The sequence below is a fragment of the Cervus elaphus genome, chromosome 33 (assembly GCF_910594005.1).
Source record: "Cervus elaphus chromosome 33, mCerEla1.1, whole genome shotgun sequence".
NCBI classification, from domain to species: domain Eukaryota; kingdom Metazoa; phylum Chordata; class Mammalia; order Artiodactyla; family Cervidae; genus Cervus; species Cervus elaphus.
Window position 1 is genome coordinate 21,603,168 of NC_057847.1, and position 447,859 is coordinate 22,051,026.

The 447,859-nt window shown below is 39.4% G+C and overlaps 5 protein-coding genes, 1 non-coding gene and 1 pseudogene across 12 annotated transcripts; 5 read left to right on the forward strand and 2 right to left on the reverse strand.

Annotated features, from left to right (window-relative positions):
- Positions 1–7,092: 7,092 nt before the first annotated feature.
- Positions 7,093–7,196, forward strand: LOC122688845. The gene has a single exon (XR_006339588.1). It is a non-coding gene; the product is annotated as a U6 spliceosomal RNA (small nuclear RNA).
- A 32,035-nt stretch (positions 7,197–39,231) lies between these two features.
- TTN (titin) lies at positions 39,232–315,257 on the forward strand. 2 transcript variants are annotated; one of them, XM_043894260.1, is made up of 346 exons: positions 39,232–39,438; positions 41,479–41,582; positions 43,826–44,029; positions 45,453–45,740; positions 46,207–46,292; positions 46,388–46,632; positions 50,697–51,012; positions 51,590–51,742; positions 52,397–52,534; positions 54,019–54,150; positions 55,375–55,512; positions 56,102–56,239; positions 56,725–56,862; positions 60,713–61,006; positions 61,103–61,225; positions 62,633–62,914; positions 63,172–63,237; positions 63,939–64,197; positions 64,400–64,463; positions 64,581–64,796; positions 65,725–65,867; positions 66,976–67,181; positions 67,726–67,959; positions 68,070–68,314; positions 69,431–69,672; positions 69,792–69,956; positions 70,056–70,224; positions 70,331–72,024; positions 72,167–72,448; positions 72,879–73,145; positions 73,244–73,516; positions 73,619–73,882; positions 73,976–74,236; positions 75,877–76,137; positions 76,947–77,210; positions 77,303–77,563; positions 77,687–77,947; positions 78,292–78,552; positions 79,057–79,198; positions 79,288–79,453; positions 80,554–80,785; positions 82,197–82,481; positions 82,716–82,841; positions 87,548–87,736; positions 93,339–93,383; positions 104,748–107,501; positions 108,297–108,575; positions 110,367–110,930; positions 111,471–111,752; positions 111,852–112,130; positions 112,709–112,987; positions 113,079–113,357; positions 113,475–113,762; positions 113,874–114,152; positions 114,238–114,519; positions 114,614–114,892; positions 115,003–115,281; positions 115,384–115,662; positions 115,785–116,072; positions 116,198–116,476; positions 116,611–116,892; positions 116,994–117,272; positions 117,392–117,670; positions 117,785–118,063; positions 118,165–118,452; positions 118,698–118,976; positions 119,195–119,476; positions 120,521–120,799; positions 120,921–121,202; positions 121,945–122,223; positions 122,336–122,623; positions 122,775–123,053; positions 123,145–123,423; positions 123,527–123,805; positions 123,923–124,210; positions 124,332–124,619; positions 125,161–125,442; positions 125,703–125,981; positions 126,101–126,382; positions 126,535–126,813; positions 126,912–127,199; positions 127,390–127,668; positions 127,763–128,041; positions 128,143–128,421; positions 128,561–128,848; positions 128,989–129,276; positions 130,541–130,822; positions 131,273–131,551; positions 132,113–132,394; positions 132,508–132,786; positions 133,456–133,743; positions 133,855–134,133; positions 134,247–134,525; positions 134,615–134,893; positions 135,625–135,912; positions 136,049–136,336; positions 136,868–137,158; positions 139,062–139,349; positions 140,337–140,429; positions 140,551–140,836; positions 141,608–141,791; positions 141,995–142,084; positions 142,178–142,445; positions 142,556–142,816; positions 144,391–144,600; positions 144,809–144,886; positions 144,995–145,021; positions 145,418–145,477; positions 146,023–146,106; positions 147,873–147,947; positions 149,094–149,144; positions 149,991–150,395; positions 150,854–150,916; positions 151,278–151,355; positions 151,981–152,058; positions 152,644–152,733; positions 152,961–153,041; positions 154,066–154,140; positions 154,538–154,621; positions 156,858–156,941; positions 157,166–157,246; positions 157,392–157,472; positions 157,647–157,730; positions 158,009–158,110; positions 158,543–158,650; positions 160,505–160,585; positions 160,779–160,847; positions 161,081–161,164; positions 161,323–161,406; positions 161,975–162,058; positions 162,281–162,364; positions 163,111–163,191; positions 163,491–163,706; positions 164,631–164,708; positions 164,914–164,988; positions 165,194–165,286; positions 166,035–166,112; positions 166,309–166,467; positions 166,676–166,759; positions 167,129–167,206; positions 167,714–167,797; positions 168,055–168,138; positions 168,585–168,668; positions 168,863–169,204; positions 169,535–169,618; positions 170,707–170,781; positions 170,943–171,026; positions 171,560–171,634; positions 172,281–172,373; positions 172,993–173,070; positions 174,029–174,097; positions 174,251–174,355; positions 174,497–174,796; positions 175,827–175,907; positions 176,681–176,758; positions 177,301–177,384; positions 177,536–177,610; positions 178,948–179,031; positions 179,138–179,221; positions 179,342–179,425; positions 179,753–179,830; positions 181,195–181,278; positions 182,006–182,080; positions 182,197–182,280; positions 182,397–182,471; positions 182,621–182,704; positions 182,816–182,899; positions 183,005–183,088; positions 183,200–183,283; positions 183,367–183,450; positions 183,661–183,744; positions 183,904–183,981; positions 184,093–184,176; positions 184,292–184,375; positions 184,491–184,574; positions 184,889–184,972; positions 185,088–185,171; positions 185,287–185,370; positions 185,486–185,569; positions 185,685–185,768; positions 186,879–186,962; positions 188,268–188,351; positions 188,463–188,546; positions 188,657–188,740; positions 189,046–189,129; positions 189,240–189,323; positions 189,407–189,490; positions 189,624–189,713; positions 189,843–189,926; positions 190,051–190,134; positions 190,272–190,349; positions 190,744–190,827; positions 191,289–191,459; positions 191,734–191,811; positions 192,018–192,095; positions 192,313–192,396; positions 193,387–193,470; positions 193,706–193,786; positions 194,271–194,348; positions 194,790–194,903; positions 196,375–196,443; positions 198,324–198,404; positions 199,298–199,372; positions 199,945–200,034; positions 200,472–200,534; positions 200,869–200,958; positions 202,683–202,733; positions 203,293–203,694; positions 203,866–204,144; positions 204,664–204,939; positions 205,070–205,209; positions 205,755–205,881; positions 205,974–206,237; positions 206,543–206,809; positions 206,944–207,207; positions 207,297–207,436; positions 207,602–207,728; positions 207,847–208,113; positions 208,234–208,500; positions 209,337–209,603; positions 209,695–209,834; positions 210,264–210,390; positions 211,195–211,337; positions 215,129–215,252; positions 215,970–216,236; positions 218,126–218,223; positions 218,907–219,075; positions 219,169–219,435; positions 219,537–219,803; positions 219,893–220,171; positions 220,260–220,668; positions 220,778–220,902; positions 221,007–221,273; positions 222,002–222,271; positions 222,366–222,668; positions 222,789–223,091; positions 223,373–223,560; positions 223,649–223,763; positions 223,871–224,155; positions 224,251–224,402; positions 225,094–225,241; positions 225,711–225,888; positions 226,177–226,298; positions 226,394–226,681; positions 226,791–227,087; positions 227,207–227,393; positions 227,846–227,961; positions 228,054–228,353; positions 228,472–228,771; positions 228,861–228,966; positions 229,055–229,251; positions 229,335–229,640; positions 229,736–230,014; positions 230,561–230,860; positions 230,965–231,267; positions 231,589–231,951; positions 232,238–232,540; positions 232,673–232,972; positions 233,463–233,759; positions 233,864–234,148; positions 234,242–234,535; positions 235,608–235,907; positions 236,018–236,326; positions 236,415–236,605; positions 236,999–237,428; positions 238,677–238,985; positions 239,629–239,777; positions 239,864–239,896; positions 239,993–240,122; positions 240,212–240,511; positions 240,594–240,911; positions 242,013–242,309; positions 242,419–242,718; positions 242,804–243,118; positions 243,204–243,352; positions 244,586–244,736; positions 244,826–245,107; positions 246,588–246,890; positions 247,377–247,679; positions 247,781–248,062; positions 248,165–248,464; positions 248,558–248,860; positions 248,956–249,264; positions 249,379–249,660; positions 249,781–250,080; positions 250,164–250,457; positions 250,564–253,530; positions 253,858–254,178; positions 254,274–254,558; positions 254,656–254,955; positions 255,271–255,573; positions 256,009–256,284; positions 256,388–256,687; positions 256,780–257,082; positions 257,247–257,546; positions 258,041–258,328; positions 258,691–258,987; positions 259,076–259,378; positions 259,475–259,780; positions 260,696–260,983; positions 261,079–261,369; positions 261,461–261,748; positions 262,106–262,693; positions 262,794–262,898; positions 263,348–263,545; positions 263,652–263,948; positions 264,058–264,645; positions 264,737–265,039; positions 265,141–282,246; positions 282,844–283,140; positions 283,256–283,843; positions 283,936–284,238; positions 284,352–284,648; positions 285,968–286,255; positions 286,368–286,667; positions 287,355–287,657; positions 287,747–288,052; positions 288,164–289,930; positions 290,237–290,530; positions 291,221–291,508; positions 291,628–291,927; positions 292,023–294,089; positions 294,194–294,496; positions 294,594–294,899; positions 295,005–295,295; positions 295,391–295,687; positions 295,828–296,133; positions 297,151–297,456; positions 297,543–297,824; positions 298,049–298,642; positions 298,766–299,053; positions 299,155–299,454; positions 299,940–300,242; positions 300,804–301,106; positions 301,208–301,792; positions 301,921–302,226; positions 302,315–302,614; positions 303,255–303,830; positions 303,940–304,245; positions 304,642–305,235; positions 305,356–311,024; positions 311,152–311,308; positions 312,036–312,727; positions 312,825–312,978; positions 313,497–313,799; positions 313,936–315,257. In XM_043894260.1, exons 2-346 carry the CDS (start codon positions 41,492–41,494, stop codon positions 314,232–314,234), a joined length of 105,885 nt encoding a protein of 35,294 aa, XP_043750195.1. In that variant the 5' UTR covers positions 39,232–39,438; positions 41,479–41,491; the 3' UTR covers positions 314,235–315,257. The 2 variants fall into 2 exon arrangements, with proteins under 2 accessions (XP_043750195.1, XP_043750197.1); XM_043894262.1 differs by lacking the exons at positions 104,748–107,501; positions 108,297–108,575; positions 110,367–110,930; ... (296 more) ...; positions 313,497–313,799; positions 313,936–315,257 and adding an exon at positions 94,485–101,230.
- Positions 315,258–327,400: 12,143 nt separating this feature from the next.
- On the forward strand, positions 327,401–350,572 carry LOC122688327 (annotated as a pseudogene).
- An 8,915-nt stretch (positions 350,573–359,487) lies between these two features.
- On the reverse strand, positions 359,488–387,093 carry PLEKHA3 (pleckstrin homology domain containing A3). The gene is made up of 8 exons (XM_043894481.1): positions 386,174–387,093; positions 380,562–380,678; positions 374,429–374,584; positions 372,000–372,136; positions 370,333–370,497; positions 366,998–367,041; positions 365,253–365,368; positions 359,488–362,291 (listed from the first exon to the last, which is right to left on the reverse strand). Exons 1-8 carry the CDS (start codon positions 386,211–386,213, stop codon positions 362,164–362,166), a joined length of 903 nt encoding a protein of 300 aa, XP_043750416.1. The 5' UTR covers positions 386,214–387,093; the 3' UTR covers positions 359,488–362,163.
- A 2,865-nt stretch (positions 387,094–389,958) lies between these two features.
- Positions 389,959–397,647, forward strand: FKBP7 (FKBP prolyl isomerase 7). Of its 2 annotated transcripts, none has more exons than XM_043894719.1 (4): positions 389,959–390,279; positions 391,317–391,468; positions 395,924–396,057; positions 397,311–397,647. In XM_043894719.1, the coding sequence occupies exons 1-4, from the start codon at positions 389,966–389,968 to the stop codon at positions 397,470–397,472; spliced, it is 762 nt and encodes a 253-aa protein (XP_043750654.1). In that variant the 5' UTR covers positions 389,959–389,965; the 3' UTR covers positions 397,473–397,647. The 2 variants fall into 2 exon arrangements, with proteins under 2 accessions (XP_043750654.1, XP_043750656.1); XM_043894721.1 differs by having other exon boundaries at positions 395,927–396,057.
- Positions 397,648–400,388: 2,741 nt separating this feature from the next.
- Positions 400,389–408,816, reverse strand: PJVK (pejvakin). 4 transcript variants are annotated; one of them, XM_043894582.1, is made up of 7 exons: positions 408,746–408,816; positions 406,876–406,943; positions 405,951–406,146; positions 405,290–405,431; positions 404,085–404,202; positions 401,367–401,465; positions 400,750–401,172 (listed from the first exon to the last, which is right to left on the reverse strand). In XM_043894582.1, exons 4-7 carry the CDS (start codon positions 405,359–405,361, stop codon positions 400,880–400,882), a joined length of 582 nt encoding a protein of 193 aa, XP_043750517.1. In that variant the 5' UTR covers positions 405,362–405,431; positions 405,951–406,146; positions 406,876–406,943; positions 408,746–408,816; the 3' UTR covers positions 400,750–400,879. The 4 variants fall into 4 exon arrangements, with proteins under 4 accessions (XP_043750513.1, XP_043750517.1, XP_043750516.1 ...); XM_043894581.1 differs by having other exon boundaries at positions 408,681–408,783; XM_043894578.1 differs by lacking the exon at positions 408,746–408,816 and having other exon boundaries at positions 400,389–401,172; positions 406,876–408,663.
- Positions 408,817–409,027: 211 nt separating this feature from the next.
- Positions 409,028–424,743, forward strand: PRKRA (protein activator of interferon induced protein kinase EIF2AK2). Of its 2 annotated transcripts, none has more exons than XM_043894583.1 (8): positions 409,028–409,241; positions 409,755–409,924; positions 413,309–413,390; positions 415,836–415,914; positions 416,959–417,076; positions 418,574–418,668; positions 421,428–421,602; positions 424,042–424,743. In XM_043894583.1, the coding sequence occupies exons 1-8, from the start codon at positions 409,177–409,179 to the stop codon at positions 424,197–424,199; spliced, it is 942 nt and encodes a 313-aa protein (XP_043750518.1). In that variant the 5' UTR covers positions 409,028–409,176; the 3' UTR covers positions 424,200–424,743. The 2 variants fall into 2 exon arrangements, with proteins under 2 accessions (XP_043750518.1, XP_043750519.1); XM_043894584.1 differs by lacking the exon at positions 409,028–409,241 and adding an exon at positions 410,109–410,214 and having other exon boundaries at positions 409,785–409,924.
- Positions 424,744–447,859: the final 23,116 nt, after the last annotated feature.

Sequence of the window (447,859 nt, forward strand, 5' to 3'; positions counted from 1 at the left end):
TTTTGTCAGTTTGGTTGAATTTTTTTAATAGGAGAAAATCAAACAAAAGTTTAACAACATGTGTACATCAGAGAGACCCAGAAAAACTGATTAATGCCAGCTTGGTTGAAATTTTGGTTTGAGGTTGTAAGGGCCTGGGAATTACTGGTTTACTTTACCTGTTGCATGCTAGTTATTGCTAATCATTTGAGGAGCAGAATGGGATATACATATACCCATGGTGTGTGACCAAATAAGGCATATAAAGTCCCTGATATATTTGATTTATATATCAAGCATAAGGTATATCTATATATATATAAGCTTTATATATATATATATATAGCTCACATATTTTTATACATATATACATAGAGCTCAAATGTTGAAATAGAGCATTATGCTGATAGTCTTTTTATAGTTCCAGTAGCTGTGTGTCTGTCTGTCTTTTTATCTATCATCTATTCATCCATCCATCCATCTATTTATTAATATTTACCTATCTACCCACTTACCTACCTACTTATTTTTCCTGGTTACTCACTACCTAGTAATCCCCACAGCAGTGAAGAATAGCTTGCTGTTCAGTTATTCTTCAGGCTATATTTTAATTTCAAATACTTAAGTGTGATTATTCTTTTGGTTAAAATTTTTGTCTTGATGAAAAATTCCCCTTATGAAAATATGAACCAAAATTATTGGTTAAAAGTTAAGAAAATCTTAGGAAATGGACATGACGTTTCTATTTTGAGATATATATGTATATGATTCATACCTATTTACTTCTAAATTCTGGACAGTTAGCAATATCAAAACACTTCAATAAGAAAATGAAAATGACAAAAAAATTTTAAGGAACCTATACTCGATACCAAGGCAAAATCATTTTTTCCTGTTTTTATTTCCTAACAAAAGGATGTATAAACATTTGATGGTAAAGTTTTTTTTTTTTTTACATTCAATTCCAGGACAAATTTATCATAGAAATCATCATATTTGAATCTTCGCATATTCTATAATATATAAAATATTTGGAAAAAGAAGCAGGAACATTTAGCTGATTCATTCAATAATGATAACCATCACTTAAAACCAAGACACAGGCTTAAAGTAAATTATTGCAAGAACTTCCTAACCACTTCATCCAAGTTTAAATTTCTTCAGGTATCACACAAAGCCCTTCAGTACCTATGTTTCCATTCGTAGCCTCTGTTCGATCGCTTCTGATCAACATCAAGTGATACCTAACTTCAAGTTGTACCCTGTCATGCTCTTACTTCTCTTCAGTCCTCCTTCCCAGAACTGCCTTACTGTGGTCCACCCAACTTTATGTGGCTTAATTCCTGCTTATCCTTCCAGGTCCTTTTGAGACACAACCTCCCCAGGAAGCCTTCTGACCCATCAAGTCCAGTATAGATGTCCCTGTCATGTGCCCTGTCATCATCCAAGCTGCCCTTGTCATGTCCCTTAATAGTTGCATCGGAATTGCATGCGTGAGCATCTGTCTCCTGGCTAAAGTGAGAGATGCTTATCAGCAGGATCTGTGACAGCCCTGTTCATCATCATGTTCTCAGCACCTAAGGCATAGTCACACTCGATATTTTTTGAATTGTTGTCAGAGGTAAGAAAAGATAAGCCTAGCTTGTTTTTCCTTTTTCTTTTGGAGAGACGGATGGGAGAATGTAAAAAGACAAAGATGTTATTTGTTTGCCTGATTATTATTTCCTGTTATGGAAATTAACCACTTAGAATCAGATTCTAACTGTGGAGGATACATAAAACTCTCTCACCTAACCTATGAAACTTAAGAGAGAACCCTTCAGATCATCGGGCTTTCCTGGTAGCTCAGCTGATAAAGAATCTGCCTGCAATGCAGGAGACCCTGGTTTGATTCCTGGGTTGGGAAGATGCCCTGGAGAAGGGATACTTACCCACTCCAGTATTCTTGGGCTTCTCTCGTGGTTCAGACAGTAAAGAATCCACCTGCAATGTGGAGGCTTGGGCTCTATCCCTGCGTTGGGAAGATCCCTTGGATGAGGGCATGGCAACCCACTCCAGTATTCTTGCCTGGAGATTTCTATGGACAGAGGAGTCTGGTGGGCCATAGTCCATGGGGTTGCAAAGAGTTGGACATGACAGAGTGACTAAGCACAGCACAGCTTCAGGTCATCTGGACTGCACCCAAATTGAAACTTTAAACTTAAAAATCTGTGATGGCTCTAGTAGTCAAAATAATATTGAGGAGATAAAAGTCAAAATCCAGGATCATTTTCCCAGCATTTTAAAGTAGATATCAGTCAGTTCAGTTGCTCAGTCGTGTCTGACTCTTTGCGATCCCGTGGACTGCAGCAATGCCAGGCTTCCCTATCCATCACCAACTCCTGGAGCTTACTCAAACTCATGTCCATCGAGTTGGTGATGCCAGCCAACCATCTCATCCTCTGTCATCCCCTTCTCCTGCCTTCAATCTTTCCCAGCATCAGGGTCCCTTCCAATGAGTGAGTTCTTCACATCAGGTGGCCAAAGTATTGGAGTTTCAGTTTCAGCATCAGTCCTTCCAATGAGTACTCAGGACTGATTCCCTTCAGGATGGACTGGTTGGATCTCCTTGCAGTCCAAGGGACTCTCAAGGGTCTTCTCCAACACCACAGTTCAAAAGCATCAATTCTTCAGTGCTCAGTTTCCTTTATAGTTCAACTCTCATATCCATACATGACCACTAGAAAAACCATAGCTTTGACTAGATGGACCTTTGCTGGCAATGCTTTGTTTTCCAATGGCCTTTGGCCAGGCAGGCTCCTCAGTCCATGGAATTTTCCAGGCAAGAGTACTGGAGTGGGATGCCATTTCCTTTTCCAGAGGATGATCCCGACCAGGGGATTGAACCCAGGTCTCTCGCATTGCAGGTAGATGCTTCACCCTCCGAGCTACTAGGGAAGCCCAAAGCAGATATAATCAGGTGTAAATCCTCATTAGGTGTAAGTGGAGAAGTGGGTGTCTCACCTCTCAGTGACTAAGTCCAAATTGCCAAAACCAGGATTTATGTACATCTTAACAACACTGCACAAATTGTCAGTATTTTATTGTAGCAGGGGCTCAATAATCTGATTGTGAACAGATCTAATTTAAAACTGACATTTCATTTATAAATGTAAATCTAAAAAAAAAAAGCCAAATGCAAAAATTTAGATTATTTGAATTCCAAATGAAGGAAGGAAAAATTACTGCATCTTGTTCCACGATATTCATTTTTATTCATGACCATTCCTTCCTAGAAATTGCCATCTGAAACTTTTGACATTCCTGTGGTAGGTACAGTATTTTAAGTGTGTCCATGAAATAAGTTAGCTGAAACAAAATAAAATATCTCCTCCTAGTACACTCTGGTATTGTGCGTGTCAATGCAAATGCCAAAGCATGACAGACTGTTTTCCATTTATAATAAGCAGAATCTTGAGCTGCATCAAAGAGCCAAAAGATTTACATTCCCTAAATGAAACAGTGTCCTGATCAAAGCAACAGTAATTCATTTTCTCCAGTCTCTTCACATGAGATGAGATTTGAATGTTATCAGCTGTGTATGAATTCAGCCTCAATACAGAAAGCACAAAGGTGCTGAATTTGGCTTTTCCCCAAGAATCTCCACACCGCTATTCCTTGTGTGGGTGAGAGTTTATATAACATAACGAACCACCCAAGCACTGGGGGCGGAAGTTGGATGCATGACACTCTTCCAGATGACCAAGTCTTTGATTCTGGAGTTTTTGAGTATTTGGCCGGATAGCTCTACCTTCTGTTCAATAGAAATTTCATTTGTTTAAGCCAGGACTTGGCAAACCCAATTTTTTGGATCCTCTTTTTTAATGCCATAAAATTAATACCCTATCCTCCTCAAAGGACAAGGGAACAGAAAAAGTTATATAGACATGGATGTTTGTGGGCATATATTTCCAGTTAGAGCAATCAAAATCTGGTGAAATTAAAACATATTTTAACCATAGGGGTAGCTGGAAAAATTGATGATTTTTTTTTAAACTAAAACAATAAGTACATAATTGGAAGTTTTCAATTTGAATTCTGATGGCTTCCTGCTATGGCTCTTTTCCCATTCATAACCCACTTAAATATCAATACTTGTAAAATAATAGCTCCAGAACTGGCTAATGAAACAACCTTTTCCCTTTGTCATTCAACAACTGTTATTTTCCAAAAACTTTTATTGATTCAAACAATTACAACATGGTGTTTTTTTAATATTAGCATTAAAATATCATTTAATGAAATTTTTTGAAGATAAAAATTCAAAAGTTCAAATAAAAAGGAAACTTACCCAATGGCAAATAATCTCTAACTCTTATTATTCTAATAAAGGCAGAAGCCTACCTTTCTTTGTAACAAATATTATGCAGACCTCCCTACAAACAGGCAGTTGGCAAGCAGGGCAGCTGGAAGTGCAAAGTAGGAAACCAGGTACCTGGCAGGATCAGAAAAGCTAAGTGCCCATCTGCTCCAAAGGGTCTTTTCTAGCAGCCATTGCCATGCTGACCCTCAAAGGTCTACTTTTGATGCAAGTTAATGCAGCTCTCGAAGATGCCTCTTAAATGTGCATTTATTGATTTCTGTGCATTTTAAAGGAGTAGTAGAATTTCTCATCACGTCCTGGTCTGAGTTATCAGATTAAATAAAAATGTTTTCCCCCACCAAAAAAAAGACCCTCAACACATTTTTGTGAGGAAACGGGGTATGTGGGAACCTTATCTGCTGTTCCACTATGCGTGGGGAATTAGAGGACCAGAGGGGAGAAGAAACCAAACATCAGGATGAGAAAACTGAGTAAGCTTTGGATTTCATTCTCCCTCTCAGGATGAATTTCCTATGCATCTAGGAAATTTATGTGGGGACCGCCCTGAGAGGAAGTTAGAGGCCCCAATAAAATGTGCCTGCGTGATGTTTTTAGTTACTGGATTAGAGTAACTGTTATTGGTTGAAGTGTCAGGGTGAGCCCTCAATCCACAACGAATGCTCTCAAGAAGGCCATGACAGACGTGGAGACAGAGGAGACAGAGAAAGTGGTGACCAGTGGTGACAGAAGCTGGTGGCTGCGCTGCAGCTGCGGCAAGCCACACAAACCAGAGGCGGACCCCACCTGACACGGAGGAGCAACGAGAAGTCCTTCCCTGGAGACTTCAGAGAGAGCCCGATCCTCCTAAGGCCTTCATGTTGAACTTCTAGCCTTGAGAACTGAGAAAGAATAAATTTCTGTTGTTTTTAAGGCAGCCAGCTTGTGGTATTGTCCTCCTTCAATATACTTGGGGATTGGTTCCAGGACACCTCTTCTTCCACAGATACCAAATACTCAATCCCTTAGGTAAAATAGCATTGTACCTTGGAACCTTTCTTTATCAGCAGGAAGTTACCCGCTGTGCATCAGCGACTCCTGAGGGCCGACTATTCTTTGTTACAGCAACCCCGGGAAACCAATGCAAAATGTCTTAGAAAAACCCAGTCAAGTTTTTCTCTGGCAGTATTCACTAGTAGACATGACTAGCCTTTCCAATAAGCACTCCCAGGTTGTGCTGGAAGGCCTCAGTTCTCTTTTTGATCTGGAGGTCACCTTGGTATATTTCAGTCAACCAGTAACTATTCATCCTCTAAATGAACACTGTCCCCTAAGTACACCACAGTGTACTAAAACCAGACCAATATTTTAACATAAAGCTACAAACCAATATTACTCATAAACATAAACACAAAAATTCTCAACACAATACTAACAAATTGAATCCAACAGTAAATAAACAAACTTTCACATACAATGGAATTTTTTCCCCCAGATATACAAAGCTGATCCAATACTCAAAAATCAATCAGTGTAATCCACCACATCTACAGGCAAGAAAAGAAAAATCATAATTATATCAATTGCTTCAGGAATAACATTGGAGAAAATTTAATACATGTTTATGATAATTAAAAAGGAAAACTCTTAAGAAAACTAGTAACAGAAGAAATTTCCTCAACCTGATAAAGAACATCTACAAAAAGCATATAACTAACATCATATTTAATGATGAGAAACTCCTCCCCGCCACCCCAAGACTGGGAAGAAGATAAGAACATCCTCTCTTGCAACTCTCATCTAACATTATACTGTAAGTCCTACCTAGTAAATAAGACAAGAAAAGGAAACAGAAGTTCTGTAGATTGGAAGAGAAATAATATGCTTTTGTTTATAGAAAACATGATTTTGAATAAATATTAAATGACTATAGCAAGTTTGCCAAAACCATTGTGCAGAAGGCCTGCACCAATGGTATCCAGGAGAAAGGCAAGGAATTAACAATAAATGAATCACATTGAATCAGGCATCTTTAGACATCAAGACAAAACATGGGAAATCTGAACTTGTCTCTTTTCCAAAAATTAATTACAGACATCATGGATACTCAAAATCTAGTTGCAACATCTCACACTTTATTTTTCTTGCAGCTTTCTGCATTACTTTGGGGGGTTTTGAGAAAGGTAAATTATTTGAAATAGGCAGTGATCAATAGAACAAGGGAATATTTGATGTGGAACATAAATCAAACTTTATCATTTTCTGCCATTGTCATTATCAGAGAAAGAAAAAGAGACATTGTAATTATAGAGTTGTAGAGCTGAGCTTTCTCCAGCAATAACATACTAATATTAGAACAAAAGCAGTCCTTTTAACCTCTGACATCAAATCCCAGAGTGGATGATTCGTCAGTTGGTACTCTGCTGCACTGCAAGAGTGAATGTATTGCCCATGCATGGATAAGTGCTTTTCCTATCAGTAAGGATGGACTCATGGTAGCATGTTTCTAAGATTTCTTGATAGAAATTGGAACTAAAATATGTCAGCCATTATATTATACTTTAAAAAGTAATCAGTTTCATAATGTCACATCTTGGTCAATTAATAAAAAGATGGAATACAATTGACTACTTTGGCACCTGCATATAACTAGAAACTTCAATGCAATAATCATTTTGTATTTTCTTGATGGTAACTATAAGTGCTTTCTTCATTTCTACCTTCTTGAAAGTAATTTTTGGCCATATATATCATTTGTCTAAAAATACAACTGAGTGCTTGCTTTGGTAGCACATATACTAAAATTGTAACGATACAGAGATTAGCATGGCCCCTGCGCAAGGATGACAAGCAAATTCGTGAAGCGTTCCATATTTTTATGACTCTGAAGGGTGGGGTGGGGAATGAGGTGGGAGGGGGGTTCAGGAGGGGTATACATGTACACCCATGGATGTACATATGCATGTACATTTACAGATCCATATATATCTACAAACTTGGATACAAATGCATCAAGTTGTATCTATATACGTAACAAGTGTCTTCTGAAAATCTTACAAAGAGTTGGTGTAGAAAGTCATCCCAGGCACCCTCATCTCTTTCCATATGCCCATTCCATCAGAACTGAACTGACCCTGAGACTCATAGGCTAGCTTCAGGAAAAACACCTCCAGTATAGCACACAGACCCTGTCATGTAAACATCTAAGGCTTAGATGGGACAACAGAGGATGAGATGGTTGGATGGCATCACCGACTCAATGGACATGAGTTTGGGTGGACTCCGGGAGTTGGTGATGGATGATTCATGTCAATGTATGGCAAAAACCACTACAATATTATAAAATAATTAGCATCCAACTAAAACAAATAAATTAAAAAAAAATACAGTTGGTATTATACCTTATCACTTAAAAGAAAATTTACTGATGTACTACAAAGGCCAAGTGTTAAACTTGTATTTTATCAAATTCTTTATAAATTTAATCATAAAAACAGTGAAGCACTGTTATGTGTCTACTCAGGACTTATAAACGGATATGCAAGCAAACCACTCAGTTTTTGTTCAAATCTATGGCAGCATATTATGTAACTGCACACATATTGATTTACTATTACAGTTAAAAATGAACCTCAAATCATGAATAATGACCCAGGCATCAGAGAATGTACATGTGCAAGTCATGACAACAGTCTAAGTTTACGGGCTGGTTTTCTTGACACATGAGTCCCATTCTTCTGTGCTCTGACTCTAAACCATCATAGGTAAAAATTCGATAAGTTAGCGGAATGGTACCACCTCACATAGAACTTCGTAATTAGGAAAATACATATGGTTTCTTTAAATATGAGAAATTATTAATTGGCTCAATCACAGTTCTGTAGCTCAGTGAGTCCCGTGTCACTAATGTCATTGTGAATTAATAAAAACCTTTTCAAGAATTTTGGTATGGGTTCTTATCCATTTGAATTAGGTAATATGCTAAACTCCCAGGTGATGTATGATATAATCAGGTTAGGAAAACACCTCTTCTTAGTGGAACCAGTGCCATGAGGAACTGATGACCAAGAGTTAAAATAGGCATTTCTTATTTTAATGATTGTGTAATACAGACATATATTTATGTGCATGATACAACAAAAAATACTCAGCACAACTGCAATTTTTTAAATACATGATGAAAAACCAATGTTTCCAAACACAATTCCCAGATTACTGATGAACAAGGAGAAATATTCTTCAGATTTATATACAAACATATGAACTCCAAATATAAATCCATTTAAATCCCTCCTAGATAGCAATGCAGAGACTTTATTTCTAAATAGAACTTAGAAGTCTTCTCCAACACCACAGTTCAAAAGCATCAATTCTTCGGCACTCAGCTTTCTTTATAGTCCAACTCTCACATCCATACAAGACTACTGGAAAACAATAGCTTTGACTAGATGGACCTTTGTTGGCAAAGTAATGTCTCTGCTTTTGAATATGCTGTCTAGGTTGGTCATAACTTTCCTTCGAAGGAGTTAGCGTCTTTTAATTTCATGGCTGCAGTCACCATCTGCAGTGATTTTGGAACCCCCAAAAATAAAGTCTGCCACTGTTTCCACTCTTTCCCCATCTATTTGCCATGAAGTGATGGGACCGGATGCCATGATCTTAGTTTTCCAAATGTTGAGCTTTATGCCAACTTTTTCACTCTCCTCTTTCCCTTTCATCTAGAGGCTCTTTAGTTCTTCTTCACTTTCTGCCATAAGGATGTTGTCATCTGCATATCTGAGGTTATTGATATTCCTCCCGGCAATCTTGATTCCAGCTTGTGCTTCATCCAGCCCAGCGTTTCTCATGATGTACTCTACATATAAGTTAAACAAGCAGGGTGACGATATACAGCCTTGACGTATTCCTTTTCCTATTTGGAACCAGTCTGTTTTTCCATGTCCAGTTCTAACTGTTGCTTCCTGACCTGTATACAGATTTCTCAAGAGACAGGTCAGGTGGTCTGGTATTCCCACTTTTTCAGAATTTTCCACCATTTGTTGTCATCCATCTAGTCAAAGGCTTTGGCATAGTCAATAAAGCAGTAACAGATGTTTCTCTGGAACTCCCTTGCTTTTTCGATGATCCAGCAGATGTTGGCAATTTGATCTCCGGTTCCTCTGCCTTTTCTAAATCCAGCTTAGACATCTGGATGTTCACGGTTCATGTACTGTTGAAGCCTGGCTTGGAGAATTTTGAGCATTACTTTGCTAGCATGTGAGATGAGTGCAATTGTGCAGTAGTTTGAGCATTCTTTGCCATTGCCTTTCTTAGTGATTGGAAAGAAAACTGACCTTTTCCAGTCCTGTGGCCACTGCTGAGTTTTCCAAATTTGCTGGCATATTGAGTGCAGCACTTTCACAGCATCATCTTTTAGGATTTGAAATAGCTCAACTGGAATTTCATCACCTCCTCTAGCTTTGTTCATAGTGATGCTTTCTAAGGCCCACTTGACTTCACATTCCAGGATGTCTGGCTCTAGGTGAGTGCTCACACCATAGTGGTTACCTGGGTCGTGAATAAGTCTTTTTGTATAGTTCTTCTGTGTATTCTTGCCACCTCTTCTTAATATCTTCTGCTTCTGTTAGGTCCATACCATTTTTGTCCTTTATTGAGCCTATCTTTTCACGAAATGTTCCCTGGGTATTTTTAATTTTCTTGAAGAGATCTCTAGTCTTCCCCACTCTATTGTTTTCCCCTATTTCTTTGCACTGACCACTTAGGAAGGCTTTCGTATCTCTCCTGACTATTCTTTGGAATTCTGCATTCAAATGGGTATATCTTTCCTTTTCTCCTTTGCTTTTGCTTCTCTTGTTTTCACAGATATTTGTAAGGGCTCCTCAGACAGCCATTTTGCTGTTTTGCATTTCTTTTTCTCAGGGATTTTCTTCCTCCCTATCTCCTGTACAATGTCACGAACCTCCATCCATAGTTCATCAGGCACTCTGTCTTTCAGATCTAGTCCCTTAAATCTATTTCTCACTTCCACTGTATAATCATTAGGGATTTGATTTAGGTCATACTAGAATGGTCTGGTGGTTTTCCCTATTTTCTTCAATTTAAGTCTGAATTTGGCAATAAGGAGTTCATGATCTGAGCCACAGTCAGCTCCCAGTCTTGTTTTTGCTGACTGTATAGAGTTTCTCCATCTTTGGCTGCAAAGAATATAATCAGTCTGATTTCGGTGTTGACCATCTGGTGATGTCCATGTGTAGAGTCTTCTTTTGTGTTGTTGGAAGAGGGTGTTTGCTATGATCAGTGTGTTCTTTGTCCTTTGTCCTGCTTCATTCTGTACTCAAAGGCCAAATTTGCCTGTTACTCCAGGTGTTTCTTGACTTCCTACTTTTGCATTCCAGTCCCCTATAATGAACAGGACATCTTTTTTGGGTGTTAGTTCTAGAAGGTCTTGTACATCTTCATAGAACTGTTCAACTTCAGCTTCTTCAGCATTACTGGTTGGGGCATAGACTTGGATTACCGTGATATTGAATGGTTTGCCTTGGAAATGAACAGTAATCGTTCTATCATTTATGAGATTGCATCCAAGTACTGCATTTTGGACTCTTTTGTTGACTATGGTGGCTACTCCATTTCTTTTAAGGGATTCTTGCCCACAGTAGTAGATATAATGGTCATCTGAGTTAAATTCACTCATTCCAGTCCATTTTAATTCGCTGATTCCTAAAATGTCAACATTCACTCTTGCCATCTCCTTCTTGATCACATCCAATTTGCCTTGATTCATGGACCTAACATTCCAGGTTCCTATGCAGTATTGCTCTTTACAGCATCGGAACTTGCTTCCATCACCAGTCACATCCACAATTCGGTGTTGTTTTTGCTTTGGCTCTGTCTCTACCTTCTTTCTGAAGTTATTTCTCCACTGATCTCCAGTAGCATATTTGGCACCTACCAACCTGGGGAGTTCCTCTTTCAGTGTCCTATCTTTTTGTCTTTTCATACTGGGTATGAAGCAGACTTGGGTATGGCATAAGCCCTCTTGGAGGAGGTTACTATTAACCCCACCATAGAGCTGCCAGAACTTACACAGCCTGGGAAATAGACTCTCGGAGGGCACAACAGAACCTTGTGCACCAGGACCCAGAAGAAAGGAGCAGTGACCCCACAGGAGACTGCCCCAGATTTGCCTGTGTGTGTCTGGGAGTCTCTGGTGGAGGCGTGGGTCAGTGATGACTGCTGCAGGGTTGGCAGTGAGTATAGCAGTGCATGCATGGATCTTTTGAGGTTGGTCACCATTACCTTCATTACCTCCAGCATAGTTTGGCCCCAAGTAAATAGCAGGGAGGGAACACAGATCCACCCATTGACAGAAAATTGGATTAATGATTTACTGAGCATGCCCCTGCCAATGGAACAAGACCCAGTTTCCCCCTCAGTCAGTCTGTCCCACCAGGAAGTTTCCATAAGCCTCTTATCATTCTCCATCAGAGGGCAGACAGACTGAAAACTACAATCACAGAAAACTAACCAATCTAATCACTTGGACCACAGCTTTGTCTAACTCAATGAAACTATGAGCCATGCCCTGTAGGGGCACCCAAGACAGACTGGTCATGGTGGAGAATTCTGACAAAATGTGGTCCACTGGAGAAGGGAATGGCAAACCACTTCAGGATTTTTGCCTTGAGAACCCCATGAACAGTATGAACAGTATGAAATTCTAGATTAGATATGTAGATATACTAGATGGGGATAAAAGTAGATGATAAAACTCATGTTGTAGATAAAGTGGATGAGATAAAATTCAGCCCATCTTTTGATGTTGCTCTGAGGAACCTAGAGGCATCAGAATCTTTTTTTAATTAGATAAATATAGGCTTTTTGTTGAGGTTGTCATGTATCTTCTTAACAAGTTAATTGAAATCCTTGAATAGTGCTTATTAAAATAGTGGAACACTGATTTTATAAAATATAGCATGCATTTGAGCCTGTTTTAATCATCTTGCACTCAGATAGAAATAGAAATGAGCACTTGTTTTAAAGATATGGGCTATTCTGAATTACTCTTCTCAAATGTTACTGCTTTGAAGTGCCAAAGACCTAAATTCTAATCCTAGCTCTGCTACAGAAGAGCTCTGAGGATTTAGGCAACTAAAAATCTCTGTCTCTCATGTTCTTTGCCTGTGAATGATGTTATAAATTAAACCATCTCTTAAAGTGCTTCCAGCTCTCACTGATCTCTAAGGTGTATTAAACACACAAGTGCATCCTTGGTTTTCTCATTAGAACAGATAGATGATATTACCAAGGACTTGATAGGTGGGGGCCAAATGATCGAGAGGCCAGCCAAGTTTTAGAATAAAATTTCAAGAAAAGTTTTCTGGGAAGCAGAAGGTAAATAAGAACTTTCTTTGCTGGGATTAGTATATACTTGGAAGTCATAAAATATTCTCTTTATTCAACAGAGAAGAAAATATATTATAGTAAGACTCCAAATAGAGTTAGTTAAAAACACAGTTAAAAAGCAGTCAGGCTCCTATTCAGTCCCTATAAGTCCCAGCCTCAATGCCCTCTAATGCAGAAATGCTGTTAGCAATCTATGACTCAGTTGAATGATAAAATAATTGAGAACATAGCACATAGTAACTATTGACAAATTATCCCTATGTTAGAGAAGAGAAAGTTAGTTGGCATAGATATTGTCAATTTTCTGGAAAAATGCAACCTTAGTTGGCCATCATCTTTGTATGGAGTGAATATGAAATCAAATGGTAGCATAATAGAACATAAAAAGTCATTTGGACATGTTTAGCATGTGGAATCTTGACTTTCATAGATAGGTAACCTCAGAAGATTGTAGCACTCAAAACAGGGTTATCAGTATGTCCACCCACACAGAACCTGCTTTCAAGGAAAGGTCCATGTCAGTTTCAGGCAGTTACAAAATTTTGGCTTTTATTATATTGAAATGAATCAAATTATTTTTCTGTCATCTCTTTTGATATAAGCTTGGCTTCCCTGATAGCTCAGTTGGTAAAGAATCTGCCTGCAATGCAGGAGACCCTGGTTCAATTCTGGGTTGAGAAGATCCGCTGGAGAAGGGATAGGCTACCCACTTCAGTATTCTTGGGTTTCCCTTGTGGCTCAGCTGGTAAAGAATCTGCCTGCAATACAGGAGACCTGGGTTCAATCCCTGGGTTGGGAAGATCCCCTGAAGAAGGAAAAGGCTACCCACTCCAGTATTCTGGCCTAGAGAATTCCATGGACCACACAGTCCATGGGGTCACAAAAAGTTGGACATGACTGAGTGACTTTTACTTCACACTTTATATGTATCTAATGTTTTCTTCTAAATGGTTCATGTATTTTTTTAATGTATCATTTGATTTCACTTTGATCTACTTTAGCTCTCATTCTCAGGGAGAAGCAACTCTGTTACAGTCATTTTTTAAAATAATATCTTTTTATTGCATTTAGAGTAATTACAACTAGAACATTTCATAATTTTATTCTAAATTGAACTAAGTGAAAGTGAAAGTCTCTCAGTCGTATCCAACTCTGGGACCCCATGGACTGAGTCCATGGAATTCTCCAGGCCAAAATACTGGAGTGGGAAGCCTTTTCTTTCTCTGAGATTCTTCCCAACCCAGAGATCAAACCCAGGCCTCCTGCATTGCAGGCAGATTCTTTACCAGCTGAGTCACAAGGGAAACCTAAGAATACTGGAGTGGAGAGCCTATCCCTTCTCCAGGGGATCTTCCCAACCCTGGAATTAAACTGGGGTCCTCTGCATTGCAGGCAGATTCTGTATCAACTGAGCTATCATGGAAGTTAAGAGAAATTGAACTAAAGCCCGGACATGAATATTTTCAAGTGCTCAACATGTTCAGATATGATTTTCTTTATTTTTAAAGTTTCACAGGAAGAGATTATATGTTTAGTTAAGAGGACATATCTAAAAGGAAAATCTGATTTTGTGAAATTACACATTCTGGTTTTCAGAGCAAAGATAATCCTGATAGAGAAATTATCTGAGCATTGTCTGCAACCCCACCCCCACATCACAAACAAGACCACACACACACACACACACACACATGTGCGCACACACACTCACTCACACCTATTCTCTACCAGTGTGACCAAAAGGTGGAGAATGAGGAGCAGGCACATGGTCACACAAGTCGGAGCCAAATAAGAATAAAAATAGCACATTAAGCTTTCAGAAGCACCAGTTTTCAAGTGAGCCAGTAGACAGAGCAATAGCTATATTTTCAAACACAAATGTCTTCAACTTTCTAATCATTTGCCCTGTGATAAAACATAAACTGTACTAAATCATGACTGGATGTTCTGTTATGTATCCCATAAACGAGATGGGGGGAGTATCACTGGTGTGCTTTACTTGGTGAATATAATTATGCAGATGCTTCATAAACAGATGCAATAAATATATTCTACTGTTGTATTTTAATTTAATAGAAAACTTAAAAAAAAAAAACTTGTATGTACATTGACTGGAACATGTTCTATGTGGAAACTGCATTTTTCTTGGGTTTTAAGAAGAGTGTTCCATAGCATATCTATATTGTTACTGAAGTTCCTTAGTTTCTCAACCTTGGCATTACTAACATTTGGGGCCAGATACATCTTTGTTGTGGCGACAGTCACACAGCAGCATCCCCAGGTTCTACACGCTGGACACCATTACCACACCCACCCTCAGTTGTGACAACCAAAATGTCTCCAAATATTGCCAAATATGCCCTGCATTCTATCATCCTCAGCTGGGAACCACTGTTCTAAAGCACAAGTTAGGATCAAACTATGGTTCGTTGTTAGCAAAATTTAGAAAACAAAATCCAGCAATTGATGTGGCCTTCACACAATAATTTTACTGATATATCTTTATTTCACCTTTTCTTTTATCAGTTTTTGTTTCTTAAGTGGATTACTACTATCCTGAATAGATTAATAACATTTTTGTTTAACAAATTTGTTACAAAAGCTGAAATTTCCAATGTATCACCCCCACTCCCAGTATAATGATTATGTTCAATCAAATATGCCAAGTAGAAGCCCACAAAATTCATCAGATTAAAGTCCCATGTCCTCCTGGAATTTGAGAAGAAAAAAAATGTGGAGAATATAATTTTTTGGTAAAGAAGTTAGTGGGTGTCCATTTGCCATCAAAGTTTACATGCAGACTTCTAAATGCCATCAATATAATTCTGTTTAAGTCTGGGCCTATAGTATAGTCTCTAAGGATGTGACTTTTTAGTCTATAAACCCTTAAATCCACCATAAAGCATCAAAATTTGTAGCTTGTCAAACAAAATTTGTTTCTTGTCAGTTCCTTCTCTCACTCTTCTACGTGAAGAAGACAGAATTTGACAAGATGACTGTAGTCAAGAGCATTGACATAAAGTCACTTTAATAGGGTTTTGTTTTTTTTTCACTTTTGCTTTTGTTTTTTCATTCAGGAAACCTGTTGGTGGTTGCCAGATGTTAGAAACTGCAGTAGAAAGAAAATTGATGTTATTTATAAATACTTCTGGAAATGAACACATTTAAAATATTGCACATGTGTGGCTTCTGTCAGCAATTGCAAATATCTTTGTATTTTTTAGTACTAGACAAAAATTCCAGCATCTCCAGGAATCTCTGCCTGCCTCCAGGACGGAGAGTTGACTCCACACTAGTGCCTGGAAAATTGGCTCATCAGTGTGACAAACATGTAACAGTAAGGCAAGATGTACATGGTAAGGGAGTATATGGGAACTCTCAACTCTCTCCTCTTAATATTTCTGTAAACCCAAGACCTCTTTTAAAAAAGTCTGTTCAATTTTTAAATGGCTCAGAAAAGAAAGGGGGCTTTCCTAGTGGCTCAGTTGTAAAGAATCTGCCTGCCAAGCAGGAGAATCCGGTTCAATCCCTGGGTCAGGAAGATCCCCTGGAGAAGGAAATGGCAACCCACTCCAGTATCCTTGCCTGAGAAATCCCATGGACAGAGGAGCCTGGCAGGCTATAGTCCATGAGGTTGCAAAGGGTCAGACACCACTTAGCAACTGAGCATCCAGCAGGAAAAGGGAAAAAACCACTAATTTTTGAAGAGATAGAAAAATGAAATCTAATCAAATTGTGGTTCTTAGGTATAAGATAGAGTGATTGTTTTAATCATTAGCTTTTTCAGTTGTGACATTTTAAAAATAAACAAACCTAGTAAGAGAAAAATATTGCAGGTCTCAAGAATTTTGATTAACATAATTTTTTAATACTTGATAATTTAAATTTATGCAAATATTAAACTAAATATAAATCCATTATGTTTCTAAAACTGGGAAACAGAAAACCACAAACCAGAGAGAAACAAATCTAATAAAATTATACATACCAACATTTGTTAATGTGACAGATGACATATTGTTGAAACTAATCACCACTTATAATGTGAATATAGTTTTACAGCAAGCTACAAAGGAAGAATGACCATTGAAAAAGTTGTTTGGTGAGCCTGGAGTTAGAGAGGTTAAGTTTGAATTCATTATCATTTGACTCAGATGGTCTGACATGCTACCCTCACAATACGATGAGGGTTCTGTGAATGTGAGGGAACTGTCTGCCTTCTTTCAAGGTGGTGCTGGAAGTCACGAGGAGAGCCCCTGCTTCCCCTGGTAACCCCTTCTACTTCGCTGCATTAATGAACAATGTGTTCATGACTTACTAAATTCTTTTTTTCCTTTGCATTCTCTTATAGCCTGAAAGTCATTCTCATTAAGGTAACTGAAAATCTATCTACCAAACAGGACCATTCTCCTGCTTAATTCTGTTTCCTAATAGCAGCCCTACTTCCCTGATTTGTGAGTTCTGGGGTCTGCCTCCATGCCACCTTTATGCTTTACACACACTGCCGCCCTCTCCCACCCACGGTCAGTGGAGGTCTTTAATAAGCCAACATATATTCAATCATTCCTCATTCAGTGTCAAAAACCCAATTAAAACGTTGATTGTCTACAAACAGTAGCACCTGTGATGTGACACTATTCCAGTCGTTGGAACTGGAATAATACATGTTTTATGTATTAAAGCATCCACATGTCCTGTACTTTGGGGTGGTGCACCCCTGACATTCTATACAGAAACTGAGCTAAATACCTGAAACAGAAGTAAATGAACTCATCAAAGATGTAGATGCTCATTTTCCACACGTCTCTGGAAAAAGTTGGAATTTCTATTTCCTATGAAAAACTCTCCACCTACCCTTCTGTTTTTTCTTCCCCTTCAAAAAAGAAAAAATTTGACAAAGGTTATACACTTCTATCTCCTACCACTTCGTGGACACAACAGCTCCCTAATGTTAAAATGACACTGGATCCAAATGGCACATTCCAGCAACATTTGGAACATCTTCCTTATCCTTAAAGAATTCGTTTCCTTTGGCTTTTGTGCTAGCATTCTCAACTGGATTTCCTCTTATTCATCCTTCTTAATCTTTTGGCATGCCTCCTCCTCCTAACTGTTGCACTTCCTCAGTTATCCATCCTTTTTCTTTTCACTATTAGGCCTCCCTGTTCTCCTGAGTGACAGATCACCCACTCCCAAAGTTTCAGGTGCCAACCAAATGAGTTGAGAGATGCTGAAGGTTTATTTCCAGTCCAGACTCCTATTATAAGCTCCAGATTCTATCATCTACTCTGCACCTTCAACTGAATCTCCCACCAGCCCCTCAGTTCTGCCTATATTAGAACTTTTTTCCCAAGACAAGCTTGCTTCTCTCCTTAAAAGGCATTATTGCCAACCCACTTGTTTAAGCCATAAATCTTGAAGTCATCTTTACATGTGTTTTTCTCACTCCGAGTTCTCTAATTCTTAACAACTCAGAAGTCTCAACTTTGATCTCTTCTTTTATCTTCATTGACACCATCACGCTCTGGCCTGGTGAGACAACCTCCCTACCTGGTCCTCCTCCTCCTCAAAGAGGGTCATTCTTGCCCCTCCTTTGGAGATAACAGACCCAGAGGGGTTATGACACAACTGGATAGACGTTAAACTAGGATAGGACCCAGATTACATAACTCCCCGCTATGCCATGTCTCTGACTGAGGATTTTCCTCTGTTTTAGCCAGAAAAGAAGGATCTCTTCCCTACCCCCATTCATCTCTCCTTCCCCTCTTCCAGCAGGATGTCATGCTCCAACTGTCCCGACATGCCCTTAGATCCAACTTCTTGAATATCATACAGACTCCTTTCACGAGGGAAGAGATGTTTAAAGACATTGATTATATTCACAGAAGGGACATTATATTTGGGACAGTGGGAAGATGGTCCATCTTTGGCGCAGCTAAAGTATAGGCCATACTTAAAGATTTCTCAGTTCTGAATATTCTTGAGTCAAAGTCAAGTCTCTATGTGTCTGACAATCCTAGAAGGGTAACTTCTGCTCATACCCACATCTCATAGCCAGTCTATCCAGCAAGTAGAATTGAATCCACACTATTTCTGAAGTTATGGTGAACTATTTAACTTAAATTGTTGGCTTTATTAATTTGGAACTGCAAATATGTTAATCTTATTCTTACCTTAGTAAAAGTTTATTTCTCTTAAATGTCTATTGTAAAAAAAAAAATCATTTAGTAGAGGAGGTATTATAGGAAGTAACAACTATCTATAGGAATTTCAAGACAATAAAACAATAGGGTGAACTGTTCTTTACCCCTCAACTCCTATTTTAATATTATTACATATTTCTATTCTTAATTGGGTCACTGACCTGGAATCATTGAATATAGAATGGCTAAGAAGGAAAAAACTATCGAGTTAGACCTGAAACATTCTATATGAGGTAATGTTAAGTAAAACAGTGGAGACATGGCATTAGTTTCTGTATATTTATCAGATACTACTTGCAGAATAAAGATGTAGAATGTTGGAATCTGATGAATTAATCAACTTGAATAAAGCTTTCAAAGGACACAGCAGGGGAAGGAATAATCAGAGAACAAGTTGAATTAAAAGATATTAATTATTGTGAGCCATCACCTCCTATTTTTACTGTGTTTTTTTTTTCAGTGTCTGTAGTGAAATCAGTAAAATCTAGTTATACTCCATTATAAAACTGTCTATTCATTGTTATTTGGATTATGATTAAATAAGTTTAGATTCATCTAATTCCATTGTAAAGGCTATAATTTCTGAACATGAAAGTTTCATTTTTTCAAATACCTTTGAAAAATTCTTCTAAAGAAACTCCTTTCATGTGTATTTCTCTATTTTAAATAGCTTTTCCTTTTGTTATATGTAGCAATAATCTTTGCTGTAGAAAACACAAAGAATATAGATAAGCAAAAAATAAGAATATCAAATTAACCCATAATCTGCCACTCAGAGACAATTATTAGCATTCTAGTATTTATATTTCCAGGCTTTTTGCTGTACATGCATGCATACACACATACACACACAGGTGTCATAGCTAGCTACAAACATATAGATCATCAGTTCTTTCCAGCCAAAGAGTATCAGGAGCATATCCAGAGTTAAACATTTTGGGCTTATTGCTTGTTGCTGTAACTATAGGGAAGAGAAGCTCAGGGTATCTCAGTAACAGGGAGTTTGAAGGGACTTTCCCTGGTGGCTCAGATGGTAAAGCATCTGCCTGCAATGCAGGAGACCTGGGTTCGATCCCTGGGTTGGGAAGATCTCCTGGAGAAGGAAATGGCAACCCACTCCAGTGTTCTTGCCTGGAGAATCCCACAGATGGAGATGCCTGGTAGGCTACAGTCCATGGGGTCGCAAAGAGTCGGACACGACTGAGTGACTTCACTTCACTTCATGATAGGATTTGGGCTTATGTTAGGTGACTTTGAGGAATTTTAAGGAAATAGGGCCTTGCTGTAGATTGGAGGCAAAGATAAGTCTATGTTTGGGTATCTTAACAAATGTTATCTTTAGGGCAGGACTAATGAATAGAGATAGGAGCTACAAACTGGTAAAGAAGCCCCAGTCGCTCATATTAGCTAGGATAGAGTTTTGGGTCATTTTTGTGGCTTGGACGACGTTCATGCTTATGTTCAGACAAGGTGATGGAGTGGTTTTGTTGTTGTTTTGATCCATCATGGTCCCAGAGTGTTTGTGTTAATGTTCTGTGATCTTGTTTACATTAGACAGGAAGACACAGATTGAGCTGGGAGTGCCCAGCCAGTTTCTGGATATCAGGGCCTGCTTTCTTCCCTTTCAAAGTTTAGAGAGTATTGAAACTTACCAAGGGTTTTATACTTGATACTCTTTTAACCTATAATGAGTATAGTTTCTGTAGGGTTAATTATTCTGTATTCCTCCTTGCAGCTCCCACAAGCACCCCCAGCCCATACCACACTCTACCTACATGGATGGAAGGAGAGGAAGGTTCACATTCAGTTGTAAGTGTTTTTTCATTCTGGCCGAGATGAAAAGAACTTGCTAAAGATAAAACTTACCTGTTAACGCTTTAGCTTTTTATTGTATTCTATTCTATAGAATATAGATATATTTGGGTTTGTTTTTTTTTTAATGGCCTCACTGCACAGCTTATGGGAACTTAGTTCACCAACTAGGGATCAAATTCATGCCTTGTGCAGTGGAAGCAAGGAGTCTTAACCACTGGATTGCCAGGGAAGTCCCTGCTTTAGTTTTTTAAATGGGGGCATAAACATTTGCTTAAGGGGTGCAATGGTAAAGAACTGCCTGTCAATATAGGAGACTTCAGGAGGCAAGGGTTCGATCCCTCAGTTGGGAAGAGCCCCTCAAGTAGGAAATGGCAACCCACTCCAGCATTCTTGCTTGGAAAATTCCATGGGCAGAAGAGCCTGGCTGGCTACAGTCCATAGGATTGCAAAGAGATGGACACAGCTGAGCACGCATGCACGTAGCATTTAACACTAAGGTCCGCAGTGAGGGTCAAAAGCTGGGGGATGTTTTGCTCCTGGTAGGGAGCCAGGGAGGTCTGTCTTCCTGACCCACTACAACCTCATTTCCTTAAAATGAATCTCAGGTTTCAGAGAAAGTCAGTCACCACATAGTCATCAATGTATTTCTCTGATAAAGTTGTTCATTCCTTCAAGAAATATTTCATTGCATATTGCATTAGTTTGCTGTGGTGACTGTAAGAGTACCACAGACTACATGGCTTAGTAGAAATTAACTTTCTCACAGTCCTAGAGGCTACACATTTGAGATCAAGGTGTCCACAGTGTTGGTTTCTTCTGAAGGCTTACTCTTTAGCTTATCATCTTCTTCCCATATGTACGTATCTCAATCTCCTCTTCTTGCCAAGATACCTAATGACCTCACTGTTACTTAATTACCTCTTTGGAGACTCCAGCTACAGTCACATTTTGAGGTACTCAGGGTAAGGATTTCATCACAGGAAAGGGAGAGGCACGCAGTTCAGCTCATAACAAACGCCCGCGAAGTGTCATCACTGCCCTAGGCAGTGTCCCTCACCCGTGCTGGTCAAAGGCAGAATAGGAGCCAGAAAGTCAAGAGTGGAAGACGGTGGATGCAGTCAGTAGCTCGAGTGATGCAAGGTTTCCAAGGGTTGCTGAAGATTTAAATCAAAGAAGTGATACGAAATGTGTGCTGTGTATTTGTATTGTTTGGATTCTGGTGTGGAGTTTAGATTGGAGGTAGACAAGAACAGTGAAGAGCTAATCAGCAGCAGAGTGAGGAAGAAGGCACTGAGGACGGCAGTGGCCACAGAACTGTGAAGTTTCAGGATGTTTTTAGGTGGTAGAATTAAAGGAATATATTGACCTCTCAGAAGCAGATATGAGGGAGAAAGAAGAAGTGGAAACAATTCCCTGTGCTCTAACTAGGGTGATTGGATAGACTGTGGCATGGTTAACTCAGATGGGAAAATTAAGAAGATAAATAGACCCATAAGGAGTTCAACATTGGTGATACCCTATAGATGGTGAAATGCGAATGTGCAGCTTGTGTGGAGATGAGAGAGCAGAGATATCATTTTGAAGTCATCAAGATGTAGTTGAAGCCTTGAATGGAGTTGAGTTGACACAAGGAAAGCACAAAGAGTAAGAAGAGAGAGAAACTGAGAAAGATCAGCACTTCAGGAGAGGCAGGAGGAAGAATGCTCAACGAGGCAGGAGCGTGTTGGAGATTCTGCAGAGAGACTGGCACCTTGGAATTCAAGTTTGGAGAGATTCTTAGAGGAGGAAGTGCAAACATTGATAGGTGAAATGGTAAAAGTGATGGAATGCATGAAAATCTTAGTTCTTCATTGATAAAATGTCCTATTAAAGAATCTGAGATCAAAGGAAGACAGTCTGAGAGACAGTTCAAGGTCAGTGCTATGAACTAATTGATTTTTCAATCACTTGACATAAATAGTTTTCCTTTGAGTGGATTTTATTTGAAGTTCTATACATCATATATTACTGCACGTTATAAAAATACATTATTTTTTAAAGTACTCATTGCGACCTGCCAGGAATGCAGCAGGAATTAATAACTCATGACAACCAAAAAATATTACATATAAGTAAAAAATGTTCCTTGGACTTAGAAATAAGAAATGCCCTAGATATTTTGACTTGAGTATCATTAGAAGAATGATGAGAAAAGCAGCTAATGAGGTTCAGAAATGAATAGGAAATGAAGAAATGGACCTAGCAATAAACCCAGATATAAATTAAATGATGAGAAAATGTATATAATGTGTTAACTATCAGAGGTGACACAAAATAGGGACAGATCTTCAATTAATACAGATTGCTGTTATAGTTGGAGCAGTTACTGGAAGGGAAAAGAGATTGGCGCCCACAAGGCATTACAGAGTCATGGGAAAGTCTGTGTCTTTTATTATTTGTTAGTTTTTAAAACAAGCAAGACCATAATATACTTAATAGCTCAGAGGCAGAAGCTATTAAAAACAAATTGTTAAACATACCATATGCATAAGCAGAGACAAGAGGGGAAGGATCCAGAATATTTGTCTAGACATGAAGAGAAAGAGGTTATTTCCTTGTGAGCCTGGAGGAGCAAAGATAAGCATATGTATGTTTATGGGACAAATGTTTGGGCTTTGCCCTTGACGTCAGTGTTTATAAGGGATGTAGCTTCAACTTGTCTGTGGATATTAGAAAAGAAGCAATGCCACAGAGATGAGACCTGGAGAGGCAAAACGCAAAGCACAGCTATAGGGTCAAAGTGCTGGCATGGGAAAGGAGGGAATGTCATTCAAGACCTGGTGGACAGAGGCTGTGTGGCTGAGGTGTGGAAAAGGCCTTCCAAATAATAACAGTAACCAATACACTATGTTCTGTGATGTGAACAAAGGCTCTTTAATGACTATGATAATGAATTAAACACCAGCTATAAAATTTTAAAAGTAAATGAAAACTTATACAGTGTAGCTAATAAACAGTAAAATAAAAATTCTCACTCTGAAGAAGTGAGTATTCTCATTTTACAGAAAAGAAACCACGCTTCAGTGATTAATTCAGTCATTCTGCTAATAACTTGCACATCTGAGATTTGAGTTGAAGTCTGTCTGCTCCAGAAGCTGTGCTGTCCATCCTTTCCTCTGCTGTTATCACACATGGATGTTGGAGTCCCTCAGGGCAGCCGCAAGGCTTACAGAAGTAGTGATTAATGTCCTTAATGAAGGGAGAAGAATGACCTGAAAGTCTGGAGGAGAAGAGTAGAAAGAGGTGGTCAAAGAACCTTAGCTTCAAAGGCAAAGTAGACTATGTTCATGAGTCAAGATGTAATGTGTAGCGGTGGCGATGGGACGCTGAGGAGACCCCGAACACGGCTGAGTGGACACTAAGCAGTTTCTAGCAGGTAAGCCCACAGGAAAGCAGCATCCTCCAGGGAGACCCACATTTCAGGTACAGCAAGGAGGTGAGTGAGCACTCTGGAACGACCAGTTATGCAGAATGTTTACAATGGAATGGAGGTTCCAGACAGCCATTCAAGAGAGGCAGACAAAGCACCCATAGCAAAGAAAAATTTTTCCAGAAGGCTTATTTCCTACTCAGCTGTCTTATTTATGTCAGCTATGGGATGATGGTCCAAACAGCTTTTTGTCAGTGTTTGACTTTTCTTTGCTGTTGATAAAAGTAATTCAGGCTCCTTGTGCCCAGATAACATTGCTTATGCTTCAATACACAAGGCCTCCTTGCCTCTTTTTCCCCTTCATAGGTGTGATTTCCCTTGTTTAGACTTCTTCAGTTTTTGGTGACCTTCATACATAGAAAAGCAGTTTAAGTGGGTATTTTTTACAGAGAAACGTTTTTGTTTATTATTTGTTTTGCTTTTATTGTCTAGATTTTATATTTTTTAATTTTATTTTTTTAATTTCACAACTGATTTTGGATAAACTACCATGATAGTAATTAGAGGGTTTTTGGGTTTTTTTTCAAACAAAAGTAATAAATGCTCATGGTGAAAATACAAACCCTTAAGGCAGGTGTAAAGGAAAACCTGAAAGTTTTCCATCCTTATTATGAGACAACTAGATTGAAGGCAGGAGGAGATGGAGACAACAGAGGATGGTATGGTGGGATGGCATCACCGACTTGATGGACGTGAGTTTGAGCAAGCTTGAGGAGCTGGTGATGGACAGGGAGGCCTGATGTGCTACAGTCCATGGGGTCACAAAGAGTCGGACACAACTGAGTGACTGAACTGAACTGAGGCCCAACTATCTAAAGGAAATTGCTCTTAACAAATTTTTAGTATTGTTCCAAAAGTTTGCTATAGATTCTCATCAAACAAATATTTAATGAGCAACTTCTACCTAGTACAGCACTGGGTCAGAATTCAGGGATTTAAAGGCCAACTAAACAGATTCTGTTGCTTAAAAAAAACTTACAGAATGTATAGGCCAGTGGAAGAATCAGGAGAAAATTAAGAAAACATTAAAACATACAAACAACAAGCAAATAAAACTATGACTGAAATAAAGATTGCTATGGCCAAAACAATATGCATTTTATATTATTTTGGAACTTGCTTTTCATCTACTGCCTTAGCCATCTTTGTGGGCCAGTGTGGTTCTAACTCACTATCTGTAGTTGCTGGATGATGTTCTCATCATGGTTATATGATCTAGGATGCAACCATTCCCTTGTTGATCGATGTTCAGGTTGTTTCCAATGTTTTTCCGCTTAAAACGTTACAAAAATAATCATCTTTATACTCATACCTCTACTTTTTGAAGCCTTTGATCCTTTACTGACACATGCATGCAAATATTTCCCTCCATCTTTGGAATTTGACTAGGACAGATTGTGCCATCCAGTTATTTACTTGGTGACTCATTCAGGCCTCTGAGTTTCCAGTCTTGCTTAAGATAGTCTGTCCAACCTGAGAGGTTCCACAAGTATTTTTCTTTGTGTAGTTATTTTATTATGATCTTTTCACTTTTAGATATTTAATCCACTTGAGATTTATGTTACATGGTATGAGGTGCTTTCTTCTGAATAAATATTCAATTATATCGGCACCATGGTGAACTAAACCATCAGAGATTCATTCCTCAGATTTCCTTGGATGTATTTCTGGATACTCTATTCTATTTAATAATTTATTTTTATATTGCTATGCCAATATCTGGCAGTTTGCTATAGTTTTAGTGTAAGGTGTAATTTCTGATAAAGCAGTTTCCCTTTTCACTGTTCTTCTTTTTCAAGAGCTACCAAATGGTCTACTGCATCAGTATAAAAACTCCCTATTGGCAGACATAAGTTTCTCATTTATATTTCCTACTACAAATTTCTAAAACAACTGTTTTTTCCATCACTTAATATATTTCTATGTGGCAAAAATAGAGAACAAAAGCCACACATTAATGTATGTCTGACCTGCTATAGACCCACGTATTAGTAGGTGACACTGTCATACATAGCTGTATTATAAACAACTGAAATCCACATTTTCACTCTGGGAACAGACAACTGCATAGATCGATCTCTCTCCTCTTGAATCCCCCTTTTTCTCCTCCTACTCATCTCTATCTCCCTCCTCCCTCTCCTCTTCTTCATGTAACTCTGTGAACCTCTCTGGGCACCCCTCACGGGGGAGAATCTTTTGCCATTAACCTAGAAGTTTTATTAGCAGTGCTGTATAGTAAGAGAAGTCTTGAGACTACTGGAAGAATAAAACTGAAACCCAGAGGCAGGAGATTTAAGCCCAAAACCCGAGAACACCAGAAAACTCCTGACTACATGGAACTTTAAGTAATAAGAGACTGTCCAAAAGCCTCCATACCTACACTGAAACCAACCACCACCCAAGAGCCAATAAGTTCCAGAGCAAGACATACCACGCAAATCCTCCAGCAACGCAGGAACATAGCCCTGAATGCCAACATACAGGCTGCCCAAGGTCACACCTAACACATAGACACATCTCAAAACTCATCACTGGGCACTCCATTGCACTCCAGAGAGAAGAAATCAAGTTCCACGCACCAGAACACCGACGCAAGCCTCCCTAACCAGGAAACCTTGACAAGCCAAATGGCCAACCCCACCCACTGGGTAAAACCTCCACAATAAAAAGGAATCACAGACCTCCAGAATACAGAAATCCCACTCCAGACACAGCAATCTAAACAAGATGAAAAGGCAGAGAAATACCCTACAGGTAAAGGAACATGAAAAATGCCCACCAAGTCAAACAAAAGAGGAAGAGATAGGGAATCTACCTGAAAAAGAATTTAGAATAATGATAATAAAAATGATCCAAAATCTTGAAAACAAAATGGAGTTACAGATAAATAGCCTGGAGACAAAGATTGAAAAGATGCAAGAAATGTTTAATAAAGACCTAGAAGAAATAAAAAAGAGTCAATTAAAAATGAATAATGCAATAAATGAGATCAAAAACACTCTGGAGGGAACCAAGAGTAGAATAATGGAGGCAGAAGATAGGATAAATGAGGTAGAAGATAAAATGGAGGAAATAAATGAAGCAGAGAGGAAAAAAGAAAAAAGAATCAAAAGAAATGAGGACAACCTCAGGGACCTCTGGGACAATATGAAATGCCCCAACATTCGAATCATAGGAGTCCCAGAAGAAGAAGACAAAAAGAAAGGCCATGAGAAAATACTCGAGGAGATAATAGCTGAAAACTTCCCTAAAATGGGGAAGGAAATAGCCACCCAAGTCCAAGAAACCCAGAGAGTCCCAAACAGGATAAACCCAAGGCGAAACACCCCAAGACACATATTAATCAAATTAACAAAGATCAAACACAAAGAACAAATATTATAAGCAGCAAGGGAGAAACAACAAATAACACACAAAGGGATTCCCATAAGGATAACAGCTGATCTATCAATAGAAACCCTCCAGGCCAGAAGGGAATGGCAGGACATACTTAAGGTAATGAAAGAGAATAACCTACAACCTAGATGACTGTACCCAGCAAGGATCTCATTCAGATATGAAGGAGAATTCAAAAGCTTTACAGACAAGCCAAAGCTGAGAGAATTCAGCACCACCAAACCAGCTCTTCAACAAATGCTAAAGGATCTTCTCTAGACAGGAAATGCAGAAAGGTTGTATAAACGTGAACCCAAAACAACAAAGTAAATGGCAACGGGACCACACCTATCAATAATTACCTTAAATGTAAATGGGTTGAATGCACCAACCAACAGATGAAGACTGGCTGAATGGATACAAAAACAAGACCCCTATATATGCTGTCTACAAGAGACCCACCTCAAAACAAGAGACACATACAGACTAAAAGTGAAGGGCTGGAAAAAAATATTTCACGCAAACGGAGACCAAAAGAAAGCAGGAGTCGCAATACTCATATCAGATAAAATAGACTTTCAAATAAAGGATGTGAAAAGAGACAAAGAAGGACACTACTTAATGATCAAAGGATCAATCCAAGAAGAGGATATAACAATTATAAATATATATGCACCTAACATAGGAGCACCGCAATACGTACGGCAAATGCTAATGAGTATGAAAGAGGAAATTAATAGTAACACAGTAATCCTGGGAGACTTTAATACCCCACTCACAACTATGGATAGATCAACTAAACTGAAAATTAATAAGGAAACACAAACCTTAAATGACACAATGGACCAGCTAGACCTAATTGATATCTATAGGACATTTCACCCCAAAACAATCAACTTCACCTTTTTCTCAAGTGCACACGGAACCTTCTCCAGAATAGATCACATCCTGGGCCACAAATCTGGTCTTGGAAAATTCAAAAAAATTGAAATCATTCCAGTTATCTTTTCTGATCACAGTGCAGTAAGATTAGATCTCAATTACAGGAAAAAAATCGTTAAAAATTCAAACTTATGGAAGCTAAATAACACCCTTCTGAATAACCAACAAGTCATAGAAGAAATCAAAAAAGAAATCAAAATATGCATAGAAATGAATGAAAATGAAAACACAACAACCCAAAACCTATGGGACACTGGAAAAGCAGTGCTAAGGGAAAGGTTCATAGCATTACAGGCTTACATCAAGAAACAAGAAAAAAGCCAAATAAATAACCTAACACTACACCTAAAGCAATTAGAGAAGGAAGAAATGAAGAACCCCAGGGTTAGTAGAAGGAAAGAAATCTTAAAAATTAGGGCAGAAATAAATGCAAAAGAAACTAAAGAGACCATAGCAAAAATCAACAAAGCTAAAAGCTGGTGTTTTGAAAAAATAAACAAAATTGACAAACCATTAGCAAGACTCATTAAGAAACAAAGAGAGAAGAACCAAATTAACAAAATTAGAAATGAAAATGGAGAGATCACAACAGACAACACTGAAATACAAAGGATCATAAGAGACTACTACCAGCAGCTCTATGCCAATAAAATGGACAACTTGGAAGAAATGGACAAATTCTTAGAAAAGTATAACTTTCCAAAACTGAACCAGGAAGAAATAGAAGATCTTAACAGAGCCATCACAAGCAAGGAAATCAAAACCGTAATCAGAAATCTGCCAGCAAACAAAAGCCCAGGACCAGATGGCTTCACAGCTGAATTCTACCAAAAATTTAGAGAAGAGCTAACATCTATCTCACTCAAACTCTTCCAGAAAATTGCAGAAGAAGGTAAGCTTCCAAACTCATTCTATGAGGCCACCATCACCCTAATTCCAAAACCAGACAAAGATGCCACAAAAAAAGAAAACTACAGGCCAATATCACTGATGAACATAGATACAAAAATCCTTAACAAAATTCTAGCAAACAGAATCCAACAACATATTAAAAAAATCATACACCATGACCAAGTGGGCTTTATCCCAGGAATGCAAGGATTCTTTAATATCTGCAAATCAATCAATGTAATACACCACATTAACAAATTGAAAGATAAAAACCATATGATTATCTCAATGGATGCAGAGAAAGCCTTTGACAAAATTCAACACTCATTTATGATTAAAACTCTCCAGAAAGCAGGAATAGAAGGAACATACCTCAACATAATAAAAGCCATATATGACAAACCCACACCCTCAATGGTGAAAAATTGAAAGCAGTTCCCCTGAAATCAGGAACAAGACAAGGGTGCCCACTCTCACCACTACTATTCAACATAGTGTTGGAAGTTTTGGCCACAGCAATCAGAGCAGAAAAAGAAGTAAAAGGAATCCAGATAGGAAAAGAAGAAGTGAAACTCTCACTGTTTGCAGATGACATGATCCTCTACATAGAAAACCCTAAAGACTCTACCAGAAAATTACTAGAGCTAATCAATGAATATAGTAAAGTTGCAGGATATAAAATTAACACACAGAAATCCCTTGCATTCCTATACACTAACAATGAAAAAACAGAAAGAGAAATTAAGGAAACAATACCATTCACCATTGCAACAAAAAGAATAAAATACTTAGGAGTACATCTACCTAAAGAAACAAAAGACCTATACATAGAAAACTATAAAACACTGATGAAAGAAATCAAAGAGGACACAAACAGATGGAGAAACATACCGTGTTCATGGATTGGAAGAATCAATATTGTCAAAATGGCTATTCTACCCAAAGCAATCTATAGATTTAATGCAATCCCTATCAAGCTACCAACGGTATTTTTCACAGAACTAGAACAAATAATTTCACAATTTGTATGAAAATACAAAAAACCTCGAATAGCCAAAGTAATCTTGAGAAAGAAGAATGGAACTGGAGGAATCAACCTGCCTGACTTCAGACTCTACTACAAAGCCACAGTCATCAAGACAGTGTGGTACTGGCACAAAGACAGAAATATAGACCAATGGAACAGAATAGAAAGCCCAGAGATAAATCCACGAACCTATGGACACCTTATCTTTGACAAAGGAGGCAAGGATATACAATGGAAAAAAGACAACCTCTTCAACAAGTGGTGCTGGGAAAACTGGTCAACCACTTGTAAAAGAATGAAACTAGAACACTTTCTAACACCATACACAAAAATAAACTCAAAGTGGATTAACGATCTAAATGTAAGACCAGAAACTATAAAACTCCTAGAGGAGAAGATAGGCAAAACACTCTCCGACATAAATCACAGCAAGATCCTCTATGACCCACCTCCCAGAATATTGGAAATAAAAGCAAAACTAAACAAATGAGACCTAATGAAACTTAAAAGCTTTTGCACAACAAAGGAAACTATAAGTAAGGTGAAAAGACAGCCCTCAGATTGGGAGAAAATAATAGCAAATGAAGAAACAGACAAAGGATTAATCTCAAAAATATACAAGCAACTCCTGAAGCTCAATTCCAGAAAAATAAATGACCCAATCAAAAAATGGGCCAAAGAACTAAACAGACATTTCTCCAAAGAAGACATACAGATGGCTAACAAACACATGAAAAGATGCTCCACATCACTCATTATCAGAGAAATGCAAATCAAAACCACAATGAGGTACCATTACATGCCAGTCAGGATGGCTGCTATCCAAAAGTCTACAAGCAATAAATGCTGGAGAAGGTGTGGAGAAAAGGGCACCCTCTTACACTGTTGGTGGGAATGCAAACTAGTACAGCCACTATGGAGAACAGTGTGGAGATTTCTTAAAAAACTGGAATTAGAACTGCCATATGACCCAGCAATACCACTCTTGGGCATACACACTGAGGAAACCAGATCTGAAAGAGACACGTGCACCCCAATGTTCATTGCAGCACTGTTTATAATAGCCAGGACATGGAAGCAACCTAGATGCCCAGCAGCAGACGAATGGATAAGGAAGCTGTGGTACATATACACCATGGAATATTACTCAGCTGTTAAAAAGAATTCATTTGAATCAGTTCTAATGAGATGGATGAAACTGGAGCCCATTATACAGAGTGAAGTAAGCCAGAAAGATAAAGAACGTTACAGCATACTAACACATATATATGGAATTTAGAAAGATGGTAATGATAACCCTATATGCAAAACAGAAAAAGAGACACAGATGTACAGAACAGACTTTTGGACTCTGTGGGAGAAGGCGAGGGTGGGATGTTTTGAGAGAACAGCATGTATATTATCTATGGTGAAACAGACCACCGGCCCCGGTGGGATGCATGAGACAGGTGCTCGGGCCAGGTGCACTGGGAGGACCCAGGGGAATCGGGTGGGAGGGGAGGTGGGAGGGGGAATCGGGATGGGGAATACATGTAACTCCATGGCTGATTCACGTCAATGTATGACAAAACCCACTGCAATGTTGCGAAGTAATTAGCCTCCAACTAATAAAAATAATTGAAAAAAAAAAAAAAAAAGAAATCCACATTTTCCCAAAATTAACTGCCATGATTCTGTATTGTTACTCGCAATGTGTCAAACCCACAAATGTTAAACCTTCAATGTCATGAACCTACGTAAACAATTTTCACCCCACTGGATTTATTTTACTGGTATGCACAGCTTTCTGACCCTTAGAATTTCAAGGATCAAATGCTTAAACTGACTAATCCCTTTAATATCCTTTTCTAGTGGTAATTCCTGCTCATCCCCACTGCCAAATATTAACCCCTAATATCTTTAAACAAAACTCTCAGAAACAGAGGTGTGAGGCAGACATCTTGTCTGGTTCTAATATTGACATGTAACATGGCTTCATCTTCAAAGCCCTTTTGTGTCACTAACTCATGAAAAACAATGTGTAGCTAGAACCTTTAGCCTTCTCCTATAGCAGCAGATTCTCACTCTGAGAGAGAGATTTGCATTCCATGCTGACCTTCCCCAGGGTGTTTGCTTGCCTCTTACACATGTACAAAGAGAAGATCTATTGAACGTCTCTAAGGACTGTTCCACATCAATAGTCTGCAATCAAACAGCATGATTATTGAATTGGATTTGCTTACAAAAATGTAATTGACTTGGTAAAGTAGTAATTATTGTTAGTGCCAATGAAACAATTGGGAAACTTTACAACAGGGAATGTGAACTTTGTTTTAAAAAATACTCTTAAAAATAATGTTAACCACTTGTCAATCAAACACACAGACAACCAGGATCCTAGCCAGGGTACTCCTAACTTTCAGTTTCAATGTCTATCAAAGGAACACCTAAGAGGTGATATTAATAGCTAACAAAGATCTTTTGAATGTTATAAATCCTATTCATGGGTCAAGAGGTAGAGCCCCATTTCCATGCTTTTTTTTTTTTTTTAAAAAACGTGTCCTATAGCTCTTCTATGCCTCATTCAGTTGCATTTAGTGAGTTACCTTTTAGTGTTATGTCCTTGACTTTCATTAAAAGCTTCTACCAAAAATATCAACTTATAAATCAGTTCACTACATCTGCAAAAGATATATTATTAAATACTTTGTGTTCTATATATCACTCAATACCCTCTCTGTAAAGTTGTACCTCATAAATTTTTAAAATTCAGTGTTAAAAAATTGCACTTCCCCAAGGAATTGGTATGCTTCCCTCTCTAGATTGAAAATTGTGTCTCTTTATTCTTTAACTTTTAGGAAGTTCACCATCAAACGTGAAGATCATCTGGAGTAAGTACAGTTGCCGTTTTGGTATGTGAGCTTATGTTCTTCTTTGACATGGTTTTAGTTTTCTACTCTGTTTTTATTTTCTCTGAAAGGCATTCTTCATTTCTGTTTCTCTTTTGTCATATTCTACCTGATTTTGCTGAAATGCCTCAATTATTTTGGGGGGAGGGATGAAATGTAAAGTTTCTGGCCCAAGTTATCCTCTCCATGAGGAGTTCTGCTTTTATTGCTCCTTTCAGTGGCCTCCTCCATCTCCGGGTTCCTGAGCACTTAGGATCTTTATCAGTCATTTTTGGCCCTTCCTTTCCACTGTCTGTCATTGAATTGTTACATAGCTCTCTTGTCTTTCCAATTAGTAAGGGAAGGATATTACCCTTTCCATAGCCTCCATAGTTCTTGGGATATGGAAGACCCTCAAAAATAACTTGAGAAGAAAAGATATGTGAGAGAGGAAGGGAGGAAGAGAGAAGGAACAGAATAAAACTCTGAAGTTAATGTAAAAAATACATAAGCCTGTCAGGTTAAGGAATAAGTCTATTGGAAATGGAAACAACTATCTAGTAATAAGGTAAAGGCTTGGTTGGTTTAGCCTGAAGTTGAAAGAGAAGTTTTTATTATTCTTTAAAATTTATTTTATTGAAGTATAATACAATGTGTTACTTTCTGTTCTACAGCAAATGATTCATTCATACATACATACTTTTCATATTCTTTTTCACTATGGTTTGTTACAGGACACTGAATATAGTTCCCTATGGTATACAGTAGGACCTGTCCTTTATCCATTCTATATATAATATTTTGGATTTGCTAATCCCAAACTCCCGATCCATCCCTCTTCCAACCACTATTCCCTTGGCAACCCCAAGTCTGTTCTCTCTGTCTGTGAGTCTCTTTCTGTTTCAGAGAGTTCATTTGTGTCATATTTTAGATTCCACATGTGATATCACATGGTATTTGTAAGAAATTTTTATTGTTGTCTCTATACAAGTAGGTTAGGTCAGACTCGGGCAGGAAGCACTTGCAACTCTGTAGCATAACTGAAGAGCGTTGAGTCAAGGGCCTATGACAAGGTGTGGGCAGGTTTGTAAGCACCAACCATGGATGGTGAAGAGTTGTGGGAAAAGCCCAGCTAAAAACCCACGGGAAAGGAGCAGTTACCAGAAGCCAAAGAGTTTACCTGTAGGAAAGGGGTACCCAATAAGAGCATGGTCACAAGTAGGACAGGGCCAAACTACAGCCAGACAAGGAGGGAGCCAAAGGAATACATACCCCAAACTCTCTCCTGCCAGTCCATCCCATAGGATGGAAGGAGGCGGGCAGTGGATGCAAGGGCAGCCTAAGAATATTCAGCATCCTGCCCTTTGCTTTCACAGTAAGGCTTGCTTCAGAAGGATTCTGTTTATAATTAGGTGAGGAAATGTGGGTGGAGGGGATGGTATCTGACTCGGAATTTGAAATAGATAGGGTAAAGCAGAAGTAAAAAAAAAAAAACCTACATCCCTTCAACAGACATACAAACACTTCAGAATTCCAAAAGAACATAAATCATCATTTAAGGCTCAAAGGGTCTTTCAAATACTTCAAAGCTCACTTTTATTTTTGAGATAGTGGAGATGCCTTCGGGGTCATTTTTAGGTTTTTGTCCCACACAGGCTCTTTTACTTTTGGAGAACCCATCCCTTAAATATCAACCATATTAAAAAATGAAAAATAATAGATGTTTATCACTTGCCTACAAAAAAAGATATATTAACTAGTCAACTGCAGAGCTAACATGTCTTTTTTTTTTGTAGGCATGTGATAAATATCTATTATTTTTCATTTTTGCAAAGTTTTTTGGAACAAAACTTATTTGTCATCTCCAAAGACATTTTTGGCCCCAAAAGAACCCTTAATCCTTAATCCTGCAGTAGTTACTGGATAAAATAAGCTTATCTCTTTTTGGTGTATGTAAAGCTTATTATTTGACAATAATATCACCACCAGTGAGCATCTGCTTGTGGTTGGATTTGATCTGGTTTAAGGTTTCCTGTGCCAAGGTCCCAGAAACCCAGCTTATTTCTTCTTTAAGATATCAGTAGTTCTTGAGTTTTGCTTTAATTCCACATATAAATGTCATGTCACCTTCTGATGTCCTTCAGGGAAAGACATGATGTGTTTCTATAAGCTAACTTTTAGATTTTTCAAAGATTCCTTGGGGAACACTATTCTGGATATTCAGCTGGGTAGATAATGGATTAAATTAATATTACCAAGCACAGAAATGATTTTCTTTTATGTCATGTTTGGCAGCAGCAGACAAACTAAATGCTTATAATCTGTCACATTCTCACTGTCCTGGACACTGTCATGTTCATTCTGTCATTTAATCTTCCCCCAAAAACCCTTTGAAGTAGATATTATAATCCACAGTTTACAACTGACAAATATGAGACTCTGAGATTCAAGTGAGTTGCAGAAGCCCACATAGGGTGAAAGTAAAATGCCACATGTCCCTGGAATCAGGGCTACCAAGAAACACAAGGACAATTTTTTAATCTTTCTTATGTTGATAGAAGTGTCACACGTGTCTAAAATAAAGTTTTTGTATTTAAGGTGCCATTAAATGTGTGAGTGACTATTAGCACACCTGTAAGCAATTGCAGAAAGCAGTTAATTCAATCTTACTCCTAAAGCAATAGTAACTAGAGGTAGCAAAACGTGGGACAAAGAGAAGTCTGGAATTTCAAGCAGCACTTCCTTGCTCCCATGTCTCTGCTGTAGCTTTGCCTGCCTTTGTAATTCAGGGACCAGATCTTAATCCATCAGAATGGGTTGTTTGGGTCAGCACAGTCTTTCCTATGCAATTCCTGAATTTGCTTTTCTACTTCCCTATGTAAAAATAGCTCAATGATAAGCCTATATTTCAACTTTGAAACACTTTATGAATGGAAGGGACTTTACAGATCTCATATTACTAGATATTACTGTGCTTGCTAAAATGCAGACTCCTTGAGAGCAGAGATTCTGCCGCACACATTGCTATAATCGCAGTGCTTGAGTTGTGTTTAATACAGTAAACACACACACACACACACAAATTTAATGGATTATAAGAGACATCAATTTTACTCCTTTCTGTCAGAAATGACTCTTACATTAGCCTTAAAAACTGTACCCATTTCTCAAATAACCCCCAGTAAGTCCCTCCTTTGGTAACTTGCCCTATGGAGTATAAATAAAGTCTGACAACAACCACAGTTGTGTAGATGGAGATACTACCTGAATTTTACACACATCCTAGTCTAGGTTTCAGTCATAGAATACTGAGAATTTATTAGGAGTTTATGTGGACCATAATCTCCAAAAGTACAGGAACCAGAACTTCTTGTTGGTCACCACGATTTAGCCATCATCTAGCACAACGCCTGGCAAAAGTCACCACTCAATTAGCAATGTTTATTGAGTAAATAAGCAATGATAGAATCCCAAATTATAATAATTTAGCACATTATTCAGCACTGAGCATATACTTATTTATTGAATTGCCTTGACTATCATGTTCAAAAAGAGAATCACCCCATGCATTCCAAAACTAAGTAGGCATTATATTTGAATTATCAGCTGTTTTGGATTATCTTTGGGACTCCTCTCCACTGTTAGGGTGATAAATTAAGATCTTACTGCATCAGCAAGCTCCCCAAATCTGAGTAGTATTTAGTTTCCACTGGGATAGCTTACTATATTACCACTATGGAAGATTTAATTTTAAATCTAATGCTTACCATAATACCATGTATTGTCCACTATTGTTCACTAATCCAATAACATGGCCTCTTTCCAGAGTAGTAAATTAGCTCTTTACTTACTGGTCTCTTCTTCCTTTCCTTTCCTTCTTTTCTTCCTTCCTTTTTAGCTCTGAATGTCATATAAGGATGGAAATGCCAAAAGGCAAGTATCTTGATAATGCTACAAAGTCTAAACATCCCAGAACAGTGAATATATAAGCAGCTTTGGAGAACACTTGACCTCATGTCTATAATATATATGGTCCACTTTCCCTGCTCTTGAACTCTCAGTTTTGCACCAGGTCAAAATGACATAAGCTTCACGATTCTATTTATTTACTCCCTCTAATTCCCATAAGAATTAAAGTGGTTTGATTTTGGTTCTAACAAAGCTAACAACACATTAACATGCTTCACATTAGGTCAAGTGAATCTGAGAGCGTATATACATACACAGACTCACCATACACACATGTGCACAAACACATTTTAAATAGATAACCAGCTGGTGGACACTGCAAATCAGAAAGATCACATGACATTTCTAGTCTTGCTTTGCTTTATTACTGGCCAGTTGCCCATAACATAGTCTGTAATTGGGAATTATTTTTATGATATGTAACATGAAACTAGTTGTTTCTGAATAAAGCAGTCAAACAGGATTTTGGCAGATAGTGTCTATAGTGGGAAAAGTAATACCGGCAATATGGATATCACTGCTTAAGAAAATAAGACAAATGTTTAAATATGTCACCTTGTCTATATAACTGTATTACATAAGTTGTCCAGTATATTTTAGTGTTGTTTTGTGTTAGTAAGTTCAAGTGTGTTAGTCACTCAGTCGTGTACGACTCTTTGTGATCCCGTGGACTGTAGACCGCCAGGCTCCTCTGTCCATGGAATTCTCCAGATAAGAACACTGGAGTAGGTAGCCATTCCCTTCTCCAGGGGATCTTCCCAGCCCAAAGACTAAACAGGCAGATTGCATGCAGATTCTTTACTTTCTGAGCCACCAGGGAAGCCCTGTTAATAAGTTAATCACAACCAGGAAGTTGAAAAATCTAATGCATGGTCTTCCACAGCAGGGAACATTTTAATTACAGACATAAACTTAAAATTTTAAATTTTAGTCTATTTTATTAAGAAAAATCTCTTTTTATTATCAACAAGACAATTTTCTTCCCTCTTAGTGAAGCTTTACAAATCTCTCAGCTGAACTATTATAAAGTTCTTTTGGTATGCGCTTTTGTATTTGAAATATCTCTTGCTTGAAATTAAATTCAGTCTTAAAATAGCAACTATATCATCTCCTAACTACTTCCCATTAGTAACAGCAAACTCCAGAGATTAGTAAGGCAGCTTTCATGTGCCTGAAAAAAAAACCCTATGGATGATTTAAACAAAACACTTGGCTACTCAGTAAGGATCAGTGCATGTGTATTTGTAAATATTAATGCCAGGGAAAAAAAGGAATCTGAGAAAAGAAATCATTACACTGTACAGGCTAAGTTTAAGCCAAGTTCAGATTTTGTCTTTCAACTATTATTTCTTGCAGTGCTGTAAAACACAGCTCATTAACACTGGCCTAACTCTGCAAAGCACAAGAAGATTCTGGAGAAGATAGATAGCATAAACTAACTCTCTTCATTGCTGAGGTTTTTAGACACTGATTCTTAAAAAAAAAAAAAGTGAAGTCTTATGCATGAGATAAACTCCCTCATCTGTTTGTGATGATTGACAGGTCCATTTGGTTGATTGTAAGGGGGAAGGGAACAGGCACCAGAGCTGACTCAGGGCAGAGCCCTCAGGTTTGGAACTGTTTTGTATAATTGCCCACAAGTGTTTTCTATTGTTAAAAACTCTCCTCAGACTCGTATTTTCAGAGAGTAGCATGGGTGACAAGGGCCCTTCCCCAAGCCTCAACAGAGTTATTCTTTAAGTAGGGTTGTTTCCTTGGTAAAGCCCCTTTTGAGATGCTAAACTTAGCACTGCCAATCAGAAGAACAGGTGGTCTGCGCCACTACCAAATAGGCCCCGCTCCCGGCATGCTTTCCTCGGACAGCCAATCAGCCAGCGCCCTGCCCGGAGATGTGGGGCTGTCAGCAGATCTGGCAGATATAAGACCCGGCCCGCCCCTGGCTCTTGAGCAGTCGTGCATTCCCAGCCTCGCCTCGGGTGTAGGGATTGCATAGAAAAGCAAAACTACACAGTCTTGACTGTGTAGTTTTGTTTTTAAGTTAGAGGCTCACCGATTCATGTTGGAGATGGTCGAAAAAACCAACTCTAAATAGGACGTCGTTTCAGAAGCAACCTTGGGCTTAGTCCCACCCTTTTTGGGCACTCCTGAGAAATCAGGTGAGCAGCATCTTCTCTTTCTTACTAGCAGAGTCCCGTTCTTATTAGTTTCTAGTTCCCTACTAGCTTTGTGCCTGTAAAGGTGTTTGTCGGACTACTTGGTGCTGGTTCTGATCCACTCTGCTTGTTAACTTCTGTTTTAAACTATGTGAAGGCTTTTCTTTAAAAAGTTCAGTGTTTTAGCATAAGAGCAGTTAGTGATTCAGATTGTTTAAAAGCATTTAATTCCAGAAGTATTAAAAGTTGAGGTCTGAAATGATGTAAAATGTTTGCTTCTTTTATAGACTTTGTGTTGTTGAGAATGTTCAAGGTTATATTACTCAGTGATAAAGTGAGACACACCAAGAATAGCTCTGATAAAATGCATGTGGTATCAGCTACACCCTGATGACTTTTTAAGGGAATCAACTGCTGAGGTATCAGTTGCAGGACGGTGACAGAACACTTGCCTGCTGTCAGTCATCTGCTGAAGAGTTTATTTTGGGAGCATGACATTTTAGATGCATACCTTCAGCCCTAATTAGAGGAAGGTCTCTCAAGAGCAAGTGCTAAAGCAACAAATTTACCTAAATGATGGGAATAGAAGACCCATTTAGGCCAGTTAATTGCAATATGTTTAGAAAATTTGAAAACAAGAAAAGCTATATAATTGTTTTTTAAAACACTCAGAATTTCATTATGTGTTTTAATTTAACTTATCAAATTACATGATATGAAACAAATGTTGATGTTAAGGGCAAGAAGTAGTGTTTTAGAAACTTATTTTAAATTATGCGTTGATTTCTCATCTTCCTGAAATTAGATGACTAACTGTAAATGCCTATAAATACATAGGTATATAAATAGTGCAAGAATATAGCTATTTTTAGAAGATTCACTCACTTGGGAACAGAAAAAGTAAACCACAAAACATTGTTTTTGTCTCCTAAAGATAATATGCTACACTAAGGAATTCTTGGCAACAGTTAAAAAAAAAAAAAACTTTTGGATATTATCAGAATTTTTCAAATATAGATGTTATTGTCTCAGAATTCTAGTTTTATTTTCTTTTTAACTTAAGTAAAAAGTTATAAGAAGGTAATTATGACTAGAAAAATTATTGCTCCATAAGCTTTTAATTAATACAGAATTGTATGAACACTACTAATGAAACAGTTGGCAGCCAGTTTCATGTTATTTTCTTTGATTTTTTAATATTTGTGCTATAAAAGCATAGGTGCTTTTACTTCAGCTACACTTCACACCAGCCTTCCATTTTTGCCTTCTGGACACTTGTTCTTTATTAAGAACTCGTCATTATTTTTCAGATCCGTAATAAATTTTGGCCTACTCAGTTAAATTTAAACTTTGTGAATATTTACTTCAGCAGTAGCAACATTTAGTGAGCAATTACAATATGAAGAAATATTAAGAAATAAAAAGCACTGTATGCTGTCTACAGAGGGTTTGTGCTTAGTTGACAAAGCTTTCCAAAACTTTTCAAATAAGGAAAGAAATTATAAAGTTTAAACTTTTAGTTTTGGTTACTATTTTAAACATTCACCTGGATTACTTAAATTCATAATGCGGAATCTATGTCAACTTTGTAAATAACAGTGAGTGAAAATTACTGGGAGGAAGGACATTTTAAAAAAAGAATTCCTTCAGACATTGATGGGATGCAAAAATGCATTTTACACTTCTCACACGTTTCTTTTATTATTTGTCATGATCCCTAGTTTCCTGCAGCTTTCCCTTTCTCCTGACTCTCTCCCAAGTTTTCCACCTTTGGTAAGACTGAATTTCCCTCTTTGACCACTAACATACATTCCTTGCTCTGCTTGCTTCAATTTTTTTCCTCCATCTCCCTTAGACTTGCTTACTCTGTTAAGCTGCAAATCAACTCAAAAGCCAAATTCAAGCCACAAAAGAGAACACTCTGGGCCCACAGATGATCTGAGAAGCAACCCATTTGGAAAATGTGTGTTTCTGCCATCGACAGAATAGCTCCAGAATGGCCCTTAGTTGTGACCCTCTAACTTCTTTTCTCTTCCTTTCCAGAGTGCCTGAAAAGATGACAACTCAAGCACCGACGTTTACGCAGCCGTTACAAAGCGTTGTGGTACTGGAGGGTAGTGCCGCAACCTTTGAGGCTCACATTAGTGGTAAGCGCACACATTCACACGGTCCTCTGTCTTCTGTGCCTCCCTCTGTTAAGTTTTTTGTAGAACTCAACATTAAGCCTAAGCCCTGCTTTCACTTCGTGAAATTGGCCCAACTCTATGGAAGGGTCATTATAAGAGTATACCATTTCCAGAGTGTTGACAAAATCTGACAGCATAATGGTTTGCAAATGTTTTATTCATATTTATAATTCCACAAAGCCAAATAATTAGCATTGGATTAAAACTGTTGTCAGAATCTAGCTTCTGAGTAGGACCAAATTTGGTCATTCTATATTTGGATTCAGCTGCAGAGCCAGACTGGAAGCCAAGTACTCCAGACTGATAGGGGCCAGTCATGGAGCTACCGGGCGAGTAGCCTGGTGCTGGCTGACCTGCGTGCCTGAGCCTCTGAGGTTTCACATGGAAAATCACAAGACAACTGACTTCTCTCAAAGGCAGAACATTCAATGATGAGCTAACTCCTAAGTATTTCATTCTTTTATTCTCAATCTTTAAGTGACTCTAGTCAGTGAAAAGATTTTCCAGTCATTTTGAAATGATACGTGCCACTTCTTTCACATATTAAAGAGAAACAAACACTAACCCTAGAATTATATTTAATAGAAAGTTCTTTTGTCTCATTTTTTCCCCTTCTTTTTCTTCTTTATAACTCAGTTAAAGGATGATTTTGAAAATGGAAGATTTCTGGGACCTGTAATCATGTGACAAAATGGTGGTAGTCTATGAACCATATTGTAAATAATCTGAAAATTATTTAATCAACATTTTCTCCTTTTGTAGTATTATAATTGGTTATGTAAGATTATATGAATTAATTAAAAATTGATGCTTGATGCACCTCCATGGTGCATGGTTCTTCTTTTTTTAACTTTATGGCTTATAATAAAGATATAAAATAAGATTTCCTTTTCCTTTCTCTTTCCACATTTTGTTTTCTATTTTATGTGCCAATCTTATTCATAACTGGGTAACACTATTTTACAGTGCACAAATATCATGTGTAATTTTGACATCATATGATTTGACATAAATATCATAATCATTCTTCAGTTTCTATCGTATATGTATATAGAGACCCATTCAATTCTTCTCATACATGACAGACTCTGACTTCCAGATAATTTACTTATTCATCTTGTAACACTCAGTAACTCTTGAGCAAGCAGATCACACTGGGACGCAGATCATTGGGAAGTTCACCTGCTTGTGGAGTAATGGAATCTGGCTTCCTCATAGCTTCTTGTTCCTTCACACTTTATGCCAATAGAATTCTTAGGAAAACACTGAAAATATTTGACACCCATGAATTCATCAAATAAACTATTCACTCGGCCACAGCGAGAGACTGACTGATGTAAAGACAACAAAATAAACTTTCTCTTGCTCATCTTCACTTCCTCAGTTGAAAGAGTTAGATCACCCGCCTTCATGCCAAAGGCAGAGTAAACCATGCTCTGAATTTGCCTCATGCTTCTGAATGCAGGATTTTAGTATATTTAAAACATCCGACCGGGTACATGTAGCCCCTAGTGCCACAATCCTTGGTGGGTGAAGAGAACTGTACTTTTCTACCTGCGACTCCAAGCATCCATGTTGTTCTGAAAGACTGGATTCAGCTTCATCCCTTACCATGTGAGCGTGGCATTTTCACTGAAGTGTGTTTGAAACGCAGGAGAGGTCAGGCAGACTGTGTCCCCGTAACCACAGAGGAGGCAAAGAGATGAGTGTGTCCTCCTGTGCTTGTTAGGCTGAACTTTCAGATCCCTTTGCTGCTTTTGTTCTTTATTTGTTTTTGAAAAGGACAGCAGTCACTTTTTTTTTCCTCAGAATTTCCTTGGCTCTTCACTTTAATAAATCTCTTTTATGATTTTAATGATGCCTATTAAGTCGCCTTAGAGAGACCCCTGGGCAGGAGGGCAGCTGCTGGCAGTTCTAGCCCTGTGTGCCACTGCCCGCTGAGGGACCTTGAAAGAATTATTGAGATTTTTTTGGCCTCAGTTTCCTCCCCTGTAAAATGAAGGCGCTGGCCTCTGTGTGAACCCACAGACCTTCCTAATGGTCTGCAGCTTTGTACTTTTATCAGCTGTCAAATTTTCACTGTCATTGAAAAGCATAACACTCTGGATAGCTTTTATGGTTTAAGATAAGGGAGTAAACTTAACGGGACAGAATTGAGGACGTGGCAGTACCTCACACATCAAGATGAATTCTTTGTTTCCTAGGTTTCCCAGTTCCTGAGGTGAGCTGGTTTAGGGATGGCCAGGTGATTTCTACTTCCACTCTGCCCGGCGTGCAGATCTCCTTTAGCGATGGCCGCGCTAGACTGACGATCCCCGCCGTGACAAAAGCCAACAGTGGACGATATTCCCTGAGAGCCACCAATGGATCTGGGCAAGCGACTAGTACTGCTGAGCTTCTCGTGACAGGTAGGCAGGAGGGGACCTGCCCATCCCCTGAAACACGCCGCCCAGAAGGCGTCTCCAGGATCTGGGGTGGGGGTTGTCCACCAAGAACTAGTGAGCACAGGCAGCTGGAATCCAGAGAGGGGATCACTGGACGCTGCATTGACAGCAGAGTTGTTTGTCTTGTGGAATTTAATTTTCCTCAAAAAGTGGCTGAGAACTACTTCCTTTATGCATATATCAAGCACCTAAAACTATACTAAGGAAATGTTAAAAATTGTGTTTCTGAGCAAGTAGAAAGGCTTGGAGCCTTGTGCATGCGCCTACTAAGGAAATATGCATATCTCTAAGAATTCTCACTTTAACAGGCACCTATGATTCTGACACTAGTGGTCCACAGACTACCCATTTAAGAAGTACTGCTCTGGGCTATGATGCTTAATAATTCTTCACTTACTTTCCATTTCTAAACAAATTGCACTGTAAGCATAGAAAAAGGGCAAATTCTTGTTTATGATTCAAGTGCATGACACCATTTCCCCATAAAAGTTACCACCCAATCTTTGTGGCCTCTGTCATTTTTCTCCATCCTTTACCTTGTAAGACATTAATACACAGAACATCACATTACTTTACATGTTACAGAACAATATCTTTCATGAACTGTATAACATTACCTATGTTTATCCAATAAACTATGTGTTTAGCACTGTTTAAGTATAGGGCTATCATTGTCCAAAATAGAAGGAAGGTATGCACTTTAACTTTTATCCAGAAAATTCAGAAGGGACAATGCATAAGGTTGACAGCATCTGTTATTTTTATTACTCAAAAACATGTCAAAATTAATCCCACTCACCCTTCACATTTATTAAAAACTTCCAACATAATTTTAAAAATCCTCTTTCTGTAGCATAACTAACATTAAAGCATGTCATTGTTTGGATTAACATTTTAAATGCAAGTAAATATTTGAGTTATTTGAATATTGATTAAGTTGGAACCAATTTAGGATTTTATGTTTAAATTGAAATGTAATGATTCTGTAAGTTATAGGTATATCCAGCAAACCATTTAAATTTATTTTAATGCAACCTACTGAAATATGTACAGTTACCTTAACATATTAAAAAGTGCTAGTGTGAAGTTGGGAGTAACTGATGGAAAACGTCTCTAAAAATGTTATAACATAACATTTAAAAAATGTGGTGACCTAGAACAGCTAAACAAAACAAAGCAATGAAGTATGGTGGTGGCTGCCCTCTGCCACCTCCTGGCTCCGCTCTTGCTGGCATCTGATGGATGAGATGGGCTCAAGGACAGTCAAGGATGTTTGAGTCAGCGAGTCATGGCCTAGTTTCGGAAACAGAGCTGTGATTACTTAAAAATAGCTCGTTGGGAATACCCTGGCTGGCACTGGTCCTGATTTTCTTCCCTTCTGCTGCAGCGGAGACAGCGCCACCCAACTTCACTCAGCGGCTGCAGAGCATGACTGTGAGACAAGGAAGCCAAGTGCGACTCCAAGTGAGAGTGACGGGAATCCCTACACCTGTGGTGAAGTTCTACCGGGACGGAGCCGAAATCCAGAGCTCCCTTGATTTTCAAATTTCACAAGAAGGCGAACTCTACAGCTTACTGATTGCAGAAGCATACCCGGAAGACTCCGGCACCTATTCAGTAAATGCAACCAATAGCGTTGGAAGAGCTACTTCCACTGCCGAATTACTGGTTCAAGGTATGCCCTGCACGTTGAGAAACAGGAGGTGGGAGAGGGGACATTTAGGACCGAGTGGGACCAGGAGTCCACCTGCCTCCCCTCTGAGGTCATGGGATACTGTGAGCTGAAATCAAAGCTGGTTTTTCAACACCCATGAAAAGGAGGAGTTTAGAATCATTGAATCAATCTGTAATTTTTAACGCCACTAGAAACTGGAAAGTATTTCAATTAAGTCATCTACATTTTCAAATTATGGGCAAATAATGAAATTTTTAAAAAAGATTCTAAGTAAACTCATATCTAATAATAAATATTTTCTTTGTTTAAACCTAATTTCTATTTATACAAAATCGAAATCTTACTGCAATTTTCCCCATTGGGATTCCTAGAAAATCCTATTGACTTTGTAGTCAGAATTAACATAACCCCTTTAAAACTGGGTCCTTGTGCTCCCTCCTAAACATTTGTCTTTCCCTTCCTACAGGTGAAGAAGTAGTACCCGCTAAAAGGACAAAGACAATTGTTTCGACTGCTCAGATTTCAGAAACACGACAAACTCGAATTGAAAAGGTTTTCTTGAAATATATACTGTGTATACTTGCCTTTTAAATTGTTGCTTCACCAACTATTTCTCCTCACCATGGTCTTTGTTCTTCTCTTTGCAGAAGATTGAGGCCCACTTTGATGCCAGATCAATTGCAGCGGTTGAGATGGTCATAGATGGTGCCGCTGGGCAACAGCTGCCGCATAAAACACCTCCCAGGATACCTCCTAAACCAAAATCAAGGTCTCCCACACCACCGTCCATTGCTGCCAAAGCACAGTTGGCTAGACAGCAGTCCCCATCGCCGATAAGACACTCCCCTTCCCCTGTCAGACATGTGCGGGCACCAACTCCATCTCCTGTCAGGTAAAGCTTTTTAAAAGAGATCAGGTCATTATGCATTTTAAAATTAGGTTTAATCCAATAAGAAGAGATATAAATGGAAGGAATAAGGAATGTTGTGTGTGAAAAAAAGAGTTAAACCAAAGAGATATTGTTTATGATTTTCACAAATCTTTACTGTCCATGGGTAAATTGGAAAACTTTATAAGCTCTAATTCTACATTCTTATTTGTATGCCATTCAATATCTGCTCTAGGAGCTAAGAGAAAGCAAGTGAGATGAGAAGAGCACAGAATTTAAGGTTGGAAGCCCTGTGTTCAGTCTTCTTGACCACCGGCCAAAATATGACTTACAGAATAATTGTAATAATAAAATATTAATATATATTGACCAGATTCTCTGTCAGACATTTGATTGCACTCTGTGTATATTATCTCATTAAATAATCATAGCAACCTCTAAGAAGTATCACCCCTAATTTTTTAAATAGGTGGCCAGAAGTGAAAGAAGTTTAAAGAAGTTAAATTGCTTAAGGTCTAATCATGTCATTTGTAAATTATAGAGAATCATAGTAAGAATGATCTCAAGATGTGAGGGTTCCATGAGATAATTAGTTGAAGGTATCTTCTAAATATGAATTATACAAATGTCCTTATGCTCTAATAGTAAGTAAAACCTTCTAAATATTTTGCATGTGCTTATGTTATGTTATCTAGAATATAAGCTGGATTTCTTTGCTTAGTTAATATGGAGGTATTTTAGAAAGTAAGCATGTATCATCAGAACTCAGAAACTATATAAGCAAGTGTAAACTATCCATAGCAAATTTGAGCTTTTGGGATTTAGCTTAACATGCTGAGGTTTTTTTGTTGTTTTTTTTTTTTTTTTTTCCCAGTATGATAAACTAGTAAAAGGGGAAAGTTTGTGTGTTTAAAAAAAAAAAAAAAAGTTTCTTGACCAATTAAAAATTTTTTAAGTGTAGAGAAAGTTCCCCTGCCAAGAAAAATTTTAAAAGAAGAAGTTAATAGTTGATTCAAAAAATATTCAAACTTATTGTGACGTTACTGTCATCAAAAAAATGTGATATTGGTAAATAAATAGAATATACATGGGGAAGTGGAACAGAGGATCCAAAAATTAATCCAGGTACCTGGGAAATTCAATTTTAAATCCAAGTAACTTTTCAGTTCAGTGGGGAAAAGAATATTTTGTGCTATGAAGAAGGCTGGCCCAATTAGCTATCCATTTGGAAGAAAACAAATGTAAGCCTATATCTCTCACCATTTACAAAATAAGTTTCATGTTGACCACAAAGTTAAATTAAAAAAAAAATCAAAAAACAAGAAGAATGAGAAGAAAATTTGAGAAAACATTTGTTGGGCAGAGCTTTTAAAAATAGATTTACAAATTCAACTACATAAAAACAAAAATATGTATATGGCAAAAGCAAAATCATTGCTACACCAAATAGTGCATTTGTTAAAAAAAATTTAAGGGTGTCTCTTCCTCAAGATATGGTATTGCCTCTGCCATAAAATACTAAAGCAAACATACAATGCTTGCAGTATGAATAGTGCAAGTCTAGAAACCATGCATAACCTACACACTGTACATGTTGATGCTGGCTAAGACCCCATAAGAAATAAACAAATGCAAACAGTAGATTTTGGGGAAAATATTTGCAACATTTCATGGCAAAGCTCTAATATACCAGATGTATCAAGAACTTCCACAAACTAATTATTAAAGAAAAAACAAGCAACACAAATGAACAAAGTGAAAAATAGCAAGTATTTCATACCAGAGGTAATGTCAATGTCCAGCAAATATATGGGAAAATGCTAGATATTTTCCAGTCTTTATTATAGTGCCCACTTTAAAAATTAAAAATACTGATAAATACTAATATGAAGCCTTGGCCAAAAAGCTCAGTTTTAAAAATGTGTCTGGCTATCAAGTTTTAAAAATGTTGTGTTTCAGGCTAACTCCAAGTTTGCACACCACAAAATCACAAGACAGACCAAATGTGATTTCTGGGGGAGATGACAACCTCACCATATATTTAATCCAAGCCTGAGAGTCATTTAGTATTAGAGTTTCCCTGATTCTGTAGAGCATTTTGACTGTCTTTAGAAGTACTGAGAATTCATTAATAGCAATTCCAATTATTTAGCCCCCCAAATTTACTTTAAAATGATTAAGAAATTAAAATGTCAATTTCTGGAGAAAATAACAGTTATCCAGGATGGACAATTTCCTGAATCTTGATTTTTGTTGTAAAGTAAGGCAAACATATTTCACTGAATAAGGTGCATTATATCTTGCTGTGACCAGATGATTATTTTTTTTATTGTAAGAGCAGAAATAAGCACTTTCCTATAATGACTCAAATTACATTGATTTTCACAGTTACAGGCTTACCTGCAACCTGCTGCTAATCATTCATGTCATGCTAATCATGTCTTTAAGTCTATTTGAATTAGAGTCGTTTTACTAGGACAGCAAGAACAAGACATAGGTCAAAAATTGGAAATACATGTCACTTTGCTTTTCTTCAATTAGTGTAAACCCTACATTATTCTAACCTGGTCTTCGTTATGTTCAAAGGCAGTCACTTTCAAAATAGAGACATGTTCCCCTAGATCTCCCTTTTGTTGATTACAACTCCATTTATAAAATGTAAACTGATTTTCACCCAAAAATCCTTCTTCAAGAAAATGATTAAGCATTTCTTCGTGAAACTGGTCAATATTGTAATGTACTGTTAATTTACTCTACAATTTAGAGTAGATATCAACTGTACCTTGAGCCTTAATTAGAATAATTATTTATGATTGATATGTTAAATACCCTATGGAATGTCAGAATACGTTTATAAACATTTTTCCTGTATGCAGTAGCTAAATGCAATGATAAGGCAATACTGCCACCTAGAGGGAAAAGTATATTAAACCCTATCAATTAAAAATTAAATTATGAAAAATTTCATCTTAAAATGTTTGACTGATGCCTGGAATTATTATTGTCAATTAGAAGCTGTCTTTTTTTTTTTTTTTCACTGTAGATAGCTTTATTCAGTACCCAGATTCTTGAGCTGATGCTGTTACATTTTGAACACAAATAAAAAATAATGAAAACTGTTTTGGAAGAAACTATCAGTTTAACCAAAAGCTATATAATCCTTACTTTAGTCACTAAGTTGTGTCTGACTCTGTGCGACCCCATGGACTGCAGCCAGCCAGGCTCCTCTGTCCATGGGATTTCTCAGGCAAGAATACTGGAATGGGTTGCCATTTCCTTTTCCAGGGGATCTTCTCAACCCAGGAATTGAACCCGAGTCTCCTGAATTGGCAGACGGATTCTTTACCACTGAGCCACCTAGAAATTATGGAATCCTTAGGTTTCAAATTATCCACTATAAGGATATTTAAAAGAAGTTCAGAGTACAATACAATGAGTATGTGAGGGTAAACAAATACAGAAGATATTTAAATCAGCAGTGCACCACACGTGGACCAGAACAGTTTCCAAAGCACAGTTATACCCCTAGAATTCTGCAAAATGACTAATGAGAAAGCCTTGCAATTCACAAAACATATGGGCATGATGAAGGCTATGGGAAGTCTTACAGGAAAATGAGAAAGGTTTACCTTGTTTTAACCTCAAGTTGCACAAGCCTGTTGTTTACAGAAACCTTGCTTCCTTCATCACCTATTTGACATCCCCTTGACCCCCAGAATTGGGAGTACAGATAAATTTAGAGTTATGTTACCATATTTTCTTTGTATTTTGAAGAAACACCTTCTGCTGTCTTGACTTTTCTAAACATGAAACGGTAGGGCACGGCACCAAATTCTTTAGGATTAAATCTGATTCTCATACAGAATTACAGCAGATGAGAATAAGACTCACTGAAATTAACAAATTACTTTCAAGTATATTACTTGTCTCTGTATAGGTTATTGAGCCATGGATTTTAAAACCCTGCCTTAAACACTTCCAGATTTTTCTTCCCTCATTCAAATCTAATGACCCAAAGAGTAGTTCCTTGCCTTGGCACTCTTTGACCTCTGCCATTTGACTTCCAGGTCCGTGTCTCCAGCGGGGAGGATTTCCACATCCCCCATCAGATCCGTTAAGTCTCCGTTACTTGTCCGGAAGGCTCAGACACCCACCATGCCCCCAGGCCCTGAAGTGCCTCCCCCTTGGAAGCAAGAGGGCTACGTGGCTTCATCTGAGGCTGAGATGAGAGAAACCACGGTGACCAGTGCTACTCAGATCAGGACAGAGGAGAGATGGGAAGGGAGATACGGGATCCAGGAGCAAGTGACCATCAGCGGAGCTGCAGGCGCCGCCGCCAGCTCTACCTTCGCAGCAGGAGCTGTCGCCGCTGGGGCTGCAGAGGTACAGCTGGAGCTTCCTCCTTCCTTTCCTGTTCCGCTTCTCTCACCAGAATCCTGCCGTGAAACACAGTCTGTATAGGTTGAAGGAAAATGCATGTGAACATAAGAATACAACAGAAAGTGAAAACCAAATTTGGCTTATGCTCTGTGAAAATGCTCTGCGTGCATGCTTGCTAAGTCACTTCAGTCGTGTCTGACCCTTTGCGTCCCTGTGGTCTGTAGCCCGCCAGGCTCCTCTGTCCATGGGATTCTTCAGGCAAGAATACTGGAGTGGGTTAGCATGCCCTCCTCCAGGGAATCATCCCAACCCAGGGATCGAACCCAGGTCTCTTATGTCTCCTGCGTTGGCAGGCGGGCACTTTACCACCAGTGGCACCTGGGAACTTCTCCAAAAGCTGTGCTTTGTGAGGTGTTTATAAATGTAGATTTTAGCAACATATACCCTAGCTCACTTAGCAGTGATAGATGCTTACGCACATGTCTGTTTGACTCTTGATGACCTCGTTTCCGCTGTGTTTTGCATTTTCTACTGGGCATGTCATTTCAGAAAGTAACATGCTTGCTCACTGCCAATCCAGGTGAGACAAGAGACGGACAAAAGTGCAGCTGTTGCCACGGTTGTTGCTGCCGTTGACCTGGCCAGAGTGAGAGAACCAGTTCTCGGCGCTGTAGAGCAGACTGCCCAGAGGACAACTACGACTGCCGTGCACATCCAACCTGCTCCCGAACAGGTGGGCCTGCGGGCAGCGGGCTGCGCTTGCGTGCAGATTTCCCAGGCCGAGCCAGTGTGTTCTGAGACAGCCCTGAGCCCTCCATGGCCCAGACTTCCAGGACATTCTGAGCTGGTGGTCTGAGACCAGAGGTGTTCAGGATATAAGTACTCTGTGTCAGCTCTCTGTCAGGCAGCTCGGCAGGGAAGAGGTACCTCTCAGGAGTTCAGACAAGGTATCCAAAATAAAGGGGGCACTCCTGAGTTAAGACGAGTAAAGGGTGGCTGAGAAGTTAAGCTGAGCAAACAAGATCCACGGCACGTGGAGCTGTAGTTCCAAAACGGTCCATCCAGAGCTCAGACTTTCCAGGATCCAGGCAGGGAAACCGTTATCCGAGGGCTGCCATTACGTTTCTCTAAGCTTTCCCTAAAGAGCTTTGCTTTTACTTTCCTCAAAACCTATGTGACAATTGATTCATAGCTGAAAGGTGTTATAAATCCAAGATAATTTCCCACCTCGTATTTGAATAGATTTTCTGTTATAGTTTAAAAATCACTCGAGCTTTCCTCCTTATCCTCTCCTGTGTGACATTTATGTCTTTATCCTGATTTATCATTGTAGCTTTTTATATAAGGCACATTACAGTGTTTCTTTTCTCTCCCCTATGAAAATCAGATAAGAAAGGAGGCAGAGAAGACTGCTGTAACTAAGGTGGTAGTGGCCGCCGATAAAGCCAAAGAACAAGAATTAAAAGCCAGAACCAGAGAAGTAATTACGACAAAACAAGAGCAGGTGCACGTAACTCATGAACAGGTGAAAATGGTTTTTGATATGAAATTGCTGTTGTCGTTGCTATCAGTGTCAACATAGATAATGCTGTTTACAAGGGAAGGTGTTGTTTTGTGGGCAACATGGTTTTTTCACAACATGGTTGTCCCTGGGTGTTAGATACCAAAGTCTCTTAGAGTTCCCAAATGCTTCCCTTGTGCAGACAAAAGGGAGCTCGGGAAACACACACTGGAAGTAGAAACAGGGGTCTCTTCTACAGTGACATGGAGATGCACCGACTACCTATGAGACTCTGAGGGAGGGAGAAATAGATGCTGAAGTAGGAACTGGGAAGAGTGGTAAAGAACGCCAAACCCACAGTGCTTTGAAAATAGCTTCGCGACTGCTTCCTGACTCTTTGGAAAAACATTCGAGCATGGATTTGAACTGAGATGGAGAATCTGGCCCTCTCAGGTCAAATGACCAGAAAAAAAGTGAAAAAGACAGCCCCATGATTGGAGGCATTCAGGAGCAGATTATAGAAGACCCCCTGATAGGGCTGTTGACCAGCACTGCCAATTGTCAGTTGGGTGGTTTGGGAAGATAACTTCCAAGCCTCTTTTAACCCTGAGATCCTGAATTTCAGTGAGGATGGCTGAGAATGACAGAGGAAAATGGGGAAAACTTCCCCTCCCCCAGGACCCCACTTTCCCCTCGCCTACACCTTAGGTGTCCAGATCCAAGCACAGTTCTTTCTGGGCTTCCCAGCTGGCACTAATGGTAAAGAACCCCCTGCCAGTGCAGGAGACTTAAGTGGATTTGATCCCTGGGTCAGGAAGATCCCCTGGAGAAGGAAATGGCAACACATTCAAGTATTCTTGCCTGGAAAATCCCATGGACAGAGGAGCCTGGTGGGCTACAGTCCATAGAGTTGCAAAACGTTGGACACGATGGAAGCAACTTAACTCACAAGGGTTTGGGAAACATTTTACATGGGATATGGACAAAAATGTTCTCCCCATAATGTCTCAGTTTTAGAAAGACTTGATATTCCAAACCTTCATAATATTTAGGACATATTTCAAAGCAAATGCAAAAATATTGTATAAATGTGGATTATAAATCATCTATGCTTGATTTTTCATTTATAAAATTAAAGAATCAGACAGTATTACTTGTAAAGTCTTCCATTCGAATAGCCTATGCTCTAGGATTTCCTTTAGATGACAGAGTGGCACAGAATAATACTGCCACATACCCACTTATAAAAATTGGAAGTCTTTTTAAAGACTATACTCTCTAATTCAAAGCGAAGGGTGTTGAAATTTTTTTTTTTTTCTCTAAGCAGCATGACTTAACAGTTTAGACAAAGAGCACAGCACTATTAATGAAAATGAGATCATTTTATTTAGTGCGCTCTCTGGAAAAGGACTTCTTTGATTTCCTATTTTGTTATATTTGTTAAACATTATGTCAGCTTTCATTAGAGATCAGCAGACTATAAAGTTTGTTTTTATCTTTGATTTCAGATAAGAAAAGAAACTGAAAAAGCGTTTGTACCAAAAGTAGTAATTTCTGCAGCTAAAGCCAAAGAACAGGAAACTAGAATAACTGGAGAAATTACTACAAAACAAGAACAGAAACAAATAACTCAAGAAACAGTAAGTCCAATTTTGTAAATGCCTTGTAATTTGTTGCCAAATATCACATCCCAGACAGCTATACGTTCCCTCTAACCAAAACCTCTAAGTGGAAGAGTCTTCTGTGTATATTTTCTTTTTGTTGTTTCTCTATGTCTAGTATTGAAATTCTTTCATGATGGAAATTTCTGCTCTCATTGCATAATTTTCCACTCATCTGATCAGTTTCAAGAAGATTGTCTGTCAACTAGAATAGTTTGGGGCACGTCAGTGACATTTCTAGAGCACACTTAACCAGAAGATAGTGATCACTCCAGCCCAGTTACCCACTGGTACAATCAGTTTTTCCATGCATAGTCCAAGCCCTTGGGCACTTAAACTGTGACTCACAAACTTTACATAGTTGTTAAGACATGCATGCATGTCCACCCCTCCATACACACATCCACCAGCTATGAACACTTCAACTAAATACCAAGTGACAGTGAGGAATTCCAACATCAGGGAAAACCAGTACTTGTAAGAAAGTGAATTCCTGGTTGATCAACAGTGACCCAGAAGTGTTTGCTGGTTTTATGCCATAGAGCCAAGTTGGAAAAACCTCAGTGTTACCAAAATAAACTTCTCTCCCATGTATTGAATCAAGCCTTAAAGGGTCTAGGAAGAGGCCCTTTCTTGTTCAAGGAGATTCTTTCATGTTCAAGTAGATTTCAGTGACATTGAGGTTGTTCCAACTTGGCCAGCCTCTGTTAACCTCAAGCCCTTTTTGATCTCAGAACTACTTTTTATAAAAGGTCCAACTCAGACTTAAAAGGCTGGTCAGAGGCCATTGGATGAACTTTTCTCTCCTTACAGTGAGTGAGAGAGTTTGAATGCACAGGAACCTAAGTTGCATAATCAAGAGCATAGAAATCCTTGTTGCCATTGCAAGGCTGATAACTGACAAGTTCAATAACCGTAGTTGTTTAGCCATTTGCCAGTGAGTACTCACTAAGTTCACCAATGTGTCAATATATCTCAAAGATGAGAACTTTTCAGTTTCTAAGACAATTTACTAAGGGGCAGGTGGGCAGAAAAGAAGTCCATTTTGGGGTGTTAAACACAAGTGTAGGCCCTTAAAACAGAATTGTGGTATTTCCTCTCTCACCACTAAGCATTCTGTATCCTCCTGAATGTTACAAAGTTAACTGGCCACTTCTCCTGTGCCTTTTGAAACTCAAACCTTTATTTTACTCTGAAAATCAGATAATACAGAAAGCTGAGACAGCTGCTGTGTCCATGGTGGTAGTTGAAACTGCCAAGCCCACGAAACTAGAAACAATTCTGGGAGCCCAAGAAGAAATTGTCACACAACAAGATCAAATGCACATAACTCATGAAAAGGTGACAGTTCTTGCTGGTGTGAAATTCACTCTTGTTTCATTCCGTTTACAAGCCACCTACATTTTCATCCTGGGTCTTAAAATGATCACTTTTTCACCTTCTCCTCTTCTTATAACTCATACAGGAAGCTTCACAATCTCTCAAGAACCTTTTGCTATCTGTCTAGCTTTCACCGCCACTTTTCATTCCTAACTTCTGTATTTCCTTAGGATTGTTACTAATATAATATTATAATGCATTTTAATATTTAACATGTTTCTATTGAAGATTCCAGTGTACAAGTCAATTGATATAATGCAAAGTTATGTGTTATTGATGGCTCTATTGGCATTTCCCATAAATTATGAGAATAATGTGAAAAATGCATCCTTTTATTGCTCATCACAGTTTTTTGTTTTAGACTGAACTTATTTTGTTATTGCTACTAATGAAACAATATTGATGATCGAAGCAACTCAAATGACAAAATGTCCTTGAGTAGGAAGAAATGTTCTTCCTTTCTCAACTTTGACTTATCTTTTTTTAAAATTAGAGCTGAATGAAACTTAATGACCATTTTCTCACTTTTTTTTTTAAATCATATGACCAGATATTGAAAGAGACTAGGAAAACAGTGGTACCTAAAGTCATAGTTGCCACACCCAAAGTCAAAGAACAAGATGTAGTATCAAGAACTAGAGAAGGCATCACTACCAAAAGAGAGCAAGTTCAAGTAACTCAGGAAAAGGTGAATACAGATATTCAAGATGGGAAAAGTTCATCTTTAAACTAATTTCTAGTAAACCATTAACTGCGATGTGATATGAATTATTAATCTGTATTTTCCTTTTTGAATCCCCAACTAAAAACCACATGGTGAATGTGTGACTTTTTCTCATTACCTTTATCTGCACCTTTGATTTTTATTCATCTGTAACATTGGTAATTCATTTTATTCACCATTATCCTTTGCATGAAGATTAGCATTTTTAGCCTGATTTCTAGAAAGCAATATATGGAATCATCTGAAGATTTTTTTTTTGTAGTTAACATTTCTAAGGTTTGTGATTCCCAGTCAGTGTGTGCACACACTGCCCCAGTGAAAGTTAACTTCTTTTGTGTAGTTAACCCTGAATAACTTCGCCTTGCATCCCCACTAAGAGGGGGGAAGGGTCATTCCATATGCGTCTAAAGCCCTGTGCAATTTAAACTTGATTTTACTGTGATAATCAGATGAGAAAGGAAGCTGAGAAAACTGCCTTGTCTACAATAGCAGTTGCTACTGCTAAAGCCAAAGAACAAGAAACAATACTGAAAACTAGAGAAGAAATGGCTACTAGACAAGAACAAATCCAAGTTACTCATGGAAAGGTGACTATTGCTATTCCAAGTGTGAAATCCCCTATTATAATACACTGATACTAAATCTCATGTGAAATCCTCTATTATAATACTTTAATACCAAGTCTCAGAATTTCTTATGAGACACTATTAACCTAATTTATTTTTAGTTATACAATTGGAAAATTAAAACACAAATTATTTATTATTGTTAATATTACTACATAATCCTTTCCGCACTGATTGCTTTACTACTGTTTTCCATTTTTTATTATTAATGTCTAGAATTCTCCAGAAGCTAATGATGGAAATTGCATGCAGGCTGTATAAAATTATAGTATTTTTATCTTTAGACTTGTACACATGGACCATTCAAAACTAAAAGCAGGGGTTTCATTAAGGTAGCCAATCTATGAATATATTTTTTTCAATTTTAAATGTGTTAATTTCTTGATTTTATGGGTATGAAGTTTCAGTTAAGCAAGTTGAGTAAGTTCTAGAGATCTACTGAACAATATCGTGCCTAGAGTTAACAATACTATATTGTGCGTTTAAAGAGTCGACATCACGTTAAGTGTACTTACCACAATAAAACATGAAATCATGGGAAATGGGGAAAAAGAGAAATTGCATGCAGGCTCATTTTAAGAAACGACATGGACAGTTAAATATATATATATATATGTAAATAATGACTTTTACTGTCAAGAAGATATAGATTTTGAGGGGCTCATAAATTCAGTATCTTACGTTGTATAGTATGGGGTTATTTTAAGAAATAACCTATAATTTTCATCATGTGAAACACTATCTTTTTTCTCTCTGCAAAAATCAGATGAGGAAAGAAGCTGAGGAAATCACAGTGCCTGCTATGGTAGCTCTCACTAACACTGAACGAGATACAATATTAAAATCTTGAGAAGAAATCCAACCAGAATAAATACACACAAGCTATGAAAATGTTGTTTGTAGCATCTATTTGTGGCTATGAAATTTCCATGAATTAACCTCCTTCCCATGAATCTGTGCCTCGGGTACTGAGTAAACTATTTACCTAATTTTATTCTTTATTGCTAATATAGTAACTGGATATTAGCAACTCAGGTTTTTCAATTTCTTTAGTATCGTAACATTCCTGTCTGTATTTCCCTCAATGCTGTTCTCTACATCTACATGTTTGGTTTTTTTCCTAAGACACGATTTAGGATCAGCTGTTAAACATTACCCAAGTCTAATATTGGGCTTATCTCATAGCTCAGTTGGTAAAGAATCCACCTGCAGTGCAGGAGACCCCAGTTTGGATCCTGGGTTGGGAAGATCTGCTGGAAAGGGGATAGGCTACCCACTCCAGTATTCTTGGGCTTTCCTGGTGGCTCAGCTGGTAAAGAGTCTGCCTGCAACGTGGGAGACCTGGGTTCAATCCCTGGGTTTGAAAGATCCTCTGGAGAAGGGAAAGGCTACCCACTCCAGTATTCTGGCCTGGAAAATGCCATGGACTGTATGTATAGCCCATGGGGTCACAAAGAGTCAGCCACGACTGAGTGACTCTTACTCCACACTCAAATCTAATCTTGAATGGCATATCAACCTTTTCGAAGTCTCATTGACATCAGAAATTCCAATATGTAACATAATCTCATTTTTTGTTTGTTCTGAATCCCACAAATTTGACTACCTTATTTTTGTTATTTAAAATTAGCTAAGAATGGAAGCTAATAAAATGTCTACACCCAAAGTAATAGTTACTAGTGCAAAATCTACTGAATCAGCCACACTGCCTAGAACTAGAAAAGGATTTGCTACTAAGCAGGAACAAATGCATCTTTTTCATAAGTAGATGAAAACTGATGCAGTGGAGGTGAAAAGCATTGTTTCATCCCATTTCATCATCAGTTCTCCTAACTTTTCATCCATCATGAGTCATTGTGCTTCTGCTGTTCCATTTAATTGCTTGACTGATCAACAGAACATTAGAGACAATTAGATTCGGTCCAGTTCTTTCAGTGGAACAGCATTTCTAGTTGTGAAAAGTCAGATTAAATAACACTTTTCTAATTACTCTCAACTTAAATTGATAGGAATTGAGATCTCCAATTCTTCCTGATTATCTAGTTTAGAAAAATATGAGGGATATTAGAGTCAGAAAGAAATAAGAAAGAGAAGCGGCTATCAGCCTAGAATACTCATTTGTGATTGTCCACCAAAGTGAGGGTATGGGTCCACCAGCATATGTATATAGAGTTGATATATGTTAACTCAGGAAAAAACATATAAATGCCTCCCCAATTTAAAATGTCTTACCGTAGTTAAGATTCTTTTTGGCATAAGTTTTAAGAATGACATTCATCTATGTCATTTGGCGAGTGACAGTTTCTTTGAACCTAAGGTTTCTCATTGTTAAAATAGAACAATTTATTTCATAGACTGGTTGAAAGATTCAAATGAGATGTAATGTAAATGTAATCATTTTACAGACAAAGTTATTTATTATTTATATAAAAAAGTTATTATTTATATAAACAAATATAAATCTGTTGAAGATGGTAACATTTTAAAACAGCTCTAAAATTAAAGTCAACCTAAGGCCCATGTGGTTTAAAAAAAGAAACAACCAGATGAATTAACTTAAACCACCTAATCCTCACATGTATCTTACAGTTTGTTCTAAGATGCAATCTAAAGTGAAAATGGTATCTATCCTTCTTCGAGGCAGATTAGATTGTTTGTGGCTTCCTAGAAGGAGAGCTAGATGAAGCCTGTGATCAGTAAAGGCCCAATTTCATCTCAAAAATACCACATTTATATATTAAATGGTTCTGATCATTTACCATTTGAGCAGATATATAGAAGTAGTACACTTGAAAAACATTTCAGATGCAATCTAGGTTCTACTCGCAGCAGCGGAAAACTGGACATTAATAAAATATTCCAGCATTCTTTTAAACAGTGCTGATGGACATGGTGATGTGATGTTTGCAATGTGCTGTTTCCAAGTATTGCACAGAATCATAACATATGAGCCATATCAACTGGCTTGCTTTCTATAAAAGAGAAACTCCTTTGCAAACTGTGTTCCCATTTATGGTAATCATATTCATAGAAATGAGAAAACAACATTTCGTTTTTCTTCTTCACTTTAACTTTCAGTGGTAATGACAGTAAATTGAACTTTGCTGTGAAAGGTTGTTCTCCTGAATCCAAATAGGCTAACACTTTCATTTTCATCACAGCATCTTCATTCATGTGTTTTAAGAAAGATACGTTCTAATAAATTAAAAATGTCTTATCCCTAGGGAATCATAAGTAAATTAATATGTTCCCTGTGTGTTCACAAGCTTTCTTGTTATCTCAGATTTGCATGTGAGTATGCAATGCTGCAGCAGCTGATTTTTTTCTGGATGGGACTGTGACAGCATTTGAGGGCATTTTTATCATCACTGTCATTGCACCTACACCAGACTGAATGATTGGCAATAGAGAATAATCAATTAAGATAACCAACCCCAAAGTTCTAACTTTACAAGTGCTGTCTTTCTGCCATGGACAAAATACTGGACAAACTCAAAACTTCTTTACTATTTTATACACATATTGTGTTGTCCTATGTTGTGTTTGTGTGATTTAATATCTAATTAAGCCATGCTTCATAGAGTGTATCTAACTAGATGTCTACACATTATAATGATCAGTGAAACATTAAGTTCCGAAATGCGTTTCTAAGTCACATTTCTGGAGACATTAACATGGTTGTGTAACATAGGCACCATCTGCCCATCACGCCTTATAGGCATTTGTCTTTTCTTGATGACTATCCTAGGAGGAAAAGTCCCAACCTGACTTTGACGTTACTGAGTGTTAATTCTGGAAACCTTGTCTGCAGGTGGGCGTTGGGAAAAAGGCGGAAGCTGTAGCAACAGTGGTTGCTGCAGTCGACCAGGCCCGAGTTCGAGAGCCCAGAGAACCCGGGCGTGTTGAAGAATCATACGCTCAGCAGACCACTTTGGAGTATGGATATAAGGAGCACATTTCCGCCACAAAGGTAGCTGAGCAGCCCCCACGTCCAGCCTCAGAGCCCCACGTTGTCCCTAAAGCAGTCAAGCCTAGAGTGATCCATGCTCCTTCTGAGACTCATATCACAACTACTGATCAAATGGGAATGCACATATCATCACAGGTGAGTTTGAACCCACTGCCTGTTTCTGGGAAAGCAAGCATAACTGCTGTGGTCATCTGGTGAGCAAGGGCTTCACTGAGTTCCATTTCCATGCAGATCAAGAAAACTACAGATCTAACAAGCGAAAGATTAGTCCATGTGGATAAACGCCCCCGTACAGCAAGCCCTCACTTTACTGTTTCAAAAATTTCTGTTCCTAAGACAGAACATGGATATGAGGTAAGACATTAACGAACATGACAAAGAAATGTTAGGCTCAAAGGAAGAAAGTAGGTTGTATGATATGGAGTATCTTTGGTGAAGGCAGTACAGACTTGTTTTTGGTGATGTCTGTTTACCCTCACATAGACTCAGAAGCCCCTAAAGTTCAATTACTGGAACTTGCCCAGCAGAGTGAGCCTAGGCTATCAGATGGTTATCTGGCACCTCTGAGAAGACACAAATCCACACAGGCTTCTCTCTGTTTCACATTTTGTAAAAGGTTCAGTTCAGTTTTCCTTATGTGGTGAGATATTTCAGAGTGACATAAATAAGAATTGATACCAATACTAAAGACAGACATTGAGAAATCATGTGTTTGTATACTCAGGATGACAAGATGGAGACGTGTTACCGTGTGGTGGTTGGGCTGGACTGTGAGATCACGTAGGCCTAGATTAGCACCCTAACTCTGCCCCTTATTAGCTATGTCATCAGGAACAAGTTAGTACAAGTGAAAACCTTAATAAGTTGACAAGATCTAATAATCCTCAACATTAGTCACAACTATTCTTATTTTAAGGTTTCCCAGGTGGTGCTCGTGGTAAAGAACCCACCTGCCAATGCAGGAGACATAAAAGACATGGATTCAATCCCTGGGTTGGGAAGATCCCCTGGAGGAGGGCATGGCAACCCACTCCAGTATTCTGGCCTGGTGAATCCCATGGACAGAGGAGTCTGGTGGGCTACAGTCCATAGAGTCACAAAGAGTCAGACACGACTGAAGTGACTTAGCAGGCACCCATTCTTACGTTACACACCCGAGTCATAGAATCCAAACTTTATATGCTTCAGAGAATTATAAGGCATATTTAATACCTGCATTTGGGATAATCTCAAATACCCAGACAGCAACAGAATAAAAAGAGTAAGAAAACTCTTAAAATATTCTTCTAAGCTTTCCACTTTCACCTCTCACACAGATTTGTGGCCGAAGCCTAAATGTTCTATTTTAAAGTAGTTCTTAGGAATTAACCAAGTAGTTAAAATTTTTATTATTTTTTAATTTCCCACTGTTGCATTTTCAAACACAGCTTCCTTGGCATGATTTAAGTGAAAATTCATGACCAAGTTTTAGAAGACCTTTAGTCTCTCTATGATAAGAGCATAAAATAAGAAGTTCTAAATACAACTCTATAAGGAAGACTTTCAAATGTATTTTAGAAGCTGGCAGGAATGACAGTGAGCTTTATAACTGGCTTATCTCTGACTTTCCATTAACTATAAAAGTGATAATGAGAACATTAAAAAGGGGACCACATAGAAAATTGACTCAGACTTACCACAAGAGTGCTAGTGGTGAAGGACTTCTGAGAGGCGACTGGGATGGCAGTTAAGTGACTATTTTCTGACTCTCTTTCTATTTAGGCATCAATAGCCGGTAGCGCTATTGCCACATTACAAAAGGAGTTGTCAGCCACACCTTCTGCTCAGAAGGTCACCAAATCTGTGAAGGCACCTACTGTAAAGCCTGCTGAGGCCAGAGTGAGGGCAGAGCCCACTCCTTCGCCCCAGTTCCCCTTCGCGGACATGCCAGAGACTTTTAAGAGTCAAGCTGGCATTGAGGTGAAGAAGGAGGTTGGGGTGAGCATCACTGGTGTTGCAGTCCATGAAGAGCGCTTTGAAGCACTGCGTGAGCGTGAAGCCAAGGTTGGTTGGTCACAGGAGTCCCTGCTGTCTCTTAATCCATTCCCGTGGAGCAGGACCAGGCACTAGGCCGATCCGTGCTCCAGACGTGGTCAGCCAGATGCCCTGCCTTTCTCCATTGCTCAAACTTCATTTTATCGAGCATGGTGTGGGTCAGAACTCTTCCTCTCGAGTTACTTTTATAATTTTGCATGTGCTCAGAGTTTGAGGCTTCCCCTAATTTCCTGAGCATTTTGTAACATCCTTTGTCAAAATTGTAGGTAACAGAAACAGCAAGAGTACCTGCACCTGTCGAAATCCCTGTCACTCCACCAACTTTAGTCTCGGTGAGTAAAGTTGATAGTGTTGGATCACATGCATATCTAGTCAAATAATGTTCATATATGCAAAGGTCAGCTTCTCAAACTTGAAAATTCCATGAGTACGTTTGCAAGTATTTAAGACCATATGCTATTAGGCAAGGAGAGGGGGAATTCTGTGTGACAGCGTCAGTCACATATCCAACAGATTCGAAGAGTTTCTGTTATGTGTAAGGCATGATTGCAAGACTAGTCTAGCCCTCTTTGAAGTCTGCCTTACTATCTGAAAAAATGTACATAAATAATCATCATAGAATATAGAAGGTGATAAGCACTTCAGTAGAGGGAGGGTGCAGAGGAAAGTTCGATTACTTCCAGTTGAGGATAGCATGGAAACTTTGCTGAAGAGGCAGCATTCACTGCTGAGCCTTCAAGCTTTGTTAGCGTTTAAATATGTACAAACAACAGAGGGTACAGGGATGCCCTATTATATGACATCAGTACAGTTCCACCTTATGAAGCTGGAAACACCTTACATTTATTTCAAATTGGGAGTATTCCAGTTTCCAAGGGGGTTTCTTTACTGATAGTCCCAGAGTCTTGATCTTAAGAAAGCATTTTATGACAATTGGAATGAACAAGGTCAAACCCCTACATTTGGTACAACATATAGAGATGATTCAGGAATCTGCACACGTATCACTACTTCCTGTTTCTTCTTTCTTTAGGGCTTAAAGAACGTGACTGTGATTGAAGGTGAATCTGTCACCTTAGAGTGCCACATCTCTGGATACCCATCCCCCAAAGTGACATGGTACAGAGAAGACTACCAGATAGAAAGTTCCATTGATTTCCAGATAACCTTCCAGAGTGGAATTGCTCGCCTTATGATTCGTGAAGCCTTTGCAGAAGACAGCGGGCGGTTCACTTGCACTGCTGTGAATGAGGCTGGGACCGTTAGCACATCCTGCTATCTAGCCGTGCAAGGTCAGTGGTCACACCCCCACGGGCCTTCCACACACTCCTCACTTGCCACCTGACATTCTTTCCACATACCTGGTAACGGAGTCCCCTTTTAGGACTGAGGGGTTAATTATGGGGTCAACTTACCTGTCATGCTAAGGAGAGGTCAGTAGTGAGGCAAACTAGATACCCGACTTTAACAAGAGCAACTTCTGTCTTCTTCTAGTGTCAGAAGAATTTGAAAAGGAAACCACAGCTGTGGCTGAGAAAATCACCACAGAAGAGAAACGGTAACACCTTCTTTTGCTCATGATTTTTCATTGTAGTATACAGTTTTGCTTGGTTAGTCCCTTTCGTATTGGCAAATGGCAGTCCAGAAGCTAATATGAAGGGCGTTCTCTTTCCAGCTTCGTCGAATCAAGGGATGTGGTGATGACTGATACTAGCTTCACAGAGGAACCAGCAGGGCCGGGAGAACCTGCCGCTCCTTTCTTTATTACAAAACCAGTGGTCCAGAAACTGGTGGAAGGTGGGAGCATTGTATTTGAATGCCAGGTTGGCGGCAACCCGAAGCCCCATGTCTACTGGAAGAAGTCTGGTGTTCCTCTAACCACAGGATACAGGTATTTTCATGGTTGAATGGTAGAGTTTTCTGTGATCTGTCTGAGAGGTCTATGAAGCCAAGAGAGAATAGAATATACTTACCCCACCCTCAGAGGTAGGGTCTTTTGTTATAGAGCCTTCATAGCGTGCTTTGAGGTCTTTTCATGTTTTCCTACAAAGTCTTACTGAGAAACAGAGGTATGTGACAAAAGTGAATAGAAGATATATATTTTATATTCTGGTTTGATTCACTTTTAGTGCTGGTGAATAGAGAAAATGATGTAGAGTTTTTACACACATAGAACATATTTTTCTACCAAGGATCTGAAACAACTTTCAATAAAAAGGCATAATAATTAAGTCACTAAAAGATAAAAGAAAAAGGATAATTTTTGAAGAAAGCTGGTTATATGTGAAAATCTATGCTAATAAATTTGCAATTGAATATAAAATTCAGCTTTGAATTTCCTGCAACTTAATCTAAAAATGTATCCATCATATCTTAATAAGAAGAAATGTAGTGTACCAAAGACTTAATATCGAAATGTTTAAAGGAATTTATTGTTTTCATTATTCATTTGCTCTTCACATAAAACAGGGAACAAAATTATGAGCAAAGAGAAGTATCTTAGTATTTAAATGACCTCATCATTTGAAAACATAAACACTGAAGTCTCTTATTTCCATACGGTTGATTCTAGTAGTATTATAGTCTATTATTTATTTTGAAGAATACATGACTATTATTTAAAATGAAAATTTTAACTCGTTTGGCCTTCATTACTCATGTCCATGCATTTCCCTCAATTTTTAGCAATCTTATATTCTATGGTGGAGCTTAGTCCCACGTTTAGGATCATAGAATTTTATACCACAGATCCACATAAGGCTTATTTTACTCACATAAGGGTTATTTATGAACTCTTTTGCTTGTTCATTTCCATAAAGATACAAAGTGAGTTACAACAAACAAACTGGTGAGTGCAGACTGGTGATTTCAATGACTTTTGCCGATGATGCTGGAGAATACACTATTGTTATTCGTAATAAGCATGGAGAAACTTCTGCATCTGCCTCCTTGCTTGAAGAAGGTGAGTGCAACTCTAAGTAATTCCATGTGCATTATAGGAATGGAAATGCAGGGAGGAAGCAGCGCTGTGTGATTATCAGAAGTCCTGCTGCAGCATTCCGGTTTTGATACTGGCTCTGTCCACATTCGCCCTCCTCTTGGCCTCAGCTGTATAGGAAATGTTTTAGACCACATGGCCTCAAAAACTGTACCAGTACTAAACTTCAAAGGTTCTGACAATAGCTTATTTTTGGTGCATTCAATTCTAAGCATATAATGACTTTGAAAATGCAGGAGGAACTTCCCCAGCAGTTCAGTGGTTAAGACTCTGCCTTCCAACGCAGGGGGTTGTAGGGTCAATCCCTAGTCAGGAAACTAAGATCCCACATGCCACGTGGTTCAGCCAAAACAATTACATTAAATTAAGAAATGAAAATGCAAGGATTCTAAATCCTCTGGCCCTCTAGACCCAGACAGATATTAGTGAGTGTGATGAAGACAGTGGAGAAATTGGAGAGTATATGCCCTGCCTCAGGCGGTCAGTAGCTCCACCTCCAGTATGTTGTTGCCAGGCACACACGTACCAGGCTCAGTGTTGCTAGAGCTTCCAGTGTTTTTTTTAAAAGCTAGAAATCAGGATTTTCAATATTCATAAGTAATTTTAAAAAAAAGTGTAATAGCATTTAAGTTAAACAAAATGTACCTTGGGTCTCCATTATCTTTGCCAAGATGTTCACATTTATAGTGGACCATCCTAAGTTCTGTACAAAACCCCTTAGGATTAGGATGTTGTCCCCATTTTGCAGATGAAGCACTCAAGACCAAAGAGGATAAATGAATTGCCAGAAGTCACACGACAAATTAGGAAAACCTCTAGGGTTGATCCCAAAGGACTGACTGCTAATATAAAATTTTTTCTATAACAGTATTGGCTGCTTTGACTTATTAATGTAAGGTTGGGTTTGAAATTCAATCTACTTAGTCTATCCTGAGCACTTTGATAGTAAAATTTGGAAAATCTGGCTTCTGTTTATCAACTTTCCATAGGGTAGGACTTGCTTGAATGAACAGTGGCATGAAGGCTTTTTCATAAGAACATTAAAAATTAACTCATGTTTCTTAACCCCTAGCTGATTATGAGTCACTGATGAAATCCCAGCAAGAAATGCTTTACCAGACACAAGTGACTGCATTTGTGCAAGAACCTAAAGTTGGAGAAATAGCGCCTGGATATGTATACTCTGAGTATGAAAAAGAGTATGAAAAAGAACAAGCCTTAATTAGGAAGAAAATGGCCAAAGATACTGTAATGGTCAGAACTTTTGTGGAAGACCAGGTAGGTATAATAATGACCAAGTAAATCACTTCACACATTATTCTTTCCTCCCTCAATGCCCCTGTTTTTGTTTGATATTTTCATTTTTGAGTGATGGGCCAGGGTTATACTACTATAAGCAGGTCCAGGTTCACTGCTGATGAGCTTCCTTAATCTTCATAATATTAATATGTTGCACATATGACTTTGGAAATAAAGATTACATGTTAAGTAGGAAAAACAATTACTAAAACAACAAAGTTCATTACTGCCAACATTTTTTTCATCAGTAGGATAGACATCACATGTATAACCCATACTCTTAGAATTGTCCAAGACACCACAGCATGAACTTCCAAAGATGACTGAAAGGCAGATTAAAAAATAATGACTCATCTCATTCTCACTGAAAAACAAATAAAAAAGCAAAAATAAAACATTTCTAGATGTTTCTTCCTGTTAAAAATTTTAATCAAACCTTATTTCTGAAAACAAATACTCTTAAAGAATTTCTATCAGTCAGCAGATATCTTTTTAACAGACTGTCATCTTTTTTACTACATAGGAATTCCACATTTCTTCCTTTGAAGAGAGACTAATTAAAGAAATTGAATACAGAATAATAAAGACTACATTAGAAGAACTTCTTGAAGAAGATGGAGAAGAAAAGATGGCAGTTGACATTTCTGAATCTGAAGCTATTGAAGCAGGATTTGATTTAAGAGTCAAGAATTATAGAATTCTTGAAGGGATGGGTGTTACATTTCATTGCAAGATGTCTGGGTATCCATTACCCAAGGTAAAATATAAGCATTGATCATACCTCCATGCTACAATAAAGACACACATAGGTTGTAATGTAACTCCTTTATGTAAATTTTATTTACATGTGCATGATGTTATTTGCAGATTGCATGGTATAAAGATGGCAAGCGCATCAAACATGGAGAGAGATACCATATGGACTTTCTACAAGATGGCAGAGCTAGTCTGCGAATACCTGTTGTTCTTCCAGAAGATGAAGGCATCTATACTGCGTTTGCCAGCAATATGAAAGGAAATGCAATTTGCTCAGGGAAATTGTATGTGGAGCCTGCGGCACCTCTTAGTGCTCCCACTTACATACCCACACCAGAGCCAGTGAGCAGAATCAGGTGAGGCTCATAATAATTCACGTTGATTACTATTTAAATTGTTTAAAACACCAAATATCTCAGTAGCAAATTGCTGTCATGTAGTGGGGGGTATGAAGGCTGAAATAACCCCGAAGTCCACCATTCTCTGTACTGGCAATTGCCCAGTTTTTATTTCTTACCCCTGTGTAGAATGAGCAAAGCATCTTTCATCATGTATCATATTGTCTGTTTTGCCAGTGCCATAGCTAAAATAATGAAGGCTATAAAGAGTTGTTTAACGTCTGATTTTACATGTGTTATCCCTAGTTTATGAGGAAAGCATGGCAACCCATCCATGGGGTAGCACAGAGTCGGACACGACAGAAGCGACTTAGCATGCAAGCAAGCATGCATGCATGGCAACCCACTCCAGCATTCTTGCCTGGAGAATACCATGGACAGAGGAGCCTGGTGGACTAGAGTCCATAGGGTCGCACAGAGTCGGACATGACTGAAGCGACTTAACACAAGCACACATCACTAAATTTATACAACCATGCAATGGAGGGATTATTGTTGCTATTTTGGAAGTGAGAACACTAAGTTTCCCTGACCCTGTGAAAATCGCCTTAGTTCACCCAGCCTGTGTGGTGCTGCCAGCACTTGAAATCCAATCCAAGCCAATCTGGCTACAATGTATAAGGAGAGTTTGGGACTTCTTTCAAATATCTTTTATTTGTTTTTCCTCTTCTGGTATATGTAAGTTATTTTTATTTTTCCATATTTATGTCAGTGGTATTTAACCAGCCAACATTTATTGAAATATTTTGGTAGTTGAACCAAAAAGGTTCAGTAACTCATTAAACCCAGCTGGTAAGGGGGAGACGGTATTAAGGACCAGTCTAAGATTTTGAGGATGGGTTTTTTGATGGATTTTTTGATGGCTGTGTTGAATAATTCCTGACTGGGATTGATGGTATATGAATAATATAGTTTTGGGAGCAATAATAATGTATTCCATTTTGGATCCCAATGAGTCTGAGGTACCTTTTAATGTACAAAGTAAATTCTAAAATAATGTTAAGAAAGAGATTTATTGTGGGTAGTTTTCTCTATGCCTCATAAAAATATTCTTTTTTGCATTTTGTTTTTCAGATCCATCTCTCCACGTTCAGTGAGCAGATCTCCGATACGCATGTCCCCTGCGAGGATGTCCCCTGCACGGATGTCCCCTGGACGCAGGCTGGAGGAAACAGATGAGTCACAACTCGAGAGACTGTATAAGCCAGTCTTTGTGTTGAAACCTACTTCTTTCAAGTGTGTAGAAGGACAGACTGCCAGATTTGACTTAAAGGTTGTGGGTCGACCCATGCCCGAGACCTTCTGGTTTCATGAAGGTAAGTGTAAGTTTTCGCTAATAAATTATTAAACACAAAAATAAACTTATCTGTGTGTCTAACAACTTTTAAAAACAACTATTTTAACATGATTTCTTTTTTGCTTATTTTTCTGATAGGCCAGCAAATTGTCAATGACTATACCCATAAAGTAGTCGTTAAAGAAGATGGTACCCAATCACTGCTTATTGTCCCTGCAACACCCAGTGATTCTGGGGAATGGACGGTGGTTGCCCAAAACAGGGCAGGGAAATCTTCAATTTCAGTGATTTTAACTGTGGAAGGTATTTGCTCTGAAGACTCAAAATAAATAACCTTATCACTTGGGTTTTAAACAGGTAGTTCAGCCCTACTCACTCAGAATCACAACCTTTCTCTTTCAGCTGTGGAACATCAGGTAAAACCAGTGTTTGTGGAAAAACTGAGGAATCTCAACATAAAGGAAGGTTCCCGACTTGAAATGAAAGTCAGAGCTACGGGCAACCCCAATCCTGACATCGTATGGTTGAAAAACAGTGAAATCATTGTACCTCATAAATATCCCAAAATCAGGTAAGTTGGCTTGAAAAATAGTAAAACTAAACTCATTACACAGATCCAATACTCAAGGAAGTAACAACTACTTCTGTATTGATGATTTATTTTCCACTTTTTATAGAATTGAAGGAACCAAGGGAGAAGCTGCCCTTAAAATCGATTCCACTGTCAGCCAAGACTCTGCCTGGTACACTGCAACCGCTATTAATAAGGCTGGCCGAGACACTACACGATGCAAAGTAAATGTTGAAGTTGAGTTTGCAGAGCCTGAGCCAGAGAGGAGATTAATCATCCCACGAGGGACGTATAGAGCAAAGGAGATTGCAGCCCCAGAACTGGAGCCTCTCCATTTGCGATATGGCCAAGAGCAGTGGGAAGAGGGTGACCTCTATGACAAAGAAAAGCAACAGAAACCATTTTTCAAGAAAAAACTCACTTCCTTAAGACTCAAGCGCTTTGGGCCTGCCCACTTTGAATGCAGGCTGACACCAATTGGCGACCCAACGATGGTGGTGGAATGGCTCCACGATGGAAAGCCACTGGAAGCAGCCAACAGGCTCCGCATGATCAATGAATTTGGGTATTGTAGCCTTGATTACGCAGTAGCATATTCCAGAGACAGTGGTGTCATTACTTGCAGAGCTACTAACAAATATGGAACAGACCACACATCTGCTACCCTTATTGTCAAAGATGAGAAGAGTCTTGTGGAGGAATCTCAATTGCCTGAGGGGAGGAAAGGCTTACAGAGAATTGAAGAATTAGAGCGAATGGCTCATGAAGGTGCCCTTACTGGTGTGACAACCGATCAAAAGGAGAAGCAAAAGCCAGACATTGTCTTGTTCCCAGAGCCAGTAAGAGTACTGGAAGGGGAGACTGCCAGATTCCGTTGCCGGGTAACAGGCTACCCTCAGCCCAAACTCAACTGGTACCTTAATGGGCAGCTCATCCGCAAAAGCAAACGGTTCAGAGTCCGCTATGATGGCATTCATTATCTGGACATCGTGGACTGCAAGTCTTATGATACAGGTGAAGTCAAGGTCACTGCAGAAAACCCTGAAGGTGTGATAGAGCATAAAGTAAAGCTTGAGATCCAACAGAGGGAAGATTTTAGGTCTGTCCTTAGGCGAGCCCCTGAGCCAAAGCCAGAGTTTCACATCCATGAACCTGGGAAGCTTCAGTTTGAAGTACAAAAAGTAGACAGGCCTGTTGACACCACCGAAACCAAGGAAATTGTGAGGCTGAAAAGGGCTGAGAGAATCACCCATGAAAAAGTGTCTGAAGAGTCAGAAGAGCTGCGTAGCAAGTTCAAGCGCAGAACGGAGGAAGGCTACTATGAAGCCATCACAGCTGTGGAGCTCAAGTCTCGTAAGAAGGACGAATCCTACGAGGAGCTTCTCAGGAAGACAAAAGATGAACTCCTCCACTGGACCAAGGAGCTAACCGAAGAGGAGAAGAAAGCCCTTGCTGAAGAAGGCAAAATCACCATTCCAACTTTTAAACCTGACAAAATTGAGTTAAGTCCTAGTATGGAGGCCCCCAAAATATTCGAAAGAATCCAAAGCCAGACAGTGGGCCAGGGATCTGATGCACACTTCCGGGTCAGAGTGGTGGGAAAACCTGATCCTGAATGTGAGTGGTACAAAAACGGGGTGAAGATTGAGCGCTCTGACCGAATCTACTGGTATTGGCCCGAAGACAACGTTTGTGAGCTGGTCATAAGAGATGTGACGGCTGAGGACTCTGCCAGCATCATGGTGAAAGCCATCAATATTGCTGGGGAAACCTCAAGCCACGCATTCTTACTCGTCCAGGGTAATTTGAATTTCTTTCATTTGATGGATCTATTTTTGTTTTTCTGTGAATATCCAATAGTGTATTGTCTTAATTTTCTTTTCCGTTATCCAAATTGTGTATTCAACTTAATGTACTTTATCCCCCCTTTTTTCTCTTGTAGCCAAGCAATTGATCACTTTTACACAGGAATTACAAGATGTTGTTGCTAAGGAAAAAGACACCATGGCAACCTTTGAATGTGAAACCTCAGAGCCATTTGTCAAAGTGAAATGGTATAAAGATGGTGTGGAGATTCACACAGGAGATAAATATAGGATGCACTCTGACAGGAAAGTTCACTTCCTCTCCGTGCTGACAATCGACACATCTGATGCTGAAGACTATAGCTGTGTACTTGTGGAAGACGAAAACGTGAAAACAACAGCTAAACTTATTGTCGAAGGTAGTAAATAATGATTTTGTTGTTTACTCAAGTTTTCAAGTTACTTTTATTATGTGATAAAATTAGCTATGCAATTTTCACCTCCTAAAAAGAATTACCTATGAATTAAATGTAAGCTTCATACCAAGAATCATGACTATATAATACTAATTAAGAATATTGACAATTGGGATATTTTTAAAGCGAGGTTATTTTGATGTCTTGTTTTTAAAATTTTTTTGAATTATAATTCCATGCTTTATTAAAAATAATATAAAAATTAAAATAACTCCTTTTATTGACAATTTATTTCTCAGTCCAGAAGTTAGATATTAAGAATATTCCTGATAGGATAGGGGAGATAAGAGATTTACAGGGAATTTAATTTTTCATGTAAGTCTAGATACATAACTCTCCAGAGAAATTAACTTCTCCTCATCTCATAATTCAGGTGCAGTTGTTGAGTTTGTGAAAGAACTTCAGGACATAGAGGTTCCAGAATCATTTTCAGGGGAGTTAGAATGCATTATAACCCCGGAAAATGTAGAAGGCAAATGGTATCATAAGGGTGTGGAGCTTAAATCCAATGGCAAGTACACAATTACATCTCGCCGTGGCCGTCAGAACCTCACAGTCAAGGATGTGACCAAAGAGGACCAGGGAGAATACAGCTTTGTTGTCGATGGGAAAAAGACAACCTGTAGACTAAAGATGAAACGTAAGCCCCCTCCTCCTTTTCAGCCCATAGCAAGCATCACTGTGGTTTATTGATAATAAATGGCCATAACGTTCTTTTCTCTCCCCATATTTTCATAGCCCGCCCCATCGCTATCCTGCAAGGACTCAGTGATCAAAAAGTCTGTGAGGGTGACATTGTTCAGCTTGAAGTTAAAGTCTCCTTAGAGAATGTGGAAGGTGTCTGGATGAAAGATGGCGAAGAAGTGCAGCCGGGCGACAGGGTTCACATTGTGATAGACAAGCAGTCACACATGCTGCTTATTGAAGACATGACTAAGGAGGATGCTGGCCATTACTCCTTCACCATTCCTTCCCTCGGACTGTCAACCCGTGGGCGCGTCTCTGTCTACAGTGAGTGTGACTTAACACAGTCTTATATCTATGCTGTCAAGTGAGCATGTATTTCCAGCAAAAATTTGTATTCACAAATCTTGTGTGTGTGTGGTTTTGCAGGTGTTGATGTGATAACGCCTTTAAAAGATGTTAATGTGCTTGAGGGCACCAAGGCTGTGCTCGAATGTAAGGTCTCAGTCCCTGATGTGACTTCTGTTAAATGGTACTTAAATGACGAACAGATCAAGCCTGATGATCGCGTGCATGCCATTGTCAAAGGCACTAAGCAGCGACTTGTGATTAACCGGACCCATGCTTCAGATGAAGGACCTTACAAGCTGGTGGTTGGCAGAGTTGAAACCAGCTGTGATCTCTCTGTAGAAAGTAAGAATTCTTCCATATCACTTAATACTGTCTTAAGCATTCTATTTTTCCCAGTGTAGTAGTAACCAAGTGATGATTATATTTTCCCCCCAGAAATTAAAATTATCAGAGGTCTTCGTGACCTGACCTGTACAGAGACCCAAAATGTGGTCTTGGAAGTTGAACTGTCCCACTCAGGAATTGATGTCTTGTGGAATTTTAAGGACAAGGAAATCCAACCCAGTTCTAAATATAAAATTGAAGCTCATGGAAAAATATATAAGTTGACAGTTCTAAATATGATGAAAGATGATGAAGGCGAATATACATTTTATGCTGGAGAAAATAGGACATCTGGGAAACTTACCGTGGCAGGTTAGTATATTTATAAATTAACATTTATAAATTATAAGTTCTTATATGGAGCAATTGTTTTAACTTAAGAAATCATTGCCTGTTTCCTTCCTTATTGCCTGCAGTTTCCTGCTTGTGTTGTTGTCAACCATTAATACCTTCAACACTGTTCCTATCAGCCTAAATTCAAAATATTCTTCCAGGAAGTCATAACTCAAATGCCGTCTCCTCTGTAAAACCTTCCTTGATCTTCTCATTTGTAGATCTTACTCCTCCAACCACAGTATCACTCTGTGTTTCTTTCATGACCCATACTCATATACTTGTTTTATTCTCCTTTTCTTCTTCCCACACTTGGGCAGATACCTCCAAAGTCTGGAATTGCTTCGTTCTCATCTTCATATAATCCAATACGTTGTACATGCTAGATTGATGAGTAAATGTTTTCTTTGTTGGATCAAGTTTTATTTAAACTTTCCTACTGTAAAGATGTATTCATTTTTTATTGCCCTGTTTCATTCATTTTTGTTCCCTTCACCCTATTACTGGGCCCAATGAATATTTTAAAAATATACCTCAGTGGATGTGTCTATGTGTCTTTTTCCTATAACATGAAGTAAACCATTCTCAGCAGAAGTCACTTGCTTTAAAATAAGGAATCAAAGTCTAAACCAGTTGTCAAGAAAAAACTAGAATTCATCACTGATTTGGTGCATTACAATTTAGGTTTTGAGGAGTTGGAATATGACATTGAGATTAAATTATACAGTCTGTGGCATCTGGTATATAAGCAAGTCAAATGGGAATAATGTGTCTTCTTTGGTATAAAAATTTTATGGTTTATACTTTATCACATTATATGATTTCCTCAGAGATTTGACCATGAAAACTCTGAAACAAAATTTCAGATTCTGCACTTTGATACATTTAATATAAATTACATGTTTTTAAATGTGTGAAAACAAGAAAAAACTCTGAGCCTGTATGTGATCTCACCCAACATTTTTAACGTAACTGCCACAGGCCAGATGCTGCTAGGAACTCAGGATACAGAAATGAATAAGGCATGATATTTCCTTTGAGGAATTCACAATGCAGAAAGGGACAGATACATTAGCAACTAAGTTGCTGAAGGAGTAATTATTTCTGCCAGTAACTGATGGCATTGGAGGTGATGGAACTTCATGGAAGAGATGACAGTGACTTTCAGTATATGGGAGTCCCCAATCTTCTAGAGACGTTGATGACCATAATTTTGTTGAGCAGATTTTTTTTTCCAGTCAAATATTAGACATATTGTAAGGAAATCATCCTTAGGAAACTAAACAGAATGCTTTTGAAGAATAATCTGAGTTACTGGCCATCCATGAAGTATGCTTCACATTGAAGTTTTCAGAATTCTGTATAAGTTAACAGTTGCTTTTCCATTTGCAAACCCTTCCTGATTCTAGTAGTTTCCCTGGGTACATACTTAGAATACATACTTACTTAGAATGAGAGGTTTCTATGATATCTTCTCAGTGTGGGTAAAAATAATTTTATTAGAAATTTTCATGATGTGCAAAATTATGTTTTAAAATGTGTTATTTAATTGTACAAAGATCTCTTTATTGTTAAAATATTTTTTAAAGACTCACACTTGCATTTCTCTTGTTCCAAAGGCGGCGCCATCTCTAAGCCACTCACAGATCAGACGGTAGCTGAGTCCCAGGAAGCTGTGTTTGAGTGTGAAGTTGCCAACCCAGATTCTGAAGGCGAATGGTTGAAGGATGGCAAACACCTACCGCTCAGTAAAACCATCAGAAGTGAATCTGACGGCCGCAAAAGGAGACTTATCATTGCTGCCACCAAACTAGATGACATTGGAGAATACACCTACAAGGTGGCCACTTCCAAAACATCAGCCAAACTCAAAGTTGAAGGTCAGTCATATAACAACAGAGTGATCCATTTCAAATCATATTGTATTTTTGACAGTTATCCTAAAAGTCAAATAGTTCAATCATTTTGGGTGCCATAAATCCTCATTTCATAAAATCACTATAAACTCTTGAACTTTCTGAGCCACATACCACAGGTGCAAAATTGCTTCAGAGTTTATGTGAAGAAGCCATGTCTTAGGTTCCAACTCTATGAAACAGCAAATTAGGTGCTGTTATTCTCTAGTCTTCTTTCATCCTTCTCCAGTCCATTGATTAAGCTATTGGTATATAGCTAAGTGAAGTTGCTCAGTCATGTCCTACTCTTTGTGACCACATGGACTGTAGCCTGCCAGGCTTCTCTGTCCATGGGATTTTCTAGGCAGGAATACTGGAGTGGGTTACCATTTCCTTCTTCAGGGGACTTTCCCAACTGAGGGGTTGAACTGAGGTTTCCCACACTGCAGGCAGACTCTTTACCATCTAGCCACCAGGAAAGCCTAGTATACAGCTATACAAACTTCATCTCATTCAAGTATAGAAAAATCATTGTGTGGTGTACTTTTCAAACTGGGTCCTGAGTTTTCCAGAGTAGTCACAAAGTGTCTTTTAAAAACTCTAGAGGTGCTGCATAACTACAAAAATTGTTGATAACCATTCATTTGCAAGATGACCAGGAAACAGCCTTATGCAGGAATTCTCTTACTTGATGGTATCATCTTTATTGATGCCAAAACCAATCATAAATTTATTGATACCGAAATTTATTGATACTTTATTAATACCAAAACCAATCATAAATTTGTCCTCAGCTGTCAAAATTAAGAAGACTCTGAAGAACCTCACAGTGACAGAGACCCAGGATGCTGTTTTCACGGTGGAGCTCACACACCCTAACGTAAAAGGTGTCCAGTGGATCAGAAACGGGGTTGTGCTGGAATCCAATGACAAGTACACTGTCTCCGTCAAAGGAACAGTTTACTCTCTGAGAATTAAAAACTGTGCCGTGGTGGACGAATCTGTTTATGGCTTCAAGCTTGGAAAGCTGGGAGCCAGTGCCAGACTGCACGTTGAGAGTAAGTTGACTTAGGAGCACTTTACAAGTCGCCACCTCATGGTTACCATGAAATGAAGCATATCACTAAATGGCTTCATCTTTCCCCATCAGCCGTCAAGATCATTAAGAAGCCAAAGGATGTGACTGCCTTGGAAAATGCCACCGTTTCCTTTGAAGTTAGCGTTTCCCATGACACAGTGCCAGTAAAATGGTTCCACAAGAATGTGGAGATTAAGCCGAGTGACAAACACAGGCTGGTCTCAGAAAGGAAGGTCCACAAGCTGATGCTGCAGCATATTTCCCCCTCGGATGCTGGGGAGTACACAGCTGTGGTGGGACAGCTGGAATGCAAGGCAAAACTATTCGTGGAGAGTAAGTATGAGTCAGCCCTGGCGGCATTGCTCAGTGGTCTTATTTGTTTGCTTCATCTTAAAAATATATATGTACATATATATATATATACACTAACCAGAGTGCTCTCTGATTTTTCCCAAGCATTACATATTACAAAAACCATGAAAAACATCGAGGTGCCCGAGACCAAAACTGCCTCTTTTGAGTGTGAGGTCTCCCACTTCAACGTACCTTCCATGTGGCTGAAGAATGGTGTGGAGATTGAGATGAGTGAAAAGTTCAAGATTGTGGTGCAGGGAAAACTCCACCAGCTAGTCATCATGAACACCAGCACGGAGGACTCAGCAGAATACACGTTTGTCTGTGGCAATGACCAAGTTAGCGCCACCCTCAAAGTGACCCGTAAGTAAATACATATATATAGATAGAATACCCAGTAGACTCATCACCCCATAGCCTACACTTTTTCTTCGTCATCTGCTGTGTTCACACTGAGTTAGGTATCTGGATAAAATTTTTTATTAGAATAGCATTCAAAGACTATCTATAAAGATGCTGCAGTGTCTATCGCTTGCTTTTTCTGTTCCCCTGTCACTTGGCATAATCCTGTAGAGCGGTACCTCTCTGAACTGTGATCACTTAAACAGACATATTAAAAACATTCCTAGTTTTTGTTCTGTGCCTGTTATGACCCATGTCATACTGACACGAAATCTCCTTGGGTATATTTGCTTTCCCTTTTGCAGCCATCATGATTACATCCATGCTGAAGGACATCAATGCTGAAGAAAAAGACACCATTACCTTTGAGGTGACAGTGAACTATGAAGGCATCTCTTACAAATGGCTAAAGAATGGTGTGGAAATCAAATCAACTGACAGGTGTCAGATGAGAACCAAAAAGCTCACCCACTCACTGAACATCAGGAATGTCCACTTTGGGGATGCCGCTGAGTACACCTTCGTGGCTGGAAAAGCTACCTCAACAGCCACTCTTTATGTGGAAGGTATGGTTTCATAAATGTCATATCCATAAAAAGAAATGTCAAACACACTACAAAAAATGTTAGTGCATTAGCTAATGAATGAATAAAGTATGTCTATGCAATGAAATATTACTTAGTAATAATAAGGAAATACTGATAAATATTAAACATGGATGAACCTTAACCTTATACCAAGTGAAAGAAGCTAGTTACAAAGAATCACATATTACATGAATCCAGTTATAGGAAAAGTTCAGAACACGCAAATCAATAGAGACATAGGTTTGTGCCTAAGTCTCCAGAAAGAACAGTGCACGGGGTCTGGAAGGTTATGGCTAAGGGATACGTGGTTTCTTTTGGGGATAATGAGAACGCCTTGAAATTGATTATGGTGATGGCTGTATAATCCTAAATATACTGAAAGCCCCTGACGTTGTATGCTTTCAGTGGGTGAATTGTATAGTATGTAATCCTATGTTGGCAAAGCTGTTCGAAAGGTTAATTCTTTTACATGCTGTTCTCCAGCTCGTCATATAGAATTTAGGAAACACATTAAGGACATTAAGGTTCTCGAGAAGAAGCGAGCCATGTTCGAATGTGAAGTTTCTGAACCTGACATCACCGTGCAGTGGATGAAGGATGGCCAGGAGCTGCAGCTAGTGGACAGGTCCGTCGGTGTGTTGTGCCACCTCCCAGGGATTCCCAGTTTCCTTTGAGTCATCATACATTAAACCCCAATTTCCATTTCCTCCACAGAATAAAGATACAGAAGGAGAAGTACGTCCACCGCCTGCTGATCCCATCCACGCGGATGTCCGACGCCGGAAAGTACACAGTGGTGGCTGGGGGCAACATGTCCAGCGCCAACCTCTTTGTCGAGGGCAGAGATGTCCGCATCCGAAGCATTAAAAGGGAGGTGCAGGTAATTGTCCACGTGCTGAGTTTTTAGAGGTATCATCAATAGCACCTAATCTATCATTTTGTTACTTAATTTTTTGACTTTAAAATTTTCCAATCACTGTCTTCTAAAGAAATGAAATCAGCTTATCCCTACTGACTTAACGCTCCTTTACTGATAGCAACTCAGTCAGTTTCCTCTCACTTAGGGGATGAGTGTGTCCTTTGCAGCTGTCTAAATATTTTAATGAAAGCAGCTGTAGAAACTTCACTGTCTAATAAGTGGCCACTTGCCAAGCAGCACCAACTCGAAAAGAACTGAAATTTAAATTGTGGTGTTTGCCCAGCAACTGGAATTTAGGGAATTCAGAACAAGGTGGCTGTTTCTAGAAGCCTTCTACTGTGGAAAGGCAGCTGTTTAGGGACTTGGCTGGGAACACACCCTCTGAGCAAAACTGGATCCTAGCAGGGATGCTGAGAAAATACCTTCGCTCTCGACTGCAGGCGTAGAGCTTGTCCTCGGGGGTGCCAGTCTTCCGACATGGTATAATGTGGGTAATGTGTGAGGAGAAGCAGTACTTGAGTTCACATTTACGATATTGCTCATCCACTGAGAGCCAGGCATCACAGGCCTTGGTCCATAGTGAAAATGTCTTCAGTGAAGACTCAGATGACCTAGATATGTCCTCCCTCCTCTGCTGTCCAGTTCTGAGCCTTTATTTCTCACTTTAAAAAATGAGGATAATAGTTCCTGCCTAAGTCACAAAGTTATGGTTTACATCATATGAAATCAAATTGAGTAGTAACTGAAAAGGGCTTTGTCCGTGATAACAGCCCTCGGATGTAAAGTGTCATTATTTCTGGTATGATAAACTAAGAAGTGAACATTTAAGGATAAAATCATTGTCTCCATGAAGGCATAAGCATAATTCTTTGCCGAAGAAGTCTGGGCTCCCATTTGTCCAAGGACAGGGAGGGAAAATTGAGAGGGTGCTATAACAAGTCAACTTCCTATATCATCCTTTGTGGGTTTGGCATGCTCTTCAAATGAGCTGGTTCAGAAACAGGTTAAAACCAAAAGGAAACCAGGACTTCAGTGTTCTTTTTCTGTTGCTCCATCCAAAGGTTATTGAGAAACAACGTGCTGTTGTTGAGTTTGAGGTCAATGAAGATGATGTTGATGCCCACTGGTATAAAGATGGCATCGAAATCAACTTCCAAGTTCAGGAACGACACCAGTATGTGGTGGAGAGGAGAATCCACCGGATGTTTATCTCTGAGACCAGGCACAGTGATGCCGGTGAATACACCTTCGTGGCAGGAAGGAACAGGAGTTCTGTTACTCTCTATGTCAATGGTAGGTAGAGATGTTAATATGTCTGTTCATCCATCTGTAGTAATCCCCCCACTTCAATTTACTAAATTTCTGATAGTTCCTGGGCAATTTCTCAAGAACCCATCGTGCTCATATGGGGCTACATGTATTTTCATGTTATACCTGAGGAAAAGGAATGGCAGCTTTAAAAAGGACTAAAATGTCATTTCTAGAAAGCACCTCATGGCTAGATTCTTATTCAGTCAGTCAACACTATCAAACTTTCACTGTGTGTCAATTATACTAGACCCCCAAGTGGGTGTCTAGGTAGAGCAATCAGGGTTCTGGTTCTCTGCCCTTGGCCCTAACTGCCAGAGCACTTGTAGCACCACCAAGCAATGGGGCATTTCCACCTCTAGTAGGGCATGCGTGGGAGGATCTAGAGAGCCACAGGTGAGTTCCAGCAGCTTTGACTTTAGAGGGTAATTTCACATGCTGCCAAATCAGAGGAGCACCATTAAACCACCGACTTTTCTTATGAGGAACCTTTGAGCTGAATGAGGCTGGTCTAGTTCTGGGGCTAGCCTCCATACACAGATAAAATGCTATCTGTCTGAACAAATACTCCTGAGACAGTCGAAGGAACACTAAGAGAAATCTCAAGTTTCATAAAAATGAACCATATTGCCAACATTCCCTCGGGCCCTGGAAGACCAAATAGTCATAGGTCAGTTATTACTATTTCTGCATTAGTGGTAGAGAAACTGAGGACAGAGTAGTAAAGGTCTTCCCATATGACCATGTCAGAAACCAGCCTCACAGACGTCATTTTTGGCTCATGAGCCACTCAGTTTCCCTCAGTCATCATGACACCAAGAATATGTTCTGATTAGCCTAACAGGAAAGCTGATTTTTTTTAAAATTACCTAATTGCCTTTAGATCTAAAATGACATTCATTCACTCATGATGATTGTACTTCATTGGCACCAGTATCCTAAAAAATGACTATGACACATACACAAATACTTGCCAAACAGACCTGAATGGGATAAGCTAGCTCACCACGGGATTTGCCCAATGACTGTTAAAAACAGGTAGCATGTGGAAGTGTTCCAGTATTCTTTAGGGGACTGTCCACTGCTCCTCCTGCTCAATTCAGACCCTGCCAGGAAAGGGGTGATCATGTTATATTGAGAAACTCAGCACTTGGAGCACCTACCTACCCCCCAAATATAAAAAGTATTTTTCTAAAGCTATTCCCTCTACTTATGGACAAGAATTCCATTTTTTTTTTTCTTAGCATGAAGAATATTCTAACATTTTGAGACGATTAAAGATACCACAATTCCAAACTTCTGTTTCAGGGTACATAACCACCTGGCAGTGAAGTAGCATGGATTTTCCAGTGCTTTCCTGTGTTTTCATGGGCTATCTGTCTTCTTTTCTTCGCAGCCCCAGAGCCACCCCAGATTCTGCAGGAACTCCAGCCTATCACCGTGCAGTCTGGCAAGCCTGCCCGCTTCTGTGCTGTGATATCCGGCAGGCCGCAGCCCAAAATTTCCTGGTATAAGGAAGAGCAGCTGCTCTCCACTGGTTTCAAGTGCAAATTCCTTCACGATGGGCAGGAATATACACTTTTGCTCATTGAAGCCTTCCCAGAGGACGCGGCCGTCTACACCTGTGAAGCCAGGAATGACTACGGAGTTGCCACCACCTCAGCATCACTCTCTGTGGAAGGTAGAAATGCCTTGCTACTTCTCAGCTTAAACTGAAACCTGAGAAACTCGCTTTTGCATTCTCCCAGGGCATTTAAAAAATACAGCTTGGAGGTCCTAAAAGTAGATTGCTATACAACTTGGAAACTTTGAAAGGGCTCCATGACCAGATAAATTAAGAGAAATTGGCATGCTTCATTCTGGGAGGTCTGTAGGGTGACTTAATCCTGACGAGTCTTGTGGTCCCTTTCTTTAGTTCCGGAAGTTGTCTCTCCTGATCAGGAAATGCCAGTTTATCCTCCTGCTATCATCACCCCACTTCAGGACGCTGTCACTTCTGAGGGACGGCCAGCCCACTTTCAATGCAGAGTTTCTGGAACAGGTAGGTTTACCAGGAAGGGTAGAGTTGCTAATATTTAAAAAGAATGATGTAAGTGAGGAAAAGGTTTCCTCATCCCTTCCTCCCTTACAGACAGTTCTCATTCATAATTTGAAGTTTAATGGGCATCTTGCAGAACATTTACTTGAATTAGTGAATTAAGAATTATATCAGTGTTTTCCACTACTATTTTTAGGACTATACACCTGAAAATAGTGAAGATGATAAATTTCATGCCGTGTGTTTAAAAAGAAAAATTCAGTGTTTTTCAGTGTTTTAAACTTAACAAAAATGTCATATTTTCTTTATGGTTGTAGTTAGACTTTTGTTATCTCTTGAAAAAATACAACAAAGCCTACAATCATTATTAAATTAATTATAATAGCATCTACATATGTTTTAAAAGAAGAGTCTATTTATGTGTAAGATGTTCAGTCTATGGACAGTGCTTGTGTGAAAAGGCACATCCATTTAGAGGGCAATGTCTGGTCCTGGACAAAAGTGGAGGTCTGACGACTGGACAGGTTGAATTTGAATCTTAGTTCCACTGTGTGACCTTCGGCAAAGACATGATTTCTCTGGTCTCTTTCCCTCATGAATAAAGTGAGTATAATAGTGCAGTCATAAAATATACATTTCATGAGGGCAGGAATTCTTAATATTGAAAACCTGGTGCCTGAAAAGCAGTAGCTACTAGAAGGAAAGCTCTGTGAAAGCAAGGGTAGATCCTTGTCCTAGTATAGCTCTGGACATAGTAGATGCTTAGTAATTGTTGATTGGACAAAAGCATGATTGTTAAATGGCTGATATCCACTGCTCCAGATCATTCATCATGATTATGTTAGATAACCCACATTAGCACGTAGCACAGTGCCCATCCAAAAGTAATCCCTCAATCTGTTAGCTGTTACGATTTTTCAATTGCTGCAAGTTTCCCAAAGACCATGAGCCCCTCCCGGTCCCCCAGGAGTCTGACTTTAGGAGAATAAGACAGACTGTTTGGAGCCATTTTTCCCCAATGACGATTGTAGACTGACAGGGTAAGCCAACTTTATCCCAGATGAAAACCCTTTTCTCATTTTCTTGGCTTTTATATGCCACCAGAGAGGGAAATTCTCCCCGCCTGGGCGTCTCACAACACTCCTAGTAAGTTTGTTTTGTTTATAGTGCTTCTCCCATTCCTTTATGACCCAGTCTCTACCTTGCCAGAAGCCATTTTCCTAAACAAATTAGTATTTCTGCCATGCTTCTATCACCTAATGATTTCCTCCTCTGATTTGGAGATGCTGATGTAGAAACCAAATAGACCCATTTGATTTTATGAGCATAATTAAAAGATATAAAGTATATAAAGCACTTATAGGCATGACATGGCTGACAAGTGGCTGGTACTCAATATATTAATTTTATTACAACCACTGAAAGGAATTATAGAAACATAAAAGCCTGGTAATGGGGGACCAACATAGATAAATGCTATAGACTTCGTTACTTTAGAACGTAGTGTTTGAGAAACCCTAAATATTAAGAAATGAGAACTGAGTTGATAATATCTTACTAACACAAGAAAGAAAAAAATAATTTTAATTTTAAATTCACCAAAGTCACACTAAATAATTTATCTATTTGTTGAATTTTTAGAGGAAAATTTTTGAATAACTATATGTAAATATGGATTATCTGAAGTAGTAGTCTTAGATATATTTATATAGTGCTTTTTTAGGTAAGTCATTTTATAGTTTGCCTTTAGGATGTTGTAAAAATACGTTTGAATCTTTACCAGACCTCAATTGGGATAGCAAAAGAAAAATATCTTTTCTATATGGGCAATGTCTTTAAATGTTTGAATGGACTTTATAAATTCATGTGATCATTAACTCTCTCTGTGTGGTAATATTTAGATATATACAGAGGTTTCAGCATCCTGTCATAAATGTATTTTCTATGTAACAAAAATTAAATTCATTGAATAAAATGCCTTTTTAAAATAAAAGCTTACTGAATCACATTGTTTCATGCCCCTCGGACTGAAAATATTTACACAGCTTGCCTTAAGAAAGTAAATACAACTCTACTTTCTGCAAACTGGAGGAAAAAAATGTAGGCAGAAGCCCCAGTCTCATGTTATGGGAAATCAGTACTTACGAAAGCACAGAATGTGATCCGAGCGATCTGGTGGCGCTTTTATGAGTGAAAATGTTTCAACTGAAGGTCTCTGGTGCCACCTACTGGTAGCAGAGACATTTGGAAAAGTAGAATTTTAGAGCGTAATAAATCTAGCTTTTTGCTAGTGTTCATTCTGTAATGAGTCAGTATCATTTGGAGGCTTACAGAGTGGCAACTAGCTAAGTTAAATGATAAATAATTAGTTAGGCAGTGAGGAACGCCCATCACTCATTTAAGCATCTCTTGTTTTATTCTACCCATATTTGTGTCCTGCTGTTGAGGCATCATGCTAGGTTCTAGGGCTCCCACACCTGTCCCTGGCTTCATGGAGCTCAGTGTGTAGGTGAGGAGATGCACGGCTGGATTCCAAGGTTGTAAGTGCTGTAACAGCCCACCCACTCCATGCTGTCTGTCTGGGAGACAGCTGGGGAAAGATGCATGGATGCCACACTGAGGAAGTAATAGGCTTACTGAGCACAGCGGTGCTTCAGACAGAGTCGTAAAGGTTTGCCAGAACACTTGTGCTGGCAACAAGTGGTTTAAATATGGTCTTGTAATGAGGGAGCTGAGAGGCTAGAAAAGAAGGCAAGGGCCAGATACTAAAGTATTGGTATTCTATGGTTAGTTAGGACTCCTGTTTACTTTGAGGAATCACTGAGAGATTTTTAAACTCCTCAGTAACATGATCAGGCTTGCTTTTTGGAAGCAACACTGATAGTGAAAGGAGGAATGACAGATGTGGGAGATGAGCCTGGAGGTGAGGAACCAGCAGAGAGTCTAGCATCCTTTCATATCATAAGGATAGGCTTGGGAAGTGTTGACAATGATGGGAGTTAGACGAGAGAAGGGGGCAGAGTGCGCAAGAGTTCAGGAGGTAGAATGAATGAGACCAGGGACCAAATGCAGTGGTGTCACGGGGGTGAGGAGCAGAGGTTGTGGGGTAGCCTCACAGGAGCCGGGAGAAGCCAGTGACGGACGCAGGTGGTGGTAGTCCAGCAAGCAGCATCGAGTCCACCGCCAAGACAGATCTTGCCCTTTAGCTCATCTCTTACAGGCAATCCACGCCTGTTCTGCTTCATTCATTTCACCAAAGGACGAAGTTGTCAGGGAAAATAAGCGTTCTTCTGAGGACTAATACTCTCTACCCTTCCCTTTCCATTGAGGACTAAGCAAACAAACCAAGTGATTGTAGGATGACTTTTACATCCTATGTGACAATATTCCTTTTATATCCTATGACCCTGTTTTTTTTGCAAGTTGTTGAAGGCATTGCTGATCCCTTGTGAGGTTAGCTATTCATGCTTTAATGACTGACTGTGCCTATTGTTTATAAAGCCCTTTCCTCTGTGTGTCATGGGATTCACACAGCAGTTTTATAGCCTTTGCATGATTATGCTTCTTATTTTACAAATAAGAAGACTTATTCAAAGAGATTAGCTTACATGTCTAAGGTCACATGGCTGATAAATTGTATTGTCAGGATTCCATTTCCTATCTTACCTTGCTACCTAAGGAAGTGGAAAGATTTGTTTCTGTAAAAGGGGCACTTGTTTATAAACAACTACCATAGAGGGAAGTGGGGGAAACCATCATAAACTAGTAGTTATGCAAAACTGCAAGCAAACACTAAATCATTGGACTGTTGGAAGATCCCCATGGATCAAATTGAGATAAGGAAGTAACATAATGACCACATTGCAAAAAGAAGATGCTTTTGATTTTGGCTTTTAAAACAAGTGACTGAATTTGAATCTACATTTGACTTACAGGGTTATTGCTTTAATGAAAGGATACTAATTTTAAAAGCACACATCACCTTAAACTATAACAGCATATACTATTTTATCCTTGGTTTGGGTTTTTATTTTCTATCATTTTAAGATGGTTCAAATCCTTGTGTGGAAATAGCTAGTTATATTATTATTTATTATTACTGCTACTTTGAAAAGAAGCCAAATTTATCTAAGGTGCCCAAATTTCATGAATCTTTCAGCTTTAAAAATTATTTTCTGATGTGCTGAGACCTTCCAATGCTTCCAATAGTAGAGATTTTTTTTCTTCAGCCTTCAATGGGATCTCTTTTAGACCTTATGGAGTGTTGATCGTTTCAGCTCTAATTTTGATGGATCTTTCTCGCTAAGCAGATTTTCCTCATTTCCTGTCTCAGTAGGCAGCCACAGTCTCGGTGACCTTGAGTGGTCACTATTTCTCACGACAGGCCTTCTCTCAAAGTCACCAAATGTGTGAAAATCTCATCTTTGCTTCCATAGCGCAACATGCAAATGATTACAAAGAATATAACTAAAATTGTAAAATTTCAAACATTCTAACCCCTCTATAAGCTGGATTTCTCTAAAGTCATGTTTCCTTCTTAAAAATGACAAGAAATCATGTAAGATCAGATGTGGCATGCCCAACAGAAAAGTATCATATTATTTAGATAAATATAAAATTAGTCACCTATATAGTCCATTTTGTGTTTTCAGGTAAATAAAAATACCCACTTTGGGTAATTTAAAGATCCTTTTCCTTTTGAATTACAGATCTAAAAGTGTCTTGGTACAGCAAAGACAAGAAAATCAAGCCATCTCGGTTCTTTAAAATGACTCAGTTTGAAGACACTTACCAACTGGAAATTGCTGAAGCATTTCCAGAAGACGAAGGAATTTATACTTTCGTTGCCAGCAATGCTATAGGTCAAGTCTCAAGCACAGCCACTCTGAGACTGGAAGGTATGGTAAAACAGTTTTAAGAGCCACATTTAAACATAGATCTCATCTTACAATGTCGGTAGCAATCACTGAGGATTTCATGTAAATCATTGTTGGTCCTACCTTTCTCTTAATGCAACTAATTGTTTCCATGTTACATGCAATGTTCTCGCTTTTCAGTTAGCCCTCTCATTATGAATCACAGAGCACATCATTTTTTATTTTGTCCTGCTTTGTCTCCATAGTATCTTGTAATGTATTGCTCTCATTACCAGCTTTCATGCTTCCTGAACAGCATGTATCAGAATGGGGAGAAACATATGCTAGAGAATTAGGTAGATTTATTTTCTCATCTGGTTAGCATGAAAATTTTTAAAAAGAATTTTTCAGTGTAAAAGTGTTCCTGTCCCACCACAGTATTGACAAAATTCTGATTTCCCAGAAGCTACTGTGGATGATTTCAGGCCTGTACATCAGCTGGATGTGTTTTGCCATCATTCAAAGAATGCTTGAGGATTGAGAGGCTCAGTTGTGAGATGGTTTAACATTTCTCTATTACTCGGGGCTCTTAAAATGCATTCAGAAACACTTCCTCAGTATCAGGGCAAGGGAGGGCACTTTGATTCAAAATGAGATAGTATTTTTATACAGTCAGACTGTTTTTCCCTGGCAATTTAGTCTCTAATACCTTTTCAGTTTATTTGTTTCTGGCTGCATTGGGTCTTCTAGTTACGGCTCGCTGGGTCTTTGTTGAGGCACAAGCGTGTCTCTCTAGCTGTGGCGCTTTAGCCCTGTAGTTGTGACGTGTGGCCTTAGTTGTCCCACAACATGTGGGACCTTAGTTCCCCGACCAGCGATTAAACCCACGTCCCCTGCATTGGAAGGTGGACTCCTAACCCCTGGACCACCAGGAAAGTCCTTAGTCTCTGTAATAGTAAACATATACATGAAGAGTTAGGGCAGCTCTCACTTTTTTCCTTAATTTTAAAAACTTCATTTTGATAACCAGAGGTTTTCTTAGTAATCAGTGTAATGTGGTTTACCAAAAATAAAAGCTGGTCTTACAACCAGAGGGGGAAAAAATAACAGAAAACAAGACTGTCTAACCTGAATTGCACACTCTGCTGCTGCCTTCATGAACAATGTATGAAATTCCTTAGACTATTTATGCCTCAGCGTGTCTGGAGAGTGGAAGGGAACTTGTGTGATTTTGAATCAATAGTGGCATATGTTGACAAGGCATCAAGATTGGATTGAATTCTAGTCCCCCATTGAAATTTGCACCCTAATGAGTTCTGATTTCAATGCAGGGTACATACGACATTAAAGGTTGGCATGCTTCTTTTCAGGATTTAGCACACTTGAAGAAGTTACATCCAACTGTCAATGGCATATCTCTTCATCAGTTTCATTTAAGAAGGAGCCCCTTGGCCAAAAGCCCATCTTCATCCAGCCTCTGTCCAGCCTCAGGGTGCACAGCGGGGAGACAGTCAGATTTCATGCCCGGGTTTCTGGCATTCCCAAGCCAGAAATCCAGTGGTTTCATAACCAACAATCAATTCTACCAACAAAAGATATAGTTTTCCACTTTGAGGAGTCCACAGGCTTGGCTTTAATGCTTATAGTTGATGCTTACTCAGAGCATGCCGGGCAATACTGTTGCAAAGCAGCCAATAGCGCTGGGGAAGCCACTTGTGCAGCTACACTCACAGTGACTCCAAAAGGTAAAGGAAGCCCAGCTTGCTTCAAAGACTTTGACCTGCTGCATCCCTGCTCCTCCCACTGTTACTAATGAGAGTCTCTGCTGTGTGTCTCGGTGCATATTGTGGCTGGTCCATCATTTACTAACAGTTCCCCCAAGTCCTCAACTATGGTTTAACCAGTATACTTGAAATCTCACTGAAGTATGTGTTCAGGGCATTACACTAGTTATCATTTGGGAAGATCCTCTGGAGGATGGCTTGGCAACCCACTCCAGTTTTCTTGCCTGGAGAATCCCATGGACAGAGGAGCCTGGTGGGCTATAGTGCACAGGGTCACGCAGAGTTGGACACAACTGAAGCTACTTAGTATGCAGGCATCAACTTTGCTTGACATTTTTACTTTTCTAAACAACATCTCATCATTGCATCATTAATGATCTATTTGCTACCTATTGTTGATAAAGTCTATGGGGGAGGGAGGACAAATTATATCCCAAATAGAGTCAGGGAAAAAGAGTGGTTATATCACTCTGGGAAGCTGCAATGACAACAGAAGGAAGGAAGCAGATACTTCATGGCATCCGCGTGAGCCTTCATCATCCATTCATCACTGCATCACTGGGAATGAACTCTCTATTGTGTAATCCTGACACCCTGGAGCACACCGCGTCTGGCAGGCTGCTTCTGAGCGACAGTGATGTCTTTCATCTTCATCTTCCATGCCATTTTATTTAATTAACCTGGCCAAGTGACAAAGCTTAGATCTTAATATTCTTTTCTTTTTCTTGTCACTTATCATACAGCGCAAGCCCTAGCTAGGCAAAGTTCTGGGAGAGATGCAAGTGTCCACCAAGTCCCAGAGAGTGGCAGAGTCCTCTTTCACAAAGCAGGACTGGCAGAATATTGCAGAGCGAAATGAAGTCTTTTCAGGGATTATCATGTGAATATGAATTGCAGGTTTTTGAAAGTGTATCTCAAAGTTCCACGCACACAACTGCATCCATTGAAGATGTACAGTTGCACCAGGCTGCATCCCTTTCACAAATTGCAGAAAGCAGTGAGTTATCTGAGAAAAGTGCTGAAGAGCCGATGGGTGAAGTACCAAAGATTCTCCTGCATCTTCAGGACCTCTCTGTAAAGTGCGGTGACACGACTCAATTCCTCTGTGTTGTCGAAGATGAGTCTTCTGTTGATATAACCTGGATTTATGAAGGTGTAAAGCTAGAGGAATATAAGAGAGTGAAGCAGTTACAAAATGGAAATATTCAGTCTCTTCCTGCATGTAATGTTCAGCTGGTAGACCAAGGATTGTACAGCTGCATTGTACACAATGAGTGTGGAGAGAAGACAATGTCAGCAGTGCTAAGACTAGAAGGTGGTTATTGGATTTTCAGCTCTGACTTGCTTCATTTCATCCTCATTACTTCATGCAGCTTTTCCATCATGCAAATTGTATCAATGAGTGTATTAATTAAAACACCCTTCAATTAGCACTCTATTCATAAATGACTTATGAAAATCAACCAACTCATTGGATAAACTTACGAACATGTAACTTTCTGCTCTAGATTCAGAGAAGCTTAACTTTCAAATCTGAGTTCCGGAAGTTAAGGTTTGTTTCATAAGTGCCATTTTTTCTAATGTTTACCAAACATACCGCCTAGGAAGTGTACCAAAGTAGTTTAAGGTGACATAGATCATTGAGTTTTTATTGAGTGTTTATTATTGTGCTTGGCATTGTCTGGACCAAAATTAGTAATCTTTAGACATTTCTCAATCAATGCTGCTGCTTTACAATCTCAGCTCCTTACAGAATTGTAGAATTATCTCATAGCAAGATACTATTTTTGTTGTTATTGTGCTTAACTCACCACTGTGTCTGGAAGGACATGAATGTATTTATCTGGGCAGAGGGTAATGTCTTCCTTTCATCCTTGGATTGTCTTCTTCACTATTAATGAAATGAGAAAAGTATTCTTCATGTACTCGAATCCCATGCTGTGCGTCTGCAGGCAAAGGACCTTCACTGAATCCCATGGAGGGAAGTGGGAGAAAGAAGTTTGGGCATCTCCGGGAGTCTGTGGAGCTGTGCCCTTTAGTTCTTCCCTGATCCAGCCATGCTATTTTTGAGGGGTTAGAAATTAACAGGGGGCAACACAGTGCTATGTGCGTGGCCATCTTTGCGCTGCATTTTGAAACAGATTAATTAACTCACTTAAAGTATCTGCAATCCTCACTCATCAGAAGGAGGATTTTTTTCCTTTCTTAATCTGACAGTTTTGGTCTATAGCTGTTTCTGATTAATTTTCAAAGCCTAAGAAAAGAATAGTTCAAGAACTGAGGTCTAATTATGCAAATTAGTTGAAAATTAGGTGGAAAATTACACCACCCTGAAAGTCGACCCTCAGTTTCACCATGGCTGCTACCTAGCGCAGTCTTCAGACAGGTAACTGTCTACCTGGATGTGCTGTCTACAAGCCATGTAGGTGACCACTGGGACCGTTCCTGCAGTAAAATAATTGGGAGCTGCCTGTGTTTTGGAGATGTGAGCAATGTAGGCCTTTCAACTTGCTTGCTGAAGAATTTAGTGCCCTAGGACAGTGCTTGATCACCATGTTCTCAGAGTGGATTTGAACTGGACATTTTTGCCTTGGAATTTCCAATTCACTCAGTTCCAACAGATTATATTATTAAAATGTTCCTGGCTCATGAGCATTTTTCCCCCCTGGCAAGTCCAGACTGCCTTATTTAAGAAAATTAAGAGATAAGCCACCTTTAAGTGTACGAAGAGTAAAGGGTCAGACACAGTTATCTAATTATCTAATATGAGCCAGTCTTTATCTGGTCCTCTTGTATTTTGCCCTAATGACTTTATATAGGCTACCAAGTTAGCCATGAAAGTCAGGTAGGAATGTGAACCCCCATAAGTCTGTTTGGGTAGAGTTCTCATGTGCATAGTAAGCATAGATAAATATCAGTTTTGAGACTGATGTGCTGCTTTCTCTCTCATCCTAATGACATTCCATCTCTGAATTCTGCATGCATTTTACAAACACAGCTAATTTATTACCTTTCCCAAACTTTATTCTTACCAAGCAAAAGTATTGCAAATCCGAGCATTTACAAAATTACCCTTGGTTCAGACACTAAAAGTCTTAAGACGCTCAAAGAGTCCCAAATCAAAACAACCCATGAAGTAGAGAGAGCGTCGTCAAAGAAAACATCAAGTTTGTCAGTAACTTCATGTCAAGAGACCACAAGGAACTGAGAAGCCAGGGCAGCAGACCTGCTGACTTGTGTCACGCAGACAGAACGAGAGTGGTACCTGGACATCTGCTTCCTCCAGAAGCCATCCCGAGACGATTGCGTCTAAAGGCTGTGACTTTTCCTTATATAATAAAAGCAACTTTGAGCTGAGGACTCTGTGTTTTGCTCTTTAACATATAATCGGACTTTGCGTAAAGTTTTAAAAGTGGTTTCAAATCAAAAGAGCTTTTACTAGCAGGAAACACATTTCTTTAGGGAAAGCTGAGTTAAAAGTGGCAAGTTAGAAAATGCATGTTTCTTCTAAATGTGATTTTTGTCTCTTAGCAAGTATTCAGTCAATAAGACAATTAAAAGAAATATTCCTATAGTTTATGGATTGCTTTTCTCAATGCATGTAAAAGGCATGGGGAATTATGGAACTAAAAGTGGAAATTTCACAGAGAAGCTAAAATAAAAATGTTTTAAAATCTTTCTGTCATCATCGTGTACCTTACCAGCTCATTGATTTGTTTGGCATGGATTTTGAGGGGTGCATTTGGGGTATGTAGTTTTCTATTATTATAATAAAGAGAAAATTGTAATTATATGAATCATGAATTGAGGCAGAAAGTATATGGAATTAATCATGCAAATCTCCTGTTTTTCCATTCTAGCTCCTGAATCCATGTTGCATGAGCAGATTGAGATGGAGATGAAAGGTATTGTTACATTGAATGTGAGATTTAAATAGAAATTCTGAAGGATTAATAAAATCCTTGAGCTTCCTTCTGTTAGTATTATTGAGGAAAAATGACATAGATGTACAAATATATCTCTTAGAGTATATATTACTATGTCGCATGCCTGGTTTAATATGCTGATGGTTACATGCATTTCACAGTCATTTGTTTTATGGTAATTTAAACTTTTGTATTTAAAATTTATCAGCCATATTCAACTTCCTGTTTGCAGACATTTTCAAAAGCGTGTATTAGAAAAGGTTTTCATCTTAATGCATGAAATCATAAGTAGAAGTTTGTTTTCAAAATCACAGTGAATTAAATTGAACAATAGACAATAACCTAGCTGTCATTCTCAGAATGCAATGTCATGAATGAATTATCATTGAAATGCTTTTTTGTTTAGGATGTGTGACAATGTTACATTCCCATTCTGGTTTACACTTCATGCACATACATCATTTTAACATTGATATGTCTCTTACACTGGCTTGCAGATAGCTGCCTTATGTGATCCTTATTGCCTGCTTTTCTTTGCATAACATCGTGACTTTATGGCTGTATTAGTTCGAATAAACGCCTTCTCATTTTATTTTATTTTATTTTAGCTAATTATTTATGGTCTTAGTTCTCATATATATTTCTTAAATAGTTAATTCTCCAAAAATATAATAATTTAATCTATAATCAAAAGGATCAGAAAGGGCGTTTATTCCACTCTCTGCAAGTCAGGTAAGATTTTCCTCTTAGCCATCAAAAGAACAAAGTTTTCCTGCTCTCAAAACAAATATGCACAGGAACATGTTATTTTGAAATGCATTTTTGCTTGTTCAAGAAGAAATTTCAGCAGTTTGAAGAAAAGACCAGACAACGAACGATTTTCGTGTCAGAATCTTTTAAACAGAGCATGGTGTTGCGTTTATTCGAACAAATATGGTGAGTGAATTTTTTCTTATGGATTTGTGAGAATCTGTAGCATGCACTTTATTTCATTTTCTATTTTGCAATTTCATTTATTTTCAACTTTTTCAAATACTATGGAAAATAGTAAAATGCTTTCTAATTGAACTTTTTTTTTAGAGTCATCCTCTGAGGAAGAATCTGAGCGTTCAGAGAGAGAGACCCGTGATGCCTTCTCAGATTCTGAAGATATAGACCACAGCTCCATGGCTGCTAAAAGATATGCAAGTAGAATATCATCAACAAGCTCCTGGCCAGACTATTTCAAGCCTTCTTTTACCCAAAAACTTACATTTAAATATGTTTTTGAGGGTGAACCTGTTGTTTTTACATGTAAATTAATTGCCTGTCCAACTCCAAAAATGACTTGGTTTCAAAACAATCGACCTATCGCACCAGGGCTTCGTCGGGTCATAAAAACAGAGAGTGATTTACATCATCACTCCTCCAGCTTAGAGGTTAAAAGTGTTCAAGACCGAGATTCTGGAAGTTACAGATTATTAGCAATTAATAGTGAAGGCTCTGCTGAATCAACTGCATCATTGCTTGTAATTCAAAAAGGGCAAGATGAGAAATATTTAGAATTTCTGAAAAGGGTAGAACAGACGCATGGAAATGTGGCAGCTTTAGCTGAAAGGAGAGAAGGGAGGTTGAAGGTTGATCTGAGGTTTACTGGTTCTCCCTTTAATAAGAAGCAAGACGTGGAACAACAGGGAATGATGCGAACTATACACTTTAAGACAGTGTGCCCTGGCAGGAAAACAGATTTAATGTATGAGGAAGAATATTTAGAAAGTAAATCTGACATAAGGGGATGGCTTAATGTAGGCGAAAGTTTCTTGGATGAGGAGACCAAAATGAAGTTGCACCGTTTAAGGGAGGCTAGAAAAATGTTGATGGAGAAAAAGAAATTATCTCTGTTAGACACGTCATCTGAAATAAGTTCAAGAACTCTGAGAAGTGAAGACAGTGATAAGGATGTTTTGTTCTCTAGAGAAGAAATAAAAAGCAGTTCTATGCCTGATCTAGCTGACGATAGGGAAGAGGTAGGTAGTTCAACTGAAGGCATTGTCCAGGATCTGCAGGTCCTTCCTAATTTAATGGATCAAAATGTGGAATCTGGAGAAGCTCCCACAACCTTTCACACTGATGTCAATGAGGAAATTCTCCAGACTGAAATGAGAATGAGCCAAGAGGCATTTCTAAGAGAAAGTCTATCAAGAGACCATTTATACAGTAAGATTCTAGTAAACGAGACTCTCCAAGCAGGAGAACAACTTGAAGCCATTGTGACCCAAACCAAAATTGTAGAGTCATCTGAAGATACCATGAATGTAAGTAAGAATGAGGAAATATTTGAGACCCCTGAAAAGGTGTCTCAAGTTACCACACCATACACCAGTGAATCTTTTGGCTCAGTTGTAAATATCCAAGAAAGTGAAGCCTTAGATATTGAAATCAGAGAAGATGATCTGAGAGAGTTACAACACTCCACCTCCATTAAAGTTGATGAATTTGAAACTGAACAGGAAGAAAATGTCACAAGACATTTTGAAAATCCTTTCCAAAAACGTCTGCAACGTTGCCCACCTTCATTTCTTCGAGAAATAGAATCTCAAGAAGTTTATGAAGGTGACAGTTGTGAATTTGTGTGTCATTTTCAAGGATATCCTCAACCCATAGTGACATGGTATAACAATGATATACCAATCCCACGTAATCGAGGCTTTATCACTCAGACCTTCGAAAACTATTCAATATTAACCTTTTCTTCTGTTCTTCCTCAAAATGAAGGTTTCATTACCTGCGTGCTATTTAACCAATATGGAACGGTAAAAACAACGAGTGTGCTTAAAGTGAAGTCAAAACAAAGGCATGATCTGGAAGCATATAGGGTCCCAGTGTTGCAAGACTACACCGATGAGGAAGAGGAACTGATGTTGGTGTTTGACCAAGCAAAAGGCATACCTCCTTTAAGACAAGAGGGCCAAACAAACCTCCATATGTTAAAGACTAACCCACCAGTTCCTCCCTCTGCAGACACAGAACTGCTTTTCTTTCCTGTAGAAATTCAGATAACGGCAGCTACTCCTACCCCAGAACAGGATAGAGAGTCAAGAGACTTGTTTCAGCTGGAGGAGTTGGAACCTAAGGCAGTGCCTCAGGATGAGGCGACTCGCTTACCAAAACACAAGTTCATATTCTCTTCTGACATTACTAACGAGCCACCAGAAGTGTTACAGGAAATGCCACAACATGCCAGGTGTAGAGAAGGGGATTCCGTAGTCCTTGAATGTTTCCTCTCTGGTGAGCCTAAACCAGCTGTGACCTGGTTCCACAACGGAGTCCTTTTAAGGCAGAACCAGAAGTTCCAGTTTGAAGAAATTAATTGTTGCCACAGGCTATATATTAATAATGCTAATTCTCAAGATTCTGGGAAATATAGATGCGTTGCTGAAAACAATTCAGGCGCAGTTGAGAGTGTTTCAGACCTAACAGTAGAACCTGTCACTGACAGGGAATATAGTCAATTGGAAAATATGGGTGGAATTTATGCCAGATATTCTAAAGATCAACACATTCAGGGAGAACCTGTAAGGGCACATTTTTATGATTATCCAACTGGCTCTTTTACTCCCCAATCCAATATAAAAGAATATTCTGTAAGAGAGTATTTTCAAAGCCCTGAGACAGTTGAACAGATAGAGCAGAAAGTCCCCGTTTCTTGCACATCTTATAGAGAAAAACTGCCCAGATTTATGCAGTGCACTTCTAGATCCTTAAGAATCAACAAGCCTCTCCGAGCTGAACTCATACAATGGCAAGATGAAGGGAAAGAGTTACATGTAGATGAAAAATCAAAGCCACATCAAGCAGAGGGGACTGTTTATCCATTTGGTGATGATTTCAGTGAAGTTAAAAATAGAAAAGAAGTAAGAAATGATTTGGGGAAATTCAGTGGACCAGAGAGGGAAAACGTGCAAAAATATGCCCAGACTGACTATTTACCAAATATCCACTCTGAGAGAACTTCTGATAGTTACAGTACAAAAGAATCATCCATCATTGTATGTGAAGAACCCTTTGGTGAAGAGAGATACTACCCAGGAAAAAAGGTGAGGCATAGAATTATCGCATTTGAAAAGTTACAACAGGTAGAAAAAGGTGTTCTGGAAAAAAGACCTACCAAGAAATCATTTGTGAATCCTCCTCAAAAGAAGCTTGATGACAAAGACTTTCCATTAAGACAAAGAAAATCAAGACCAAGTAACCTACACACAAATGTGCTTGAGGCAGAGGAAATGTCTCCAGACACTGAACAGGATTCGTCCAACATTGTAATGAATTTAAAGCTACTTTCTTCTCAAACTGGTAAGGAGTCTGAATTACAGGAAAGGGAACAACAGAAGGAAATAGCTCTTACGGATCAATCTGCAGTTTCTGAAAGGGCTGAATGTGAAGCACCCGTTACATTTGACCTCAAGCAATTTCATGCTCAAATAGAAACTGCAGATGTAAAATTTCAAGAAGTTAGATTACATGGTGATCAACCAGAAGAAACTTCTTTTCAAACCCAGCATCCTGCTTCTGAAGCAGCGGATGCTGAGAACCTTGTATTTGATCTGAAACAAATGTATTCTCATTTAGGAGACCCAGCTAAGGCGTTTCAGGAGCAAAAAACTAGTCAGGGGCAGGCAACACCATATAAAGAGGAAGTTCCTAGCCCTGAAACCATACAATCTGATACACAGGATACCTCTCAAAGTGTGCAAAGTAACATACTTGCAAATCCAGAGATTTCTTCCAGTAAGGAGTTTTCAGATAGGACTCTGAGGGAGAAAAGTGGCAGTGATGAAAATGCCTTTTATTTGGAAAAACATACGCAGGAAGAAAATTTAGAAATTTTAAATACTGATATTTCTCTTAAAACTTTTTCTGAAGAGATCTATAGTGAATCGTGTGCCCTACTTCAGAGCTCATCTGCTGATGTAGGAGAAGCTGATACATCTGAGAAAAAGGAAGATGGGAGTTTCATCTCACATTTGAAAAAAGCTGCAAGTGAGGAAAAGCTTTTAGAGATTTGTGAAACGGAGGAAGAACATACCTTGGAACCAAAGTTGACATCATTTCAAAAGCAAGATGGAGGGACAGAGGCATATACCACTGGAATTCTGGGAGGCCACACAGGTGATGTTCTGGAAGCAGACACACTGCCCAGGAAAATGCCTTTAAGTCAGCGCTTTCCCTTCCCAGTAACTGAGGAACAACAGAATCTAGATGAACAAGTAAGGGAAAAAGCAGATGCCCCTGAAAAAGAAAAATGTTATGAAGAAATTCCAGTACAGGATGAAACTTCTTTCTCCACCACTGAAAGAGAAAAGGTAGAAACTTGTTTTTCTGAAAACCCTCCTAAGTTGGATGAGGCACATACAACGGAGGTGACAGAATCCGAGACCTCCCTGACACAGTACTTACTTGCTGCTGGAAAACATGAAGTTCCTGAGACTAAAGATGCCAGGCACAAGGCAGAACGTGTTCAGGCTGACTCCGTCACATCAATGGAGGTTGAAGAAGTAACTTTCAGCACTGTGTATGAGTATTACAGCCAACAACAGGAGTCACTAGGACGCCCATTTTCTCCTGAATCTGATATTTCCATTGATGTGGGAAGTATCAGCAGTGAAGAGATCTCTGAGCTAGATCAGTTTTATACCCCACCATCCTCTGTTGAACATTTTGAAACTCCAAAGTCTCCTGATTTGTATTTTCCTCCTTTAGATACAACTAAAAGATCCTCAAGAGATGTAGGGGATAAGACTGCTGAAAGAACAACACCTCTAGAGGAAGCTACTGAAAGGTACTCAACACCTTCTGAAGGCGAGGCAGCAGAAAGATATTCCACACCCCCAGGAGAGACATTAGAGAGATATTCCACACCTCCTGGGGAGGCCTTAGAGAGATATGCCACACCCCCAGGAGAGACCCTAGAGAGATACTCCACACCCCCAGGAGAGACTTTAGAGAGATACTCCACACCCCCAGGAGAGACCCTAGAAAGGTACTCCACACCCCCAGGAGAGACCCTAGAGAGATACTCCACCCCTTTAGGAGGGAAAACAGCTGAACAATACTCTATTCCTACTGGAGGACCAAACCCCACTGAAAACTTTAAAAGGCACCCATCTGAGCTAGGAAGGGAGGACAGTGTGTCGGGTGAACATTTCCATACACCCACAGAAGACAGAAGCTCAGCCTATGAATTATGGCGTTCTGACTCCTTTGGCACACCCAGTGAAGCCGTTGAACCCAAAGACAATGAAATGCCTCCATCTTTTATTGAACCACTGACCAAAAGGAAGATCTATGAAAACACAACCTTGGGCTTCATTGTTGAAGTTGAGGGCATTCCAGTTCCCGGTGTGAAATGGTATCGAAATAAATCTTTGCTGGAGCCAGATGAAAGAATCAAAATAGAAAGGGTGGGTAATGTGTGCTCTTTGGAAATTGCTAGCATTCAAAACGGAGAGGGGGGAGAGTACATGTGCCATGCTGTGAACATCATAGGGGAAGCAAAGAGCTTTGCACACGTGGACATCGTGCCCCAACAAGAGAGAGCAGTGGCACTCCCGCCTCCAGTAACGCACCAGCATGTCATGGAGTTTGATCTGGAAAACACTGAGTCAAGGACCCCTTCTCCTCAGGAAATTGTCCTGGAGGTTGAATTAAGTGAAAAAGATGTTAAAGAATTTGAGAAGCAAGTGAAAATAGTCACAGTTCCTGAATTTACTCCTGATCATAAAAGCATGGTTGTGAGCCTAGATGTTCTCCCATTGAATTTAGCAGATCCAAGTATGGCTTCAAGGGAGGCAGAAGACAAAGATTTAAAAATCGACTTGGAAGTATTCGAAATGCCTCCTCGCTTTGTGATGCCTATTTGCGATTTTAGAATTCCAGAAAACTCGGACGCTGTGTTCAAATGTTCAGTCATAGGCGTCCCAACTCCCGAAGTAAAATGGTATAAAGAATACACGTGTATTGAGCCAGATGACCTTAAATATGTGATTAGTGAGGAGAAGGGAAGTCACACCCTGAGGATTCGCAAGGTCTGTCTTTCTGACAGCGCGACATACAGGTGCAGAGCTGTGAACGGTGTAGGGGAGGCGATCTGCCGGGGATTCCTCACCATGGGAGACTCGGAAATGTCGGCTCTGATGTCCCAGAGAAGCAAAGTGACGTTAAGCAGTGTGAAGGAAGAGTTGGTCTTAAAGAGCAAATATGCAGACAGCTTTTTTGAATTTCAGGTGGTAGAAGGGCCTCCCAGGTTTATCAAAGGTATTTCTGACTGTTCTGCACCGTTAGGTACAGCAGCTTATTTCCAGTGTTTAGTCCGTGGCTCTCCAAGGCCCATGGTTTACTGGTACAAAGATGGGAAGTTAGTGCAAGGAGCAAGGTTCAGTGCCGAGGAAAGTGGCATAGGATTCCACAACCTGTTCATAACAAGCTTAGTGAAAGAGGATGAAGGTGAGTACAGGTGTGTAGCTACGAACAAATCGGGCATGGCCGAGGCCCGCGCTGTGCTCACCCTCATTTAAAGTTCTCCCTGCCATGTGTTAGCGCCTCCATGGTGATGAGAACTGATGATGCTTTCACTTTTTCCAAATTATGTAGATCTGATAGGTTTCCAAATACATCTGCTCTATTTGAACACATTGCTTTGAAAAAACTCCGGGAAAACACTTTCTCTATGTGGAAATCTCTTGTTTGTAACACATGTAAATATTCTGTCATCTAAACCGTGGGATCATCACCTGTGTCAATTCTGCTGTGACGCATCAAGCACGATTAAACATCTCCTTGGCTACCTACTCGTTGGCACTTCTGCTTTACCTTCCTTCCTCCTCCATAAAATGAGTGAGCAGCATGCATTCTCTCTTAGCAGATAAACTGTCTATATAAAGTGTGAAATGGAAGACCATGTCAGACGACCACACAGACAAATGGTAAGGTAAAATCTCGCTGCTCGGAGTAGAAGTCCTTTTTGAAATAATAACCCTTTTTCATCCAAATTCATGCTTATTTACTCAGAGTTTGAATGAACCAAACAGCAATAGAAGTCAGCTTTGCGCAGTTGGTAACTAATTCTATAATTTGTTTTACCTTGTAGTCTTAATATTTACTTTTAGCTCTTTAAAAAGTATTTTCCTTATCAATATGCCTTCTCTTAAGCATTTTAACTCTTGCTGGTGTTGAAGGGACCAGTGGTGCTCCCTTGGTGGATAGAGTTCACCTAGACATTTGCAAAATATGCAAATAAACATCTTTCCACTTTTGGAACTGCTTCATTTCCTCAATTTTTGAGATAACATTAAGTATAAAAATGCAACATTAATTCGATACTGGCTTGGGATGAGGAAAGGACTACCGTATCTCACTTACATATAAATTTTTTTTTTGTTTTTTTTTTTTTTTTTACATATAAATTTTAAGCAGTAATACGATTTCAGAATCTTTAGAAAAAGAAGGTAGATACTTTTAATATTGAGGCAGTATGGTAATTTGTATTTCAGATTACATACAGATAGTAAGGTAATTAGCCTTCCTGTCATTTTCCTGAATTTTATTTTTAAAACTAACTAGAAATTAGTAAGTATTCAAATTTAAGATGTATCAACATATATGTTTCTAAAGTGACTCTTTTGGTTTTTCAAAATTATAGTAAATTCACAAAATCCTTAATGTACCTATGTGCCACTATGAACTAAATTTTCTCTTATAAAAAGATGTAATAAATACAAGGAAATTTAGTCTTCCTGTATAAAAACAAAGGGCTAGCCCAAAAGGCCTCAGAGGCAATCATTCAACTCTGATTATGTGTCCTTCCAGTCAGTAGTAACTTCTCTTAATATAATTCAGAATGCATTTTAGCTTTGCCACAGTTGACAAGAGGAATAATAGAATATAGTAATTAGATTGTGAAACTTTTCTTCTTCCAGCTCTATAAATTACTGTTATCTAATGGCTGTTTTCCACCCTGAGTTGAGCAATGTTTACATACCATGACCATATTAAATATACTAATTTTAATTGAATTATAAAACAGTCATTTAAATTTTCAAAAGAATCCACATATCCAGTTATGTTTATTATGTTTCTTTCATTTGTCAAATTTTTTATTCCCACAGTGGGAATCCCTAAAAGCCTTTCAAATTAAAGAAGAAACCTGGGAGTATATGTAGGATCTAGACAGAGCAGTCAGGCTTATACACCACCCTCCTCACTGCCCCGCAGAAGAACATTGGCTTTGCTTGCTTAGAGTCAATAACTTGTCAATATAGATACACTGTTGTGGAACTATCATTTCTGTTTCAACCAATGAGCACACAATATCTGTGGTCGTAATTATAGATATGATGTAATATATCACATCATAAATCCCTGAAATAAAACTAAGTCTTTAGAGACTGGGGGATTTATTCTACTCTTAATCACATAATGGATGTTTAAATAAATTACAAATTCAGGTTATGACAAACAAGCACGCTTTACCCAAACATTATACAGCATCACAGTAGTTCAAACCTGTTCTTAAAAAAAAGAAGAAAAGTTTTATTGCCTTTTTGGATTGACAGAAAGAGCTGTAAACTATATTTTTATGCTTATAAAAAGGTGGGCTTTATTTGATTTTGCTCATTAGAATTCTGTTAGTCTCAGGAGTGTTGAACTTGAGGATATTCAAAATAGCAATGACTGAGTAAAGAAAAATAAGCCTTGCCCACACTTGGCTTACTTACTGTTATAATTACAGTTATAATTCCATAAAAAATTAAATGGAATTTTTTATTTTCCAGCTCAATGGCATATAACTTAAAAGCCTGAGATATTAATTTCTTATGCTAGATATAAAATAAAATAAAATTGTACTATGCATAGTAAAATCTAGACATAATTATTAGCTGTTAATACTGCATGTATTTTAACTACACCTTTCATGTTTCAGCACTCTTGAATTTCATTTAATATCTTTTTATGGTTACTATACCATGTTTAGAAGAAAGGGAAAACACTGAAAATATTTCAAGGTGTTAGTGAGTAGGGGTATTTTCACTATATTGATATTCACTCCCTTTATAGATACTTTGGGAGTATAATTGAAGAGAAAGCTGACATGAGTGATAACATTATAGATTAAATGTGAAGTTATGTGGTCATTAGAATGTGAAATTAATCAATGTTTTTACAAGTTACTAATTGAAATGATAAACAATTATTTATAGGTAAGTTTTATCAGTATATTTATAGACAACAGACACTGGAGTCTTGCTCTTTACTGCTTATACATTTGTATTAAAACATAAGACTGTTCCCTGTAATGCAAGTGGAGTGAACTAATACAATAGTCAAACTACTTTTAGGTAAAGTAATAAAACTATTATTAACAGAGCTGTTCTACATACCTAACAAATTTAATGAAAAGCTAATCCCTTGTTATCAAATTACATTTCTTTCGTTCTGTTCATGAAACTTTAAAGAACATCTGTTATCCATTGCTTGTTTTTCTGTTCAATAAGACTGTATAGGTATTTCTTGTGCAATAAAATATAATCAAATTTTTAATGCTGGAGTTTTCTCTCATTTCTGATTCTCCCATTTTCTTAGCATAAGCCTCATTATAAAAGCTTTGCTGAAGTGATGTGGCAATTTACACATGCAAAAGAAGCCCTGCATTTCTAGTAACTGAAAACAGTGGTTCTCTTACAAATTCAGATCAACCATTTTCTGTAGCCACTTATTTTTAATAATGGCATCAGTTTATAAGCAGTAATTAAAACATAGTTGTTTTATTTTGGAAATAAACAGTCTTCAATTTGACAATGAGGATCATTCTTAAACTCAAGAAAATTCTAAATGTAAGAAATAAGTATGGATCTTTTTAGACATTTATTTAAATAGTCCTCAATTCTTTTTTATTTAATATTTAATATTAAATTGGTTACTTAATATTTATTGGAATTTTTAGTTAAAACTTTTGTTTTAAAGAAAATATTTGGATTCAGAATTCTTTTATTATTAATATTTAGCCAGCAGTTTCACAAACTTTAGAATTGAGACTATCACAAAGGAAAACTCATAAGAACATCTTTAAAATTTATAAACTCTTAACACAAATGAAATGGATTTGCATCAGTTGCATCAGTACAGTATTTATATGATATAACAAGCTAAGGTTAAAATTTTAGAAATGTACTTTTTGATAAATTAATCTCATGATAATTAAGTTTCAGGAATAAAGCAGAAGATTGTCGCCCGGTGTGTAATTCTTTGACTTCTTCGTTTATTTAAGTAAAATTGATAGTAAAATAATAATCATTTTTTCCCACACAGAGTTTTCTATTTCTCTTCTGTCTGCCGAGGAAGAAGGACCTCAAACCTCTAGCTGTGACCTCCAGTTATCTAATAGAACTGAAACACTTGAACCTTTGTCTGAACCTTCCCTTTATTCACCTAAATTTGATTCCAAAAAGGAGGGCAATGCCCCAGTTTTCATCAAAGAAGTGTCAAATGCTGAAATAAGCATAGGGGATGTGGCGAAGCTGTTTGTTACTGTCATTGGCATTCCCACACCCCAGATACAGTGGTTCTTTAATGGAGCAGTGTTAAGCCCTTCAGCTGACTACAAATTTGTGTTTGACGGTAATGATCACAGCTTAATCATTCTGTTCACCAGACTGGAGGATGAGGGAGAATATACATGTATTGCCAGTAATGAATATGGGCAGGCAATGTGTAGCGCATATCTGAAAATAAATCCTGAAGCCAAGGGCCATGAAGAACCAGAATCGGCAGAGGAGAAGCCCCTGGAAAAGCTCCAAGGTCCTTGTCCTCCTTACTTCCTTAAGGAGTTAAAACCAGTGCACTGTGTGCAGGGACTCCCCGCCATCTTTGAATACACGGTCCTCGGAGAGCCTGCGCCCACCGTTCTGTGGTTCAAAGAAAACAAGCAACTTTGCACCAATGTTTATTACACTGCCATTCATAATCCTGATGGTTCTGGGACATTCATCGTCAACGATCCTCAGAGAGAAGATGGCGGTCTCTATGTCTGCAAAGCGGAGAATGTGTGGGGTGAGTCCACCTCTGCAGCAGAGCTGTCTGTGCTTCTGGAAGACACAGACATGACTGATGCCGCCTGCAAAGCAGCGTCCACACCAGAGGCTCCAGAAGGTTTCCCACACACATCATTAAAGGACCCTGCACTTGAGACGTTTGACTCAGAGCGGGAAGTTGTAGCTTTCGTAAAAGATACCATTTTGAAAGCTGCTTTAATTGCAGAAGAAAAACAGCAGTTTTCTTATGAGCATGTGGTTAAAACCAATGAACTAAGCAGTCAAGTTACTTTAAAAGCTGAGCAACTGCAATCCACAGTCATGTTGGAACATGATATGCCTCCTCCTGAAAGCACCAGAGAACTTCTTTCCATCAGTGGCACTATTCATGTCCAGCCTATCAAGGAACTACCTTCCAATTTACAGCTGCAGATTGCCCAGTCTCAGGACACCCTCCCCAGAGAAGATACTCTGATGTGTCAAGAGCCTGAGTCACAGGGAGTTCTATCAGATACGGAAAAAATCTTCCCAAGTGCCACGTCCATAGAGGAAATTAGTTCGTCAACAGTTGAGCCTCTGCAGACTTTATTAGCTGAACCTGAAGAGCGCTATCCACAGTCATCAATACAAGAAACAACAGCCCATTCATATCCGACCTCTGTGGCTGAGGAAGTACTTTTATCAAAAGACAAGACAGTGTCTGCAGTGGACAGAGGGCAGAGAGAGACTTCTCAAAAGCAAGAGTCACAAAATGCTCTCTTCCTGAATCAGAGCTTAGCTGAGGGACACGCCCAAACTTTCCAGGATCCTGACATCACAGTCTCCAGGGTCCCTTCTGAACACACGTGCACAGAAAGTGAAATTTTGATGGAAAGTGTGGATCAACTGGATAGTGTGGGGCAAGATTTTGCAGCCAGGGTTGAGGAAGGCAAGTCCTTAAGGTTTCCATTAACATGTGAGGAAAAGCAGGTACTGCTCAAAGAAGAGCATTCTGACACCTTGGCATTGCCCCTGAACCAAACCGTGGAGTATAAAAAGGAGCCTATGACAGTAAATGGCGTGCAGGAGGTGCAGGGAAGTGATTTTCTTTCTAAGGAAAGTTTGCTTTCTGGTATTCCAGAAGAGCAGCGATTAAACCTGAAAACTCAGGTCCGCAGTGCTTTGCAAGCAGCAGTGGCCAGCGAGCAACTGAGTCTTTTCTCTGAATGGTTGAGAAACATTGAACAGGTGGAGGTCAAGGCCATACACTCTACCCAAGAGCCCGACTGCATTATGTGCACCTATCTGATTACCGCAGTGAAATCTTTGACAGAAGAATTAACCATCACTATTAAAGGCATTGATCCTCAAATGGCTGACTTGAAAACTGAACTGAAGGAGGCGTTGTGCTCTATATGTGAGGAAATGAACATTTTAACAGCTGAGGAGCCTGGAATTGAGAAAGGAGCCACAGTAGTCTTGCAGGAAGATGTTTCTTTTTCCAGCTCACAGAAGCTTGAAGCAATCACTGAACTAGAAGTTGAATCTAAGTATCTTATCTCAAAGGAAGAGATCAGTTATTTTAAGGTGGAGAGTCAGGTCAAAGCGGTGGGTACCACAACTGCTTCTGCTGCTGTTTCTGATGAAAAACAGGATGAGATACCAAAACCATCAGAGGAAAAAGAGAAAGTCTCTGAAGGTGGTACTGAGGAGGTTGGTACAGCAGAGATACAGGAAGCTGAGGCTGAGGAAGACAGGAAGCTCAGAGAGGATGGCCCTGCTGTACAGACTCCCTTGGTGGACACAATTGCCGAGGAAGGTGACATCATAAGCCTCACGTCATCCATAACAAATGCCAAAGAGGTGAATTGGTATTTTGAGAGTAAACTGGTCCCTTCAGATGGAAAGTTCAAGTGTTTACAGGATCAAAATACATATACGCTAGTAATCGACAAAGTAAACAGAGAGGAGCATGAAGGGGGATATACGTGCGAGGCCTTGAATGACATCGGAAAAGCAACAACTTCAGCAAAACTCACTGTAGTCAAAAGAGGTTGGATTTTTAAGGATTCAGTGGATCAAGCTCTAACATTCACTGGGTTGTAGTGACTTAGGTTTCATCACTGAGTTTTCACTTACCTGCCATTGCCAGAATTTATTTAGAGTAAAAATGAAATCACAGACATAATCATGGTTATTAACTCTTCTCCTTTTCCCTAACTGCCTTACTGGGTGGCATGTTATAGTTATACTGCTGTTTATTAAAAAAAAAAGTAAATGTATTTTCATATATTTCATAAAACTGATAAATGTTTTCAGTCTATTTCTATATGAAAATACTTTAATGATATGTAATCAAAAGCTGTCAGTGAACACCTAGTTACCCTGAAATCATCAGTTTCATTCTTAAATTCAAAATAACCATGATTAATTGTCTATTTGTGTTTCTCATTTCGATTTCTTTCTTTCTTTTTTTTTTTTTTTTTTGCTATTGTTTCACTGCATCACTTTATTTAGTAGATCATGTTTCTTTCACGTTATTCTGAGTATTCCTAGTCAGCATGGTATATTAAAAAAATATATCGTGTTGTTATGCATGTAAGCCAAAGCATCACATTTTTCACAATTCACTGGAAAATAACAATTGAATATGTTGAAAGCTGCTCATTGTCTTCTTTTGCCTTCAATGATCTTTCTCATTTTCCAGTCACTTGTCTTAAACTGCTGCAATCCATCTCACCAATTTGAACTGTTTTACTCCATTAACAGCAACAAAAGTTAGAAGGAAAAGAAAAATGTGAGGTGCCTAGTAAGGAGGCGTGCTAACAGCCTCTGCTTCCCTTTGCAGCTGCTCCAGTGATCAGGAGGAGAATTGAGCCCCTGGAAGTAGCCCTGGGCCACCTCGCCAAATTCACCTGTGAGATCCACAGCGCCCCCAATGTCCGCTTCCAGTGGTTCAAAGCTGGACGAGAAATCTATGAAAGTGACAAGTGTTCTATTCGGTCTGCAAATTATGTCACCACCCTGGAAATCCTGAGAACCCAGGTGGTTGACTGTGGCGAGTACACCTGCAAAGCTTCCAACGAGTATGGCAGCGTCAGCTGCACGGCCACCCTGACCGTGACAGGTAAATGCCACACGCAGACCCAGCTGTCGGCCCGTTTGTACCATTGCCTGTTTTCCTTGCATACAGGTGCGGGAAGCGTGTGTTCTACCGCCTGGAGAGACCAGTAGCCAACGTGGTAACACAGTGGCTCCTGCAGAGCCTGTGAGAGAGGAGAAATTCTTGTTTACAGTCCTATTTCTGACAACAGCTAAAGGAAAAAAAAATAATAACTTGTCATTTCAAGAGGATGTCAAGGAATCATACAAGCAGTGATAGTTTGGTTTGGGGTTTTGTTTTGTTCTTTTTCTTTTCTTTAAATAGTCTGGCTTGCCCCTTAGTATGAAAAATTTTCAGTACACTTTGGTGCTGCTAAACAATAAATGATGTCCCAATATATTTAATAACTTGGAATCAATTAACCAATTAAGAACAGGAAAAAGCAGAACAGGAAAAAAAGGACAGAGCATAAGACTAAAGTTAAACAAATCCTAATAAGAGGTAGGGAGGTATGACAGGACTCCAAGCTAGGAGTTTCACCCTAGGCTTTATTACTAATTTAAAAATAAGAATAACTGCACAAATATTCTGTTCTTAGTTTTCTAATAACATACAGGATGACTGTCAAGTAGGTAGCACTCAAGTCTTATTAGCAAAAAAGATTAGTAGCTCTTTCCTTTCTCTCCCTTCCTTTCCTCTCTGTCTCTCTTGCTTTCTCTCTGCCATGAGAAAATGTGACTTTGAGCTTATGAATTATGGTGTGGGATCAGGGGTGGCAATGATTCGTGTTGTTGACAGAAGCCATGCACTAAATGTCAGGGTGGGCCTGTCCTTTGGTCTTCTTTTTCTTTTTGAAGTTTTAGTTGACTTCCCATATTACCTTGACCTTCTTCTCCAATGAGAGCATGGAGGGGAAAGACAAATGCAGCACACATCATTGACTTGAAGAAGATGGGGTTACCTATAACTTCCTCTCCTCCACAACTCTTCCATGTCGGAAACTCCACACCCCAGGCCCACAGTGACCCATTTCATTGGTTTTTGCTTTGTGATCAAAGAATACCTATGCCACCAAGTGCATGGCATTATTCTTAATGACACTTCGAGAAATTTCTTTATCCAAAATAGGCCCGTTCAGTAATGGAACTAACACTTGAGCTTGAAGTCACAGAGGAAAGAAGAAAGAGGAGGATCTTGTTTAACCAGAAAGAGAGGTTCCTAAAGGCTTTCTTCCAAATGCAGAATGGACATAGAAAATTACTGCTATATATATATATATATATATATATATATATATATATATATATATATATATATTTACAAGTTTCAAGTGGTTTAGCAGATGCATTTATAGTTGAAACATGAGGGTTAGACTTTACAAAACTATTCAGACTTTTTCTATCACTCACTTAATATCCCTGCTCTTCAGAAAAGTCAAGAACATTTTCTTTATATTCCTTATACAGTCTTCTGATTTGCAGAATTAAAGTGCCAGTTGAATTGCTTATCAGATAGTTCAAACAATTAATCAGCTAATAAAATGGACAGATCTTTAGCAATTGTAAGTTAATGTTGTGAAATAAAAGAAGACTAAATTTTCTTTTATTTAAAGTGCTGTCTTGCTCCGCTATAAAAAAAAATTCTCATCCCTTTCCTTTGACGCATCTTTTCATCTTCTTAATACATTACCCTACTTTAAATAATGTCTCATGTCTATCTAAAGCTATAACTCATCTCTTCTTTTTCTTGGAATATGTAATTACAGCAGGAGCTTTGTGGGGACAAAATATAACACTGAAAACATTTCTCTTACAGAGGCATATCCACCAACCTTCTTCTCCAGACCTAAGTCCATAACGACTTTTGTGGGTAAGGCCGCCAAGTTTCTCTGCACAGTGACAGGCACTCCCGTGATTGAAACCATTTGGCAGAAAGATGGCATGGCCCTCTCACCTTCCCCTACCTGCAAGATTTCAGATGTAGACAACAAACACATTTTAGAGCTCTCAAATCTTACAGTTCACGATAGAGGAATTTACTCCTGTAAGGCTTCTAACAAGTTTGGAGCCGACACCTGCCAAGCTGAGTTGGACATAATTGACAAACCACATTTCATTAAAGAACTGGAGCCTGTACAATCGGCTATCAATAAGAAGATCCACCTTGAGGGCCAAGTAGATGAAGACAGAAAAGTCACAATTACATGGAGCAAAAATGGGCAGAGGCTCCCCCCTGGGAAAGATTATAAGATCTATTTTGAAGATAAAATAGCATCCCTTGAGATCCCGCTGGCCAAACTCAAAGATTCGGGAACCTATGTTTGCACAGCTTCCAATGAGGCTGGAAGCAGCTCCACTTCCGCGACAGTAACTATCAGAGGTAAGAAGTGTGTGAACAATGTTTCACTGCCTTCTCTGCAGGGATGCCTCAGTAGACAGATTGTTCACACACTGCAGTCGGCCCATTTTGTGATTAAAATGATTTCATCCCAGCAAATGTTTTGGTTTGGGGAAATCCTGAAATTGTTTGATTTTATTTTTTTAGTCTTTTCCAGCATTCACTTACTCTTGTTCGTTTCAAGCTGTCTGCCATTAACATAGCTTGCTTAAAACTACTTCTAAGAACTTTGAGTGTCTGGGCAATCCTTAAATATCTTCTTTCATAAAACTGCTCTTTGTCTAAGTAGAATGTGTTTAGTTTTGTTTTTGTTTGTTTATTTTTAAATCAAGAGTCTGGGAAAATGTTTTACAATCATAGAAATGTGGAAAGCTATTAAGTACACCACAGCCTGTTCAGGAATTTCATGAAGATATTTTGTGTGTGTGTTGTGTGTCTTTTTATTGTGTGATGTCTACTTTGTGTGTGTGTGCTTTATGCTTCAGATATCTTTTCCTTTTCTCTTTTGTTAACTTCATATAGAGCCACCATCCTTTGTGAAGAAGGTGGATCCTTCTTACTTAATGCTCCCAGGTGAATCAGCACGCCTCCACTGCAAGCTGAAAGGCTCACCTGTGATCCAGGTTACTTGGTTTAAAAATAACAAAGAACTTACTGAGAGTAACACAATCAGAATGTCTTTTGTCAATTCTGAGGCTGTCCTTGATATTACGGATGTAAAAGTTGAAGACAGCGGGACTTACTCGTGTGAAGCGGTGAATGACGTTGGCAGTGACAGCTGCAGTGCTGAAATAGTTGTCAAAGGTTTGTTGACTTGATCATAGTCCATTGGTTTTTAAGAAAAAATTTTCTTTTTAACTGTTTGTAGCACATAACTTATACAATACTTTCATGCTCTTGTAGAACCTCCTTCTTTCATCAAAACTCTTGAGCCTGCAGACATAGTGAGAGGAACAAATGCCCTCCTTCAGTGTGAAATCGCAGGCACTGGACCATTTGAAATTAGCTGGTTCAAGGATAAGAAGCAAATTCGAAGTAGTAAAAAGTACAGGTTGTTTTCTCAGAAGTCCACTGTGTCCCTGGAGATCTTTTCTTTTAATAGTGCAGACGTTGGTGACTATGAGTGTGTGGTTGCTAATGAAGTTGGGAAGTGTGGCTGTGTTGCAACCCACTTACTAAAAGGTTAGTGCTTGAAAAATTGATATCTCTGTAATAAATTGTCGAAATAGCTTTCTTAGCTCAAGGAAGTAAAACTGGTACACTCTCCCCTTCTCCTAATTTTTGAAAATACGTTTTGCCTTCGGTTTGACCTCAGACCCTGGGGACAATGCAGTCTTTATCTTGAGGCCAGTGTAAATATTGAGTCTCTGATGGTGGTGGTGGTTTAGTTGCTAAGTCGTACCCGACTCTTGCGACCCCATGGACTGTCGCCCACCAGGCTCCTCTGTCCATGGGATTTTCCAGGCAAGAATACTGGAGTGGGTGGCCATTTCCTTCTCCAGGGGATCTTGCGGACCCAGGAATTGAACCCGGGTCTACAAAAGTGAATTATGCAATAAGCAATTTTGTCAGCTGATAGCCATGTATCTTTGCATCTTCTTCTTGCATGGAATTGTAATACCTCTTGTGAATTGGATTTCTTTTTCTAATCAACCAACACTATGGACTGGATAAATGTAATCGAGATAAAATTCTTGAATGCACATGGTGTCAAAGTGTTTGGGAATGATCAGTTTTATATGCTGTCTTTCTTTAACTAGAACCACCAACCTTTGTAAAGAAAGTAGATGATTTTACTGCACTGGCGGGACAGACAGTTACCTTACAAGCTGCCGTGAGAGGGTCAGAACCAATTTCTGTCACATGGATGAAAGGACAGGAGATCATTAAAGAAGATGGAAAGATCAAAATGAGTTTTGCCAATGGTGTGGCAGTCTTGATAATCCCTGATGTGCAGATTAGTTTTGGTGACAAATACACATGCCTGGCTGAAAATGAAGCTGGAAGCCAAACGTCTGTTGGGGAATTAATAGTTAAAGGTTCGTGGAGGAATGTTTTGAATTGATATTTCCTTTAAAAATGAAACCTTAATCGACACTGCAGAATTCTAACTATTTAATACCATTGTAGAACCCGCTAAAATCATTGAGAGAGCAGAACTGATCCAAGTGACCGCGGGAGACCCAGCCACGCTGGAGTACACAGTCACAGGCACCCCAGAACTCAAGCCAAAATGGTACAAAGATGGGAGACCTTTGGTCGCCAGTAAAAAGTATAGGATAAGCTTTAAAAACAATGTTGCCCAACTCAAATTTTATTCGGCTGAACTGCACGATAGTGGCCAGTACATGTTTGAGATTTCGAATGAAGTGGGCAGCAGCTCCTGTGAGACAACCTTCACTGTCTTAGGTTAGTATCCATAGAAACCTGTGCTCCCATATTCCTTTGAAACCCAACTGACAAAACCCTAAAATCACTGCGCCCTTTTCTGCATTGTTCTTTCTTCCCTTCTTGTGCCATGAACAGATCGAGACATTGCTCCATTCTTCACCAAACCCCTTCGCAACGTGGACAGTGTGGTTAGTGGCACCTGCAGGCTGGACTGCAAAATTGCTGGCTCCCTCCCCATGAGGGTGTCCTGGTATAAGGATGGTAAAGAAATAGCCTCCTCTGACAGATACAGAATAGCCTTTGTGGAAGGCACAGCCTCTTTGGAGATAAGCAGAGTAGACATGAGTGATGCCGGGAATTTTACCTGTCGAGCCACGAATTCTGTGGGAAGCAAAGACTGCAGCGGAGCCCTGATTGTGCAAGGTTGGCTGGAGACTGTGCCTTTCATTCTTATGTAAATGATGTTCAACTTAAGGTATCTTCCTTTCAGTGGCACCTCTTAACTCTTTGAAATTCTTTCTTATACTCCTTTAGAACCACCCAGTTTTGTAACTAAACCTGCATCAAAGGATGTCCTGCCTGGCTCGGCTGTGTGCCTGAAGAGCACCTTCCAAGGGTCTACCCCTTTCACAATCAGATGGTTTAAGGGTGACAAAGAGCTGGTTTCTGGTGGAAGCTGCTATATCAACAAAGAAGCTTTAGAAAGTTCCCTGGAACTGTATGCAGTAAAAACCACCGATTCAGGCACATATACCTGTAAAGTCAGCAACGTGGCCGGAGCTGTGGAGTGCAGTGCAAACTTATTTGTAAAAGGTTTGCAGAATTTCCTTGACATCTTTGAGCTACCATTGTTAGTTCTTGCCTCTTTCTCACATCTCTGAATGACTTCCTTCCACAGAACCTGCCACATTTGTCGAAAGATTAGAACTGTCCCAGCTGTTAAAGAAGGGAGACACCACCCAGCTCGCCTGCAAAGTCACGGGCACCCCTCCAATTAAAATAACGTGGTTTGCAAATGATAGAGAAATTAAGGAGAGCAGCAAACATAAAATGTCTTTTGTGGAGTCCACTGCGGTTCTAAGACTTACAGATATTGCTGTCGAAGACAGTGGTGAATATATGTGTGAGGCTCAAAATGAGGCTGGCAGTGACCACTGCAGTAGCATTCTGATAGTCAAAGGTTTGTGTCCACATCGTCCCTTGTGTCACCAAAGTTATGGCCCGGGGCACAGACTCCATTCGCATTAACTCAAAATAATTCCTTTCCACTGTAGAGTCACCTTACTTTACCAAGGAATTTAAGCCCATTGAAGTGTTGAAGGAATATGACGTCATGTTGCTGGCTGAGGTGGCGGGCACGCCTCCCTTTGAGATCACTTGGTTCAAAGACAACACCACACTTCGAAGTGGCAGGAAGTATAAGACCTTCATTCAGGATCAGCTGGTTAGCCTGCAGATCCTCAAGTTTGTAGCTGCGGACGCGGGTGAATACCAGTGTCGGGTCACCAATGAGGTGGGCAGCAGCACTTGCAGTGCCAGGGTGACTTTAAGAGGTTAGTGTCAGTGCTAAGGACGGACTGGCTTCTCTTTGGAGTCGATGCTTTTGTATTAAGCTGGTTTTGCTCTAGAGTCAGTATTGATTGAGAATTCGTTCTTCCGCTAGAACCCCCAACCTTTGTAAAGAAGATCGAAAGCACCAGCTCCCTTAGAGGAGGCACCGCTGCCTTCCAGGCCATGCTGAAGGGCTCCCTGCCCATCACGGTGACTTGGCTAAAAGACAACGAGGAGATCACTGAAGATGATCACATAAGAATGACCTTTGAGAACAATGTGGCAAGTCTGTACCTCAGTGGCATTGAAGTCAAGCACGATGGGAAATATGTTTGCCAGGCCAAAAACGATGCAGGAATACAAAGGTGTTCCGCAGTACTCTCAGTAAAAGGTTGGTTCAGAAAGCTCACTGTGGGTTCTAGGGAAAAAATGCAGATGTAAGCCTTTAAGCAGAGCCATTCACAACCCACACCTATCCCTTTGTTTTCCATAGAACCTGCAACAATCATTGAGGAGGCTGTGTCTATAGATGTCACCCATGGAGACCCTGCCACTTTGCAGGTTAAATTTTCAGGGACTAAGGAGATTACAGCCAAATGGTTTAAAGACGGCCAAGAATTGACCCTGGGCCAAAAATATAAAATCAGTGTCACTGACACTGTCTCTATACTGAAGATTATTTCTACAGAAAAGAGAGATAGTGGTGAATATACTTTTGAAGTCCAAAATGATGTCGGGAGGAGCAGCTGCAAGGCTAGCATTAATGTCTTAGGTTGGTACAGCTTTTCTATGGCAAGGAACTGGGCATTTCTATGCTCTTTATCTCTTTCACTTTTAGGAAAAAAGTATAAATCAGTAGATTGACTTTTTTTTTTTTACTTTTTCGTTGCATAGATCTTATCATACCTCCATCATTCACCAAAAAGCTGAAGAAAATGGACAGCATTAAAGGGTCTTCCATTGACTTAGAATGTATAGTGGCCGGGTCACACCCCATAAGCATCCAGTGGTTCAAAGATGACCAAGAAATAACAGCTAGTGAAAAATACAAGTTCTCTTTTCATGACAATACTGCCTTCTTGGAAATCAGTCAGCTGGAAGGTTCAGACAGTGGCACCTACACTTGTTCTGCCACTAACAAGGCAGGACACAACCAGTGCAGTGGCCATCTGACAGTCAAAGGTTGGCAAATTTTGTCTCTGCCTCTCAAGAACTTACTGCTCTCTCATTTCTTAATTCTTTCCTTGACTGATCAGTTCTAAAATAAACCTTCCTTTCCCCTTTTGCTTCTTCTTCTTTCACCCCAGAACCCCCTTACTTCCTGGAAAAGCCACAGTCACAAGATGTCAATCCCAATACAAGGGTTCAATTAAAGGCACTTGTGGGTGGCTCTGCACCCATGACAATAAAGTGGTTTAAAGATAACAAAGAGTTGCACTCCGGAGCGGCTCGCTCAGTCTGGAAGGATGACACCTCCACCATCCTGGAGCTCTTTTCAGCCAAAGCTGCCGATTCGGGGACCTACATTTGCCAACTGAGCAATGATGTTGGCACAGCAACCACTAAAGCCACTCTCTTTGTGAAAGGTCTGGTCTCTCTATCTTCTCACTGTCTTGCTTGCCTAGATTTTCTTCAGGGGAGAGGGTTTGAGAAAACAGTTTTGCTCATTGGTCTTTAGTATAAAAAATGTTCAACATCACATGTTTTTCCCCATCTTTAGAACCTCCTCAATTCATTAAGAAGCCCAGCCCAGTGCTAGTGCTGAGGAACGGACAGTCCACGACATTTGAATGCCAGATAACAGGCACTCCTGAAATCAGAGTTTCTTGGTACCTGGACGGGAATGAAATAACAGCCGTTCAGAAACATGGCATTTCCTTCATTGATGGTTTAGCCACTTTCCAGATATCTGGGGCCAGGGTGGAAAATAGTGGGACTTACGTCTGTGAAGCTCAAAACGATGCAGGCACTGCAAGCTGCAGCATTGAGTTAAAAGTGAAAGGTGTGTTACTGCTTCTCTTTTCCATTGTGGCTATGCTCCTGGCTGGTCCCTGGGTCTTCCCTGGAGTAAGCTGTTCTTCTGTCTCCCTTTTGAATCTTTAGAACCTCCCACCTTTATCAGGGAGCTGAAACCCGTGGAGGTAGTCAAAGATAGTGATGTGGAGCTGGAGTGTGAAGTTATGGGAACATCTCCATTCCAAGTCACTTGGCTGAGGAATAACAAGGAAATTCGGAGCAGCAAAAAATACACCCTGACTGACAGAGTGTCAGTGTTTAACCTCAACATAAACAGATGTGACCCTTCAGACACTGGTGACTACCAGTGCATCGTGTCCAATGAAGGCGGCAGCTGCTCTTGTAGCGCTCGAGTCTCTCTGAAAGGTCAGTTGGATGCAAGGGAGCTGGCTGCCCAATACAAATTCTGTAATGTTTTCATCTTGTGATGATGGGTAGAAGTTCAGATATACCTCCTCTTCTCATACTGTCTACTTTAATCACAGAGCCACCCTCGTTCATAAAGAAGATAGAAAACATCACTACTGTTTTGAAAAGTTCTGCCACCTTTCAGAGCACTGTGGCGGGCTCGCCTCCCATTTCTGTCACCTGGCTCAAGGATGATCAGATTATGGATGAAGATGATAATGTTCACATGTCCTTTGTGAACAACGTGGCCACACTTCAAATTAGATCTGTGGATAATGGACACAGTGGGAGGTACACGTGTCAAGCCAAGAACGAGTCAGGAGTTGAGAGGTGTTATGCATTCCTTTTGGTACAAGGTGTGTAAGCTAGCCCCTTTTTCAGAGTTATTCTGTGGAGACAATTTCACAAGCGATGCCTTTTTTCCATGGAATTATGAGTGCAGCTCATCCATGTTTTCATTCTTACTACAGAACCCGCTCAGATCATAGAGAAAGCTAAATCTGTCGATGTAACTGAGAAAGACCCAGTGACATTGGAGTGTGTTGTGGCCGGAACGCCAGAACTCAAAGTCAAGTGGCTTAAAGATGGGAAACAGATTGTGCCTAGTAGATATTTTTCGATGAGTTTTGAAAACAACGTGGCCAGTTTTAGGATTCAGTCAGTAATGAAGCAAGACAGCGGCGAGTACACTTTCAAGGTGGAAAATGACTTTGGAAGCAGTAGCTGTGATGCCTACCTGAGAGTACTAGGTTTGTACTCTGGGCCCCAGTCAGCTCCCCTTATGTATATTATGTCCTTGGTAAACAAGTGGCAACATTTAATGGATGTGTTTATTATTTGCATTGGACAGATCAAGATATTCCTCCATCATTCACCAAAAAGTTAACCAAAATGGATAAAGTTCTAGGCTCTTCCATTCATATGGAGTGCAAAGTTTCTGGCTCACTTCCTATTAGTGCTCAGTGGTTTAAGGATGGAAAAGAAATATCTACAAGTGCAAAATACAGACTCGTCTGTCATGAGAACACAATATCACTGGATGTTAACAATCTGGAATTAGAAGACACTGCGAATTACACATGCCGAGTATCAAACATAGCAGGGGATGCGGCATGCAGCGGCATCTTGACTGTAAAAGGTTAGAATTTCTTAACCTCTTCCTGGCTCTTCTCTCTGGTTGCTTTTAAATGTAACCCTCTTTCCTGGTGTCCTTTAAAACTTAAAATCGCCATAATTCTGTTTCTTTAGATACATCTATGTTGAGTTGAAGAAATATTCAGTCATTACCTCTTTTCAGTAATGTTTTCTTACATGTGCTTAAAACTGTTGAAATAATCCAACTACAAGGCATTTAATCATGTGCATTTCTCTTAAAATCTGTAGAACCTCCAAGCTTCCTAGTGAAACCTGAGCGACAGCAAGCCATACCTGACTCTACGGTGGAATTTAAAGCTGTGCTGAAAGGAACACCACCATTTAAAATCAAGTGGTTTAAGGATGATGTGGAACTTGCCTCTGGACCTAAATGTTTCATTGGCTTGGAAGGGTCAACCAGCTTCTTAAATCTGTACTCAGTGGATGCTTCCAAGACCGGACAGTATACTTGCCAAGTTACCAATGATGTTGGTAGCGACTCTTGTACCACAGTGCTGCTTGTGACAGGTGTGCAAGCTTGATTGTTTTATGTTTCTGTCTGACCTGTGGCTCTGGCCCTTTCTCTAATCTTTTACAATTCATCTACCCAGTCAAGAAAATACCCTTCTATTTGCCAGGCATTATTCATGTTTCATGTTTTTCTCTTTCTTGTACTACATAACTGAATTTTTGTTATTTATATCTGTTATGTTCCCTCATAATCTCCTCTTTTCTTCACTCCCTAGAACCACCAAAGTTTGTAAAGAAACTAGAAGCGACCAAAATAGTGAAAGCAGGTGACTCAGCACGACTTGAATGCAAAATAACTGGATCCCCAGACATCAGAGTTGTCTGGTACAGAAATGAACATGAACTCCCAGCCAGTGATAAATACAGAATGGCTTTCATTGACTCGGTGGCCGTCTTACAGATGAATAATCTTGGTACTGAGGACACTGCGGATTTCATTTGTGAGGCTCAGAATCTTGCTGGCAGCACAAGCTGTAGTACCAAGGTTATTGTAAAAGGTAGAAACCTCTTTCTTCTCTTCCTCATCACCTGAAGCCCACCTTCTTCTCCTCTGCCTATCAGAGCTCTTCATTGTTTTACTGTCATTTTTAGCTTCCCTATGACATAACAGGACATTTTCCCAAATAGTATTATTTCTGTTTTTAGATGTTTTTCTTAAGACTTGCTTACATATAGATAATCATTCTGAGATATTTTTTCTTGTTATGCCAATGTCATAATTCTAATCACCTCAACATATTAGCCAAGCAGTTCAAATTTGATGTTTCAAAACACTCAAAAAAGGAAGGCATTTTAAAATTAACTTTTGCCTTCAGTCAGCTTACAAATATATCATCATCCTCAGCATGATATTTATCTTTTATTTAAAACAAAGACTATTTACCACATATATCCCAAGTTTCAAGCAATAGAGGTTTTAACCTTACATTTACAATAGGACAGTTATATATATTTTTTCTCTCTCCAAAACTAGTTCCTAGTTTTTAAAATAAGATCACTGTACCTTGTTGTCAACAGTACTAGTATTTTCCAGGATTTTTGTCACAGAATCTAAGTTTGTCATATTGTGAGGCAGTTATTGCAAAAACCACTTTTTTATGTGGAAGACTTAGAGCACAGATGTTGTGATAACTTCCAAGTATCCCAACAGTAAAGCACATACAAAAAAATTTCATCTCTGAAGTCAGGAGCCCATACCTCGTGCAGATCATATTAATCCTTACACTTGGGTTTGGAGGTTTGTTTGGTTTTTGTTTTGTTTTACAATTTCACATCAATCTTTACTAAATTAGTAAAGTGCTGTAGACAGAATGTTGAGCTGCTCAGTAGGGTTGCCTGGGGTCTAGTCTGGGTCCTCAGCCAGTGAAGCCAAGTGATTCTCTAAAGGCCCTATTGCTTCTCTGAAGCTATTATTCTTCAACACTAAAGTGATAGTGCCAGACCTGTGTTAGTATTTTAACTCTTTCTTCCAATTTTTAAACAAAGAAAAACATTATATGAGTTAAGTAGCCCAGTTCATGAGGAATTCTTCTTTTTTACAGAACCACCTGTTTTTAGCAGCTTCCCTCCTGTGGTAGAAACTCTTAAAAATGCTGAAGTTAGTATTGAATGTGAACTTTCGGGAACACCACCATTTGAGGTGGTTTGGTACAAAGATAAGCGACAACTCCGAAGCAGCAAGAAATATAAGATTGCGTCCAAAAATTTCCATGCAAGTATTCACATTCTCAATGTTGACACTTCAGACATTGGTGAATACCACTGCAAAGCACAGAACGAAGTGGGTAGTGATACGTGCATTTGTACTGTAAAACTGAAAGGTAAGCATTATTTCCTGCACGTGGCAGAAATGGCAGGAACGTGCAAAATGGTTATTTGTTTTCTCTTTTTCATTATCTGGACAATCTTTCCAACAATCTCCATCCATCTTTCCCTGTTCAGAACCACCAAGATTTGTCTCCAAGCTGAACAGCCTCACTGTTGTAGCCGGTGAGCCTGCTGAGTTACAAGCATCCATAGAAGGCACCCAGCCTATTTCTGTCCAGTGGCTTAAAGAGAAGGAAAAAGTGGTTAGAGAAAGTGAAAACATCAGAATTACATTTGTGGAAAATGTTGCCACTCTGCAGTTTTCAAAAGCAGAACCAGCTGATGCTGGGAAGTATATCTGCCAAATCAAGAATGACGGCGGGATGAGGGAGAACATAGCCACGTTGACTGTTTTAGGTTGGTACAATATGGTGCAGTAGTTCGCTGATATAAGGAGGTGCCAAACACTGAGATGACTTACTAAGAGATGGTAGAATTTCCTTTTTTTAATTTCTAGAACTATATAGATCCTCGCCTATTTCAAAGGTTTATGGAAAAGGACCTTTCAAACACTCTTCTGTGTCTGTGATCCTAACAAAAATTAACCATTTTTATTGTTTTCTTGATGAATTAGCAGAGAAAATCATGACTGTCTTTTGTTTAACCATGAAAAAAATGAGAGTCCAACACATGCTACAAGGAGATTTTTTTTCTCTCAAGTATCAGTGTTTAAGCTGACAAAAACTCCAAAGATCAAAGTTTGATAAGAATGACTTGCACTTTCATCTTTGGGCATATTCATTTTTAATTTTGCAGTTGTTTGAATAATAACTGTCAAAAAACTATCTGGAGCACCTTAATGTAGAACAACAATACTGAGCAATTTATAGCAACATGTGGGCTTTGTTCTAGAGAGGGTCAAGTACAAATCAATATATGACACTGAATTATTTCAGAAGTTGAATAATGCAAAAGCATATTTCTTAATAATTCCTATAATTTCATGACAGCATGTAATTATGGAATCTCATTTTAAGGTCTAGAGAAAGAGGGTCTAAAGATACCCATATAATTGGAAGAAACAGTGTTAATGAATTTCATAGCAGAGACACGGTGGAGCTAACAGGCTTTAACAGACGGCCATCACGTTTTATTTCAGAGCCTGCGGTCATTGTCGAGAAAGCAGGTTCGATGACGGTGGCTGTGGGAGAAACTTGCTCTCTGGAGTGTAAGGTGGCTGGCACTCCCGAACTCTCAGTCGAATGGTACAAGGATGGGAAGCTGTTGACCAGCAGCCAAAAGCACAAATTTAGCTTCTACAACAAAATCTCTTCCTTAAAGATTCTCTCTGTTGAAAAGCAGGATGCAGGCACGTACACTTTCCAGGTTCAAAATAATGTTGGAAAAAGCAGCTGCACAGCGGTGGTGGATGTTTCAGGTTAGTTGAGATGTGTTCTCCCCATTGCTTCAGCAGATTCCTTTCACAAGCTTCTTCCCTCGAGTCTCTTCTGTTCTTGCAAACCGCAAGTCTCTTGCCTCCCCTCATGCAGACCGAATGGTTCCTCCCTCTTTCACACGAAGACTGAAAGATACCATTGGAGTGCTGGGTACATCTTGCATCTTGGAGTGCAAAGTAGCCGGATCATCACCAATCTCTGTTGCCTGGTTTCATGAGAAAACCAAGATTGTCAGTGGAGCGAAGTACCAGACTACATTCTCAGATAACGTCTGCACATTGCAGCTCAATTCTCTGGACTCATCAGATATGGGCAGTTACACGTGTGTGGCTGCTAATGTCGCGGGGTCTGATGAGTGCCGTGCAGTGTTGGCTGTACAAGGTCAGTCTCAGACACTCACATCCTTTCTTACAAGTTCTTCTTTCGGTGTTCATCCCTGCTGACACATTCAAAAGGTGTCTTCTTTTTGATAAAAATCGCAACTAAATCTGAAACTTACAGGATCTTTTCATTGTCCTCCTTGCTTGTATAGAACCACCCTCTTTCGTGAAGGAACCTGAACCTTTGGAAGTACTACCAGGCAAAAACATCACCTTCACAAGTGTTATTAGAGGAACCCCTCCATTTAGGGTCGGCTGGTTCAGAGGTGCCAGAGAACTGGTAAAAGGAGACAGGTGCAACATCTATTTTGAAGACACTGTGGCAGAACTGGAATTATTTAATGTCGACATCTCTCAGAGCGGGGAATACACCTGTGTGGTTTCTAACAACGCTGGCCAAGCATCCTGCTCTACCCGCCTCTTTGTAAAAGGTTTGCTCAGTGCATTGTGCTTCCTGCTCTTTAAGTGGCATCTTTGTTCATTTTTTACTGTGTTTAATGGCTATGCTTTGTCACTCCCCAGAACCAGCTGTGTTTGTGAAGAAACTGAGTGATCACTCTGTAGAACCAGGGAAATCCATCATTTTGGAAAGTACCTACATGGGAACACTCCCCATTTCAGTTACATGGAAAAAGGATGGTTTCAACATCACACCCTCTGAAAAATGCAACATAGTCACAACAGAGAAGACCTGCATCCTGGAAATTCTGAACAGCACAAAAAGAGATGCAGGACAGTATTCCTGCGAGATTGAAAATGAGGCGGGAAGGGATGTTTGCCAAGCTCTGGTGTCTACATTAGGTGTGTTTCTTATTCTCAGATGATTGGCATTTGTCTAGCGTGAGGCATGGTTTGTGTGGTTTTCTTTAATCCCAGTTGCTGATCGTGAACCTTTCTTCTTTAGAACCACCTTATTTTGTTACGGAATTGGAGCCTCTGGAGGCATCAGTGGGAGATTCGGTTTCTTTACAATGCCAAGTTGCTGGGACCCCAGAAATTACAGTGTCTTGGTACAAAGGTGATACCAAGTTACGGCCAACTCCTGAATACAGGACTTATTTTACAAACAATGTGGCCACGCTTGTTTTTAACAAAGTGAACATCAATGACAGTGGAGAGTACACATGTAAAGCAGAAAACAGCATAGGATCTGCCACTTCTAAGACTGTCTTCAGAATTCAAGGTGATGATTTTGTTTCACAAATTAAGGAATTTCTTCTTCCTTATCTTCACACTTACCTTTATGGGGAAAATTTTGTTTCACCTACTAATGCCTCAAGTATTACTTGTCTTCCTACAGAGCGCCAACTCCCACCTTCCTTTGCAAGACAATTAAAGGACATTGAACAAACTGTTGGGTTACCAGTTACCCTCACTTGTCGATTGAATGGCTCTGCACCCATCCAAGTGAGCTGGTACAGAGATGGGGTACTTTTACGAGATGATGAAAATCTACAGACATCGTTTGTAGATAATGTGGCAACTTTAAAAATTTTGCAAACAGACTTGAGTCACTCTGGCCAGTACTCTTGTTCAGCTTCTAATCCACTTGGGACAGCGTCTTCCAGTGCTAGACTGACAGCGAGAGGTTTGTTCCCATGTTACTCTTTTCTCTTTGCAAACCATGACTTCCTGTTCATTGTCAAAGTAGAAATAGCCAATAAAGAACAACAGCAAAAAGCATGTTGATTTTTCTTCTCATCTTCCAGAGCCTAAGAAGTCACCCTTCTTTGACATCAAGCCTGTATCTATAGATGTGATTGCTGGGGAAAGTGCTGACTTTGAGTGTCATGTTACTGGTGCTCAACCAATGCGAATTACTTGGTCAAAAGATAACAAGGAGATCCGTCCTGGAGGAAACTACACAATTACATGTGTGGGAAACACTCCCCATTTGAGAATTCTTAAAGTAGGCAAAGGAGACTCTGGTCAATACACTTGCCAAGCAACCAATGATGTTGGCAAAGACATGTGCTCTGCTCAACTCAGTGTAAAAGGTATCTCTACATGGCACTGACCAATACTTGTTCTCTCCCATGTTGTACAGTTTTCTTCAGAAAGGCTTCTTTACTTTTTAAATGTTTGGGGTGAACTAACTAGATCATATTAGAATTTGTATATTAGTGTTGGAGGCAACATTAATCAAAGTTCTATTTTCCTTTTTATTTTGTTTTTTAAATTAGTGTGTCTCTAAGCATAATCTTATCAGAGTGTTGTTCCTGTGAAATTTGTTAAATGTCATTTCATCTCTTTTTTTCACTCTTTCCTGTTATATGGCATTCTGAATTATCATTTTGATCAAATACTTCTATAAAACATTAACTTACATGTTTTAGTTCCTATATCCCAACTACAAGATTAACTTGTCAATTAAGTTCTCTATTAAAAATAGTGAAAGTTTATTTAACAGAAAAAATGTATATTTTATCATGAAATTCTCAGAAAGTACATATATTCTTAATAATAAACAAGATTAAATTAGGTATTTATAAAATCTTAAGCTACAAACATAAGCTCTTTCTTCCTCTGACTTACTAGAACCTCCAAAGTTTGTTAAGAAATTAGAAGCTTCAAAAGTTGCAAAGCAGGGAGAATCCATCCAACTGGAATGCAAAATAAGTGGTTCTCCAGAAATCAAAGTTTCATGGTTTCGAAATGACAGTGAACTTCATGAGAGCTGGAAGTACAACATGTCCTTTGTGGACTCTCTGGCACTGCTCACCATCAATGAAGCCAGCGCAGAGGACAGCGGGGACTACATCTGTGAAGCCCATAACGGTGTTGGGGACGCCAGCTGCAGCACAGCCCTGACCGTCAAAGGTTAGATACACCAAGTCCCTTGCTTTCTTCCTTCTCCTCTGATCTGGATTCTTTCCCAGCAGTGTTCTGAGCTCCGAAACAAAAAGGCTAGTGAAGGGGGTTTCCTTGCAGTTCTTAAACTAGCTTTTATGACTTGTCATTTCTTATGTTAGTTTACTGTCGTACGGTCCCACCACGCACTGAGTGCTTTAGACTCTTAACGTAGTTTTCCCTTTTCTTAGGCACATGCTCTCATTGTTTATCTTTTTTTCTTCTGGTAGCACCTCCTGTTTTCACCCAGAAGCCTTCTCCAATAGGAGCTCTTAAAGGTTCTGATGTTGTCCTCCAATGTGAAATTTCTGGAACTCCCCCATTTGAAGTGGTGTGGGTTAAAGATCGCAAGCAAGTTCGAAGCAGCAAGAAGTTTAAAATCACCTCGAAAAATTTTGATGCAAGTCTTCATATCCTTAACCTGGATGCCGCCGATGTAGGAGAATATCACTGCAAAGCTACTAATGAGGTGGGAAGTGACACGTGCGTTTGCACTGTCAAATTCAAAGGTTTGTATCCGTGGGCCCAAAAACATATGCCTCTTGCTTTCATCTTTTCTTGCTTGACCAATAATGTATTTGGCTGTGATACTCATCTTTCTTCTCTAACCTCAAATTTCTTTCATTAGAACCCCCACGATTTGTGAAAAAGCTCAGTGACACCTCAACCCTTGTTGGGGATGCTGTTGAGTTGCGGGCTGTAGTGGAAGGCTTCCAGCCCATTTCTGTTGTCTGGCTGAAAGATAAAGGTGAAGTCATCAGAGAGAGTGAAAACACTAGGATTTCATTTGTTGATAATGTTGCAACCCTCCAACTTGGGAGCCCAGAGGCATCTAACTCTGGAAAATATGTGTGTCAAATCAAAAACGATGCCGGAATGAGAGAGTGTTCAGCAGTCTTGACTGTCCTAGGTTAGTAACAGAGTGAAGCCTGAGGGGGAAAATGTCTATTTGATTGACCTGTGACATCACCTGCAAATATTATTCTTACCCAATAATATACTGAGTATACTCTGCATTTGAAAGATGACTTTGTGTTCAATGTAATATGCTTCTTCTTTTAGAACCAGCCAGAATCATTGAGAAACCAGAACCCATGACTATCACTACTGGAAATCCTTTTGCATTAGAATGTGTAGTGACTGGGACACCAGAACTTTCAGCCAAGTGGTTCAAAGATGGGAGAGAAATAGCCGCAGACAGCAAACATCACATCACATTCGTCAACAAAGTGGCTTCACTTAAAATCCCTTGTGCAGAAATGAGTGACAAGGGGTTATATAGCTTTGAAGTGAAGAACAGTGTTGGTAAAAGTAACTGCACTGTTTCTGTCCATGTCTCCGGTGAGTAGTATGAGGTTTTCATGAACATATCATTGTCCCTGGGGGGCGGAAATGAAGCTTCTCTTTCAATGGAAAACTACGCTTCTCCATCCACATAGATCGGGTTGTGGCTCCTTCCTTCATCCGCAAGCTGAAGGACATCAACGCCATCGTCGGGGCCTCCGTGGTTTTGGAGTGCAGAGTCTCCGGCTCCGCCCCCATCTCCGTGGGCTGGTTTCAGGATGGCAGTGAGATCGTCAGTGGGCCTAAATGCCAGTCGAGCTTTTCAGAAAATGTTTGCACTTTGAATCTGAGCGTCTTGGAGCCCTCTGACACAGGCACCTACACATGCGTGGCCGCCAACGTGGCTGGGTCCGATGAATGCTCGGCGGTCCTGACTGTCCAAGGTCAGTGTCCAGGGACCAGACCGCTGCTTCTCCAGCGCCTCCACCGCATGACTTCGTGCCTGCCTTGTGGGGGATTTCTGTATTTTGTCTTCGTGCGTAGTCTTAGTTCCCTTGTCTTCAAGTAGCAGAAAGCCCTGCTCACTTGGGTTCCTTTTTTCTCTTGATCTGCCCCCTCCCCTGGGGTATCTAGAACCACCTTCTTTTGAACAAACCCCTGACTCTGTGGAAGTGCTCCCTGGAACGAGCCTCACATTCACCAGTGTCATCAGAGGCACCCCGCCTTTCAAGGTCAAGTGGTTTAAAGGCAGCAGGGAGCTGGTGTCCGGGGAGTCATGCAGCATCTCTCTGGAAGATTTTGTCACAGAACTGGAGTTATTTGAGGTGGAGCCATTGCAGAGCGGGGACTACTCCTGCCTCGTGTCTAACGATGCTGGCAGCGCTTCCTGTAGCACACATCTTTTTGTGAAAGGTTTGCTCTTTCCTCCTAAAGCACGTCTCTCTAACATTGTTTCTGATTCTTTACTTGAAGATGTCAATTCTGCTTCCGTGTTTTCTCCTCATAGAACCGGCCACCTTTGTGAAGAGACTGGCTGATTTCAGTGTCGAGACGGGAAGCCCCATCGTTCTTGAGGCCACGTTTACGGGTACACCTCCCATCTCGGTGAGCTGGATGAAGAATGAGTACCCCCTTACACAGTCTCAGAATTGCAGTATTACCATGACAGAGAAATCTACCATCCTGGAAATCCTCGACAGCACGATAGAGGATTACGCACAGTACAGTTGCCTAATAGAAAATGAGGCTGGTCAAGATATTTGTGATGCTGTGGTGTCTGTCTTAGGTGTGTTGACAGTTACCTCTTCCTATTGCTCTCTTTTCTTTCTTTCAAAACATCCTCTTTTAGTTAGGGTGACTGATGGATTATCATCCTTTCTACCTCAGAACCACCTTATTTCATTGAGCCTCTGGAACACGTGGAAGCAGTCATTGGAGAACCTATAACTTTACAGTGTAAAGTGGATGGAACCCCAGAAATTAGAATTTCTTGGTATAAAGAACACACAAAGCTACGATCAGCTCCTGCATATAAAATGCAGTTCAAAAATAACGTTGCCTCCTTGGTGATCAACAAAGTGGATCACAGTGACGTGGGAGAATATACCTGCAAGGCAGAGAACATTGTGGGAGCAGTGGCTTCTTCATCTGTGCTTGTTATCAAAGGTGATGATGGTTTTCTCTACAAGTCTTGCTGTGTGTTGACAGATCCATTTTCTTAAAAACATCACAATGTTAATGGATTGAAATATGCCGTGGTTGTTTTCTCTCTTGTAAATAAGGATTGTCTATAACTTCTTTACAGAGCGCAAACTTCCACCTTCCTTTGCAAGAAAACTGAAGGATGTTCAGGAGACTCTTGGCTTCCCAGTTGCATTTGAATGTCGCATCAATGGCTCAGAACCTCTCCAAGTGTCTTGGTACAAGGATGGGGTACTTTTGAAAGATGATGCTAATCTGCAAACATCTTTTGTTCACAATGTAGCAACTCTTCAGATTTTGCAAACTGACCAGAGCCACGTTGGTCAGTACAATTGCTCGGCTTCTAATCCCCTTGGGACTGCTTCATCCAGTGCGAAGCTCATCCTCTTAGGTGAGTAACTCATCACATTTCCTCTTCATTATAAAGCAGTTTCCCTGCGCCTAACCACCAAGGACTGGACCACTTAGTTTCTGCTCCACGTCTGGGAGCATCAAAACTGAAGTTACCATGTTGCTCTTCATTCTTTCCAGAGCACGAAGTACCTCCTTTCTTTGATCTCAAGCCTGTGTCAGTAGATCTGGCTCTTGGAGAAAGTGGTTCTTTTAAATGTCACGTAACTGGAACTGCACCAATCAAAATCACTTGGGCTAAAGATAACCGAGAGATTCGTCCTGGAGGCAACTACAAGATGACTTTGGTTGAAAATACTGCCACGTTGACGGTTCTCAAAATAGGCAAAGGCGATGCTGGGCAGTACACCTGCTATGCAAGCAATGTCGCTGGAAAAGACTCTTGTTCTGCTCATCTGGGTGTACAAGGTACTTGCTGGAGTCAAGTAGCGAGGGCTCATTTCAACTTCTGACACTATAAGAGGAAGTGTGTACTTGAAAGATGTGTTTAGGACTAGGGTTTGGGAACTGGAAGTGATTCAGCAAATCCAGGGTCTTCCAAATGGGAGCAAGTTTTTAATTAAAAAATGTATATATATATATATAAAACTGGTCAAACATGGACTAAGGGTCCATTTTCAATGGCTGAAAATGGAGACTAGAGAGAGAACAGGAACTTTTCACAGAATTGCAAGATAATCCAAGTTTGAAAGAAACTATCTTAGGACAATAAAAGGAAGTTGTCTTGAATGATATATTTTCCACAGTAGTTTGTAAATTAATGGTTTTGTTCCTCACCTCAAACTGTAAAGCCCTTCAAGAAGAGTCAGATTGTGTCAAATTCTTCTCTTCTGCTAGCCTCACTTAAATAATAGTGGAAGTCAGGGGACTGGAGAGTACATTAATATCTTACATCATGGAAGGCAACCATGTCTCAATGTAGCAAGAACAGTTCCTGTCTGCTGTGGTCAGAAATTAACTCAATGAGCTGCCGCTCTAACTCATGAGAGCATTTTTAAAGACTTTTTGTGGTGATAGTTTATAAATAACTTGAAATTAAAATAGAGTTAGTTTCAGCAGCCCATGTGCCCTGTGACATATTGCTAATTATTTTATCTCCCTAAACTTGAATTTTCTGATTCAGTTAATGAAGAAAGTGTTGCTCTCCCCACTTCAAAGGGATATCATAGAGGTTGAAGAAATATCTATTAAAGTCCTATAGGAGAAAATAGCATTAAAATATTAGGATATCTGACCCAATTTTGCTACTCCGACTCTTCCTGACACATAACTGATATCTCTGCAGCCATAGGAAATAGACCTATACTGGTTCACACACAAGAAAGTAATCAAATGCTCTTAATCCCTGTAAACCATAGAGTGCTTTCACCAACAGATACACACTCTGCCTCTGATCTTGCACAAAGAAGTGATTCTTTTGCTGGTGGGGGATTGCACAAGGATTAATGTCTCTTCTTCCTTCCGTTTGCAATAATATTTGATGGGGGTGCTTACAAAAATAAATGCATTTTACTTGAGGATTTAGATTTCACTTAACCTATTCTTTCTTGAACTGTAGCAAATAAATATGTTTTCCAGAGCTAAAGACCTCTCTGTTTGACTTTTCGCTTCATCCTGAGTTATACATGTCTCTCCCATCTCTTCCCTTGTGTTTTCTTTCTTGCTTCCATAGAACCACCCAGGTTCATTAAGAAGCTAGAACCTTCAAGAATCGTGAAACAAGATGAATCTACAAGATACGAATGTAAAATAGGAGGGTCTCCAGAAATCAAGGTTTTGTGGTACAAGGGCGAGACTGAAATTCAAGAGAGCAGTAAATTCAGAATGTCATTCGTGGACTCAGTGGCAGTGTTGGAAATGCACGGGCTCAGTGTGGAAGACAGTGGAGATTACACCTGCGAGGCCTGCAACGCAGCCGGCAGCGCCAGCAGCACCACCTCCTTGAAAGTTAAAGGTCAGCTCTTATCTCTCTTTTTTTAAAATTGGGATGTAATTGCGTTACAATGTTATGTTTGTTTCTGCTGTCCAGCGGTGTGAATCAGCTGTAAGTATACAGATATCCCCTCCTCCTGGAGCCCCATCCCCCATCCCACCCCTCTAGGTCATCCCAGAGCACCTAGCTGAGCTCCCTGTGCTATACAGCAGCTCCCCACTAGCTATCTGGGGCAAACTGGGAGAGGAGCATTTACCCATCTTTTATGTCTTGCACATCCTAGCTGTCCTCTCAATTCCCTGTTGGACTCTCCATCGAGGTTCTAAAAGTTTTAAAGGATCCAATAGAAAATTAGATGTGATACTCTCTCTCTATGTTGGAATAGACAACTGATTTTTACTTGTAAATACATACTTAGAGAATACAGCCTAATTTCCCTTTCTTTCTCACTCTATTTTCTTCCAACCTTAGAACCACCCATTTTCCGCAAAAAGCCTCATCCCATTGAAACACTGAAAGGAGCTGATGTTCACCTTGAATGTGAGCTTCAGGGCACTCCCCCATTTCAAGTTTCATGGCATAAAGACAAGAGAGAACTTAGGAGTGGCAAGAAGTACAAGATAATGTCTGAGAACTTCCTGACGAGCATTCACATTCTGAGCGTCGACGCTGCGGACATTGGGGAGTATCAGTGTAAAGCCACGAATGATGTGGGAAGTGACACCTGTGTTGGTTCCATCACTCTGAAAGGTTAGAGTGACTTCAGCCTCTTGTGATCACTAGTATTTTCCTTCTAACTTTAATACTCTGTTGACCCCTCAGCTCTTGCTCCATCCTTTTCCTCTAGTGTCTCCTCTACTTTTCCCCTTTCTCCTTTCCTAAATCTTTTTATGTTTAGTGTGCATTTCAAAGCTTACTAAGTACCCTTTTGAACAGTTTTCCCAATAGATTTTGATTGGATTTAGAAAGCTAGAGAGGCAAAGGTGTTCAACTCCTTCTGCTTAATAAAAACTCTAGGAGGATTCCCTGGTGGTTTAGTGGGTAGGACACAACAGTTTCACTTGGTGGCCCAGGATTCAATCCCTGGTCAGGATATTAAGATCCCACAAGCCTTGTGGCAAAGGCCAGAAAAGTATAAAACTCTAATGCATTTTTGCTCCCACTCACCAGAAATGCCTCTTTAAGAAATGGAAAGAGTGCAAGAGTGCGTGATCACTAGTTTGATTCCTAGCATTGATGGCTTTGAGGGAAATACTCTTAGCCCCACACCTTTTAAATCTCCTTTTTTTTTTTTTGCCCCCTTTTCATCAGCACCACCAAGGTTTGTGAAGAAACCCAGTGATGTTTCTACCATTGTTGGTGAAGAAGTTCAGCTTCAGGCTACCGTTGAAGGCGCTGAGCCCATTTCCGTGGTGTGGTTCAAAGACAAGGGGGAGATCGTCAGAGAAAGTGACAACATATGGATCTCTTATTCAGAAAACACTGCAACGCTACAGTTCTCAAGAGCGGAAACAGCCAACGCCGGGAAATACACCTGTCAGATCAAAAACGATGCTGGAATGCAAGAGTGTTTTGCCACGGTGTCCATCCTCGGTTAGTGCAGAGAGAATATCATGAGTAGAAGGCGTACACTTATCAGTACTTGTGCCTCCTTTAGTTTTTCAATGGGATTTTAACACTTGAATGCAATTGATATCTCATTCCAGAGCCTGCAGCAATTGTGGAAAAGCCAGAATCCATAAAAGTGACCACAGGAGACACCTGCACCTTGGAATGCACGGTCACTGGCACACCCGAACTCACCACCAAGTGGTTTAAGGATGGAAAAGAGCTGACGAGTGACAGCAAATACAAAATAAGCTTCTTCAACAAAGTGTCTGGCCTGAAGATCATTAATGTGGCCCCCAGTGACAGTGGGGTGTACAGTTTCGAGGTGCAGAACCCTGTGGGCAAAGACAGTTGCACAGCCTCAGTGCAAGTTTCAGGTTGGTTGGTTGGGTTTTTGTTTCATGTTATCGTAGTATAGTTCCTGCTTTACATACCCATGTATGAGAAGCTCCACATGCTACCGTGTGACATGAGTCTGACATTCTCTGACAGCAAAATTAGAGGTAATGTGCCTATTCTGAACTGTTGCTGTTCAGTTGCTAAGCCACGTCCGACTCTTTGCAGCCCTATGGATTGTAGCATGCCAGGCTTCCCTGTCGTTCACTATCTCCCAGAGCTTCCTCAGACTCATGTCTATTGAATCGACAATGCCATCCAATCATCTCATTATAGAGATAGGAGAAAAGCAAGTCCAAAAGTTCTATTCCTTTCTCTTGGAGGAATTACCACAGTTCAGGGTGGTAGGAATAAAACTTAATTCCTGAGTAAGGAATAAGGATACTGTGGTTTTCTACTGTCAGTTATGCTGGAATAAGTCTCCACATAATGATACACAGCAAAGAAAGACCAAAATTCCTAAGGCAACTAGCACATCTTGCCCATTGATTCTCAAGGCTTTCCATTGTGTGAAGCCTCAGGCAATTCTTTGATACCCCCACAAAAGAGCCAAATGGATCTAGGGATATTCCATCAAAAAGACAATAATTCTCTCTTCAAATCATTTTATAACTGATGTCCCTTGTTTGTTTGATTTTTATCACATTCAGACCGAACTGTTCCTCCTTCGTTCACAAGAAGATTGAAAGAGACAAATGGTCTGTCTGGTTCCTCCGTGGTAATGGAGTGTAAAGTCTATGGATCACCTCCAATCTCTGTCTCCTGGTTCCATGAAGGAAACGAGATTAGCAGTGGAAGGAAATACCAGACCACCCTGACGGATAACACATGTGCTTTAACTGTGAACATGCTGGAAGAATCAGATGCTGGCAGCTACACGTGTATAGCTACTAATGTGGCTGGTTCTGATGAGTGCAGTGCTCCTTTGACTGTGAGAGGTCAGTCAAAAATACAGTAAAATATAATTGCATTTCATTATGCATTAAACATTTTTATAATCAAAATTCAAAAATGTTAACCTTTTTCTGATATGTGGTTTTTTTGTTTAGAACCACCATCTTTTGTTCAGAAACCTGACCCCATGGATGTTTTAACTGGAAGCAACGTAACCTTCACAAGCATTGTAAAAGGAACACCCCCTTTCAGTGTTAGCTGGTTCAAGGGCAGCAGTGAACTAGTACCAGGGGACACATGTAATGTGTCTTTGGAGGATTCAGTTGCTGAACTGGAGTTGTTTGATGTAGACACATCACAGAGTGGGGAGTATACCTGCATCGTCAGTAATGAAGCTGGCAGAGTTTCTTGTACAACGCATCTCTACGTAAAAGGTTTGTTTGACTGCTATTCTGCATTTTTACAGTTAACATAGGTGAAGTACTGGATATGGCCATATCCATGTGTATATGTGTTTGATTTCATATTTTCAATTTGTCTGCTACAGCCCCAGCCAGATTTGTAAAGAAGCTCAATGATTACAGCATAGAGAAAGGAAAACCTCTGATCCTGGAGGGCACGTACACTGGAACTCCTCCCATTTCCGTGACATGGAAGAAAAATGGCATAAACGTAACTCCATCTCAGAGGTGTAACATAACCACAACTGAAAAATCTGCGATCCTGGAAATCCCAAACAGCACTGTGGAGGACGCAGGACAGTACAACTGTTACATTGAGAACACTTCTGGAAAAGACTCCTGTTCAGCACAGATCCTGATACTAGGTTTGTTGTGATTGCACATTCCCATCTTTGCATACATATAGCCATCGTGGCATGCCTCTTTCATGACTGATTCTCTCTCTTGGCTGTAGAACCACCATATTTTGTCAAGCAGTTGGAGCCTGTGAAGGTGACTGTTGGAGATTCTGCCTCCTTACAATGCCAGCTTGGTGGGACCCCTGAAATTGCAGTGTCCTGGTTTAAAGGAGATACAAAATTGAGACCTACTGCTACCTGCAAGATGCATTTTAGGAACAATGTTGCTACATTGGTTTTCAATCAGGTTGATAGTAATGACAGTGGAGAATATATCTGCAGAGCTGAAAACAGTGTGGGAGAGGTTTCTTCATCAACTTTCCTGACTGTTCAAGGTGATTGCAATATTTTTAAAGTGAATGTGTTTCTTTTGAACAAGATTTAAAATATCTGGTGAGGGTTTTCTTTTTGGGAGAATCTTTCCAAATGCAAAGTTTTCTGCTTAAGTAGTTCTACCTACAAATTAGCAGATTATCTTTTTTGATCACCTTTACAGAGAGAAATAAAATGACTAAATCTTCAGTTAGAAGGATCATATCATCATTTGCCTCTATAATTAAATCTTTAAGAAAAACAAATAGCCATATTTTTAAATCCCTCTCCCTGAGTGTCTCATTCAGATTGCTAGAAAGCAGTCTTAAAAAGTAAGAGAATCTGCTACATGCCAGAAATATACCTTAAACTAATCAGTTTTTCTATTGGTTTACATCTTTTTACACCTACCATGCATCAGTGTTACTCAGTCCTGTCTGACTCTTTGCGACCCCACGAACTGTAGCCCGCCAGGCCCCTCTGTCCATGGTATTCTCCAGGCAAGAATACTGGAGTGGGTTGCCATTCCCTTCTCCATACCATGCATCAGCATGCCATCAAATTAAAACTTTTGCTCCACTTAAAATTTACCTGCTCTTCCCTGAGTCCAAGTTAATTAAGAGTTGTGAATACCTCCTCATATCCTGACATTTTTATAGGAATTCCATTATCTAGGTAACAGTAATTGTGAGAAGAACATTCAGTAAATTCAAACTGTCCAGAAGTATTCATTACATTAATTCTCTTCCTACAGAGCAAAAGCTTCCACCCTCGTTTTCTCGACAATTGCGAGATGTTCAGGAAACAGTCGGGCTACCGGTTGTTTTTGAGTGTGCTATCAGTGGATCAGAACCTATCTCAGTGTCTTGGTTTAAAGATGGCAGGCCAGTGAAAGACAGCCCCAACGTACAAGCATCGTTTTTAGATAATGTGGCCACTCTAAACATTTTTCAGACTGATCGGAGTTTTGCAGGCCAGTATTCTTGCACAGCCTCAAACCCTATAGGTTCTGCTACTTCCAGCGCCAGACTCATTCTCACAGGTACGTGAATTCCTAAGCGTCTATTTTTGTGAGTAAAATTGTTATAACCAAATTTGAAATTAGGGGAGGATGGTTTGTGTGACCTTGGATGGTCAGGTATGGAGCCTGAAACCTTGTCTTCCTGCTGTCCTCCCAGAGGGAAAGAACCCCCCCTTCTTTGACATCCCTCTGGCCCCTGTGGATGCTGTGGTGGGAGAGAGTGCGGACTTTGAGTGCCACGTGACTGGAACACAGCCGATAAAGGTCGCCTGGGCTAAAGACAACAGAGAGATCCGCAGTGGTGGAAACTACCAGATTAGTTATCTGGAAAACAGTGCCCACCTGACCATCCTGAAAGTGGACAAAGGAGACTCTGGACAGTATACGTGCTATGCTGTCAATGAAGTGGGAAAGGACTCTTGCACGGCTCAGCTCAACATAAAAGGTACCTTTGCATATCATATCCTAAGGGTGCAGTTTTGTTAGAACAGATAATATTTAGGATTTTTTTTCATTTAGGACATTTTTGAACCACTGACATAAAAACAATGTTTCAGAAGAAATAAGTTTCTCTAGAGAAAAAATGATCTTTTAAAATCTGCATTTCTCAAAAGTTTCTCTCCCCCTCCTTTTACTCTTTACAAATATCTGGTTCTGTAACTGGCCATAAGTTATTCTTATCATCCATCCCATAAATCAGAGAACAGTTTAAAATAAGCTTGTTAAAACTAAAACACGCAACATTGTTAATCAACTATATTCTGATGTAAAATAATTTTTTTAATTTAAAAGTAAAAATAAATACAATAAACTTGTGGAAGGAGGCAAAATATTTAGGAACCTTACATTAATATGCTGTATTTAGTTGGTCAGCTTTGATTTTGAACTTAAAATATGGCTTCTCTTTCTTGGAAAGCCTCCTATTAACAACCTACTTCTGGATTCCACTTCATATGTCCTTGAACTTTTCTTACAGAGCGGCTGATCCCACCAAGTTTCACGAAAAAACTCTCAGAGACAGTAGAAGAAACAGAAGGGAATTCTTTCAAACTTGAGGGCCGTGTTGCTGGTTCCCAACCCATCTCTGTTGCTTGGTACAAAAATAACATAGAGATCCACCCAACGTCTAACTGTGAAATCACATTCAAGAACAACACACTTCTGCTGCATATCAAGAGGGCAGGCATGGATGATGCTGGTTTGTACACATGCAAAGCGTCAAATGATGCAGGCTCTGCTCTATGTACATCTTCGATCATCATCAAAGGTAAGTCTCCTTGACTGCCCCCAGCATGGTGCGTTTTTCCTTATTGCCCATTAGACAGTCATGTGTGTTTCTTCTTACATCTCAACCTACTTCTGAATTCCAGATATGTATTATTTAATCGGCTTGCTACAATTTCACTTATGTTTACTAAGATATATATATAGATATATATAGATATATGTATTATTTGTAATTTAATTACATGTCCCGGCAAAGTAGGTGTCATATTATAGACTATGTATCTTAGCTTGTAAATCACATCCCAGAATGTTGTCAGGTAGTTAGAAGTCTAAGGCTACTTTGAAATTCATGCATGAGTGACATACAAATTTTTATGAAGCACACTTGTTTTTAAATTTTTAAAAATTTTCATCATTGAATATTGTATTAGCTTTGCTTATTATGAGGTCTGTCACATTCTGAAGCATTCTCTTTTCTAAGGATATTTCTACAGCGTTATGTCTGACATATATTGCCCAAAGCTTTTAGCCTGTAAATGAATATTAATCAAATGCAAAAGGATGAAATTTACTCTAAGAGAAAAAATGGATGGAAAGATGTATATCATTACAAATATACAGTCATAGCTTGAGGCAAAGAAATAGACTGTATTGTTTAAGGAGATTGTCTCAATCTGATCTTCTAACTGTAATGGCTTCATCCAGATGATTATGAGGCAGTTAATCAAAATCACTTTACAGTCTAACTTCATTGAACAGCTGGGAGTTAATTACCAACTCTGATGATCTAGCTGACCATTTCAGGGCGCACAGACAATAGGCTAATAACATCAATAGATTAATATTACTAATAAGGTATTATCATTGAGTTAACTTGTAATTCAGATTTTATCATTCATTTAATAGGACTTAAATGCATTTAAACACATTTAGTAAGATGAAGAATATGTGCTTAGCTGTAGCTTTTATTCATGAGTTACATTCATGCTGGTTTTGCCATTGAGTAGATAGATAAATACTTTCTATAGAATTCTGAGGCTTTTTAATACATAGAATTTTAAAGAGTAAGGCATCAGAAGTTTTCATCTGTGCAATCATAAATGTTGCCTTATTCTTCTTAAATGTAGGTCTCAGAACGGTTCAGTAAAATATAACATTCAGCTGTACACAGCCTTCCCATCATGTTACTGATGTCTTCTTCATTGGTTTTCAGTTGAGCACTGAGCTTCAAGTCCTCATTCCTTTGGGCAAAGATTGGGTTTTTAAATGCTACTGTAGCTACATATAATAACTAAATCTGAACATCAAGGAAAATCACATATTAAAATAGTGGGCTCATGGATTACACAGATGTTGGCTTTCTTTCCCAAAGGATAGCAAGCATTGCATATCATGAGCAGAATTCTCCAGTAGGCTCTTAGATTTTAGGGTTCAGTGAAAATACAGCCACACGCAAGTTTGAGAGAATCACCTGTATACTATGTGACACCAAAGTTTATGGTAACTGCTAGTGCAATGTTTGTAGTGCTTAATCAGGACACAGACGCTTGGGTCATTCATGGGCAGCATGGCATCTGTTCTTTCCTTGTTTTTAAACCCTTTTCTATTTTTATTTTATTTTATTTTTATTTATTTACTTTTTCAGTGGGTTTTGTCATACATTGATATGAATCAGCCATAGATTTACACGTATTCCCCATCCCGATCCCCCCTCCCACCTCCCTCTCCACCCGATTCCTCTGGGTCTTCCCAGTGCACCAGGCCCGAGCACTTGTCTCATGCATCCCATCCAACATGTGTAACCAGTGTTTTCAGAAATAAAGGCACGTGATTCAATTCTACTATAGCAATCAGTGCTACCTGTTAGAGGCAAAACGTTCTTTTCTGGAATTTATTACTTCTTTGTTTTTATGTTCCTCATGAAAATACCTTTTTAATTCTAGAACCTAAGAAGCCACCTGTGTTTGATCAGCACCTTACCCCAGTAACAGCAAGCGAAGGAGAATTTGTGCAACTCAGCTGCCACGTCTGGGGATCAGAACCCATCAGGATCCAGTGGTTGAAGGCTGGCAGAGAAATAAAGCCCTCAGACAGATGCAGCTTCAGCTTTGCTAATGGGACTGCTGTGCTGGAACTTAAGGATGTGACTAAAGCAGATTCAGGAGATTATGTGTGTAAAGCTTCCAATGTGGCTGGAAGTGACACTTCCAAATCAAAAGTGACCATTAAAGGTACAGATTTCTTGACACTATTATTTAGATTAACTGCTTATGTTAATGAAATTAGATTTTTGGAAATATCAGTTATTGCTCATTTGCAATTTATAACCTTTTCTTTGGGAGAAGGCAATGGCACCCCACTCTAGAACTCTTGCCTGGAAAATACTATGGACGGAGGAGCCTGGTGGGCTGCAGTCCATGAGGTCACTAAGAGTCGGACACAACTGAGCGACTTCACTTTCACTTTTCACTTTCGTGCATTGGAGGAGGAAATGGCATCCCACTCCACTATTCTTGCCTGTAGAATCCCAGGGATGGGGGAGCCTGGTGGGCTGCCGTCTGTGGGTTCGCATAGAGTTGGACACGACTGAAGCGACGCAGCAGCAGCAGCAGCCTCTTCACTGTAATTAAAATACTAGATCATTTCATGGCAATAATTTCCATATGAATTTTCTGAAAGTACTCAAGTTCACCATCACATTTCTTGACATTTTTTTCACCATATCCAAAAATATAACTAAATGGAGTTCCAGAAATGATCCTGTTTAATAATGTGACATAAGCCTGATTTATTGTTGTTATTGTTCAGTCATTAAGTCATGTCCACCTCTTTGCAACTCCACGGGCTGCAGCACACCAGGCTCCTTTGTCCTCCACTGTCTCCCAGAGTTTATTCAAATTCGTGTCAAGTTGCAATGCTAACTAATAATATCAGCTAGCCTGATATTATATCCCTGAAGGAAATCTATGTAAGAAAACCAAGTCTAGAAGTATAAAACTTGATGCTATTGATGTGATTGTAGTTTAGTCTGCTTGCCATAACTGTAACTGGTTATAAATGTCTGTGAAATTGCTTTATCTTCTGCAATCCACTCATATAGAGTTCATAATATTTGTGACATCGCCAAACTCTTAAAGTCTACTTTTCAAAGAAAATTATTTATTGCAATTTTAAGGTAATTGTGATAACAAAACATGTACATGTGTTTTTTGTTTTAGACAAACCAGCTGCCGTCCCAGCAGCTAAGAAAGCAGCAGTAGATGGAAAACTCTTCTTCGTGTCAGAACCTCAGAGTATCAGAGTTGTAGAAAGTAAGTGCTTCATGAAAAGTACATCTTCATCTATCTTGTACATTTTACTACTGATTTAATTTCAGAAAAAAATGGTTTTGGAAAATTAAATTTTTATTGAATTGTTTTCATCGTTCCTTAGAAACCACTGCAACATTCATTGCAAAAGTTGGAGGTGATCCAATTCCAAATGTGAAGTGGACAAAAGGGAAATGGAGACAGCTGAACCAAGGAGGTCGAATACTGATCCACCAAAAAGGCGATGAAGCCAAACTGGAGATTAGAGACACCACAAAAACCGATTCTGGGCTATACCGATGTGTTGCATTTAATAAACATGGTGAAATTGAAAGTAATGTTAACCTACAGGTGGATGAAAGGAAGAAACAAGAGAAAATTGAAGGAGATCTTAGAGCAATGCTGAAAAAGTAAGTTCAGTAAAACATCGCCTTTGATAATATTTCATTCGTGGACCGTCCCCTCCAAGATTCAGATTGTGAAAGAAAATAAGCACATAGATGCTTTTAACAGATAAGGAAATATATAGTATTTGCGTGGAAGTTAGTGGTGCCTTAATGTCAATTTCTAAATAATCATGAGAAAGTTTTGAGAATGAAGTAAATTTTCATTAAAACTTTGAACAAAGGAAATGGCCTATAGATAAACCTGTGTCTAGACATAAAATTTTTGGTTCTACATGTAATTTTCCTTACTCTGAATGGCTTTCTAGATCAACTGTTTTAAATATTTTCCATAATTACCAGTAATATCAATACCAATTATGTTTCATCATGATTAATCAACATTTAATTTCTACACATTTCCCATGATATATATGTGTTCTTTATTAATATTTTCCATGATTGATATCATTTTTCATTATTCTTTCAGTAGCCTCTTTTGTTGTAAAGTTTACAAAAATACTTGTTTTCTTTCCTTTCTTAAACTCTTTGATCAATCTCTGTACTTGGCACTGTGGTCCAATCTTAATCCACTCTGTCTCCACACCCACATTTTTTGTTTGTTTGTTTCACAGTTTTGTTTGTTTAACATGGTAAAACTAGTAGTTATTAAATTAAATAAAGAACACAGAACTATAACTTTGTGAAAAAAAAATTAATTATAATCTTTGAATGATGACAGACAATTCAGAATAAGTAGAAGAGAGGTAATTCATGTTTATTTCTTATTTCATTTAGGACTCCAGTCTTAAAGAAAGGAGCTGGGGAAGAAGAGGAAATTGATATCATGGAACTTCTCAAAAATGTTGATCCAAAAGAATATGAAAAATATGCCCGCATGTATGGAATCACTGATTTCCGAGGTCTTCTTCAAGCATTTGAACTGCTAAAGCAAAGTCAAGGAGAAGAGACACATAGATTGGTATGCTCTTCGGCATATAGTATAATCTCTAAAAATTCACGCTTGAAACATCTAGCTTACACCTTTTGAATTTCCAGACCCTACAGTTGTATAATATCATAATATAACCTAAGCAGCATCAAGAATGGAAGCTGAATATAATCATCCATCTTCTGATTCAAAATCTTTTCCATATGTAATAATTCTATTTTTTTTCTCCTTAGGAAATTGAAGAAATAGAGAAGTCAGAGAAGGAAGAGAAGGAATTTGAGGAACTTGTATCATTTATTCAGCAAAGGCTGTCACAGACAGAGGTAAAATGAATCATGCTGATCACAAAATGAACAAATTATTGGAAATTACAAGGGAAGGAGTGACTAATGCATTTTAATTTTTTATTCTCCTAGCCTGTCACTCTGATCAAGGACATTGAAAATCAGACAGTTTTGAAAGATAATGATGCTGTGTTTGAAATTGACATTAAGATTAATTATCCAGAAATCAAGCTTTCATGGTACAAAGGGACTGAAAAACTGGAACGCAGTGATAAGTTTGAAATAAGCATTGATGGTGATCGACATACGCTCAGAGTCAAGGACTGTCAACTTAAAGATCAGGGCAATTACAGATTGGTGTGTGGTCCACACATTGCCAGTGCTAAGCTAACTGTAATTGGTAAGTAAAATGAGTGTTATTATTTTTTAAAAAAACGGATGAGATGAATTTACTTTTGAACACATCACATGTGATATCAAACAAAAATATGTACTGTGTTATACCCACAGAGCCTGCCTGGGAACGGCATCTTCAGGATGTTACTTTGAAAGAAGGCCAGACTTGTACCATGACCTGCCAGTTTTCAGTGCCAAATGTAAAATCTGAATGGTTCAGAAACGGCAGAATCCTTAAACCCCAAGGTAGATACAAAACAGAAGTGGAGCACAAAGTCCATAAGCTGACCATTGCAGATGTTCGAGCAGAGGACCAGGGTCGATACACCTGTAAACACGAAGACCTCGAAACTTCCGCAGAGCTCAGAATCGAAGGTGGGTGAAAGAGTACGGCTGGAGTCATCACAGCATCGGTCAGAGGCAAATGCTACGCACAACCCCTGCAACCTTGCCTTTGCGCGTATCTAAAATGCTTGTGTGAACTCATTTCCCAGCACACTCATAGCAATCCATTCACTCATGTCTCAAAATCTATACAAAATCAAAAAGGGAAGTATTCCCATAAGTGCTGATTCATTTTTATAATTTTTTGACCAGTAGACTTCAATCTAAACTATGACATGACTTTCTAACTGTTATTTCTGATAATTTTTTGCAATTCTACTAAATGCCATAAATCTCACATCTCTGATTTTGAATCCTAGAAATAAATCTTAGAGAAAGGACCAGATTTCATGGCTACATGTCTTGAACATCTTGGCTAGGAGATGACAATTTGTTTATAGGAATCAGTTTGACTCTATCTGTATGAAACTATGGAGATAGAATTAATAATATATGTGATATGTGATTAGCAGCTATTTTTCAAAAACAGTTATTTCATATGAAGATCACACTCCAACCTTCTGAATCTCTGAAATGAAATGGAATGTCAGGATTTAGAAGCAACAAGTTTTATTTCCTAAAGACCTACACCTTTAGACTGTATTCAGCAACATTTGACTCTAAGGATGGGCTCTACTTCCAGGCATTGTTACCCATTTATAGCTGCTGAAATAACAACTGTGTGCCTTCTTATTTACATAAGCATTTCAAAATCTCTGACGTGCTTTACAGTGGATATCAAGGTCTGGTTGTATTTTAAAACTCAGAAATTTTGAATAGTTTTCCATTTAAAGGATCCAGTTGAAACCACTTATTTTTTAAATAATTGCCTAGTTTTTCTATGATCCTTTAAAAAAAAAAAAGCTTACCAGACCACGTATGATATCTAAGCTGCTCACAATGCTGTGAAACATTGAATTCCAGATGAAATTTTGCAGGAGGATCTCCACTCCAACCCCGTCTCCTCCTGTACCCCTTGCCATTTGCAAGGGGTGGACTCCATGCCTGCCCACTGGTGCTTGCAAAGCAGGTTGCAGAACTCTTCAAAATGAATCCTGTGAAATTTAGAAGAGCAGATTTCCTATTGAGTTTAAAATTATTTCACAAGAAAAGTTATAAAGTTCACGTAATAAACAGTTCTAGAACCTGAAAGTCAGAATTATTTTACAGAGGAAAGAATTTCAAAAGGGAATAAAGTGTATAGTAAGATGAAGTTTATGTTCCCTTTCTTTTGAAGCCCCCATTTCACTAACATTTTTAAAGTTTAAGTTTTATTCTGGATTATAAGCACCTTGACTATTTTCTTCATGTAAATATTATAAGGACTTGCAGGATTTCTTTAAACTTTTCCACATTAATCTTACAGGAGTACACGTAAGTATTGAGGTAATTTTTTGTTACTGATGCAAAGAAGTGTACTTTGTCCTTCTTTTATATTTTCAACCCTTTTCTGCTATTTTCCAATCAGATAAAAAGATAGAGACTTTGAACATCTGAGGGAAAAGCACAGTAAAAGAAATTCCTCCTATACAAACTAAATTTGAACTCTTTTTGTATTTAAACAGCTGAACCAATTCAGTTTACAAAGCGCATACAGAACATTGTTGTGAGTGAGCACCAGTCTGCCACCTTCGAATGTGAAGTGTCCTTCGATGACGCCATTGTAACTTGGTACAAAGGACCAACAGAACTGACCGAGAGCCAGAAATACAACTTTAGGAATGATGGTCGCTGCCATTATATGACCATCCACAACGTGACCCCAGATGATGAAGGTAACTTAATTGACAATGTCCCTGTGAATATATAATTTAAGCTTTTCCTGTTTTATGTATTTCTTTTCTAGTCTATGCTTATACTCTATGATTCTATCTAGGTTAGTTTCCTAGGAAAGAAAAATATAAATGAATACTATGTTTAAAGAAAGAAGTGTTTTTTTCAAACATATCAGAACACAAAGGTTTCATGATCTTTTTCCCTTAGGTGTCTATTCAGTAATTGCTCGACTGGAGCCCAGAGGTGAAGCCAGAAGCACCGCAGAGCTGTACTTGACAACCAAAGGTCAGAAAACACCCCATTCAAATCACACTGCGATTCTGGCAACAAAGTAACCTGCCAAGACAATTCTATTAAATTTTCTAAAATATCTTTTTTTTTTTAATTTTGCAGAAATCAAACTTGAGATGAAGCCTCCTGGTAAGTTAAAAAAAATCAATCCTTGCTTATAATACATTCAGTGTAATTTTGTAAGTGATAGAAGCCAAACTAATATAAAATATGATTCAGTAAAATTATCATCAGGAAAATAATACCAATGTTAGGCTTTATGAGTTTGGGAAATTGGAGGTAATGAGGTCACATTTAGCTGACTTCTAGGATCAGGTCAAACAGTGTGGCCATAGAACAAAACAGATTGTCACAGGGAATGAATTTGCATGTGTGGCTGCTTACAGAAGAATCTTAATGTCTTTGTCTCTGTATTTTAGATTCTGCTGTTGGAAATGCCTAACAACCAAACACATCTTAGTTGTCTAATAAATATCTGAGCTTTCAGTCTTTTGCTGCTTATCACTATTAAATGTCTCTTTTCAGATATTCCTGACTCCAGAGTTCCAATTCCAACCATGCCAATCCGAGCGATACCACCAGAAGGTAAGAAAGACCCAGCACCACCCCCCACCCACCCCCGCCCCGGGCTTGAATATGGTAGCAGCAATATGCTACCACTGTGCTTCCCCGGGGCTCAGCGGAATCCACCTGCAATGCAGGAGATGCAGGTTTGACCCCTGGATTGGGAATACTCCCCGGAGGAGAGAATGGCAATCCATTCCAGTGTTCTTGCCTGGAGAATCGCATGAATAGGGGAGCCTGGGGGGCTACAGTCCACAGGGTCACAACAGTCAGACACGACTTAGCATGAGACAAACAAAAAACAAGCAATATACTACCTGCCACTAGAAAGTTGCCAGTGCCAAACCATAGTATCCTTCCACTTTATCTTCTTCACGGTGTAATTAGAAATCAAAGCAAAAGAATAGTTGCAGTTATAAATAGATGCTATGTTTATGTGGTCTGACTATTGAACTGCTAGTATACCGCCTTTGAAAAACTGAAAGAAGTGCATGAGACTTTTCATTGTATTTCACACAAAATGAGAAACCAAACCATGTTACTTATGATGGCATTTATTTTTTTAGAAATTCCTCCTACGGCTGTTCCTCCCATCCCTCTTTTGCTACCATTACCTGAAGAAAAGAAACCACCAGCAAAACGTGTTGAAGGTATTATATGTTATCTACCTAAAGGCCAAAATATAGGACTTAATTATTGAATATACAGACCTGGAAAATATTGTTTAGTGCAACACGTTGGCCCTCTAGTGGTCAGCAGGTTGGATTGCCTTTCAAAATGTAAGCTACATGATTTTAGTGTTAATTAAATGTGTTGGACATGTTCCTAAAAGTCTGAAAATCATTAGAAAAAATAAATATCGTGCTTAATATTAAAATATTTTTTTAAAAAAATCACTTAAGCATTAATAGCAAGCTGATTTCACATTTAATATTTTCCTAACTACTCCATTTAGCAATAAAATAATAAAATCAAATCCTAGTGAAACTTATAGAAATAAAAAATGCTAGTGTATAGTCAGGTTTTAAATTTTAGTTTGTGTTTTTTCTCAATTGCACTATTAACTACTCCTTAAAATTCACTATTTCATTATAAAAATATGAGTTAGAATATCTTTTTTTTTTTCCTAAAGCTAAGGAAAGAGCTCGCCAATAAAATTTTGAGTGTGTCAGGGAATTGTCCCTCTTAAATATTTCAGTAGATAAGTTGTGCTGTTTCTGCCTGGAAACTTCTCAACTAATTAATCAGCAGACTGCCTGGACTTTCTCGAGTTCTGGGGAGTTCAATACTGTTGTTAGAATTCTCCCAGCAACATCAGGAAAAAATTCTGCATGTCGAGGTCACATTTTCCCAAAGCCAAGCCACCATTATAGTAGTAGCCTCCAGGCTAATCCTCTAATAGCCATTACAATTGGTGTCAAAAGCTTGAGAAATTTTTCAGCTAGCCTTAGGGGAAATCTAGTTAAAAGACAAAAAAATAAAAAGCACTTCTAGTTTTATGATTAAACTATCTCAGTAACAAAGAAAAATATTTTTATAACTTACATAAACATAGTTAACTATATTTGTCTACTTCTGATAGTAAAAATGAGCAAGAATCAAATATCAAAAAATAGATTTCTACTTATATTTGTTGTCAGGAATAATAATTCATCTTAATGAGTGAATTATGCTTTGAGCACTACTGTCAGCATGACTAAGTTTAAGTACCCACTGGGAAACTTGAGAAATTAAATCACATTTAAAAACTTCACAACAGTGTCATTATTCATGAATACTAGGAGCCATAATCAAGTTATGATCTGGGGCCAGGATCAAGGTATATGTTAGCATTAACAGAAGAAAATTTCCATAATATAACATAGGTGGAACTTTAATTTTACTAATTCACTTGTTATTCTTATTCCTGACAAATTTAAAGCAGTCTTACCTAAGTGAAACAAAGATGAAATAGTGTACCTTTTCTATACATATCACCTGGGTTTGCCCTGGATGTTTCAAAAACTTGAAGCAGGCATAAAATTAGTGTGGACTTCCCTAGTGGCTCAAATGGTAAAGAATCTGCCGGCAATGCAGGAGACCCGGCTTCAATCCCTGGGCTCGGAAGATCTTCAGGGGGAAGATCCCCTGGAGAAGGAATTGGCAACCCACTCCATTACTCTTGCCTGGAGTATTCCATGGACAGAAAAGCCTGGCGGGCTACAGTTCATCAGATCACAATCAGACATGACTTTCACTTTTACTTACATATTCTTTCTCCTTCCCCCCAAATTTTTCTACTTGAAACAGGCATCTTACAATAATGTACAGAGTCTCTTGTTATCATCAAACCATATGGAAAAAATAAATTTCAATAAACCTCCCAGTCTCCTGAAAACATTTTAGTACAATTTACATCTGACATCTTATTTTTTAGTGACCAAAAAAGCTGTGAAGAAAGATGCCAAAAAGGTTGTCGCAAAGCCCAAGGAAGAGGCACCACCACCTAAAGGTATTATGATTTATCAAAATTCCAAGAATTCCCCGGCAGTCCAGTAGTTAGGGCTTGCCACTTTAACTGCTGTGGGCCAGGTTCAATCCCTGGTCAGGAAAGTAAGATCCTGCGAGCTGCACTGCACTACCCCACCCCACCCCCCAAAATTCAATCTTAACTGCTTTTCACTTAGTTAAAAAAATTAAATCCAGATAGGGAAGGACAGAGGAAGACTAAGAGTGTGACTTTATAAAATAGTACCTCTTCATTTACTCACCCTCACACTCTTCTTTGACTCGGCCCTCACTTTCTCTTTCTCAACTTTCTTTATTTTCCCATTTTTCTCCTCCCCTGTCCTCCTTTTCCTGTGTCTGCCCATGACACCCAATGGCCACACCAGAGAGTTCTTATTGTCTCTGGATGGTGATTTAAAGAAGGCACTGCCCTCCAACATATGGTCTTAATCTAGTCACTCAAATAGAATGTTTTAAAGGGCTGGTGCTAGGTTTGAGTGGTTGCTCCAGCCTAGTTCAGCATCTTTCCCAGTTCAGCTGAGCTAAATGTCAATACCCACAGAAGAAAAATACTTTGTACAGGGGCATCAATTTACCTACTTTAAGTTTTCATTGTCACTTGGAAAATTTTTAGAAAGAAAAATAGATAGCTAAATTTAAGCAAACAGTTTTATCCACCTGGCTAAGATTAGAGAACAGCAAGCTCCTAAAAAGGAGGAAAATTCAGGAGCACAGGAGACTCTTTCACTGAGACTTTTTTTCTGAGTGGTCATTTATGAAGTGTTACAGAATAAGGAGAAGCTCAAAAGCCATGGATAGTTCCTGAACTTTATCATTAATCCCTGAAAAAAAATTATTTTCTTTTAGCATTATGTTTTAGCATCAGACATACTGAATATTCTCTTTATGTTTCATATTTTTAAATTGTTTTAAATCAATCTAAGCTAGAAAAAAGTTTTACCCTTCCCATATTTTCATTTGCATGGCATTGCAGAGCATTTCTGGTGAGCCAAATTTGCATCTTATAAAAGCATTTGGTATACAAATAGTATTCACAGATCATACAAATGACTAACAAGGGTATATAGGATTAGTAAGCATTAAAAAAATGCATAATCTAAAAATAAACTTGCATTTTTTGTTTTCAAAGCTGTAGAGATTCCCAAGCCACCACGTCCTACTGCCTTAATTCCAGCGGAAGGTAAATGAAATTATTAAATATTCTATTTCTTGCTGAGATTTTTATCCCTGCATTGTATTCTTATGTACTAAGCTTCCAACTTATTATAAAATTGCAGTCTCCTCTGCTACAGGAAAATTGGCAGTCAAAATAATGGCTACTTTATATTGGGCAAATTCCAGGAAAGAAACCTAGGCAAATGTTTATGTAGCCTCTCTGCAGTGGACACAGGGAGAGAAGTGGTTAGGGCTAGAAAGGAGGGATCACCTCTTATTATTTCATCTGTAGCTAACACGGATGTTAAGCATCATATGAATAATGTTAGCCTTAGTATTTTTAAAGTTGCCATACAAAAACAATTAATTGATTAATTACAAAATTTCAAATATTATCTTTATTAAACTGACTAAAGGTTTATATTCAGTATTCAAAAATGTAGCTTTAAAATTAGTACTGTTTTTGAAAGAAGAATTGGAATTGTAAGTAGCTGCAGAAATATTAAATATAAATTCCATAAAAAGATCAAATATTAAGATATTCCATGGGAAAAAAGCTAAGAGTTTTACAAATTGGAGCTCCCACAAAACAATGGAAGATTGTGTTCATTTAAGAATATTTACTGAATGCCATTTTGTACACATGGGAAGAGTCCTCAGATTAAGAGTAGACTGTCTCTTGTCCCTCCTGATTGTGTTCCATAATCAACAAAAATTTAAGCAGAACCACAACACAAAGAAAACATAAGTAATCAAACTGATGCTAAAATCTCAGACACTGATACTGCTAGATGACTTCGACTTTTGTTCAGTGAAGTAATTGTGTGGATATAATTAATATGCTAATATTATTTTGTTTGATTTATTGTAGCACCTGAAATTATTGATGTATCCTCCAAGGCTGAAGAAGTGAAAATAACAACCATAACCAGAAAGAAAGAGGTTCAGAAAGAAAAAGAAGCTGTGTATGAGAGAAAACAAGCAGTCTACGAGGAGAAGAAAGTTTACATAGAATCTTTGGAAGAACCTTACGACGAGCTAGAGGTGGAACCGTATACGGAGCCGTATGAAGAGCCTTATTATGAGGAACCAGAGGAAGACTACGAAGAGACCCAGGTAGAAGCTAAGAGGGAAGTTCACGAGGAATGGGAAGAAGACTTTGAAGAAGGGCAACAATACTATGAAAGGGAGGAAGGTTATGACGAAGGAGAGGAAGAGTGGGAGGAGGCTTACCAAGAGAGAGAAGTCATCCAAGTTCAGAAGGAGGTTTATGAAGGTATGTATTAGTCGGGTGGTTTTTTCCTCTTTGCCTCATTGTTGCTCAATTCTATTTTCAAGGTTATTAACCTGATTCATGATGAATATGAAATAGATGAAAAGACCGTTTCCATTTTTAAAGTTAGAAATCTTTAGAACCTTTAAAAGAATTATTTTCTTCAGAGTTACTTTCATGCTTTGTAAATTTATAAATTGAATCATTTAGTCCTGTTACTAAGACTGAATTCTAAGTGCTCTTTTCTAATGCGGAAGTTCAAGTTTTAGTTTTACTACCTTGCTATCTCTGCTTGATCTTGCTTCTAAATCTGGCCTGGGTAATCCTGTTATCAATACAGATCCCAAATACAGTAATTTACACAGTTGTATATTATTCTTAATTTACATCATTTGCAAACTGATACAATTTATTAGAATTTACGTATTCAACCACTCCTTTTATTACTGTTTTTGTTAAAGAATCACGTGAGAGGAAAATTCCAGCAAAAGTACCTGAAAAGAAAGAAGTACCACCTCCTAAAGGTATGTAATTGGAATTATTTAAATAGACCACATCATCAACATCATGATCATGGCTTGCTGGGCAAAGATGTATGAATCACGAATTTAATCCAATAGACACAACTTCTTCTTGAAACTTCATTGTATCAATGATTTTTTTCTAAGAATATCTACCTACTTCATTTAATGTAAACATAAAAAAGATGATAAAAAGATTGTTGTGGTAAGCATAAAATAAAGCCAAAATACTTGAAGTACAGAAGCTTGTACTTGAAGTTCAGTGCAACAAACTTATCTCTCTCTTTAAAAAATGAAAGAAAAAGAGAGAGACTACTTTAATAGAAATTCTAAAAGTACTGCAATTTTCTTAAAATGCTTACAGTTGTAAAGAAGCCTGTAGTTGAAAAAATTGAAAAGACTTCTCGAAGAATGGAGGAAGAAAAAGTTCAAGTCACCAAAGGTATTATTATTTAAAACATTTCATGCTTCTGGGTAGTAGCTGAATTGGTGATTTTTTTCCCCACCACATTATATTTTTTATACCTTCCAAATATTCCATTGTTGTTGTTCAGTCACTAAGTCATGTCCGACTCTAAGAACCCATGAACTGCAACACACCAGGCTTCCCTGTCCTTCGCTATCTCCTGGAGTTGGCTCAGATTCATGTCCATTGAGTCAATGATCCCATCCAACCACCTAATCCTCTGTTGCCCCCATCTCCTTTTGCCTTCAATTGTTCCCAGCATCAGGGTCTTTTCCATTGAGTCGGCTCTTCGCATCAGGTGGCCAAAAGTATCGGAGCTTCAGTTTCAGCATCAGTCCTTTCAATGAATATCCATTATGTACATCTATTTTTATAATTTCAAAGTTAATTAAGGATTTTTCAAAAAAAAAACTTTCTCTGTAAGTTGGAAGGAATTTGATTTCAAAAAACTGATAAAACATTTCAAGTACCATGTACACAAGTAATTGTTTACTAATATATAGTCACGTTAGTTATATAGTCATCTAAATTAAGATATTTTTAAATTTTGTGCAAAACAATATTCTTCACAATACAAATATATTTGTACATATTTTTTAAGTACCTGAAGTTTCAAAGAAGATTGTTCCACAAAAACCTTCTCGGACTCCAGTGCAGGAAGAAATTATTGAAGTGAAAGGTATACATCTTTGTCTTTCAGCTACAAGTTTTAAACATTTTTATTTATGTGTATGGATATGTGTACATATATTACTTAACAATTCACAAATATGAAATCACCAAAATAAAGACATATTATATAATATACATGTTATGTTGCACATTTATATAATTTATGTAAATAATAACCTTGTTTTTACTTTCACTCTAAAATTGCATAATTTTTTAATTAAGGAAGGATTTGTGTTTAATCAGTAGTTCTCTAACTTCACTGTGCAGTGTTTTATATTACATATAATATTCCCATCCTCTCACTTATATGAATAAGCCCTAATGGATTTGGGAAAACACCACATCCCATGTGAAGAAGTTGTCTCTATTTGATTCCAATTTAATAATAGTTGATAAAGGCTGCATGGGTTGTTTGTCCCTATAGATCAAAACATGATTTGTTTCCTTGTCAATACTGAATTTGTTCTTAAGCTATCATATTAACCCACTCATTCTGCAACTAAAAACTTAAATACAGCATACACACCATGTATTTAATCTGATGTCTTTTCCTGGAAAAAAGAAATACTAATGTGAAATACTCTCTTTGAAGTACCTGCTGTACATACAAAGAAGATGGTTATTTCAGAAGAGAAGATGTTCTTTGCTGCTCACACAGAGGAGGAGGAGGTGTCAGTTACAGGTACAAGGCAAATTTGAATATGGGGCTCAACTGGAAGGGCTTCAGATGGATTTTTATCTCTCTTCTTATCTAATTTGTGTTTATGTAGATATCTCTGTCTCCTTGTGAATCTGTCATCTTTTCATTTCACAGTTGTCTGTTTTAATTTGTATTTCAATATTCTTTGTAAATTGCAATATCACCTACAGTATGGCATACCAGGAACTAAAATGTACATTTTTTTACAGTCCCTGAGGTACAAAAGAAAACTGTTACCGAAGAGAAAATTCATGTTGCTGTTTCCAAAAAGACTGAACCTCCACCCAAAGGTATTAGTGATTTATTCCAAGTTTAAACTCCTTTAAAAGTTTCAAAGTAATATTTTTTAAAAGTTCCAAATATCTGAATCTGTTACTATTAAATAATAGATTTAGTCACAGTCCACAGACCTATAGCCACTATATACAAAGGAAATCATAGGCAGGTGAGAAGACCCATGAGGAGGATACTGGAGAAAAGAATGACAATTCCCAGCAGGTCTGTTTCCCACTTCACTGAGCTTACGATCCAGTGACCAGCCATTTAGAAATAGAAATACCGTGTCCTGGAGCAAGCTCCTACCAGCTTACCAGAGCTGATGTTAAGTTTTCAGGAATTTGCTACCCAGCATTTAATACCTCCATGATTAAAAGTTAAATTATATAAAATTAAATAAATTCTGTTTAAAACTATGGTAATAAATGCTCAAAATTCATTAGTTCCCCCTTTTACTGTGACTGTGTTTCCGAGGTTATGTGGATTTCCTCTGCGTTGTGAAAATACTGGATCATTTTGCACTACTTCCTGTCCCTTCCGAATTCCATGACAGCGACATCATGATCGGTAGCCAGGATGCATGTATTTGCACCACCATGGAAACTGGAACTTGGAAACTGAGAGAGATGACAAATTAGGGCTCCCGCCCCCTCACCACTGACCCTCTCCTATCCCCAGGCAAAATGTTAAACATTTAGGATACAAACATTATTTAAGATAATTAAATGCAGTTGTTCTAGTGCAGTGACTTTATGAAAGTAAAGTTTCTAAAACTGGTGTCTGAGAAACAGGCACTAGTACCTCTGAGGAAGGGGTGTTCCAACCTGTTTCTAAGAAAGTAGAGACTCCATGGGTAAAAACGAATGACAGGCACGTTTTCTGACTAGCCACTAGCCCATTGCCCTTAACCCTTGATTATAACATAATTTTGTTACCTTCAATTGGTGTAAAACCAGAATATATTTCCTTTAAGCCTTACAGCAATGTATGCCTTGTCAAAATGCACAATTTCTCAAAAACAACCCATTTTTTTTGAAGTCCCTGAGCCCAAGAAACCAGAAGAAGTGGTCCCTGTTCCTGTTCCTAAAAAGGTGGAGCCCCCACCAGCCAAAGGTAGAATCATATTTTTGAAAAATATGTATAGTGTCTGTCTTCTTGTACCTTTTTCTGTTGGATCTGTGCGTTAATGAGATAGCATCTGTAAACTGGTTGTAATATAGTTTATTCCTGTGTATATTGATTTCATTAATTTGTGGTAATATGTTATACAAATGTCAGTAACACTTTTAGACTCCAGGCCATGCTAATTTGGTCTTTGTCAACTTCATGTAATATATGTAATGTCTCTACAGTATTGATGTACTTAGCATGTATTTTCATCACAGGTAGAGTGTTAAATTACTTCCTAAATTCTTTCACTCTTACTGAGGATTTATGATTTAACATCATCTTAAGTGTCTCAGAAGGAGACTAGATTCTCAATATTGTTTCAACAATGGTGTCTTTAAAGTTCCTGAAGTTCCCAAGAAACCTGTGCCAGAGGAGAAAAAGCCAGTTCCCGTGCCCAAGAAGGAACCTGCTGCTCCCCCAAAAGGTACACCAGACCTGATCACGGGGTGCCCCTTTGCTCCAAATGCCAGTGCTTTGTTTTACACTGTCTTCATACTTACTTTGCTGTCTATTCTGTGTCTTTTATGTCCCTAGTGTTTTTCATTTGTTTGTCTGCTTTGGGGCTCTACTCTCAACATACATTATTTATGATGCTGAACAATAGAAGAAGTCACTTTTAAAAAGTAGCTATATCAAACTGCTGTCTTAAATTTTTAATATCTTCCCTTAGAGAAAGAAAAAGTATTTGTGAAATTCATTCCCTACAGGGCATGTTTCTAGGAAAAGCTCTTTCACCCCTCAACTATGTGACCATTTCTTAAAAAACAAAACAAAACAAAACACTTTCATGAGTTATGACAAGATAAAGACTAATAGGAGGGAGTTTGGTAGAACTGAATGTTAACTAGGGGAAGATGTTGCCATGTTACTGGTAACAGCCACTCTTCTGAAAAGTCAATAAGGCCTACTCTTAAATAATTGGAAGCATCAACTTTTGGCAGTTACTTTCACCATATTTCTCTAGACGTTAGTTGAGCATAGGCACTTGCCACAAATATTGCAATTATCTAATTAGTGAGTGAAGGGATCTTGCATACATGTGTGTTTGGATTCAAATGTGTTAATTCTGGCTTTGATTTGGGGTTTGGTTGGTTTGGGGGGTTTTAGTGGTAGAAAGACACTAATTTATGGAGGTGATGAAGCAACAAACTACACATATCTGGTCAGTTATAGAGATCCAGTATCATCCAGCTTGGAAGAAAGCAGGCTCACACATTTTGTGTAGTGTTCTCTTTTGCCTGATTTCTCAATTTTCCATTTTCTTCCTGAATCAAATCTGCTTCTCTCTTTCTCAAACTCTTGGCTGTTTCAGAATCCTGAGGGGAGGAGAGGTATTCTTTTTTTTAATTGAAGTATAGTTGATGCACAATACTATATAATTTACAGGTGTAGTATGTAGTGGTTCACAATTCTTAAAGGTTATACTCCATTTATAATTGTTATGGAATATTGACTGTATCCCCTGGGTTGTGCAGTGTATCCTTGTAGCTTATTTTATATATAATAGTTTGTATCTGTTAATCCCTACCCCTGTATTGCCTCTCCCCTCTTCCCTCTCCCCACTGGTAACCACTAACTTGTTCTCTGTGTCTGTGAGTCTGTATCTTTTTTGTTATGTTCACTATTTTATTTTTTAGATTCTACATATAAGTGATATCATACAATACTTCTTGCTCTCTGACATTTCATTTGGCATAATACCCTCCAAGTTCATCCATGTTTTTAAATGGCAACAATTCATTCTTTCTTTTATGGCTGAGTAGCATTCCATTGTAAAAAGATACCACATCTTTATTCATTCATCTATAGATGGACACTTAAATTTTTTTGATATCTTAGCATTATATATAATTCTGCTATAAACATTGAGATGCATGTATCTTTTCAAGTTAGTATGTTTGTTTCTTTATAGTCTTTTTTTTTTTAAATCAAATGAACACTTCAGTGTCATATTGAGAGGACTAGCCTAGCACAAGTGTTTCCTGAGTTTTGTAAACACTACAGGTGCACAAGCAAACAAAAAAACCCAGAAGAGAAATAGAAAAAAAATAATAACGATATATATACAACCATTCTAATGACTTATTAGTCTAAGATGTGAAAATGTTAGTCACTCAGTCTTGTCTGACTCTTTGCAACCCCATGCACTGTAACCTGCCAGGCTCCTCTATCCATGGAATTCTCCAGGCAAGAATGCTAGAGTGGGTGGCCATTCCCTTCTCCAAGTCTAAGATAGTCTTAGGTAAAATATACCCATAATATATATGTTGTTATGGATTCCAGTTCTCAATACAAAGCATAAAAAGATTTTTCTTTATACTGTATCCATACTCTATATTGTTTCTGTAATTACTGACTTTTTATCAAAAACATACCAATATATAAAGAATAAATTGTGTACACATACCTCTGTGTATATAACTCTCCTTTTTGGTTGCCTAAATGTCTCTGTAATATCACATGAGACATTTACCATGGCCTTTAGAACACTGTATCGTGGCCTTTAGAACACTGTATTTTAATTTTTTGCATTATTTTGCCTATACATAAAAAGATCTATAACAGCATTAATGAACTACATAAAGATTTGTGTTCGTGCTTATATCCATTCGTGAAAGTGATATATATCTGAATTAACATTGTATTTTAACATCTTTAAGTTCCAGAGGTGCCCAAAAAACCTGTTCCTGAAGAAAAGGTTCCCGTTCCCATTGCAAAGAAAAAGGAAGCTCCACCAGCTAAAGGTACAGTGACTTTCTTAGTAAGGAAGCCCTGTCTTTATGTCTTGAGTATAAAACATTTTTGTGTTTAATTATCTGTTAATTTAGTTTAATTCAAAGTGAATGTTTTACGGTGTAAGAATTCAACAAAATTGTCTGTCCACCTGCCTACTTTCTTACAAAATAACTGTGCATCAGCTACTCTGGAAAATACAAAAGGCAACTCTAAAAATTAATGTCTTTTCAAGTTCCTGAAGTACAGAAGAGGGTTGTCACAGAAGAAAAAATAACCATTGTCACTGAGAGAGAGGAATCTCCACCACCAGCAGGTACCTCATCCCATCTCCATGAAATACCCTTGTCTTTTCTCCAGGCTTCTTTAGTTGCATGTCTTCTTTAGTGGGCCTGCCAGTTCTGTGTTGCTCATTTTCTTTGCCTTTCTGAGAATTTTTAAATCAAATACTATCCTTTAAGTGCCAGAAATACCAAAGAAGAAACTTCCCGAAGAAAAAAGACCTGTCCCTCGGAAAGAGGAAGAAGTTCCACCACCAAAAGGTATTGTGTGTGTCTCTCTCTCTCCAAGAACCATCTTTACAATTTTATGTTCCCAGGCAAAGGATGATTTTGTTAGTTCTGTGGTACGTGTGCATCGTGAGTGTGTATCTATGTTTTGTGTTGAGCTTCAGTGACATAACATTGAAGTTCTGAAAGTGGACCATGTTTTTAAAGTGCCCGCTGTGCCTAAGAAACCCGTCCCCGAGGAGAAAGTTCCCGTGCCAGTTCCAGTCGCTAAGAAAGCCCCTCCTCCTCGAGGTAGGATTTGTTTCAAGCCTCTGACAAAAATCTTTGAACCAGTGAATTCTTTTTCCTACCTGATGTCTTCTTGTGCTGACGCTCTGTCTCTCTTCGGATAGAATTTCTGTGTGCATGTACTTGGGATATGTAACTTGTTCCCCACTTTGTTAGGGAGAGTGGTATACTGGGCAAATCTTCCCCTGACTTTAGGGAGACTCTTAGTTAAGACTCTTGATTTAAAAAAAAAAAAAAAAGACTCTTGATTTTTAAGCTTTACTTTTACTGCTTTCTTAAAGCCGAAGTTTCTAAGAAAATGGTCAAGGAAGAAAAGAGATTTGCTGCCGAAGAAAAAGTATCCGTCTCTGTTCCTCAGAGAGTGGAGGTCATGCGGCACGAAGGTATATAATCATGCGTGACAGGAGAAATGAGTTTGCGTGTGTTCCCTGCAAGTCTTCTCTTCTTACCACGTCATTTACTTTAGAAGTTGTCCTGAGTGTTGTCTGTCTATTGTAGCCTCTGAGACTGAGTGTTTTGTGTCTGCATTGGTCCTGAATCATTCTCAGAGAGTGAATGGGATCGTGAACGTGGGATAAACGTAAACTGGGCCACACTTGGGCATGAGTTGAATATTCTTCTCAGTCGTGGGCTCTACCATCCCCTCTTCTGAAACCAGCTCTCTCCTTGATGCAACGAGGAAGTCCTGTGAAGCTCCACCCCTAAGCAGATAAAGGACATTATCCACATGTAGGGAACACATGGCTATTATCAGAACATCGACGGACTCTTCAGGTGGAATTTAAATTAAATCTTATCTTTTAAAATATCTGCAGAGAAGGAATGGAGTTATTCAGAAGAAGAGGAAAGAGTATCCGTTTCAGTTTATAGAGAAGAGGAAAGAGAGGAGGAGGAGGAAGAAGTGGAGGTTACAGAATATGAAGGTAAACAATGCAAATAAGCTAGTGGTGACCTGGAGTCTTGATAAGCTGTTTTCCTTCAGAGATTATGTACTCAGAGTAATGAAAGTGATACAAATTCAGTGAACATCTACTGGCCTTATTTGATGTGTCTTTTGATCAAACCACAAGATTCAGAAGCCTTAATTAAACATCCAGTGTATTTATTGTCCACCCCCTCTTAACTTGGCTATATAGGAGACAGGGCTTCATATTTAACTAAGCAGGTAACTAAAGGTGCAGGTATCTTCATATGCAGTTATCCTTTCAGTAGATGGGACTTGGTTTCAGTGTGGTGAGCTGAATGTAGTCTAATGTCTAAAACATAGGTAACACAAAACCATGTTGATAGCACAACTCGATAATGTGGCCTGACTTACATATTTTAAATGAATAAGGAATTATATTACCTTACTGGTAATATTAAATTACCAATAATTATATTACCTTATTGGCCTGGAAGTCAAGGCCAGGTTTGAGAGTGAAGCCCTGAGCACGTAGGGCTTTCCAATGTTCCATGTATGAAGAGAGCAATTGTGAAATATCTTTTATTAGATCAGCCTGTTATTCAGATGTTCACATGCCTATAATGCTAGCTCCCTATGGTTTAAGGACTGAGCAACAAGCTTTATTTCAACCTTTTCAATGAATTAAGACAGCCCTAGGTTTACTGCTAAAGTTTAGCATTGTGGCTAAAGTGGTATATCTAAAAGAACTTTACTAAGAAAGTTTTAATGTACCTCTGCTTTAAGGATTAATCACTAAGTTTCTTAATAAATATACTGTCTTCCTAATGAAAAGGTGAATAGAACTGTACAGTCAGATGCCCTTGACATATGTGTCTCTGGCTAATAAAAGGGGTCCTGCCTCTTCTCCACTTGGAAGGAGACACCATGTGAAATCCAGATGTGCAATCTTGATGGAAAGCTTTAGAACAGAGAAGACTTGACTCCCTGGAGGAAGCCCTCTGGTTCTGTTGTGCTTACTGGGAAAGACCGAGATGTTAGGCACAAGTCAGGAATCTGATGGATCCCAAGGGCCCTATCCCTTCTAGAAATGTTTGGGAAAGCTTAACATGTACACAAGGAAAGTTCTCATTGCATGAATCTAATTTCAGCCTTTGACAGTATGCATTATAAATTTCTTTTTGGACTATAGACTCTAATTAAAAGGAAAGACATTGCAGAATATTCTTATGCTTTCATTAAGTCCAAAAGATTTAGGGAAAAGATAGGTAGCCTGTTAAGTTTACTCCTAATGTTCATAACTAGAGCTCTCTATTCTATAATTAACCTTATACACACAGACTCAAAAATCACAGGAAGACTGTTAACCTTGTTCACCATACCTACTTTTGTAAAACTGGGGCGGTGGGGAGTCCTGATTCCAAGTTCTCAGCAGGTTTCTCATATGTAATACAGGTCTTTTCTTTCTTATAAACCTACTTATAGTTCTTCAAATATACATTTCTGCCCTGTGCCTTCAAATCTAGTGTCATCGTATTTTTAACACTTGTCTTCAAATTCCTGTGTTCTTGTTAATTTAGGCACTAGAATTGTTCTTCTGTCTCATGTTTGTCCTGTTCTTCCTGTGAATACAAGCATTGTTATCTTTCTGATACACTTAAAAATTAAGTTACTGAAACAGTTTCTGTACTCTTTATTAAGGCATATGCTTTGATTAAAGTCTTCTTCTTTGGGTATTATAAATGAGAACAACCAGGGATTTGGCAAGTGTTAAACTTTCGCTATTTTACTTATTCTCTGACTTAAAGTGCAGCTAAATTTGAATATGAAAAACACTACGGGCTTATCTTCTTTAAAATTGGTATTTTTAAAGTGATGGAGGAGCCTGAGGAATACATTGTAGAAGAAGAGGTGCACTATATTTCTGAGGAAGTGGAAGCTGAACCCGCTGAAGGTAGACCACCTCTTAGATTAACTCTAGCCCCTGTGTGTGTTTGATTTGTCCCGTTCTTAATGTTCTCTTATAGTTAATTCATTGCCTGTATTGCAAATGTCAGTAAATATCATGTTTAATGTTAAAATTACTTAAATTTTTATTAAAAAGAAATCTGGACATTTCTACAAATATATTTTATAATCTTTTCAAGTGCCTGAGAAGAAAATCATCCCCAAACCGAAAATTCCTGCTAAAATAGAGGAGCCTCCACCAGCTAAAGGTACAATTCTGTCTCAAAGAAATGGGATGCCATTTGTCTTCATAGCTATGATAATGCTTTTAGTTTGAGTAACTGCCTCAGTTTTGCCAACTTATGTGTAAACATTTTAACTGACTGTAGTCGTTACTGTTTGTATAAATGTGTGATCTTTCATAAAGTGAGCTCTTTGCCCCCAAAGAATGGCACTTCTTCTGCAATGCAGACTAATATTCTTAAACCTCATATTTCTAAAGTTCCTGAAGCACCGAAGAAAATTGTGCCAGAAAAGAAAATTCCTGCTGCAGTTCCCAAAAAGGAAAAGGTGCCGCCCACCAAAGGTACATGGGTTTTCCTTTATTCTTAGGTAGTGCCTGTGTTTAAATCTTAAATTGATACATTCTTCAAATTTTTATGACATTAACCAGAAATAAGTGTGCCTGTTCAGTGTTTTTCACACTTGTGTTGTGTCTGACCATGTTGTGCAATGTCTTTTAAGTGCCAGAAGAACCAAAGAAGCCAGTTCCTGAAAAAAGGGCTCCTCCCAAAGTGGCTAAGATAGAAGAGCCTCCTCCCGCCAAAGGTAATGAAGTCCCCAGCACGGCAACTAGAAACGTGTCTTGTCTTTCGTCTTCTCACTACTGTCCTTGACTCACCTTCTACATGGAGGTTATTGGTGTATGTTGGCCACAGTGATGTATTATTGCCTTGTCTATGTGGATTATGACTCACTTGTTGTGAAGCTTATTAGTGTGTACCTTGTAAAAATTATATTCTAAAATCACAATAGCCTCTGGCTAATATACTTAATATAACTGATGTTGAAGCTGAAACTCCACAATACTTTGGCCACCTGATGTGAAGAACTGATGCATTTGAAAAGACCCTGATGCTGGGAAAGATTGAAGGCGGGAGGAGAAGGGGACAACAGAGGATGAGATGGCTGGATGGCATCTCTAACTCGATGGACATGAGTTTGAGTAAACTCTGGGAGTTGGTGATGGACAGGGAGGCCTGGCGTCCTGTACTCCATGGGGTCGCTAAGAGTCAGACATGACTGAGCGACTGAACTGAACTGAATATACTTAATACACTTTTTAAAATTCCACTTTAAGTAATACAACTCCATAATCCTAAAATTATCTTTCAAGTGACTGAGAGGCACATGCAAATTACCCAGGAAGAAAAAGTTCATGTTGCTGTTACTAAAAAAGTGGAACCTCCAAGACCAAAAGGTACATGGGGCCTTTTGATACCCGGAATGTTCTGCTTACCCTCTTCTCTTTACCAAATACACTAAAAATGGGTGTTGGTTTTTTGTTGTCATTGTTATCATTGTTTTCTGTTTGAAATCATGAAAATGTCAAGTCTTTTATGTTTGAGTTGCTATTACACGACTACCATTTTGTGGTTTGAATGAGGAAAACAGTTCTTTAAAGTGAAATCTGTCTTTAAAGTGCCTGAGGAACCCAAGAGAGCTGTTCCAGAAGAGAAATTTCCAAAACTCAAGCCTAGAAAGGAGGAGGAACCACCAGCGAAAGGTACACCAACTTTTCCAAAAATCAAAATAAGCTTATAAGTATTGAAACTCATCTAGTGGAATTGAGATCCTTAGACAAAATAATTTATGTATTACAAAGTAATTAATATACATATGCTACTCCATATCATCTCAAAACTAAACATTTCTGATACCAGAAAATGTACTCAAATCTCTTTCTTCTCAAAAAAACAAAAACAAAAAATGAAACCTCACCGAAGCATATGTAGATAATTTCCCTTAAAATGTACTTGTCTTTTAATGTTTTTTGTCTATATACTGATTTCCTTTGCTGACATGCTTGTTTTGTGTGGCAACCTTTGATGAAATTGAAAAAATTTTTAAATCCTCAATCTTCTACATTGTGGTGGTAGAAGTTATGGAAATACCTCAGAATTAAAATGAGGAAGCTATTCATGTAACATACGTTTTTGTCTAATGGTTGTTTGATAATCATTGTTCATGCTCTCTAGTTATCTATTTTAGTTCTCTTATAATTACTACTTGATCTTCCTAAAGTTTTTCAATGTCTTTTAAGTATTAATAGCTTAGAAAAAAGCATTCATGTATCTATTAGGCCATGTTTATTTCTGAGGCCATTGAGTTTTCTTACCACTTAAATGAAACATTTAAACAAGGAACATGGTTATGATTATCTTTGTCGTTGGATTGTGCACATACAAGTTCTCTTAACATGCATTAGTTTTGAATCTTGTGATACATTTTCAATAATTACTCTTTTTAAAGTGACTGAACTCAGGAAAAGAGCTGCTAAAGAAGAAAAGGTATCCATTGAAGTTGCAAAAAGAGAACCTCCAGCCGTTAAAGGTATATTGTGCTTTGACTAAATAATAAAATAAGCACGAACCTACACAGCTCTTTGCCTGTTAGTTCCTAATTTGAGTCTCATCCTTCTGGCTTATTGTTGACTAAAGGCAGGGAATCTAACATTTGAATTTGTAAATAGCAACTGTACACTCTGTAATACCCTGGCCAGCAAAGGACAGTCAAGGTCTCCCATAACTAGTGCATGAGACCATTACCAGGAAATGAAATCACAGCACGTTGTCACTATGGGCCCTAAATGGGCTTCAAGTAAAATGCTGCTGTTGTCCATATTATTCCAGAAGTTACTGTAGCAGCAGAGAAAGAATGGGCTTACACCAAAGAAGAAGAAACTGTTTCAGTAGAACGGGAAGAAGAATATGAGGAATATGAAGAATATGATTATAAAGAATTTGAGGAGTATGAACCAACAGAAGAATATGATCAGTATGAAGAGTATGAGGAACGTGAATTCGAACATTATGAAGAGTATAAAGAACATGAAGAGTATGTCACAGGTATGAGCAGAACTCTATACCTGACACCACATTAAATATATGCAAATGACATTAGGACAGGATAAAATGTTGCATACCCGAAGAAATTTGAAAAGAATTTTGTTTTGTTTGGGAAACTCAGAATTTTCTTTCTTGGACAACTTTTAGGGGAAAAAATTCTCTATAAACTGTAAAGTTACTATTAGAGTTTGGTTCTGGGCATAATCTGTTTCCCTTCTCCTTTTTGCTTTTACAAATATCAAACAAATGAAACTAAATTTCTTTCTCCAAAAGGCTGAGTCTGTCTGCAAGTGCCCTTGATCATTCCAATACATGACCAAAAATTTCTGAACTTCTCTCATCCTGAAGCTTGTTCTTATCAAACAGGATAGCCTATTGAGAAAACATTCTACCCTTGGAGTTCCCCTCATCAAAGCATAACAAAGATTCCTTCAAAAATAAAGACAGGAAAGTCCAACACAAGCAATTGTGCTTTATCATTGTGCAGATCAAATTTGTAGGAATAAGATTCTATTGGATCTCAGAATGAATCAATATTATTTCATTTATCCAATTTTTGGTGTTTCACGGCCTAATTTTGAGAATGTTCTATGTAGTTTTACAAATAGAATTAAAAACAAATATATGGAGAGGAGTTTAACCGTGATGTTGTCTCCCTCAAGTGAAATGATAATATGTAAAAGAGAGTCACAGTTACCCAATTGAAGTAAATTAGCAAGGAGGAAATAGCAATAAAATCTTGTTTAAGTCTTTTATACCTTATTCTACTTGAACCTCTAATTCTTACTCACCTCTCAAGGCTATGGCTATGCTGTAGATAAGATATATTATTTTAATTCTTTGTGTCCATTGAAGAAATATCATTTTTCATGTCCTAACATAGAAATGTCTAACATTAAATACCCTGTATGTATTTTTTTAAAGAACCTGAGAAGCCTGTCCCAGTAAAGCCTGTCCAGGAAGAACCAGTTCCCACAAAACCAAAGGCCCCACCAGCTAAAGGTAGAGTGAGAAAAGCATTATTAGTTATGAGACCTGTGGTTCTTACACGTCTGTCCAGCTACAAATCCGTGTTGAAGTGGCAGTGTACCAATCGTGTGTGTGTTTGGGATCACTATGTTGTACATCGTATTTCTTAATTTTTTTCTTACTGCTCTTAAGAAGTCTGGTTCAGGTTTTTAAATCTGTTAATGTTGATATTTTAAAGTGCCGAAGAAAGTGGTCCCTGAAGAAAAAGTGCCAGTGCCCATCCCTAAGAAACTCAAACCGCCACCTCCCAAAGGTACATGGCAGTGTAATAACACCAACAACATCTTTGTCACTTACATTCGATCAACATGTCTTACTGCCTTGTCTGGTGTTCTTTGTTTTGACTGAATGTATTGTTTGGTGCTGATTCTTACCTTTCTCCATGTTTCATGAATTTTTATTTACATGATATTAGTGTGTTTGGTTTTAATGGTCTTTAATAATTAATATCTTTAAAGCACGTGAAGAAGCAAAGAAAGTTGTTGAGGAAAAAATACACATTTCAGTTACCAAACGTGAAAAAGAGCAGGTGGCTGAACCAGCTGCTAAAGGTATAATTTCCTTCCTCGATTGTGGCCTTTTATAATGTCTCTTTTAAAACTTAAGCAGCTATGTTTTGCTTTTTTTCCCTCACTGTTTTGTATCTTTTATATTAATTGCTAGATGGACATTGGATAGAAAAATCTATAAATACAGAATAAAAAGATAATGTTATCTTAAAAGGAAAAGTTATCGCAAAATATATCCATATCTCCTTATGCAATCGCTGTCCTAACACACAGCTACAATGAATATAGAATACAATGTTTAGATTTAAAATCAGTGACCATTTGGCAGATTCCTGACTTACCTAAATTGATGTAATGATATAACAATATACGCCACCGTTTAAGATCTGTTTGTTGATCCTAAATTCATTTTGAAGATTGAAGAAAGACCATTTTCCCCTGCTTTTTACTAAGTAGCTCCTCTGCAATTTCAGACAGTATACCTACCCAGAAATAAGTTTAGCTGTTCGGTAAAGGATGTTTCATACAAGAAGAGATATCAGACGCCAAACACTACTTCACAATCTTAGGATTACCCAGACTTCCTTGAGTACTTTTGTATGTTTTTATTCCAGTGAGGTTCAGAATCTGTTCCATGGAAAATATAAAGTTTCTCTAGTTGAACAACCGTATATCTACCATAGGAGAGACACTAGCAAAATCATTTTATATCCTTAAAGTACAATAGAGCAAGCATTAATTGGGTGACCTGTTTCTAAAAATAAAATTTCCTTATACTTACTGTTTCAAGTGCCCATGAAGCCCAAGAGGGTTGTCACAGAAGAAAAAGTACCTGTTCCTAAAAAAGAAGTAGCAGCACCTGTTAGAGGTACCTATATGTGCTCTTCTTAATGTGTTGTTTGTCTTTTTTGGTATGAAATTCATGTTCAGTTCTATGTGTAAAGTTCTTCTGTGGGAAAGATGAAGCCTATTCCTTCTTCTGTGACAAATAGCCATGTTCCTAATATGTCTTAATTTTGTCAAGTAATTGGAAAATATCCAACCTAAAAATAATGTCTTTAAAGTGCCTGAAGTACCTAAAAGAGAAGAACCAGAAGAGATTGCCTTTGAAGAGGAAGTTGTAACCCACGTAGAGGAATATTACGAAGAAGAAGAAGAAGCAGAAGAGTACATTCATGAAGAAGAGGAACTCATAACTGAAGAAGAAGTGATACCAGTCAAAGGTAGATTACATCTGCTACCAAGGGATAAGCAGCAACATCTTTAGTGTCCAGTTCGGTTAAATTCTGGGGTGTATTAGCACCAATGACCCATTCTGCTTGTATTAGGAAAAGACACTTACAGGGGCTGAAGCATGATTTCTGCAATTGCTTTTCACGTTTTATATCTTTTTCTGCAACATTTCCAAAATTCTTCATAATATCTTTAAAGTGCCTGAGGTACCCAAGAAACCTGTCCCAGAAGAGAAGAAACCTGTTCCTGTTCCCAAAAAGAAGGAAGCCCCACCAGCAAAAGGTACACCACCACTCATATCATGAGTGTATAAAAAACTTAGATGCTCAGTCATGTTCAACTCTTTGCGCAGTGGACTGTAGCCCGCCAGGCTCCCCTGTCCATGAGATTCTCCAGGCAGGAATACTGGAGTGGGTTGCCATTCCTTTCTCCAGGGGATCTTCCTGATCCAGGAATCAAACCCTAGTCTCCTGCATTGCAGGCAGATTCTTTACCAGCTTAATCTGCATTTAAATAGACATCTTCTGAGTTCAAAACTTTGGAGTTGTTGCTATCTGTTGTTTGAAACTGTCCTGTTGTTTGTTCACTGTCCTTTGTGTGGATATGTTGTTACTGGTAGCAAGAACTTATCAATAAACAATATCTTTAAAGTGCCTGAGATTCCTAAGAAGCCTGAGGAGAAGGTTCCCGTGCCCATTCCTAAGAAAGAGAAGGCTCCACCAGCTAAAGGTACATCTCTTTGTAATACATCAGTGGAATAATGTAATAATTTACCCATGTAGTATAACTTGGTTAGCCACATCTGTTCTTACCCCATGGTGATATTAGCAGTATGAAAGCCAAGACAAAGACCTCCCAGCTGGTAACTGGAGCAGTTTATTGTGTATTCATCTCTGAATTTTACCATCAAAGCATACTGGTGATTAATGTTTGACTCCTCCTCTTTAGTGTCAAGTTCTTAGAATAAAAAAAATTTTATTATAATATGAAGATGGACAAAATCATCATTTACCAGACATTGTGTGTTGTCTCTATTAGCAGTCTACATTTGTTCAGTGTTCTTTATCTGAATTTTTGTGCATTTCCAGGCCTTTGTTTTGTGGTTATTACAATTATTATTTTCAATCTTCAAGTGAAATTGTTCAAACATTTATGATACTTCAATAGGCCTAAAATTGCTAAATTCTTACCTATGGGTGAAAAATGTGACACTAACGCTATTTTATGTCTTTAAAGTCCCTGAGGTACCCAAGAAACCTGTACCAGAGGAGAAAGTGCCAGCACCAGTTCCCAAAAAGGAGGAAGCTCCACCTGCCAAAGGTACATGAACTTGCAACGTCATAAACATTTTTTACACTTCAAATTTGCACATGAGTAAATAATTAAACTCTGTGTTACTTGGAGATGCAATGCTTTAGTATTCCTTCGTGGAAAATAAAAGATTTTATTTTAAAAGTAAAATGCTTCCTGAAACAATGTGGTCATACTCTTATGACCTAGTCATAATCTTTTTGAGACTATGCTTGGATTCAAAGTTCTAGGTTGGATAAACTGTTTCTCTAATCATTTCTTTAAAGTGCCGGAAGTGCCCAAGAAACCTGTGCCTGAGAAGAAGGTGCCGGTTCCTGCTCCTAAGAAAGTAGAGGCTCCACCAGCAAAAGGTACATCGCTTCACCGTGTAAAGTCCATGGGAAAAAAACCTTACATTTACATATGCATGCATGCGTGCTCAGTCACTTTAGTTAGTCCAACCCTTTGCGACCCCATAGACTGAAGCCCGCCAGGCTCCTCTGTCCATGGGGATTCTCCAGGCAAGAATACTGGAGTGGGTTGTCATGCCCTTCTCCATGGAATCTTCCCAACCCAGAGATCGAACCCAAGTCTCCTGCATTGCAGGCGAATTCTTTAGCATGAGCCACTGGGGAAGCCCAACATTTATATATATATATATATTCATATATAAACTCTCCCATAACGTTATGTGGTTTAAACAATTATCTGTCTTACTAGAAATATTAAAGTCAGATATTTCGTGATTCCTTTTTATGTCTGTTGCTCTAACACATGTAAAAGAACACATTCTTAAAGAAAAATAATGTCTTTAAAGTGCCAGAGGTGCCCAAAAAGGTCCTCCCAGAAGAAAAGAAGCCAACACCTATTCCGAAAAAAGTGGAGGCTCCTCCGCCCAAAGGTACATTAATCTCTAACAAACTCAAAACAAAAAGGCAAACTAACTGGCATTCTACAGCCTCACTAATTATAATGACTTATGTTGGTAACAGTTGATGCTTTTTGACTACAGAATATTAGCTTTTCATGTTGTCCCACTGTTTTGAATATTGTACATAAAAGTGATGCTTGTCCGATTGACAATTATCTTTAAAGTGCCAAAGAAACGTGAGCCAGTTCCAGTTCCAATTCCTGTAGCTCTGCTCCGGGAAGAGAAAGTTGTACATAAAGAAGAAATTGTTCTTGAAGAGGAATTTCTCCATGAGGAAGAAGAAGTTCTAATTGAGGAAGAAGTTCCGCCAGAGGAAGAGGAAATTTCACCTGAGGAAGAAGTTCCACCAGAGGAGGAGGAGATTCCTCCAGAGGAAGAGGAAGTTCCTCCTGAAGAAGAGGAAATTCCTCCTGAGGAGGAAGAATTTGTACCTGAGGAAGAAGTGGTACCCGAAGAAGAAGAAGTTCTTCCAGAAATTAAGCCTAAAGTGCCAGTACCTGCTCGAGGTATAGCAGCTCTTCTTGAAGTCCTCAGGCCTCTTTTTGTGTTGAATTCTGCCTTTCCGTCCTGTTGTTCATCTCTAATTTCATCTGTGATGCTATCCTCTTTGTGTTTCCTACCATCTAAATCTTAGAGAACATTCCAGACATGTGTGCTCTTATTATTTTCTGTCTGTCTTATGTGTCTGTTTATTGTAAGTAATCTGAATGTCTTTTCAGATTTCATGACATAGAATGTTATTTAGTAGTTTGTGGTCCTATTCTCATGTGTCTTTTTGTTACATATCCAGTACTGTACATGTGATTTTTTAATGTTTTAAAATGAATGTTTTAAAGTGCCTGAAGTGCCAAAGAAACCTGTACCAGAGAAGAAAGTCCCTGTTCCAGCTCCTAAAAAAGTGGAACCTCCACCACCTAAAGGTACACTTCCCCCAAGTACATACACATTCTTCATCCATAGTTTCACCAGAAAAATTATAGCAGAACTGGGATTTAGGAAACTTTATGTTTATAAACTAGTCACATTAACTTTTGAAAATGTTCAAGAACTCTGATATCCACTTTTCATTGGATATAAAGCAATACTCAGGAACAAAGATGGAGAGAAGCGTTAAAATTTCCCCAGAAGTTCTACCCAGTTCCCTACAATTTTATTAAACATCATAATTTCCATATAGATATTTTACAAGGTTAAGTTATCAATGCGAAAAGCACCTGAAAAATGTGATGAATTAATCTTCCTAAACATCATCCTTCAATCATTTATATAAAGTGTCTTTAGAACATCAAGATGAAAAGATAAAAGATTAATGCATTTGTGAAAACCATGATTGATAGTAGTATATGTCTTCTGATACATACATATAAATGATAGCCCAGCAGGGTTTGACTTTAGCATTGAATATGTATCTTGCTGTGTTAGCCTGAGCAAGTCCTTTAACTGATCTAAACCTAAAAAGCGAGGAAACTAATATCAGTCCTAGTGGGCGTAGATATTACTATGAGGATAAAAGAAAGTAAGGTATATAGAAGGACTCTATGATTGAATGAATAGTATCCAGATTCATCATATTCAATCAGTGCATAGTATGGGACAGTATGTATTTATGCCTTAAAGCTCAATATTTTCTGCAAAGTTTATGACATGACTACTTAAAATCAGCATGACCTCTCCACCAGGTTAAATAGTCTTATAATCAACAAAACAGTAAAGCTGATCCTTTATTGGATTGTAAGAATTTAGAAATATTCTACAGATAATGATTTAATAAATTTCTAGTGACATTTAAGTGGGTGAAATGATAGCATCTATCCTCTGGTATTCAAATAGGTTGCTGATCCCTTCCTCTAAGGCACCTAACTCTATCCTTACCTTTGGGCTCCCGACTTACACTACATCCCTGTCCTAAGCGACTGTTGCATGTTAGTCTTTCTCTGTGTGAACTTCTTGTGTTCTCTCTTTTTTGTCCTTTACAATAAGTTCTTATCATTAAATGATGTCTTTAAAGTGCCTGAGGTTAAGAAGAAAGTGCCAGAGAAGAAAGTGATCATTCCCAAGAAAGAGGAAGTTCCTCCTGCCAAAGGTACTGCTCTTCCCAAGCAAATTAGACACTGCCATTTCTTTCTTCACCTGTAAATGCCAGAATGCCCCGTTTCCCAGTGTGGGTTAACATAACTTACAATATTGTGCTGTCCGTTGTCTCTGTGTTCATGAAACTGAACTTACAAAATAATATCTTTGAAGTGCCCGTGGTGCCTAAGAAACCTGAACCAGAAAAGAAGGTGCCTCCACCCGGTCTTAAGAAAGCAGTGCCTCCTCCTGCCAAAGGTACAGCAGTCCCACCAGGGCTGTGTTTGCTGCCCTCCAGGGTGGAAATGTGATGCTCTTCACTTAGGGATGTGCCACATAAACGTTTGCACTGTGCGCTCTGCTGTGTAGCCGTCTGAAACTCTGCTACACCCATGTTTGTCCTGTGTCAGTTCTTCTACTCTGTCTTTGTGTATTTTATGTTGATCTGTCTATGGATGTTGTTTGTAAAAAAAAAAAAAAGTAAAATAAAAATACTAAACTTATGTATCTTTCAAGAGCCTGAGATAACTAAGAAACCCATCCCTGAAGTACCCATTGCTCTTCCTAAAAAAAGTAGGGGCTCCAGCAGTAAAAGATAGAATGGTGTTTATCTTGAACCGCCAAATTTTTATTCTTGTCTCATTAACGATGCTGTGAAATGTCAATGTTTCATCTCGTGCATGTGTATTCTGTTATTAGTTCTCTTGTGTTGAAAAATGGGGAACTTGGTCTTTATGTGCTCCGCGTGGTTCTTGCATTTTAAGTGCCTAAAAGAATCAATATCTTTTAAGTTCCTGAGGTGCCTAAGAAGGTGGAAGAAAAACGAATCATTGTCCCTGAAGAAGAGGAAGTTCCACCAGTTGAAGGTAGATGACTTTCTAAGAAAACAGCATTTTCAAAAGCATTACTATCTTATTTTGTCTAGTATTTTCAAGAGGTATATGCATACTTCACTCCAAAAAATAAACATATTCAGACTCTACAAGAAAATATTCTTTACCTAGTAGAAATTGGATAGGCAAAACAAAACCAATTGAATCTCTTTTCTTACATGTGTGATTGTTTGTTGTTTGTTTGTTTTACTCTAATGAGAATCTTTGAAGGGAAATTGTGTTTGCCATGGGAAACTTTTCATCACATGACTTGGTTGGTAATTGTGGGATTAGCTTCTCCAAGAGGAGTTCTTAGTTAACCCTGAGTAACTGGTACAGAAAGTCTGACTTTGACTCCTAAGTGAATGTTTGACTTCAAAAAAAGTCCACCTCCATTAAAAATAATAATTTAAATTGAATTCTTTCTGAAGTCCTTTCCAGTTATAAAATTCTAGGAAGGACTTAATGTATTCTGAAGACTCAGTAAGGCTTTTTTCAAGGATGAATGAGTTTTCACATGTATTTAGAAGGCTGAGTTACCTATGCTGATCACACAACCTCAGTTTTCAGATGTATCATTTTAGTTTAATATCCAAATGGATTATAAAAAATAACTTACAAAATAATAATCTTTTTAAAGTGTTTGAGGAGCCTGAAGAGCCTATTCCAGAAGAGGAGGTCCCGGAGGAACCACCTATTGTAGAGGAGGTGGAGGAGGTGGCGCCACCTAGAGGTACAGCTGATTTTATGGACTGGACATTTGTTCGCTATCTTTCCCAGAAGTCATCTAAACCTAATATTCACCAGTATACTTTACTTACATCATAGCAATGATAAATTGAAGATTACTTATGATAAGCACCTGAAACTTTGTGTCCCTTTTCTTTGCCCAACTTTTTCCACTGCATTTGCAGTACAGTTAGAATGAGCAGCAGCAGAATGAGAGAGAGAATTTTATGTTATTGACACTTTGATGTTTTCTGGTCAGCTGCTATTGTAATACTTTCTCCTAGTTTTCAATCCTTAATTTTTTTCTTCAGTAGGAAAGTGGGGGAAAACCTATTTCTATGGTGTTCGCCCTTGAGAATAATTCTCAGGCTTTCATTGCTAAAGACTATGACAGTCCTTTGATAGTTTATGCAAACCTTTGTTTGCTTATAGGATTTCCAAGTAATATTCCTCTCACCTTTAGAGTCAGTACTTCATATATGTAATTACCATTTAGGCTGCTAATATCTTTTGTAAAATAAATCAATGTTTTGTGTTTGGATTTTTTTTTTTTTTGTATATGGTAGTTGTTGTTCTGTTTATTGCATGTCATTTTTCAAAATGTCTGTAAAATATCTTTTAAGTGCCTGAAGTGGTTAAGAAAGCGGTACCTGAAGCACCTACTCCTGTTCCTAAAAAAGTGGAGGCACCACCAGCTAAAGGTATAACAAATCCTTTTACTAAAGATAATAATATCTTTAAATTCTTATCCATCTTCTTTTTAAAAAACAAAAGTATCTTCTTTCATTGCTTTCTTAGAGTCATTTAAATAGAGAGCTTATGAAATTAATTAAGAACCTGTAAAAATATAATTCATTCGATTGTTTTAGCATTTTGGAATGTTAATGAATAATTTTATATATATGTATGTGTGTGTATGTGAATTATTTCAGAAGATTCTTATTTTAAATAGCTGGGAATTTTAATGTTAATAGTACACCTCTCTATACTTATATACATTACAGTGGATCTTTATTCTCAACATTTCATTCCTAGATTTTATTCCATTATATAAGTAGAATTTTCTCATATAATATTACAGTAATTATATCTGCTGTATTTTTTATGGGGGATGTCTATTCTAATACTTAGATAATAATTATTTTAAAGAGCCTAGTGTTCCTTTTGTGATATCTGACCAGAGTATTCAAGGTTATTACAAAGCATCTATTTCTCTTTGCTTCCCAATTAGGCTAATGCTTCAGTAGCCTCCTAATTGTTTAGGTTATGCTGTCTCTATCACAGTAGATAGCATCAGCAGACATGATAGTGCCCAGCAGAATGTGACACCTATATTGAGACTTAAGTACTTCATGAGGATAATCACTTGAAAAAAGCATTCATGAAATTAAAAATAGTAGAATCAGGCTCAATATTGGTAGTCCCTGCTATTAAAAACAAAAAGACACAGGTTTCTTGTGGACATATCTTCTTCTAAGGAAGTAATAGCACAAATGAGTGAAGATATCTTTATTGCCTCTAAAATTTGTGTCCAATTTTACAGTACAGAGTGACTTCTTAAACTTTGATTGTTGTAATATTGATGCTATTTCTGATGTTTTTATTTCATGTTTATCATTGAGTATTGTCAGCTAACTGAAATGCCTAATATCTTTAAAGTGCCGAAGAAAGTTCCGGAGGAAAAAATACCAGTTCCTGTTCAGAAAAAAGAGGCCCCTCCAGCTAAAGGTACATCTTTTCTTTTTAACCTCAACTTTCTTATAATCTCTTTTCATTAAGAGTTTTATGTTTTATGTCAACGTGTCTTGATGGTATTTGATGTCTTTTGCTTATGAAAGCTTGCTCTTCACAGTCTTAAATATTAAAACTATGTCTTTAAAGTGCCCGAAGTACCAAAGAAAATCCCAGAAAAGAAAGTCCCAGAAAAGAAAATCCCAGAAAAGAAAGTCCTTGTGCCTAAAAAAGAAGTTGTTCCCCCAGCTAAAGGTACTTTGGGGCAGATCTTTGATGTTCTTGTATTGTTGCATGAAAGCTTTTCTCAGTTGTTTTTCTTTATACTTTGAATTTACATCTTCATTTTTGCTGTGCTTAAAAAAAATGAGTCTCTTAAAATAGATGCTCTTTCAGGGAAAGCTGTCCTTGAAGAAAAAATATCTGTTGCTTTCCACAAAGAGGAAGTAGTAAAAGAAAGAACGGAATTAGAAATAGTGGAAGCACAGGTGGAAGAAGCTCTTGAAGAAGAAGAGTTCCATGAGGTTGAAGAGTATTTTGAAGAAGAAGAGTTCCGTGAGGTAGAAGAATTCCTCAAAGTAGAAGAGTATAGAGCAGCAGAAGAAATGCACAGAGTTGAAGAAGTCCATAGGGTAGTAGAAGTTTTAGAGGCTGAAGAAGAGGAAGTATATGAAAAACCCAAAGCTCCACCTAAAGGTATACAGAATTGTACAGATATTACAAATATGTTGCCCTAACATCTTTTTTTTTTTTAAGTAAATGTCATGTTCAGTTTGAACATTAGAAATTCACTTATTTTCCTTGATAAAATCATGAAATACTTGAAGTATGAGTTTACTTGATAACAATGATTGATACAGAGTCGAGATTAATCAGAATATAGTTTTAGGCAGTTAGATACTAATATCTGATATCTACTTGCCTGAATAGAGAAGAAAATTCACTGTATGAATTTGTGGATTCTTTTTAAATTCCAAGTAAGAATGTTACATGATTGTTACAGGTTCCAAAATAACTAGCCAGTGTCATCAGCTGAATAAAAAGAAACTCCTCAGTGCACTGAGGAATTTATAGTCGAGGCAAAACAGCCATTGCTTTGTTAGCAATTCAACCAGCTATTCACACATGGATAATTACTTAGCCAAAGCTTCCACCATTTTATGATATTTTCAAGAGAAACAGCATTAAGAAAGGAAATGAAGTGTGGTAGCAGCACCTGCATTCTAGTATATTCTGAGAATAAACTTACAAATACTTCCTCTACAAGACTACTCCAGTTCTTGAACAAGTTAATAATATGAGTGTAATAGGAAGGAGGGACTTCCCTTGTGACTCAGCTGGTGAAGAATCCGCCTGCAATGCGGGAGACCTAGGTTTGATCCCTGGGGTGGGAAGATCCCCTGGAGAAAGGAGCGGCTACCCACTCCAGTATTCTGGCTTGGAGAATTCCACAGACTGTATAGTCCTTGGGGTCACCAAGAGTCGGACACGACTGAGCAACTTTCACTTTCAATAGGAAGGAATGTGTATGTGCTTAGTAGACAGAGTAAATTTACAATCTAGAGGAAGTTAGCAAAATCAAGTCTTTTTTGGAAATGGGTCTGGTGTAAATTTCTAAAATATGAATAGAGAAAGCATCTTATGAGTCTTCATTGTACTAACTTTGGTCATTGAGCAGTTACACTTCAGAAGTTGGTTCTAAACCAAAACACTAATATCTTTAAAGGGCCTGAGATCTCTGAGAAAGTCATCCCTCCAAAAAAACCACCCACTAAAGTTGTTCCTCGAAAAGAGCCACCAGCTAAAGGTATTTTATTTGTGAAAAATAACTTACCTAATTTTATATGCAGTAGCACCTTGGCAACTTTACAAGTTTGCATTCTATTTGATGTTTTTCTTCTGTGTTTTGTGTTTTTGGAATGTCTAAAACAAACTAATATCTTTAAAGTGGGTGAGGGGTTAAAGGAAGTTCTATCAAAAAATAGTCACTGTTAAAAATACCCAAAATGAATCTCACTACTAACCAAATAGTGAACCCAGTTTTCCTCCTTTGGTGCTCTTTGATTTTATATTCACTAATATGCTTATTGATAAATCCCTGTTTTTCTGTTGATTATTAATTTTAATGACCTACTAGATACAAATATATCATGACTTTGTGTTTGATGTCCTTGCTTTGTTCAACTTTTTAAACTTCTTGAATTTCACAACATAAATAAGAAACAGTATTTAATAAATAACATATACTTATATCTTTAAAGTCTCTGAAGCATTTAAGAATGTTATCACTGAAAATGCCAATTATTCCACCAAAACAGGCGAAAAAGCAGAGAAGGTGTCTTACTCATTTTTCTTGTCAAGTTCTTATGACTCTTACATGAGAAATTCCCTTGGATTTTTTTGTTGTTGTATGTGTTATCAAAATTCAACTTATATTAATTACTGTAATGTATCTGATAAAGCAATGTCTGTATTTTATATTGTGGCTGTGTTCTGTTCTGTGTTTACATTTCTCTTGTGCTCTATTTGTTAAAAATCTTTATGAAAGTTCAAAAGTAAATTATTGCTATATCTTTAAAGTACCTGAAGTACCCAAGAAAATCGTGGTAGAAGAAGAAGTACATGTTCCTGAAGAGCCCAAAGTTGTACCAGCTAAAGGTATCTGCCTTTGCTGATTCACCACTAACACAAAACTCCCTTTTATTCACTTATTGCAATGAAGAACAAGAGAGATCATTCTCCCCTCAACACCACAAAATGGCTGAATGATGTAAATTTCAATTTATGTCCCATAACATAATCCTACCTTTTATAACAACCTTCAGGGAACACAGACCTAAGCCTAAATGTTGTTATTATCTGTACTGAACCTCTTCCTAAGTAGTATTGAAATGTTGACCCCTCAATCTCTTTTTCAAAAATAATTCATGTTGGAAGCTATTGTCAAGTAGCTTTAGAAACAAACATGTTCCGAATGACAATAGAAAATGATGCTATAGTCAAAGGACAAAGTCTTTCTAATATGACAAATCAAGGATTCATCAACAAGACAATCTAGAGAGATGCACTTGACTATGTGTTTGGATGACTCCTAATTTGAGGATTTTTGACATTCCCCTTGTTAGATGCCCCTTTTTGTCTTGATATTTTATACCCAATGATGCAATTCTTAAAAGTAAAACAAACACATATCTTTAAAGCTCCTGAAGTACCCAAGAAAATTGTTCCAAAAGAAAAAGTTCGTGAAGCTGTTCCTAAAAAGCCTGAAGTTCCACCAGCTAAAGGTATACACTGATGCTAATCACAACAGGAAATAACACTGTGTCTAATTATTCATGGTTTACAGTGAGTGTGAGTGATATATTTGTATTTTGTATCTTTATTTTCTTGTCATATTAGTTATTTATTATAATTAATATACTAATATCTTTGAAGTTCCTGAGGTGCCTAAGGAAAGTATTCAAGAAGAAATATCACGCATAGTTCTTTCTGAAGATGCAACAACTTACAGTGAGTGTAGAAAAATTGGTGGTTCTCTTTGGTTTGTCTGAGTTTGTCTTCATAGCTCTTAAAAGTAAATGTACTAATATCTTGAAAAAGCCCGACATGCCCAAAATATTTGGCTCAAATTAAATAATTTGAATGACTGTTTGCCTCAGACAAGGTATATTTCCTCGCCAATTTAAAAAACAAATAGTCAAAGAAAAATAATAATAGTCCTTTATGTATACCATTGCCCAATTTTAGAAAAGTCATTTGTCTTGTTGAATTTACCATTGTCTTGTTAATGTGGTCTCTGTAAAAAATGTCTTCTGTTTTGAAGCAATTCATTTCTCAGACCGTAAGGTGACTTTCCTTAACTTCCTAATAGTATTTTACTTAGATATTGTAGAATCAAATACTTCACCATTAGTATTTTTTACTTTTTGCAACAATTGTTGGAAACATTTTGGCAGTGCTGCTCAAATACCCATAGATTTATAAGGCCATTATAATTGCAAAAGAAGCCTCAAGTCATTTTTGGTTTTGCTTTTATGCAAAATTATGATTAATTAAACAATAAATAATAGGAATAATAAAATATTCTAAATAGAATGCTATTTAATCATCAGAAGAGTGAAAATGCCAGTAGTCAAGATTTGAATCTAAAATTTAAATCCAGTCTTTGTCACCCTATAATAGGTTGGGATAAATATATATGACAACTCCCTTGTTTGAATACCCTTGGTGTACTTGAATTTGGTTATTATTATCAGCTAGTCTTCCTTTCTAAAAGCTGGAGAAATCTTTATTTCTTCAGTTGCCTAATTTTTCCAAATATTTAATCATTTTTATTTTTATTTTCTTCTAATTCCTAAATGGTTTTCACATTCATATTAAATATGAAGCAATAAACTAGATTTGGTTTATATTTTTAACATATAAGTAACTAGCTTCCTGGAACAGGAAGGGACTTAGATGAATTTCCAGTAGGTCAAATATTCGAGAATTCTTGATGTGCAACTCAACATCAATCCCACTCTTTAAGAAAAAAATCCATAAAAATTAATGATAGGGAAAATTTACCAGTAGCTTTCTGCAGACAAAGTAGAAGAATTATATTCTAGTCCCCGACCAGTGAATTCCTCAATTTTACCATCACGCTTATAAAGGAGTGCCGAAAAGTCCTATATCATAAAACTGGAAATGAGATTTTTTCCTAGCCAGTGTGTTATTGTCACTAATTTGGGTCTATGTACTACTGTCATTTGAGTTATGAATGTGTATTATGTATTATATTTTTCTTAATGCTATTCTTCATCCACTTTGAAATGCCTCTAATTATATGTATACTAATATCTTTAAAGTTTATGAAATATCTGAAGAATCATATCTGGAAGAAAAAGTACTTGTGACTCATCCTCAAAAAACAAAAACCAAACCAGCAAAAGGTATATAATACCAATAACCCAGTGAAGAAAATTTACTTTTGGCTCATTTTAAAAACTCAGTACTTTCCTTCACTATTATAAATATAACTGTATCATATCTTTTAAGTGCCTGAACCACCCAAGAAAGTTGTTCCAGAGGAAAAAGTATATGTGACTGTTCCCAAAAAGAGAGAAACACCAGCAACTAAAGGTACATTTCAACAATATCAAACTTGGATGAATATCTTTGACTTGAAGACTCAAATATTGCATGTTACATAATTTACTATTTTTACAACTTCTAAGTATAAACCTACTAATATCTTTAAAGAACCTGATACAACCAGAGAAGCATTTCCAGAGGTGGAATTACCTGCGGCTATTCCCAAAATTCCAGAGCATCCTCCAACCGAAGGTATAATTCTTAGTTATGAAAATCTAAATAAGAAAATCTTTCCTCATCAGTCTGCAAAATACGTTCACTGCTTTTTGTAGATTTTCACAATCTCTAATGCTAAAATACTAATATCTTTAGAGTCCCTAATGTACCCAAGACAAGGAACTGTCTATGATTTGCCCCTAAAAAGTAAAATCCCATTCGTACAACAAATAATGATAAACTATTAGACCAAAAAAATCTAATTTAAAGTTATAATGTCTGTTAATATACCTAACTTTCTTTGTAAGTCATGTCTTCCTGTCTTTGCCTTTTCTCAATTAAAAAATACTAATATCTTTAAAGAGGTGGAAGTCTCTGAGGAAGGTGTTCCAGAGAGACGAGCTCCTGTTACCAGAAGAAGAACAATACCACCATCAAAAGGTACAAGCGAGAAGAAAGTCAGCCTCCTTATCTCATGATTGTTGTACTTAACACGTGTAAAAATACTAATATCTTAAAAGCTCTAGATGCTACCAGGGAGGCCACTTCAAAGTGGGTCCACCAAAATAGCAGCTTGACTGAGTATTATACATGTCCCCATGAGCCATAAGCGGGAAAAGTCCATACCTTTATATACAGGGAGATGCTTGAGCTATAAATTTTATCTATGAGGCCTCTAGGAAAAATATATATCCATGTAATATGCAGATATGATCCAGGTAGTTTCTTCAATAGGAAATAGCTATTACTGTTGCCTTAAAAAGTAAAATTCAGAGTACTAGAAAAAAATCTATATGAGAGATCACCTGTAACATTTATATCCCTGAAGCTAGACTAAATAGGCTCACCCCACCTCTCTTTAAAGTGAAAATCAGTGTTGTCAAATGGCAGAGGTTCCTGGCTGTAGACTGTAAGTCAGTAATTCAAATGCTCCGTGGGATTGAAATTCCAGGATATGATACAACTACCCATTGGAATTGCTTTTCTATTAAAATAAACTTACCACCAAAAACAAGCCCATGAATTTGAAATAATTGATTTCCCCTAGGATTTAATATTAGAAATACTTTCAGAAAACCATGACCTAAAGAAAATAAAATATTAAATTCACTGAGGAACTGTTCTGTGTGTAATATCCTCTCTGAAACCAGGGCAGTTAAAACCAAAACCAGTTAAAGTTAGAATTCTGCCCTGAATAATTTATTTGCTCCTCTCCTTGTCTTTTATTTTTAAAGAGTCTTAAGTTTTCCCATTTGGAACATTTTCAGATTAATCAAAACATGAAAATGTTTTAAAACATCCAAAATGACAAATTCTTCAAAATGCCCATGATACCCTGTAATTTGAAGACTATTTGAGCACTTTGACACTATTTTTTCAGTCTAAAATTTTTAGTTGTTCTCCTTTCTTCTAAAAACAGGTACCCTTTTAAAGTACCTAATGTGAGGGCACAAAATAAAGCCAGTTCAGATAAGAGAGGAGCTTTTTTATTTTCCCCAAACTAATAGCAAAAGGTACATTGTTAATTATTCAAAATTCAGGGTTTTTTCACCTAAAGGTAAATTTTTATTATCTAATTTTCTATACTCCTACCATTCAAAGAAATAAAATTACTAGCATTGGTAGTGTCTGAGGTGACTAAGAAAATAGCTCCTGATAATCAAACATTCATACTATTACCAAAGAATCAGATTCAGGGAGCAAGGAGGTCACCCAGTCTGGGACATTCCTGTAGGTGGGGTTATGAGTAAAACTCTTCACTGCTCTTCATCACTCTGAAGTACAATGCATTAATATCTTTAAAGTGCCTGAATCTCCTGAAGAAGTTGTCCCTGTAAAGGAAATACTCATGGCTGGTCCTCCTGAAATTGAAACTCCATCCCCTCAAGGTATCATTTATTCTATCATCCTTCCTTCATTTATTTAACATATGCCCACCATGTGTATGGTGGTAGTGAGATAGGAAATAACAAAGACAAGATTTCATTCCTTCCCTCAGGACTTTATACCTCATCCAGTTCTTGAAGGAGGCACCCTTGTAGTCCTAACAGTCACTTTGGTTAATGTCATTAATGTCGCCACTGATCCCTTAAGCTCTAAGTATAATACTAATATCTTCAAAGTAGCTGAAGCTGTGAAAGAAGTTGCTCCTGAAATGAAAGTAGCTAAGGATGTTCCTAAAGAGCCAGAATGTCCACCTGTGAAAGGTACATATCACCTCTGAACAGATACTGAAGAAATTGTCCACCCTCAGTTCTTAAAACTGTTTTTCTGATGTTCTTCCTAACTCCTAAATGTAAACATACTATCTTTAAAGTACCTGAAGCTCCACAAGAAGTTCCCTCTCCGAAGAAAATGTATGTTACCGTTCCTATCAAAACAGAGAATGCTTTTATTAAAAATATTCACTCAACAAATATTTCATAAAGAGGGTCTAGTGTCCATCTTCTCAAGGATGCTGTTAATACTAATCCCATTCAACTTAGATGCTTGGTGGGGCAAGGGGAGAATAGACAAAGAAGAGACGTCTAGAAAACGACATTTGCTCACTTAGCGTGGTTACTGTTTTCATTAGTTATTTTAGCTCCTAAATGTGAAATACTAATATCTTTAAAGTGCCTGAAGCTGCTCAAGAAGGTGTTCCTGCACAAAGAGTTCCTTCCAAAAAAAGAGAGCCTCCGTCAGTTAAAGGTACAAGTTCCCATGCCCTCAAATTCAAGAAGAAATAGCACTTGTAGTCTTGAAAATATTTTGCTGTTCTTATTGACCTTTGAAACACTAAATGTCAAAATACTGATTTCTTAAAGTGCCCAAGACTCCCCAAGAAATTGTCTCTGAAAAGAAAACATATGTGGTTCGTCATGAAAAGGCTGAAGTCCTTCCTGATGAAGGTATATGTTGCCGGAAGCTTAGATATTTGGGAAACTGTCTTTTCCTATATAAATGTGTTTCCTGTTTGCATTGATTCTTGTGGCTCCTAAATGTGAAAATATTAATATCTTTGAAGTGCCTGAGGTGCCCGTAGAAGTTGTCTGGGAAAAAGTCCATCCTCTGCAAAAGCCTGAAGTTTTATCTGTCAAAGGTACATCCTAACAGCCCCTCAGGAGGGGATAGGGAGGGCTGTGGAAAGAACTGCCTTGCTAGCCTCTAAAGTGCTGTTGCTGTGTAAACGTGATTTTTGCCTGTGTTAATCCTTGTGACTCGAATGTAAATTTACTAATATCTTCAAAGTGCCTGAGGCTCCCAAAGAGGTTTTCCCTGAAAAGAAAGTGCCTGTGGCACCTCCTAAAAAGCCAGAAGCTCCACCAGTTACAGGTACTTGTCCTGGATCTTAGGCTTAAGAAGATAAAACTCATCTGCTCTTGAAAATATTTTGTTCTAGTGGTCCTATAACTCCTAAATATAAATTTACTAATCTCTTTTAAGTGCCCGAGGCTCCCGAGGAAGTTGTCCCTGAAAAGAAGCCACCAGTGACACCTCCTAAAAAGCCAGAAGTTCCACCTGCTAAAGGTATTTGTCATTGATCTTAAAAAGACATAATGCTTCTGCTCTGGAAAATATTTGTTTCAGTGAACCGCATAACTCCTAAATATAATTTTATTAATATCTTTTAAGTGCCTGAAGCTCCCAAGGAAGTTGTCCCTGAAAAGAAAGCACCAGTGGCACCTCCTAAAAAGCCAGAAGTTCCACCTGTTACAGGTACTTGTCACAGACCTTAGGCTTAAAAAGACATAACTCTTCTGTTCTTGAAAATAATTTATTCCAGTGCTCTCATAACTCCTAAATGTAATTTTACTAATATCTCTTAAGTGCCTGAGGCTCCCAAAGAAGTTGTCCCTGAAAAGAAAGTGCCAGTGACGCCTCCTAAAAAGCCAGAAGTCCCACCAGCCAAAGGTAGCCGCCTCCATGTTGCTGTGTTTGACACTGTCTGTCTGTCTTCACTCAGTCTAATCATGAAAATACTAATCTCTTTAAAGTACCGGAGGTGCCAAAGGCAGCCGTGCCAGAAAAGAAGGTGCCTGAAGTTATTCCTCCCAAACCGGAAAGTCCTCCTCCTGCAGGTAATGGCAATACTATACATACTGGGAAGAAAATAACTGCTCTTTTAGCTAGAAGAAATGATGTGTATATATCCCACTACGTAAAGGTACTAGAATTCTAAAGAAAAAAGAGGTTTGGTAGTTATCCAAAATATCTTGGTGTATGATTGCATGATATAGTCATTCATTAATTTCCACCTTTCTAAACACAAATTACGAATATTTTTTAAGTGCCTGAGGTGCCGCCAGAAGTCGTCCCTGAAAAGAAAGTGCCTGTGGCTCCTCCTAAAAAGCCAGAAGCTCCACCAGCCAAAGGTATTTATCCATCTATGTTGTTGGTCACCTGTTTTGGGGGCTGGGGAAAGGGTGTTTAGGAGTGTCCGTCAGTTTTATAAATGTTATTTGCTTGGGCAAGTGTGTTGTCGATATTCCCATTTCATAGTTTCTAGCTAATAGATACTAATATCTTCAAAGTTCCTGAAGTTCCTAAAGAAGTTGTGCCTGAAAAGAAAGTAGCTGTGCCCAAAAAACCAGAAGTCCTACCTGCTAAAGGTATTTATTCCCACTGCTGTGTTAAGAATGTATATTGTCTTATCTCTTCATAATTGTTGTAAAATATGCCTTCAAATTTCCCAAATTCTTAAACTACTAATATCTTTCAAGTGCCTGAGGTGCCCCAAGAAGTTGTCCCAGAAAAGAAAGTCCCCAAGGCACCACCCAAAACACCAGAAGCCCCACCTGTCACAGGTACATGTTGGCTCTGATGTCATTCTTCAGAAGAAGTGTGTCTTCAGTTTTTGAGGATGATTTTAGTCCATTGCTATTCATTAATCTAACCATAAAACTACTAATATCTTTCAAGTACCTGAAGTTCCCCAAGAAGTTGTCCCAGAAAAGAAAGTTCCCAAGGCGCCACCCCAAAAACCAGAAATTCCACCTGTCACAGGTACATGTTGACCCAGACAACATTCTGCAGAAGAAATGTCTGTTCAGTTTTTGAGAATGATTTTAGTCCATTGCTATTCATTAACCTAACCATAAGACTACTAATATCTTTCAAGTGCCTGAAGTTCCCCAAGAAGTTGTCCCAGAAAAGAAAGTCCCCAAGCCACCACCCAAAAAACCGGAAGTCCCACCTGTCTCAGGTACATGTTGACCCAAACAACATTCTGAAGAAGAAATGTGTGTCTGGTTTTTGAGGATGATTTTAGTCCATTTCTATTCATTAACCTAACCATAAAACTACTAATATCTTTCAAGTGCCTGAAGTTCCCCAAGAAGTTGTTCCAGAAAAGAAAGTTCCCAAGGCACCATCCAAAAAACCAGAAGTTCCACCTGTCACAGGTACATGTTGGCTCTGATGTCATTCTTCAGAAGAAGTGTGTCTTCAGTTTTTGAGGATGATTTTAGTCCATTGCTATTCATTAATCTAACCATAAAACTACTAATATCTTTCAAGTGCCTGAAGTTCCCCAAGAAGTTGTCCCAGAAAAGAAAGTTCCCAAGGCGCCACCCCAAAAACCAGAAATTCCACCTGTCACAGGTACATGTTGACCCAGACAACATTCTGCAGAAGAAATGTCTGTTCAGTTTTTGAGAATGATTTTAGTCCATTGCTATTCATTAACCTAACCATAAGACTACTAATATCTTTCAAGTGCCTGAAGTTCCCCAAGAAGTTGTCCCAGAAAAGAAAGTCCCCAAGCCACCACCCAAAAAACCGGAAGTCCCACCTGTCTCAGGTACATGTTGACCCAAACAACATTCTGAAGAAGAAATGTGTGTCTGGTTTTTGAGGATGATTTTAGTCCATTGCTATTCATTAACCTAACCATAAAACTACTAATATCTTTCAAGTGCCTGAAGTTCCCCAAGAAGTTGTTCCAGAAAAGAAAGTTCCCAAGGCACCACCCAAAAAACCGGAAGCCCCACCTGTCACAGGTACATGTTGGCTCTGATGTCATTCTTCAGAAGAAGTGTGTCTTCAGTTTTTGAGGATGATTTTAGTCCATTGCTATTCATTAACCTAACCATAAGACTACTAATATCTTTCAAGTGCCTGAAGTTCCCCAAGAAGTTGTCCCAGAAAAGAAAGTCCCCAAGCCACCACCCAAAAAACCGGAAGTCCCACCTGTCTCAGGTACATGTTGACCCAAACAACATTCTGAAGAAGAAATGTGTGTCTGGTTTTTGAGGATGATTTTAGTCCATTGCTATTCATTAACCTAACCATAAAACTACTAATATCTTTCAAGTGCCTGAAGTTCCCCAAGAAGTTGTTCCAGAAAAGAAAGTTCCCAAGGCACCACCCAAAAAACCGGAAGCCCCACCTGTCACAGGTACATGTTGGCTCTGATGTCATTCTTCAGAAGAAGTGTGTCTTCAGTTTTTGAGGATGATTTTAGTCCATTGCTATTCATTAATCTAACCATAAAACTACTAATATCTTTCAAGTGCCTGAAGTTCCCCAAGAAGTTGTCCCAGAAAAGAAAGTTCCCAAGGCGCCACCCCAAAAACCAGAAATTCCACCTGTCACAGGTACATGTTGACCCAGACAACATTCTGCAGAAGAAATGTCTGTTCAGTTTTTGAGAATGATTTTAGTCCATTGCTATTCATTAACCTAACCATAAGACTACTAATATCTTTCAAGTGCCTGAAGTTCCCCAAGAAGTTGTCCCAGAAAAGAAAGTCCCCAAGCCACCACCCAAAAAACCGGAAGTCCCACCTGTCTCAGGTACATGTTGACCCAAACAACATTCTGAAGAAGAAATGTGTGTCTGGTTTTTGAGGATGATTTTAGTCCATTTCTATTCATTAACCTAACCATAAAACTACTAATATCTTTCAAGTGCCTGAAGTTCCCCAAGAAGTTGTTCCAGAAAAGAAAGTTCCCAAGGCACCATCCAAAAAACCAGAAGTTCCACCTGTCACAGGTACATGTTGGCTCTGATGTCATTCTTCAGAAGAAGTGTGTCTTCAGTTTTTGAGGATGATTTTAGTCCATTGCTATTCATTAATCTAACCATAAAACTACTAATATCTTTCAAGTGCCTGAAGTTCCCCAAGAAGTTGTCCCAGAAATGAAAGTTCCCAAGGCGCCACCCCAAAAACCAGAAATTCCACCTGTCACAGGTACATGTTGACCCAGACAACATTCTGCAGAAGAAATGTCTGTTCAGTTTTTGAGAATGATTTTAGTCCATTGCTATTCATTAACCTAACCATAAGACTACTAATATCTTTCAAGTGCCTGAAGTTCCCCAAGAAGTTATCCCAGAAAAGAAAGTTCCCAAGCCACCATCCAAAAAACCGGAAGTCCCACCTGTCTCAGGTACATGTTGACCCAAACAACATTCTGAAGAAGAAATGTGTGTCTGGTTTTTGAGGATGATTTTAGTCCATTTCTATTCATTAACCTAACCATAAAACTACTAATATCTTTTAAGTGCCTGAAGTTCCCCAAGAAGTTGTTCCAGAAAAGAAAGTCCCCAGGGCACCACCCAAAACACCGGAAGCCCCACCTGTCACAGGTACATTTAGCTCTGACCTCATCCTTCAGAAGAAATGTGTCTTCAGTTTTTGAGGATGATTTTAGTCCATTGCTATTCATTAACCTAACCGTAAAACTACTAATATCTTTCAAGTGCCTGAAGTTCCCCAAGAAGTTGTTCCAGAAAAGAAAGTTCCCAAGGCACCACCCAAAAAACCAGAAGTTCCACCTGTCACAGGTACATGTTGGCTCTGACCTCATCCTTCAGAAGAAATGTGTCTTCAGTTTTTGAGGATGATTTTAGTCCATTGCTATTCATTAACCTAACCATAAAACTACTAATATCTTTCAAGTGCCTGAAGTTCCCCAAGAAGTTGTCCCAGAAAAGAAAGTCCCCAGGGCACAACCCAAAACACCAGAAGCCCCACCTGTCACAGGTACATGTTGGCTCTGACCTCATCCTTCAGAAGAAATGTGTCTTCAGTTTTTGAGGATGATTTTAGTCCATTGCTATTCATTAACCTAACCATAAAACTACTAATATCTTTCAAGTGCCTGAAGTTCCCCAAGAAGTTGTCCCAGAAAAGAAAGTCCCCAAAGCACCAGCCAAAGAACCGGAAGTCTCGCCTGCCACAGGTACATGTTGGCTCTGAGCTCATTCTGAAGAAGAAATGTGTCTTCAGTTCTTGAGAATAAGTCAAGTCCATTGTTCTTCATTAACCTAACCATAAAACTACTAATATCTTTCAAGTGCCTGAAATTACCCAAGAAGTTGTCCCAGAAAAGGAAGTTCTCAAGGCACCACCCAAAAAACTGGAAGTCCCACCTGTCTCAGGTACATGTTGACCCAGACAACATTCTGCAGAAGAAATGTCTCTTCAATTTTTAAGAATGATTTTAGTCCATTGCTCTTCACTAACCTAACCATAAAACTACTAATATCTTTCAAGTGCCTGAAGTTCCCCAAGAAGTTGTTCCAGAAAAGAAAGTTCCCAAGGCACCATCCAAAAAACCAGAAGTTCCACCTGTCACAGGTACATTTTGGCTCTGAGCTCATTCTGCAGAAGAAATGTCTCTTCAGTTCTTGAGAATGATTCAAGTCCATTGCTCTTCATTAACCTAACCATAAAACTACTAATATCTTTCAAGTGCCTGAAGTTCCCCAAGACATTGTTCCAGAAAAGAAAGTTCCCAAAGCACCACCCAAAAAACTGGAAATCCCACCAGTTTCAGGTATTTTTCACCCCAGTCCTTTTTCTATAGAAGAAATACCTCCTTAGCTCTTGGAAGTACCTTTTAATTCATTGATCTCTATAACCTAAGCATAAAACTACTATCTTTTAAGTGCCTGAAGTTCCTCAAGAAATTGTCCCTGAAAAGAAAGCACCAGTGGCACCTGCTAAAAAGCCAGAGGCCCCACCTATTACAGGTATCTGTCATTCACCTTAGATTTAAGAAGATAAAACTCTTCTGCTCTTGAAAATAGTTTGTTCTGGTGGTCACATAACAACTAAACGTAAATTTACTAATATCTTTTAAGTGCCTGAGGCTCCCAAGGAAGTCTTCCCTGAGAAGAAAGTACCTGTAACACCTCCTAAAAAGCCAGAAGTCCCACCTGCTAAAGGTATTTGTCACTGATCTTAGGCTTAAAAGACATAACTCCTCTGCTCTTGAAAATAATTTGTTCCAATGATCTCATAACTCATAAATGTTACCTTACTAATATCTTTTAAGTGCCTGAGGCTCCCAAAGAAGTTGTCCCTGAAAAGAAAGTACCTGTGATGCCTCCTAAAAAGCCGGAAGTCCCACCTGTTAAAGGTATTTGTCATGAAACTCAGGCTTTAAAGCACATATCTCTTCTGTTCTTGAAAATATTTGCTCCATTGGTCTCATACTACTAAATGTAATTTTACTAATATCTTTTAAGTGCCTGAGGTGCCAAAAGGAGTTGTCCCTAAAAAGAAAGTACCTGAGACACCTCCTAAAAAGCCAGAAGTCCCACCTGTTACATGGAGCTGTCACTTAACCTTAGATTTCAGAAAATAAAACTCTTCTGCTCTCAAAAACATTTTGCTCTAGTGCTCCCACAACTTCTAAATGTAATTTTACTAATATCTTTTAAGTGCCTGAGGCTCCCAAGGAAGTCGTTCCTGAGAAGAAAATACCTGTGACACCTCCTAAAAAGCCAGAAGTCCCACCTGCTAAAGGTATTTGTCACTGATCTTAGGCTTAAAAGACATAACTCCTCTGCTCTTGAAAATAATTTGTTCCAATGATCTCATAACTCATAAATGTTACCTTACTAATATCTTTTAAGTGCCTGAGGCTCCCAAAGAAGTTGTCCCTGAAAAGAAAGTGCCTGTGACGCCTCCTAAAAAGCCAGAAGTCCCACCAGCCAAAGGTAGCCGCCTCCATGTTGCTGTGTTTGACACTGTCTGTCTGTCTTCACTCAGTCTAATCATGAAAATACTAATCTCTTTAAAGTACCAGAGGTGCCAAAGGCAGCCGTGCCAGAAAAGAAGGTGCCTGAAGTTATTCCTCCCAAACCGGAAAGTCCTCCTCCTGCAGGTAATCATGAAACTCTCCAAACTAGTATTTTTAAAAAGAAAAACTCTCTTCTGAGTGCTGTAAAAATCATTTTACAAAATGTTTCATATGCTTAAGTCAGTTCTAGCATTCAAACAAGCTTGTATCTTTAAAGTGCATGAGGAGCCTGAGGAAATAGCCCCAGAGGAGCCTCCAGTTGAAGTCGTAGAAGAGCCAGAGCCTGCTCCTGCTCCTCCTCCAAAAGGTACTGGCCAGCCGCTGTGGGGCCTTAGCCAATCTCTGCCCTTCTTGTCCCCCAGATTTAGGCGTTAGGACTTTTCTCGTTTTTCACTCTTCTTCACCGATTCTAAAACATAAATCATAATATCTTTAGTGATCGTCCCACCTAAGAAACCTGTCCCAGAAAAGAAACCACCTGCTGCTGTTGCCAAGAAACCTGAACCACCACCAGTGAAAGGTATTTCCCACTGCCACTGCTTCCTACAGAAAAATGTCTGTCTCTAAAATGCTATGTTCCACTGCTCAGCTTAATGATTTCCGTGTCATTGAAATGATGAGCTAAATACTAATATCTTTTTAAGTGCCTGAGGTGCCCAAGGAAGTTGTTCCTGAAAAGAAAGTGCCTCCAGTGGTTCCCAAAAAACCGGAAGTCCCGCCTGCTAAAGGTACTTGTAACTGTCTACTGTCTAAGAGAGGTGGCTACAACCTCTAGCTCTTGAAAAGCATTTTGTTCTGTGTAAATGTGATGAATGTTTGTATACAAGTGATTCTTCATAATGTTAAAATACTAATATCTTTAAAGTGCCTGAAGTTCCAAAAGAAGTCGTTCCAGAAAAGAAAGTAGCTGTTCCCAAAAAGCCGGAAGTCCCACCAGCTAAAGGTACATGTCACTAACCAGTAGATAAGCACTCACTCTTGGGTTTCGAAAGTCACTTCCAATAGGAAAGCCTTTTGTTTGTCAAACATCTTATATTAACTACAAACCTACTATACTGGATGTTTAGGGTTTTAAATGTTTTTAAATAGCATCATTGATTGAAGAAAAAAAAAAAGACTGGTACGTCTGTTCTAAGTATTGGAAGAGTTTTCTAACATGGTTTTGTTAATCTTAATAGGCTTTGTTTTCTTCCTACTATGTGGATCCAAGAACAGATAACTGACCTCATTGTGAATTTTGTTCTTGGATCTGTCCCTGGGTTATTTGAACTAGATATGGTATAAATTTCATGTACTTCTCAACTACCCAGAAGTAAAACTAACTCCTATCTTTTAAGTGCCAGAGGTACCAAAGAAACCTGTCTTGGAGGAGAAACCAGCCATCCCTGTTCCTGAGAAAGTAGTCTCTCCTCCTCCAGAAGGTACATGTAATGCTGTTTGTGAGCTTAACCACTTTTGACTGTTTTTAACGTAAGCCTGTTCCTCTTCTAATTGAGTATCTCTTGGTCATTTTCTGTCCTTTAATTATTTGTCTTACTTCGCTATTCTTAATAGGCTCCAATCTTAAATCTATTTGGGGTCCATAGTCAGCAACTACACTGGCCATCATAAACTGTGTTACACAAAGCTTCTCTAATGTACACACAAAGTAGGACAGGTGAACTAATGACTATAAATGACATTAAACACTAAAGGGGTTTTTCAAGCATTCAAAGCAGTAGAAACAGAAATCAGTCAAACAAGATGGATTTCATCTTAATACAAGTGATAATATTAATCGAAACAAGGGGAGAAATCAAGATGACTATCTATTGTGTTTCACATTTGTGCATTTTAGAATATTGTTCCACACATTCAATTAAAATTAACTATATCTTTAAAGTTTATGAAGAACCTGTGGAAATTGTTCCTGAAGAGGAAGAGCCAGTTCCTGTTGTAGAAGAGGAAGAGCCAGTTTCTGTTGTAGAAGAGGAAGAGCCAGTTCCTGTTGTAGAAGAGGAAGAGCCAGTTCCTGTTGTAGAAGAGGTGGAACCGGAAGCCCCACCACCAGCAGGTACAAGACAAGATTCACTGAATGGAAGAATATACTATTTGATTTTTTATGTCTATTATTTATCTTGCTTAAGGCAAACATCTCAGTCTTCTATTTCCTTCTTTAACATTTGACCTTATTAGCAAGAACAAAAGTCAGTTGCACACATAAAGCTTTTGTCCTACAGACACAATGCAACATAGCAAAGAAATAAGTGTGATCTTTTTCATTCATTCATAGCATTAATCTTTTCATTGTAATCATTTGACTCTAAAAGAAATCCTTATCTTTCAAGTGCCTGAAGAGCCCAAGAAGATTGTCCCAGAGAAGAAAGTTCCTGTCATCAAAAAACCAGAACCTCCACCTCCTAAAGGTACTTACAGTAAAATAAATATTTACTTCTTTTTTGTGTGTTGTCAGAAATTTGGCTCCCTTTCCTTGTTTTATATTGTGCTATATTATGTACTGTATTGTGAACTGTCATCTGTATGTTACAGTTCTGAGCAGACTTGCCAAATTAATCTGTACATATTGCATCTTGCAATTTTATATTATTAAATGTTACTAATATCTTTAAAGTACCTGCGATGGCAAAGAAAGTTGTCCCAGTGAAGAAAGTCCCAACTGTTAAGAAGCCAGAAACACCAGAAATTAAAGGTATTCACATCATCATTGATACAATAATTTTTTTTTTAAGTATTCTGATATCTTCAAGTGGAATCCAATAAGTTGTCTTCAGTGTTAGGGACAAAAATGTCCTTATTTTGCTTTCTTTAATTTTAATGCTGCTCTGTTAATTATAGGTTATTTATTATTAACACTTTTTCCAATGTCTTTAAATATTCTTTCTAAAATAAAACTAATATCTTCAAAGTGTCTGAGCTGCCCAAGAGACTTGTTCCAGTAAAGAAGGAACCTGTGCCTGTTACCAAAAAACCAGAAATCCAGCGAGTAAAAGGTATCTACCATGAAGAAAGAAATAATGTATTTCTCTGAATGCTGTCTAAGCATCTTAATAGTAGTTCTTATAACAAAAATATGAAGTATAAGTTTATGCAAGAACAGATTTTACAGAAAAAAAGAGGGAAATAATGAAGGCAAAGAGAAAATAAGACAGACAAACAGGAGAAACCTTGCTTATCCTGAAAGATAAGGCTAGATGTAATGATGCCAGTCACATTTTGGAGTTCTTTGAATGCTAATATAAGGCATGTACTTTAGTCTGTGGGCGATAGGAAGCTTCAGTGGTATATAAATTAACAGGAGTTGAGCTTCAGATAACTGGCAGCAGGTCAAATTCTTAGAAGAGGATAATATTAGGAAAGAAGCATTACAGTTTTTAAGGTCTTCAAAAATTGAGTAAGATCAGTGGTGACAGAAATGGAAAGGATTGGATTTAAGAGAAGTGGAGATTGAGTGGGTGTCTATTCTCAAAGTAATGAGGGAACTAGATGAGCCCAAAATGATTGTAAGAGTTGAAGCTAGGCCATGAGAATGGTTCACTGAATCCCCAAACTAATATTAGAAAGAAGGCAGTGACTATATCTTTTACATTTCAAGTATGGAATTTGGGAATATGCATCTGGAACTTAGGAAAGAGATCGGGGCCAGAGATGTAGATCCACAAGTCATTACCATGGAAATAAGAGTTGAGAGTGCCGAGTGATTGCTTAAAAAATGTAGATTCAATTTTTAAAATCATCAAAGTTAGACCAGTGGAAAACATCTATATTTAAAGGTACACAGAGGATGAGAAATAAATGAAGAAGGCTGCAAGGACTCATTTATTAAATTAGGATGTCCAAAAGGGTGCCTTGCCTGTAAAGCCATTTCCCCCACAGAGTCTTACAAAATGAAGTACCGTACCCACATATTCTTTGCCTGCTCTTTGCAGTATCTTGTACATCTTCTAAATTCTTAATAGTAAACAAAATCAATATCTTTAAAGTGCCTGAAGTTCCCAAGGAAATCATCACAGAAGAGACAGTGTCAGTTCCTATCCCTGAAGAACCAGAAGCTCCACCTGTCCAAGGTACATGGCTGTGCACTAAATCTTGGAAAGATGATAGTCGTCTCATCATCTTGCTTTGGTTATAGATGGATCTTTTGTGTTTATCTGTTGTCTGTCTTACGTAGTAAGGTAATTGGTATTTTGAAATCTTCTGAAGAATATGTTATAGTGTGTAACTAAGTTGATATGTTGAAACTCAGCAGTTGCAGTATTCTACTCTGAATTCAGTCTAAAATAAAATACTATGTTTTTTAAGTTGAAGAGTCGTCTGAAGAAATAATATATGAAGAAAGAGCATCCATAACCATTGGTAGAAAAGTGACTCCCCCTGTTGAAGGTATATATAAATGTATAAATATAAAACTTTTAATTTCTTAAAAACTCCTATTAGAAATACAAAAGTATTTATAGGCTAACATTCCTTCTTGAAATTATATGTAAAAGCATTCTAGCACGTTTGACTTCTTTGTTTTTCAAATCATTATACTTCTTTTTAAGTATAATCTTTTGATTATTCTTGATTGTAATTATAAATTCCAAAAGATACAGTTTACTGAGGCAAAACTGGAATCGTTGCATTAGATCTTCAAATGATAACCCAACATCAGATTTTAAAAATCATTTCATTTGCCATCAACATACATCAAATAGTAGAAAGCTTGAATATAAGAAAATAGAAATATTAACCTCTTTTTCTATGTAAGTGAATATATATATATTTTTGTTTTTGTGACTGTCATCTTTGCATCTGTGAAATTTGTATGAGTCTTGTGAAGAACTTTACATTACAACCTCTTATCCTTTGTCAACATTCTTTAAAGAACGTGAAATTGAAAAGTATGTTAAGCCTGAAGAACCTGAAGAACCTGAACCACAGCCAGAAGAAACACCAGTACAAGGTATTCAGCTAATTGGACTTAAATCTTCATCACCATATTCTTCCTCTTGATATATATGGTTTACGTTCGATATGTACAGTATGTCCTTCTTCACCTGTATGTGAGGTATTCTGTTTTAAATGTGCATCTCAGTCACCTGTATTCATGTCATGTGTACTATTTATTTCACGTCAGTGTGGCTTTTCTGGATGCTTCCTTTGTCATTTTCATTAGTGCTTGTGCCGTACTTGTTATCTATGTACAGTGTTCATATTCTTATGTTTTATGTTGAACTTTTTTATGTTTTATGTTGCATACCAATATTATGTATCCAAAAAAAGCAAACTTCTTACTTAAATATACTTCTTACATAAATATCCTTATGTTTCTCCTGAATATACTGTAAGCCCACACACCAATCGTTGTATTCATATACTAATACTCCTGAAATCCTCTTTTAAGAACCTGAACCTGAAAAGAAGGTTATTGAGAAGCCAAAACTCAAACCAAGGCCCCCAGCTCCGCCTCCTGCTCCACCTAAAGAAGATGTAAAGGAGAAAATATTCCAGCTTAAAGGTATAAAATGATACTTCCAAAACTTTATTAACCTGCTCCAAACTTCCATCCAAACATCTGAAGTGGTGCTTGCAAGAAATGTATTTTTAAAATGTGTACTTTTGGACGTGATCATGCTGGGGAATTCCATAGAGACGTGTTTTATGCTGCCCTGGGTGCCTGGTCAGGCCATGCTTGCTGCCCGAAATGTCAGAAAGTATGCCATAGTTAGCTTCATCCTGACCGTCTGGATGCAGGGGCTGTCCCGACTAACTTTCTCGGTGCAGAGTGGGGTGAAAGGGTTTTCTGATCTCAAAGTGTGGTTGCTGTGCATATCTTTGGGATCTTGTGCATGTGAAATGTAGAAGAAAACTTAGCTGGATGTTTTTAATATTGCAGTAATGAACTTATACAAAGACCAAAACTTTGTCCTTAAACAATGACATATGCTTTAAAATATACTATAGGCATTATATTTATGGGCTCCAATAGCTGATGTATTCATATACCATGAAAGGAAGGTATATGAACAACTTATCACTGCTTCCCCACTTTTTTTTTTTAAACAACTTGATAAAAACCCAACTGTGTTCTGTGGTTGTTCCCCTTGTTAAACTTCCTTTCATTCTCTTTGCATTTAGATTTTTCTTTGAATTCAGTATTCTTGGGCTTCCCTTGTGGCTTAGCTGGTAAAGAATCTGTCTGCAATGCGGGAGACCTGGGTTCGATCCCTGGGTTGGGAAGATCCCCTGGAGAAGGGAAAGGCTACCCTCTCCAGTATTCTGGACTAGAGAATGCCATGGACTATAGTCCATGGGGTTGCAAAGTGTTGGACATGACTGAATGACTTTCACTTTCACTTTGAATTGATGCAATATTATTTAATTCTTAAAATAACATCTTTAAAAGCTGAAAAACTAGCAACATTATATTATTCTTTTTATTTTAACAAAATGTTGTCTTATTTGTGGTGTCATGAGATTTCCCAATCTAAAATAATCTAGATATAATCTTAGGTGAGCACTTTTCCCTTACCTACACATGTACACAAAATCAGTTTTCCATAGGAAGACTTGTTTCTTGCCTCTCTACAACCCTCCTGGCCTGTAGGGAAAGTCTTTGGCATTTTAAATCAGACATAGAAAAAGCAAGCACTTCTTAAAAGGTTACCCATCTGTTGATTGACATTTTATGAAGACACACACTTAAATATGTTTCCCTTCTTGTAAAATCTATATGCAAAGGAAGATTTCTTACCCCTGCAAAGAGCAAAACTTATCTTTCTTCTCAGCCAGACTTTAACTTACTACTCAACTTTGGAGTAAAACTTGAATCTGTTTTCATGGTTTGAACGCTTCTTGTATGTTCTTCAGTGGCTGTTCTTGGCTGTTATTAATGCTTTTGGGTATAGACAATAAAGCAGGTATTTAATAATTTGCTTCAGATCAGTCTAAATAAACAAATAATAAAAGTAAGATCATCTTGTTTAAAGCTGTTTCAAGGAGGAAAGTTCCTGAGAAACCTGTGGTTCCAGAAAAAGTGGAGCTTACACCTCTGAAAGGTATTTCAACAGTCTAGAAAATGCTCATATTCAGTATCCCTTTACCTATCTCCTTGCTCTTCCTGGTTTCTACAATGTTCTTCTTTTTCTTCTTCTTCTTTCCTTTTTTTAAAGAAAAATAATAATCAGAGTAGCCTCACTGTTTTCTTGCGTTTTTGTAGCTTTTATAGTCCTGAGTCATGAGTGTTGCTTTCATTGTCTCTCATCAATTTCATGCATCCATGGATAAATGTTGTTTTCTTTGTCTCATCTACATATGTCTTTTTGCACTTTCCTAAACTGAAAAATAGCACATTTTACTGGTTAGCTGACATTAATATCAGGACACATCTTAGATTAAAATGCTGAGAGCTAGCAATAGAAAGCTTTGTGATTTCACTTGAACAGCAATATTTTAGCCAGTGTTATAAGCACCAAAAAATAAGTCCTGTTTTCCTTCTATACTATTAATATGATTCATAGGGATTTCCTTGTGGCTTTCCTATCACTCTCTTCTCAGGGACTCCAAAACATTCTTTTGTGTGTACAGATCTCATGTTGTAGGGAAGTTTCATTAACACTGCAGGTCATTTTTTCAAAATGTTATTTCTCTTTAAACAGTATTTTTCCCTATCTAAGCTTGGACTGAAAAGAAAAATAAATGAATCATAAAGGTTTATAAAACATCTACTGAAAATAAAATTGTTAATTTTTCCAGTGAGCATAGTAGGGAACAGTGTTCCATTTAAGTAATTAACACATCCAGACTCATAAGTTGAATCTATTCCTGATTCACTCTGGGATTTTGGAAAAATCACCCATCTGAATATATATTTCCTCAGTTATAAAACAGAGATTACAAATTAGTGTTGCTGTGGATGTTAGCTGTGGATGCAGAGGATGTAATAATCCTCTACAAAGCCACTCAAACATTAAATGACATGTAATGACATATTAATATATAATGACTTTAAAAATAACTACAGTGGTGTGTTCTACACCTGAGTCTCATATGTAAGATCTTAAAAATGAAGTAATAATATGGAAAAACAGATGCAAAGATACATTTTCACTATATTCATTAGATAAGTAAAGGATATTACTGATGGAAATTAAATGCATAGGCGTCTCTCCAGCTTGATCAATGAAAATGGTTTACATTACAAATATTGGTAACTCTAAAATAATTATCATGGATAAAAGCATTTAATATTTGTGAAATTTTACATAAAATACTTGACAGAAAAAATATTTTAAATGAAATATTTACATATTTGCTCTGTATGTTTAAAATTTCAACTAAGAGTTAAGCACGTTTATCTTCGTCACATAAAACAAAAGTTATTTAATAAATTACAAATGTCTTATTTAAAACACCAAATGTGAAGTTTTATAGAAATATCTAAAAATTCAGATTGTTTAAGTGTTTCTCCTTTCCCCAAATCAAGTTCATAATCCATATTATTTGGCTTTCTTCTCTCATTAGTGGAGAAGATTTGAATAATGTCACTCATGCCTGCTATAATTAATGGTCAGGGGGATATCAATGTAGATTTGGACAATCTACAATTGCATATTGGGGCAAAGATGATGTCCAGAACCTTGTATTGAATGAAAAATGCATAAAGTCAATATAGAATAACATCTCCTACACCCTTTTAAGGTGAATGAATATATTTGCCTGAAGTTAATGCAATTGAATTTCATCCCAAGGTGATATAGATCTATGCAGAGCAAAACAACTTGAAGTGTGTTCTTGCTTTTAAATTCTGTGATATTTATATGCAACAAGAATTATTACTTATGCATCGTGGTTAACTAGTTTTGAAAGAGACAGTTTCTTGTTGAAATTTACTTTTTATATGAATTCACTTCAAAATTTAAAATCATATTCTTTTAAGTGGCTGGAGGTGAAAAGAAAGTTCGCAAATTACTTCCTGAACCTAAACCTCAACCAAAGGAAGAAGTTGTTCTCAAAAGCGGTATAGTATTTTTCAAACCTTGTATCAGCTTCAAATAACAAAAAAGAACTTGAAAGCTTACAAAATATTTCTGTTCCTTGGTTTTCTCTTAATTAGATTCCTAATTTATCAAAATTAATTTCTAGTTGCATTGAAAATTAAATATGATCACTTCCATATCTTTTTAAAAAGACAGAAATTTTGTGAGCATTCAGAGTATCTTGAAATTTACATTAAAAGACATGACTAAATTGATAATATTCTAAACTAATAACAATGACTATAACTGCCATTTTCATAATCAAATTATGTAGTAAAATACACTAAGCCTATTAAATACTCTAAATTACACCAAATGATTTAAGCCTAAACTCAAAATTCAGTTTTAAAGTGTGACACAGGATTACCACAACTAATAGATAACATTTTCTAAAACCTGAACATTTCTTTCTACTAATGTTAAAGAATTAGAAACAAGATATTTGAATGAAGAATCAAATTCTGACATTTCCTCCATATAGAACTACTTATTTCTTGGCTACATTTCTTTGGCCATCTCTCTTTCTGTTAACATTGTACTTATTTAAATTTCTTCTTTTCTCATTAAATTATAACATTGAATTATTAGAATTTTTTGCTCTTCAGATTATTCATTTTGTGTTTGGATATTTCTGCCATGGATTTGTCTCTGAACAGACTATCTATATAAAGTGACTCTGAGTGCTATTTTAATTACCTTAACAACACTTGATCTTTTTTTTTACGGCATTTTTAGGGTAAAAGCCAGTTTCCTGGTGCACTTGATTGCATGCTTTTCACTCTGCTTGCTTTGTACATTATTTGCATTCATTAAGCTTATTCAACATCTTCACTCGTTTGTCTTGGTTTACATATAAACCTTTTTGTCTTTTAAGTTCTAAGAAAGAGACCTGAAGAAGAAGAACCTAAAGTAGAACCTAAAAAAGTAGAAAAAATTAAAAAACCTGCAGGTAGGAATCCCAGTAAAAATTTGTGAAAATATCTTTTAACAAAATTGAGATTTAACAAAAGGTTTATCTTGTAAACATAAATGGAGTTAAATATAAATGTAGCTTCATATTTCATCTGTCTATGTTTTCCATTGTCTTTCTGCTTAAACATTTTTATAGTATTAATAGTTCTCAAATCCATTCATGCATTTCCATGCACTTCATCATCATTATTATTATTATTTGTGAAGTAATCAAGTTGGCTGCAAAATAACTTCATGGGAAGGTGTCAGAAATGTTTCATAAAATTTGGGGCTTTTAGTGGGCTGATTTTTATCTATTCTCAAAGAGTGTATTTGCTATAGCTCACTAATGGGGTTGGGAGGCAAGTAGGTGAAATAAGAGAAAGAAAAATAAATTGAAGCAGAGTCAAGAAGAGAAAACAGAAATTAACTGATAGAATATAAGGGTTCTCTTTCTAAAGTCCACAACAGAGCTTTAGAAATTAGTTTGGCCTAATTATTTCAGATTAGCTGATTTCTAAGGATTCACATCCTAAAATAACACTAGAAAATCATCCTATTATCTTAAAGTGCCAGAACCACCTCCAAAAGCTGTGGAAGAGGTTGAAGCACCTCCAGCAGTTACCAAAAAGGAAAGGAAAATTCCAGAACCAACAAAAGGTACAGACTTCCAATTGTCTCTAAACATACAAATATGAATCAATTAAAATATCATTACACTGGCATTAAGATTTGAACACATGACTTCTCCTCATCTCCTTCAGCTTAATTTTCTTTACAATTCACTCTCACATGCAGTTGCCTCATGCCCACCCATTTGTTTAGTAAATTACCAAGTTTTAAAAACTAAGAAAATTGTATTTATGGGCAGTGAGATGAATAATAACATTAGAATCAGTAAAACTGACTTGCTGTATTTTCTAAGTACTTTGTTTAAGTGAAAGAATAAACTTGGATCAACTATTTGACTTGGTAACTGTTTGTATATAAATTCTAGTATATTCCAAGATACATGAAACCTGTCCAATTTTGGTTTGACTTTGTGAAAAACTTCAAAAACACTGTGATAACCTGCTTATTACTGTGAATTGTTTTAGTGCCTGAAATTAAGCCAGCAATACCTCTCCCTCCCCCTGAACCAAAGCCAAAGCCTGAACCAGGTAAGCAAGCTTATCCTCAATATCAACAGCATATACCTTCATGTTTCACACAAACAATGTATAGTTAATAAGAAAAAAGGAGTAAAAGTGTGCATGCATCAAATGATTTCTAATGTCCCAATGTCTTAGATTATACTGTTGTATTTTATTTAATATAATTTCACATATTTTCAAATATATTATTATATTGTATATAGATTTTATTATAGTTAGAATATATTGTTCTTTGAAAAAACAATTTATTAGATTTTAAAATTCATCAGGGAAGGCAAATAGGCCAATGGGTTTCAGGAAGTGACAAAGGATACATTAATGCACTGAACATCTTTTGCAGAAGTGAAAATCATCAAACCACCTCCCGTGGAGCCCCCACCAGCTCCCATCGCGGCCCCAGTGACGGTACCAGTGGTTGGAAAGAAAGCAGGTAATTATTCTGTTGTTTTCTTTTTGCTTGTTTGTCTTGGTGGCTTAATGAAAACTTCATTAAAAATTAAGCTTTCTTTTTGTTGAAACACAGTGTCATTTCAATTGTGGGAGATTATAAATTCATGATTAAATTTTCTTTATCTGCTACCCTGTACCAACCTACTTCCTCATCCATGGGTGTATATTGTGTTTTGATTGAAATGTGTATTTCTGCAAAGCATCATTTATTTATATGCTTTTGAGATTAACTAATGAATATGTTCAAATATAGACACTCTCTAAGGACTTACATTATAGGAATCCCATGGAGATTCAAATTTCCCATGTGCCCTGTAAAAATCTTTTCTCACTTTTTAAAAAGACTGCATTTTGGGATAAAGAAAAAGTTCTGGAAATGGATAGTGTTCATGGTTGCATAATATTGTGAAGTATTTAATGCAACTGAATTTTACACCTAAAAATGGTTAAACTGGTCAGTTTTATGTTAGGTATATTTTACCACAATGAAAAGAAAAAAAAAAAGGACTGCATATTTCTGCCTTTAAATCTATATAAGAATTTAGATCAATAATAATTTTCTTAAATGTACTAACTCAGTGTTATAGTTATCTTAGGTACAAACTTTAAATGCATATTAATTGAACTATTAATCACTTAGGTGATAATCTCAAAACCAAAATGATGTGACATGTATAGATCATTGATAAACACGTGTCCTAACTATTTGATCTTTGGCTACTTCCTTCATTTCTTTAAATTTTAATTTCCTAATCTATAAAATCAGAATATTTAATAACTCTGCCTATTAAAACTATTATGAGGATTGATTATATGCAAAACTTTTAGCACAGTGCTTGGTACATAGCAAGAAATATTTGGATTTTTATTATGTTTAATAACAGACAGTATACTGTGTTCTTTCATCTATGGTTTAATTTTAATATTATATAACATATGTTGTCACTGATATGGTTTGGGCATTATTCTTTTAAACTTTTATGATTTTTATGTGATACTTTTATTAGTTCAGAAGAAGACAAGAACTACCATTGAGATAATTAAGCATATGTAAAAGTACAGCTTTTCTCATATCTCCAGAGTCTGACACTAAAGCACTGGTTCTACAATTTATACTGCCCCATATTAATTGAATTAAACTCTTAAGTGTGGGAACTGTCTTGGTTTTGCCTTAATTCATTATCTAATTAAGGGAAGTCTTCAAAGAATTTGTACATTTGTAGTACACAGACCCTTTCTTTTTCTGTAGTCTTCCCTGGATTTATTTGCCCAGCTTAATAAAGAAAGGCTTTTGGTAACTTCTGGCTTATTTCCCTTTTGCCTACATTGACTCCTTGTTGACAAAAAAAGGTATTTCCTTGATTCACAAAACCAGCACACACATTAACATACAAAATATTTTACACAGCTAGGTAAAACTCTTCTGCAAAAGGTAAGAGTAAGCCTTCCAGAAATGGGAGAATTACTTGCTGAAGGGAATTTTTTAATCCTAGAAACATTGGCAATTTAGCTTGGTCACAACATTCAGAATATGCCTTGCTGGAAATATCCAGATATTCTCAGTAAAAGTCACATAAATAAATCCAATTTTTCTTCATGCATTCATATTTAGAATAAAGAGCATGATTCAGCCCACATGGTTCACTACCAAGCATGAAATAAGTCTGAAAATTGTTTAAATGCTGGGTTTTATTTTTATTTCAGAAGCCAAAGCACCGAAAGAGGAGGCTGCCAAGCCAAAAGGTCCCATCAAAGGTAAGATTCATTTCCCCGTACCTGAGTTGTAAAACCTTTCACTCTTTGGAAACTTTACATTCAAGGGCAGTTTTCTGTTCAAGGGGGAAGACTTCAAAATTTATATCCATCTTTATGATTTCTAATTGATTCTGCAAAAACTAGTATGTCTTTTGATATCACAATGAATACACCTCTAATATTACTCAAGTGGATAATACATATGTAACATATACACTCTAGGATAATGAACCCTACAAGTTCCAAGTTTCATTCTTCATATACATGATATTTATATATGGTAGATAAAATAATGAGACATTAATCTGGACATTATACGTTTGGCGTTCAAACTTAAGAAAATGAAGAGTGTTTAGTATCCATGGATGCCTTTTGCCACCTCATTTTCTTTCGAAAGTAAGCAGGATAAATTCAATTGACTCTCAGTTTCCTCATCTTTAATTTTCCCTTCTTGTCTCATGGTCACTCTATCACTGGTTTTACCCAGCAGACAGCCAGGTATGCACTTTCTGACCCTTATGGAAATGCCAATTCAACTTTTAATTTTATTTTGAATTAGGTGTAGCCAAAAAGACTCCTTCACCAATAGAAGCTGAAAGGAAAAAGTTAAGACCGGGAAGTGGTGGAGAGAAGCCGCCTGACGAAGCCCCGTTCACCTACCAGCTGAAGGCTGTGCCATTGAAGTTTGTGAAAGAAATCACAGACATTGTCTTGACTGAAGCAGAGTCAGTTGGCTCTTCTGCTATCTTTGAGTGCTTAGTCTCCCCGTCCACCGCGGTTACAAGCTGGATGAAGGATGGTAGCAATATCCGTGAGAGCCCGAAGCACAGATTCATCGCTGATGGGAAAGACAGAAAGCTGCATATCATTGATGTTCAACTTTCCGATGCTGGTGAATACACCTGTGTTCTACGTCTGGGAAATAAGGAGAAGACCTCCACGGCTAAACTGATTGTTGAAGGTAATTTCCAGTCTTCTGAATATGGCCCACATGGAACATGTTAACACAGTAAACCTCCGTAGCAATTTTTATTGTCCTTTAAACAGAACTTATTCCCAAGTTTTATCTCATTGAAAATATTGTATGTATTGAAAAGTCTCTGCCAATTTTTAATATCGCAATTCTCCATAGAACTTCCTGTGCGTTTTGTAAAGACGCTTGAAGAAGAAGTCACAGTGGTCAAAGGACAGCCACTGTACTTAAGCTGTGAGTTAAACAAAGAACGTGACGTGGTCTGGAGGAAGGATGGCAAGATTGTCGTGGAGAAACCCGGCAAAATTGTGCCCGGTGTCATTGGCTTGTTGCGGGCTCTGACCATCAATGATGCAGATGACTCCGATGCTGGGACATACACAGTGACTGTGGAAAATGCCAACAACCTGGAGTGCTCATCCTGCGTGAAAGTAGTAGGTCAGTACATCGCTGGGAAATTAGTTCTACTTACTATTAAGAAAAGAGGGATCTCCAATTTCCAGTATCAGAATATCAGCAGTCTTACACCTTACCTAACAGCTGCTACTGCTAAGTCACTTCAGTCGTGTCCGACTCTGTGCAACCCCATAGATGGCAGCCCACCAGGCTCCCCCGTCCCTGGGATTTTCCAGGCAAGAATACTGGAGTGGGTTGCCATTTCCTTCTCCAATGCATGAAAGTGAAAAATGAAAGTGAAGTCGCTCAGTCATGTCTGATTCTTAGCGACCGTATGGACTGCAGCCCACCAGGCTCCTCCGTCCATGGGAGTTTCCAGGCAAGAGTACTGGAGTGGGGTGCCATTGCCTTCTCCATTACCTCACAGGGAGAATATCAAATCATAACAGATTAATTGTGTCCAGTTTTGAGAATGTTTTGCTATTTCTGAAATTTACTAAAGAAGTTTTTGTATCGCTTATTCAGATCATAATTATCTTTTCTGACCTCTTTATCATACAGAAGTCATTAGAGACTGGCTGGTGAAACCCATACGAGATCAGCATGTAAAACCCAAGGGGACAGCTGTTTTCACCTGTGTTATAGCAAAGGATACTCCAAACATTAAGTGGTTCAAAGGATATGATGAAATCCCCTGGGAACCAACTGATAAGACTGAGATAGTGAGAGATGGAAACCATATACACCTCAAAGTTAAGAATGCTATGCCAGAAGATATTGATGAATATGCAGTGGAAATTGAAGGGAAAAGATATCCTGCAAAACTGACACTTGGAGGTATAAAAATCTTACCATTTATTCTCAAGCTTTGCATGTGCCTAAGGCAACATAATATACACAGGTACACTCACAAAAGTGTCATTAGATTGTTTAATGCCTGATGGTTTTTCATCCTTTACCAATACAGATCGTGAAGTTGAATTGCTTAAGCCAATAGAGGATGTTACCATTTATGAGAAAGAAAGTGCAAGCTTTGATGCAGAAATCTCAGAAGTAGACGTTCCTGGACAATGGAAACTGAAGGGAGAACTTCTAAGACCCTCACCTGTGAGTAATTTCTTCTATTAAGTTGTTAATCATATACACAAAGGAACCTGTCTACAAACCAGAAACAGACTCACAGACATAGAGAACAGACTAGTGGTTGTCAAGGGAGAGGGGGGGTGTGGGAGTTTGGGGTTAGCAGACACAAACTATTATATATAAAAAGAGTAAACAACAGATCCTACTATATAGCACAGGGAACTATATTCAATATCCTGTGATAAACACAACATTGTAAGTCAACTATACATCAATAAAAAATAAAATAAGTTGTTAGTCATATTCTGTATGACCACATTCTATAACTGATTCTGACACTCAGATTTGGTTCGGTAATGATGGAATTATTTCTGGCTTCTAAAGTCACAAAGAGGGGAAGAAATTTGATGCACTATTTGTAGACAGTTCAGCAATTTAAAAAAAAATTATGACAATATATTTTATTTTTATTAGTAATATTACAGTTTTTTTTTTTTTTTGCTCTATAGAAATCTGTATCTGAAACAATCTATCTCATTCAAAGGCAAACTAAAACTATCCTTTTTCAGACATGTGAGATCAAGGCAGATGGTGGAAAACGCTTCTTGACTTTGCATAACGTCAAACTGGACCAAGCTGGTGAAGTTCTTTACCAGGCACTGAATGCAGTTACGACTGCCATTCTGACAGTGAAAGGTATGGGCCTTTAGAACTCATGGAGTGGGCTCAACTTCATCTGACAGCCCCCTGCATTCTGAAAAACCTCATTCTTAATGTTTGATTTCCAGAAATCGAACTTGATTTTGCTGTGCCCCTGAAGGATGTCACAGTCCCAGAAAAGCGACAGGCTCGATTTGAATGTGTCCTCACTCGAGAGGCAAATGTTATATGGTCTAAAGGACCTGATATAATCAAGTCATCTGACAAGTTTGATATCATTACTGATGGAAAGAAACACATTCTTGTCATCAATAATTCTCAGTTTGATGATGAAGGAGTCTATACTGCTGAAGTGGAGGGCAAGAAGACCTCAGCACGATTATTTGTTACAGGTAAGAGCTGGTGAGCTCTGACTCTAACATGCGTAGTTAGTCACATGAATATCTGACTTTACATACAGAACATCAAAAAAAAAAAAAGAACACCAAGTTTTAATAGCTAGAGGTGACCATCAGCCCCACAACTTTATTTTCACATTGCCATCCAAACAACCCCCTTAATTTTTTTTTTTAATGGAAGATAGATCCTTTTGAAAAGGTGACTCAATAAATGCCATGTGAAAGATTCTTTTTACCAGACAGAGTGGAATATTTCTGAAGGTAAATTGTATTTCTGAGCATATTACCTTGCATTGCAGGTATAAGACTGAAATTCATATCACCTCTTGAAGATCAGACAGTGAAAGAAGGTGAAACAGCGACTTTTGTCTGTGAACTTTCTCATGAAAAAATGCATGTGGTCTGGTTCAAAAATGATGCCAAACTCCACACGAGCAGGACTGTACTCATCTCCTCGGAGGGCAAGATTCACAAGCTGGAAATGAGAGAAGTGACAATGGATGATATATCCCAGATCAAAGCCCAGGTTAAGGACCTCAGCTCCACAGCAAACCTGAAGGTCTTAGGTAAACGTGACCAACTATAACCAGAGAGCTGACTTTTGGATGTGGGAGTGGGTAACAGTTAAACATTTTGCAATGTGTAACTCTTTAATTTCACTTTGACATTCTCCTGATTATCTGCCAAATGTCCCTTACAGAGGCCGATCCCTACTTCACTGTGAAATTGCATGACAAGACGGGAGTCGAGAAGGACGAGATTATTCTCAAGTGTGAAGTGAGCAAAGATGTGCCAGTGAAATGGTTCAAAGATGGGGAAGAGCTTCTGCCTTCAACCAAACACTCCATCAAGGCAGATGGCCTGCGCCGCATCTTAAAAATCAAAAAGGCAGAGCTGAAAGACAAAGGCGAATACGTGTGTGACTGCGGCACGGACACGACCAAAGCAAACGTCACTGTTGAGGGTGAGTTACACAGAATTTCTAAAGGTACCCCATCTGAATCTGCAATTGCTTTGTTCAGACATTCTTACAAAACTCTGTATAAATTTCAGCCCGACTAATAAAAGTGGAAAAGCCTCTGTATGGAGTAGAAGTGTTTGTGGGTGAAACAGCTCGCTTTGAAATTGAACTTTCTGAACCAGATGTCCATGGCCAGTGGAAGTTAAAAGGAGAGCCTTTAACTGCTTCCCCTGTAAGTCGCAATGATCTGATCACATAGGTGGGGGTGGGGCACTTGCTTGCTCACTGATGAAAGACGGTACATTTCTGGTACAAAATCTCTTGCTGATTTGTAGGAATAACGAGTTACGAAAATGATATTTTTCTTTCTCTTTCCTCCTCACCTCACTCCAAACAGGACTGTGAGATCATTGAAGACGGGAAGAAGCATATTCTGGTCCTTTATAACTGCCGGCTGGATATGACAGGCAAGGTCTCCTTCCAAGCTGCCAACGCTAAATCCGCAGCCAATCTGAAAGTGAAAGGTACGTTCTGCTTGCCAGCCACCCTTTTGTATTTTCTTTGCAAGGCTTCCTTTTGAGACCCAGAACTGATGACTGGAAGCATATTCTGGCTTCATCCACACCCTATTCTTTTTTTCAGAATTGCCACTTATCTTTATCACTCCTCTCAGTGATGTTAAAGTCTTTGAGAAAGATGAAGCAAAGTTTGAATGTGAAGTATCTAGGGAGCCCAAAACATACCGTTGGCTGAAAGGAACCCAGGAAATCACAGGTGATGACAGAATTGAGCTTATCAAGGATGGTACTAAGCATTCACTGGTGATCAAATCTGCCGCTTTTGAAGATGAAGCAAAATACATATTTGAAGCTGAAGATAAGCATACAAGTGGCAAACTGATCATTGAAGGTGAGCATTCTTGTCAGACAGGCTACTTTTAAAAGCTTTTATTTTTTATTTTTGCTCTTATATATCCTCCTTTAAGGATTGGAATTAGTAAATTGTTGTTGTTGTTGTTTTTCTTGATAGGAATCCGACTTAAATTCCTCACCCCACTCAAGGATGTAACAGCCAAAGAGAGGGAAAGTGCTGTGTTTACTGTGGAGCTGTCCCACGATAACATCCGTGTTCGCTGGTTCAAGAACGACCAGCGCCTGCACACCAGCAAGTTGGTCTCAATGGATGATGAAGGGAAGACCCATTCCATCACATTCAGAAACCTCTCTCTTGATGATACCTCTCAAATTAAAGTGGAAGCTATGGGGTTAAGTTCAGAAGCCAAACTCACTGTGCTTGGTAGGTGCTTCTTTTTAAATTTAATTCTATTGCATTCAATTCATCAGAAATTTATGTAGTATCTACTGTGTAAAATCTTTCAAGTGTTATATTGCATGAAAGCAATGCCTGCCCTTAAGAAACAATCACATACATCATTAGGCTTATGTCTGAAATATTTTTAGCTAAAAATATGAGGATTTTAAAGGAATAAATACTCAGACTCACAAAATAGCCAGTTTAAATCAGAATTAAAACTCAATTAATTATGGAGCCTTGTCATATTTAAAATTAGGAATATATATACTTCCTCTCTCTTCCCTTTATCAAAATTATTTCAGAAAAATGTTTCTCAAGTCCCTAAGAAACACAGAACTTACATTAATAAAGCTCATTGTTTTTCCTGGGCTGCTAGTATCAGGCAGATTATATATGAAGTCTAACATGTATAGCGGCCATTAAAGGCAAACTATTAATTGATAGAAGAAAAACTAATAATGTGGACTGGAAAGCTTACAGATAAACTAGTCATTGGAGATTTGCTAAGAAATTTAAAATTTAGCTGAATGATGGAGGAACACATAATTGTTTGAAGCTAAATATCAGTGTGTCTTTCAGACTACTGTTAATAAAATACTTCAAAATATAATATAGATAGATTAGATCTTGATAAATCCCAGGCATCAACTGCTTTTCTAACTTTTAGAGAACTTCTGAACATACATGTTAAATGAGTGGAAGCATGGTGCACCTTTTAAATACACCCAGACTTCTGTGAGCTGCCCCTTAAACTTTCCGAGAGATTTTTATCTCCTTAGGTGGTTAATGAATTTTTTTCACTTATACTTTACTTGCAGAGGGAGATCCATACTTTACAGGAAAGCTTCAAGATTACACTGGCGTAGAGAAAGATGAAGTGGTTCTACAGTGTGAAATTAGCAAAGCAGATGCACCAGTGAAATGGTTTAAAGATGGACAGGAAATAAAGCCATCTAAAAATGCTGTTATTAAGGCAGATGGCAAGAAGCGCATGCTAATCCTAAAGAAAGCCTTGAAATCAGATATTGGACAGTACACCTGTGACTGTGGGACAGATAAGACCTCAGGAAAGCTTGACATTGAGGGTAAGGAAATTTCCACAAGCTTTACTCTTGAAGCTGTTGGAGTTATTTCTGCCAGAGGCTAATGACACATGCTGACGCTGCACTTTTCTAGATCGGGAAATTAAACTGGTGCGGCCCCTGTACAGTGTGGAGGTGATGGAGACCGAGACGGCCCGCTTTGAAACCGAAATCTCGGAAGAGGATATCCACGCCAACTGGAAACTCAAGGGAGAGGCCCTGCTCCAAACACCTGTAAGGCTATTTCTGAACTTGTCAATGCCCAGAGGAGCTGTGTGAAATAGGAAAAGGACAGGAGAAAAGTCAGAGTACACACAAGGCATTTAAAACATGATCTCAAGTTCTTCATCAGAACTAAAGCCAATGAGAACTATTAGGGTCTATGAATGGGCTCAGATAGGCATACTTGCATTATTTTTGATCCAGCATTGGTACAAGGTTCTAGATATTCTGTAAATGCTGCTAGTTGGTTTAGAATGACGCAGCTAAAATAAATATTGCCATCATGAATAATATTTGTTAGCTTTCTTTCACAAAACTTAAAATTATATAATCATCTCAAGAGATTTCCTCATAAATTCCTTTAATTAAGGTATTTTATCCTCAGAACAAAATACCAAAGAAGGTGACTTCCTATGGAATCTTTCCTCTCTTTTGACACAGGAATGTGAGATCAAGGAAGAAGGCAAAACACACTTCCTTATTTTGCACAACTGCCGCCTGGACCAGACTGGTGGGGTGGATTTCCAAGCTGCCAATGTTAAATCTAGCGCCCACCTCCGAGTAAAACGTAAGTATTGTGTCTTTCTGCTGAAAGTGAATGGTATGCTCCTGCAGCAACTGGATGTGAGTGAAATTAGTTGGATTTATTTAGCTAATTAGAAGACACTATTAAAATATAGAAACTGGCTTTCTGGTATTTACTTGTCATCCACATACACCTGTGGTTCAAATTCTAACGTTTGGAAATTTCATCAATCATTCTGTTTGAACCAAAGAAAATTAAGTCTCAGACTCCCCCATTCCCTAATTCTTTCAAAGTAGAATATTCACAGAAAAAGAGTCTAACTCAGAACTCTTAAAGACCCTTAGAGAAATTTTTCAAGTGGCTGTACAACTTTCACACAAAAAAGAAAAACTCTGCCGTGTGGGCATTTCAGACTCAAGAAGGGAGGCGGGAACATCAGGCTAACATTTTTGGAAGGTGCAGAAGTGTTTATGGATTGGACAGGCTGTGTGATTGAGGGGCCCTTGTCCTCTCCCAATCAGAGTCTTAGTTATTTTGGAAGTCACATACCTTATGTAGCAAGAGGAACTCGATGCCTGGCAGAACAACAGATGCAGCACAAACTTCTCGCTGACCTTGCAAATCGGAACGAAAGGGCCCCTACAGATAGCTATCCGCTCCCTGGCCACCTGCTCTCCCCTTCTGGCACCAGGGGGCCATGTTCACAGGGGAGTGAGAACAGCAGGCAGTTGTGTGGCTCTTTCCTCCTGGAGGAAAGCAACCATGAAGATCAATAACTAAATCTGTATTTATCCTTTTGGAATTACAAAATGAGTCATCGAGAGCTGTTTCCTTCCCCTCGCACAGCCCGCGTCATTGGTCTCCTGAGGCCTCTGAAGGATGTCACAGTGACTGCGGGGGAGACCGCCACTTTTGACTGCGAGCTGTCCTACGAGGACATCCCCGTGGAATGGTACCTCAGAGGGAAGAAGCTGGAGCCCAGTGACAAGGTCAGAGGCGGGCGGGTGGTGGCCTTGCCTGCACTTCTTTCTCCCTCAGTTCTTCCATCTTCACACGTGTGCTCCTTGTTCTTCACTTTCTTTCTGTTCCCTTGTCTCCCCTTCCCTTTCTTTTCCCTACTCAAGTGTGATTTCTGTTGACGTTGTAAAGCAGGTTCTTCTCATTTTTGTTGGGTTTAACCTGATGATATTTCTGTTGAAATGGAAATTAAAATTTTAAGTACGATCAAGTTTTAGGTTTTTGCAGAAAAGGCAAACATTAATTAATGATCAGTGATAGTTTAATTCATTGAAGACAGGAAGGATCAAAAAGACTTTCTGATTTGCTGTGTGGTACAAGGGTACAGATTAAGTTTCATGGCGAATTCTCTCCATGCTATTTCGTGTTCTGCATATAAGGGGATTAAGAGGAGAGGATGGAAATTCCATTTCAGGCAGTTGATCAAGTAGTTGAGATAACTTCTGGGTGGATCTGCTCTTCAAGCATTTCTCCAAAGCTATTTTTAACCCTCAAGTGCTTTGAGCTGTGCAAATTCTGGAATGCAAATGTACTATTTAAAATGTACCCGATGGTGGTGGCAAGAAAGAAGGGCTCTATGATTATCCACATGTATGAAAAAATATACTTTAAGAAGTTTTAGGAAGTAACTAGCTTGTGGTGGGTATTGAGTAAATAGCTCAATACCCAAATTGAACTACATATTTTGCTCCCTAAGACAACATGTGTTTAAATTATCTTGATAACTCACTACTAATTTTGAATTCTTGAAATAAAATATATAGAAAACATCCAACATGTGTTGGAAATAAGCACAAGCCATTATGTCAATTTTTTTTTCAGTATTTTTAGAAATAGTATCAAATGTGGCATCAAGTCTTCAATATATATCAAACTGTTAAGAATTTTAGGAATATAATTAAAAAGGGATTCAGTTTAATTAAGAACCACAAAGTTGATTAAAGTATTAGAAGGAAAATGCCTTTGAACAACTATTCTCGAACAAAAATAGTAGTATTTTAACAAAGGAATTGAAGGGTACTCAGTTAACATTCATCTGGGAGATAAAATCTGCCTGCTATACAGACAGTAATGACCAGTTGATCTCCTTAGTTACCAAGAATAGAAAACAGTCATACATTCAATCTGCAGCAAGAGAATTAAGTTAAATGAGGAAACTGTCCTCACTGTGAGGTCTTCTGCATATTACTGAACTGGGTGATGGAGGCATCTCCACCTTCAAGTTTGCTTTTTCAAAATACACCTTTGTCCAGTTAAGTGTGGTTTAATTGTTCCATGTCTAAAGGCAGAGAATTGGTTGACTTTTCAAGATCCTTTCATGATTTGAATAAAGGAACACTGAAAGAGAAAGTGTTAGTTGCTTCAGTTGTGTCCGACTCTTTGAAATCCCATGAACTGTGTAGCCCACCAGGCTCCTCTGTCCATAGAATAGTCCAGGCAAGAATACCGGAGTGGGTAGCCATTCCCTTCTCCAGGGGACCTTCCTGGCCCAGGGATTAAAACCTGGTCTCCTGCACTGCAGGTGGGCTCTTTACTGTCAGAGCCACAAGGGAAGTCCCAAAGAAACATTGCTTAAGGACAAATGATATTACTCTTTTGCTACTAAATATCTTTAGCTCAGATGAAGAGCTTTTAATTAAAAGATTAGTCTTATTAGTTCTAATGTAAGAACTAGACCATTTTATTTTGAAAAAATTTTTGGAGTATAGTTGATTTACAATGTTGTGTTAGTTTCGGTGTACAGCAATATTTCCTGAGAACCACGGAGCCAAGTTCTTGGTAATAGAATATTCTAGAGTAACCTCAGTGAAATTTCAATGATAAAACCATGTGTCAACAAGTAAGATGTATCTGTGGGTAGATTAGAACCTGAGATACTTTTTAAAATAGCCCTAAATCACAGTCAAATTTTTAATGCACAATTTATATTGAATCATCATCACCAAAACAATTTTTCTCCCATTCAAGCACCATGTCCTTGAATAAGTAGCTGTGTTCCTAGAACATATCTTAACTACTTTCTCCTATTTATTTTCCCTTATTTTGTTTTGGCTTTCCCAATGATTAAGGTAGTTATTTTAATAGCCCAACTGTTCATTAAGGAAAAACCTTCATATGAAACTTTATTCCTAACTCCTTTCTTTATACCACCATAATAAACAGTTCTACTGGTAAAAATTTTTACGTTATTCTTAACTGCAAGTGAACTCTTAAGCAAAATCAGTCTCTATGACAGGGCACAATGTCTTGAGGAATTTGGGATGGTTGAACTAGAAGGACCTCCAGTTGTCTTATCATTTACTGTCAGGATAGCTCTGTCTGTAGCCTGATCAGTTGGCACAAGTCAGTTACGGGACCTGATTGCAGCCCATATCAAGGCAGTGTATTCTTTTTGACAATTCATTTTCCTACAGGTGATACCCCTTTAAACCACCTAAGGTTGCATTTACAACAATAATCTAAATCAAAATATTAAGGGTAGTGGCCGTATTTGTCTTCATACTCTAAGATCACAGTAGTCTCTTTGTCCGATTGTGCTATGCAAGCAATCATAGCTCTGTCTGATACCTGCTTTTCCCAGTCATAAGGTGCAAATACATGACTTTCATGTGTGAAATGAAGAGCCAACATCTTCATTTGTGTGTTCTAACAAAGTTAAGAACCTGTACAAATTATTTTAATCACATGTTTAATTGGTTTGCAAAATAATTGCTAAATAAATGGGAAGAATTCTAGTTCATTGCAAAGCAAACATCTTGCATTTAGGACATAAGGTTTACTTTCAGCTAACTATATGTGATCATTTTTCTCCCTTCCTTTCGTGATTTAGCTGTTATAAGTTCTTCTTTTATATATGTAAACCCAGTAGTAAAATGGAGTCAAATATATATGTAGACATATAAATACTCATACACATATAAATTCAAACAAGGCATTTCAACATAAAAGTCCTCCCTGTAATTATATAAAGGTAACTCAAACTGTAAAAGCCTAAAATTTCCTCAAAAGATTCCAAATTATTGGTTTAAATTATTTTCAAATACATATATGCTATACAAATTATTATAAAACATTTTACAAAGCACTATTTCAAACTCTTTACCTGAATGAACTAAATGTACCTACCTATGTATATATGTATACACACACACACACACACACATATACAAACACACACACACATAGAGAGAGGAATGTTGTTTTGTATATTCTTTTTTCTTCCAATTTTATTGATACATAATTGACATACAGCACTGTATACGTTTAAAGTGTACAGCGTAATAATTTGGCTTATGTGTATCATGAAATGATTACCACAATGTTTTGTGAGCACCCATTATCTCACATTAAAGATAAAGCAAAAAGTTTTGTCCTGTGGTTAAGGACAAATGCTTAGGATTTACCTTCTTAACAAGCTTCATGTATAACATACAGCAGTGTTGATTATGTCTGCTATGTTGTAGTACGTTACATCCCTAGTACTTATTTATCTTTAACTAGAATTTTCTACCTTTTGATCAGTTCATCCAATTAGCCTCTCCCCACCACCCCACCCAGGTAAACAAAGATCTGCTCTCTTCTATGAGTTTGTTGGGTTTTCTTTGTTTTTGAAGTATAATTGATCTATCATGCTATATTAATTCCTGATACATAACATAGTGATTCTTATTTCTGTAAATTTCAAAATGATCACTGTGATAAATCTAGTTACCATTCATATATCCTTAAACTGAACTTTTTTTTTCTTTCCCAAAAAAACTAGGTGGTTACGCGTTCAGAAGGAAGAGTTCATACACTTACTTTGAGGGATGTAAAGTTAGAAGATGCTGGAGAAGTTCAACTAGTAGCAAAAGATTTCAAAACGCAAGCCAACCTCTTTGTGAAAGGTAATAATCACACAGCTTATTTTTTTAAAACATGAATAATACAGAGTTTCATAAATAATGCCAACTCTTAACTATATGTATATGATAAGTACCACCTGGTGCCTCAGACAGTAAAGTATCTGCCTGCAGTGTGGGAGACCCAGGTTCAATCCAGAGAAGGAAAAGGCAACCCACTCCAGTACTCTTGCCTGGAAAATTTTATGGACGGAGGAGCCTGGGAGGCTACATACAATCCGTGGGGTCACAAAGAGTCAGACATGACCGATTGACTTCACTTCACTTTACTTCATAGATCACTCAAATCCACCGAATATCAGAAAGGCTAATTTTACTTTTTGGCCTAACAAAATTAGACCAAAATTTAACTTAAAAAAAAAAAAAAAAGCCAAACTTGGCTAGAATAGGTTTCACTTCCTTTTTCCATCCCACTGTTTTTATTGCATTCAGTAAACAGTTGGAGGAAATCTCATTATCAATGGGTACCTATCACTCTCTTACCCAAGAGTTGGCTATTATTTCCTTGTTGTTTCATATTCTTTGCTTTTCCTCTGTATATAAAAATAATGATGAAGCATCATTATTAGAGGAAAATATCCAGGTGGAATCAAAACTTACAAATGAAACTTAAAAACCGAAAAGCCCTCGAGATATAAGAGGAGAATTGAGGAGGTGCTGAAACTCTTGGAGAAGTTTGGCTAATTAGTATGATTCTTTCAGAACCCCCAGTTGAATTCACTAAGCCTCTTGAGGACCAGACGGTCGAAGAGGAAGCCACAGCGGTGTTGGAATGTGAAGTATCCCGAGAAAATGCTAAGGTGAAATGGTTCAAAAATGGGACGGAAATTCTCAAAAGCAAGAAGTATGAGATTGTTGCCGATGGCAGAGTCAGAAAACTTATTATACATGGCTGTACCCCAGAGGATATTAAGACATACACTTGTGATGCTAAGGATTTTAAGACTTCTTGTAACCTGAATGTCGTGCGTAAGTATTCTTCTTACACGGGACTTTTCACTTGTAACTCTTTGATAACAACAACAACAACAAAACCACTTTTTGCATGCCCTTCTTGGCCTAACTGCATTTCTTGGAGACTTACATTATTGGTACTGACATAACATGATCTTTTATGTGTTTAAAAAAAAAAAGAGAAATGTCCTTCTGCTACATCTGGTCTGAGAAGGGCAGAGTGATCACTTCTTGCTATGCTTCTCACTGAGTAATCAGATGTGCTCTTTGTCTGTGTGGGGTAAGCCTACTACAGGAATATCCCGATACAGATGAGGACAATTTAAACTTAAAAAGACAAGAAGGGAGTCAGAAAAAAAACTAAAAAAGGAAAGGAAATGAAGGCAAGTTCCACTTGGAAGGAAAATGAATTCTCAGGTGTGGGAAACCACTAGAAATGAGCATGAAACTTCCGTTTGAAAAGAAGCAGCCCAGAGGTCTGCTGTAGTGATAAAACCCATCCACATAAAGCTGCCTCTGAGAAGAAGAGTGGAAAAGAAGATGGAGTGGAGCCTGGACTGAGCCCTATAAGTGAAGAGAGCACTAATGGTTTTTAGCCTTATTTCTTCCTCTCGTGGAAAATATAACATCTTTTTTCAAAATGCCACATGCCAGCTCATTTTTTTCATTCCTTTATTGGTCGAGCGATAACTTTCTTAGAGTGTCTTTACTTTTGTGCAGTATTTGCTATTTACCCACCTTAAGATATGCGGGCACCCCCCCCCCCACCACACACACACACCCCTACCATGTCTAATCCATCAAGCTTACTTTCTGCACTCTGCAAACTAGGGTAGTACCTGCCCTAGCATGGAAAACAGTTTTATTTTTAAAGAATCAAGCCCGTTTTTAAATTCTTTTGTGGAATTAGAAAAAAAAAATACATTTGTTATTTGGTTTAGTTGCTTCCCATCTGTTAACAGCTCATAGTGGCTTTGATTGTGCTTCCATGCATCTTAGTCGGTTTTATTCTTTCCACATTGTGGTTGCTCTACTTTCACTTAAGACAGAATAGCTTCTTGAGTCACCTTCTTCTCTGTCCTCTACTTCGTCTCCACTCCAAGAAGACTCAGCTACAATGAGCGTATCTTCAAGCCTATTAGCCAGCACTTGTGTCCCAGAATCTCATTGATCAAGAAAGGTCATCTTGGGAAGGACTCACAAGGAGCCCTGAAAAAAGGAAGGACATGCTGGCAGCTCTTCAATCCTATAAATCCACCAACTTAATTCTGGAGATAAATAAAACTATATATATATATATATATATATATATATATATATATATATAAAAGAATCACCCCCTCCCATTCAAAGCTTGTTGCTTAGTTGCACTAATGAACTTTATGCCTTGTATGTGACATCTTTGAAGCTGGCACACACCAAAAAAGCTGAACATATATGATTTCAATTGCAGACTTATGCCTCTTAGCTATAGACAAGACTGGCCCTAGCTCTTCAAGCTGTACTACCACTGAATTCTTCTAATTTCTCAAAGATCATTCTGCCTGCCTTAAATAAGCTAATGATTCTTTCCTATTGGTATTTCCTTTGACAATGTCAACTTTCAACTCTGGAGATGGATCAATGAAGATTTTTCCTTCCAGCTATCATTCAGAAGAACTAAGCTGGTGATAGACAGGAAGAATTAGTTGGGCATATAATATGCTACATAATTTTATAAAAACTACAGAGATGTGTAAAATGCAAAGTATCACAACTGAATGGCAGTTCCAAGTGACTTCCAAATCAGTTGTAGCCTAATATGAAAAAGCCTGCAAAAAACTCACTTTTTCTTAATATGCACTATAGTAATGTCAGAATGAATTTCTAGAAACCTCATTTTGAATTCTGACCTTCTCTTACAGCTCCTCATGTGGAATTCTTAAGACCACTCACTGACCTTCGAGTTAAAGAAAAAGAAATGGCTCGGTTTGAATGTGAAATTTCCCGAGAAAATGCCAAGGTCTGTGATTGTGTGGTTGCTAACTTGTGTTCTCCAATAAATTTGTTTACTTTTTGGTCAGCCAAAATGAGGGGGGAAAAAAAGTGAATCAAACCTATCTAATCATTTTATTTTTAGATTAATGGTTTTATTTTAGTATGAAAGACATACTTGATTTAATTGTTCTCTTGTTAGTAGTATTAGTAGTATTCATTTTCTATTATTTGAAAAAATATTATTTTTTTATAAATAATACAAATAATAATAGATATTATTAATTTGAACCATAGGAAAGAGATTTTTCTTAAGCTAAAAACAATCAAATGTCAACAATTTCATATCTCTCAACTAAATACTCCTGGTGGCCATTAACTACCATAGATGAGTCAACTTTGAGTCTCGTTTACACATCTGGAAAACAAAGGAGTTGGTCTGCATGAAATCCAAAGCCCTCTATGACTCTACACTTATATGATCCCATTATTTTTAATACCTGATAATAGTGTCACAGCTGTTCACTTAATAATTGAAGAAGTGTGTTCTTGTTTTTTGGGGTTTGGTTATATTTACCACTTTAGTTCTTCTTAATAATACAAAGTCTTACTGACTGCTTTTAGAAGAGCTTAGGATCATAGTTCCTCTCAAGGACATACATGTGAAGGAATAAGAAAACTGATAAAAGTATTTGTTTATCTTAAATAAAGGTTAAGTGGTTTAAAGATGGTGCTGAAATTAAAAAGGGCAAAAAATATGACATCATATCTAAGGGAGCAGTCCGCATTCTTGTTATCAACAAATGTCTACTGGATGATGAAGCAGAATATTCCTGTGAAGTAAGGACAGCAAGAACTTCTGGCATGCTGACAGTTCTGGGTAAGGCTGAAGTCTTTCTCTGCAGAAGTATATGTGTTGGGGGGAAAAAAAAATCTCCAGTTTAATTTATTTTTTAAAAAATTCTTCTTGCAGAAGAAGAAGCTGTCTTTACAAAAAATCTTGCCAACATTGAGGTTAGTGAAACAGATACTGTAAAACTGGTTTGTGAGGTCTCCAAGCCTGGAGCAGAAGTAACTTGGTACAAAGGGGATGAAGAGATCATTGAAACAGGAAGATACGAAATACTTACTGATGGACGAAAGAGAATCCTGATCATTCAGAATGCTCAGCTGGAAGACGCTGGCAACTACAACTGCCGACTCCCAAGTTCTCGAACCGATGGCAAAGTCAAAGTGCATGGTATGAAAATTACAATGAATGCTATTTTAAGAAAATCATGCTTGTCGCATTTAAGGTACAAATGCTAAAGTTTTCAATATCTTGCAACTTTTTCTTTCCAGAACTTGCTGCTGAATTTATCTCAAAGCCTCAAAACCTTGAAATACTTGAAGGAGAAAAGGCTGAATTTGTCTGCTCTATATCAAAGGAAAGCTTTGAAGTCCAGTGGAAGAGAGATGATAAGACTCTTGAGTCTGGAGATAAATATGATGTCATTGCTGATGGCAAAAAGAGGGTTCTGGTTGTGAAAGACGCCACATTACAAGATATGGGCACTTATATAGTCATGGTTGGGGCCGCCAGAGCAGCAGCTCACTTGACTGTAATTGGTGAGTGTGTCTGTGCTTCTTGGATATACTTATATTTGCATCTACCACTTTGGTCCTTCATACTATAAAGTCTTGCTGATTGCTTTCAGAAAAACTCAGGATCATAGTTCCTCTGAAGGACACCCGTGTGAAGGAACAACAAGAAGTTGTCTTTAACTGTGAGGTCAACACCGAAGGTGCCAAAGCCAAATGGTTCAGAAATGACGAAGCCATATTTGATAGTTCGAAATATATTATTCTCCAAAAAGACCTGGTCTACACCCTCAGAATTAGAAACGCGAAATTAGATGATCAAGCCAACTATAGTGTGTCTCTGACCAATCACAGAGGTGAAAATGTTAAGAGTGCAGCCAATCTAATAGTAGAAGGTAAGTCACTTATTTGACATTAGAGATTTTAAAAATCAATTTCTATTATGAAAACAACTAAAATCAACATTCTTCTTCTTTCCAACAGAGGAAGATCTTAGGATCATTGAGCCTCTTAAAGATATTGAAACAATGGAGAAGAAATCTGTCACATTCTGGTGTAAGGTGAACCGGCTCAACGTAACACTGAAGTGGACCAAAAATGGAGAAGAAGTGGCTTTTGACAATCGTGTCTTATATAGAATTGACAAATATAAGCACTCTCTAATCATTAAAGATTGTGGCTTCCCAGATGAGGGTGAATACGTTGTCACTGCAGGACAAGATAAATCTGTTGCTGAGCTTCTCATCATAGAAGCTCCTACAGAATTTGTGGAACACCTTGAAGACCAGACAGTCACCGAGTTTGATGATGCTGTCTTCTCCTGCCAGCTCTCCAGAGAGAAAGCAAATGTAAAATGGTACAGAAATGGGAGAGAAATTAAAGAAGGCAAAAAGTATGTGAGAACATCTCAATCTCTATTTCTTAGCTATATATCCATATACATGTTTGGCAATTTAGTGGTCCTTATGAAAGCTAACCAATAATTCAATCTCTTCTTTTAGATTCAAATTTGAAAAAGATGGCAGTATACATAGACTCATTATAAAAGACTGCAGGCTGGATGATGAATGTGAATATGCTTGTGGAGTAGAAGACAGGAAGTCTCGAGCTAGACTTTTTGTGGAAGGTACATATTAAATGAAAGGACGATTTTTCATATTAGTACCAGTTTTCCAATGTTGTTAATCCCAATACAAACAAGTTTGTATTTATTTCACATTTTCTTTTCAGAAATTCCTGTTGAGATCATCAGACCTCCCCAAGACATCCTTGAAGCCCCTGGTGCTGATGTTGTCTTTTTAGCTGAGCTCAACAAAGATAAGGTGGAAGTCCAGTGGCTCAAAAACAACATGATTATTGTCCAGGGTGACAAACACCAGATGATGAGTGAAGGAAAGATACACAGGCTACAGATTTGTGACATCAAGCCCCGTGACCAGGGTGAATACAGATTTATTGCCAAAGACAAAGAAGCCAGAGCTAAGCTTGAACTGGCAGGTAAGTCCCTTTCTTTTGTCTTCAGATAGCCTTACAGTACTACAGATACTTCACAGTTGATGAGAAAATGTTTGTGAGACCCTTTTATTCCTATTAAGCCCTGTCCACATGTTAACTATTCTAATTCCTCTTACCACGAAGAGCTTTGCTCTTTACTTACTGAAATCCAGCACAGTTCCTGGCATATGGCAGCTGTTCATTAGCTCCTAGAATTAACCTATTGCCCTGTGAGTCTCCCCAGCAAACCGAGACCTAGAGCCAGCCCTATTCTTTTCTACTTTCCAAGTCCCTGTGGGGCCTCTTAGATCTGTTCTCATTCTGACCCAGGCTTCTAAGACATCTGCATCAGTTGACATTTTGAAAAAGTCATTAATACACCTCTTGTACATAAGAACAAGTTTGTCTGATTTATCTTGAACTAAATATGAGGTACCTACTCTATATAAAACAAAAAGCATGTTTTATGCACTATATTTAGGCCTGTTATTATTAACAGCAAAGAATGGAGATTTTATGGTTTCATATCATCCTTAATCCTCTATTCTTCAGAGTCTGATCATTTGTCCAGTAAGCTGTGAGAACTCGAAGTCTCCACTGTAAAGTTACTGTGATATGCTTCCAAGGTTATGTAACTAGTATTTGCTGACAAATGCATAGTAAAACAGCTAAGGCATCTCTGGACTACAATCAAGCACTCAAAAACATTCATATATGATTTTTCTCACTAGCTGCACCTAAAATCAAGACAGCTGACCAAGACCTGGAGGTTGATGCTGGCCAGCCTCTGACGATGGTGGTGCCCTACTATGCCTACCCCAAAGCAGAAGCTGAGTGGTTTAAAGAAAATGAACCCCTCTCTTCAAAAACAGTTGATACCACAGCTGAACAAACTTCCTTCAGAATTTTAAAAGCCAAGAAAGGAGACAAAGGAAGGTATAAAATTGTGCTTCAGAACAAACATGGAAAAGCAGAAGGATTCATCAATTTAAAAGTTATTGGTAAGCCCTTGAGTCACTTGGACTTTACTGGCAAAGCACAACTAAAAATGTGATAATACACTAAAAAAAAAAAAACTGTATATGTGAATTTCAGATGTTCCTGGGCCAGTACGTAACTTAGAAGTGACAGAAACATTTGATGGTGAAGTGAGCCTTGCTTGGGAAGAACCACTAAGTGATGGTGGAAGCAAAATCATAGGTTATGTTGTTGAAAGACGTGACATCAAGAGAAAGACATGGGTTCTGGCCACTGACCGTGCAGACAGCTGTGAGTTTACTGTCACTGGATTACAGAAAGGAGGAGTTGAGTACCTATTCCGTGTGAGTGCAAGGAACAGAGTTGGCACTGGTGAACCAGTAGAAACTGACAGTCCTGTAGAAGCGAGGAGTAAATATGGTAAGAAGACTTTTTTAAGTAAATTGAAAAGTATCTTTAAGTAAATTGAAAAGCAATTTATCTTTGCTTTTATCTCTGAGATAACTGAAAGCCCATGTTTTCTTCTGTGATGAAATGCAGATGTTCCAGGCCCTCCTCTGAATGTAACGATCACTGATGTGAACAGATTTGGTGTCTCACTGACATGGGAGCCACCAGAGTATGATGGAGGTGCTGAGATCACAAACTACGTCATTGAATTAAGGGACAAGACTTCTATCAGATGGGAAACTGCCATGACAGTGAGAGCCGAAGACCTGTCTGCAACTGTCACTGATGTGGTGGAAGCACAAGAGTATAGCTTCCGGGTCAGGGCCCAAAACCGAATTGGAGTTGGAAAACCAAGTGCAGCCACACCGTTCATCAAAGTTGCTGATCCTATTGGTAAGTTCATCAAAAAAGGGGAAATAAGTACTCCACTAAATCAAGAAATTAAGCATATCAATTAAAATAAATCAAAGTTAATGCAAAGAACATCAGAAAAATTTGAACAAAATTGTAGAAATGCAGACTGTGCCTGCTTTTATCCAGTGACTACAGGGATGATCGAAATGATGACTGCATTGTCTTAATAAATCTGTCACTGAATTAAATGGTGGGCTTCCTAGGTGGCACCAGTGGTAAAACAATTAAATGGTATGCTCCAATTCTTTCTTCCAATCCAGAGAGACCAAGTCCTCCTGTGAACCTAAGTGCCTCAGATCAGACTCAGTCCTCAGTCCAGCTCACATGGGAACCTCCTCTGAAAGATGGAGGAAGCCCAATTTTGGGCTATATAATTGAACACTGTGAAGAAGGAAAAGACAATTGGATTCGTTGCAATAAGAAACTTGTCCCTAAACTGACTTACAAGGTAGGGCATGTGTATCTAAAATAAATAGTATATGATTGTGGACTTAAATGTATATATATTTTTTACAAATATTGATTCCTAATTTTAGGTTACTGGATTACAAAAAGGAAATAAGTATTTATATCGCGTATCTGCAGAAAATGAAGCTGGTGTTTCAGATCCATCTGAAATTCTTGGTCCTCTAACTGCTGATGATGCTGATGGTAAATGGATATTTCATTGTTAGATTTGGGAACAGCTCGTAGCTTCTTTGGGGGTACTAGGGATTTAAATATAGTATTGGAAAGTCATTAATTTTTCTCTTTGGTAGCTGAACCAACAATGGATTTAAGTGCATTTAAAGATGGTCTGGAAGTTATTGTGCCAAATCCCATCAAGATCCTGGTGCCAAGCACAGGCTATCCAAGGCCAACTGCTACCTGGTCTTTTGGAGATAAAGTACTAGAAGCAGGGGACCGGGTGAAAATGAAAACCCTGTCTGCCTACGCCGAGCTTGTCATTTCTCCAAGTGAACGTCCAGACAAGGGCATTTATACACTGAAGTTAGAAAATCGTGCGAAGGCAATTTCTGGGGAGATTGATGTCAACGTAATTGGTAAGGAACTAACCTTTTATCATATAAGGTAATTTGATGGTACTAACAAATATTGGTTCACGCTATTAATGATTCTGACTGAATTTTTTTTTCAGCTCGCCCAAGTGCACCCAAAGAACTGAAATTTGGTGATATAACCAAGGACTCAGTACATTTGACTTGGGAACCACCAGAAGACGATGGAGGAAGTCCATTAACTGGATATGTTATTGAAAAGCGTGAAGTCAGCCGGAAAATATGGACTAAAGTGAGTTTTGAGCACAATGCACCAACTCCAGAAAAGAGAATGGGGGACACCCTGTGATGCCTTGCAGAGTTAAATGTTTTTACCTCTACACTGCTGAAAAAGTACCTCTATCTTTTTAAAATGTATTGATGCTAATGCTTCCTGAGGTAGTTCAACTAAGATTTGGTGTAATTGCCTCATTCTGTGAGCTTTACCAGATCTTCAGCTAGGTTTGTTTAAAAAAAAAAAATAAAGCAAACCCTACTTATTTACTTAGTACCTGATTAGTATCCAGTACGTCCTTTTAAAAGGGCTATAAGCCATTCTAAGGACACTAAGTACTAAATTAACTCCCTGGTCATCATACTTCTCACTCCACTAGATAACCTTAGTTGGCCTAATCTGCCATTTTCTCTCCCTAGTTTATACCATTACTTTCCTTTAACCTTGATTTATCATACTTCTACTTGCCCAGTTGGTAGAAAGAATCAATACCTTATTTGCCGACTTTTTAATGCATATAACTTATGAAACAATTCCACCTTATATTAAGGGTCAAATATTATTTTGTATCTTTCTTTGCAACTTTTTCCTTAATATGAAATTAACACATGAATCATCCTTAGCATTCAAAACTCTGCTCATGGAAAAACCTTGACTTGGGCAGAGAGTTTTTGGAAAACAGCTAATTAATTGTATTGCTTTGTCCCAGGTTACAGACTCTGTGACTGACCTAGAATTCACAGTTCCTGATCTTCTTCAAGGAAAAGAATATTTATTTAAAGTCTGTGCTCGTAACAAGTGTGGCCCTGGAGAACCCGCATATGTTGATGAACCTGTAAATATGTCAGCTCCTGCAAGTGAGTACATCCTTGATAATTTCTTACCTAGCCTCTTGTTACCTGTTTTTATTTTTTTCTTATTTATTTTTTGGCCACACTTATGTGGCTTATGGAGGGGCTTCCCTGGTGGCTGAGAGGTTAAAGCATCTGCCTGCAATGCGGGAGACCTGGGTTCTATCCCTGGGTTGGGAAGATCCCTTGGAGAAGGAAATGGCAACCCACTCCAGTATTCTTGCCTGGAAAATCCCATGGACAGAGGAGCCTGGTGGGCTATACTCCACAAGGTAGCAAAGAGTGGCTTATGGGATTGAACCTAGGTTATAGCAGTAAAAATGTGGAGTCCTAACCCCTGGACCACCAGGGAATTCCCACCTGTTTTTGCTTTAGACCTGGAGTTGAAGTTATGGGGGAAAGACACAGGTTGGCAACGTAGAGATTTCACAGATGGTCTATCTAAGCCTGACCCTCTCTCTTTAAAATGCTATAGCGGTACCTGACCCACCAGAGAATGTTAAGTGGAGAGATCGAACAGCCAAGAGCATCTTCCTAACATGGGATCCACCTAAACACGATGGTGGTTCACGCATCAAAGGGTATATAGTTGAAAAATGCCCACGTGGTTCTGATCGGTGGGTCGCCTGTGGAGAACCAGTGGCAGAAACAAAGTAAGTTTTTAAATTATTTGACATAAGAGTACTCTTACTACATGGGCTTTATTTTGGAAAGTCTAAATGTTAAGTTTAGAACTTCTTTGGTGGGTCTGTCTAATTTTTTTTAAAGTGCTGCTGAACTTACCCTTTAATCAATATTTTTATTAATTAAAATATTGAAGCAATCCAGAATTAAAGGATAGTATTATACCAGGGGTATGAATTTGGGAAATATTATGAATACTACACAATGGGACAGATGAAATGCATTAAAGTAAAATATCCTCTCTTGTTCTCTGACAGAATGGAAGTGACAGGTCTTGAAGAAGGCCAGTGGTATGCCTACCGTGTGAAGGCCTTGAACAGGCTAGGACCTAGCAAGCCAAGCAAACCCACAGAAGAAATCCAGGCTGTAGACACACAGGGTACTTACTTTAGGTTTTTGCTTTATTTAGTCAAGACTTCTGACTTTAACTCCACCTGAACTTGCTAACATCTTAAATAATCTTCTCCAATTTAGAGGCTCCAGAAATTTTCCTGGATGTGAAGCTCCTTGCGGGTATCACTGTAAAAGCAGGAACTAAGATTGAACTTCCTGCCACTGTAACCGGCAAGCCTGAACCTAAAATAACCTGGACAAAGGCTGACATGCTTCTGAAACAGGACAAAAGAATCACCATTGAAAACATTCCTAAAAAATCCACAGTGACAATCATGGATAGTAAGAGAAGTGACACTGGCACCTACATCATCGAGGCCGTGAACGTCTGTGGTCGGGCCACCGCCGTGGTAGAAGTGAACGTCTTAGGTAAGGGAGGTTCTCGTTTTAAAAATGAGCAAACTCATTCCAGCTACTTTTGAAAAGAAAACGTGATTTAAAAATGTGGTTTTTTCTGAGTGTGTAATGCCATCCACAGATAAACCCGGACCCCCAGCTGCTTTTGACATCACAGAAGTGACCAACGAGTCGTGTCTTCTTACATGGAACCCACCACGTGATGATGGTGGATCTAAAATCACAAATTACGTTGTGGAGAGAAGAGCCACTGACAGTGATATGTGGCACAAGCTCTCATCAACTGTCAAGGATACCAAGTTCAAGGCAACCAAGTTAACACCCAATAAAGAATACATCTTTAGAGTTGCTGCAGAAAACATGTACGGTGTTGGTGAGCCAGTTCAGGCCACTCCAATAACAGCCAAATTTCAGTTTGGTAAGTTTCTCATTAATCAGTTAGTTTAAAGAAAAAAAAAGGATGCTTATGTTAAATGTATCCTTAGTTGTCATATTTGTATAAAGGCTATATAACCCATATGATTATCCTGTCTATAGATCCGCCTGGACCTCCAACTCGCCTCGAACCTTCTGACATCACTAAAGATGCAGTGACCCTCACATGGTGTGAGCCAGATGACGATGGTGGCAGCCCCATCACAGGATACTGGGTTGAACGATTAGATCCTGAAAGTGATAAATGGGTTAGATGCAATAAGATGCCAATAAAGGACACAACATACAGGTATGCCCAAGCTCTCCATCACAATGTTAAAACAGCAGTGCATACAGATTTTCATTCTTTAGCATTCCTTTTGAATATATCTGATTATATATTACTATAAAAATTTTAATGATCTGATCTTTTCTATTACCACATAATTTCAAAAAAGACATAAATTCCATTGAAGGACACACTTCTTAATTTCTTACCATAAAATATCAACTTTATGAAAGTCCCAAAGTGTTTGGTCCTCCAGTATATTAACGATTATTATTATAGATATTATAATTAGATTGGTACATGTGACCAAATCTTGTGTGTGACCATGAAAAGGCAATTTTTAATTTATATTGAAATATTTTCATTTAAATTGCCGAACCAATCTTTAAATTAATTACGTTCTTCTATGTGAAATAAATAGAAGTTTCTGCTTTTCATCATGGTATTCAACTCACATTTTGTTCCTAATTCAGAGTGAAAGGTCTCACAAATAAGAAAAAATACCGATTCCGTGTGCTGGCTGAAAATCTTGCTGGACCTGGAAAACCAAGCAAATCAACTGAGCCAATCTTAATAAAGGATGCCATAGGTATGATTCATTCGTTTTCTGTGATTGTTTTGAAGCTTATATTAATTCCTTTTGACAAACCTAAATAATGATTTCATTTCATTGGCTTGCAGACCCTCCATGGCCCCCTGGAAAACCAGTTGTGAAAGATATAGGCAGAACATCATTAATGCTGAACTGGACAAAGCCAGAACATGATGGAGGGGCAAAGATAGATTCTTATGTCATTGAAATGCTAAAGACTGGAACAGATGACTGGGTCCGAGTGGCTGAAGGAGTTCCCACCACCCAGCATCTGCTCCCAGGGCTCATGGAAGGACAGGAATACTCATTTCGAGTTAGAGCTGTGAACAAGGCCGGGGAAAGTGAGCCCAGTGAGCCCAGCGACCCTGTGCTTTGCCGGGAGAAGCTCTGTAAGTCACTTTTGATTATTTCATCTTTGCTATCTGGGTTCTTCTTAGTGACGACTAGAAAATTTAGTGAAAACTGAATATTGGACAATAAAAAATTGACTATTTTTTTTTCCTTCAGATCCCCCATCACCACCTCGCTGGCTTGAAGTGATCAATATTACAAAAAATACAGCAGACCTAAAGTGGACTGTTCCTGAGAAGGATGGCGGGTCGCCCATCACCAACTACATTGTGGAAAAGAGAGACGTGAGACGGAAAGGCTGGCAAACGGTGGATACGACCGTGAAGGACACCAAGTGCACGGTGACCCCGCTGACGGAGGGCTCGTTATATGTGTTCCGAGTTGCTGCAGAAAATGCCATAGGACAGAGCGACTACTGTGAAGTGGAGGACTCTGTCCTGGCCAAGGACACCTTTAGTATGCTAACTTCATGTTTGTGACACCATTTATAGCAGATTGTCACTTTTCTCTCTGGTTTTTCTAACCGACGAAAATCTTGCTTTCAGCCACGCCTGGACCACCCTACGCTCTGACAGTGGTTGATGTGACGAAAGGACATATTGACCTGAAGTGGGAACCACCTAAAAATGATGGTGGAAGACCAATACAGAGGTAGAGTGTTAATTAACTCATAAGGAAAAAATTATATCTGGCTGAAAATTCTTTATTAGTGTTAACAACATGCTTGTTGTTTCAATAGATATGTCATTGAGAAGAAAGAAAAATTAGGTACCCGTTGGGTGAAAGCTGGAAAGACCTCAGGACCTGACTGTCACTTTAGAGTAACTGATGTCATTGAAGGAACAGAGGTCCAGTTTCAGGTTCGGGCAGAGAATGAGGCTGGAGTTGGTCACCCAAGTGAACCAACAGAAATCCTGAAAGTTGAAGATCCAACAAGTAAGTAGTGCTGATTTTACAAAGGATATTGTCCAGAGTTTGATGATGAGATTATGGATGCAAACATTTCACTGTCTTTTAAGGTCCTCCTTCACCTCCTCTTGACCTGCATGTTACTGATGCTGGGAGAAAGCACATTGACATTGCTTGGAAACCTCCAGAGAAAAATGGTGGAAGTCCTATTATAGGATACCATGTTGAAATGTGTCCAGTAGGCACTGAGAAATGGATGCGAGTTAATTCTCGCCCAATAAAAGACTTGAAATTCAAGGTTGAAGAAGGTGTTGTGCCCGACAAGGAGTATGTGCTGAGAGTGAGAGCGGTTAATGCCATTGGAGTCAGTGAGCCATCTGAGATCTCTGAAAACGTGGTCGCCAAAGACCCAGACTGTAAGAACACAGTTTCTTTTTACAACTAATACAGCAAACTTTACTCCTGCATTGCATTTTGACATAACTATTTTCTGCCCCCTTTTGGATTATAGGCAAGCCAACCATTGATCTGGAGACTCACGACATTGTTGTCATTGAAGGTGAAAAGTTAAGCATTCCTGTTCCCTTCAGAGCTGTCCCAGTTCCAACTGTTAGTTGGCATAAAGACGGCAAAGAAGTTAAAGCAAGTGACAGATTAACCATGAAGAACGATCACATCTCTGCACACCTCGAAGTTCCCAAGAGTGTCCGTGCCGATGCTGGCATTTACACCATTACCCTAGAGAATAAGCTTGGCTCAGCAACCGCCTCAATCAATGTCAAAGTCATAGGTAATCATTCTTTGATGAAATACCAGGCGTGCTTTACATGTTGGGAAAAATGGTTAACTCTGCAGTGCTAGTAGAAATGGCTTCATGAGTTGGCTATTTGTAAACTAAATGTCCTTTCAGATTATTTCTTACCATATGAGAAGCAAAGCAATTCCAAAGAAATGAAATTACTAAACTCTGATTACATTTGTTTACTTCTCTTGTAATTATTTGCATATGAAATAGCAATTTGAATAAAAGATATACCAAAAGAATGTTTAAATAACCAATACTCATTTATTAATTGTATTTTCAAGTTTTCATAATGTTCTCAACCAGGGGTGGTAACATTTTCTGCCCCTTCCCCCACACATGGTGGTGGACAGTGTTTGGAAATTTGGGGGGCCACTTTTGCTTGGAACAAAACTAAGGGGGAGCTACCGATATTTAATAGTTTAGAGTCAAGGATGCTAAATGGCTTACAGTGTCCTACACAGAGAAAGTGTGTATTCTTAATACCCAGCCTTTTCAGGTTATAATAATAGTTATCATTTTTATTTTTAACAGGCCTACCTGGGCCATGCAGAGATCTTAAAGCAAGTGACGTGACCAAGAGTTCTTGTAAATTAACTTGGGAACCTCCAGAATATGATGGTGGAAGCCCAATTCTTCATTACGTCCTGGAACGCAGAGAAGCTGGGAGGAGGACGTACATACCAGTCATGTCTGGTGAGAACAAACTGTCTTGGACTGTCAAGGATCTCATACCAAATGGTGAATACTTCTTCCGTGTTAAAGCTGTCAACAAGATTGGTGGAGGCGAATATATTGAACTGAAAAATCCAGTCATTGCTCAAGATCCAAAGCGTAAGTTTGGGTTGTGAACATCATAAAGCTAGGAGTTGTGCTTTTTTTTTTTTTTTAACAAGATGGGTTTCCCTATATTAACAGGTTTTATTCTTGTACTCCAGAACCCCCTGATCCACCTGTAGATGTTGAGGTACATAATCCTACAGCTGAGGCAATGACTATTACATGGAAGCCACCTTTGTATGATGGAGGAAGCAAGATAATGGGTTACATCATAGAGAAGATTGCTAAAGGTGAAGAGAGATGGAAGAGATGCAATGAACACCTGGTCCCAGTCCTGACCTATACAGCAAAAGGCCTTGAAGAGGGAAAGGAATACCAATTCCGTGTGCGAGCAGAAAATGCTGCTGGTATTGGTGAACCCTCTCGGGCCACTCCTCCAACCAAAGCTGTGGATCCTATTGGTAAGTCATGTTTAATGGGTTTGCCATCTTCCCATCATGAAAGAAATGAGAATAATGTTCTGTCAGGGCTTCCCAGGTGGCTCAGATGGTAAAGTGTCTGCCTGCAATGCGGGAGACCCAGGTTCGGTCCCTAGGTCAGGAATATCCCCTGGAGAAGGAAATGGCACCCCACTCCAGTCTTCTTGCCTGGAAAATTCCATGGACGGAGGAGCCTGGTAGGCTACAGTCCATGGGGTCACAAAGAGTGGGACATGACTGAGCGACTTCACTTCAGACATTTTCATCAGAACTGAAAACAATTATTGCTTTTAATCGTTACAGATGCCCCGAAAATCATTATGAAAACAAGCCTAGAAGTCAGACGAGGTGATGAAATAGCACTTGATGCAATTATTTCTGGCTCACCTTACCCAACAATTACATGGCTAAAGGATGAAAGTATTATCACACCAGAGGAGATTAAGAAGCGGGTAGAACCCTTGGTTAGGAGAAGGAAGGGTGAAGTTCAAGAAGAACAACCATTCGTCCTGCCTCTGACACAGCGTCTGAGTATCGACAACAGTAAAAAAGGAGAATCTCAGCTACGTGTCCGAGATTCTGTCCGACCCGATCATGGCCTGTTCATGATCAAAGCTGAAAATGACCATGGTATTGCAAAAGCTCCATGTACCGTCTGTGTGCTAGGTAAGTACGTAAGACTACACTTTGCAGTGGAAGAAAGTTAATATAAGAGTTCGTGGGGGCAGTTAAAAGGAGTGGGAAATAGCTTCAGTCAGGTGTCCTCATTCTCATTTTCTTCTCCTGGCTACGTCAAAGAAAACTGACGTTGTTATTCATTAGCTAATGTGATATGAAGACAGATGTAGGAAACACAGAAGTTGACGTCACTGAAGCACATTCAACATTTACATTTTCCATTGCAAGCAGTGCTACAAAAATTTTTAACCACTTCTTTCTTTTAAAATATCAGATGTACCAGGACCACCGATCAACTTTGAATTTGAAGATATCAGAAAGACCTCAGTCCTCTGTAAATGGGAGCCACCCCTTGATGATGGTGGCAGTGAAATTTTAAACTACACTTTGGAAAAGAAAGACAAGACAAAACCTGACTCAGAATGGATGGTTGTCACCTCAACGCTTAGGCACTGCAAATATTCAGTGACAAAGCTGATTGAAGGAAAAGAGTATCTCTTCCGTGTAAGAGCTGAAAATAGGTTTGGGCCTGGACCACCATGTGTTTCAAAGCCATTTATAGCTAAAGATCCATTTGGTAAGGTTCTTTAGCATCTAAACTTTGCCTTTTTATCATATGTTGCTATATACATTATCCCAGCTTATACACTTGAATTTTTATGTCATACTAGGGAATTAATTCAAACTTGCCTTTTTTTATTTTAATCAGAACCACCTGATGCACCTGATAAGCCCATTGTGGAAGATGTCACCAGTAACAGTATGCTAGTGACATGGAATGAACCAAAAGATAATGGAAGCCCCATCTTGGGTTACTGGCTTGAAAAACGTGAGGTGAACAGCACACACTGGTCTCGTGTGAACCGAAACCTTCTGAATTCTTTGAAGACCAAGGTAGAAGGCCTTTTAGAAGGACTCACCTATGTCTTTAGAGTATGTGCTGAAAATGCAGCTGGACCTGGAAAGTTCAGTCCCCCCTCAGACCCCAAAACAGCACGTGATCCAATCTGTAAGTAATTCCTTAAGAAGAAAGAGGGTACTGCGTGGTCACTATAATTAACAGTACTGTTTACTGCTACTTTTAATTTCTAGTTTTCAAGTTTTGTATGCTTGAAAGTTGTTAAGAGAGTAGATCTTAAATGCTACTAAAAACTGGTAATTATGTGAGGGGATGGTGGTGTTAACTAACATTTCTGAGGTAATCATTCTGTAATATATACACATATCAACTCATCACGTTGTACACCTAAAACTTACATACATTATATGTAATATCTCAAAGCTGGAAAACAAGCTAAATACTAGCAGTAACTACATACATATGTTGAGGTTGCAGTGTAAAATCATAAACATTTGTATATATACCTTCAAAGTTTCAGGGAGCAATATTTACCCATATTACATGTAACATACTGTGGGGAAGAAATGGGGTAGCATAAGCTACTGCACATTTTCAAACCGTCAGTGAGTTTTGATTTCTGTGTGTGCATTCATTCTAGCTCCACCTGGGCCACCCATCCCCAGAGTCGCTGACACGAGTTCCACAACGATTGAACTGGCCTGGGAACCCCCAGCTTTCAATGGTGGTGGGGAAATTGTTGGCTACTATGTCTATAAGCAGCTGGTTGGCACAAATGAATGGTCCCGCTGCACAGAGAAGATGATCAAGCCCCGTGAGTACACGGTCAGAGAAATCCGAGAGGGTGCTGATTACAAACTTCGAGTGACTGCCGTCAACGTTGCCGGTGAAGGGCCGCCTGGAGAAACAGAACCTGTTACTGTGGCTGAACCACAAGGTACTTAACAGGGACATGAATAAGATGATGGGTATTTTCCCAGGATAAGATTTTTTTCCTCCCCATCTTTCTGGAGCTAATGTATGACTGTTCTCTTTCAACAGAGCCTCCAACTGTGGAACTAGATGTTTCTGTCAAGGGTGGAATACAGATTATGGCTGGGAAGACTCTCAGAATTCCAGCTGTGGTGACTGGCCGTCCAGTGCCAACAAAAGTGTGGACCATTGAAGAAGGCAAGCTGGATAAAGACCGTGTTGAAATAGAGAACGTTGGGACCAAGTCTGAATTAATTATCAAGAATGCATTGAGAAAAGACCATGGCAGATATGTGATTACAGCTACCAATAGCTGTGGTTCCAAATTTGCAGCAGCCCGGGTAGAAGTTTTTGGTAAGAAATGTTAACATGGATTTCCATAGGATTTTCTCTAAGCAATACTATCTTACTACATTGATTTTCTGTTGTTACTGTTTTATTTTTCAGATGTCCCTGGCCCTGTTCTTGACTTGAAACCTGTTGTAACAAACAGAAAAATGTGTCTGCTTAACTGGTCTGATCCAGAAGATGATGGAGGAAGTGAAATCACAGGCTTCATTATTGAAAGAAAGGATGCTAAGATGCACACTTGGAGACAACCAATAGAGACTGAGAGATCTAAATGTGACATCACAGGTCTCCTTGAGGGACAAGAATATATGTTCCGTGTGATTGCCAAGAACAAGTTTGGCTGTGGCCCTCCTGTTGAAATAGGACCGATTCTTGCAGTTGACCCACTAGGTAAAAGAGAAAGTTTTGTGTTTATAAAGTGAATATTGATTGCTTGTAGTTATGTCATTTATGTATGGAGTTTTATGGCTTCAAATTCCCAACAATCTCCAGATTTATATTTGGAGTATTGAGAAAGGTAAAAACCAAATAACTACAAGCAACTGTAAGGATACCATATTTAATGTAATTTCAGTGTAATTTTTGGCATGGTTTTATGTGGTGAAAAACTTAAATCATTGGAGCTTAGCACAAATGAAAAAAAGACCAAAGGAAATCTCCTTGACTGGTATGAACAAATATGAAGCTCTAATATGGCACACAACTGGTAATGCCTGCTGACATCACATTCTAGAGAGCAAAGTCTTTCTTGTGGAACCACAGAGTAATTATTCCTCCTCCACCACCACCCAAAAAAAGAAACAAAAAATTACCTTCTCACTGTAACAGCCCATCTCAAAATGTCTGCTGCAGCTCAAGTTGTGCCAGAAAAAACACAACGGAGCTGGACTTAGACAGTAAAGCTCTGCTTCTGGTTGCAATACTAGTCAAGAATGGATTGGGTCTAGTTTCACCATTCTGAGCTTATTCTTTCTATCTTATCCTTCAGTACACAGAACTACAGCAGCATCTCTTAAATTCCCTTTCCACCCCTAAACCAACACTTGAGGCAACATGGTTCAAAGTATATTCGGTAGACATATCCATTTTCTGTTAATGAGAGAGGAATACTTTGCTCTCAGCTGGTCATTCAAAGCAAAATTTCACAGACAGCCCTCCTAGGTCATTAAAATTAGCTTTCTCAGTGACAGAGGTAAAACATCTAAAATGCTAAAAATAAAAAAGCATACATGCACCTCAATTTAATCAATAATCTTGACTACAGAGTTTACCAAAAACAAACAAACAAAAATTCTGCCTATATGAATTGCCTGTAATTTTGGTAATTATTTTGAGGATTTTAAAGACAGACGTAACATTACGCCAAGTAGAAACCTATTTTTCCTGTAATTTGAAGTGAAATGTGATTTCACACATGAATATTTGCCTCATTCTTGCCATGTCAACCTGCCTCTGGTTGAAGGTCCGCCCACGTCTCCTGAGAGGCTCACATACACAGAGAGGACCAAGTCCACCATCACCCTCGACTGGAAGGAGCCCCGCAGCAATGGCGGCTGCCCCATCCAGGGCTACATCATCGAAAAACGGCGTCACGACAAACCCGACTTCGAAAGAGTTAACGCGCGCCTCTGCCCCACCACATCTTTTCTTGTTGAAGACCTCGATGAACACCAAATGTATGAGTTCCGTGTCAAGGCCGTCAATGAAATTGGTGAAAGTGAACCATCCCTGCCTCTTAACGTGGTCATACAAGATGATGAAGGTGTGGAATCTATAAACATAATGGTCATTTGAATGCATGTTGTCTCACAGGTTGTGTGAACATCCTTATGACCGTGCTGTTTTCTCCCCCACTTGCCCTTCTCTTTGCAGTGCCTCCAACTATTAAGTTGCGCCTGTCTGTTCGAGGTGACACCATCAAAGTTAAGGCGGGAGAGCCCGTTAACATTCCCGCAGATGTGACAGGCCTTCCGATGCCTAAGATTGAGTGGTCCAAGAATGAAACTGTGATTGAGAAACCCACCGATGCACTTAAGATAACTAAGGAAGAAGTTTCCCGAAGTGAGGCAAAGACTGAGCTTAGCATTCCCAAAGCAACCCGGGAGGACAAAGGCACGTACACGGTGACTGCTTCTAATCGCCTTGGTTCAGTGTTCCGAAATGTCCATGTGGAAGTATATGGTAAGTGATCCTCTTTCTTACAAAAGAATGAAATCCAGCATCTGTTTAAGAATTTCCTTCTCAATCTCCTCCATTGGCTCCTTTTCAGATCGTCCGTCCCCACCAAGAAATCTTGCTGTTACTGACATTAAAGCTGAATCTTGCTACCTAACATGGGATGCCCCTCTAGACAATGGTGGCAGTGAGATCACCCATTACATCATCGACAAGCGCGATGCAAGCAGGAAGAAAGCTGAATGGGAAGAAGTTACCAACACAGCTGTAGAAAGGAGATATGGGGTAAACTCTTCTAAGTATTTTCTTATGCACATTAAAAGGATTTGAGCCTGAATAAACACCATTCTAGCATGACCTTGGAATTTAATGATTAAACTTAAAACTCCACACAAAAATCCTTAGTTTTTAGCACCTTGCCCATAAGGCCCCTTAGTAATTTCTATTTGATATACAGATTCTCTTTTACTTGAGAGACAAATTATTAGGTTCAATAAATGTACACATTCTCATTTTAAAAGACTTTCTCCACGTTTAAGTGTATGTACTCAGATAATTGAGTCTATAGATTTATTTCTTTTTACAGTCTTCCCCTATCAAATGACTTGAATTTTAAAACAAGTGAAAATCAACATAAGTATATTGTTTTTAAGAAATTATTTTTCATCCGATTTCTAGATCTGGAAACTTATCCCCAATGGTCAGTATGAGTTCCGAGTTAGGGCAGTGAATAAATATGGAATCAGCGATGAATGCAAATCAGATAAAGTGGTCATTCAAGATCCTTACCGCACTCCTGGACCTCCGGGAAAACCAAAAGTTCTGGAGCGCACCAAAGGGTCGATGCTAGTGAGCTGGACTCCTCCTCTGGACAACGGCGGCTCTCCAATTACTGGTTACTGGCTGGAGAAGAGAGAAGAGGGAGGTGCCTACTGGTCACGTGTTAGCCGAGCACCAATAACCAAAGTGGGCTTGAAAGGCGTGGAATTTAATGTTCCCCGTTTGATTGAAGGTGTTAAATACCAGTTCAGAGCAATGGCAATAAATGCTGCGGGAGTTGGCCCTCCCAGTGAACCATCAGACCCAGAAATTGCTGGAGATCCCATATGTAAGTATGCTTCCACCTCTGGAATATATCAAGGGCAGAGCCACTGAATGGATAACTGTGCTGTTAAATTTCTTGTATTTATTCTAGGCCAAGTTATTTTATTTATTAAAAGTTTCGTACTTATGTAGACTGTCAAAAGTATATATGTATGTGTGTATATACATATACACACACTAAGCACATGTATCTAATATGTATATGTATGCATACACATAGAGAAACTCATATGGTTTTTAAACACTTAGATTGAACCTAGTATTGTATGAGGAATCACAGTAATAAAGACCCTGGACTATATAGCTCCTCTTTGCTCCCATATTTAAACCTCTGCCTCCTTAATCAGCTACTGTGGAAATTGTCTCTCTCACTAAACAGACCTTCCAGTAGGAGTTTAACAGAAGCAAAAGGTTGTTAAATTTTCAGTAATACATATTGAACAAAGATGTAAGATCTTCAAGCATAGTCTGTGAAGTCAAATAAAAAGCAATTCTGAAAGATCTATAAGCATATCAGTTCAAAAATTAAAATACTGTGGCCTTAATGATTGATACCATGTGTTGTATGTATGGATTTTCTGTGGAAAAAATTCAGCTATTTGTAAAAAAGACTTAAAATAATCTAAGTCCTATATGGAGCATATATAAAAAATGAATTATTCATTCATTCTGCAAGCTAGTATTAAATATATGCAATGTGTAAAGAACTGTCTTAGGCACTGGAAAGGCCTATCATCATTAAAAAGATGAACAGAGTAAAAGAATTTCCATAATTGTAAAGCACGGTCAGAAATATAATGGATTGTTATGTGATGAGGGACAGGGTCAATGTCTACAATACAAGGCATTAAGAATCAGTTTGTGTTTAAAAGTTTACAGCTAATGATGAAGTCATTTTTTAATTTCATGGTAGGTTATATTAAGTTTTTAGTATAGAATATTGAAGAATCTCTTCAAAGAGTTCTCAAAAGTAAAATAGCTTTTCACCAATCATGTGTAAATAGAATAATAATCTATCAAGAGCTAGCTAGTAGTCTTTCTATCCCAGTTGTTTGCTTTCTTTCTTTTAGCATTAATGCTAAATGAAAATAGACTTTCTTATATTTCTCTTCTCTAGAAGGTAATTTATTCCTTTGGCATTCCTATTTTAATATTTTAAAAATAAAATATGATCAGGCATAGTAAAATATTCTTACAGTACATAAATCTAGCATCTCATCAGCTTCACATTTTGATTTTTTTTTTTTATTAGATCCACCTGGGCCACCTTCTCGCCCCGAAGTCAAAGATAAAACAAAGTCAAGCATCACACTAGCATGGAAACCGCCAGCCAAAGATGGTGGCAGTCCAATCAAAGGGTACATTGTAGAAATGCAAGAAGAAGGCAGTACGGACTGGAAAAGCGTCAATGAACCAGACAAACTTCTACCTACCTGTGAATGTGTGGTGCCAGGCTTGAAAGAGCTCAGGAAGTACAGGTTCAGAGTGAAAGCTGTCAATGAAGCTGGTGAGTCCGAACCAAGCGATACAACTGGGGAGATTCCTGCCACTGACATTCAAGGTACTAGTCCTTAATCCATTTTTCCATTCATCTTTTGATCTCATTATGAAATTGATTCATTTACTGAAGATGTGTCCGTTACCTTTTTTTTTCATTTATTTTTATTAGTTGAAGGCTAATTACTGTACAATATTGTAGTGGTTTTTGTCATACATTGACATGAATCAGCCATGGATTTACACGTATTCCCCATCCCGATCCCCCCTCCCACCTCCCTCTCTACCCGATTCCTCTGGGTCTTCCCAGTGCACCAGGCCTAAGCACTTGTCTCATGCATCCAACCTGGGCTGGTGATCTGTTTCACTATAGATAATATACATGTTTCGATGCTGTTCTCTCGAAACATCCCACCCTCGCCTTCTCCCACAGAGTCCAAAAGTCTATTCCGTACATCTGTGTCTCTTTTTCTGTTTTACGTATAGGGTTATCATTACCATCTTTCTAAATTCCATATATATGTGTTAGTGTACTGTAATGGTCTTTATCTTTCTGGCTTACTTCACTCTGTATAATGGGCTCCAGTTTCATCCATCTCATTAGAACTGATTCAAATGAATTCTTTTTAATGGCTGAGTAATATTCCATGGTGTATTTTTTTGAAAAAGGTGAGCTAAATCCTGTTATATTATCCATGGTATTACAGAGGTACCAGAAGTTTTCATTGACATTGGAGCACAAGACTGTCTGATTTGTCAAGCTGGCACACAGATTAGGATTCCTGCCGTCATTAAGGGACGCCCAACACCAAAATCATCTTGGGAATTTGATGGAAAGGCAAAGAAGGCAATGAAGGTAAGAAAATTATAATTTTCTGCATCTCCCACTGACTCACTCTAAGGAATATTTACACTATAACTGACTATCTTATTTTCTAATAGGATGGGGTTCATGATATACCTGAAGATGCACAGGTAAGAAAAAAGAAAACTGAAATGATTTCAGAATCAGATTGACTTCAGTACTGCTATTATTTCATTCATTGTATGACTACTGTTTTCTTTGTACAGCTGGAGACTGCTGAAAACTCGTCAGTAATTATTATTCCAGAATGTAAACGATCTCATTCAGGCAAATACAGCATCACAGCCAAGAATAAAGCAGGACAAAAGACTGCAAATTGCAGAGTTAAAGTCATGGGTAAGAAAGGCTTTAAAAGTTATTATGGAATAAGAACAAATTATTTTAACCAAGATAGCACTGTTTACATTGTGATTTGGATCCAACAGATGTGCCAGGGCCACCCAAAGATCTGAAAGTCAGTGACATCACAAGGGGCAGTTGCAGACTTTCATGGAAGATGCCGGATGATGACGGAGGAGACAGGATCAAAGGCTATGTTATTGAGAAGAGGACTATTGACGGAAAAGCTTGGACTAAAGTCAATCCCAACTGTGGAAGCACCTCATTTGTCGTCCCTGACCTCATCTCTGGACAGGAATATTTCTTCCGCGTGCGGGCAGAAAACCGTTTTGGTGTTGGTGCTCCTGCGGAAACGATTCAGAGGACCACTGCCAGAGACCCAATATGTAAGTTTTTAAGTCAAAGATTAAATTAGCTTCCTAAACCTGGAATGTATTGTTATAAACGATTCATACTTTATTTTTAAAGATCCTCCTGATCCCCCTATTAAACTGAAGATTGGCCTCGTAACAAAGAATACCGTACACCTATCATGGAAACCCCCGAAGAATGACGGGGGCTCCCCTGTCACCCACTATATTGTTGAGTGCCTTGCATGGGATCCTACTGGGACAAAGAAAGAAGCATGGAGACAGTGCAATAAGCGTGATGTGGAAGAACTGGAATTTACCGTGGAAGACCTCATCGAGGGTGGGGAGTACGAATTCAGAGTGAAAGCCGTCAATGCTGCAGGAGTCAGCAGACCTTCAGCCACTGTTGGCCCCGTGATCGTCAAAGACCAGACGTGTATGTACCAACATGTGATCGGAGAAGGTCCTCTTTATGGATGCCTTCCTAGATACTCAAAAACCCCAAATCAAAAGATGTCTCTGTGCATTGGAAGCTCCCATGGGTTGAGTCTGGACACGGGCCTGTTACCTAACCACTCAGCTCCCACAGAATTATCTCATTTCCTTACATATTACCTTTCCTTTACTAAAAGGAGATACCGTGTAGAATTTCCTTACTCTGATTTTTCTCCACAGCAGGCTGTTTTACTCACCAGTAGATAAAACAGTTCCTCTGCATGCTCCTCAAAAGGGGCAAAAAGTAACCAGTTATTTACTTAGCAACTGCCAGGACACATTTATATTCACAGTCATGTCTCTTTCTCTCTACTTGAGAAAAAGAAACTTGCTCACGTATCATGATAACCATGAATAATCTGAGAACAGCATCAAAGGAAAGGACACTGAGTGTCCTTGAGTAAAGATTACATGAGTTTTATTAAAACTAAGTTGACTTTTCTCTGTTTGAGAAAAAACGTTTGAGAAAATACATCCATTTTAAGAGATAAAATATCCACAGAAATATGCTAATAATTCTTCATGTAATTATTGTTACCATCTCTACTGCTGTGTATTTGTTAGTTCTCTCTTCTAAACTTAGGAAAGTGGTAGTCACTGCCCACTTTGCGTATTCTTACACTAAATTCATGAAAAAGGGGAAATTGCTCTGCCTCTACTAGCAGTTGTATTTCTTAAAAGGAAAACTCATCTCAGAACAAACAAAATATGTCCCCTCATTACTTTGAATATTAGGGAATATCATAAAAGAACTCCCAAGCCTAAACTACTTACTACAGTTTCACTTCTCTCTGCCCTTTTTCAGTATATACAATCATAATGATGCCAGGTAAGAGAGAGGCAATAGCTGATATATAGCTACATATAGATCAATAAAGGATAAAAATAAAAAATAAAGGATGATGACCACCTATGCCTGTCCCCCAAACTGGTACAAATTAGCTGAAGACAGATCTGTTCTTTATGAATTCTATTCAATACTTCTGATCCTTTAGTGTTTTATGTTTCTAATGACAACTTTTTTTTTTTTTAAATAATCTAGGCCCACCTGCAATTGAGCTAAAAGAATTCATGGAGGTTGAAGAAGGAACTGATGTTAACATTGTGGCCAAAATTAAAGGTGTGCCATTTCCGACACTAACCTGGTTTAAAGCTCCTCCAAAGAAGCCTGATAACAAAGAACCTGTTGTCTATGATACCCATATCAACAAACTGGTGGTGGATGATACTTGCACCCTAGTGATTCCACAGTCTCGCAGGAGTGACACTGCCTTATACACCATCACAGCTGTGAATAATCTGGGAACAGCATCAAAGGAAATGAGACTGAATGTCCTTGGTAAAGATGACATGATTTTATTAAAACTACATGACTTTCTGTTCATAAACGTAATATTTGGTTTTAAGATCTTTCCCTTAAAAGCTTTTCTTTTTTAAAACCATTTTAGGTCGCCCTGGCCCTCCAGTGGGACCAATAAAGTTCGAATCTATTTCAGCAGATCAAATGACATTATCTTGGCTTCCACCTCTAGACGATGGTGGGTCTAAGATTACAAACTATGTAATTGAGAAAAGAGAAGCTAACAGGAAGACCTGGGTGCGTGTCTCCAGTGAGCCCCAAGAATGCACGTACACAATTCCCAAGTTGCTAGAAGGCCATGACTATGTATTCCGAATCATGGCCCAGAATAAATACGGCATTGGGGAGCCCCTTGACAGCGAACCTGAAACAGCGAGAAACCTCTTCTGTAAGTATCACATATTTCACATTCAAAGTCCTTATTGTCTTTGTTTTTCATAATTTCTTATAAATCACTGTGATTTTTGTCACAGCTGTCCCTGGAGCACCAGATAAACCAACAGTTAGCAGTGTGACTCGAAACTCCATGACTGTCAACTGGGAAGAGCCGGAATACGATGGAGGCTCTCCTGTGACTGGATACTGGCTAGAAATGAAAGACACCACTTCAAAGAGATGGAAGAGAGTTAACCGAGATCCTATCAAAGCCATGACTTTGGGTGTGTCTTACAAAGTGACTGGTCTCATCGAAGGTTCTGATTATCAATTCCGAGTATACGCCATCAATGCTGCCGGTGTGGGGCCAGCAAGTCTGCCATCAGACCCAACGACTGCTAGAGATCCAATTGGTAAGCCTTCAAACCATTCCTTTTTTTTTTTCTTCCCAAAAGTACCATGGAAAAGTCAAGAATAATGTCTACTGGTTCTTTCCAGCACCTCCTGGCCCTCCATTTCCCAAAGTTACAGACTGGACTAAATCATCTGCGGATCTGGAGTGGTCTCCCCCACTAAAAGATGGTGGGTCCAGAGTAACAGGATATATCGTTGAATATAAAGAAGAAGGAAAAGAAGAATGGGAAAAGGTAGCTAAACTTGGCATGATGGAAATACACTGTAAATAAACTGAACATGTATAGTTATTCTCAATCCCATTTATTCTTACCTGTATTTTTTTAATTAAGAAATCAGAAAAATAATTTAACTGATAATCCAGACATCTTATATCAAAAATTTAATCAAAATTTGTCCTTAAAGCAATTCTCCTTCAATTAAAAATAAATTTAATTATAAAAAACTTAAGTTTTATTATTATGAACCTTTTGGCTCTAAAGCTTAAAAAAGTGGAATAAGTGCAGTACAGTTTTTGCAATCATTTGACAATATTTTAAAGCATAATTGCTTCATTCAATATTTACCTATAATATCTGATGCATTAAACCTAAATTGACAACAATTTTCCCAAAGAGAGTAAATATGCTATTGTTACACTTTGGAAAGCTATTAAAGCAAAAAACTACAGTAGTCCCCTTCTATCCCCAAGGGATACATTCTGAGACCCCCCAGTGGATGCTTGAAACCAAGGATGGTACTGAGCTCTCTCTATATACTATGGTTTTTCTTATACTAATGGGCAGGTTATTGTTGTTTAAGGGCTGTTGTTTAATTGCTAAGTCATGTCCGACTCTTTATGATCCTATGGACTGTAACCCACCAGGCTTCCCTATAAATGGGGTTTCCCAGACAAGAATACTGGAGGGGGTTGTTGCCATTTCCTTTCCAGATCTTCTTGACTCAGAGATCAAACCTGTGTCTCCTGCATTGGCAGGCAGATTCTTTACTACTGGGCCACCAGGGAAGCCAGATGGTTCACCTCCCAATTCATCCTTGGAATAGGATGACCCAAGATATTGCTCAGAATGGAACTCAATTTAAAACTGATGAATTGTTTATTTGTGGAAACTTTTTTCCATTTAGTGTTTTCAGATTCCCAATGACTTCTGTGGTAAATGAAACCACAGAAAATAAAACCACAGATAAGAAAGCATTACTGTATTCTAGGGGCTTCCCAGGTAGCACAGTGGTAAAGAACCCACTTCCTAGGCAGGAGACATAAGAGACAACGGGTTAGATCCTTAGGTTGGGAAGATTCCCTAGAGGAGGAAAGGCAACCCCCTCCAGTATTCTTGCCTGGAAAATCCCATGGACAGAGGAGCCTGGCAGGCTACAGTCCATAAGGTCACAAAAAGTCAGACATAACTGAGCACGCATATCACACACTGTATTCTGATTATAAAATGCCTGTGATTTTTCCCTAGGCTAAAGATAAAGAAGTGAGAGGAACAAAACTTGTTGTGACAGGATTGAAAGAAGGAGCATTCTACAAATTTAGAGTTAGAGCAGTCAACATTGCCGGCATTGGAGAACCTGGAGAAGTCACAGATGCCATTGAAATGAAGGACAGACTTGGTAATTACTGATGTTTCTATTATTTTATCAATGTTTGCATTTTGGATTGGAAAGAAAAGCACACTTACTATTTTTAAATTGTCTTCCAGAATTACCTGACCTTCAGTTGGATGCCAGCGTCAGAGATAGAATTGTGGTCCATGCTGGAGGGGTGATTCGGATCATCGCCTATGTGTCTGGAAAGCCTCCTCCAACTGTTACCTGGAACATGAACGAAAGAGCTTTACCTCAAGAGGCCACCATTGAGAGCACAGCCATCAGCTCATCCATGGTCATCAAGAACTGCCAGCGGAGCCACCAAGGCGTCTATTCTCTTCTTGCTAAAAATGCAGCAGGGGAAAGAAAGAAGACAGTTATTGTTGATGTATTAGGTAAAAACTCAGTTTGTCCACACATCTTTTAAAAACAACATTGTATTTCCTCTACAAGAAAGATGTACTATTAAGAAAACTATACTACAAATATTTTGGAAAACAAGAAAAATTACCCACAACCCCATTGACCTCTATTAGCTTTTTTAAAAATTCCCTCCTTACTATTTATCTAATATATACTTTAACATGGCTGTATTCCTACTATGAAGTCCTGTATGCTGCCTTTTTTATATAGCATGCTACCATAAGCATTTACTGTATTTTTTTTTTCATTTATTTTATTAGTTGGAGGCTAATTACTTTACAATATTGTAGTGGTTTTTGTCATACTTTGACATGAATCAGCCATGGAGCATTTACTGTATTATTATATAGTCTTCATAAAAGCAACTTTCTTGCAAATGTCCAAGAATGTTTAACAGTTTGCTAATAAGGTTGACCATTTTTCACATCATGAAGGGAAGTGAAGTGAAGTCGCCCAGTCGTGTCCGACTCTTTGCAACCCCATGGACTGTAGCCCACCAGGTCCATGGGATTTTCCAGGCATGAATACTGGAGTGGGTTGCCGTTTCCTTCTCCACATAGGACCTGCTATTTATTATAATGATGCAAAAATCCCTTTGAAGCTGTCCGCATTCTAATCAAAGAGAAGCATCATACTGGGTTATCAATATTGCATTTCTAGTCCCTGAATATCGAGTTGAACTCTGCAGGGCTTGTTCCCGCCTCTCTCTGACTGCTGTCTTCCAGTGATTTCCTCAGAAAGTGAAGCCTTCTCACTCAGATCTCTCTCTCAGCATGTCTCTAGGTTCAGCCATACTCCAAACACCCAATTCTTATGTTAAAATAACCAGTTCTCTATTGAGCATAATTCATATTTTGAAACCAGTTTGTTTTTATTAATGAAAATGGCATGAAGAAACAATCTCATTGAGCAATTCTTCTGTCCAGTGGCTGTTACTTTATGAACTGGTGTATTTCCAGGTTAAACTGCAACCCTCTCACTGGTCATTCTGAGATTTGGGGTCTTCTGTGCTACTCAGATTCACTGATCACCCTGAAAAAATTCTCTCCCCCTTTTCCTTCTGGAGAGTAAACTAATCACAAAAAATAGTCATGCCGCTCCTCACCCTTCTCCCGTCTCCCTCTGTGCACTTTCCTCCCAACATCACCTTCTTATCTGACGCACGAATTACTAAAAAATTTTTATATACGTGTGTGTATATATATATAAAGCTGTTCCATGAGTCTCTGGTAAAGCAGGGGCAATCAGTAACTACTGCAAACTTACTTTATTTTAAAATACGGTTGAATATAGACACCAGGAAAGAAAGAAAAAAAAACCTCAATAAACACAAAATCTTACTTTTTTCGTAACAGTATTTTTGTCTCCCTTTTAAAAACAGAGGGTAACAAATATTGAGCCCTGTAGTTCATTGAAGTCAAACAAGCAGAAACCTTCCCCTCTTATCTCTAGATGTACCAGGCCCTGTGGGAATACCGTTCCTGGCTCACAACCTGACCAATGACTCCTGCAAGCTGACATGGTTCTCACCAGAAGATGATGGGGGCTCTCCCATCACCAACTATGTCATTGAAAAGCGGGAAGCTGACCGCAGAGCATGGACCCCAGTGACATACACAGTTACCCGACAAAATGCTACTGTCCAGGGTCTCATTCAAGGAAAAGCCTACTTTTTCCGAATTGCGGCTGAAAATAGTATTGGCATGGGCCCATTTGTTGAGACCACAGATGCACTTGTCATAAGAGATCCAATCAGTAAGTACGGTTTAAAACTATTTCATCCTTAATCACTTCTTCATTTAATCAAAGGCTGTTGTGACAAAATAGGTGTATAAATAAATGCCAAACATTTCATCTGACAAATACTCAGTATCTGATGTTGGTTCTATTTGAATGTGACTGTGAAAGAGATTATGGGAGTACATATTCCTCAGATCCTTCCATATAATACTGCACTTTTAAAATTTTCACTTAATGGCATAAACATGAAGTAGTTTCCTAACTCTAAAACTACCAGCTCTGGAGAACTTTCCTGAATTATCTGGTCTCAATGAACCTCTATTTTGTCATCTGGAAATCAGACTGTATTGGATCCCTTTTAGCTACTCATTTTGTGTTGAGATATCTTTTGTTACTTATCAAACAAATAGTTTAATGTTTAAATGCAATCCTCGGAAAGTAGTACTTAGCACATTCTCCTACATTTTTAACGTTTGTCTCACTGTCATTCCACACTTGCAGCTGTACCAGAGCGTCCTGAAGACCTGGAAGTCAAAGAAGTTACCAAAGAGTCTGTCACTTTGACTTGGAATCCCCCTAAGTATGATGGCGGATCCGAAATTATCAACTATGTCCTGGAAAGCCGTCTCATTGGGACTGAGAAGTTCCACAAAGTTACAACTGACAACTTGATGAGCAGGAAATACACCGTGAAAGGCTTAAAAGAAGGCGATACCTACGAGTACCGCGTCAGTGCTGTCAATATTGTTGGACAAGGCAAACCATCATTTTGCACCAAGCCAATCACTTGCAAGGATGAGCTGGGTATGTGTCAAATGCAGCTTACACTTTGAAAACTTGTACACATACAGATTTACTGTAAGACATCAGTCAGACTGACTTGCCGTTATCATTATCCATTTCAGCTCCTCCAACGCTTGATCTCGACTTCAGAGATAAGCTTACAGTTCGAGTTGGTGAAGCTTTTGCCCTTACTGGCCGTTACTCAGGCAAACCAAAGCCTAAAGTTTCTTGGTTCAAAGATGAAGCTGATGTGCTAGAAGATGACCGCACTCATATAAAGACCACCCCGACGACGCTTGCTCTAGAGAAGCTCAAGGCCAAGCGTTCAGATTCTGGCAAATACTGTGTGGTTGTGGAGAACAGTACAGGCTCCAGGAAGGGTGTCTGTCAAGTTAATGTTGTTGGTAAGTATTATTTAGCAAGTATTAGAAATATTCTGTTCCAAAGCAGAAGTGGAAATAACATTTTGTGCTGTTTTTTTTTTTTTTTTCTTTTCTTTTATTCAGACCGTCCTGGACCACCAGTAGGACCAGTTATTTTTGATGAGGTGACAAAAGATTACATGGTTATCTCTTGGAAGCCGCCTTTAGATGACGGAGGCAGTGAAATTACCAATTACATTATTGAGAAGAAGGAGGTGGGCAAAGATGTTTGGATGCCTGTGACATCTGCAAGTGCCAAAACAACATGCAAAGTTTCTAAACTGCTTGAAGGAAAAGATTATATTTTCCGGATACATGCTGAAAACCTGTATGGAATAAGTGATCCTCTGGTGTCTGATTCAATGAAAGCCAAAGATCGCTTCAGTATGCATCGTATTCCTTTTCAGTGATTTCATGTTTGCCCTTGTTACCAGGAAGAATTAAATCTCTAACACATTGCGCTAATGTTTGTTACAGGGGTTCCTGATGCACCTGACCAGCCAATCGTTACAGAAGTTACCAAAGACTCTGCATTAGTCTCCTGGAACCAGCCACATGATGGAGGAAAGCCCATCACAAACTACATCCTGGAAAAGAGAGAAACTATGTCTAAACAATGGGCTAGAGTTACCAGAGAGCCTATCCATCCATACACTAAATTTAGGGTTCCTGATCTTCTAGAGGGGTGTCACTATGAATTCCGGGTTTCTGCAGAAAATGAAATTGGTATTGGAGACCCCAGTCCACCATCCAAACCAGTCTTTGCTAAAGACCCAATTGGTATAGTACTAAAGCATTCTTTCACCTTTCATTTTATCTGAGTTTGTTTCCAGCTATATTCTAACTCTGTCTTGGTTTTCTCTTTTATTATGTAGCTAAACCAAGTCCACCTGTTAATCCTGAAGCAACAGATACAACATGTAATTCAGTTGATCTAACCTGGCAGCCACCACGTCGTGATGGTGGGAGCAAGATTCTGGGTTACATTGTTGAGTACCAGCAAGTTGGAGATGAAGAATGGAAAAGAGCCAATCACACTCCTGAGTCTTGTCCTGAAACTAACTATAAAGTCACCGGTCTTCGGGATGGTCAGTCCTATAAGTTCAGAGTAATAGCAGTCAATGCAGCTGGCGAGTCAGATCCAGCTCATGTTCCTGAGCCAGTGCTAGTAAAAGACAGGCTCGGTGAGTACACACATTCTCAGCTGCCTCTGCAAGGGAGACAGGTTTCATTGTCTATGCTTAACTGTAAAATACATGAACAAAGCAAATCTGAAAGTACCATTCTCTTTATTCTAGAACCCCCTGAGTTGATTCTTGATGCCAACATGGCAAGAGAACAACACATAAGGGTTGGTGACACTCTAAGGCTCAGTGCCGTCATCAAAGGAGTGCCGTTCCCAAAAGTAACCTGGAAAAAGGAAGACAGAGAGGCTCCAACTAAAGCAAGAATTGATGTCACTCCAGTTGGCAGCAAGCTTGAAATTCGTAATGCTGCCCATGAAGATGGTGGAATTTACTCCTTAACAGTGGAGAATCCAGCTGGTTCAAAAACTGTCTCAGTTAAAGTACTCGTATTAGGTAAGAATTTTAGTGCTTGTGATGTACTTAATGCAGTAACATATAAAAGTAACTCAATACATTTTGAGTTCTTAGCTGGATTAAATCACTCACATAACTGTGTTATTTAACACTTTTCAGATAAGCCTGGGCCACCTAGAGATCTGGAAGTCAGTGAAATAAGGAAAGATTCTTGTTACCTTACTTGGAAGGAACCCCTGGATGATGGTGGTTCTGTTATTACAAATTATGTGGTTGAGAGGAAAGATGTTGCCAGTGCCCAGTGGTCACCTCTTTCAACTACATCAAAGAAAAAGAGTCACTTGGCTAAACATCTTAATGAAGGCAGTCAGTATGTCTTCCGAGTTGCTGCTGAGAACCAGTATGGACGTGGTCCGTTTGTGGAAACACCTAGACCCATCAAAGCTGTGGATCCCCTACGTAAGTTGCTCTCTTTGGATACAAAAGTACTGTTTGACTGTCTTTGAGAATATTATTTATTCATCATAACTTCTTCTGAAAAGATCCCCCAGGGCCACCCAAGAACCTACACCATGTGGATGTTGACAAGACTGAAGTCTCCCTTGTTTGGAATAAGCCAGACCGCGATGGTGGTTCTCCAATCACAGGATATTTGGTAGAATATCAGGAAGAGGGCACCCAAGACTGGATTAAGTTCAAGACCGTGACAAACTTAGAGTGTGTTGTTACCGGACTACAACAAGGAAAGACCTATAGATTCCGGGTAAAAGCTGAAAACATTGTGGGTCTTGGTCTCCCTGACACAACTATCCCAATAGAATGTCAAGAAAAACTAGGTAAATCTTAGATTGGCACTATTTTCCTTCTTTTTAAAATTATTCATATGTGATATTATCCATATTGTCAAAAGCAAAATCTAATTTCCTCATGTTTACTTTCCAGTGCCTCCATCCGTGGAGCTGGATGTGAAATTAATTGAAGGCCTTGTGGTAAAAGCCGGAACTACAGTCAGATTCCCTGCCATCATAAGAGGTGTCCCCATTCCTACTGCAAAGTGGACAACCGATGGGAATGAGATTAAAACAGATGAACGCTATACAGTTGAAACTGACAACTTCTCATCAGTACTCACCATTAAGAGCTGCTTAAGGAAAGACACTGGGGAATATCAGATCACAGTGTCCAATGCAGCTGGCACCAAAACAGTAGCCGTACATCTTACTGTTCTTGATGTTCCTGGTCCACCAACAGGCCCTATTAATATCCTGGAAGTTACCCCTGAATATATGACTATATCATGGCAGCCACCTAAGGATGATGGAGGAAGCCCTGTGATAAATTACATCGTTGAGAAAAAAGACACAAAGAAAGACACATGGGGTGTGGTCTCTTCAGGTAGCAGCAAGACAAAGTTGAAAGTCCCACACCTGCAAAAGGGATATGAATATGTCTTCCGAGTGAAAGCAGAGAATAAGATTGGTATCGGCCCTCCTCTTGACTCTGTACCTACTGTTGCTAAACATAAATTTAGTCCTCCATCTCCTCCTGGTAAACCAGTGGTTACTGACGTTACTGAAAACGCTGCAACAGTGGCGTGGACCCTGCCAAAATCTGATGGCGGGAGTCCAATAACTGGTTACTATCTGGAGCGTCGAGAAGTAACAGGCAAATGGGTGCGAGTGAACAAAACTCCTCTAGCGGACCTGAAGTTCAGAGTGACTGGACTCTATGAGGGAAATACATATGAGTTTAGAGTCTTTGCTGAGAACCTTGCAGGACTAAGCAATCCATCCCCAAGTTCTGATCCAATAAAAGCTTGCCGGCCCATCAAACCACCTGGACCACCTATTAATCCTAAGCTGAAAGACAAGACCAGAGAATCAGCTGATCTGGTATGGACAAAGCCTCTCAGCGATGGTGGTAGCCCCATTCTGGGCTATGTAGTAGAATGTCAGAAAGCTGGGACAACACAGTGGAACAGGATTAACAAAGATGAACTCATTAGGCAGTGTGCCTTTAGGGTACCTGGACTCATCGAAGGAAATGAGTACAGATTCCGTATAAAGGCAGCTAACATTGTGGGAGAGGGAGAGCCACGCGAACTAGCAGAATCTGTAATTGCAAAGGACATCCTTCATCCTCCAGAAGTAGAACTTGATGTAACCTGTCGTGATGTCATCACCGTCAGAGTGGGCCAGACTATCCGCATTCTTGCTCGGGTCAAAGGCAGACCTGAACCAGACATAACTTGGTCCAAGGAAGGCAAAGCATTGGTCCGAGATAAGCGGGTTAACATAATTCACGATCTGCCTCGTGTTGAGTTACAAATTAAAGAAGCTGTTAGAGCTGATCATGGCAAGTACATCATCTCAGCCAAGAACAGCAGTGGACATGCCCAAGGTTTTGCTATCGTTAATGTCCTTGACAGACCTGGGCCTTGCCAGAATTTAAAGGTCACCAATGTAACCAAAGAGAACTGTACAATTTCTTGGGAAAACCCACTAGACAATGGTGGCTCAGAAATAACAAACTTTATAGTGGAATATCGCAAACCAAATCAGAAAGGCTGGTCAATTGTCGCCTCAGATGTCACTAAGCGATTAATCAAGGCCAACCTCTTAGCCAACAACGAGTACTATTTCCGAGTTTGTGCAGAGAATAAAGTAGGTGTTGGGCCAACCATTGAAACCAAAACTCCAATTCTGGCTATTAACCCTATTGATAGACCAGGGGAGCCTGAAAACCTTCATATTGCAGATAAAGGAAAGACATTTGTCTATCTAAAATGGAGGCGGCCTGATTATGATGGTGGTAGCCCAAATCTATCATATCATGTTGAAAGGAGGCTGAAGGGCTCTGCTGATTGGGAAAGAGTGCATAAAGGAAGCATTAAAGAAACCCACTACATGGTTGACAAATGTGTTGAAAACCAGATTTATGAGTTCAGAGTGCAAACAAAGAATGAAGGTGGGGAAAGTGACTGGGTAAAGACAGAGGAAGTTGTTGTGAAGGAAGACTTACAGAAACCAGTACTCGATCTGAAATTAAGTGGTGTGCTCACTGTCAAAGCAGGAGATACCATTCGACTTGAGGCAGGTGTTAGAGGCAAACCGTTCCCAGAAGTTTCATGGACCAAGGACAAAGATGCTACAGACTTAACAAGATCACCGAGGGTCAAGATTGACACCAGTGGTGATTCGTCTAAATTTTCTCTTACTAAAGCAAAGCGAAGTGACGGTGGTAAATACGTAATTACAGCAACTAACACAGCTGGTAGTTTTGTGGCCTTTGCCACCGTGAATGTTTTGGATAAGCCTGGTCCTGTAAGAAATCTGAAAATTACTGATGTGTGTACTGACAGGTGTTCTCTTCGCTGGGATCCACCAGAGGATGATGGTGGCTGTGAGATCCAAAATTATATTTTAGAAAAATGTGAGAGCAAGAGAATGGTTTGGTCCACCTTTTCCTCTACTATCTTAACCCCTGGTACTACAGTAACACGTCTCATAGAAGGAAATGAATATATTTTCAGAGTCCGTGCAGAAAATAAAATAGGCACAGGGCCTCCAACAGAAACTAAGCCAGTCATTGCAAAAACCAAATATGATAAACCTGGTCGCCCTGACCCCCCAGAAATCACTAAAGTAAGCAAAGAAGAGATGACCGTGGTTTGGACGCCACCTGAATATGATGGTGGAAAGTCCATCACAGGATACTATTTGGAGAAAAAGGAAAAGCATTCAACACGATGGGTCCCTGTCAACAAGAGTGCAATTCCTGAGAGACGTCTAAAAGTACAGAATCTCCTCCCAGGACACGAGTATCAGTTCCGCGTCAAGGCAGAAAATGAAGTTGGAATTGGAGAACCAAGCTTGCCGTCAAGACCAGTGGTGGCAAAAGACCCCATAGGTATGATGTTCTTGTTTTTCTCTGGTATTATGTCAACTCTTAATCTCAAATGCAGAGGTATTAGACAAATAAGTTAAATCCATAACATCAAAACTTTATCTTAGCCAGTATTTTTCCAAATAGATCTTTTACCAAATCACCTAAAATGTACAAACAATGGTAGATTCTAAATTTGCAAAGGAAAATAAGGAGGACTTATTTAGCAATTGAGAAACTGAATGTACTATGTGTGGTTAATTAAGAACAGACTGTATAAAATTATACATTAACATATCACTAGTAGTGGTTAACCATGTGTAAATTTATTCTTACATAATTTACTTTCAGAACCACCTGGTCCGCCGACCAATCTCAAAGTGGTTGATACAACCAAAAGTTCCATAACTCTTGGGTGGGGTAAACCAGTGTATGATGGTGGTGCACCGATCATTGGCTATGTTGTGGAAATGAGACCTAAAAAAGCAGACATGTCACCAGATGAAGGCTGGAAAAGGTGCAATGCTGCAGCGCAACTTGTCCGCATGGAATTCACCGTGACCAGCTTGGATGAGAACCAGGAATATGAGTTCAGGGTTTGTGCCCAAAACCAAGTTGGCATCGGGCGCCCTGCAGAACTAAAGGATGCTATTAAACCTAAAGAAATCCTAGGTGAGGCCCTAGGTTATCACTTGGTTCATTGTTTCACTTCTCACATGACTTCCCCACATTCTGAAGTCAGCTAATGGCCTTCGTGTCATTTGTAGAACCTCCAGAGATTGACTTGGATGCCAGCATGAGAAAACTGGTCACCGTGAGGGCAGGATGCCCCATCCGACTATTTGCCATCGTGAGAGGGCGACCAGCCCCTAAGGTCACCTGGAGAAAAGTGGGTATTGATAACGTGGTCAGAAAAGGACAGGTCGATTTGGTTGACACTATGGCCTTCCTCGTCATCCCCAATTCTACACGTGACGACTCAGGAAAATACTCCTTGACGCTTGTGAACCCGGCGGGAGAAAAGGCCGTGTTTGTGAATGTCAGAGTATTAGGTGGGTGGTGAACAACTGTCTTCCTCCCCTTCAAAAACTCCTTAGTTAATCAGGAGGCTGAGGGAACTCATATATCTAATCTTGTGGTTCTTTACAGATACCCCTGGGCCCGTCTCTGATTTAAAAGTTTCAGATGTCACTAAAACATCATGCCACATTTCCTGGGCCCCTCCCGAGAATGATGGCGGGAGCCAGGTGACACATTATATTGTGGAGAAACGTGAGGCCGAGAGAAAGACATGGTCGACAGTCACCCCAGAAGTGAAGAAAACGAGCTTCCATGTCACCAATCTTGTCCCCGGGACAGAGTATTTCTTCAGAGTGACTGCTGTCAATGAGTATGGCCCCGGTGTCCCAACAGATGTCCCCAAACCGGTGCTTGCGACGGACCCTCTAAGTAAGTCACATCCTTTCTCCCCTCTCTTAACCCCAGTCCCTGACTTCAGTCAAGTCAAGACACTAAACATTTACCAGATACCGAAACCCTAAAGGGCTTTAACTCGTAGAAACCTACACAGCACAAAAAAATATCTAACTCACTCACTGAAGACTTTTTTGATCTGCCTCATCGAGTACTTTTTACTTTTCAACAGCCCGAACCACATTTTCCACATACTTTGAAGCATGTGGCATATGAAAACATTAATGTATATTACAAAGGGATGGATTTGGCTACCTGGACTGTTTTTTCTTAATCACGTTTTTCTTCCAGGTGAGCCGGATCCCCCCAGGAAACTCGAGGTTACTGAAATGACAAAGAACAGCGCTGTATTAGCCTGGTTACCGCCCCTGCGTGACGGAGGTGCTAAAATCGACGGCTACATCGTTAGTTACAGGGAAGAGGAGCAGCCTGCAGACCGCTGGACAGAGTACTCAGTGGTGAAAGACCTCAGCCTGGTTGTCACTGGCCTCAAGGAAGGGAAGAAATACAAATTTAGAGTAGCGGCCAGAAATGCTGTGGGAGTCAGTTTGCCAAGAGAAGCTGAAGGCGTGTACGAAGCCAAAGAACAGCTGTGTAAGTGGTCACTGAGTCATTTTTATCATGTGATTAAAGTTTACAAGAATTTTCTTTTGACATGGAGACATTTATCCCTCAAGAATCTAATTCCAGAAATACCTGAAATATAGTAGAGAATAACGGTTTTAAAACATTTGCACCCACAACACATGGTAAAACACCTTAAATCATGACACAGCACACACATACATATATATATATATAACTTTAAAAAGAAGTTTCTTAGAGCAACACCCATCCTTATTATGTATGCTGGACTCTGGTATTTTCAATTCAATCTCATTCTTTTTAAAAAGTATTAGCAGTGATGCAAACATCAACTGGAACCTGCTAATAGGTTGCTATTCACCATCTGAAAAACACAAGTATAGTTCCTCATTAGAGAAAATTTAACCTCCCCACGAAATTAATGTATCTTCATCTTACTTTTAGTGCCACCCAAGATCCTCATGCCAGAGCAAATTACTATCAAAGCTGGGAAGAAACTCCGAATCGAAGCCCATGTGTATGGAAAGCCTAATCCGGTCTGTAAATGGAAAAAAGGAGAAGATGACGTTGTCACGTCCAGCCACCTGGCTGTGCATAAAGCAGAGAATTCTTCAGTTCTGATCATAAAAGATGTTACTAGGAAAGACAGCGGTTACTACAGCCTCACTGCAGAGAACAGTTCTGGGACAGACACTCAGAAAATCAAAGTCATCGTCATGGGTAGGTTAAGCATTAGACAAACAGTCATCCACATGTGAAGATCAGAAGCATTTTTTCCAGCCCCATTCCTGTCCTTACCTTCCTCTCCTCTCGGTTCACATAGATGCTCCTGGACCCCCGCAGCCTCCGTTTGACATTTCTGACATAGACGCTGATGCCTGCTCCCTGTCCTGGCACATTCCTCTGGAGGACGGAGGCAGTAACATCACCAATTACATCGTGGAGAAGTGTGACGTGAGCCGAGGTGACTGGGTGACAGCACTGGCTTCAGTGACAAAAACTTCCTGCAGGGTTGGAAAACTGATCCCAGGCCAAGAGTACATCTTCCGGGTCCGTGCCGAGAATCGATTTGGCATTTCAGAGCCTCTTACATCTCCGAAGATGCTGGCTAAGTTCCCATTTGGTATGTTCCTTTCAGGACAAAAAACTGAACTGTTTTCTTTCTAATCTGTTACTTAGGCTGGAAACTGACATTTCCCTGGTCTTCACCTCCAGGTGTTCCCAGTGAACCCAAGAACGCACGTGTCACTAAAGTCAACAAAGAGTGCATCTTTGTGGCGTGGGACAGACCCGATAGCGACGGAGGTAGCCCCATTACTGGTTACCTGATTGAACGCAAAGAAAGAAACAGTTTGCTCTGGGTGAAAGCCAATGACACCCCTGTCCGATCAACTGAATATCCCTGTGCTGGCCTGGTAGAAGGCCTTGAGTATTCATTCAGAATCTATGCCCTCAACAAAGCTGGATCCAGCCCACCCAGCAAACCGACTGAATATGTGACTGCAAGAACTCCAGTTGGTGAGTAATTTTTTTTTTTTTTTTAAGTATTATGAGGACACATTTAAATCTTGGCACCTCTAAACGTTACTATTTCCATTCAGAAATATGTTTTGGGCGATACAGTGAAATAGAACATTTCTGATGTTAAAGACAAATGCTGAGAATATCTCTTTTGGTTCTAGATCCTCCTGGCAAGCCTGAAGTCATTGATGTTTCCAAGAGTACTGTATCTCTTGTCTGGGCTCGTCCTAAGCATGACGGAGGCAGCAAAATTATTGGCTATTTCGTAGAAGCTTGCAAACTTCCTGGTGATAAGTGGATACGGTGTAATACTTCACCTCACCAGATTCCCCAGGAAGAGTTCACAGTGACTGACTTAGAAGAGAAGGCTCAGTATCAATTCAGAGCAATTGCCAAGACCGCAGTAAATATCAGCCAGCCTTCTGAACCTTCCGATCCAGTGACTATCATGGCAGAAAGTGGTAAGATTCTGTTGGACATTCTATACAAAGGAAGACATCACTCATAATATATGTTTCCCCTAATAAAAAACTAAGTCTACATTTGTGAAAATAAGGACATATAAAATGATAGGTACTTTGTATACAGACATTAAAAATTATGATTATAGAGAATCTTAATAACAAGTTAAACTAAAAAGCGAGATAGCGAACTGTGAAGACCACATATTTTTAACCATACACATGCACAGAAAGATGCCCCCCCAAAATGCACCAAAATGATAAGAGTGAAGCTTTAAGGATGCTGGGATGATGGGTAATATCTTTACATTTTTCTTTATACTGTCAGCATTATCAAATTTTGGCATTAAACTTGTATTTCTTTTATAATGAATAGTTACTTTAAGAAAATCCCATCTTGAAAAAGATAGCATATTTATTTCTCATGTTTACAAATAAGCATTATATAATATAGCTTTGCATATATTAAATCCCTTTATCTTACTTCTTTCCAGTACCTCCCAGGATAGACCTGAGTGTGGCTATGAAATCTTTGCTTACTGTGAAAGCTGGAACCAACGTTTGCCTGGATGCTACTGTTTTTGGCAAACCGAAGCCCACGGTCTCTTGGAAGAAGGATGGCACGCTGCTGAAACCATCGGAAGGGATCAAGATGGCCATGCAGCGGAACCTGTGCACCCTGGAGCTGTTCAGTGTGACCCGGAAAGACTCAGGGGACTACACCATCACTGCTGAAAACCCAAGTGGCTCCAAATCAGCCACTATCAAGCTCAAAGTGTTAGGTAACTAAAGCACTTCACTAGAATCTCAGGCTTCACTTTGGTTAATGTGATGTCATAGAATTTACAAAATTAACATGTGAGAAAAGATACCTAACTTGATGTATCTTTTGTCATCATGGAATTATTCTCAACACAGGACAATAGTGTTTTACAGCTGAAAAGACCATTAGAGATCACATATCCCAGACACATAATTTTAGATATGAGGAAATTAAGATCTGGAGAAAAGTAACTTCCAAGGTCGTACAAGAAGTTAATGACAGTATAAAGACAGCAGCCCAGGTCTCCAGTCCTCCACTCTGTTCATCCCCTATTTCACATGTTTGGGTGAAAGACTTAACTTTTCTTTCTTATCCTTTCAGATAAACCAGGTCCTCCAGCATCCGTTAAAATCAACAAAATGTATTCGGATCGTGCAATGCTTTCTTGGGAACCTCCTCTTGAAGATGGAGGCTCAGAAATTACCAACTATATTGTTGACAAACGTGAAACGAGCAGACCCAACTGGGCACAAGTCTCTGCTACCGTGCCCATCACTAGCTGCAGTGTGGAGAAACTGATAGAGGGCCATGAGTATCAGTTCCGAATTTGTGCTGAAAATAAATACGGCGTGGGCGACCCGATCTTAACTGAGCCAGCAATTGCCAAAAACCCGTACGGTAAGAATGTTTTCCTGCAGTTTTTCATTCTACTTTTGAAATGTTACCTTTTAGACTGGGACATAAACCTGTCAATTAATCTCTGCAGATCCACCTGGACGCTGCGATCCTCCTGTTATTAGCAATGTAACCAAAGACCACATGACCGTCAGCTGGAAACCCCCAGCAGATGATGGCGGCTCCCCCATCACCGGCTATTTGGTTGAAAAGCGGGAAACCCACGCAGTTAACTGGACTAAAGTCAACAGAAAACCTGTGATAGAAAGAACAATAAAAGCAACAGGTCTCCAAGAAGGCACAGAATATGAGTTCCGAGTTATAGCAATCAACAAGGCTGGACCTGGCAAACCCAGCGATGCCTCCAAAGCTGTTTATGCCCAAGATCCTCTGTGTAAGTGTTCATGGAAGAGTCCCACAGATGTTTGATAACCAGCATTCAACAACTGGGAATGAGGTTTTAATGAAAATTTTCTATTATTATCCTTAGATCCTCCTGGACCACCAGCTTTCCCCAAAGTATATGACACAACCCGGAGCTCCGTGAGTCTAACGTGGGGCAAGCCAGCCTACGACGGTGGCAGTCCTATCATTGGTTACCTTGTTGAAGTGAAACGAGCTGATTCGGATAACTGGGTGAGGTGCAATTTACCCCAGAAGCTCCAGAAAACCCGCTTTGAGGTCACCGGCCTGATGGAAAACACAGAATACCAGTTCCGCGTGTATGCCGTTAATAAGATTGGATACAGTGACCCCAGTGATGTGCCAGACAAACACTGTCCCAAGGACATTTTAAGTAAGTATTACCAGGAGAAAGATACAGAACTCTTTTCATCAGTCATACTTTAAGAGGGAATATACAGAACTCCTCTACGTAGATTTATTTATTTACAAGTTTTAGGGTTGGTAACTCTAGAAGTATGTTGTAGGAGAGCTGGGTTGGTATTTTATGGTACTATATAACAAGCCAAATGGAAGGCAAGGTGATTTATGGTTTTGAAATGCTTTTCTTACTTACCTGAGAATTTCCTGTCTTCAAAAGATTATGGAATATAGGGATTTTATTGAGAATAAAAAGTTGTTGTTGTTTTTTTTTAAACTAAGTAGTGAGCTATTTCGGAGAAGGAAATGGCAACCCACTCCAGTATTCTTGCCCAGAAAATCTCAGGGACAGAGGAGCCTGGTGGGCTGCTGTCCATGGGATCGCACAGAGTCAGACACGACTGAAGCGACTTAGCAGCAATGAGCTACATTCTTAGGTTTTTATTTTCTCTTCTAACCCACCCCTCTCCATCTTAATTTCTTTTCCCATCATTTCTTCTATTCACTTATTCTCCCTAATCAATGCTCCTGTTACTTTGAATGACACTTAACCCACTATGTACTTTTCTTCCTACAATGGAATAAAGAAAGCCAGAGTGGAAGAAAGCCCAAAATCAGTCATGTAATATACAGAGAGTTTAAGAGTATGTAAGATTCATGAGATAAGGAGATGCAGATCCTCCAGGGAAAATGTGGGTTGGCCCATAGGATACTAGAAAATAGAAAGGTCGATAATTACTACAGAGTCTTAAGATAGTTGGCAAAAGTTTTGAGGATTATATTAAGAATTTTTTCAAGAACTAGAAATCAGAAACATATTTTAGGAGTTATCAGGCCAGTCCTTGGAAATACATGTTACTCTAACTTTCTTCACTCCAACATTAAACAGTTCCACCTGAGGGAGAACTTGATGCTGATTTGAGGAAGACACTCATATTGCGTGCTGGAGTTACCATGAGACTGTACGTGCCAGTAAAAGGACGTCCACCTCCCAAGATAACTTGGTCTAAACCAAATGTCAATCTAAGAGAAAGGATTGGACTGGACATAAAGTCCACTGACTTTGACACCTTCTTGCGCTGTGAAAATGTGAACAAATATGATGCAGGAAAATACATCTTGACTCTGGAGAACAGCTGTGGTAAAAAGGAATATACCATTGTAGTGAAAGTGCTTGGTAAGTCTACATGGAAAAACAATCATATATATGTTTAAAATGTAGCCAGTGTGTCTTTTAGGTATTCATTTCTTATTTACCCACTATTTATTCAGATACTCCTGGGCCACCCATCAACGTGACTGTCAAAGAAATATCCAAAGATTCTGCTTATATTACCTGGGATCCTCCCATTATTGACGGTGGAAGCCCCATCATAAACTATGTGGTAGAGAAGCGTGATGCAGAGAGGAAGTCCTGGTCTACTGTGACAACAGAGTGCTCAAAAACAAGCTTCAGAGTGTCTAACCTGGAGGAGGGAAAATCCTACTTCTTCAGGGTGTTTGCTGAAAACGAGTATGGCATTGGTGATCCCGGTGAGACACGTGATGCTGTCAAAGCTTCCGGTAAGCAAATGTAGCTACCACCCCATCATTTTGAGTGACACCTTACCTTGGTTTTCTGGGGCTTAGACTCATCATTTCTCCTTTGCTTTAGAAACCCCTGGACCAGTTGTGGACCTGAAGGTGACTTCTGTTACCAAGTCATCTTGTAGCATAGGCTGGAAGAAGCCTCGCAGCGATGGTGGAAGTCGAATTATTGGATATGTCGTTGATTTCCTGACTGAAGAAAATAAGTGGCAACGAGTCATGAAATCATTAAGCTTACAGTACACCACAAAAGACTTGACTGAAGGGAAGGAATACACCTTCCGAGTGAGCGCAGAGAATGAAAATGGAGAAGGCACCCCAAGTGAAATCAGTGCTGTGGCGAAGGATGACGTCGGTAAGCGCTTACCGTCATCTCCACTTCCCCTCTGTCATCTAAAGCGCACTCTTGGGACTTCCCTGGCAGTCCAGTGGTTAAGACTTAGCCTTCCAGTACATGGAAGTGGGTTCTCAAGTTCAATCCTTGGTCAGGGAGTTAAGATCCTACATGCCTCATGGCCAAAAAACCAAAGCATAAAACAGAAATAACATCGTGACAAATTCAATAGAGACTTTTAAAATGTGCCATATAAAAAACTAAAAGTGCTCTTGAGCCCTATTCCCTAGCTTACGTAAAAACCCTTTAAAAACTATAATGATCTGAAAAAATTAACTGCCTGGCATTAAAAAATGACTTATCTCTGCTGTTTTACAGTGGCTCCTGACCTTGACTTAAAGGACCTACCAGACTTGTGCTACTTGGCCAAAGAAAACAGCAACTTCCGTCTTAAGATCCCCATAAAAGGCAAGCCAGTTCCATCCGTGTCCTGGAAGAAAGGGGAAGACCCTCTAGCAACAGACACAAGAGTCAGCGTTGAGTCGTCTGCAGTTAACACCACTCTTGTCGTATATGATTGCCGAAAATCTGATGCTGGAAAATACACAATCACACTGAAGAATGTGGCTGGCACCAAGGAAGGGACTCTCACCATAAAAGTTGTTGGCAAGCCTGGCATCCCCACTGGACCGATCAAATTTGAAGAAGTCACAGCAGAAGCCATAACCTTAAAGTGGGGTCCTCCAAAGGACGATGGAGGTTCTGAGATCACCAACTACATCCTAGAGAAGAGAGATTCTGTAAACAACAAGTGGGTGACTTGTGCCTCGGCTGTCCAGAAAACCACTTTCAGGGTCATGAGACTCCATGAGGGGATGGAATACACCTTCCGGGTCAGTGCCGAAAATAAATACGGTGTAGGAGAGGGTCTGAAATCGGAGCCAATTGTTGCCAGACACCCATTTGGTAAGTGTCTCAAGGTCAGAAAACATAAAGCAGAACATGGTTCCAGTTCATTTAGAATACATTCCTGATTATAAATCTTGAATTATCTCCTTTTTCCTAGATGTGCCTGATGCTCCCCCACCTCCCAATATCGTGGATGTCAGACATGACTCCGTATCTCTAACATGGACTGACCCCAGGAAAACTGGAGGTTCTCCGATTACAGGTATTTTGTTGGCTCTTATCCTAGAGCATTTACATTAGTATTTTTTCCAAATCTTCCTCCCCGAAAACAAGCTGAACCTGTGCTACTTACTCATAGTACTATCTGCACATCCAAAAGTGAATGTTCCGTTTTTCAGTTCGTTGTGCATTCAGAACATTAAGAATTAAGTAAGCTAAATCATTAAGCTAACTTCATTTGAATGAAAAACTCCTAATGTAATAGTTAATAAAGGCTTTCTAAATGATAGTATCTATTTTTATAAGTTAAAATGTTTCAACAGAAGGTGCCAGAATAAGTCTATTCCAGGAGATAAAAATATCCCTATGGCTAGGTAATAAAAGTATAGATACAAACAGGAATGATTATTTGTTCTGCGTGTGTGTGTATTTAAAAATCAGGCTACATTTGTACTTTCTATGTGAACTGACACATCACTGGGTCTTTTGTAGGGTATCATATCGAGTTCAAGGAAAGAAACAGCCTTTTGTGGAAGAGAGCTAATAAGACTCCTATTAGGATGAAAGACTTCAAAGTGACAGGACTGACTGAAGGTCTGGAATATGAGTTCCGAGTTATGGCAATCAACTTAGCAGGAGTAGGCAAACCAAGCCTGCCATCAGAGCCAGTCGTGGCCCTTGATCCAATTGGTAAGTCATTATACAGAGACTTTGTATAATGTCTCTTTGTATTTCTTCATGAAGAAAACATTGGTGTGTGGCTGACTGGGTTGGTTGCTTTGTTGCTTTATTTTAGATCCTCCTGGCAAACCTGAGGTTATCAGTGTAACAAGGAATTCAGTGACTCTCGTCTGGACTGAACCTAAATATGATGGTGGCCATAAGTTGACTGGCTATATAGTAGAGAAGCGAGATCTTCCCTCTAAATCCTGGACGAAAGCCAACCATGTTAATGTCCCAGATTGTGCCTTTACTGTTACTGACCTTGTCGAGGGCGGGAAATATGAATTCCGAATTAGAGCAAAGAATACAGCAGGTGCTATCAGTGCTCCATCAGAGAGTACAGGAACCATTATCTGCAAAGATGAATATGGTAGGTCTATTTTATTTTTTATGCACATTAAAAAAGAAAAAACAGTAAATTAAGCCACCTTCCTTTTCTGATTCAATGTTTGTTTTTGTTTCTTTTTTTTCCTTTGCAGAGGCACCAACCATTGTTCTTGATCCCACAATAAAAGACGGGCTAACAGTTAAAGCAGGAGACACCATAATTCTGAGTGCCATTAGCATTCTTGGCAAGCCTCTTCCAAAATCAAGTTGGTCCAGGGCAGGAAAAGACATACGACCATCAGATATCGTTCAGATAACTTCAACCCCAACATCTTCCATGCTTGCTGTCAAATATGCCACTAGAAAAGATGCTGGTGAATACACCATCACTGCTACTAATCCTTTTGGCACAAAGAGTGAACATGTGAAGGTGACAGTGCTTGATGTACCTGGTCCCCCCGGTCCCATCGAAATCAGTAACGTTTCTGCTGAAAAAGCAACACTCACCTGGACACCTCCCTTGGAAGATGGTGGCTCACCAATTAAGTCCTATATCCTGGAAAAGAGAGAAACCAGCCGACTTCTGTGGACAGCGGTTGCCGAAGATATTCAGTCTTGCAGGCATGTGGCCACCAAACTTATCCAAGGAAACGAGTATGTCTTCCGGGTCTCAGCTGTAAACCAGTATGGCAAAGGAGAACCTGTACAGTCTGAACCTGTCAAAATGGTAGACAGATTTGGTAAGTACAGCATATAAGGGAATTGACACATAAACCTTTGCAGCAGAGCTTAGGAAATCACAGATTTCTCACAAATTTGCTTCCTTTTCAGGTCCGCCTGGCCCCCCTGGAAAGCCAGAGGTTTCCAATGTCACTAAAAACACGGCCACTATCAGTTGGAAAAGGCCAGTTGATGACGGTGGCAGCGAGATCACAGGGTATCATGTAGAAAGGAGAGAGAAGAAAGGCTTGCGATGGGTGAGAGCAACAAAGACTCCAGTTTCTGATCTCAGATGCAAAGTGACAGGACTGCAAGAAGGAAACACCTACGAGTTCCGCGTCAGTGCGGAGAACAAAGCAGGAATCGGTCCGCCTAGTGATGCTTCAAATCCTGTTCTAATGAAAGATGTTGCCTGTTAGTATCTATCTTTTTCAACACAGCTCTTTGGGGAGTGCCGGTATTTAATTTATACCAAATCCAAACCCTTAACATTTTTGTGCCTGTTTCCTTTCCAGATCCCCCAGGACCACCTTCAAATGCACGTGTCACTGACACTACCAAGAAATCTGCTTCTTTGGCATGGGGCAAGCCTCATTATGACGGTGGCCTTGAAATCACCGGCTATGTCGTGGAGCATCAAAAAGTAGGAGATGAGGGCTGGATAAAGGATACAACGGGAACGGCCCTCAGAATCACTGAGTTTGTGGTCCCTGATCTGGAGACCAAAGAAAAATACAATTTTAGAATCAGTGCCATCAATGATGCTGGTGTTGGGGAGCCAGCAGTGATTCCAAATGTTGAAATTGTGGAACGGGAGATGGCCCCTGACTTCGAACTAGATGCTGAGCTTCGAAGAACTCTTGTTGTGAGAGCAGGACTCAGTATTAGAATATTCGTGCCCATTAAAGGTCGACCTGCCCCTGAAGTGACATGGACCAAAGATGGTATCAACCTTAAAAACCGAGCTAACATCGAAAATACAGAGTCATTCACGCTCCTGATCATCCCAGAATGTAACAGATACGACACTGGTAAATTTGTGATGACCATAGAAAACCCTGCTGGGAAGAAGAGTGGCTTCGTTAATGTCAGAGTCTTGGACACACCAGGACCTGTCCTCAACCTGAGACCTACTGACATCACGAAGGAGAGCGTCACCCTGCACTGGGACCTCCCTCTGATAGACGGGGGCTCACGTATCACAAACTACATTGTGGAGAAACGAGAAGCAACACGGAAATCTTACTCCACGGTCACCACGAAGTGCCATAAATGCACATATAAAGTCACTGGCTTGTCTGAAGGGTGTGAATACTTCTTCAGGGTGATGGCCGAAAACGAGTATGGAATTGGCGAGCCGGCAGAAACAACGGAGCCTGTGAGGGCCTCCGAAGCACCATCACCACCAGATAGTCTTAACATCATGGACATAACTAAGAGCACAGTCAGCTTGGCATGGCCTAAACCCAAACACGATGGTGGCAGTAAGATCACTGGCTATGTGATTGAAGCCCAGAGAAAAGGTTCTGACCAGTGGACCCACATCACAACCGTGAAGGGGCTGGAATGTGTTGTAAAGAATCTGACCGAAGGGGAAGAATACACCTTCCAGGTAATGGCAGTGAACAGCGCAGGGAGAAGCGCCCCTAGAGAAAGCAGACCCGTCATTGTCAAGGAGCAGACCATGCTTCCAGAACTGGACCTCCGCGGCATTTATCAGAAATTAGTCATCGCTAAAGCTGGTGACAACATCAAAGTCGAAATTCCAGTGCTCGGTCGACCAAAGCCCACGGTTACGTGGAAGAAAGGAGACCAGATTCTTAAACAGACACAGAGAGTTAATTTTGAAAATACAGCAACTTCCACCATCTTAAACATCAACGAGTGCGTAAGAAGCGACAGTGGGCCCTACCCATTAACAGCAAGGAACATTGTGGGAGAGGTTGGTGATGTCATCACCATTCAAGTCCATGACATCCCAGGGCCACCTACTGGACCTATCAAATTTGATGAAGTTTCATCTGATTTCATCACCTTCTCTTGGGAGCCACCTGAGAACGATGGAGGTGTCCCCATAAGCAACTATGTGGTAGAAATGCGGCAGACTGATAGTACCACATGGGTCGAACTAGCAACCACTGTCATACGCACGACCTACAAAGCCACTCGCCTTACCACCGGGGTAGAGTACCAATTCCGGGTAAAAGCTCAAAACAGATACGGAGTGGGGCCTGGCATCACGTCAGCATCTGTAGTTGCCAACTATCCATTTAAGGTCCCTGGGCCTCCTGGTACCCCCCAGGTGGCTGCAGTTACCAAGGACTCAATCACAATCAGCTGGCATGAGCCTCTTTCTGATGGTGGAAGCCCCATTTTAGGATACCACGTTGAAAGAAAAGAACGAAACGGTATTCTCTGGCAGACTGTGAGCAAAGCATTAGTACCCGGCAACATTTTCAAATCAAGTGGACTAACAGATGGTATTGCTTATGAATTCCGAGTGATCGCAGAAAACATGGCTGGCAAAGGCAAGCCAAGCAAGCCATCTGAACCTATTTTAGCTTTGGATCCCATTGACCCACCTGGGAAACCGATTCCTCTCAATATTACTAGACACACAGTGACTCTTAAATGGGCTAAGCCTGAATATACTGGAGGCTTTAAAATTACTAGTTATATCGTTGAAAAGCGGGATCTTCCTAATGGACGGTGGCTAAAGGCCAACTTCAGCAACATTTTAGAGAATGAATTTACAGTCAGTGGACTAACCGAAGATGCTGCATATGAATTCCGTGTCATTGCCAAAAATGCTGCTGGTGCTATTAGCCCACCATCTGAGCCATCAGATGCTATCACATGCAGGGATGACGTTGAAGCCCCAAGGATAATGGTGGATGTCAAATTTAAGGACACAATTACATTAAAAGCAGGTGAAGCATTCAAGCTGGAAGCTGATGTTTCAGGTCGCCCACCTCCAACAATGCAATGGACCAAAGATGGAAAGGAGCTTGAAAACACAGCAAAATTAGAAATTAAAATTGCAGATTTCTCTACTAACCTGGTAAACAAGGATTCGCTGAGAAGGGATGGCGGTGCCTATACCCTTACAGCAACTAATCCCGGCGGTTTTGCCAAACACATCTTCCAGGTCAAAGTTCTTGATAGACCAGGCCCTCCAGAAGGACCTTTAGCTGTATCTGACGTGACATCAGAAAAGTGTGTACTGTCATGGTTGCCTCCACTGGATGACGGAGGTGCCAAAATCGAGCATTATGTCGTTCAGAAACGTGAAACCAGCAGGCTGGCATGGACAAATGTAGCCTCAGAAGTCCAACTAACAAAACTAAAGGTTACTAAACTTTTGAAAGGCAATGAATACATATTCCGTGTGATGGCTGTAAACAAATATGGCGTTGGAGAGCCACTGGACTCAGAGCCTATGCTTGCAGTGGATCCTTATGGACCTCCCGATCCACCTAAAAACCCTGAAGTTACCAGTATCACTAAAGATTCCATGGTTGTCTGCTGGAGCCATCCTGACTCTGATGGTGGCAGTGAAATCATCAATTACATTGTGGAACGGCGAGATAAAGCAGGGCAACGCTGGGTGAAATGCAACAAAAAGACCCTTACTGATTTAAGATACAAAGTGTCTGGGCTGACAGAAGGACATGAGTATGAGTTCCGGGTCATGGCTGAGAACGCGGCTGGAATCAGCGCACCCAGCGCTACCAGTCCATTTTATAAAGCTTGTGATGCTGTGTTTAAACCCGGCCCACCAGGTAACCCACGTGTTCTAGATACAAGCAGATCATCCATTTCGATTGCTTGGAACAAACCTATCTATGATGGTGGTTCTGAAATCACTGGGTATATGGTTGAGATCGCCCTGCCAGAGGAAGACGAATGGAAGATTGTCACTCCACCAGCTGGGCTCAAGGCAACTTCGTACACCATCACCAACCTCACAGAGAACCAGGAATATAAAATTCGCATCTATGCCATGAATTCTGAAGGCATTGGGGAACCTGCACTTGTTCCTGGAACTCCAAAGGCTGAAGAGAGGATGCTGCCTCCAGAGATTGAACTTGATGCCGAACTGCGCAAAGTTGTTACCATAAGAGCTTGCTGTACTCTGAGACTTTTTGTTCCCATCAAAGGAAGGCCGGCACCTGAGGTGAAGTGGACCCGAGAACACGGAGAATCTTTAGATAAAGCTAGCATCGAGTCCACAAGCTCTTACACCCTGCTTATTGTTGGAAACGTCAACAGATTCGACAGTGGCAAATACATTCTAACCATAGAAAACAGCTCAGGCAGCAAGTCTGCGTTTGTCAACGTCAGAGTCCTAGACACACCAGGCCCTCCACAGGACCTGAAGGTGAAGGAGGTCACTAAGACATCTGTCACACTGACATGGGAGCCTCCTCTTATTGACGGAGGTTCGAAAATAAATAACTATATTGTTGAAAAGCGGGAATCAACAAGGAAAGCATATTCAACTGTGACAACAAATTGCCACAAGACTTCCTGGAAGGTAGACCAGCTTCAGGAAGGCTGCAGCTACTACTTCAGGGTTCTCGCCGAAAATGAGTATGGCATCGGGCTGCCTGCTGAAACCGCAGAATCTGTGAAAGCATCAGAACGACCTCTGCCTCCAGGAAAGATAACGTTGGTGGACGTCACACGAAACAGTGTGTCGCTGTCCTGGGAGAAACCTGAGCATGACGGAGGCAGCCGAATTCTAGGCTACATCGTAGAGATGCAGAGCAAAGGCAGTGACAAATGGGTCACATGTGCCACAGTCAAAGTCACGGAAGCCACTATTACTGGATTAATTCAGGGTGAGGAGTACTCTTTCCGTGTGTCTGCTCAGAACGAGAAGGGCATTAGTGATCCGAGACAACTGAGTGTGCCAGTAATTGCCAAGGATCTTGTCATTCCGCCAGCCTTCAAACTCCTGTTCACTACTTTCACTGTCCTGGCAGGTGAAGACCTAAAAGTCGACGTTCCATTCATTGGACGCCCTACGCCAGCCGTGACCTGGCATAAAGATGATGTGCCACTGAAGCAGACGACCAGAGTAAACGCTGAGAGCACAGAAAATAACTCACTACTGACAATAAAGGAAGCGTGCCGAGAAGATGTTGGACATTACATCGTTAAACTGACTAACTCGGCTGGTGAAGCTACCGAAACCCTTAATGTGATCGTACTTGACAAACCAGGGCCTCCAACAGGACCAGTTAAAATGGATGAAGTGACAGCTGACAGTATTACTTTCTCCTGGGGCCCACCTAAGTATGATGGTGGAAGTTCTATCAACAATTACATTGTAGAAAAACGGGACACTTCCACAACCACCTGGCAGATTGTGTCAGCTACTGTTGCAAGGACAACCATAAAAGCTTGCAGGTTAAAGACTGGATGCGAGTATCAGTTCAGGATTGCAGCTGAAAACAGATATGGAAAGAGCACCTACCTCACTTCAGAGCCTGTTGTAGCCCAGTATCCATTCAAAGTTCCTGGTCCTCCTGGCACACCATTTGTAATGCTATCCTCCAAGGACAGCATGGAAGTACACTGGAACGAGCCAGTCAGCGACGGAGGTAGCAAAGTCATTGGCTATCACTTGGAACGCAAGGAAAGAAACAGCATCCTCTGGGTTAAGTTGAATAAGACACCTATTCCTCAAACCAAGTTTAAAACAACTGGCCTCGACGAAGGCATTGAATATGAATTTAGAGTCTCTGCAGAGAATATTGTGGGCATCGGCAAGCCAAGTAAAGTGTCCGAAAGCTACGTAGCCCGTGATCCATGTGATCCACCAGGAAAGCCAGAGCCAATCATTGTCACAAGAAATTCCGTGACTCTTCAGTGGAAGAAACCCACTTACGATGGTGGAAGCAAGATCACTGGTTATATTGTTGAAAAGAAAGAACTGCCCGAGGGCCGCTGGATGAAAGCCAGTTTTACCAACGTCATTGACACTCAGTTTGAAGTAACTGGCCTAGTTGAAGACCACAGGTACGAGTTCCGGGTTATAGCCCGAAATGCTGCAGGAGTGTTTAGCGAGCCTTCAGAGAGCACAGGAGCCATAACAGCAAGAGATGAGGTAGAACCACCACAGATTCGCATGGATCCAAAATACAAAGATACAATCGTGGTGCATGCTGGTGAGCTATTTAAGATTGATGCAGATATTTATGGCAAACCGATACCAACCACTCAGTGGATAAGAGGTGATCATGAGCTCGCAAATACAGCTCGATTAGAAATTAAGAGCACTGACTTTGCCACCAGTCTCAGTGTAAAGGATGCAATACGCATTGACAGTGGAAGTTACATACTGAAGGCCAAAAACGTCGCAGGAGAGAAGTCAGTCACTGTAAATGTCAAAGTCCTTGACAGGCCAGGGCCACCCGACGGACCTATTGTTATATCAGGAGTTACAGCAGAAAAATGCACACTAGCTTGGAAACCCCCACTCCAAGATGGTGGGAGTGATATCATAAATTATATTGTGGAAAGGAGAGAGACCAGCCGCTTGGTTTGGACTGTGGTTGATGCTAACGTACAGACTCTCGGCTGCAAGGTTACTAAGCTGCTTGAAGGCAATGAATATATTTTCCGTGTAATGGCTGTCAACAAATATGGTGTTGGCGAACCTCTTGAATCTGAGCCAGTAACTGCCAAGAATCCATTTGTAGTGCCAGATGCACCAAAGGCTCCGGAAATCACAGCAGTGACCAAGGACTCAATGATTGTTGTATGGGAAAGACCGGCATCTGATGGCGGCAGTGAAATCCTCGGGTATGTTCTTGAAAAACGCGACAAGGAGGGCATCAGATGGACAAGATGCCACAAACGTCTGATTGGGGAGCTGCGCCTGAGAGTAACCGGCCTCTTAGAAAATCATAATTACGAGTTCAGAGTCTCAGCCGAGAACGCTGCTGGACTTAGCGAGCCAAGCCCACCCTCTGCTTATCAAAAGGCTTGTGATCCTATTTATAAACCAGGACCTCCAAACAACCCCAGAGTCACTGATATTACCAGATCTTCCGTCTTCCTTTCTTGGGGCAAACCAATATATGACGGTGGCTGTGAAATCCAAGGATACATTGTTGAAAAATGTGACGTGAGTGTTGGTGAATGGACAATGTGCACTCCACCGACTGGAATCAATAAAACAAACATAGAAGTGGAGAAGCTATTGGAAAAGCATGAATACAACTTCCGTATCTGTGCTGTTAACAAAGCTGGAGTGGGAGAACATGCTGATGTCCCTGGACCTGTTATGGTTGAAGAAAAGTTGGAAGCACCAGACATTGACCTTGACCTGGAACTGAGGAAAATTCTAAATATAAGGGCAGGTGGCTCCTTAAGGTTATTTGTTCCTATTAGAGGTCGTCCTACACCAGAAGTTAAATGGGGCAAAGTGGATGGTGAAATCCGAGACGCAGCTATTATCGACAGCACTAGCAGCTTCACCTCCCTTGTTCTTGACAATGTCAACCGATATGATAGTGGAAAATACACTCTCACGTTAGAAAACAGCAGTGGGACAAAGTCTGCCTTTGTGACTGTAAGAGTTCTAGACACACCGAGTCCACCCGTTAACCTGAAAGTCACAGAAATCACTAAAGACTCGGTGTCAATCACATGGGAACCGCCTCTGTTGGATGGGGGATCCAAAATTAAAAACTACATTGTTGAGAAACGTGAAGCCACAAGGAAATCATATGCTGCAGTCGTAACAAACTGCCATAAGAATTCTTGGAAAATTGACCAACTCCAAGAAGGTTGTAGTTACTACTTTAGAGTCACAGCTGAGAACGAGTATGGTATTGGCCTTCCCGCCCACACTGAGGATCCAGTTAAGGTTGCAGAAGTCCCACAACCTCCAGGAAAAATCACTGTGGATGATGTCACCAGAAACAGTGTCTCTTTGAGCTGGACAAAGCCTGAACATGATGGCGGCAGTAAAATCATTCAGTATATTGTGGAGATGCAAGCTAAACACAGTGAGAAATGGTCAGAGTGTGCTCGAGTCAAGTCCCTTGAAGCCGTAATTACCAACCTAACTCAGGGAGAAGAGTACCTTTTTAGAGTTGTGGCTGTAAATGAAAAGGGGAGAAGTGATCCTAGGTCTCTTGCGGTTCCAGTAGTTGCCAAAGATCTGGTCATTGAGCCAGATGTGAGACCTGCATTTAACAGTTACAGTGTACAGGTTGGCCAAGATTTGAAAATAGAAGTACCCATTTCTGGACGTCCTAAGCCAACTATTACTTGGACTAAAGACGATCTTCCACTGAAGCAGACTACAAGAATCAATGTCACTGATTCAGTCGACCTCACTGTACTCAGTATTAAAGAAACTCATAAGGATGATGGTGGACATTATGGAATCACAGTTGCTAATGTGGTTGGTCAGAAGACAGCCTCCATTGAAATTATAACCCTAGATAAGCCTGATCCTCCAAAAGGACCTGTTAAATTTGATGAAGTCAGTGCTGAAAGTATTACCTTATCTTGGGAACCTCCATCATATACAGGGGGCTGCCAGATCACTAACTACGTAGTTCAGAAAAGAGATACAACCACCACAGTATGGGATGTTGTTTCTGCTACTGTGGCCAGAACGACACTCAAAGTGACCAAACTCAAAACTGGTACAGAATATCAATTCAGAATATTTGCTGAAAACAGATATGGACAAAGCTTTGCCTTGGAATCTGAGCCAGTTGTAGCTCAATATCCCTACAAAGAACCAGGCCCTCCAGGTACACCATTTGCCACAGCCATTTCCAAAGATTCCATGGTTATACAGTGGCATGAACCAATCAATAATGGTGGCAGCCCAATCATAGGTTACCACCTTGAGAAAAAGGAAAGAAACAGTATCTTGTGGACAAAAGTCAACAAAACTATTATCCATGATACCCAGTTTAAAGCAATCAACCTTGAAGAAGGCATTGAATATGAATTCAGAGTGTATGCTGAAAATATTGTTGGTATAGGCAAAGCAAGCAAGAATTCCGAATGCTATGTAGCCAGAGATCCCTGTGACCCACCAGGAACCCCAGAAGCAATCATCGTTAAAAGACATGAAATCACTTTACAATGGACCAAACCCGCATATGATGGTGGAAGTGTGATTACGGGCTACATCGTAGAGAAGCGTGATCTGCCTGAGGGTCGCTGGATGAAAGCCAGCTTCACAAACGTCATTGAAACTCAGTTTACTGTGTCAGGTCTTACTGAAGATCAAAGATATGAATTCAGAGTCATTGCAAAGAATGCAGCAGGTGCAATAAGCAAACCTTCGGACAGCACTGGACCGATAACTGCCAGGGATGAGGTCGAACTCCCAAGAATTTCAATGGATCCAAAATTTAGAGACACAATTGTGGTAAATGCTGGAGAAACATTCAGGCTTGAAGCCGATGTCCATGGAAAGCCCCTACCTACCATTGAGTGGTTAAGAGGAGATAAGGAGATTGAAGAATCTGCTAGATATGAAATAAAGAACACAGATTTCAAGGCTTTACTTATTGTAAAGGATGCCATTAGAATTGATGGTGGACAGTATATTTTAAGAGCTTCCAACGTTGCAGGTTCTAAGTCATTCCCAGTCAACGTAAAAGTGTTAGACAGACCAGGGCCTCCAGAAGGGCCTGTCCAGGTTACTGGAGTCACCGCTGAAAAATGCACATTAACATGGTCTCCACCACTTCAAGACGGTGGCAGTGACATTTCTCACTATGTTGTTGAAAAGAGAGAAACAAGTCGGCTTGCCTGGACTGTTGTTGCTTCAGAGGTTGTAACCAATTCTCTGAAAGTTACCAAACTCTTAGAAGGGAATGAATATATTTTCCGTATAATGGCTGTCAACAAATATGGTGTTGGCGAGCCTTTGGAATCTGCACCAGTACTCATGAAAAACCCATTCGTGCTTCCTGGACCACCAAAAAGCTTGGAAGTCACCAACATTGCCAAGGACTCCATGACCGTCTGTTGGAACCGTCCAGACAGTGATGGTGGAAGTGAGATTATTGGTTACATCGTAGAGAAGAGAGACAGAAGTGGCATTCGGTGGATAAAATGTAATAAACGCCGCATTACAGACTTACGGCTAAGAGTAACAGGATTAACAGAAGATCATGAGTATGAATTCAGAGTCTCTGCAGAAAATGCAGCTGGAGTTGGAGAACCAAGTCCACCTACAGTTTATTATAAGGCCTGTGATCCTGTGTTCAAACCTGGCCCCCCCATCAACGCACACATTGTAGACACCACGAAAAATTCAATTACACTTGCTTGGGGTAAACCCATCTACGATGGTGGCAGTGAGATTCTGGGATATGTAGTAGAAATCTGTAAAGCAGATGAAGAAGAATGGCAAATAGTTACTCCCCAGACAGGCCTGAAAGCCACTCGATTTGAAATTTCAAAACTCACTGAACACCAAGAGTATAAAGTACGAGTCTGTGCCCTCAATAAAGTTGGTTTAGGTGAGGCTACAGCAGTTCCTGGTACTGTGAAACCAGAAGATAAACTTGAAGCACCTGAACTTGACCTCGACTCTGAATTAAGGAAAGGAATCGTTGTAAGAGCTGGTGGATCTGTCAGAATTCACATTCCATTCAAAGGTCGCCCAACACCCGAGATCACCTGGTCTCGAGAGGAAGGTGAATTCACAGATAAGGTCCAAATCGAAAAAGCAGCAAACTATACCCAACTATCAATAGATAACTGTGATAGAAATGATGCTGGAAAATACATTCTCAAGCTGGAAAACAGCAGTGGGTCTAAATCTGCTTTTGTAACTGTAAAAGTTCTTGACACCCCAGGACCACCACAGAATTTGGCAGTCAAAGAAGTGAGAAAAGATTCTGTCCTTCTGGTGTGGGACCCACCCTTAATTGATGGGGGTGCAAAGGTCAAGAACTATGTTATTGACAAACGTGAATCAACCAGGAAAGCATATGCTAATGTGAGTAATAAATGCAGCAAAACAAGCCTCAAAGTTGAGAATCTTACAGAAGGAGCCATTTATTACTTTAGAGTCATGGCTGAAAATGAATTTGGAATTGGTGTTCCCGTGGAAACTGTTGATGCTGTGAAAGCATCTGAACCTCCTTCCCCACCAGGAAAGGTCACACTCACTGATGTGTCCCAGACCAGTGCATCCCTGATGTGGGAGAAACCTGAACATGACGGTGGGAGCCGAATTCTGGGGTATGTTGTTGAAATGCAGCCCAAAGGAACAGAAAAATGGAGTGTGGTGGCTGAATCCAAAGTCTGTAACGCAGTTGTTACTGGTTTGAGTTCTGGGCAAGAATATCACTTCCGTGTCAAGGCTTACAACGAGAAAGGACAAAGTGATCCACGAGTGCTTGGTGTTCCTGTCATAGCCAAAGACTTGACTATACAGCCTAGTTTTAAGTTACCATTTAACACATACAGTGTCCAAGCTGGTGAAGATCTTAAAATCGAAATTCCTGTTATTGGCCGACCAAGACCTGAAATTTCATGGGTCAAAGATGGCGAGCCTCTTAAACAGACAACAAGAGTAAATGTTGAGAAAACAGCTACTTCAACTATTTTGCACATTAAAGAAAGTAACAAAGATGACTTTGGGAAATACACTGTAACAGCAACAAATAGTGCAGGTACCGCAACGGAAAATCTCAGTATTATCGTTTTGGAAAAGCCTGGACCTCCAGTTGGACCAGTTCGATTTGATGAAGTTAGTGCCGATTTTGTGGTCATATCTTGGGAACCTCCAGCCTATACTGGCGGCTGCCAAATAAGCAACTACATAGTAGAGAAGCGAGATACAACCACCACCACTTGGCACATGGTATCAGCAACAGTGGCAAGAACAACAATTAAAATAACCAAGCTGAAAACGGGCAGTGAGTACCAGTTTAGAATTTTTGCAGAAAACAGGTATGGAAAAAGTGCCCCCTTGGATTCTAAACCAGTTATTGTACAATATCCATTTAAAGAACCTGGACCACCTGGCACTCCTTTTGTGACATCAGTCTCAAAAGATCAAATGCTTGTGCAATGGCACGAGCCAGTTAATGATGGAGGCAGCAAGGTCATTGGCTACCATCTTGAACAGAAAGAAAAGAATAGCATTTTATGGGTCAAAGTAAATAAGGCTCCCATTCAAGACACCAAATTCAAAACAACTGGGCTTGATGAAGGCCTTGAGTATGAGTTCAAAGTTTCTGCTGAAAATATTGTTGGCATCGGCAAGCCAAGCAAAGTGTCGGAATGCTTTGTTGCTCGTGATCCTTGTGACCCACCAGGTCGCCCTGAAGCCATTGTTATTACAAGAAACAATGTCACACTGAAATGGAAGAAACCAGCCTACGATGGTGGCAGCAAAATAACAGGTTATGTTGTAGAAAAGAAAGATCTACCTGATGGCCGTTGGATGAAAGCCAGCTTTACCAATGTATTAGAAACTGAATTTACAGTGAGTGGACTTGTAGAAGACCAAAGATATGAATTTAGAGTAATTGCAAGAAACGCAGCTGGCAACTTTAGCGAACCATCCGAGAGTACTGGTGCCATTACTGCTAGAGATGAAATTGATGCACCAAATGCCTCACTGGATCCCAAATATAAAGATGTCATCGTTGTTCATGCAGGAGAGACTTTTGTCCTTGAAGCAGATATCCGTGGCAAACCTATCCCTGATATTGTTTGGTCAAAAGATGGAAGAGAGCTTGAAGAAACAGCTGCCAGAATGGAAATCAAGTCTACTATTCAGAGGACAACCCTTGTTGTCAAAGACTGTATACGTAGTGACGGAGGACAATATATCCTGAAACTCAGCAATGTTGGTGGTACCAAGACTATACCCATCACTGTAAAGGTACTTGACAGGCCAGGACCTCCTGAAGGGCCTCTGAAAGTTTCTGGGGTTACTGCTGAAAAATGTTACCTGGCATGGAACCCACCTTTACACGATGGCGGTGCTAGTATTTCCCATTACATCATTGAAAAGAGAGAGACCAGCAGACTCTCCTGGACCCAGGTTTCAACTGAGGTGCAGGCCCTTAACTACAAAGTCACTAAACTTCTCCCTGGTAACGAGTACATTTTCCGTGTCACAGCTGTGAATAAATATGGGATTGGAGAGCCGCTGGAATCTGAGCCTGTTATAGCCCGTAATCCTTATAAGCCACCAGGTCCTCCTTCACCACCCGAAGCCTCAGCAATCACCAAAGATTCTATGGTCGTAACATGGGCACGGCCAGTAGATGATGGAGGTGCTGAAATCGAGGGCTATATTCTTGAAAAGAGAGACAAGGAAGGTGTTAGATGGACCAAGTGCAACAAGAAAACACTAACAGATCTTCGATTCAGGGTAACTGGCCTTACTGAAGGGCATTCCTATGAATTCCGAGTTGCTGCTGAAAATGCAGCTGGTGTGGGTGAACCCAGCGAGCCTTCTGTTTTCTATCGTGCATGTGATGCTCTGTATCCACCAGGACCACCAAGTAATCCGAAAGTGACAGACACTTCCAGATCTTCTGTCTCCCTGGCGTGGAGTAAACCAATTTACGATGGTGGTGCACCTGTTAAGGGCTACGTTGTTGAGGTCAAAGAAGCCACTGCTGATGAGTGGACAACGTGTACTCCACCAACAGGACTACAAGGAAAGCAGTTCACAGTGACCAAGCTTAAAGAAAATACTGAATATAACTTCCGTATCTGTGCCATCAACTCTGAAGGTGTAGGTGAGCCTGCAACTATCCCTGGTTCAGTTGTTGCTAGAGAGAGACAAGAGCCACCAGAAATAGAACTGGATGCTGACCTCAGAAAAGTGGTCATTCTGCGTGCAAGTGCTACTCTACGCTTATTTGTCACTATCAAAGGTCGCCCGGAACCTGAAGTGAAATGGGAAAAGGCCGAAGGTGTTCTCACTGACAGGGCCCAGATTGAGGTGACCAGCTCATACACAATGCTGGTAATTGATAACGTTACCAGATTTGACAGTGGTCGGTATAATCTGACACTAGAAAACAACAGTGGCTCTAAAACTGCTTTTGTTAACGTCAGAGTTCTTGACTCACCAAGTGCCCCTGTGAATCTGACTGTAAGAGACGTGAAGAAAGACTCTGTGATACTGGCTTGGGAACCACCGCTTATTGACGGCGGAGCTAAGATTACAAACTACATTGTCGAAAAACGAGAAACAACACGAAAAGCATATGCTACTGTTACAAACAACTGCACAAAGAACAGTTTTAAAATCGAAAATCTTCAAGAAGGGTGTTCTTACTACTTCCGAGTCTTGGCTTCCAATGAATATGGAATTGGTTTGCCAGCTGAAACAACTGAACCCGTTAAAGCTTCTGAACCACCCCTCCCACCTGGAAGAGTAACTCTTGTCGATGTGACCCGTAACACAGCTACAATTAAGTGGGAGAAACCAGAAAGTGATGGTGGCAGCAAAATTACTGGTTATGTAGTTGAAATGCAGACTAAAGGGAGTGAAAAATGGAGCATATGCGCACAAGTGAAGACTCTAGAAGCAACTATATCAGGCCTAACTGCTGGAGAGGAGTATATCTTCAGGGTAGCTGCAATTAACGAAAAAGGAAAAAGTGATCCAAGACAACTTGGAGTGCCAGTAATTGCAAGGGATATTGAAATAAAGCCTTCAGTTGAGCTTCCTTTCAATACTTTCAATGTAAAGGCCAGAGACCAACTGAAGATTGATGTTCCATTTAAGGGAAGACCTCAAGCTACTGTAAGCTGGAAAAAAGATGGTCAGACCCTTAAAGAGACAACTAGGGTCAATGTTTCTTCTTCAAAGACTGTAACATCACTAACAATTAAGGAAGCTTCAAGGGAAGATGTTGGCACTTATGAATTATGTGTTTCAAATAGTGCTGGATCCGTAACAGTTCCTATCACTGTTATTGTGCTTGACAAACCAGGACCTCCCGGACCTATACATATTGATGAGGTTAGTTGCGACAATATAACCATTTCTTGGAATCCTCCAGAATATGATGGTGGCTGCCAGATTAGCAATTACATTGTTGAAAAGAGAGAAACCACTTCTACAACATGGCATGTAGTTTCACAAGCAGTTGCAAGAACATCCATTAAAATAGTTCGTCTAGTAACAGGAAGTGAGTATCAGTTCCGCGTTTGTGCAGAAAACCGCTTTGGAAAGAGCTCCTACAGTGAATCTTCTACTGTAGTTGCCGAGTATCCATTCAGCCCCCCGGGTCCTCCTGGTACTCCTAGAGTTGTGCATGCCACAAAATCCACCATGTTGGTAACCTGGCAAGTGCCAGTTAATGATGGAGGAAGTCAAGTACTGGGTTATCACCTTGAGTATAAAGAAAGAAGCAGCATTCTTTGGTCAAAAGCAAATAAAATGCTCATTGCCGATACGCAAATGAAAGTCTCTGGCCTTGATGAAGGACTGATGTATGAGTATCGTGTATATGCTGAGAATATTGCTGGAATTGGTAAATGCAGTAAATCTTGTGAGCCAGTCCCTGCAAGAGACCCTTGTGACCCTCCTGGACAACCTGAAGTCACAAATATCACAAGGAAATCAGTGTCACTTAAGTGGTCAAAACCACATTATGATGGTGGAGCTAAGATCACCGGATACATCATTGAACGTAGAGAACTACCAGATGGCCGGTGGCTGAAATGCAACTTTACTAATGTACCAGAAACATACTTTGAAGTAACTGAACTCACTGAAGATCAGCGTTATGAATTCCGGGTTTTCGCAAAGAATGCTGCTGACTCAATTAGTGAGCCATCTGAATCCACTGGACCTATCACAGTTAAAGACGATGTTGAGGCTCCAAGAATTATGATGGATGTCAAATTCCGAGATGTCATTGTTGTCAAAGCCGGAGAGGTCCTTAAGATCAATGCAGATGTTGCAGGGCGACCTCTGCCAGTCATCTCCTGGGCCAAGGATGGTGTAGAAATTGAAGAGCGAGCAAGAACAGAAATTGTGTCAACGGACTACACTACTTTGCTAACAGTGAAAGACTGCGTCCGACGAGACTCTGGGCAGTATGTGCTAACGGTAAAGAATGTTGCTGGAACTCGGTCTATGGCAGTTAACTGCAAGGTACTTGATAAGCCTGGTCCACCTGCAGGACCACTCGAAATAACTGGCCTCACTGCTGAGAAATGCTCTCTTTCCTGGGGACCACCCCAAGAAGATGGCGGTGCAGCTATTGACTATTACATTGTAGAAAAACGTGAGACAAGTCGCCTCGCTTGGACAATATGCGAAGGAGAGTTAAGGACAACATTTTGTAAAGTGACCAAGTTACTCAAGGGCAATGAATACATCTTTAGAGTAACAGCTGTTAATAAATACGGTGTTGGTGAGCCCCTGGAGAGCATGGCTGTAAAGGCCCTTGATCCATTTACAGTTCCAAGTCCACCTACATCTCTGGAAATTACATCTGTGACCAAAGAGTTCATGACACTTTGCTGGTCGAGACCAGAGAGTGATGGAGGCAGCGAAATCTCTGGTTACATCATTGAGAGGCGAGAGAAAAACAGCCTACGATGGGTACGTGTCAACAAAAAACTGGTTTATGATCTGAGAGTGAAATCCACAGGACTTCGTGAAGGGTGTGAATATGAATATCGGGTATATGCAGAAAACGCTGCAGGCCTGAGCCTTCCAAGTGAAACCTCACCCCTAATTCGGGCAGAAGATCCTGTGTTCTTACCATCTCCTCCATCCAAACCCAATGTCGTGGACTCAGGCAAGACCAATATAACTATTGGCTGGGTGAAGCCCTTATTTGATGGTGGGGCCCCAATAACTGGATACACCGTGGAATTCAAAAAATCTGATGAAACTGACTGGCAAACTGCCATTCAGAACTTAAGAGGCACCGAATATACAGTAAGTGGGCTAACCACAGGCGCCGAATATGTTTTCAGAGTAAGATCTGTCAATAAGGTCGGTGCTAGTGATCCCAGTGATAGCTCCGATCCCCAGATAGCAAAGGAAAGAGAAGAAGAACCTGTATTTGATCTTGACACAGAAATGAGGAAGACCTTGGTGGTCAAGGCCGGTGCCTCCTTTACCATGACTGTGCCTTTCCGAGGAAGACCAGTACCCACTGTCTCCTGGAATAAACCAGACACTGACCTCCGCACTAGAGCTTACATTGACTCCACAGAGTCTCGAACATCACTGACTATTGAAAACGCCAACAGAAATGATTCTGGAAAATATACATTAACGATTCAGAATATCTTGAATGCTGCCTCACTGACCTTGGTCGTCAAAGTTTTAGATTCTCCTGGTCCTCCAGCCAACATTACTGTACATGATGTCACCAAAGAGTCTGCAGTATTATCCTGGGATGTTCCTGAAAATGATGGTGGAGCACCAGTGAAGAACTACCACATAGAAAAACGGGAGGCCAGTAAGAAAGCATGGGTCTCAGTGACCAACAACTGTAACCGCCTCTCCTACAAAATTACCAACTTACAAGAAGGGGCAATTTACTACTTCAGAGTCTCTGGAGAAAACGAGTTTGGTGTTGGTGTACCAGCTGAAACGAAGGAAGGAGTAAAAATAACAGGTATGTTTTAAGAACAGAGAAAACCTACATATCTATATTCATTTTCCTTGAATAGTGTGAATCATTTTAATTACTGTTTAAATGCTTTTGGTTCACACCTCAAGCAATTCATACTATGGCACAAAATAAATTCTTACTGATAGAAAGTTTTTCACTGATTTACAAAAAAAAGTAAAAATTTACATAGATGAAGATGGATAATATATGTTAGATTTAAGTATAATTGAACTTGACTGCACATATATATGTACATATATATATTGTGTATGTGCAGAAATTACATATTTTATAACACTGTTCATCTCATTCCTCATTTTTTACCCATAATAAATTTGGGATAAATTTAATCATTTAATTGGGTCATTTGACGCTTATTTGATTTGAATGCTATGACATGCTGTCACACAAAATGACAAAGCCTGGGAAAGTTTTGCTTGACTCAGAAGCTAAACTGATCATATAAAAAGTAAGAAAGTCGCAAATAAAAGTAATTGTATGCCTTCATTAAAAATTTTTCTTTTGACAAGGCAGGAGGAACACATGTGGGGAAAAATGTTGCAATAATCTTCCCTTTCTTCTGATGTTTTATTTTCATAGAAAAACCAAGCCCGCCTGAAAAACTTGGAGTAACAAGTGTATCCAAAGACAGTGTTTCCCTGGCCTGGCTGAAGCCAGAACATGATGGTGGAAGCAGAATTGTGCATTATGTCGTTGAAGCACTAGAAAAAGGACAGAAGAACTGGCTTAGATGTGCGGTGGTAAAGTCAACCCACCATGTTGTTTCTGGTCTGAGGGAGAATTCTGAATACTTTTTCCGGGTGTTTGCTGAAAATCAAGCTGGCCTGAGTGACCCAAGAGAGCTTCTGCTTCCTGTCCTTGTTAAGGAGCAGCTAGGTATGTCTAATTTTAGGTAGAAGCAAAATTTGAAATTATTTGCATTGACCTAAATCAAGTCAACTTGCAAAAACCACTTTTTTCAACCTTCATCTTCTCTACTCTTATTTTTCAGAACCACCTGAAATTGACATGAAGAATTTCCCAAGTCATACCGTCTACGTTAGAGCTGGTTCAAACCTTAAAGTTGACATCCCGATTTCTGGAAAACCACTGCCCAAAGTGACCTTATCAAGAGATGGTGTCCCAGTGAAAGCAACCATGAGATTTAATACTGAAATTACTGCTGAAAACCTGACCATTAATCTCAAAGAAAGCGTTGCCGCTGATGCTGGAAGATATGAGATCACAGCTGCCAATTCCAGTGGAACGACCAAAGCTTTCATTAACATCGTCGTACTGGACAGACCTGGTCCCCCAACTGGCCCTGTTGTGATAAGTGATATAACTGAAGACAGCGTAACCCTCAAATGGGAGCCACCTAAGTATGATGGTGGAAGTCAGGTTACCAATTACATTGTACTTAAGAGAGAGACAAGTACTGCAGCATGGACGGAAGTGTCTGCAACAGTTGCAAGAACCATGATTAAAGTCATGAAACTGACCACAGGAGAAGAATACCAATTCCGCATCAAGGCAGAAAACCGCTTTGGCATCAGTGATCACATAGATTCGGCTTGTGTGGTTGTCAAACTACCATACAGTAAGTTGTCGCACTTCTCAAAGATCCCACATTTCCATATACAAAAATGCTTGAAATGTCTATATTAACCGTGGGATTTCTCTCTTTCATAGCAACACCTGGACCACCATCTACACCATGGGTCACCAATGTCACTCGAGAAAGTATCACTGTGGGCTGGCATGAACCAGTGTCCAATGGAGGCAGTCCAGTTACAGGCTATCACCTGGAAATGAAAGACAGAAATAGTATCTTATGGCAAAAAGCCAACAAAATGGTCATCCGCACAACTCACTTCAAAGTCACAACAATTAGTGCCGGATTAATCTATGAATTCAGGGTGTATGCAGAAAATGCTGCTGGTATTGGGAAACCCAGCCATCCTTCGGACCCAGTCCTAGCCATTGATGCCTGCGGTATGTATTTGTCACAAGGAGGACAGTTCTGACTACTTAGCAATGCAAACCTTCTTTCTGCAAAGTAAAATCATGACCTAAGTGCCATTAATCTGCTTTCTGTCTTATCACAGAACCCCCAAGAAACGTCCGTATCACTGACATTTCAAAGAACTCTGTTAATCTTTCATGGCAACAACCCGCTTTTGATGGAGGAAGCAAGGTTACAGGCTACCTGGTCGAGAGAAGAGACCTTCCGGATGGCAGATGGGCCAAGGCCAGCTTTACCAACGTCACCGAGACTCACTTCACCGTCTCCGGCTTGACCCAGAATGCCCAGTATGAATTCCGTGTCTTTGCTAGAAATGCTGTCGGGTCCATCAGCAATCCATCCGAGGTTGTAGGCCCCATCACGTGCATTGATTCTTATGGTAAGCATTTTTAGTACTTTGAACCACAGCAGTAATTTAACTCAATATTCTATCTTACTTTTACTGGTTCTAATCTATAGGATAACTTTTACTATGTACCTTGTTAGATATTTAGGAGAAATTATGAATTACCTGGGGGTGGCGGGTGGTCTTAGGAAAATTCCATAACACCCCAGGCCTTTTGGCTTAACTGTAAAACATGAGATTTGGACTACAGGATAGCGAAAGGCCTTTATGTTTTCAGTCTTTTATGATTCTTTGATTATGAGTTAGTACTTTCACACTTGTATTTGAAATTTTCAGCATCAATAATTAAAGTGATGGTTGGATGCTCAGAGAATATTCCTCTTAAACAAGTAAAAAACTAAACAGAGGTATTAATGATGATAAATATTAGCAGTAGCTAACACTTGCTGTGTATCTTCCATGAGTTCTCTCCCCTAGTTCTAACAGCCTTAAGATTAGCTCATTTTACAGAAGAGAAAGTGAGGTTTAGAGTGCGTACATAACTTCCCAACATCAAAGCAGCTTATTAATAATAGAGGGGAAATTCAAACAGACTTCAGAATTCTCTCTACATTGCTGTCGCTCGAAATACACACACACATCCCAAAATACACTATTGGAAAAGAAGTAGCACATTCAACTCAACAGTGGTTTAGAAACTAAAATTTCATGAGAGGTACCCAGTGACGCTGCTTCTAAAAGTCCCCCATTTCCAAGGGGGAATCTCTGTGGTGTCGGGGCAGAAGTACCCACTTCCATCTTCAGGATGAGACTCCTCAGGCCTCTCTCTATGAACCAGGCTTAGTAGACACTGAATCAGTATTTGTGAGATTGTGAAGCAAGTCAAATTAATTCTGTTTCTCAAAACTTGTAAGCAGCCTGGCACAAAACCAGTCCAGGGGAGTATACAGCTCTGTGAGTAGAGAATTCAGCATTAAGGGTCTGCTGTAAACTGCCCCCACTTGAATACCAGTGAACCAGGAAGGGAAATATAAAGAACCAGATCATTGTTCTGTGTCCCATTTCATTAATGGAATAAAACACGTAATAGACTTTAAAATACATTTCAAAGACACTTAAATCCCTGTGCAATTAGTGCTGTCACTGGGGTTCAGAGCTTGCTCACAATCTTTCTTCCTCATCTGGGATAGAAGAGTAGCTTATAAAATTAAATATAAAATACAAATGGGATTAGAACTACCATGTGTACATTTATTATTTAATAAAGGCCAATGAGCTTACTTTGAAGTTGCTGCAATTATTTTCTTCATCTTTGTGATCTTTTAAATATTTATGATCTGTTTTTATTACAGGTGGACCTGTAATTGATTTGCCTCTAGAATATACAGAAGTTGTCAAATACAGAGCAGGGACATCTGTGAAGCTCAGAGCTGGCATTTCTGGCAAACCTGAGCCTACAATTGAGTGGTTTAAAGATGACAAAGAGTTACAAACCAATGCACTGGTGTGTGTCGAAAATACCACTGACCTTGCATCTATACTCATCAAAGATGCAACTCGCCTTAATAGTGGAACCTATGAATTAAAACTAAGGAATGCCATGGGCTCAGCCTCAGCCACAATTAGGCTGCAGATCCTTGGTAGGTGCTGAATGCATGCCAACATCATATTTCGTTTGCCTAAAATTTAATGATTTTAAATTAGAAACCTTTCTAAATTTATTAATATACCGTTTTGTTCTTTCATTGACAGACAAACCAGGACCTCCAGGTGGACCAATCGAATTTAAGACTGTCACTGCTGAAAAGATAACTCTTCTCTGGCAGCCTCCGGCAGATGATGGTGGTGCAAAAATCACTCACTACATCGTGGAAAAGCGTGAGACAAGCCGCGTTGTATGGTCTATGGTGTCTGAAAATTTGGAAGAGTGCATCATTAAGACCACCAAAATTATCAAAGGAAATGAATACGTCTTCCGGGTTCGCGCTGTGAACAAATATGGAATTGGTGATGCTCTGGAATCTCACCCAGTGATAGCAAGGAATGCATTTGGTGAGATACGATTTCATTGGAAAACTAAAATCAAATACATGAAAATTTATTTATTTACTTATTTTCATTGTATCAAATCCTACCAGGTGATCAGTTTATTCCTTGAGTATTAGTTGTAATTGCTTTGAAATAAATGAGACCTTGTTTCGATTCAAGGCATTAAATAGTATCTCCAACAGCAAGTTTGGTAAATGTTGTCTTAGATTATCTTCAAGACTCTTCTACGTCAGGCAGCCATTACTAATCCATTTACAAATGTCTGTATGCTCAGATAGCATCTCATCTCTCAAATTTCTATCATTACTCATTGAAATGAGTAAACCACATTAAAATTTAAAAATAAACTGGGATATCCCTGGCAGTCCAGCAGTTAGGACTTGATGCTTTCACTGGCAGAGATTGGGTTCAGTCCCTGGTCAGGGGAACTAAGATCCCACAAGCTGTCCGGCGTGACCATAAAATAAATTAATAAGTAAATAAATACTATTCTGCTAGCTATTAATAGTTTTCAGAGCTTGACTGACTTATTTTCTTGCTCATCATATCACTTCTCATAATGATCCTTTCACCAGGTGGAAAATATAATAAATGAGACGAATATTCTTAAGTAGGACTTGAAGATTAAAAGGTAGACTCTATCAGTAATGTTGATTCTTTTAACTCACTTTCCTCTTCCTTTTTAAACAGTCACACCTGGGCCTCCAAGCGTGCCAGAGGTGACAAAGATTAACAAGAATTCGATGACTGTTGTCTGGAGCAGGCCAGTTGCAGACGGTGGTAGTGACATAAGCGGCTATATCCTTGAGAAACGAGACAAGAAGAGTCTTGGATGGTTTAAAGTCCTAAAGGAGACAATCCGCGACACCAGACAGAAAGTGACAGGACTCACGGAGCACAGTGACTATCAATACCGAGTCTGTGCTGTAAATGCTGCTGGACAGGGTCCATTTTCTGAACCATCTGACTTCTACAAAGCTGCTGATCCTATTGGTAAGCGCGGCCTCTTCACCTGTGTCTTCTTTCATGTCGTCCAGTTGTACACAATTGCATGATTATGGTATTGTGAATGTCCATTCCAGATCCACCAGGCCCACCGGCTAAGATAAGAATTGCAGATTCAACTAAATCATCCATCACTCTTGGATGGAGTAAACCTGTCTATGATGGGGGCAGTGCTGTTACTGGATATGTTGTTGCCATGAGACAAGGAGAGGAAGAGGAATGGACTGTTGTCTCTACCAAAGGAGAAGTCAGAACTACAGAATATGTGGTATCGAACCTGAGTCCCGGAGTCAATTACTACTTCCAGGTGTCTGCTGTAAACTGTGCTGGGCAAGGTGAACCTATAGCAATGACTGAACCAGCACAAGCTAAAGATATACTGGGTACGTACCTACTCATATGATTATATGTTTTTATTTTAATAGAGTACCTCCAGGAAATCACTCATTTACTTGCTTTAAAATTCACTGTATATGTCCATTTTATGTCTACAGAGGAACCAGCGATCGACCTAGATGTGGCTTTCAGGACCTCCATTATAGCTAAAGCTGGTGAAGATGTACACGTGTTGATTCCCTTCAAAGGCAGACCTCCACCTACTGTCACATGGAGAAAGGATGAGAAGAATCTTGGCAGTGATGCCCGATACAGCATTCAAAACACTGACTCATCTTCATTACTCATTATTCCTCAAGTCACTCGCCATGATACAGGCAAATATATTCTCACAATAGAAAATGGCGTTGGTCAACCAAAGTCTTCAACTGTGAGTGTTAAAGTACTTGATACACCAGCCGCCTGCCAGAAACTACAGATTAAACATGTTTCTCAAGGTACAGTCACTTTGTTCTGGGAACCTCCTCTCATTGACGGAGGATCTCCTATAATTAATTACATCATTGAGAAGAAAGATGCCACCAAGAGAACATGGTCTTCAGTGTCACACAAATGTTCTAGTACATCCTTTAAAGTAACAGATTTGTCAGAGAAAACTCCATTCTTCTTCAGAGTTTTTGCAGTAAATGAAATTGGAATTGGGGAACCCTGTGAAACCACAGAGCCTGTGAAGGCTGCCGAAGTACCAGCACCTATACGCGATCTCTCAATGAAAGACTCAACAAAGACATCTGTTACGCTGAGCTGGACCAAGCCCGACTTTGACGGTGGTAGTGTCATCACAGATTATATTGTGGAAAGGAAAGGTAAAGGTGAACCAACATGGTCACATGCTGGCATAAGTAAGACATGTGAAATTGAGGTTGGCCAACTCAAGGAACTGTCAGAACTGGAATTCAGAGTGTCTGCCAGAAATGAGAAAGGACTGAGTGATGGTGTCACTATTGGGCCAATTACAGTGAAAGAACTTGTAATTCCACCTGAAGTTGACCTGTCAGAAATCCCTGGGGCACAGGTCGCTGTTAGAATCGGACATAATGTGCACCTCGAATTACCTTATAAAGGAAAACCCAAGCCATCTATCAGTTGGTTGAAAGATGGCTTGCCATTGAAAGAAAGTGAACATGTTCGTTTGGGTAAAACCGAAAACAAACTTACTTTGAGTATAAAGAATGCGAAGAAGGAGTATGGAGGGAAATACACCATTATTCTCGATAACGCAGTCTGTAGAAACGCATATCCCATTACAGTCATCACACTTGGCCCGCCATCTAAGCCCAAAGGGCCCATTCGATTCGATGAAATCAAGGCTGATAGTGTCATCATGTCCTGGGATGTGCCTGATGATGATGGAGGAGGTGAAATTACCTGCTACAGCATTGAGAAGCGAGAAGCTTCACAAGCTAATTGGAAGATGGTGTGTTCCAGCGTTGCCCGGACAACTTTCAAAGTTCCTAATCTAGTCAAAGATGCTGAATATCAGTTTAGAGTTAGGGCAGAAAACAAATATGGAGTCAGCCAACCACTTGTCTCAAACATCATTGTGGCCAAACACCAGTTCAGGATTCCTGGCCCCCCAGGAAAGCCAGTTACATACAATGTGACTTCTGATGGCATGTCACTCACTTGGGATGCTCCAGTTTATGATGGTGGCTCAGAAGTTACTGGATACCATGTTGAAAAGAAAGAAAGAAACAGCATCCTCTGGCAAAGAATTAATATGTCACCAATATCTGGAAGAGAATATAGAGCTACTGGATTAATGGAAGGTCTGGATTACCAGTTCCGAGTATTTGCTGAAAATTCTGCTGGCCTAAGCTCACCTAGCGACCCAAGCAAATTTACCTTAGCTGTTTCCCCAGTAGGTAAGTGACTGAAGATTATTCCAGTATATTTAATTCATCAACTAATGTGTTACTAACACTAATTTTCTTCCACATATCACCTCAGATATTTTCTTGACACTAGAGTTGGTCAGGTAAAGCAAGGGGGAAGATTTTAAATCAGTCTAATAAAGTAATTTAAAAAAATTTTTTTAAGTTTCTGATACCAAAAAATTTCAAGTAATGGCTAAAATGAATTTGGGGGATTTATACATTTTTTCCCTTCCATTGAGGATTAAGAGTTGATTAGAGAAGTAATGACACCTTTAACTTTCATATAATTTTTAGACCCACCTGGCACTCCTGACTACATTGACGTCACCCGGGAAACCATCACACTGAAATGGAACCCACCACTGCGTGATGGAGGCAGTAAGATAGTGGCCTACAGCATCGAGAAACGGCAAGGGAGCGATCGCTGGACCAGATGTAACTTTACTGATGTCAGTGAATGTCAGTACACAGTAACAGGACTCAGTCCTGGGGATCGATATGAGTTCAGAATAATCGCAAGAAATGCTGTTGGAACCATAAGCCCACCATCACAGTCTTCTGGTGTTATCATGACCAGAGATGAAAATGGTAAGCATTTACAACTGATTTCCAGTGTAATTAAGAACATTTAAGTTTTAAAATATATATATTTTTGGCACCTGGTGTGTAAAATGAGAATAAAACCAATGATTCATACAGATTACCAAAGGTTGTTTAGGTAGATGAATTAGATTTTCTACCTCTCAGATGAAGAGAAGAAAAAGATGTCATGAGCATCAACTTTTTACTGCGTCTATTATTTCATTTCCACATAAATAGCATGCAAATGGGGATGGTTTTTATCTTTGTAATTTCAGTCATTTATAATAAAGAATAAAATTCTCAAGAATAACAGTCCATTTCTATTGAAATCACAAAAATATAACACAAATTCAACAGCACAATTATCATCTTGCCTGAGTGCAACTGATGGCCTGGAACAGGAACTCGTTTGAATATGCAGCAGTATTAGGAAGTAGATGACCTACAAATATTTCATTCCTCTTTTTACAAGTGGAAATTCAAGAGTAATAACGTGACAAACATAACAAAGGAGATAACAATATGCAAATGTTTAACCTTAGAGTCTAAATTCTCAACCGTCAATCATACTTCCAAAATAGCCTTTGGTGTAAGGATTACCCTTCCAGGCTTTATGATATGGTGCTAATGAAAAACATGTTTGTTGATGTCTTTATTAAAGCAAATTAACGTATATGAATTCTATTTCTTTTACAGTTGCACCAACTGTAGAGTTTGGCCCTGAGTACTTTGATGGCATCACTATTAAGTCTGGAGAGAGCCTTAGAATTAAAGCTTTGGTACAAGGACGACCAGTACCTCGAGTAACCTGGTTCAAAGATGGAGTAGAAATTGAGAAGAAGATGAACATGGAAATAACCGATGTCCTTGGATCCACCAGCCTCTTTGTGAGAGATGCTACTCGGGACCACCGTGGTGTATACAGAGTGGAAGCCAAAAATGCATCTGGCTCCACAAAAGCAGAGATTACAGTGAGAGTACAAGGTAAACTTCTAAAACAGCTTCTTAATCTTACCATATACAGAACTTGGATTAAAGACAGGCCTAATTGCATTTTAATGGACAAGGAAAAAGAAACTAACTCTAGAATCTTTTTCTTACAGATACACCAGGAAAACCAGTTGGGCCAATAAGATTCACCAACATAACTGGCGAGAAGATGACCCTGTGGTGGGATGCACCACACAATGACGGCTGTGCCCCCGTATCTCACTACCTGATTGAAAAACGGGAAACCAGCAGACTTGCTTGGGCACTAATTGAGGACAATTGTGAAGCCCTCAGCTATACAGCCACTAAACTAATAACTGGCAATGAATACCAATTCCGTATTTCTGCAGTTAACAAGTTTGGTGTTAGCAGGCCACTGGATTCTGACCCAGTGGTTGCTCAAATACAGTACAGTAAGTGACCATTTTTACTGAGTGGCACTATGTCAGAAGGTCAGTTTCCAAGCAAACACGTCTAATGGGTTTCTTTCTTTGTTTTTACCTCGCAGCTATCCCTGATGCCCCCGGCACTCCAGAACCTAGTAACGTAACAGGCAATAGCATTACTCTAACATGGGCCAGGCCAGAATCAGATGGTGGCAGTGAAATTCAACAGTACATCCTTGAAAGGAGAGAAAAGAAAAGCACACGATGGGTGAAAGTGATCAGCAAACGACCCATCTGTGAGACAAGATTCAAAGTCACAGGTCTGACAGAGGGCAACGAGTATGAATTCCACGTCATGGCTGAAAATGCTGCAGGGGTAGGACCTGCAAGTGGTGTCTCACGACTAATCAAATGCAGAGAGCCCGTCAACCCACCAGGCCCACCTGCCGTGGTCAAAGTGACAGACACATCAAAGACAACTGTGAGCTTAGAATGGTCTAAGCCCGTGTTCGATGGGGGATTGGAGATAATTGGGTATATTATTGAAATGTGCAAAGCTGACTTGGGAGACTGGCACAAGGTGAATGCAGAAGCATGTGTGAAAACGAGATATACGGTCACTGATCTGCAGGCGGGTGAAGAATACAAATTCCGGGTTAGTGCTGTCAATGCTGCTGGAAAAGGAGACAGCTGTGAAGTGACTGGCACCATTAAAGCAGTTGACCGATTATCAGCTCCTGAGCTAGACATCGATGCCAACTTCAAGCAGACTCATGTTGTGAGAGCTGGGGCCAGCATTCGCCTCTTCATTGCCTATCAGGGTAGACCAACTCCGACAGCTGTTTGGAGCAAACCTGACTCTAACCTCAGCATTCGGGCTGACATCCATACGACAGATTCCTTCAGCACCCTCACCGTGGAAAACTGCAACAGAACCGACGCGGGAAAATATACCCTTACTGTAGAAAACAACAGTGGTAGTAAGTCAATCACATTCACCGTAAAGGTGCTAGACTCTCCAGGCCCACCCGGCCCGATTACCTTCAAGGATGTGACCCGGGGCTCTGCTACATTGATGTGGGATGCCCCTCTCCTTGACGGAGGTGCCCGAATTCATCACTACGTGGTAGAGAAACGAGAAGCCAGTCGCCGTAGCTGGCAGGTGGTCAGTGAAAAATGCATTCGTCAGATCCTCAGGGTCAGTGACCTGCTAGAAGGCGTTCCATACTATTTCCGTGTTTCTGCAGAAAATGAATATGGTGTTGGTGAACCCTATGAAATGCCAGAACCAATGGTAGCCACAGAACAACCTGCTCCACCTAGGAGACTTGATATCGTTGACACAAGCAAGTCCTCTGTAGTCTTAGCTTGGCTTAAACCTGACCATGATGGAGGCAGCCGAATCACTGGCTACCTGCTCGAAATGAGACAAAAGGGATCTGACTTCTGGGTTGAAGCTGGTCACACCAAACAGATGACTTTCACAGTGGAGCGCCTTGTTGAGAACACTGAATATGAATTCCGCGTGAAGGCCAAGAATGATGCTGGCTACAGTGAACCCAGGGAAGCCTTCTCTTCTGTCATCATCAAGGAGCCTCAAATTGAACCCACTGCTGACCTCACTGGAATTACCAATCAGCTCATAACTTGCAAAGCAGGAAGCACATTTACCATTGATGTGCCAATCAGTGGTCGTCCCGCCCCCAAGGTAACATGGAAATTAGAAGAAATGAGACTTAAGGAGACAGATCGAGTGAGCATCACAACAACAAAAGACAGAACCACCTTGTCTGTAAAGGACAGCATGAGAGGTGACTCTGGAAGGTACTTCCTGACCCTGGAAAACACAGCTGGTGTTAAAACGTTTACCATCACAGTTGTGGTCATCGGAAGGCCAGGTCCAGTAACCGGCCCCATCGAAGTCTCATCTATCTCAGCTGAATCATGTGTCCTATCATGGGCTGAACCTCAAGACAATGGAGGCACCGATATTACCAATTACATTGTTGAAAAGCGGGAATCGGGTACAACAGCTTGGCAACTTGTCAATTCCAGTGTCAAGCGCACTCAGATTAAAGTCACTCATCTCACAAAATACATGGAATATTCTTTCCGTGTGAGTTCAGAGAACAGATTCGGTGTCAGCAAGCCTGTAGAATCAGCACCAATCGTGGCTGAGCATCCATTTGGTAAGAAAATTAAGATCATATTGCCAAGTCTCTATTATTAAATATTTCCCCTGAATGCTATTTATATTCTGTATTTATATTTTGATACCTTTGTTTATATTTAGTCCCACCAAGTGCACCTACCAGACCTGAGGTCTACTATGTGTCTGCAAATGCCATGTCTATTCGCTGGGAAGAGCCCTACCATGACGGAGGCAGTAAAGTCATCGGCTACTGGGTTGAGAAGAAAGAACGTAACACCATTCTTTGGGTGAAAGAAAACAAAGTGCCATGCTTAGAGTGCAACTACAAAGTGACTGGTTTGGTAGAAGGACTGGAATATCAGTTCAGAACATATGCACTCAATGCCGCAGGCGTTAGCAAAGCCAGCGAAGCTTCAAGACCTGTGATGGCTCAAAACCCAGTGGGTAGGTATCAAAATTTAAGGGTGCATTTGTTTATCATCATCATCAGTACTTGCAGAATTCAGAGTTGTATTTAACCTCACTTTTGCCTCCCTTCCAGATGCACCAGGAAGACCAGAGGTAACAGATGTCACCCGATCGACAGTGTCACTGATCTGGTCTGCCCCGGTGTATGATGGCGGCAGCAAGGTCGTGGGCTACATTATAGAGCGTAAGCCAGTCAGTGAAGTTGGAGACGGTCGCTGGCTCAAGTGCAACTACACCATCGTATCTGACAATTTCTTCACTGTTACTGCTCTCAGTGAAGGAGACACTTACGAATTCCGTGTGTTGGCCAAGAATGCAGCAGGCGTCATTAGCAAAGGATCAGAATCCACAGGCCCCGTCACTTGCCGAGATGAATACGGTAAAAAATAATAATAATAATAATAATCCATGTTCTCCTTTTAAATTATCACTATTTCTGTGACGACAGACTATCATATACTCATTCACATCTTGTCTACGACAGCTCCACCCAAAGCCGAACTGGATGCCAGATTACAGGGTGATCTGGTCACCATCAGAGCGGGCTCGGATCTTGTTCTTGATGCTGCAGTTGGTGGCAAACCTGAACCCAAGATTATCTGGACCAAAGGGGACAAAGAACTAGATATGTGTGAAAAAATCTCTCTGCAGTACACTGGTAAACGAGCAACTGCCGTGATCAAGTTCTGTGACAGAAGTGACAGTGGAAAATACACTTTAACAGTGAAGAATGCCAGTGGGACAAAGGCTGTGTCTGTCCTGGTCAAAGTTCTCGGTAAGAGGGTCAAATGATTTTTGATTTCCATAGCTTTCTCAAATGTGTGCAGAAAGAAGGACTTTCCTCATTGCTCGTTCCTATATCTGTTTTAGATTCCCCGGGTCCATGTGGAAAGCTCACTGTCAGCAGAGTAACCGAGGAGAAGTGCACTTTAGCCTGGAGCCTTCCTCAGGAAGATGGAGGAGCAGAAATCACTCACTACATCGTGGAAAGACGCGAGACAAGCAGGCTCAACTGGGTGATTGTGGAAGGCGAATGCCCCACCCTATCCTGTGTGGTTACCAGACTCATCAAGAACAACGAATACATATTCCGAGTGCGGGCAGTAAACAAATACGGCCCTGGGGTGCCTGTTGAATCAGGGCCCATTGTTGCCAGAAACTCCTTCAGTGAGTATTAACACTTAAACAACTCACCAGTAGAAGTGTAATGGGATCAGGGCATGGGGTGGGCAGGGGGCAGTCAGTCATAGAAATAGTGACTTTGTGCAATTCTGATCAACTTTTTATTCTCATAAAAATATAAACAGCTATTCCATCACCACCCGGCATACCTGAAGAAGTTGGAGCTGGCAAAGAGCATATAATCATTCAGTGGGCGAAACCTGAATCTGACGGTGGCAACGAGATCAGCAACTACTTGGTAGATAAACGTGAGAAGAAGAGCCTGCGCTGGACACGTGTGAACAAAGACCACGTGGTGTACGATACCAGGCTGAAGGTGACTGGCCTGATGGAAGGTTGTGATTACCAGTTCCGGGTGACTGCAGTAAATGCTGCTGGTAACAGCGAACCCAGCGAAGCTTCCAACTTTATCTCCTGCAGAGAACCATCATGTGAGTTCCAAGACTCATTCATACTCCTAATGCCCATCAAAATCATATTACAAAGAATTGTCCAATATGCAGTTTCCAAGAACTCGTAGAATTTATGACTGGCCTGGAAAGGCATATGCTTATTAGAAGGACTTTATAGCCTAAGACAGAAAATATTTCAACAAGTACTTCTGTTAATAAGTTACCAGTTACATTGCTGGAAATTGTTGCAAGTATTTTCCAATCTGTGAAAAAAAAAATTTTTTTTCCTACTACCAATATGAAAGGGATGTCTTTTGCAAATCTTCATAAAGATGGAGGAAATTTTGTTGTAATGATAATAACTACTGAAGAGAAAAAAAAGGACAATGTCTCCTTTAAGAGGCTTAGCAGAACAGAAAGTTTCTACTATCTTGATAAGTACCTAACAAAATAATTGTCCCAAGAGCCTCAAAAATAAGTGGCAAACCCTTGTACAAAGTTTAAGCCTAAGAACTAAAAGGAATAAATTACTGGGATTGACTCAGGAGAAGAAGAAATTTATTTCTGTACTTACTAGAAATGTAGAGGTGATAAGAATATTGACCTTGTTGAAAACTGAGCTACTAAAGAAAGGCCCTTGGGACTTCCCCAGTGGTCCAGTGGTTGAAATTCTGTGCTTCCACTGCAGGGGGCACAGGTTCAATCCCTGGTTGGGAAACTAAGTTCCTATAAGCCACTGGGCACAGCCAAAGAGAGAGAAAAAAAAAAGTTCCTGAGAATGGGTATTGTAAGCAATGAACTTAGCAGGACACAGTATATCTGGCCAAGGTGGCCAAGGAGAAACATCTGCCTTCCTAAAGAAGTTTTTAACTCTTAAAATAATAAAAATAGTAACTCCAGAACACAGAGTGCCATCTTGTACTATCAGAAGACCTTAGTTACAATGAGCATCTCAGTGAGTGTAGACAAAGAACAGCAATGCCCGAGTAAATCTTACAAATCAAAAAATACAAATCTCAAAGCTTCCTTATTGGTATAATATCCTTCTTTCCACAGATACCCCTGGACCACCTTCTGCTCCACGAGTTGTGGATACCACCAAACACAGCATCAGTTTAGCCTGGACCAAGCCCATGTATGACGGTGGCACTGACATCATAGGATACGTTCTTGAAATGCAAGAGAAGGACACTGATCAGTGGTACCGAGTGCATACCAACGCCACAATAAGAAACAACGAATTCACTGTGACAGACCTTAAAATGGGCCAGAAATACTCCTTCAGAGTTGCTGCTGTGAACGTGAAGGGCATGAGCGAATACAGCGAGTCAACTGCAGAAATTGAGCCTGTGGAAAGACTGGGTATTTATAATTCAAGGTTTTAGGTGAATTATTTTTCTCATCACACTTGTTCATAAATTAATTAAGCTTTGACATTTACTTTCCAGAAATACCGGATCTGGAGCTTGCAGATGATTTAAAGAAGACCGTGACCATCAGAGCTGGGGCCTCACTACGGCTGATGGTGTCTGTATCTGGAAGACCACCACCCGTCATCACATGGAGCAAAAAGGGCATTGACCTTGCAAGTCGGGCGATCATCGACACCACTGAGAGTTACTCTTTGCTTATTGTGGACAAAGTTAACCGGTACGATGCTGGAAAATACACCATTGAAGCCGAAAACCAATCTGGCAAGAAATCAGCAACTGTCCTTGTTAAAGTATATGGTAAGTGTTGGTCTTAATACTATGCTATGAGTAGATTCTTAATGACTACGCTGTGAGTAGATTCTTTATAAACATACACCTTGACCTCTGATTGATCACCTCTCTAGAAAGGAACTATGTTAAAAATATTTTCCTAACCCCTCCCCCCCTAAAATCTATCAATTACTCTGTCAAATAAGAAGTATGGTTTTAGTATCTGTTTTTTTTTTTTTTTTTTTTTTTAGATACTCCTGGTCCCTGTCCTTCAGTGAAAGTTAAGGAAGTATCAAGAGATTCTGTGACCATCACTTGGGAAGTTCCCACAATTGATGGTGGAGCACCTGTCAGCAATTATATTATTGAAAAGCGTGAAGCTGCCATGAGAGCATTCAAAACAGTAACTACCAAATGCAGCAAGACACTCTACAGGATTTCTGGACTTATAGAAGGAACCATGTACTATTTCAGGGTGTTGCCAGAAAATATTTATGGCATTGGAGAACCTTGTGAAACCTCTGATGCAGTTCTGGTCTCAGAAGTGCCTTTGGTGCCTACGAAGCTAGAAGTGGTCGACGTCACCAAATCCACTGTTACCCTTGCCTGGGAGAAACCACTATATGATGGTGGGAGCCGTCTCACTGGCTATGTTCTCGAGGCCTGCAAAGCTGGCACTGAGAGATGGATGAAGGTTGTCACCTTAAAACCCACAGTCCTGGAGCACACTGTTATTTCCTTAAATGAAGGTGAACAGTACTTATTTAGAGTAAGGGCACAAAACGAGAAAGGTGTGTCAGAACCAAGAGAGATCGTCACAGCCGTCACTGTACAAGACCTCAGAGGTATGTACCGAAACACCAAGATAACAGTAATAGTAAAGCAAAATGAAGGAAACATTCAGAATTCATGACGTACTGTCATTCGAAATTATACTTAAGAATAAATGCCTACTTTCTTTCTCATAGTGTTGCCAACAATTGATCTTTCTACAATGCCTCAAAAGACCATCCATGTCCCAGCTGGCAGACCGGTAGAGCTGGTGATACCAATTGCTGGTCGCCCACCTCCTGCTGCTTCCTGGTTCTTTGCTGGTTCTAAACTAAGAGAATCAGAGCGTGTCACAGTTGAAACTCATACTAAGGTAGCTAAATTAACCATCCGGGAAACCACTATCAAAGATACTGGAGACTATGTACTTGAACTGAAGAATGTAACCGGAACTACGTCAGAGACCATTAAAGTCATCATTCTCGGTAGGGACATGGGAAAAGGCACAAGCAAGTTTTTGATGCTCAGTCACCCAATTTTGATTTGAAGTGAAAATTAATATCTGGAATCTCCTTATCTTTTGTAGACAAGCCTGGTCCACCATCTGGGCCTATCAAGGTTGACGAAATTGATGCTACTTCAGTGACCATTTCCTGGGAACCACCCGAATTGGACGGTGGTGCTCCACTGAGTGGCTATGTGGTAGAACAACGTGATGCCCACCGCCCTGGATGGCTGCCTGTGTCTGAGTCCGTGACCAGATCAACATTTAAGTTTACCAGACTCATTGAAGGAAACGAGTATGTGTTCCGAGTAGCTGCAACAAACCGCTTTGGAATTGGCTCCTACTTGCAGTCTGAAGTCATAGAATGTCGCAGCAGCATCAGTAAGTCCTGGGCCCTTCTGCCATTCTCCTCACCTCTAAATGTTAACAAGAAGGAATTCGTTTTTAATATGCCCTTATGTAAGTAAAAGGAGGTCCAAAATTAATCCCAGGGTCTTTCTAAGGTTTCTATACCTCCTTTTCTTGCAGGGGTTTTCAACATGGTTAAGGCTTTTGTTTTGTTTTTGTTTTTTTATGAAAGAAATAGAGGAAGGAGTTAGGAAAGGATGGGAAAAAGGAGAGGAGGGAGGGAGGGAAGACTGGTTGTTACAGTGAAAAAAAATCCAGAACACACGTTTAATAAATGTTTATGAAATTGAAGAAAATGAGGAACAGCAAGAAAGGTACAAAAATGAAAACACTAGAAAAATAGTCATAAGAGTCTTACATACCTTTTTAAAATGGTATATACGAGACACACTTACACAATGTATGAGTCTTTAATTTATTCATGGTGCCATGTTGTTTTTACCTCCGTCTTGCTGCAGACATTCCTGGACCTCCAGAAACATTACAGATATTTGATGTCTCCCGTGAGGGCATGACACTTACTTGGTACCCACCAGAAGATGACGGTGGCTCCCAAGTGACTGGATACATCATTGAACGCAAAGAAGTAAGAGCAGATCGATGGGTCCGGGTAAATAAAGTACCAGTGACAATGACACGATACCGTTCCACTGGCCTTATTGAAGGCTTAGAATATGAACACCGTGTCACAGCCATTAATGTGAGAGGAACTGGAAAACCAAGCCGTCCTTCCAAACCCACCGTTGCCATGGATCCCATTGGTAAATACCTTTTGTATAAAAGTTTATTGAGATATAATTTAATATAGTAACGTTCACCTTCCTGAAATATAGAATTCTGTGAGTTTGGGGAAATGTATGGTTGTATAACCACCACCACAATCAAAATATAGAATACTTCCATCAGCCCAAAAAGTTCATTTGTGTCCTTTGTCATCAGCCCTCTCCCCACTCCCAACCCCTAGCAGCATTGGGAAAATAGCTTTTTATATTCTTCTCCCTCTTTAAAAATGGAACTCATGATATACACCCTATATCAGAGTTAAAATTTTTAAGCAAGTTAGTATTTCTCAAAGCAGTTTAGAAACTGATGTTAAATGTAAGATGTTAGTGATCATAAACAAAGCACATATAAGACAAAGGAAAAAGCAAGAGTTTTAAGTAGTTTTAACTGATAAAATGAATTAAATATTTACAAAACGAAAAACATCCTAATGTTATATTCCATGTCTCCACAACTCACTGAAATCACTAGGTTTTTAGCATCTGATTTTCAACTTTGCAGAAACTTTTAACAAGTATGTTGTTATTCTTATTTTCCAGCTCCTCCAGGAAAGCCACAAAACCCAAGAGTTACTGACACAACAAGGACATCAGTCTCCCTGGCCTGGAGCGTACCAGAAGATGAAGGAGGATCTAAAGTCACAGGCTACTTGATCGAAATGCAAAAAGTCGATCAACATGAATGGACCAAATGCAACACCACCCCAACCAAAATTCGGGAGTATACTCTCACACACCTACCTCAGGGTGCCGAATATAGATTCCGTGTCCTAGCCTGTAACGCTGGTGGACCTGGGGAGCCTGCTGAGGTACCAGGAACCGTCAAAGTCACAGAGATGCTTGGTAAGAGATGGGATCACTTACTTTCTGCTATATTTGCCTTTAGACTTACTTCCTATGCCTGTGTCCCAGAATGCTAATTGTAACCTTACCTTTCTCCCCAGAATATCCTGACTATGAACTTGATGAAAGATACCAGGAAGGTATCTTAGTAAGACAAGGTGGAGTCATCAGACTTACCATACCAATCAAAGGAAAACCATTCCCAATATGTAAATGGACCAAGGAAGGCCAAGACGTTAGTAAGCGTGCCATGATTGCAACCTCTGAAACTCACACTGAGCTTGTAATCAAAGAAGCAGACAGGGATGACTCTGGCACGTATGACCTGGTTCTGGAAAACAAATGTGGCAAGAAGGCTGTCTACATCAAGGTCAGGGTGATAGGAAGTCCCAACACTCCAGAAGGGCCACTTGAATATGATGACATACAAGCTCGCTCCGTGAGGGTCAGCTGGAGACCCCCTGCCGATGACGGTGGTGCCGACATCTTGGGGTACATCCTGGAGAGACGAGAAGTGCCTAAATCTGCCTGGTACACCATTGACTCCAGAGTCCGAGGTACATCTCTGGTGGTAAAAGGCCTCAAAGAAAATGTGGAATACCATTTCCGTGTTTCAGCAGAAAACCAGTTTGGAATAAGCAAACCCTTGAAATCAGAGGAACCCGTCATACCAAAAACACCACTGAGTAAGTGCTCTTCCAACCACAACATTGTAAACTTCCTCTCAATACTCTTTTGTTTCAAAATGAAAATCACCAGCTTACAAGAGTTGGAATGGTACCCTAACATGTGTGTTTTCCACTTACATTCCTAGACCCTCCCGAGCCTCCAAGCAATCCTCCAGAAATACTCGATGTGACCAAGAGTTCCGTCAGCCTGTCCTGGTCCCGGCCCAAAGATGATGGTGGCTCTCGGGTCACGGGCTACTACATTGAACGCAAGGAGACCTCAACTGACAAGTGGGTCCGACACAACAAGACTCAGATCACCACCACAATGTACACCGTCACCGGGCTCGTTCCCGATGCTGAGTATCAATTCCGCATCATTGCGCAGAATGACGTTGGCCTAAGCGAGACCAGCCCTGCATCTGAACCAGTTGTCTGCAAAGATCCATTTGGTAAGGAAAGAATTTCCAAAGGGGCTAGAGTCAGAGAGTCAAGCTATCTTTGCTCTCTTTCCTTTACAACTGTTTTCAAACATTTCAGATAAGCCAAGCCAACCTGGAGAACTCGAGATTCTTTCAATATCCAAAGACAGCGTCACTCTGCAGTGGGAGAAACCTGAATGTGATGGTGGCAAAGAAATCCTCGGATACTGGGTTGAATACAGACAATCTGGAGACAGTGCGTGGAAGAAGAGCAGTAAGGACCGCATCAAAGACAGGCAGTTCACAATAGGAGGTTTGCTGGAAGCTACAGAGTATGAATTCAGGGTTTTCGCTGAAAACGAGACGGGGCTGAGCAGACCCCGCAGAACCGCTATGTCTGTAAAGACCAAACTAACGTGTAAGTAGCCGTTAGTTCTCTGCTTTCATTTACAAACTAAGCAACATGTAAAGGTTAATTCTTCCTCTACACTAAACAGGTCTCCAGGAAGCTTTATCAGAGAGCAAGTGTTTGGAAAGAAAGAATTAAGTTTGGCATATGTGCATGAAGGGAACAGTTGATACGTTCTAGAGGAAATCATTCTAAGCAGAAAGCCTCAGCAGTAAACTGTCAGATGCACTGAACTGAGCACATTCCTAGAGCAATTTCTCCCATGAATATAATGGATTTTAATACTCCTAATAAGACGAGGTGTCAACAGATGTACCCCCTTTCGGTGAACCTAAGTTAAGGGCAAAAATACAAGGATTTTTAGAGAACTCACATTTCCCCCAAACCCCATACATAGTTAATGCCTCCCAATCATAAAAAAGTCACTCTACATAATAATATGATATCCTCATTGAATCTCTACTTTCCAGATGCTCCTCCAATCACTGTGAAGACTTAAGAATTAGACTCATGTAAATCATGGTGTAAATCATGGTGTCTAATAAGAGTATCAATCAGTATGATGAATTCATTCCTGATAAACAAGGACAGTGGATTACAGACCCAGTAGTGATAATAATGAACTAATATTATCTTTCATACCCTTTAGCTGGAGAAGCCCCAGGAGTACGCAAAGAAATGAAGGATGTTACCACTAAACTGGGAGAAGCTGCTCAACTCTCATGCCAGATTGTCGGAAGGCCTCTGCCTGACATTAAGTGGTTCCGATTTGGTAAGGAGCTCGTACAAAGCCGCAAGTACAAAATGTCTTCAGATGGACGCACACATACTCTAACAGTAATGACAGAGGAACAGGAAGATGAAGGTGTTTATACCTGCGTAGCTACCAACGAGGTTGGAGAAGTAGAATCCAGCAGTAAGCTTCTCCTGCAGGCAACACCGCAGTTCCATCCTGGTTACCCACTGAAAGAGAAGTATTATGGTGCTGTGGGTTCAACGCTTCGACTTCATGTCATGTACATTGGCCGGCCAGTACCTGCCATCACTTGGTTCCGTGGCCAGAAACTTTTGCAAAACTCAGAAAACATTACTATAGAAAACACAGAGCACTATACTCATCTTGTCATGAAGAATGTCCAGCGTAAGACTCATGCTGGGAAATACAAAGTTCAGCTCAGCAATGTCCTTGGAACAGTCGATGCCATGCTTGATGTGGAAATACAAGGTATTTTGTTTTCCTTTCCAGTGGTTTTCTTCTTTTTTTTTTAAAAAAAAAAAAAAGGTCTTGGGAGGTACACTATAGAGACCACTACAATTGTATTTTCCCCCAACAGATAAACCAGACAAACCTACAGGACCAATTGTGATTGAAGCTCTATTGAAGAACTCTGTGGTGATCAGCTGGAAACCACCTGCAGATGATGGAGGCTCCTGGATCACCAATTATGTGGTGGAGAAGTGTGAGGCCAAGGAAGGGGCTGAATGGCAATTGGTGTCTTCAGCCATCTCAGTGACAACCTGTAGAATTGTGAACCTCACAGAAAATGCTGGGTATTACTTCCGAGTTTCGGCTCAGAACACGTTTGGCATCAGTGAACCTCTAGAAGTCCCCTCAGTTGTGATCATTAAGAGTCCCTTTGGTGAGTACAACCTCTACAGACAGTCTTCCTATAGCAAAATTCCATCTCTATGTAGAACTTTTTTTTTAAACAGAAATGATTTTTTAAAGGAGACAGCAAAGATTCAGCTAAAGTACAAGTGTCTTTTACGTCGCTTGAATTTTGCTGATCTAAAAGGGCACATGTATACCCTATCCCCTTCTTCTTTAAAAAGGAACTTTCTGTTTTGATAAGTTTCTTAGCATAAAGTAACCAATTTCATTTTTCTGGATTAGCGATCATGAATAGAACTTTGGGTTCATGACCTTTTATTTAAAAAAAAAAATAAGCTCTTCATAAAGCTTATTATTTCACTTCATTATTTCAGTTTATTCATCTCACCTGATGAGTCAAATGCTTTTTCTTTGCTTTAAACAGAAAAGCCAGGTGCCCCTGGCAAACCAACTATTACTGCTGTCACAAAAGATTCTTGTGTTGTGGCCTGGAAGCCACCTGCCAGCGATGGAGGTGCAAAGATTAGAAATTACTACCTTGAGAAGCGTGAGAAGAAGCAGAACAAGTGGATTGCTGTGACAACAGATGAAATTCGAGAAACCGTCTTTTCAGTGCAAAACCTTATTGAAGGTCTTGAATATGAGTTCCGTGTGAAATGTGAAAACCTAGGTGGGGAGAGCGAATGGAGTGAAATATCAGAACCTGTCACTCCCAAATCTGACGTCCCAATTCAGGCACCACACTTTAAAGAGGAACTGAGAAATCTAAATGTCAGATATCAGAGCAATGCTACTTTGGTCTGCAAAGTGACTGGTCATCCGAAACCAATTGTGAAATGGTACAGACAAGGCAAAGAAATCATCGCAGATGGATTAAAGTACAGGATTCAAGAGTTTAAGGGTGGCTACCACCAACTCATCATTGCAAGTGTCACAGATGATGACGCCACTGTTTACCAAGTCAGAGCTACCAACCAAGGAGGGTCTGTGTCTGGCACTGCCTCCTTGGAAGTAGAAGGTAAAAACACATGAGTAGACATCATTTTGGTGCAAGATTACATATTATTAATGGGGGGGCACTCTTAAATAGTTTTTGGTGTTGCTAAATTATATTCTTCCTTCTTTTGTTCTGATACAGTTCCAGCCAAGATACACTTGCCTAAAAATCTTGAAGGCATGGGAGCAGTCCATGCTCTCCGAGGTGAGGTAATCAGCATCAAGATCCCATTCAGTGGCAAACCAGATCCAGTGATCACCTGGCAGAAAGGACAAGATCTCATCGACAACAATGGCCACTACCAAGTTATTGTCACAAGATCTTTCACGTCACTTGTTTTCCCCAATGGAGTGGAGAGAAAAGATGCTGGTTTCTATGTGGTCTGTGCTAAAAACAGATTTGGAATTGATCAGAAGACAGTTGAACTGGATGTGGCTGATGTTCCCGACCCACCCAGAGGAGTCAAAGTTAGTGACGTGTCCCGAGATTCTGTGAACTTAACGTGGACTGAGCCAGCTTCTGATGGTGGTAGCAAAGTCACCAACTACATTGTTGAAAAGTGTGCAACCACTGCAGAAAGATGGATCCGGGTAGGACAGGCCCGAGAAACACGTTATACCGTGATCAACTTATTTGGAAAAACAAGTTACCAGTTCCGTATAATAGCAGAGAATAAATTTGGCCTCAGCAAACCTTCTGAGCCTTCAGAACCAACAGTAACCAAAGAAGATAAGACCAGGGCTATGAACTATGATGAAGAGGTAGACGAAACCAGGGAAGTTTCCATGACCAAAGCATCTCACTCTTCAACCAAGGAGCTTTATGAGAAATATATGATTGCTGAGGATCTTGGGCGTGGTCAGTTTGGAATTGTCCACCGTTGTGTTGAAACATCCTCAAAGAAGACATACATGGCCAAATTTGTGAAAGTCAAAGGGACTGATCAAGTTTTGGTAAAGAAAGAAATTTCCATTCTAAATATAGCTAGGCACCGAAACATGATATACCTCCATGAATCATTTGAAAGCATGGAAGAATTAGTTATGATCTTTGAGTTCATATCAGGACTTGACATATTTGAGCGCATTAACACAAGTGCTTTTGAACTTAATGAGAGAGAAATCGTAAGCTATGTTCGCCAGGTGTGTGAAGCACTTGAGTTCCTACACAGTCATAATATTGGACACTTTGACATTAGACCAGACAACATCATTTACCAAACAAGGAGGAGCTCCATCATTAAAATCATAGAATTTGGTCAAGCCCGTCAGCTGAAGCCAGGGGACAACTTTAGGCTTCAGTTCACTGCCCCTGAATACTATGCACCTGAGGTCCACCAGCATGATGTTGTCAGCACAGCCACGGACATGTGGTCTCTTGGAACACTGGTGTACGTGCTGTTGAGTGGTATCAATCCATTCCTGGCTGAAACTAACCAGCAGATCATTGAGAACATCATGAATGCTGAATACACCTTTGATGAAGAAGCATTCCAAGAGATCAGCCTTGAAGCCATGGACTTTGTTGACCGGCTATTAGTGAAAGAGAGAAAATCTCGCATGACAGCATCTGAGGCCCTTCAGCATCCATGGCTGAAGCAGAAGATAGAAAGAGTCAGTACTAAAGTGATCAGGACATTGAAACACCGACGTTACTACCACACCCTAGTCAAGAAAGACCTCAACATGGTTGTGTCTGCAGCCCGGATCTCCTGTGGTGGTGCAATTCGATCTCAGAAGGGAGTGAGCATTGCTAAAGTTAAAGTGGCATCCATTGAAATTGGCCCCGTTTCTGGGCAGATAATGCATGCAGTTGGAGAAGAAGGAGGCTATGTCAAATATGTATGCAGAATTGAAAATTACGATCAGTCGACCCAGGTGACTTGGTACTTCGGTGTCAGACAGCTGGAGAACAGTGAGAAATATGAAATCACCTATGAAGATGGAGTGGCCACCATGTATGTCAAAGACATCACCAAATTCGATGATGGTACCTACAGATGCAAAGTAGTCAATGACTATGGTGAAGACAGTTCTTACGCAGAGCTCTTTGTTAAAGGTGTGAGAGAAGTTTACGACTATTATTGCCGTAGAACTGTGAAGAAACTTAAGCGCAGAACAGACACCATGAGACTCCTGGAAAGACCACCTGAATTCACCCTGCCTCTCTATAACAAGACAGCTTATGTGGGTGAAAATGTCCGGTTTGGTGTAACCATAACTGTCCACCCCGAGCCTCGAGTAACGTGGTACAAATCGGGTCAGAAAATCAAACCAGGTGATGATGACAGGAAGTACATATTTGAGGCAGACAAAGGTCTTTACCAATTAACAATCAACAGCGTAACTATGGATGACGACGCCGAATATACCGTTGTGGCAAGGAACAAATACGGTGAGGACAGCTGCAAAGCAAAGCTGACTGTAACCCCACACCCACCTCCGTCAGATACGACCCTCAGACCCATGTTCAAACGGCTACTGGCAAACGCAGAATGCCAAGAAGGCCAAAGTGTCTGCTTTGAGATCAGAGTGTCTGGCATCCCCCCACCAACGTTAAAATGGGAGAAAGATGGTCGGCCACTGTCCCTTGGTCCTAACATTGAAATTATCCATGAAGGCTTGGATTATTATGCTCTTCACATCAGGGATACTTTGCCCGAAGACACCGGTTATTACAGAGTCACAGCCACAAATACAGCTGGATCCACCAGCTGCCAGGCCCACCTACAAGTGGAACGCCTGAGGTATGTCAAACAGGAATTCAAGACAAAAGAGGAGCACGAACGACATGTTCAGAGGCGGATTGACAAGACCCTGAGAATGGCTGAAATCCTCTCTGGCACTGAGGCGGTGCCGCTGACGCAGGTCGCCCAGGAGGCGCTGAGAGAAGCTGCCATCCTCTACAAACCCGCCGTCAGCACCAAGACCGTGAAAGGGGAATACCGACTTGAGACGGAAGAAAAGAAGGAGGAGAGGAAACTCCGCATGCCTTATGAAGTTCCGGAGCCACGCAAGTACAAACAGACCACCGTAGAAGAAGACCAACACATTAAGCAGTTCGTGCCCATGTCTGACATGAAGTGGTATAAGAAGATACGGGATCAATTTGAAATGCCTGGCAAGATTGACAGAGTGGTACAGAAGAGGCCCAAGCGCATCCGCCTTTCAAGATGGGAGCAGTTCTACGTGATGCCTCTCCCGCGCATCACAGATCAATACAGACCTAAGTGGCGGATTCCCAAACTGTCCCAAGATGACCTTGAAATGGTGAGACCAGCCCGCCGGCGCACACCTTCTCCCGATTACTACTACTATTACAGACCCAGGAGACGTTCTCTCGGTGACATCTCCGACGAAGAATTACTCCTGCCCATTGACGACTACCTGGCGATGAAAAGAACAGAGGAAGAGAGATTGCGTCTTGAAGAAGAGCTGGAGCTGGGTTTTTCGGCCTCACCCCCGAGCCGGAGCCCTCCCCGGTTTGAGCTTTCGAGTCTGCGTTATTCTTCCCCACAAGCTCACGTCAAGGTGGAGGAAGCAAGAAGAGACTTCAGATACTCAACCTATCACATCCCAACCAGGGAAGAGACCAGCACGAGCTACGCAGAGCTGCGGGAACGGCACGCCCGCGCCTCGCACAGGCAGGCCCATCAGCGGCAGAGGATCATGGCCGAGAGGGAGGACCATGAGCTGCTGCGGCCCGTGAGCACCACCCAGCGCCTCTCGGAATACAAGAGCGAGCTGGACTACCTGGCGCAGGAGGCGAAGTCTAGAAAGAAATCAAGACGCCAGAGAGAAGTGACGGAGATAACCGAAATCGAGGAAGAATATGAGATCTCCAAACACGCGCAGAGAGAGACGTCCTCCTCGGTGTCCAGGCTGCTGAGACGCCGACGCTCACTGTCTCCCACCTACATCGAGTTGATGAGGCCGGTGTCCGAGCTGATCCGGCCGCGGCCACGGCCCGCTGAGGAATACGAAGATGAAGAAGAGGAAGATGACGTAGAAAGAAGGTCTCCTACCCCAGAGAGGACTCGTCCACGTTCCCCCAGCCCTGTGTCTAGTGAGCGATCACTGTCAAGATTTGAGAGGTCGGCAAGATTTGATATCTTTTCCAGGTATGAGTCCATGAAAGCTGCTCTAAAGACTCAGAAGACATCAGAAAGGAAGTATGAGGTTTTGAGTCAGCAGCCTTTTACACTGGACCACGCGCCTCGAATCACACTGAGGATGCGTTCCCACCGGGTTCCCTGCGGCCAAAATACACGTTTTATCTTAAACGTTCAGTCAAAGCCAACTGCTGAGGTCAAATGGTACCACAATGGTGTAGAACTCCAAGAGAGCAGTAAGATTCATTACACCAACACCAGTGGGGTCCTGACCCTAGAAATTCTGGACTGTCATATTGATGACAGTGGAACATACCGTGCTGTGTGCACCAACTACAAAGGTGAGGCTTCCGACTACGCGACCCTGGACGTCACAGGAGGGGATTACACTACCTATGCGTCTCAGCGCAGAGACGAACAGGTTCCCCGATCTGTCTTCCCTGAGCTGACAAGAACAGAGGCATATGCAGTTTCATCCTTTAAGAAAACATCTGAGATGGAAGCTTCCTCTTCCGTCAGGGAAATGAAATCATTGATGACGGAGACCCGGGAAAGTCTCTCCTCCTATGAACACCATGCGTCTGCAGAAATGAAAAGTGCTGCAATCGAAGAAAAGTCGCTGGAAGAAAAATCCACACACAGAAAGATCAAGACGACTTTGGCAGCAAGAATTCTCACAAAGCCAAGGTCCATAACTGTCTATGAAGGTGAGTCTGCAAGGTTCTCTTGCGATACAGATGGTGAGCCGGTACCAACTGTGACTTGGCTGCGTGGGGGACAAGTCATAAGCACTTCTGCCCGCCACCACGTGACCACCTCAAAGTACAAGTCAACTTTTGAGATCTCTTCAGTCCAGGCTTCAGATGAGGGCAACTACACCGTGGTGGTAGAGAACAGCGAAGGGAGGCAAGAGGCGCAGTTTACTCTGACCGTTCAGAAGGCCAGGGTTACTGAAAAGGCTGTGACATCACCACCGAGAGTCAAATCCCCGGAGCCTCGGGTAAAATCCCCAGAAGAAGCCAAGTCTCCAAAACGAGTGAAATCCCCAGAACCAGTCACTCCTCACCCCAAAGCTGTGCCGCCCACAGAGACAAAACCCACACCAACAGAGAAGGTTCAGCAGTTGCCAGTCGCTGCCCCACCTAAGATAATTCAGTCCTTGAAGGCAGAAGCTTCTAAAGACATAGCCAAGCTGACCTGTGTGGTTGAAAGTAGTGCATTATGTGCAAAAGAGGTCACCTGGTACAAAGATGGCAGGAAACTGAAGGAAAACGGGCATTTCCAGTTTCATTATTCTGCAGATGGTACCTATGAACTCAAAATCCTCAACCTCACGGAATCTGATCGTGGAGAATACGTTTGTGAGGTTTCTGGTGAAGGTGGAACTTCCAAAACTAACTTCCAATTTGTGGGACAAGCCTTTAAGAGTATCCATGAGCAGGTGTCAAGCCTATCAGAAACCAAGAAAGCAGCTCAGAAAACTGCTGAGCCAACAGAAACCAAGAAAGCAGCTCCAAAAACTGCTGAGCCAACAGAAACCAAGAAAACTGAACCCAAAGCTCCTGCGCCAGTTTCCACAAAACCAGTAATTGTTACTGGTCTGCAGGATACCACTGTTTCTTCAGATGGTGTTGCTAAATTTGCAGTTAAAGTTACCGGAGAACCCCAGCCAACTGTCATTTGGACAAAGGATGGAAAGGTAACTGCTTCTTAAATGACCTTATTTTCTAAAAAAAAAAAAGTAACCCTCTTCCCTTTTTCCCAACTCCCAAAGAAAGTTTAAAAGTAAATCACTTTTTAAAATTCAAATCACTTGCATTCCACAGGCTATAACACAAGGAGGTAAATACAAACTCTCTGAAGACAAAGGAGCATTCTTCCTAGAAATTCATAAGACTGATACTTCTGACAGTGGACTCTATACTTGTACAATAACAAACTCAGCTGGATCTGTGTCCTCTAGCTGCAAATTAACAATAAAAGGTAAGTTGGCTTTTATTCTTACCAACAATTTTCAGAAAACTATATTAAGGAGACATTTCTAAACATGCTTGGTTACACACACAAAGTATTAAAATAAAAACTGTTTTACCAAGTTATAGAATACCATCTGTACACAAACGTACAAATACACATATTTGAAGTTAGGATATAATTTGTATTTATTAAGTGTGTAACTGTATGTAGTGTTTTATATATAAGAGTCCCAGATATTATGTAAGATTCCTGCTCCCTGTAATATTTAAGAATGAATAGTCAGGTGAATATACCAAATAGTACTTCTTCCCTAAAACTTTGCTCTTGCTAATTTTCCAAAGCAGTGGAAAGTTAATGAAAGAGCTGTATCAGTTTTCCCAATTAAAATGAGTTTGCCTTCATCTGAATCTTCTAAAACATAATTGTTTTAATTAATCAAAATCTCCTAAATCCATCCATCTCCTAGATCCTTGAACTATTCCTTTCCAAACTTTCTTCCCCCTAAGCCACAGAATTCATTCTTCAATTTAGTTTAGTTTAAATAATCATTACACTGATCTCGAAAGTCATGCATGACAACTTTCTAAGATTGGGGCTGAGAAAGAATCAAGTATTACCTACACTGCATGCATAAGTCAGTATTTTTTCTTTGTGTATTACTTGCAGAATCCACAAGACAAAAGGGTAGGACCTCTTTTCCATTCAATTTGCTTTACGGAACTTTCTTTTTCAGTTGTAAAAGACACTGAGATACAGAAAGTATCTGCACAAAAGACCTCCGAAATTACGTCCCAGAAGAAAGCATCTGTCCAAGAGGAAATTTCCAAGAAAGCCCTCATTTCTGAAGAAATCAAGACATCAGAGGTAAAATCTCATGAAAAGCTAGCTCTCAAGGAAGAAGCTTCAACAGTTCTGATTTCCGAAAAAGTCAAGAAATCAGAAGCCACCTCCCTGGAAAAATCTGTTGTCCATGAGGAAATCACTAAAACATCACAGGCATCGGAAGAAATCCGAACTCATGCTGAGATCAAAGCATTTTCTACTCAGATGAGTATAACTGATGGTCAGAAAGTGACTTTGAAAGCCAACATTGCTGGTGCCACTGATGTGAAATGGGTACTGAATGGGGTGGAGCTCAGCAATTCTGATGAGTATAGGTACGGCATCTCAGGCAGCGACCAGACCCTGACCATCAAGCAGGCTGGTCACAAAGATGAAGGGATCCTCACCTGCATCGGCAAAACCAGCCAAGGCATCGTTAAGTGTCAGTATGATCTGACCCTAAGCAAAGAACTCTCAGATGCTCCAACCTTCATCTCACAGCCCAGATCTCAAAATGTTAATGAAGGACAAAACGTTCTCTTCTCTTGTGAAATCAGTGGTGAGCCATCGCCTGAAATCGAATGGTTTAAAAACAACCTGCCAGTAAGTTTAATTATGAACGTTATTTACTGAAGAGAACTTTCAATACTTTACTCCTGAAGAGCTCAAGGAAACACTTTTTTTTCCCTCTTCTTTTTAGATTTCTATTTCTTCAAATATCAGTGTAAGTCGCTCCAGAAATGTATATTCTCTTGAAATCCGAAACGCATCAGTAAGTGACAGTGGGAAGTATACAATTAAGGCCAAAAATTTCCGTGGCCAGTGTTCAGCTACTGCTTCCTTAACAGTCCTTCGTAAGTATATCTTTACCACTTTCCTCACTTGCTTAAGGCCATTGTATGGTTTTGTTTTTTGTTTTTGTCTTTCTGAGCACAGCAAACTCTCAGGAGCCTCTTTAAATACCATGTGTAAGAGACACGGGCTTCCTGTGTGAACTCATTCTTAAGTCAGTGTTTCTTTACAGCTAGATAGAAATATGGATAAGTTAACTTTCCAAAGCTACTAGCTGTCCTGTTACATGTATTTTCAGAATGCACAATATAAAAATTATTTTCTATATGACTGACCATTTTTTTTCCTAGTGATTCTAGCACCTGCATGAAATGTAATAATAGAAATATAAGGATTCGTTTCTGGGAGACAGTGTGCTAGCTCTTGACAACTGTATGTATGTATTTGCTTATGCTTTCACAGCAAATTGTTTGGGTTATGTTTCTGTGTGTGCGTGTCTAAGTTTCTGCAAGTCGATGTCAGATGTCACAAATTAACCAGATGTCATTGATGTTCACTGTGTATCTGCTATGCTCCACAGCTCTAGTTGAAGAACCTCCCAGAGAGGTAGTATTGAGGACAAGTGGTGACACGAGCTTGCAAGGAAGCTTCTCGGCTCAGTCAGTCCAAATGTCTGCCTCTAAGCAGGAGGCCTCCTTCAGCAGTTTCAGCAGCAGCAGTGCTAGCAGCATGACTGAAATGAAATTTGCAAGCATGTCTGCCCAAAGCATGTCCTCCATGCAAGAGTCCTTTGTAGGAATGAGTTCCAGCAGTTTTATGGGAAAATCTAGTATGACACAACTGGAAAGTTCAACTAGTAGAATGCTTAAAGCAGGCCTAAGAGGTGAGCAATCAAATTATTGGTAGAGGTAGACAAGCCTAGTAGCATGGTAGAATCTTTAGCACACACAATTCAGTAGAATGCAAGTTGTTATTTTTTTTCAGTGATTCTAAAAGTTTGTTGTTGTTGTTCCATAAAGGAATTCCACCTAAAATTGAAGCTCTTCCCTCTGACATCAGCATTGATGAAGGAAAAGTTTTAACAGTAGCCTGCGCTTTTACTGGTGAGCCTACCCCGGAAATATCATGGTCTCGTGGTGGAAGAACCATTCACGATCAAGAACAGCAGGGGCGATTCCATATTGAAAACACAGATGACCTGACGACTCTGATCATCATGGACGTACGGAAACAAGATGGTGGACTTTATACCCTGAGTTTAGGGAATGAATTTGGATCTGACTCTGCTACTGTGAATATAAATATTCGATCCATTTAAGAGAGCCTGTGCTCTCACACTCAGACTCATTCTTAACCTTTCCCAACTGATCCACATGGACTAATCTTTCTATCTTTCTGATCTGTAAATACTTAAAAAGAGTAGTTTTGTATCAACCTAAATGAGTCGAAGTTCAAAAATAATACATTTCAATCTTTTCATAATTGTTGACCTAAGAAGATTACACATTTTCTAGTGACATGTACATACTGTATATAGCCGAATTAACGGTTATAAAGTTTTGTACCATTTATTTTATGACATTTTACACTGTAACTAATGAAACTAACGGTTGGCAGGAGAAAGTTTCTTATGGAACGAATACCCTGCTCAACACTTAATCAATCTTTGTGCCTCAACATAATGTTGATGTCTAAGTATGCCTCAGTGGGTCGAGGAATTCCCCATTGAAGATGTCCTATCCACCAAAACAATGCTGTGCACATCACCTGATACGTGCACTGATACTTATGGAATCAGAAATGTAAGGCATTGGTGATGTTTGCATTTACCCTCCTGTAAGCAACACTTTAACGTCTTACATTTTCTCTGATGATGTCACACTCAAAATTATCATGACTTAAATATTACCAGAGCAAAGTGTAACGGCCAACACTTTGTTCGCTCATTTCACACTGTCTCTGACCATAGAGAGTGCCTGGGTAGCTTGGAAAAGTAACATCACCTGGCCATCCCCTCAGTTAACCAAGTTATTCATGCGTTCCTATGCCAGAGCAGTGTCAACTCTTGGAGGTTCAGGGGTGCAGCCAACGCCTTCGTGTGGTAGTTCTAAATTTAAATTAAACCAGAAACTGGGGCAACTAAGCAATGAGCCACAGCAAAAAATAAAGAACAAAATAAAGCTGTCGTTAAATTTAAAAACAACAAAATATTACTAACTGCCCAAAATATCAATTTGATGTAGTTCTTTTCATGCAAGTTTAAATTCAATTGTTAGTTATAATTGTTGGACCTCCTTGAGATAGTAACAGCAAAATAAAGCAAGCTATCTGCACCTCAAAATGTGTGACTGGTTGTTTTCTGTGAAATTCTGCGGTTGGGGAGGTATGTGCCTTTGAAAATCACAGAAATGATCATAGAGAAGAAAAAGCAACTCAAGTTCTCTACAGCAAATATTTAAATTATCATGTTGAATGTACTCAACAATTTTTTAAAAGCACAGATATGATTCTCATGGATAAATTTATCCCCAGAAGTTAACAAAAATCCCCCCAAATAAGAAATCTTCTAAAAAAAAAAAAAAAAAAAAAAGAAATCTTCTAAACATATTATCAAGAAAAATAATTTTATAGGGACTGATTCAACTAAATCCAAAGGTACAGGAACATCAAAAATTCACAATATTTTGTGCAAAGATGAGCAAGATGAGATAGACCCTGTCCCTTAAGAAACATATAGAAGAGAAAATGACCACTTCAGGGAAAATGACCAATTGTGCAACTGAATCCATACTGACTATTGTAGCTCCAAACTGAGACAGAACAAATCAGTCTTCAAAGCTAAAGAACTTTTTTTTTTTTAAAGAACTCGTTTTAAACCATACAGTCCTACCATGCTTTTCAAAACGACTGATCTATACTTAATAATAAAATACCTAGCACCAGAAAAATCTGTATTTATCCTCTCAATTAGAAAATCCTAATTGTAAACCTATAAAGTTGATTCTTTGCCTAAATTATTACCCCCTAATTGTAAATATAAGCAGCCACAGCTGAAGAAAAGGCACAGTCAATTCCTATTCCCCAAAGAAGATCTTGGGTCTGCATTAGTTTACTCAGCAAATATTCTTTCTTAAGGCTTCCTTGGTGGCTCAGTGGTGAAAAGAATTCGCCTGCCAATTCAGGAGACTCAGGTTCAATCCCTGGGTCAGGAAGATACCCTGGACAAGGGAATGGCAACTTGCTCCAGTATTCTTACCTGGGAAATCCCATGGACAGAGGAGCCTGGTGGGCTACATACAGTCCATGGGGTCACAAGAGTCAGACACAACTTAGCAACTAGACAAAAACAACTACAACAAATTCTCTAAGTCAGATTCTCTAAAAGCAGACTCTAGTTGTTTGAGGGACTGCTCTCAGAAAGAAGGAAGTGAGGGGAGCACAGCAGGGGAAGAAAGCTAAGCAAGAATGTGGTCTCGGCAGGAGCTTCAGCACCATCCCATAAGTACCCCAGTTGGTTCCACCTGGGAGCAGGGACACAGACCATCTGCATCCCCTCATCAGTGGCTACAGGCGTGAGCTTGTGGGGGTGGGGACCAGTGAGGGGCACCCCTTGGCCAGAATGGCTCTCTGCAGACTAGGGCAGTTCAACAGCCAGTGCTCACGAAACCGGGGCGGATACACATAACCTGGATCTGGGCTGTACCTACAGCACCCACGACACCATCAAACAACTTAATACCTATTCTTGAGACAGGCTGGGACCTGGGACCCTTTGCCGTAGTGCCCGCACCTGGACAAATGTCTCCTCAAGCAACAAAATACAGAGAAACTACCAAGGACTAAAAATAATTGCATGCATGTGCAGTGGGGGCAAATTATGAACAAGATACAGAAAAGACCAAAACCACACAGCACCATCAGGTAGGTGGGCAGACCACCTAAGCCACCCCTGGACCCACCGCTAACCCTCACCCCATATAAGGAACCAGCTCGGGTGAGCTGGGAACCAGGGCTCCTCTCCAGCAAGCAAGGGAAACTGTCACTTGCTTCTGCTCCTTCCTGTTGCAGCAGGGGCCCCAGTAAAGCCTTGCTGGAATTTCTTGTCTAGCCTCTTATCAATTTCTGTTGACTGAGGAGGCCACAAACTCTGGTCAGTAACATACTTTTTGGGGACACAATGAAGGAACAGTTGTCCCCGTCCCAGGAGAGGACCTGGGCACCACCAGGGACCACCGATCGCAGCTTCCCATGGGTGACGAGTGCTCGCCTGGACCTCGTTTCAGTATTACCACATTTGATGAGTCTGCCCTCCTGGCCCCTGGTGGTCTCAGAACCCTCATTGAGGCAACACTCTCCCCCCCCAACGTTGTCCCTTTCCCTCTCCTGAAATCTCCCTCTACGTCTCCCCTCTCTGTCCTCTTACTTCTGCCCCATCCTTCCCAGAGAGTGGACATCGGGCAGCTGCTGCATCACTCCCCTCGGCTTGTGAGACCCTCTGGCCAGCAACAGCTCCCCTTGACCAGTGACAAACAGGTGGGAGAGGCCTGCCTCACACCGTGCAGACAGACCTTGGTCCAGTAGGCTCTCCTTGACCGGAGATTTACAAGAGTGAAAGAGATTCAAACCTAATATCATGTAGTGGCTGGACGTCTGAGGGCCTCACAATATTCTCACCTTTATTTCCCTGCTGCCAAGAGATGTCCCACTGGGAACAGGCTGAAGTGGCAGATTTCTATATACTGGTGGACGCATGGGTAGAAGTCCCATCTGTGGGTTGGGGACCCAGAAATGACGCACAACTGGCTGGTTTCCAGGCTTGATCACTCCGGTGGGCAGTGGACAGGGTGCTCCCTCCATCACCGGCCCTTTCTGGAAGCAAGTGGGTTGGTGCCTGAATAGATACCTGCCGAGGGCAGGTTGAACAGCAATCTCTTTCAGTCTTTTCTGTCCCTCCGCCCTCTACCTCTCCCTTGGTCCTCAGCCCTACAACTCCTGTGCCCTTCATCCGGAAGACTCTTTGTGTCTTTCAGTTTCTGTCATTGTACGTGTTTTTAAAAGGACCTTTGTTTTATGTATTTTTGTCTGTCCAACTGATCCTGCAAGCCTCTGCCAATGTTGTGGACCTGGTGGAGCACTTAAGCCTTGAAATGCAAAAACAGCCCACAGGGCCTGAGACTCTAGGCTCAGGTTGCTTAGTAGGACTTTAAAGACCACCACCAGGGGGAAAAGAAAAGTAGCTTGCCTTTCTCCCCGCTGCCTCCAATGTTAACTGTTCTGCCTGGCTCTAGGAACTATCTGATCTACCTATGGTCCCCCAGATGGAGGGGGAAAAAAAAGAGGACTTTTAAACACTGACGGGAAAGCTACTGGATCTCTGGTTCTGTCTGTACGTAAAAATTAACTTGTAAATGAGCTGTATTTAATTGGCTTAAAGGAAACTAAGCACTTATATACATTCTCAGAAATAGAAAAGAAACTCGCCAGAGTACATTTCATATTAGTGTAAATATGACAAATGCCCAGGGTATCTCTGCATTCTTAGCAACTGGAGACAGTTTCAATAACACAGTTTAAAAAGAAATAAACTGATTTTCTTTTACAGTGCAGCCTGGTGCCAATATGCACTGGGTGACCAGGAGAAGTGGTCACAGAATGGATCCCTTAACTATGTTGTCCTGGTTTTTTTTAAACAGAGAATTAACTTAATGAAAATGTTGTTGTTGAGTCACTCAGACCCCATGGACTGTAGCCTGCCAGGCTCCTCTGTCCATGGGATTTCCCAGGCAAGGATACTGAAATAGTTTGCCATTTCATTCTCCAGGGTAGCTTCCCAAAATACAGGGATCAAACCTGTGTCTGCTACATTGCAGGCAGATTCTTTACCACTGAACCACCTGGGAAGCCCCAATAAATACACAGAATATTATAAAGGCTTTTGAATCCTTCTTTTCTTGCCATTCAATAGTAACCACTAAGGTCAAATCAGCTGTTATGATTTCCACGTGTTTTGTTTTAAGCATTTACCACAAAAGTATAAATCTATAAACAGTCTACTTTTCTGTTTATGTTTTCAAGCTTGATATAAATGATACCACATTGTACATCTCTCACAGCTTTGCTTTTTTAAGGAAAGCACTTTTGTCATGGAAAAGTTCAAATGTATACAAATAAACAGAATAGTATAGTGAGAATGGATAGTGACAAGGCCCCATCATGCAGCCCAAGGAGCCACACTCCATATTCTGTGAAAAACAGTGGAAAAGAATACAAAAAAGAATATATATACACGTACAACTGAACCACCATGCTGCACAGCAGAAATCGATGCATGCTACAAATCAACTATACTTCAACAGAAAAAAATAAAAATCTTTTTAAAAGAATAGTATAATGAACTCCTATGTATCCATCACCCAGCTCCAATGATCAGTTGGATCTCTTAACACCATTTTACTACTGGATCTATTTTGTAAGCAGTCCCCAAAATGGAGAAAGATCCCATGTGTGCAGACCTTTATACTTTATCGAGACTCAGGCCTGAGGGATTTTTATCATGGGTGTGGAGCCTCTAGGCCTATGTTGTTCCCAAAGATAGGGAGCCAGACCTTCTCACAGATCCCCCCTTCCAGTCTCTTTTAATTAGTCATTGGCATGCTGAGCCTCCTTCTTAAGCTCCTTTTTCTTCCCCTTCACTATCTCCTTCAGCTCCTGGACTCCCACCTTACCACCCTGTCAAATCAGAAACCCCCAAATCAGTGCCCCCATTTGGATTGGAGCTCTGATCAGGTTCAAAGTTAACCCCCACTTTTGTCCCACAAAGCCTTTACGCCCTTCAGGAAGTAGCTAGAATGTGCGTCCCTTTCTCAGTGGGAGACTTGGGAATCTGTAAGTAGAGATTTGGCAGGTTCTCAGAGAACCCTGACAAGTTTAGGAACAAATTTGTCAGGCCGGGGTTGACATACTCTCACCTGGCAGAACATCATGGTTATCCGGGCCCACTGCTGCAACCTGAGCATATACTGAGAAACGCCAGGGAACATGCAGATGGCCTACTGGCCTCCAACCCACATCAGCAAATTTATCAGGGGAGTGAGGATGCAGTCCCAGAACATGACCCACGCTGGGACTATGAAGATCATGTAGGCCAGGCTAGGATGAGACATGTTACTTGTCTATCAGAAGGAATGAAAAAGTGTATGGTAAAGTCTGTAAACTAGGTTCTAAGTATGTATGTATATATGTATGTATGTATGTATGGTAAAGTCTGTAAACTAGGTTCTAAGTATGTATGTATGTATGTATGGTAAAGTCTGTAAACTAGGTTCTAAGTATGTATGTATGTATGTATGTATGTATGTATGGTAAAGTCTGTAAACTAGGTTCTAAGTATGTATGTATGTATGTATGTATGTATGGTAAAGTCTGTAAACTAGGTTCTAAGTATGTATGTATGTATGTATGTATGTATGGTAAAGTCTGTAAACTAGGTTCTAAGTATGTATGTATGTATGTATGTATGGTAAAGTCTGTAAACTAGGTTCTAAGTATGTATGTATGTATGTATGGTAAAGTCTGTAAACTAGGTTCTAAGTATGTATGTATGTATGTATGTATGTATGTATGGTAAAGTCTGTAAACTAGGTTCTAAGTATATATGTATGTATGTATGTATGTATGGTAAAGTCTGTAAACTAGGTTCTAAGTATGTATGTATGTATGTATGCATGTATGTATGTATGTATGGTAAAGTCTGTAAACTAGGTTCTAAGTATGTATGTATGTATGTATGTATGTATGTATGGTAAAGTCTGTAAACTAGGTTCTAAGTATGTATGTATGTATGTATGTATGTATGGTAAAGTCTGTAAACTAGGTTCTAAGTATGTATGTATGTATGTATGGTAAAGTCTGTAAACTAGGTTCTAAGTATGTATGTATGTATATATGTATGTATGTATGTATGGTAAAGTCTGTAAACTAGGTTCTAAGTATGTATGTATGTATGGTAAAGTCTGTAAACTAGGTTCTAAGTATGTATGTATGTATGTATGTATGGTAAAGTCTGTAAACTAGGTTCTAAGTATGTATGTAAGTATGTATGTATGGTAAAGTCTGTAAACTAGGTTCTAAGAGGCTACAGAGAAGAAAGATGGAAAGCCGCCATCTTCCTGAGCCAGCTGGTACATGAATATACACCCTCAGTCCACAGAAGGGAGATCACTGCTGGCCATGCCTCTTATCAAATGGTTGTCTAAGGAGTACTTACAAATAGCTGAGAGAAGAGATGTGAAAGGCAAGGGAGAAAAGGAAAGATATATCCATCTGAATGCAGAGTTCCAAAGAATAACAGAGATAAGAAAGCCTTTCTAAGTGAACAGTGCAAAAAAATACAGAAAAACAATAGAGTGGGAAAGACTAGAGATCTCTTAAAGAATATTAGAGATACCAAGGGAACATTTCATGCAAAGATGGGCACAATAAAGGACAGAAACGGTATGGACCTAACAGAAGCAGAAGATATTAAGAAGTGGCAAGAATACACAAGGAACTATACAAATAAGATTCTTAACCACGCAGATAACCACAATGGTGTGATCACTCACCTAGAGCCAGACATCCTGGAGTGCAAAGGTAAGTGGACCTTAGGAAGCATCACCACTAGCAAAGCTAGTGGATGTGACGGAATTCCAGCTGAGCTATTTCAAATCCTAAAAGACGATGCTGTGAAAGTGCTACACTCAATATGCCAGCAAATTGGGAAAACTCTGAGTTTTCATTCAATCAAAAGGTCAGTTTTCATTCAATTCCAAAGAAAGACAATGCCAAAGAAATGTTCAAACTACTGCACAATTGCACTCATTTCACATGCTAGCAAAGTAATGCTCAAAATTCTCCAGGCCAAGTTTCAACAGTATGTGAACTGAGAACTTGCTGATGTACAAGCTTGAGTTAGGAAAGGCAGAGGAACCAGCGATCAAATTGCCATTCATTGGAACATAGAAAAAGCAAGGGAATTCCAGAAAAACATCTACTTCTGCTTTATTGACTACACTAAAGCCTTTGACTGTGTGGATCATAACAAACTATGGAAAATTCTGAAAGAGATGGGAATACCAGACCATCTTACCTGCCTCCTGAGAAACCTGTATGCAGGTCAAGAAGCAACAGTTAGAACCAGATATGGAACAAAGGACTGGTTCCAAATTGGGAAAGGAGTACGTCAAGGCTGTATTTTGTCACTCTGCTTATTTAACTTATTTGCAGAGTACATCATGAGAAACGCTGGGCTGGATGAAGCACAAACTGGAATCAAGATTGCCAGGAGAAATATCAATAACCTCAGATATGTAGATGACACCATCCTTATGGCAGAAAGTGAAGAGGAACTAAAGAGCCTCTTGATGAAAGTGAAAGAGGAGAGTGAAAAAGCTGGCTTAAAGCTCAACATTCAAAAAATAAAGATCATGGCATCTGGTCCCATTACTTCATGGCAAATAGATGGGGAAAAAAACAGAAACAATGACAGGGTTTATTTTCTTGGGCTCCAAAATCACTGCAGATGGTGACTGCAGCCATGAAATTAAAAAATGCTTGCTCCTTGGAAGAAAATTTATGACAAACTGAAAAAGCAGAGAAATTACTTTGCTGACAAAGGTCTGTCTAGTCAAAGCTATGGTTTATCCAGTAGTCCTGTATGGATGTGAGAACTGGACCATAAAGAAGGCTGAGTGCCAAAGAATTGATGCTTTTGAACTGTAGTGTTGGAGAAGGCTCTTGAGAGTCCCTCAAGACAGCAAGGAGATCAAACCAGTCAGTCCTAAAGGAAATAAATCCTGAATATTCATTGGAAGGACTGAAGCTGAAGCTCAAATACTTTGGCCACCTGATTGGAAGGGCCGACTCATTGGAAAAGACCATGATGCTGGGAAAGATAGAAGGCATGAGGGGAAGGGGATGACAGAGGATGAGATGGTTGGATGGCATCACTGACTCAATGGACATGAGTTTGAGTAAACTCTGGGAGCTGGTGATGGACAGGGAAGCCTGGTGGGCTGCAGTCCATGGGGTGCAAAGATTCAGACATGACCAAGCGATTGAACAGCAACAACAACTCAGGAGAAAAATACGAAAGCTCAAGGCTGAGCCCCAAACCTCATTGTCAGCCTTGATAAAGGAGGTCTTCAAGGTCTATAACAACCAAGACTTAACAGAGAAGACCAATAAGGATAAGAGGCTAATAAAGAAAACAGAGCTTTTGGCTGCTCTGACTCATCCACCACCTTGAGGGGGCCCCAGGGGGCTGAGAAGGTTGGACAGGCTGCCAAGAAGCTTCCTGGGCCCGGATCAGGGTACCTTTTGTCAGAAGGAGGTCACTGGAAGGGGAACGTCCTGAGTGCCCTCCTATGGGATGCCCCAGGGGCAACTTGACTAGCCCCAGTTCCTCGCAATTTATGTCTCCCCTTGCCTATGAAGTCGGGTCCATTAATATTACTCACTCCTTTTTGTATATGCCAGAATGCCTTCCTTGGGAGAGATTTGCTAAATAAGTTAGGAGCTAGTATATTCTTAGGACAGGGTGAAGCCCAAAGAGGCAGAGAATTCAAACAGAGAATGCATCTGTTGGCAGCCCCAGATGACCCACCTCCTGGTCATCAAAATATTTCCTACGACATCCCCCAAGAAATTAGAGAGCAAGTAGATAACAGCAGTTTTAAGATACTTCAGTGCCAAGCAGGACAAAACATGTTCTCCTCTACAGAAATAAGAGTAAGGCCTGGGAGGGAACATCCAGAGAAAATATCCTTGAAAGTAAGAAGCCTGAGGGGAATCCAGCCACTGGTCACCAAATTTCTAAAATGCAGACTCATTAGGCCCTGCCAATCCCCTTGCAACACCCTGATCCTCCCCGTTCAGAAGCCTAATGGTGAGCATCGTCAGTTTGTGTAAGGCTTGGAGCAGTGAAGGAGGCAGTCATCCCTATTCACCCACGATGCCAAACCCACACACCTTGTCACCCATATGCTGGGGAGCGCTCAGTATTTCTCTGTTTGGTACCTCAAAGACGCATTTTTCTGTATTCCCCTCCATCCATACTCCCAATATCTTTTTGTCTTTGTATGGAGGGACCCTGACACCCTGGAGGTTACCCAATATACATGGACAGTGCTTCCACAGGGTGCTCAGGACAGCCCCCATTATTTTTGGAAATGCATTAGCAAGGGATGTGATCCTTGAAAAGGGAACTCTGCTACAATATGTTGATGACTGATTGATAAGTACTGAAACCAAACAAGATTCAGATCAAAATACTGTTAAGGTCTTAAATTTTCTGGTAAAAAAAGGAATATATCTCATCAACCAAGGCTCAAATATCATAGCAATGGGTTCAATATTTAGGATCTGTTTTGACCTCTGGGGCCACAGGTCAGAAAAGAGCAACTGGTGATTACGATCTCCAACCACAAAAAGGCAACACCAAGGCTTTCTCAGGATGACTGGATTCTGTCATACCTGCGTTCCAAATGATGGCCTTAAAGCCAAACCCCTCTCTGAGGCTCTAAAGGAAGAAGAAAGGGAATCCCTTCATTGAAATAGCAACCATCAGTGACTCTAAAGACTGCAGTGAGCAGAGCATCAGCACTGAGACTTCCAACTTTGGACAAGCCCTTTACCCTACACATTCATGAGAGATCGGGGATAGTACTATGAGTCCTGACCCAAAAGCTGGGACCACGTCAGAGACCAGTGGCTTATTTTTCAAAACAACTGGACACAGTGGCCCTGGATGACCAAACTGCCTGCTGGCAATAGCAGCCATAGCCTTGCTGGTTAATGAGGCTTCCAAGCTTACCCTGGGACAACACTTAGATGTGCTAACCCTTTATCAGATACAGTCAGTGCTGGAAGTCAAAGGTCATCATTGGTTAACTGGAGGAAGGTTAACGAGATATCAGGCCCTCCTAACGAGACCCTCGACATTATTTTATACGTGTGCCAAACCCTGGACCCAGCAACTCTGCTTCCAGTAGTTGAGAGTGCGGACTTACTGCATCATTGTATAAACACCATAGAACAAACTTACTCCAGCAGATCTGATCTTCTAGATGAATCTCTTCAAAGCCCTGAGGTCAAATGGTTTACTGATGGGAGCAGTTTTATAGAAATGGGAACCTGAAAGGTGCAGCATGCCATTGCTAGTCTAGATCAAGTCACAGAAGCCAAGGCCCCACCAACCCAGACATCAGCACAGAGGTGGAACTAATTCATTAATGGGAGCTTTGCAGTTAGTGAAGGATAAGAAATTAAATGCTTCTACTGACTCTAACTATGGGTTCCACATGCTACATGCTCATACTACCATTTGGAAAGAAAGAGGAATGTTAACCACTAGAAATTCTCCTATAAAACATAAAGATGTGATTCTGGCTCTTTTAGGTGGGGTGCAGCTCCCAACCCGGGTAACCACTGTAGGGGCCATCAGAGGAAATGGTCTCTTGTGAGCCAAGGTTAGACAGCAAAGTTTACCAAATTGCAAAAAAGGCAGCTCAACTGCAAGAGCCTGAGCAAGTTATGGCCCTAGTGATTGATCACCCTGAACTCTTTAGCCTCCCCCAGTTTTCTCCAAAAGAACAAGGGGCTATGAGAAGGGAAGCACAGGCTGGTATAAAAAGGAGGGTAAGGTTCTAATTCCTGAGTCCCTACAATGAAAACAAAGAGTTTACATGATGCCACCCATTACGGGAGGGATGCACTATGGGACTTGACACAAAAGGCTTTCTCAGGGAAGGGGCTTAAAAGAATAGAAAAACAAGTAACGCTTGCCTGTGATTTATGTGACCAGAATAACCCACAGACCCACTCAATACCCCCATCATAACTCAGGCCAATCCAATGCCAAGCAACATATCTGGGGGGGAGACAGGTAGACTTTACTTGAATGCCCCCACAATCAGGATATAAATATCTTCTGATACTTTTCACTGGATGGGTTGAAGCCTTCTCCGCCTGATCTGAAAAGGCTATGGAAATCTGTAAGTCCCTTTTCAAAGAAATAATTCCTTGATTTGGACTTCCAAAGTCCCTCCAGAAGAGTAACAGGCCCTCTTTTATAGCCTAAATCACACAGGGACTTACTATGGCCCCTAGGGATACACTATAAAGTAAACACCTCTTGGCTGCCCCAGTCTTCAAGGAAGGTAGAGAAAATGAATCACAGTTTAAAGAAAACCATAGCAAATCTCTGCCAAGAAACTCATGAACCTTGGACCAACTTTCTTCTTATTGCACTACTAAAGGTCCATTTAGTCCCCAGGAGTGGTCTGTCTTAGCCCATTTGAAATGATCTATGGAAGGCCTTTTCTTACCACTGATATTCGAGAATAGTATTTGAAGGGGAACATTTAAAAGAGTCGTGTCAAAAAGAGTTGTGTCAAATTCTTTGCGAACCCATGGACTGTATAGGACTGAATTCTCCAGGCCAGAATACTGGAGTGGGTAGCCTTTCCCTTCTCCAGGGGATCTTCCCAACCCAGGGATGGAACCCAGGTCTCCCACATTGCAGGCGGATTCTTTACCAGCTGAGTCACCAGGGAAGCCCAAGAATACTGGAGTGGGTAGCCTATCCCTTCTCCAGATCTTCCCAACCCAGGAATTAAACTGGGATCTCCTGCATTGCAGGCAGATTCTTTACCAGCTGAGCTACCAGGGAGGCCATTTAAAAGAATGCTGGATATGCCATCAACACTCCGAGCTGGCTATTAGCCCTCCTCGTGCATTTCCTCTGAACCTGCTGAGTCCAGTGGTAATTAACAATCTAAGTGGGGTAAAATTGCCACCCCTTCACCTCTACTAGTCACATACACACACCCCTTCCAGGGGGCTATTCCAACGCTTTAGCCTGACTCCCTCATACAACTGGATCCAAGGTGTGGGGCATGCCACGTTCAACTGCACAAACAGCACTTGTTTCACAGGCCACGAAAACCCTTCCAAGGCATAATACACCAGATATCCTACAACCTTACCCACTGATGCCATGTTTCAAACTATGGCCCCACATCTCTAAACAACACAGAAAGGGGATCAGAGTGATGGGAAGGAAACATTCCATCCACCCTGTCAATTCAAGTAAACCCCACTGTGGGATTCCAGACAAACAGTGATCAGGCCTATGGAATGCAACCCCCAACTGGTGTCAGCAGGATCACACATGAGCATCTAGTTTAAAATGTTGCAGAGAGTAGGGAGAGAGGCTGCAGTGAAGGCGCCACACCCTGCACGTGACTCAGCAGTAGCGCTCTGCCTCTGTGACTGCCTGGCTTTCCTCCAAAAGCACTTCCCACCACGATCTCCCCCTTCCTGTCTCCTCAGGCCATCTCCCTGCAGTCAAAAGTAGTCCTCACTCTGGGATTGCTCTCCAACTCCTACACTCCAGCTCCCACCCACCATGCATTCTGGTGGACGTGCGTTCCTGTCTGGGACACTGGCCAAAAGAAGACCCTAGACAAGAAAGATGAGAGAAGAATGTCTTTTCAGAAACCCAAAGGGACTATTGAATATACTGCTGAATCAAAGGATTCTTTGAATAGTATAGCCCTGAAATGTAATACAAGCTGAACAAACTTGTTCAATTAAATATTCTCCGGAGCAGTTGTTAATAGACAGGTTTTATAATGTTCCCAATCCTGAATAAGTCTCCAGTGTTGAGCACCCTCCATCTTTAAGCCCCTTAAGTCCTCTGTCACAAACATCATCCGAGGCTGAATTTGATAAAACTACTAATCCTGATGTGGTCCACTCAAAAGAAACAACTCGCTCAACTGCTTTTACTGGTATTCAACCTGCATGAGTTGTATCTTCCACTTCTGAAGAGGAAGAAGCACTTACTGAGAAATTTCTTAAAATTAATTGCAGATACACTACCAGTGGCAAGAGCACAGTCAGTGGTATGTTGCTAGTTACACCAAATAATATAATGTTTGATCCACATAAAACAGACCCGTTGGCTCAAGAGAATGGCCGTGAGGAATATGGCATCATGTAGCCAGTGGAATTGTACATCTGCAATCTACAAAGAAATTTTGGATGGCAAAATAAAGGAATCCTTACCCATGGAGATAGATCAGTCATCAGGAAGGGACTTCTGCCACCTAAAGAAAATGATAAGAAGTAATACTGATTAAATAGACTCAAGAACCCATGATACAGGTAATGATAGCACCAGCACTGCTCCTAGGAGCACCAAGAGTCTCTTTCTGAAGATGTTGATGGAATCAGGACTCTCTCCTTTACAAGACGTGCTTATTTCTTCAGATGACCTGTGGCAAGATAAATTGCCTAGTGCATTGAGTCTGTGCAGACTGTCAATCAGAGTGCAGTAGAATGTTTGACAGTCCTATTGAGAGGGTAACAGGCAGGAAGGCCAGGGGTCTCCAAACAGAGGAAATAGGCTGCAAGTGCCAGACATTTTTCTCTCTCTTAAGCGGCAGGAGGAAACAAACCAGCAATATATTTTTTTCTTCTCTATAGAAATTTAAAAGGAGGTTTCTCTTAAAGTGCTGTGTTGCCATGACACCTGGTCTCACCTGAAGCTAACTACTCTCAAACCTTGAGTTAACCAATACATTTCTTTTTCTTATGGAAATGTTGTCTTAAGCTATGTTAATGTACCCCAGACTCTATCTTCAACTTGGTTCTGCCAAAGGGCCTAACCTACTTACTCAGATATTGTTCCCTAATCTATGTAAACGAAACTATTTGTTGGTAATCTGCCCTTCTACAAGATTCAAGTCAATCGTTTTATGGCCAGGGATGAATTATCTGGTGCCATACTAAATTCTAAGACATTCCTTTCTTTTCATTAACAGACTGTGAGTGACTATATAATCTACAGCTAAAGACTAGGAGGGGGGTACTCTTTTGCCCCCTTCTGATGCCTATATCAAAAGCTTTCTCTATCTCCTTTATACTTTAATAAAACTTTATTACACAAAAGCTCTGAGCGATCCAGCCTCATCTCTGGCCCCAGATTGAATTCATCTCCTCCGGAGGCCAAGAATCAGGGCATCTTATCATTCAGCAACAACCTTTCACTATCAGAGGCTGCTAGTACTCCTGATCACTAAATCTGATTCTGGACATACTACCAATGAAGTGGGGACTCTCTTAAACTGAATTAAATAATCTTGAAATGGCCACTAAGGAAGGAGATCAGGCTACAGAAGATCTTCAAGAAACATCAGTTCCTAAAGAAGAAAGCTTAGGCATAAAAGGTAACCAGGATTTTTCCTCTGAATGAGAATTCACGACACCAAGAAGTTGAAAAAAAGTATTCCTTGTGAGGAAGCAATAGATTTAAACAAAAGTAAACTGTCAACCCTTCTCCAGTGGACCACATTTTGTCTGAACTCTCCACCATGACCTGTCCGACTTGGGTGGCCCTACACAGCATGGCTCATAGTTTCACTGAGTTAGACGAGGGTGTGGTCCATGTGATCAGATTGCTTAGTTTTTCAGTCTGTCTGCTCTCTGATGGAGAAGGATAAGAGGCTTATGGAAGCTTCCTGATGTCGGTAGGTGCCCAATATGCTACTGGAAATCAGTGGAGAACTGACTCCAAAAAGAAGGAAGAGACGAGCCAAAGCAAAAACAACACCCAGTTGTGGATGTGACTGGTGATGGAAGTAAAGTCTGATGCTGTAAACAGCAATATTGCATATGAACCTGGAATGTTAGGTCCGTGAATCAAGGCAAATTGGAAGTGGTCAAACAGGAGATGGCAAGAGTGAACATCAACATTTAGGGAATCAGTGAACTAAGATGGACTGGAATGGGTGAATTTAACTCAGATGACCACTATATCTACTACTGTGGGCAAAATCCCTTAGATGAAATGAAGTAGCCATCACAGTCAACAAAAGAGTCTGAAATGCAGTACTTGAATGCAATCTCAAAAACGACAGAATGATCTCTGTTCATTTCCAAGGCAAACCATTCAATATCACAGTAATCCAAGTCTATGCTCTGACTAGTAATGCTGAAGAAGCTGAAGTTGAATGGTTCTATGAAGACCTACAAGACCTTCTAGAACTAACACCAAAAAAAAGATGTCCTTTTCACCATAGGGGACTGGAATGCCAAAGCAGGAAGTCAAGAAATACCTGGAGTAATGGGAAATTTGGCCTTGGAATACAGAATGAAGCAGGGCAAAGGCTAACAGAGTTTTGCCAAGAGAACTCACTGGTCATAGCACACACTCTCTTCCAACAACACAAGAGAAGACTCTACACATGGACATCACCAGATGATCAATATGGAAATCATATTGATTATATTCTTTGCAACCGAAGATGGAGAAGCTCTGTAAGTCAGCAAAAACAAGACCAGGAGCTAACTGTAGCTCAGATCATGAACTCCTTATTGCCAAATTCAGACTTAAATAGAGAAAACCAATAGACCATTCAGGTATGACCTAAATCAAATCCCTTACACTTATACAGTGGAAGTGAGAAATCGATTTAAGGGACTAGATCTGAGAGAGTGCCTGAAGAACTATGGAAGAAGGTTCATGACATTGTACTGGAGGCAGTGATCAAGACCATCCCCAAGAAAAAGAAATGAAAAAGGCAAAATGGTTGTCTTAGGAGGCCTTGCAAACAGCTATGAAAAGAAGAGAAGCAAAAGGCAAAGGAGAAAAGGAAAGATATACCCATTTGAATGCAAAGTTCCAAAGAATAGCAAAGAGAGATAAGAAAGCCTTCCTCAGTGATCAGTGCAAAGAAATAGAGGAAAACAATAGAACAGGAAAGACTAAAGATCTCTTCAAGAAAATTAGATACCAAGGGAACTTTTCATGCTAAGATGGCCACAATAAAGGACAAAAATGGTATGGACCTAACAGAAGCAGAAGGTATTAAGAAGAGGTGGCAAGAATACACGGAAGAACTATACAAAAAAGATCTTCATGACCCAGGTAATCACAATGGTGTGATCACTCACCTAGAGGCAGACATCCTGGAATGTGAAGTCAAGTGGGCCTTAGGAAGCATCACTATGAACAAACCTCGTGGAGGTGATGGAATTCCAGTTGAGTTATTTCAAATCCTAAAAGATGATGCTGTGGAAAGTGCTGCACTCAGTATGCCAACAAATTTGGAAAACTCAGCAGTGGTCACAGGACTGGAAAAGGTCAGTTTTCATTCCAATCCCAAAGAAAGGCAATGCCAAAGAATGCTCAAACTACTGCACAATTGCACTCATCTCACATGCTAGTAATGTTCAAATTCTCCAAGCCAGGCTTCAACTGTACATGAACCGTGAACTTCCAGATGTACAAGTTGGATTTAGAAAGACAGAGGAACCAGATATTAAATTGCCAACATGCGTTGGATCATCAAAAAAGCAAGGGAATTCCAGAAAAACATCTATGTGTGCTTTACTATGTCAAAGCCTTTGACTGTGTGGATCACAACGAACTGTGGAAAATTGTGAAAGAGATAGGAATACCAGACCACCTGAGAAATCTGTATACAGGTCAAGAAGCAACAGTTAGAACTGGATATGGAACAACAGATAGGTTCCAAAAAGGAGTACATCAAGGCTGTATATTGTCACCCTGCTTATTTAACTTAAATGCAGAGTACATCATGTGAAATGCTAGACTGGATGAAGCACAAGCTGGAGTCAAGACTGCTGGGAGAAATATCAGTAACCTCAGATATGCAGAGGACACCACCCTTATGGCAGAAAGTGAAGAACTAAAGAGCCTCTTGATGAAAGGAAAGAGGAGAGTGAAAAAGTTGGCTGAAAACTCAACATTCAGAAAACTAAGATCATGGATCCAGTCCCATCACTTGATGGCAAATAGATGGGGAAGTATCCGCTTCCCCATGTGGAAGCGGATATGGAAACAGTGACAGACTTTATTTTTGGGGGCTCCAAAATCACTGCAGATGGTGACTACAGCCAGGAAATTAAAAGACACTTGCTCCTTGGAAGGAAAGTTATGACCAACCTAGATAGCTTATTAAAAAGCAGAGACATTACTTTGCCAACAAAGGTCCATCTAATCAAAGCTATGGTTTTTCCAGTAGTCATGTATGGATGTGAGAATTGGACTATAAAGAAAGCTGAGCACCAAAGAATTGATGCTTTTGAACTGTGGTGTTGGAGAAGACTCTTGAGAGTCCCTTGGACTGCAAGGAGATCCAACCAGTCCATCCTAAAGGAGATCAGTCCTGGGTGTTCATTGGAGGGACTGATGTTGAAGCTGAAACTCCAATACTTTGGCCACCTGATGCGAAGAACTGACTCATTTGAAAAGACCCTGATGCTGGGAAAGATTCAAGGTGAGAGGAGAAGGGGATGACAGGGGATAAGATGGCTGGATGGCATCACTGACTCAATGGACATGAGTCTGAGTAAACTCCGGGAGTTGGTGATGGAGAGGGAGGCCCGGAGTGCAGCATTCCATGGGGTCGCAGAGTCGGACGTGACTGAACTGAACTGGATGGTGCTCTTCTGTTGAAACTATTGTGGTATATTATTTTTTAAACCATACTGATTGTTTTACTAAAGGAATCTAAAGATATCGAGGGAATGAATACTTGATATTGATATCTGTGAGGTTGGCACAAACAACTTTTGGACATGCTCAACTTAGTTAATCTTAGAAAGAAAAAACACATGCCAAACCAGTGCATACTTCATAGATCACTGAGTTCTAGCTTCAATCCACACTATAGCATCCTCTTTATTAATTTTGCCTTTATGTTCAATTTCACTTTAATAAAAATGTAATTTGAGGAGAATTCTGATTGTAATAGACCACAATGCACATCATCTGCAGGTCTGGGCATATGCTTTCATAATTCAATTATCTGATAAAGAGTTATAAAATGACAAAGGAGAATGAGAACCTAATGATTCTACTGGATTTAATATATAAAGAAAATATACTATTTACATATTGGTAGCTTAGCAGGGCAGAGAAGGCGATGGCACCCCACTCCAGTGCTCCTGCCTGGAAAATCCCATGGACAGAGGAGCCTGGTGGGCTGCAGTCCATGGGGTCGCTAAGAGTCAGACACGACTGAGCGACTTCACTTTCACTTTTCCTCTCATGCATTGGAGAAGGAAATGGCAACCCAGTCCAATGTTCTTGCCTGGAGAATCCCAGGGATGGGGGAGCCTGGTGGGCTGCCGTCTATGGGGTCACACAGAGTCGGACACGACTGAAGTGACTTAGCAGTAGCAGCAGCTTAGCAGGGCATTATCATAACTACCAAAACAATGAAACAGATGCATATTTTGTCAACATGTTGTGTCAGGTAAACTGTTTTATAGTCCTGTTGTTTTAACTTTGTTGCACAACTCCCAGAATATAGGTTCCTATTCAAAAGGAAAAAAACAACTTGTTTTTTTTTGAGTGGTATATGTTATTAATTACCATTAGCATTTGTTGTTATAGAAGGGCAATGATTATAGGGGAATATTAAAACTTGGTAGACTTGCTGAATATGAAAATTAATGTCAACTGACCTCAAAGAAGAGAAAAGATATATCAGTAGTTCTTATCCTTTCTTGTAGGAAACCAATAATAAGCCATTAAGGCAATAATTCATCAGTTAATTTTGAAGCTTCATTTACATAAAAAAGAATCCTGCTGTTATACACATGATAGTGAACTTATGCTGAAATTTAAGCTCTTCCAGATAAATATTGTATATTGTAAATTAATGTTTAAAGGTAGTTTTGATTGCCAGGTTGTTTATAGCACTTTATTCTAAAAATGAAATTATAAGTCAAATATTTGGCTTAAGTACTTTTAGTTGTATAGAACTTGAATATATTCAGGTCTTTTGAAAGTTTAGATAATTATCTAAAGAAAGCATAATGCTAGTAAAAAAGAAAATCTGATATTCTATTTAATATGCTTTTGCCAAATACGAATAGAAATGCAGGGCATCATTTCTTTGTCTGTGTAAAGCTCTCATTAAAAGTTACTAACAGTGTATAGATCAAATGTTTACAATATAAGGAACTGTAAATAAATATATCAGTTTTTTTCCCCCTTCAGTGTTCCATGACAGTATCTTGTCTCTGTGGAGTTGACTAATCATTAAAAAATTCCATATTGGATTTCAGTTATCAGAAGGTCATACTAGTGCATACCAAATAAAATTAAATAAATATTTTTTAAAATGTTGTAGAGCTTTATATGCTTAATTATCAACATAATGTTCTGCTGTCCCCTAATTGTTTAAATATTGACAACAGTTATGTCCCCCAAGGAGTGTCCACTCTTAACAACTGTCAGACAGACATCTAGGTCTGTACACCTGAGGGGTCTGTTTCCCTCTGCAGACATCCAAACCATGTGTTACAGAATTATGGCCAGGCCCTGTTCTTTTCCAACCAAGCTATAGCCTATAATTGTACTGATAAGGTCCACTTCATAGGAGAGTGGCCCACCCTGTAGTCCACAACCGGGACTACAGGATAAGAGGGATTTTTATCTGTAACAGGACCATTCCAGCTCACCACTCAACCTGGAGAGCACTAGGAATAATCTTAAGAGGGGCAGACTGGCCACAGGACTGCAGCTCCATGGGGAGGCTTTACTTATCATAAAGCAAAATTGAGAAATCTCACCAGACACCTTGGTTATATGATGGAACAGATGGGACAAGCCTCTCGTTTCTTTGGCTAATATAGCTCTTGACAATCGTCAAGATAACTCTTGATAACCTCCTGGCAGAACAATGTGGAGTTTGTGTGATAACTAATACTTCCTACTGCACCTGGATCAATGCGACAAGATGGGAAGAAGTTAATATTAAGGAAACACATGCTCAGGCAGAGTCACTTCACAGTTTTGCCAAGAATGATGTCATTTTCACTGTCTGATCAATACTTAAGGGAGCCCTCTTAAAGTTAACCTAGTCCCTTCCCTTTCGAGGCCATTAGCGGCTGCTGCTGTTCTCCTTTTAGGCCCTTGTTTGTTCAACGTTTTGGCTAACTTTGTGTCTTCTAGGCTCCAACGGTTTAAAATAAGACTCATGATGGCTCAAGGAATTCCCACCCATTACAGCAGACAGTGGCCCAGGTCCCTACAGGTTCTTGGAAAAAGTCAGCAAGGGACTTCTACACCTCTAGGGTAGGCTAGGGTCTGTGGCTCTTGTCCAGAAGGAAGAAGTTACAGAAGAACAAATGTTTGGCCCCTTACCCCTTCAGAATAAGGGGTGCAGAATTTCTTGGGGGGAATGAGACAGGCTGGGACCTGGACCCTTTGATAGAGTGCTTATACCTTGCCAATCATCTCCTCAAGCAACAAAATACAAAGAAACTCTAAGGTAATAAAAATAACTGTGTGCATGCACAGTTGGGGCAAATTATGAACACGATACAAAAAAACCAAAGAATGACCCTCTTGTTTGTATTAGGCTGTCGATGGGGAGCAATGAAGGAAATCAAGGGGCGATTTTACTCCAGTGCAGGACTGGAGTAAACAAGAATTAGTGAATCAGATTTCTGGATAAGATGGTGGAATAGAAGGACTTGAGCATATCTATCATAAAAAAAAATCAAAATCACAACTAACTGCTAAACACTGTCAACAACAAAAAAAAGACTCACATCTACCAAAAAGAATATTCTACACCCAAAGACTAAGAATAAGCCACAATGAGATGGTTGGAGAGGGGCTTTAGCAATATAATCAAATCCCATGCCCATTAAGGAGGTGACCCACAAACTGGAAAATAATTACATCACAGAGGTTCTTCCACAGGAGAGAGAGTTCTGAACTCCACAAAGGCTCCCCAGCCTGTGGGTCTGGCATTGGGAGGAGGAACTCCCAGAACATTAGGCTCTGAAGGCCAGAAGAGCTTGAGAGCAGAAGCTCCACAGGACTGGGGGACTCTTAGAAGGGTATACACAAGGTTTCATGTGTACTGGGATGTGGGGCAAAGCAGTGAGCTCAAAGGAACCTGTGCCAGACCTACATGTGGGTCTCAGAGGGTCTCCTGGGTAGGTGGAAGCTGGCTGTGTCTCACTGTAGGGGCAAGAATACTGGTGGCAGATGCTCAGGGGAACACCCTTGCCATTTTGGCACCAAGACCTAGCTGCAACCAACTGGCTGCAGACTCCAGTGCTGGGATGCCTCAGACCAAACAACCAACAGGATGGGAACACGGCCCCACTCATCAGGGGACAGGCTACCTAAAGTTGTCCTGAACCAACAGCTGCCTATAAACATACTCTGTGACATGGCCCTGCCCACCAGAGGGACAAGATCCAGTTCTACCCACCAGTGGGCAGGCACCAATCCTTCTACCAGGAAGCCTGCACAGTCCCCTTGGACCAACCTCACCCACCAGGGGGCAGATTCCAAACAAAAAGAAGAGTTACAACATGGCAACTTAAGGAACAGAGAACACAAACACAGAATGTTAGACAAAATGAGCTAGCAGAGAAATATGTTCCAGACAAAAGAACAAGTTAAAACCTCCAGAAGAATAACTAAGTGAAGGGGAGATAGGAAATCTACCTGCAAAAGAATTCAGAGTAATGATAGTAAAACTTATCCAAGATCTTGGAAAAAGAAGGGAGGCACAGACCAAGAGGATATAAAAAGTGTTTAATGAAGAGCTAGAAGCTTCAGAGAACAAATAGAGATAAATAATACAATAGCTGAAATGAAAATACACTAGAAGGAATCAATAGCAGGGACAAAAAGGAGGCAGAAGGACAGATTAATGTCCTGGAAGACAGATTGGTGGGAATCAATGCTGTGAAACAGAATGAAGAAATAATGAAAAGGTGAGGACAGTCTAAGAGACTTCTGGGACAACATTAAACATATCAACATTCACATTATAAGGCTCCACAAGGAGAACAGAGAAAGAAACAACCTGAGAAATATGTGAAGATATAATAGCAGAAAAATTCCCTAACATCAGAGGAAACATTCAATCCAGTCCAGGAAGCTGAGAGTCTCATTCCATACAGGAAAATTCCAAGGAGGAAACACTGAGACACACAGTAATCAAACTGACAAAAATTAAAGACAAAGAAACAATATTAAAAGCAACAAGGGAAAGTAACATAACATACAAGGGAATCCCCATAAGGTTATCAGTTGATTTTTCAGCAGAAACTCTGTAGGCCATAAGGGAGTGGCACAATATTTCTGAAGTGATGAAAGGGGAAAACCTTCAACCAAGAATACTCTATACTCAACAAACTTTCATTTGATGGAGAAATCAAAAACTTTGCAAATAGGCAAAAGCTAATAGAATTCAGCATCACCAAACCAACAAATGCTAAGGAATGTCTCTAGGCGGAGAAGAAATGGCCACAATTAGAAACTAGAAAATTATGAATGGGAAAGTTCACCTGGGAAGGCAAGCATACAGTAAAGGTAGGAAATCATCCACACACAAATATATCAAGACCAGCCATTATGAGGAAAGTACAAATGCAGGATGTTGGAAATGCATTTGAAATTAAGACACCAGCAACCTAAAAAAATCTTGTGTATATATGTGCTTAGTTGCTCAGTTGTGTCCGACTCTGCAACCCCATGAACTGTAGCCCACCAGACACCTCTGTCCATGGAGATTCTCTATGGACATGAATACTGGAGTGGGTTGTCATTTCCTTCTCCATGTGTATATAGAGAGATGGCTATATCAAAATTTCACGAGAAAAACAAACCAAAAAACAGTAGATACAGACACAAAAAAGAGAAAGCAATCCAAACACAACACTAAAGACAGCCATCAAATCACAAGTGAAGACATCAAAAGAGGAAGAAAAAAGATCTACAAAAAGAAATCCAAAATAATTAACAAGGTAGCAATATATATTGATAATTAGCTTAAATGTAAATGGAATAAATGCTCCAACCAAAAGATACAGACAGGCTAAATAGGTACAAAAATAAGATCCTTATATACTCTGTCTTCAAGAGACCCACTTCAGACCTAGGGACACATACAGACTGAAAGTGAGGGGATGAAAAAAGGTATTCCATTCCATTTCTTCCTGGAAAAAGGAAAATGGAAATCAAAAGAAACAGAGTAACAAATCTCATATCAGACAAATAAACTTTAAAATAAGAACTGTTGCAGGAGACAAAGGAGGACACTACATAATGATCAAGTGATCAATCCCAGAAAAGATACAGCAATTGCAAATATATATGCATTAAACACAGCCAGCACTACAATATATAAGGCAAATGCTAGCAGCCATAAAGAGAGAAATTGACAGTAACAAAATAATAGTGGAGGATTTTTAACACCCCACTTTCATCCATGGACAGATCATCCAGACAGAAAATTAATTAGGAAACACAAACCTTAAAAGACACATTAGACCAGACAGACTTAATTGATATTTATAGGACATTCCATCTGAAAAGAAAATATACTTTCTTCTCAAGTACACATGAAGCGTTCTCCAGGATAGAGCACATGCTGGGCCACAATGCAACCCCTGGTAAATATAAGAAATTGAAATCATATCAAGCATCTATTCTGACCACAAAGCTATGAAATTAGAAATCAATTACACAGAAACAAAACTGTAAAAAAACAAACATGTGGAGGCTAAACAGTATGTTACTAAACAATCAATGGCTCACTGAAGAAATCAAAGAGGAAATGAAAAAATACCTACAGACAAATGAACATGAAAGCACAACGATCGAAACCCTAGTGGCTCAGTGGTAAAGAATCAGCCTGCAATGCAGGAGATGTAGGAAACCCCAGTTTGATCCCTGAGTCAGGAAGATTCCCTGGAGGAGTATATGGCAACCAACTCCAGTGTTCTTGCCTGCAGAATCCCATGGACAGAGGAGCCTGGTGGGCTACACTCCAGAGGGCTAGAAAGAGTTGGACATGCCTGAAGCAACTGAGTACACAAAAGCAATTGTAAGAGGGAAGTTAATAGTGAAACAATCTTACCTCGGAAAACAAGTCACAAATAAACAATCTAACCTTACTTCTAAAGCAACTACAGAAAGAAAGACAAAACCTAAAGTTAGTAGAAGGGAAAAATCATAAAGATCAGAACAGAAATAAATGAAATAGAGATGAATAAAACAATAGTAATGGGAGATCAATGAAACTAAAAGGATCATACACCATGATCAAATGGGATTTATCCCAGGGAAGCAAGGATTCTTCAATATATGTAAAATCAATGTGATACTCCACCTTGACAAACTAAAGAATAAAAACCATATAATCACCTCAATGATGCAAAAAATCTTTTGACAAAATTCCACACCTATTTATAATTTAAAAAAATCTCCAGAAAGTGGGCACAATGGGAACATATATCAAAATCACAAAGGCCATATATGACAAGCCCACAGCAAACACTATTCTCAATGGTGAAAAACTGAAAGTATCTCCTCTAAGCTCAGGAACAAAATAAGGATTTCCATTCTTATGGCTTCTATTCAACATAATTTCAGAAGGCCTAGACATAGCAATCAAAGAACAAAAAAGAAACAAAATTGAAAAAGTAAAATTGTCACCATGTGCAGATAACATAATAAACATAGAAAATCCTAAAGATGCTGCCAGAAAACTACTAGCATTCATCAGTGAATTCAGTAAAGCTGCAGGATACAAAACTAATACAGAGAAATCTCTTGCATTTCTATACACTAACAATGAAAGATAGGAAAGAAAAATTAAGGAAACAATCCCATTTACCATCACATCAAAAAGAATAAAATGCCTATGAATAAACCTACCTATGGAGGCAAAAGACCAATACTCAGAAAACTTCAAGGCACTGGTGAAACAAATCAAAGATAATACAAACAGATGGAGAGATATACCATGTTCTTGGACTGGAAGAATCAATACAGTGAAAATGACTATAATACCCAAAGCAATTTACAGATTTAATGCAATCCCTGTCAAATTACCAAGGGCATTTTCTCCAGAATTAGAACAAAAAATTTTACACTTTGTATAGACAAACAAAAGATCCTGAATAGCAAAAGCAATCTTGAGAAAGGACAGAGCTGGAGGAATCAGGCTCCTTGACTTCAGAATATACCACGAAGCCACAGTAATCATAACAGCATACTGGCACAAAAACAGAAATATATATACATTAATGGAACAAAGATAGATGGTATAGAGATAAACCCACACATAGCCACCTAATCTATAACAAAGGAGGCAAGAATATACAACAGAGAAAAGACTGCATCTTCAATAAGTGGTGCTGGGAAAACTGGACAGCTACACATAAAACAATGAAATTAGAACACTCCCTAACAGCATGCACAAAGATAAATTCAAAATGGATCACAGACATGAATGTAAGACTGGACACTGTAAACCTCTTAGAAGAAAACATAGGCAAAACAGACTTTGACATAAACCACAGCAAGATCTTTATTGATCCACCTCCTAGAGTAATTAAAATAAAAACAAAAATAGACAAATGAGACCTAATTAAACTCAAAAACTTCGGCACAGCAAAGGAAATCATAAACAAAAAGACAACCCAAGGAATGGGAGAAAATATTTGCAAGCAACTGACAAGGGATTAATCTCCAAAATCTATAAATAGCTCATGCAGCTCTCTCTATATATATAAAAAAAAACAATTAAAAATTAGGCAGAAGATCTAAGTAGACATTTCTCCAAAGACATATAGATGACCAAAAAGCACATGAAAAGATGCTGAACATCACTAATTAGATAAATGCAAATCAAAACGAACGTGAGGGATTATCTCACACCAGTCAGCATGTGCTGAGTGGGTAGCCATTTCCTACTCCAGGGGATCTTCCTGACTCAGGAATCAAACCCCCATCTCTTGCGTCTCCTGCACTGGCAAGAGGATTCTTTAACACTGCACCACCTGGGAAGCCCACCAGTCAGAATGGTCATCATCAAAAAATCTGTGAACAATAAATGCTGAAGAGAGTGTAGAGAAAAGGGAACCCTCCTACATTATTGGCAGGAATGTAAACTGGTACAGTCACTATGGGGAAACGGTAAGCACCTAACAGAAGCAGAAGAGATTAAGAAGAGGTGGCAATAATACACAGAAGAATACAAAAAAATAGGTCTCAATGACCCAGATAAATAAAATTATGTGGTCACTCTTTTATAGCCAGACATCCTGAAGTCAAGAGGGCCTTATAAAGCATCACTACAAAGATAGTGGAGGTGTCGGAATTCCAGCTATTTACATCCTAAAAGGTATGAATATGTCAGCAAATTTGGAAAACTCATCAGTGGCCACAGAACTGGAAAAGGTCAGTTTTATTCCAATCCCAAAGAGTGGCAATGCCAAAGAATGTTCAAATTACCATATAACTGCTCTCATTTCACATGCAAGCAAGGTTATGCTCAAAATCCTTCAAGCTAGGCTTCAGCAATACACGAATCGAGAAAAAAGGTGGACTTAGAAAAGGCAGAGGAACCAAAGATCAAACTGTCAATATTCCTTGGGTCATAGGAAAAAACAAGGGAATTCCAGAGAAACACCTACTCTGCTTCATTGACTATCCCAAAGTCTTTGTGTGGATCACAACAAACTGCAGAAAATTCTGAAAGAGATTGGAATACCAGACCACCTTAACTGTCTCCTGAGAAACCTGTATGTGGGTCAAAGAGCAACAGTTAGAATTGGGCATGGAACAATTCACTGGCTCAAAATTAGGAAAGGAGTATGACAAAGCTATTTATTGTCACCTTACTCACTTAACTTATATGCAGAGTACATCATACAAAATGTCAGACAGAATGAATCACAAGCTGGAATCAAGATTGCAGGGAGAAATACCAAGAACCTCAGATATGCAGATGATACCACTCTAATGGCAGAAAGTGAAGAGGAACTAAAGAGACTCTTGATTAGGGTGAAAGATGAGAGTGAAAGCACTGGCTTGAACCTCAACCTTGAAAAAAACTAAGATCATGGTATCTGGCCCCATCACCTCATGCAAAATAGTGGAAGCAGTGACAGATTTTATTTCCTTGGGCTCCAAAATCACTGCAGATGGTGACTGCAGCCATGAAATTAAAAGATGCTTGCTCCTTAGAAGGAAAGTAATAACAAAACTAGATAGCATGTTGAAAAGCAGAGACATCACTTTGCCAACAAAGGTCAATATAGTCACAGCTACGATTTTTCCAGTAGTCATGTACGTATGTGAGAGTTGGACCATGAAGAAGGCTGAGCGTCAAAGAATTGCTTTTGAATTGTGATGATGGAAAAGATTCTTGAGAGACCCTTGGACTGCAAAGAGGTCAACCCAGTCAATCCTAAAGGAAATCAATCCTGAATATTCATTGGAAGGACTGAGTGTGAACTTGAAGCTTCAATATCTTGGCCACTTGATTTGAAGAGCTGATTCATTGGAAAAGACCTGATGCGGGAAAAGACTGAAAGCAAAGGAGAAGGGGTCAGGCAGAGGATGAGATGTTTAGATAGCATCACTGCCTGAATGGACATGAATTTGAGCAAACTCTGGGAAACAGTGGAGGACAGAGGAGCTTGGCATGCTGCAGTCCATGGAGTCGCAGAGTCAGACATGACTTAGCAACTGAACAACAACAACTGTGAGCATGGAGGTTCCTTAGAAAACTAAAAAAATTGAGCTATCATATGATCCAGCAACCCCACTCCTGGTTATATATCCAGTGAAAGTTGTTCAGTCAAGTCCGACTTTGCAACCTTATGGACTATACAGTCCATGGAATTCTCCAGGCCAGAATACTGGAGTGGGTAGCCATTCCCTTCTTCAGCAGATCTTCCCTACCCAGAAATCAAACTTAGGTCTCCTGCATTGCAGGAAAATTCTATACCATCTGAGCCACCAGGGAAACCCTATAATCCAGAGAAAATCATAATTCAAAAAGATACATGTACCCAAATGTTCACTGCAGCACTATTCACGATAGCCAGGACACGGAAGCAACCTAAATATCCATCATCAGAGGAATGGGTTAAGATATGGTACATATATACAAAGGAATATTACTCAGTCATAGAAAGAATAAAACAATGCCATCTGTAGCAACATGGATGGACCTAAAGATTATCAAACTAAGTAAAATAATTCAGACAAAGACAAATATCGCATATTACACATATGTGGAATCTAATTTTTTTAAATGATACAAATGAACTTATTCATAAAGCAGAAATATTTACAAATACCAAAAACAATATTATGGTTATGAAAGGAAAAACAGTGGTAGGGGAAGGAGATTAATAAGGAGTTTGTGATTAACATACACATACTTCTATAGATAGATGACCAATAACCAACCAAGACAGATAACCAAAAAGGACCTACCGTGTAACACAAGGAATTCTATCCAATATTCTGTGGTAACCTACATGAGAAAATAATCTGAAAAAAATGAATATATGTATATGTATAATTAAATCACATTTCTGTATCCCTATAACACAACATTGTAAATCAACTATACACCAATTAAAAAAAGAAAACACTTGACAACAATGCAAAGATGAGCAAGATGATACAGACTATACCTCAAGGAGTGTAGAAGAGAAAAGGACAACTTCAGAGAAAATGGTCAACTGTGCAAGCAAATCCATGATGGACAACTCCAGCTCCACACTGAGAACAAATAAAAGTCCTCAAACTAAAGAACTCATTTTAAATGATATAATCCTACCATTCTTTTTTAAACAAATGACCTACAGTTAATAATCTAGCACCAGAAAACTCTCTATCTACCTGAATTAGATAATTGTAAACCTATAAAGTTAATTCTTTGCCTAAATTAACTTCTAAATATAAGCACAAGCGGCCAAAGATAAAGCGAGTTCCCATAAGGGCACATTCAGTGGTTTCTGACTCTTTGTGACCCCTATGGACTGTACCCCACCCGGCTAAAAAGATGAAGCCTATGCACTGTCAATTCTTACACCCCAAAGATTGTGTGTGTGTGTGTGTGTGTTAGTCATGCCACTGTGTCTGACTCTTTGCAACCCATGGACTGTAGCCCACCAGGCTCCTCTGTCCATGGAATTCTCCAGGCAAGAATACTTGAGTGGGCAGCCATTTCCTTCTCCAGGGGATGTTCCCCACCCAGGGATTGAACCCAGGTCTCTAACGCTGCAGGTAGATTCTTTACCGTCTGAGCTACCGGCAAAGCCCACAAAGAATATCTTGGGTCTTCATTAATTTATTCAGCAAGTATTCTTTAAGTCAGATTCCCTAAAAGCAAGAGTCTAAGACAGAGACTCGAGATAAATCATAGTTTGAGGAGCTGCTCTCAGGAAAAACAGAGTGAGGGGAGCAGAGCAGAGGAAAAAGACTAAACAAGAATGTGGCCTGGGCTGGAGCTTCAGCCCCATCCCACTGGGAGCCTAAGTACCACACAGTAGGTTCCACCTGGGAGCAGGGACGCAGACCATCTGATCTGATGGTGCCCTCATCAGTAGCTACAGGCGTGAGCTTGTGCGGGTGGGGACGGGTGAGGGAAATTACCTCTGGGGTGAGGAGCACCCCTTGGCCAGACGGCTCTCTGCAGACTAGGGCAACTCAACAGCCAGTGCTCACGAAACCGGGGCGGATACGCATAACCTGGATCTGGGCTGTACCTACAGCTCCCAGGACACCATAGCACAACTTGAAATGCCTGTTCTTACCTTAAAATGAGAGAGGCAGGGATCCCTGAGGATGACTCCCAGCTCTGACACGCTCGTGTTCTAAGGAGTCCTAGCCGCGACTGAGGCACAGTTCGTGCTGATAAGAATTCTGAAGTTGAAAGGAACTCTGAAGCTGAAAGTCGGAGCTCCCAAGTCCAGAGGGCCATTTTGAGCCTGGGAGAGAGAGGCGGGGCTACGATTTATCCAGGGAAGGAAATCCGCTTTTTAAGGAGTAGCAGGAGCCCACGCCTCTGAAGGAGTGGCCAGCTGGTCGCACAGAACAGCCTAGGGAGGATCCCGGGAAGTCCATCAGAGGCACTCCAGCCTAGTTCTTGTACTAGCAAGAACCCCTTCCCGGGTCTACTAGCCAGCCTCCATCTGCTGGCTCCTCCAAGAACCGTACTACCCCGCCGGAAGGGTATGGGGATTCCTGCTCAATCCTTCCCCACCTTCAGCATCCCCACGAGTGTCTTTCCAATACCTTTGCATTTCTGGTTCAGACCACCTTTTCTCTCCCCTTGTCGGCAGGGGACGCTAGAGAGCAGCAAGCAAATGACTTGATTCAACCATCCAATCCACAAAACCTATAAGGAATCTTCACTCTTATCCTGCCCCTCTTTTTGCAAAATCCTTTCTGTATATTTTCTAAGTCCCACGCCGGGCTACAGTGAAAAGTGGCATAACGTAGGAATTACATATACATACTCAAAACCCAGAGTACCAGCTCAAAGCCAGGCTCTCCTATTTGGGAAGGTTACTAACCTTCCCCATCCCTTGTTGTTCTTACTCATAAGATGGGAAAAACAACAGCATCAGCCTCACAGGTGAGGATTCAGTAAATTACTACATGCAAACACCATGCAAACATCCAACTTAGGGACCAGAGGAGCAGACCTCACTTATGATCACTAGATGTATTTTACTAGGGCTCCTGAAACAGTGTAACACGACCCTGGGGCAGGAGTTGAGGGGTGGGGTAGGGTGGGGAGGGCAGTAATCAAAGGCTAGAAGTCCAAAATGAAAAGTGTCAACAGGGTTGAATCCTGGGTTGTTAGGAAAGGATCTGTTCTGGGCCTCCCTGCTTGACTTGCAGATGACCACTTCCATATTCACATAGCATTCTCCCTGCATGTGTGGGTCCAAAAGCCCCTGAAACAAACTAGAGGGGTGGGATGGGGTAGGAGATGGGAGGGAGGTTCAAGAGGGAGGGGACATGTGTATACCCATGGCTGATTCATGCTGATGTATGGCAGAAATCACAATATTATAAAGCAATTATCCTCCAATTAAAAATAAAATTTTTTAAAAAGGACACCAGCATGTTGGATTAGCATGTGTGTGTTCAGTCACTTCAGTTGTGTCCGACTCTTTGCAACCCCGTGGACTGTAACCCACCAGGCTCCTCTGTCCATGGGATTCTCCAGGCAATAATGGAGTGGGTTGCCATTCCTTCTGCTGGGGGATCTCACCAACCCAGGGACTGAACCTGTGTCTCCTATGACTCCTGCATTGCAGATGGATTCTTTACTGCTGAGCCACCAGGGAAGCCCCATATTGAGTTAGGGTTCACCCTAATTTTACCTTAGTTTAACTTTATTATCTGTATAAAAAACTGTCTCCAAAGAAGGTCACATCCTGAGGTACTGGGATTTAGGACTTAAATATATCTGTGGGAAGGGATACACAGTTCAACCCATAACATGACTGGCATGAGAGAACACATCTTTTTTTTTTTAATATTTTTTTAAAATTGGAGGCTAATTACTATATTTGGTGGTTTCTGCCATACATTGACATGAATCAGCCATGGGTGTACATGTGTTTCCCATCCTAAACCCCCTCCCACCTCCCTCCCCATCCCATCCCTCAGGCTCATCCCAGTGCACCAGCCCTGAGCACCCTGGAGAGAACACATCTTTAAGAGTGTTCTGATGGAGTTTCTCAAAAGATGAATTTATTATATCTAATCCATAATAGCCAATTATATAGATGAATCATGCAGAGATAGTAAAAGGGAAAGTGTTAGTTGCTCAGTCATATCTGACTCTGCAAACTCACGGATTGTAGCCCACCAGGCTCCTCTGTCCATGGAATTCTCCAGGCAAGAATACTGGAGTGGGTAGCCATTCCCTTCTCCAGGGGATCTTCCTGACCCAGGAGTTGAACATGGGTCTCCCACATTGCAGACAGATTCTTTACCATCTGAGCCACCAGGGAAGACTAGAGGTAGTGAAGGGTTAGTCGCTCAGTCGTATCCGACTCTTTGCAACCCCAAGGACTGTAGCCCACCAGGCTTCTTTCCATGGGATTCTCCAGGCAAGAATACTGGAGTGGGTTGCCAGGCTCTCCTTCAGGGGATCTTCCCGACCCAGGGATCGAACCCACACCTCTTACAAAACATCTGCATTGACAGGCGGGTTCTTTACCACTAGAACCATCTGGGAAGCGTCATGTAGAGGTAGGGAGGTAGGTAAATCAGAAACAGCCAGTGAAATAACAGGTTAAATTAACAGTCTCCATGGTGAGACATTATTCTTGAAGAATAATGTTTTATGATTATGCTCCAGGAAGAGAAAGTAATTTGTATTTGTTTATTCTACTCCAAATGTAATTTTGAAAAATTCAAGCACAGAAAATTCAGTTCCCTTGTAATAGGAGACAACAGTGTCTGCTAGGTATATATAAGGACTTTTGAAAATAGATTGTCCTGCTGACTTTTATTCTAAGATTATAAAAATAGTTTTATGCCTTTTGGTATGTCTGGACCAGTATTTTCCAAACTCTTTCTCAAGATGCTGTTACATATTATTGTAGATATTGTGGGAGAAATTGTCATCTCTAGATTACATGTAATGCCTAACAGAATGTAAATGCTATGTAAATCGTTGTAAATACAAAGTAGTTCTATGTAAATAGTTACCAATGAAGCAAATTCAACTTTTGCTTTTTGGAACTTTCTGGAATTTTTTTCAAATATTTTCTAACTATTGTGGGTTGAATTGAAACCAAGTATGGAACCTGTGGATATAGAAGGCCCATCATGCTTAGCTAAAAGCGTTCCTGAGCCAGCAAAGACAAATGCTTCTTGCTAAGGAATAATCAGCACAAAATTTCCCTGAGTTTATAGGGGAAATCTCAGAGATGTTGAGGGAAGCTGGTCTGACACCAGCCTCAGCCTCAGTGAGAACATGGGGGCAGAATTCTTCCCTGCAATTGTAACACATGAATGAAGTCAGCAGGTTGACACCTGCCAGATCATCTGACGTCACTGCAACTGGTTTGGGGGATTTTTAGTCAGGACACCTGCCTCCTTGCTCCCCTACGTGCTGAGAACCCTGGTCCACATCTATAAGGGAGGCTGGCTGCCCCCACTCTACTCCCACTTCCCTGCCTCAAACAACCCAAACAAGCTGGAGAGAAGGGACACCAGCAAACCCTTCAGGCCAAGGCCAGGAGGGAGAGTGAGAAGCCCTGTCCTGATAAGGAGAACCACCACAAGAGAATGAGGCCTCCTGGAGAGATCCACCAGTAGGATAGAAGAAAGGGAAGAAAACTGAGATCCAGGGGCTTCGAATAACATGCCCAAATTCACACAGCTAGTAGCAGACCTGGATTCAGGTCTCCATTTATCACTGTGGTCTAGCCACTGCTTCACAACTGCAAAAATCAAAATTGCTGGAGGGTGAGACAGCAAGACAAAGTGTTTAAGAAGAGGGTTCTCCCAGGGCAGGGTAGACAACAAAATCCTTTCACGTCACTCCCTATAAAAAGGCCCCACATAGTCCATTTCTATTCTCAGAAAGCTAAGGCCAAAAATGCTCAACCTTTTATTGGCATTTGCAACATAGCTAGTATTAGGGTGATTTTCTGACCCAGGATATCATGGCCTTCAGCCTAGTGACCATTCTTTGAGCTCCTTTCTCTTTCCCCACAGTAAAGAGAGAATTTGATGGTGATGGTGACAGTGATGGCTGTTTCCTTCACGTGCGCTCTCGATCAGAAAATCATCTCTACTTATCAACCTGCTGACATGAGCACACAGTACTAGTTTCATTTTCCAGCCCTGTGTGAAAATGTCTTGACTTAAGACAGAAAAACAGAGATAGAAGAAAAAGGGCAAGTATATAAAAATCAACCTTTGCCCTAAAACCGCCTCCAACAGAGCTTCCCAATCTCTGAAGTGCATAGGGATTACCTGCACTTGTTCAAATGCAGAATTTTCTTGGGCAGACCTGGGGTGGGGACCTGAGGGTCTGCATTTCTAACATGCTCCCAAGTGAAGACAATGCTGATGATCCTCAGACCACGCTAAGAATTATACAGAAAAATGTTTGGCCTTTCCGTCTGTTAGATGATGGCCCCAGATCAAACAACGTTTTCACTTAAAGATTAACTGTTATTCTCCTGACATCTTTCCTCATGTCACAGCAGTAATTTAGCCAATCAGATTTTACATCTAAGTGTGCAGCAAACCAGTTGTCTTTTTCTTAAAAAAAAGCAAAGGTTACCCTTCCTTAATCTTTCAAAATTTTTCTTAGTGACATGGCAAATTTATTAAACATTTTCTCCCACACTGTTGACACGGCTCAGTTTTACTTATTCATAAAATTGCTACAATACTTTAAGCAAGCAGGATTTTCTTGAAAAAAAAACAGTACACCTTTTGGCATTTGGAAGGAAAAAAGAATACTCACAAAATAATTATATATTTTTAAATGAAATTTATTTTTCCCCTGGGAATGAAAATCCTATTCTGAAAATGTTTCAAAATTAAAGTGCTTAGTTATATCAATCTAAAGCCAGTTTTGCTACTAGGTTACTAGGTTTATTTAGATACTTTTCTATCAATTTTAATATTTCCACTTATTTAACTTCTAAATTTACACACTATTCATTTAAATACCCATAAACTCTTGTTGAAAGAAGCATATGTATTAGTTAAAACTAACCAAAAATAAAGACATTTAAAAAGCAAAAAAAAAAAGTGTTTGTTTTCAATATTTATACAAAGAAAAAGCTATTTTAAAACAATCATATTTTCCAATGCTTGCTTATTTATGTTAGTGTGCAAATGTGAATAATTAATACCATTCAACTAGTTAACTAAAAAAGTGAAAATTTAGGAAATCCAACTATAGTTAAGATAGTCAATTTATCTAAAGCATTAAAAATAAAACAGTGAATTTTAAGTACACTGGATAATTAGAAAGCAAAAATGAATACTAGCAACATAGAACTCAGGAACTAGACAATACTGACTGAATAAAATTTTTTGAAGAGGTGAATAAATATATGACCTATCCTAAATGTACATGCCCACTGTAATTTCCCACACTTTCAAAATGATTCATTTTTCAAAACAGTCCACCAAATATGGAGATACTGAGGAGGCTATTTTGGGGAGGGGAGAGGGCGACTCTGTTAGGCTGGTGCAAAAATAATTACGATTTTTGTATTGTTGACTTTTGCTGTTTGATATTGTAATGTAATATCTTAAATAAATGTGGTTACATATCATTTTAATTGTTTCTCACTTTATGTTTCTTTGCTAATGACTTATTACTTGCTGCTTATTTTATATTTATTTTAGACTAGGAAAGTGACATTAGACAAAGAGCAAATCCAAAAAATTGTCATTTTGAAGTGTCATCTTATTCTACAAAACAGCAAGGAACCATTTCTCAACTGGATCATGATGTGTGACAAAAAGTGGACTGTATACAACAACTGGTGATGATCAGCTCAGCGCTTGGACAGAAAAAAGCTCCAAAGCACTTCCCAAGGCCAAACTTGCACCAGAATAAGGTCATGGTCACAGTCTGGTGATCTGCAGCTGGCCTGATCCACTACAGTTTTCTGAATCCCAAGGAAGCTGTTACATCTGAGAAGTATGCAAAGCAAATTAGTGAGATGCACCAAAAACTGCAACACCTGCAGCCAACACCGGTCAACACAATGGGCTCAATTCTGCACAACGCCTGACTGCATTTTGCACAAAAAAAGGTTCAAAAGTTGAACTAACTGGGCTAGGAAGTTTTGCCTCATCTGCCATACTTACCTGACCTTTTGCCAACTGACTACCAGTTCAATTATCTCAGCAACTTTTTGTGCGGAAAATGCTTCCACAACAGGCAGGAAACAGAAAATGCTTTCCAAGAGTTCGCTGAATCCTGAGGCACAGATTTTTACACTACAGGAATAAACAAACATTTCTCATTGGCAAAAATGTGTTGATTGTAATGGTTCCTATTTTGATTAATAAAGATGTGTTTGAGTCTAGTCATAATTATTTAAAATTCATGGTCTGAAACAGCAATTACTTTGCACCAACCTAATATAACATCAATCAAAACTGGAGGGAAAATTACAAATATTGAATCCTATTGTACACCTGGAACTAATTGATGCTATATACATCAATTATACCTAAAAAAAAGTTTTCTGTTTTGTTTGAGCCATTAAAAAAAGGAAAAAAGTGAATACAAAGAAAAAAAAAGTTAGAATTGGAAAAGTTCACAGGATTTTCTCTTTGGCTAATCATAGATAATACCAGAAAGTTCTTAGTATTTGTAACATTCAACCATAATTTTAATAACACTCAACCAAGACTTTTGTAACATACAGCCATGATTTCTTCAGAGCCAGTTAAAAGGAAAGACTGAGGTAACATATAGAATTTTGACAGAGGGCAAAAAAAAAAAAAAAAAAAAAATCACACAATGACTCTTTTACTGTCTCTAGAGCAAGCTAGCAATGCACCTGAACTTAAAAATACCATCTAAAATATTATATCCATTCCCCCACTCTCTTTCTCCATTCTCCCCCTCCAAAAGAAAGAAAAACACCTGCAGGTGTCAAATCTGAAAGTGACAGGTGCAAACATCACAGCTGAGGAAGTCATGTGTCCCCTCAGAGACTGTTACGGAGACAAAAAACAATAGGTCATTGGTCGGTACATTTTGCTAGGCTTCACGATTCATGCCAATTAAGGACACTGTGTGGACAACATAGCCTGATTTGCAAAAGCAAGAAAGAAAACTTATAATCTGTACATTTTCCCCCCAAAAGTCACGGCCAGCATTTTTAAAACACAGCAAAGAAAAAGAAGGGCAATTTGTCAAAGGAGGTTTGTTACTTAGGCAAAACCACAAATGAACTCAAACTCTTCTCTCAAGTGATGGCTAAGGGTGATTTAAACACAAAAGGTGACATGTGAAAAAGCATTGGCATGCTATAGAATTCCATTTCCTAAACTCATACTTTAAAAAAATTTTTTAAAGAAGGGCACTGTTTTTTTTATTTTCCCCCAAGTACCACATCAAGGTTGCAAAGGTCTTCAAATACACAAAGGCACTGCTAGTAAGCTAATGGTGTGCATTGCTCATGAACACATACACACCTGGCCTGAAGAGGGAGATGATAGGTTATTTTTGTTTCCATTTAAAAATATATACATTTGATTAAATTCACCCTGTGTGATAGTGGAACCTGAAAACAGGGAATCAAATATGAGTTGTTCAACTTTGAGTGATTAAAAAAGTAATCTAGCAAATTTCTGCAAAGTCAGACCATAATCATTGCCCTATATTCTGGACAACAGAATATCCTTGCTACCATTCCCACACTTCCCCCACCAAGCCCACAACAAGCAGGTCACTCTCTGCTGATCCTAGCCTCAAATTCAGAATCCCTAGAAGCCACAACTGACTGGAACAGAATTGGCACAGAAAGAAAAAAAACAAAAAGACAGTATGCCAACATCAGGTACATTAAATCACAGGTGTTTACTGCCACTCACTTCTCTCTGGTCAACAACCGCAAAACAAGAAAAACAAAATAATAAAGCCAAATTACACTTGTACATATGACTTACATTCCAAGGCATCATCTGAAATGCCGTGTCACAGCAAGAGGCTCTAAACATTGGCTGGGTACGCCTGTTCTGAAGGCATCATGAAATACTTGTGTAACATAGTATCCATAGACACCAGGGGAAAGGGCAAGTATAGAAATGTCCTATTTAATTCAAGTACGGAGTCTGATTCTCAGGTAAGACTTAAAATGTATCTGTTGTATGCTCATTTACCATATAAATTTGTCAAATGAAGATCTTAAATCACGTACACATTCCAAGACAGAAATCTGGATGTTTAACTCTTACTGTCTCTAGGTCACACTTTTGACTGCTGCCAAACAAAGAACACAACCTTTTGACTGTGTCATGGTAGCTTCTAGTGCAAACTTACTGTACTCTTTGTAACTCAACTTATAAAATCAATTGTAAAACTAAACATAAATGACTAAATGTATCTCAAAACAAAATGGTTCCAAGTTGCACTGTCCACAGCAAGAAACCATGCATATAGAACTGTCTACACACACACACACATAGGATTAAAGAAAAGCACTAGAAACCCCTGGATGGTCTTTCAAAAGGAAATGGCCTCATTCTAGCTACATAGAAAAAGCGGTTCTTTACACAGAATTATTACAAAGAAAATAAAGGAATTAGAATGTCAGGTCAAAAAGGGCAGAGGTCAGAATTATTCTGTCATAAAGAAGAAATACTTAACAAGAGAAGTAGAGTCACCTCCTCCTCTATTGCCAGCTGCACCACATACATGTGCCACCATTTACTCACCCACCTTGCTTTCAATGAGCTGATCTGAATAACTGCATGAAAGTCACTTACACTTACATAAAAGTCCATGTACAGAGGAAAGGTCTGGAGGACACACACCAGAAGAGTGGTAATCCCCGGGAGAGTAGGGGGTGTCAAGGTAAACTTTCACTTTACTCACACTGTCTCAATGATTACTTTATATATATTCACAGTAATTGAACATATTTAAGTAAGTTAAATATGTTCAGTTACTACTTTAAAATGAATGAGATAGATGCGGGAAATGACACAGCTCTCTGAGTCTGAAGCTCAGAGTGCTGGGAGAGAGAAATGATAGCACTGACGGGGACTGAAGCGTTCTCCTAGAAGCCCACCTCTTCATTACACCTAAGTATTCTTCATTATCTTCATTCCTAACTGCTGCGTCTCATCCAAAATGACCAGCTCTGCCTACTAACACCAAGAGAGGGTGGGAAAGAAGAGTGTGTGGGCACAGCTCCTGACAGCTAGTGATCCTTTCACCACACTGTTCTCTCTCCTTTCTTCCTAACTGTCCCCAAATCTAGCAATACACTTTACACTGAGATTCAAGTGAGTGAAACAGTTTTTGTGACAGCTTTCAAAAGTATAGCTATCAACAATATCCTCCTCTCACTCTGGACACTAGGAAGGAAATTCATTGCAGTCATACATTTTATTCATCTTTGGTGTTCTGAATATAGTACCCCTTACTGATGTTGGCTCAGTGGTAAACAATTCTCAAGCAGAAGATGTGGGTTCGATCCCTGGGTCACGAAGATCACCTGGAGAAGGAAATGGCAACCCACCCCAGTATTCTTGCCTGGGAAATCCTATGGACAGAGGAGCCTGGTGGGCTACAGTCCATGGGGTTGCAAAAGACTCAGACATGACTTGGCGACTAAGTAACAACTGATGTTAAAGGAATTGCTAAATTTGTTACTATTCCTGTGCATTAATTCATTTATCTATCAAAATTAATCAAAATGTAATCCTCCCTTCCATAAATTCTGCATTTCATAAATCCTGGATTAGTTATTTGTTCAGCAACTAACCTTAGTCCAGCAGCATGTGAACTAAAACACTCAATGAAGAGGTAATTTAAACACTTGGGTGTTTCAGGATATAGAAACAAAATATTTATCATTCCAGTCAATCCCATGTGAGTTAATCCTGGTTCTGTTTCTCCTGGTTGCTCCTGTATCCTTGTACTTTAACATCTTTGTTATGAAGTGAAAATGAGGTAAAGCTACTGGCATGTTAAGTGTTTCCATTCCCAAAGAGATCAACAGCAGACTATTTGAGGGAAGGAGCACATTATAGGACACAAAGGGGAAATGCCATCCTGTGAAAATATACTACAGTAGCTGCTGTATCTGGAAGACAGGGCGCATAAGGGCTCTGAAGATGTAGACATTAAAGTTCCAGAGATGAAATATCAAAGCAAATAATAAGGGGACACAATAAAGAAATGATATTCACATCTAGGGATGGGGAAATGCCAGCATCAAGCTGTAACAGCAGGCACTGTTTGACACTGGCCATGGCTACCTGTTTCATCTATCCTACCAGAATCATCCTGGTAATATATGTAAAGAGGTTTATTCACACTCAGCAACTGACCATCCTTTTTGTAGAAAAATTTCTAGCATCTCTAGTGGTACTGATAGTTACAGTCATTTGTCCCAACCATGAGACTCTACTTTAGTGAGAGAGAATGCAAACCTCCTTAGAAAAAAAAATTCCCTTCCCCAATATAGGCAACTCATTATCTGTAAGAAGAGTAATGTGAGCACTACACACATTTCACCTCTAAGAATTACAATTCAGTTTTATCATATACACTCTTAATCCAGACACAGAGGCAATATTTACAATAATTGAGTAAATGCAGATATTCTGCTTCATATAAGTTCATAACATTTTCTGAAAAGTATATAAACATTCACTAGGTGACAGGTGCGGTGACTAGAGTCCACTGTTTATTTCTATATATATTCAAAAAGTAGCTCATCTACTGGCTATAAGGCATATAAACATCAACTCCATAATTTTCTTTCTATACTTCATATTTAGACGACTAAAATAAAACACAATACAGGGGTTTCCCTCTCAGACCAGAGGTTAAAACTCCAAGTTTCCAGTGCAGGGGGTTTGGTTTCAATCCCTGGTCAGGGAACTAAGTTTCCACATGCCTCACAGTGTGTTAAAAAAAAAAAAACACACACACACAACACAATACCAATGAAGCTTAAAAAGCACATCAAAATTGCTATTATATGTTTTAAAAACAGTAATTATTACTGATTGAATTTTTAAGGCTTTCATGTGTCTTAGATAACATTTTTAACACTTGAACATTTCATATGAAGTCTAGTTAAATGTAAGGTAATATCAAACACTAGATTTTCCCATATATCAATAATTTTTCCTTTGGTGAAAACATCTTTATTCAAGTCTAAACGGATTATTGAATTAAGAGTGACAGTAATAATGGTGACAATATTAATAGATAATACTTATTAACACACACTATGTGTCAGGCACTGTTCTATGTACTTCATATGTATTGACTATTCTAATCCTCATAATAACCCTATGAGGTAGGTTGTACAGTAAAACCACATTAACTGAAAATCATTACAGTGTGGAAAGAAGAATTACAGAATAATACTAAAGAAATTTTACTTTCTACACATTACTATGATTTCAGCCTAGACTTCCAGTTAAATATGGTAGACTGATCAACTTGTCAGAACAGACTACATAGGTATGAGATTTCAACAAAGTTTAATAAAAATAAAAACCAGGAAGGGGTGTGGTAACTAACCAAGCAGAGTAGAGGAGGTTAAAACCTTCTGTACACAGAAGGAAGGAGACAACAAATACACTCAACCAAACACCTAGCACGTTCAGGACCTGGAAGTAACAGCTACTGCAGAAAAAGGGCATTAGGTTTAGGGCTGAAATCAGGACTAGACGTCTGTTGAAAAGAGCAACTGGACCCTAAGTCCTCTCCCCACTCTCCACAGCCAGACAACCCACTCACCCCAAACTCTATCCACGGGAGGAACTGAACCTGAGGGTCATGAAACACAGAAGATGACTGAAGTGGGCAGGGCAGGGCATGGAAAAGCTGAAAATAGAAAGATTTTAAAGTAAACGCCACCATAAAAACTGTAAGGTCCTCAGCCTTTTCTTCATATCCTGCTGCTAGAAACCAGGAATCCTTCCTAGAGAAAATGAACAGCTCCAAAGAAAAGACCTAACTACTCCAAGAAAAAAGGCCAGCTCTCTGCCTAAAAGCAGACAACTGATAAACCCAGCCCACAAATAAACATAAAGTTAGCTTTTTAGTACCTTAGTAAGAATTCTTAGTAAGAATGGATGCCCCTTCCAACTTTCTGAGAGCCTTCAGAATGGAACACACAATCTAAAACAAATGAATACGATGGGAAACAATGCAGGAAATAAGACATGAGGAAAAAAACCATAATCGTCCTCATGAAAATGGAACAGACAAGAAAGATACCTCAGAAATTAAAAGATACAGCTAAAAAAACACTTCAACAGAAGAGCTAGATGAATAGAAAAAGGACAATTACAATATAACTTAGGAAAGATTTTTAAAATTAAAGGCCCAATCTGGGAGGTTCAACATTCAAATAACAGGAATTCTACTAAAAGATTATTAAAATTATCAAAAAGATAACACAAAAAACTTCCCTCGAGAAATGAAGTCAACAAGTCTACAAATTTAAAGTTAAGTACTATAAGGTTAAGTACCCATCAACAAGAATGAATAAAGATCCGTACATCCTCATGAAATGCAGGGGGTAAAGAGATGCTCTTAAAAGCTTCTAGAGTGTAAAAACAGGTCCTGAATAAAAGAATGGTTCAAGAATTTTCACAGGCATCATGAAGGCTTTAAGACAATGGAGCATTGCCTTCAACATTCTAAGAGAAAATTTATTTTCAACACAGACTCCAAACTACCAATCAATCAAAAGAAGAGACATTTTCAGACCTGTAAAGCTTCAAAATCTTTGCCTCTCATCCACCATTCCCCAGGAAGCTTTTGGTAGTGGATATGCTTTGCAAAAAAAGTAAAGTAAATCTCAATAAACATCCAATAAACAAGAGATCCAACATGAGACTGAAAAACAAAATGATCCCAGAATGACCACCAAGTCATGCACAGGTCTGGAGGGCAATTATCCAGACAGTAGAGGACGAAGGACTGTGGAAAAAATGTCCCCATAGGGAAAAGAAAAAAAAGAATTGATAGATCATCTGATTTTTTTTTTAAGCCTTTGAATAATCACTGTAACATATACATAAAAAAACTAAGCAAATTTTAAAATCAGGCAGTTATTGATTAAAGGAAAAATAAGGTTTTGGTAGAAAGGAACCAGAGATCAAATTGCCAACATCCGTTGGATCATTGAAAAAGCAAGAGAGTTCCAGAAAAACACCTACTTCTGCTTTACTGACTATGCCAAAGCCTCTGACTGTGTGGATCACAACAAACTGTGGAAAATTCTGAAAGAGATGGGAATACCAGACCACCTGACCTGCCTCCTGAGAATCTGTATCCAGGTCAAGAAGCAACAGTTAGAATTGGACATGGAACTACAGACTGCTTCCAAATCAAGAAAGGAGTACATCAAAGCTGTATAGTGTCACCCTGCTTATTTAACTTAGATGCAGAGTACATCACGTGAAATGCCAGGCTGGATGAAGCACAAGCTGGAATCAAGATTGCTGGGAGAAATATCAATAACCTCAGATATGCAGATGACGAAGAAGAACTAAAGAGCCTCTTGTTGAAAGTGAAAGAGGAGAGTGAAAAAAAAAAAAGAAAGAAAGAAAGAGGAGAGTGAAAAAGTCGGCTTAAAACTTAATATTCAGAAAACTAAGATCATGGCATCTGGTCCCATCACTTCATAGGAAATAGGTGGGAAACAGTGGGAACAGTGACAGACTTTATTTTTTTGGGCTCCAAAATCACTGCAGATGGTGACTGCAGCCAGGAAATTAAAAGAAGCTTGCTCCTTGGAAGAGAAGTTATGATCAACCTAGACGGCATATTAAAAAGCAGACATTACTTTGCCCACAAAGGTTGGTCTAGTCAAGGCTATGGTTTTTCCAATAGTCATGTATGGATGTGAGAGTTGGACTATAAAGAAAGCTAGGCACTGAAGAATTGATGCTTTTGAACTGTGGTGTTGTAGAAGACTCTTGAGAGTCCCTTGGACTGTAAGGAGATCCAACCCGTCCATCCTAAAGGAGATAAGTCCTGGGTGCTCATTGGAAGGACTGATGCTAAAGCTGAAACTTCAATACTTTGGCCACCTCATGTGAAGAACTGACTCATTTAAAAACACCCTGATGCTGGGAAAGATTGAGGGCAGGAGGAAAAGGGGACCTTGGAAGATGAGATGGTTGGGTGGCATCACCGACTCAATGGACATGAGTTTGAGTAAACTCCGGGAGTTGGTGATGGACTGGGAGGCCTGGCGTGCTGCAGTTCATGGGGTCGCAAAGAGTCAGACATGATTGAGCAACTGAACTGAACTAAACTGAGTAGAAAGTAAATAATGATAGGAAAAATTGATAATGATCAATAAACAATATTCATATCCATTGATTTAACAAACAGTTGTGATTAATCTACACTGGGGGTATAGGGGAGGTGAGGATATAAGCAAAGTAATCCTGCCTGCCATAAAAGGAATTTAAAAAATCATTTCAAAAATTGACAAATCAAGAAAGAGTAATAAAACATATTTTAAAATAGGAAGGTAAATACTAGAATCAACCACTGAGAGCTACAAGTACTTGCCTCTAGAGCACTAAGAGGAGGAATTACTCCTTTTCACTACAAGCCTTCTAGCTTCTATTTGATTTTTTTAACTATGTGCATGAATTACTTAAAAAACAAAAAAGCTAATTTAAAAAAAAGAATTCAAATTTACAAACTCAGTATGAATTCAAAGAAAGGAGGATTGTGGAAGTGGAAATCATGAGAAGGAAGCCTTATCTACCAGGTTCACTTACTTACCTGATCAGAGCTATTCAGAGAGACCTCTTCCAAGGAGCTCCTGCAGCCTAACCACACTTTTTTACAGGCCAGGATATACCCTCTGCACCAAGTTGGTAGGAGCAAGGTTCAAAGGACAGACCCAGAGGCACTTCATGTAGTAAGTCAAGAATCGGTAGAGTCCAAATTAATAATACTATAACATGCATGGAGTCACATATTACAAGACTGTATTTCCTGAGATCTTATGATAACTTCTAAACACTAATTATAATAACATATAGTGAAAACCTACAGTTCAAGGTGAAAGGTTCCACGGAAATTGTCAAAATGAAGATCTCTTGCCTTAGAATTTAAGTTTAAATAGCATCCATTTCTGGACTAGTCCTGACTGAAGATAATACAAGAATTCAGTGTAATATAACAAAGTTCAAAGTTGGTCCACTTACAAAAGAACTCTCATGGAAAGTTATTTTAAGCATAGAAGCCTTGGGTTCCTACACAACAGAAAGCAAGCACTGGTTCTGCTTAGAAGATCGCTGATATACAAGAGTCTCCAAATTTCTCAACCCTAAGGCCTAGATAAAGTAAAACAAGAACAACCAATAATTAGACACTACAAAAATCATCACAAACTAAAATTCTTATGAAATTTTTCTTATTTGGTTCATCTTTTTCTTAAGATTCAGAAAAGTCAGGCACCCTTGAAAATACATTGGGCTCCTCAAAATGCAAGGTTCCCTGAAGCTTTGCTTCATGATACCAACTTACTGGTCAAAACCTATGTAATTCCAGATACATTGATATTCCCTTAAAAAAAAAAAAAAAAGATTTCACAAATGAGTTGATTCCAGTCACAATAAAATCCATATTTAGGAATACAGCAAACTTGTTCAAAGCACCTGCTTCAAGGAGAAAAAATGATATGAGTCAGAAGTAACTGTATTTTATTTTTAAAAATATTTACAGAAAACTGTTCAGGAACTCATATTTTTGGATAAAGCAATAGAAAATGGATTTATTTTCCATGAGTTCAAAAGCTTTGTTATAGTGTTTCCATTATAAACCTATTGATTTAAAAAAAAAGAAAAAAAAACTACTAGAAAAACTCCCACAGTCAGTAGTAGCACCTTGATCTCCATGGTCTTATCATTACTCATGCCTATTACAAAAAATAAAAAAAGAAGCCCAAAACCTGATAACTCACTCAACATGAAAACTTACTATATTATCAAACTTCTTTTTTCTCAAACTAGACATATGAAGTACATGAGCAGAAAAAGATTCCTCCTAATATAGTCTAATGACCTGTGTGCTATTTAAAATTTCAAGTACTTTAAGTAGCATACAGTTTATCTAAATGGATATTAATGTGTATAGATTGTTTATGTCCACTTTAAACTTAAGAAAGCCGATAAATACAGACTTATTTTAATAAGGAAATAACAAATATTTTTTTAATTTGTTTAAAAAATATTTTAAACAAATCTTTTAAAACAATTCCCACATAAACTTACAAGAGAAATTCAAAATGAAATAGGACATAACATTCTAAGCTCACAGGCAAAAAAGCTAAAAATATGCCTTACTTGTGCATTTACTATGAGGTCTAAATATACAAACAAAATCAAAGCAGTAAAGAATATTATTACCATTTGATAAAGATTAGACAAACTATCAATAAATGTAAAAAATACAATGTATTATATGATGAGTTTGAATGCAAAAACCACATATTTATTAAACATATGATTAACTTAAAAACACCAAACCAGTTTGTTTTAAAGTGCTCCTCATCTAAAACCTTGGACAAAACCGTCACTCCAAAGTGAATGGAAAAAACAGTTTACAAGGCAAACACTGACGGCATGGACAGGCACTACCAAAAAATGCTATTTGTTCTTTAAATAATGCCATTCTCAAGTTACATAGGGCAGTCGCCTTGACAGATTCCTTTTTTTATAAATATTCATAAATTTAAAAAGTCTAGATATTCTAAAGAGCTGCAAATATCAATACCTTACAACAGTAGCTTAATAATGTCTATTCTGGGAAAAAAGCACTAAAATCCTCTTCCATTGCAAGTCATTTATTTCTCTGGTGAAGTGAGCAAGGTCCCTACAAACATTAACTTCTTTCTATGACAAAGTAAATAACAATGTACACACATCTTAAATTTGGTAGGTCATAAAAGTTAGGATGCAATCTTTTTTTTTTGATGCAACAGAAAAATAAATAAGTAAAAATTAAATACTTTAACACAACATTTGGTATTGATAAATCAGTAGTGTCAACTTCATATATGAAGGACAGCACAGTCTGGTTTTTTTAAAATCCTCAATGTCATAGTATCTGGGGTAAAAATATCTCAAATATTAAATGTTTCCTTTTTGCTTAAAGGAATATAATACAAACACCATCAAGCTGCAACCGTAACTCATTTCAGCTGGGGTAAAGTGACCATTTGGTCCATGGCACAAGTTACATATATCACACTTCTGTCAAACTGAAACCTTAGGTTTATAAGATTTCATGTTTATAAGCTACAATACACACTGACTAAGCTGTCAGTCCCTCACAGTTTTTTAGAAAAATATCTACATTTTTCCTCATGGATGTCAAAATGTTACACCATCATTTGTTTAAAAAAAAAAAAGAAAAAAACAGATGCACATTCATACTGTGAAGTTATTAGGAAAATACTCTTGCAAATAAACTATATAAAGATAAAATACACTTCAAAGGTATGTGGGTTGTTTTTTTGTTTGTTTTACAATATTCTATAAAGTGCAGAGAAATCCTAAGGGAAAAACTACTCCCTATAACATAGTTTAATTACAGCAGCTTTTGCATAGCAATACTTAGCGGAAGTTGGACACTTCCGTTTCCTCAGGAAGAGAAGGATAGAAGAGGATCTTCTGATTCAGATTTTTTTTTGGCCATAAATCTGCTTTCTTCAGGAATTGTTGCTGACGCCAAATCTCCATTAAGTGTATTTCTTGAACAGTGAACAGGTCCTATTAAGAAATTAATTAAAAAGTTAAACATCCTACCAGTATAACTCCTGTTCTCTGTGAAAGAACATTTTCTATTCAGGGACATAAAATCCCTGTAGCTTCCTGCTAAGCTTTTGATGGTTTGCTTAAAAGAGTAAAAATCTAACTTTTATAATACTGGCAGTTGTAAGGAGAAACCGAAAAATTCCTAAGTTATGAAAGTATCTGAAGTAGTAGAGATACTTGTTTTGTTCATTGCTAGAACCAAGGTTCACACATAATGGAGTAATCAATAAGGATTTGCTGAATTTGAATTTAGTCCTAATTAACTATTGCTTTTTCAGCCTTATCGTTTTAATGCTACTGGCATCCTCCTGATTTTCTAGGTGAAGAAACCAAGTTCTGAAAAGACCACAGGCCTAACCCAAGATCACACAGTTGGTAACAACAGAAGGAGGACTAACTCAGGTCTTGGTCTTTTCATCACAAGGCTTTGTTTTCCTTAACAGTTTGCTTTCATTGGCGTATAGTTGATTTATCATGTTTTGTTAGTTTCAGGTATACAGCAAAGCATCGCAAGACTTTCTGAGCAAGGCTGACTAGGTACCTCACACTGAAAGTTCTCACAGCTCCATTTGGGATACAGCTCACAAAGCTAGTACTGCAGCTGCAAGCGAGCACATGAAACACAATGGCATGGCCTGTTCATCTTCACATGAACATATTGTTAATTTAACATAAAATTTATAAATTTTTAAAAATCTCGTTAATAAGAAGTAGCTGCATCTCTCAAAGGAAAGTATGTGGTGACATAAAGACTTTCAACTAAGACTGTCAATCTGCCCAGTACACTTTCTAAAAAGTGCAAGTCGCTCAGTCGCGTCCAACTCTTCGCAACCCCACAGACTATGCAGTCCATGGAATTCTCCAGGTCAGAGTAGAGTGGGCAGCCGTTCCCTTCTCTAGGGGATCTTCCCAACCTGGGGATTGAATCCAGGTCTCCCACATTGCGGGCAGATTCTTTACAGCTGAGCCACAAGGGAAGCCCAAGAATCCTGGAGTGGGTAGCCTATCTCCTCTCCGGGGGACCTTCTGGACCCAGGAATCGAATCTGGGTCTCCTGCATTGCAGGCAGATTCTCTACCAACTGAGATCAGGGAAGCCCACATTTTCTAAGAAACATAACTAACACATGCTTTGTATTAGGCTCTGCTTTGTCAGCTAACTGGGACACTAAATTTTAGGGTAAAAAGAAGGAAATCTAAGGCTAAAATTGACCTATCCTATACTTGCCAACTTTAAAAAGTTTTAAAGAGTTGAAATATATGTATGTATATAAAGATTAATGCATGTGCATATAAATATTAATGCAGGTATGTGTGTGGGTTTGCATACACGGGTGTATAACTAATTTTGTTACACTCCTTAACAGCTAAATTGTTAAATGGAATAAGCCATTTACACCTAGATCTTATGAAAACAGTTTTCAACAATTCAGAACTAGAGGTTCTAAAAGAAAAGACAGCTAAGAAAAATGGCTGGCTTAAAAAATTAATTTAGCTATCACAAGTGAAAATGACACCCTTAAAAAAGAGAAATGGCATTAAAAAAAAAAGTACAAGGCAGTACAAAACTGTTTCATAAGCTCTAGATGAAAAGGGCCATGTATTTTTAAAGGCAGAAAGAGTAAGGTAAATCGCAATGTATATAACTTGCCTCAGGTGACATTTTTTCCCCATACTTAACCTCTTTAACCATCTCCCTCTTTCTCTTATCACTTCGAAGATGTATTAAACTGGTCTGGGTAAGGTTCTTTCTCCCATACCCTTCCCCTACTCAATCCGTTTCCTTCTTTCATTTATTCACTTGTTGCCCCAACTTAAATTCAAAATGATAATGAGTACATAGTAGTGTTCTACATCAATAAATAGATTAATTCTGTAAGAAAAATGGGCATTAAGGAAAAAAGATGCCAACAACTTCTTGAGATCTCAGAGTGAGCAGCAGTTCCTTTTAGAATCTCAACCATCTTCATCAACTTCACTTTCCCCTCTGATTAAACCTGTTTAATGTTCTGATTAAGTCAAACAACTCTATGTTAATGAATGTTTTCAATATAATCGAATACTAGAAATCCAACACCATTGTTTCATCTCATTTCAGCCACACTATAAATTAGCTGGGCTCCTCTATGCAGTCTAAAGAATCTAACTACCATTCACCATTTCATTTCCATAAGGGAAATAAAATCTTGTTCTAAGCAGCTGACTTACAAATAAACCCTTGGAACACAACCTGTTCCTTAATTGAGAATAGTATGTAATTTCTACCCCACATGTTTCATGGAAAAATAGTAAAGACTTTGGAAAGCAAAAGTCTATTAATGGAGTTGTAATAATTATACCATATTTGCATTCACTGGAAATCATGGTCACTACTGTCTAAGTACATATTCTGACAGACTTTCAAAGCTTCTCCTCCGAAGAAAAAGATAATTAAATTTAACATAAATCACAAAATCTTTCCTATTCAATCACAGTATACTGTCTCTTTAATAATAAGGAAGAAAAAAGCACAGGAATATATGTTAGTATAATTCACCATCACCACCAGAAAAAAATTGTTTACCTTGGCCATTTCAAATTATTTAAGTAACAATGCTGATTTATTTTTCTCTGAACTTAGAACTTGACTTTATTTTTCCCTAGAATCCAACTCACAATTTATGCTTCCTTCTAAAATGTTTTTTAAATGCAAATATAGTGGGAATATAAGATTACTAAGAAATTACTAAAATGCAATGGGAGTAAAAGTGTTGATATTACATATGTAAATCTAAGATATGGCATTTACAAAGAGATATTTAGTACTTCTTAGTACTGACCCTATTCACTGCCAGTATTCTTCATTTCAACAATTACAGAGCCCCACACCTATTTTGCTGAACAGGCCAAAGGGAAAGTCATACCCTTTCTAACTTACTATCTGGGTCTTCAAGAGGAACATCATTACAAGAGTCTGTATCTGAGTAGGTTCTTCGGCGTCGCTGGGAGAGTCGGTGAAGTGAAGACACTGGTTCTTTTATAGAGTGGCTACTCCTGTAAATTAAATAAAAAGATTTAAGGATTTCCAACAAATGAAAACATCCTCAACTTAACTGCAGTTTTCAATGACTTCTCTTTAAATGAAAGAGGAACTGTTTTTATACTCAAAAGTTCAATTTCAGCAACATTCTACTCCTTCAGAGGTCAGACCATAAACAAGTCAAATCATTTAGAATCTAGCTGTTAAGCTGGGGAATACAGCCTCTGAGCCAAACTGAAAGGAAGAGGTACAATGAAGTGACTTCTTTTACAGAGGAAGGTCCAGCTAGAGAGTAACATGTCTTATGGTTAACAAGTATTTGAAAACTAAAAGTTACAGACTTCACAAGTGTATGTATCTGGTGTCACCCATATCCAATCTAAACAGCAGAGCAAAGGGGATGGGCCAGCAGTATGGGAGTGTGCTAGGAGCCAACTCACTCACAGTAGTAAGAGTGGATAAACACAGCAAGTGAAGGCTAGAAAAACTAGTTTTCACAAATCAATTTGGAAAACCAGAAAACTAGAAAAATCAAACTAAAAAATTCAACACAGAAGCAAATCACCACCACTCAATAGCACTATCACTGGATGACAGCCCAACATTACTGTTCATAATGACAAACTTGATTCACCAGGAAAAAATAAAAGTTTTCAACGACTCATATTGTATATTTAATAAGGCAAAATGGATAAGATACAGGTCAAAAAATTCAATCATAAAAATAAAAATTTGAAAAAAATAAACCTTTGTTAAAGGAATCAAGCTTTTATTTTTCTGGAAAATTCAGTTGGTGAAATATTTCATTCCCTGATAGAATTAGATACAACACTGGACTCCTATGAGCACATAACAGTTCAATCAATTACATAATCATGAGAGGGGGGAAAAATAGTGACAAAATAATAAGGGGTCTCAGCATTTATTCTTTTTTTGGTAGCACTCAATAGACACTTACTGAAAGATTCATTAAATTCTATAGTACTTTACAAATTTCTAAAGTTTCACATACATGATTTCATATAATCCTATAATAACCACTTTTTGCCTCTACCCCATATTAATGTAGAGACATAAATGCCCATGTCACTATAATTTCATCACTTTTCAAGGAACCAATAAGACGACCATAGCAACTCAAAAGAATATTATCTGCTAAGATAAATAGCATGGGATATACTGGCAAGATCAAAAAGGTAAATTTTTTAAATGTGCTGATATGAATATATACTTTAAAATATCAATTCCTTTTTCTCTCTTTTGAGTAACAGCCTTAGCTCCAAATAAAACAGCCCAGAACAAATATATGATTCTATAATAAACTATAGTAAAATAAGCCTAAGCTTGGAGCCTTAATACATTGAAAATGGACTTCTATTTACCATCACTTGTTATAATTTACAGCTTAAAAAATGATAGCTGGCAAGTTGCTTACCTTACTGGCTATTTTATTCACTCATTATTTCTCTTTACTATCTAGTGGGGCCAGGCTCTATACTAAGCAGTCAGAGAAACAATGATGAGCAAAGCAGAACAAGTCTCTGCCCATACAGACTTTACATTCCACTTTATGAAAGACAAAAAAATTTCCCTAGGTAGGTAGAATTTTGAGAGAATTTGGTCAAAAGAAAAGGTTTTTTTACCTCTCTGTACTGCAAGAACCAGGATGGCTAACAGAACGCTTCATCTAGAAGTTTTAAAAGAAAATAAACTTAATTATAGGTCAAGTAGAATAAGACAGCTCTAATATATTATTATGGTGATGATAATTAACATAAATTTACTCAAAGAAAAGATAGCTGCCCCCCAAAATTTGTTTTTTACAGACTCAAGTAACATTAGCACAATATAAAGCTTTCTCCCTAGTAACTAATAACTGAAATCTTTCTCAAAGCATACAAAAACATGCTCGATTATTTTCTCAATATTAAAAACCAAATTTTATTTTATATATGTATCTGGGTGGCATCAGTGGTAAAGAACCCGCCTGCCAATGCAGCAGACATAATAGACATGGGTTCAATCCCTGGATCAGGAAGATTCCCTGGAGGAGGGTACGGCAACCCACTTCAGTATTCTTGCCTGGAGAATCCCATGGACAGAGGAGCCTGGCTGGCTATGGTCCATAGGGTTGCAAAGAGTCGGACACAACTGAAGCAACTTAGCATGCATGCACACACACACACACACATATATATATAAGTATATATAAAACAATATACCTAACTAGCCCCCTCAAAAAAATATCACACTATTTGTGATGAAAAGAAGTATTTAGAAAGTCAGAAAAGAAAAGTCTAATAAATGTCTCTCTCTGTCTCTTTTTTTAAAAGGCAGAGCTTCTCCTTGCCATTCATTATTCAGGTAGCTATTACACAGATGTTCGAGAGTGTGGGTGGTTTTCATGGAAAACAGCATTAATAATTCAAGTCTTTTAAGAAATCAGAAGAGAAACCCTAAACCTCAACTAGGTTTCTAAAATCATATACTTAAAATATAAATAAATAAAATCTGATTCATCAGAAAGTTAATATGAAAAATACAAAACATAATTTAGAAAATCTAACTATTCCACCAAAAAGACAGAGGCAGCTAAGTAGATTACTTCAATGCTTAGCGAGGTAGCAAAAAAGCAAAGTTTTTATTTAAACTAAGGATGGTTGCTTTAAATACAGAAGCTCAAAAGTCTTAGAAGTAAGTTCAAGTCTAACAGCTGTGTTACATAAAGGCCTTCTACAGTTGCTCTGAGAAATCCCTGTTGACATGAAAATTAAGACCCATCCAATTTGTAGTCCAGGGATACTTAATATGATTAAAATAAAGATGCACCTGGACATTAACAGCTCCTTTAAGGGAAATCACTTCCTTTAGTATTACACACCCAGCAATACTCCCACTACAATTATCACTCAATTTATGGATCAAAATGACAAGTGTTTAAACTTCCATGATGATGAGATATAAATGAATGCAAGCTAATTTAAAGAGAGACATGAGATTATCCTAAGCAGTTATAAAGATCAAGTTAATTTTGGAGTTCTCAAATCTTTCAGCTTTTTCATTTACTCACGTCATTAAAAAAAAATAGAAAAAAAAAAGTCCCCTTGAAGACTATCTGACCTTACTTTCTATTCTATGTCTCCAGAACTATTTACCATAAGCCACAATTTTTGCTTTAAGAATGAAGTAAAATGGCACAGTGAGGAAAAATAAGTGGCCTCTAACCAATATTTCCTAGATTAACTTATTGGATTTTTTGTATGTTCCCACTGATAAAAGACTTTAGTTTAAAAGAGACAGTTATTATGGTTTACATAAAATACACATATGACCTCTCTGGACTATAGAACATTTATAACAGAAAGCATTTTCCTCAGAAGTTCGATGCAGTAATTAGGTAGGTCTGAGGTGTTTTCTTTATATTTGACTCTATAAAACAAAATACCTCATAAAAAAATAATTGACACCTTAAAAAAAAGTACTGTGTACTGTGCATCCCTTGTATATCAAGCTCAGGAACACACTACATCCATCCCAAAAGATTAAGGTTTTCTGTTCAATTATAATGTTATTTAGCAGTTCACAGTATACCTAAAATTGCTCTAAAAAGCAACACTGTCAAACTGCATTCTATCAAATGCCACAATCCTGTGAGTTGTTATTTAAAAATACACAGAAGGGTTCAACCACCAAATAAATTTCAGAAACACACCACCTCTCCTCAGAGATTCACATGCACTTCAGCATAAAAGAGGTTCTAAGAAGTCCTATGACAGAGAAACCCAATTTGTTTAACTTAACCTAACACTCCCAGGCCAATCTGGCTATAAAACCCACTTTCATGGTATACTTATCTCGGAGGATGCTGTTAGTCCACCATAAATTAATTAGAAAACTATGATCTCAATGGGGCTTCCCAGGCGGCACTCCTGGTAAAGAACCAGCCTGCTAATGAGGAGACTGAGAGGCGCGGGTTCGATCCCTGGGTTGGGAGAATCCCCTGGAGAAGGGCACGGCAACCCATACTACTACTCTCGTAGTCTTGACTGGAGAAGCCCATGGACACAGAAGCCTGGTGGGCTACAGTCTACAGGGTTGCAAAGTCAGAAGTGAGTGAAGCAACTTAGTATGCACCCACAATCTAAATAAATGTAAGTAATAACTGTTACTAATTCTCATATGACTAAATTTACTGTGGTGGGTAAGAAAATCTTGGAATAAGTTGTACCTTATTATTTCTGCCAACAATTAAGCCTTCAGGTAACTGCTAAATAAAAGCCAGGGCTCATGAAAATAGTTTGATTCGAAAAAATGTAAGGTTTCATCAAAACTTATCTCATCTCCAAGTTCCCCCACAGCATGCTTGAGTAAGTTTATTACATTGAAAAGTCAATGAAGCCACCACCCTTGGCAAAAAGAGTCCTTGCTGTTCAGAGTAAGAACCTAATGTTTAACCTAACATTTAAACAGGTTAGATCTCCTCTGATGTAAAAATAACATGTATTTTAGAGAGAGAAAAATAAAGTCCAGAGAGATTAAATACCTTGCCTCTTTGGAAGGTTCAAATCCAAATGCCGACTACAAAATACTCTCTCCCCTGTAACATGGTGTTTCAAACTCTTACAACTCCTTTAAAGAGCTGCTTAATTTTAACCCCTTGTGAGTAAGTCATCACCCTCTTGCGATGCTTTTACCAAACAGAAGCATGTTCCCCAATCTTTAATGTCACAGCTCCCCAGAGTTCTATATTTTCCTGGTATGCTGGGGTAAATGGCATAGCCCTTCCAAGGAGAGGGGGCCAGGACCCTGGCACACACTGAGCCCGTCAACTGAGAGGCTCCCATATAAAAGCTGACTACAGTCAAAAAGAATCACCCTGTTGACTCTTTCCCTCCCACTGCCAGTTTCCAGCCCTAAAAACAAACACAAAAACAAAGCTACATGCAATATCATTGGAAGAAAAACCCCAAGTCCCAACCATTTGAACAGGGGAAGGCGACACAGGAGAAACTAAGGGATCCGGATGGGACAGCTGAAACATCTCGGGTTTAAACTTGGCATTCGCTATCTTCACACATTCCTCAAGCGTCGTGATGAACGTATTACACGTGGCACTAAGGAGAGAAGAGGCTTCATTCATGTTCTGAAAAATAATATGCAAAGAGTTGAACAGACTCATACACAATTATGTGGATTCATATACCATCTTATAATCAAGTAATAAACATTACCTTCAATGGGCACCTTATTAGATTATGTTCAAATCTATTTAAAATACATTACCTTAGCAAACTAAATCAATGAATGAATAAAAATTATCTGTCTCTCAGGCAAACAATATATGAAATTAGACTCCATGAAAAAATAACTTACACTTAAACCAAGCATCATATTGAAAAACTGTGTACAAAAATTTATCTTAAAAAAACCTAACCTAGACTGTAAGCCTCTAAGTGTCAGAATTCCAAAGGTGATCACAGTAGTGGAATACCATGATGATGACTTAAGAGGCAGGCAGGATTCATGCCTACCCCATGCACGTTATCATACCATTTCTCGCTTGGTAGAATACAAACTCTAAGGTTTTTTTTAAGACAGCAGAGTGTCCTGCCCCTGGGTGATGAATATAGACTGGTATAAGTCAGTCACATTGATTCCATGATCCTTTGTCAAATACTCATTTTTCCTACTTTCCACTGACTCAGACTAAAAAGATAATGAGAAGTCTGCTGGGGTTCTGGAATTTTCATTCTCTGATAAAAGCCAAGGATAGCAAATTGAGACTCTCTCTACCATGGCCATCCCACTGCCTCCTGCCTCTGTGAGACCTTGCAGTAGCATAGAAGGCTCAGCATGAGGAGAAAAAACCAACACAGCAAGAATGGCAGAGTGGAAGGAAGGCACAAGACTGGGTCCCTGACACTGTCCCTGAGCCACTGGAGCAGATGCAAGGGCACCGGCCTCTGAGAGCCCGCAATGAAGCAGCAAGTGCCTTCAAGTTTCACATACCTGCAGAGACAACTGCCATGATCCTTCCCTAGGAGGAGAAGGCCACAGTAGAAGCAGGAAGGTTTCGTGTCCCACTTCTCCCAAGTCAGGCAAAAGGGAACTGGGAACCATGCTGGCCTTTCACCCAGGGAGCAGGAAGGCTCACTGTCCTACTTTATCAGAAAGAATGAGCCTACTTCACAGCCAGGTCTCATAAATCTGAATTTTGATTCTTACTTCACTGCTCTAAGAGGATTTTTTTCACGTTCTTTTATAAAGCCAAATTATTAACCCTCAATAGCTAAGCTAGAACCTTATTAGAAAAGAAAGAACACAGCAGCTGTCCAGTGAACTCATGCAGTCAGTTAGGGAACAGAGGCTGTAACGCTTCTTCCCCACCCCAACTATCAAAGTATCAACTGGCTATAAAGACAGGCCTTGATTCCTTGGAGAAATGTGCTGCCTGCTGCTTTACTCTGGTTATACAGGCCAAATCTAAAAGATCATACCCGTTTCCAGATAGTCTACAGTACAAGAGGTCTGACGCTGAGAATAACTTGTCTTGAAAATGCTCCTCAGTCACCTCATGTGAAGGTGCTCACCCACACGTGTGCAGGAACGCATAACCAGACATGAAAGGATCATTCTTGGATATACCTCTATGCTGAGCGATGAATGACTCTCATCATGGTGAACAAATTCCTGGATCGTATGAACTTGCTTCATTAGGAGGTCACAGTAGAGGCGAAGTTCAGACATTTTGGTTTTCAGAGACTCACTGGTTTCACTTATTTCTGAAAGGAACACACGCAAACATTCAAACAGACCATATTCATATTTTAGGGGCTAAGCAACAAAATGGAATCGTTAAAAAGTAAGGCAATAGATTAAGCACCTATAGCCTAAGAGGTATGAGACCTTGGAAACAGAATGTAAAGTTTTTCCCTGAGGAAACATCGTCTTTTAGATAACTAGAAAAAGCTGGCAGTCATATATCTGACATGAAGTTTAGGCAGATTAATTTCCAGAGATGGGTTGATGACAATGAATGCCTTATACAGGATATTTCCATTCCACTATTCATCTTTCATTTAATAAGTGCTTGTATTTCTTTTTTTGTAAATTGGCTTTTCTTGTCCTTTACGGTCCTTTTTCCAGTTCTGATTTTTGTTTTTCTCTTAATAATATATAAATTGAAAATTTGTAAAAGTTCTTATGCATTAAAAATAGCAATCTTTCATCCATTCAAAATACTACAGATATTTTTCCAGATCTGTCAGCTTTCTTTCACTTTTTATTGTATTTCAGTATATAGAAGTTTTTAACTTTTATGTTGTTAAACTGCTCTATATAAGCATTTATTTTTTTATTCCTTTCACAGCTTCATTTTCATATAATATTGTTTTAAGAATCTGTTTTAATTAAGAACCTACTTTTCTTTCTTTCTTATCTCCAGACACACGAAACATCAGCCATAATCTTAGCCACTCAATTACCAATACCTTCTAAACAGATGCGTGAGCAGCAGAGAAAGGAGAAGGGGCACACACGGTAGATCCTGGTGCTTCTCCATACTCCTGGAGCCAGGGCCACTGCTTTGTGGCGCTAGTCACAAAGCCCCTGTAGCCAGAGTGGACCAAAGCAGCTCAGATCTATCTGCCCATTTAACCTAAGTTAATTTCTACCCAAGTTTAAGGCCATTCTTTCTTTTTTATTGTAGTCATATTATACATACACACACATATATATAACAAAATTTACTATTTAACCATTTTTAAATATACAATTCGATGGCATTAAGACCATGCACATTATTATACAACCATTACTACCATCCATCTCCAGAACTTTTTCGTTTTCCCCAACTGAAACTCAACACACATTAAACCCTAACTCCCCTTTTCCCCCTCCCTTAATCCTGAGAAATCACCATTCTTCCTGTCTCTATGAAACAAAGACACAGATGTGGAATTATACAGTATGTTTCCTTTTGTGACTGGCTTATTTCATTCAGCGTGTATTCAAAACTCATCAATGTAGGATTTATCAGAATCTCCTTCCTTTACAAGGCTGAATAAAATTCCACCGTATGTACATATCATACTATGCTTACCCATTCACCCAACTATAAACATTTGGGCTGTTTCCATCTTTTGGCTATTTTGACTACTCATTCTCTCTTATCCTACCCTTAGCCATACTTTATCCATGATGTTCTTCCATATATTTGAAAACTGTTTAAATTCAACCCTTAGCCTTCATTTTTCAATATCCATATTTAGTTGCTTTCACCAATTTAAATAACTTCTACTGTTTTTAATTATAGAAGTAATATATACTCTGAAAATTTTTGAAAATCAAAAAATATATAATAAAAAAATATAGAAAAACACCCTGCAATCTCACAACCAAGATATAAATACTGTTATTAGTTTCACATTATATTTGCACATAACTGGACTAACACCTAAGTTATTTGCTTGGCTTTTTATTTTTCTTTTTGGCCTTGCTTTGAGGCTTGGGGGATCTTAGTTTCCAGACCAGGGATTGAACTTGTGGCCAGTGAAAGCACCAAGTCCTAGCCACTGGACTGCAGTGGAATTCCTTGCTTTGCTTTTGAACTGGCAATGTGTGAACAGGGTAAAGTCAAAAGGTCCAGTCAAAGGGCATAAAGGGAAAAGTGAGTCTTTTTTCCACAAACTCCCTTTGCAAAGGTAAGAACTTGACCAATACTTACATATTTTTCCTGAGCTGTCCAAGGAATGGCTACATAATTTTGAATATTGTTCTTTTTAATTAATTATCATATGACTTTGGGCATTTCCTCACATCATCAAAATTCCTCCTAAACATTTTACTGGCTACATAATATATCAGCCTACAAAAGCACTATATAGTTTACTGAACCTTTCCCCTAAATGTAAACCTTGGCAATATTTAGAGATTTTTTCATTATAATGAACATTTATGTACACAGATCAACATTTCTGATTATTTCCCTGGAATAATTTACTATAAGTGAACGTAACAACTCACATTTATGTTTAAGAAAATATTTTCACCATGAAGGAAAAATGTATAGTTACCTTTTTCTTTTTTAGTCCTTGTATCAGTCAAACAGGCTTTGGAGCTCCCCAGAGCAACCAGCCACCTCTGTCTCTCAGCTGCATTCACTGCCTTCATGTAGAAATGCTGCTCTCCTGGAATGATTAATTCCATTCTTGTGTTGTCAGCTGAATGGACTATGATGATAAACAAAGGCGAGATACAGTCACAGACTTAAGTAATTTGGGGAAAATCAAATCATCACTTACTGTTAAAACTTTGACCTAAAACAACAAACCCTGATTCAAGATGCAGGCAGCACCACCTCCCTAAGGGGCCCTCCAGGGGCACCCTCCAAGTCACCATTCTCACATATACCCAGGTGGGCAGTCAAGTGGTGGCAGCACATGAAGAGAAAACAGCCAACAAATTAGCTACTGAAATGTGAGATCTAAGAACTCCCTCCCTTGGGACCACCTGTACCACTGCCACACTTCCCACACTTTTTTTAAAACTAATTTCTTTAAAAGCAGCGTGTGTTTTGGAACACTCCCCACCTCCCACCCAGACCTAGGATGGTGCTTGGCATATAGATAAAGTGTAATAAATGGCAACTAAAGTAACCTTCCATCAGAACAACAGTCCTCAACCAATGAGCATCTCATAATAACTGGGAAAACATGAGCATTTTGAAGATCTCCGCTTCCTCTCCACCCTCCTCTTCCTCTCCTACACTCCCCCCACCCTGGATCTCAGACAAAAGCAAGCTAGCCAAGGATTATACTGAGCCAATCCTCAATCTTTGCTGTAAGATTAATTTGTTATGTTGTCATTAATCAACAAATACTTACTCTGCTCAGAGCAGTGCTTGTAGAGGGAAAGATAGAAGAGGGGGAAAAGGTGTCTTTTCTCTAACAGAGGAAATAATTTTATCCAGGCAACAAACTAATATGGTAAAAAATAAAGCACTGAAATGCTGAACTCTTTGATACAGAGACATCATGTGTGATGATAACGAAAAGTAAGAAGCAGCAGAAAGTGAAAAAGCTTAAGAAGGATCTGATGACAGCAGAACTTGGTTAAGAGAAAAATAGCACAAGAAAAGGCCTAGACGAGGAACTGAACACAATATGTACTAAGGATATCAGGAGATAGGCCTAAATAGAGCCTTGTGTTGGATTACAAAATAATGATATATTCATGAATACACAAGCTGAGTGGAGTCAAATGATGAGGGGCCCAGAAAGTTTGGCAGAAGCCCTAGCTTAGATGATCAATTACTGAAAATACTGACCAGATGCTCAATGTACTATGGCAAATAAGTGCCACAAAAGTTTAGTTATCCTATTATTCTACTTATAAAGACCATTCTTGGATATTTTGCTGTTCGGTCACTAAGTCATGTCTGACTCTTTGCGACCCCAAGGAATGCAGCACACCAGTCTTCCCTGTCTTTCACAATCTCCCAAGTTTCCTCAAACTCATGTCCGTTGAGTCAGTGATGCTATCCAACCATCTCATCCTCTGTCAACCCCTTCTCCTGCCCTCAATCTTTCTCAGCATCAGGGTCTTTTCCAATCAGTCAGCTCTTCCCATCAGGTGGCCAGAGTACTGGAGCTTCAGCTAAGCATCAGTTCTTCCAATGAATATTCAAGGTTGATTTCCTTTAGGATTGACTGATTTGATCAATCAGTCCCTTGCTGTCCAAGGGACTCTCAAGAGTCTTCTTTAGCACAATTCACAATTCGAAAGCATCAATTATTCGGAGTTCAGCCTTGTTTATGGTCCAACTCTCACATTCGTACATAACTACTGGAAAAAAATCACAGCTTTGACTATACGGGCCTTTGTCAGCAAAGTGATATCTCTGCTTTTTAATACATTGTTTAGGTTTATGATAGGTATTCTTCCAAGGAGGAAGCATCTTTTAATTTCATGGCTGCAGTGATTGTCCACAGTGATTCTGGACCCCAAGAAAATAAAATCTGTCACTGCTTCCACTTTTTCCCCATCTATTTGCCATGAAGTGATGGGTCTGGATGCCATGATCTTAGTTTTTTGAATGTTGAGTTTTAAGCCAGCTTTTTCACTCTCCTCTTTTACCCTCATCAAGAGGCCTTTTAGTTCCTCTATTTCCCTTATAGTTATTATAAAATATTGGCTACATTCCCTGGCTGTACAATACATCCTTGTAGCTTATTTATTTCATACACAGTGGTTTGTACTTCTTAATCCCTTACCCCTATTTTACTCTTTCTCTCTCCCTGCTCCCCACTGGTAAAGACTAGCTTGCTCTCTACATCGCTAAGTCTGCTTCCTTGTACCTTACTATTTTAACAAAGGTCAAGAATAACATTTTCTAGGACCTCCTGGCAGTCCAGGGGTTAAGACTCCACATTCCCAATGCAGAGGGCACAGGTTCAATCCCTGGTCTGGGAACCAAGATCCCACATGCCTCATGGAGGAGCCAAAACAAAGGACATTTTCTTTAATATCCATTAATGTTGAATGTATGAATATTCAGTGCCTCCCTCAGCAACTCCACTCCCGTTCTAGATATATACTGAACAGAAACACATATATATGTTCAACAAAACAAATACATAAGAATGCTTATGGCAGCTTTACTTATTACAGTCCCTAAACTGAAAAAACAAACACCCATCAATACCAGAATGGAAAGCCAAATTGTGGGACAATCACACAATAAAAATATTACACATCAGTAAGAATGGTGACTGTTACACAGAACAATTTAGATGGCTTTCACAAACATAATGTTCAGTTAAAGAAGCCAGACACACAAAAAAATACTTATCTATTCCAGTTATAAAATGCTCAAGAGCAGACAATACTTATCTATGGTGATAAAAGTCAGATTAACGGTAACCTTTTAGAGAGATTAGTGCCTCAGGGAACATGATTATTATCCCAGCATCTGGAATGCTGACAATATTCTAATTCTTGATTTGGGTGGTAATTACACAATTGTATTCAGTACTTTGGCATTCATAAGGCTGAATATTGAAGATTTATACCCACTTCTGTATCTTATTCTTTACACAAACAAGGACAATAAAAATGCTGCCATGACTTAAAAAAGTTCTAGAGTTGCCTTAGAATTCTGCCACTAACAGTCTTTTGAATATCCTCAAGGTTGTCAAATCTTTGAACTTTGAATGTAATTTGATTTCTCATTTGGAATCAAATCTGAGGAATATGATTAAATAAAACCATCATTTTAAAAATAAAAATCCATGCTTTGAATGTGCTTTTCTTGTGTGATTTATAAAAAAAAAAAAAATTACACCTCATATAGTTCAGGGACTACACATGTAACAGTCCCACCAGGGTGAAGTGTTCCTATATCTTATGTAGTCATGAACCCCTGTATGGTTTAACACTCCTTCCTCTAGTGCTTTATCTTTTCCTTCAATTCTCTTTGAAGAATTCAATACTTTTCATTATCATTTTGTCTGCTCTCTCCTACCTGCTTGCACCCCACATACCCGAACTACACACACAAATGAATCAATGGTCCACAAAACCTTCCTTTATGAAAATTACAGCAGGACTTAAACCGCTTTATTTCTCCCCTTTTGAAAAAGCACAGTATGCAAAAAAAAAAAAAAAATGGGGTGGCTAACTTTACAGTAGAAAAATCTGATAGACACTGCCTCAGCCAGGTGGTCAAGATTAACGTCAACAGTAGTGTGTCAGCTCTTTCAGGTCCTAACTTCCAAGATGACCAAGAAAAGAAGAAACAACAGTTGTGCCTAAAAGGGCTATAGCCATGTGCAGCCTATTCACTGCACCAACTCTGCCCAATGTGTACCCAAGGACACCATTAAGGCCATTCAAAAGTTCATCACTGAAAACACAGTAGAGGCTGCAGCCATTAAGGACATTTCAGAAGCGAGTGTTTGCCGGGAGCCAACACACGAGACCCTACCCACGACAAGGTCATGAGGGAGAAAACCTGACAGGCAAGGTGGATCAGGTTTTCAGGGGTTTCGAAAAGGCCAGCTCACGAGATCCCACCCATGATAAGGTCACAAGGAGAAAGCCTGACAGGCAAGGCAGATCAGGTTTTCAGGGATTTTGAAAAGCTGCCCCCTGCGCTCACCTTAAAGACAATATCTGTCTTTCTGATGCCTGCCTCAATAGACTACTCCCTAATTTCTGTGACACAGGCAGAAGGCCTTCCCCGATCTCTTCCCAAATAAGAATCAATTTAGAAAAAAAAAAAAAGAATCAATTTAGAACTTTAATCAATAAGTTTCCCAGGTGGTAGTATTTTATGAGATTATCCAGGGTGAAAGGAGTGTTTTAATTTAAACTCCTTTGCTGGTAGTTTGTTAGCCAAATGCATTTATGCCCTTGGTACTAATATGCATGATTGCTTATAATATCCTAATCATAAAATAGCATAAAGAACCTGATTATATAAAAGCCCTAATAGACAGAGAGCATTTTTGAGGATGAAGGAGTCCTATTAGAAAACATAAAAAAAATTATTCTAAAGGTGGTTATTGGGTTGACGTTTGCTTGCTGTGTTTTGCTTGCTGTGTTTTTGCTTTTAATGTGCTAAGGTTGTGTTACAGAAACCATTGTTAATATAGTTAAAGATCTAGAGAAATAAGAACTTAGCCCTAGTGTGGTAACAATGAAAGGGTTGTTAATTGTCAGCCAGGAGTGCTAGGCAGAAGCTGCCTCACCAAAGTCGTACAGTCAGTGTGCGGTAAACTTCTTAGATAAACACAACTGACAACTTCTGCAGAAGGATTAATTTTTGTGTTAACAAGGTTATACTTCTACTCTGTACTGTTGCCCTATGAGACTGCTACCTTTCAGTTAAGGTCACCATAGAAAATAGGTTTACATTCACCTGACTTGCATAAAATGTTAATAGGCCCCAAGGCCAGAAGATAATGTACAAGACCCTCATAAACAAAGAAGTATGCAGAAAACACCCTGGTTTCGTGAAGAACAAGCTGATGTAATGTTAAACTATCTTCCCCTTAGAAATGTACTAACTTAGGGTATAAAAGCTATGGTAAAAAATAAAGGATTGCCAGACCCTGCCAGACTCTGCTGCAAACACCCCCTTCTGGTCTCTCTCTCTCTCTCTCTCTTCATCCTGAGACTTGGACCTATCAAGGCTGGTCTCACGTGTCTGTCTCTCTCTCTCTCGCCGATGCCGTTCATCCTGAGGGTAAACCCTGGATCCTGCCGAGGCTGGACCCGGACAAGTGTTCTATGGTATGTGCTTCCCCAGCTGTACTTACATTGAAACTACATTACTGCATGAGTTGAGCCAGTCACAGCCAGATAGTCAGGAATCATTCTCGTGAAGCCCAGATGGACCAAACACCCCTGACCCCAGGTTAGACCTGCTGAAGCTGCCCCATGACCTGCACCAAAGTGCATGTAAGTCCTTTTACACTGAATAAAAAGCCATCCTCTCCAAAAAAATTAAAACAGAAATTATACTTTGGGGAAAAAAAGTGGGCTATCATGTTGATAGCAAGTACTCCTGATACGATGTGATGAGAATGGCACTTTACCTGTGATTCTCCTCCCTAAAACCCATAAGCCCAGTGTAATCATGGGGAAAACATCAGACAAATTCCACTAGAGGGACTTCCTACAACATTCCTGATAGTACTCCTGGAAACTCTCAAGATCATAAAAAAAGAAGAAGAAACGGAAAACATCTCTATAACCCAGAAGAGCTTATCTGCAGCTCAGCAAAAAACCAGCGTTTACAACTCTGAGTTCATATTTCACAAATCTACTTCGCTGGCCTCATCTTCTTTGAGTTGAGCTTCCAATCTTTACAATACCTTTCAATGAGAATGAGGGGGAAAAAAAAAAAAACAAATACACTTGTAGACTTAGCATGGATACTTAAAGTGGCATCCACAAGAAATTGTTATTCAAGTCCAAATTGGAAGACTAACACTTGTACTTTGAATTTCAAGTCTAAATATTTTTATAGAGGGAGAAATAAAAAAAAACTTGTGCTTAACAACACTAGATGCCATTTCTGAATGATATGGAGATAAATGGCACTAGAAAATACCTACCTGGTTTTCTCCTCTTTTTGCAGTATGCTGAAGAAACTATCACTTACCTAACTTCAGGCTCATCTAATTCAATATGTTCGCTTACCTTTAATTTCACAAACTGCCATCTTTATACTTCCTTTGCTCCCCTTGCAAACGTCATCTTGAGAATCATAGTAGGATAGGATTCCATTATCTAAAACAAACCAACGAGGCTGCCAACCTACAAAGACCATAAATAACAAAAGATCAGTAAAGTTACATTCATCACACTGAAAACTAGGATGACAAAATTTGCTATCCATGTTATTTCTTGATTCTAAAATAACATTCTAACAATGAAATTTTTAACTGCCAAGATCTGCCCAAAATACTTTTGCCTCAATCTCCATTTTGTTGGGAGAGATTTCTGGAGAATCCTCTAGATCAGCATAAATATGGGGAACGATACCTTTATTCTGCCTCACAATCTTCTCTTCAACAACCCATCAGATCCATCTTTAATAATCGCTCTACATACACAGTGCAACACAAACTGCTCCTTTTTTCTAACGGAACGAGAGTTGAGTTATGATGGAATGGAAAAAGCAACAGAAGATATGGATGTTAGTTCCAGTTATATTTTCATTTTTCAGTTGAGTTGCTGTTGTTTAGTTGTTAAGTCATGTCCAACTCTTCTGTAACCCCATGGACAGCAGCCCACCAGGCTCCTCTGTCCATGGAATTTCCCAAGCAATAAAACTGGAGAGGGTTGCCATTTCCTTCTCCAGGGGATCTTCCCAAGCCAGGGATTGAACCCACGTCTCCTGCCTTGGCAAGCGGATTCTTGAGCCACCTGGGAAGCCCTTTAGTTGAATAATCTGGGAAAAATCTTTTCATCTCAATAAATATCAAAAATTTCCAATCTCCAAAATAACTGGATTGAACAAGACCTCTCAGGTGCCATCCAGCTGTCTAATTCTGCAATGTGATCTTCCTCTCAAATAGAAAACACTTTGCCTAGGCAAACTCCAAAGAACTTCAAACTATGGTACAATTGCACTCATTTCACATGCTAGAAAGGTAATGCTCAAAATCCTTCAAGCCAGGCTTCACAAGAACATGAGCCAAGAACTTCCAGATGTACAAGCTGGGTTTAGAAAAGGCAGAGGAAATTACCTGAGATCAAACTGCCAACATTCTCTGGATCATAGAGAAAGCAAGAGAACTCCAGAAAAACATCTGCTTCATTGACTACACGAAAGCCTTTGACTGTGTGGATCACAACAAACTGTGGAAAATCTTAGAGATGTGAATACCAAACCACCACTTCACCTGTCTCCTGAGAAACTTGTATGCAGATCAAGAAGCAAGAGTTAGAATTGGACATGGAACAATAGACTAGTTCAAAACTGGGAAAGGAGTATGACAAGGCTGTATATTGTCACTCTGCTTATTTAACTTATATGCAGAGTACATCACATGAAATGCCAGGCTGAATGAATCCCAAGCTGGAATCAAGATTGTTGGGAGAAACAGCAATAACCTCAGATATGCGGATGACACCATCTTAATGGCACAAAGTGAAGAGGAACTAAATAGTCTCTTCATAAAGGTGAAAGAGGAGAGTGAAACAGCTGGCTTAAAACTCAACATTCAAAAAAACTAAGATCATGGCATCCAGTCCCATCACTTCATGGCAAATAGATGGGGAAAAAGTGGAAGCAGTGGCAGACTTTATTTTCTTGGGCTCCAAAATCACTGCAGATGGTGACTTCAGCCACGAAATTTAAAAGACACTTGCTCCTTGGAAGGAAAGCTATGAAAAACTTCAACAGTATATTAAAAAGCAGAGACATCACTTTGCCGACAAAGGTACATATAGTCAAAGCTACGGTTTTTCCAGTAATCATGTATAGATGTGAGAGTTGGACCAAAAAGAAGGCTGAGCATCAGAGAACTGATGCTTTCAAATTGTGGTATTGGAGAAGACTCTTGAGAGTCCCTTGGACTGCAGAGAGATCAAACTAATCCTAAAGTAAATCAACCCTGAATATTCACTGGAAGGACTGAATGTTAAACTGAAACTCCAATACTTTAGCCAACTGATGCGAAGAGCTGACTCACTGGAGAAGACTGATGCTGGGAAAGACTGAGGGCAGGAGAAGGGGATGGAGACAGAGGATGAAGTGGTTACAGAGCATCACCGACTCAATGGACATGAGTTTAAGCAAACTCCAGGAGACAGTGAAGGAGAGGGGAGCCAGGCGTGCTGCAGTCCAGGGGTTGCAAAGAGTTGGACACAACTTAGCAACTGAACAACAGCCATAACAACACCACCAACCCCCTTGCACACAGTGAGTGCTGAAAGAATTCCAGTCTCTTACAGAGAAGTTGCCTACTCTGTGGTGAGAGCATGGATTCCCATCACTCCTCTCTCTTTGCCCTGCCGTTACACAGCACAGGCAGAAATGCTAGACACTGAAAATAATTCATTTAATTAGTGTTTATTCAGTGCTACAGTACACAACTATCACAGATTTGGCTCCAATGCAATGGCGGGGATGAGGATGAGGGCTTTCCTTGAAGCTTAACTTCCACTCTTTCGAATCAAACTCAAGTGTTCCCTGAAATCTTATCAAGCATCACTGATTTACAATAGTTCACTGATTAATAACATGGCAACGATGCTGGAGCCAGTGTGACTGCCCTTGTTCTTTCTGTGACTATTAAATCACCATTCAGCCTGGTCACTTTAGACACTGCCTGCTATATGATTAATCAGTTCAGTTTTTATGGGTCAGATAGTACCAAGACAGAGACAGATAGGGGATTCATTCTTAAACCCTGATATAGATCCAGGATTTACCTCCCCAAAAGGCTTTACTGGTTACACTTTCAAAGTAACAATGCTGAGTCATCATAAAAAGATTAAATTTCACAGTAGAGAACGTGGTAATATCGTTCAGAGGGATGGATATCCAAAACCAGGTTTCAGATGCTTGGAAAATTCTTTTTATGAAACACTATATTCCTTAATGAGGCCTAGCAAATTGGTACATGAACTTTATCTTGTTCATCATTGCATTCCCAGAACCTAGGAAAGGCACTTGGCACATACCAGGTGCTTAAAAAAAAAGAAAAAAGTCATGGAGTGAACGGATGATTAAATACTAGAAAATTAAGATACTGCTTGTTACCCATGAGAGTATGGGGCTTCCCAGGTGGCTCAGTGGCAAAGAACCCTCCTGTAATGCAGGAGAGGTGGGTTCAATCCCGGGGTTGGGAAGATCCTCTGGAGGAGAAAATGGCGACCTACTCCAGTATTCCTGCCTGGAAAATTCCATGGACACAGGGGCCTGGTGGTCTATAGTCCATATAGACTATATGACTACATGACTCTTATAGACTATAAGAGTCAGACACAACTGAGCGACTCAGCGCACACGTGAGTAGAGAGACAGTACATCCATGAGCGTAGACTGTATTGGGCATGCATAGAAATGATGAGAATGGTTTCTTTCCAAACAGTAATTCAGCTTGACAAATTATAAGCAGCGTATAGTGAAAATACACTCCTCTACCCCAGGTCCAGTGTCTTTATGGGACAAATTGTGATTTTCCAAACTTGCATTATTGTGATTCAGTATCTCTTTCAAATAAATATTGAGCAGAATGATTCATTTAGAATTTGTACCAACTTGAGAGGTGACTATAGTTAAATATATTAATCTAATTAAGACTGCTAAGACCCTTTCTACATACCTCGTTGAAGAAATAATTAATAAAATCATCTCTTAACTGATTCACACATATATATGAAGACTATATCTGTAAAAAAAAGATTCATAGTATTCCCTTTTTTACTACCTTTTCAAAACACATTTTTTTTTCCAAAACATTTATTTTAATCTCAAACTATCAAATGTTTCTGAAATTCTTATTCTCTACAAAGGATTCTTAAAGAACACTGTCATGGAACTGGAAGGTTCCTTGAAGATCACAGTATGAACAGTCACTCATCCTTCTGACCTAAGATGAACTAAAAGTAATAATAAGCATGCCACTGAGCCAAATTTAAATATTAAAAAGAGTTGTTCCAGATAAAAGATTTCATTTTATCAAGCTTCTATGCACCATACTAGCAGTCAACTTAAATGCTCTACAAAGATATAAACTTTCAGCACACAAGGTTAAAAGCTCAACTAGCTGGAGGGTCACTAAGACTACACTTAATTCCAGGAATAAATTATGACTCATCTTAGTAATCACCCATTGCTCTGGGCTACACATAAGAGGTTCCTCACAGGAACTCCCAAGCCACTGTGCTTACGCATATTTGCAATGAGATGATCATTTGCATCTCAAAACATAGTAGCTAGTGTCTCCAAGTTAAACTCAACAGTATAACTGTTCTCACAACTGCCCATGTGAAAATTCGTAATAAAAAATTTGCATCATGTGTTTTCTTAAAACATGTTATAGAAATAAAGTGTGTGACATTTTAATGCAATTAAACATCTATGTATCATATAAAACATTTGCTGCTATAAAACTCTCTTTAGCATTCCAATTAATAAAAAAAAGAGACAACTGTAGCTCAGTGGTTATGTCTTAAAAAGTGTTTATGTGCAGATTTTGCACAAGGTTAGATGTACACAAGATGAACGTACCATACAATTACTTTTGGCTGAGTGAACAAGCAGGCAGCAAATCAAGATTGGCCTATTATTACACTAAACCAAGATACCTGTTTGCCATTTAACCATACTTTAAATCCATTCTCTTTCCTCTAATTTAATGAGATCATAGAATTCTGGAGTTGGAAAACACCTTCAGGATAAACTAGTTGATCACCCTGGCACTATCAGTTTCAGATCTTGAGAGAAAAAATGATTTGTTCTTACCATTAGTTGATGGCAGGGACAGGACTACAACTCAGATTTAAGTCTCTTTTAATAAGCCAGGCTGGTGTCATGGAAAAGGGCCCTTCCCTGCTGGTCTCTCATTGCTGCAGAAACACCTAGCTTTTTGGAGTTATTCCTTTCAATCCACTTCACAAGTGAAACTGACTTGCCGGATCCACCTTCTTGTATCCTGTACTTTCTCCCACAATTTCTCACACACTTAACTGAATTCCAAAGTACAAGCATAACTCATTGACAATCAACCTCTAAGAGAATATTATCTTGGAACAGCTTCCAAAATCCTGCTTGTTGTGCTCGAACGACTTCAACAAGAGAACTTTTAAAATAAACCGTGTTGCTAAACAAAATTAAAAGATATAATGAAAATATTTCTTAAAACGAAAACTTGGCTCTTAAAGGGTTCGTTCCAGTCTTATGTCCCAACAACTCGGTTATTAACAGAATACTTAAGTGTGAGTAAAGACAGAGATTGCAACAACGTATGTAGAGTAAGAATGGTTCCGGAAGCTAGAGGAGGAAACAGAAATATTATTACACAGGCAAAGAAGTGGTCAGGTACACTTCCCACCCTCAGGAGGATGGTGCGTAGTCTCGAACTATCCCCTCAAGAAGCCAGATGGGTACTTACAAGGGACAGAGAGAGGGATTAAACCCGGAAACCAAACAGCCGATTTCGCTGTGGGGGTCCCCTAGGCAGGCAAATGAAGGAGTCCCTGACCGCCTTCTCCTCAGCCTGCCCGCCGGAGCCCCCCACCCCACCCCGCTCAAGTCCTCTCCCCGCCGCCCCCCGGGGCACCCGACCCCATCATACCCGTGAGATAGTTGGTCCACTTGTAGAGAACCCCCTCCATGCTTCACAGCCCTGCGCCGCGCATCCTCCCGGCCCAGCGCCGGCCGAAGTGATGGGGGAAACGCAGAGCCTGGGCAACCCCTCCCCGCCCGCCCGGGCCCCGCCCCCGGCGCCCCCAGCCGGCACCGAGCCGCCCTCAGGCCGCGCGCGCCGCAGGGACGTGGCGGCCCTCAAAGGCCCGGACGGCGGCCGCTACGTGGAGCTCGGGGGCCTCGAGACGTGGGCGCAGACATCCCCGGGCTAGCCCCGGATGAAGCGGCAGCAAAATCGCGACCCCGGCCAGCCTCCCGTTCGCGTTTCCGCTGCCGAGCGCTCCCTCCTTCTAGCCCGCCTTCCTTCCACCCCGGGTTCCCCGTTTATTTTCATTGACCCCGACGTCGCTTTCACTTCCTGGATGAAAGGGGCCGGCGCGTCCTGGGAAACCCCTCCCCGCCGGCGGGGCTGAAGGAGCGGGCGCGGCCTACGGCCCCTTCGCCGAGCCAAAGGCTACGCCAAGAGGGCGGGCCAGAGCCCTGACTCCTCCTCATTCTCCTACAGACCCTCGGCTGGCGTCCTACGGGATCCCACTCTCATCCCGGACGCTGATTCCTGGGCCGACCGCTCCCCGGTATCCTGGGGCCTAAGCCTCGGGGCCCAGGACTAGCGCACGCAGACTCCACTGCGCGCGCAGCCCCCAGGCCAACCCGAGGACTAGCCCCCAGCGCATTCGTCTGTCAGGCGCTGATTTAGGCCTCTCAGGTTTTCCTGTAATTGAGCCTCCGGTCCCTCCGGCGGTTGCTTTTCAAAAAATAAAATAAAAGACTTCCTATTTATGTTAACTTCGCATCTTCTTCACATCATATTCGGGGGATGTGAGAAATTATCTCCTAGGAAGGCGGTGTGCCTCTGAAAGTCCTCCGGCAGGGAATAACGAGGGGCCCCAAGGAATTGTCACCATGCAATACATCTTAGCCACTACTTCATTTGGAACATAAAACATGGGAGCAAGCTTTGGAGTTTATTTTAAAAATGAAAGTCTGCCCTCGCTTTTAGGATATTTTAAATCCTATTTGGAAATGACCATCCTTATGTATGCTGCCGCTGCTGTTTAGTCTAAGTTGTGTCAACTCTTTGCGACCCATGGATTATAGCCCGCCAAGCTCTTCTGTCCACAGGATTTCCCAGGCAAGAATACTGGAATGGGTTGCCATTCCTTCTCCAGGGTATCCGCGACCCAGAGATCGAACCCACATCTGCTTGACAGGCAGAATCTTTACCAATGAGCCACCTGGGGAGCCCTATTCCCATGTATAACTAAAAATAATTTTCAGATGTTTGGAATTTTGCACACTTTAAGTAAAGCTTAAAGCAGGCTCACTGCTGCTGCTTTTCTTAGCATCACCGAGGTAGGTAATATCTCCCATTCCAGAACCAGACTTTCGCTGAAGTCCTAGTTTGGGTAAGAGTATTCGCCTGGAAATATAGTGAATTGATAGTTAGATGGCCAGATGGATATGATAGTATACAAGTAGTGGGTTTAAGACCGCGGTGATGGGATAGTAAAATCTACTGTGTATATTGTCAAGTTTTTATACTAAAATGTCGAAGGTGAGCATATACGACTCAAAAGCTCATATACAGCTTTTGTGTCAGACTTGGTCATATCCCTGATGCATACTAACTGTGTGAGATTAAAATAGAATGCCCAAGATTCAAATTACCTCATTTTCTCGTCTGTGGAATGTGGATAATGACATCTCGCAGAGTTGGTAAGAAAAGCAACAGCAGGAAATTTACCGGCACCTCAGTTCAGTTCAGTCGCTCAGTTGCGTCTGACTCTACGCGACTCCATGGACAGCAGTAGGCCAGGTTTCCCTGTCCATCACCAACTCCCAGAGCTTACTCAAATTCATGTCCATTGAATCGGTGATGCCATCCAACCATCTCATCCTCTGTCATCCCCTTCTCCTCCCACCTTCAATCATTCCCAGCATCAGGGTCTTTTAAAATTAGTCAGTTCTTCACATCAGGTGGCCAAAATATTGGAGTTTCAGCTTCAGCATCAGTCCTTCCAATGAATATTCAGGACTGATTTCCTTTAGGATGGACTGGTTGGATCCCCTTGCAGTCCAAGGACTCTCAAGAGTCTTCTCCAACACCACAATTCAAAAGCATCAGTTCTTCAGTGCTCAGCTTTCTTTATAGTCCAATTCTCATGTCCATACACGACTACTGGAAAAACCAAAGCTTTGATTAGATGGAGCTTTGTTGGCAAAGTAATGTCTCTGCTTTTTAATATGCTGTCTAGGTTGATAGTAACTTTTCTTCCAAGGAGCAAGTGTCTTTTAATTTCCTGGCTGCAGTCACCATCTGCAGTAATTCGGGAGCCCAAGAAAATAAAGTCTGTCACTGTTTCCATTGTTTCCCCATCTATTTGCCATGAAGTGATGGGACCAGATGCTGTGGTCTTCGTTTTTTCAATGTTGAGTTTTAAGCCAACTTTTTCACTCTCCTCTTCACTTTCATCAAGAGGCTCTTTAGTTCTTTGCTTTCTGCCATAAGGGTGGTGTCATCTGCATATCTGAGGTTATTGATATTTCTCCCGGCAATCTTGATTCCAGCTTGTGCTTCATCCAGTCCAGCATTTCTCATGATGTACTCTGCATATAAGTTAAATAAGCAGGGTGACAATATACAGCCTTGACATACTCCTTTCCCGATTTGGAACCATCTGTTGTTTCATGTCCAGTTCTGTTGCTTCTTGACCTGCATACAGATTTCTCAAGAGACAGGTCAGGTGGTCTGGTATTCCCATCTCTTTCAGAATTTTCCACAGTTCGTCGTGATCCACACAGTCAAAGGCTTTGGCGTAGTCAACAAAGCAGATGTTTTTCTGGAACTTTCTCACTTTTTCAATGATCCAACAGATGTCTGCAATTTGATCTCTGGTTTCTCTACCCTTTCTAAATCCAGATTGAACATCTGGAAGTTCACGGTTCACGTACTGTTGAAGCCTGGCTTGGAGAATTTTCAGCACTACTTTGCTAGCGTATAAGATGAGTGCAATTGTGCAGTAGTTTGAGCATTCTTTGGCATTGCCTTTCTTTGGGATTGGAATGAAAACTGACTTTTTCCAGTCCTGTGGCCACTGCTGAGTTTTCCAAATTTTCTGGCATATTGAGTGCAGCACTTTCATAGCCCTCAAATCAAGGGCGACCCCAAGTGGGGAAGGAAGGAAAATGCAAACCTGTAGCCGGTCCCAAATCGCTAGTGGGCTCTGCGGAAAGGCTTTTAACCAGCGGGGAGCAGTTGCACCTGTTTACTAGTGTGTGGCTTAGCCTGAAACCTCTTAATGTATGACTCTGACCTTAAGAAGGCGCTTCAAGGAAACCCCAGAAACAAGAGTGCTTCTTCCGATGCGCACCAGTTCTCTAGAAATCTGAGGAGAAGCCTTTCACGCCCAATCGTGTATCCCTGATTACAATCTCCCACCATAGTCTTTTTATTTCGTCTTTTGCCAGTTTCAAAAAAAAAAAAGTGAACTTTACTATCGAACCCTGAGGAAACTGGCTGTAAATATGAGGGCTTGGAAAGGAGATGCGGTGCAGAAGTACAGTGTTGCCTTAGCGGCTAAGGACAGTCAGTGAAAGCACGGGGTACCACAGGGGTGCAGCCAGCAGTCAACTGACAAAAATTCCAAGGGCTGGACTCGCCGCAGGAGAAAGGGGCGGTGCTACGATTCACCCCGCCCCTGGCCCTTTGTGACGTAGGACAATGCCCGCCTGCCACGCGTCGGAAAAGGGCTACAGCGGCTGCCACCCCCTGCGACTGACACGCTTGAGGGAACGCAGTGATCATCTGGGGGTGAATCCAGGAATCATGCATTTCTTATTTAAGTTAATCCTTTTCTTTTACGTGTGGGGCATTTTTACTGCTCAGGGACAAAAGGCAGAGGAGAGCACAGAGGAAGTGAAAATAGAAGTTTTGCATCGTCCAGAAAATTGTTCTAAGACAAGCAAAAAGGGAGACCTGCTAAATGCCCATTACGACGGCTTCTTGGCTAAAGACGGCTCGAAATTCTACTGCAGGTAGGATATGATGAGAACAACTCCCGAGTCCAGCTGAGGCACTAAATCTAACTTCCCTCCACCAACCAGAAGCTTAATTTGTTGGGTTGTTTGAGGCTGATTTTGAACAGTAAGAGTTAAGCCTTTCTGAACTTTCTAGGGGGAAAATAGGATTTGAAACAGTATTTCCCTATTATATGGGCTATTACTTTTTAAATTACTGAAAATGTTAGCCCAAGAACTTATTAAAAATACACTACATCTATACGCTCTCCTCACCACCGGCTATAGAAGTCAGTCAAGGTACTGTTTGTAAGAATGTTCACACTTCCTTTGCTGTGGGTTGGAGTCTCCTTACAGAGGATTATGTAGAATAGTTTATCTGGCCTTCAGAAGCACAATATTTACTGACTGGAGGCCGCTTTCCACTACTAGACGCCACTACAATGACTTTCTCCAGTGATTTTCCGACCCTGTGTCTTTCTGCCCTGCCCCCTCATCCCACCACTACTTACTCTGATTTAATTGATGTTTTATTACTCAGAGGTAGAATGTCTTTTCTCCTTCTGTGCTATTACCCTATAAAAATACGATTGGGGAAAGTTAATTCTTTCCATTTAGAAGAAAATAGAGAAATTTAATAAGAAAAAAAGATACAAATTTTAATCGTGGTTCAAATGACTTTTTGAGGCTAACCCTGGACCATCAATTTTTTTTAGAATAAACACAGAATGGTTAAATAAGTCATTTGGACAAACTATGCAGTTGGGGCAGGAGACCCATTAAAAAGTTAACTGTTGAGTCGTTTTTGTAAAGATGACAAGAAAAAAGAAAATGAGATGACTCCTAATGACTAGCTTTGGGCAAATCAAACCTCTGGCTATTATGAGGGAAGTTTGAGCCAAACACCCCACTATGGGATTCAGAATGAGTCCTAATATAGGAAAAGCCATGGTTAGAGAGGTTTCCAATTTTACATTGGAACTAAATACTCGGCTGTGTTTTAAAGTTTGATTTTCCTTGAAATCAACTTACCGAGGTGCTGTTTTTAATTACAGCCGGACACAAAATGAAGGCCACCCCAAATGGTTTGTTCTTGGTGTTGGACAAGTCATAAAAGGCCTAGACATTGGGATGATGGATATGTGTCCTGGAGAGAAGCGAAAATTAATTATACCGCCTTCATTTGCATATGGAAAGGAAGGCTATGGTAAGATAAAAATATGGTAAAAATAAATCATAGACTTCTGGGTAAATAGTCAAAAAAATAAAAAGCAGACTCTCAAAGTTACTATGAGTAACTCATAGTTACAACTAGGTTCACAGCAGCATTATTCAAAATAGCCAAAAACTGAAAATAACCCAAATGTATATTGACATGAGAATGGATAAACAAAATGTGGTATATACATTCAGTGGAATATTATTCAGCCTTAAAAGGAAAGAAATTTTGATATATGCTACAACATGGATGAACCTTGAATACATTATGCTAAGTGAAATAAGCCAAACACAAAAGCCAATACTGTAGGATCCCACTTATATAAAGTACCTAGAACAGTCAAATTCATAGAGCCAGGATGACCAAGCTGGTTGCCAGAGCCAGGGGAGAGAGGGTGGAATATAGGCAACTGTTATTTAATAGGTGTAGAGTTTCAGTTCTGTGAGATGAAATAGTTGGAGAGACTGGTTACAATGTCGATATACATACCACCACTGAACAAACTCTATACTTACAATTGTTACAATGGTAAATTTTATTTTAATTGTATTTTCCCACAATTAAAATTTTTGAATTACTAAAAAAATAAAAAACATAGAGAAAATATTTTTAGAACATAGAGTCCAATAAACTTTAGCTGTATGGAATCCAGTCCAGCCCAGTTCTCTCTTTTTACATATTGAGATATTAAGCCATTGTTGCAATATAAGTCTCTGGCCAGAGTTCTTACATAGTGGCAATCTTCATAATTACATAGTTCCACATAGTGGCAATCTTCATAATTACAGTGTATATTTTATAAATTCTACTTTAGTCGCTTAAGTATAAGTTATTTTATTAATTATTATATAAATGTCTATAGAAAATACTTTTTGTAAGGAGTATCAAAGTCAAATTCATAAAACTCAGGAAACTGGAACATATGATTTTGAAGTAAAAGGACAGCATTGGAACATTGTAGAAAGAACATCTAAAATATAACAAGCTATTAGTCACTACTATCCAAATTCAGGAGAAGCCTTGAAATGTAGAAAAATGAACAGCTTCTTTCAATATATTACTATTTTAAAAATACTTGAGTAAGCTATGAGAACCTAGGTTAAGCAGATAAATGAGGAAAATGTTTGCAGCATGTATAAACATGTATGATGACCTGTCCTAGAAATGGGCAACTTCATAAACAAGTGGCCCACTCACCAAAAAATACAAATGAGTGGATAAAGATGTGATATAGATACACACACACACACACACACACACACACTGGAATATTTCTCAGCCATAAAGAGGAAAGAAATCTTGCCATGTGCAACAACATGGATGGACCTAGAGGGTATTATGCTAACTGAAAATAAACCAGACAGACAAAGGCATGTATTAATTTTTCCAAAATTAAATTTTTAAAAATCACTAAAGTGGGGTTTCCCAGGTGGCTCAGATGGTAAAGAGTCTGCCTGCAGTGCAGGAGACCTGGGTTCGATGCCTGGGTTGGGAAGATCCCCTGGGGAAGGAAATGGCAACCCACTCCAGTATTCTTGCCTGAAGAATTCCATGGACAGAGGAGCCTGGTGGGCTACAGCCCATGGGTCATGAAAAGTCAGATACAACTGAGCAACTACCAAACACAAAAGTGGAGAATAGAAAAAAATTTTTAAGGGGGGAAAATGGGCAGTATGGCAGAGAGCTGGTTTCTAGCATTCTCAGTTGGGTCCTTGCTTCCTTTTACTGTGTGAAAACTATAAGGACTTTTTTTTGACTGTGCCCTGTGGTTTGCAGGAATCTTAGCTCCTGGACGAGGGATCAAACCCTGTGCTCCCTGCAGTAGAAACGCAGAATCTTAACCACTGGACCACAGAGAATTCCCTAAAGAAAGAATTTTTACCACCTCATTTTATTTTGAGTCCTTCTTAACCCCAGCTATTTGAAATATTTAGTATACAATTAAAGTAATCAAGGGGTTCTTCAATGAAATATTGTCTCTACACCCCAATATTTCATTGAAATGGCACGCCCTCTTTAAGGCTGTTGTTTTACTCATTAGAAGAGCTGGTTTCCTTGCCTATTCTTTCCAGCAGGAGCAAGGATCACAGCCCCCAGATTGGACTGGAGGGACATTAGTGATACAAGTCAAACTCAGTCAGATTTAAAACTCCTAAAGAGACAGTCCAGATAACTACATCTTCACTTTCAAAGTTTTTTGCTAATCATTTGGTTCCATCAAAATAACTCCCACAAAACCATAATTAAGGTATCCTATTTTTAGTTGTAAAGGAGCCTAGGAGAGAGAGAATTGAAGATAAGTCAAATTGAATGTAATCTTGTCCTAAAAATGCTGTCATGGACTGAGCCCAATTCTAGACAAACTAATACAGGCAGAGTTCGCCTTTCAGCCTCCTTAAATCTCATTTTCAGAGTTTCTCTTGGAGAGCATTCTGCCTGCTACAAGAGCACCCACATCTCTTGTCAACTGGTGCTCATACTAGGTCCTGTTACCACATGGCAAATGATTACTAATTTTATCCTTATTGTAAACTAATTTATGCTTAGATATGAATGACTACCCAGGCAGCCTAAGCTATTAATAAGCTAGACCCTTGTGGCAAAAATGTATAAATTTGATGTGAAGAAGTTAGTTCATATTCAGTTTGAGGTGTCTTCAATAAATATAATAACCCCATGGACTGTAGCCCACCAGGCTCCTCCATCCATGGAATTTTCTAAGCAAGAGTACTGGAGTGGGTTGCCATTTCCTTCTCCAGGGGATCTTCCCAACCAGGGAATTGAACCCAGGACTCCCGCATTTCAGGCAGATGCTTTACCATCTGAGCCACCAGGGAATCCCCATGAATCTCACTAGTATAATAATATCACCAACACCTCTGTCTTACATGTAAGGAAACAGAAGCCCAACAAAAGTGTGTTCTTTGGAATGTAGCTAACTGCTAGTTTCCCTGTATTATTTATAATAACTTACTAATAGCTTGAATTCAATTATTTTAAAAGCTGCTGTGTAGACCATAAGCAACTGCTTAACACACAATATCTTGATTGAATAAGCTTTTCTAAATAAATTGTCATTAAGACCTAACATAAGCTGTAACTTTATTTTAGGTAGTCCTTGAAGAAGTCTTTTCTTCTGCGCAATATTCTTGCCTAATGTCACAGAGCACCTCTGCATGTCTTGAAATGCATGTGATTTGATAGTGCTTTAACTAACAGTACATGTGGTATGTATAGATTCTTTACATTAATTCCTAAGTCTTTTGATCTGCTTCTCTAAATACAAGTAATTCTATAGTAAATGCATGTTTTTCTCTTCTTTATACTATCATTTTTTAGTAAGATAAAACTAACTGGCAATTTATTCTATGTGTACAGTTGAATTTTGGGGAAACTTCAACTTGTAATAGTTTTCCTTAAGAATCTTGAATTTGTTTTTAATTATTGTCAGGAAAAGTTATTTTTCTGTCATAAAGAGATCTTAATGAAAAAAAAAAAAAAGAGAGATCTTAATGAGACAGAATGGGGATGGATCTTGTAAAATTATCATTGACTCAATCTTTTACTCTAAAGTTAGGTAATGTATGTTGGTTGGAATGGTCACATTAGTCATGTGATATATGGGTAGATTTTTCTGTGTCCTGGTTTGGAGATGACTGATCTACTTCCTTTGGCTGTAACTTTCAAGCTTTTTTCTTTGAATTATATAAAATTTTAGCAAGAATCCTCCACTTTTTCTTTAAAAAATTAGTTTCCATCAAAGAACAAACTTAGCCATTTTTTAAAATAAGTGATAGACACCATTCATTCAACAAATATTTAAGTAACTATAATGTAGTAGTGACAAAAGCCCACTGCAGGTCATTTTTATTATTGGTCATCTGAAGTAGCCCATAGCTCACTAAAATCATCTGTGACATCACTTAATTGGCTAACTTTATTAAAGGGAACTATTTAACTTAATACTTATAAGAGTTTTTTTGTGATTAGAAATTTCTTCATGAAATTGTTACTGGTTTGTTCTGTTATTGCAATATTTTTGTCTATATGACAAGTCTGACAAACAAGTATATTAATACATATATTTTATTCATACTTCCAAATAACTGAACAAAATCATTTTCTAAAAGATACTAATCTTTGAAATATTTCTGGCTGTGAATTTCTTCTCTGCACTAGCTCTTTCTTGTATGATGCTGGAGTATATTATTAAAAATTATATGATTTATATTTATTTAAATTTAATCAGAAAATAATGGTCCCCTAAGTCTTTAGAACTTACTTGTTTTGAAAACATATGAGAAAAGTGTTCCTAAGAAATAGTTAGAAAGCAATTCTTATCAATATGAAATAATACAATCATAATGCTCTCATGGCTATTTGTGAATATATATTTGACCATTATCTTCATGTAAGTTAAACTGTTAAAATTCATACCTTTAGCAGAAGGCAAGATTCCACCTGATGCAACATTGATTTTTGAGATTGAACTTTATGCTGTGACCAAAGGACCACGAAGCGTTGAAACATTTAAACAGATAGACATGGACAATGACAGGCAACTTTCTAAAACTGAGGTAATTCAAACAGATTTCATATGTACAATCTAAATTTTTATTACTGTTTAAATACATCTGTGTTAAAGCTATTATGTTTACTTCTATCTAGCTTGGGCTAATTAATTTGCTTTTATACAGCTAATTACAAAAATATTAAATTCTAAGAAGAAAATGTGCTTTTTTAATATAAAAGTTGAAATGGAGTCAACCTGTTTAATTTCTCTTCTCCCTGCAAGAGGGTCATTAAAATACCAAACTAATCTCTACACAAGCATCATGACTCTAAAAATAGTCATGTGACCCAGCAATCCCATTCCTGGACATAGCTATAGACAAAACTATAATTTGAAAAGCTAACAGGCACCCCTGTTCATTGCAGCACTAGTTACAACATCCAAGACACAGAAGCACCCTAAATGTCCACTGACAGATAAATGGATAAAGATGTGGTATCCATCCATCCATACATACATACATACATACACACACACACATACAGACAGACACACACACACACACATACATACACACACACATGTACATACACACATACATATGTACAGACATACAGACATGCATACATACAGACATGCATGCATACATACATACATACAATGGAATATTACTTAGCCATAAAAAAGAATGAAATAATACCATTTGCAGCAACATAAGTAGACATAGAGATTATCATACTAAATGAACTGAAAGACAAATGATATCACTTACAAATGGAATCTAAAAAAATGATACAAAATAGAAACAGACTCACAGACATAGAAAACAAATTATGGTTACCAAAGGGGAAAGGAAGAGGGAAAGGATAAATTGGGAATTTGGGATTAACAGATACACACTACTATATATAAAATAAACAAGGACCTATTGTATAGCATGTGTGTGCCTGCATGCTCAGTTGCTCAGTCATGTCTGACTCTTTGTGACCCCATGGACTGTAGCCCGCCAGGCTCCTCTGTCCATGGAATTCTCCAGGCAAGTACAGTGGAACAGGTTGCCATTAACATTCAGATATTAATCTCTGAGTATGTACCATTAACCATCTCTAACCTCAGGGGAAGCTAATTTGAAGATATGTTTCTCTTCAAAAAATTGCTTCAAAGGTTGAAAAAAAATAAAACCTCAAATAGCCTTTTAAATTTTTGTATCATGTATAATAAGTAGTCTGAGATATGTTTCTTGAAAGCTTTCTCAAAGTTTCTGGAAATTTATTGTGGTAACTTTTTTATTAAAGAAATATTATTTTGGCCCTCTAGATAAGTCATTACCTAAAAAAGGAATTTGAAAAAGATGAGAAGCCACGTGACAAGTCATATCAGACTGCAGTTTTAGAGGATTTTTTTAAGAAGAACGACCATGATGGTGATGGCTTCATTTCTTCTAAGGAATACAATGTCTATCAACATGATGAACTATAGCATATTTTTATTTCTAAATTTTCTTAGCTATTTACTGTACTTTATATATAAAACAAAGTCACTTTTCTCTGCATTGTATTTTCTATTTTTCCCTCATGAATATATTTTGGTCCTTCAATACATGTAATATTGGAATAATAAATGTGGGGCTTTTTTGCAACATTTAACTTTCAAATAGGCATGATTGTGTTTCCTATTGCTTTATTCTGTTAACATGAATTGCAGTACCATGAAATCGACCTCTGTATCCTATTAGGCAATTTTTTCCCCTTCAAGTTATAGGAAGACACTTATGTCATAATCTGTAAGTTCTTCCCAACTCTAACCATCACAGCATGTATAGATATGTAAATACCCAATTTTTAATATTTAAAGGACCCCATATTTTAAACATATTTAATAGAAACCCAAGAATTAACATTTCACTTGTTTTATACATTTCATAGCATTACAGACAGTAAGATATAAAAATCTACCAGACTTCCCTGGTAGACCAGTGGTTAAAACTCTGAGCTTCCACTACAGGGGAAATGGGTTCACATTTCACATGGCACAGCCAAAAATAAAGTCATATGACTGAGGAATCTTCCTTTAGTGTGCATGTAGAAAAGTATTAGTTGTAATAATATGTCCCACAGAGAGCCTCAACACAGTGTCTGTACTTTATGGTGCAAGCTTCCGGCCTTGGGTATCTGTTCCAGTGGCTAATGTTTGAAAGAGACATGATGAGACCAAAGGCTTTGTGCCTCTGTCTTAGAGCATGCGTCATAAAGTCCGTGCTGCTCTGACATGCGCACGCCCTCAGACATCATTACGAATGTGCTACACCTCTTCCTTTTTGTAGGCCTTTATATCTACCATCCCTAACTTTTTGTCTTCATAGTTTTTAATTGATGCTATGGCATTTCTTAAGTCTCCCTTTCTCTGGGTATTTCTATCCTATGTCATTTCATTTCACAGTGTTCTTAGTATTAACCATGTGCAAACAGTATAAACGTATGCCATCAAATTTCTGATAGATGTGTAGAACTTATTTTACACATGAGGATACATGAGGATATAAAGTGCCATGGCAATTTTGTGTCATCGTCAAATCATTGTGGTCCAACATGTTGAGAATAAGAGGTAAGAGATGCTGTAGAAGATCATGCTGGTACCCAAGAAAGGACACATATTTATTGGATCAGGTCAGATTTGCCTACGGTATATATAGAAAATCGTGTGTGTATGTGTGTTAGTCACTCAGTTGTGTCCAACTCTTTGTGACCCCATGAGGTGTAGCCCACCAGGCTCCCCTGTCCATGGAATTCTCCAGGCAAGAATACTGGAGTGGGTTTCCATTTCCTTCTCCAGGGAATCTTCCTGACCCAGGGATCAAACCCAGGTGTCCCGCATTGCAGGCAGACTCTTTACCATCTGAGACACCAGTGAAGCCCATAGAAAAGTGTGCTTAGGTAGTAAATAGCTCTATTCAAAACAAGTAAGTTTAAAACAGTTTCTTCCATTTTATGAAACTTACTCTTTCCAAACCATTGTTTATTGATTATCTTTTAACCTCTTTATATATACTGCTAGAAATCCTATAATTTAAAAGTATAAGGGGACTTTCCTGGCCATTCAGTGGTTAGAATTTTGCCTTCCAATGGAGAGTGTGGGGGTTCGATCCTTGGTTGAGGACCTAAGATCCCACGTGCTTCCTGGTCAAAAAACCAAAACATAAAACAGCAACAATATTGTAACAAATTCAATATAGACTTTAAAAATATTCCACATCAAAAAAAAAAGCATAAGGGCAATACAAATCTCACTAGGTTAGTGAATATCACATATGTGTAGTACAGAGCTAGACACTTCATAAAATAAAAACATTTACTATCTTTTCCTGTCTCCCAATATTTCTTCATTCCCATAACCCAGTTTTATACCTCCTCCTCACTTAACTCAGTCTTCAACTTTCATCACTTTACTTTCCTCAGAAAAACCTGCTCAGTAGTAAACTTAAGTTGATAACACAATATTATACTTTGGTTTAGAAACTGTCCCCATGTCTATATCCATATAAAAGAAGTCACTAGAGCCTTTTTTGATCAGTATACTCATATTTGCACCTGAATTATATACTCTGCAAAACAGAAATGTCATGAAAGCTATACTGGAAATTCTCCTGATACTGTTTCTAATTCCCACCTTTCTATCCCATTGTTTTCATACCAAGTACTTTTAAACTTATGTTTTGAAAAATCATAGATGATGTCATATGAAAATGGAAATTTACTTGAAAACTATTCATGTTTAAATAAATTTTAACCCTTCTACATACATACAGTAAACAAGTAAATATTTCATATTTACACAATTGCCTAACACCTTCATTGGCATATGCCTAGTACTGACTGCTGTACTATATACTTTGAGTTCTGGAATTTTAACAGTACTTCTGTAATTATTTTAATAATGCAAGTAAGTGCATATGCAAGTCACTCAGTTGTGTCCGACTCTTTGCGACCCCACAGACTATACAGTCCATGAAATTCTCCAGGCCAGAATACTGGAGTGGGTAACTTTTCCCTTCTCCAGGGGATCTTCCCAACTCAGGGATCAAACCCAAATCTCCCTCATTGCAGGTGGATTCTTTACCAGCTGAGCCAATTATTTAGGTTTGTATATGAAAAAATTTCACGTCTTACAGAGTAGATGAAAAAGGTCTCTGAGAACAAAGTATGTTAAATGTTTCAAACACTTTCAAAGAAGAGAAGTAAATGTGTCCCAGCTGCCTTAACTTTAAAATGACAGTACTGAGTTCTTATAAAGACAAAGCTGGTGTGCACATATATACCCACATCATTGAATGGCAGCCCATTACTACGATCAGTCACACTTAACTATGTACACAAAACCCCACACTGAGCTCGGTGTGCTTTTAATTTGATACCACAATTAAACATTTAGGATTACATTAAATTATTAACACATTTTTCTCATTTTACCAGACCTAGGGAAATAGTTAAAGCATCAAAAGGTTGCCACTTGTGCATTCCTGTCATCCTCAAATATTGAATTAAAAGTCGATTAAAAATAAAACATATCTCGAAAGTTTGTATGTAAAATGGTAGACTAAGTTCCAAGTAGATTCAACTGGCAGATTTTATAAAGGAATGTCTATATTCTGAATTTTAAATATAAGCCTTTCTGATATAAACAATATTATTAATCTTCATGACAATTTCTGAGGTAGACACTATCATCTCCATGTTATAAATGGGAAAAATGATGCCCAGACAGATTAATTTCTCATTCCTCTCCCTCTTTAATTTGCTACAATTCATCAAAGTGAACCAAGATAATTTTGGAAAGGTGTGTGGCACAGTTGCACCCAAAACACCAGCAAGGTACATTTGTTTTCCATTTTATTTCATTCTCTTGTGCCAAATATCAAAACAAGGAACTGCATGAAGTCGCACGTACTTCTGCCCATCAACAGAGCACTGAAAACACCCATAAACAGTCTCCCTTTTAAAGTTCCCCATTCCACAGAGTATGCAAGGTCCTTTTGGAATGTTGTGATTAAGTAAGTTAACACGGATGTGAGTACCTTCTTTGAGTGAAATATCACTCATGCTGAGAGGTTTGTCATAATAGTCAGAAAAAAGATCATCTAAGTAAAGCTGTGAACGAGAAATGGCATCCATCACTCTTCTATCTAAAAGGATAAAAACAGACATGTGTTAAAAGTTAAATAAAAAAATGTATAGCCAGACTGCATTTATAACTATGTGTAAATCTAAACAATCAGTCATGCAATTTGGCTTTTAAATTTAAATTCTTAAAGACAAGATTAATAAAGAGAACCTCAAGTGTTAATCTGAGAAGGAACAAAATCTTCAATGGACATACTTCTCTCAAATAGTAGATTTCTCAATCTGTAGAGCAGTGCAAATGTTGCCGTTTCCTCCCTTTCAAATCCTCCTTTTGACACTGAAGTGACACAAAGGTCTATAAAAAAATTTTTAGAAGATGTTAAGTTATAACCTGAACAACTCATATTTTATTGGGAGTTTTAATTGTGGTTGAATTCTGGCACATGCCATTCATTTTATTTTTTAAGTTAAATTTCACATATTTTTAGAAAAGGTAGCATTTACATGGTACAAAATTCAAAGAGTACAAAAAGAGGATACAATGATAAATAAGTCTCTTCACTGACCCCAGCTTCAGCTTTATACCCCAGGGGTAACTACTGTTGTGTGTACTTATAGAAATACTCCATGTATTTCACAGGCATAAAGGCTATGTAAATATGTATGTAAGTACGTACATATATAATATTTTAGGTTCCAAGATTAATAAATATACATCTCTTTAAAATATCATAGAGATTATTCCCTGTCAGTAGTATCTTTAGTGCTAATTCTTAACAGCTTCACAGTATTCTGTGTGGATGTACCTTATTTAACTAGAGGGTACAGGTTTTTACAATTATACTGATCATTAGAAGTATAAACTGATAGAATTGATACATCCATCAGAATTTAAAATTACATATATTTTAGTCTTATTTAGACTTCTAGCAATTTATCCTACAGATATACGTACACACATGTGAAATTTATACTTAGGAACAGACTGCTATAGCATTGTTAGGTTTTGAAGGATTCTTCCTACTATATCACTGTCATTATTGGCAATCAATTTAAACCAAAAAGCTGCTGAAAAACACGTGTCATTCCAATTCTTTGCAAGCATTACTTATTAGCATATTAGCATGTCTGGGGTCATAAACAGAGCAAGTATGTTATTATCTGCTTCTATTGGGTCCGTGCTGCATTTCTTATTAATTCTAACGGTGCTTTCATTTTCTGATGATTTACCTCTATGTTAAACATCTGTATTAAAGGATATTTTCATAGTTCCAGCCAACATGGTAATCTAGGAATTAATAAGCAGGTAATGAAATAGGTGTTCCAAAAGACTCAGTGCAATTTTAAACTTCAATACAGTGTGCTTGGATACCCCACCATGCTGCTGCAGAAGTAGAATTGCTACAAACTTGCAAAACATCATTTGAAAGTTTACTTGAATTTCTTCTAAACTCTTTTAGTTTTGTAAATCTTAGACATTAAGATTTTTAATTTTTTGTTTCAGTCCCTCCATCTTAAGGTTATTTCCCATCTTCTACTATTACAAACTATCTTTATACACGTCATTTCACATATGTGTAAGTATATGTGTAGGATAAATTCCTAAAAGTTTAAATAAGACTAAAATATGTGTAATTTTAAATTCTGATGGACACTATCAGTTGTATCAGTTTATACTCAATGATCAATATAATTGTGAAAACCTATACCCTTTAGTGTCCCAAACAAAATTTACTTAACATGTTTTGTTTTGTTTAACTCATTCTCTCTTACAACAGAACTGCAAAAACAAAAACAGGTCTAAAAATGTTTATACGGACTTATGGTTGCCAGGGGAGGGGTGGGGAAGAACGGAAGGAAGGATAGTTAAGACAGTCTGGGATGGACATGTATACTCTGCTATATTTAGAACGAATTACCAACAAGATCCTCCCGCATAGCACAGGGAACACTTGTCAATGTCATGTGACAGACAGGATGGGAGGGAAGTTTGGGGGAGAATGGATACACTCATATGTATGGCTGTGTCCTTTTGCTGTCCACCTGAAACTATCGAAACATTGTTAATCAGCTATACTCCAATACAAAATAAAAAGTTTAAAGGAAATAAAAAACCAACAAAAATGTTTATAAATGGCCATGGCTAAGGGGCTCCCTTGCCTAATCCTTGGGTTATACCTAGACTTGAGCTGACTGGTCTCCTAAAATTAAAACTTGATGCAATGTAGAAATTTAAAGTGACCTGAACTGCAGTATTATATAAGATGACGGTTCTAGGGAAGTATTTGTACCTTTAAGGTTTTAGGTAGTCCAGGGTCAGGAGAGCTGGGTCTATGAAAGGAAAACCTGAAGAAAGGTTGTCTTATGCTAGCTTGGGTGCCCTGACACTTTGTGGCACCCTACTGTGTATACCTCCTCTATTTGCCATCTTCAATAACTACCTGCGCCAGTTCTAAATCACTTCAGTTGTGTTAGACTCTCTGCAACCTCATGGACTGTGGCCTGCCAGGCTCCTCCGTCCATGGTACTCTCCAGGCCAGAATACTGGAGTGGGTGGCCATGCCCACCTCCAGGGGATCTTCCTGACTCAGGGATCAAACCCGTGTCTCTTAATGTCTCCTGCATTGGCGGGCAGGTTCTTTACCACTAATGCCACCTGGGAAGCCCAAAAACTACCTATTAGAAGGTTATTTTTTATTTTCCCATGTTAGTCAAGAAAATACTTTGCCAGTGGATTGCATTCTAGCTCTCAACTATAACTGGAAGTGGGGTGTTGGGAAGTCTACAGCTTTTTCCAAGAAACAAGGATGAGGTTATGGTAGGAAGAAGGGACTGTTGGGTCTTTCCCAGTCATTTCACCCAAGCGTGATATTGACAGTGCTGACAGATCTTCATCACTAGACACTCAGGGAGAGACAGAGACAGAGATTCTCACTATAATAATTTCAGTGTTTCACGTAAATCATTCACTCACCAAAGGCACCATCCAAGTAAATGAAGAGTTCAAAAACACTGAAAGCTATGGTTGTATGTGCTGGAAAAACAATAGCTTTGTCCCTTCCCTTGGGATTCTGTTCATCCATAAAATGAAACTATATTAAATAAATTAAACAACATTGTTAAGGAGTATAACATGTAAAGGATATATTTTTGGAGAAACAAAACATTCCCTACAATCCTACCAAAAACAAACAAACTCTTCCGCCCCTCCAAGTAAAGAACTATCCTACTTGAATTCAACTGTTTATAGCAGAGGTTCAAATAAACGGTCCAATGGGGACTCCTGATCTATATTAGGAAATACTTGTTACTTTCTCATTTACTTTGTACCCAAGTCAATGACTAGGGCTACCACAAGGGTGATGCTTTGGGTCATAGGAACCTTTTCCTTTCAACTGCAAATCCACTGCCTTTAAGGCCTACATTTGTTTTTAGCCTACTGTGTCCACTGTTCCAAAGCCCCCAGAGCTTTCAGCAGCTTTCCAAAGCAATCACCAACAATTAAGTAAATGTTTTTCATTCAGTTCATGCCCCCAAAATGATCCAATATTAAACAATTTGGTGGGCACTTAAATGTAGCCACTTCATTTGCAAAGACTTGAAAAGATTATCAATGTAGTCTATCTTTCTAATAATTCATTTTAATAAAACAAATCATCATTATGTGTCATTATTAGGCGAATGGCAATGACAAATAATGTCATAACTGAGCTAAAAATTAAACACCAATAACTTTTCAAGATTTTTTTAAAGGACTTAACACTGAATGAAGCATGTTTGGCCATTGACAATGTTATTTTAGAAAAATCAATAAAAATATAAACTCAGCTTTTAAAATTCAAGTATAAACTCTATCACTTAAAAATAAAATCGAAGAGTTCAATAAACACACTCAGTCTGTATTCTTAAAACAGCATTTAAACAGTACTCTGAGGGACTCCATTGTACACATTATTTCACAAGTATTAGTATTTTTTTATACTATTTTACATGTTTATAATTCAAATTTTCTTGGATTTCTTTCTTCATATGCTAAAACAAAGCCATTAGCGTGCAAAATCCTATATACAATTGCAGCTCTTTAATTTCAACATTTGACAAAATACACAAGGCTCTTGAATACTTAAATTCCCATTGCAGCTTTTGAGTAAGAGAAATCCAATGAGTCTAATGGTTTACCCTCATGGCTTCCCCACGAATTCCAGCGTGCACAGACAGTGAGCACTGCCGTGTGGTTCGGATGCTTTCCATGACCACACACAATATTGCCTTTCTGCTGCTCCTTGACTGACGTATCAAACTGTGGTCAAAATTAATTTTTCTAAAATCAAGAAGACAGACATTCACAAGAATCTGTATCATCTAACTATGTATAATCAAGTAAATTCTGCTTATAATGTGTTACTATTCATGATCCACCTTAATTAAAAGTAAATCAAGGCAGTCCTAATACAAATCAGAAAGTATGCTCAAAAGAAATTCAATAATCTGCCTCTCCTATTTCATTAAAACATGTGTACTAGAGGAGTCTGTTGGAGGAAACTTTTAGGGTATTTGTTGCAAGCAGATTCTTGAAGTCTTGTAATCTTATAATTTAGCAAATGTGTGCAGAGCCAAAGCGATCTTGCAGAACAATTAAATTTTGTTTAAAACAAATGATTCTGGATATCTACACTTATCCAAAGTTTGAGTATATGACTAATTTGTAGTATTTCAAATAAGTCAAACAAATTACTCTAGTAAAATATAACTGGAATGTTTTAAACACTTTGTAATGAAGTTTATATAATTAAAATGTTTAAAGAAAACATGGAAATATATTAAGGATTATTATACTGACCGTGTAGTAATTTCCTTGAGTAATGTTGATACTTCCACTTCATGTTTGGTTACTACACCAAATGAAGCTTTTACTGCAATGGAATCTGATCCAGTAACATTAATCCCAACGTCATTCACAATATGGTTGCCTCGTCTTCCATATAGTGAAACGTCTGATTCATCTTCATAATTCAGTAGCTGATAAGATGAAATACCTTTAAAAAAAGAAATCAATATTTTAAATGTCTTGAATTCATCTAATGTAAATATAGAGTAATACATTAATTTATCATTTAAAACTTGATTACCCAATTGTTGAGAATGGTACCATCTCAAATCAAGATGAAAAAGAGCAATTCAATTAATTTGACAAGAGAAATAAATATCCAGAATACTTTAAACGAACTCAAATTTTCTTTCAGCCAACAGAACACTTAAGCATCAAGATCCAATGATTAGTAGAAAGAAAAACAACTGTTTATAAGAAAAGTTTGACAAAATGTCAATTTAATTTCTAAACTAGCCTGTTAATACATTTAAGCTTACCAACCATAAGAGAATTAAAAAATAAATGCAAATTAATTTAATCTCATTTAACTATGTGAGATAGGTAAGGCTGAATAACAGCCCCATTTTATAAATGAAGAAATATATTATTATGCCATATTCTAAACTGATCTGATTAAAACAACTTATAAAATAACTAAAATTAAATTATACAATAAACTTATAAAATACATTTGAAATTATTCAATCAATAAGAGATTTGATACTATACAAACATTAAGCATTGTTAACATTATTACTGCTACAGTAATAAAAGTTGTTTTCATCAATGAAAATGTGTAAATATTACCAATGTAAGTAGCACAGACAACCTACATTTAGATTACAAATAATATACGTGAATGAGTAATCACGCCCAAACAAACATTGAAACTTACCAGCTGAAATTTCTCTGTCTCCTAGAAGAATATCTTTCAGTGTAAAAGGTGTTGAGGTAAATTTATATCTAGGAAACAGAAAACATCGCTTCTTTTTGACCACCAGACTTAGAGGTTGGTATTTGTCAGCCTCACTGAGGCTTGGAACAGGAACTAATCTCCCTCCATCTCCAACTTGTTTGACAAAGCTCTTGGTAGCAGCAGCAAACATATTAATACTAAATCAAAATGTCATCCACTGCAACCCTCAGACAACAAATCCATATTTTCAAAGAAAATCAGGCCTAAAACTAAGCCTTGCCTGATTTTAAATATAATTGTACATGTAAAAAATACAAAGCGTGGTCTCAGCAAGTAGCTTACCACGATACAATTCACAACACTGCCTCCCTGGTATGCTCAGGCAATGAATTATAGATTAACAGTGTAGAATAACACACTAAAAGCAAGTCAACTTGGAATTGCATCTATAATCCTAAAATATCCACAGAAAACTAGTCATCTTCAGACATCACCAATGTCCTTGGGGAGGATCGCAGTTGATAGTGGTTTGCCAGGTTCGAAGGAAGCAAATGGCCCTTTGGGGAACAATACAACTTAGCCACTAACATTAGCCCTGGACACCATCTACAGTGGACCTAGTCCAAAGGGAAGTCCTTCACAAATCCATCATGCCAATATTGGCGACAGAAGAGTATTGTTTCTCTGTTATAGTCCAGTGTATTCTTGGAACATTTCATTCATTTTCCTTGTATGTTTACAAAACCAAGTGATTAATATAAAAATAAATTCACAGAATATAAGGAAACAATTGCATGCAGAACTTTATAAAATACTAAATGAAACATATTTACATGTAACTGCATCAACTCTGACTTAGGGGTTTCTTATCTTAAGCTACTACATAATATCTCTTTGAAATAGAGTCCTGCTGCATTTATTTTCTTTTTGTTTCACCATTATTATCCCAGTTACTCAACATTTAATGAGAGCAATATAGAGTTTAGGCTTGTTTTTAAGGAATTTTATGGCTAAAAATAAATTTATAAGCAAATCTGAGTGCTGAAATAATGTACTGCCATAGCTACGTGGATGTTAACATTCTGAAATAGTGGCTATGTGGTACTTAAACATATTCATTAAAGTATATCAATGAAAAGCAATTGATACACTAACATCTATACAAGGGGGAGGTGGAGGAAGATAAAAACAGGCTTAATTCAAGCCTCAATCAGCTTGATTAGATTCCGGATAATTTTTTTCATTTGATCTCTAGTATCCAGGGCTCCAGAGTAACAAACAAAAAGTTTCTAATAATGTCGCTTCGTGTGAATAGAATTGTGCAAGGCAATCTCCAGAAACGAGAAGACACAAGAAGTCATTTCTGCACGTGGCAAGCAAAACCCCTAGAAGCCATAGGACACTTAATGTCGCTGTCTGATCCCCAACAAAGGTGGTACATCCCAGGCAAATGCCATCACAACCAACATAGGTGTTCAGAAACAGCATTAATTAGGAGCGGTTCCACAGAAAAGCCTTCGTTTACTCCTAACGTGCCTTGCTGGGATCCGCTGGCCCAGCACTCACCAGGCGACAAAAGCCTGGAAGACAATGAAGCCCATCCTGGGTGAGAGGCGCGGGTCTCCGGGAGCATCTAAACGCTGGGCTCCAGGACAAGAGGACCCACCCGAGCCCTCAGGAGCGGATATACTGCAAGTCTTAGGCTTCGGGCCCAGGCCCGGGGAGGCCATTCTCCAGCAATTCTGCATTTGGAATTTTGAAATTATTTTCTTAACGTGACGTACCCCTCCTCTTCCCCGTCCCCGTAACCTGGCCAAAAAAAAAAAAAAGGTTGAGCTTCAGGCCTCACAGACTCTGAAGCTTGCCTGCCCGGCGACAAGCCTCTTTTTGAGCAGGGAATGGCCTCCTTTTAAGGACACAGAACTGCGGTCTCCCCGAGTCGGTGGGCCGAAGGCTGAGCACCGGCTGCAGCCGAGGAAACCCGGGTTAGGAGAGAGGGCGGGACCCGGCGCCGAGTAGCCCGGCCAGCCGGTGGGCGGGGCCGCCAAGGAGCGCGGCCGTGCAGGGACAGCAGGGGCGTGGCCGGGAGCGGGACCTGCGCGGCAGCACCGAGGCTCCGCCTCCGGCCCCGCCCGTCCCCGGGAGGAACTCGAGCAGTGAGGAGAGGGGAGGAGGTAGCGGCGTCGGCGTTGGATCCCTCCTCTCGGGCACCAGCCCACTGGGGAAGCGAGGACGTCGCTCCGCACCGCTCTTCCTCCCGCAAAGCCGTCCCTTCTCGCCATGTCTCAGAGCAGGCATCGCGCCGCGGCTCCGCCGATGGAGCGCGAGGACAGCGGAACCTTCAGGTCAGTTTCTGAGCGGTCGGGACCGAGCCGGGCAGGGCCCGGAGTGGTGGGCAGCAGGGGGCGGGGGAGCCGGCTGTCCAGCAGCATTCTGGGTAAAGCCCCTTCCCGGCGCTCGCGTCCTAGCGGCGGCAGGCAGGCGGGCGGGCGGACCAGCGAGCGCTCCACCCCGCCCTCGCGGCCGCAAGCCGGCCGGGGACCCCGCCCCCCCTGCGGCCTCGGGCAGCGCGGGGTGGACGGAGGTGGTGAGCGGCTGCCGCGGAGGGAAAGGGGTTTGCAGGCTGGGACCTGGGAGGTGGCAACATCCCCCCTGCGAATCCCTCCTACCCGCATTCAAGTTATCTCCTTTAAGACCTCCGCAGCGGGGCCCGGAGACTGGCGCGCCTCGCCAGCTCTAACCCTATCCGACCGGTGCCTCCGGCGTCACCGGTGATGGCTGTTAAGACTAGTCTCTGATTGCTTCTGTTTCCCTCCCCGCTTTGACATGCAACGCACAGCTTTTTCTGGTTTTTGCAGTTTGGGAAAGATGATTACAGCTAAGCCAGGGAAAACACCAATTCAGGTATTACACGAATACGGCATGAAGACCAAGAACATCCCGGTTTATGAATGTGAAAGATCCGATGTGCAAATACACGTGCCCACTTTCACCTTCAGAGTAACCGTTGGTGACATAACCTGCACAGGTCTGTATTAACGCCATGACCATGTAGGCTGGTGGTCCAGACTTGGGTATTGCTTCTCAGTTCGGAAAAAGTGCCCTTTTTGTCAGAGACGTCAGTGAGGAGCAGTCTCTTCAAACTGATGCCTTTCTCAGGTCATTTGGATTTTGCAACTTTCTGATTCTCTCCCTAATTTTCTCTTCCCCAGATGTCAAGAGAAGCTCAGAAACATACCCTAAGATCCTCCTAAGGTTCTTCCAAGAATTAGGGAGAAGCAGGAAAGGTTCTTGGAGCAGCCATAGCTGAATCAGAAGGTGCTGTCAAATTCCATAGGTTATAGCAGATGCCAGGAGGCATGACCCCAGAATTTTCTGACCTGCTCCCCTCTTTGTACGGACTCGTTTGGCACTCTGGGTCCATTGTACCACACTTGGTTCTGTATCCAAGCAAAATGAGGAAGGTGGAAGGCTCAACTACACTGTATTGCATAGTAGCTTCTAGTTCCTGACACTGTACAGATATTTTAATAAGATGTTATCACCTATATTTTATATGAGAAATTAGGTCCAGAGAGATTATATGAAACATGCCCAAGGTAACATGGCAGTGAAGTTTCAAAATTCAGATTATGGTCCTTGAGCTTCAGCAAATGATAACTGAAGTAGCTCATTTGTAAATGTAGACATTTTACTTCTTATGTATCTATTTAACTGCAAACATGAAATATTGAATACTAAATTTAATTTGGAAGAATGCCAAAAAAGAAATTCAGTAAGAAGGCTGAAGTTCCACCATCTGGTAGCCTGAAGGCATCATTTGTGTCCACGAAAATCTGGAGTCCGCTATTTTCATTGAAGTCCCTTTAAGAAAATTTTGAAGCTTTTTTGTCTGTGTGGGGCAGGTGGATTGTAGTTAGATTCTAGCTGTAACTTTCTCATGTGAACGACAGACTCAACATTGCACTACTGCTTTAGCTGGTCTGTCTTTAAGTATTAAGTGAAAATTCAAGGAAGAGTAGCATTTTTCCCGCCTCAGTGTGTTTTATGTGAGAGATTAACAACCTGTGGCAACAGCTTAGTCCCCCTACTCTTCTCACACTGTCCTGTCTTCTATGCAAGCTTATCTACCTCCATGGTTTCAAATACTATCTAACGGCTAATAATTCTGAAATCTCTGTCTTTAGCCCAGGCGCAGTTACGAAACAATGCATCAGCCTGAGTTTGCTAGGCATTTTTGCTTGGATGACCCAAAGACACCTCCATCTCTCATTGTCCCAGACTGAATCCATCTTCTCTCTCAAATCCATTTCCCCTGCATTCCCCAGTTCAGTATAGGCACCACCATCATTGATTTGCTCATAGTAGAGATTTGAGTTTCACCTTCTTGATTCCTTCTCCTCCCTCTTTGTGTTGTCCGTTATGCCACTAGCTCCTACTTCCTAAATATCTCTTGAATTTGTCTGCTTCTGTCACCTTCCTGTTGCTATTGTGTGAGCCACTTGGAATATAGCTGCAATCTCGTAACTGCTCTTTTAGCTTCTGCCTTGTGGTATCCGTTTTCCACACAAAAACCAGAGTATTTTTTCTGGCATTCAAATCTGTTCATTTGAAGTATTCAAACTCTTAAAATCCATTCAGTGGTTTTCCCATCACCCTCTGGATGAATACAAATTTCTTAACATGACTGACAACCTTACTTTGCAAAGTGTGGTCAACAGCAGCCTTGCTATCACCCAGTTAAAAGAAGTGCAGACTCTCAGGTCCCAGCCCACACCTACTCTTAGTATGTGTTCTAACAAAATGCCCAGGCAAGTCCTAAAGTTAGAGAAACACAATTGAGGAGACTGTTCTTTGAACTCTCCTTCTGCCCTTCAACTCTCTGACCTTTTATCTCCTAGTCCCCTCCTTCAAGCTCGTACTGTCCCAGCAACTTGGGGCGTGAGAACACCATGCTCTGTCTTGCCTCTGAGCCTTCACAGTTGCTCTTTCTCTGCCTACAGTGCTCTTCCTATTCCCCCAGCGCTGTTTACCTCACTGACTTACTGATCTTTCAGATCCCTGTTTAGTTATCTCCTCCTTCATGAAACCTTTCAGAGTCCTTACTAAGAGGAGGGGAGCTACCCCTTCTGTAGGCTACCCTACAACCTGCACTTAGGTCCACTGTGATGCTTCATATTTCAGACGTCTTTTTTATAGACAAAATCTCACACATTAGGCTGTATGCTCTTTAAGGACAGGGACTCTGCTTAGGTCTCTACTACAGTTATCTCTTGAACAACACGGTTTGAATTACACAGGTCCACTTAGATGTCAATCTTTTTCAGTAGTCAGTACTACAAGACCACACAATCCACAGTTTGTTGAATCTGCAGTTACCAAGGAAGCTAGAAATGGAGGAACCACAGATATGGAGGGCTGGCTGTAAATTATGCGTGAATTTTCAGTGCAGAGGGTCAGTGCCCCTAATTCCCACATATTTCAGTGCAGAGCGTCAGTGCTCCTAATTCCCACATTTTTCAAAGGAGTACAGTATCCATAATACCTATGTGAATGGATAAATGAGTGTGGTTTCTGTGTTCTCTGATGCTTGAGAACCACACCTGACATTTATTCCATGTGCCCTTTCTTTCCTCTACATCAGAGGAATGGATATTACCATCCTGACACAGCTTTGGACAGGTTGTCAACACCTAGTTTGAACTCAGAAGGAAAAAGACTGAATTTATAATTTACTTGTGTGGTTGCTTACTGATATTAGGCGTCAGTCTCGGTGATTAATAATCAGGCCTGGTCTCTTATACTCCCTTAGCTACCCATGTAAGGGATACAGATTGTATGAAAGACAGGTAACAATGTAATCTCTCACATTCCCCATACAAACCTTCCCCTGCTGTATCCAACAGCTAGCCAGTGACTGCTTGGCCAAGCAGAGGGGTTTCATCCAGTATAGGAGGGCCTGTTAGAGTAAAATGTGCACATTTTTCTGTTCAATAATGTTGCTGTAAGTGCCTCCTTTAAAGAAAATTTACTATAGAAGAATTTGCTCTCTAGGAATAATGGAAGTAAGTTGCCTTTAGCACACATAGAGACAGTCTACTGTATTATCATTTTATGTAATAAACATGTAAAAAATAGACAATAAAGATTTTTATACAAGTATACTTAGAATTAAATACTTAGCACTTTTAAAATCAAAGAGATTTTTAATAAATTAATTTTTATGGTATTTTATTTCAATGTATAACTGTATGCAGTGTATGTTTTTATTACCTAGTATGTATACCTAGTGTGTATATATAATACATGTAGTGACTTTGTTTTGTACTATGCAAACCTCTATGCAAGCCTCACATGTTTTCAGCATATAAAGAGTTCTTTTTGTTGCTTTTTTTTTTTAACCTTAATTCAGGTGAAGGTACAAGTAAGAAGCTGGCGAAACATAGAGCTGCAGAGGCTGCCATAAACATTTTGAAAGCCAATGCAAGTATTTGGTGAGCTAAATTTCTTTGTATTCTGCAGCTCAAAAATATCATGGCTGAGGTAAGATTAAAAGTTTGAACGTGCTCACAAAAGCAACAAAGTAAATAGTTGATAGTGTCTAGCTCTATTAATAAAATTCTATCTCCTTGTGAAGACCTGTCATCCCCTAAAGACACTTTATCCGTAAGAAATTAAATCAAGCCTTTTTTAGATGACAGAGAAGGAAATGGCACCGCACTCCAGCCTTCTTGCCTGGGAAATCCCATGGACACAGGAGCCTGGTGGGCTACAGACCAGGGGATTGCAAGAGTCAGACATGATTTAGCAACTAAACAACAACATTATTAGATGAAGGCTCTCATAAACTAGGTTTTTTTCTTTTTTCCAGATGAGGTACAGGAGTAGAAAACCAGAGTGCTTCTGACAAATATCTTACTGTATTAAGAGTTTTGTTCCTCACTGAAGAAAACAAAGTGTGAGACAGAAAAATGTCAGCTAAAAGTTCTCTTTTAGAAATTTGAATTTGTAAAGAGACAAAGAGATTTCCTTCTACTAGAGAACGTATACCAAATATAAGAGGATGCTAAATGGCATGTTTATTCTTGACATATCTTTCCAAAATAAATGTGTTATCACATTAGTTGTTTTTGGAAGGAGCACTGGTCCTGGAGCATCTCTTGTATCGTAAAGTGGTGTCTTTTGGTTTCTAATGGGCACATCCAAGAGGAGCATGTCTTGCCTTCAAATTCTTCCCTTTTCATGCATTCAAGTATACTTGGGAGTGCAATCTGGTATAGCTGCTTATAGCTGACAGCAAAGGCCTATGAGAAGTTAGGATCGGTTTGTTTGTTTCCCAGCCCTAGAAAAACTTTCTGTTTAGGGATATGTTTAGGTTCTGCTGCAGTCATCTTCCTGTGTACTTAGTAGTTCTAAACTGTTCAGGTCATTTAGAACCAACCAGTGAAAGCTTTGGATCTCATAACATGATATTTGATTCTCTAGGGTCATATGTTATAACTGATTTATGCTGGTTTTCTGGACATGCCAGATGGCATGGTGGGTTTTAGATTTTCTCCTTGCTGGTGATGGCCATGCCGTTCTTCTGCAACCCAAAGGTCAACTCAGAGTGTTGCATGTATTTGTAGAAATGAACATACAGAGTGTCCTTTCTGCACACAGGCACTTTGTCCACAAAAAAAGGCTAATAAACTTTACTATGTATTTGCGCTTCTTGACAGATAAGATGGAAATTACTAAGCTATAAATCAGGCCTAAAGTGGCCTGATAGGATAAAGAGACTTTATCACTTCTCCATCACAATTATTTCTGGTAGCTTTAGTGTACAGCCTTGTAAATGAATGTTTGTATCTCATCAGCCTATGTAACCAGCCTATGAAATTCTGGCAGGTAGAAAAGAAACTTAAGTAAGTGGCAATGACAACCTCATTGGTAATGGAAAAAATGACTAGCTGCCAAGGTAGCAGTAATCTTGAAATGCAGCTTGTTCCACGTTAGACACCCATCATGCACGTAACTAGTAAGTTCACACTACTCAGAAGAGGTTGTTCTCTTTTTCCTTAATCACCGTCCCTACATGTTCAAATCAGATTCATGCCAGCCATCAAAAAAAAAAACAAACAAACCCACCTGCAGTGCAGGAGATGCAGATTTGATCGCTGGGTCAGGAAGATCCCCTGCAGTAGGGAATGGCAACCCCCTCCAGGATTCTTGCCTGGGAAATCCCACGGACAGAGGAGCCTGATAGGCTACAGTCCATGGGGTTGCAAAGAGTTGGACACAACTTAGAGACTGAGAATACGTGGGTAAATCTTAGGAAGATTATCCTAGCGTAGAGCAGATAGTAGATCAAGCCAATTCTTTCTTCTATAATTGTCTGGATGAAAAAGCTACATTTATGATCTGTATGGTTTACACTGCGGAGCTAAACATCCTGTTAGTCTTCCCTTTTTGTGTGGTTGTAACAATGGTGTTTTTATTTAAATACACTTTTTATTGAGCATCTGTTTTATATAAAGCACAGCAAGGCTTATAAAGGTAAGTAATACATAGGCCCTACCACCAAGGATTTTACAGTCTGAATAGGAGAGAGGTATGGTGATGGATAGACAAATAGCATGTATTTGTAATAGTGTACAACTTAATGGTAAAATAATTGCTTAAGAAAGTATCAAACCAAATGTTACTGTGGTTCAAAGAAGGGAGAAATTATGTCCCATTGGGGTAAAAGAATAGGCTTCTGAGAGAAAGTTGCATTTGAGGTATACCTTGGCTGAGGTATAGATCAGATTCCCATAGAAGAGGTGGGTGAACAGGGTATTCCATGTAGAAGGAACGCAAGAGCAAAGGCATGGAGAGCTAAATAGAAAATGCTTATCCTTTATTTAATAATTTGGGGAAGATCATTTTGTTTTATAACCCTTTATAAAAATGTTCAGCTTTGCAGTTCCTGATCCCTTAATGCCTGACCCTTCCAAGCAACCAAAGAACCAGCTTAATCCTATTGGCTCATTACAGGTAAGTGGCACAGTTTTACCATACTTAACTTTTTGTCTCCTGGAAAAAAATGTCATAAATGTTGATATCATAAGGGCTAAGAGAAGGAATTAATATCTTAAAATTAGGTGGTACAACATTTTGTGTTCCAAGTTAACGATCATTAGTTATTAAAGTGCTAACTTGAAGTTATTTTCATATTTATTTACATTTTGGATTTTCTTCCATATACAGTATCTGCCTTTGGTTTGTGGAATTCTCATTTGAGATCAACAGGACCTCAGTGCACATGGGTAGAGTGTTTTATATTTTAAGAATGTTTCTTGCCACTCTTGTGACAAATCTCTTTCTACTTCTGTTGAGACAGAAGTCTATAAAGAACCCAAACTGATTTATCTAACACAGGACAAGGGAAGTCGTCCGCTTACTTGCTTATTCTACCAAAAAATATATTCAGCTTTGAGTTTCTGTGTGGGAACGTGCTTCTCGCAGATTATCCATGTGCTCTGTTGGACAGCCCCCCTCCCTGGTATCCAGCCAGTCGTCTGGTCTCTCTCCTGCTCTATGAGTTTTTCTGTAGTTTGCTTCCCGTCTTTCCTCAGTCTCATCCAGTGTGTGTGTTTGCTTTCTGCTCCTCACCTGCTCTTGATCGATGCAGTCAGTTAGGCAGCCATGGGTGTAGAAGGTTAGTTAGGAAGAGACTTTAGGGACTGAGGGCCGTGAGACCTGTAACGTCCTCTCCCATGTTCCCAAAGAGGGTGAGAGTAGCGTATCCTTCTTCTGACCTCTTTGATAACCAGCTCACTAAAGCGTAACAGAAGAGCACCATTCACAGCAGGAAACTGCTTCAGTTTTGGGGTCGTGGGCTTATAAAATGTAAAATTCAGGAATATCTGTGGGGAATAGAGGACCTTCTCTTTTTTTTTAATAAATACTGCAGAATATCATTATTCTCTGCAAACATATAAATAGAAATGGGATCAAAACCATGAGAGAAATATCATTAATGTGATTGAGCCATTGCATAGTAAAAATTACTACTAAAGGCTCATCTTGATTTTCTAGGAATTGGCTATTCATCATGGCTGGAGACTTCCTGAATATACCCTTTCCCAGGAGGGAGGACCTGCTCATAAGAGAGAATATACCACAATTTGCAGGCTTGAGTCATTCATGGAGACTGGTATTTGTTTCTTTCTACTCTGATACAGTTGAAGACCTTTGAAATATTTTGAGAGGATGAAAAAATTTCTGCTGTGATTTCGTCTCAAATACTTCTTTGGGGGAAACAAAACTGACACACTCCTAGTCTACTGTCTCTAACTTTCTGCTGTTGAATTTATTAATTAATATAAATAGTTGCCTTAAGAATACTTACACTTCTTAATTTGATTTTTTAAAAAAAATCATGGGTTGGTAATGGAAATACAAATAAATAATTGACTCTTTAAACAGTCTTCATTGATATAATAGGGACTTAAACATCATTTTGGAGAAAAAAGCAGTAGTAAATCTCTTGGAGCTTCAGTAGCTGTTCTAGAAGACAGAAGGACTAGGAGAAGATTACATTTAAAAACAAGATAATTGATAAGAGGCTGCGGCTGCTTCTAAGTGGCTTCAGTCGTATCTGACTCTGTGCGACCCTATAGATGACAGCCCACCAGGCTCCCCCGTCCCTGGGATTCTCCAGGCAAGAACACTGCAGTGGGTTGCCATTTCCTTCTCCAGTGTATGCAGCATGCTAAGTCGCTTCAGTCATGTCCAACTGGTGCCACCCCCCCAGGCTTCTCTGTCCACGGAATTCTCTAGGCAAGAATACTGGAGTGGGTTGCCATTTCCTTCTCCAAAGAGGCTGATAGTGAAATAAAAATAAAGTAGAATTTAACCTTTTGTATTATAGCAACTTCAGTGTTGTAAAGGCCACAGATTATGAGGGAAAAAGTCACTTAATAAAGTACTCCTAAGGATTTCTATTTTAATTTCTCGAGCATGTTTTTATCATTTTAAAAGTGGCTTGAAATGAAATTTTAAGTTGGCTAGATATTAATCTGAAGTACTAAGCAGCTGTTTGCCCCAAGAGGTAGTGTGGGTCAGTGTAGGAAGCCCTGAGCCAGAAGCAGAAACCTCACCTCTGTTCTTGATGCAGTCCTTGATTTGCAAGGTTAGGCAAATTGCTTAATCTCCATGCCTAGGCCTGAGTTTTTAAATCTCTAAACATGGAAATAGGTTATATTTATGGTATCTTTCAACTCCAGCCTCTCCTATGCCCTCCTTATTCATGCTGAAGAAATTTCACATAGTTATCTGTGTGCAGGAGATGATAAGCTAGAAGCAGACATTGAAAGATGGGAGATGTAATTCAAATCTACCTTGGTAAATTTGAATATTTCATCAGAATTAAACCAAATAGGGTTCATTAAAGCTAGACATAGGGAGATAAATCTGTTGAAGAAAAACAGAAAGTTTGACTATTAAAGGTAAACTGCTAAAGAAATGCCTTCAAAAATGTAAAAATTAATAGTTGCGTGAAGCAGAACAAGTAAAGATGTCAGGTCAGTAAAAGTATATAAAAACCATGAGATTGTTCTCTGATCAAACATAGTACTTTAAACATTTGGTCATTCTCTGTGGACACTAATTTATTTTCTAACCTACTACTTTCTTTTTTTTCTTTATTTAGGAAAGGGGGCATCAAAGAAACAAGCCAAGAGAAATGCTGCTGAGAAATTTCTTGCCAAATTCAGTAATATTTCTCCAGAGAACCACATTTCTTTGGTGAGTAATGATCAGGGATCTGTGATGTTAATGTGATTAAACTTGTGTTGCTGTGGGAAACTTCTGTAGATTTCATTTTGTACAGGTATACTACAGAGTCACAGTTTTTCAAAAATCTCTCAACTGTTGGGTAATACACTACCCCAGTTTTTAGCTGCTTGCTATATGTGAGCCAGAGTCACAGGGGTGGCCAGGAAAGAGAGCTTGGGAAGCACAGTCAAATTCAGAATAATATGGTTTTTAAAGATGGTAGGCCAGTAGTGCTGTTTTTGCCTTCAGATTGACATTTCACTCCCATCTCTTGATATCCATTCATTTATCCACTCAGCAAACATTTAGGAAAGTCATAATATGTGCCCAGATTTATGCCAGATACTGGTAAATAGTGAATAAGATAGTCTCTGGCCCTAAGGAGTTTGCAGCCAGCCTATCAAGAGAGAAAAGAACCCTGCAGACTAGGCCTTACAAGGGCTTCTTGGGAACATAGAAGAAGGATCCAACCAAGATAAGGTTTCAGGAAGACTTAACTAGAGGAAGTAATATCTGTGCTGAGATCTATAGGATGACAGCACTGAAAAGAATTCCAGAGAGAAGAAAGACCATGTACAAAGACCGGGAGTGAAACACTTTATGTGATCCAGAGTAATTTTGGATGGCTGGAGCATTGAATTTGGAGGGAGGGAGTCTCAAACAATGAGGCAGGAAAGGTAAAGAGGGATTGAATCTTGTAGGAAGTACTATGTTCAGGAGATTGAACTTTATCCTGAGGGTAGCGTAAAGTCATTAGATAAATTTAATATAGGAAGGACAGAATCTAATTTATACATTAGAAGGGAATGACTGGCTGCATTATGGTGGATGAATGAACATTAGAGTCATAGAGACCTGCTATAATGCTGTTACAGAAAAGCAGATGAGACATGATGGTGACCTAGACAAAGGTAGTAGCAATTGAAATGGTCAATTTAAAACTTACTGAGAAAACTGAAGTGAATGGGGGTATAATAACTGGATGTAGAGAGTAGGGAAAAAGGAAGAAGTAAACAGTTTTAGCTTGGCAGCTACTTAGATGGTGGTACCGTTCAGTAATATGGGGAACACAGAAGGTGAGTAGGGTTTAAGGGGGAGCAGATAATGAGTTAAATGTAGGATATATTGAATTTGAAGTGTTTGTGGAGTAGCTAAGTGAAGATATTGAGTAGGCAACTGGGCATTCAGATAGAGAGCATAAGAGATTGGGTTACACAAAATGTAAGTAGGTATGTATGATGGTCCATTATCTAAGAATAGGATGTTGGGTACAAAATGAGAAGTGAAGACTATAGGAGTGTCCTAAGCTTATGATTTAAAAAAAAGGGCTCGTTCTGTAGGAAGCAATGACTATATCTAGGTAAGTAATATAATTTTGGCTTCCCTTTTTTAATAGAAAAATATAAAACATTGCATTCATTTCTTTTAAGACTGGATCAGAGATGACACCACAGTCACAAAACAGTTAGGTTGCAGGTGAGTTCTGTTAAATCTTCAAGGAAGAGATAATCTTCAGTGCTGTTTAAACTCTTCCAGGCAATATATATAATGTGAGAGAAATTTCTATATACATTTGTTTAGGACCACAAGGGTGTTTCAACATTGGTAAATCTATTGCTATAATTAATTACATTAATGGGTCAAAGAAGGAAAACATAGTCCTCTCAATAGATGCCAAAAAAATATTGGGTAGTCACTACTGATAAATGCTTCTAAAATATCCCTATTGTACTTTAAAATATGTACCTCAGGTGTTCGATCCCTGGTCAGGGAACTAGGTCTCACATGTTGCAACTAAGATCCTGCATGCCGCCACAAAATTGAGGATCCTAGGTGCTGCAACGAAGACCTGGCGCAGACAAATAAATATTTTTTAAGAGATTTTTTAAAAATTAAATATATACCTCAGGAAAAAAAATCAAAATCTTGGGTACATGTTTATATGTTATATCCATTCCCATTAATTTCAGAAATGAGGCAAGGATGCCCACTGATACCATTTTTTTAAACCTTGTTCTAGAAGTATCAACCAGCATAACCAGAGAAGATAAAACAATAAGAGGTTGGAAATAAGAGGAGATAAAAATGATCGTTAACTACAAATAATATAATTGTATCCCTATAAAGCCCTAGAGAAAAACTACTAGAAATAATAAGAGAAGTCATCAAGGTAACTGATCAAAAACCAATACACAAGATCAATAGCTTTCTCATTTCTGTGACAAAGGTCACCACCAGAGTAATTAAAAATAAAAAGTTGAAAATTATTGCTTCTGGAAAGGGGACTGAAGGTAGGTATGGGGACTGTTGCTTTTATAATTCTGTATTACTTGATTTTTTGTTACCTGTGTATTTTGAATAACAAAATTTATGAAGCTTGATAACACTGAAATTTGTATTGGAATAGACAGAGGATACCTATAGATGCCAGTCCACATAGGAAGATAGTATGTGACATTGTTCAAGGGTCAGCTGCATTTTCAGATTTATTTATCATGCTTTTAAATATGTTATACATATTAACAAGACTGTTACGCTATACAAAAGTATTTTTAAATCCTTCAGTATTTCATTGCACATTCTTTTTTCTTCAATATTGTGTTGTTTGATAAATGTGTGAGCTTATTAGTGCTGCCTAGTTTGAATTGGAAATTCAAATTGCTTAACTAATGTTCATAGTAGCGTTGGAGCCCAACCCAAGAGTCTTAATGTTAATCTCTGTTTTTCAGACAAATATGGTAGGGCATTCTTTAGGTTGTACTTGGCATTCCTTAAGGAATTCTCCTGGTGAGAAGATCAACTTGCTGAAAAGAAGCCTCCTCAGCATTCCAAATACAGATTACATCCAGCTGCTTAGTGAGATTGCGAAGGAACAAGGTTTTAATATAACATACTTGGATATAGGTATGGTTTTTTTTTCTTTGGCTTGACCCAAAACCTGTTTCTTTTCAAAATATGTTTGACAAACAAAATGTCTATTATAATAGAGGATTCTAACTATATACAGTTAGCAGAGTGGTAATATATATCACTGATGTATCTCATTCTTATTAATAATAAAAGGAGATAACATCTGTACAGCTGTAATAATAAACAACAATAGCAAAGATTTATAGAGTTACTGTGTGCCAGGCACTGTTCTAGGGACATTACATATTTCAAGTCACAGAATCCTCAAACTAATCCTATGAAGTACATTCTATTATCTTCAGTTCAGTCACTCAGTCATGTCCGATTCTTGGTGACCCCATGGACTGCAGCACGCCAGGCTTCCCTGTCCGTCACCCACTCCCAGAGCTTGCTCAAACTCATGTCCATTGAATTGGTGATGCCATCCAACCATCTCATCCTCTGTCATCTGCTTCTCCTCCTGCCTTCAGTCTTGCCCAGAATCAGGGTCTTGTCCAGTGAGTCAGTTCTTTGCATCAGGTGGCAAAGTATTGGAGTTTCAGCTTCAGCATCAGTCCTTCCATTGAATATTCAGGACTGATTTCCTCTAAGATTGACTGGTTGGATCTCCTTGCAGTCCAAGGGACTGTCAAGAGTCTTCTACAGCACCACAGTTCAAAAGTATCAATTCTTCAGCCTTCAGCTTTCTTTATAGTCCAACTCTCATATCCATACACGACTACTGGAAAAACCATAGCTTTGACTAGACAGACCATTGTTGGCAAAGTAATGTCTCTGCTTTTTACTATGCTGTCTAGGTTGGTCATAGCTTTTTTTCCAAGGAGCAAGTGTCTTTTATTTCATGGCCGCAGTCATCATCTGCAGTGATTTTGGACCCCCAAAAAGTAAAGTCTGTCACTGTTTCCATTGTTTCCCTATCTATTTGCCATGAAGTGATGGGACTGGATGCCATGATCTTAGTTTTCCAAATGTTGAGTTTTCAGCCAACTTTTTCACTCTCCTCTTTCACTTGCAACAAGAGGCTCTTTAGTTCCTCTTCACTTTCTGCCATAAGACTGGTGTCATCTGCATGTCTGAGGTTATTGATATTTCTCCTGGCAGTCTTGATTCCAGCTTGTGCTTCATCCAGTCTGGCATTTCTCATGATGTACTCTGCATATAAGTTAAATAAGCAGGGTGACAATATATAGCCTTGACGTACTCCTTTCTTGATTTGGAGGCAGTCTGTAGTTCCATGTCCAGTTCTAACTGTTGCTTCTTGACCTGCATACAGATTTCTCAGGAGGCAGGTCAGGTGGTCTTGTATTCCTGTCTCTTTAGGAATTTTCCACATTCTGTTGTGATCCACACAGTCAAAGACTTTGGAATAGTCAATAAAGCAGAAGTAGATGTTTTTCTGGAACTCTCTTGCTTTCTCAGTGATCCAAGGAATATCAGCAATTTGATCTCTGGTTCCTCTGTCTTTTCTAAATCTAGCTTGAACATCTGGAATTTCTGTTGTCTTAGGTATAAGTGAAGAAAGTAAGACAAAGAAAGGTTGAGAAACTTGCATGAGATGACATAGCTGGTCAGTAGAGCCAGGTTAGGAGAAGAGTCCCTGCCGGTATAATATCTGTTAAACTAGCCCTGATGGACAGCTTGACAAATAAAAAGGTACCCACATTTCTAGAACAAATGCCAAGTTTGTGGGGGCCAGGCCAGACATCTCTCCACTTTATTACTGTGTTCCAGTTCTGGGAGATAAATGGGGACAATTTACAGCTTTATTTCATCCCAGCTATCAACTTCTATATTTTTTCTAGCCCCTGATCATTCAGATAGACAAATGTGGACAGATTGGAAAGCAAGTCAGTGTAGATTTTCTTTTACTGCAGTGGATAACTGGCTAATTTGTGTGTTCATGTGTGTTTGGTATCTTGATTTAACATCAGTATCGTATGTGAGGAATTTGATATCCCTTAGCCCGGACTCAGTGACTCGGGGGGAACCTAGCTCATCAGAGCTACTGCTACTGAGAAAATAGGGTACTTAGGGGCTGAAGAAACTTCTGATTTTCTCTGCTACTTTGGGATTGAATAATGAGTCAGGTGCAATGTCTTAATATACTGGGAATGATGTAGAACCTGAGGATTAATGCAGAAAGATGATCAGGAAAGGTGGTTGATTAAGAGACCATGCATTCAAAAATATTTATGAATTTGGGAAAGGGAAACCTGAGATGATTTTTAGATAATGAATTAATGATGACTTTGAAACGCTTCTTACTAATTTTAAGAACTATATGGTTCTTATGAATAGAGGATAGCACCTGACAAGTGGAGTAGCAAATTAAAAGGTACTTGGGGAGAGGGACAGTAACAAAAATTGTTTTTACAGAAACTCTGCTTTCTCTGCATGCGGCGTTAATCACCATGCTTGAATGTGTCATTGCAGAAGAACTGAGCGCCAACGGACAGTACCAGTGTCTGGCTGAGCTGTCCACAAGTCCCATCACGGTCTGTCATGGCTCGGGGATCTCCTGCAGCAGCGCGCAAAGTGATGCAGCTCACAATGCCTTGCAGTATTTAAAGATAATAGCAGAAAGAAAGTAAACCTGGAACAACTGAGAAAACCCCTCAGTAGCACCTAAGAAGTTCCCCTTTCAGCCTTTCCCAAGTAAAACATTTATTATAATGTTTGAGTTTGTGTGTTGGTTTTAAATCTCTTCATAGATTCCATCAACACTCCAGATTTAATTATCTCCTAGTAGTTGTTACTAAGATGTTTTTAATGGCTTCAACTTTGTATTGGTATATTGTATTTATAAACTTTGTACCATAAGCAGAGTGTAGCACCCATTTTACAATGCCATGTACATAGAAGGGAAAAACTGCATGTTTGTTGTTGTTGATGATGATGGTGAAATAAAACTGCTAGCAACAGTCTTTACTACTGGTGCTTAACCTCTTTGCACAAGGCTTTGAAAGGGATTTCAAAGGAAGCCCCTTAGAATTAGTGTTGAGGAATGTGCTAACAGGTTTTAATTGAACACAGCTGTTTCAGAGAACAGGATTGGTCTGTGTATTTGAATCCATGTAATAAAGAGCTGTTGTTATAATGGGTTCTGTTCATTTTATTAAAGTACTACTGACTCGACTGTGGCCCTGCTCTTTTCAGCCATTTCTATTGAGTAACGTTATAATGTGGATACTGTGTTCTTTGCATATCTCTAGTTTACTTCTGAAAGTCAAAGGTAAAAAAACCAAGCAAAACTTTACAAGTATATATGTGATGAATCACGTCCATATTTTCTCTAGTCATACACAGTACTGTCTTTTGATATAACCATTCATAGATGAATTAGTAGTTGAAAAAGCATTAGTATTACTAAAACAAAACTTTCCAGTGCGTTCAATTCAGTTACAAGAATGTTTCAAACAAAACAGTGAGTGCTTAAAAGGTTAGGAAATAAGTTTCATGAGCCCATTTTAATTTTGCCTTTCATGTTTTCATATATCACCTAACATCTCAAGTCGCATCTGTCAGTACCAGCTGGTAGTGCTACCTCTGTAGATTAGGGAAAACCTCAGAGAGGGAGAGAGCTCTCAGTGATGAAGGTAGCTTTTGACAATCTCAAGTGTTGATCTAGCAGAAAGTATGCAACAAATGTTTTTCTGTCTGAGAAAAAAAAGTAATCCTATCCTGAGTGCAATCCTTTGAGAGTAATAATCTAATAAAGGGAAAGCGGTATGTGTAACTTATTTAAAGCTCCAAAGAGCATTTCACTTCAAATTATAAGCCTTATACATCAGTTAAAGGGTTTCAGGCATTTTGGGGGGTGAGGTTAAGGAACACACAGACTGGAGACAAAGTTTAGCCATAAAGCACAGCTTATGGGTCATTAAGATTGGATTAGCCTTGGGTGTTCTTTGATGTTCTGGAATATAGAGAGGGCACAATGAACTCACTCTAGAGATAACGCAGACTCCTGCATGGGAAAATGCTCATTGTGGAGAGAACAGGTTGGGGAGAGTTTTCATGAGATGAAGAGGATGAGGTGCAATTGGGGAAAGAACAATGTAGTTGAGTTCTTCAACAATCAAGTGTATTGATAAAGCGAGATCTGTGTCAGTTACCCAGAAGTCATACCCTTCCTTCTGCTATGATTTCTCTGCTTCTGGCTCTGGAGGAAGCAAGCATTCTTCAAGCTAGCGTTCAAATGTTGCCTCTGTCAGACTGTCCAGTGTTCTAGGGAGTTAGCTGCACATCCGGTGTTCTTTAACTGCATTTTGTCAAGGCTCTTAACCAATTACCATTAACCATGTAGGTGAGTGACTGAAATAGGCTGACACAGGCAACTATGCCTGTTGTATTAGATGCATCAGTAGTGGGGAGACGTGTGGAGTTTATGCCAAGTTTCAATGGGAAAGTCACAATGCGGATGCCATTCTAGATGAAGATCATGCCATCTATAGTGGAGAAATAAACACCTTTCAACAAACAGTTGTGATGTGCTAGTGTGCCCTGGTAGAGATGGAGCACCTGATGTGAGATGCTTGGTAACCATGTAACCAAAACCACCAATAATGAGCTGGGTTCTATCTGTCCCATCAAGTCATAAGGTTGGGTTGAGTCATGTTGCAATCCATTGTAAAATGGAAGCTACATCTAGGATCAAACACAAATATGGCCAGAGGGCACAGAATGCTATGCAAGCAGGCAGGCTGGACTCCCGTGTCATTCACCACTGTTGCACCGGTACCTCCCCCTCAGTTCACACCTGTTGCCAAGGATCCTCTGAAGGCAACTGAAGGAAGAGAAAAATGCCTCCATTTGACTCATGGGTGGGTAAGGCCTGTACATGGTAAAAAACAAAAATATATGATGGTTATACTACAGCCCACAAAGGGGTGGCCTTGAAAGTTAGAGATGAGCCGAAATCCTCTAAAATTCACAGAGTTTCAGGCAGTACACCTTGCCATCTATTCGTGTGGAAGGTGGCCCAAGATTAGAATACACTTGGGCAGTGGCAACTGGCATGACCAGTTGGCTTGGAGCCTGAAAAGAAATAGACTGGAAGATTGGGCAGCAGCAGATCTGAGATAAAGGTATGTGGACAGGCACAAAGAGGGAAGATCTTGGTACTACATGTTGACCGATACCATAAGGAATCCATGATGGAAGGGGCCCCAAACAACCAAGTTGACAAAATGACATCAGTGTCTGGGATGAATAGCCATTTAGCAGGATCGGGGTTGACCCAGTGGGATGGGTGCCCACCTACCAAGGCTGATCTAGTTTCACTCACTGTTGAATGTTCATCCTACCAGCAACAGAGACCAACGCTGAGTCACCAATCCTTGGGGAAACCCCTCAGTCACTTGGTGGCATGTTGACTCACAGTGGTATCAGGAGAAAGGTGATGATTTTCAGTTGTAGCCCCAAAGCCAGTTTCAGTGTTAGGGACTGTAATTTATTCTGCTTTCTTCTAAGGATAAGTGGATTCGAGCAATGCAAGGTACAGGCTGCAGTGAACACTGGTCTGTCACCCCATGCCACTTTAGGGCTGAAGGACTTACCCCAGTTACAGAGTGTGCTGCGGGCAGGCAGCCCTCAGCTGTCAGCAGAACTGATTACAAAATGGGTAGCGCCCAGTGCCAGATGACAACATAGGGCTCCGTGGCCAAAAATCAAGAATTTTAAGACAGAGGCAGCAGAGTGTTAAACCAAGTGTGGGGTCCTGCGTGACTACATGAATTGCATGTATCTGAAGCCAATTCTGGTGACCAACCCTCTTCAGAATGGCTTCACTTGAAAAGAGCCACTGCATGCAAGGTCAGGGCCCCTTTCCTGAGCAGCCTGCTTCCACTGACTGGTCAACAAAAACCTCATCCTCTTGCTCCAATCTGCAACAATTCCAAAGGGCCCACCAGCTTCAGAGTTTTCTAGGGGTCCAGCTGACCACTTTGTTGAGACTGTATCACAATCCAACTTCTCCTCCTGTCCAATCCCAATTTATTATCCCTTCCACAGATGGTGGTCCTCAAAGAATCCCCTAAAGAAGCCTCTGCCACTGTCTCTTCCTCAGAGTCTGCTCCCTACAGAGCCCGACCTGAGATACACAGTTGGAGTTCAAGGTGAAAAGATAATAATAGGAAAATAAGATCAATCATGTTATTTATATGTAAAATTACAACTCTTACCTTTCTCTTTGGATCATATATTTTTTGCTTTTCATTAATTTTTTTTTTTTTTTTTTTGTGGCAGATCTGTGTGGTTGCTGTATGTATTACTTCAGTGGCAGGGCATACCTGAATTTTGAAAAGACTTTTCTTTACATCCAAAAGGATATATAGGAAATGAAATAGAAATGATCCTAATTGGAGAACAAAGCCTACTGTGGGTAAGGCTACATCTAGATTAACACTGCACTTAAAGAGTCAAAGGACAGTTAAAAATCATGGAAGAGTCCATATGAGCTCTAAAAAGTAGAGAGAGAGACCAACTCTGGAAGCTTGTGAGTATTGGAACTAAGGGCTTCCCAGTTGGTGTTAATGGTAAAGAACCGTCTGCCAATGCAGGAGACACAGGAGACGTGGGTTCAATCCCTGGGTCAGGAAGATACCCTGGAGAAGGAAATGGCAACCCACTCCAGTATTCTTGCCTGGAGAATCCCAGGGACAGAGGAGTCTGGCAGGCTCTATAGGCTTGCAAAGATTTGGACATGGCTGAAGTGACTTAGCACATGAGAACTAATAGAGTAATATTAATAGAGTAAAAACGATAAATTTATTTTAATGCATTAAAGTACAGTTTACCTGAACATTTTACTAACTGGACATCTGAGAATTATTGACAGATAGGAGATAATGATGACTTCGCCACAGATAAAGCTGATACCAGAAAAGGGAAGTTTGGTTTTGTGGGAAGATAATAAACCTAGTCTTACATTTTGCTACTTAATGTACCATTTCCTGATTTTTGCATTTCCCTTTGTAAATTTGTTTAGGTTCGAACTTATCAATCTAACCCTCTAGGGAGAACAATGTGCAATGAATATCTGGCAGCTCCTATTCAGAGAAGTCAAAGTTGATGGATGCTGTGCTGGTGGGCTTGTCTGATCTGAGGCAAGAGGGGGCGCCATGGAAAGAAGACCAGAATAAGCTAGTTCTCCTTCCTGTGCTAATCAGAGTGAATGGACAACTGCAATGTGTTTGTTGCATTTTTTGCTAGTAGAAATAACTGAATTTGGAAAAAATTTACATGTATCTCAGGGGGGAAAAAATGGCACAAGACAGAGGCTAACTATTTTCAAGTACACAGGCTAAAACCAAAGATAGGCGTGGGCTTAATGACATCTCCATTATAAATTTTTTTATGAGATGAAAAGTTAGAGCACATGTAGGTGGTAGATTAAACATTAAGAATTAGTAGATTCAGTGCTGGATGCTATTACAGATATTTGTGTTCCTATTCATGAGCTTGTACCTTCATTACACTGCTATCTCCTTCATGGCCAGATGGGTGTGTTACTGTACAGTATTTATTGATTTGAAATTCAGAAATTGATAGGAGTATCACCTATGCCTGATTGCTTGGAGTGTTTTAATTTTTGCTCTATATTTCTAATGAATAAAGATTGATTTCAATGGCAAAAGAAAGCCTCTGCTCAGATGCTCAGCCACGTCCGACTCTTTGTGACCCCATGGACTGTATCTCACCAGGCCCCTCTGTCCGTGAGATTTTCCAGGCGAGAATACTGGAGTGGGTTGCCATTTCCTTCTCCAAGGAATCTTCCCCACCCAGGAATTGAACCTGGGTCTCCCGCGTTGCAGGCGGATTCTTTACCAACTGAACCACCTGGGGAGCCCCAAAAGAAAGCAGAGTAAGGATTTAATATTTCCTGTAATTAAATAGTACTTGAGCAATAAAGGACTTAAGTAAATGCCCTCTTTTCACTGGCCAGTGGTAGGACAATGATAACGTTTAGTACTCATCAAGAATACCAACTCCTGTGGTGGTGCTTCTGTCCTATCCACTATTTTCTGCTTCTAAGCACTGTGCTAAGAACACATTTATACTGATCTTTAGAATTTTAAAGGATAAAATACTGGAGAAGGAAATGGCAACCCACTCCAGTATTCTTGCCTTGAAAAGTCCATGGACAGAGGAGCCTGGCGGGCTGCAGTCCATGGGGTCACATGACTGAGCATGTGTGCACAAGGGTGGAGGGAGATGGGTTGGTAGCAATAAAGTGGTAGAACTAAAAAAAAAAAAGGGATAAAATACCCAGACTATATTAAGTTTGGGTTTCCTGACACTAGACAAAACATTTTACACATGTATATATAAAACCATTTTTCTGAGAAGCCACATAGTACAGTAATTAAGTGAGGAGTTCTGCAATCAGACTACCGAGGTTTGAAATGCTGTGTGATTTTGGAGAAGTTGGTAAATCTTTCCACCCTCAATTTTCTCATCTCTGATATAAAAATAATTGACTTCTGTTTCCATCTTGAAAGAGTAACAGATCCAGGTCAGTGCTCCCTCTGTAAATAACTATGAAAATGGACAAAGGACACAAGGCAGGTGTTTTCCGACACTGGACATCAGGACAGACCGTGAACCTGAGAGGTGAAAACACACACAGTGAACCCAGGGGCACATTCTAAAAGGGGCGCATGCAAAAGATTTGATTCAACTTACTCAGTAAGGAGGGACTGGTAAGATGCCCTGCCCAGTTCAAACAGCATTTGTAGAGCTAGGGTGTGTCTTTATGGGAGAATGAGATTGGTGGGTGAGATACAAAGCTGTTTAAAGCATAACAGGGGCTGTCTGTTCCACTAGACAGAAATCTGCACTTTTATCAGGAAAAAAAGTCTACAAGTTAACATGCATCATCACTAAGTCTGGAACCTTACATCTAGAATAAGTAACAAGGGTCTTTCCTGGTGGTGCAGTGGTTAAAAATCTATATGCCAGTGCAGGGAATATGAGCTTGATCCCTGATTTAAGAACTAAGATGCCACATGCCGAGGGGCAACTAAGTCCCTGTGTGCCGCAACTACTGAAGCCCAAGTGCCCCAGAGCCTGTGCTCCACAAGAGAAGCCGCAGCAATGAGAAGCCTACACACAGCACCTAGGGAGGAGCCCCTGCTGGCCCCACTAGAGAAAGCCTGCGCAGCAACAGAGACCTCGTGCAGCCAGGAAAGAGAGAATAAATAGCAAGTTGAAGGACATTATCCTGGCTAATCCTGCAGCAGCCTTCACTCCCATGTCACTGAAAGGACATGCCACTCACTTTTTTTTTTTTTTTTGTCTTATATCCAAGTATTAGATAATTTATCTTAATTTCTATTTCCTCATTTGGAAAAGGAGGCATATTCATTTATAATTCTCTGAATCCTGTTGTCATGCCTGCAAAGTAATTCTAAATGGAAATTTTGTTATCAGATAAGGGGATCTGCAGAGCAGAGTTTTAGAAAGCTTTTAGAAGGATTATCTCCTGGACTGAAACACTGAAGAATAGTATTAGAACGTAGCTACACCTATGTATTTATCCTTAATTTGGATGATACTAAAATATATAACTTCATGCTACTTAATACTAATAGTCAAATTACCAAGATTTATATTTCCTGGGATTTAGTTACTGTGTCAAATGTTTTACATGGATTATTTCAATTAATGCTCACCTCAACCCTCTGTGGAAAATTCTTAAAGAGATGGGAATATCAGACCACAGTATCTGCCTCCTGAGAAACCTGTATGCAGGTCGAGAAGCAACCTTAATGGTTGCTTGGGACATGGGAAAAAAAAAAAAGCTGGACATGGAACAACAGACTGGTTGTCAAAACTGAGAAAGGGGTACATCAAGGCTGCATATGGTCACCCTGCTTATTTAACTTATATGCAGAGTACATCATGCAAAATGCTGGGCTGAATGAATCACGAGCTGGAATCAAGATTCCTGGGAGAAATATCAACAACCTCAGATACGCAGATGACACCACCCTAATGGCATAAGGCAAAGAGGAACTAAAGAGCCTCTTGATGAAGGTGAAAGAGGAGAGTGAAAAAGCTGGCTTAAAACTCAAAGTTCAAAAAATTAAGATCATGGCATCTGGTCTCATCACTTCATGGCAAATAGATGGGGAAACAATGGAAACAGTGACAGATTTTATTATTTTGGGCTCAAAAATCTCTACGGACAGTGATGGCAGCCATGAAATTAAAAGATACCTGCTCCTTGGAAGAAAAGGTATGACAAACCTAGACAGTGTATTAAAAAACAGAGGCATCACTTTGCTGTCAAAGGTCCATAAAGTCACAGCTATGATACACAGGTGCATGTACATATGGTACATGACTACACAGCCAGTAATCATGTATAGATGTGAGAGTTGGACCATAAAGAAGGCTGAGTCCTGAAGAACTGATGCTTTTGAACTGTGGTGCTGGAGAAGACTCTTGAGAGTCCCTTGGACAGTAAGGAGATCAAACCAGTCCATCCTAAAGGAAATCAACCCTGAATATTCATTGGAAGGACTCATGCTGAAGCTCCAACCCTTTGGCCACCTGATGTGAAGAGCCGACTGATTGGAAAAGACCTTGATGTTGGGAAAGATAGAAGTCAGGAGAAGAAGGGGATAACAAAGGATGAGATGGCTGGATGGCATCACTGACTCAATGGACATGAATTTGAGCAAACTCCGGGGGATAGTGAAGGACAGGGAAGCCTGGTGTGCTGCTGTCCACAGGGTCTCAAAGAGTCAGACACAACTTAGCAACTGAACAACAACTCTCGGAAGCAGGTACTCTGATTTTCCTGTTTTACACTTGAATAAAAATAAAACTTTGGTAAGAATATCTGTTTAAAGCCATCAGTCTGGGAAGAACTGAACTTTCTGACTCCAAATCCAGTGTTTTTCCTAGGACCTCGAATATTTGGTCAGTCTCAGTCACTGTTCCGCAGCATCCTTGATTCCAATGTTCTTTGCATTACACCGACTCTTCGAGGCTCAATTTCCCCATCAGCAAAGTACACATTAAAGTCTGGCCCAAAGATAGGAGCCAAGTTTATTTATAGCATCGTCTGATTCTCTGCAGCACTTCCTCTTCTTCGAATCTGCACTGTGCTGTCTGATGATTGGCCTTTTTCCTTAAATGATACTGAGCACTTTGGTTGCTATTGAACAGTTTAGATCAGCACTGTCCCCCAAAAAAGCCATATTACAAATCACGTATGTAAATGTAAATGTAAATGTTCCCACGTATATATAAAATATTATTATTTCAACTGGGGTTAAATAAAAATATTAAAGTTAATTTCACCTGTTTATTTTCTTTAGTAATGTGTCTACTAGAACATTTACATATGTGATTTGTAATATGGGTTTTTTTGGGGGGGGACAATGCTGCTGATCTAAGCTGTTACATGTTTATATGCTAAGTTGCTGAAATCTGCCCTGTAATTTACATGTACAGCACATGTCTGTTCAAACTAACCACATTTCAAGAACTCAGCAGTCCCATGTAACAAGCGACTGGACTACAGGGCACCTAAGGCTCGCCCCTCACACGGAAATGCCGGGCCCCTGAAGGCAGACCTCCTATGCTCCGCTCCTGGGTGCTGTGCTAAGCCGTTCAGTCATGTTCCATTCTGGGCGACCCCCTGGACTGCAACCCACCAGGCGCTTCTGTCCTGGGATTTTCCAGGCAGGAATACTGGAGTGGGTTGCCATGCCCTCCTCCAGGGGATCTTCCCAACCCAGTAGTTGAACCTGCATCTCTTAAGTCTACCCCTAGCGCCACCGGACTTCCCTTTATTCAGCCTTCACTACTTCCAAAGGAGTTTGTGCAACTGCTCTTACGGACCTTCCTGTGTTCTTTAGGACTCCAAATAACACTTAATTGCAGACAGGTGCTTCTATTATCACAGAGAAAATTGAAGTCCTAGAAGGACTCTTTCCCACCACAGTATACTGCTCTAGGAAAGCGTTTAGTTGTAGTGTTAATGAGGTGTCTTAGAATCAACATGTTAAGCAATCACGCTTTGAAATACATGGATGGCTCCAATTACTTACATTTCTTGCACCACCTCAAACTTTATACTTTCGCCTAGTCACTCTTCCTTTGCTCATGTCTCAGAGGAATCTGGTTAAATATTCTAATTGCAATATTGACTCTGCATCCTACTCTTCCTTCGTGGACCTTGTGGCATCAGTAACTCCATTTCCCTTCCGAATCATCAATTCTTCTTTCTCCCATTAGCTGGGTTAGTTAGTTCTCTTCTGACTCAATAAAACAGTGCCTTGTGTTAGTCAGGGTTCTCCACAAAAACTGAATTAACAACAGGAGATAGATGATACACATACATTCTATAAGAAAGGATAATATATTCTTCTTAATTACATGTAAGACATTCACAAAAAATTTCTAAACCACAAGAAAAAAACAACCAAAACCCTACAACAAACATGCAATAAATTTGGGTGGGGTGGAGTAAGGAGCGTAGATTTATTAAGAAATTGGCTCATTGGACTGTAGAGACTTCCTGAATGCAAAATTTGATGGGGTTGGGCCAGCAGCCTTGGTGACTCAAGGAAGAATTGCATTTTGAGTCTAAAGGCAGTGTGCTGGCAGAATTCTTTCTTTCTTGGAGAAGTCAGACCTTGCTTTGTTAAGGGCTTTAACTGATTGAATGAGACCCACCCACATCACAGAGCATCATCTGCTTGACTCAAAGTCTACAGATTTAAATGTTAATCTCTTCCAAAAAGTATCAATACCTTCACAGAAAGGCTCAGAATCATGTTTGACCAAATAGCTAGATACCATGGCTCAGCCAAGTTGACACATAAGAATTAACCATTACATCCCCTTTAATTTCTATCTCATCTCTTCCTTTCATTGGGAACTCCAGCTCACAGGTTATAATCACTGTTATTTCCTTACTTTATTCTTTCATCTTAATAACAGTTTAATCCTACCATTCTCACAGGTTTCCTCAGGGTCACTCACTGAGCTTCTTACTGCAATATACAATGGTCATTCTAGAACTGTTTCAGAAAGTCTATTCCACAGCTTAGGTTTAACAGATTTTATACTACTATTACTACTAATAATAAAACTTTTTAAAAGATTCCACATATAAATACATCTGGTAAACTTTGGGTTAAACAAACTTACTTATTTACCAGGTCCTTTAAAAAATATCACAGCTGGGAGAATTTTCCAAATTTATTTTGGTGTCAGAGTCCTTTAAACACCCTGTCAGATTAGCTGAGAGGAACAGACACTTTGAAAAACACTATCTTACCTCATTCTCTAAGTTTTTATAACTCTTATTAGCTCATAACACAGTTTTGACACAGTAAATGCACATTTTGATTTCATTTTTTCCCTAGCCTTACTCCTAAGACCTAGTCTTACTCCTTCTTGGTATCTGTATAGTGTGTTATATCTTTTTACACGTCAAGCTTCTAGAATTGCTGCTGTACACACAGCGTGTGTTCATATTGGTGAGTATTTATTACCTTGTTGTTGATAACTTAGAATGTAGCAACTACCCTTTTTTCCAAAAATTTATTTAATTTTTAGTTGAAGGATAATTGCTTTCCACAATTGCGTTGTTTTCTGTCAAACCTCAACATGAGTCAGCCACAGACAGCAGCTGCCTTTTACCAGAGGAACTGTACCACACTGGTCACTTAAGGGAGACACGCAGCATGTGGGCCACCCCAAAGGGGCCTCCTCCAACCCACTGACCCCATCACTGTTTACTTCACCCATTCACAAACGATACCCCATCTTAGGTGGAAGATATCAGCTACCTTCTGCTTTGTGCTCTTGGGGTCAGCATGCTCAGAGTGGAATCAGGCAAGGTGGAGCTCATGCCAGAATGACCAAGCCGAGAACAATAAGCTAGGGGCCCCGGAGGGAGCAAAAACATTGGGGTTTATTAATAAAACCACAGACAAGCCTGCCATACAGACCTCTGGCAGAATTTTAGAGAAAACAGCAAACAAACCAGCCTAAAGAGAGAAAATGGCAAGAAGCAAAATGTGTACTAAAAAGGGGGAAATAATTTCAGACAGAGCAAATTTTAAGAAATAATAAACCAACATGAACGATTTTACAGCAATAGCTTTTTCCAAGGAAAGGTTAAATCTTGAGTCTGAATTTGGAGGTAAAAACCCCCCTGCTGCAATCCGTCCTTGGTCAGAGGCATCACTACAGCTACGCCCGCTGGGTGATATGCTAGGAAAGACTGAGGGCAGGAGAAGGGGATGACAGAGGATGAGACGGCTGGATGGCATCATCGACTCAATGAAGATGAGTTTGAGCAAGCTCTGGGAGACGGCAAAGGACAGGGAAGCCTGGCGTGCTGCAGTCCACGGTATTGCAAAGAGCCGGATCTGACTGAGCCACTGAACAGGAGCAATGCCCTCAGGGTGATACTGGATGATGTGCATGGAGAGAATCTGAACTACATTTATGGTTTACTTTCGGGCAATATTAGGCATCTGACATGTGGGGAAATATTGTTGAGAACTTTGCTCAATAGAAAGCCATTAGCAAGGCCCCGATGCCCAAAGGAAAGCTTGTTAAAGCTGTTTCCCTTGGCGGCTAGTAACTTGTAATCGTCAGTATGTGGGTTACTTGGTCCTGCTGGGTCCCAGTGTGTAAGCTTCTTTCTGATCAAAGTTACGTCCCTGGGTAAGCTGTGTTTAAACACTTTAATCTCTGTCTTCATGAAGTTCTATCATCCTGGTCCAAGAGACTGAATTGGCAGTCTCTAAGATGAGTTTGAGTAAGCTCCGGGAGTTGGTGATGGACAGGGAGGCCTGGCGTGCTGCGATTCATGGGGTCGCAAAGAGTCGGCCACGATTGAGCGACTGAACTGAACTGAACTTCCTTATTTTTTTTAAACACAAGAATATAATTTTAAAAAACCTTTTCTTTGAAGCAATAAAACATTCATAGGAAGTTGCAAAGATGATAGAGAGAGGCCCCCTGTACCTTTAACTCAGTGTCTCTCAATGATTACATCTTACATAAATATAAAAGATTATCAGAACAAGGAAATTAATAATGGTACAACATGTATATACAGCTCATCCATGCAATTTTTAAATTTAAAGTATAAGCAGCATAAAATTGACCACTTTAACCATGTTTAGGTGTGCAGCTGAGTAGCGCTAAACACATTCTCACTGTGGTGCAGCCAATCTCGACAGCTCTTTCACCTTGCAAAACTGAAATTTTGTACCCACTAAACACTAACTCCCCATTCTTCTCTCCCCCAGTCTCTGGGAACCACTCTGTACTTTCTATTAACTGTATAGATGACTGATGTCAGTAGAATTACAATATTTGTCTTTTTGTGACTGTTTCAAATCACTTAGCACAATGTCCCCAAAGTTCATCCAATGCTCTATCATGTATCAGAATTTATTTCCTTTTTAAGACCATAATGTTCCATTGTATGTAGATACCTCATTTTACTTATCTATTTGTCTCCTGAAGGATACTTGGGTTGCTTCCACCTTTTGGCTATTGTGAATAATGCTGCTATTGAATACCCATATTCATGGGTGTACAAATATCTTTGAGATCCTGATTTCAGTTATTTTGGGTATTGTTAGGGGCTGAGTTGTGCCCCCCTCAAATTCATATGCTGAAGTCCTAACCCCTAGATACCAGAATGTGGTAACATTTTGAAGATAAGTCCTTTTAAGAAGTAATTAAATTAAAATGACCTTTTGGAGTGAACTCTAATCCAATATGGCTGGTTTCCTTATAAAAAGGAAATTTTGACTGAGAGATTTTCTGAAGTATATATTTTTTAGTATGGTCTATTTTTCATTTTTTTCTTAAATTGCCTACAGTATTCTTTAAGTTGCAGTTTACAGTAAATATATTTATGATTGTTTACCTCTTCAGTTGCTTCTTCCTCATAGACCACAGTATTTTTAAAGTACTATTCTCCACAAATGCTGAGGTACTTGTTAAATTTGGGGCAAATTCTAAATGGAAGATATTCTAAAATCTAACACTTTTTTGTGAAATGTGTAAAACTTCAGCCCAAATATTTTCAAAGGTACTGTCTGTTTGTCATAAAAGTGCCTTATGCAACAAAAAGATTTTATAAGACAAAATGTGTCTAATAAATGGTCTCTATAATTATTTTAAATATTTTACCAAATTTAAATACTGTAAAACCATTGATTGTTCTTGTTCATTCCATTCAAATAAAAAATATAAATTTATCCAGTTAAAAAATATTAATAGGAGTGCCATCAAAAGGCTCCTCTTATAAGTCTAGATTTCCAAAAGCTCAGAGAATTTAAAGATTACATCTACATTGTGTGAGCTCTCAGCATTCAATCTGGTCAGTTCCTTCCTTGTGCTTGGAGGGATAAAATTCATTGTCTTCCTGTTTGGAAATTTTGTTTTCAATAATTGGAATTCACTAAAAACTTCAAAAGCTGAAGTTTTTGGCACTTTCTACTTATTGAATATTTAAATTAACAATTTCCAATTAACTTTGAGCAAAGTGAAACCAAAATTTAGAGAACTTGTTACAAAAAACTTTGATACCGTTGCAGGATACTTAGAATGATTTACAAAGTAGTACTTCAAAATACTACTCAAACATTTTAAAATTCAATTGATGCTAGTGAAAATAGCATATAACCATCTGAAAACTGTGAATTTTTTATTCAATATCAGTTTTGTTACAAAAATTTTGTAATTTCAGTATTTTGAGTATATAAAAATATTTGTTAAATTTGATAAATTGGTAAGACAAATCTTATTGGTAAGATTTGTCAGCTTGTTTGAACACAGTTATAAATTAGATTGTACAACAGCCAATTCTTTGCATATTTCTATTCTGGAGGTTTCATAATTTATTAAGAACTTTGTTTTTATCACAGTACTGTGCCCACCAATATTTTCATTTTCATAGCAAAGTTGAATTTTTAAACTGAATTTATAATATTATGCACAAAAATGGGGTCAGATACTATAACTGATTCACTTTGCCATACAGCAAAAATGCAACTTGTATATGACCTACACTGCTGTAAAAATTAGTTTAAAAAAACCCCAAGTATATTCATAGATATAGAAAACAAATTTATGGTTACCAAAGAGGAAACATCAGGGGCAGAGATAAACTAGGAGATTGGGATTAACATATCCAAACTGGTGTAAATAAAATAGATAAACAACAAGGACTAGTGGATAGCAGAGGGATAGCAAGAGGATAGCAGAGAGAACAAGCTAGCAGAGGGAACTATATTCAGTATCTTGTAATAACCTATAATGGAAAAGAATCTGAAAAACAGAGATAGATGTATAACTGATTAAATTTGCTGCATACTGAATCACTGTAAATCAACTATACTTCAGTTTTTAAAAATTGACATTATTTTAATTATCTGCAAAATCCTCTTGCTGATAGAGCCAACACATTGACAGCTATGGCCACATGCTAGTGTGCAGGGAAGATATCTGGACTCAATACAAGTCAAAGTACTTTAGAAGTAGATGCACACGCCCTGAATAAAGTCATGCTTCTCAGAGGGATGTGAAAATGTACCTCCTACTATGTGTATTAAATCATGTTCAGGCATGACATTCCTAAAATAACAATTAGCTTTTCAAGTGTATGCTGCCTTTTCAGCGGATTAGAATCATCTGACATTTTTGGTTTTCATATTCTGATTTCCATGTTGAGAGACTGAATGGACAAACAGGCAACGGCCATACCATTTATGACAACAGAACTCTCGTCCACAACCTCTGCAGCCATTGGCCCAAAATTGTCAGGACTTAGTCAATGGCTGCCAACTTGCCTATTTTTGCCTTGGTTTCCAACTCAGACCAACCAGAGAAAGCCAAATACACTTTCCAAGTTAAGCATGTGAGACACAGTACTTCTAGTTAGCCTGCCTCCATCTTCCCCACGTCAACAGTTTCCAATCCAAGCATTTCAGAAAATTTTTTCCACTATAGAACATTCCCACTCCCCCATCTGTCTTTGAATTTCTGCCAAAGCCAAGTGATGGTGGCTCCTTTGCTATAGCAAGCTCTGAATAAACAGCCTGTGTGCTCATGTTGATGGCCTTCCCTCATCTTCACAGTGTGGTCACTGATTTCATGGTGGATAATATTACGGATGGTGGATGATAAATGGTTGATAACATTTTGCGTGTTACGTATTTTTCATCAACTTTCCTGAGAAACAGAAATTTGGTACTTAACTTTCAGTCCTAGTTACTGCTTTACAAATTCTTTTCTATCAAGCTTTGAATTCTGTGAGTGATTGTGCACCTAATGGTAAAATTTTCTTTCTGGTATGGAATAGTACCTCCTAATTTCTCTAAACATTGATAAGTAGTCACAACAAAACCTGAAGAATCTGTCTCTTTATGTAACATTCCTGAAAATTCCTATTCATGTTTTGACTCCTCATGAAGGAAAGACAATCACTTGGAATAAAGAGCTCTCAATGAGAAATGCATTAGTACAATTGCTCTGAGCAGTAACATAGAGTGGTAAAAGTAGTGTGCATGACAAAATGTACAGCTCTACATTCTCTGATATCATTTAGAAATGCTTTTTGAAGTCTCTCAGCTTGCTTGGATTTTTCCCAAAGGAAAATGTGCAAAGGAAAAAAAAAAAAACCCATTATCTTTTAAACATCAGCATTTTTATTTGTTTCATGAACAGGTCATCAAAATAAAACCAGTTTGCACTGGCCAAAGTGTTCAGATTTCTACTCTTGATGGTAGGGAACACAGAGCCTTTGACTGTGTGGATCACAACTGCAGAAAATTCTTAAAGAGATGGGAATACCAGACCATCTTAACTGTCTCCTGAGAAACACATATGTGGGTCAAGAAGAAACAGAACTGGACATGAAACAACTGACTGGTTCAAAACTGGCAAAGGAGTAGTACAAGGCTGTTTATTGTCACCCTGCTTATTTAACTTCTATGCAGAGTACATCATGCAAAATGCCGGGCTGGATGAAGCACAAGCTGGAATCAAGATTGCCAGGAGAAATATGCAGATAATGCCACTTTAATGGCAGAAAGTAAAGAGGAAGTAAAGAACCTCTTGATGAAGGTGAAAGAGGACAGTGAAAAATCTGGCTTAAAACTCAACATTCCAAAAATGAAGATCATGGCATCTGGTCCTATCACTTCATGGCAAATATATGGGGAGAAAGTGGTAACAATGACAGATTTTATTTCCTTGGGCTTCAAAATCACTGTGGACGGTGACTGCAGCCATAAAATTAAGATTTTTGTTCCTTGAAAGAGAAGCTATGACCAACCTAGACAGTATACTAAAAAGCAGAGACATCACTTTGCCCACAAAGATTTGTATAGTCAAAGCTATGACTTTTCCAGTAGTCATGTATGGATATGTGTTGGACTGAAAGATTGTTGCTGAACCATGAAAGACACTGGGATTCTTGGCCTCTGGAGAAGAATTCAGTCTGGGGCCAGTGATAAGGCTTGATCGCTCAGAGCTTTTGTGTAATAAAGTTTTATTAAATTATAAAAGAGATGGAGAAAGTTTCTGACACAGACATCAGAAGGGGACAGAAAGAGTCCCCCCTGCTAGTCTTTAGCCAGATGTTATATAGCTACTAGCAAGCTGTTAATTATAGAAAGGAGATGTCTCAAAACTCAGAGTGGCACCTGACCTACAACGTGCATTTTGAGATAATACTGGCACCAGTGAGTCATTCCAGGCCATAAGACAATTGACATGAATATTGAAGAGAGGCCGGTTTCCAAGTAAATATATAGTTTCATTAACATAGATTAGGAGAACAATGTATGAGTAAAACCTACTGGTTTGTTGAGCCCTTATCAGTTCTGAGTCTTAAGTGGAGCCGACTTGAAGAAAAAGAGAGTCTAGGGTAAATACATAGTTCATTAACATGGCTTAAGACAAACATTTCCATAAGAAAAAGGCAGTGGTTAGCTCAAGGTTTCAGAAAAGTTAAGTTCAGGTAGAACCAGGTGTCTTCACAGCAACACAGAATTTTAAGAGAAACCTCTTTTTAAATTCGTATAGAGAAGGAGAAAAATTTTTAACACTTGTTTCCTCCTGCCGCTTAAGACAGAGATAAAAAATGTCTGACATGTGCAGCCTATTTCCTCCTTTTGGAGAACCCTGGCCTTCCTGCCTGTTACCCTCTCTGGACCATAAAAAGGTTGAGCGCAGAAGAATTGATGCTTTTGAAAGGTGGTGCTGGAGAAGACTTGAGAGTCCCATGTATATAGCAAGGAGATCAAACCAGTCATTCCTAAAGGAAATCAACCCTTAATACTCATTGGAAGGGCTGATGCTGAAGCTGAAGCTCCAATACTTTGGCCACCTGATGTGAAAAGCCAACTTATTGGAAAAGACCCTGATGCTGGGAAAGATTGAGGGTAGGAGGAGAAGAGGGTGACAGAGGATGAGATGGTTGGATGGCCACCCCTGACTTAATGCACATGAGTCTGAGCAAACTCCAGGAGATAGTGAAGGACAAGGAATGTGCTGCAGTTTATGAGATCAAAGAGAGTCAGAAATGCCTTAGCGACTGAACAACAGCTTGTTAAGGCACCAATAGGAAACTAATACAAGAGACTTCCTTGGTGGTTCAATGGCTAAGACCGTCCACCTAACGCAGGGGCCTTGGGTTCGATCCCTCCTCTGGAAACTAGATCTCACACAGTTAAGAGTCCATATGAGACTGCATGCTGCAATGAAAGCCAAAGATCACACGTGCCACAACTAAGACTGATGAAGCCAAATAAACAATTTTTTAAAAAAGAAACTGATAGAGGTATAGACCCAGGTTTTCAGTATAACTGTAATTTATACAAGGGGAATCAGGTGTAACTAAAAGCGCTAGCATCATCCATGAGTTAGCAGTTTTGCAAATTTACCCCACTGACTAGAAAAAATAAAAGTTTTGCCTTGTGGTTCCTCAAATCTAATGTCAGATGGCACTTTGGAGACAGGCTTTTCCAGATCTGTCAGATTTGAAGTGCAAATAAAATAGCTGCACGGATATGTTGTCAGGATTTGTCCCAGATACTAACAAATTACAGATACAACATTTATATTAATAACCTAAGGGCTTCTGTTGGGCTGCACCTCGCCAGCTTGCAAGCCCTGGACTTGCCAGGGGAGAGGAGAGAGCTGGGCTGGGGTTGGGGGAAGCTTACCTGTCTGAACCAAGGTCCTCGAACTGACACCACACTGTGTGCACAGCCGGCTAGAAGGAGATGATGCACATCCTTGCTCCCAGCGAAGGAGGCCGGCGTTACCCCTTATAGGGGACTTGACTTCTGGTTGACTCATTGATTACCAGGGAGGCTAGCAGAGGGACCCGCCTCTCACTAAGCCTTCCGTAACTATCCAGGTGGAGATGTTTTGACTTGAAGATAAGAACAATCACCAGCTGGGGCCTGGGGCAAGTATGTAGGAAATGAATACTAATCATGTGAATTGAGTGTAGGTGAAGTACTGAGCGCACCCAAGCCATCTTGAATGGCCAGATCAGACAGCTTATCACATAACACTAGATATAAGGACTTGGACCAATTCAGCTAGACTGTGGAAAAATATCTTGTTCAATGAACAAAATTTAAAAGCTCAGAATGTTTCATTAAGTATTGGTAACTATATTCGGCAAAACTGTGAGGAATTTAGAAGGTAACTTTGACCTTTTGGGACTGATACTATGAATCCGAACATTACTGACTGAAGAAGCTTTGCTGGGAATGCCATCTTCCTGTGTGGCCACCTAGGTAGGTGCCTGCATATCCAGGTACCTCCTAGAAGAAAATGTACAAAGTCTAAAAGCTAGTGCAGGGGCTTCCCTGGTGGTCCAGTGGTCAAGAATCTGCCTTGCAATGCACGGGACAGAAGCTGGAGCCGTGCTCTGGGACGATCCCACATGTCTCTGGGCAACCAAGCCCATGTGCCACATATACTGGTCTGAGCTCTGGAGCCCACAGGCCGCAACTACTGAAGCCAGCACAGCACAGAAACAAAAGCCCAGCCCAATAAAAAAAGCTAGTGCAGACCTACATGATGGCAAGCAGACCTACAGTGCTGACACAAGTGATGGTGTTTAAAGGATCCCTGAGACCCAGTCTGGGCTTCGTCACTGACGAGGGTCCTCAGCATAGGCTGCTCCCCTCCTCCTTATCATCAGCATGACATTATTTCAAGAGCCTTCATTCTGGGCTCCTGTGGCTTTGTCGGGGATTCTTTCATTACGGACAAGAGAAACCACTTCCCAGGGCTTCCTCGGCACTGCCAGCAAGTTCAGAGTTACCATTATTTTGGACCCCAAAAAGATGAAAATGAATTGACTTACATGACTATTTTGATGTGAAAAACACTTCGTTGTTTTCAAAGTATTTTAAATCTAAAAGTTTTTAACCAACCTAGAACTTAATGAGATCTTTCTCCTGCAATATGTTGCTATTTGATGGTGGATACTGAGGTGGGGCCATGGGAGGGGGCTGGACGCATATGCACAGCAGCCTTCTAGAAAACTTCCAAATGCAATTAATACAAGAAAATATGCAGATTTTGAAAACTGATAGAAGCAGATGGATTACTGCCTCAAGATGAAGGACGATGGGATGGAGAAGAGAGGGATTAGTAAGAGGCAAAGAAAATGATTAGTGATGACGGATATGTCCATTCTGTAACTGTGGTGCTGGTGTCAAGAGCATATGCATATGTCAAAATGTATCACATTGTACAGTTCAGATATGTAAAGTTTACTGTATGTCAGTTAAAATAAAATAAAGTCAATAAAACTTTTAAAGTAAGCTTGATATGACTGGAAGAAAAGTTTCTATTAACTATATTATTTCCTAAAGAAATAACTTAATGAAGATAATTAAAGGGGCAGGGATTAGCAATTAATACCTAAAATAAAAGAAGTAATCATTTTAGCATTATTTTGTCTTTAACAGTATTAAGTTGTGCTTACCCTATTAACTCAAGGCTTCCTACATGGCGCTAGAGGTAAAGAACCTGCCTGCCAACGCAGGTGACATAAGAGATGCAGGTTTGATCCCTGGGTCAGCAGGATACCCTGGAGGAGGTCATGGCAGCCCACTCCAGTATTCTTGCCTGGAGAGTCCCACAGACAGGAGCCTGGGGGGCTGCAAGTCCACGGGGTCACAAAAAGTTGGACACAACTGAAGTGACTCAACATGCACGCATGTACCTTGTTAACTAAGAGTAAGAAGAAACAGAACTCAAATAGGATTATACTTTGCTTTCTGAAAGCTCGATATTCCTCTCTCCAAAACTGCCCTAATTTATATTTACAAGGAAGAACTGAGAGAAAAAATTTTTTTGCAGGAAATAAAAGTGTTTCTTTTTAAATATTTTTTTCTTACCAGTCTGGAGATACTGAGAAAACTAATAATATGTAATAATGGGGTAATTTTTAATCCAGAAACATTTAAAAGTAGTGTTCCACAGGAGCTAAATGCAATGGTTGTAATACTGCAACTGTGCATAAATGCTGCATATTTTACAAACGCTCAATGGCATAGTGCAAAAGAACAGGCATGTGTATTCCTGCCCCTCATTATTTCAGGACCAGAGGAAAAGAGAAAATGAATCAAGTAAGATAGTTATTTTGGAAAACAAAAGGATGCATATGACTAACAGGACTTTAAGCTGGAAATTATGGGATAAATTAACCCATGAAAAATAATGACTTAGTTTTTTTAAAAGCCAATTAAAGACCAGCAAAATCTGAGAGTAAATTTACAAAAATCTGAGAGTAAATGGGTAGCAGCTTAGTGGCACCTGTAAGCTGCCTTAATCACGAGGCTTCCATTTGCTTAAGATATTGGGAATGCTGACTCATCACAGTTATTTTTAAAGAATTTATTCTTTCAATCTCACTTTGGAAGGGTTAAAACTAGTCCCCTCTTGAACAATTTGCCATTTTCTCTAATAGTGAAGACTACAACAAAGGTTTTACAATTCAGTTACAGATGTGTTCATATAATTATGTATTAAAGTAAGGTTTAGCAGAATGATTCATGCAATGTATAGTTAAAAAGGATCAATCTTACAAAAGAAATTCAATTAAAACTTAGATAATCTAATCCTAGTTTGATAAGCACTATTTCCAAATCACTGGGAAGCTTTTTGGAAAAAAAAAAAAGAAACCCAAATAGTTTAATCTTGGCTCCCATGACATTTTTTCCATCTTTCCCCCAAAAGAATATTTCTAGAGCACAAAACAGATTCATAATTGTTTAATTAGATACAGTTTATATATCCTGAACATAATGGCTGCCATAGAAATAAATATTTTGTACACAAGCTTTATTTACTGTGCCACAGTCATAATATATCAACTTGAGTCAAGTGCAAACATTTATTACACCCCCTGGTGCGTGAGGAGCTCTGCTCCCACAAATACTTCATTATCTGGATGACAGAGTACAAGATGAGACAAGATGGATAATTAAAACCCAAGGTACTAACAAAATGTACATTCGATTATGATTATAAACTCTTCTCCAGCCAGAGCCATAATCAGAACTAAGCAAAACAATTGGATCACCTTCCTCTTTAACTCTGTACACCCTAGTGCTCCTTGGGGCAGGACCTAAGGTAATGCTTAATTAGTGGAATCACTGCAAGTCCTAGGGGCCAGATTAATGAAGAGGAGCACAAGGTTTAGAGAGAAAATCAACAACCTGGCATCCTTTGTATGAGAAATTCCTTGATTTCTCTTACCAAAATACATCTGGTGGTTTTCATGTCACATATAATTGATATGTAATATTAAAATAGCTCAAATGAGGTTTGTTTTTACAACTGTCTGGAATTTAAAGTGACCCATGAAAAGTAATAACTTAATTAAAAAACCCAATAAAATAACAGCAAAATCTGAAAGTAAATTTGCACCCTTGGTAGCAGCATATGGAAGCAAAATAATTGGTTTCTGGTTGGCCTCTGCACGTGCTGGTGTGTGCCAATCACTCTTTCCTGTCTAGCCTCATCCACAGGACCATCATCAGTTATTACTGCTTTCCTTAATGACCTGCTCAAAAATATGAAGGAGCTTAGAATAAATCACAGGGGAGGTATAAAGATATATTAAGTCCTCCTCTATCCTAGGCTGCTTTGGGGGGGTGGGGAAGTGCCCCTGAAATGAAAAGGTTTATATCAAATTCTAAGAAATAAGTCAAGTTTTATCAGGAAGGATCTAATATCTAGTCTATCCTTTTGCTGTTGAAACTAGTCTCAAAAGCCCCCAAATTATGCAGATGAATACAGAGTCTTACAATTCTGCAATTATCAAATAAAAAGTGAGAACGAAATGAGGGATGGGGCCATTACACTGGTATGAATGTCTGAAGGGAATATTTGTGAATCAGGTACTACAGAAGCATTATCTAAAACTTGATCCCTTGAACTGGAATCCTAATCCGTATATCTGAATCTCAAAAGAGTTACAAAGAATGTGATGATTTTAACTAATTTGACACTCTTCTCATTCTCATCTTGAAATCCTAGTCAGAGTTTCCGGTTAGCTCTGACCAACATTCACCTACCTGATTTGTACCTTTAACTTATTAGGTAGTAAAGGTCCATCCTACTAGTTGGTCTCTTTCTCAAAGCCCACTGCGCATTATAGCAGTTGCCTCCCTCCTGGGTCATGGGTCCCCGTCCAGCCGCCTGATTGATATCATTGGTTACCTGGTGTCTTACCTTCCTACTTGTAGTATCTTCTTATTTGCAGTACCTTTATTTTGCAGAGTTCATTCCTTATCTTTAGGCTAAAATTCGGAGACTCTTCAGGGACATGCTAGTAAATACAGACAAGAACCACTGTAAATAGTATCTAAAATTTTACCAATTAAGGGAGAACAGACTTCCTTGAGGAAGCCAACGAAATTCTAATTAAAATTTAACCGAAATTAAAGGCATGTATCTCAGGATGCATATAAAAGGACGTCAAAATGAATAAGCATAAAAAGAATCAATAATAAGGACCATATTACTGCCACCGGGGAAGCCAACAAAGACTTAAAATAGGAATTAAAGGCATTGAGAAACTGAGGGAGGGTTCTGCTTACATGCTCAGAGCTGGGAGTTTGCTTGATAATGAGACTGCATTCTGAACCACTGCACACTGTACATAAAAGGTATAGACTCAGATAAGAGGAGGAATGAGTTTCAGATAATTAAA

Bases quoted from the DNA above. Each gene is read 5' to 3' on its own strand.
- PLEKHA3 (XM_043894481.1), bottom strand. From the start codon at position 386,213: ATGGAGGGGGTTCTCTACAAGTGGACCAACTATCTCACGG. The intron at 374,585-380,561 runs GTAAGCGAACAT...TTATCATCATAG, and splicing joins GGCAGTTTGTGAAATTAAAG to TCCATTCAGCTGACAACACA. The intron at 372,137-374,428 runs GTAACTATACAT...TGTTCCTTTCAG, and splicing joins AAGGACTAAAAAAGAAAAAG to AAATAAGTGAAACCAGTGAG.
- TTN (XM_043894260.1), top strand. From the start codon at position 41,492: ATGACAACTCAAGCACCGACGTTTACGCAGCCGTTACAAAGCGTTGTG. The intron at 179,426-179,752 runs GTATAATTCTTA...ATATCTTTAAAG, and splicing joins AGAGCATCCTCCAACCGAAG to AGGTGGAAGTCTCTGAGGAA. The intron at 225,889-226,176 runs GTAAGTTTTTAA...GTTCTCTGACAG, and splicing joins GAACCAGTGGCAGAAACAAA to AATGGAAGTGACAGGTCTTG.
- FKBP7 (XM_043894719.1), top strand. From the start codon at position 389,966: ATGCCCGCCTGCCACGCGTCGGAAAAGGGCTACAGCGGCTGCCACCCC. The intron at 391,469-395,923 runs GTAAGATAAAAA...TCATACCTTTAG, and splicing joins ATATGGAAAGGAAGGCTATG to CAGAAGGCAAGATTCCACCT. The intron at 396,058-397,310 runs GTAATTCAAACA...TTGGCCCTCTAG, and splicing joins GGCAACTTTCTAAAACTGAG to ATAAGTCATTACCTAAAAAA.
- PRKRA (XM_043894583.1), top strand. From the start codon at position 409,177: ATGTCTCAGAGCAGGCATCGCGCCGCGGCTCCGCCGATGGAGCGCGAG. The intron at 409,242-409,754 runs GTCAGTTTCTGA...TGGTTTTTGCAG, and splicing joins GAGGACAGCGGAACCTTCAG to TTTGGGAAAGATGATTACAG. The intron at 415,915-416,958 runs GTAAGTGGCACA...TTGATTTTCTAG, and splicing joins ATCCTATTGGCTCATTACAG to GAATTGGCTATTCATCATGG.
- PJVK (XM_043894578.1), bottom strand. From the start codon at position 407,086: ATGTTTGCTGCTGCTACCAAGAGCTTTGTCAAACAAGTTGGAGATGGA. The intron at 405,432-405,950 runs GTCAGTATAATA...TCTTGATTTTAG, and splicing joins CTCAAGGAAATTACTACACG to AAAAATTAATTTTGACCACA. The intron at 401,466-404,084 runs GTGAGTGAATGA...ATTTTTTTATAG, and splicing joins TTACTTGGATGGTGCCTTTG to ACCTTTGTGTCACTTCAGTG.